The 443,782-nt window shown below is 36.9% G+C and overlaps 1 protein-coding gene across 1 annotated transcript; it reads right to left on the reverse strand.

The window, feature by feature from the left end:
* Positions 1–4,125: 4,125 nt before the first annotated feature.
* On the reverse strand, positions 4,126–425,753 carry VPS13B (vacuolar protein sorting 13 homolog B; the record flags this gene model as incomplete). The annotated part of the gene is made up of 61 exons (XM_079533473.1): positions 4,126–4,371; positions 10,059–10,308; positions 10,936–11,038; positions 13,481–13,657; positions 20,189–20,359; positions 21,273–21,449; positions 26,068–26,891; positions 28,114–28,232; positions 31,081–31,280; positions 31,881–32,008; positions 33,524–33,798; positions 34,851–34,997; positions 35,385–35,573; positions 36,305–36,506; positions 38,042–38,212; positions 38,721–38,896; positions 39,063–39,146; positions 39,289–39,552; positions 40,818–40,973; positions 50,046–50,207; positions 56,071–56,420; positions 58,215–58,396; positions 64,043–64,239; positions 81,173–81,357; positions 81,692–81,899; positions 84,491–84,690; positions 96,069–96,476; positions 108,025–108,162; positions 116,462–117,164; positions 138,660–138,803; positions 140,349–140,475; positions 149,086–149,289; positions 172,583–172,694; positions 177,077–177,485; positions 179,148–179,289; positions 180,929–181,043; positions 181,681–181,852; positions 191,405–191,611; positions 196,414–196,634; positions 204,034–204,268; positions 211,452–211,579; positions 221,078–221,225; positions 233,482–233,591; positions 285,615–285,788; positions 286,627–286,761; positions 337,325–337,509; positions 354,808–354,932; positions 356,323–356,517; positions 360,619–360,788; positions 361,445–361,636; positions 366,942–367,029; positions 368,113–368,250; positions 370,240–370,362; positions 370,697–370,792; positions 373,315–373,583; positions 385,433–385,607; positions 388,813–388,994; positions 389,968–390,135; positions 394,873–394,996; positions 418,094–418,237; positions 425,607–425,753. The coding sequence occupies 61 exons, from the start codon at positions 425,751–425,753 to the stop codon at positions 4,126–4,128; spliced, it is 12,096 nt and encodes a 4,031-aa protein (XP_079389599.1).
* Between the last annotated feature and the right edge of the window lie 18,029 nt (positions 425,754–443,782).

Below are 443,782 nucleotides of genomic sequence, written 5' to 3' on the forward strand. Positions count from 1 at the left end.
ATATGTAACTGCAGTTGGGAAATTAAGCTGCAAGTGTATTCACATGTATTTGATGTACAAGGGGCTGCAGTCCAAGACCTGATGCACTTATCTTCTGCTTTGTTACTGTCACAGGGAACGTGCTGTGTGCGTTGCCTGTAGCTGAGGTTGAAAGTATATATCTATGTATATATGTATGTATGTGTATATATGTATGTGTGTGTGTGTGGCTGAAGCTCTTGATTGCTGAATGTGGGTACTATGAAAGGAGTCGAAGCTGATCACGTGAAAGAAGGGAAGGCTTTGTATGAAGAAGCATGACAAATTAAGCCATCTGTGTTGTATTTGAAGGTCTTCAGTTCAAATCCTGTTTGGAGTAAGTCTTATTCTAAATGGATCATTAACTACTTAACTTAATAGGTAACTGTGAGCAGCATTTGGACTAATGAAAGCATGTAAATAATGTATTTGATCCAGAACACTTATATGGAGCAACATGGGATTTTCTTTAAACTTTCAGTACGTGCAGTGTTTCTTTTGACCAAAGAAAGAATTTGACATTAGTGGTGGAAGGGGAAACCATCTAGTAATCAAAATACGCCCGCTCCTATAAATGTAAACCGAAGTTTAACAATTGCAAATGATATCAATTTATCTTCCAAATGTACAGTATAAACATGGTATGCCATTATATACTGACTAACATTTTCTCAGCCGTAGTCTGCAGGTTTAAATAGCCAGGGGTCTTCAGTCATAATGACAGCTGCAGAGGCAAGGCAACTTGCTACTGCCAGGTGTGCGAGTGGAAAGAACCCAACTTCCCTCCCAGCCCTAGCCCATGCAGTCTTCCCAGTTGTCAGGAATGAATTTGCTTTGAAATTCTAAGTTGTTTATTCTAAACTGTTAACTGCCAGCTAGAATTGTGTGTTCATTCTGCTACTGGCATTGATTGATCCAAAGGAGAATTCTGTGACAGAAGAGCTTTTAGTCTGTACAGCAGAACTCCTCAGAGCTGTTCCTGTCTAAATGTGTTCAACAAGAAGGAAAGGTGAGCTCTGCTCTGTTTGCAGGAGTCATCAGTGTGTAAGTTAAGTGTGTGTTGCTTTCTTTATAATGCTATTATTATGTTTTCACAAAACATGCAAAATGAGTACTTCCTTTCAGCCTGCAATGCCAGCCAAGCTATTCCTTTCCTCTTGACTGGGACAGGAGGGCAAGGCTGGGGCTCGCTATTATGAGGTAGGCAGAAGGGCTAACCTGCGCTGCTATCAGCACCACGCCATCAGTTTTTCTTGTGGTTCTTCTCTAAAGTTAAGTTGCATCTTTCTTAACAAACAGTTGGGACCTAGTGTGATACAATGAAGGCCTGTGTGAGCAAGACCCTACTCAGCTGTCTGTGATGGTCTGGCACAGTTTTCACAGGAGATGTACAGCTTCTCTGCCCTAAGGCCACCTCCAACTGTCTGTAAAGGGTGGTTTTTTTCTTTTTTTTAATATATATTTTTAAGTGAAACAATATATAAAAAGGGATTGTTTGATCTAAACTACTTTGGGAAAGATCTTACCATCTATAAGTGACTATGCCTCTGAGTTTTTGGCTGGCTTGCTTTTTTCTTGAGTGTTTGAGGAATGATTGATTGTTCTGGAAGCAAACTAAAAAAGATAGATTTGAAGTTGTGAGCTCTCCAGGTCTAAAGAGCATTATGAAAGTAGGTATGCTTTAAGGGTACACATTGGAGTGCTTTAGCAGCTAAGTACAGGCAGCTGCTCTTTGGACAACTTTGTTTTCATAGTTCACACAGCTCATATGTAGGAGAGGCTGATTTATATGCCATCTCCGCACATGTTTCCATACATGTGGTCAGAAGGGGGAGAAGGAACCTGCCTAATGCAGTAAAGATGCTCACTTACTTCACTGAAGAAGAGCATAATTTAAGCAAGTGTTTATTCCAAGGCAGTATAATTCTGGAAAAAACACAAATAGAGCGTAAACAATGGCTGCAATCTACGAAGTTTTAGGAATTGAGCTGCTGCCATCCCTCATCCTTCACAGGTGTGGTTGTGTCCTCTCGGCTGGGTTCTGTGCCACATGTAAGATGAACAGATTGCTCTAATTCAAATGGGGACTGCAATGCTGTTTTGATTCAGCCAGTCACAAAACTGTAAAACATTTCAGCACATGTTTTGGCAAGGTAATGAGCAGCTCTTTACTTCCAAAGCATTGTCAGGATCTATTGTGTTTTTTGGTATATGACAAAGGCCAGTGACCAACAGGAATCTAATGGGGTCTACGTGAAGCTTGTGTTTCTTTATCATTATTGTTCTACACAGTGACTATTCTTTCACTTGTAACGGAATCGCCAAGTAACTCACAGAAACAACTATTATAGGAAGAGCTTTATTTATCTTTAAACAATCTCTATATTACAATTTATGCATCAATATGCAAAATTAGAAGTATTAAACTATCTCCACAAAATATTCAGGAATGAAGTGTGTGTATATACATTCATTTTTTAAATAATGATATTAAAGACAAAATTATTAAAGCACTGTATGAAATGTTGATAAGGAACGGGCTTATTTCACATTCAGAAAGGACAACTCAGGCTTCTGTCTTTCAGTACACGAGAGACACGGCTTTTAGAAATCACATTTAACAAGACCTCATGAGAAAAGCACTGCCAGTACTCCATTCGTAGGTACTGTGCATTTGGTCATATCCAGTATGCATAGAAAGTATTAAATAACAAACGTATCTATTTGCTCTAACTGTTGATCAGATTTTATTCCAGTTCTTGCCTCTAATTCTGGCCACGTTCAGGAATCCTGAGACAAAATGAATGTCTGTGAGTATGTAGAGAAGAGGAGAGAAGTCACAAGCACATTTGAAAGCCAAGATCTTTTTTTTTAAAAAATAAAGCTGCTCTAGACAGATTTGGTTTATAAAATAATTAACTGTGCCCAGAATGATTCCTTCTCTACTACAAACTGTAAAACTTCAGCACTTACTTAGAAAGCTCTTTTGTTTTCATGTGTTTAAAAGTGTACTGCAATGGCATCGTTAACTATTAATTACTGTAATTGGAACCTGTGGGTCCTTACTTTTGGACCAAAATGAAAAAATAATCTCATTTTCCTCAGTACAGATAATGTCTGAAAGGTTGTTATTTTTAAGTATCCCTATTTTTATCACTTCAAAGGTGATAAGCATAAAATAGGGGTTAAGTAAACCGGTACTATGTGTAGTGGTGTCAGATCAGCAGTAAGGAAGATCCACCAAGGCTGCATTTAGCACCTGCACGTCTATGTTAGGAGCTCATAGATTCTTAGCTGATTTCAAGGAGGCTAAGCTCTGGTTCATAAATTTTTGAACTGCGTGTTACTGGCTTCCAGCTAATGACCAGACAACGCACAGTGTCATATATACATTGAAAGTTCCGAAAATCTGATGGTGGATGAAATAAAGTTTCTGTATACAGACGGTTTTAAAAATAAATTCATGCTGTAGTTCATGTTTTGTTCTCCAAACCACACAAAGGCACTAGTTTACATTAAGGACTAATGTCCTGCAAAACTTCAGTCAAATAAAGGAAGCTATTCTAAGGTTAAAGTGGTGCTAAAACCCAGCTGTCACTAAGTAACTTAAAACAGCCACGCTGGGTTTTTCAGATTTAGTGGGGGAAAATGTTTTGCCTTAGGATGTGCGTGCTGGGGGCAGTGCATGTGTGGGGGGAAAGGCTCAGCCTTGAGCAAGTTTTTACAGCTGAGTTATAAACCTGGTTTACAACAGAAACTGGCAGACCCTAAAATATGATATAGTATGTATTGATACATATGTTTTGTGTGGCAAAAATGTCTCCATGCATGCAATTTTTCCTTAGTCCCCGATTTGTGGTTATTGAAAGAAAAAGGATTTTGATCGAACTATATAGTCGAGGGCTTTTCCCTTTCACTTTATTTATTTGCTAGAACACCTTCCTTCCAGCACCAGCATCTTGGCTACAGCGCAGGAATGCTGTCACGATTAGAAAAGCTTAACCTGGTTATTATCTCCTACTTCCTCAAAAATTATATGCATCTTTCCTTGACACATTACAGCATAGGAAGTGTTATGTCAAAATGGAAAGATATTACTAGTATTTATTAATAAAATCCTTTCCTCAAGGCTTTGTTTTTTACCATTATGAACTTGCTAATGAATACTTGGGCAAAATGGGGATCAACCACGTAGTTATATGTTTTGGTTACAGTTGGAAGGTGCTCGGCAGCCACGGCTTGCGGCGCTGGCACTGTGGCGGTGCCGGGGGTGAGGTGGTACGATGTCTTTGTGACGTACTCCACGAGGCGGTTGTACTGCTGTTCTGACAGTCTCTCTCTAACTCCGTCTGCCTGAAATAAGATAACATAAAGGCATTACTGAGTAATTGACAGTGACTGAACTTAGTCGTGAAGACAGTAACTTCCACATCATTTTCTCTAGTTAAAAATCTTTTTCCCTAGGGTCTCTCTTACAGTAGTTTCATGGATGTTTTAATCAGCAGATTCCTCCTGTCACTGGATGACTGGTGGCCTACTCTTTGCTATTCTGAGTAGTTCTGCCTGAGAAGCTCTAGCTCCACCATAGAAAAGTCTAAGCAGAATCTTTGGAGATTTTCAGGGATGGACCCAACACACCTAGCTCAAGAGAAGATCTTTACAATGGACCAGCTCTTTGCAGACAGGAAAAAATACCTGAAGCCCTATTAGAAAAACACCAGTAGCTCCCAGGAGTGTTTATCAGATAGATAGCAGTTCTGATTAGCAAAACTTTCACACTTTCTCACAAAGTACAATGTTTGAAAACCCACAGTCATTTCTGGGAAACTGAGTAAGTTTAAGTCTTTCACTCACTTGATTCAGAGTAAGAACTAGAAGCTGCCTCCCAGGTATGACCGGATACATCCACCAGCCTCTGGTAACCAAAGAAGCATCCACAGAATTACAGAATTTTTTGGAAAAGATTTTCACTAAAGGTGGTTTGGGCATGTTGTTTATGGAGAACTCCTCAAGCAAAGTGTCTTCTCCTAGGTGATCTGGAGAGACTACTCTGAAGAAATCCCTTTTTTTAGGCTGAAATATGTTGAGGTTCAAGGTTCTAGTACGAAGGTCACAATGATGCACCTCTAGCTAAAGCCAAGGCTGCCAACAGAAAGGTGGCATCTACCATGTGGTTTCAGTCAGATTAGGTATTAGATGAAAAGCCATGGGCAAATCTGGCCCTGGAAGAATCTGCTGTGTTCTTTTTTTTCTCTGAAGAGAAAGAAATTGAAGATGACTGTGACTAGACTGAGAAGGGAGAACATGCAAGCAGGCATCAACTAGCTGACTTAGTTGAAAAAAAAAAAAAAAAAAAGTATTTCAGAAATATTACCATGGATGCTACAGTGTTGTCATTATCAAAGTAATTCAGAATAGAACTTATTTCCAAAAAGTGAAAATAACAGAAAGGCAGACACTATCCTAGGGATAGGTTTTGATGCTTCCTTAATTACAGTTGGAGAACTGCTGACCATTTTCATTTCTACAGGGTTTAAAATGTCTTTCTTTGTTGGATTTCATGCTGAGGATTCAAAGACTACTGCCTTCAGCCTGTCTTTCAGGAAGTTTTACACATGCCTTGATGGTATTTTCAAGCAGTGCCATTGGATTCTGTTTAACAGCCAGGATCAATATCTTGTCACATCTTTGGACTGCAGGGCTCATTTAAAATAAACCATTGCTTACTTGAAAAAATAATTAATATGATTCATAGATAGTGACAGCTGTCACATTCAAATCAAAACAGTCCCTTGCCTTTTTTAAAAAACAAAAACAAAACTATGCCTTTGGAGAAGAATTTACTGCTCATCAAGCAGAAACGCTCCTGTTTTCAATCATCACCACAAAAATGCTGAAGGAAGCAGGCTCTCAAACAAACTCAGAAGCTCAAAGTTGGAGCCTGTGCATAGAAACAATGGAAATGAAGAAATGGGCAGAGGAAAGTGTGGTTTCCTCTACACTCTCCTTAAAGGGAGAGGGAAAAAAATTGTAAGGCGGACTGCTGCTGCAGCAGATAGATACATGGCAAACAATGGAGAATGTCTGAATGATGGCTTCAGTCTGTCGTTACAGAAAAAGCACCTCAGCAGTCCATCTGTTTTACCAGTTGAAAGGAGAGACATATGCTGAAGCAGCACCTATGCAAACTAGACTATAGTTCTGACTCCACATTGACCAAAACACAAAAGTTAACAAAGCAGGTGGAAATAGTGTTGGCATTCAACTCACCTAATTGGGTGAACCCATTATTCATAGGACCCTCAATGAATGTCAAAGGGTGCCATTTTTTCTGCATGAAGGGATTCAATTCTACACCTTTGCTCCATAGGCACTTCCAAGTCAGGCACCATTTTGTCAGACCACCCCTCTGCTGCCATACCACCAATATCTGCCCTGATGTCATGGCTGAATATAATAAAATAGGAGGCATTACTTTTGGAGCAAACCTCACAAAAGAAGCTAGATTTTCAATGAGATGTAAGGAAGAAATTCTTCGCAATGAGGGTGGTGAGGTGCTGGCACAGGCTGCCCAGAGAAGATGTGGATGCCTGTCCCTGGAGGTGTCCTAGGCTGGGTTGGACAGGGCCCTGGGCAGCCTGGTCTGATGAGATGTATTTCTGTGCCCATGGCTGGGAACTAGCTCCCTTCCAACCCAAACTGGTCTGTGATTCTTTGATTCATTCAGATCTAGGCCACATCCCACAGATATAGCATAATTATTCAGGAGGAAATATTAACTGTACTTGGCCAGAGTATCTGGGATCCTACCTGCTTCCAGATGATCTCATCTGTAACTGTCTGCTTGCCCAGCCAGTTACCATTTAGCTTATATTGTCAAGACAACAAGAAAAACTTGGAATTGCTGCTATTCAACTTTTTTTTTCTCCCCTAAATGGGATCCAGCACTGTCACTAAGTTCCTTAACCAACTGTTTTGAGAATCTGCAATGTTAATAACCAAACCATTGAACCAATCAAAACTTGAACAAGGGTTGCTTAGTGCACCTGCTAGATGAATCTTAAACACCACACGACCTTTAAGGTTAGATGGTCACATTTTCTGAGTTAAGAACTTTAATTTTTTTCCTAAAATTCCTCCAACTATGATTTATAAAGAATAATCCTACAGCAGTTCTAAATCTACAGTAGCTACAGCATATTTGTTGTAGTGGTCCAGATGTGTGTGTAAAAACTATGGTCTGCTTTGTGCACGCAGAGTGAGTAAAAAGGTCTGTTATTTTAGGGGTTTTTTTTTCTTCTCACAACTTCTTTAACAATCCATGGGGTGTTTTTCAGCTCCAAGTATGATACAGGTAGCATATGTGAAAACCCTGTTGCAGAACATCAGAAAGAAATCCTGGAATATCTGAAATTCCAGTGCCCTTCGATTTTTGCTGCCTGCAATGAACTGTATCAAGAGCAGTTGGAATTGGAGGCTCTTAGAGAGTTTGATGCCTGTCTGGAAGCACGCAGTGTCTCAATTACTTTGGAAGACAATGCAAGCACAATTAATGCTTCCCTTTCAATAACAATATTGTCAGTGCCAAAGTTTTCAAGATTCCATCCAGGTTATTCCTAGCCAGATGGATTAAGTTATATCTGTGGAGGCGAACAAGCCATCAGGCCCACCAACTGCTGAAAGAGGCAAAATATGCTCTATAACATCTCTGGTGATTACAGCTGTAGAATAACTCATGTTTTGTTTCCTAATAGTTCCAAGAAGCTGAGAAGAGGCAAAGGGAGAAACTGTTTTGGGCAGAGCTGAAACAAAACTTCTGGCAATTATTTTGGGTGGACAATAAGATACACACACAAACCATAATATTTTGGAAGACCTAACTGGGCATTTTTCAGCAAAAAATGTTGGTCTTCACCAAGTCGTCACGTAGAGAAGTGCCTGCACTTCAGCTGCAGCAAGACAGCCTACCACTAATAGCTGGGAGTCACGTCTATTCAGATGTCGCTCTGCAGCTATGAAGCTGCTTACCTGCAAGCTGTAGCTTGCATCTCCTAAGTTTGCTTTTCCTTATCATATTCACAGAGCCTTTTTACAAACTCTTGTTGAGCAGCTGAAGGGGAGGCCTTGGCTCCCATAAGCACCAGTGCTCTACAGAATTGACTCTGCTCCACTTCTGGGGCACACGCACTCTTCACTGCTTTTATCATGCCATACATTTTCACTGCCCTTCACTGCACTCTCAGTCTGTGTCAGCAGAAGACACTGCGTACACAGAGGCTGGGTTGCTCAAGGCTTACAGCTCCTGGCATTGCTATGCCACTGGAGTAGGAGGTCCCGTATTTTTACCCACTAAAAGAAAAGAAACATATCCAGCTAAAGAAAGAAACATGTACTTGGTCCAGTACCTCTCCAAGGCAGGTCACTTAATGGTGTGTAATAGCATGTGTACGTAGGAATGTTGGATTCTGTGCATGTCATGTAGAGCGGAGCATTTACATGAGCCTCTTGGCCTAGCAGTCCTACATAGTGCCAGCTGCAGCAGCTATGGGGACTAGAATTACTCCCAGTCCTTTGCCTTTCCTCCTCCTAGGCAGGCCATCACCATCTTGTAGCAACCTTTGGACAATCCCCCCAACAGAGCAGCAGCCTACTGCTCACCCCATGAATAACCAAATATAAAGACAAGAGCCGCCACGGCTACTACAACCCAATTAAAAAAATGCAGCCTGTTGCTAAAGTTAGGATTAGGTTAAATTGAGTGCATCAATAATCTGAGGGGGAACAAATCAACTTCCCTCCAGGACAGTAGTTCTGGACTGAGAAGGATGGTCTGGATTCAGTAGAATGGGTGCCTCCAGCAACCACACAGTGTTCAGGGACAGAAAAGTGGAGCTCTGGCCACTTGCATCAAATTTAAGTAATGCCTCAAGGAACACTGTGATGCAAAAGGGCAAGTTCAGTCAACAGCACTCTGTGAGACTGACATTACTGGAAAGACAATAAACATAAATAGAGAATTCAGCATTTCAAAAGCCTTTCATAAAAATTCCAAGTATTGTCATGACACAGATGAAGTCCTTGTTCTGCTGGAATCAATGGCAAAATTCTTTGGTGACCAGCAAAGTTTGGATTTTGCTGAGCACACTGAAGCCTCTCTTACTTTTGGCACACCTCATACTAACTGTTATTTTACGTATATTCTTTTTGCATTTTTGAAACAGAAATTCCTGGTATGGCAGTGTATTAACTACCTGACATACTTTTATAAAAAACAAGAATCAGGACATATATGTTTGCTTTTGAAATCATAGAATCATGTGATTCCACTTGAGAATTTAATACAATAAACATTGTTTCCCGAAAGTGTAAAAATATACCATTCTTCTACCATTAAAATATGATAATTCACCCAAAACCTCAGTATTCAAATGGCCTAGAGATCTTTCAATAGGAAGATGAAGAATTTATGCTCTTTCTGGCAAACACTTGGTGCCTCCAATCTCAGCAAGAGAACTGGTCTTTTTTAAAGATAGCATTCACAGAAGAAGGAATATCTAAAGAACTGAACACAGCTAGCAGCCAAGAAAAAGCACTTTCCTGAAAGTGGGAAGATAAGAAACACACTGAAAGGAGGATGCATCAAGCATTACTGAACTGTTAAAACAGAATTCACAGAATGACGAAAGGAGCTGTTCTCGCTGTGACTTTGTAGGCACAACTAACTGGCAAACAAGCACCTCACATACCTGCAGCTAGGCATGAGAACTTCTTCAGAAACCAGGTGATGCTTGCCAACAACCTATACTTCCTCTTATTTTTCCCTCAGAAAATCGCTGTCACAGATACTAAATCAGACAGAATAGCCAAGTCCATTTTATCCAAAGGGCAACAGTCAATGACGAGGTGTGTGAAAACAACGGGTGCCCTGGTTTGGCACTTAAACCTCTGGTCTCTCAACCCAAAGCTGAGTGTGCCTGCTGCCAAAAGCATCACCACCACTGTGACTTTATCTTTGACTGAAAACATCACTCAGCCTTTACCTCCAAATCGCACGGCACTCTCTGTTGTTTCAGCTGCACCTTCAGCAGGTCTTTTTGCTGATCGTCCTCCAGACAATCGATTTCGGTCACGGGGAAGGCCTGCTGCTGCGTGTCTTCGCTGATACTGACCACAAAGAGCACCTCGGAGGTGAGCAGCAAGCAGCCGTCATGCTGCTGGCCTGACCCACTCACAATCATGACATCTAAGGCCATATGGACCTCTGGTTTCCCTAGAGATTGCAGCATTTTCCTGCGTTATCAAAGAAAAAAAAAGAAGTAGTCAGTGTTAGGCACTGGACCCTCAAGGACTTCTTTTGATCACTAATGCTCTTAAGCCTGTAGCTATCATCTACAAATAGAAAATAAGCCACGGAATACGTTCCAAATCTCCATTACTGAACAATGTAAGACTCAAGATTTAGTGGATAAATGTGAAAATGTTATTTATCAAAACTCCCTAATCATTCAATACAAAGTTGGCCTAATAACCATGCTAGGTCAGCCTATTTCCCATCCTAATAGAAAAATTACCCTGAGAAGCGGCTTACAAATTCAGCACAGAAAATAAAGCTATCTTCACTAACAGCTGTTTCTAGAGATGTGCAGTATTTTTCTTGGGCTCAGCGCAATGATAAATAAGAGCTCACTGAATGCCATTAAATAAAGATCAGCTCTGCAGTTCCAAAGCTGGAAGCAGATCAGCAGCCCATCATTTGCAGATTGGGTTTCTATGCACTACCTTTGTGTTTAATGTTCCTAAACAAACTGCCATAACTCAGCCTTTCCTAGGGAAGCAGCCTGTTGACTTGACCACAGGCCAGAGCCTATTAATAAACAACGTGGATGTAAAAATGAGAAAGTGTCTAAATAATTTTACCAGACATATTTGACGTGGCTATTTGGAGCCTGCTCAACTTGTTGATCATTTGGATGAGAGCGCTGCTTGGGAAGCTGAGAAAGTCCAGCTCCATGCAAAATACCTGTGGTAAGAGAATTTAAGGTTTTTAGTAGTTGTTTGCTACAGAACAGTTACATGTTGTAGTGATATCATCTGTTAAAAGCAGTTCATAAAGCAGTGCAGATCCAAAGTGATGTCACATCTCTGGAAGATAATTCATTAAATACTACAATGCAAGAGTTGTGCACTTAACCCCAGTGATCTTGCATTAGCAAGATTCGAAGAAAAAACAAACCAAAACACCGCATGTTCTAAAAATTTGCCATACATTTGCAATTAAGAGAAACATAATGCTCCTGAGAGCCGTCATTCCAGAGAAGGATCGGACATACCTCTTATAGTTTATGTATAAAAAATAAAGACTGTTGTTAATTTTCTTCGTTAATATTAAAATACTTCCATGTACGTGCCACAATCGGTACGAATTTGAAGGAAAGCTTGCCTAGGTCCTGTATGTTCAGTCACTTAATCTTAGTCTGTTAAGCACAGATCCATATACATTTATGAAATCTCCCAGTGCATCTGGTTTATTGTGAATGCTTCTTAATCTCACACAGAATGGAGACTAGAAGAAGCAGTTTAAGAGGGTTCTACATAGGCTATTCAAAGCTGAAGATGATACAGTATGCATGCTTTCATAGGGCTTGTGGTCTTTTAAAAATGAGGTACAGTCACCAGAAAGAGAATTAGAGGGTTGCCAAACAATCACAAATTAACTAGTTCTAAAAATTTTAATAAGAAAGACAGGAAGTAGGCTAAGCAGTAAGCAGTAGTCATAAGTTTTAAAGCAAAGTTACTCTTTGAGTAAACAAAGTTGGTTTTTTTTGGGGGGCTAATTAAGCATTCTATTGAAGCAAAAAGCATTTTTTGCATAAGGGTGTCAATAACTTAGAGATTCCTTTTTACACAATGGATAATAATTTAAACAAAACATCAGCACTGAGAAAACCCTTTAATTTTTAACACACATGTTGATGGTAATACTTAAAAGCAGCATCCCAGTTGTAACACTTGGCTTACCGAGGTTCTCAGCATTATGTGAGTGAAAATGTTATTTACAGATGGAGAAAGAGAGAACATGTGTTTATTTCTGTGTGGTCCCCCACCCCTTGGTCCCCCCCAAGAGGCACGGTCCCACTTCCAATCCAGTTGTGGGTAAGAGTTACTTGAACTCTTGTGTTTTCCTCTCACGCACTGTCAGCTATTATTGATACAGTTTTGATGTTTTTTCCTGGCTAACTCCTTCTGTCACATGCTCATGGAAAACATGATGTGTTGTGTACCATATCTGCAATGAGAAGTGTCCTTCCACTGTTACAAGTTTCTTGATAAAGACTGCTCTGAATCTAGAAAGAATAATTCCACAGTCAACAAAAAGGACACAGTGTGAGATGACAACAGACACAAGTTTTGATTTTACTGATGTGGGCTTTACAGTTATTGGATGTGCATTTCAGGGCAATGGGTATTCTTAATACTCCTACAAGGCAGATAAAGTTAAGGCAATTATTTTAAAGAATTACAGTAATTAGATATTTAATTATTCCTTTCAATAGATTAACTCAAGGAATGAGTTCTAAATGTAATAGGAAGTGTGGAAACAATGTCCTGAACTTGAGCTCTAGGAGAATTACGTGCATTCTAAGTAACACATCACAAATAAAAATGTGGCTAGTGGCTAAAGGCTAAATCTTCAAGATTTATCCCATATAGTGAAGCAATATTAATGACACATTGTCCTTGTATCAACAGATCTCCCTGCCTTTCTTCCCCAATTGCCCCCCACAATCCACCTCTTTTTAAACATCCAGACCAGCAGCTTTCATTTCATGATACCGGAAGCAAAGAACTCAGTGCTTTTTGGTGTTTTCTTCTTTGACAGTTCTTGGTGGTCCAGAAACATCTACCATTCAATGTGAGAGCATTCAGCGTGACTGCTGCTAAGTCTTGCCTAACAGCCCACCTCTGGCAGTTAAGAGGTTACCCGCATGCCTAAAAACAGGGTTGTCTTCTCACAGTTCTCCAAAATAAAGGGGAAATTCTTCCAAGAACATAACTCTCTCTGTATAGAGATAACCCAACTCTTGCCTTGCTGTATCAAAGCAATCGCAAAATAAAGCTGTAATTGGACATAGTGTTGCTCGATTACATTTACGTAAATAACTCTTTTGTAAGCACATATGTTTCTGTAACTAATCCCAGTGTATTCCAACAATTACTTCATGCTTTCTGCATTCTGTGTTTCTGTGGCCTTACAAGACTGATCGGCAATACAAGAGAGAAGCACAACTTGATTTTTTAAGGAAATGAGTACAACTTTTGTAACTATACAGATGTGGCACTTCTAACTCCTTCTCTAAGCTTCCAAGCTGAGTAATTAGATGTAGCCAGTTGTATCTGAAGAGCATTTCAAAGATCTGTTCATGAAAATTGAAAGGGAGACGGTGGAAACAGAGAAACTCACCATATCCTGTTTGGGAGACAAGTTCAGCTGCACCTCCAATTGGCTTTGTAAAGACACCCATAATGCCTTTTCCCACACCAGAGATAACACCTTTGGCTTTATGCCCTGCTGATGCTTGGCTCTCAGACTCTCTCTGAAAATTCTGCATCGGCTGATCTACAATGCCAGCAATTGCACCTGAAAAAACAAGAGTCCCCAGAAGTTAGTGGAGATTAATATCCCAGAAGAAGCAATCGTGTCACTGCAACTGAACGCTGTTTGGATTTCAGATGGTACTCCACCCACCTTACACAGCTATTTAGCATGCAACCAATTAACTGAAAAATACTTCAGCTTCAGTTTAAGTTAAATATTCTCTTAATGTTTTGAGGTATTTTACTTTTTTAAACGTTCAGATCACTTAATGTGAAAATATATTTTCACCATCCCACTACTTTCTCTAAAGGCTTCCGCTGAGTTGGTACAATTTAGCTCATTTTGTGTAGCAATTCTGAAAATGCTGGGCTTGGAATAAAATCCACCCATTTTTTGAAGACTTTAGTTCTTATGGAAATGAGATTTTCACATAAGCCTGAGATAGACTTCATGAGAATAAAAACTGCCTGTATTCAATAGATCATTTTTATATCCTCTTCCACTGCCAGAAATGTTCATAAGCTAATGCAACTTGTGATATATTACTAAGATTAGCAGAATTAGACTTTGAGACTTTTTGTTACTTTTTTGTGAAAACGATCATATTTTACTTTAATGTGCATGGGTCAAACTTTTACAAGTGACACAGTGACCTTCCCAGCTTTTAGTATCAACAGAGAACTCCAACTTAAATCTTCCTAAATGTAAACAGGTATGCGAGGTGGTACATTTCTTTGATCTTTAGTTTACTTGAGCCACTTAACTACAGACATGTCTCTAGTTATTGTAATTTTGATAGATAAGCTATTTGGAAATCACTAAGAATACGATTGGACAAAGTGACACCAGTTGAATGATGGTTTGCCTGATCCAATGTTCTTTGCTCAGTGAAAAGCAAGTTTGTGGGCTCCTTGGGTAGCTCTTAGTATCAAACCAAATATCAAAGGACAGGACGGCATCTCACCTTGGGAACTGGGCATTACTACTGCGACAAAGCACCTCTGAAGATATTGCTTTGTATGTGGAAGCAAATGCAGACATGATTCCGCAGATTCTGACAAGCACAGCAGAGGTATTTGGCCCCATATGTTTACCAGCATGACACACACTAGTCAGCTAGCCGCTAACCAGTGTTCAGATGGTTTCAGTTACTGTTACTGGATAAACGAAGAAGTTGCTGACTTCGAACAACATGAACTAATATCTGTACACTGGTGTTCTGCCCAAATAAAGATGAGGAGGAGAAGCAGCACACATTTTCCCAGATCCCTGCCCCTGGAATACTATCCATCGGCAATTCATGCAACTTGCATCCCCCATAAAAGGCTCCCTTTCTTCTTAGAGATATCACTTCCAATTTCTGTATGTGCATCATTTGCTGATCAATGTATATTATTTCCCCAGAAAACACCGCTCTACTTTTAATACAATATTCTGTTATTATTGAGATCACTTGCCGAAGCTCAGTGTTCAGCTGATTTACTCTTCTTCATTTACAAAGGACATGAAAGCTCCTTAATTTTAAGTCATGGAAGTGATAACAATTTTCAATTCAATTCAGTTTCACTTACCAGCTGCTCCTGCTGTTTGCCTAAAATAATATCCAACACCGCACTGCACAATTGGGATTGTTTGTCCAGTCTTTTCTTTTGTGTAAGTGGGTTGCATTGGAAGAGATGAAACAATACTTGGTGTTCTGCTGAGTTGCAGTATTACATTACCCTGTGACCTCCTTCACCCCATCTATCGAGGTCACCCACAGCAACAGAACAGAAGTTATTGCCTTATTAAATGTAATCCACCTAAGTCCTAGCACTAGTAAATTATTTACTGCAATACACTTGAGCAATGTTATAAGGTAATAATAAATAAGAGCCTACTCCAAAGGACCTGTGGTATGCTCCAGGCACTTCTCAGCTGGAATTAGGCCCAGAGGACAAGGAAACAGAATGGAAACTGCTGTGACTGTGTTATATAAGATTATTTATACAGTACCCAAAATAATATACAGCTTAATTAGCCTGTTGTTTAGTACTTCCACACCTTCTGCTATTCAGCCATTTACATACATTCTGAGCTCATCTGTGGTGCCACTGCACTCAAACCCTTTTGCAAGCTGTGTCTTCCTACCTGCAAGAAGTACAGCCAACAGTATTCTCCTCCTTCTCTGCTTACCCTTCGTAGTCTCTTACCTCAAACCACAACACACTGACAACTCATTCATGTGCTGTGGTCACTTCCACAAATCACGTAACAAACTACAGCTGTGTTCCTTTAATATAAAGAGTGGCCAGTCCCACCATTTGTGTGTGGGGAGGTCAGGTCTGTGCAGCAACTTTCCTGCACACATCTTGTGTGAGAAAAGGAAAAAAAATATATAAATTGAAGGTTGAACAACCTCAAACCCCAACAGCAGTGAGACAGCAGTAACACACACATGAGGTTCAGTGCCTTTCCTTGCTCCAGAAATGGTGAAGCAGATGTCCTGTTGTATCCATGGGGCTTCTCCTTTTCTAATGTGAAGTCAGTGGAAGAAGCATCGTGCTGGCCAGAAATACATCAGACTCTCTCTCCCCATTTGCTGCTGTTGGGTGCGAGGGAGGCAGAGCATGAGGTAGATGCTATGGTTCCTCCTTTCCCAGTCTCACTCTCACAGTCTGAAGGCAGTTCTAATGTCCTCCTGTTGTCCCTGCCCTTTCTCTATAATGTTTCTCACTCATTCTTTCTTTTTTTCCAATTCTTATTTTTTATTTTTATTTTTATCTTTTATGAAACAGTTCCCCATTCTTCTTCCCTTCCTTACCCTAGGCATTCAATTTTATATGCATGTCCACATATGTACACACACATTATGCCTGTATAAAGAAAACCTCAATAAAATTAAACACCAAAGCAACAAAACAAAAACATATTCTTCCATTACTGGACCAAAGAAGTTCCAGCAGCACCGTAACATCTGCTAAGCATCAGCTGGGGTGCACTCTAGTTAATACATGTTGCTCAGTAAGCATAAAAGAGATACTTCGATAACTACAAAATTTCAGAGTATATCACTGCACTACTTCAAGACGAATTTGATTACTGACAGTAACTGGTTCCTGCCCAGATTGACAAACATTATTTGGTAAATGTAGCAAAAACATGGCTCACAGAATTCACAGAATTTAGCAAAGCTCAGTTTCCCTGCAACAAACTCAAACCAAGGAATAATTGGAAATATTCCCAGTCCCTCACCAGGAGAAACTGGCCGTGTCCTGCCACGAGGCTGGAAGCTACCAAAACTGAAAGTGTTTCTGCTCCTTTTCTTTTTGCTATTGTCCTTCTGGGTTCCGCAAGTCTGTTATACTGAAAATAACATCACATGGAAATACAGCTAAAATAAAGTGCACCTCACGTTGGCTCACGTTCATGTATATGTACAACTGGTGTGTGGAATAGCAAGACTTGCAGGGTTAGTGGCTCTCACAATTCAGTTTGTAGATAGGCAGATGTCAAGCAGCCTCGATTCGGTGATCGTGGCACTGTAAGAGCAACAACATCCCTTCATAACAGAAACCTGAATTTACTTCCCTAAAAAGTGAATAGCATTCAATAGCACTTTTGAAATTGTGAATAATGTTTTTCTTTTCTAATATTTATCACCTTTTCAGTTATTCAGAAATGACTGACTTTCTTATGGAGCTACTTCACCACATTACTTTCACTAGGACCAGTAGCTGAAAATAAGGCCCATCGTTTCAACATTCTCTTTTACACTTGGCTTATTATTTTAAGCTTGACCCTGTCAAGCAAAATACAAAAGATAATTCCTTGGTGGGGAGTGCCTGTCATCTAAACATTTTATGTACGATTTCACTGTATTTTTGTCTGATCGTATAGTAGGAAAAAACCCAACACGTGTCATGAGCTTTTGCTTCTTTTAATGTACGAATGTGACTAAAATGACCCAGCAGTCTCCCCCAAACTAGCGAAGAAGACAGCCAGCCAAAGATAACAATCAAATCAAACAACACCCTGACAGTGCTTGAGTCATTTAAAACGAGACAGGACAAAGCACTTAAGAATGTACCACTGGGAACAACTTGCACTGAGGAGGAGACAAGAGTACATAATTTTGGCCCCGATTCAGCAAAGCTCTTAAGCACATGCTTAAGAGCTTTGCAGAATTGGGGTCACCATGAGCCAGACTTTTGGAAAAATCAGAAAAGCAGCTCTTCGTTCTGTGTGGATACCACAATCTATCAGTGAGCCGAGTACTCTTACATGTCAGTGCCTAGGCATGAAATTTGCATTTGCAGTTCTTTAAGCTGCTCGCATGAGTCAGATGGTTTTTGCAAACGCAACAGCACTCTGACTGTCCTATAAATCTTTTTTACACTTCTCCATGTTACAATTATAACGTCATAGAAATTACAGTTCAGGGGGTCTTGCTCTCTGCATTCCTATACTGATCTGAACTCTTCGTGCTTGCAAAGGAATATAACAGAGCAGCTCCAATTTGTTTCCTTATGCCTGAAGAACCTGGTTGTCTTTTTGCAGTGAGCATTTTCATGTTTACTCGGAACACGGTGAAAGGAAGCAGCACAGCAGCAGCTCCCTTTGCCTACAACTGTTTTTGGAGGGAAGGCATAGCATTCATTAAACAAAACGATCAGAAACAGCTTTCTTTCTAATGCATTCGTAAAAACTGAAACGTAGGTCTAAGTATAACTGAGGTCTCAATGCCATTTAGAGGAGTGCTGCTGTGTACAGAGAGAATACAGTCTTGTAAAAATCAAGTTTAAATTACAAATTCCTTCAAATATTTCTGACTCCTCCCTCAGCAACAGGTCCCATAATTGCCATTCTGTAGTTATGCAGTAACCCTTGTTATTTTTTTGAATGCTTAGTTGCTTGCATTGCTAAAAGAAAACGTATTTAGCAGTGAGGACTTTCTAAATAGGAACAGTGGGAGTAGGAGCAGGGTCCTGGCTTAAAAAGGAGCTCTCTTAAAATGCTGACATGCAGTTCTAAGTTTCTAATAAGAAGTTTGATTTCTTAGGAAAATTAGGGACACTGGAATTGTAAATCTTGATTTCCTAAACTCGGATGTCCTCCTGCAAACAACCAAAGCCTTGTGCACAGGAGCGCGTTATACCAGAATAGCACATTTGTGAATGTGTTTTCACAGCTTCCCGGCTTTCCTGAACAGCAGAAACTTTTACATTAATATAGCCAAACTTATAGGTTGTGCTCTGCAGTTTGGGCTTACACTTTTAGCTCTGAAGAGCTCTGGTGTGTTGGCGAAGGGGACAGCCACCACATTATCTTCCTGCCTTATTAATTACTGAGCCACGATCACCAAACCATTTCACCAGCTCACATACACCAGGCTGTCATGGTGCTTCTAAAAGTATAATCTTTCATCCACCTTCTCAACCTGACTGCCCTCAGCCCAATAAAACAAGAAGGAAAAATAAAATCTCCTCTGAACTGCCTTTGATTTGCAACACCAGTAACAGCTTACTATTGGGGAAGTAGCCACTAATATACAAAATTTCTCCTTCATGCACAGTTCTCCCAGGACACTCGCTTTCCAGTTTACAGGCATTATCAAATGACAGTGCTTCACATCATCTAACCTTATTGCTTAAAATAATTTCCAGTAACTTAACCCAAACTTGTAACATTTTTACCACTTCCTCTTTGGGGCTTTCAGGGTTGCGGTTGCAAATTTAGAAGTTGTGTACACTACTGAAGATTAGGAAAGAGGACAAATCCCTTCAAGCTTCAGCTCTTCTAACCTTTTGCACTGGACTGCTTTTGGTCACTTTGATCTCTAAGGGATTCATACTCCTTAAGACGCACTGAGGAAGTCTGCCAAACAATACAACACTGCATTCCTCTGCTGTGTGACAAATAGAAGGAACATAGAAAATCCAGCCCCGTACTGCAAAACCCCTTTCAGAGGCTTTTCTAATACGGGTTAGTCTTCAAATTTTTAGGCACTATTTTGAAAAGGCTGGGGCAATCTTCACTTCTAATCAAACCACTCGGCTGCTTGATTAACACAGTTACACTGAATCGGGATGATCTGGGTCTCTCCGTAAAAGCAGAATTCCTCACCAAAGCTTACTTCACATCTGTGCTCAGTTCAAGTCGTTTTCAAACAAGTCTGAGAGAATTCCCGATATCTACAGTGCATCAAAAACAATCAGCTTCGGAAGGCATTCCTATAACTCACTGAAAAGTAAACACCAGCGTGATGACGTCTTTGTGCTGACTTAGTTACAAGTCACCCTGCCCAAGGCAGAATATTATTTTTTTCTGAGATTTACATCAGGTTCTGATGCAAATATTTCACAAAGAAAGCGAGTCCAAATTTGTTTGGTATCTGCAATTATTTTATCAGCAAAAATCACACACCGAAGTCACTAAACCTTGATAAAAACAAATGATATCTCATACACACGCAGTGTGACTATTTCACAGAAAAACAGCAGACGTTGCAATTATAACACACCCGTAGAAAAGGCTTATGAGCAAATCAGAAAACAGTATTATCACTCAACTTGATATTTAGTGGTACGTTACCTAGAAGGCTAATGCCTAAACGAGAGAGCCCTTGTCTCAGTCCTTCTCCCAGATTCTCTGGAAGCTGCCTTCTCCATTCTTCTTGTCTGTTGTAATGTTCCTCATCCAGCGACAGCCTATCCATATTCCGAGCAAGACTTGTTGCCAGATTGGTAATTGACGTCAGTGTACCTAAATACATGGAGATATACATTTGGGTCTGGATCAAAATGCTTTAATTTAAAACACGGAGTTGTTCACTGCCTCGCTGAAATACTGTGCTTACGAGCAGAACAGCAAAGTCAATTGAAAAGTTGCCCATGTGTAACATTCTTTACTATTTGTGAAGCATCACCACGCTGCTTCTACGGTCCACATCACGCCTTTTACATTAGCCTTCACCAGGTTTGCCCAGCCAGTGGGAAAAGCAACTCATCCGAACATCCCTCCCTAGGTCCCACACTTCTATAAGTCTAACCTAAATAGAGTGGGGGCGATGGGAAGGCAAACAAATATGTACAGAATGAGCCCGCAAGGACATCTCCTGAGCGAGCCTGACTCACCAGCAAGCAGCTGCAGCCATCTCTGCCGGCTGCCCAAAGCCACGCGATGGCACTGTTTAGACAGACTTTGCAAAACAAAAGCTGCTTGTGTTTTAAATCCAGCTCTGCCCTTCTGTCAAAACCCATCCGCATACTTACACAGTTATGACAACTGTATCTACTTTTTTTTTTCTTTCTTTCTTTTAAAGAAATAATAAATACGATGAGGCAACACAGTGTAGGATTTCTGATGGTTAGCAGAAGTGCAGAACACCTTCGATATTTCTGAAGTTATCACATGAAATACTGGCTGAGCCAAGCTGGGTTTCCCAGTGGGAGGTTTAAAATTCTGAAGTTTCTGAAACATTCTTACGCACCGTAGTTAAGCAGTGATCTGTTTAATACATAAGATGTTATATATGAGCTTTGCTACCCTCCCAGCATTTCGCTGCAGCCTAGCAAGCCAAATAAAGCTGCAAGCAATATTGTTTAAAATTTTAACACATTCTTTAACAGTGCATGACAACAAAGCAGCAGTAGGAGAGTCAGAGTAGAAGAATTACCTTTGGAAATGTGTTTTACAAATGATGTTGTTCCTCTGGAAACACCACTGACAAATGCTCCCGGGCCTCTGGTCAGCCCTTCGTATGGGAGCCTAAAGAAATCAGCTATGCCGTTCCCTATGCTTCTCACCAGACTAGCTGGGCTCCCAAGGATTTCCAGAGATCCAACAACCCAGCCTGTGTGGAGAAACAAGACAAATGTTATGCCTGCAGAAACTGCAGAAGCAGCAGTTGTGAAAAGGTTATTCCTTAATTCTCTTTTTCACACTAGAATTCATCGCATTATGAACTTCCTTTGAGCAAAACACGGGAAATAACTCATCCACTACGAATTCAAAAATGGCAATCTTTCATACTTCGTAAATCAAAGAAATCCTTTTGGCAAACTTGCAAATAGCTTTAGAATGACTTCCTTCCAGGAGCTTCCCGTATTTCTGCTAAAAGTGTGTTAGGGAGGTGGATGCTGGATTCTCACAGCTACAGAGGGACGGCACTGAAAGTTCAGATTGCTCGGTCAGTTCCATACGCTGTAAAGGCAGTGTCGTGATTTCACATCCTCATGTGATAGAATTGTGACAGCGAGTTTACACTGATTCAGTGTTCTGCATTACAGGAGTGTGGAGGTCAATTGCTTGATGGAGTGTTAGGAAAGGGGATGCAGATTTTTGACAAGTGCTTAAGAAGTTATTTTAAATCCACCCCAACTTTTCTAAGCTGATCAGTTTCTTTCAAAGCATCATGAAAGCCAGAGAAATGTCTTTTTCTCAGTACAGTTGTGTAAACAGCAATGACATCTACATGCTGATTAGGTTACTCATAGGGGAGTATTCCCTACGCATATCCCATGAGAGGTATCTGCGGATCTGGTTTCCTATATAAATGCAAGGTTGCCAGCAGCTTGCTGAATGGCCAAGCGTGCAGCAATCTGTGCGAGCCTTGCTGGAAAGCTGCTTGCAGGTCCTGTCTTTCTCAGGCTGGCTGGCAGCGAATTTATTAGGGAAATAGTGCTACAAAACTTTTTTTTTGGTGGTCCAGAGAGAGAGATTCAAAGACGGCAATAAACATGAAACGGGAACTGCCCGCTCTTTGAGCCTCAGCATCAAGAATTTCAAGCTAGCACTGTCAGAGCCACATGAGGCACGATGGGGACAGACGGCTGATGGACAGACAGAATCGCCTCCTGCTCTCCCGCCGAGGGCCCTTGATCTGCACTGCCCTCCTCATTCCCATCCCGTCACCGCACACTCCTGCTATCCAGATGCTTTCCTTGTTTGCTAGTAACCCCTCCCAGTCACTCCTGTGGAAGGCTGAATCATGAAACTCAACAGAAGAGAAAATGTTACTCATATGAAATGAATTAATCTCATACTATCATTCTAAGCTCCCGGAAAATCTATTATTCTTGTTGAATCTGTCCCACATTTCAGCCCTGGCAGGTTGAGAGCTCCAGTACAAGCAGCATAAAAAGTGGGAATCGCGTTGGACATAAGGGAGTGGGTGGGATGTGCTATGAAAACAAAAAACAAGAACTGCTGGCAGCCGGACGAGCGGAGTGGCCCCAAGCGCTCAGGCCCGCCGGCCCAGCAGCATCCCGTCCCACTGGCAGCCCACGCCGCTGGGGACTCAGAGGAAGCCAGCGCTGCAGGCCGGGCCTGCTACTCCCTCCGTGTCATATTTTTAACAAATTATGCTTGCCACTGTGTGAAGTGATGAAAAGCTGGAGGGGCGGGGAGGCATGTACGGATGGAAAAGATGCTCTTTCTGCTTTTTCTGATCAATAATGTTGCAATAATCCCTTACAGCCAGATGCATCTCATTATTTTTAAATGCTTTTGGCATTCCTGAAGCAGTTGCTTCATACTCCAAGGTGACACTGTTGCAGCTTGATCCCTCCGGCTGAGGCAGGCTTGACAGGACAGCAGCGCCTGACTGCTCACCTGTCACTCAAAGCAGTGATGGGATGGTGCGAAGTGATGGGAGGGAGCTGCAGGACACAGTGAGGTAATGCCTGCAACAGCTGAGCAGCACCCCCACGCCAGTTCCACACACCTGCTTGGCCAGCCAGAATTCCAGGAAAGCCATAATAAAACCAGGAATGAAACTGCTTGATTGCAAAGCTGAGGGGCTGCCTGGTGTTGTGGGGATGGGTTGTTATACCTGGTCCCAGCCTGCGGGCTGTCAGTTTCGGGAAGCAGCGAAAGCAGTGCCCCGGGAGAGCAGTGTAGTTTGCAGTGGCCCTCCTTGGTCAGCAGTGAGAGCAAAAGTCATGGCTATCCATTGTAAGCATGCACAACACAACCCAGGGAAGAGGAGTGGAGTAAGTTGGGAACAAAAAAATGATGAATTGGGACTAATTGCTCAATTCACAAGTTTTGTGTTGCTCTGCAAACATACAGCGTCATGTTAGGCTACCAATTCCCAAAGTATGCTTAGTAATTATATCCACTAATATGGAAGGATTATGACTGCATTAGGAAAAAGTCACTGCATTTCCTTTGTAGGCAATTATAGGGCTAGATGTGGTTGATAGCAGTAATATTTCAAACAGATTTTTAATAACTTTTAAATATAAGCTAACTTAATTAGAATAGATGGGAGATTTCCATTGCAAGTTGCACTAAATTAAGACAAGCAATGCTTGTCAGTGGGGCAGGTGGGTTGGAACTAGATGATCTTTGAGACCCCTTCCAACCTAAGCCATTCCATGATTCTATGATTCTAATCAGCATGTTTGAGTAGAGCTCTTCAGTCCCATTCGTTGCCTACCAGACCCCGAACCTGACTGCTCCTTTGTAGCACACGGTGCGGCCTGATACATTCCCATTAAGAGACTGTGGGGCCAATTGTGCCCCACAGTGGCAATGGTCTTGCACACACGTGGAGATAAAACAGGACTGTATCTCACAGGGAGTAGAGGCACACATCTTTGTGAGAATGCTGTTTGTGCAGATGCTACAACAATTTACACATGGGACAGTGGTAAGCAGAAGGGTGCCAAACATCCCCTCACCTTGCAGAAGATTAACATGGTTTAAATGTAGCAGAGCAAGCCCTCTTCCACAAGAATCCAATCCAAGACCTGTAATTCACCTGAGAGTGAGGAAAGGATTCAGTCTGCAGACTATATAGTGCTTTCTACTGGAATTTTTCTTTCTTTTTAATTTTGTTGACACAGTCAGCCTTATGACAAGCTTGACAAACCCTTTGCAATAAAGCAGTTGCTTTGTCTCATCGAGCAGACACTTACACACAAAAGCCACCATTCTAATCATGGTAACTCCTTTCAAAAGACACATTAGTTTTAATGCTGAGAGGGATTTAATTAATAACTAAATATAAGCTTACGTGCTTTCCTGAACAGGCGTTACCCTGAAGCAAGCCTTATTTCTTAGTATTTAAATCTCTTCGATTTCAGGCTGTCATGAGCCCAAAGCAAGGGGTGGCCTGTGCACTGCTGCACTCTGCAAGAATTGTGCAGAAGGAAACACCAAGACCAGGCTCAGGAATCTGTAACTAGCACATGTGCCTCACCTGGGATGTTGCAGATGAAAAGCCAGTATAACCCCAATTTCCTGCTGCAGTCTATCACCACTGGTAGCACCACTCCCATCCACTTGTGGGCAGACGTTCACACTGGGGACTACTACTGGCCACAGTTTCACTCCTAATTAGCAAGAAACTAGATCTCCCCTTTTGTACTATGGGATTTGACTGTAAAACAAATCCAAACAAGTAGCAAAAAGCAAAACCTGCAAATTTTGCAAGCAACTATGTATGGAAATTCTGAATCCACACATGATGTTATGGTGTGCAACTGTACAAGCAGTTGTCATAATCAGCTGTACAAATTGGGTACAAACAAAGTGAAATACCAGATCAGCAGCTCACTATTTCTGTTTATAGATGCTTGAAATGCATGCATACATTTCTGGTAACTGTGCACAGAGATCAGGTCACAGCTATTCCTGCAAGTACAGATGTATACATCAGATTTTCAGAAAATCAATATGCAGGGAAATAAACCCAGACTTTCAGTATGGAATATGTGACTTGTGTGCGATCATGGAGGTCATGAAGAGGTTCTTCATCTTTAAGGTACAAAATCTGCTGCACACCAGGAGAATTTACATACCAAATAACTTCATCATTTATAGATTTATATTTATAAACTAATATTTACAGGAAACAGAATGTACCTGCTAACCTCCCAGATTAATTGCTCACTATTGATCCTATCTGGGAAAAAGTTAGTAACAGCAAACTTCATAGTTCTTGGATCAAAGGACAGCAAACATCTGTGTGCCAGTTTAGCATGAAGGCTGTATGAAGAAAGACAGATTCCTAATCATAAACTGCAGCCAAAAGGAGTTTTAACAACAAAACAACATTCAGGGCTATAATTTACTCCTGAATGCAGAGCAACATGCTGAATAATTTGATTAAATGTAGTTTTGGGGAGTTTATGTGAGGAATGTGAGTCGATTCTGTCTAGCACTGTAACATAAAATGACAAAACCTAAGCCAGCTAGAATACATTTTTATGCTGTGTTCAGGGTTTAGTAAAGCCTTCAGGCGGCTGGCTAATGTTTAGCACAGCTTTACAAATCTTCACTGGTGTCTGCTCGGCCATTTTATTTCCCTTCTGTCACATGGTGGGATGTGAAATACGTCTCAAAATATTGTATCATTACCAAACAGTAATTGCATGGCTAACATTTAGATTACTCAGCCTGAGAGACAATTACAGAATCCTGGCACCTAATAAAAATATTACAGGTTATGAAAAAGTACTGACCTGCTCTGAAAAGTGCTCCAGCAGCATAATGCATGGCCAAGGCATGGACAAGCTGCCTGGCAGTGGTGAAGATGGGTCCTCGCTCAAACACGGAGAAGGAGAGAGGGGTGTGATCTGAAGCTATGTACAGTTTTAACGAAGCATGAATGCTGACAAGCAGATTAACAGGCTGTATTGTTAATTTTCTTAACTTCACTGGCTTGACTAAAGCTCTTGCATGCTCTCTCACTTGTTTGGGTAGTATCTGGGTAGTACCAGAAGTATTCACAGACTGCGAAGCGCCTCTGTTTTCTGGAAGGTATGTATCAAATAGAGTCTTAATGTAGTAAACAAAGGTGTCTTCCACATAGAGCCTAGCTGGTTTCAGTTCAAAGCTGAGGTCATTCACATGAAACATGAAATTCTCTTCTTCAGAAAAAGCAATGCAAAGCTTTATAAAGCAGTTTTCCTTATAGTTTTCCAAATCTTTGTTGGAAACACTGAGGTTGTTCGCTCTCGACCACTGCACGGTCTCATTTTTCTCTCCTTGGCACAGCAAGACTGCAAAATGGAAACTGGATTTGCTGTACAACTGATTGTCCACTTGCAAGTCCTCACAATACACTTGCAGACTATAAAATGGTGGGAGGCCTTCCCCGGTGTCCTGTTGGAACTCTTGCGACAGGGGCCTCAGGTAGCTGGTTGTTGGAGCCATGTGGAGGAAAACGTTGTCTGCTGTGAGCCGCAGGAGTTCAGATGACACTTTGTGATTTGTGATATCATCAAACACGGCAAGGCTTAGCTGACTGATAAACACTTTCAAGAACAGGCTCTGCTCTTGACTTCTGGATGTGAGAGAAAAAAAAGTTTGTTACTTTATACGTATATTGAGTTTAGCTAGCATCTTGCTTAAAAAAGCCATTAGGGGAGACCTGCACTTAATAACACGGGAAACTCCTCATGCAAGTCCTATTAATGGGATCTGACAGCCTTGATCACCACCATGGGTATCACCCGGATAGAAGGAGATAGAAAGATAGAAGCAGACCTTCTAAGAAGCAGAATATTACAGATCTACGCCACTTTTCTCTCTTTCTTACCAATCAACAGGATAGATTGGACAGGAATTCCCTATATACAGAGTACTGCCCTATCAAATTTTCAATATAGCCGCATATTAAAGTAGACAAATAAAATTTTCTAATAATTCAAGTACAGCCTCAGCTGTTTCAGGATTTTCTTGGAGCCACCACTGAAGGCTACTATTATGGATAATCCATTTCACATTATCAAAGCAGAATGCACTCCAACTAAACCACCACGACATTTTTATAGTGATGGCATTGAGGGCTTCCCCCCCCTCCAGTGTTAAGCGCTCTTTGCCAAGTTTAACTAGCAAGTGAACTATTATGTACTGCTGATGACCACTTTCTGAGGGATTAATACTTAATTATAGCTCAAATAAAAACAGTACAAGACATTCCACTCCAATTGTAGCAGCACTGCCGGAGGCCAGGCGTGGTGCATGTTAGAAATAGGTAGTGTTGTAATCACACTGAGCTGAGCACCAGGCTGTGGTCTGTTATGAAAGTGAGGGAAGCAATCTAAGAAAAAGCATTATAATCAGGAGCAGTTAATTATCGGGTGTAAAAGTATTTCTACAGCCCTTTCATATCAAGCTTCCCATCAGTTTAGCAGGAGCTCATATGATTAAGGATAACAGGATCTGGTTAAATGCATTTTAAATCTATGAACGCACTCAAAATTAATTATGATTGGAAATGCCTTTTTTTTTTTTTTTAATGAACAACTCAGGACTTCTTTTTGTATCAGACATGTAATGTTTACCCTAAAGCAACTTGCCTTTTGATGTTAGATTGTCTTTTTTTAACCGTGATATACAAAATATAACATGTGGTCTAAACATACGCCACGGAGAATGTAGCAATATTAAATAAAACAAACAGTAAAGCTGAAGTTCGTAAGTCAGTTAACACTTAGAAAGCTGACTGTCTTTCTTGGGGCTATCTGGCTATGCTTCTACTATCTTTTATTTGCTTTGTGTACCTGTTGAGGTTGATCTCGATGGGTCCTGCTCTTCCCTCTGGGGCCAATGTTATAATGATTGTTCCACACTGATGGACGATGTCCACATAAACATAGCCAAAACCAGTCAAGAACACAACCTAGTGGAAGGAGTTAAAACACAGACTGAATGCTACTAAAATTCCTGTTTTTAATCTGTCACAATGTCAATAAATCCTATTAATGAATTCTAATTGAGATCTTTTACTCAAGTCATAATACTGTTTAGGAAAAAAAAGAAACAGTTTTCAATAGTTCAGAAAATAACAGCTCTGAAACTGTAAGTATTTCGACTGTATAGCTAGACAAAATTTGCACATCATCCTTTCATTGAATACATTTAAATAAGAATATTCTTCTAGAGGAATAAGCAAGACATGCTGGCAGGGAGGAAGTTATATTAATAAAGAATAAACAGAAAATTTTAATTTGAGATTTTGGACCTATGATGAAGGCGTATTTATGAAGCTCCACAAAATCCCACCTTCTCCTCCAGAAAACAAACACTAAGTTAACATTATCTTGCAATGCCGTAGCTCAGAGCTGGTAATACAAGTAGATAACATGATGCAAAACACATGACAGCAATGTTTTAAGAAATAAAACTGAAAAAGTAATGTGGATTCGTGACAACTTGCTTAATAACTTGTTTTTAAGCCTGGTTTTGTGAGAACACCTTCACATGCAAAGTGCTGTCACCAAGAAATGGTAAAAGTCTACTGGAAAATGTGAAAGGTCTAAAAAGTCAGGAAAATGGGACCTTGACAGCAGGTTTGTGTCTTGCTTATGCATGTGCCAACTTTCATTCTGAAACTATTGTCCTTAGGAATGAATACTCTTTACAAGGGCAGATAACAGCAGGACAAAGGGAAATGGCTTTAAGTTGAAGGAAGGAAGATTTAGGTTGGATGTCAGGGGTAAGTTCTTTACAGAGAGAGTGATGAGGCTGCCCAGAGAGGCTGTGGATGCCCCGTCCCTGGAGGTGTTCAAGGCTGGGTTGGATGGGGCCCTGGGCAGCCTGGTCTAGTATTAAATCTGGAGGTTAGCAGCCCTGTCTGCGGCTGGAGGGTTGGAGCTTGATGATCCTTGAGGTCCCTTCCAACCCAAGGCATTCTATAATTCTATGATTCTATGATACATAGTCTAGTTTAAAAAAAAAAAAAAAAAAAAAAAAAAAAAAAAAAAAAAGACATTGTTTTTGGAGCCTAATTATGCAGTATTTACATGCAAATTTTGTATTTTTCCAAAATATAAGGAAGTCCTTTCAAGTCTGGAAAACTTGCAGCAGTCCTTGTTAACACAAGCTTGCTTCTGATTTCTTCTAGTCCTACAATCAACACAATTATTTACAAGAATGTAATGACAGGAGCTATCATTTAAAGGAAAGCAAACTAAGGGAACAGCACAAAGATGATGGGCTAATACAAGTGAAATAAGCAGCTGCTTGTCTTGAACAGTCTTTACTGTTGTTAACAAGTCAACAAAACAAAAAGCTCTCAGAAGTTCATTAGGATCAGCACTTAAACTGATTCTAGCTTTGTTATTTATTGTACAGATTATTAAGTTTCATTCATCAAATTACATCCGATTCTTCTGAGAATTACATATAAAATAATTTATTTTATATATATCAAGCTTAATCCTTTGCTTATCTGGAAGTTATTCTCCATCCTGCATTGGTGGAAAAAAGGACATTTACTGACTTACTAGTACAACCTTGCTATTCTATAAATCCTCATGGATCTTAAAGTCTGGCCATTTTAATTCTGATTTCAGATAATTCTGATAATGGATAGCAGAGATATTTACCTTAAGTTTTAGTAAATTAATTATTTTTTCTTCGTGAGGGGATCAAGATTAACAAGTATCTATCTGAGATAGAAAGAATACAAATTGCTTGAGATCCTCTAAAGTACCAGTTATTTCAGTCTTAACTAAGTTGTATGTGAAGTCAAATCTAAGGCTATTAGCAGATTCATTATTTATATATATTTACAGTTTCCTAAGGGAAAGACTGATTGAGAAATCCTGGGAGACTCCCTACACGTATACCCTAAAACTTCAATAACAGAAGGCTACAATTTTTATTTGGAGAGTTCTTCAAGTAGACAATGATCCCCAAATGTTGTCTTAGCATCTAATTCCTCCTAGGAGCCAGATACTTATAAAGAACCCTGGTCTGGCATAACATTAATGACTGAAATTTGAAACCTTGCATTGCTTGAGTGGCTTGCTGAATGAAACCGAACTACTTGCTATATAACATAACACTCAATAATCAAGAGCATTTTGCGATTGGTCCCCGGGGAAAACATCTGAAACTAGTATTTCTTTCAAAGAGCCAAGCAGTTTATGTTGATTCCATGTAAACTAATGACTTCAAAGATGGAAAAAATTCCCATCAAAAAGAATTACTTCAGTCAAGGAAGTTTTCATTTACCTCAAAACAGGAGAAAAATAACAGAAGGAAAGAATTTTTTTGGTTTTTGTTTTATAAAGACATGGTTAGCTTCTGTGAAGACACCAAGGGAGAACAACAGCGATGACTCCTACACGATGTAATGAAGTTACCAAATGGAAGAATTTTCCTGGATCTTCTGGGATTCTTTGCTTCCAGGGGCCAGAAATTTTCAGGACTTATTTTTCCAGAGAATGCTGTGGACTTGCCAGGTTGATCAAAAATAAGTGAAAAAGTTCAGCACTACCAAGTTGGAATTTTTGATCTAACTATTTTTAAAATCAGTCACTGCCAAGTACGTATCTGTATTCTAAAAATTCCACAGGAAGAGGCTTAGGAAGGAGAGGTCTCAAGAGTTTAAAAAAAAGAAAAAAAAAAGCAAACAACAAAGCCAATAAAGGATACACCAATTTTAGAGGAACACTGTACGATGTAGGTCAAAAAGACAGAGATTTATGCTGTTAATTAGGAAATACTTTGTAGTGATTTACTTGTGTTCCTTGATTGTTGATGTCCACAAAATCGCTCCATTCATTTACTAAATCATCAGATGACATCACTTTCAGAAGAATGCTGGGTAACAAATCTCTTGTTTTGCAGTCTGGGTAGCTGGAGACTTGATGGTAAAGTTCATGATGAATTGAACATTCAGCTGGAATCTTTCTACAGTAAACTTCAAACTTTGGTGTATCTGAAATATTTATATATAAAATATATAAGATTAGGGCTTTCTAAAATCCACATTAAATGAAAACAAACCTATATATACACAAACTAAGAAGTTTCTAAAATACTCTGCCTGAAATATTACTAAGAAATGAAAACATCACTTTCCTATTTGTTGGAGTTGTCTGTGTGTTTTTTTTTTTCTCTTTTCTTTCTCTTATTAAGATTTATATAAGTGGTTTTCCACTGATTGTTACATTCACATATTGTAGCTAGTGGGTTTTTTTTGTAGTTGCATTTGCCAATCTGAGGAAATTTAAGCGTTCCATGGGACTGAACTGATGTCAACAAAATTTCACTGTCTCCTAGCTTCCTACAACCAGTTCACTTCGGTAGCTGGAACCACAGAGGCCCAAAAGCCTGCAGCCTCATTACCTACTGGTTAATTTCATTAGCTTCCAGGTTTTAGTGTGCTCCAGAATCACTAGATTTGAGATTCACTTTCATGCAAGCATAAAGTTCTTGTTTTAACCAAAACACATACTGAATTCATCTTCGCACTGGAGATAAAGTGAAATCATTTATACTACAAAAGTACACTTTTTAATTTCTGCAAACAACATACCTTTGAAGTTTTCTTTTAGAAGCAATGAAATTGAGCACCTGTTGTGGATAATTATACGGGGACTTGGATCTTCTGTAAGTGTTAGGTATGTCACGCCAAGATGCTCTTGGTAAGTCAGTGTTATAGCTCTAAAACAGAAGAAAACACATTTTAATGTGTAAGTTTTGGATGAAACTTGTATGTGTCATTATCCTATACATACAACATACATTCAATACATTCATATACATATACAAATACATTCAAAACTACCATCTAGAATCTTCTCTATGATCAAGTTATGCCTCCACCAATACTTACATATATAGGCTATTACCTGTCTTCACAAAGCATTACACTGAAACAGAAGAGCACGTGGAAATACCATGAAACACAGCATCAGAGGAAAAAATCACCTCATGGAGACTACTTGTGAGTGAAACTGTACATGTGTGTTTGCAAGATGAGAGCCCTAACCAGCACATATTTATATAAAATTAAAAACATGAGATTGTAAGCCCAAATTTTTAACATAAATCTTAAAAATTTTCCAGAGGAATTTGCATGCATACTTCTCTGACACACATGAAAGATATTTTAAACAATTGCATAAATCTGTGACTGTTAGCTCCCCTGGAATGATCGACAGTGCTATTGGCCCTTCAAACGTTGATGTTATGGATCATCACTACATCAATTTTCAAAATGACAAATCAGTTACCTTGTTCTACTCATTAGCTACTTATACATAAAATGTCTTTAAGCAAATTCTTTTTTGCATGTGTCATTTCAACTATTTCTAAAAAAAACAACTTCACCTTGTAGAGATTTTCAAAATTCAAATACGCTCAAAATTTGCTCCAGATCCTCTATGGCTGTCTCAGAATTATAAGGAATTCTTTCTGTGTTCTTCACATTTTGGTGATTTTTTTTTTTAAGCTGAAGTCTGTGTGGGAACTTTAGTACTCATAATGATACCGAGTACTTTAGGCACAAGAAAGATCATACAGCTAATAATTTATACTGATACAATCTTCTCTTTCAGCAGATTATTTCTTGTTTATATCAGCAAGAGAATGAATAGATTTATATATCAGGACTGAGAATTAAATCTGGGCTTCTGACAAGCCATTGGACTTTTATTTTTAGTTAACTGGATGCATTTGTTTGGAAGCAGAATGCACATTCGAATATTTCAAGCTTTCAAAACTTGGAAGTATTTTCTTGCTTATAGTCTTAAAATAGTTTCTCACTTGTATCACTTATCCTGTTTTTCTCTTACTGAAATATATTTTTACCTCCCATACATTTTTGTATGGTATTACTTTACACTGTCCTTCAAAACTTGTCACAAAAAAATTAAAACAGACCGTAACCACAAATGAAAGCTTTTCATTCTCTTCTTGTGTATGCATGTATAAATAGAAGCCCATACCTTATAAAAATCGTACAACTTGTACAAGATCATAACATTAAACCATTTACAATAAAACCATCAAAACCATCAAAAGATAACAATTTTTAAATTAAAGTAAGGCTTCCCTTTACATATGGGGGGCATGTGTTACTCTGACTTCCGCATTAATCTCTTGCGATTTGTTACTAGCTGAGGCTTTATAGCAACAAGGAACATTCATCACTCATGACCGTTCAGCATTTAGTACCTGGTATAAAATCCGCTTTCCCTACTGGCCCCGATAGGCACTGCCACACTCTGTCTGGGAAACTCCTGTTTAATCACAGCTGGTAGGCTCCACAACTCAGAGCTGCCACCTGGACTGAAACTCAGCAGCACGCGCTTTTGAGTAGGAGGTGTCCCTGAAGTTACGGGGCCACTATCCGCCAGCAGGTCCCAGCATGGCACGGAAGTCAATGTTTCAGTGCTTTTCGTCCTGGCTGGCCCGACACTGAACACGGTGCTATCTGCTGAGTGAAACTCCTGGAGAGAAAACAGAGGGACAAGCTGGCTCATAAGAGGATTTTATTCATGCTGATGTTGCATAGCATGGTTTTAAGTAGCCACTGGGCCACAGCTAACAGTTATATTGAGTCTCATGCTTTCAGAGCTACTTGGCCAAATTCTGTCTTCGGTTATAAGCAGTTTAACTGAGCACAGTTATCTATAGTCCATTCTCAGCTGCACAAAAGAGCTCAGCCAAAAGCAACAGTTACATCGCTGTAAAACAAGTGTGAGAAGAAAATCCATTGATAGACTTAAAACTAGTGGTGTAGTCCAGCCTTAGCATTCTTCCAGTTCCCCTTAAATTACCCGTAAGACTGTCACCAAATGCACAATGCATAAACACAGACACTAATGTAAAGAAAAATAAGGCAGAAATAAAACAACACATAAATAGGGTACTTTAAAAATATGTTGATCTGCCAACTCCTTTCCTGTTTGACTCTGAGAATTCTTTCCATATATTCTGTTATGAATATAATCTTCAGTAAATTTATATAAATTGTTGACCGTGCATATGTTTTGGTTCCTGTGAGCTAGTTCTTAAATCTACTGAGCAATTATTAGAAAGCTGATATTCACAATTTGATGCAGTTTGCTGAAATACATAAACCTTGGGCACGTCCCTAGGTCTGCAGCCCCGTTGGAATCTTCCCAAAACTTTTCAGCCTGCCAGGCCAATGTACCTCTTTTGCATGCAAATTCAGTAAAAATTCATAGAGCAGTTTCAACAGCTACTACGGATTATGCTGCTTATTTCGCAGAAATGGCCATTAGTGTCTGAACAGATGGAGGACAGGCAGAACTAATTGTGTAATGTGCAAGAATCTCCTGCTTTGCACAAAGTTTGATCACAGTTAATTATTGCGGTTATATTTGCCCAGGATTCTCTATTTTAAACTGAAGTGATATACCATAATCTATAATTATTACATCTAATGACTTCCTTTCAAGTTATTCTGTACGCAGTTACGGCCATACAAACCTAAAGACGCCTGTAAAATAGGTGACAAACAAAAATGGCACTTTACCTCTTCTCCTGAGTACGGTTTGGACATACAAAGCTGTGGTCTGTAATAGATTTGATATGCTGTATCATTGATTACTGTTGTCTTATCTTCAATTTGTAGAATTTGTATACCTTGTCGAACCATAGAAGAAATGCAGAACTGGCACAACTGTAAAATAATGATGATGATGATGTTGATGAAGTCATAAATAAGAGCAGGAAACAATGAAATATAGTGTCTGAACTGCCATTTTCTTAACTATGGAAATCCTTTCTACATTCACGTACTTTGTAAATGGAGCCATATCACATGCTTCTAAGTTGCATGTTCAAACAAGAATGATAATTAATTATTTCCAGATAGTCTTGTATCACCTTGATGAGCTGGGCAGGTTATTTCTTACTAACGCTTTAAATTATACTTCTTACATTTTTTACATTCTCATTATGTTCTACATGTATTAACATAATTGGGGACAAGCTTAAGTGCTGCATACATTTGATGATTTTTTAAATTAAATGATAAAGCTATAAATCATTATAATTTTCTCCTAACCTTTTGATGACCTGGAAAAGCACCAAGTTTTATTTCAGCTTCAACAAAACCTTCTTCATCCAATGTTACCACTTCCCCATTCTCAGCATCCTTCCATTTTGGGGAGGTCATATCATGAACCAGTTTGATTGCCACTGATTTGTGCACGGTATTAGTGTTTGCCCAGTAGATTCCAACCTGGAAAGCTTCCTGTAAGTAAAAAAAGACCAGCTATCACTGGTTGGTAATTCCATGCATTTCTTCTACACTTAAACATTGTTTTCAGTATGCAGTTCACTGTCATTCCCTGCCTTTTTCCAATTCTTTCTAAGCAGCAGAAGGATAGATGAAACCACAATGTGGATATGAAACTGACCCACCCAGTGAAATTGAGACTGTAGGGTCCACTGAGATGTGTTAATCAGCAGACCTTTTGTTTCTTAACAGACATTCATGGGGAAAAAAAGAATGGCAAAATAAGCAGGAAGTATCAAATTGTCCTGCTGGAACTGACAAATTGATCTGCTGAATTATCTTAATTCTTTCAAAAATAAACAATATTAGGACTGTGGTAAAAAAGCAAATGCATGATGAAGCTAAGGTATATGAGAAGATCCATTAGATAAAGCCCTAAATTCAGGAAGGAAGATGTTCTGAAGAACTGTCCTCATTTGTCATTCACCCTGTCTTGTTACCAAACCTCTCCTGGTACTACATGAGCTATGAAACACCTCAGCCTAAACCACTCAACGATGAAAAAGCCCTTAGAGGCTGTCAGCTGTGCTACCGTGGTCAACACATCCCCTAAGAGATAAGCTAATAATGCAGGATGCAGTTAGACCTGCAGAGCAGTGCCCGAAGTCTTTACTTGAGCTTTGGAGTAATTTACTTGGGCTGCTACATGGAGAACTACTATGTCTTCTGACTCAAATGGCAGTTACCTCGAAGTTGGGGGGAATCATTACTTTCCCAGTAGGCACTTGAAGCACTATCTTCTCTCCTTCAAAGAGCCAGAGGTCCCACTTGGACTGATTGATAAGCAAAGCCCACGGCAGGAGTTCTATCAGCAGAGTTTTAACACATGGTTTCCACACTGACAGCTTTACCCGCATTGGACTGTCCCACTGGGAGAGCTGCTCATTGCTGTTTGGAAGCAAATAAACAAAATGATAAAGACAAAGGAACAAATAATGGCTTTAAGATATGCAATCATTTTCATTTCATTTTCAAGATCTTGCCTTTTTGAAATAAAGAAACAGTCTCCTCTTACCGAATCACTCTGGAACATACAGTTATGCTGTCAGAGTGAGCTCTTGTAGGCTATAAAGACATATTAGTAACAGCATAAGCTCAAACTAAATTTTGTCAATTAAATGAATGCCCTAGAATTGCTGTTATTTTCTATAGCTAAACCTGTGACTTCTGCTGACATAAAATCAAATTTATCTACTTATTTATTTTCCCTTCAACTCTTTTTTCTGCTGTTTCTGAGCTGAAACACAGATCCTGAATAAACAACCTCTATAGCTGCAGCAAAAAAAAAGTTGCATTCACCAAAAAAAAAAAAAAAAAAAAAAAAAAAAGTTTCATTTATTTAGTCCTTGAACGGATGCAGTCTTTTCAGTGTAATCAAGGGCAGCCCCCAGGCTAACTGAAAGTTCTTCCTGCCTGCAACCACTTCTGCAGCTTAAAAATAGGAATCTTGTAATTACTGAAAACATACTCAACATTGATCACATGCAGTCTTCTTGAAGTTGATTTCACAAGGCTGACTAAGCAAACAAGCACCATGCAAAGCTATTGATAACAAAGAAAATGTTATATGTAAATATATTTCTGGGGCTTTCTTTAGATTGGGGTGCTACAGAAGGCTGGAAGCACAAAACTTTTCAAAACTGATAAAATCTATAGTTAGTTCAGAAAATTCTGTTGCCTAAAAATGCATTCGGAATAATCTAATGAAGGATAAAGCACAGTAAGTTTGAACTTTTAAGAAACTTATGCAACAGAGTGAAAAAACAAAGTGTACAAGCTTTCAATAACTGCAGTATGCAGCTAGACCACATAATACACATCAAATTTTGATCACTGAGATTATTTTTAATTAATGAGGAATCCAGGACAAGCTATGATATTTTCACATGTTTTGACCTAACTCTGAAAGGACACAGGTTGATCTATTAATGTGAGTAGAAAGTTCTTTAAGGGTCTTGGTGATCCTTATTTTGATTAAGTAGTTGAGCTCTACAGAGTTTATGCTTGGTCAAGACTCAAAACACTTACTGAGTTCCACTGTTAGGTTTAGTTGTTTTAAATTTCATTAACAAAGTTTTATGGTAAAAACAGATGAAAAGAATAACCTATTTAGATAAAGATCAAAGATCTTCCAGCCTAGTATTCTGACTCTTGTACTGGTTAGTAACAGACGTATACAAAACCCTGAGAAGACAGCTGGCAGATACCAATGCACTGCTAGTACATTTTCCCAGCCTCCAACAATCTGTGAATAAGGGAGATATTTAGCAGTAAGTGATACCTTTGTATTTAATGATATGGATGGTAAAGTTTTAGTTAGCTTCCTAGACGCTTTATTTCCATTAACCATTTTATCTTGTAAAAGATCTCTTTATTTGAAAAGTCAATGCAATGACTATGAAGTACGTTTAGCAAAAAACTACCTGTCTGAATCCTTCTTGTTATATGGCCAAGCAGGCTGACGAGGATTAGCAGTGCCATAAAACTCGGACAGGATCTGGTTGACATTGCCACCTGGATGGGATTTAGTTGCTATCTGTTTAATAAGCGTACTTGAGATAGGGACTGCACACTCTGAAGGATCATCTTCCTCCCTGTCATTGAAAACAGATTTGGTCATTCACAGAACAAGATCAAGTATTAACAGCATTAACATTTTCTTTCATGAAGCTTTCCAAGTGGATTCTACAGGAGGAACACTCTCAAAGTAATTGTGGATGAATTAAGCAACAATGTCCAACAAGTTGCTGAGCATACGCAGATACGCATGAATTTGTTATTACAACTTTAATAACATTTCTGTCTGAGACCCCAGGAATTGAAGAGTATTCTCAACAAATAGTCCAAGAGAATTTAGGATTTTTTTATTTCCCCAAAACACAAAAATGTGGATAGTTTAAGCAAACAAATGCCAGCACATTCAGTACAGTGATATTAAATGTATTATTTCTTATTATATTACTCCAGGTCACACACACTTGTTCTCTTGTATCTCCTTTGAATACTCTGTACTCTTTAAAATACTGCACTAGAAGTTAAAGAGTAAATGGTTTCTTCTTTTCAATACAAATGAATCGTTTTCAAGGAAAGTGCATATTTTACCTGGCTTGAAATGTCAGGTGATGTGTAAGATCAGGTTCTATATTTTGCAGTGCTTTCTCCTGTCCTTTCCCTGGAACCACTTGTATTTCATTCAATCCTAGACTCCTTTTCTCTAAATGTATGATAATTGGGTCTGGAAGATGGCTCCTTACAATGAAAAGAGGGCTGAAAACAATCTACAAAAAGGAAAAAAGAAAAACCAACACTTTTATTCTTACCTTATTTCAGAATTACATCCGTTGAAACAAGCTATTAATAAGTCTTTCCAGTGGGTCATTCTGCCCTTAATTAATCATATGACGTATAAGTTGTCAACACTGAGATTAAAGAGGCATTACTTACTATTCGCTGCTGCACTTGAGAGCTGGGCTCTAAAGTCAGAATTGTGCACCACACATACGTAATCAAACTCTTTGAGGATGGTACCTGCATGCAGATATATCAGCAGTATTTCATTAAAATTATTCTAAGCTGATCATTGTGAACATTTCATCAAAAGTTAAGTTTAAAGTTCTCAGTTCTCACAGACGTTTTTAAAGTTTAATTAAGCATTTAATTCCAGACATACCTGAATGACGGTGCTGTGTTCTATATGTTTAGAACTCAGACATACATCCTGGGACCAGTCTTCATCTCCTGTGGCCTTCACACTGAGTTCAGTGAGCTCGTCATCTTCTAGGACATAGGAAGGCAGCTTCTGCTTGGCTGCAAGGCAGTTGATGTGCTCTTTAACAACCGCCTGTCCATCCTGACTAATGTAATGCTGAACCACCTTCAGTTCGATACTTTCTGAAAGGTAACTACAGACTGTCTGTCTTCCACAGATTAGGATCTAAAACACACAAAAATATTCAGCCCATATATAAACAATTGGAAATAAGAAAGGTCAAGATTGAATTACAGATGGAAAACGTGTACAAAAACAATCTCTATTTTAGCATTTTCATTCTGTTACATTTTCCCAAGCACTATTGAAGACAGTGAATGGTAAATGTTATTTTTATTGGCCAAATATATGTGCAATTTCATAGAAATCAGGCATTAAGAATCTCAACTCAGCAGTACTGACCGTGGCTGACATAATTCTGGCTTTGATTTTAAGGGCAGTGTGATGGTCTCTGAACTACATGCCTTCTAAATAGAACAGTGATATATATATATAGTTCAGACATAAGGTTTCCACTGACACAGGACAGTGGAACACGCAGAGATCCAGATCATTAATGGTTGCTGTCTCAAAGCTTATAATTGTTTCTGTCTATAACACATGAATTATGTGTATGTCCTGATCTAAATGTGTATGTTTGGTGGCCCTGCTAGGCAGGGGGGTCGGAACTACATGATCCTTGAGGTCCCTTCCAACCCGGGTGATTCTGTGATTCTGTAATTATTTCTCACAGAACATACACCTGTCTTTTTCTAAGCTGTACAAAGGAAAAGCAGTCCATGTGTACCTCTATTACAACCATCATTTGCTTTTCACTGACAAGGCCTTGCACCACAACTGCAAACAAGCAAACTCTCAGCACGGCTCTTGACTGATCAGCTGTATTTCTGTTGTGCAACATGAGGCATTCTGCCATATTCGTGTTGTGCCCATCCCACGCTCTCTCTCCTGTCTCAATGCAGACAGAACGACTGCAGCCCTATTACAAATCTCTATATAAAGATATGATGTGAAAAGTTACTGTGCAGCAACTCATCTTCAAATTTAATTCTTACTTCATTCTCTTTTAATAAAACGAAGGCCTGAATTACATTCTAGAATAAAAGAACAAGTTTCTTAACAAAGTGAATTACTTCAACTCAAGACCTTAACAAATCCAAGAAATTGTGGAAGTTACCAATGTCAGAATTTTCAAAAGGAAGTTTACTGAAACGTGAAATATGTGGTGCTAAGAGTTTTCATATGCCAACATCCATACGACAATGAGTTCTTACAGAAGAGTTGTAAAAATTCCTTAAGTGTACCCAGAATACTGTTATACTTGCTTTTTTGCAGGTCTCGTTAGGAAGGGAATAATAAGGTTTATTCATGAATAAACAATGGTTTAAGTTACTCAGATTATTTTTTTCCAAACAGGATCAAGTACTCACTTGTTTTTGTACTCCACTGAGCTGCTGAACCTTGATAATAAGTGAAGCCGTGCGGCCCTTGTACTGAATGGTACGGATAAAGGTCCCTGCATTGTCCACACTGAATGGCTCAGACCACCGCCAGTTTCCCCAGCCTTCAATACAGATGTGCAACAGCTGGAAAGAAAACAATTGCTACTTCAACACTAGCCAGCCTTGCAGTAAGATAGGAATTCCCATGACAGGGAAATATCCTTGTTTTTAAAACTCAGCCATACTAAGCACACCAGTTCACCGAATTGTTTGCACATTCTAGGACTTTAGATAGGAACAGAAGAATGGACAACACAGTAAGATGGTTCTGCATCATGTGTTTCTGTAAATTACCTGCTTTAACTCTGTGTTTGCGGATGGAAAAAGTCAAGCACACAACAGTTCAACATATATTCGGTAGACTACAGAGGATAAAACAGGAAATAAGAGATTTTCTTTACTGTATTTGAAATTATCCTAGAAATCCTATCTCCACATTAGCAGCAAGGCAATATGGAGCGCAGGTTCATTTTTTTTGGCCTTTTGGGCAAGAGAGAATATTTCAAGCACCGTTCACCTCAGTAGAAGAATACAAATCTTTTTGTATGTACACATGTAGAGCTCAGACCTACATATGTGTTAAACATATAAGAATGTAGCATATCACTGAGAGATGGGAAACATTTCATTTCTTATACAAATGTGGTGGCAAGTTCAAGCTTGACTGCATGAGAAGAAATTTTACTGCGTAATTATACTCCCTGTGTGATTTATTCCGGAAAAGGAGTGGCTTTTTTCCAGTTTAACTAAATCACTTCCAGAGCAATATAGTCTTTCATCATTTGAAGAGCCTTTCATCCACTTACCCACCATACGCACTTACCTCTATCCCATGGAGATTCTTTAAGCCAGAGTAGTGAAAATTGGTACTGTTCCATGTAGGTCAATGAAGTTACATAAATTTACGCCAGCTGAAGATCTGGCTATTTAGCTCTGCATAGATCTTTTGTGGCTGTGCAAACTTAAGAATGTGAGCTATATATAAGCGATCAAAGCAATAGGAATTCTGGGTAAAATTTAGTCTTTGCAGAGGGCCAGCATAGAGTCTAAGCATCACTTAAGTCCTTCGAAACGGTTACATAAAGGCCTTGTGGGAGTTCTTCCTTGAGGGTTGAATTTCAGACTGATTTTGGCCATCTGTCATTAATTAATTTAAGTAATTGGGAACAGGATCCGGCCCAGGTTTGATTATTTACACTAGCAAAAAATGAGACTTGTAAATATTATGTTCTCCCATGATTTGTTTCCAAAGACAGATAGCACTGTCCGTAGATCTGGCCAGTCGGACTTTGTAAATGTCTGGATGTTGTTCTTTTCATTGTTTTAAGAAACAACCACAGCAACAACTTTCAAAGATATTACAACTCAGTAGCCTGTTTGCAATTTGCGGTATCCCCTGCACAAGTTACATACAGAACAAAAACATCCATTCAGTGGGTGGCTTTTGAATTTGTTAGAGTGATGACTGTTGCATTTAGATTCAAATTAGCTTTATGCTGGAAGCACAAAAGCTTGTGTGTGCCAGTGTGTGCATGGGCACGTGCTTGGGTATGCTCCTGCGTGGGCACTTCCTTATATTCAAGAAGACCTTGAGGGAATTGTGCACTAGGACACTCCAAGTCGTAAACAAGCACATTGCTTTGATACTTAAGTATTAGTTACAGAAAAGGAAAAACAAAAACAAAGAAGTCCAACTGCAATGGCTGGAATCAGTTCAGTTTCTTACAGAGGCAGCTGGGAATAAATCTCATCACATCTGAACACTAAGAGAAACAAGGGAACTGTTTGCTTTGGAGAGACTGGTAGCGGGAAATGACAGCCAAGTAATGAGAAGAGGTACTAAGAAGGCACGCAAAATATAGCGTGCTCCAAAGATAGATGTCACACAAATGCCATAATTGATGCTTAGTAATTGCATGTAGCTCTAACATTAGGACGTCTCCCACCCTGCATAAACAGCTTTGCTCATGAGCTGAACGTTCCCAAGAAACACCCTGTCAGCTTTCACTGACTGCTCATTAGCTCACAGATGATGCCTTTACTCATTTTCTTCGTAGCACAACAATTAGAGTGCATTTAACGTCATGGTTCAAAAGGAAAAATAAAAAAGAGGTATTACTTTATGTTGAGAATTCCGTATTTTCTAAATATTGTGTACTAGTAAGTACTACACGCAACAGGGAACAACCTCCGTAAGCTATTTAATGACATAATAATATAAGAATTGCGTAAGTTTCCTATCGAGCAAAGAAACTGCATTCCAGGAAAACACAAAGGAGATCTTCTGGTGCGCCAGTTACTCAAATGAGAGATTTCTGGAAAGCACGGCTAGAAGTGATTAGCAAATGACACTAAGTGATAGAGAGATATATGGCAGGAAGCAAAAATCGAAGTAATTTTAGAAAATTAAGTAATCAAGTGCGAACATTATGTTAGCAGACGTCATATTAGATGGTATTAGATGGAGTTCTAATGTTATAAACCTGACCTAATATACAGATTGAAGGCAATTGCCATATAATCCCTTTCATTTATCAAGCTTTAAATGCTAAGTATTTCTTAGAAACTGTGCTTATAAAGAAGTTTAACAACTAAAACTAAGTATGGTATATACATTAGGAGAAAAGAGAACTCATTGCAAAAAGGTACAGAAAGTATTCAGCAAACTTCAACAACATTCTAATAAACATAATCCAGTGACAAACAGCAATCTGAAGTTTAGAGAGAATTTAAAGCAGACTATTGTTTTTACTCATTTCATTTGCACCCCCATTTGCTGTTGGGAAACATACCTGCAGAGCTTTTTGTTTTGACTAGACTTTGCTGTTTTGGAAGATTTCTTTTAAAATCTGAGCCATTATGGATCTCTGTCTTGAAAGGGAAAGAAATTGCCTTCAGGGTGGTAGACTAAGATGAAGCTGTTCCTACTGGAATGGTTTGAAAAGCTGCATTTTTTATCATAGTTCCTCAAAGAATGTTTCTATGTACCTCTCAAAATTTGCTTAGGTTTTCAGCTAGATGTGTGGGTGAAGGATACGATCTGAGTAAATAAAGCTAAGTGTCATATGACAGGGCATGGAGACTAAAATGGGGGTTAAAAATGAGACGAAGAATGAACCCTGTCCAGAAAAGGCAGCATTTTCCAGCTGTATAGGTAATCCAAATCTCAAAATGCCCTCAAAATGCTTAGGTACAAATTTATTTCTATTTTGCTTGTAATTTGGGTTCGCTTCAGTTAAATGCTATTTTCTTTCCAGGTGAAACTAGTAAATGACTTCTGGAGAGAGAAAAAGAGACATTGATGTAAATTCTGAGGGGCTTGAAGGAATCGGGTGAGGACCTGGTTAGTGGCATGGAAGCAAGCGGTCATTTTAAGAGAAGTGAGACAGTAAAATGGGATGACGCAGGAGCAAGGAGGAAAACGGAGACCTAGAAATGGGAGCTGAATGGTAAGATTTGAAGCTAAAGTGATTTTTAATTGAAAAACTAAGACTGAAGGATGACTGGCATTTTTTGCTTATTTTTAGGACACTCAACACAATGTGGCACTTGACAAGAATTAGCAATAGTACTAACAAATAATATTTGGGAAAACAGCAAATGCAATGTTCATTCTGCATATTGTCAACTGCAGCAGTCACTAAATTTCATTTTGGCTTGATTTTCTCATGGAACATGGAAGATCTGACCTTCTCTACACCACCAGGCCTTGAAAGACAAAAGGACAAAACAGGAGATGGAGGAAAGCAATTTCCATCACCCCTGTCCGGGCCAGCAGATACAAGGTCACACTCAGCAGATAAACTCTGACCCTCAGGGTTTCCCAAAGAGACTGTGAATCTCAGCAACCTGCAAAGAAGTTCTGAACCCCACAGAAACCAACTGGCTCTAACCACTATGGAATTGTCTTTTGGTTAAAGAACAGTAACCAAATTATGAGGATTCATGTGTCTCATGGACAACATTAATCTCTATCTGCCCCAGATATCATCTAGAAAGTAGGTTATACATAATATAGTCTAACCACTGATTTCGAATGCAAAATCCCAAAGGAAAGCGACAACACATTTTTCACTCCTGAAATAGTGTAAAATAACATAAAACTTCTTTCTTTCTTTTCTTTTTTTTTTTTTTTTTTTTTTTGCCTGATGTTGTTCTGCAAATAACCTGGGGAGGATTATGTTAAGTACAAAAGGTTGTGCACAGCATCTGTAACATCCCTAAACAATAAAACAGGAAAAAATCCTCATAATAACTGATGTGTAAGTCACAGCTTCTAAGCTGAACCCACAGAGTACTGTATATCATCTTACACTTTACAGGATATAGCCCAATACCTGGAAAAATGGTCACTTGGAAATAAATAACGATGAATTATTATCTTGCTGGAGATGCAACAAATGAAAATTTGGCTTCGTGTTTTTTTTTTTTTTTTTTTTCATAGGAGAAAGAGGAGGAGGTTTTTAAAGCTATTTCCCAATCTACAACTGCCTTTAAGACTGCTCAGAACATTCCAGCAGAAGTCATGCTTTGCAGGCCAGCTATTTAAAACAAGGGAAGAAACATTTTAAATGGATTTTAGTGTTCCAGTGAAGGCATTAGTGAAGTAACAATTCCTAATACCTTTTCAAGAGTTTCTAGGTGTACATTCAGAAATTGCAAAGCAAATTACAGAGATCTATTCTCCTAAATTCTACCTTAGCAGCAATTAAAGTGGCACAGATTTCTTCCAGGAATACTTACCGAAGCTTGATAAGAAATAAATGTATGTAGCTTATAATCAATAACGTGGTCACATTCTCACTGAAGCCACTGCTCACATTAAAATACGAAGTGACTTTTACCCGCAGCACCTGCTGCTTCAAATTAAGGACAGTGTAAAGGGAAAACAGGCTGTTGTTACAATGCTGCGAGTGAGAAAGTGAACAACAGAGCAAAATCAGCATTACAGAGATTTTTGCTGTTTATTTGCAAGCAAACAACCTCTGCAGAATACATTTGGGGACTCTCGTAAGAATGGTTGGTTTTTACATTTGCTGCGATCCCTGGTGGGACTCTGGGACTGCCTACTGTCTTGCAAGACAGAGTTCCTTAACCCTGAGTAAATTGCTAGGAAGATCTGATCTCTTCTAACTTCAGAGTTTCTCCCTATGTATCATGTGCTCCAGTTCTCCTAAAAAACACAGCTGTCTTGGAGACAAACATGACTTTTGACACAACTGGGGCCCATCCCACAAAGCAACTTGAAGATCAAGATAAGGAGCACAGACTGGATCCAATAATAACGGAGAGGCCAGCGGTGTCTGTGGAGCACAGGAGTGATGCAGTTTCTCTTCCTTTTTAATGATATCTCACAGACCTCTAACTTTCATTAAAATCTGCAACAGGAACTCACGAGGTCTGGCAACTTGTGCTGGAATTGCCTAAAGCTTCAAATATCATCAGTTTTGGACTTACCCCAGCTCTGAAAAGGACTATATACTGGGGGTGTCTTCTCCCCGAGGAGGGTCAAAAACTCATGAAATCTGAGGAAAACATAGGAGATGGAACAGAGCAAAAGAAAGAGCACAGGCCCTCAGACTTATTACTGAAATATTAGCCAAACTAGTGAGACTTGCAGGAATTGGAGTGAAAGTTAAAAGGGAAAGGTTAGGTTTGCTGAAATTCAGACAAACCGGGCTGGGAAAAACCAAATAAAAGAAGGAGCTTAAGCATAAGCCAGACAATTAGAGGGACAGCACCAATAACTGATCAAACAAAATCCTTGCTGTGCTATAATTGTTTTCTGAATGTCAGAAAATTGTAAATTATAGCCTACTGTAACTTCATTAATATTGATTTCAAATACAAGTGAAGCACTATAAAATTATCAGCTACTACAAAAATAATGTATTGCAGGTAACACATAATTATGTTAAATAATTCAAATGGGTAATTACTGCATCTCTCACTATGCTTAATTAGCAAAAGAAAAATTGAGAATTTTATTGATGTGAATGTAAAAGAAATACAATCCTTTTAAAACTATTTATTTTCATCTAACTAAACTGCCTTGCCATACTAAAAAAACATTTTGCAGAGGTTAAATAAAGTATTTCATGGCAACCGCTGCTTCTTAGTGCCTGTGTAACAAGAAACATGAGCCAGCCAAAGTTGTGCAAGTTGGTTTTCTTTCCCAGTAAGAGAATGTGGTATCTAAGACCTTGTCCTAACTCATTTTATCCCCAAGTGTAAGTCAAGTAAGTCAAGTATGAACTAATGCCTGGAGGGAAGTCCCTGACTCCAGAAGTATGGATTATTTCACATTTATCTTACAATCTGCTCTCAGAGTTCTTAAAATTCACTAACTTGGCAAGTTGGGAATTATCATGAGAAATGAAATAATTTCATAACTATGAAGTCATCTAGCATTCCACGAATATGACACTGGTAGGGTTTGTCCATGCTTGGGCATTATTCTGACCTTTGGGTAATAACACTGATAGATGGAAACAATTAGAAAAGTGCCACAGCATAATGGGTACAATCTGAAGTCTTAATTGAGGAGTTGTTTTCATTTCAAGGATTTGTATTAATCATTAAGAAATTTGCACATGACAACATTCATAATAGTCTTTAAACAAACCTATTTTGTATGACCTAAAATGATTGTGCTGTTTAGGCTGTTTAGATGAACTGCCCCTTGGAAGCATGCTATATTTACAGCAATTCAGATTTAACATTAACCAAATGAACAAAGCTTACAGATGGACGCCAAGATTCTCTAACCTTTGTAAAGAAAACTTGCTTCTATCTCACAGCGTGTGGAAAGCATATGCTTCCATATATTTTCAGTGGGATTACCTCAGTGCTATTTTTTAGTCTCTAAATTTCCCAGCAAGTGATGGCCGTTGAAAAACGTTAAAAGAGCAGTAATACTCTTGAAACTATTCCAAGGGCTGGGACAAGCGGGGCAGAGCCCCCCTACTGGAAGAGAGTGCTGGCCAGCAACGTGGTTAAGTCAGGAGTAGGCTGTTAGCCTCACCATCTCCTGGGACATGGGAATCCAACATGACACTCATGATTGTTTATCAGCCCAGTTCTTCAGTGAATCTGAATCTGATCAGAGCAAAAGGGAATGGGAAAGCCCTTTGGCATCACTGCGTTTCAAAAGGAAGAGTGAATATTTGAAAAATGAGTCTTAGGTTCTTACTGTCACTTTATCCATGTCCTAGTGTGCAACTTGGTTTTCTTCTAGACATTTTCACCTTTCATTTTGTTTAATATGAAACTTACATAGTAGTCGTGAAAAGTCGATGTTTCATACAGCTCAAGTCTGTGCCCCAAAGGATAAGCTGAACATCAGTGTCTTATTGGATGGCTAAAAAATATGCAGTGCTGTGGTCATTGGCAGCTGGGCTGCAAGTGACATGAAGCATTAATAGCATGCTACAGTTTTACTCTTCTATTTTTCACTTTCAGATAATTAACTTTTCCAGAATTCTCCAAGTTGCACTATTATAACAAACTACATCATTACTAGAATCCACTATCATCAGAAGCACACCACTAGCAGAATGAGAATGATGATCAAAATAAGATTCCCCCAGCCTGGACAATCTTAATCAGGAAACGGATAAGAAAAATTAAGTGGAAAGTCTTACTGAGTTCCGTTTTTATTTATAATTGCTTTAAGCATTTTCTTCTCTTTCCACGTGTTTATTAAAAGTTTAACTTTTTTTCTGCTACAAGAGCAATTGATGATTGGTTATAAAAAACAGGTCACATTTTGCTGGCTTTCTAAGACAGGCCCTGTTGTTCCTTCTCCTCTGCATGACTGGAAGCAGCCCTGTCAGTTGTAACCCAAATGCCAGTGAGTACTATCACTGAGTACTGGTAAAGGGGGATCCTGCCTCTCCCTCTGACCCATGCCATAGCACAGTCACCTATTTGGGTTGACAAGAAATGAACAAGCTCCAGTTTCCCTACAAATCTCTGAAGGCACACTGAATTAATAGGAAATCCCCTGTCAGTGGGGTTGAAATGGCCCATTATTAGCCTGCCTTCAATTCTATGTACGCCGTAAGTGTTAACTGCAACTGTTTACTCTGGCTGAGTTTCCTCTGCATGGATTACAGCATTCATGTAAAATTCAGTAGTTCTGCATATCCACTGACATATGAACGAAAACCACAGTAAGTTTGTCATCTCTGTTTCCCAATGAAACTTGAAACTCGTCGACAGTGGAAGTGGGCACAACTCCTGTTTAGAATTAACATCCAAACTGCACCTTCTTTTTGATGTGTTAGGGCTGCTACTTCCCTAGCTCTACTGGAGCTGGGAACCCAGAGCCACTACACTTCTCCTAGATTCTGTAGAAGGATCAGTAACTCTTCAGTGCAGCACTGCTGCTCAGCAGGAAGAAGAGGCACAGGTCTCTTGTGTGCCACTCAGCAGTACGTGGGTAAAGTAAAAAGAGAGAAGAAATGGTTTTGCTGCCCCATAAATATCTTCTTTCAGATTTAAATTCTTGCCCTAGCCTGAATAAAGAAGAAAGGTCCACTCTTCACCACCAATGAAGAAAACCAAGTCAGTTTCATCAAAATACTGATAATTTAAAATTATTTTGTTTCAGTTTCAGTGTTTATCCTAAAAAAACCACCAAAAAACAAAGCAGATACTGCTTTATTTAAACTATGTAAGTGGGACATTTCTGATGATTTCAAATCTTCTCTAATGCAAACACATGCTGAGCTGGGAGATCTGTCCAGTTTGACCCTGTTCTGCAAACAATTTCAGTGAACAGATGCTTCTGGTAAAAACAATTCATTAAAAAAATTCCCCAAATCTCTAATGTACATCACAGAAAACAGACACTGATCACTTTAGTTATAAAAACCTGGCAAGCAATCTTCTTTTGCTTTTTTTCAGAAGCTCCAGCTTCCACAAACTCTCAGTGCTGAGAAGGCTGTTGTGCACATGCAGACCCATCCCTGAGTAACTTCTAAATACTTCTGGATTTCCTCACTCTTTGTTTACCTTTTCCTTCTGATGCAGCCACAGTGTGTGGCTCCTGGAGGAACTGGAGCATTACGGATAGTTGAGACCATGCAGAAAACCAATGCCTAAAGCCAGCAGTCAGCTTTAGCTGCATTTGCAGGGCTGTTCGTGACATACCTGTGGGGACTTGTGAGAGCGCCAGCTGTACTGGTGACTGTGGAGACTAGCCAGCAAAATATTTTCATCGGTATCCACCTGGCCAAATCGCAGTGTCTCCTGTGTGTCATTACAGATCACAAAATGGCTGAAGACCAACTCCTCTGCCTCAGGGCATTGGTTCTGAAAGGAAAAGAATTTGAAAGCCAATAAGCATCAGATATATAGCAAGACATTTGGCAGCTGTCTGCCCAGTGGTGACTGCTACAACACAGAAATACTTCACGATCTCTCGCCATTAGCTTTGGTCTCACAGTACTCTACCCTCAGCTAATCCAGCGCTCGGTTTGACAAAATATACGAAAGAACACGTTTAGCTTCATTTGTCTGTAATGCAAACCTTTAACATTTAAAAGTAAAATTTCCAAACATGATCAAGATTTCTATGAAATTAATCTTGATGGGAAGTGGTGTGTCACAGAGGGCAGAGAGACACTAGAGGCTGATGTGGAGACTATAGATAGACTTTAAGAGGTTTCTCTATGTTTGGCAGTTCCTCTCTCAGGCCAGGAGCTGCACTGCCTCTGCCCCAGCTGCCTTCTTTCCTTGAGATGTTGCTGTGGGTCAGGAGAAGACTCTTCCTCCACAGATACTGCAATGCTTCGAAAAATAAACAGATAGCAGGATCTACGGGGAGAGTATTTTCACAGCTTCACAAAGTTAGTTTGAAGATACATTCATAGTCCAATGTATTTGATTGTCTAATGTGAAAAAGCAAAATGTATCCTAAGTTTTAAAAATATCTTAGGTTTTACAACAATCTTTCTCCTATCTACTGCATCCTTCCATCCCTCTCTTTCCACTTTTCATCTGGATACTCGTCAATCTGTTGAGACAATCCATGCGGTAGTCATAATGTGATCTCATTTGGAGATCATCTCTTGTGTACTTCTGACCTGGTCACTACTGTGCTGGCATCTTGCACTTACAAGCAACTATCTAACAACCTTAACAACTGCTGTAAGAAAGCAATTTTTGGACACTCTTCATGCAACCTAATGGATATAGCATAAATAATTAATCTTCTCGTGCTTTTCATTACCTCTCCTTGACCCATCTCTCCTTGCACACTTTTGACAATGCTTTATTATTGGTTGGTTACCTTCTTCCCACAATACAGCCCAGCTGCTCTCTTCTCATCCTTACTTCCTGTGACGTTTTCCCTAACTTACAGGATCTCTGTGGTCATTGAGAGCTGATTCTATTTCCCCACCTTGCTCTCTCAGCGGACCTTTTAAAAAGACGTAATGAAGCTAGCACCTCCTCTGTCTACGATCATGTGGGTCTCTGGTTCTTTGATAACAATGTGGCTGAAAGCCTGCAGAAATTCAGAGATCAAAATAGAAAGAGGAAAATATTTCCTGATAGATCCCCATGGATCCATAGTTATTCATGAAAAACAGTTTGATACGTTGCTCACAGCACACTGCTGGGTGATATACATTGAAGAGTTTTTCCAAAAAGTGAATGCGCAAAGTATGTTTTTACATACAATTTAACATCCTTGAATGCACATTCAGTGCTGTTACTAACGTCAGAAAAATCTAAGGTGTAGTGATTTCTTTTGTGACCAAATATCAAAACAGTCAGCTGTGAACATTTGTGCTGAAAAATATTCACTCTGGAGTATCTGAGCATTAGAGTATTTAGATTAAAGCTTTTCTCCTAACCTCGAGAATTCTGCATAAGATCAGCTATCTCCTGTGGAAAGAACAATTAGCAGAGCATATTCAAAATCCCACTTTTTCAAAGCAGTAAAACTCATTACAGAGCTTACGTCTGTATCATATGCAGTAGCAGACTGAAGTATGCTAAAGGCTGACATTTACAGTGCCACTTCAGAATGCACAGTTTATTTTGGCATTTTCTAGTTGTGGATCTATGTCTTTTTACTGTCAAGCTGCCATACCCACATACCCATAAGTCTACCACAAATATATTTTCCTGTTACAGCTTTGCAAAATGTTCTTTTAAAAAGGGAGGATTTACTATCCATAGGGCTCAGCATGTTGTTACAGTCAAACCTAGATGCAACCCTAGGGAATTTAAGAAAATTGCTTTACTCTAATAGATTTTTCTCATTGATTATGCACAGAAAAAAAATAAGATGACAAACTTTTCTTTTACCTGAATGTAACTGTGAAACCAAGTTAACACATACTGTAGGTTCTCGCAGTTTTTAAAGTGAAGAGGGAATATATAGTAAGCTTAATTTTCTGTCTTGAGCTTTTGGCACGCATAGAACTCCTCACTTGTACTGGGGGAATACGGTCACACCAGGGATTATTAGTAGATTTGTGTACTTTTTGGTGCTGATGAATGACTTCATCATTAGCCTTAAATGTGATACTTGTCACTAGAATCCATGGCTTTTAACAGCAACATGTCTCAGAATCAGTAACAGAGATATTTTAAGCTCCATTTTGTAACAGTCCCAGAGTTTTAAACAAGGAAACACCAAAGTTTGCAAAACAGGGAGTTGCTCTGTGGTGCAAGGCTTAAGAGGCAGCTGATGATGTTTCAAGTCTTGATGATAGACGGCTGACTAAAGGATTAGCAAGGAAACTTGGGGATCTCTTAGCTCAGTGCAACAGCAATGTGTTATGCAGGCTGGGCTCTAGGTAACTCTTGTTTTCCTTGCAGTAAGCAAGGGAGATTTTCCTCTGGCAAAGTACCACCCATGCTTTTCAGTCCCTGATGCATCTGTAATAGGAAACTGCATCCCAAAGTTGCTGCTGAAGTCTGGCTGTAGAAACTTCTAGGGTGGGCAGAAAAGAACAACAACAACAAAAAAAATCATAAGAAGAATGAAGGAATATTGACTGATAAAAGGGAATGTAAAGAAACCAGATGTAATAAAAATAAACAGAACGGAGTAATTTTTGTGGCAGTGATGATGAAGGGTGGAATGATGACTCCAGGAGCTGAAAACACCTAAGTCTGAATTAAGAAAAAAAAAAAGCCCTCCCTGAATTAAAACTGCAAATCAAAAGAATCAGCAGATCTACAGCTTGAATCAGATAGAGATTAGGGTCACTTCCTAGGGGATAATTTCCTGCCCCTCTTTAGATCATTTTTCAGCTGTTCTTTTCTCTCTGAGAGGCCTGGAAAGTGTCTCTCGTTTATTGGGCTTTCAAATATTTTGTGAATTCTACTTGGTGAGAGGAAAAACACCTCCCATAACACTAGTCACCAGGCTTTGCCTGTCTTGGGGCTTTCTGCTCACGTCTCAGCTCACAGCTATTTCAAAGCGTTTCTGTATCTGGAAACAAACCATAAAAGCGTAGGCCTCTTTATGTGCACGAAGTTATTTTCTCTGTGTGCTTCACAAGCTACCGAAGACTTGCACAAGCACACACGCTCTCTCTCTCCTGTACTTCCTACTGTTTTTTAAGGGACACAAGGCTTCCAGCAATTTCTTATTCCAAAGTTCCTCTGAGAGAAAAAAACATTTTTCTTCCTATTGTTTAAACTTCAGTGTAACATCATTCTCAGCTAGAACTGCACACTGAAGCTACGTGCAAGTTTTCTCTACCGGTTTCCTTTGCTCTTTGTGCTTGTGGTGGAAAGACAGGGAAACTCTTGTGATCACAGGTGTCATTTTGATGGATCCCGGCTCGTTAAGAAAACTTATGCAACTGCTAACAGAAAGGTTAAGGACCACGCAGATCTCAAGGAAAAGAAGTCCTAGTGGTTGAAAGCAGCAGGTTTAAAACAGGAGCTTTTACAACTTCGGAGGGGTTTAGGAAAACATTTACACTGGGAGACCACAAAGGAATAGTTTTTCTCAGGAATACTCGCTTGTGCCATACCTGGGGAGCTGTTTTCTCAGCTGACCCCGTGTCTCCAGATATCATGAAGCACTAATGCCATAAAATCATTTGTGAAGGCTTGAAGTCCCAAACAAGGGGAGTGAATAAAAACAAACAAACAAACCCCACATTGTATGTTGATAGAGACATGCATTTCACTTGGCTATTAAAACAATAAAACCAATCAAGAACAATCTTTAACTTCTCCACCCAATTACTTGATTGATACAACTGTTACATGGCTATTGCCTTCGGCATGCATTAGGTTGGTATGGCTCGTATTTAAACAGAGATTCAAGATTAGACAGTGAAATATGTCAAAAAGGGAAACGGTTTTTAAAAAGCGCTAATCCTCTCAGATTTTCAGCATGTGACTTAGAAGTATAAGTGAGTTTTATGTCTGGTGTTTTTTAGGCTTAATCTACTTTCAAAATATTCATTACTTAAAGGAAAATTAGTCCATATCTAGGAAACAAAGACATTGACAGAGGCTTCTGTTAATCTCGAACTCTTGACCTTAAGGTGCAGGGCCAAATTGTTTCATGCTTCATCTGCCTGTCCACTGAGTACAGCATCACTTGTTTCTGATATTAATCCAGTAAAAAATATGTGGAGAATTCAAATAACCCTTCCTGCTGATTAAATTCCTGTTTCTAGTTGGCAGCATTTGTATCGTATTTTGTGTGAACAGCAGACATGAAACTATGCTTATCGTTGCAAAATTCATTCCTTCCCTGCGCAGAGCTCCCCAATGCACCGACCTGGAGGCAGAGCCACATACAAAATGTCTTGGTAACAATTAATTTAATAGCCATTTTGAACCCACTTGTGTGTTAACTGCTCCCTAATTTCAAAGCGGTGCGAGTTTTTAATCTCAAATACTCAGGGCTTGATACCCACCACATCAGAACATGGTGGCAAGTACCCTTGACGTGAGAGGAAACGAGAAAATTACAGCAACAATTACAGAAGTATATCCTCCTGTGGCTCATGTTAACATTGCCAAATCCGTGTATAAATCAGTACCAACTATTCATAGAATGTACCTGTCAGCAATATACTATGCGACATATGGCTTTACTTAATCAAATATACAATGCCATTTTTTTCAACTCCGAATATTCCTTCAAGGCACAGAGTAGTCAGTCGCTCATTCACACTGTGATGTGGTTTAAAACATTTAAATATTTATGCGCCATATTTTATTTATATGTATAACTATGTCTGAGAGACCTTTTTTTCCCATCCAAAGAGGAAACTGACCTTTCTGAAGGCCATTTTGCAGTAGTTGCCACACATGTCTTAGATGAGGGACTGGTTCTAAGTCAGTTGTATTTTGGCTTTAAATAGCCTACCAAGGACCCTTTTCTACTTTCTATGTTTGTTTTTTATTAAAAGCATTGTTCAAAATATGACAAAAAGCAGAAATTGGAGCTACAAAGATTTTTGTTCACATTGATATTTGAGCCAGCTGTAAAGATTTAAATCACACTAGATCTTGTTTTATGAATGTCCTTTTGCAACAAGAAAACCATGGAATGCCCTTAAAAAAGAATTTTTTGATATAAAACAGATGTTTTATCCTTTTTTGGGGGCTTTGTTATTGTAGTGCCATGATAGGTAATTAATTCCCAGGCTCCACATAGGTCTTCAAGCAGGATGAAGAGAATGATTTGATTTCAAGGCTATAGTGGAATAAGGGAATTACAGGCCTTTGAGGGGTCACTGCAGAAGCAAGGTGCTTTATGCTGGGACTGGCTTCAGCCATTAATGCTGCTTGTGGAGAATGTAACGTGAAACTGGTGCTGAGCTTCAGTACGGATAGAAGGAGTAGCTGGAAACAATATTCTCTACCACTTAAAAGTGAGCTGTGCTTGCTTGCACCACTCACCTTTTCATACATTAACAGAATGTTACACATTTCAAGACCAAGATTCTGATTAGTTTGATGCAAATCCATGTAATTTCACCAAAACTCAAGCTGTTTGGGCTATGTTTAGCAATCAATGCCTACTAATTTTCACTGCTACCATGAAACACTTTGAGTATAAATTAAATATTTTATATCTTGGACTTCTTAATATGAATTCAGTTGGTATCCTCATTTGCAATTAAATTAATCACATTAGCTAATATATATCTATATATATTTTTGCGCTACTGGATTTGCGTACCTGCTGCCAAGCTTGAATTGCTGTATTTAGAGAATGAACTGCATACTGGCCAAAAAGGATCAAAATGGGGTCCACCATTATTGTGCAGTCCAACAGCCTTCCTCCTGCGCCACCAGAAATGGCAATCTGCCCCCAGAATTTGAAAGGCTTCACAACACTCTGCATAGTCACATTTCGGCACTCCAGAAGTTTACAGTCAGCTTGTGTGGAAAACTGGAGCTCCTGGAACACTGACTCATCACTCCACTGACGTAGATAAACATGGGGCTCATCAAAGGAAATTATCATGTATTCTAGCTCAGAAGGCATGTTCTTATCAGATAAAAATGGCTGAAGAAACTTTGGTGGTGCTGAAAGGCAAAAGAACAAACAAGACGTTAGTAGAACATCCCTACTGCCACATCATGTATGGTTTTGCAAATTACTTTTAATGGCATATAACGGTATACATGATGAAAACAAGAGTGCAGGCATTTCTGAAATCCGAAAAGAATCCTGTTCATACCATTTTTTAGACTTAAAATAGTGCTACAATTAATAGTTGCTGTGAAAAAAAGGAATTGTAAATTAAAATTGTCTCATGCTAGAGATCCACCAGCCAAACTCTTTTACCTGCAAATCACACAACCCATTGAATTGTCACCTGTTCGGAGCAAAGACAATATTAGCTATGGCAGATGCACATGAAGTTCCATACATAGCTCATTATAAACACAATAAAAATCAGCAATATAACATTTGTTGCACTGTGATTGTGCAGGCTAACAGGCTCCACAATGAAAAATGTCTTTGCAGCAACTATAGAGTAATTAAGAGCACAAACATACTGAGTTGCAGCATATTAACCCATAATACTAAAAGTTAAACAAAACAGCATCCTGAGACTGAAGTATGAGAAATATATCATTAAAAAGATTTCACTGTGTTCAGTGCAGTCTCAGTCTGGCGAATGACAGTGAAGTGCTGAGTGCTGTGGCAGCAGACACTGCAAAGCACGTACACTGCTTTGTAACATTAAGTATGCGAGTATTTCCATTGATGCTATTATTTATATTGCTAGAATAACTCATATGCTTAAAATTAGCATATGCTCAAATGCTCTACAGATTTGGAACCAAAACACTCATCACTTTCCAGGATCAAGCCCAATTATACTATAAAAGTGTAATGGATACAATAAGCGTTGTGCTCCCTTCGTGTATAACACAGCATAGCAGAGCCTCAAATCTCAAGGTCTTTAGGTGCTATAACAACAGCAACAGCAGCATCAGCATAAATTCAGTTGCTGCTGGGAAAAAAAAAAAAAAAGAAAAAGAAAAAGAAAAAGAAACAGCTGGGTTTGATTTTAATCCGTTTTTTTTGCTTTTTCCAGCATATGCAATTTTAAAGAACGGACATCTGGAAACAGAGTGCAATAGCAAGGAAGATTATGTACTGATAGAGGTAGCCGATAGACAAGTAATTACTTGCTAGATGCTGAGTGTCAGGCTCAGTATGATTTGATAATAGTAGTTTCAAAAAAACCAAAAATGATTCCTAAACAAAGCTGGTCCTGTCAAAAGTATCTAAGATATTTGCTCATCTTCCATGGAAAGCATTCCTGGCATTTGAAAATCGGACAATAATCTAAAGATCTCTTGGAATGTATTTGCCATTAACGCAATGACAGAGTGCACTGAACAAAAACAGATGTAGCTCCAAAAGTGATCATAATTGAAATAACAGTTAAATCTGCAGTTCTCAGAGCTCTTCCAAGGAATTCTTACTAAGGGGGTTGCAAAGTCTTCAGTTATTTTAATAGTACTGTTAATATACTGGAAAATTTAGAAGATCAAATTCATCCAGTAAGATGGCTCAAAAATGAAGTGGCACCTGCTGCTACTAATCAGACTAAGAAAACTGGACTGCTTCTACAGTTACCCATTCCTGAGGGAGGAAGGGGGCTGATCAGCCAGCCGCGCAGCTTATGAAATGTATTTGCTCAATGCACAGAACTGAAATCATGAGTTTTACCCTGAAGTCTGGTAGCTGTTGGTGATAATTTATTTCAAGAATGGGAAATGCAGACTACAGAAAGCAAAGTGATGCTTAACCACTGCATATGAACTATATGCTTTAATTATTCTGCATGAAGGAGTACATACCTGTGCCTAGTTGATCAAGATGATGGCAGAGGTGGACTTCCAAGAAAGAAAATTGGACCAACACACTAAGTGATGGCACAAACCACGGGGTAAAACAGGAGTCAACTCTGGTACAAGCTGCTAATGCTGTAGGAGTTACAAGCTGATCGCATGCACTTTGTGAGCCAGATTCACTTTCTGAGCTGTGGAAGGCAGATAACAAAGAGGTGGTTCAGCAGATGCAGGATTTTATCACTTTACAGTAGGACTTGAACATGTGCCATGCTGGTTTTCTGACATAGCCAATGTCATCATTCTGTTTCATAATTAACTGCTAATGTCAGTTTATGTATTTTTTTTCCCCAGCAGATTATGGTAGGCAAGACTGCAATCCAACAGTGCTTCTTGCATCACACAGTGAACTTCCAATTTACTGACTCAACATATGGCTCACTGAAATGAAGCATATTTACAGAAAATAAAAATGAAAGAAGTTTAACAAAGTATATAACCATTATTAGTGCTATGAAAATGATCTGAAAGTTAATCTGGCCAAGATAATGTTTTTTTACATTTGATTTTAAGGAAACCTACTCACAGCCACATAACTATCTTTATGCTTAAGCCCTGCCCCTGTAAACTTTTTTTCCATTCCCCTTCTCATTCTACAGTCATCATTTAAAAAGAATCTCTGACTGTTATACGTTCATCCCAGAGCCTTTTACTAACACCTATTACTACATATTTACTATACATTTAAATGCCATCTCACTGATTTTTTTTTCCTTGTAGTGCTCCTGACCCCATGAATATTTCCAAGCATTATCTTTCATCCCCTTGAGAGAAACTAAAACTACATTACAATTCTATAGGTTGCTAAGACACCACTGAAGTACAAATAAACTTTCTAATTTAAGCCAAATCCATCCTTAATGTTTCTCATTCTCATTCCCTATGCAGTTTAGCACTAGAGTTTTCATTTAAAAGCATAGACTTGATTTAAGACTTGAAAATAAAATAAACTGAACAAAGGATTAACTAAGGCCTGTTTATTATTTTTCTAGAAAATAATTAGCTCTTATAAAGCACCATGAATAGACGACCATTAACATTTTAAAGATATTTTAAATTCAGAGAGCTGTTTCCAAATCAACATGTTTTATGACTTTAGGACCAAATTCTTCATAATTCCTGTGTCTGCAACATTATACATAAATATGTAGGTACTCAAAATGCTCATCTGTAAATGGGTGGAAGCCCATGGGTACGTTTATCAGTACTTATTTTGTGTTACAATAATTAGCTTGGATGGTTTCTAATATCATAAACAAGATTAAATACAGCATTAGATTTGTGTACGTAACACATGAAACAGTAAACTCAAATAAAGATAAGCTAGTTATCAAAGCATCATGACAGGACATAAAGAATGGACAAAATCACAGTATGCTTCGCGTTAGAAGGGACATAAAAGACCACCTCGATCCAAATCTCCTGCCCAAAGCCCCATCCAGCCTGGTCTAAAGATGGGGCACCCACAGCTTCTCTGGTGTGGATGTACTATAGTAGGAGCACTAATACCGTAAAGGTAAATCTGCTTGTGCAATCAAAATTTGTGCTTCAAATGATATAACAACAAAGAAAATCACACATTCTCATGGCTGTCCTAGAGTTATCAAATGTCTGTCCAGTTATCTGGACAGTCCACCATTGCTCAGTTGGGGAACAAAGGAAATGTGTTGCATTTGACACAGCATAGTGTAGGAGGGGTGCAGCAAAAGTAGAGGAAATTCTAAATAAAACTGACCTGACTTTAATAACATCATTTTATTTTTATTATCTTTAAATATCACAATTTAAAAAATGGAAAATAGCTCTGTTTGAAGTCATTAGATTTTAAAAAGTATGATAATTTTACATCATGCAAAGCAGTTCAAAGTAACTATATGGCTACTGAGAACAATGACCTGCTATATTCCTGCTATTTTAAGAGTGGAATTTTAAAACCCAAACAGTCATTTGTGATGAAACCACAACATGGGAGAATATCCACTATGAAGAAGAAGAGGAGATTACACAAATGTATTAAACATTTTGTAGCGTAATCCATTTAAGCAGAGAATGATAAACTATTTTCAACCAAACTGGGAAGTGGCTTTAGTGTCTCATCAACCAAACAGAGCCCTAAATATAAGCCATGATGATTACAATTTGCTAGCTCTGCAAAATGGCAATACAATCTATAAAAACACTTTATTCCAGGATAATTTCCTTTTAATTCTCTATTTTAAGGATTTCCATGAATCATCATTTATGCCATAATCGATTCTTTCCATAGACACTATACTAAATCCCAAAGGGGATGGTAAATTATTTCACATACGTTTTCAAACGTATTCATTCACTGAATAAATGTTCATGAATGTATATTTAACTCCATTCATTGAACAGTGAGTGGTCTACCATATTCTTAAAAATAAACATACACATATGTATTATGTCCTTAGTCACATAGCCCCTTGATTTTTATACTTCTAATTACTTCCTGATCAATCTCAGAAAGAGCTTGCATACCACAGTGTTTGCATCATGACATTGTTGCACATTCCCATATTCATTGTGGTGGATATTTCTTAGCCTGTCAGCTACTACTCAACTTTTCGGTTGGATTCACATCTTCTCACAAACCTTGTTTTCCTGTCACATGAGCCACATAAATTTCATATTTTATGACTGATGTTAGGAATCAGTAATGAAGTACTTAAAACACAAGGATCTGCTCTCTAGTATTAATAATTAGAATATCATAAAGATTAGAACAAAAAAGCCCTGCAGAATTTGAGGGAAAAATATTGTCATTGTGCAGCAGCTGTGTGCATATGGCAGCTGTTAGAGTCTGACCCAAAATTGAGGCTCAAACTAAAAAAATAAACTTCAGTGACGACTAAGCATTTTTATACTTCACCATTAATAGCAATTAAATTTGCTAATCAGTCATACAGCTATAGCACGTAATTAACATCAAATCGTCATGAGTACACAGGCAAACCCAGATTCAACTTTTATATTCAACTTTGCTTCTTGCTCTCAATTGCAGACCTCTCTGCCCTGAAGTTTCCTGGTCTAACAATTGGCACTGGCCTTCGTGGCTGTTCTCACGAGTACGTAAGATCTCATGTTAAATAAACATGCTTGCTTTAGGAAGAAGCCTAACACCGGACATATACTGGGACACAGGGCAGTCTCTCTCAAAAAGAGAATGGTTTGGGATTTTTTTGTGAAATTGAATATAGGATAAATTTTAGGATTCTTGATAACAAGAAAACATTCATCCTAGAAGCAATATGCTCATATGATGAAGACAGAGTCGTAGCTTCAACAAAGTTACTGTCAACCTGATTTTTATCCTTCTAAGGGTCTAGAAAGACTGTCCTTCTTTGCAAGTCTGTGATATCTATCACCATCTCCTAAACCATATTTCTCTTTACTGGACTTGGTCCTTTGAGGCTTAACTCTTCCATAAATTTATTCATTTGTTTAGATGTAACTTCATGTATTTCAGTGGTTGTGAATTCATGTCAGTGATGTGAAACTGGCATTATTGGCTCTACCTCCAAGAAAAAGATAGTGTGCCTCTAACACCACAGGTCAAAGTTTCATCTCTGAGAAACAACTGCTCTTTTCCTCACCGATAAAGTTACTCTGAGAAGGCTCACACAGACTCATCAAGATTACTTCTTACACATCTGTCCATCCTTAAGGAAGCTTGCAGCGCAGCCTTGTTTGAAGTTCATATATTGAGAGATTGAATTTCTGTCCGAAGCTGCTGCTGAAGCTGTGAATACAACCTTTTCATTTCTCTGACTGAAATTGAAGGCTTGCTTCACGCTTCCCTCAGGTTCCTGGCTTCCTAAAGCAGTTCATCCTGATCCATACGAATCCTTAGATTCCTTGTCTACTATTAGCATATTTAGGTATTTATAATTATAATATGATTATAAATTCATCAGGCCACCAAAAATACCCAAGCTAGTGACTCTGCTGTCTCTGTACATGTGCCTAAGGAGCTGGTAGTTCAAGGCACCTTCCCACAAGTTCCCTCTCCTGTTTATTGATGCTCAAATGCTTCAGTGGTACGCTGCATGCTTTTTGCTGCCTTCTTTCTTTCCTGCTTTCCCTATTCAGTGAGCTTCAGTGTTTGCTTCAGTTTAAATCCTGTCAGATGTGGCTTCTGCTTTTGTTCTTTGTGTACACACAGAGCCTGGAGAACATAGAGCTTCTAGTGTCATTGCTGTGGACACAGAAATTGTCCTCCTGGGAGCCTTCTAGTACTTCAGGGTCATTCAGTATTTTTACCCCATTTTATCTCGAAACTCAAACAGCACTGAAGATATTCACTATCCTACAGTAGGCCTGCAGCCTCCCTGCTGAAAACTCCCTGCTGAGTTTAGCTCTTATGGGCAGGTGAATTCATATTGTGCTCTAAAATGTTTCTGATGTTAATTACAGTCCAAACTGCTGTTGTAATTAAAAAAAAAATAAAAAATTGTATTTCATTTGAACCCAAGAACCTTTCTTAATAATTACTACTCATTAGCTTATCAGAGCTCCTTGAATGGAACATCACATAGGTGATAGCATGACAAAACCTATCTGAGCAGAAAACAATAAGCGTGATTACAGTGCCAAATGCCTTGGTGAAAAAAATCTTCTAAATTTCACTACTTAATTTTCAGTTCCCACTGAGTTCAAATTTCTGCGGTGTTAAGCTGACCAGGAAGGCAATTCTGCCAAGGTCCCACATTCAGAGGAATTAACCTTGTCTAAAACACTTAACTTCTCAATGATGAAAATGCATTCTTTCACAATTAACATCAAGAAATCATTTCCAACCTGATACTATTAATGGAAACCAGATGTTTTATTTTCTTCATCGATTCTGTTAGCCGTACTTGTATTTCTTGATTTCTCTGCATTCTGTAGCTTTACATACAGGTATATGAACACAACACATTCGCTCAAGCACGTGTCCATACACAGACAACAGCAATTGGCAAATACAAATGATTCAGCAGGGTTTTCCACTCTAACTACCCACGTTAAGAAGGTCTTTGACAGCAATTCCACTGCCTTTTATGAAGGACCTTATACTCATTTCTTCTAAGTTTACTTATTCATCAAAATGGAATGAATGTAAACAGTGAATTTCTGTCACTGTATGTCTACAAAACCACCAGCTGTAAACATAATGAAATATTGATCCTCAAAGTTTTAGAACTCGGATTGAAATTTTTTTCTGTTGGCACAGCAAGCAAGCTGTGTAAATAAAAATGTGCTACTCTTGAAGTACCATAATTTTGTTTCAAAAATATATTTAATAGAAACGTGACTTGTCTCAGTCATTGGTTTGCACTGAGGACATTAACATTTACATACAGTGGTGTGCATAAGATTTCTTCCCACATACGGTGCGAAGAAGAATGATCACTACTGTGTTACACAGTGGACTGTGGCTCAGTCTCCTTCTGTTAATTACCCAATTTTACGAACCTGTGCAGCTAAGGGGTTTCAGGACACAGCCTGTTTTTTTTTTTTCCACTTTTCAGTAACAATGGCATTCAGAAAATTGTAGTACTTTCATACTGTTAATAAATCTAAGAGAGAGTTCTTTTAGCACATACTCCCCACGTTGTGTGAAGGCAAACTACGGTTTGAAACTCTGTTAAGACTCGCTCCTCTTACCATATATGAAAACAGTATCTTATTTCCTAAGCCTCTTTAAAAAGATCTCCTAAGAATGCAGCATTAGATTTCTGTTTTTCTTTCAAATTTGCCTCCTTTAAAATTACCTTTGGTCATCTGCCACGTTCTGATTGCTGTTCAGGACGATCCTCCAAAGATCGGAGGCTATGAGCTCCTTCTGATCGTTCACAAGGCTGATGTTGGGCAGCTGCAGTTCACAGACTTTGCTTTCCGATAGACTGAATTCCCGGAATGCAACAAATGATTTCTGAAGCTCATCCCAGTACTCCAAGCTGCAGGGAATCTGTGATAAAAAGGAGATGTGGTAATTACTTTATACTCCATCGCAAATATAATAATGGGAGTTACATTTCACACCACAAATGGAAAACTAACCAAAAAAAATAGGAATTCCACATGGGAAACCAGAATTGTAGCTGATACTCAGATTCTGTGCTGCATTGACTAAAAATGTTTTTCAAATTTCATTGCAGTAAAACAGGTCAATCTTTCTCTTACACAAATAGCTATTTGCTCCATACTATCCAATAAAACAAAGATAATGCAGTAAATCATTATTTGTATTAGGCAATCAAAAAATCAATCAGATATCACGACAGTGCACTACCCAAGCTCACTTTAATTATCATTAAAGATAACTTTTTGTTTTAATTACCTCTTTTGTTTTATTGCATTAAAAATATTAACTTGTTAATTACTCATTTAATCACTGACATATTAAAATGACTAACGAGGCAGAGGAAAAATAACGATGGGCAGCATGATGCCATGTGGAAGGTCAGCACATGAATATAAATCCTGTGACAAATCACAGTGTATTTGTAATCCCATTACCTTCTCTGTCATGGAATATGGAATTTAGCTGACTTTTGAAAAGTCAAGCCCAGCAAATACACAACAGATTTAATTTAATCACATTCCTTATTTTAAGTCTGTAAATAACCCAAACTTGATTACTCCTGGATGCTTCACTGAACAGGAGGGAATGTCACTAGAGACATTTCTAAGAATAACAAGACAAAAAGATAATAAAAACACAGATTTTAAAGGTGTCTTACACATTTTTTTTTCCTTCTTTTTGGTAATATAATGAAAATGAATGAGAACATGAGTTTAAAATAAGAGCAAACTCAGTACAACAGGAAGACTTTACAAGTAAGATACAAAAATCCACAGTTACAACTAAGAAATAAGGGTCAAGTTGTCTGAAAACAAATAGTAAAAAGAAAAGCATATGTATTCATATGTATATGCTCTAATGTTTTCTTTTAATATCTTTGTATGTGTTTATATAGATGCACAAAAATAACCTGGAAAACAGTAGGAATGCGTCAGAGATTTCAGTAAATCTAAACACAGCCACAAAATAAGCCTCCATGAGTATTTTCCTTGTTACTCAGTAAGGACTATAATGCATAAAGAGGTGACAGCAGGCTGATTAATTAATGGGAATGAAGGTTAAGGAGGAAAATTCAGGGAGCTCAGTGGTTCAAGCTGGAGAGGGCAAAGGAACATAAATAATCTCCTTCAAAGAGTCTTGCAAGAATTAACGTGTGGAACCACAAAGCTTGAAACATGGATTTTTACTGCATCTGTCAAGTCACAGCGATACCTGATGATGGAAAAAAGCAACCGCAGTCACTGGTGGTTTTTTCAGGTCAGGAAGAAAAAAAATAAATCTGGTAACTGCTTCAAAGCTCTGATGCCACTATGTAAATAGGGTACTGTAGCAATGTCCAATAGGAATGCTGACATGATTTCAAAGACCAGAGTCTGAGAAAAGGGGATCGATTATGCATATGACAGCAACATTTCCTTTATAAGCTGCACCTCCAGCTGAAAATCATGAATAGCAGGAAATAGTGTCAGTGGGAAATTATGAGGCAGCAGGACAATAAAGCAAATGCCACCCAGAGAAATATCAGGTGAGATATTTCCAAAAGAGTGGGACAAATGTCAGTATGACACCTGTGGGGTCTCATCTGGACTAGGGAATGCATTCCCAACTATTCATGTTAAAAGTGTTAATACTCACATTGGCACCTGTGCAGAATCAGCCATCAATTCAAATGGTGGAGTCACCATCCCCAGAGGTGTTCAAGAAATGTGTAGATGTGGCACTGAGGGGCATGTCTTAGTGGGCATAGGTTGATGGTTGGAATAGGTGATCTTAGTTGTTTTTTCCAACCTTAATGATTCTATGAAGGGAAATACCATTGCTCTCCAGACACTTCAGGAGCTAAACACTTCATAGAGGAACAAGTCTAGAGAAACTGGGGGTCAAAACAGTTGCCCTACCAATAAAGAATAAGACTAGGAATGGAGCAGAAGAGAAAAAAAAAGAGGTCTGAGGACAGCCTTTTTGTTCATCACAGCTGCTTTTAAAGACTTGATTTCCTAATAAGACAGAAGCAGTGACCAGCACTATCTGCACTGGGACAGGACTGAGCTTGATGATCCAGAAAACATCTTTATTGGTTCTATGCTGCCAACTCTACAATCATACTGTGCACAATAAGTGCTATCAAACGTTAAATTATTATGTTTGTAGCCATATTTCAAAGTTACGTTACATTTATTCTTCTTACTCTTAAATTCTCTGTAGAGTTTAATTGTTGTCTTAATTTAGCACATTTCAAAACTTCTGGGTGTTGAATGTTTTTTAGGCTTTAATGCCTGTGGACAAATGAAAAAACCTGCAACACCACAGTAATATTCCTATCCTTCAGTGAGGTCTTGGAATTGTATGATTATGAAAGGATCTGTATAATTTCTAACAAAAGGTTGGAGCCTTTGTAGCACAGTGCTTCGGAAAATACAACAAGCAGCAGTATTTATTTCTGTTTAGTTTTAAATGTCCATCTTTAAAATGACCTTGAGTGTTTCTAGGAGTCTGATTCAATGTATCTGAATACTTGGTTTGGCCTTGTGCTTTCTGTTGCCTATCAACACCTAAGCTGTCTTGTCAAGGCTATTAAGTAACACGTGCAACAAAAGTCTTGAAAAGCCATCCTATTATTTACAATATTTCTTTCTTTCAGATCACATCTCACAACAAAGTATTTCTTCCAACGTGCAAGGAAAATAATCTCTCTCTAATGACAACCTCAGAAAACTGGAACAGGATGGCAAGTAGTAGGCATTTTAAAAGAGGCTAAGCAAGGCGATAAATTCTGCTCCTGCTACGATTAATGAGCTGGAAGAAGTTGTTAAAAAGCACAATAAAGGAATTTCACAAGTTGCACTACAGTATGAAAAACTGTTAGTAGGGTGAGAGGAAAGTAAAATAGAGATTGAAAATAAAGGCAGAATGGAAGCTGGAAAAAAGCCCAACCAAACAGATTTCGTATATGATGTTTTAAAAAAAAAATGCTGTTACTCAGTAGGTGGTGGAAATAGAGAACCTTATCTTGAGGAAAAGATGGCAAAGTAAAATGATGAAAATAACTATTATGGCATAAAGAAGTAACAACTCATCTTCAGGCTCCAGTATAAGCTACCACAGTGCATTTGTTTTCAGGAACTTCATGGTAACTGCCTAAGTGAATTCTGAAGAATTTGGAATGGCACATTAATTACCATGGGACTCAGCTGTATGAGCAGCCAGATAGAACAATGTATCATCTACCAATTAAAGCAGGCTGGTAGGCATGCAGAAAAGATTATTCCTGTTTACTTTTGCTCAGGAAAATTTTCTTAACTGTTTCAACACGTCAAAAAAATCTAACAGACAAGATATAGTGCATTTCTAGATATCATCTATACAGTGGAAGTAAAAAGTCAAAGGACTCTTTAAGAGATTACCTATACAAAATATGGCTCATGCTTTGGTACTATCCAAACTGTAAGCTTTCTAGTTTTAAGCTTTCAAAAGACTTTGTTGACTTAAAATCTTTGATTCCTACATATCTAGCTTTATTTGTGCTAGGGGTTCGTTCCTAATGCCTGATCTGGATAAATTTAAGGAAAGATGGTAGCTCTGAGCAATCTTAGTTGCCAAAAATAATAGTTGTGAAAGCCTGGAAATGGGCTACAACTCCAAAACTGAGTCATAGGCAGTGGGAATAAATGAATTAGCTACAACAAAAAATTCCCATACGTAGAATTAAATACCGTACTTCTACCTTACAGTATTTGAATAAAACCCAAGCTATAATTTGGATAATTATTACCTCTCAGCAAATGAGACCACTTGTGCTACCTCTCCAAAATGAAACACTGAAGAAACACATCCAACAACAAAAACTCAGCAAAACAAGAAGCACTTCAAGAGACAGTACACCATAGCTTTTTGTATTCTTCCTTAGCTCTCAAAAAAATTTCATTACAATGGCTCCATTCACAGGTAAAATGCAAAAAGAGCAATTAGTGAACAGCATATATCACATACATGCGTATAGAACTATTTAACTCTGGTCTGGGGTTTAACCAGGAATCTTCAAGATGAGTTTTGAAAGAAAAGCAAATACTACTGCACACTCATTTAAAGGACTGACTGTAGCAGTGGAGGGTACAATATCAGTTAAATGCTTTTTTCAGTAGCATTAGTAACAGTGAACAGAAGCAGAAGTGAAAAGGTACATGAATCAGCCTCAACTCTATAGTTGAGAAAGAGATTTAAAACAAAACACTTAGAAAATTTGAAGGTTTCTCCCTTTTCTTGTTACCTGTGGGCTACAGACATGGGAGATTGTGGGACACTGTCTGGATTAAGAATGAAAATGGTTTATTAATAATTGTGATAGGAAGGAATGCAGCTGTGTTTGAATGACAGTTCCAGTTCTGTCCCCTGCAAGGACAGAACACAAAGAAACAGTTTTGCTGAAATAGTTGCCTTGGAGCAGAAATCTTTAGACTTAGTGTCATTTCCTATTCTCTGTGAATCTCTCATTTCAATTTATTTTAAGAAAAAGTCTTCATTCTTATTACGCCAGCACAAACATTACTAATATCACCACTGTGAACATGTATCAGTTCTCTACTTGATTTGAAGTTTCGATCACATACATTTTGCAAACAAACAAACAAACAAAAAAACAATAGAAAAAGTAACCCAACCCCAATTCCCCCCTCTGAAAAAGAAAATCAAAAAACAAGAAAACACCATAAAATCAAACAAGAAAAAGAAAAAGAAACTTGAAAACCCCTTTTAAAACCCACATCATTCAACTCATTTCCTGAATGCCTGTTAATCTATCAGCAAGACATTATTGATAACCAACATAAATATTCCCACTTATGCACTACAATGTGACAGACCATGTTTTTTTTATTTCATCATGCATTATATCACACATTATGTGTTCCAGAATAATTTAATTCCTATCTCAAAAGTGAAGGTTGGAAACTGCTGCAGAATCTGTTAACACCATGTTACTTATTAATCTTTTCATCCATGTGTTGTACACCCCATTGACCACATGGGTATTCTGTATCTCTACATAAAATTTTGTGCAAAAAGAAGATAGAATGGAAAAGAAAGGATTGTTGATCCATATGTGCTTTTAAAAGGCTTTTATGATGACAACACAATTCTAGACCTCCCTGTGACCTGATGTTATCCTTCCAGTTTTAGACTGTGCAGTTAATCTGGACTTTAAAAGCTTTGGGTGAACACTACTTTCTGCTGGATTATTTCTATAGCTGAACTCTGCAGCTGAGCAAAGGGCCACCACCACACTTGTATAAGCTTCCAGGTTACCATAAATGACCACATCTATTACTCACCTACATATTGCCCCGATACTGACAGATCTCAGAGACAAGCATCATTGCTGTTTAGGACAGAAGTAATTTAAATATCTAAATTGCTTAGCAAATCACATCTTTTTCACAAATTTTGTTTGTTTGTTTGTTTGTCTAGGAAAAACCTACAGCCTTCTGCATAGTTCTGTAAGGTTAATGAATTAAGAGGATATAAAAGTTTTCTTGTGTTATTACTTAAATACTAAACAATATCATTCTTTAAATCAGTATTAAAATACATCAGAAAAAACAAAATCAATATTAAATTTTTAAATATATACTTGCAGATCTCTAAAGAGAAAGATATCAGTGGCTCGATTACAAGAGAATTTGCTCAAGGCAATTTTTGGTGATGTGTCCTTTTTGGTTTTGTTTTGTTTTAGTTTTTGCTAGAAAATAAGAGATCTGCAGAATAAATGCTTATTTCTTGACTCTCAGTCCCTCAGATGGTGGGTGTTTCCTCTAGGAAATGAAGTTATTCTTGTTCCAGAAACAACTACTGTACAAGAAAACTGAAGACAGGAAGCATGTGTGTGTTTTATCTTCTCAGAGTAGGGCCACCTAAGTGAACAAGAGGCAGAATACAATACAAACTTGTACTTTGTGTCAGACGCCAACCCATGCTGAGATTATAACTTGAGCTTCCTGAGTAGGAATAAACTGATTGCGCTGTAAAAAAGCTATCCTGTTTTAAGGATATTTTCCTGTTCCAAGGCCAACTGCCCTAAAAACACAGTTCAGCCTTCAGGTGAACAGAAGCAGCAGCAGTAGAACATGAAAGGCTTTATCCAGAGTTTTACACAGGGAAAATTCTTGGCTATGACCACATAGAACTTAACTATTAAGTTTGATTTCAAATTATGAATTACATAAATACAGAAAAAAAAAAAAAAAAAAACACGTGCAGAAAAATATATAATGTATAAAACATGCTCAAAAGAGAAAATACTAAATAGAAAAAAGTAACAATATTTATTTCTACAATATTAAACATTAAATGTTATTCTGCACGATATTAAATAGAACAACAGCTCCTTAATATGCCCATTTGCACTACACACCCAATCCAATCTGGGCACCTTGCTCTGCTGTGGGATCCTTCAACATTCACAAGGCCCTTTATCTTCTCCTGCGACTGACTGAGAAATCACACTCCCAGTTGCAGAACACTTCTGTAGCCTTAGGGCTGTCACTGTTTCCTGTCAGTGTAGAAAATCTCTCCTGGCACAGCCAGAAACTACCACTTTTCCCTTCCCATGAAAACCCAAATTAAAAAAAATAATGTGGTTTACAGTGAGGTAACTGGTAGTACTACTAGTTTTGGTACTAGCAGTAAACACATTTTAACTACACAAAATATTTTCTGTCCCCCCCACCACAATCCCTTCCTTTTGGTTAGGATTTTCTATTACTTTAACATTGCTTTTTCCCTTTAAACACCCCTTATCTTTTGGGCTGCAACAGTTATTCCACCATGGAACAATCTCAATTTTCAGCAGTCAGTAATAATCAGATACCACAAATGACGACATTTAAAAACAAAACTAGCAATGTAACATTTCTTCACGGAGTTTGCTTTATTTCTTTTTGAGGTGTTGCAGCTTTAGGACTGATTTTGTTAAACTACACTCCATTTTAAATATTCGCTACAAAATGGAATATCTGCCCAATTTCATTTTTTTTTCCTGTGCATGTTGAGGCTTTGGCTGAATAATGAAAATAACCACTTATTTTGTTTACTGAGTAATGACGTACACCTCAGCTCTTTCAGCTTCATTTAACAAATTTATCGATGGCACTATTTAATTTTAACGTACTTATTTAATTTTGCTTACATTTATATTTGTACTGCAGCTTATGAAGTAAATTAAATACTGAACTAGAATAAAGAGATGTGAAAGCAAAGTCATGTCTTCCAAGAGAAATTGCTCTTTAGAAACACATAGCTGCCTTTTAGCTGACTTTGGAAAAAAAAAAGCTTCTATACATCTTCAACTAATAGAAGCTATAAAAAACCCTTTGTAATATTGGAACCAGTTGAGAAACCACAAGCATTCAAATGCAGGAAATCATGATTTTATAACATTTTAATGTGATCTACTCTTGGGAAACAAAGTTAACCAAGCCCTATTTCTGTACAGGAAATATTCCACTGTACAGTTGTAATACATTGTGGTGAGGGGTACAGCTGCAAATTTTTCACCTGTAATGCCCCACTGGTATTGTGGCTTACTGAATTGCATCAAGATTGCCTTCCTGTCCGGAAAGCCCTCTAAGTACAAACAAGACTCTAAGCCCAGGTTTTATTTTCCCTTGGTATCAGAATATGGTAATTTAAGAGCCCTGAGAAATGCTTTTTAACCTTTTAGAAGAAATATGTAGCATTCTTTTATTAGGAACTCTGTTCTTTGCCTTTTTAAAACAACATGTGACCAACTTATCTTATCAATTTATCAGGCTAGCAGGTTCAGAACGAATGCAGGTGTGTATAGTAATGTAATCTGTCACAGATACTGACTTTTTCATTACAGAAAAATTACTCTAAACACACTAACGGCTTTTGTTAAGAGAGTGGAGAGCAGTGCTACACTATAATTGAGAAGAGTTTCACAGGATTCTTTTAAACAAGAAAATGTACGTACTCTTATAAGTTTCAAACCCCTTTTTTTCTACTAGGTGTCATTTATCTCAACACTAAGTTCATACAAAGATCGCTCACTTTTCCAAAAGCAAAAGCAACAGCATTTCGCTTAATCTCCTGAGACCTTGGTTATTTTCTTAATTTATTGTTGCAAATATTGATAAATAAGTTTATATTGATAGGAGATCTTACATCAAAGACTTAGCTACTTCTTGCACTGTTTTTTATTCTCTTTCCCTGACATAAGAACAATCTTTCACATTTTATTTAAGGCTTTCATTTTCTGGGTTTCAATATTTGTTAACAATGTAAGCACTATACTGTTGAAACGCAGTCACTTCTGGGACTGAGGGTAGCAACCTATTAATACATGAAGCACTGTGTAATTTTAAGTAAATGGGATATTTTGACCACATATTCTCACCACAGTGAAGCCTGACTCCTACAAAAAGTGCCACAAAATCACCGTACAGCAGAAAGGACGTCGGTTTGCAAAATTTCATAAATCAGAGTTACAAACTCTGAAAAGTACAAAACACAATGAGAGTGTAAATCTGTCATTAGGATAATCTGATGGTTTCGTCAGTCTTCTGGCACCCAACAGAATTTTCACTAGCTCAATAACCCCAAAGGGTAAATTTCAGTGTGATGCACAAGCAAATTATGCACAACTTCCATTAACATTCCCAACAAGTTACGCTTAACTCCCTGCAGACTGCGCCGAAACCACAGTCCAAGCAATACAGTCCCATCTTGATGCAGCGAACACTAAGATCACACAGCAAAATAATTAAGATTATACACACAGAATACAGTAACAAAATAGTAAAGTCTGAGCTAATCCTACTCCCAGGCAAGGAAATTCACAAATAATGTTTAAAGCTGGAATTCCTAAAGAGAACAGGCTCTGTTTCAACATCTGCTTAAGACTCAATGTACAACACTGCAACTTCTTTAGCCCCTACTTCCTCCCTGGAAAGAAAATGAAGACAATGTATATCATTAATAGCCAGAGTCTTATTGTTCAAAAACATCCAAAAATGTGCAAAATTTTGCCAGTATCACAATACTTACACACAGATCGTCTGAAGGGCAATTGGTTCAGGCTAAAAGCCAGTCTTCAGCCCTCTTAAATAGAGCGGATGTTTACATAATGACCTGCATTCATTTTGGTACGCGTGTATGCGTATAAACATCGAGTTAAGTGATGGGAAAAGAATTTCCTACATTATAATGAAAGGCAAGTTCTACTTCATGGTCAGATATGCTCAATAATTCTACTGCATTATTTTGTTTGCTGCAATTCTTCACATAGTAGCGATATCAGAAAAACACTCTACGCTAATACAGTCATTTCAAATAATACCGAAATGCAGAATTAATGTGGAACGTTTTAAAAAGCAGAATCTCAGATGAAGTACTGCACTGACTTCCAAGCAGTTCCCAACAGTCAGACAAACTATTTCACCACTCATTTTAAGAGTTGATTGTTTAAAGATGATACAACTGCATGACAGTAGATACAAAAATTTGCAACCATGTACATCGATAAGCACGGCTGAACTTTACAACTTGCTTCTGCAGTAACAGTGCGAACTTCAGTCACTAACCTGTCACACACAAATTATCTGGATTTCCAAAATACACGCTGCTTTGGAAATGTAAGAAATGGATCAAAGATAAATAAAAGTTGTGGTTTTCCAAAAAGCTCCTTTCCCAGATACTCAAATGCCCAGCTGAATATTGTAGCCCCAACAGGGAATGTAATGCAAAAGGAAGCAGAGCCAGCCAAAAATGAGGTATTCTCTGTCAAAAGGGAAAATGAATGTCTTTGACGTTGATCATAATTCTTTTCCTGTTGACTGTCATGTCAAATCTTTCCTGGAATAATGACTTACAGTAGGTCTAATGTCAGTCATTCTTAAGCCCTTGCTTCCTTAAGCCACTGTTTAAACAACCACGAGGTGTTAGAAAATGACTGTTTATTGGCTGACAATGTTGAAAAAATCAGGCTCCAGACCATAGAGTTTGCAAATGTTTTACTTACATACCGTAAGTGTGTAATGAAGAGCAACAGGCAATTTTTTGAATCCTCACCATTCAAAGGTGGAAATATTTTATGTTCTCTTCACTATCCTAGCAAAAACTCCAAGTGAATTGTACCAGAGAGGGTTTATTTATCTGGTCCTCCTTTATTAAATTTCAGTTAAGCCCTCTCAACAATACTCACTTCCCTACTTTCCTCCTGTAGGCCATTAGATCCCATTAATGTAATCACCGTTTTACTAAATCAGGAGTAAATGCTCTGTTTATTAGGACATTATATAAAGAAGAAAGGCCAAATAAGGAACCTTTTTATCTGCTTTTATAAAGCTGACTATAGCACTGCATGCACTTGCATGCAACAGGAATCCTGGTAGGTACAAATATAAAAGCCTGACATGTTTATAGCTCGGTTGATATTTAGACTTCATGTGGAGAAAAGAACAAACACCATAGATTATCTTCCTTTTATCTTGTGAGCATTAACACCTTGTATCTTTCACTGGATAGCAATTCAGGAGAAAGAATTTTAAGTCAGTACTGGTGATGCAGCTTAAATAAATCAGAGAGCTCAGAATTCAGAATATTACACATGATGTGATCGCTTCCATGAGATGAATCTGTTCTTCTCCAGGTGGCCACTTGTGTAAATGCTATTGTCACAATACAGAGCTTTGTCTGAGCTATGGGACAGTGTCAGCAATGTCGTTTACTGGGAAGATAACTCTACTACAATGAAATGAAAAATACTGAACATCTCTGTAAAACTTCACTAGCTAGAAGAGTCCCCCAGCTGTAGAGGAAATAATTTGTGTGTCTTGTTCACCTGCATGCAAAGGAAAGCCAAATACTGCCTTGTTAGCAGACAAAGGCTGGATGTTGTGTTGAGGGACATGGTTTAGTGGGAGCTATTGGGAATAGGTGAACGGTTGGACTGGATGATCTTTTAGGTCTTTTCCAACCTTGGTGATTCTATGATTCTATGATTCTATGAAATTGCTTTCTTATCTTGGTGAACCCAACCAACTTCAATTTTTGCTCCCTCTCCTGTTAACGCAAACTTGTCAAGGTTGTTTCTGGTAGAGACAAATGATAGAAAAAAGTTGCTTAGTGGAAATCAGAGTAGATTATTATTATTAATGTATTGTACAGTAAGAACTCCTCTTCAGCTTTCTGAGTAAACGTAACCTACTTGAAGGCAAAGACAAAACTAAATCTGAGATTCTCAGTAGGTAGATTCTCTGTGGGTAGATACTGGAAGACTTTGGAAAACCAGAAGCACAGTGGAAGCATATAAGCCTCAAAGAACAAACATCCATCACCACTTTCTTTGAGCTTAAAGCCCTAACAGTAGCTAACTCCATATTCTATCTCTACAATTCAAAAATCACTACTGAAACACTAGCAGAATTTTGTCCCGGAACTCCCTCCTTCAAATTGTAAAAAAAAACCAACAAACCCAAAACACAAAGAAATGAAGAAGGTAACTTTCCTCAGCTGTTGCAACCTAGTGGATTCAAGGAACCGTACAGGTGTGGCTGCATTTAGCACTAAATCACATCCTGGAAATGCACATTAGAATTCCTTGGTATGATGAAGAACACAGTCCTCTTTCATTATGCTTTATGTTCTGGGACTGTGGTATTACCTTCATGATAGGTATAACCCTAAACTATCCTCTGGAACTAGAAATGTTCATTTCTTCTGCACTTCAAATTTATTTATAAAGAGTATTCTGCCTGGTAGCTATTACTGTGTCCAGTCTTCAGTGAAAAACATTTTATGGACTAGATGAGCAAGACTGAAAATAATCACCATCAGCAGATTCCAACTTTCAGTGCTACAGAAGAAAGTGACAGTGCAGATAAAAGAACTGCTGCCCTATAACAGTGAGCTGGTTGCCTTACAAATATAGTTTTGAATTAAAGTGAGAAACGAAAGTACACTGTAATTAAGCCTTCACATATGAATAACTTGCTGAGCCAGATGTATAAATATATGCATAATTCCAAAGAATTTTTTACTAGAGAAATTCTACACAGGTTAATATCCTAAGTGTATCTACACTTTTAAAGTGATTTATCTTCAATTGATTTATCTTGAATTGATTTATCTTCAATCATCAGACTTCTTCCAACCATCAATCTATTTGAAGGTTTTAAAAGTCTCTTCTGTTACAACTGAGAAAATCTCAGAGGTCATCCCTTTCGACATAGAATCATAGAATCATAGAATTGCTCAGATTGGAAAAGATCTTAAAGATCATCCAGTCCAACCAGGAACAATCTTCAATATTTTAAAGTACTGGTATTTCGACTTCTTCCTTTCACTGTGCTTATTACCTTGTGAATTCATCCTGTGAAATTTTTCCAAATTGGTCTTTGCTGCTGATCTGTGAATATGATTCCCACATCAACACTATTGTACCCCTTGCCCTTTCTGATTTGTGCAGTAAAGGATTACCCTGGCTCAAGTAACGTTAGATGGAGTCAGCATGAGGATTAACTTCACTCCTAACAAATTTGTGCTGTCCTAAGTGAAATTACCAGTGCAAAATGCTTTTTCTTCTCCATAGCTTTAAAAATATTCTTAGCAATGGTCAAGATCAAAATGGTATGCCTCTACCAATATCTAAGAGTCCTGATGCTTGACAGCCTTTTCTGTAGATCTCCATTACACAAATAGTACATTAGTGGTGGTTTAGAGATAGTATGTATCACATTAATTGCGTAAGACACAGCCTATTTGTTTTTTCTTCTTATGAGAACATTAAACTGCTTCTCTTTTGTATACTTCTTTGTCCCACATTGACCTTTACTTAGATGTTTAGCTATTTCTAGAGCTTTCTGAGCACAAATAAAAAAATTCTCAAATATTGGATAATGAGCAACTATCAGCAGAATTAAAACAGAAGCTGATGTAACAGTCAAGAGTTAATAGTTTTAATCAAAGAACTAGACAGACTAAAATAATAAATAATTTTTTTTCAGAGAGAAGGAATACTCTGCATCCATCTTTCACACCTCTTTCTTGATACAGAGCTCAATATTAACTTCTTTCAATTAGCTATACAAGCAACCAAACACTTATAAGCCCAGCAGTAAACTGAATTTTGCTTCACTTCATTGATTTACTTTCTTCTTTAGTAAGAAGTTAGAAATCAATGCGTTGTTTAATCTGACTCTCATTTACTACATAAGCATAGACTTGAGAAGTTATATCCAGAAAATACCTTGGCAAAGGGAGTAGGAAGAAATACAATAAGGATACCTCAAATCAAACTTCTGCTCCTGCAAAGACTCCTCTAAAAACAGCATGTGACATTTCTTCGTACTGATTTAGATACTTCTACCTTATTTATTTTTAATTACTACCCATTCAGTGATAGTTTTTGTCATAATGTTTTATAAGATACTAAACTGCAAAACTAGAATGGTTCTTGTATGTCTTCTCTGGTACAGACTATATCTTCAATCTGAAATCATCATAACTTAGTAATCACTTTATTTTGGTAGGATGCTTAAAGAGTTTCTTCTGTTTATTCTTTTGGAATTGCGTTGACCCACTCTACCAAAGAATAACCAAGTACAAGAGAAACTCCTGCTCTCCAGATATAAAATCATTAGAAGTGATGCCAGATAACGGTTGAACTATCTGAGAATTAGGCTAAAACCATTAAAAAAGGTTCAGCAGGGAAACTTAAAGGGCTTCATTAAATAGTAGCTATCTGAAAGAATGGTACATCACACAGAGCCAAAGAACATTTGTAGCACGTGAAAACAGGACAGTGAGGGATTAGTAATTAAATGGAAAGGGGTTGCAATGTCCGGTAAACAGGAAGAAGTTCAAATCCTCTCAATCTCAGAAAATAAATACAATCCTGATGCAGTTTCTTGCAAGTGCATCTGGGATTCCATCTCTCTGCCTTCACATGAAAAGATCAAACTATTTGAAATCTCTAAAGAGAATGCAACATGCTACTCTGTGGCAGAAACATACATTCTTTCTCTTCCTTCTACAAACAAAAGCAACAAAGTTGGGATTGTAAGCAATAATAGAAATTTGGTGAGTGAAACTGCTTACTCTTGCAACAACATGAGTAAAAGCATAAGAAAATAAGCTCACGGGGCAATCTAGAAGTTGCAGTAAGGTACAGTTTTATAGAAACAATATTGTTCGTTCCAACTCCTATAATCTGAAGCTTGTGGCTTATCCCTTTCTTCACAGCAGATGACATGCAGCTTCAATATTAAAAAAAAATAATTCTCTTTATGATGAAGTTTTTTAAGTTCCAAGAATTGAAAGAATAGTTATAGAGACAGAGAGACTTCTAAAATCTATTCATGACTTAAAAGCCTTGCCAAAAGAAGTACAGCAAAGACAGAAAGCTAGAGACAACATGCCTACAAAAATGCACCTTTGCCTGGATTTATGTGAAGCAAAGGATTTAGGGAGACTGGAAACACATCTGGTGACATTATGGGTCCTTGTAGCATTTGAACATAAACACAATCTTGGGGAAGTTTTTCAAATATATTTTTAATATACTTTGATATCATTATTGTTTTTAAATTTAGTTTCTTTATCAAAAAAGCTGAAGTATTTGGTTTGCAGATGTTCCACTACTGTTTCATGTCAAGAAGTATATGAAAGCATATATTTTTCCTGTTTATATTTTGTGAATTTTCCACACACAATAAATATGCTGTATATATAAAAAAATAAAGAGATATATTCATCCAGGGAAAAGAGAGCTGATGAAAAACCTCCTGATTCATTTAAATCATCACCATAAGTTTGAGATGTGTATTCAGTAGATGGAGTTTACTTAAGGAATTCGAAAATTGATTCTACTACTTATTTCCCCATCTATTCTTTTTTAATAAAAAGTGCATCCTGTACATGTTTTAAAAGGCCGTTTATTGACCTTGTGCAGAGCTGTTCTATGTGTGTTTGCCATTTCTGAAAATGTGATAAATCACCAAGCAACAGTTACTGCCATCATTAATAGCCCACCACCAAAATGTAGGCATTGCTACACTCCATCTATGCAGGAGCACTGTTTTTGAGTAGACGCGTTAGTCAAGATCACAGATGTGACACTGTGCTGTAACTTGGCTGATACCTTTAATCACTTTCCTTGTAATTGAAAACCCAAGGCGTTCAGACTCCATTATAATTAATTCATCATAAAATGGACAGATCTTAAGAATAGAGTCTGCCCAGTAAAAAGCACAATGGAGGGAAGCTATATAGGGATGCTTGACTAAAAACTTAAAACGATAGTGGTGGAAACAGTTCACTGTAGTTCATGTACAGGATTAAATGCAACGTTGAAAAATTATGTGAAGACCAGTAGAAGTTTACTCAATCCAAATTGGCAGCAGAGCACTGTGTGAGACAATTATAGAAGAAAGGACAGAAGACTGCAACTATGTTCTTTCCACTCAGCACAAAGAGGCTAAATGTGACTGCTACTCTTAAGTCTACTCATATGTACAGTGGAATCCCCATCGATGCCCATTTGAAGATCTGATACTTTCCTTGTACAGGGACATATTACAAATCACATACACTATGCTTATGATATCTGTAATCTATAACAGGAGCATAAACCAATTACACCAAAAACTTGGTGTGCTACACTGAAAATACCATCCTGAAATAAGGTAAATTGCTGGCTTTCGTAGCAATGTAATAGGGTCACCAAGAAAGCATACAATAACAATTTTGATCTTTGATTCAAACCTCATGCCAAGTAGAGCTGATCTTTACTTCCATTGAGTTTTAATTTCCATATAACTGAAAGGACATACGGCTGTCTAGAGGGCAAAGAAATTGGCAGGACACATACATGATCTCACTAGCACTGTGTGCACTGTAACAACATAATACCATTTATCCGAGGAAGATAATACTTCTTATCCATAACTCAAAGCATATTGGTGCATAATTCAATTTTAAATGCAATTTTGGAAGGCATAGCAACAATAAAATATAATTCAACATTTCTGAACAAATAGGAGGAATTGGGAGATACTGAATTTCCTCCACTCACAACACCATTCTGACCAACAAGCAGATTCAATTGAAAAAAATAAAAAAAAGATATCCAATTTGGAATACAAGACAATAGACAGTGTAATAACTATTTTGGAAAGCAAAAATTCTCAGAGCTAAGGATGAGGCCTATCTTTGAGTCACAGAATTGGCAGTTTGCAGTACTCATCTCTCCTTTGTAGGGTATTTCCATGATCTCACAAGTCAAATGGGTCTGCCCAATTCAACCCTCTCAAAGCAAAACATGAGTAATTAGATCCTTTCTCTGACTCTTGAGTATCTTCTTAGAAGAAGTACAGCCACCCACGATCAGAGAAAGAAGAGAATGGCAGTACTAGAGATCTTAGGTCAATGATTCCATGCATCTTGGCAATTTCAGACGAAGCCTGTCTTTGCATATGTTTCACTTTCAAATTAAACAAGGTCTTTAAATAAAGACTGACGGATGAAAGCATATGAAGCTAGAATAAAAACTTGGTATTCTTGGCAAAACAGACTGATAAAGCTTGATAGCTCATGAAAATGCAGATTAGTGGTTAAAATGTTTGCATGAGTAGTTTTAAAAGTAAAGATGTGCAAAAGCTGTAGAATTTACCTCCTATTGATTTTATAGAGCTCCTGACATTTGTTTTGTGCTCATTTTTAATAAACACAAGCTTGAAAACATTCACTTTACAGCAGTTATGTTTTCTGTTGTTAACAAAAGAAGAAAAGTTTCATTACCCACCTGAAGAACATCTCCAAGGTCAGCAGTGCTGATATCAGGGTCTTCGGTGGTATTAAAAGGAACAGGATTAATTCTTACGAGAGTGAGCACTCTGGGTTCTGGATATCTCCATAACATCATTCCTGGACTATCCTCAGTTTCGTTGTAAAACACAACTTCATAGGCACCAGGCAGTTTTTGTGCTTCTGTCAAATGAAATAAAGGTATAATCTGTCATATAATTTCTAAAAAAACCCATGTTCTTTTATGAGACCAAAGCAGTTAAAAATAAACTCCTCAGGATCAAAAGGAGAGAATATAAAAATGCAATTTCCCTGACTTTTAAAAGATTACAGCTTAAATGGAAAGGAATAAAAAAAAAACTGTTTGTGTTTTTTTTTTTTTTTTTTTTTATTCTAGCAGATGGCTTTTCAACTGCTTAAAAAAAATAATTCATTGTAAGAGGCAAGTTTTCTTTAATAGGATACTAGTATATTTATTATATAACTAAAAAATGGAGAGTAACAATATTCTTCTTACCTGCATCTTGTATATACTGGAACAGGCCTGTTCTCAGATCATCTGAGGAATGCTCTGTTTTTGAGGCCTGATTTCTTTCCATAGGGAAAGAAGAGCGATACCTCCGTTCGGACATGAATGCCTCTGCACTGCCAGTTTTAGTAAGGTATTCCCAAACAAGCTCCTGGAGAAGAACTAAACAGTTCAAATGCTCCTGACCCCAGAAAACCTTTACAGAAAAACAAAAAACAAAGACAAAAAAAAAACAAAACCAGAAAATGATTACCTACAGTTGTGTCTGAAGGAAAAAAGAAAAGAAAAAGAGAAAAGAACATTATATTGCTTTCAGCCTACTCTAGTCTTAATTGCTTGCACATATCCTAAATGTGAAAGCAAAGAAGAGGAACGACAAGAAACCTGTACAAAATCATTGTGGCTAATTTCTTCTTCTCATCATTCTGAAAGAAGTGTTAATTCTTGACGCTTACAACTGAGACAGTTGCTGGAGAGGAGCACAGAGCTGCCGAGCGATACGCAAACACACACAGCCGAGTGCAGTGCGTACTGCGAGGACTACTCACCACTCTTCCAATTTAAAATAGGACCAAAAAAAGTTAAAGATTCAGAGTTTAAATTGTTCAAAGAGCTGATTGGAACTCTGGAACACATTAGAAACTGAAGAAGCGACACAGCAAAAAGACCAGAAAGACACACCCGAGATCATCTCAAGCAAACACGGACTACATGCAGAATGCGAATGGGATGTGCTGCAAGTTCTGACAGCACGGCCTGAAGTTTAATAAAACCCACAGAAATTAAACAAAAAATACATCTATGCAAAGCCAAAATTCAAAATGCAGAAGATTCATATACTGTGCAGCAAAAGGCAAGCAGACATTCCTTTCCCAGCACTGAAAAGCAGTGTTGCTTTTCTTAAATCCACCTCCAGTCTGAAAGGATCACGCTATGTCCTTTAGTCCTTGTGCAGAAGCAGGCCCAGGAGAAACAGAGAAACAGGGGAGCAACTTTAAATGGAAATTAATCAAGAAATTTAGAACCAATGTGGGACCACCAGACAGCAACTTAGAAGTTCATAGTAAGGACGGGAGGAGAGCAAACAAGTCAAGTCTGCACATAAAGAGCAGTGCAAATTTTGTCAGTGGGAAACAGCCATTTTCAAATACAAAAAAAAAAAACAAAAAACAAAACGAGAAGACTCTTTAAGTGACTGCAATACAGCTGTCAAGAAGGGCGCTTTTTCTTCCTCTGTGTTGGTGTGTAAGCCCATGGAACAAACCAAGGCCACCTGCAAACAGCTGCAGCCAAGGGAGAGCTGAACAGGCAGAGCCCCACGGATATCCCTGAGCCCAGTGCACCTCTGCTGCAACGTCCAGAGCTGCTCCGAGCTCAGCTCCTCCACCTCAGAGGAGCTTCATCACCCCCTGGGGGAGCCCAGAGGCCTCAGGTCTCTGCAGATGGAGAAGAGAGGAATGTTTTTTCCCATTCAGATTTATTCATTTTACTTTTAAGGGAGCTGGAAATCCAGAGCAGGAAACTCCTAATACAGGAATAATAATACTGACTACTAATACCCCTGATTCACTACTAAGGCATCAAATTCACATCAGTTCTCTTTGCTCTGTTGTAATACAAATTAACAGGAGCAGAGTATATCTAGATCAGGTAAAATTCATTTGAAACAGAGCAGCTGATGCTTTTGTCAGCAATCTCCAATCTATTCTGCCACACTAAATATTTTTTTTTTCTAGAAAAGCTAATTACTACAGAACACAGTCAAATAATAAATGGCTTTTTCAGATTTATAGATATTTTTGAGGTGTTTGTAAAAAAAAAAACCAAAAATAATTTATAAAAACAAAACAAAAACCCACAAACACCATAACATCCTTCTAGTAATAACACACAGAGGTGGTCAGCCAACCTGTGAATAACAGATCAAAAAGAAGCAGAAAAACAAACTCACTTTATTCATTATACTATATATACTAAATTTGTATTATTCAATTATCCCTATTCATGGGCTGTGGTTTTACAAATTTCTGATGTTGATTCTGGGAAAAACTCTAATTATACAACTAAATGTCAAGATTTCCTTTTTGTGTTTTATATGCTTGATTTATACATCTATTTAAAAACATTTGGTGTGTATAGATACTACAATAAAAATAATTAAAACAAGACACGTCTTAAAGCCCACTTGTTTAAGTCCCACAGAATCTATGTTTCCTTTCAAGAACTCCCATGCTTCTTGGACTGGTTTCAAGTTATGGGCACTTCCAAAAAAGAGAGGACAGCACGGAAAACCGAGTCTTAATTACTACAAACAACGGTTTATAATTGCTCCCCTGAGAAATTTGTGTAAGTTTAAAAAGAAAGGATATGCATTTCACAAGATTACCCCGAGGCATTACAGACACATAGCTCACGGATGGACAAACACATACATCAGAACAGGGTCCTTAATATTAAGTGTTAGTAATCTGATCCAGTACTTTAGAGGAACACACACATACAGCTACAATGCATAGCTTAAGCAGTATTGAAAACAAAGAAAAAAAAGTGAAAAACAAAACATTATACACAATTTTTCAATCCTCAGTTTTACATGAAAGAAGACTTACTTTAAAGGGTAAAAATAAAAAAATCAAAAACTCAAACTAGCCAACCAGAAACCCCCAGCCAAACGAGCTCTTGTTATCTGCAAAGCTTTACGGGCTTCTGTGCAATTTATCTGTGAAATCTCTATAACTCAAAGCCAGTTAAAGTTTGATATCAGATCCATAAGCATCTCATACAGACCTGCAGCAGTCCTCCTCTCAAATCAATGTACATTTTTGGAATAGATTGCTCTGGGCCAGGATCACCGCTGTGCTTACACCACTTGGCTTCCACTGTAACTGAGCAGCAAAAAGGGCCGATCAAAGACCTGGTTCTTTCTTTGAGACTTGTTTTAAGCAGGAAATCTTTTATGTCCAGGACAAAACATGATCCATGGATTCCTGAAAAGAGAGACAGAGACTTTATCCTGCTGGTAGTCAGTCTCCCCAAATTTTTGTCATTGCTGTCTGGATTCGCTTTAAGTTGAGATTGTGAATGTGCACCAGTAAGAAGTTTCTCACATAAGCAGCCCCACAACATCCATGGAATTATTTGTGTGGACAACTGCTCTCTAGTCCAAGGAAGAGATTCACAGTTGGACAAGAGAACGTGAGACTTTTTTTTCAGCTTGCTCTTACAGCATTACTGCATATACTTTATGCACTGTTGCAGTTATGGAGCAGGTATGTTTTAAGCACATTCCTTACAAAGAACTATTTGCCAAAGCATTATGACTTTTTACATGTGTGAGTATTTTAAGGTTTATGAGAAGAGACATTTTTTTCATTAAACTGTGACATTTTTTCAAAAGAGTGTCCTAAGAACAAGAACAGCTGCTTCACTTGATTATATTTTAACCTGATAGGAAATACTTATTTTGAATGATTCTCTTTGCTTTAGTTCAGGTTACTTATAAAGTACTGCTTTGCTAGACTTCGGAGTGCTTAGCGGGAGAATAAAGGTAATGTTTGAATTCAAATAATTCAAAGCCATTACTGTAACTCAAAATATATAACATATGTTTACCTAAAAACAATCTAAACTTTTCACATTATAACCATCTGCAGTTCACAGAGCTTTATAAAACATAAAAAAGACAATGGCAGGTTAGATTTATGATAGACCTTATGTTCTCACATTAAAGAAAAAACATTTTCAGGAAAGAAACACCTAGAATTTTCACATCTCTTGTGAATTTAAATTACTGCAATCACAATTTAATAAAACAAACCACACTTACTATCTTTTTAATACTTAAATATATTTGCATGAGAAGTACTATAACTGAGGCTGGGTTAATTTTTTTGTTCTGGTGCTTATAGATGAATATTGAATATGGCCATACTTCATAATGCCTGTGGGTTACTTCTCTAAAGAAACTCAATACTTACTTACAGAAGATGAATGATTGAGAAACACCTGAAGTTTACACACAGTTTCATTTAATATTTTCATACCTTTGCTGGTAGAAAAGACCCCCAAAATAATTCAAAATGCTGTTTTGAATACATACAATAAAACTTCTCCAATGAACCTTTGAGAATCCAAAGGAAAATGTCTGCATCCTGGCAGATATGATTCCATAACACCAAGACATATTTCATACAATGGAAGGAAATATACTGTGTTTCTTTTTTTTCCTATTACTCCTGCATCCACTAAGAACGTGGTTCACATTCGCAATAGCTGCAATGGCACTGAATTGTACTTGAGCAGGAATCACAAATGAGAAAAATAAGTGTTGGGTTGTCTGAGGTTTAGTAAGACTGACACAGCCTTGATTGAACACTTGCCTCATGCCAATCTAAGAAGGCTGTTGTCATGAACTGTAAAGGGGTGACAGCCCTGGGTTCTTCAGGCAGGCTTCTGAGTGCCTGGGCCTGGTCTTATCTGTAACGAGCTTACATGTCAGAAACTGTTCTGAGGATATTTTTTTTTTTACATCAATCTCCAGTGATAATCAAGAACACAAACATCAGCACTCAGTGATGCCTCTCCTTTTGGTCTGAGTTTGGACTTTATTCTGCAAAACTGGTGAACATTATCAGCCTCACATACAGTCTTACGCCAATAAAAAGGCGTTTTTCTGAAAATGCTATGCTCAGACTGGTTATTTTTAGAGGCATTATAGTATTTGGAACTTTATTTTTTTATAAAGTCTACATGAAACTTTTGTTTTAAAGAGGAGAAATTCTAAGCAACTATTGCACAATTCTGCAATATATAGAAATGTTCTATAGTTTTACTGGAGCATATGCCAAGTTGCAGAAATAACAAAAGGGAAAAAAGGAATGCCAGAATACAAGTGGTTTTATTTATGTTTTCTTTCACTGGGATTACACTTGGAAGGATTATGTTTTGCAGTCTTCTGCAGTCATCTCCACGAAGTACAAAGAAAACACAATATCCAACAGCTTAACTACAAAACTGAGCATTCAGCACATAATCCTGCTATTTGAAAATCAGCAGCACATTTCTCAAACACCGTGTAAACAACTGAGAAATGAAGACACAATTAAGACGAAGTTAGTAAATTCTAAACTAATACACAATACAAACACCTCCACAGCCTGAGTTCTACAAATTTCAGGTAAAGCTCACAGACCCAGTGAGAGATTTCTCACTGGGACAAGACTGTTCTTCATAGCAGTACTACCTATTTGTACTTTGGAGAACAAAGTGAATCTTAGTATAAAATTTTCCGCGCTCTTAATGGAAAAAAAATTAAAATAGAATCATAGAATCACCAAGGTTGAAAAAGACCTCCAAGATCATCCAGGCCAACTGTCCAGCAACCACCAATATTTCCCCACTAAACTATGTCCCTTAGTACAACATCTAAATAGTTCTTGAGCACCTCCAGGGATGCTGACTCAAGCACCACCCTGGGCAGCCTGTTCCAGTGCTTGACCACTCTTTCAGAGAAGAACATTTATTTTCCTAATAAATAAAATAAATAAATGAGTGCAAAGAGCATTGAGATGAGTTTGCACAAACTGATGTGAATGCACAGCCCTTAAAAAGCAATAGGAAACAAAGAAATCTTTGGGTGTAGGGAAAGCTTCAATGGGGTACCACAAACCAGGACAGAAATCCAAGAAGGATGACATGAGAAAAGAAATAATCTCACATCCTAGGGGAAGGGGGTGAAGAAATATCAGTATGTGCTGGAAAGGAGCTTATTTTAGCATTGCTAAATGTCATCCTGAAATTCCAAGTATAGGCTCAGTGAGTGAAGTTGCTTTCCTAAGACTGAAAGGCATCTCAGAAAGGCAAAGATGCAAAATATTTCTCCTGCTTTTTCCCTCCAAAGCACTATTTGCAGTCAATCCTTCCATGTGTCTCTCACAAACTTCTATTGTAGAACTGTAACTTAAGTTTAAACAGATTAAATCAAAGTCTCCATCTGAAGTGAACTTGAGATGGCATCACACAGAAGTCATATATCTTCATAAACGATTGTTGTGATATGTAGAAGTTAACTTGTTCTGTTTGGATTATTGCTCATGAACACCAACATACTTTTCAGTACGTGCAATAATTTACTTCTAGAAACAAATGGTTTCATGACTCTTAATATACTCCTCCAAGAGACTAATAAATATGAAGCACTTGCTTTAGACACTGTTTAAAGAATGCTGCAAACCCTCCATTGTCAGACCCCACCCTGACCCACAGCAGCACCTCAAGATGCTGCCATTCTAACTGAGCAAATCACAGCATCTGTCAGGTTTCTTTCCGTCTCAGTACAGCTTTCCTTACAATGACATACACTCAAAAGGTATATCCAGATATTTTTACACAGCTGGGAATAACGTAGGAGGGTTTGAGAAACACCGGGGTTAGAAATCACCTTGCACAGAAGTTACACATAGAGGTCATCAGATGAGAATAATGAAGAAAATTTACTAAAAGACAACATTCGGTTTGCCATTATGACAGCCTTCTTTGTCAGTCAGTAAAGACTTAATTTATGCTAATATAAAGATGTTTCATAGAATTTGAGTGCTGCACATAAACACATTGGAGTTACCATCAGTAAGAGGCACCACGTTAAACTGCCCTCTGTGTAAATCTCTGCATGTGTGCACAGAAACCCAGAGCAGCCCGTTGAAAAGGATGCAGCGAACACACTGCTTACAGCAACAATCAGCGCTTAGGCAAAAAAGGTGTTTAGAATGAACTCTGTTATTTTTCCTGGTTCACAAAGACAAAGGCAGAGACGATGTTTAGATATTAACTACAGGCATTTTATTTTACATTTTGAATTGCTGATATTTGAATTGACTCCAAATAAAACAAGTAGAAATGCAGCAGGAATTTTTTTTCTTTTGTAATGCACCGCACTGCTCTTCCTTGGGTAGCTGTAAATCCTGTTTGGTTCTCTGCACTGCCATCTAATACAACACAGAGCATTATTTTAATTGGAAATTTCTACATGGGAAAAGAGTTTTAAGAAAACAGAACCACGCGTAATAAATAGAACAAATTGCACTGGGCTATGGACAAGGTATATTTTGAAAAGCCTTTTGGAAAACAGTCACAGCTTTGCTACAAATCCTATCTCTGGGAAAAAAATTGCTTTTCCCAGTTTGAGTCAGCTCAGGAGCAACAGTGTGACCCAGAGTCTGAACCTGTGGTGTGGGCTTAGACCAGGAGAGATGCATGTGTGCTGTGGGGTCAGCACCACCACAGCTCTCTGGTATACTCCATGGTTGGACAGCACAGACAGTATCTGGCTGCTGACGGGTAATGGGCAAGCAGCTCTCCCTTAGTACCTTCTACTTTAATGTCACACATTACAAGGGTAATGATCTGTGATATTTGCTTTGGAACATTCATTCTTCACATTTGCATTTAGTATTAATTTAACAATTGCTGCAGATACTAAGGCAGCTATGATTACATAAACGTATGTATATTAGGTATAATTATTCATGTGAATTATTTTCCTCTTTAGAAAACTTGAGATACCTCACCTATTGAAAGTAGTTATGCTACAGTTGCAATGCTTTGCTGATAGGTATCCTCTAAGAAGTGGCTTCTGACAGAAAATGGGGCTACAAAGCTATGAAAATAATTACAAGGGGAATACTGTCGTTTATTTAAGAAACAGCCAATTTAGTTAATCCTGGAAACAGTAGTAGCAAACAAACAGTGAGATGTAGTAAAGGACAATTTTCCAGGAGAGATTTAGTTAATAATCCACTGACCGCACTGGATTTCTCATTAGTGTCGAGCTGAATCTTATGATAGTTCATTCTCCCCATGAGAACAGTATTTACACATTACCAATTAACTATTCTTTAGTGAAAGAGAGTTGTTCAGCATTACATATGGACACATGTGGGCTCTGTAAAAACACGAGATGTGTAACACACGGTAAACAGAAAGTAATGATCTTAAACAGGCCAAACCCTTGAATTCGTCACTAATAAATGTCCCCCTGCATTCAGCAGTCCTGGCTGCTGGGAGCCTGTTTTCTTCAAATACTTCAAACACTAAAATCCAGGAACATTTATTATTTTAATCCATTACAGGCAGTGCTTGATTTAACTTTATTGGTTGTGGTGGTGGTGGTGGTTATAGTGGGGGTAAAGCTATGTTCTTTTACACATCATTTCAAAAGGGCTTAATTATATTTTATAGCTCAAGCCAGGAATCCTGCTTGTTTTGTGTCTAACAAGGTTCAAATGGAGTTCAGGTCAGTGATGAATCAGAAGAGAAGTCAAAGATGGTTATCTATCTGAAATGAGCTCATCTCCCTTAAAGAATAACTGGGCAGGTACATCATGTTCATTACACTACTGAATACTAAATAGCTGAAAAATCTCAATTCACTTGTTGATCTGGTAGTTTTGGATTATGTGATATGTCTGGTCAGAAAGGGTGTACTAATCTAAAGGGACTTTCAGTTTTGTTCCAGGCTGCTTTTGGTATACAATAATTTTAATATATGTGTAAACCGCTGTACTGTCCTACCCTATTTCAATTAAGTGGAGAAAAATGAAGAGTAGTGAACAACGAAAACAGTGCTCATTTCACCTTTGTCAAGCCAGCTTTCAGAACTGAGAGTTATATCAACACGAGTAATACTTAGTTCTTGTCTCATAAATATTTTATCTTTAGATATAATTAGTTTTTAGAAAAGTGACTAAACATTCTTGCTATTGCTTTACAGGTGGGCATAGAGAGGTTCTTCAATTAAAAATGTGCTAGCACAGCCATTAAAATAACTTCCCCAGTGTGTCAGATGAATGTGATCTTGCTGGACACTCCTTTCCTGTTGCATCGGTTTTCAAACACATCAGTGCCTTGATACGACTCCTAACAGCTGCAGGAATAACAGAGCTAGCAAGAGGCCAAGTGTGGAAATGCACGGCCACAATCACCTGGAGTTCCTATGGAATTGCTCCCTTTCTCTGGGTAAGAAGCTGGTGATCTCATTCCATTATAAATACTCTTGTCACAGAAAAAGAAGAAACGTGCTGCCAGCATGCCTGCAATTTGAACAACCTTGTGAACTGGCCCCTAAGACCAAACAGTAACAACTGATTGCTGCTTTCTGTACCGCACATTGCAAAATATCCTAAAAAAGTCCTCTGGGTTGAGCTGAAGTAATGGCACAAAGTATCAAAAGTAAAAATAAAAACCTTGGCATTCATGATCTATATTCTAATTCTTAGAGAATTCTGCAGAACCAAGTACTGTGAAAATAACATACAACTGCTATGTAAAGCACTGGGATCCACATAACAGAAGAAATCCTGGTCTTAAAAATATGCAAACACTTTCACAATGAAAGCAGAAGAGAATACAGAATCAATCATATATGTTCGGAACTGAATTTCAGTTGGAGTTTACCATTTGAAGATATTTCAACCGTAAATGCAGTTCCACAACAGCAGCGCTTCAGTCAACGACCTACAACTAATTTTCTTTTTTTTTTCCTTCTTCTTTTCCCCAAGTGAACATGCTGGTTCCTCAGTAGCAATTCTGAACCCTGTTACGAAGTACCAGTAGGGAATCTGACCAGGATTAATAGTGGTACTCAGTACTGGGATTAGGTGGTGTCTTGTTTCATGGATTTTAGGCCATCTGTTCTTCCCTCCTACATTATACTTCTGCAGAACTATAAACGCACCTCCACCTCAGGGACTATAGAAGGGAATTAGAATTCTTCTGCTTTTCATTATCACAAGATTCAGTAACTCATTTCATTGTCAAGATAATCCCCTTTTACTCTTTCTTTTGCGCTTGCAGGGTATGCCAAAATGACAAATAAAATCCCAGATGTTAGAGACCTGATGAGGTCTCCACCTTTTCTTGAGTGTTGGGTTTAAGCTACTTGGGACACGGTGTCAAATCGGACAGGATCCCGATGCCCACACCCAATATTCATTAAGGTTTGTTAGTGATTTGTATAGCTGTCTACAAGCTGCACTTCCACCTCAATCCTCAGTGGCCATTTAAATATTTAGTTTGTCCTCTGACTTTTACTGACAAAGAATTAATTTCCTATTGTTCAAGTGTTGGAAAGAGTTTATATTTCTTTCTAAAAGTAACAAAGGCCTTCTGGGTGTTGTAAATGGCTTGTTACTGCTGCATATTATTTTAGGTAGTCATATCTAATTTAATGTTTTATTTCCCCATGGGCTAACTTGCATATCTGCAGCATCCAAAGGCTATGACAACGCCTTAGCAGAGTTTTCTCAGGAGAGCCAGTTAACCCCAAAATGAAGTCTGGTCTTTGTTCTCCACCAATTAATAGCACCATTTATTTTTTAATATTTCAGAAAAATATCTTAAGTATGTAATTTCTTCTATGTTTAGTAAAATGTCCTTGTAATTATCATACGTACAACTAGCGTTTACTTTTTCCCCTTCTTAATATGCTAAAGTAAATATATCCGCATATGGGACAAAGGGCTGGGGAACTCTATGATCTTTGGGGCACTTACTGTACACAGCTCCCTAACTTCAGGCAGTGCACAGCAAGGCTTCCCTCTGTGTCCAGCCAGAGGATATTTAGACTCCTCTGATAGCTGCGGCTTTTTGCTGTCTGGGGAGAGCGCAGTTCTCCAGTTCTCTCATTTATCTGCTCTGCTGGCAAGTAGATAGTGCTAATTTCAACACCAAACGTAAATTAACAGGAAGTCATATGTGTAGAATCGCTTCGTTTCCTCGTATTTATTACTAGAAGTGATTTGGACTTAAAAAGCATGCAACTTTCTATAGTGAGCTACAGATCGCAAGCAATTGCAAAGCTGCAACCCTTGAGTGCTGCAGCCACTTCGCAGAAGATGTCACATACCTCAGAGGACAAAAATCACTGAACCAGGTCTAACAACAGTTTTCAAACTTCAGGTTTTCATCAGCAGTACAAACAAGTTGTCAAAAATGAACTAAATGTTTGTTACTTGCTTCTATGAAACGGGCACAAGTTTTAACTTGTAACTCTAAGCTACAAAACCTAAACTGACTACAATTAATTATGTTATTTAACACCAATATGACTTCAGCTCTTGCACTTGGTACTAGAAAAACTTATATCTTCAGGCTTTTCTAAAGTAAAATTAATAACATTTGGGGGTAAAGGAATTTTTTTTCCCCCAGTACACTGCATGACATTGTACAATAGTAATACTTTGCTAAAACCAAACTATTCAGGGTAAGTACAGAGGAGAGCTTAAGTGTTCTAGCAGAAATACTTACTGCATTGTTATAAGTAACTGCTGCACTGAAACATGAAATAGTCAAAAAAAATGAAGTCCCTTGAAACGCTAAAGGTTTGGGGTTGTAATAACACTGCAGCAGGATAAGTAGAACTGAAGGTGTTTCAATTTGATCCAACTGTAACGTGAGGGTTCAATAATTACATTTGTTAGAAGTGAAAGAAATAATTCAACTAATTAGCCACTGCTTTTCAGAAAGTACAACTTTTTAACATTCATTAAAAAAAAAAAAAAAAAGAATAATTAAAAGACAGAGGCTTTATCTTCTGTGAGTAAGCCATGAAAGTCTAGAGGGAAAACTGATAATTAAAAAAATCCCTATATAGCAGGCTTTTTTTTTTTAATTTCAGCTGAAGAATCAAAGCATTAAATGGGGTCACGCACTTTTGTTTTCCTCCTATAACGGAGGAGAAATGCCGACGATACAGTCATATGAGGTTGGTTTTTTTCCCCTAAATAATTCCTAGCAAATAGGATTCCTTACAAAACAACTTCATCTCCTGCACTAAAGCTCATCTGGAAAAGGGGTCGTTCACACTGTTTATAAAACTCCGCCACATAAAATGTGTAAAAAAACATATTTCACTAAAAATAGCTTGCGTAAGTAAGGGATTAGAGTAGTTTCTACTGCTGTAATTGTTCCTTTGTAGTTTTTTCCATGATGTTTTTGAACAGTGTTTTTAACTATGTTTATTAAAGTCAGCACATCAAAAAGGATCAAAGAGAAAGCTAGTGAGAACCAAAGAAACCCCAAGCGTATTGTGTTGTCTCACTGGGGAGTTATGCAGATTCAAGTAAACAAGTGCAAATTGTTGAGGTTTTAATGAAAATTTTCTACAATTATTGTATCTGAAGTCATTCTATATAATAACATCTGTACAGCAGATGGCCATACTGTACAAAAGGCAAGCAACGCTCCTTTTTCTTTCTCTGTTTTAACAGTACATCTGAGATGACTACTTTTGTCATTGCACTTAGTTTGGTTCAGCAAGTAATTCGTAAAACGCAGCTGCTGCAGATGGTCACAATAGTTATTTGACTGTAAAATCAAAGACACAGTGAAGTATTTGTGTATTAGTTTCGTTCTGTAAAAAAGTCTGACATGAAGCCCATTCAGCTCAAAAGGTGCATCTATAAAATGTTCTGCAAGAGGAAAAATAGTGAAGAACTGACATATTTAAATGCTCTTTGCTCCCAAGACACAGCTACCACATTTTTCTTTTTTTTCTAAATTGAGTTAACTTGCATAATTTTTTTGCAATAATAAAGCAAATCCAGTTAGTAACTGTGGCATTCTCTAAAGCTATTCAACACAAGATCATAACAATGCTTCCCCCACGGAGGATAATTAAATTCATTTCCTGAAATTACATTTTTCACTTCGGTTTCTATCTGAACTTTAGTTGCAAACTGTCAATTTTATACAAATATCCAAACAATTTATTATTAAAAGGTTTTGGATGGTTTTGATCAGCTTTGCCAAAGTGTATCTTTCGTACTACTTGTAACAGAACTATTTCTAGCACAGCCACACCTGTATGCAAAATGTCATGCACATTCATTTATCTTTTCATAAAGCAAAGGTATGTCAACTTTAGTTGCATAAAATGTTAAGAGTCTTTTAAGGTCCATTTACTGTCTAGTTATAGATGTTTTCTATATAGAAAACCTAGTTTCCATTTTCATTCATTCAGTATCAGTACTGCTGTATTCAAGACAGCATGTTACACTACAAACATGCTGAGGACTGTGACATGAAAGATGAAGATTTATTTACTCAGGCTATCAGCAAAACTGAGGCAGAGAGCTTCGCAGCAGAGTGTTTCTGAGGCCTCAACACACACGGCAAGGTAAGTCCTCTTCTGGGAGGATGAAGAATTCCAGGGTAAGCGACATACTCTGCTGAGTCTGCTGAATTGCTTTACACTGCAGTGACTGAACAGACTCGGCTTTGATATATTGAAGCTTGCTGTGGACACCATAATGTATGGGATGGATAATGTATAAATGAGGGGAAGTGATGGAAAGAAAGAGGATTATAATGCACAAAGAAAACGATAACTATTTAAAGGATATTAAAAAGACCCCTTATTCTGTTGCTGTGCTTTCTATGCCAGGATTGCGATATGATTGGAAAAGCGTGGGAATGCAGTCACTGCTCCTGCCTGCACTGCTGTTTATTTATGGATAAATCAGGAGTTTCAGGCTCCAGCACTTTCACAGGCTTTCAAGTCCTCTGAACCTTAAATTTTTCATTTTTAACTTTTAAAACAATAAAGAAGCACTGAAACTTGCTGGCCCTAGGAGAAATATTTCTGATGAAAAAGAAATAAATCACCACCTAGCTTGGCCTAGAACTCACTGCTCTCAGCTATGGACCGTTTTATCGCTTGAGCAGCTCTGCCAAATACCAACACCTGGCTCACCTCCAGATCATGCAAATGTACCATCTTGTTAATTATACTAAAAGACTAATAAAACAATTTATGCAGATATTCAAAATGTCTTCATTTTAAACGAGTATCTGGCATTCCCATTATTGGAACAATGAAAGCAGCCATTGGGACGGGCACCTTCATTTTCTCTGTGAGCCTCTCAGTTGTGCAGAGGAAACATGTAACAATATAAAACTTTATAAGCCTGGAACAGAATAATTGTAGGACCAAGTATTTACATAGTAGCATATGTCAGGACTCTGAACTATTGGGTCCTAACAAGAAAAAGTAGTTACTGAGTGAAAACTGTCAAAATGTTCTTTGAAGTGTGTGTTGCATTATTAGAATCCCAGAATCTTGCAACTGTTATTCCATCCAGAATCCTGTCAATAAATTAGTTATTACAATCAAGGGGGTACTGACTACAAAATTATGCACTCCTGGGTGCTACCTCACTGCAAGGAGAACTCTGGCAAACAGACCCTATTATGGGTTTGCTATTTTCTGCCATGGATTCACTAGGCTAGCTATAGGAGTTCCACTAACAAATGGGTACTGGACCATCACTCGAGCAAATCAGCAGCACTTCTAATTATCAGAAACTCTTACCTGCAGTTTTATGGCCACCTTTAATATTCAGGCTTCCACTGAGGTTTGACAAAGAAGCTAACAAACAAGGTTTACTTGGATGTGGGACGGTTTCCATAGAAATGACCATTTGGACGGTGTGAATGGAAATTTTCTGGAAGCACGAAAGAGCTTGCCACAGGTTTTCTTGTACTGAAACTTCCTGTGCAGCACTGGTGTTCACTGCAGGTAACAAACCCTTTGTACTGGAGTGTTTGGCTCCTGAAGCAACAGCCTCATCTGGATGAGTACCAGTTGATGGAGCAGTTTCCTTCCCAGTCTTGTTGTCACTTGTGGTCATAATTTTCTTCAAAAACTCTTTTAGTTGATCAAGTTTGACAAAACTCAGATTTGCTTTCAAAGGTTTGGATATATCCACATTGATGTCAGCTGTAGGACAGAATTGGGGATAGAAACATCAGAAATTACAATGCAATTATTCAAGCAGTGGAAAAAAGTAAGCATTTACTGGAGATATTCATAGAATCACAGAACTACTCAGGTTGGAAAAGACCTTAAAAATCATCGAGTCCAAACACGACCTAACCATACTAGCCTAACTAACAGCCATCCATTAAATCATGTCCCTGAGCACCACATCCACACGGTTTTTAAACACATCCAGGGATGGTGACTCAACCACCTCCCTGAGGAGCCCATTCCACTGCTTAACAACTCTTTCTGTAAAGAGGTGTTTCCTGATATCCAACCTAAACTTACCCTGGCACAACTTGAGGCCATTTCCGCTCGCCCTGTCACCTGTCACCAGTGAGAGATTATTCCTATTATGGTTCATTAAAGGAACTAAATCACTGATAAAACGTGAAGAGGCAATACTTTCATGAATAAATCTGAATTGAAGTATGAGCAGAAGGACTACAAGCAATCTTCACTATATACAGTTCTAAAGGAAGAATCATGTCTCAATCTAAATCTTACTTTCTTGTTTCTTTCCAGGGACCACCACAACTATCTGAAAGGCAAACACTTCATTTGAGTTTGTAGGAAGGTAAATATGTAGCCCTTTTGTGTCAAAACATAAATACACTCCACATTCTCTTGAGTTTTCCATACAGTAGAAACATTTGACTAAATTCCAAAAGCAACAGTGAACATTTTCAACGCATTTAAATGACTGAAAAACATGTATATTCTTTCCTACATGGCTTATAAGTGGTTTTCTTCAATGTATTTCTATGCTGAATTGAAAAATTAAGCCAAATATAAAACTGAGTTATTTTTGATTTGTTTTTCAGAGAAATTGAAATACATGATATTTCAAAAATATCATAAAGTCACAATTTTTCATCTCTTTAGTAAAGGATTTTGCTACCTCCCAGACTGCTATAATATGCACTGAAATTTTAGAAACCAATAACAACATGAACACCATTGATAACAGTTGTATTTCTCATAGTTGAGACGTTGCAGTTACCAAGATTATTTCACAGATGGAAAGCAGGATTTTACGAAGTTGAAATTTACTCTTGTGCTGCTGTCTGCCCCCTTATCAGTACATTATACTTTGTTACAGGAATCCAAGTTTTACTTAGTTTTTAAAATGTTTCATTTCAAATTAAACTTTCACTCGGTACTTTGGCAACCACCTGGTCAGTGGTAAAAGCATGCCTTCACCTTGCTGTTTCATTCCTGCCCCCCCCTTCCCTTCAAGAGCAAAAATGGATTAAAATTCTCTTCAGATGCCTAAGCTATATTAAATGTTCAGAGAAAACAGTGCTACTTAGTTCCAAGTTATACTATCAACACATAATGGAAACCCTGTTTTTTGAAGGTTTTACACAGATTAAGGAACATTTAACCCAAATTAGGACTTATATTAAAAGTTGTCCAGGATCACATTCTACTCTTAGTGCAGATGCAAACTGATAAACTTGATTCTCCCCCTCTAGTAAATCAGAAACTTGTAGCACAAGGGTAAAGTGTAGCAGGAGCAGAGATTTGGATCTGTTCTTAAGCTCACGCTCGTAACTAAGAGTCCTAGGCACATGGCAAAGCCACGCTCTGACTCCCCAGAATATCTGCATGTGCAGTTAGAGGATTTGGCATCCCAAGAGTTTGTGAATTTTAAACTGGCACTTTTTCTACAAAGATGTGATAAACTTGCCATGAAAGATTTGTTACATCTGAACGAAAGCACAAAAATAATCATCTTAGAAAAACATCAACAGTACTTCACAAACCAAAGCTAATTGGAATTTAGGATTAAAAATCTATTTTAATTGTTGCTCTCAATTTTAATCATTAGTTTTCTGAAAATGCATTCTTTTATGTCAAAATCTTCCACACTGAGCCAAAGCCCATAGTAAACACTAGCAAACACATGAGCCTAATAGAAGGGCAAGTATCAAAGCTAGGGAAACTGGACATTAGAAAAGGGAAAGATTTTTAGGCATCCAAAGCCATATGCAATTAACTTGGAAGATTTTTCATAATATTTATGTACCACTCTTTTTTAAAAATTAAAACCAAGGGAAGAGACGTTGTAACACTTGAAAATCCTTCTACCTTGGCACTAAAAATACCCTGCCTCTGCACAAAGCATTGGTCCTCTCTTCCCTTTAAATGGAGAAAGGAGTGGTATGAAAAAAAGCACAGACATGTGGCACATTATGCTGTTCACTTATCTATGACACTCAGGTGGAAAGGAGAACAGCATTTTTAAAAATGACCCAAGTTTGAAATCTGACTCACACCAGGATTTGGGGCCCTGAGTCTCTTCAAAAAAAGCCTCTTATGAACTTAATTTTCTTTGTTATATAAATAGTAGCAGGATACTGAAATAAAACAGAATTTTTGGCATTGCTACACAATTAAGTACATCAGATAGTACATAAAGGGAAAGCATCCTTCTGTCCTGGTGTGAGGGCTTTCACCCTGCACTTCTTGGCCAATGATATGTTTTAGTGCTAACGTTTTCCTATGGTAGTGGAACCTGAAAGACAAAAAAAAACCCCTAACTCTGAAAACTACTTAGACCTAAGCTGGGAGGACAGGTGTCAAACTAATGCTTGAGAATAAAATGACTGAAAAAGACTTGAGAATGCTTGAGAATAAAAAGACTGAAAAGAGGAGCTGAATTTGAGAGCTTCAGTTCCCTATGGGTTTTGTTAGGGCAGAGAAGCCGTGGGGCTGATGGAGATCTGTGCTGGGATGTACCTAGGTTTAATCAGAGCTGTTACTCATTTTTATAAACAAAGCACTCCTTCAAAAAAGCAGTAAAAAAATTGATACCAGAACACCAGAAATGCAAATGGCTTTCCTGCTTTCTGCTTGGAAACCACACATGTCACGCAGCAAAAATGCTGTCGTGACCGATAACTTGACAAGGGTTTGTATTAAGTTATTATTTTACAGTGAATCAGCCCCGACAGAAAGGGGTGGCAGCCAAGGAGCGTAACTGCAGAAAATGTAACTTTGGAACCTTCATTGCAAATATTTTAACTATCTCATAATGACATAGGTTATTTTTACAACTGGGGGAAGATTATGTAAGGAGATTCTTTGGCATTTTAAATAAAACATTAAAAAATAGAACTCCAATTGTGTAATCTACATGTTTTTAGTCTTTGTCCTGTTCTACAATTTATACTTAGTACTTTAAAAGAAACTTTAACATTCCCTCTAAGAAAAACATATCTAAGTGATGGACAGCAACAGTGAAAACTGGTGAAATATGAAGAGTTATTTATAGCAGTTGATGAAGATGGATGTTCAGCAGTTTCTCCAGCCATCCAAAATGGGCTAAAAAGAGATGTTACAATGCAAAAGGTCACCTTCCATGCAGCTGGAAAAAAAATCCCAGGGTGTAAAATGCAGCGATAAGAGTATTTTTAGATGATGTTAAACACCTTGGGAAGCACGCCGCACATTCCATACCAGTAGGAAAACATGGGTTCTCATAATTCAAACAACACTTTGAATTGCCCCAAAATTATATCAGCATCTGAACAGAGCATGAAGTAACTGAAAGCCTCCTTTAACTCCTCAGTTACATTGCTACAGTTCTCTGCCTACCAGTGACTATCTACTACAATTACAGACTGATGCTTCAGATTTAAGGCATAGTAGTAAGATGGCTGTCACCTATTTCCAGCAAATAAAGAATAAGAGAATTACTGGATTTGTAAAGATGTGGTGTTCAAGTGAGTTATTTCTGACTACATTTTAACAACGCTGAGCTACATGATATTAAAGCAAAGTATTTACTAGAGTGCAGCATTTGAGGGTACAATTTGAATTTTTCTTCCTCGCTTGCAATTTCTTCACTACATCTCTTTAGATTATTAAGTAAATCCATGTCTGTCAATTATTAGTTTCTAATTACCCTTCACAACTTTCTGAACAGCTACTAGGAAACAGAATGATGAAATAACTAGTGAGTTAAAAGGAGATTAGATAAATATAAATAAATTACACTTATTATATGCTCCCACCACACCAGGAGATGACTTAACAGCAAAAGGAAAAGAATCACATTGCAATAATGAAATCAGAGAGGGAATTGAGGTCCCAGAGGCGATTCTACGGAGTTTATGTTAATGTACACCTTGTGGGGGACCAAAAATCAACTGGAATAGTTTCCTGAAAACGGTTTCCAGCTATTTTCTCATTTAAAAAGTTCCAACTTCACTTGACCCATTAGTCATCATATTACTTACATTTATTATGTATTTTGAAATCTATTACAAAAAACCCAATGGATTCAATATGGCCAGTTTGAACAAAATCATAACATCTATAAAAGAAAACTTATAAGCAGTGCACAGAAATTCCTGTCTGAAACAATTTCTTTCTTTGTCATTTTATTACTTATAGCTTCAGATAAAAAAATATCTGGGTTATGAGTATTTTACCCTTGTTCTCTGTAACATTCAGATTTGTACTGTGAAGATAAAATTTTATTCTGTGAACTTGGGATAATGATATTACTCAAAAGGACTTTTTATTTGGTGAGCTAAAGATGAATAAGCAATACAAAAATAACAGAGCTCCCAGGTCAGTAACAGCTCTTATTGAACTCAGCAGGCTTATTCTAATATATACCACAACCTAATGTTTGCCAGGCTAATATTTCTATGACTAATAAACTACCATAGGATTCTCTTAGTCTGAAAAATCAGAAAGTAAACTTCATGAAAATTATTTATAAGTTCTATTTATAACAGTAGTATCTATTCACAGACTATGAGAGATGTTGAACTACAAGAAAAATAAGGCATTTCTCAGGAATTTGTGACTTCTTGTACACCACATTCTGCAATGGATCTTTCATTTCCCATAGCTAATATGCAAAGGACCAGATCTTTCCCTCTCTGGATGGACACATTTCTCTCTGTCTTTTAACCCACGAAGGCTGTAAAACACAAAAGAATATAAAACATAGAACAAACTATTTGCCCTAAACTCAGGACAATTGAATTCCTAGTTCTAAACAGGACAGGAGCAGACATCAGGCATGAAACATTTTACCATCCATAATATCCTTTTCTCTGGGAGCCACCAATCCTGATGTAAGAAGTCTAATAGAAGAAATCTGAGGAAGGTAAAGGTAGTCTTGAGTCCTGATTCTGATTTGGAGTCAGGGTGGCCCTTCAATAACAGGGAAATGGATGAATTGCAAGAATTAAATTTATTTAAAAGAAAAATGGAAAACGAGAGACTTGTAAAGAAAAGACTAGTTGTATTATTCTCAATTGTCCCTGGTTAGGCATCAAAAGAGAGACAAATTAAAAGAAATTGAAAAGCAAGAAGAATCCAAAAGAATTGTTTTTATCTTTTAATGCATTACTCCCAATTTGGATCAAGGAAAATGAAAAAAGAAACTTGAGACAAGGCTTCAGAGGCCATCTGCAGTCCATCTTGTGTTCTGCTTCTGTGAGGCAGATGCCAATTAGTCTGGAAGAATTGGTAGTCATTCCTCAGTACTCATATCTACCGTAGTTTTCATGCTGCAGCCCTGCAAAAGAAGCTCTCTAAGGCCAATACAGCAAACAGAAACCACCAGGGAGCTTAATAAACTCAATCCAAGTGTTTGCCTGTGGCAACAACTCTGGCTTCCATGAGGGCACCTCTGACATTATGCAAAGGTGACATTAACAGCTTTAACCATTGCCTGGGTTTGAGAACTCCGACAAGGCTCAGAATGCTATAATATTATTATTTTTAAAAACTGTCACAATTAAACCAAAATCAATTGTTGTAGGTCTTGAAGACCAAACACAACACTAACAAAGGGTGGAAACTTACTACTTTTTACAGGACATTGACTGAAATGAAGTGACCATGCAACAACAAAATACATCACAGAAGCATGTCAGGGGTTGTGTGGTGAGGCCAACACATACAGTGGGCACTACCATGAAAAGAAAACCCTAGCTAAGAGAAACATTAACTCTCTCAGCAGAGAGTCAGAGAAGCTGAAGCACAGAAAGAAGAAATACATTGTTCGAGGCCACAGACCACGTTTGTGAAAAATAACCCATAAATACTGAATATTATCTGATTTAGCTGCTGAACAATACATTTGTATTACAATCTATGTGAAAAACAGAAGGGCAAGTTTTAAAAGAGTGCCAGTATACTGTAAAAGCTACCAAGAAAATATTTTCAAACTTATCCATGTGGCTTTGGTGCGTAGTTTCCATTTCAGTACTTAGAAATTTAACAAACTAAACTTTATTGAAAATAAATGTTGCAGCCACTACTGTTAGAAGGTAATTTTACGCATTATTACACTGATATTACAGTCAATAGATGTGTTACAAACAAGGCAGATACCTACAGGCCGGTACACCTGTTTGGAATATTTCTGCTTGCCCCCTTAATCAAATAAATATCATTTCATGGCTACAGTGTCAGTGCTTTAAAAACTTGTTTGTAAAAGAGAAAAGGCAAAAAAAATCTACTAGAAAGTCAAAAGTTTTGCAAATGACCCAGAGTTAATTAGAAAAGTCTGCACCCTGGCCAGTTCCCCTTCTCATGTGTCAGCTCTCATTAAATCAAAAAATTCTCATTTCAAAGTTAACAAACACCATGGTTAACAAAACTGTTAAACTGGGATCAAGTGGGCACATTCCTAGGTTTATATATGATGTCATGCTAAGCAGCCCACAGCTGAACTTGCAAGCAGTATGAATGATTTTTCAATATATTAAGTATCTGATCTAATGCTAATTTTCTCTCTATAGGCTAACTGTGCTGGGAACAGGTGGCCCTGCTTTCAATTACGGAGGGCTAACATGCCAGTGTGAGGCCTGGATTAGTTCACCTTCTCACAGGGAATTTGCCTCGGTTGGGAATGGATTTATTATGGCTTCACACATGGAACGGGGCTCATGTCAGCTGAGGGTAGTGATACATCATATGATTCAAATTAACCTGCTGTGGACTGCTCCGCAGGGCTGATATTGTGTATTAAAATGACGACATTTTTAAAACAGCTTGAAAGAAACCAGGATTGCTGAAGTGCAATGGTTCCAATTTGTTCCAACTAATCTATCACCTGCTGCAGATACTGTTCTAGCGGGTTTCTAGTAGCTGCTATTTTCCAGGTTTCTCCAAACCACTGACCTTGCTAATGGATACAACTGTTGCCTTTGGAAGGCAGGGAAAAGCTGGAGAGAGTGGGACACGCAGTTTGTTTGGTGCTGTCACACCTAAGGCAAGGCCTGGTGCTCCCCACAGCACAGTGCTGGGAGACGGGCAGGGACAACCCCCACCCTGATCGTATTTTATCACTGAATAGGAAATTGCTTAATTTCACCAGACAGTTTGTTTTGTAGAAATGATTTCCAAAGGCAAAATATCAAGGATCTTTCTTATTTCATGTTTGCCTTAGCCTCATCCCAATAAAATACTGGGGGAAGAAGAGTCTGCCATAAAACTTGCATTTTGCATGTGTTTTAAGGCACTTTATATGAACCTGCACTTCACAATCTACTGAGATGCTTTCTATCCTTTACATGCAGGAAGAATACATCAGAAAGATGGCTTTTGCAGCTAAGAAAGCACAGTTCATTGAAAAAAAATCTACAGAAAGGATTAGCGGGTAAAGATAATAAATTTTAAAAAACTATTAAAACAAGATGGTTGTATGTGTTCCCCACCTAATGACTAATACCTAATGCTAAAGCAACAAATTGTTCATTTACATGTATTAGACAAGAATTAAATGTACAATCCAGTAACAGACTGAATATAAAAGAGAGAAGGTCATGTAAACTGATGTAGATGGAATTTTAAAAATTCTAAATAATTAGTTACTGTAGAAAGAGAAAGAATAGTCCTTTAATGCATCGTGGGGTTAGGGTTGAGGTCTGTTCCCACAGGTCTGATGATGAATGCTTATTTCTCCTAGGATCCTATTACCTTAGATCTGGAAGAAATATCATTTTTCTTTAGTTGCCAAAAATGTACAAAATAATCAACTCATGTGGCAAGAAGTGCATTAACGTATCCTGTTATTCTCATTTAATTAGTGGTTTCCAAGTTTAGCTACTTGTAGTTTTTTGATCTCCAACTTAATACAGGCTGACAACCTGGTTTCCTGTGTGGTGAAAGTATACAATTTTTCTGGGGAACACTATCTACTTATCTACTTCAGCTGACAAACTATTCACAAGAAGAACAATTTTTACCTAGGACAGCAAACACTGGGAACCAGTTGCATTTTTTTTTCTTTTTCTTTTAACTGCTTGTGTGCTAGGTTCTTGCCATCATTAAACACTGCCGTGTTTTGCTGCTCTATCTTCAAATACAACTTCAGCATGCCAACAAAGTACTTCTTAAGAAATATGGCACTGCAATTGAGCAGCGGAACTCCAAACACTTAAAAGCTATACCAAAAAGTGCCACATCTAGACTTCTGGCTGCATAGACACAGATTTCAAGAACACACTCAAAAGCATATCAGTGGTGCCTAACTGCTAGTCACTGCTAGCACATATTGCCTCCAGTGCATTTAAAAAATTTCCTTACTGGATTTATGAAATGCACATATGTAAACAAACACGAAAATAAACAATCTGTCCTTAAAATATAAACTCATTAGTACCACTATCTGACAAATGTTAAAAAAAAAAAAACAACAAACCAATTCCCCAAGCATTTTAAGCTTGAGAGTATTTGTGCACCTAAAAATTGGAGAAACAAGGAGGATAAAAGAAAATGAATCTGGCAGCAGTGACCAACATAAGCATACTTCAGTAGTGTATTAATTTAAACAATCTAGCTATTTGTGACATATAGGAGACATCATAACAGATCTGTTTTGCTGGGCTCCTGTCCTTAACAAACAACTACAGGCTTAGTTAGGACTTGGTGATGCAGACACCTTCTCCAGATTCATGCCTTTGCTTGGTAGGCCAAGCTTTCTCATCCTAGAAGAAGTTGTGGTTAGAGTATTTGTTCCCACACTAGAATTAGCAACTTGTCTTCCCTTAGTCTGCTGAGGAGCTGTCAAGCTTTCCCAACTACTTTTCACTTGCTACTCTGATGCAATCACATGAGGAAAGTGTCCTTCACTACTAATAATGGAACAGTTCTTGGTAAAGGTTACCTTATTTGAAGAGCTGTGGCAACAAGAAAGAAAAATCTGCAGATGAATGCAGAGCTGTTTTACTACATTACACGGATAAAACACTTTATTAAAATTCAGCATAATTGCTGTTGAGTCATGCTTAATGATAGTTCCAATTAGTAGGAAACAGATGATAAAAACAGTGTCTTTTGGCTAAGAAGAGATCCTGGATAAAAGCTCTGAGGTTTTATTTGCTTTGCAAGAATAAATAGTCTGGATTTTATGATGCATTAATTTACGCTTTTTTTTTTTTTTTCTTCTTTCACTTCCCTGCTTAGCCAAATACTATGGAAGGGAGAGATTTAACGCTGATTCAGGATCTGGCTGAATTATTGAGAATGGGGTATGAACTGAGACCACTCATGAATGCATAATTTGCAAGCTGGTACCAACTTCCTGACTTTCCAACTTAGCTGTCCTACTGACAGAAGTGTGGCAGGGAAAAAACTTCAGGTGTATAATAAATTAAATATAAACTTGAGCCAAGCAGCTAAAATGAGAACCTAAAGAAAAAGTGTAGTGGAAAGACAAGGGATCTGGGAATATAGGATATTTGCTGGAGATGAGGAGAAAGACGAGTAGTACACACACATAAAAAAAAAACAAAGGAATATCAAGGAGAATACAGGAAAACCCACCTGGCAACAGTGACCAAAAGATTGTAGTGTCAAGAGAGAATACATTTTCCTTTTGGCCTTCCAGTGGACCTCAGAAAATCTGATTTCCAACATTACTCTGATCTCAACAGAGTTCTATAAAGCTCCCTGACAGTAGGCATTTCTTCCCTTCTTATGCTGGTCATAAAACCTACTATTATTATCATTAGTCCCTTAGTTCATCCGGCAGAAAAACATTCAGCAGTCATGAAGGTTCAAAATCCTATTAATGAACCACAAAACGGATTCATGTATCAACCAGGTACTTTTAAAATGTAGTCTTAAAGGAATGCTTTAAAGACATTACAGAAAATGAGAGAAGTGGTAACGGTGAGGTTGTTCAAACTTTACTCTGTCATTGAGACTTCTACCTGTATGCATACAAAAAATAGATGTTCACATTACTTAACAACAGTATTCATAATCACCTGGTAAATGTGAATCATCTCTCACTCTCTGGTTGCTCACTTTGATATCGTGGGGTCTGATATGCAGAAATGATTACTATTCCACCCAAAGACAAAAGGAACTGTAGTGCCGAGACCTAAATTCCTGTATTTTTTAGGTACATTGGAAAGACAAAATTCTCCATGTTAAGTTGCTAACTTTAGTGTGCAATGAAAAAAGCTTGAATTTCACTGCACTTATGCAGTGTTCTGCAGAATTTCTTCTTCTGCATAATTTCACTGCACCTTCTGTAAAATGGTGAGGGCATATTGCTCCATCGCTCATAGGAGAGATGTGCAGCTAAATGAACGTTTCTGTAGCGCTCAGATCCTAAAGCAGTAAGCAATATAGAAGTAATCCTGATGCAGAGTTAAATTCAAATAGTGTAGATAATGTGGTAGACTGTATGAGCATAGTCTGAATGAATAGAAAAACCCCTTGCTTATAGGTTGTTCACTAAATTACTCATAAAAGCTCATTGTGAGGGTTGAGTAAACTGAGCAGAGTTGGAAAAAAAGTTACACGATTCAGTAAATAATAGTAAGTATGCAAAAAAGAGGTTAATTATGATTGTACAGGTAAATGTAAATATATTTTCTAACATTTAATATAACCTTAATTGTATTCTACGTAGTAATGTAGTTATAAATATAATTCACGGAGTAGATAGTGCATAAAATACTTGAACTTGCAGGAATTTGTAATTCCTCAGGAGCAAGACTACATGTTATGCTTTTTAAAGTAAATTCTATTAAACTGTAATACTACACCAATTATATTCTGTATTAAATAAACATAACATAATTTTTTTTTTTCAACTTTACAGTGTTAACATTGTAGATGATACGAATTTGTAATGCCAGATCTTAAAAATCTCCAGAAACAATTTAAAAGTCAGCTTTTATAAACACACTTCAATAAATTTTAGAAACTCAGCTTTTCTAGGGCTAGAAGCAGGTTGCTTTCAATTAATTGGAAATATGCCAAACTCGGGCTTCTAGAGGAGTAAAATTTCTGCAGTTACCTTGGAAAGAAAATAATCAGGCCTTAAATCTACAACTGGCTCAGGACTGACTATTCCTCAACTTTAGCTTCAGGGTGATTGCTGACAGAAAATTCCATATTCATCAACAAGAAATACAACATTTATCCAATCTAATCTGTATCTACATGTGCATATCTATGGGGATACATAAGGGATTATATTAGAAAATAAAGATTAAAGTGCAATGCTTACCTGGCCCATTAAGGAAGTCTTTAATTTGTACTGTGATAAGAGAAGGTGGAATACCACTTTTAGCATCAACCTCTCCTGCTACTGTCTGCAACCAGATCTTGCAATAATCCAGAGCTTCTGGTAGAGTCTTTCCAGGATCTACGGGTGATAATGATCACACTCATTAATGACACTCCAGGAATATGACACATAAGAAAATGCTACACACAACATCAAGTAAAACTAAAAAGTTTAAAGTATATATACGGTAGATAAAATACCTAATACTACAATACAAAGTATTTGTGCCTATAGATAGCTAGCACATGTATTTAACGTGTGCAAGAAAGCAAATTCAATATAACACAAAACATAGAAATTCTGAAAAAACAAAGAGTAAAAGATATCGCTCATCCCAAGACATCTTTTAAAAACACTCAGTTATAGTTTTTGTTAGCAGTAGTACTCGGAAGAGAATTGATAATCAAAAATCGCTATTTCTGGATTGTATTACAGTTATCTCAAAGAGAATACAGTAACAGAAAGATAAATTATAAAGGTCAAAACACCAGAAAGCTACTAGATGTCTAGGACAGAGCACAACAAAGCAGTTATACCATTCTCTTCCAAGATTCACTGACGCAGTAGGTCTAGCTTTTAAAATCAGCAGCTATTCCTGCATACCACCTTGAATGGAAGTCCTATGATCAGCTTATAATGTCACAAAAGTATATGAAAATTAATTCCCTCCCAGTACTATTCCTTCACTTTCTGCATATAACATATGGCAAAAACAGTGCTGTAGGTAGCCTTTTTCATCTTCAGCAATTTGTGACCTTTGTTCGTATAGTCTCGAATTCTGACACTACATGTTCTAAATACTCAATTACTCTTTAGTTTCAAGACTGCTACTTAAATTGTCAAATGTCTCTTCCACTCATAAAGATTTAAGAGGCATTGATGAAAATTCATCTCTCCGATTTTCAGACAATTAAAAACTGTTAGAATTGTTTTATTTAACTGAGTTTTACCAAATGCATTCCTTTTAAGAACAGTGTTTACATACCCACTACTAGAGTCACCATATGGTATGGTGGTATCACAGTCATATGTGGACTGGGTATATAAAGCCAGCTTTGGAATTTGTATTTCTTGACCTTATCATGTGATTTATATAAAACTTGGCACATATCAACCCTTATGTGATTTCAAAGAACCTACTGAAACCAATTGATCATGACTTTAGATCTATATGGAAAAGATCAAAAGTTAGCACATTCTTCTGTTTTTATTTGATCAATTTTCAGGCAATGACTTCACAGCAGTATTTGTACTGCATGGCATATACATTACAGCCTTTCCCTTCCCTCTATTCCCACTATACATTTATGAAGTCAGCTCTCAACAGTTATTTAAGAGCTGTCACTGCATACAACAGAATTGTATATTTTCCATGTGAATTTCTACATTTTTATGATTCTTAGTCCATTTCTTTAATTACACCAACTAAAATGGTAAGGCACACTATGTTTTCTATAGCAATTGCTTTAGGGAATATCTTTTTTCCTGTCTAGTGTTTGCCTAGAATACTGAAAATAGTAATAAAAGGAATCTTTACCACTGAAATACACTTTTAAAATATTTTTCCTGAGATATGTTGTAAAGCATTGCAAAAATTACACTGTGAAATGCCCATCAATCACTAAATCATTTTAATTGTTCCTTCAGAAATACCTGTATAAACCTTTAGGTATACTAATACAGGGGAAAATATTAAAATACACCATTTCTTTCTCTTATTTCTAGAGATATTGTGCCATACTTCCTACAGCAACCTGGATCAACCACTGACTTTTAAGAAATTCCAGCAAATTTAGTCAAACATTGCTTTTATTGAATACGCTTATAGGTATTCCTATTATCCTAAGGCATGTTATAGAATAGCTAATAATCATTTCACAGTTCTAGCTGTTTAAAGACGAAAATATTTCTAATGAAAAAAACTTACATAGCAGAAAATCCTTGCATGACATAATACATTAGATATACAAACACAACCCTCAGGGTGCTGGGAATTGCATCAAGTAAGCAGAGAATGAAAAATTAAAGGAGCCTTGGGACTCTCCAAAGATTACTTTCCTCTGTCATGTCCCAAGGAGTGCAGCACTATTACCTCTTCAGTACCTGGGGTACTGCAGGCCCGGGGCATACAAATAGTCAAAATAGACCCACAGAACTTACACAGCACAAAGACACCTCAACATGCAAAATTAGTCTAAGTTCAATTTTGCTTAGTTCAAGTGGAACCACCTTACGCTGACATTGAGATAATTATGGAAGCAGGGTAATTGAATGGTTGGACTAGGTGATCTTAGCAGTCTCTTCCAATCCTAATGATTCTACAGATCTATGGTTTGGCATCTGTGCCAAACTGATGATCCTGAGGGGCCAGTCAAAAAGCTGGTTTGAGTGTTTCCAAACACATGACATGGTTAATTTGGACCTTGGTCCAGACTTGACTACACGTCCAGATATATCAGAAATGAATTAATAAATAAGTTCTTATAGCATGAGAAGAAAGCTAAATTCCAGAGGTTTCAAAACCAACTATGTAAGCGCTTATCTCAAAAACATGAAGGAAGTTATGCATATGAGCTCTCCAATGTATCTGGGCAGGAAAATCCATTTATGCTGGAGGCCAAAAGAATAAAATACATATACATTGATAAAAAAAGATCTAAGAAAACAGCATATAATTTTTCACAGGATTAAGAATCAAGAAAAGAATAAAACAATATATATATATATATATATATATATATAAAATATATATATATTTATATATATATAATATAATATATATATTATATATATATTTATATATATATATATAAAAATATAAATAAATAAATTCCCATGCCACAGGTGAGAGGAATTGCCAGAAGGACAATAGAATGAAATAAAGGAGAAAATTAAGGCTAAAAAGTAAGGCATTCCTGTTCTGAGAGAAAAAGGACTCTTCTCCCTCAAGGAGAATGATGGAAATGTTGAAAATGTTTAAAAATACACTTGACAGAACACTATGAAATATACAATAGGGAACAATTATGCATCAGCAGGGAACTGGTCTGAATAATGTATTACAATAGGTCATTTCCATTTCCATTTTCTATGATTCTCCCAAAAATCAACACTTAAATTTGCAGTTATTTGTACGAACAAAATGCTGGAGAAAACCCAAGGGATGCATATATAAGCAGAAGGAGAGTCTAGAATTACTCCACAGCAAGCCAAGGGAGAGAAAAGAAAGGCTTGAAAAGTGAAGAGTGGTGAAGACGGCCAGAAATTCTATCCTCTAGGCAATGTGAAAAATATGTCTATAGCAGCAAAAGAAAAATGGTGAGACAACAATCACAGATTGACAACTAAGTCTGTAATTTAAAATCTCTAAGACCGAAAAGCTGTGAGGCCTTGAATATTTCCACATTTTTATCTGTTTTTTTTTTTTAAATTATTATTATTAGAAATAAAAAAATATCTCTGTTCATTTTTGAATCCACCAAATATTCCAAGCCACTTTTAGTCCTGTTAAGTTCCAGGTCTCACCTCTGAAATTAACAGTTTATGAAGTACCTGAACTTGCTTTGAATTTATAACTTTTGATACTTCCTCCTCATGTTAATAGCAGCCAACAAAACCCCAACTTCTGAAGAGATGGGAGATCAAGGAGGAAAGAAGGGAGACAGGAGAAATGTCAGATCTTGAAGATTTTCATGTTACAAAATGTGGTTCTTGGCAGCTAGGACATCATGGGGGCAAAGCCTGGAGCAGACCTTAACACTGGGCCTCAGGAATTCCCAGCAGGGGACTGGTCTACCGAGCCGTGTGCCGAATGGCTACTTGGCCCCTCCAGCTGGAACCTCACCCAGGCCAAAGGAGGTCTGCAATGGGTTTTTATTTCAATGGATGAATCATAGTTTGGTCTGTAGTCAATTTTGCAAGCCAGTATGATGCTGCAATCTCCTCTGTATTTCCAACTCCAGACTGGGATGCTTGGTCTTATTTTTAAAATGGTTTCCATTGGAATTTAGAAAACATAATGGGAAAACATTTCTGTTAGCACACTCACAAATGCTGTGTCAGGGAGTTAAAAAATCAGCATTTACAGTATTACAAGGAATGTACACTCCTAAGCCAGCTCATCTTTACTGCTAGGGCTGCACACCCGTACAGCCATGGATGCAGATGTACTGGTCACTAAATATACTCGGGGGGGAACAGGTGACATTCCAGCAGAACTCCCTCAGTGCTGGGCTAGGGAACAGTCTTATATCCTTGTCTCCTCGTAGGAAGCACAAGCTGACAGAGAGGTGGTGAATCAGACTTCCTGCCAGATCCAACCCGCACTTCTCTCCATTCTGCCTAAGCTTTCCATTAGATCAGAGGTTACATGTGGTCTTAGCTACTGCATCTGCTCTTCATGGACCCCCTGCCATCAAAGGCGTGGGTGCTAAAAAAAATAATAAAAAAAGAATATTTTTGGATGGCCTCACAATGGCTATTTCTTTGCAAATGCTTCACTGGAGGAAGTTGAAGAAATTCCATGCATAACACATCTATTTGGAAATTTCCCTCCTTTAAAATGAGTAAGAAGCACAATCTCCTCTTTGAAAATAAACAAACAAACAAATAGAAAAAAGATTTTTCAAGAATGCCCAGAGCACAATGCTCAGGAAATGAGGCAATTTTGTATCTGGATTACATTACCTGAAACAAAGCAAATAAAAGTTTAAGAAAATATTTGTAAAAGCAGCTTATGAGGTTACATTAAAAACAATTGCACCCATTTTTATTTAAGTAGAAATGGCCAACTCTCTGTAAGCAAAAACTAACAGTTAGCAGATGCCAGTTTTTAAACGTAGGATGAGCAATGAATAAAAAATGTTGTTTTATAGTATCTTTTAGGCTACTTCTATAGGATCTTAGAAGCCACCTCAGGGAACAACTGGTCATTTTAGTAACATTTATTAAGGGTTTAATATTTATCCCATTAGTTTACTTACTTTGATTTTTAGTTCCTATACCGGGCACTAAGCCGGTATATAATACTATATATACTATATAACTGCAATCAAGCTGTGCAAGTACAGAAATAATTTAAAACACAAATGAAGCAGCTTAGCACATCCATACTCAAATTGAACTAACATAATAACCTAATAAGTTTTCCCCTTCTACAAACTGCCTTGCAAGTGGACATGGTTTGAGGGAAATACTGAGGAAATTGAAAGCACAGCCACTAGTCTCTAGCTTCAAGGCAGGCAAACTCCCACAAATTCAGACACTGGCCTGCTGGAAATGTGTAACTGCTAATTGACACTCTAACAGTACTTAACTTTTAAATATTCTATTTTCTCCTGCTTTCTTAATACATTCTTATTTCTTCCATCTTTCAGGACACGCAAAAAAAAATCACCACAGCTAGCAAACAGAGGAGCCAAGCTCTTTGGACGCAGCTTGGTATTACAGCCACTGTGCAATATTCTCTCACACCTAACAGTGACAACAGTGTAAAAGTCCTCAAGTTCAAGCTTTATTAACTTGAATTCTTCCTAAAACATGAACAAAACCCTTATCCCAGGTAAAACTTATGTGGCCCTGTAACAGTATTAAAAACTTAATTTCTGCACATGTTCAAACTAGTAAATTATCGCAAAATTCATTTTGTCGTTAGCCCAGCATTAATTATTATTCACCACAGAATTCATGCTAGTGCAGTTTTACAGGATAATTTCCCTATTTTATTCAAAAAACTCATAAGATAGACTTTCATAAGAAACATATTCTCTGTTGACTTACAAGTGAACAGTGAATTTTTAAACATACTTTAATGTAAAGGATAAGAACCATAATAAGGTCTAAACTGTGATTAGCTTATCTTTAACCCAAAGTTACCTTCGGAGCCATCAAAAAGCAACACCTTCCCTATTTCACAACACTATCTTGTATGAGGATTGCTCTGAAAGTAATTTCTCCTATTTCGTTATTTGGCCCACGCTGTCAGAAGCGGATGTTGGTATGGCAGCAGAGGCTGAACTTCCTCAGTATTATGTTACGTGTTGTGCCGTGGCAGCAGAGGGGCAGCCTGACAAAATGGCGTTTGACGTGGACGTGTGTATCAGAGCAAAGGTGCATCACTGAATTCCTCCACGCAGAAGAATGGCACCCATTGACATTCGCTGATGAATGTCTATGGAGACCAACAATGAATCTGAGCTCAGGGAGGTGGTGGGTGGTGCACTTCAGCAGCAGTGACAGCGAGTCACCTCTCTATGTGCAGAGTTTTACGAGCGTGGCATGCAGCCTCTACACTGCTAGCAAAAATGCACAGCTGCTGGTGGTGACTATGTTGAAAAATCATGTTTTGTGGCTGAGAACTTGTTCTATCAAACAGTGTTATTATGCTCTTTGTATCTGTTGTAGTTCGAATAAAAATAAATATTTTCAGAGCAACCTACATATTTGTTTCTGCCATGCAAGATTTGAGAGGATTGTTTTAGAAATGTAGATTTTTTTCCTAAAAAGCCTGAGAAATTATAGCACAGTATTTCCTCAGACCTGAACCCAGTGCAGATGAACTAAAATATTCTTATGCAGCATATATGGTGTTTACATATGCAGATAATATGATTTGAAATGTCACAGTTTTTATTAGCATATTTTGGATATAATCTACATTGGTCTACTACTGTTCAACTATGTAAGTTAAACTGCATTAGTATAAGTAATGAGAAACCACCCCCACTGAATTTCCAATAAAACTTCATAACAAACAACATATATTATACTTAAACCCCAGAGTCATCTCAATTTATAAAATATACTTCATCACAATGATATATCTCTTTCAGATACAACAGTCAGCAAACAGTCACAACACCATGAAAAATTTGAGTGATTGATGAAATTGACTACAGCAACTTCGAAAATGCAGTAAAAGGCTCCTGATGTTGCATTGTATGCTATGTAATATATATGGTACATCAATGTACATACATACACACACACATATAAAGATATGTTGGCTAATGGCTAATTGCCATTTTCCCTCTAATATGAACGCTAGAAAGTAAAAATAGAAAATTCCAAAAATTCATGTTACAACAATGCAACGACAACATTAAATGCTGAATGATGCAACCACAAACACAGCAGGTCTTCCTAACCTGAGACAATAAAAATTTTATACTACCTGTTTAGTTGTGTTTAAGTGTGGATTAGTTTTATTCACTTATTAATGAATTTAGGATGGTGTTTTTAGGCACTGGAACTTTGGCATCCACCTTCTCAAACTCTTTTGAAAAAAACCATAATGCTTTGGCAGAAGCACAGGATTCTATCTGGCACACGAGTAAGATATTTATTACTGCCCACAAAAGCAGCAGGATGAGAACAGAACTTCTGTCTCCACATAATGCCTGACTCCCACCTCCACACAATTTTACCTTTGCCTGACAGACAAAAAGCTAAAGAAAAGAGTAAAAACCATGCAGGGCTAATTCTTGGCTGCCCAGGAAAACCTCTTCAGATCTAACTGGCAAGTTGTGTGCTCTCAAGCTGCCATCTTTACAACATGCTTCTGTCCTCTCTGACTCACTTTCAATTTCTAGGAAGGCATGATTTTAACTTGAGACCAGAGCCTATTTTTTTTTTTTAATATAAAAATGTTGCCCTACATACAAAGGTATTAAAAAAAACACACTGAAAGCTAATTGTAGGAGCAGAATAGACAGAACTTTGGCCATTTTATTTGTAATAAGCCATACTTCTCTGGCTGCCTTCTCAGATCAGGTCCCTGCATCCTCAAGAATAGTTTTTATTATTTATTTGCCAACAGTCTGCAAAGTAACCATACATCTCATTAAATTCTTATTCTCTGTTCCAGCAGTCAGGCAAATGAACTGCAATGATTTCATTTCTCTCTTCAGGAATACACACGAGAGTGAAAACGATTTTTATCAGGTACTTCTCTAATGCTTTTCTTTAAATGTTATCAGTATATTTATATGGGCAAATACTGCGATATTCAACCATAAGAAATGCTTTTCATGAAATCTCCTTGGTTTACAACTCTTCTGTCATTAGAATAAAACAAGGAGTTAGAGTAATGTGACAATCCCTATGACAATCCGGTGCTGAGAAAGTAATACTGAGGGGCAGGAAGAGCTGGTTGCTAAAAAGTCAGATCTTAATTAATTTCAAATGCTTCACACACTTAATGTGATTCAGCTACGCTACAGATTATACGCTGTACAATCCTTAAAACACAACTATGTACTGATTAATTTGTAAAGATGTCCTAGAAGTCTGTCAGTTGTTTTCCTTTGCGCCACTCCAGTAATGTGGAGTGCCACCTCTTTGACATTTATAGCCAGGAATGACTGTTCAATGACCTTACCTGTACACTTGTAGTCTGAAGCTACTCCCTTAAGCCCAGCATCAAACACCGACACTTCTATCTTCTGCTTTCGGTGGTGGCAGCTGAGGAGCACGGAGGGCTGTGATACAACCAGGTAAAGAAATGGCTGTAGCTCTATGTCACCCGTGCCCCTGCGACCAGGTTGCCGAACAATAGTTATACCAAGGGCTTGTCGAGCAGAGGACCTTGTGGAAGCATGCAGGGTTTCCAGTGACAAAAGACCTGTTTTTCTTCCAGAAGTCAGGGGAACATTGCTGTTCAAAAGGTCGTCTGCTGTGACGGATGAAATAGATGGCTGACTGGGCCTCTTTGCATCGTGGCTGCTACCTGAGCCTGCTTCTGGAAGGTTCAAGGAGCTTTTGCTTATTTTCTCACCATCTTTCTGATCTTGTGCCGATTTCGACTTAGGTAAAGCAGTGCATGAGTAAGTCATCAAGGAGATCCGACTTGCTGTAACAAAAATGTCAAAAGGGATGAAATTGAGGTTCTTCACAATGGACGACTGGCGGGAGGGCCGGGCAATGCGGTGCTGGCTGGTGCCACTATGCTGCTCAATCTGAACAATCCTGATCTTAACGCTGTCGCTGCCAATTCCACTGTCCTGTGCCCCACTGTACCGGGAAGAAGTCTCAACAGTTCCTCCATCTGATACATCCATTTTTTTTTGCTCTTCTTTGGAAACCTTCAAAAGAAAATATTGTATTAGCTGATGATATCGGTATCCCAGCTGTTTCCATTTCAGTGGCAGCAAACAATCACTATATAAACACGATGTCAAAAAAGAGAATTATAAAAAATATCTGCCAAGTTAACTTAAACACAGTAATCACTCAAGAAAACACAGCAGGTGTCTGTTCCAATGAGATGATGACTCTCAACGGATGAAGTGCCAAAACAATATGTGAAAGAAAAATAAAAGGAATAATGATTTCTAGGTTTAAACTTCATTCTTCAAAAAGTCATTTGTTATACTTGAAAGATTCTACAAGAAATTTATGGCTTAATCCATATCTCTGTAAAAGAATACATTGTAAATAAAAAGCTCCATCATAAGTATTTTCCAGTTTTGAGTACAAACATTTTTCTGTGATTGTAAGAAACAGAATGCAATATAAACCTAATACAAAATCACAGAATGACAAAACAGAAATTGTAAGATGAAAAGAGTAAATATTATGTTGTAGAAAGAATATTTTTCTTAGAGAAATGGAAATGGCAGCTGCCTTATATAAAATTTCAAAGTTGAAGTGTCTATAGACTGCCCCTGTGACAGTGTGATCCTTAGCTTAGCTGGGCCCACCCAGTGTACATTATCTCATCTGTGACATCCACAGGGTTTCAGATAAGAAATCATTGCATATCGACATACTTCAAAAAGAAAACATACATCACTGAAGAGACAGTAAAAAAAAAACCTGTTGTGGGAAATACAACAGTGAAACAAAACAAATCTGCAGGGGTTACTATCCAGGGACAGAGTAGTATAGCAAGAAAGAGAGACCCAAAACAGGGAGGTGCTTCAAGTTACAAATATTTCACTCCAAATTCTGCTACTGAAACAAACAGAAATCCTACAAGAACTTGAAGAGAAGGTAGGAAGTCTATACGCAAAACTATTTGGAAAAAAAAAGACTGCATAAATTCAATAATAATAATAACAACAATGATGTAAATCAACCCCTGTGATTCATTCGGAGTTTGCAGATGTGTATCACCCATCATAGCTTCCACAGCATAACCAGCACTTCCATCTGTGCTGCCCAGAAGAAACATTTCTGCTCCATATAGTACAAGTTAACATAAGAAATGCCCTAATCAATCAGATTCACAATTCATCCAAAGCAGTACAGTGTTTTTGACAGCAACAGGAGGATACAATACTGGGAGAGAATGTGGACCCTGGCACTTCCTGCAATTTGCTCCCCCTGTAGAAATAAGGTGGTTGGAGACATTAAAGAAAAGCCGCTTTTTTAAAAGGTTTCTTTATATTGTTCTTTCTGAAAGAAAGGGAAAAAAAACCCTCCCCCTTTTTCTTTAAAGGCATGACCATACTGGAGAAAAGTATTACAGAGGAAATCCTAAAACAGAACCCTTAACTAGCCGAGATTTTCTTTGAAAAGGTTTTTGCCAGCTCTGGTTACAATCTTTTCAGATGCACTCATGTACATATTTTTCAAATAACTAATAAACTTCCTTGCGGCTGATTTGTATGACAGACTCGTATCACTGACTTGTAAAAGTGATATCACTTTTAATGCAGCCTCTGTAAAAATATCTGGAGACCATTCTAACGAATTACTTGCATTATAAGCAAAGGAACCATGACTCCTCCTGATAAGCTAGCAAAGTTATACTATTTATGTCTCAGCCCCTCAGTCTGGTAAACTAAAAAGCGTTTTGCCCATATCCTGTACTGAGGGTACTTTCAAAACAACATAGATGGTTTCATTGCTCATGCATTCAGGGCCAGCAAAAGACAGAAGGGATGGAGCTATGGAACGATGTTGCTATGTCATTCCATGGAAAAACTGACCGAAAAGAAGTAGAAGGCATCTGCTGCTACGCCCAACAATTAATTGATGAACAGCCTTTAGTTCAAAATTATAAAAAATCTTCTTAGAGCACAGAGTTCTGAGGAGAATTGCGTCCTGTTTTCTGAATGCATTTTCTCACTTCTTTAGGTCAAATGTATTTGACTAAAAACCTAGTTCCTTTTTTCTGTGTTGTTTTATAAGTCAATATGTATTAAATACACTTTTCTGTGTGAAGCACCTCAAGGAAGGTAGAAAAGCAGCTCTGCCTCCATCCCCATTCAGATCTTAGCATCTCTGCTAAGACTACTGCAAGGGTGTTAATTGGTCCCAACTGCTGCGTTTCCTGCTATGTGGACACTCAACTGAAAGAATTACTGAGGCCCCTGAGTCAATTCATGCAGGTCACTGAACAGCAGTCAGAAGGCAACTTCTGCTCAGTATTAAGCGGCTTGAGACATGAACCACCGCCCAAAATGCAAAAAAGCATCACATACTACTGCAATTTTCCATGCCACCCAGTTCCACAATTAAACTTTGACTTATTTATTCTCTTACCATATGTATTACAAAGGTTGGAACAAGTGAGGAATGATTTGCAAGACAGCCTTTAATAACACTACTGTTTACACAATAAAGGTGCAGAAGTACCACTGGAACTTTTTGCATCTATTTCTGCTCAGTAAGCATCAAGTCCTCTTCCAAGTCGCACAGCTAACCCAAAAATATGCCTAGTAATGAACCTGGGCATCATTTAGCTATTCCTCTAATGGGATAGCACATGAGAGGCAAGGACCCTCAGGATAACTCCTTCGAAAAGATTTTTGCTTTACTGTAGAATAAATAGGCCAATACTTTAAAGATGTCACGAACAGCGATATCAGCTTGTTGCTAGCAAATGCAATGGTAACATTTATCATTGGGCTGTATTATATCAATTCTCTTACTCTTTACATAACCCATTTAAAATGAACAATAAAAGTTTTCTTTAATTAGCTACTGGTGTGCATTAACATGATTATGATTAAACCATAAAAACCAACTGTACATTACTCTGGTCCCCTATCCCATGTGTTTTAAATTATTTTAGTTGAAAATGTACTTTGAGTCCCTTTTAAAAGTTCGACCTTCTGCTTTCAGAGAATTAAATGCATATTACTGTAGTGGAGAAGATAATGTTTCAGACCTCCAGGCATATATTAAACACACTGGCAGCACATTAGACAAAATGCTTTACTTATTAGATACTTCCTATTCTAAACAGTGTCATCAAAGGCTAAAAACAAAATCCATATAAAAGCTGCACAATGCTTCCACACAGAACCTGTGCCAAAATCCCTGTACTTTCCAACTAATGAGGAAAGGATGTGTACTCTTAACATATGAATGTAAGATTTTCCAAGCATTCACTTTAGGAAACAGGACTATTGATTCCACATGGCTTATGTTAAATGAAACTGTATTGGTAAAATAACCTTTAAGATATTTGGCATGATAACTGTAATTAAACAATATTCAAAGGAGTAAAACAAAAGGGAATTTGGTTCCACAATGGCTAATTAAAATAAAATGAAAAAACACAGCATGTCATCTATCAAGATAAATTGTTATTGTTTAAGAACTATTTAAATACTGTTAAAATATACTTTTAGATAAAATCTGAAAGGACTGGAAAAATATTTGTGGCTTAAAAATGGATAGTTTGGCGAAGAAAAAAGTATAGGATGCTGAAATTTTATGCTGAGATAATAGCTTTAAAGCTTTGAGCATAACCAGATGGTACTTAAATCAGAGGAATTCTACAGTTTCACTGTCAGAATGAGTTGCAATATGGAAAGGTTTTCAATAGCTAGAAAAAACATGTCAAGATGATAGTTTACTTAGATCACTTCAGTGCATTTTCTCATCTTTTCACAGTTATATATCCTATCAATACTAGACACCATAGGAAAGGTGTTGAAAGCTACACGAGTAGCTAGGGAACAACGGCTAATTCTTCCTTTTCATGTGTTGAGATAGGTAACTTTTCTAGCTTAACCCCTTGAGTTCAATAGGGCATATGACATATATATCCATCTAGTGAAAGGGCATGGAAATAGCATGTCCTGCACACTGAGTACACACTAAGAAGTACATCATAAAATCCAAGTAAATAAATAGATTTGCTTTACAGAATTGGCAAGCACTCCCACCTGAAGCCAGTGCAACCGTAGCCAGGTAACTCATTTATTTTCTATTTCTGATAAAAGCTTTCAGATGGTAGAGTCTTATCTTCAAAGTTTTCACATCATAAAGAGACGCAATAAAACTATCAAGGTAAACACACAAATAGACTTTAGACTATTAACATGTTTTCCAAATCAGAGAATGGTGTTGTACAACTGACAACGGTTTTCATTACATCTTCACTTTCTTAGTCTCTCAAGAGTTTTCAACAATAATAAATGTAAACATGTGTGAAATTCCACTGTAAACCTTTCCATCAGTTTTATTTTCTTATACTGGCACTTTACAGACTAATTATCTAATTAATAGATCCACGGTAAGCAATATAATCTTTGGAAGTGCAACTGCTCAAGATCAAAAACATCTACATCTGCATAATTTTTCCAGCTTCTCAGATTAATTATGGTTATATAATGGCTCTATTGAAGTAAAATTTCCAGCCTCCAGCACAGCCATTCCTTAACTCTGATCAAAAACCTTCAGCCAATCATGAGATCATTCTTCACATTACATAAATTATGGAAAGAGTCACAAGTGTGAAACCACAGAATCAAAGTGCCAATCACATCTGGTACATCACTGTGACATGTGACCTAGTTCTATTTCTCTTCCTAAAGCAGTAGTATTTTCATGGAAATAAAAACTGCTTACCACAAAAAGTGAGCTACAAAAAAGGAATGTCTTTCATTTTCTTCCCCATGTTGTGCTTAAACTGGAATCAAGAAGAAAACAACATGTATTTTCTTTCTGGATTTATTCTAGATACTTGATCTATTTCATCAAAGATTCTCTAACTGTCTTTGATGCACCACTGTTTTCCAAAGATTTATTTTTGTAAAGCTGTTTACTACATTGTTCTACAAAACAGTTTTATTTTGATTTGTACATAAGTTATATAAATGACTAAAATTCTGGTAATCATTTTTTACACTGGCTCATTAATCTGACATGGAAGATATAATGAAACACACACATAAACATTTCATGGTACTAAATTACTTCTTCCGGTCTAATACAATTACCCTTAAGTTTTAAATTAAAACTTCAGTCCTGCAGCTTACTATAGACAACTTGTTGGCATTTGTACTGATGTAACAATGCAGAAAGAGTTCTATATCCAAAGCTTCCTACAAAAAGGGAACTATTAAATTAAGTAAAACCAAGGAATATCAGAAATTTCTGAAACAGTTTATTTCATATAAAAGTCAAATGTATTTTTCCACTAACAGATTTTCTTTTTAATCAGAATTTGCTGTAAAACAACATGATTGTTGTTTTGTGATTGTGGTGTATATAGTCTCACAGACCTCCAGAATTCAATTTGAGTTTTGACAGTACTGCAGGAATTATGTGAAAGATGGGATGGAGAGGAGCAGTACAAACTCAGCTTTTTTTCTGTAATGTTCTTCCACCTCCTCAAATCTGGGTTAAGAGGCCACATTCTATTAAACATTGATTCAAATATGCATAAATCAAAGCCATGCTAAATGTCCCAATTGCAACATGGTTATATGCAAATGCTAAATCCTAACTCCAGCAGAATTATTGTTTTTTAATCTTAATATAAGCAGTATTTTTGTTATGCTATACGACTAAAGGCCAGTAAGGCTCTACGTTCTTTTTTTTTAATTATTATTATTTTTAAGGATGTATTTACAAGTTGAAAGAAAAACAGGTTAAAATCTGGCAGAATTCTTTGTCCAACAGCAATTATAACAGCAGAATTTTTTTAAAAAACGTATTAGCTTTTTGCACTACTTTTTCAAATTTAATTTCAGATATTTTAAGTTTGCATCTTTTTTTTACATTAAAAAAAATCTGTATTAAAATAAATATATATTTTTACTTTAAACACGATGAGGATTTGTTCATTTTAGCACATTCTTTTTCAGGTTTGGGCCAAGAAACAATCTTTTCCCATGAGAGACTTACATGTATACTTCACTTGGACCTGCTGAAAGAATACTTCATCTTGATTTTGCATGATATTCTCTAGCATTTCAGCATTAAAATTTCAATATTAGGCTGCTGTTGTACTAGTCTCAGATCTAAATCCCATTTCCATGCAGAAAGAGTACTCAATCAAACTGTGATTTAGCATTGATCTGATCTTACAGAAAGAACTTTGTCTCACCAAGTTAACTGAACGTATCATGAGGCTGAGTTAACTCAAATACACTGATGTGCTGAAAAAAAAAAGCACAACAAAACAAGCAACAACAATCATGTAAATACTTGCAAGTTTAAATACTTAAGGCTGTAGTTTCACAACAGAAAGACTGCATTCAAACAGTAGAGGAAGACCAATGGTCATATTTCAGAGCCCAGTATGGCAACATAAATAGGTTGGCCATTGCATAGCCTGCAGTGGGATTACTTGAAGGGGTACTGCCACTGACCAGCCCTAGGAAATCACAGTGCTACTGGGTGGTACTTCCTCCTCTACTGGGATTAGGTGCAAAAAAATCTGGGTGCAACACACTCTGTTTTCTTGACCTGGTGATCAATTATAGATCAGAAACTCTCTTAAGTGATGAGGATTTTTAAAGTGAGAACTCAACAATTTTTAGATCAGTTAAGAATAATAAATATAAAATATCAGATGATTCAGTGTTATGACATACAGAAATGAGAAGTTTAACAAAGTTGTTAACTCCCATTGGAGTAAGTTGGAATATTCTGCCATTAACTAATATTTAATATTCTGTAAAATAACTGAAAAGGTGCAGAACCAGATGCCAAATACCATGGCAGTGATTCAAAGCCAGTTTCAGCAAAGCCTTGGAATGATAATTTAGACATTGTTTTCAAGGAAAGGATGAATGAATGTATGAACAACAAAATTAGTCATTATTGTAACACAGTAAATTGTTAGCTGACTATGAGAACGTAGAATCTACCTGCAGCCCCTTAATCAAACAAGTGTGGAGTGAAGTGAACCATGTACCAAATGAAATGCCCATTTTCCTTCAGATATATTAGAGCCTTGCATGTTTTCAGCATCTTAAAGACAATTAAAATAACTAAAACCACAACAGATAAGGAGATATTACACACAAACATTGCTCAAGTCAACAAACTTCCTTCTACACTATTTCCAGTAATGTCAGACTGAGTCAGACTACATGCCAGAAAAATCCACAGTGCAGCAATCTCCAGTGAGAAATATCCAACTGCTGGCACACAATTGCTCACTGAAATATATACTGGGATGTTGAGTGCCTAAGGTTTTAAAGCTTCCAGATGTCTGGAAAATTATCTTTTCTGCCTTAATTTTTTTTATTTTTTTTTTTTGAAGTTGTTACATTTCATGTGTATCAAGCCAGATACACTTCTACCTTGTTCAGTTTTTGACTAAATCATCTTTCAATTTCTGTAGAGCACCTTACAAAAAGACATAATGGGGAAATAAAGCACATGAAGTACCATAAGAACTAAAGACCTGTAAATTAAGAGTTTCAGAATACAGTTAGTTTGGTGTAGGCCATCACAAAATACTCACATTTCATCTACAGCAAAATAAGAGTTAAAGGAAAGTATAAAATTAATGAATGGAAAAAAAGAGCCAACAGCATATAAGCGACCAATGTTCTGCTTGAATTACTACACAAATACTAACAAATTTTAAATGCTTACAGAGATAATCTTTACCATGTACTTATATTGATATCATGTATACAAAATGCATATCACAAAAACGTACATCTTTTATTTAAAAAACAGATTTCAATATCATTTTACATAATGGAAAATTCTCTATCAGTCTGCAGCACAGGCTGCAACACTCCTGAAACGCTTGCAATTGAGTTCAGGTTCTGCTTGCTTAGAAATACATGAACACTGGCAATTCACCCAGACTAACCTCCTGACATTTATTAATCTGGTAGCTGGGCACAACTGATCTTTGGCATAAATAACACTTGCTAGGCTTCAAAGCAGACAAATCTGGACAAATACCCAGTGAAGCACCCAGCCTATTGAGAATGAACACCAAGGAGCTAATAAACACAGAAATCCCAGATGCTCATTATCTAATAAACACTTATCTGGAGAAAATGCCTTTTTGCCAGTTGGAATGAATTTTATGAAACAGCAGGAGATTTTAAAAAACATGTTGATTAGTTTGGTGTCCATCTCCTACTGAAAGACAATGATAGTTTCATGATAAATTATTTGTGATTCTGAATCTTTGTTACTTTCTCCTCTCTGCATTTTGGGAGCGTAGGAATCACCACAAATGACTGATCATTATCAACCTAATTTTGGAGTCCAGATTACACATCCCAGTAAGAAACCAAAGATGATGCAGGCAAGATTACAGATGAACTAGTCCAAACACACACACCTAATTACTCCTGAAGTTATAAGAAGAAAAGATTTCCTGACTTCCCAAAATACTACCTTAATTCACTGTTCTTCAGATGACCTGGATGAAATTTGTGGGCGGGATCCCTATTCAGTTAACAAATTTTACAACCAAAGAATCACCTATGTTGGCAAAGACATTCAACATCAACAAGCACAACCACCAACCTGACCTAACAAGTCTCATCACTAAACCAGGTTCCTCAGTACCATGTCCAAATGTCTCTTATATCTCCAGGGATGGTGCCACTCTTCCCTGGGCAACTTATTTCAAGGCTTGCTCACCCTCTCCATGAAGTAACTCCTCCTTACGTCCAATCTAACCTCCTCTGGAGCAACTTCAGACTGTTTCCTCAAGTCCTATCACTTGTCACTTGAGAAAAGAGACCAATACCCTCCTTGCTGCAATCTTCTTTCAGGTAATTGGAGAGAGTGATGAGGTCTCCCCTCAACTTTCTCTTCTCCAGATTAAACAATCCCAGTTCCTCCAGTCACTCCCTGAAAGTCTTGTTTTCTAATCCTTTCACCAGCTTTGTTATTCTTTGCACATGCTCAAGCAACTCTATGTCATTATAGCAAAGGGTCCAAAACTGAACACAGTGTTTGTGTTGTGGTATCGCCAGTGCTGAGAACAGAGGCACGGTCACTTCCCTAATCCTGCTGGCCACACTATGTCTGATAGTGGTCAGGATGCCATTTGCTTTCTTGGTCATCTGGACACACTGCTGGCACATGCTAAGCCAGCTGTCAGCCAGCACTCCTGGGCCCTTTTTGCTGCACAAGCTCAGTTTTATGCATTCTTGACTTTATCCGGCCTCCCAATAATATGAAATAGTTGCCAGTGTTCATTTCTGATAGTATTCTACCAAATCGCAAAGTATATTCCTATATTTTGATGGAGAGAGCTAAAATTAGTGGAAATGTTAGGAGTAGTCCAGACCGAAGCTTTCAGTCCTGATTCATGCAGTGAGTCACAGGTAGTTTGCGCAGAAGGTACAGAGCTAATGAAATAAGTTGGAAACACCTAGAAATACATACTGAGGAAAAAAATTCTAACATGAAATGATACTAAGCAAAAACACTGACTAGCATAGCAGAAACATCAGTCACATAGTACATACAAAAATCTAATAGCTCTAGAATCTTGTCTCTGTATAGGTACTGGTGGCCAGCTAACTACAGAAATTAGTTCAGGGTAATTTGAGATGGCTGGAAATCTGAGTTTGATTCAGTAGAAGTTATTAGCACGATGTGCATGACTCATATCAGCGTCTATCACAATCACAATCCATGATTTCACTGATACAGCAGCTGGTATCTCAATCAGAGTGAAGCTAGCTGTAAAAATGTACAAATGGAAATATCTGTAATATTGGAAATATGCTGCTTTTCAATTTTCTCTGTACTCACCAAAAACATTCTGCAGTGCATGTCAGTGAGACAACTGTAACTGTATAGATAATAGACTATCTAAATAAGAATACAAATAGGACTGGATTTTATCATATTAATCAAAGCCACAGGGCCTACAGCAGTCCTTTGTGGGCCTTGTAACTGGAGGCAGAAAGGGGAAAGCCTAGTCCCCGTACTGAAGGTTAATTGCTCTCAATCTTAAAAAGTAGTTTACTGCAATTTTACAATATTGGCTTTTCTGGTAGATGGCAGAATACATCAAACACACACAAATAGCTAAACTGTTAATTATACTTCTAGTCTGAACTACGTGTCTCTATCTGGGAAGGAACAATATTACATTCTCAGCCTTGTTCAACAAATACCTAGTACAACATTCAAATATTCAAGACTATTGGGAATTATTGCTGCTGAGATAAATGAAGTTTCCTGCAAGAGAGCATAGCACAAAAATAAATTGTTGGGCTTCAGATGAATTCAGAAACAGTAACAAAAAAAATCTTTGCTAGCATCAGAATTGCTCATTTTGCCAGAACTCCTTCTTTGAATCCTGTAAGACAGTTAATCAACACAACTGTCTTTTCCCACTGAGTTAAGTACGAAGGAAGAGGCAGCAGTACAAGCAAAAAATGTCATGAAAACTTTTTACCTCTTCTGCACCAAAGGAGTGCTATGACAGATTAAATTTAAAGTTACGAACTAAATGGATGCCTCATTGACTATGGAAACAATATGTGTGCGTATATCTGAAAAGAAAAAAATAAGATAGGTGATGGTAATTGATTAGGATGTGTAAAAATTGTGGGACCTGCAAATGGTATGGAATAACGGGTGAATATTGTCTTAGTTTCAGCTGGAATTGACTTATCTTCAGTGTCTGGTATAATGCTGTTTTGCTTCTAGGAGGAAAACAGTGCTGATAACATACCACTGTTTATAGTTGCTGCTAAGCAATGTTGTACAGAGCCAAGGCTGTTCTCAGTGAAGGCTGCAAGGAGCTGGGAGGGAACAGAATGAGGAGAGCTGACTTAAACTGGCCAAAGGAATATTCCGTGCCATATGAGATCAATTTTGGAGGGGATGGGAGTTCATGTCACTCGCTTCTGCTGCTCGTGGGCTAACTGGGCATGGGTTGGGGGACGGTGAGCAATTGCTTATGCATCACCTGTAATACATTCATATATATATACAGTCATAACTATTATACTTTTCCTTTTCTCTATCTTAGTAAATAGTTTTATCTCAACCCATGGGTTCTACTTTTTTTTTTTCCAATTCTCTCCTCCATCCCACTGGGAAGTGGCGAGTGAACAAATGAGTGTATGGTGCACAGCCACCTGCTGGGCTACACCACAAAACCTTTGTCAACCGACTTCATGGTGTTTTCTCTAAAGCTGGCACAGTAGATAAGCTACAATAAACAAATTTTCAGCTAGTTGGAATACATTTTAATTACGTAAAAAAGTAAAATTAATAAAGGTATGATTCCTGGGCTTATTCAAGAGATATGGAAGAGTAGCGCATCCCAGATCTCTTTTGTTCTAAGTGTCTCAGAAACAAAAGTTAACAATTAGGGTAAGGATCAAACTATATTCTTCCATTTAAACTACCTACTTTGAATACAGTCATCTTAAAATTTCCATAGTGTGACTGTAAATGCAATTTGGGCAGCATTGCAGGGGCACAAATGAAACTCTAGGGTAATTTCAAATATGTTGAAAAAAATCTGCTTAGATTTGAAGTATAAGCCTAAGTTATGCATGCTTGCACATTCCAGGCTAACATGCAACTCAAAACATTTGTTCATGAGACATTTTCAGATATTCACTGTGTACGTATGCATGTCCATATCCACAGGCATGCATACATTCTTCTGAGTCATCCTGATGTGCTTTGCAAAATGGACCCTTTCTCGTAAGCCTTACTCTTTAGGATGAGTTTACTTTAGTTCCTCACCTTTTTATTTATCTTTGCAGAAAAGAAGCATTGAAGAGTCTTAGTAACAAAGTAAATTTACGGCCACGTTCCCAGTACGTGAATTGCATCTAGGTTTCTACTGGAATAAAAGTGTCTGCTTATAGGAAGTATCAAAAAAGTACTGCATGGCCCTTCAAAAAGATCTTTTTGCTGTTTTTGGCAACAAAATCAAATGATGAGACAAAGCTTCCTATCAGTGGAAACAGGGTATGGTGATGACTCAAGATACTGGCAAGGATTTTATTTTGATAGTATCCTTGAACAAACCAAAGGCCACTTTATTTTCAGGAAAACATCCGACAAGTGGCTATGTGGGATTCCAAGTACTGGTAGTGCTACCAGGAAAATGATGCAAGTATTATTCAGCTATTCCAACTAAGGGTTTTTATTGGCACTCTCAGGAAGTTACATTTTTAGTGCTCCCTCTGACACTGTCAAGTTGCAAGTTTACTTTTAAAGCTTTATGAACAGAACAGCCCACTGACAAAAAAAAAGATCAGAAGATGACTACCTGCCATATATCTTTCAAAACATTTAGCCATTCCAAAATTTTAAATGCTGCACTAAAAGAAAGATGTCATAAACAAAACAACCATATATACAAATAATAATATATAATAAAATATAAATAAAATAAAAATAAAAAAATATACCATATATACAAAAAGTTTGTCTTCATCTGAACTCCTTACAAGTCATTCTACCAAAGAAGATAACTTTGTTCAACAGAAATTGTAAAGCAAGACTTAATGCAAAAACTTCCATTTGATTTTAACAAAGATGAGGAAATACTTTTTTAGTTTAAAACACTATAAAAATTCTTAGAGGAATACGACTAGCTAATCCTGCTCAGCGTAAAACTGTTGCAAATGGCACAAGGAGATTACTGCAGGTCAGACTCATGCAAATTCAATGAGAGGAACCTGTAAATATCACTTTATTCTAAAGAGTGAAATAATTTGGACCTGTTGAATATCTTTGCACCCACCACATCTTTTACAAACAGACAGCTATTCTCCTCCATGTTTAAAATCACTATTGGTAAAGAAGAAATTTTATTTATACAAGTATTTTTGTCACTCTTTAACTAATATGAAATTCTTTTGAACTCCTACTAGAACAGGTAAATAAGTTTTTGAAAAAAATACCCACATTTGTTTTTCCTGCCAAAATCTCTGGCATGAGTTACAAAATGTCACATTGTGTTAGGCAGTTTCTGATGTTGCAGCATTAACTGAGTATGAAAGCCGACTACCACTGGCCACAAAAACTGAAGAAGTAGGAAGGCAGCTATTAGCAGCACTATATTCTGAAAGATTATGCCTACTTGAAGACATTCATAATCATGATAAAATATTCCTTAAGGAACAGGACAGTGCTGAAGTGAAATTCTGGACTTACGAAAAACCACATGAGATTGAGCAGCATATTTTAACCCAAATTAACCAACCAGATCACAAGTGGATAAACAGCGTCTCCTGCCAACTACTGAACGATGGCTTTCCCTCGGTGGTAATACCTGGTTTGGTTTCTCTCCATCCATTTCCTGATTTTCACAAGCAAGAAAAATTACCATCAAGACTTCCAGTCTGCTTTCAAATTTGGCTGGGAACACAAAGTAGTATATACTATTTGGGAAGACTGGCATACAGAGGGATCATATTAGCTTTATTTACCTCTAAAAGCTTGTTAAAATGAATGAAAAAGACTGTTTCTCATGAAGGAAAGTCAGAGGAAAGTGAGGATTCTTCTTGCAAAGAAAACACAGTATTTCAGAAGTTAAGATTGCTCACTATCCACTGACAATGACTTCAGTTATGTTTCACTGGCTTCCACTGTCCTTTCTGTTCTTATTCCTCAGCTTTCTCTTTAAGAAATAAAACAACATTTCACTTGCAAATCGAGGGAATTAGATCATCCATGTGTTCATTAGCGTCAAGAATAAAGTCTTTCGCAGTAACAAGCAGGTGATGTTCTATATAGGGAAGAAACTGTAACCACTGGTGTCTCAAGGTAAAGTTGCCTCAGAATCAAACTCTAACATGTGCCAGCATTAGATGACTCGAAGGAGAAGATTAGTAAGGATCAAAGAATGCAAAGCCCTCAATCATTCTTCGTGTGACCTACCACTCAAACTTTCGTCTCCTCATCAGATGATTAAGCAAATCATCACCATGACACATTCAATATCCATAGTGTGAGAAACTCCAAGCACATGCTCTCTCACACTTCTGCGTATGATGGTTTTGAGCCTCTATGCTGTCCAGTCTTTTTAGAGATTCTGAAAATCACTTCCCTCAACCTATTACTTTTTTCAACTATATTCATGATTTAGGGAAAACTATCATAATTCTCATACAGTTTCTAGTTTTCCTTACTATTGTTACTATTTACAAAGTTAAACAATTAGAGATTTTTCTACATGTTCCGAGATTTAAGGAACCATTTGAATTTTAGACCTATTTTATATGAATATTTTTATAATCCCTGTAAGAAAGAACTTCTTTTGATTTCTATATTAAATGATCTGGAAATCCAAAGTTTTAAATCAACTTCACATACTGTTATTAGAAAACATCTTTATTTTAAAATATGATAACATTTAAGTTCCTGATAATGTAATAATATCCACAACTTACATTCAAAATATTTCCAGGCAGGGTATTTAATAAAGAGACTGGTCAAAATATTTCTCTCTTTTACTCTATCCCATTAAGGCTAGCGTCAGACAAAAGTAGTGTAATCCATATAGCAGACGAGGGTCTGGTTCACATAATCAAGTAACACAGACTAAGAAAATAAAAGGCACATGAAACCCAGTCAGCACAGGCCCTGGTTGAAAGTCTCTCCCCATCTTTCTTTCAAGCCCCCTCCACGCATCAAAAGGCTGCAGTGTGGTCACCCCACAGCCCTTTCTTCTTTGGGGTGAACAAGACCAGTTCTCCGAGCCTCTCTTCATAGGGGAGGTTCTCCAGCCCTCTGATCATCTTTGTGGCCATTTCTAGATCAACTCCAACAGCTCCACACCTTTCCCTTACAGGGGGTCCTAGGCCTGAATGCGATACTCCAGGTGGGGCCTCACGAAGGCATAGCAGAGGGGGACAATCACCTCCGTCACTCTGCTGTCTACCCCTCTTTTAATGCAGCCCAAGTACAGTTGGCTTTCCAGGCTGCACATGCATGCTGTCAGCACATACTCAACTTTTCATCCATCAGTATCCCCAAGTCTCTTAAGGGCTCCTCTCAGTCAGTTCACCACCCAGTCTGGCACTGGGGACTGTCTCAGCAAATCAGCAATATAGGAATATATGCTGCACTATCCCCCTTTCCCTGAAATGAAAATTTACAGCTTAAAAACTGAACCAAAATTGAGCAGATATGCAAGATCTGACAAAAAATGTGCACACTGTGAAAGATAATTTTATGAGAAGTTTTTTATGGACTAATATGTCAATATCTATTGTTTCTGGGATGTTCTTGTTAAACATTCACCAAGTTTGCTCTGCTTCTAGTTACTGCAACAATTTTCAAATGTATAATGAAAAAAGTCTATAACCCCTCAGGAAGCTACCTTCATACTACATTACCTTTTTTATGTGCAAACACACTTCTGAACATCAAGACATACCTAAATTTGTGTGACCCATACAATATACAGAAACTGAGACTGTTTTGGCTCTCTAACACTGATTACCTTAAACTTTAGGAATCAAAAGGGAAAAGATAAACAGATTCTTCAAAAGAAACTTGTAAATGAGGATGCCAACTTCTCAAAGTTTCAGCATACTAAAAATACTTCCAATTACACAAGCTTTCCATACGGATACTAACCAGCCGACATAACATCTGTGCAACATGTGCCTCTGCCACTTCACACTTTGGCTGTCTGACTTCTTAAGTAGTATTATCTGGAACTTGTTTTACCAGTTTTCTGATTTTTATTATTTTTAAACAAAATACAAATGGAAAACAAAGTGGCGTTTGTCTTCAATTAAAAAAAAGAGATTTTTTTAATGTGATTTGATTTTTTGTCTCGTTTTCCATAGTGGTAATAATTGATAAGCTCACGTGAAGTTTCATTTAATTGCTCTTTGCTCAAGAGAGCCTGCTCTCTTAAAGTATCATTGACAAAAAAGACTGCTATGAACTCCATTAGCTATCCCTCCTTCAAATTTTATGTGAGGTGCAATTGCAATGGCACTTTTGCATGTCTGCCAATGATCATGCTCTTTACCATACCGTGAAGCAACAACAGGCGATTGATGAGAGTACCATAAACTGAAATTATCTGCTAGAAGAGGACATATAAATGGCTGCGCTGGTCAAACCAAGGGACCTTTCAGACTCCTGTTCTCTGATAGCAGACATATGCATAGGAAAAAGAAGTGTAAGTAAAAAAGCATAGAGGAGTACTCTTCCAAACTTCCAGAGCCAGTATTTTGCAGCATATCGCAACTTATCAGAAATGTTTTCTTAATCTGTAATGACAGAGAATGACATGTCTTCTGCAGGTACTCCTGTATAGTCTCTAATATGATGAATCAGTAGAGATTGATTCAGCCGGCCTATAAAGAAATTGGCTGCTATATATTATAGCTGCCTGCCTTTCCCATCTTGGACATCTCAGTCAACAGCTAATTTGCTGCAGTTAGTGTGTTGCCTATCACTCGCTGAGATGTTTGGTAGTACTGTTTGGGTTCTGAGCAGATAAGCGCTGTACTTCCCCCAGCCTTTCCTATTACTGTGAGGATTACAGGTTAACATCCTGACTGCTACAAAATGTACAACCTTTATATTAGCTAGACTCCAAAAATTTGCATTGTAAAAGAACAAAAACCGAAAGTTGAAAAAACTTTTGCTTTTTTTCCCCCATATTAATATCATTTATTCAGGAAGCTGGTGGGTTGTCTTTGCAATTTATCCGAGTGTGGGCTAAGCCTTATGGAACATGTCACATCTGCTGGTGGAGTTCACTCAAAGTGATTGGCCAAATGCCAGGTCTAGAAGCAAAACATCATCTGGCAGTCTGATGAACGCTGCTGAGGCCTGTGCTTGGAAAGCCTAGACACAGCCCTCAGAAGTCAAATACCTAGAAGCAGATACTATAAAAGCAGAAAACATCAACAGGTCATGCCCTGAATTTCTGTAAGAAAACAAAGACCTTCTGACACCAGCTTTCCATTCTTTTTGCTCAACACTGCTCCCAGATGAATGACAATTTGTGTCCACTGGTATTGGCAATTAATGCAAATTAAGCTTGAAATATATATACCTGTTACAATTTAAAATTCCAGCCAGACATTTCAGTTCCAGATTACTCTGTGTGTGACCATTTCAACAGAAGGGTCTACCCTTCACCACCTAAACTTCAGGAGAAACTTTCTTTCTCTTTAAGTTGAACAGGAATACTTCACATTTGTGCAAGATCTGCTGTATTCTAATCACTAATAACAAATAAGTATGGTAACAGCAAGTAAGCTGAAGAATTCTGGAAGCTTTTTTCACTGTTCAGATGGCAGAAATAACAGAATGTCAGAGAGATCTTAGAGGGATCCAAAACAGCTTCTAGTTCTGCTGTGTGCAAATACTTCCATACTTGCAACAGTTGAACGTTGAATATTACATTCATCACTGCAATTAAAAATTCCTGAATGTGAAAATAATGACGGATGGAAAAGATGACATATATGGGTGTGATTGTTTCAAAAAATACATTATACTTGTTTTCATTACTGTGTTACTATATCAGCTACCTGTGTGACATTCAAATTATGTAGAATAGGTACGAACTTAAAGCCTACTGAAGCAAGCAAGCAGAACATAAACAAACAAGACTATATGACAAATAGGGATGGAGGGCTTAGGAGGAAATACACTGCCAGAAGACGAAGAGTGGGTGAAAACTTCAGATGACATCTTCTGCAAAAGGTTTCAGATCCTTAACTTCCATTTAATAACCAAGCATCTTGTACTCACTAGTGCAGCTGTTTTCTCACCTGAAGCCATAATCCTCATAAAAACATTGTGAAGACAAAGTAAGGATTTGAAAATATCTTTTAAGTTCTTCAGAGAAGATAGAAAATAACTGCATTTTCTGTATATAACTACATTAATCCTTACTTCTAAAGTAGATAGTAATTAAACAGGAACACTCTTTTGGTTGAGTTTAACCAAAAGTAATAATTGTGTAGAAATAATATTTTTCAACAAGTCTAGCCTTACTTTGAGGCTTACAGAGAAGTAATTCAGACAAAAAAAAAAAAAAAAAAAACTAACCCCAAAAAACTAAACTAAAAAAAAACAGATTAATGATCTCAATGACCATATTTACATTCAGGAGTAGAAGATATATTGGCTTGCAGTAAGATATGTTATCCATGCATGTTTATATTAAAAGGAGCAGACCACAAAAAGTGTTGTTTTGTATTTCATTTCTTTTTCAAAGAGGACTTTTTATATTTTGCACTTCTAAATGCTTGTATGACAAATAGATGCTCTCTTGCAAAAAACCTCTGGATATTCAGTGACGGACATCAGGAAATAGATTTGCCAGACTAAGCAACTCCTTGGGAACTCACCTGTTCTATCACTAATCAGCATTAAAATCAATAATCATTTATACTGAGAGAGTTCTAGAAGAATATTAAATTTCCAAGGCTATTTAAGAAACTTTTAGAGGAAGCTTTTTTCTTCAAGAAAATAGCCCTTTTATTAAAATTTCACCTATAATCTTAGGTGCATCACTGAAGAAATATAGTATACTAAATACGCTTCACTCCCATATTTCTTTTCCTAGCACTTCTGTTTCTGCTCTCCATGTGCAAGTATTATATCTTCTTCTTGTAAGATTTTGGCATATATTAATTCCAAAATAGTGAATAATTATGAAAAGGCAGCAACATTCTTTATCCCTCAAGTAATTCATCATACACCACATATGCGCCCATACTTTAAAACTGCCAAGCAGATCAAAGCAATATTCTTTGCAACAATAGACCATACTCTATGAAGAAGTCAGTATAATAGGTATATTGTACATCAAAGATGAATTTATAAGAGAGTGTAAAATTAGGGCTTACTGTAAGTGAAAACACCACAGTGCAGACCTGGCATGAAATTCTTCACAGAATATTAAAGCACTTAAAAGAAAGATTTACACATAAATCATCACTTCTTTATTATTTTTGTCTACACTATTCCTTACACCGTTGCTGTATAAACCACCAAATGCAGTCCATTTGGAAATCACACTTTTAAAGATTAAGCCCAGAGTTCCAATTTGATAACTAAATATATATATGTCACCAAAACAGAGCAACACGGTGCATAGTATTTTTGAGGCAAGAGACAATTACTTAATCCTTCTATTTACCAAGAACTTCAAGTTAAATCAAGTTTTGTAACTAAGATTAATGATGTTTATATTTGCTCAACAATCCTCAGGATTTGATCTAGTAATATATTTGGGAAAATATAAGGGTTTTCACAGCTTTAGTGCTGCTCCCCTCTCCCAAACACACACACAATTTTTTTTTCCCTATTTTTCTCCTTCAATACAGATGAGAAAATTTTTTCCAATGTTAATCAAAGCCAGTATGTATCCAGTGTATTTTCTCTTTATTCTCCCAACTTCCACAGTTAGCTACTTCAAATGTTTCCAGTTACCACTTTTATCTTCATTCTGGAAATCTATAAGATTTCACTGAAGTTTGCTAAACCTCCTAATTTACTTAAGTTCATAAATCACTAAGAATTTCAGTTAGTTCTGCTTAAATAGTGACTAAAATGCAAAAAGTCCAGTATCAATGTCAATCCATCAAAGCACAGCTAATGCCTCCAACAAAACTGTATCGATAAACCATTAATGAAATCATGTTTTTGGATTCTGAAATGAAATACTGAGAGGCGATGGTTAATACCTTTATTAAGCAAAATAGATATAGAGATTTGCCAGAGTGAGAGTTAATCACAGAAAAGTTACCCAAAGAGGTAATGCAACCTCTGACCTGGGAAATATAGAAAGAATTGCTGGAAGGTGCACTGGAAAGCCTGACTTTAGTAGTCTTGCTTCAAGCAAAAGAATGGTGTCCAGAGATGCCTTTCAACCTAAGCTATGTTTTGATTCTTGCAAAGAAATAATAAGCAGGTGTGAAGTATGAATAATTCTATGTGGGCTCCTTACTTGGTTCACTGAAATGAAAAGAACAACATACAGTGTATTATGTTTCACTCTGCTGACTAAAGGAACGATATGAAGATAATAAAATGGGGTGCTTTCAGATAGGCACATTTAATTGAAGGATGGTGAAGAGATGAGTAAACAAGCACAACGTTGGATTTAAAATTATCAGCGCAGTGAGTCAAGGTACAGTTTTAAACTTATTAATGAGAAAGCAAGCAGCACCTTAAAACAGAAATATTCTGTTACTCATTACAAGGACCTAAAAAATGCAAGGAAGATAATAATAAAGAACAAATAAATATCTTGGGATGTAGTCAACCAAAAGCTTACAGGAATAGCTTAGTAAACTGCTTATAAATTTATATGGTCCACATCAGTTGCGCAGCACTTCTGAACAGTGCCAACTCAAAATTAAAGTTCTTGGCACCTATACAAATGTAGGGTTAATCTGATTCTATCCATTCTGCTGACAATGGGAAAACATTGCTTCACAAATTATTAAAGATATTCCCATACATACTTATTTATAATGTTCATATCCAAAAGAGGCCCTGTGTCTGCAAAGTATCCAAGGAAGACAAAGACAGATTGCATTTCATTGCTATAACTTTCGTATTTCAACAACTGTGAAAAAAACAACCTTTATTTACTCCATGATTTGGAAGGGATAAAGGAGAAGGAGTATGATGTGATACATAGATTAGCAGGCTACAAACAACTTCTGGGATTTGACAGGATGAGGAGAGTGAAATATAAGCAGTTTGGCTCCTCTAAATTATTTCCCACTTCCATCCAGACATACAGTGATGCAGAATCTGTGTGGGCAGGAAAAAGGAAAAGTTTCTTCAGCTTCTCATTAGCTAGATTTTTGGAAAGGAAGAGTTGTGTCTTGCCTTACAAATTCAGAAGATGCTGAACACTACGAGATTCCAGGAAAAATAAATAAATAAAAAGGAAATATCAATTATTCTGAAGATAAAGTATCCCTCGTGTACCATTATCTCACTCACTGAATAAGTACAAGAAGATTCAGAGAATGACTGAATTCTATGAACTGGAGAGAAAAAATATTAATATAAGTAGTGGTTATGAGGCACAGGGAATATTTTATATTACGCTGGTTTTAATGAAGCATATAATTAGTATATACATATGTGAACACTTAGCTAATGAGAAAATGCCAAAGTTTCAGTAAAATGAAACATTGTCAAAAACTTGCTTTAAAATTTCTTCTTCTATCATTTACATGAGATAATCATTCTTGCACAAAAGCTGTTGCAAATTAACCTAATTTACTGAATGACATTCTTACTAGTGTAACACTCTATTGTTAGAACATTAGAATGCAATTTAAGACTGACTAAAAAAACCAGCAATAAAACATGTATTTCACTTACTTGCAAGATTTTTGTCGCTGGAGGTGATGTGAACATCTGCTGCAATATTGTAAAGAGAAATTACCTGCAACTAGGGAAAAACCTACCTCATTAATGGTACTGGAAGGTTCCAGTCCAATCATGTTGGCTTCCACCAGCTGCTGAAGAAGCTGTACTTGAGCCACATTGAGGAAGAAATCCAGATTTGTTGTCACATTGACCTCCAAAGAATGACCACAAACCAAAATTTCCTATGGAGGAATGAAGGGAAAATATTAGATAACAGCTACTGAGCAAATAATTTTCAGCTTCTGTGTAACTGTATTATGCTCCACTGCTGTAGTCTATGTTTCAGCACTGTATAAAGTATTGATGTTTAGTAGATTGTAGTATTTCAGCATTCTAAACAAGGATGTGGAATATTCTTTGCTTTGCTTTCCACAGCGTATGTAACTATTATATTTTGCAAGGAAAGCATCTCGTGTGAGGCCTTGTTTCCATTCATTGGTAATATCAAATAGTGGGCTATCACATTTTGGTTTTTATTTCTTTGGCAATGGATACATGTAGAAACATCTTACTTTTGATGGGACATAAACTCTACTTGTTTTACAATGAAATCATGTAAATCAGGAACTGGAACTCAGTGATAACCAACCTGGTTTCTCTGTGACTGTAAACCAGACAAACCTTGGCAAAGTTAGCTGTATGGTCTCTATTCTATTGATGTTATCTAGCACAAGAAAACCTATTTCCTATTGCTGGTAAGAAAGAGAAGAAAAACAGGATCAGTCCAGAAGCGTTGTTTCCCATACTTCCCATTACTTCCCATGAGAAGTAAGTGCACAGTGTTCAAGCTCTGAGTAATCTAAAATAGACCTCTCCATCAGAGAATGTCATCCAGTGAACAGATAATAAGACAAATTTAAGTAGCAAACACATTGAAATTCATGAATATTAGGATTAGTAAAGCTCAGAGATTTTTTCTTTATTTTTGTTTTATATTTTTCATCTGCATTTGTGACAACCCTTTACATAAAACATTAAGTTGCGAATTTTTTCTTTCCATATGCATTATCTGTTTTCCAACTGTACACATCTACTAGTGTTGTAATGCAAACTTAATACCCTTTATATTTCTGCACTAGGTCTGTCTATTCTTTCCAGGAGCTAGCTATCATGAGAAATATTCCTTATGAGCGGACAAAAACTTACTGGCACCTCCCTTACATAAAATGTTTTAGATTTTTGAGCTCTAAACTATACCAAAAAGAGAGCCAATACTTTATTTGTGCAACATGCTTCACAGACTACTTATGAACACGTTGACCCATAGACTGGTAAAAGTGATTGTTAAATCTGGAATAACTTGAAGTTCTCACACTAATGATTGGGGAGTAAATGATTTGTGGAAATCTGTGGGCTTGAAAGCCTGCTATAAAGAACACAGATCAAATTTTGTCTTACAGACAGTATATAGATTGTATTTTCAGGTTTTTTTATGAGAAGACTGCAAATACAATGTTTGATAATGCACCTCTTCTCAACACCTTTCCATCAAAAATCTTTTAAGGATACCCATTTTCTGTATTGCAAACAGGCTTATCTGGACAGGCTGTCTTTAATATCAAATTCCTTTCTCAAATTTTTTATCCAGCAGAGAAGAGACACCACAATTAACAATTATGACTTTTTTCCTTGCAGCTTGTGATGTCTGTATTTGAAAACTTACCACACCTAGACGATTAAAATAGCAAAACAGTAAAATTTTAAGATTCTCCAAATTTTATACTAACCTCTGGGTGTAAATTCTCTGGAGCATCAATTTTTGTAAAAATAATTGCAGGAGCAGCAGTTATTCGAACTGTAAAATCTGTTAAAATTGGAGTTAAAATGGCTCTCCTTTCCTGATGCCGTCTTATGCTAAAAAGAGGGGGGAAATAAGATAAGATTAAATCACGTTACGAATTTTGAGAGGCAAAAACTTCCTGTATTTATCTTTACATCCAGCACGTAGCACAAAACTGCTTCACCACTGGTCTGGTTTTTTTGATAGCTACCTCGGTGAGCATTAAATATCGTCATTATAAATCATCCGAAACACAAATCTGAATGCAGGCTTCCATTTCCTGAAAGAAGTATGTTTAAACACTAATACTCTTCAATCCATCTCCAGTTAGACAACTGACGCATTTGACACTGATTTTTCTATTGCTTACCTGAATTTAAAAAAATCATTTGAACAAAAACATAAGCTTTATTAGCAGCATTTTTCAAACATTCCTGTTTCATTTTATGAAAAAACATCCTCAATCATATTTGAATTCATAAATTCTTTAACCAAAAAACTAAGCCTAGAAGCACAAGCCCGTCATGTACAGACCACTAATAGCTTACGACAACACATGCCAAATGGCCAGAATCTTCTGGGTCAGGTCAAAATCTATTGCCATAATGTGCCAAGTGAGAGCCTCTGATCAAGAAAAAAAAAAAAAGATGTAATGAGATCAAGATGGTGCTCAGACCTTAAAAGAAGACACAGTTCAAACTGGCAGAATCCCTTCCATCAACATAGATTTTTAGTAATTCTTTCTAACTATCATAACTTATAGATAACTGCCAGATACCCCAAGGAGAACTCTAGAAATTATCAAGAAGCTACTGTTCAGTCTCAGCTATATGTTCTGGAAACGATTCTGTCGAAATGCATGCAATCTCAAATGCTGATTGTTTGTAAGCTTAGAGTTAAGCAAAAACAAAATAAAATAGCTATGACAGTGTGACTGAAAGTCAGGCTTAGATATATTTCCAGCAACATGACCATAGATGACAGTTTACTGCCTTTATTATTTTGATACTTCAAATTTCACTGACAGTTTACTTAAGTATCCTTATAAAATGCAGTAGGCTTTGAAATTTACTCAGGATAACAGTATATAGAAGTGAACTGGCAGATGCTACAGAGTGTGTAACAAACTTTTGCTTCAATGACTTTCCCCGCCTACTACTTACGGCAATATGCTTAGAAGTAACCTGATTGTAACTGGGAAAATTACCATCCACCAGTAAAATCTTTAATGTTTTGGGTCACCTGTTACTCTGCCAGTCTGCAGAGATAGTTTTTGAAGCCAAACTGGTCTTAATTAGATCCTCAAATTAGAAAGCAGACCAGTTGTTGGTTAGTAAACATCCTTAACTGAGAGACCGGTCTTAGATTTTGCCAGGTCAACAAATGCTTTTCTCCCTGCCATCACCTTCCTTCTAAATTTAAACCAGATGGCTTTCTTCCCAGTTCCTATTTCCCCTTCATAGAAAGATGAGAAAGAAATGCCTTTGTTTCTGAGAAAAATAAAAGAGCTAAGGAGTAGATCTATTCTATGAAAAACTTCCACGTGATGGCACAAAAAACTGCTACTACGTATGATTCATAAGTATGAAACACAGCTATAACAACATGCTATGTTTTAACGCCCAAAGCTACAACTGGCTCTTTCCAGTCATTGTTCAAATTACTTTTCAAGCTTACAGATACACCCATTTCTTAATTTTCAAACATTACCCGAGCAGTGCACTGCATCTTAAATAACTCTTTTGGTAATAGAGACTGACTGCTGATTTTTATATCATTATTTTAAATAACTCTTATGTGGTATTTCTGTCCTGCTCTACTCTTACTAGTTTCTACATTTCTAGATGGTGAATTTGAAGCTCAGGCAAGCATTAGCAAAATAATTGTAAGTACAAACAGAAGGCAAACTGAGCACACTAAATAACGAGGGGAAAGGATATGAGAAAGTGCACAAAAGGAACAAAGAAACAAATTCCACTTTGAATTATTAAGTCTTCCACACTGCACCTAAGTGCACCGTTAACTTAACACAGGTGTACGCCACATGAGCTTATGAAAAAACTTGATTGTGAAGAGTGTAATGATGGCTCTGTGTCTGCAGCACATTCATTCCGTGGTTCATTTGTGCATCTGTTATATATTTGTCTTGGAGAGGAGGGGGAAAAAAAAGGGAAAAGCTAGTACTTTTAGAGATGTTAAAGCAGTTGATCTTCTACACTTAGAAGTCCTGCACATTTCAAAGTCCATATGTTAACACAGAACAACAAGGCAGCAAAAAGATTTGGAGGTGCCTTATGTTTAGTTCTAAATTTAGGCTGTATCAGAATAATTACATGGACACTGAATACTGACCACAGGTCCACACCGTGAAAACACAGGACAAAAATGTCCTCCAAGGCTTACAGTTCAGATTGGGAAGGAAAAAGGAACAGCTAACAGCACTGTACATAAAAGTACCAGTACAGTGGCAAGCTAATCACTATTTTATGACTTTTTCTATTATACTGTAATACAGCTGGTTTACTTGTATTTTAAGCATGTGAAAGAAAACACTGCAGTACTTTTGTGAGTGTTTACAGGAAATTAAACCAGTAAGATAACCTAGGAATGAGCAAGGAAGCGCTCAAAAATTCAATGTGGTGGCCCTGGTAACTGGTGTGATGAGGTTTAATGAGCAGTGAGTGTAGATGAGTTAAAGCAAATGAAGGAAGATGTGAAAGGGGAAATTCGTAGACACAGAAATCTGGAAATATCTTGAAAGCAAAGATATATCTAATGATTAATATGACAGAAAACATTGTGAAGATGATAAAAAGAAATGTGAAGAACAGAATTTCATAATCAAAGCAAGAACATTAGACTACGTCAGATCCAGTCATCAGCATCTGATTACATCCACTCAGGAGCACTTCGAATTTATACAAGGAGGAAGGACTGCCAAAGAGATGACATGGCAATAATCAAAGAGGTACAATGGTGCCATGGAAATGCACAGTAAGTAATATAACTTGGTCTTTTCATGTGGAAAAGAAATAATCCTAACAAGCAGCAAACACAAGCCAGTAAGAAATAAACATGGCCTAGATATGAAACTTGGAAATGCATGCCTTATCCTTAAATATCTTTTATTTTTAATGATACTTCACTTAAACTAGAGTTTGAGTGCTTATATACTTAAAAAGCACATCACCTAGGAACTAACCAACAGAATCATTTAAGTTGGGAGGGCTCTCTAAAAGTCATCTAGTCCAACTCCCCTGCAATGAACAGAGACATCTACAACAGATACACAAATTATATCAAAGAGCTTTTTTATGCCAAGTAAGTTTACTGTCTACAGAAAGATGAATTCTCACACAGAATTCCATAACTTGAAAACCAAAATTAAAGTAGTAATGTGTAATATCCCACACAATCAGATAGCCTTCCTTAGCAGCATGAGGCATGCAAACTGAAAACGTCATAATTAGCATGCTAACTTAGGATTTTAGAAGAGTTTTCTCTTGTAGACTTCTATTACAGATGTATAAATCAGTTAATTCCTGATCCACAAATGCATTGAGATGTCTAACAACTAATGAAATCTCTGAAAATGAGCAGCATTCTGCCTCCAAACTCCATCTCACAATAGGTACAACAATTCACATCCTTACATCTCTGTGATGTGTTGCAAAGACTCATCACAAGGCAGAGAAGTAGCATTACAACACTTTGAGGAATACCCACTGACCAAAATTAGACAGTGCACAAACAAACATCCTCCAGCCATTCAGAATAACTATTGTTAAATAATTATATCTCAATAAAACTAATTTTCATCTCATTAAGTATGATGCGCAACATTTCTATGCTGTGGATTAATAAAGGAAATAATGTACTCTGTTACTGGCTTACACTTTGTACAGAACGAATACAAACATTACTTCAGATACAGTAAAAACAGCAACTGAGATACAAGCCTGAATGCAAACGTATTTTATTCCAAAAGAATTATTTTATTCACAGGGAAATATCCCTATTTCTCCACACATAGATCTACTGACGATCACTTTCTTGGTCTTCTTTATTAGAATTTGGAAAGCTGCACTTCAACTTTCCAAAAAAGCATGAAAATGAGAACTATTCAAGGAAAAATCTGCAGGAAACATTTTGAGGATCCTTGCAAAGCAAGAGTGGTATTTTGTTCAGTTTCATACAACAGATCATTGGCTTCCTGACATACTCAATGAGAGCTGCAGAGAGCTGTTCCAGATGGTCAAATGCCAAGGACAGAACTGTAATGCAGTATATTGCCACACTCAATTCATTACCACACAGAGAAGTAATGCTTTTAAGCTCAATTAATTCTTCTTTTTTTTTTTTCTAACAGAGTTTATTCAGGCTGCAGGAAGCAGAAGTTGCTGCTGGGAGCTGTGGAAGGATTGCACAGGGATGGGGGCGAGGCCTCAGGAGAGGATGTATTTCTTTATTTCCTTTAGGGCTGTTGTTTTTTCCATTGAGAGGAGGGAGAGGGAGGAGGAGATCTGCAAGCTGAAAAAGCAGTTTTCAATCAAGAAAACTTCTTTTGGTTAAGTATTCCCAGTTCCCCACATGCTGTTTGGTAAAGGGAATAAAAAACGTGGACAGGTTTCATTTGTACATAACCTTATTAGAACTGTCTGACTGTTTCTAGTGTTCTTTTTATATATTGCACCATTAGGGAGCTTTTTATAACATCTACAGTGAAGGATAAACATGTCATAATGGGAAGAGTTACGGTTGCTGATCCTTCATACTGCATGGTATTTGGACAGGTTTTTCTGAGCAAGGACACCCCCAACTCCTCTCCCCAGAGCTCCAGGTTCCCCCTTTACTTCTGCTGTGTCCTTCAGAGGCACCAGAGGCAGCACCTGAGCACTCCAGAATAGCTCTTCTTGAACATTACACTAATCTCCATGAAACATTTAACACCTCGTCTCAAAGCAACATTACTTTCTTTCCAAATTACATTGTATAAGTTAAAAATTAATCATCATAATAATTCAAAAGCATGAGATATTACTAGAAATGTTCAACTCCAGAAGAAGTGGTGGGAAAATCTGAAGGATTTACTTTCTGTGTAAACATTGCTAAAGCATTTAAATGATAAATTATGTCAAAACCTTTCAAATATTTGTTTGTATTATGCGCATACATTTTATATTTTGAATAATTCGGTCTTCTTTTAACTTTTTAAAAATAAGATCAGATTTCAACCCAGAAAACTGAATTACAAAATAATATAATTTAGTTTTTTATATATATTTATTTTTTTTAACAAATATACAGTGGTACCTCTAGAAATGGGAATGCAAATAAAAGGCTATTGCCTATACTGGAGCTTTCAGTGAAGTAATCAATTCTACGTCATGTGCTTGGATACAGATTGGATTCTATACTGCACCACATGTCATCTAAGCACTAACAAATTAGCTAAGTAAGAGAGAAACAGATCTCAAAAAATAATTTTAAACCCAGTTAAGCTAATGAATCATAATATTGGATCTAAATGATAAGTAAAAACAAGGAGTAGTACATTTAATGATATTATGAAACTAACACTAAAATAACTCAGTAAAAATCATTATGTTCCAGGTTAAACATGTTAATGAAAATAATTAAAAAAGAAAGCAGTACTGCAAGTAGGTCAAAGAATAAAACTCCCATAATAATTACAGTAAATCTTGAGATAAATGTCACCCTGAAAACACTAAGCACCATGTAAAACACCACGCAGCCACCCTCTTGGTTCATGCTGGAAACATCTCAAAGGATGGCAAAGTTCAATGTGGGTTCTTCCAGTTCTCAGCACAACATTTCCACAGATCATAAAATAGACCCAGATGCAGCAAAGCTGACTGCCAACTAAAAAGCAAAAATGTGAACATTCTGAAAAAGGACTGTAGTAAATGTGTAAAAAATTTAAGCTGAAAGGACAAGACAACACTCATACCAGCTTTTTCTTTAAATAAATTCAAGAATTAAAATACAGTACTGTATGCCAGAAAGAAAAAGCTAATGTATTTAATTACAACTGATTTACATTAAAAGAAGTAGAAAATTCATTTAAAAGCAATTTCAAAAACTTACTTACTTGTCAAATATATTGTAATAAAATTTTATTTAAGACGTCTGCTGAGAAAAAGAATATCCAAGCAGCTATACAAAAAAGGTGAACTTTGACTGTTTGTAACAGCTGCTTCCCATATTCTTATCTCTATAACTTTTTACCAGTCCTATTTCCTATCAAAATCCTATAACCATAAAGCTCAGACCAAAGACTTCTGGCAATGTGATTCCAGTCACCAATGGAAAGGGAAAGAACAGTCAGTACCAAGCTGGTTTACTAATGTTAGCTCAACTCAGATTGGACAGAAGACTCTGGAAATTAATGCCATCTTTTGAAAGTGCCAGTAGCCCTACTTTGTCTAGTGAGAAGGAAACTTGATGGGCAACTTGCCAAACATCTAGGGATCATGCATACATTTTGAAAAATTTAAATGCAAAGTTGTCTATGCAATTGTTTTAGTAATAAATATAGAAATAAATCATTGGATGTCAGGAAAGAACCAGGTGATCATATAAACGAAGAACCAATAATAGCACCGTGTTTAAATTGTTATCTGTATTCAGTCACTTCCTTGTGGTTTATACCATTGCTTTCGTTAGATTTACTTGTACTGCCCCTGTGTTTTAGTGATAAACTAGAATTTATTATTGGTCACATCCTCTTCCTGTGCATACTCCTCCAGAGGGGCCTTATGTACTCTTTCAGTCTTTCATCAAGTCATCACTTAGAAACCTTAGGCTGCATGCCATCCTCATGGAGCTTCTTCTGCTACAGCTTGCCTCACTTTCAGGAAAACCTCTCAGATTCCTGTCATCTCCCCTTTTCTTGAAAATTAAACCAGCAATAACTCAATTTTTTTCCTTCCTAATGATTCCCCCCACTTTTCTACATTACTTTCAGGAACATACCCCCTAATTCACTGTATCTTGGGAGCCACAAAGTTGTGCATACATTTCATAAAGAGTGGGTTGTTTTTCAGGACAAAGGACTTCCAAATCAAGGGAAAAAAAGTGTATGCCAACAGACTTCTTCTGGCAGAACTCAAAATGACCTCTGAAAACTTGCTTTTTGCTATCAAAGCTTATTCCTGTCTGTCTGAAAAGACAACTCTCTGACTGCTACATAACCCACAAAAATTCAGTTTTAAATACATATGAACTTATAGAGTATAAAAAGCATATTAAAGCTAGAATCAAAAATTCAGAAAAGTTAGAAAAAATAAACTACCCTTTAATAATTTCAAATTTAAAAACTTAAAATACCAAGTAGGCTTTATATTTTATATATTTTTATATATTCACCAGTACAGGCTGGGGGATGAGCTGCTGGAGAGGAGCTCTGCGGAGAGGGACCTGCGCGTCCTGGTGGACGACAGGTTGGCCATGAGCCAGCAGTGTGCCCTTGTGGCCAAGAGGGCCAATGGCATCCTGGGGTGCATTAAAAAGAGCGTGGCCAGCAGGTCGAGGGAGGTGATCCTCCCCCTCTACTCTGCCCTGGTGAGGCCTCATCTGGAGTACTGCGTCCAGTTCTGGGCTCCCCAGCACAAAAAAGACAGGGATCTCTTGGAAAGAGTCCAGCGGAGGGCCACAAAGATGGTGAAGGGCCTGGAGCATCTCTCCTATGAAGAAAGGCTGAGTGAACTGGGTCTGTTCAGCCTTGAGAAAAGAAGACTGAGTGGGGACCTGATCCAGGTCTATAAATATCTAAGGAGTGGGGGGCAGAATGGCGAGGCCGGACTCTTTTCAGTGGTGAGTGGAGACAGGACAAGGGGAAACGGCCGGAAACTGCAGCATAGGAAGTTCTGCACAAATTGTGCAAAAACTTCTTTACAGTGAGGTGACGGAGCACTGGAACAGGCTGCCCAGGGAGGTGGTGGAGTCTCCTTCTCTGGAGATGTTCAAGACCTGCCTGGATGCCGACTTGTGCGACCTGCTGTAGGGAACCTGCTTTGGCAGGGGGTTGGACTCGATGATCTCTGGAGGTCCCTTCCAACCCCTACAATTCTGTGATTCTGTGATTCTGTGATATTTCAGTCTTAGTTTAACTAGAGGGCAGCACTTCACTTGAGTATCACACAAAATACAACAAAGATTCACTTGAAGTATCTCCTTCTAAAAATTTGTCTGGTTTTAGTTACAGAAGTGCAAAAAAAAAAAAAAGCCAGTTCAGAACCAATAGGAAATGTTCTACTTCATCCTCCTCTAACTTAAAAATGTCTAAGCTGGTTTTACTCAAGTTTTGTAAAAATACAAACAAAAGAAGTTAAAAAACAAAAACAAAACCTCCTGTTGCTTGTAGACCAAGATGCTGAATGCCAAGTCTCAGCCCTGGAGTTATTTTTATGGACATGACAGTAAGCCACTAAGAAATGAGCTTATAATAGAAAAAAAAAAAAGACACAATAACTAGACAGCAATTACAGCATAACAATAATGGCAATATTCACTTTAAATGCATAATCCAAAACTCCATGCAAATGTGCTTGCAGAGCAAAAGACAATATAGAACTAGCTGATTCAGACTGTAAATGGTATCTGCAACGTTTGTGCTGTGTAACTGTAGTAGAGAGTGAGTTTCAAAAAAAAAAAGTTCTCACCTACTGGCCATGTTCCATTCAAGTGCTGGATTTTGAGAATTCCTTTCACTCTCTGGCAAAATCCCTCCTTTTCCATTTTCTTTCTCTGGTTTCAGCTGATTCCAGTGAGCAGTACCGATGTTTATAGACTGAAGGTCTATCTGATATTGTCTGTCTTCAACCTCGGATCCAGGGTCTCGAAGTATTCCAAGAGTCAGTGCCCTCCTGCAATGCCAACACAAAAAAGTGGCACTTCAGAACAAGCTGCAACATATAGAGCAGTGAGGTTTTAAGGTCAAAATTGGATTAAAAAATGTTATGAACAAATTTTGCTTCAAAAGAAAATTAAGACACAAAAATATGAAAAGTTAGGTGTCAGTTTTGGCACTTCCAGTTACATCTAAGCATTAGTTTAAGTCTTCGAAAGTATTCAGCTGCATTTACGCAATGGGTTTGAATGAGAGATATACAAATAAATACATTTCAAAGTTTAGCTAGCTCCACCAAAGTCAATATATGAGATCAATCCATTAACTTCAGTGGACTTTCAATCAGGTCCATACAAACAGCCTTATGGGAAAGCAGGTACTTCTACTGAATAGATAAAGGATGTCTTATTCAAGTCTTCAAAAAGAATAGCTGCATTAACAGTATAAAACAATTTTACTGAAAAAAAAGTTGTTCAAACTTATCTGAAAGAATAGAAATTAAAAACAACATTTCAAGACAATGGAAAATACCTTCTTAACATAGAATTTCAGCAAAGTGTTGTGTCACAAAAATTCTTCTCAGAAGGAAAAAAAAAAAGCATTTTTGAGTGAACTACATTACTTGTAGATTATGCAAAACTCTACTCCATTAGATTTAACAGAATATTTTTATTTCCAGCCGAGCTTGGGGAACAGTCACACCAGTTTTCAGCAGAACACTCAAGAAAGCTTTTGTTCTAACCAGTACTAGAAGAGAGATCTGGAATGGCCTACTATTTCAATTTGCCTTCTCCTAACACAAGTAAGCCTTCAGTAAATGATCATGCTTCTTCTTCATTGGCAACAAGAGAATTTTATCCACAATACTCACTTTATAATGTAATAAAAAAGCAAAACTGAACTTTTTTTTTTTTTTTTTTTTTTTAAAAAAAAAACAAGCTAGGACACAATGATACCTAATTATTTTTGTTTTGAATTCATGATCCAGTCACAGTGTAGTCTATTTTTAATGAGTTGAAGTTTCAGCTTTTAGCTTGCATATGCCATCCAATGTACTATTCCATTCTCAGTCATTGTCTTATATCAGAATTGTCATTTTGTAAATAAATGCTGTCTCCACAGAGAACTTAATAGTTTTGCTATTCATATAACCATTGAGATTAACAATCTAAAAATAAATAAGGATTAAAGCAGCACATCACAAACTGTGATGCATACACTGATGCAAGCTATAGGTATTAGTATGCAATCCAGAGATGTGTGATCAAATTCAAAATTAAGTCCCATTGCTGTCCAAACCCAAACACAGTTAAAACTGCTGATAGAATATGGTAGCAATTAAGATAATTTATTATTTAATATGGTGGATATTAGTAGAGGCATCCAAATTGCAGGAAAGCCAACAGTTCTGCCAAGTTGCTCTTTTCGAGGATGTGTGATCATACTGTTCTGTAGCCCTAATCCTGTCTAAAATGCTCAGCTGAAATACACTGAAAACATTTTATGTCAGTAGTGGCACTTCAAAATTAAATGTGTTTTCTCAAAACTTAGGAATGTGTTTGTCAGCTTTTCACACAGAGAGATCTAACCACAACAACAACTGCATATTTTATTATTCTTTCAAGGAATTATTCCATTAATTTGTATGTAGTTTTGTTTTGTAGATTATTGTATAGTACAGCATCTATTTACATGCTTTCTTAATGCAAATAAATATGGGAACATATGTTTTGTGAAACATTACTGAAAGTAAAGCACCAAATTGCATATTTTATTAAAAATGCATAAGTATACAAAATACAGAACATGATAATTTCATCTACATAATGAATCATTCTCTCCTGTACTTAACAGTAAAGAGTATTTTCCATTCACTCTTTTATGAGGAGTTTGAGAACTTGCATTAAGCCGCACAGAGAACTGCATTCCTTAGCCTTGTTCGGCACAACCATGACCTGGTGTACTGAATTCCTAGAATGAAATTTGGCTGCATGCATCAATTTGAAACTCCACATTGTGACAACAGCTTTCTTCCCCTCATAAATTACTTATTTAAATATAAAAAACAATGAAATCACTCTTTGGCAAACACACTTAGCTACAGCAAAATACATAGTGCTACCATTCAGATACAGGATACTGGTGCATTGCAAGGCTAGTATAAGGTATGTTTATTGGTTCTTTTCTTTTACTTCATCCAATTAGTGTTGTAAGATCTCAAGGACTGGATAACGCTGTCTGTAATGCTTTGGTATATCACAGCCTAACACCTTCATGCTCATATAAAAACTGCATTCTGCTCCTCTATTAACAATGTCTATATAATACAACCCTTTTCTTCTGCTCCTTTTGATGCACCTTTGAAATTTTCTACAGGTCACCCATTTAAAGATATACGTATGATACAAATATGTAATCAACAAGGAGTAGTTATCAATGCACTGACATTTTGATTAAACTCATTATTGGTCTCAGAAAGTACATGCTGCCAAATTCATACAAGATTCAAAATACTGCTTTTTTTTTCCCCCCCCAAATACACACAGAGACATCCACATGACCACACACTTGTGGCTTTCTTTACCAACTGTCTTTTTGAGTACACCCCCAGTTTAATTAAAGGTATTCCTTTTTAGAAGGATGAAAGTAAGTTAAAATAAAGCACAGTTGGCCTAATCACAGACACTATGAATGAGCTCTGCAGTCTTTCTCATTCTGTAGCTTTCAAAATCCCTACAGCAAATAAATCAGAGAAAAGAGTAAACAGATTAATGACTTCTCTTCCTCTAGAATAAAAGCAATATTACCAGCTGAAATGTGCTGGAGGAGTTATGATTTTAATTGCTTCTGTCTTCTGAATACAATCTTACTATCCCATCTAAACCTTTCAGCAGGTGGTATAGAGCACAACAGTTGATCAATAACAGTAAGATCATAAGCAAAGAAGAACATAAGCATGCAACAGGAAAAGAAAAGAAACGCTTTTCTTTTTAAATTGATTAAGGCTGGGTTTGGCTTTTTGCATGTTTATAAAAGAAACAGCCCATGTTGAACCAGTTACTACACACTGCTGAACAGGCAAAATTCTGGGACTCACTGTAAAAAAGTTAAATCTCTTCACTTATAACTCATCTGAGATCTACAGAATAAGTAAATAAGCCAGGAAAATGGCATTTAAAGTCTGAGTATTATGTCACAATTAAGAAATATTCACAGAGTTCACACATAACAGGAAATTTCTGTCAGCATTCAATAGATCTCTGTGTGCTTATTTCCCTTTCCAGGTGAAGAGATGACAAACAAATCTACACAACCAAATGAAAGGTTCTGCCCTGATGGTAAAATATGTTTCCTACTCTAATAGCAAAGGAAACAGACAGTAAGCTTGGATCAAAAAATATCTTCAACTTTACTGAGGCAAAACCAGTGGCATCTTGTCCTGTGCTATGGTGACTGAACTGGTGGTGTTGAAATCACTGACATTGTGCTCCTTAACTGCCTTTTTCTCATCCCATTCAATACAATTTCTTAACATATTCTCCCCAACAAGGCCACTGAACATGTAACAATAGGGGAAATGTGAAACAACTGTTTTTTAGGGAAGCAATGGGATGCTCCATTTAAAGTGAGATGCCATGGGGCATGATCTTAAGGGCAGAGAGAAATACATGAACCCAGGGCATCTCAACACCAGGCATTCAAAGTGCTGAGCTTTCATCAATAAAACCACTGACAGAAATCAGCTTTCTGATAAGCTGCAACATTTCTTTTATTTTTTTTTCCCCTTCACTCTAAGAGCAAGTAGATGACATTGCCACAAAGAATCTAAAGCTTGAGCTGCTGGGAGAAAAACTGAACTTCCCCCAGAATCACTGAACAGGTGCTACATAGGCCAATTCTTAAAACATGAATAAAATAAACTCTGAACCATGGCAGTTCATGATAGACATCTTGGATTTGTCTGAGTTTGGAGAAATTAAAAATGTGTTTGTGAGAATGAGAAGGAAAATAAAAAAAGAGCACAGAACAAGGCAGTTCGGAGGAGGAAGATGCTATCAGGGCACTAAAACTGAAGAAAAGCTGTAGCTAATAAAACTTTTTTTATTGCAAGAAAGAAAAAGAATGTATCCTCAGGCCAGAAAGGAAGGTCCTGGTAAATTTCTAAAATTTTGTACATAATTCTGCTGCAGAGCCTGACTTCCATATCTTTCATAAAAGTAACTTTGGCTTTGCTTTCCCACCCTGCCATCTGTCCCTACAGAGACTCATCTGTAGCTTAACACAATGTTTTATGATTTCTGGGATGATGGAAACAGTTTAATCTGGGTCAGCAGAACAGGCTCTCAAACACTCTTCTCACTGCCTCTGCTTTTTCCCCTCAGAACTATGCCACATGTGGCTGGCTAAGCTGCAGAAGAACTCCGTACACTTGCTGGCAGCATAACCTGGATTGGATGCCATCAATTTCTGTCTAGATAGTTATTCTATCAAGTGAATCTGTCTTATATATAATTCTCATCTCAGCAATACCATGATCAAATGCAAATATAAGCTCAGTACATTATAACTCCTGTTTCATGCCTTGCTGATTAGCAAGTGATGCTATCTTGTTCACTTTCATTTTAATATTACAGTCAACCTTCAAAAGCATCTGTTGCATAAGAATGAAACTTATGTTCTCCTTTATTAATTTCCCTTATTAGCTCATTAATATCATGCTCTATACAGACAGATGCACCAGCCTTCCCTACAGAATTCCCTACGTAGTGGGTGAATTCTGTAGGGAATTCTGTGGGTGTCCTCTAAGTCGAAGTGGTTAAAATATTTAGCTTCAGTTTTGGAGGACCCCTGTAAGTGAAAACATTAGTCCTAGTTCCATGAGCAAAGTAAAAATGACTGAACACTTCTAGACATCTATACAGTTGACAAATGCATCACATCATACTAAATTTAAGGAAGAAGCTGGAATTAATTGAATTTCAATGGAATACTTACTCTAATCACCAACAGCCATACTTAGAACTACAAAACATACATATGCTTACAACTTTCCTAACTAGACATAAATCACCTTAAGAAGTGGATTACTTGTGAAATAACCATGCTGAAAAAAAGAAGACAAGTAGTGACTGAAACATAAAGACAAACTTCTTGTGATTGTGCTAGGCAGTTTCAAACAATTGATACAGTTAAGCAATGGTCAAAGGAACAATTTGGATAATTATCCTGTCTTAATCCAATGCTGGTTAAATACCTGACTTGTGTCTCTTAGGCACTTCGGTTTCTTTTGCCTTTCTTTGTAACTACGGTTGAATATCTTTGCTAAGAGAGAAATGGTACAAGTGTTAAAATGCTGAAGATGTCTAGGTAACTTAGAAACAAGCGAAAACTGGAGAAACTATGGAACTGAGGGCTTTCAAATAAAAACAAATAAATAAATAAATAAACAAAGAAAGATTCTACTATGTATTTATATGTACACTAAGACATAATTCAAAACATGAATGTCAGAGTGCCTGGGGAAAAATCGAAAGACAACAGAATCTGCCTGTCTACAGACAGTCCAGACCCACAACTACCCAGAACAGACAGTCCAATAGAAGAGCACCAAGGTTCAGATGAGTGTCATTGTGCGACATTCTCCCTAGAGTCCCAAACATATATTGACATGTCAGATATATGTTTAGAAAATAATGTTTTGAAAACAAGCTTGATTTACAGCTTTTTCAAGATACCTGAGCTTCAAGACATTTGAACCACAATGCAGAATTCTCCTAATACATCAACTCCCTGAAGACAGTCACACTAAGGGAAGGTAGTCATGCTACAGCTGTTTCTTGTAAATACCTCCAAGCCAGGTATTAAACAGTCACATATGAAACAAACAGGATCGGCAGAAACACGAACTGCCCAGTTGTTTATCAATAACTCTGTCTTCCAAAGAATGTAACAACAGTAATAATAAACTATCTAATTTCGTTCAGAAATCTTATCAGAATATGCTATTTCCTTTTTACTAGAACTTTTCAGCACAGCTGTTTCTTGCCAAGCTGTAGCAGACACGTCTTCCCTTATAATTACTTTGTAAGCTGTTCAGGCTTTTTGTAAACACAACAATACAGACAAAATCCCAGTTCTTAATGAAATTGCTCAGAGTTGAAAACTGGAAAAATTTCAATTAATCACTTTTCTTTTGGCTATATACTTTGTGTCCTTAACTTGATCAGTTTCACTAGCTACTACTACTGAATTGCACAGATATTTATTTTCACCCTAAACCATTTTAAAGGACTGGTTTCCGTTGAGCTACAATAATATGGAAGAGAAAAGAGATTTTGCTTTGAACATACAGAAGAATAAATCTGGAAAAATGAATTTAATATTTTGCACAGGTGGCTGACATCCTGCCCCACAGCCCACCTCACCCCCTTCCCCCCCCCCCCCCCCCTCAAAAAAAAAAAAAAGAGGGAGGAAGCTGTGGGCCCATGAAAACCTAGTGAGGTTCAATAAGGCCAAGTGCAGGGTGCTGCACTTGGGTCGGAGCAATCCCAGGTATTTATACAAGCTGGGGGAAGATCTCCTTGAGAGCAGCCCTGTGAAGGGACTTGGGGAATCTGGTAGATGAGAAGCTGGACATGAGCAGGCAGTGTGTGCTTGCTGCCCAGAAGGCAAACTGTGTTATGAGCTGCACTAAAAGAGGGGTGGCCAGCAGGGAGAGGGAGGTGATTGTCCCCCTCTACTCGGCTCTTGTGAGGCCCCATCTGGAATACTGCATCCAAGTGTGGAGCCCCCAGTACAAAAAAGACAGGGAGCTGTTGGAGAGGGTCCAGAGGAGGGCCACTAAGATGATCAGAGGGCTGGAGCACCTCTCTGTGAGGAAAGGTTGAGGGAACTGGGATTGTTCAGCTTGTAGAAGAGAAGGCCCAATAGAGACCTCCTTGTGGCCTTCCAATACATGAAGAGAGCATATGAACAGGAGGGGGAATGGCTGTTCACAATGGTGGATAGTGATAGGATACTTTTTAACAAGATTTATATAACTACTTAAACATTTGTATTTTGAAATCCAGTGGGTACATATTCAGTGTTCAAAATAACAGCATTCCTCCACATCCACTAAGCACTGCGGTGGTTCCAGGTGAGTTCTACTCTAATCCTCCTTCCTAACCATTTAGGGAAGTCAAATTTTAGTGAAATGGAACACTACAAGGTTAGGATTGGTAGCGGCGTATTCATCATAAGAAGCCACAGAACATCTAAGAGGAATTACAGTAGATCACACATCAAACGCTTTGGCCTGGTGCCTCCTTCCTCTAGTCCTATAGGCAAGAAATGTTCTACATCTACAGCGAGGCGACCAGATACTTAAAAGTAGCCCCATGCACCAAGGGCTCTGATACTGTCATTTCCTGCAAATAAATCAAAGAACTTGCGCAGTGCAGTTCTTTTCTAGCACTGTATGTGGAACAGAATGATCCTGTGATAATAAGGTATAGAATGATAAAGTAATTTTAACCTGTCAAAAAAAGCATAAAACGAAACAAAGCTGAAATTTGCAGCTGTGCATTTAGATGCCATCTGGTTTAATGACTTTTGTAACTTTATTGTTTAAATTCCACAGCAAAAATAACAGCCTGAGCAAGCCTAAACTTTAAAAGATCAGTTTTTCATTTTTATACTGTTTAATGTTTAGACACTTTGAGGAATCTCATTATATTTTTTAAGCATTCACTCAAATTCAGGGAGCGTAGTATAAATATACAGTTGACAGACTGTATAAATGATAAGTATGCACAATTCCAAGGGAAGGTCTGCAGGATATTTTTGGATACCAAGTGTTTCTAGGAAAAACAAGTGGAAAAGAGTTTCTCTAAATAAGAGCCAGCAAGAACAGAGCTTGAAGAGTTTAACTGGGTGGAGTAGAAGTCTGAGTGGGGGTGGAGGGTTTAGCAAAAAGAAGTCAAAATACAACAGAACCCAAACACTTCTATGCTTTTTTGATTCATGGTAGACATAATTTTATCTCAAAACTTAAGGCTGTTTGGCTGTAAGAGCATCTTTAATTTTGAATTCTTAAATATTTCATGTGCGCTTGATTTACCACACAACTGAGTAAACAAGCTTGTGCTTTCACCATTGCTTTTATCCTGCACTGTACTGTGTTTTAGTTGGTTGTTTCACCTCGTTTAGTGATACAACAACTCATTATTTTCTGTTGGACTAGAAATTCACCTGGAAATACCAAGGTTGAGTTGCACTGAACACAGACTTCAATTTCTTTCTGCAATTTAAGTTATACAGGACTGGTACAAAGGTTAAATCTACAAGACATATCGACTATAGTTTGACAAACAGACTTGAGGTGGGATATTTTTGCATTGTTGTGTCGGTATATCAAAATCATACCTAAAATTTAGTCAATTGCTGTAAGAAATATTATAGAACATTAGGAACAAATAAATACTGATTTTCCTTTATATTAAACAGTACCTATTATGCATATTTTCAGCACATGTATATTATAATAGATGTTTGCAGCACATATAGTACAAGGGGAAACAACTCTAAATCATGAATGTTTAACTGTTTAGCTTTCCAAATCACGATTCGTGTTAACTTTGGCATAGATCAACCTTGCAAGATGCCACTTGTATTTCTTTTTCTTTCTGCAGAACAATTGCATTAATAATGCTGATTTTAAAAAAATATCGAATTTGAAAATGTAAGATATACCAATACTAGTGGCATACCAGTAATAGCTTAATGGGTTTTCAGCATAAAATTACTTAAACAAGATGATGTACTTGTCATTCTTCAAAAATTATCACCTTTCCTTCTATTTTCTTCTAGTCCCTGCAGTGCTTTTATTTCTTATTTCTAATATCATTGGGAAACTGTCTTGGTAGAAATTTATGAAACATATTACCTTTCACGTTCAAAACCACTATTTTGTCTTCCTTAAAACATCATTAAACTATTGTTAATAGCACTTTCAAATTCAGTGTGAACTCATGATATATTGAAGGGGAGTTTAATCCTAAAAATGCTTTCAGAGGGGAAGAAAAAGACAGACGATATACATTTTCTTCATTCATTATCAGGGATTCTTAGAGTGTAAAAGACAGCACTAATTCATAAACTACTTTTGGACAACAAAAATACCTCAGTAAATATTTAGGTTCAACCAGACGTTCTCCAGTTCATAGGTTATGAAGCTGTAGCTGGCTGTTATTAAAACTAGATGTTTACATGGTTCTGAACTGCTCTTTTCCATTCTGAAATGCAATAAATATATATTATGATCCTAGTATTTAGATTTATATGGATTTACTAACATTGTAAGTAAGATTTGAGCTGCCTCAGGTGTGTACCAAGACTAAGGCAGGATGGAAAATGACCCATTTAACCATGAACATAAAGGCAAGCTCAGAGCACTGACATGATCTTCTACAGAGTAATATGGGAAATTGAGAGATGTTGAGACAACTTTAGAGATGGAAGTAAAATAATCTACAAAGCAAAACAGGTAAGTTACTCATTGATAATCCAGTTGAAAAACTTAAAAATTTCCTACTGAAATCAGAATTAGCTTACTTGTGAAAATCACATTTGCTTGAACTCTGAATTTTTTTTACAGGAAAGGTTTGTTTGCTTGTTTATTTAAACAGCCATTTACTCTCTTCCTGCACATAATTTAGGCTGCAAATTGTCATGATATTGGTAAATATGTTAATGTCAATTCTCTTTGTGAACTCTGACAGTCCCTCATCAGACATGATGCATCTCTGTGTAAAAATTGCATCTACTGTATTGTTCTCATACAAGGAATTTGGTGTACTCTTAACTCTTCCCAGTCCTTTCTCTTCCTCAAGGATATTACACCTTAAATTTACACCCTGAATATTTCTACCCTTCTCCTTTGTCAATTACATTCACCTTATTCAGTTATGCCCTATGTAATGAATAAATCTTGAGTTCAGAGAAGTAAATGCAAATTCATATGTGCTTGTAAAATACTAAGGTTCTAGCACTCTCAGTTCCCTGAGAAAATTACAACTTGGAGTTCACATGCCTGTGGGCAGAAATTTTTACAACACAGTCAGAAGTTACAGGCAAGACCTTTACTTTAAAAGAACTAATTCTTTCAATTCCGCATGTAGCTCCTTCTAGGGCAAATTTACTATCAACCGATTGCTAATAAACACTTCCAGTTTGCTTAGTATAAATGGAAGCAGGATCATTATAATTCTTAAAGGAATTAAGAGTCTGAAAGGCAATTGTTTGAATGAGTGTTCCTTCTATCTTCTTTTCCTAAAATATTAGGACTTGAACAATCAAGACAGTGTTATCAAAACACAGGAAAAAACACAATCTACTAGATAAGTTTTCTCCATTCTTTGTTTAGAGAATTCTCCTTGAACATCAAGTAGAGTGCACTAGGACTCCCAACTTTTGTATAATAATATTGGGTATTTACAGGTTTCTTGTCAAATACTTGTACCTAGAAAACTAATTCCCAAACATTTAGCTTTGCTAAAGCATTGAAGTGGGTACTTTTCTGTTAGGAAACAATTTCTCCACCAGCATTTTCCAGTTTTTTTTCTGGTTTTGAGGGAGGGCTGAAACAGAGGAATGGTGTGCTCAACTACAGCGTATTTTGGTTTTGGAAATTATGATATACCTCTTGAAGGTTTTACACCAGTTCTTTCAGGAACTTAAGGTAAAACTTTTAGGTATGTAACTACTTGAATCACTCCTAAAAATCAAGCATATTCTCCTTGACTAACTTAATCAGTTTTCAAGAATTTTGACAAGGAGTATAAAATTCTATAAGGAGATCTAAGGAGGCTTTCTAAAAAAAAAATTAAAAAAAAAAAAAGCATAAATGATGGTGATTATGAGAACATTTGGTGTTTTACTTTCTGTCTGGAGCAAAAAAACCCAAAACATAATTAAAAGAAGTACAAATACCCAGGTTCACTACAGGGCCCATTTGGGAAACAGCAAATTATGTCATCTGTATTTAGTTTGAGTCTAGTTTAGTAAATACTTCTTAGTTGCCTTTTTTATAAGCTGCAATGCAAGAAAAATGCAAGATTTGTTAAAATTATTTTTAGAAAGCAACTTTTACAACTGTCTCAGTTGCATAATACAGTGGGCTTTTTTCTCTAATTATGCCAAGAAAACCATTACAAGCTGTCTGAAGAATAAAGTGTACAGAGAGATGTTTTGAACCAACACATAGCAAACAATTGTTTTCCTCTCAATTTCTGTTGAATATGTATATGCACATGCACATCCTGCCGTACACTGGGAAACAGAACTTTCAGATTTGCTTTGCAGCTAGACTGGCTAGTCTGCAAGTTTCTTCTTGTTCTTTGAAAAATGATATCACAAAGATCAAATAGTACTATTCAATAACCTTTGATTATCAGGAAGAGTTCAAATATGTTCTGCTCCAATTCTGCAAAGAAAGGATATATCTCTATACATTCCTATGCTCTATTAATACCACCTCTAAACTGGTTTGTATTTTATTGCTGGGGAATACAGACTAAATGAAGTACTTGTGATTTATGTAAATCACTGACATTGTACTCAACAGAGATGGCTAATACTATCTCTGTATTTTATTACTTGCACTTGTGTTAGCCATTAACATACCAGTGTTAGCCATTGCCTTCTCACAGGAAAAAAACAACCAACCACCAAAAGCATCAGAGGGCATGAAAAATGTTTTGAGAGGCTAAAGAATGTTACATTTATCTTTGTGTCCCACAGCTAATAAACCCCATAAGAATGCATGAACCAGTCCTTAATAAATAAATAAAAGCTTCTGACATGCAACAAAAGCCCTGTATCTTACCGTTTATTCTACTGTACTCTACTGTTATATCTTACTGTATTCTACTGCACCATAATCAGGCTTAATAGCAATAGAGGTAAAGTATTAGTACTGCATAGAATAAGCTTAAGCATCGGAAGAAACATTAAGCATGACTTTTGTCTACCCTTAACGCATATGAGCACTTAGCTCACTTGGGAAACCAGTAAGGGCTGGGAACTACGCTCACTTAAACAATACTGTTTGAGTTATTTAGGATAGCTGCAGTTAGAATTTAATTTTGCCATGAGAGTTTGGAATTGTATCCCTCCAAGTAACATGCTCAAAGTTCCTTCCTAAACTGAAGTAATATGTCATTAGTCTGTATATTTCTGATAATCCTTTTTGGAAAGTAATCCAAAACCTTACCAGGAAAACTTGAAAACGTTAAATAGAAATTACTTTGGCAAACTACTTTGAAAAAGAAAAAAATCTTCTATCCCAAAAGCAGTTCAAGAACTGTGGTATGAATTTGTCATAGATAAAACCCTGTGAGGGACATCAGAGAACCCACAAGTATCTATGGAATGAACCACAATCTGTATACAGAAGTTAACAAATGCCTCATTACAAATGGGATATGGTTTTTCCAGTACCAGAAGCACAGAACTTGCATTATATTTAACTTGAGATCCTGTTATAATTAAAAATACTACAAAGAATAAAAGTCTGCTTAATATATTACTGGAAAATACTTTTCAACAAACAAAACATTTGTTGAACCAAATGTGATGGAAGTTATATTTACTCACAGACAGTTGGGAAGAAAACTGCAATAGAAAAACAAAATTTTTAAAGCTTTCTGGATTTATTTTAGAATAAATTATTTACCACAGCCAAGTCCTTTCAATGTTAATTTTCACTGTAAAGAACAGAAAAGTGACCTAGAAATGGTCATTCAATACAGGATATATTTTTAAGAATCAGCAAAGGAAACCCAAGGAAGAAACTAAGGTGTTTGAGCAAAGTAAATGAACTTTACTGTATTTAAGTAAACTGAATACGAGGGCCACTCCGTCTCTTAAAATGACATTAATTTCCAGGGACGGAGTTATTATTTCTTCCTACACTAATAGAAAACCAGACACCTCCTTCTCTTCCTTCCCAGCATTTCGCAGTAACTGGCAAAATACTAAAGCTACTTGGTTAGAGAAAAAAATTAAAGGGAGGTAACTTGAAAGAGGGAAAGAAATGTGAAAACTGCAATAATGTTGCCTTCTAACATAAACCATACAGCCCAACTCACATAAATAACCCGTTTTCAGGTCTTTTTATTTTCTACTTTTACAGTTTATCTGCAAAAATTTTCATTGCGTTCAAGTTGCTGAGTATCTAAAATGTGAAAGGTACCCTGGGATTTTTAAATGATATTTAATGTCCCTTTTCTTTGCCTCTGTGCCTTTTTTGTTTACCTCTTAAAATTGTTACAGAATGTTTAATAATGCCAATGCTGAATCTGAGAATTTTATTAAAATTTCTAGTTCAGTGTCAGAATCTGTGCTCTGTTTCAAAAGGCACGGTGGTGGATTAAGCTGCTGCAAGTCCAGGCTGCTGCAATCCTACTCTTTTACCAGGGCTAATCCTTGCGCAACTGTGATAAATAGGTTCAGAGCAATGACCTGACAGGAAAAAAACTGCCCGATGCTCCAAAACATTCTGAGCTCCTTTAGCTATCCCAGTCAGCTCACTACACACAAGTATAACCAGCAGCATCATGGATCTGTAAAGAGGAACATATCTTATAAGAGGAGCTTGAGTTCAGGTCTGCAGCCTCGGTGGGCTTAAAACTCATTGTCCAGAGTCTATGGCTAAAGTAATGTTAAAAGTCAAAGCTGCTCTGCATCTCTAAAGGAACTCAGACAATATCCAGTCTCCCCAGGAAAGCCCAGGGCTGTGTTTTCATTCCTTTTGCAATTTCACTCGGCAAAGCCAGCCTGTGTGCTGCTCTGTTGGGAAGGTGAGATCTCACTAGTCAAAGAGCTATTCAAATATCAGCAGGCTTTTTCAAAGCATTTTCTTTCCACTGGGTTGAATCAAGAATTCATATGGGGGAAGAACTAAGAGTTTGAAAAATACTTTCAAATGGATGGAAAGGCCATTGGAGGGTGTTAAGAGAAGGAAATTATTATACAACCCAATCTCAACAAAGCAGGTGTCTTTCAGTGCATGTTAAGGAGAAACAGGCATGATACTTCCAAGGGGTTCATTAAAAATGTTTAAAAACATGAAAACGAAAAGAAATGTCTGGAAGAAAATAAGTGAGAGAAAAAGTTCTCAAAAAACAAAACAAAACAAAACAAAAAACTATCCATGACAATATTTATAACAGTCATTTAAAGATTATGAAGTATCAAGGTAAGCAGTTCAAATAAATGAGTAATTAGTTATGTGTAACAGTAACGGGGCATAATGATAAGTTTAAACAGATACAAATCAACTATAATTCAAACAACTGTTTGAATTTATTTTGATCGCTTTCACTATATTGGGCTTCATCGCAGCAGAATTTAAACTTTTGGAGCAGGAGATAGAAAAAACAACATTAAGCACACCTCAAACCTGTGCACACGAAGGAAATTATAATCTATCCACCACTTAATCACCCTAAATATATTACACATTTTTAAACTGAAGTTATATAAATTTCACGTGGCAACCTTCATATGTGCTGCACAGCAAACACTAAATTACTGTGTTAAAATAGTATTTGAGACAGCAAGAAACATCAGAACACAAAGGAAGCTTTTGCGTATCTTTAGTTTCAACTTTCCAGTAGTTACAATCACCCACAACTGAGACCCCTTGCTACAGAAGAAAGTGCTGTTCGCTGGCACAACAGAGAAAGCAATGTGCACCTGAAAGTCCTGCTGTACAGCTGCTATTTACTTCTGATCTTCAAATGTCAAGCAGTAGCAACGTTAGTAGTCACAGAAATCGAATAAACTCTACAAAAGTCACACAAAATGTGATGCTGAACACTTTGCAGACTCCTGTATTTTGAAGAGGTTCTTCTGGGCCTGCCTCCCTGGATGATCTGGTAATTTCACAACACAAACCCGCAGGTCAGTTTAAAGGCAGTCTGAAACAGTTGTTAGTGAGAACGAGCTGTACCTGAAGCAATCATAACCACATTGAAAATTCAAAAGCTTAACCAGAAAAACTAAATGCAATTGCCCTAAGCACTGAGATCTTCACTCTACTGCAACTTCTTCACCACAGTGAATAAACTAGTGTGAGGCAACCAGCCAAAACAAATCTGCATGGGCTATGAGGTTATTATCATCTTATGAAATGGTTGATGAGGCCACTGCACTGCCATGCGCTGCCACAATTAATGGATGCCTAAATGGCGTAGTAACAGCCATGCTCTCTTACAGCAATGATTCTATAAAATGTGCTTCAATTTGACTTCCATGAAGAACCACACAAAGAAATTTAAAATCACTGTAAGAATCAGAGGAAAAACTCCAGTGCCACTCAAGTGAAAGAGGAAATAGAAAGTGAGCATCTCCCTTCAACACATGGTAATTAATCTGATGAATTTTAAGAGAAAAATAAAGTTATTGGAATGATTTTCTGATTCTGAAATTTATTTTATTTTGACCATCACAGTATAAGGGAAAAAACGTATTTTAAAATATGTATGTTTTGCCAGATTAGGTATGTATTATTGCAGTTTCCAGTAAAACTCTGAACTGAGGAAATTTCAAGTAAAAATAAGATTGATAGTTCAAGCTGAACATTTTGAAATCTGAATTCCAAATATAAATTAAGCATTGAATAGCTCTCGGTATTAGATAATTAACAAGCTACATTTCTGAAATTAAATGGGCAGTTCCAGCTGTTATTTTACAATTAGTTTCCACTGAGGTTTTTAAATTAATAACTGCTGTAATAGCCTCAAACATGCCAATGTTAATTAGGAATGATGTTTCCATGTAATGCTATCCATATATGTGAATATTTTACTGGGGGAAAGGTCTAGGTAGAATTTTTTTCCCCCCTTCTACTAAAAATAGATGAAGAAAGAAATGTAAAGCAGGAAAAGACTTTACTCCCAAGCCCACTTCCACAAAAATGTTTGAGTTGTATATGGAGAATAAGGAACACGTTTCCAAGCTCCTTAACGCTAAAGAACCCTAAGGTTCAGCTACAATGGCAAAAGGCAACATTCAGAACCTGATATTTAAAGGGAACAATTTAATTTAAAAGCCAAGTCAATAATTAATCAAGCTAAGATTATTAAAAAGAGAGAAGTAAAAAAACAAAAACAAAACAAAACAAAAAAACCTACTACTGTGTATCCAAATTAAATGTAGAGACAAACCTCTTGAAAAAATAAACAAAACCAAAACATGAGTACTTTGTTGAATAAAAACATCCTGGTCTGAATTTCAAAGAATTAAAAAATAAATTACAGGCATAATTTTAGAACATTAACTGTTACAATATTTTTTTTGCCTTAATACAGGACGAGAAGAACTGAAAATGACACCACCATAACACTGTGTTAAAGTTGCTATGCAGTAAATGAAATACCTCTCTTTGAAACACTGAGAATCTTTTCCTGGAAGCTTTTAACATAACATTACCTCTGTAGTCTGAAGTATTTAGAAATAAAAGAAAAAGTGCAAAACAGAGTTCATGATGCTTTATAACTTCTACCTCTTGTAATCCCTTATGGTACACATGCAAATTTTAATAAGCTGCTCGCATTTCCAACAAAATATGTGTGTGCAGACATTATTCTTTTAACTGATTGTCTCTGTTGTCTTCATGCAAAGAAAAATAAAGAAACTCAAGCCAGTATTAGCTAATGCCCTGTTTGCCTACTGCATAAGCTTCAATGCTGTATTAACAAAATATAAAAGTACAACGGAAAATAAGTTTTGTTAGAGTCTTTATTAAATAATCAACTGTTAAAAGGTAATGATTCCTTTTAGGCACATATTCTCAGAACCACCTAGTTATCTGAATATGAAGTTTCTATGCAAAAATAGAAGATTTTTAAAAATTAAATTGGTTTGAAAAATAAAGCAAAGAATTAACCTTATTAGTCATACCACAGTTGTAGAAAATCCAAGCTTTTTAAAAATAATAATTTAAAGGTACAGTTTCACAAATATAAATATGGCTCGTGGTAATTTAATACTGAACAAAAAATGTTTCTGAAGAGAAGATGCTTATAGATGTGGGTGCTGCTGAAAACCTTTGAAAAACATTTGATTTTCCAAACCACATTTGAAAGAAAAAACAGATTTCCACACAGATTGCGGGCTATGTATGCATTTCTTGCATAATCTCCTTCCATCATTCTTTCTTTCCTCCCACTCCAGCACCATTAGCACAAACACTCAAAATTGTTTATTAGTCCTATTCTCACTGAAGGACTTTTGTTAACCAACTATGTGTATTACAACAATACTAGAGGTATGTTCTAGATACAGCTCTGTGAAATAAAGATAGATAGCAGATATAGGAGAAACAACTGCTACTTATTTGCAAACGTTTCAGACTTATAAAGCAGTGGAAGATGGTGAAGTACAAAAAATGAAAAACAGTAGATGAGATATATTTACAACAGAAAAATACTTCCACTAATTAAAAGTTTCAAGAAAACAATTCTAAGTAATTTACAGCTGTATTTTCAAGATTATACTCTTCACATGTAATTTTACGGGTGGTGGGGCACTAAAGAATTTCCATTTTCCACTCACAAATTGAAAACAGTCTAAGTACAGCATTATGCTTTGATCTATGAAAGATCTACACATGAAAATGACCATGGAACATTCAAACCTGGACTATTTAGCTTTGATGTACGACATGAATGAAATCCTTGGATCTCTAAAATGATGAATCTGGAGAGTGGACAACAATTAGATTCTTCATTGCTCAAGCTGAGTAACAGCTGTAATTCTGTCAATCTCCCAAACTTGATAGGTAATACTTATTCAGCAACTTATAAGTGAGACTTTCAACATGTTCAGTCTTATTATCTATACTCTGTTATCCATTTCTTTTTTTTTTTTCCTTAAAAACCTCAATTAATAGAACTTTATGTAATACGGAGTGAAATTTATTTCAATCATTTTGTCTATTATTATCTAATATTATCATATTCTCTAAAACTCTACTATTTATTATTTCATGTCAGTTTGCAAAAGCCAATCATTCAGGGGATGACTGTACTAACCTATACTGAGCAGATAATTTGCACAGCAATAGTTTCAAAAGAGGCTTTTATTCTGACACAGAATTAGATGTTACCACAATTTCAGCTCCAAACTCCCTCATTTTTAAGCAAACTATGGCTGTATTTCCTCTTCTTTTTAGTCAGAGTAACAAAATTACTGAGTCCTTCCTGTTAAGGAGTTTTTTTCATCCTTTCTCCTACTGTTTTATCAATGACGTGGATTTGGGACTTAAAGGTGTAATTTAGTGAGTTTGTGGATGACACTAACTTGGGAGGAGCTGATGGCTCCCTCCAGGGCAGAGAGGCGTTGCAGAGGGATCTTGAAAGATTAGAGGGCTGGCCAACCACGAATTGCATGCAATTTAAGAAGAGCAAGTTACTAATTCTGCACTTAGGATTGGACAACCTTGGATATATGTACAGACTGGGGGATGAGAGGCTGCGGGACAGGTTCTGCACCAGAGGGCGGCAGGCACAGAATGGGCTGCCCAGGGCAGTGGGCACGGCCCCAGTGCCGGAGTTCAGGGAGCGTTTGGGCAGATCTCAGATGCTGGGTTTTGATTTGGGGTGGTCCTGTGTGGAGCTGGGAGTTGGACTCAGTGGCCTCTGTGGGTCTCTTCCAACTCATGATATCCTGTAAGTCTATGACATTCCTATTTTTACTGTCCAATCCTGCTGCTATTATAGCAGGAAGTGTTATTCCCTGTTAAAAATCCCAACATGTGTGAATTTTTAAAATATTCAGTCCTGTTTATGTTATTTTTCCACTGATTACACTAAGCCCTGCTTCTATATACAGAAAAATACTGTTGTAAACTAAAAAGGTGACAAAAGACAGAATGTGAGATAATTGAGCAGAAAACTAGCTAAGATGACTACAGACACATTTGATTCGTTCCCCTTCTTTAAAGCATTATAATTTATTCACGCTGATAGTGCACATTAGTCACTTTTATTAAAGGAGAAAGAACTGAGGAAATGACAAAGGGAAAACACATGAAGACACACAAAGACGGAAATGTGGCTCCGTGGAGCTACCCCAGGAGATGCTGCTTTGTTTTCTGCAACCATCTCCACGCACAGAGAAGGGATCTTCTGACCTGAATTGCTTTGGATTCATCAAAAGCCTGTTATTTTCCTTTTTTTGGAGGGGGGGGAGGGGAGAGGACGGACAAGTGATTAGCAAACAGGTCTGCTAAGCATGTTATCTGGATAAAGGCTTGAGCTTTCCTTTCATTTTACTTCAGCAGACTCAGACACACAGCTCCTTTCATACCCTTCCTGCATAAATACGTAAGTACATGAGTTTTAAAAGAAATCCTTACAGCTACTAAGAAACTTTCTCTGTTCTATCAAATCTCTTAAAAACTGGCCATTTCCCCCAGTTCCAAATTTAACATGGTCAGGTCTGGCCAGCTGAAACTGGCAAAAAATATGTTTGCCTCCTTCACTGGCTCAGAAGGAATTCCATTTACTCTGACTTCTCCACGGTTCCAATTCTGCTCTCTCTTTGGCCAGGCTAGGCAACTGCCTCATCTGCATGCTCATCCAAAATCTCCTTTACTCTGCTCCGCCATCCCTGTCCCAAGACCTCCTGATTCTGCTCCAGAAAACTGGCAAACTCTTGACAAGAATATTCAATTCCAGTCGTGATTGTTGAAGACAAGCGCACCTTAGTTGGGGATTAAGAATCATAAATTCAGGATGAATCACTGAAAACCCACAAGCTTCCAGGATTTAGGAGGAAAAAAAAAAAAAAAGATGAAAAAGATCAGTACAGTGTAGCTGTTTTTCCTTTGTGAGTCCTCTATCTACTGTTACGGTACATGTATCTTTGTTTACTATGTCTATTAGCAGGTCTAAAAAATTAGATAATTTTCTGATAGTGGAAATAGTTATTTTAAAACTAATTTTTACAGAGTGAAAGAAATCTGAATTTACTATGTTAATAAATTTCTAACTTGCAATAATCACCTGAAAAAATATTTGTGCCCAAACTTACAGGACACGTGATTTTTCCAACATTCCATTTTCTATTTAGTTCCCTCTCCAAGTCAAGCAAGTGGGCTATTTTTTCTAAGACACAGATGGAGACATTCAGTTCACAAGACCTAGTTTCATTTAATATGACTGTATTAGATTTACCTTTCATGCACTGATACTCTGCTAACGCTGAATGAGTACTTTCAGTTTTTCATGTACGAATTTATGGGACAGCTTCAAAATATATTTGTAAGCTCTATCCAGTCTTTATCCATTAAGAAATTTCCTAGCCTTTCCTAAAAAAATAGTTCCTAAGTGAGACATAAAATTTCTTCTTTCTCATGAAACACTACTGAAGTGACATTAATTGCATGTGGTTGTAGTTCAGACCTAAACAGAAGACTGTCTAAACCAAAGGGACAATGCAAATTAAGTTTGTATCCCAACTCCAGAAACACTGTAAAGACAGTGGTTCAGAAAACAATTTATTTTCTTTTATTCTTTTATAAGCAGTAGTAGTAAATTAGAGGAGAAAAGAGGTTGGAAAAAGAGAGAAGATGACATGTTGGGCTTATTAGACTGCTGTAGCAGCTAATTCTTCAGTAATCATCAGGCTGCTGTAAGGGGTTTTTAAGAGCCTCTCAAAGCTGAGTACTACACCTCTGTTGATATTTACTATGAAATATTTCACTAAAATTTAGGAGTTACACATTGTTTCGGTTTCTTTCTTTAACTATGTGATTTTTAAGTATGTATTTATACAACAAGTTTCCAGTTACGCATTTCTGCTGTCCAGTATTATGTACTGTGAGCAGGTTGAAAACATAACATAGAAAATCTAGTATTTGGAGAACAGAATACTAACACAGGGCTCATGTGATAAAAATATCCCACTTTTTTTTTTCCCCCTCTCTTGGATATAGATTGTATGGCCTGCCCTAACAGTAGAAAAATCTTTGCATTACCTAGTTCTCCAAAGAAAAAATGTCAAAATGTTAAATGAACTCCACTCAACACCACCACTCAAGAAGCAGTGATTATCACAGAAGAAAATGAAAGGGCATCTTCAACAATGCTTCTGTAAATACCATGTGCTCTGGATCAAAGAATATGCAATTATAGAAACTTTTTTTCAACAATGAATTGGAATCTCATTATTTCATAATACAAAATATTCGCTGATATTGCTAAAAAGCCCTGAATCTCACTTAAATCAAAATATTAACCCTCTCCCCAAAACAAAAGACCACCCACTACCAACTTCAACACTGTCTCATAAAATCCTGCAAAGTAACTTGACACTCTTCACCAGTGTATACTAAAAACACCAAAGCTAGTATAATTGGATAATTAAAGGAACAAAGATAAGACTTAGTCATTTGACAGCTGCTCAGAACAGAGAAGAACACTCACTGAACAGCTACAGGAAATTTCTGAAACTGGTAGACATTTCTCAGAAAAAGACACAAGAAGCATGACAGGAGGTTGGTCATGAAGAAAACAGTAACCATTATATGAGAGATGTCTGTGGCCAAGTATTTCAGCTTTACCAATTCAGTTCTTTAGTTTCTGACTGCAACGCATTTGTAAAAGACTAAATATTGTAATTGTGTAAAACTATGAAAAGCAAATATACACTGCACAAATCTAATCCAGAACATTTATAGATATGTAAGACCCCAAGACCCAGAATGCAAAAGGGGAGCAGAACCTTTAAGCAGTTGTGAGATTTCTAGTTTGATAAGCACAGAATGTCAGCACTTCAGGTAAAGCCAGAGCAGCAAAGGTATCAGAGTCAAAAACATTAACTGACAGACAACTCCACTGATGCTGATGTAAATGGCATCCCTCCTGTAGCTTTCTCATTGACTAGTAATACCTACACAAAAGGATCAGTAGCTTCCCTAGATGACAGAAACTACTTTAGTATAGATGGAGCTCGCAGATTACACTTTATGACAAGAGATTTTGCTGGCAAATTTTCAGTTGTAATGAGAAGAGCGGAACCTACATTTAGCTTTGCAACTCTCATAGCAGAAATCAGATGTGAGTATATTTACAGAGGAGCAGGGCAAAAGCAAGGAGAGCCTGCACAAATGTTAGGAAGATCTGATATCTATGGGCATACTGATGGTTGGATTTGGGTCGGGCTTTACCACCCAGAACCCACTGTTGGTGCCATGCTCTAAGATTTTTTTCATGAAAATCATAGATATAAGGTTAATTAAAAAAAAAGAAAAAGTATGCTACTAAGCTACTATAAGTAAACATACAAGCAAATACAACATTTTAAACATTTCCAAATGGAAATATGAAGAAAATGACTACTTTACAACTTCTAAGGAATCTGAAAAGAAACTGGAAACACTTCACGGTCTCCTAAAAAATCCTGCTCTTGACAAAAGTAAAACTCGCTGTCATTTTCAAGGCAGTAAATGTTTTATTGCTGGGAAATAATTTTGATGTTTGTAATTTCCATTGAAGAGCACTATGAAGTAGTTAAAAATATTGCCACATCTGAAAAACAGACCAACGGGAAGTATAAGACACTTGTTCATCTGTATTTCTGTGACTTTTCTCACTTGGTATTATTTGCAACCATACTTTCATGTCTGGCAACAGTGCCAATTCTACTGAGGATCATATATTACTTTTATCATGTTGATTACATATGTTCACCAGTTTTGCTGCCTATATATGATTAGTGTGGTTTGCACATACTTAGTGACACAATCCAGAGCATGACATTTTCACAGAAAGTATGTTTACTGGGAAAGAGCTCCTTAGAAGTTTGCTTTCCTTTACAGCTTTGATCTACATGGCGTTAAGAATCTAACAGTTTGAATGTATGTTTACCGTTTATATTATTAAGATCTATCTCCTTCAAACTCTACAGCTACTGAGATTTTTGGTAGTCACAAAAAATCCTTTTCTCTTAGGTGAACTTGGTAGCTGATGAGAAGAAAGCCTCTGAAAATGTTCTCATCTGTGAGCATAAGCTTCGTAACGACTTGACATTTAAATTCTGTTATTCATCAGCACTTCACAGAAGAACTCGATTTGTCTAAATGGATTTGAAAGCCCACAAGTGAAGAAAATCAGAAAAACCTGGTTTTGAATATCAAAAGATTGTATGTGAAAAGTATTTTTACAAGCTGCACGTACCCTTTTTATTGATCAATTAACTTCTTTCAAAATGATTTTTTTTGAGACTATGAAAAACCAAACCCTTCCCCCAACACTTACTGATAAATGTCCTTTCTGAGCACAGCTCTACTGAGAGGGTTGTCAGCCTGGGGAGCCATAGACACAGACCCAATCTTGAGAACCAAAGTGTCTTCTTTAGTTGCTGGATTAGCTGTAGTAAGGAGAAGAGAAAATATGCGTTTGATTCAAAGTCAAGTGCACACAGCAAGGAAAAATTATTAAAAAACAAATATTAGAAAACACCTATACAGGAATGTATGCTAAAGATTCAGTTCTGCTTGAAAGTAATAACAAATGCAAAAAATAAATGAAAGACCAACAAAAAAAAAACCCAAGCAAATAAACAACTGAAAACAACCCCACCCCCAGAAAACACCCACCTGTAAAATCAATAGTGTTGATGTGATACATAAATGACAGAAGTACTGTCATTTAAACAAAATGTTATCACACTAAATCCTGGTCTGTGATTTTCTTTTTTCTCTAATGGCTTTATTTTTTGTTTCTTTTTTAATATATTTTTTCCAAAATATAATTGATCCCAGAGACTTCCATGTGATCTGTTTCTCTTTAGATATCATAGAATCATAGAATCACAAGGTTGGAAACGACCTATAAGATCATCCAGTCCAACCATCTCCTCATCACCACTGCTACCACAAGCACTAAACCATATCTCGTAGCTCCTCATCCAGACGCCTCTTGAACACTGCCAGGGATGATGACTCCACCACCTCCCTGTGCAGCCATTCCAGTGCCTGAGCACTCTTTGAGAGAAAAATTCTTCCTTATGTCTAATCAAAACCTCCTCTGATACAACTTGTGGCCATTTCCTCTGGTTCTGTTTGTTCCCTGGAAGAAGAGGCCAAACCCCTCCTCACCACAACCTCCCTTCAGGAAGCTGTACAGTGCAATGAGGTCTCCCCTGAGCCTCCTCTTCTGCAGGCTGAACAATCCCAGCTCCCTCAGCCGCCCCTCATAAGACTTGTGCTCCACACCCCTCTAATAATTACCTGCTGATTTAAAGTGCTTACCATGCACTTTAAATCATCCACCATTTTTTTAAATGGGCCTAGGTCCTTTACAGGTTAAAAAAAATCATCCTGCAGGATATTATAGTGTAACCATCCCAGTAGCATTTGGTATGAGTTGCAACACAGAAGCTCTGAAACAACAGAATCTGAAAAAGGCCACTAGATTTTAGAACAGAACAGTAAATTCCATGTCCATAACCAATCTACTTCAAGAAGAAAGGTCTCTGCATTCCACTTCTTCATATTCAAATTTCAGCTATGTGTACAAATTGATCACTGGTAATATTATATAGAAATTAAATTTTCAACTTAAATTTAATGAGTGGTGATCTAAGCCATTGAATCATAAAATCACCAAGCTTGGAAAAGACCTCTAAGATCATCCAGTCCAACCATCCACCTACCACCAATACAGCCCACTAAAACGTGTCCATCGGTACAATATCTACGTGTTTCATGAACACCTCTGGGGACTGTGACTCCACCACCTCCCTGGGAGTGCGTTGATTCCATATCTCCATTCATTAATTCATCTGTTCTCCCATTAGATTTTCAAAATATGGGAATGATGTACATTATTTCTGTACATATTTATGTATTTATTTATGTACGTATTTTCTTTTCTCCTTACTACAGCTAATAATCTCAGTCATTATGAATATTTAAAACTTTGAGGGGAAAAAAGCCCACACTGCTCAGTAGAAATACAATCTAGGAAAACCTTACAGAAAGTATGTCTGTTACAATCTCACTTGGTTTTACACACTCATCCCAGTCTTATGTTGGCTAAGCTAAAATATGTTCTTTTAACCCTCCACTGTAGGGCTTCTTTCAATACTTGAATAATTGTTTTGGATCTTCTCAGCATCTTCTCCACTTCTACCAATACTCATTTTTATTACAGAAAGCAAATTGGATATATTCCATCATCTGCCACATGCAGAAATACAACCATCTCCCTTATTTTGTTTCAGTAAGTTCACTGTGCCCCTTTAGCTGTTCAGCCACCACTTTTCAGGAGTTCCTGTCTTGAAGATGCAGTCTGCATAACCTTTTACATAAGTTACGTATTTGAAGATTTAGCATATTTTCTACAAGCGGTGCTGTAAGTTCAATTATCCAGATACATGGCCTATTGAGTCATTAGCATTATATCTCCAGGGAAATTCTTACAGCTATGACTTAATATTTACTTTCATATTAAATATATCTTTCACTTACTCATTCCAACTGATATTTTTATTAAGATCTTTAACTATTTTTAACGCATTTAATATTTCCACAGACATTGTATGGGGATATATAGAATACCATCAGACAATATTAAACTCCTTAGGAAAGTCTAAGCATATCAAACCTTTGTGAACACTTTACCGACTAGAATAGTAACCATCATAAAATGGAAATCAGATGTGTTTAACAAGACTAATTTTCCATAAAACTATATTTATTATCATGTAATAAATATAATCTAATTCTTTATTAACTGAACGTGTGATAGATTTTCCTTTATGTTCTCCAAGGAGAGCAATAAAACTACCTTATTTTTTATTTGGACATCACACATCTCATTTTAATAGGTAACCTTTGGCTGTCTAAAACCTGCTATGCCAATGCATGTTAAAAATTAACCTCTGAAGACCAAGATCCTTGTGCACAAGTTATTCAGTCTGACCAATTTGAAACTATTTAATAGTAAGCAAGGAGGATGTTACACACCACATGTTATGACAGACTTCAAAGCAGACGGTGATGCTCATGTGACAAGGATATATCACTTCTACAAATGCATGACATACGGTTATTTGGTATGCCATCTTTTCTTTATCACTATCAACAAATTTATCACGTCCTTTCTAGTGATTTCTGATATTTTACTCCTAGTACATGTTGGAAAAAAGTTCTTATTCTCCCTAAACCAGCCAGATGCAGGCTTTCCCTGCCTTTACTGCTTCTCATCAGTTTTTTGCAGTTTACTTTTTTTTTTATTTATAGCTGCTGCCATGCAGTATTTCTTATTTCTTATTGAAACACCACTTGCTGTATTAAATCAAGCTGATGGAAAGCAGCATTGCGTATTGCTGAGGACATACTGTTGCCCTCAAGTCTACCACAAAAAGAAGATAAGCTGGTGCTGCTGCAAAAAGCACGGATCTAAAGTGTTATAAAATTGCGTGGATGCAATCATGCATGTTTGTGTGTATACTGCTGAGGAAAAAAATAAACGTACAATTTTTATTATTTCGTAGTGTTTGGGGTCATTGTGCAAGGTGGGATTTGAACTACACAAATAAAGAAGTTTTCTATTCTCATACATAAATCACAACTATTTGTGTTTTTTTTTATTATTTTTTTTGAGGGGCAGGGCATAGTTTTCTTAACTATGGCTAACTAGGTATAAGGTATGAACAGCAGGGAAAGGGATTAAAAGACAAACTGAGGTCAGTGATTCCCTACTTATAAATCAGCAATCACACTTTGGATTGGGCAACTTTTCTTGGATTAAAAAACTCTCTTAATCAATAGATGATGAACGAGGTCTTACTGCAGCAGATATCCATGGTGCGTAACATAGTTAACCCTTATGTCTCGTTATGGTTCCTATAAACATACCCGTAGGATGTAGGTGATTTTTTTAGAATTTGTTTTTAAAATCTCTAGAAGAATTGTTGCTAATGGAAGTTTACATCCCTCTAGCTGCTACTAAGTGTACTTTTAGTCTCAGCAACTGTTTATTCATACACAAAGTCTGTAACAGTAACGCAAATATATTTTATGTATGACAGGTAAATACTTTTTTTGAAAGAATAAATGTATTATTCATGGATCAAAAGATTAACTCATCTTTTGTTTGATTAACAACTAATTAATGTTTAAAAGAACAGTTTACACTGTCCACAGTTTTGTAAATAACTGAAAGCTTCTTACATACAGGAATCTCAGAACCTTCAACTAAAACTTCCTAAGCAAATGATAAACTGCATCACCTGTTGGTCAAAATCATGGAAATTCATTTTGGAGAAAATTAATAAAATGAAATAGAATATCAAACCTGCTTCACTATTTAATGTTTTTCAAGGTGCCAGCTTACATGAGACTTAAGGTTTTCTGCTTGAAATCTACTGGAACAAGAGATCTATAGAAGACTGCACTTGCACCAGAATAATAAAAACTGACAAAAGAATCACGGCAGCAGAACTGCATTCTCTCTTTCTCTTTTCACAACTTACTTTTTTTTCTCCTTAATAATCACATTTGAAATTCAAATGATCAAACTACGTACTACTGGGAAAGCAAAGGTCACATAAATACATAAATGCTTTTCAGCAGCTCAGCACAAAGCTAGGATGAATGACTACTTTCCTACCTCTACCCCTTAAGATTCTAAAGACCCAAGAAAGCATGCTAAATGTCAACAAAGTAAGGTCAGCAAGGTAACTAAGGTAATGTTTTTCCCTACAAGACTGAGAACAAAACTACCTAACACAAAATACTGTACCTTCTGCATTATGATGATCTTCCTCATTTTTGGGAAAGAAGACTCTAATAACACCAGTGTTGATATAGATCAGAGGCAAGTTGCGCGAAGTTAGAGTATGAGTCCTCATAGGCTGGCCTGGTGATTTTCTTTTCTCCTTTTGACTCCTTGGCAGCCTGGCTTGAAAAATGCTTGCAATTGCATTAAGCAAATGAAAACAGAGGACCACATCAAAAGCCTGAGCAGACAGAAGGATCTCGTGAAGAAAGTGAGGAGAACCATCAGTGTGACCTTCAGATAGCTTATGGAATGTTCTTCGTTCATTTCTTGAGATCAGTTTGTGCCGCACATTTTTTGTGACAGCTTTTGTATAAGTTAGAGAAAGAAATCCATGTTGTTGGTGTGAGCCATCTAAAAGTTTTGCAGTGGCCTGTTTCAAAGGAAAAAAATAAAATAAAATTCCAACCAGCTGCAAAAACAAACACAACATCAATTAATTCTCTGTTAGCTACAATGTTGAAGGTTCCATATTTTCTACTTTCCACTCTCTCTGAATCCCAAAAGAAAGTTCTTTTCTAAACGGATATTTCATCCCACAGTATGTCCATAGTTCACAACACTGTCAGCTAAAAGTATAAGTAATTATATTTTTATTTCCTGACAATTTATGTTGTGTGCAATTCAAATCCAGTCAGGCAAAAAAGCCCACAGTCGTTAGTCATGACAGTCTAAATTTATCAACCATTTTCTAATAATTATTCAGAATTATATTTTCTTTTTTCCTCTCTCTTTTTTTTTTTCCCTCACTTTAAACATTTTAGAAGCAAATCTTACTTCCTTTCATCATCCTTTCTAGATATGCCAACACCATAGGTGCTAAGGCAACCTTCTGATGTTGACATAACTTCATCAACACAGAAGACATCCATAGTCAACTACTCTATAAATTCAGCTGGTTATTATTCAGCTTGTTATTATTTTTGAAAGTCTTTTGAATATCAATTATACATGTCTAGTGAGTGCAAAGTAAAATAACAATTAAAAATAAACTAGGAAAAGTATTACTTCAAGAACATAAAAAATACTTGATAGAACTCTGTGCAATTGTTCAAATCTCAGCCACAATCACATGAGCACAAATACAAGCAACTACACTTTGCAAGCAGTTGGTTTTATCAGCATCTTCATATTTGATTAAAAATAATTTAATGTAATTTAAGCCTCATTAATAGAACACCTCTTTTAAATAAATAGAATCCATAGCTTAAATGCTGAAAAACTGATTTTTTTGATTAAGTCCATTAGAACAAATTATTAAGTTAGACTTCTTATAAGATCTGAAACAAATAGACTAAGAAAATATTGCCAATCAGTATTCATGAAGAAAATAAATCAGACCACACAGAACTTCCACTAACATAAAAAAAAAAAAAATTCCCAGCAGTCACTTATCTGTCAACTTAAACGGGCCAATTCCAATACATACCAAAGTCTTTCAAGGATGAACCAACAAGAAAAATGGATTTTTAATATCTCACACTGACATATTTCATAACTGCCACAGTGTTTGAAATATTCAAAAGAAAAAATCAAAAGAAATTCAAATTTTTGAATATTCAAAAGAAAGTTGCAAATATGCAACTGTTAATGCTGCATTATCATAATTATATAAAGTAATTGTAAAAGGTTGCACAAAAGTATATAGCAGTAATACAAACTACTTAAAGACCAAAACATATATCAGAATTACATGACCAAAATGCAGTGTTCAGTACTGGTTGTTAAGTATGAACACACAGTACTGCATGTGCTTACTTTTAATATCAAGGAATCCCACTGACTTCAGTGGACTGCAGTTACACACTGCGTTGTGAACCATCAACCCTCATTTCCACATCTAGTGAAAACTGACTAATAATTATAACAAAATATGAAGGTTAAGAGGGAAATAATACAATTCATATAATCAGTACATTCAATAATTACAGTGAGTACAAAAACAATTTAGATTACACTGAGACTTCTATTTATCTTTAACCCAACTACCACTTATTAGTGGAAGTCCTGTAGAAAGAAAAAAAAAGATTCTTACAGAAGGAAAGAAGCCAGAGAAATTGCTGAAAGGGTCCTGCTTGCTGATGGGTCGAACCAACAAGGTACGTCTGTTCAGCTTGTCAGTACAGGAAAGGAATATACCTCCATATTGCCCCAGAGACCAGGAATCTTTCCCAAGGCTTAAGGAACGAGGCATGGAAGAGTGGAAGACAAAAATATATATATTTTTTAATTTGCTATAAGCAAAAAAAAGTTTATGTTATCCTTGCACAGTTGTATGTAACGGCAAGACAAAGTCTATTCCATACCTTTTCCTAAAATGCCCAAATTCAATTGGATGACAGAAAACTGATATGAAAAGAAACTTTGGAAAATGTTATGTGAAAAGACAAGATACTGCAGGATGCGAAGACACAGAAAATATAACAGAATCCTGCAAAAAAGAAAATGGACTGACCCATCCACATTCAATAGACAATCTTATTAGAATTGGTATAAGAATGATTACAAGAATCAAACTGTGTAAGAAAAACTCTATTCAAATACATTATAAATTCGCAGTATTGTTTAGAAAAAAATAATTATTAAGAATTAAAGTGTTGCTTTGTACAATAGTTCTTGTAATCACTCTTTTTGACACATAAAAGAATAAAGAAAACTATGTCGCTTCAGAAGAATTTTTCAGGTAAGCACCTTAGTTTACTAAAGAAATCTCACCAAAATCTTTTCTCTGCACTGTAGAAAGATCCCTTCAAAATCTGCTGATTGCCAGCCCTCCCCTGGCCTGGAAGACAGAACATTAACCTTATCTGTTCTCTGCTTTTGGCTTTAGTCCAAAGAAATTGAACGATGGGAAAGGGTATTCTGAAGAGATTATGAAATGTAACTGAACACAGTAACAACTTTTGTAAAGCAAAAAACAAAACAAAACGAAAAACAAACAAACAAAAAAACCCCAAACAAACAAACAAACAAAAAACCTTCAAGATAACTTTAATGAACAAGGACACCACTAAGCTGAAATGTTTTCCTAGGGAGCATTAGGCAATGAAGTATCCTCTCCCAAGGTTATCCACAGAGCATGTGCTTAATTTTTGTCTCTCATAGCATAATCAATTAAGTTTTAAAATGGCTAACAATAAAACAGCTAAAGAAAGATTACATTGGTATCTCTTAGGTTGCATGCTCATAGTCATATGCACTACAAGGTGGAATGTGTAGTGTCTCTGCCAAACTGCATTTGAATGCTCATTGAAAACACTTATATTGGTGCTGCAAAAAAGAAAACTTGCTGAGTGGCAAGACATTCAGAAGTTCTAGCTACCTAGCCTAGACGTACATTCATGACGTATTCGTTAACGCTGGTGACATACAGACAACCAGCTTAGTTGCCTGCACTATAGTGTTGCTGAACCACAAAGTAAGTAGCTTCATTTGTATAAAATGCTTTTTAATATCCAAAAATACAGCATCATAAAACACTCACCATTGGCAATTTGCTAAAACTAATGTGCCATCAACAGTATTTAAGGAATTCTGATTCAGAAGTTTAGTAAAATTAATATTTTTTGACATAAGAATCAACAGAGTAACAAATGTGTACACTAACACGTAATGATTTACACGTCTTTCTTTGGAACTGGCTGTAATTTTAAGAAAATGCATTTTAGATTTAAACATTTCACACAATCAAAATCAATCTCATTTAAAAGAAATTCAACAATAACCTTAAATTCAAGTTAACAATCAAGAGAAAAAAAACACAACTGCCTTCATCTTTCAGCCTGAATTCATAGTCATACAACTACTAGAAATTACCTGTTTTTGTAATGGTCAACATTGAAGCTCTCTATTTTACATTTGATTTTGGTATATACATCCTGCATATCCACCGATGCGCTGAGATCTTCTAACTCACTGACAACACAAACCTCTGCAATGGCCAAAGGAAATTAAAACCATCAATACTTAATAATTAATACCATCAATACAAGTTCATAAGCAAGGTATAAACGTGGAACACCGAAGTTTATATATAGGATAATGGTCTCTCTCCGCTCAGAGATTTGTCATAAAGAATGATTTCATTCACTGTCATGCTGAGAAGAATCAGAAAAAAATACTGCAATCAAAAACTTTCTTTTAAAAAATGTGTGGAGACTCATCTATAGAATTTTTTGTTAGGATTTCTGTAACTCCTGTAAAAAATACAAAGATATGTAACACTTGAGATTTCTTTCTCTCATGTAATTATTTTTTATCTAGTGTATATGTACATCTCTTTGAAAATTAACACAATCACTAGTCTTCTCAATATCAGTTTGAAAATATCCGTGCAAATCTACATGTCTATAGATGGACACACACAAAATATACCACTAAATAACATAAAAATGGAGTATAATTACTACTGAGACAATAAATGCAGACTTCTATAAAGTAAAATAACTGAATCATTACCAATTTAATACTGTCTAATATTACCAATAAATGTACTGAATATCTAATACCGTGTCGTGAAATACTGTACAAAATTTAAAATAATAAATAAGGGAAAAAATGTTGAATACCTGTGCCATTATTTCTAGGGTCAGGAGCAAACAATTTTACAGTAATTTTTGGCAACATCCACTGCATCCACAGGCTGACACGTCCACTTGAGACTCCAATGTTACTTGTTGTTTGTTCCAGTGTAATAGAGTCTGAGAAAGGAGAGTCATCACCACCCTGAAGAGAATCACCCTATAAAACAGAAGCAATGGCTGAGAAAAAAAAAGTATTTGCTTTTCATCACTGCCTACTTTTCTTCCATCAAAATTGATATAGACTTGACAAACCATATAAATGTACACATAAATACAAGCAGACTCACTGATTGCGTATTGAAATTAAGCCATTTTTGAATGTCGGGGGAATAAAAAACAGGAGGAGATAATGAATTTGGCCAAGATTATATGATAAAAATGTGACATTCCATGACTTTATTCCACTTGGTCTAGAAGAATTTCCTCATTAGATTACACTAGTTACATACCAGAAACACTAATGACAATTAAGGTTGATAGGAATATTCTGAAATGCAACAGGAAAAGGAGATAAGCAGGCTTGTGCACATCTGGAGGGCAAAAGATGAGGTTTTAGAGGTACCAAGAGGAGAATATCTCAGAATGGCACTTGTACACTACATATTATTTTTTTCACCCCTTCTTCTATACATTTTCTTGTAATTTCTTGGGAAAATGATCTTGCAAAACAATAGCCTTGTGTAAAAATTGGAAATGTTTTAATCACAACTTTTTAAATGTTTCTGTTGTTTAAAATTTTGATTGCCACTTGCAATATTCTTAAATAACAGATATCTTGACAAATGAGCTTGTAGAATCTTCTGAGCCACCAGTAATTTTTGCTCATTCCCTACAGTGCTAAAGGCTCAACAAACAAGAGCTTATATTTCCAGAAAAAGAGACATATGAAAGACATATGAGAAAAAGAGAGACATATGAAAGGTACACTGAAGAACTTGTTAGAAAGGCCTATCAGAGACCAGCACGTAACTTCTGATAATTCTTCATGGGACAATTGAAAAATTTACCAACAAGATGACTTCACCAGATCTTTCCTTTGACAGAAATTAATGCAATCAGAGAGAAAAAAAAAAAGATGCAAACATATAATTGCTCCTTAGTTCCTAGCATTTACTACTCTTCAGCTCAATGCAATGGGCGCATAGGTCACTAATGTCAACCAGAAACCACTAAAAATCCATCTGCGTCTGCTCTTCTAACCACACTAAGTGTTGCAAGTTTCCTTCATTATACAAACACAAACGGGCAAGAGAAAAGTATTGCCACCTTGATTCCTTGAGATCAAGTTCAAGTTGTTTCTAAGAACTACAGATCAATAAACACCCAAAATTTTAATGAAGGTTTTGAGGATTATGAATTACAATGAACTACATACTTGGGAATTTTGATCTTTAACTAATGAATAACTGTGATGATTTATGTAGAAGACATCCTGCAATCAAGGCCTACACAGAAGGCACTGCACAGTTTGACAGAATCAACTTTAACCTGACAGGCAAAAAAAAACACCAATAATGCGCTCACATCAGCACTTGAAAAAAAAAACCCAACATATTTTTAGTAGCAAAATCTAAAATCTGACATTACTCGACTCATCCTGCAGTCTAAGACTGTCAGTATGGTAATTCTGTTAGCAATCTATTTTGTGGATGTATAGAACTCATCCCAAACCAAACAGCTCATATGGGAGCTTTTATACTGATGGATCCCATTTCCAAACAACTCAGGCCTACAGTTTAACTACAAGATTTCTATAATGTATATGTGTTTTCTTATCAAAATATTAACCATAAGACAGGACAAAAGTTAGTTCAAAATCCTAAAAATCATACAATATCCATTATGACTTTGGGCTATTCGGCAGACATTAAACACCCAAAAGTTTCCACACCTTTGTAACAAAATCTTGAATAACATCCCTAAAAGATGATGATGAATCTGTTGTGGGAATTTCATTGTGCCTGGAATCTGCAGTACTTTGGAATAGGTGATCCTATAAACAGGGCAGCTGTGGAGGCAGCAGCCAGTCAAAGAAAAGTTGCCGAGATTCTCAGTTGGCTTTTACAGGGTGTCAAAGCAATGAAGCACAATCAGAGGTCATAGAATGGCCTGGGTTGAAAAGGACCACAATGATCATCTAGTTCCAACCCCCTGCTACATGCAGGGTTGCCAACCACCAGACCAGGCTGCCCAGAGCCACATCCAGCCTGGCCTTGAATGCCTCCAGGGATGGGGCATCCACAACCTCCTTGGGCAACCTGTTCCACTGTGTCACCACCCTCTGTGTGAAAAACTTCCTCCTAATATCTAATCTAAACCTCCCCTGTCTCAGTTTAAAACCATTTCACTTTGTCCTGTCACTCTCCACCCTCGTAAACAACCATTCCCCCTCCTGTTCATATGCTCCCTTCAAGTATTGGAAGGCCACAAGGAGGTCTCTGTTGAGCCTTCTCTTCTACCAGTTAAACAATTCCAGTTCCCTCAACCTTTCCTCACAGAGAGGTGCTCCAGCCCTCTGATCATCTTCATGGTCCTCCTCTGGACCCATTCCATGAGCTCCACGTCCTTCCTGTACTGGGGGCCCCAGGCCTGGACGCAGTACTGCAGATGGGGCCTCACAAAGGCCAAGTAGAAGGGGACAATCACCTCCCTCTCCCTGCTGGCCACCCCTTTTTTGATGCAGCTCAGAACACAGTTGGCCTTCCGGGCTGCAAGTGCACACTGCTGCCTCGTGTCCAGCTTTCGTCTACCAGGACCCCCAAGTCTTTCTCCATAGGGCTGCTCTCAAGGAGATCTTCCCCCAGCTTGTATAAATACCTGGGATTGCTCTGACCCAAGTGCAGCACCCTGCACTTGGCCTTATTGAACCTCACTACGTTTTCATGGGCCTGTTTCTCCAGCCTGTCCAGGTCCCTTGGGATGGCTTCCCTTCCTTCCCTTCCTTCCAACCGCTCAGCTTGGTGTCATCCGCAAACTTGCTCCGAGTGCATTCAATGCCATCATCTGTGTCATTGACGAAAGGTCAAGGAAGGCAAGGAACAATACTATTTAAACCTTATTTAATATCTTTGTTTTCAGTCAAGTCAAAGATCAAGCCAGTGTTGCTTTGCTATGGAGTGATTTGCTGGTCTCTGTTTTTTTCACTTTATAAATTCATTATGCATTTTCCTTTTTTTTTCCCTTTTTTTTTTTTTTAATTGAAGCACTTTTTACATTCTTTTTTGTATTGCTGGCACACTTAATTCGCCACATTGTAACTTAGCAACTGTGATGGAGGGAGTAGGAGAGAGAGCTTCCTCTTCTCCCTGTACACACATCCATTCTCTCACTGGACATGTTCCAAAAGGCTTGTTTTATGAAAATCAATTTAGCTCCCAAAATTTTGGCAGATCTGTACATTTCTGATAGTTAAAAAAGAAGAAAACAATAGTAAATTAAATTTAAAGTGGTGTGGTTAACAGCAAATACATACTGCTACCATGGAAAGTTTTACATTTTATAATTTTTTTCTTCTATTTGCACAATGTTATGTGCTCAGATGTTTCATGTATTTTGTTAACTTCTTTTTTTTTTCTCCACAAAGAGCTGTTTTTGTTTAGTGGTTTGATGATATAGATAACTGTTCTGTAGAAAACTGAAGCATTCATTTTCCCACACTTTCTTTAAGCTTATTTTTCACTAGATATTAATTGATGTACTACAGTTCATGAAGTATCAGCCAGCTGATAATTTTGGCACAATGTTACTTTTAACAGTATTTGTGGGATTCTTGAAGAACTGCATCTACATAGCATAAACCCAGACATGTATAAGAATCAAATTAACTCAGAAATGTTTAAAAGTAGCAAACACTGAGTTTTAGGGGACACGTTCCCTACTAACGTCCAAATCCATTACAACTGTGAAGTTTATTAAAAAAAAAGCAACAAAAACAAAGCTACAGGCCCATCATTGAAAACTGCTTCCTTCTTTTCTACATGCATAGTGATTTGGAACGTGCCCTATATCTGACATCCTATCAACAAAAAATGCAGAGGTGAGGAGAAGAGACCAAGGTATTTGCAGTTTCCATCAGTACTGCTGGAGCTGTGCTCATGCTGACATGAATCCAGTCATGTTTGCGCTTATGGCTGTCTGACTTGCAAATATTTCTGACATGAATTTCTGTAGCATGTGAGGTAGATGTATTAATAGTGATTCAAATGCTGCACACAGCTGTATAGATGTAGAACAAAATTTCCTCTACAGGCATGTATTTCTGGAACTGAACTTGAAAAAGTAAACCAGGTTTTCACGTTTAAGAGTAAAGTGGAGGCTGTTGTGGATGCCCTGTCCCTGCAGGTGTTAAAGGCCAGGCTGGGTGGGTCACTGGGCAGCCTGATCCAGCACTTGATGCAGCAGTTGGCAACCCTGCCTGTGACAGGGGGGTTGGAAACTAATGATCCTTGAGGTCCCTTCCAACCCAAGCCATTCTATGATTCTATAAAACACCAGCATGGAAAAAAATAAGCATCTTGATCTGCAAAGCAAGCACTGTCAGAAGTAAAATAACTGTGAACTTCTGGCCAGAATCAAAGCACCAGGGGACTGTTTTCACAGCACAGCAAGTGGGAGGTCTGACACCTGGACTTTCAGTTGTTCAGTTTTACAGCTTGTTTGACCACAGGGCCTGCAGGTCCCAAGCAGGGCCTCAATTCAATTGCACAGCTTTGTACCCCAATTCTGTACTTGGGTTACTGCATGCCCATCTGGCATTCCATGTCACTTGTGTGTTCTGTTGCTCGCACTAGCCAGCTTGATGACAGAGCTAAAACTGCATTAAGCTGAGGCCGGCAGAGATAACCTCTTCTGTTTGCAGCTGTGCCAGCTGAAGAGCTTATCGACAGACAGCCCCAGCTGCTCATCACCATGTCTCTGTCAAAGGTTACTGGCTCCTATCTCCTCCTTCAACAGTTCAATATCAATGTGTTATCCACATGTTTTTCTACCATTCAAACATACCAAGAGAGTTGAATTGGCCCATTCTCTCCGTCAGTAGCAAAAGCAATACAGATGACTTCTCTGGAGGCAGAAGCTGCTACATGGTTATCCCTTGAGAAGTGGAAAAAGGATTCATTTCTTCTTAAATTTATGTTAATGGTACTGCATCCAAAACCATTGGGCAAAATCACAGGGAAAAAGCGACGAGCTGCACTAACTTGTTTTTGGTTTTTATTTATTTAATAAGCTCAAATTCTTAGAATTCTTTTTTGCACTGAAAACTAAAACAGAATTGAAAAAACAGTGATCTTGTTTCTCATGCAGTTTCAATTTTCTTTTTGGATTTTCAGCACCCAGTGTGGTATTGTTAAATATGTTTATGCATTAATTTTCTGCTCTGTTTCCAGATCTACAGAAAAATCAAGCCAGAGTCAGAAACACTGAGTTATTTTCCCACAACTTCTCATGCCAAGTCCTAAAATACACAATTTAATTCTTTCGCCAATTGTTGCAAATTGACCAATATACCAAGTTTATTTTCTTAGCAGAATTTATCTTTGTTCATCAGGAAGAACCAAACATGTGAGGCCTTCATCCTTGGCCTGCCTAAAGCTCAGGGATGATCACAGTTTGGCCACACTACTGCTATGCCTTATCAAAATAACTTCTGCGTTCTTGCTCAATCACTGAGTTTCCCCAAGGACTAAACACTTCTACCACTGTTTGTACTTAAGTAAACAGTAACAAGTGGCCTGTTGTAGTCTGTACTACCTTTGCTCTTGCTGTTCCAAAGGAGGGATGGTAAAAATGATTAACTGTTTCCATCCCTCCAGTACTTAAGCCTCCATGATGCGTCTCTTCCTACCACCACCCAGAGTAAAATTCAGTGAGTTACGTAGCTTTATCCATGTAGGAGCATGGTATTCACTATCAACCTGTCAGCATGGAAAAAATTACACACAGCTTGAGATATAAATCATCCGCAGACCATATAAACAAATTACTTCTTTTGCTGTTTAATACAAATAGTAGTGAGAGTTAATTTTCTTCTTGTTCATCTATAGCAAATCTGTTGCATTTGAAAGAAATTTAAAAAAAAAAAGTGTTTCCCAAAGAACAAAGTAACATTAATCATAAAACCTCCAATGTTTTTAAAAAATAATACTTATCGTAGCAAAGTGTTTTTGTTAGTCAGATACCAAGGTTTCAAAATAAAAAAGTGTAGGAGTATAAAAACAAAGTACAAACTGATAAATAAAACATGAAAAAGATTTCCCCAACTCTTGGAGAATGTCCCTAAGTCAGACCTGTAAAATACATATTAATTATGCCATTTGCTTCATCGCTATTATATGACTATAAACTAACGTAGCTGCAAGCTGCAGCTTTGAGTGATGTACTCCATTTTTATATTTTTACATCCCTCCATTCTCTCTATGGAAAATACTTTTGTTACAGTAGTCTGAAAACAAGTTATAATTTACAAATACAGGGTTGTATCTATTAATTGAAACAACACAGACCTAACTTCCTTTCCACACTACTAATAAGTGCAAGCCAAAATAAAGTGCCTTCAAATTTCTAACAACCAAAATATGCCTCTATCAGTAAGCAATACTGGAATTTTAAAGAATACAAAGAGAACAGATCATATTTTCCGTACTGGTCTGCGTAGTACTTGAAGTACTGAAGAGGACTACGCACTCCCTATGATGCATGTGGCAGACTGTGCACATTTGAAAATAAATTCACGTATAGTCCATTCATATTATGACTGAGGCTTACAGCAAAACAAAGCATTCCAGAGCACAGCTGAAGACAGCAGAAGTGACCAGGCTGTCATCTTTTTATTCTACCCGCACTGAAGAAAGAACTCAAATTTCCTGATTACACTACATAAAAGAAAGTATGGTGATTATAAGTAAGCTTGCATAAGGAAACAAGGAAACTAAGTGACAAACAAACAAGCAAAAACAAGGGAAAACATTAGCTAAGCTTCACATACACATCTTTTTCACTTTTCAACAATCCTTATCTCAAGGAACCAAACACGAGCAATGGCACTAATTAAAATCTTAACGGTACTTTTGTACTAGGAAATATGTAATAGGTTCAGAAACAGCCATCAGCCACAGAAGAAAATGTATTGTAGAAATACTGCCAATGATTACGTTACCCATTATTTAATTTATATTGTCTAAAGGAGTGAGAACAGAACAGTGAGAAGACAGTGTGGTTCCTTTCATTACTTCTTGCCAGTTGCCCAAGTATGTTTCTCCTTCCTCTTTCTGGACTGCCTTCCTGCCCCAGCCACAGACAAAGCACCTTGGGCTGAGGGCTCTGAATGGAGAAGATGGACATGAGCTCTATTCCTATGTCAGTCTTTCAGCCATATGAACAGTGTGGATTCAAGCAAAGTTTTTCTCCTGTTTGTATCTTTTTTTCTGCCATGTGTTTTAATCAAGTTCCCATTCTAAGAAGATGGAGATCGTAATCACAGCTTCAGAGTAGAAAAGACTGAAAACAAATCTTAGTTTGTTAGCTAATTCACCAAACTTCATTCATATCAGGAGAAGATCTATTTAGCTAGAATATAATATTTGTTGAGAAAAGGAAGAAAATGAAATATGTGATAAACAATATTTTGCAAGTAGAAGAAAATGAATGCTGAACTAAAACTCATACTGTCAAAACAATCTTGGTAACATATGGGTTAAAACAATTACTGAATCAGTATCAACGAATGCTCTAAGTACAGCATGTACTCTAAATGCCTCTGTCTATATAGAGTCAAAACCAAATCGTTATTTATAAAGCTGGTGGTTTCTGATTTTAATGAGGAAGGAATTTTGGTGGGTAAAAAAAAATACTATCTTTGCAGCCATATTTTTTTCCTACTACTGCTGCTTACCTTCAATTTTTTTTTATCTGTGACAAGATTTTTCACTATAGAGATCATAGGAATACACCAAAACACAGGCAAGCCAAATAATTCAGAAATGAGTATTTTAGTGAAATGTCATTAGAACTGAAGCTCTAGCTTTAACACCTTTTAGTGAATTACTTGTATGTGTGTGCACATCATGCTTATGTTAAAGTAAGCACGAGAAATCACCATTTCATTCTCTCCAAAACCTGGAATTACTACAAGTCACTCACAGTGTTAAAGAAATCTTGGCCAAATGTTGTTGAACCATAATTGCAGAGAGCATTCAAATTGCCAGGCATCTGCCTGTGTCCTGGAACTACAAGGAATTCCCAAATCACTGTGTTTATTCCTAAGAACGAAACTAGTCTCAGAAATCTACCCGCCTTCAGAAGTTTCCCAGCAATTCAAGGTCAGGTTGGAGGGGCTCTGAGCAACCTGATCTAGCTGTAGGTGTTCCTGTTCACTGCAGGGAGTCAAACCAGATGACCTTTAGGGGTCGCTTCCAACTCAAACAATTCTGATTCTTAGAGCTTTATGTTAAGAATTAAGCATTGCATACATTTAATAAACTATTGACATATCTTCAACTCATCTTATGCATTTACAGGTCTATGCCAGAGCCATTTAAGACTGACAGAAGGCACTAAGAAAATCACATATATTTGGCCTGCTCACTTACACAGCCTCCTGGGACCGCCCATTCTAATGCATCATCTAGCTGATGAGCTCATGATAGTCATGGATTAAGTTTAACATTGTATTAGCCTTCTTCCTCCTTGTGTGAAAGAAGCACAACTCCTCATGACTCAAAATAACATTTTACAGTCTTAGGCACACACAGATTTAGATCAGGTACCAGTTTGCTCCAGGCAGTTACACAGTATTGCAAATTAAGGAAGCAGAAAGACATAAAAACGAACGGCCAATCTTTCTTATATTTGAAGCTGAATACCAGAATCCTCCTATAACAGAGTTCCAAACACACCCCTGAGACAAGGGACAGCTGGGACAAGGGAAACAGCAGAGCTCCAGAAGCAGCTCACATGTAGAAGATACCCAGCCTGGGTGGATCTGGTGTGAGTGGACTACTGGGTAACCAGCACTGCCAGCCCTGGGAATCTCCACATCCCCAGTGCCTCTCCTGGCTTGCCAACAACAGCTCTGCATCATCTCATGCTTTATCTCAACTGGCTTCAACACAACAGGCTGATTGTTACTGAGAATGAGACATGAGCAGTACACGTACCAAAGGTACTTCAAAAACACCAGTTACTGTTCTAAAAATTCTGGACTTCAAAAACATCCTATGCTTCTTGCCTGAAAACACAACCTGTAACTTTCTTCTAAGAGTTAATATTCCTTTTTTTCCAAGAGAAACAATTTAGACAAATAAAAAACATAGGTGTCTTAGTTTCAATTGGGATGGAATTGTTTTCTTCATAGTGGTATGATGATGTGTTTTGGTTGATAGCAATGTTGATAACATATCAATGTTTATAGTTGCTGCTAAGCAGTGTTGTACAGAGCCAAGGCCATTCTCAGTGAGTCGCCCAAAGAACTGGGAGGGAATGGAAAAAGGACAGGAGCTGTGTGGTGCTCAGTCACCTGCCAGGTTAAAATACAATAGGAGAAACACTGGAATCATTTTTCTTCCACCAAACTGAGTTCACAAAGTGATTAGGGTAAAGCTATTTTCCATAAGGACACCGCTGCTCTATCTTGATGCTTTCCACTTGTACCTACTTCACATTTTGTAAATCACTATTCATGTGATACATCTTTTTAAGAAAAGAAAGTTACCTCTGTAGTGGTGCCAATGTCAACTGATGGGCTGTATGTGCTGGTATCGGGTGGAACAGTACCAACACTGCTTTTAACTGGAGAGCTAGGAGGCGCAGGTCCTGTCATGGTTTCAGTGTAAACAGAAGACTGGTAGAGAATTCCTCTCCTCTGAATTTTATTCCAAACTTTGCTTGTGATCTCAGTGAGTTCATAAAGAAGCTGCACCTGTAAGAAAAAAATAAAGCAAGTTCATAAAGAAGCTGCACCTGAAAGAAAAAAAAATGAAGGAAGCATTTCTTAATGAGCTAAAGGAAAATGATCGAAATCAAAGCCCTCTAACTGAGACTTAAAATGTAGTGGAATTTAAATACTCAGAACTGCTCTAATAAGCATGTACATTACAAATAAAATAATTAGCAGCATTTACAATATAGTGATTTTGATTTAAAAAAAAAAAAAATCAGCTCTTTGTCTAATAATCCAGTCTGTAGTCCATAAAAACATAACCAATCTGGTCTTGTAAAACCTTTAGTAACAAATTTTAACAATTAAATATAAGCAATTTCTGGCATATTTCTTATGTGAAAAAAAATATTCATTTAACTGGTATTAAAATGATGGTCCCATGCATCACATGAAACTGTTCTTTGTTTTAGGAAGAACATCCGCTATTAAACTTAATAGTCTCTTGGCGTATGTCCTTCCAATATTCAGAAAACATACTGTTTAACTTGCATACTGTTTGACTCTGTTCTAAGATATTTGTACAAGTTTTTGTAAATAAGAATTAATCGTGGAATTTCTATGACAACATACTGCAATATACTGTACAAAACAAGCTCAGGGAAAACTGCAGACAACATACAAGCAGATCCACAGCTGGATACCATACTCAACTTGCCATTATAAAAAATGGAAATTGTCATATTTTTAAGAACTTTAAGCCTCAGGACACATCTACTCTATGAAGCTGGCTTCTTATGTGGGCAGAACAGATGCAGAAAAACACTGCTGTCAATCTATATTTGATATAAAACAGCACTTGATTTTGTGCGTGAGAGTGTGTGATGAAGTCTCAGAGAACATGCTACAGTCCTTTCCTAGGAGGTTAAGTGCTGGCATTTTATAAAATCCTTTTTAGTTCATCTTGGATTTTCTTTTGAAGTTTCAAGGCTTACACTGAGCAGGTCATATACTCCTTTGACAGAATTTTTTTTCCCTAAAGGAGATAAACTTCTCAGTACTTATTTTGGTCTTCACACACGGTGCAATCTACAGACAATGAAGCTGCTGTTTCACTTACAACAGAAACTTCATTTAGCTTTTCTTTAAAAGGTTTAATGTCTCTAATGTTCTGATATGGCAGTGGTAGCCATTAAATTATTAATTCAAATTTTCCAAGTTTTCTTGAGAGTCATTTGTGTACCTCAGACAGATCAACTAATAATGTCCATTTGATTGATTCAGTAATATAACATAAACTGGTGTTGACACTTCACTGGCAAAACAATCTCGAGAAAATTAATAGGATATAGACACAAATACAAATCATACATGTTTGCAGCCTCCTCTCCCTCACAATATTTATTGGTCAAGAGACCAAAGGATAATTTAAGCTGTGCTTCTCCAGTAGAAGCAGGGCTTTGAGAAATTTAATTATGCTACTGTTGCTAAAGTCCCAAAATAAAACAAAGAAAGAAATAATGCAACTTCTGTGTTTACATGCATGCTTGTTTACAGTCTGAAGAGGTTTGTCATCAGTTAATCCAACACTGAATAGTTTAGACCTTACTGGCATTGCAACAGCTACAATCATTAAGGCTAACAATTACTTAGGTTGTCAAAGAGATTTTTTTTTCTAATTTTTTAAGCCAGGATCCTTGCAGCCGTTCTAAAACAGCAGCTGTTTCAGACCCTGCCAGCAACCAATAAGCCTATTAATTAATATGAACCTAATGAACTTTATCACCTGAAATCAGATACAAAGTGACCAGTTCACAAAGCAGAAACGCATACTTTAACAAAAAGCGGTGACTTTGATAGAGATATGTTAAAAAGAAAGAACTACAAAAACACCTCACTTCAAAACCTCCTTAAAATTAAAAAAATATATGAAATTTTTATGTAAATAATATTAAAAATCTTCAGATAAAGAGCTGAAGCTGTGTCTTTGATTAATTTTAATACACTTAGTTTTATCCCAGTGGCTGTTACTCATTGAAATGTATTTCTGCTAATCTTGTTGGTTACATTTACTCAAGTGAATTTTGATGTTTTGAAAATCCATTCATCATTATATGAGATCTAATGTAAGTGTGAGGACTCTCTTCTTTAGAAGTATTTTGGAGCACAGCATTAAGTATATAAGTATGTTTAGAAATCCCTGTTCAGGAGAGGAAAAATTGTATGATAAAAATAGGAATAACTCTGTCAATATTTGTTAAGAAAAGTTTCCCTCTCTCACTGCTTCCAACCCCTTTGCAGCAAAACCACACATAACTCAATAAGACCCCACTGGCTACTTGGCAAAATCTGTGAAGTTCAGTATGCTACAGCATTTTATTCTTAAAACATGTTACTATAAAATTGAGAGCAGTACAGCAAAAGGCAACATCTTGACAATTTTGCACACTGAAAATATTGACTTTGCAGCAATGTGACCATCAGAACACGGTCTGCTCACATTAAATCATAGTAGTCGTACAGTAAAGTACTTCACCTTTGCTACTGCTTAACAAATTCACCAAGTATCACCTAATTTAAAGCTGTCGTTTGCAGAGAAAATACAGCTTGACATTCTAAAGAATCAAATTTCATAGTTACTCTAAGGTGAATTTATAAATATAAAACGCTGTTTATGTGAATGTATTTTACATTTTCTGTTCTTGTTTATCTGCTTAAAAAAGATTGACTTTCCTTCTCCTGTGCATAAGTAAAACAAGGATAGAAGGACTGCTCAAAGACCTTCACTAAACTCAATTTGCCCACACCTTTTTGGTCATTATAAAACTACAGTTAATGAATAACATTCTAGTGTACAAGAACATCGTTTAAGACAACAATATTTGGTCTATTTGGTCTGATACTCCTGTGTACAGCATTTTAACATGTCACTAAGTGACATGTAAATATCACAGTATATATCAGTATATAACAGTATATCAGTACATATAACAGTATATCAGTATATAAATCATAAATCTTATGATTTACATGAAACTTATAATTTATGTTCTTAGAGCAAATGTTTTCCTAGAGTTTACAATACAAATTATTTGATCACACTATAGAATACTTGAAAATGTGTTTTCCTTATTCTGTTTTCCTTCTAATGAGCGATTCAAATTCAGATAAGGCTTCAATTTAGAATGCCATTCAACTCATAAATTTAATACAAATAATGTAATCTGCATATTCACTACAAGTAAGAATTTTAGAGAATTAAAAGAAATCAGGGCTGATCAGACAATTTGCTGGAATTCCACTGAGAGCACACCAATCAAACGCAGAAAATCACTTTGCTTTATAAACATCTCAAAATATTTACAAATCTGTATAGTTGCAATATCCCAATGAAATCTGCATAGTTTGGATAGCATAGAATGAGACAGATTTTCACAGTATATAAAATTCCTGCATGTTAATTCATTAAACATTATGAAAATACCACAAAGTTACAAAGTAAAGCTTCAAGAAGTCTTGCAATATAAGAAGTATAATTGTCAGCAAAACCATAATTCTGTCCTTTATTTCCACATTTGTAACACAGTGACAACCTTTAATATGTGCAAACACACCTGTCAAACTGATTTACAAGCTTGAGTAGACCTTGTTTAGGCTGTTCAGTTTCAAAATTTAATTTGTCATGTCCAGCGAGCAATCTCACTCTATCCAACCCTTTTACTAGTGAATATGAACTCATCTATTAGAGAAGACAGTGGCATATAGCAAGTGAGTCAGAAGTAAGTTGGATGAAAGTCAGTGAATGCAGTAGGGGACCACACATTGAGGATAAAATTAATGTGTACTTTAAAACACTTGCTTCATTCATAGAACACAGAACGAAGAAAAGGAAAAATAGCATGTGACTGGGGAGCATATTGTAGTAAGTACACCCAAGAGACGACATTAAAAATACACCAGCGATCACACTTTCAGCACTCTCATACTTAGGCCATAGGCCCACAAATCTTTATAAACACGATGTTCTGTGTATCAGATAAAAATGATACTTTGTGTGCTTCTTCCTTCTTTCTATTAAATAAACTTACCATATTGCCCATGATGTCCTTTGAAAAATCTAACGGGTAACATTAAATCTAATGGGCAGACAGCATGTGAATGTGGAGCTCTCCTCAGACCTAAACATACTTGCCATTTCCATGAACAAGAGAATTATTTGCAACACCACTGTTGTTCAAACATTGCAACTGTCATAAAAGCATTATTCAATTTGCTGTAAAGAACACCCAAAATTTAGCATAATTTATTCTTCGATTACAGTAAACTTGATCCAACTCAGTAAAGTACAGGGTGCACTTTCTCAAAGTACAACAATCTCTTCTAATAAGCATATCAGGTCTAAACTTATTTTCGCACGTTCATATTTTTTCCATACCAAAGGAAAAAACTGCTTCCCTAAGAACATTTTATGTTCAAAGAAGTGCTCACTCCATGAGAATATGATGAAAAAAATTACATTAAACCATTTCAATATAAGAATCCACAGTGACAGCACAAAAGCACTGTAGCATTTAATGGTACATCTGCAATTCATTTAATTCCATCAGCCAAAAGATGCATTTATACTGTAGCTATTACATTTTGGGAAGAGCTTGAATTAAAACAAAACTTGAGAGAGCTTCAAAGCAAATCTTAATCTAAGCACCTTGATTTGATGGCCCAGTTTAAAAAAAAAAAAAAAAAAAAAAAAAGAGAGAGAGAATCTCTTCTTGAAAGCGCAGAAGAATTGTACTTAAATCAAGTTATTTTAAATTTCTCTTCATAAATCAATTAAATGTACCAACCTGGGGGTTTGAGCATTTTATTTCAAGGGACTCCAGGTCAACGTGAAGGCAGACGACAAATGAGTGCCTGGATTCTGGCCCCGAAGCAAGCAGTTTCTGTGATGTAACAGCTAAAGTAGAAGTACAGCCCATTGGTTCCACTAAATTAAGAGTCATCTGTTGTCCAAGAAGAGTATACATACTGAAATGATGCAGATTTATGGTCCATGGAAAAGCATCACCTAATGATGACAAAGAAGGGAAAACAGTTAAAATTGTCATCATAAATAACAGAAAACTTTTCTTAAAACTCGGTAAAGGCCTTATCGTTAACCTACTTAGAAGTCAGCAATTGCTGTCAAAGAACATCAAATTAGCCCTGAACCATCAAAAGCACAATTCAACCACTAATTCTATTCCACACCTTAAAGTCTAACAGGAGCTATATAACTGTTTGAAAATTAAATAGTGTGGGTTTTAACTGCAACCTGTGAACAAGTATGTTCAGCAGTCCTTAAAGAATGTACACTGTTTTATTTTTCCTTAAACTGAGGAGCTTTCTGAAACCACTCTTCACTTATTTCAGTATATGGGGAAGCAGAAGCAGTTCCTTACATTATTCTTCAGCTTATACATGCTTTTCTTCTGAAAATTCAGTTCGCATCTCAACAGAGAGGTGCCATAGGGTTGTGCTAATCAAAGAATATCCCAGTGCACAGCTCAGCACGAGACTTGGATCACATCTGTCCAGCACTGACTAGATTAACCCAGTATGGCTGGAAAACAAAGCAGCAACAGATTAACCTAGTTGTTATAATCACTGCTGCCTTCAGCTTTCAGTAATACCTTTGGGGTGACAATTTCTAATTTGCATTAGATGCAAAGGAAATCAGGAGGACAGTGTCTGCATAGGCTTTAGTAAAGTCTTTGATGCTGTATCTTCCACAGCATTTAGGGTTAGGTTAGGGGGTTGGACTCGATGATCTCTGGAGGTTCCTTCCAACCCCTACAATTCTGTGTGTGTGTGTGAGAGACTACCTAGGACACAAGGCAACAAAAGATGTGGTTAATTCTCATTTCACGTGAAACCACAGATACAGGCTTTTGCTATGTAGAAATACGAGCATAACAATTATTTTAGATTTTTTTCCCCTCTACATAAACTTTCCAGTCATCAGACTTTCTGCTGAGGAATTTGGGCTTTTTTGACCCCACTTGAATGAGAGTTGATACCCAGCTTGTGAACCTTCAATAGGAAGTCAGTTTTGAAAATCAGAACAAGAGATTGTATATAAATGCACATTTACACTGGTTGTCACAGAACAGTAAATAAATTGGAATATCTAAGCATCTCATCTGTGTATCTCATCCTAAGAAAACTGAAAACTTCAGTAGTTTATTTTGAAGCTATGACATACTGAAGAATTCAGCTTAGCCAAAGGAACTTGAAAACATTTTGGAAATGTTTCAGATTATAAATTTAAAAGTAGCTAGTAATCTGTATTTTTTCCAAATTCCGTCAGCCAAGAATTACAAAATATTAATTGTAATAGAAAAAAATTCAAATGCAAAGGCAACTCTAATGACATGTTTCTGACTATGACACATAACCTTTGTATTTCTTTGTGACCATTACAGTGGTCACATCACATTGGCTATATCTCATGGATTAAAAAGGATCTCCAAAGAGGGATGTTAACTATTTCACACAGTATACAGTGTCTACCTTAAAAGAAAAACACAAAGCAAATTTTATCAGATGTACATAAAACACATTATGATGAACAAACACTATAGCAAATACAACATATTTACACTTATAAAATCCCCCCTTATTTTCATCAATTATCTTTCTCAGTTCCATACGCAGTGTGACATTCTAGATAATAATACTAGAGCTGTTCCTCTGATAAAATACTTGTTTTGTGGTTCTACTTGAGTTTGTTTATCTGTTAAAAAGAAATGATAGTTACTTACATGGATTCATTTTGTAGGTTGCTTTTATGAACCTACTTTAGCAATTTAAAGTGTTAAACGTTAAGAGCAACACTGTTCAGAGGTTTTACTTCAAAGCTCATTTCTTAGTAGGAATGAAGAGCCAGTGCTGCACTTCATAGATGTTTTCTCTGCCTGTCCATGTAAACTCTTCCTTTCCATGTAAACTACTGTTTTGCCATCTAATTGCTGTGATTCATTTTGGCTGAAAAATTGTAGGTAAAACTTATATTACCTTCAGTGGAGCCAGAGCTCACCCAGTTAACAGTAAGAACATATACATGAAAGATTCCCAGCATAGTTCAAGGTTCTGGTTAGTTCCTCACCTACAGCTTGAATACATCCTTATTTTTAATTTCTCCAAAGACGACAACTGATTTGAAAAACTTGAAAATGTGTTCACTAACATACTTCAACTGTTTTGATAACATAAATTTATAAATGCTACTTTAAGACCCCTGTTCTACTAAGAGAACTACTTTTGCAATATATGTGAAATAAAGTTTTTGCTATGTGCAAGGATTTTCACTGGCAACTATTTAATGTACTTACCTAGCTAGGTGTAATGCTCATCATGTCCTTTGATATGCATGAGATACAATATTCATAAATGTATGTAGGTTACTCTGAAAGTAATGCCTCCTATTTATTTCTATGTAAACTAAAATAGATCCAAAGGGCATAATAACACTGTTTGATAGAAAAAAATCTCAGCTACAAAACACTGTGTTTCAACACATTCACCAGCATTAGCTGATAAGCTGATGGAGATGTTCTTCATTTTGTCATGTGACAGTTGTGCATGGCCATCCAGAACACAGCTTGTCTCTCACGTCACTATCCCCGCTGCCGAAATGCACCACCCACTGCCAACCTGTGCTCACATGCACTGTTTGGTAAACATTCCATAACATTCAGGAAGTGTCAATGAATGTCAGTGGGTGCAACTTTTTTCTGCATGGAGGAACTCAGCGGCACACCTTTGCTTCACATACGCCTTCATGTCAGGTACCATTTGGTCAGATTGCCCCTCTGTTGCCATCTGTCACACAGCAACAACACGTAACAGAATATTGGTGGGAAGGTTCAACTCTACTGCCATTCCACCAACATCTGCCTCTGACACCGTGGGCTGACATAACAAAGTAGGAGACATTACTTTCAGAGCAACCCTTGTACTCAACTACTAATGATTTTATTATATGTTTTCTCTCACTTTTATATGACACTTCTCTTTATTTTAAAAACCATATTGCAGAAGTGGCAATTGTACACAACACAATGTATATAATGTTGACAGCTGTACAAAAGATAAATTGCTTGTTTAAAGTTAGTAATGGTAGTAGAGAGACCACAAAAGTAAATATGTTCTGGGTCTATTCACATACTTGCTAAAGGTATCCTTTGGAATCTTTAGAAAGTATCTTCATTCCTCTGTCTCCAGCTCTCTTTCTTTATCCACAATGAAGTATTCACAGGGATTTCTAATACACTTACGTTTGCAAGCAACATGCAATGTTTGAATAAAAAAAGGATATAGCAATCATCACTTTTTAGTTTAGTATTGTATTTACTCTTCTTACTCCCGGCCATGCAATAAGAGAGCAGATTCATATGACTGCATATATTAGTTGCAAACAGTTGAAAGCACTGAGAGCTTTGACCAGGCTCAGATCTAACTTCAGCAGATGAGACTTAGTTCCACAGACTTCAAATGAAAGCACAAACACACACACTTCACCAGCTTAAGCCCAGCTATTTGAGATCTCACACATATGAAGACAGTATTAACAAGTTGTTTAAGTAGAGCTTCACTGCTATCCAGATACTGAAGAACACCACTAAAATGTGAAAGCTAATTTTAGAAAGTTATTACCCATAAGAGATAACTTGTTTGTTTGTTTAAGATGTTGACATTGAGTACAAACTGAAATAGCATTATTTGAATGTCAAAAAGTTTACTATTAAACACAGGCCAAATATCTTTGTTATATATTAATCTTATAATTTGTGGAAATTATTTTCCAGTTTTTACACTGAAGCACAGCATTATTTTAATCTACTGCAAGACAAGTTTTCTCAGAACAGCCAACATACTACTATTAACATTTACTTGCCTTTTTATTCATGTTGAAATCTTTATGCTTCTATTTCAGTGCGGTAGTTTATGACCAATATACATCATTAAAATTAATTCACACATTGCTATTAGAAGTTCTAATTTTCTACTATGCTAAAAGATGCCGACATTCCGAGCTTAAACATATGCTAAAAACATCTGTGAAGTTATATAATTTGTATTTCAGAAACAAAAGCCATCTCTCAGGGACTGCCCTCATATTTAAATATTTGAAATACAGGGATTTTAACAACCATCAGTATGCTGCTATCTATATGACATTGTTAATGCAACACCTAGCAATTGCAGGATCAATTTTCAGGTATGTTGAACATCTTTTTTCTATATTTTATTTTACTGTATCTTACCTAAATTCAACTTTTTTTTTTTTTTTTTTTTTTTTTTTAACAAAGACTGATTCAATAGATTCTACCAATCTGAATCTTGAAGGGAACATTTTACATGTGCCAGTTAAGGATTATAAAATAATAGGGTTTTTTTGTTTGTTTTTGTTTTAATGAAGCACCATCAAAAATGAAACAGGTTGAAAAAAACAACAAACACTAACTGGTTTAAAAATCGTGAGTAGAAGTCAGGAAAATATTCCAAATTAAAATAATTAAAATGAAAATTTCTACATGTAGGAAGACTTCATAGATGCAAAAAATGTACTCGTTATTACTCTGAAACTCGGTGCCACCAGCAAAACTAACTTATATTCCCTTCATGTATTCAATTTCTATCAGAACATTTTAAATATGATAGCAAAAAAATTCAGAAGACCACTTAGAGGCGACCTACAAAATACGTAGAACTGTAAGTAGATGAAGTTAGATGCACACCAACATCCACAGAATGTTACAGCCCACTTCAATCACTTTCCTAAACACCTCAGTCTTGCTCTTAAATCTAAGTTTCTAACTACTCGATTTCTCATTTCTAACTATCTTAATTTCTTCAGTGATACTACCTCATAGACAATAACTGGAACAAAAATTTTCTCATCACATTGACTTGAACTATAAAGGTAATACTTAATGTAAATTAAAATTCGTTGAACTTATTAAGTAACATTTATTCAACAAAAATGCCACAGAAAATCTCATTCTTTACATAGCTATATCCATTTCTAATCATATGCTACTTCATATGACTGAGCTAAGTTAGGTTTCCAAATCAAAGTACTGCTATAATGTTCATCTATTAAGTATCTTTACAAACTACAATTACTTAAAGACTGAAAACAAATGGAAAGACCTGATTGTGGAACTTTGGATAAGCTATTTTTACAATACGTTGACATCTTGAGGTCAGTAAGTCATTGTGAGTAGGCTGTCATATCCCCACGATAGCATGACTATGCTCCCTTTTCCTCTTTTAGTTTTTCATGTGAAAAGAAGAATGAATGAGTGAGCACACTGCTTCCTTACAATTAACAATGCATCCTTGCAAACAAGTCTTTCATATCTACTTTACAGAGGAATGATTCAAAAGTATCATTCAGGAAAAGCAAGGTTGAATAAATACCATTTCAGAGAAGTAGCGTTATTGCTAAAACATGTTACCACATCCCTTAAGTCCTGTTCAAAGACAGAATAGAAATTAAAGACTTTCCCAACGGAAGTCCATAAAGATTATTTTGCTCTGCATTGCAAGAAACAAAGAAAGTGGCTTATGAGATTTTTCAAATCTTTGCAACAGTCTCTTTAAGGGGGAGTTCTGGCACAGGAGAAGTCAACAGATCCATTAGAGAATCAAAAATATCAAGATTGTGAGAACTTCTGTTTGGCATTATTCCCAGAGCAAAAAGCCACACACAAATAAATTCCTTACCATAAGCTTTATCCCAACCAGGGAGATTCTTTTCTCTCACTAGGATCTTTCCCTTAAATCTGAGTTTGACAAAATTCAAGTGACTTCGTACTTTCATAAATGTTTTAAATTACATCATCAGCTTGAAACAAACAAAAGACTTTGGTTAAATTTATTTTTATCTTTTATCTGTCACTATTATCAGCAAATTAGATCATTTCTACTGAAAGTAAGTGATTAGGAAGAAAGACATATTACCCTTCTCTTTCTCTTTTTTTCCCCGCTAGCAGCATTTTGCACACCTCTGATATGAATTTTGGAATTACAAAAGCTGAAGTTTTGTTTCTGTTGCTGAGTTCAGATAAAACATAGGAGGGAGGAGAAAAGTCCAGTGTAAGTGGAAGAACAAAAGGAAGAGGAAAACACCTCTAAATCCAAACAAATTTCAGATGCAGAAGTGGAGTAAACCTTGCATACGCTTCTGACTCAATTTTTTACAGCATATCCTTTATAACAATTTCTGTTTCTGCAACATGCATGCACAAAACAGTAATTTTTACCAGAAAATGCTGTCACAAAAAACGTAACTGCTGCATCTCCCTCTCTTCATCTTTTAACAAATACACACGAGCAACTATTCTTTCAGAAAAATATATTACATAAATACAGTAATGAATTAACTGTGCAATGATACGTTCATGACTTTTTAAAACTTGGTTCTAAGGCTAGATATCATGGATGACATTAAAATATACCCAAATACCAAGACTCAAGACTGTCATGGATATTTGTTTTACCTATTTCCAATATACATTTTTTTATATGAATATAAGGAGAACAAGATTCAGATTAGTGTTCCTTCAGAATACTACTGCAAATCCATATGCTTTTACATCAGTCTAAGGACTCAATTTCTTATACAATCACACTAAACATAACCATCTTCTTGTCACTTCCTAAGTCCTTTAAAGCTCATCCCACATATTTCTCAATCAATTGCACAAAATTAGAAGTTGATTCAACCCTCACATAGCACACAATGCAAACCTCTATCAAATACTAATTTTCCAAAAAAGCATTATCAAACTTATTCTCATCTTCACACTATGCACAAGAGCAACCATCCATAAATATTCAAATAACCTTCTCAATTTTTTTCTTAACTCTCTACAAAAACTTTGCTACAGTGCATACAAACACAACTCACTACATGACAAGTTTATCACGATGACCAATAAAGTCTCACCAATCTGACAGACTACTTTAAGTATGAATTTCTTTTCTTGTCTCTGTTTGAATATTAGACTCATGACACTTTTTTTCCCCGCAATAAAAGTGGTAGGAGATATTTTTCCCAACCTTCCTCCATTCTGTCCTGGAATTCACAATGCACTGCTCCAACATGTGAAAAACCAAGTGCTTCTGACTATGCAATAACCTGAATGGCAAAACCAACGTAGGTAAAAATTGCTTTTCTAACATTTTTCTTGCTTCACCAAACACACAAAGCATATCACAGAACGACTGTTAACTCACCAATGAATTTCACTTTTTTTTTTTTTTTTAATCTTCATGAGGTGAAGACTGTCGTTAGTATTCCTACCCATCAATAATACATAACATACTGCTAAAAAACCACAATGTTACAAGTTTTGAAAATAAATGAAGATAAAATTAATAAGATGTTGTTTTTTTTTTTTAATTTATTGCATTACCTTCTTCAAGGATGGGTCTCAGCACAACAAATGGGATCTCCTGCAGTGGTTCCATATGCTTGTGGCCAGCACTCATAATCTTTATCTGGGGCAAGCAGACCACAAGTGTGCCAGGCATAGTGGCCTGCCCATGGTACCAGCTTCGGACGGTCCCAGGAATGTCACCTGATACAATGGTACTTGGAGAAGGCAGGCTGTCATTTGGAAGGAATACACAACACGACTGCACTTCAAGCTGAAAAAACAAAGTCAAGAAAGATTTCTCAGAAATAGATTATCATTCATTTTGGTACAAAATCTCAAGCTACTCATCTATCACAGATGATTTTAAATGCTCTTTATTCTAAGTAGAATTAAGAGGAAAGATGATACAAAAGGTTTAAAAATACTATGTACTTGTAATAATGTTAAAACTAACAATTACTCATTGGTTTATGGAACAAGTGGAAAGAAAAGAGTCAGCCTGGCCTGTAATTTCATCAAAAATGTGTTGCCATGCAAACTAAATCTACCTATCTTTCTTTTGACAGGAAGCATGACTGAACTAGAAAGTCCCGTTCTTCTGGCAGTACATCATCTTTTGTTAGCAAGAGTGGGTAATTCTGTTTCTAAATTGCAGTCAAGAATAAGGAGTAAGTACAAAAAGTTTATTTAGGCAAACTAGAAAATATATTAACGTTAGCATAAAACTAAGTTTAAAATAAATAGGTGTATAAAGAAAAAGACGAAGTTCAGCTTCTAAGTGCAATCAGAAGTGGCACACTTGATTTCATATGAACTTACTGTTCTTTATTTACAAACAATGCTGTTACTCTGAAAAATTTGTGACCATTCTGTTATCTCTTTTTGATTTTCCAGCAACTAAACGAGCACAAATGTAGAACTGAGCTCATCACGATTTGTTAATTCTGAGGAAGTATAAGCTGCAGAGTGTTACAGTCTTGGCTCATAGAAGCAGTATTCTGCACCTGGATATCAAATAGCCCTAACAGCCTGCACACTTGAATGCTTTGTTAAGCAAGCACAAACTATGATTCACTTCACTTCTTCACAATAGTTTGGAAAAGTGTAGCGTACAAAATATTGGATAGAAGATGTTATTTGTAATTGTGATAAAAGAACATTTGTTTGTGGTAAACTTATGTAACACCTCTCCAATTTGACATCATAGCTTAAAACTGATAACCAAGGTTTGTACGCCATACCACCTTTCCTTAAGGCTATTAATCCTTTGAGACTGCAATACTGATTTGCAATAGAACTGAAATTTTCAGCACCGTTAAGTACTTTGCCAGCCTTGTGAGAACACAGATATTCATCTTTATTTCAGCATATTTGTGCCCTTTTGCTTACACGAACTGACAAGAATTCATTGCAGAAAAATATAAGTAGAATTTTGCAAAAATAAATACATTGCTACATGAAGGCTGTGTTTGTTTCTCATTTTAGAACTGTTTGAGTTGTAAAATGAAGTTAATTACATCTTTGATAAGTAGTTTATTGATCCAAGGTTACAGAGCATACTTTATTTACACCGGATGAAAAGCAACAGTGTATTCTTACAGATGTAATAGATTTGGATTTTTTTTTTTAATGGTAAATTAGTCGTGTCAATTTGCAAGGATTTTTACAGTGACACATCAGATCACTTTCTGGTCTATTAGTAATTTGTTGCAGGTCAAACCATTGTGGGATAATGATAAATAGATGACTAAATAAGTTATGATCAGTATAATTTTTGTTTTATCAGTCCACTTACTGAGAAAACAGTTTATAATAGATCACCCATATATATATATATATATTTTTTTTCATGATGACCAACATCAAATGCTGCCTGCCTAAACAAACCACATGGTTAAATTAATTCAAAAATTCCATCAGCTTGGAGGGAAACAATACTTCATCACACTACTGGCAGCAGGATCTACAGGAGATGTTTTACAGAGTACTCTTGAGATCTCAGTACTCAGAGTTTTTACACTTATTTGCAGTTCGGTACAGCTTGGTTGACAAGTTCTTCAGACCATTTCTGTTTTATTGTACTTCACTACATCAAGAATACTGAAGTGAAATCACAATAGTTCCACCCCTTTCAGATGCTTGAGGAAAATTTGCATATACACAGATGGATATTTTGGTATTCATTTTCAGATGATTGCACGGGAGTTGTAAACCATACCAAAATTCATGGCCTATGATAGCATTAAGCGCCAATCTGTAATATTACAGATTTACTTACAGACACAGTTTGCATATTTATGCTTCATTTTATATGAATAAATGTAATTTGCAAAACATTACTGCAGCATTTCAGAAGCCAGCACAATGAATATACGACAAAATTCCACATTTTAGGGCAAGTCATGCAATTATTGTAACTATATAAGAAATTATCAACTTGAACGCTCAAGGGCCTATTCCGTGCAAATTTGAGCACTTGAATTGCACCTGCTGAACTTCTCAAAGGCAGGTTCTGCTTATACATCACTACCAACATCAGTGGTTTTTCTTTTTTGTCTGACAGAGTCTGGACACCCGATTAATAACAAGTTCCACTGTAGGAATGGAAGAGTGCACCTGAAAGGGTAGAATAAAACATCGGACAAAAAGAGAGAACGTGTGCTACAGCTTGCTTCACCAATCAGAAAGTGCTTTAAAATATACGTTGTTTAAATATCTTAAAAGTAAACGACATCAATAGCATATATTTAAGCTATCATATAAATCTTTTTACACTTTTTAAATAACTGTTAAACTGTGTGTCTAAAATTGTGAATTTAATGTAAAATGTGACTGATTTATGTAGCGGAATATAAATCTGCAACAGTAAATCTTGCATTAATGTAAGGATCTGACAATCCAAGGGAAAGAAAATGAAGTAATCTGCCAGTAAGAAGTCCTGAAGCTGGGGGTCAGATCCTGTTCATGGAAACCATCTGGTTGGGACCCTCCAAGCCACACCAAACACAAATGATCTTTTAAAAAAATATCCTATTCATTAATGCTTCGCAGCTGTGCTGAGTGTTACTTCATTTTTCCATGGCAACATCCTTTCTGTTTCAAGGATCTTATTTCAGTTTTGGTAGCAACGTGTTCTTTTGCCAATACTGAACACATTCATGTGTTAAAGAGAAGGAATTATTACAAATTCTTGAAACAGTATCACCCTCTATTTTCATTTCTATTATGTCAAGACCTACACACGCTAAGTAACGTACACTAATGATAAACCTATGAAGCAGGCAGTATTTTCTCTTCTACTTTCAAAATGTTAACCAAAGCATATTGCTCTAAGCTTTTACTAATACATAAACCTCAAAAAGCATAATGACTTAAAGATCTCGGTTATATAAAAAGGAAAGTATTTAGTTACTGGAATAAATTGACTATTTTAGTTCATATTTTAAAAGAAGAAAGCATTGCTCTATAGAGAGAACTATGAAATACATACCCTGCAAAAGAATTAGGCTTTCATAACTGTGAAGTAGATGGAAGAGAGCAACCCGAACAAGTGACAGTCCACAGTTATGCAAAAGCACAACAAAGAGGGAAAGCTTACGCAAGAGCCTCTGCAGCCTTTCACGATGGCAACACAATGAGATTAATTTCCCCAACCCATGTTTTATAGCCATTTAAACCAATTAGAGGTGTGGAAGATGACCTATTAGGTGACACTCATAAAGCTGTCTCCTCGAAAATGGCCCCTCTCCACACTAATCATCATCCATCATATTCTCTCGTCAGAAAGGCTGATGTCTTTTTCAGGGAGCTTCATAATTACTTCCAAAACTGTGAAGATCTACTGTTACAAATCTCAGGTAGGTGTTATGCTTAGCCCCCAACATACAAATTTGTCCAACCCAACTTGACCATTTGCAGCTGAATCAGATAGCACTGTCCACTAGAATTTAAAAAGGTCAGAATTTCATGTTTTCAAGTACAACAAAAAACAAAAGATGCAAAAGTAAAGTTGAGCACATAACTGCGAGAACTGAATGAGCAGGCTGCCTGTACACAGAAATGAATATAACAAGGATCTGCTACATTTTCTTAGACCTCTTGAAACACCGTCTTAGCACTATGAAGTATTCCTGCTTTTTCCCTAAGCAAGGTTCATTTAAATAAGCCTTTATTTAGTAATGAAGAATTTTATTTTTTTGACAGTTCTTTGTAAGTAACTATGTTAAGAAATCACCTCATCTCCTAACTGCTGAATATGAATAAAACTGGTCATAGCTGCCATTGTTATAAGTCACAAAGTCTCTACTGGACACAAGAATAAAAAGAATGCTGTTCAAAGAGCTCTACTAAATCTCATCCTTAGAGTTATTACAGTCAATGTTTCACTTTGACTGAAATTTGTATAAGTTATGTGCCTCAAAGAAAATATTATTTTCAATAATTTCAGGAAACAGACTTACTTTTTCAAACAATTTCAGGGATATTTAAAGGCATGTGGAATAGCTGGCTACGTTTTATATGCAATAATTACACTCTTAGCTGGCATTCATTACAAGATTAGTCATTAATTCATTTGCTTTTAATACAGATCCTTCATTTTTCTCACTGGAATCCAGTATTTGCGACCAATTAAAAATAATTGTGTTTATACGGCTTCACAATTCTAGCAACTATTAGTTTGAAGAACATGTGAAAAGTGAGTATTAATCTCCATCACGGTGTAACTGCCAAGAAGACTTCAAGGCTGCATATAAAATCCTACAACAACTAAATAATAAAAGCAACTTTCTACAGTAAAGTACGAAAGTCTTTTCACTCAAATACTAATAGCTTACCACAACTCCAATGCACAAAATCGTCATGCAATATTCTATCATTAGCAAGCCAGAGTTAGGGCTAAGCAAGTACCAGCTTTGGATCCAAAATAAACTTTCCAGTTATTACGGTTCCAAGCACTTTTACTTGCTCAAACTTCCACTAAAAGAATAATCCTTTGATGATTTTAAGTTATGAAGTTCTGCTTTATCTGATGACAACTGTAGACTTCGCTGTTCTACAAACATGTTAATAGAAGATCCAGGAACACGAAAATAGCTTCAGAAAAAGGTGCTCAAGTATTTAAACTAAAAAAAATATTACAGAAATTTGGCTTTTCCTATCCACAAAAAATCTAAACACGTATTTTATTAAAGGTATAAATGTATTATACTATACTTAAACTGAAAAACGGTCAACCCTGATCTTGTTATCCACACATCGCTTTTCACAGATTCAGCTTTCCCACTGTGGTTAATATTGAAAGAAAGAACTGTGCATATGTATTTATGTCTTGAAAAATATATCCAAAGAAAATGGCTAGACAGACTGCTAAGCACTAACAAGGACAGTAAGCACATGTACCAATCAATGGCATTTCACTAAGAAAGGCTACCACACATCTGTTTGGAAACATTCTTGGCGACTGCACAATGCCTTGGAGTTTGCAGCTACTTCTTGCAGTAACACACACTGTCCTCTGCCAAGAGACTGGCATCTGCTTTACCAAGTATGGCTGAAGCACTGGGATGAAACACATCAAAAGTGTGTAAACCGCTGTGTGATTTCACAGGAATTTCATCACTGATAAAAATTAAAAACATGGCTACATACACACAATGCTGAAAATTGAAAGCATCCAAATACCATATCAAAAAACCCACAGCAAAATAAAACTCACCTGTATAAGCTAAATAATAGAAGTATAGCACCTAAACTAAATAAATAATAAATAACAAATAATAAAAAATATACAAAATTAGTACCTAATAAGAAAAAAACAAAAAACAAAAGAAAAAAAATTATACCACCAGTAGCTCTAGATCACTCGTGTTATGTAATAGTAAAGATATATTTACAAATTACTCTTTGAGAAAACACACACCTAGCACTTTTCATCCACCAATTTTCATCCCCACAGAAAAACCTTAGTTTGAACACAAACTTATTTTTTCTTAGTAATACAAACTTATTAACTGTTGAGTAAGTGACCCATTCTTCAAACCAAATTCACTTTGTTAGTGGCTCATGCAACAAAGCTAGCAATGAAAAATATGAGCAGAAGAAACATACAATATCTTTGTCCTGATTCATCTTTTGCCGTTTCGAAAGGATTCAGTTCTTCACCATCATCCTAATTATTATTTTTATGACTTACACCATGGGTATGGTTTACATAATGAGTTTCGTTGTGTTAGGTATTACACAGACATTACAAAAACACTCTGTTTCCTTCAAACAACTTAGAAACGATCTCCCCCGACTCTTCTTATCTAGTCATTCTCATCTGCAGCACGATGACATTAAGAAAGAATGGAAAACAAACAAAATACTCATGAAACAATGATGAAATAGCTATCTGAAAGCAAAGTTAAGTTGTCTCCTTAAGTGTCTCCTCAGCTTTACTATGCAGTTAAGTCACAAATCTGATGGTTTTGCTCAGGATATATTAAATTTCCAATCTTTCATATATTTTGATCCTCAATTATCTTCGGCAAGTGAAAGCACCAAAAGAGAACATTCTGGGAGCAGAAGGCTGTATATAAATATTTTTCTTGGTAGGGAAGAGGGAAAAAAAGCATTCATTTCTGCCAATAAATTTTATTTTATTTTACTTTAATATGGAAATAGTTCTGCTACTACACATCGGTGTTCTAAAGGATGAAACATCATAGGTGGACCATAAAATACTAACTCTCATTGAACATACTGTTCAAAAGGCACTGTTCATAATAATTCTAAATTAGTGTAATTTCCAAGCACACACTTGACATATGATAGCACTTCTAAATCATCTAGCTTTAGATATGTAATCAAAACAATGGATTTCTAACATTGCCTTTTTTGTGCATAGCGTGCATATATTTGGATACATGAAATCCCTGCTTTTACTGATCTCAGATCACAATCTAAAACAGTGTAGGATTAAATATTTTAATCTGACTGATCATCTGATTGTTCTCTATAAAAAGGCACATGCGTAAGCATCCGACCCATCACAGCAGAACACTGTTTCGTATCACACAACTCAAAAATTATGCATCATACACTTTTTGTTCAATTATGTTTAGCAAGGTTGATATTCAGCAAATCTAACTATCGATAAAAAGGTAGCTAACTACTTTTATAATAGAGAAGCATGCCAAGCATTTTTCCCTTGATGTAACTCTTAAAACGATCTACCCCTTAAATGTAGAAAAGTATTTTGAAAACTAATAATTGAAAATGAAAGAATTCTTAGCTTAATTTACCAAAACTCTCTACTTAATTTTTCAGCCTCTAGGACTTTGAAACTACTGAAATAAAACAATAAAACCTTAGAGCTCCTTTAAACACCCTTCATAAAAAGCACTAGGATACATAAAAAATATCATAAAGTTTGGAAAGACATAGTTTTTCTCACTTCCTTTTCATCTTACCTGAAGTGTAAGGCGCTTAACTGCATTCCATACTATTCCAATAAATTCTTTCATTCTTTCTTCAGGACTTCTGCAGCCTTCAGATGAGTTCAGCATGGTTTTCACAGGAAGTGATAGAGGGCGAGATTCTAATGCAAACAACAAAATTCAGCTGTATCAATAACATATAACGTAACATAGGGGCAGCACGGAAAAAGATTACTTATTTTAAATTCTAGAAGAGACCTCATCTCACTACAAAACTCACTATCTCACCATCTCTGAGATAACAGTGCATAGCAGAAGTTTCTATTGCTTGAAGTTTCAAACTTGGCAGTACAACTGCATCAGTTAAGCCTGTTGAGAAATGCAATGTGTCAAAAGCACTTGGAGAAATTCTTAATTTCTTAACATAAATTGTTAAGTAAATATTATGAAGAAAGCATAACCTAAGCAAATTAAGTCAGTTTCCAAAGTGTGATAACCTATTTGGCGACGGAATAGCAGCAAATATATGTTTTCACATACATTGCTGCCAGGGCAATCTGGAAAAGGTTTTAGTTTTTCAAAGTTGTAAGAAATGAAGTCCATATTACATTACAGCCATTAAGTAGTTTTCTATTAAAATAAGTAAATAAATAAATAAATAAATATATCACTTAGCATAAACTGCAAGTATGCATTAAAAAAAACCTGAAAATGGAACAATTTTGTCAAATTTAAGAGGTACAGAAGTAACTGAAATATTTCAGGAAATATTTCAGCTAAATTCAATGATTTCTAGTAAAGCAGTAAGCTTCCTTAAATCTTTAGGCTTTCAGTAACATGAATATAAAAAGATTTTAGATAGTACTAGCACTAAACTGAATATAAGCAAAATAGCAATACAAAAAGGGAATGGATCAAGTAGTAATTTCAGAATCATTAAAAATGCATAAGGAGTACACAGTTCCTTCTGTGATCTCTTACAGGATATGTTCTCCTCCTTGTAAGTTTTGGGATATGCATCAAATTATTGCAAGCCTCCTCAATATTTCCAGCATTGGTGTACATCTTGTTGAGCTGACAAAACTGCAAAATTAAAATCTCCACAAGTATGACTATTTATGTTTCCAAATTATACAGACAGGAGCAATCTGCAGCACAACTACAGAAAAATTCTTAAAATGGAATTATGCTATCAGTGCAACTCAGGTGGGCAAAATTCTGTGCCCCTTTATATGTGTCACTGGTCTTCATTCAGTTTTGAACATGCAAGTAAACATCCAAAGAATTAAAAACGAAATAGCTGAAAGGTGAATTTCTGCTAACAGTGTGCAAAGTTTGTGCCACTTAAGGAATAATTTTGATATTTTTTTAATCAAGGCTAAAAATGATCAGAGTTGATTAATATTCTAGACACAATCCTTCAACAATTAACATTTGAATGATCTGAAAGGAAAGAGAAGCATGATATTAAACCAAGGAGGATTCAAACGATTCTAAGATGGTAAAAGAGGGAGAATCTGAGCCAGATCTTTCTGGCTGCAAAAATGGATCTGTTACAATTATAGACAGTTAAAACTGGATCATTAGAATGCAGAAAGCATGACATTTCAGGATTGTTTGCTGTCAGTTGTGCTGGAAAGACAAAAAGTATATTTTCCATATGGAAAAGCACCATGGAGTAACTATAATCTTTTCTTTTTTTGACTTTTACGCGATGTAGTGAGCATTCAATCCATACTACAAACATATCATGTTAAAATTAAGACATTTAGTGAGGAACAGGCACTGCCTTTTAAAATTCTTGGTATGGCAGAGCTGAATTCACAACACATTCTTTGTGTAGGCAGGCCCTATGCTGCACATAATACAAGGTAAGAATCAGGAACAGCTTGAGTAAGAAGAAAGATTAAAACAACAGAGTGGAACAGAGAACTCAATACAAGGGTGGGCAAAGGGGAGGACATTATGTAAAGTCACTCTGAGTCTTTGAAAATATCAGAGGGAGGAATTCCTCAGGTTAGGATGAGAAGACAAATACAATATAAAACTATTCCTCAGCACAGTCAGCAAGGAATATTAACACCTTATGCCACTTGACAAGCGCATTTCTCATGAATGGGATCTAAGACTAGGTTTTGCTCCAGTTTGTCATGTCTTCTTAACTGGGAAACACATCACTAAATCTCTCTCATTAAAGGGAACCAACCATCTAATGCCAGAAATCGATGCCTATGAACTAAAAATAAAATTAGATAGCTGAAACTTCACTTGTTTTTCTCTATGTATGCACAACTTAAGTCTGCAAAGCTGCTCTGTTTCTAATTCCAGGAGTACCTACGATAGACAACAGCTTCACTCTAATACCCCATACTCAACAAAAGATGGAAAAAAAGAAAGCCTCTGAAATGCAAACAACATAAAGTCCCATTCAATCAGAAATCCTGAAAAACAGGGAATTAATAAGAGGTGTCTGATAATAAGATATGCTTCAGGGTGGAAACAAACTAATTCAGAAATAACTGTTGTAACTTCTGAAAAAGTGAAGAAAGAAGTAATCTGTTCCCTTTTTTTGTTGTTTCCCTTTTTTCTTGTTGTCTTTTTTTTTTTTTTTTTAAACCCTGTACTGATAAGAGCAACAGCTCTGTCTAGAGGGATACTGAGGCTACTGAGGCAGAACAATGTCAGCCTTGCCTGATGGGAGATTATATCAGGAGATGACAGTTGCTAAGAGTCTGCAGTCTGGTATGGCTATTCAGTGTGTTTGGCTACTCCTCTATAGTAGATACTTAGACTGGATCAGCTCCATCTGTCTCAGTATGAAGGTTAATCTACTAAAATAATTATGCTACTCAGCTACTACTGAACTGAAAAATCCAGGAACATTTCCTGGCACAGTAATCAGTCCTGTGCTGAAGCCAGGAGCCAGTCAGCAATAGCTGGATAGAAAATAGGATTTGTCTGAAACATTTACAAAACTGTTGAGAAAGGAAAAAGGAGCGGGGGGTTGCCTTGGGTTGTACAAAGCTGAATTTTAAAGAAAACCAATGTATTGATTCCTACTTTGTTCTCAAGTCCCATAACACCTAAGTGCTGTTTTAGTACAAACATACACCGCATCTTTTTCAAAGCAGTCACTCAGGGGCTGCCACGCTCACCAAATTCAGAGGACACACCGTAATGTCTGTACTGAACAGACTTTGAAAAGGACTGATCAGCTTCAACCAGGATTGAGCTATCAAGAGCAATAATTTCCGCAACTCATTTCACCATTTATTGTTAGAGATGCAGTCTTTCAAAATTAATTGTGTCTTCTCTTTGTAGATGACACTATGCGAGACTTACAGGCATAAGTTCTAGATACAGATTGTGCTTGTTTTTTTATAAAGACATAGGTCTCTCCTTTTTTTTCTGGCTTACCAGGAACTGTTTGCTTTAGAAATCTGATCAACAAAACAGATGTTCTAAAAATAAAAATAACTTTGGGAAAATTAGTGCTATATTTAGTGACTTTAGAACTCAAAAGAGAAAATAAACTCTTTGAAGTGACATGATTTGGGGGCAAATGGACATTTCCTCTAATAAATAAAAGCAAAGACCACAGATCAGAGGTTTTCTACTACTGGGCTGAGGACCACCAGTCATCTGTACTCATCAGCGGCCTCATGCTTTTGGTTCTGCCTTCCTTACAACTGGTAATTGACCTCAAAGCAGGTAAATTACAATGCCAATATCTTATTCCTATTTTGTAGGTGGTGCAGTTCTATCATGTCTCGTTCTTCCGACACAAGACTCCTTTCTCCTGGCTCACTGTGTGCCCGGGTAGTTTATAAATATACAAGGGAGAGCAGCTCCTTTCTGGTTAGAAAAGGCCATCTTGCTGCAGGCCAACCCATACTGTCAGTGTTCTCCAAAAGCTTAGAAATGAAAGTCAAGGTTCATACACAGATACCCGTGCCACAGTCATCAGCAGGATAGTCTCTCCCCAGTGCATGACTCTACTCAAGATGTGCATCATATGACCTCAGCATGCTGGGCAAGCTTTCCTTCCCACCTCACATCATCTGTCTTATACTTCTCACACGCTAGAAATGAGCTAAGCTGAGAAAAACGCTACTGCAAGTTAACCATAGATACTAAGAGGCCATGGCAGCAGCAAAACACACGAACAGTAAATGAAGTTGAGGGAAAGCTCTTTCTGGAAAGATTTATCTAATAAAATTACAAATTGTCTCTGTAGTGTCAAAGTACTCATTGGGGTTTCTTAATAAATATATGTATTTTAATGCATTAGATACAGTTTTTTTTTATCAGAAATAGAAAAAAAAAGTGTTTGCTACTAATGCAAGCCATTAAGGAACTGATCAAGGAGTCTGAGGGATTAGAAATGAGATTGAAAAGCAGTGGAGGAGAAAATTCAAACTTCAAAGAACTCTGGAAAAAAAGATGAAAATCTAAATGGACTAGAGATTTTTATTATTTTTTTAATTTTTTGTTTCAGAAGATTAACTAGTTTCTTCATATGTTATAGAAAAAACACAGCACACCCACCACCTACCTAAAATTCCTTTTTTTTTTTCTTTTCTGTTAACCAGCAGTTTTCAGCTTCCATGTATAATACCAGCTAAAGCAAAAGTCACTAAAACTCTTATATAAAAGCCTGTTTGACTTTTGGTTGGCATTTCAGCTTTCTTCCTACGTTTATATATTTTTGTACTTGTAGAACAACATACATGCCTATATACAGAGATACATGAAAGTATTACAAATGAATCACGCTTTTATATATTATTATGCCAAAGGAACAAATTTTGTTCTCAGTACAATTCATTTCCATGCAGTAATTTTGCTCCGCAATTTAATACTAAGTGTTTATATATATATAAGTATGTATACATATACATAAAAGAAATTGCAGAAACAGAAGATTAACTTGCTGAGAATGTTTTCTTACTTTGTGCATTAATATTTCCTACAATCCAATTTAAAAATGAAGAGTTCATCTAAGTAGCATACTCATTAGGTGATAGAAGTGCGTACCAGTATTTTCTGAACTACCAGTACACATCAAAGTGTTTTACAAGAATTCACAACTTAATTTTTGTGGTGATGTGTCAAAAACATTAAAATATGGAATCTTTGGACTTCTTAGCAAATGTCTTTTTGTAGAGCAAATGTATGCCAGTAACTCAAATTGAATGTGATGTGGATGTGGTTATGCAAGCAAAAAAGCTTTCTGTGTGAAAGTGAGAGTAAGATACGGAATGGGTATGGTTAGCTTTTTCTCCCATCAAATCCAATTATTGCATGATTTTTAGGGAAAAAAATCTACTTACTACTGGGAAAATAAATAAAGAAGGACTAACACATTAATACAAATCAATAATAGTTTTTCACAGGCAATACTGACCTGCTATACTAGTCACAATTAAAACTTGCTGTATGTGATTTCAAAACTAAAGCCATGCCTGAATTTGTTTTAACATTGCTTTCAATTCCAAATAAATAAGAATGTCAGCCTTCAGGTTTGCAAGAACTTTCCTGGTAAACACAGGAAGAATTCTGCTTGCTTGTCTACCTTACCTTTTAAAAATACACTGACTGTTCCTTAGTTTTTTAAGTAATATAAAACAAAAAGCCACATCTTTTAATTTTTCCATACAGAAAACATATTTGATGTACTACATTGGATTTGTGTTCCTAATGTTCTTAAACTCCACACATGGAACTGAAAATATCATGCCATCACACAACTGAAGTAAAACATTTTACTACCTGAGAAAAACCATAATATTTCTTGGTATGGGTATATGATTGTCTTGCCATTTAGAAGTTACTCTAAGTTATCTGAGCCCAGAGACCTTCTATTTAAGCAATCTTTCCAAGAACTACAATCCAGTTATAAAAACATAACAGGTTTTGTACTTTCAGGCACCTGAGGTAGATGTGTGTCAGATTTAAATTCCTACATTTTACTTAGCCTACTTAGCATCTGTTTAATTTCATTCATCTTCCCAAATAAATCATCAGTAATACATTCCAAGGCAAGCATGAATAAACGATAATCATTCAGTTCATTGAGCAGAAATAGCAATGTACTAATTCAAATGCTTCATATAATCCATTGATTTTTCAGCAACTAGATTTCTCTGACATTTGCCAAAGTTTCTTTTGCATTCCAACTCAATTTAGCAGGAACCTCGTACAGCATTCTAGTTATAATACTTATACACTTATATATCACATCCATCTTGCAAAATGTCCCAAACAACCTACTTCAATTTGTGGCTGTGTGGCTCATGTTCGGGCAATATCCAGTGTGGGCATCAACGTGCCCCCAGCTGAGCAGCGTCCCACAGGCACTGCCACATCTACTCAGCAACCCGTATTACCTGCCTGCACAGGCACACTGCATACATACTATGAATTTAAACACACATATTAAACGTTGTGCCACTACCCACTCATTAAAGCTACACTACAAGTCTGGAAATCACTAAATCACTTTTCACTGAACTAACAGAGAACCCCTGAATTGCTGAAAATGGGAGAAGTGGTAGATGAAGAAAATCAGGCAAATCCTTTTTTCTTTTTTTTTTTTTTTCTTTTTTTTTTTTAATATTCTTTCTTTATTATCTTGCTTGTTTATGGCCACATCATACAAAATGTAAACCATGTATTCTGCTATCTTACTCTGTTTTTGAGGCCTCTGTGGTTAAGGAGATTTATAAATAACTTCCATTTGAGACTTAAGAACAGAAAACTTGGATTTTCACAGACATACCATATAAATAGAAGTTTTGCTCTTTTCCCATGCTTCACTTTTGGCAATGTCTCAGCAACCATTAGCTAATAAACTGAACTCAAGATCAATGTTTTAAATCATTTTACAGCTGTGATTACAAACTGCTTTCATTTAATACATAGGGTTGGTTTCTAAATATTCTCGAGGGAGTCACTGCTAAGATTATGCTAGACATGAAAAGCATAAATTCCAACTCATCACCTGAATAGCATGGTCTTAAGATACAACCTCTTTCAATCTCTGAAGACTACATACATGTGCTTGCATCCACGTTCTCAGGTTTCTGATTCCTTAAAGAATCTGTAGCTACAGCTTTGATTGTTAAGACATATGGGGCTTACAAGGATTGCTGTCCCTCTTACCTAAAAAGCTATTAAAGCATAGGTACCTGGACATGTAATCAGCGTGCTTTTTATGCTTCTTTGCAAAAAGACAAAGGAAACACAGACAGGAAGTAGGTGAAAATTAAAAGAAAGGAAATCAAGTTAAAAATAGAAGGGATCAGTAAAAGGGATCCATTAAAAAAAAAATCAGAACTCTATTTTCAGCTTAGTAAGTAATTCAATCACCATATTTCAGCACATCATGCATCTGTAAAGAAATGATCTACTGAAATTTCTCTCAGAAAGAGATCTCACCTTTTATACCTGTATTCATTCTACCTTTTCTAATTATTTACACTGAGAGCTTCATAACGAGAGAAACAATGCAATATGTGTGCTAGTTTTTACTGTCCCCCGAATCTTCCAGTCCAATTCCAACTGTGACAAAGAGACTGGAAAGCTTCTAACATCACCTGAAATGCCATGAGGGAATATGGAGAACAAGTCTGCATGGTGCTGCAGTACGATATGGCTCTTCTTCCTTTAACAAGGGGAAATTTGAATGTTCTTTTGAAGGGGACAGAGCATCCCTGTAAATTATTTCTTCACTAGACAATACTTTTGCTCTTTGGCATTCATTTTATTTTTGAACTCCCCTTTTTTGCAGGTAAATCTCAAAAACTTCAGGTGCTTTACACCTGGCATTTTATCTCCAGAGTGTAGCAAACAGATACACATTTGAAAACACTGGCTTGTCTTCAAACAAGCAACTATGTCATGCATGGCACGTTCTAAAAGCTAATAAAAGATAATGTCCACCTTATTTCCAACCGCACGCTATTTCCCGTTGTCCAAGAAATGAGAAAAAGTCAATACTCTTACCGGCTGATTCCTATGGAGGTAGTAGTAGAAAAAGTATGTAAAAAAACTCGAAGGAAAATATCTGGGTAACTTGATTTTATCAACTCTAGTTTTCCATAACCTCTTTTTATAAACTTCACTTTGTCAGTCCTACCTCTAATAGAGTCTTTGACACTTATTTAGATGAGTTAAAGAGCAAACTTCAATATAATAAATGAAAGCACCCTTATATGTTATTAGAATGCTTACGTAACTCCAAAACACATGCAAGTCCCTGCTTCTTCGAGTCAAAGAACAACTCTGGTAACTGAACTTTTCAAAGCTTTGCCACAATTAGGTTTTGTTCAGACAAAAAGGGATGCTGAATGCATCATTCTTTCAAACTACGTCAGACATTAAACAAAACAAGTCAGATTTCCTGATGAGTTTCCTTCGTGGGTTATGTACGTCACCGCAAATAAAGGTTTTACAAAGGACATTTTAAATCCCATTTCTTCATATCAAACCTAAAAATCCCATGAGTTTCTCTTGTGAGCTACAGCTTTGTACAACAGGAAATGTTTGGACACAACACAGATCACTTATGACATTGGTATAGCAGAACTATAGATGGTACAGATAGTAAAATAAAGAATATACTTAATATAGTTGTTCTGTTACAAACAAAAACAAAGGATATTCGTTAAAGAATGGTAAAATAAAAACACTGATGCTAAAAAATAAAAATACGTATAAATGAAATCAATTAAATTTCAAGAGTTTTCTATCATTCTACCAATAACATAGCAACTCTTGTAATATTCAGCAAACAGATTTTCTGGTTTTAGTACTTTTTAGTCTACCACTAATGGACAAGATCATAACCTCATTTTCAGCAGACAACATCTTGAAGTACTTCATGATTATCTGGGAATAAACATCAATGCAAAAGAAAAGAGAATTTGTTCATTATATTTCAGAAGGATTATCAAAAGTCTCAGCTGGATAGTCACTTTTGTTGGATGATGTCCTATTTTACAACTTGCAGACAGTACTGTATGATTAAATAGCTTACAAAATCCCAGAATGCCATATCATCTTGATTAGCAATAACAAAATGTAACTTTAGCACTCCCAATGTGCCAAGGAAAATTCCTGAATTGAATAATTTCTTGCACACTGGAAACAGAAGTGGCAACAAATATATTTTCTGTGGGACAGTATTTTTGAAAACTGTGAACTTTACTGTGTTTATGCACAAGTCTTAGTTCTGCTGAGATTTGCACACATGCCAGGTTGGAAACAATGCGAACAGTTTGACTGAAAATAAAGATTAATGTGAATGCATAAAGTCTGACAAAATTATGGACAGAAGTACTAAATATAAAGCCATATAGCTCTCTTCTATTGAAAGTTCACATCCTTTATCTTGTCTTAGTAAATAACAATTAGTATCATGACCCCAGACATGGTATCTAAAGTAAAAATGAGATATATATATTACGTGTGTATCACAAAATCCCATGTTTGACAATTTTTTATTAAGGAAGTGGTAATTTTCTGGGATAAAATTTCTTTAAATCTTAAAGTTGTTCCACAGTACTCCCACAGTTGATACTGCCGAATTGTGCACGCAATTTATTGAGTGAATCTTGAAGAGCTACTGGATAGTTTCAATCAAGATGTGATTGTACCTGTTATCGTTTTTGTTTTGACAGGACTGCTGGCATACTCAGAAGCTTGATTCGATTGCTGCCTTGCCAAAGGCGCGCTTCCAACTGATGCTTCATCCTCTTTTTTCCTAGTTACTGACACTCCAAGTGGAACAGCTCCTACAGACTGCTGGAAAAAAGAAATGCCTTGAGAACCACTCAAAACCAAAAACCATTAATCACAAATCATGACATTATCACGAGAAGCATGTCTTAAACGGTGTACTCTGATACTTATAGAAGACAACTTGAGATAATGATTGTAGAAAATATCCTATGAAAACAAATATTTAGTTTCACTGAACAGCTGAAACATTACATTCAGGCTTGCACTTGCAATTCGTTATTTTAGTGCTACTCTTCTGAAGACAAACAGAAAAGAATTTATTAACCTTAAAGACCATGTTGAAGGATTAAAGAAAAATCGTTATTTAGTAGAAACTGAATTCAGCCGGATATGAAAAGCCTTAAATTTTTGCAAATAAATTATTGGCCCTCATTAATTCACCTTCTAATGAAATGACACACAATTTAAAAGAAAAAGAAACATGTAGCCTGACTAATAATTTCCAATATTGAATTTTGTTTTGTTTCTTAAGTGAATCAATAACATTACAAACTGCTCAAAACACGAATCTGATGAACAAAATTGAAGGCACTCAAATCTAGGTTAAAAGATCACATTCTTTTTTAAAGATGAAAAGACAACAAAGTATCATAACCCATATTAAGTAAAACCAATACTTCTGAACTGGAGGTCCACGAATTAATACAACCTACTATGTATGCTGTCAATATTTTTCCTCATGAGATTTTTTTTTTTAAATTAATATGAACAAGAGAAGCAAAAATCAGTTAAAAACTGAATTTTCCAATTTGCACACAGTTGGCTGTTAGCATTTTGCTGCTAGGTAAATTGTAAGCACATCCAAGTTGAGAGTTGCAGTGTTTCTACTGTTCGTTTTGCAGAGTGTTATCATTTAAAGATGGCAAAAGTTTTTTTTCTAAAGATCAGACATTAGGATTACATGCATCTTAATCAATTTTTGTGTAATTTAATTTTGTTGGTATTGGAGTGAAAATGTAATCCATATAGCTGGGTAATGAGAAACCTCACACGTTGCATTAGGAATCTCTGTGGGAAACAAATTCGTGTGAGGCGGGCAATGTGCTTGTAAATTTTCTCCAATGGAAAACAGATCACTGAATCAAGCAGTGTGCAACACGTGCACACATACAAAACCCCAAAACAAACAGAAAAATCATTTAATTGAAGGAGAATGTCTTCCAAACGCCTTTACCAGTTTCCACTATAAAAGTAAATTAAAATAAGACAGACAATCAACTATTTAATCCTATTCCAGCAAAAACAATCAACTTACATATACATTGGTATGCAAAGTTAATAAGAAAATACTAATGCCAATGACAAACAGAACTCTCATCCCTCCTCCTCCCTCTGAATGTATCATCAGCTTTGTCACCAAAAGCACTAAAAAGCCATTCCAGAAGACAGTAACATAGCACTTTGGCTTTTGTTGTTGTTATGGCTAGAGGACACCAATGTGCTTTGAAAAGACGAGTTTTACACCACAGAAATACTTCCCACATGTCTGTGCATCTGTAGAGAGTGAAAGAGAGAGTCTCAAGTTTTATACACTTTGGTCAGACATATTACATCACTTATTTTCAAAATTCAGCACTTTATCTGATACAGTCTTGCAAATGGTAAAGCCACTTGCAGCTCAGCCAAGACAGTCACCACTGAGCCATGCTTTGCCATTTCTGGATGTAATATCTTAAGACTCCTGACTTGCCAAAGTGAAGCAAGAGCTCTGAAGAACAAATGCAGATAATAGAAGACAGTACAAAAGACAATAGGATGGAAAATGTTGTCTGAAGAAGCAGTATCTGTTTCTGAACAACTGAAGAAATGGATCACCAACACACAATAATAAGTTACACCACTAGTCATACAAGGAAAAACATCAAGGCTATCACAGCCAGGGAAAGCTGGAAAAAATTAAGACCTAATATTAAGTGTTTGAGTGCTGATCTGGACAATGAAACAGCTGTTTCATCTTTGCTCACTGAAATCAAGCCTGATGTTGCTGTTGATGATGCCCAGTACAATCTTGTCAGATTTTTGGCAGAAGATTTCTGGTTAAAAGAATGAAGAAGATGAAAGATCAGCACTGAACTAGATGGAAAAAGATCATCAAGATCTGGGTTTTTGCCACAGACTGATGAGGAAATTGTGGCTTGGGAAATAGCAGATGACAAGAGCACCACAGCTGTATGAGAAGACGAATCTAATGAGAAAGGAGACATTGCAGTCAAGTGTTTTCATAAGCATTTCGTCACAACAATCCAAAAAGCTGGCAATAAAGTAGCTTGAGTAAAGGTGCATCTACTTGGGATGTAAGCATTATGGTTATTAATTGGTAGTATATATAGAAGATAAAAAACACAATAAAGTTATGGAACTACAGAAATATTTATTTGAAGATGTTTTACACTGCGGAATACTGTAGATAGAGCACGACTCAAGATAATCAAAAAGATGCTTTCTACTTTTTACAAGAAAAAAAAAATATCAATTTCCACACGAGCTGCCAGCAAATGAATAACTATCAGCTCTATCAAGAATAACTAACTGATAACTTTTCCAATTTATATCCCCCAAAATACTAACTACCAAAATACCAAAATACTAACATTCCAAATTATGCAAGTTTAAACTTCTGTTTAAATAGAAATCTATTTTCATATATTATGTAAGATGATTGTTTGCACTTAAAAAGTAAATTCAATTTCATGACCTATACGGGCACTGATTTAGGGTTACTCTTTTAAACCATTTTGTTTTCAGATTTAAAATCAAAATCATATTCCACTATCAGTATGATTGTCTAAGTGATGGTTAAAAAAACTAAAGGAGGTTTTTTTTCCAAATTTAAAATTTATTAACACAAATAATCTAACAAATTACACACAATGTTATGTATGTATATTCAAAATAAATGCTATACACCCATACAAAAGGATCAGACACATTTTATATTTTACTCTATCAATGTGCAGTCAATATGGCTGTGCAATAGATAAAGATCTTCTAAAATTAGAGAAAGGCACAGAAAAGAGCACAAAAATAATGTGACAAAAATACCAAGGCCCAATCGCTTCCTGGTTTAGGTGGTGTTATGCCAAATAAAGATAAAATAGTCTGTAAAAAGGGCTATTGGAAATTTGCCCCAGGTAGAATTAGTATGTATATATATATATATTTACTTTGGCTTTTCTGTCATTAAATATTTTCTTTCTGAATTATAATTTCATGAATGTAAGGTTATGAAGAGCACAAAGGGTAGATCAGGGAACATGGCAGTGTTTTCTAAAGGAAACCCAGCAAACTGAGCATCCCTTTGAGTGATGTCCACATAGTCACATCCCTGGTAACAAATCACAGGCAAAAGAACATTCAAAGATAGGAGCTAAAACATCGTAAGAATGCCAAAAATGAAGCACGAGTCCATGAAATGTTGGGCTCAATTCAGAAGCCTTACCCCCAGACACAATTTGCCACCTGTGAAACCAAACCCAGCTATCACAGTAGGGGCTGCCGTGGCCACACAGAGTGATCTGGATAAGCGAAATTGCTTCCAAGCAGAAAATAAAATCAATGAAGTAATCTGTCTAAAGATGCCTTTTGCAATATTGCAAAACACTGCGTCTTAAAGAGCCAAACACCTCTGATAATGAATGACAATGAATGAATGCCACAATAGAAGGGTGAGTATCAGTGTCCAAACTTAACCAGGTTCTTTCCCTGCTGTGGCACAATTGGCTGAGACAGATTACACCTGAGGAGTTATTTGTTCTGTGTGTCTTCTGACCAAGTCATGATGATGGAACTATTTCTTAGGCAAGCATCCCAGAGAGACCTCTGGTGTGTCAACTGCACCTGTCAGCTTGGTGCGATCTACAAACCTGCTAAGGTACACTCAATCCCACTGTCTATATTACTGACAAAGATGTTGAAGAGCACTGGGTCCCAAGATGGACCCCTGGGGGACACTCCATATGACCAGCCTCCACCTGGACACAGAGCTGTTCACAACAACTCCTCTGGCTACAATCATCCAACCAATTCTTTATTCACTCAACAGTCCAGTCATCAAATCCATATCTCTCCAATTTAGAAATAATGATATGAGGCAAGACTGTGTCAAAAGCCCTTCTTTGGACCACTGATGCCATCATTCCATCATTGAATGCCAAGAGATTGAACAGGCATGATCTGCCCTTGGTGAGTCTACGCTGGCTTCACTGATAAAATGATTAATTTTAGTGAAGTGATTAACGAAAGAGGCTTTACAGCAGTGTGCATTTGAGAAAAACATGATTACATTTATATTTTCACTGCAATGAGTATCATATAACCGACACGAAAGTGTAATTAATGCTTTCTTTGCCAAGGAAAACAAACTAAATATTTATCAGCATAAAGCTAAGTTAGGGATTTAGAAGAGTGTAAATATATAATAGGAATGCCACTGTTTTACCAAAATAAAGAATGCCTAATTTAAAGAAAATATTCAAATAATAGTCAGAATTAAATATTGTGCCATTAGAAGGAAAGACTCAAAACACAGCTCTGTGTTGTTTTTGAATAGAAAGGCAATGAAAACACGCAGCAAGCAACATATGTACAAGTTACTCCATACAACTGCATCTTCACTGAAATCTGTAAAAATTAACCTTTCATAAATCATGAAGATCATATCTATTCAACAGCGCTTTCAAACTGAAGAAACATGAAGGTTTTAGCTAAACATATTATTGAGTAAGAACTGCTAAAAAGCAGTAAGCAAGCATGTGGTGCACATCCTACACAAACACATTTACTGCTGCTACACATAAGCTCAACTTTACCAAAACAATCTATGCAGACAAAAATATTATAAAAAAACCAACAAAACCAACCAATTTTGGCTGACACATACAAGAACATTTCGAAGAAAAATCACCTTCTGAAATTTCTGTGCCAATTTAAACCCTGTTTAAAACGTAGCATAGGTTCAGCAATCACCAAGCAGGGTATGGAAGACAGCTTTTGAATTTACTACTCCAGCTTCATGGATTATTACCAGTTACTGAAAAAAAAAATGGTGGTAACAAAAACATATTTCAGAAAAGACTAACAAATTCAGGGAACCAGAAATGTGATTATTTTTAACACTCAAATAATGTAAAATATGTGTTTTTTATACAGAACATATGGGTGAACTGCAGTGCAATCTGGAATATACTAATTTTCCTTTGAGCAGTCATGCAGACTGTATAAAAAGCAGAATAATTGCCTTTTTATCAGATTTCTTCTTAATGCATTACTTCTGACAATGTGGATCTTAAGAGCACATTACTGAGTGTATTTCCAAAGCCAGTGGCTTTTCTGGTTAAAGTTGATGTGAATCATGCAGTAAAAAGATCAGAGGCTTTGGCTTTTTTTTTTTTAAATTTACCAATGTGTCCTTACCAATGTGTCCAATATAATATTCTTTAGAAGTCCTGATATCTTTAAATCTTTCTAAGTCCTTCCATATCACACAAACTGTGAAGTACAATATAATACACCGGATTATCAGTATATTAAGTTTATAGATAAATAACTTTCTAAAGAACATTCTTTACTTGTTCTTCAGGTTTTGAACTTAAGGAGAGAGAAATCAAAAAGGCTAATTTTAAAATTTGTTACAATATTAATTACTAAAAATTTTAAAACTTTGGAAGTTGAGAATCAATTCATTAAGCATTAGAACAGTTGCATAATGGACTGCTATCATGACAGTAAGACAAATCCACTCTGAAAGTTGTGCTTAATGTGTTTTTTTTTGTTGTTTTTTTTTTTTTGCGTGTGTGTTTTTCTCTCAGGCCCTTCTAGCTAACAAGTCCAAAATTCAGAGTTCTGAAAATCAATTTTGAACAGTACTTTAGTGCAGTTTCAGTACTTTAATCTATGAACTTTATTTCTTGCTCTGCATCAAAATTCAAATTGTTACTTCAGTATTATGAGAAATACATCAAAATAATGTAACTAAATCAATTCCAATAGTTGCTGCCACTTTCATCTATATTGTGTCTCAGGCATCCCCATATCAGCCTGAAAAGTCTTCTGGGGTTGATGACCACACACTGTACAAACAGTATACTGCTCCAAACAGGAGAGGTAATCTATCAATAGTGTCTTTTTCTAGACAAAGCAGCAAGTAATGCTTGCTACATTGAGTATCTGAAAGACCATCAGCAGACGATGAGGTGAAAAGACTTCTCTTTACTTCATCCTGTCTCTGTTACCAATTTGTTCTTGTTTTTTTTTCCTCTGTCTCAAAATGATTTTCTTGTTTTTACATTAATCAATGTAAAACAGTTTTGAAAAATGCATATAAATATTATGCAATCTTACTAATATTAAATTCCTTTGCTGAATCAAGTTAAGAAGAGAAAAGGAGTAGGAAGCTGAAAGTCCTATAGTACGCTAAAATATTTTCTTGTCCATTAGAATATACATTGATACCATGTTAAAAAACCTATGAGCAAAAAAAGGCCGAACTATGGAAAGTATTCTTCAGCTCAGCCTTTACTAGCAAGAGCAACTTTCAGGAATCTCAGTTCCCAGGGAGAAACATTGGTGCAAGAAAGATGTACCATCCTTGGTGAAAGATGATCAAGTCACAGAATACTTAATCATATTGGACACATGCAAGTCCATGGGCCCTGATGGGATGCACCCAGGTGTACTGAGGAAGGTGGCAGAAGTCATTACAAGGCCATTCACAATATTTTTTGAACGATTATGGTGATTGGGAGAGCCACTCAAGGACTGGAAAAAAGCAAATGTCACTCATATATTCAAGAAGGGCATGAAGAAAGGACCAAGGGATCAACCAGGCCAGCCAGTCTCAACTTCATACCTTGGAAGGCGATGAACAGGTAATCCAGGCACTTGACAAGAAAGTAATGAGGAGTAGTCAGCGTTGATTCTCCAAAGGGAAATTATGTTTAACTAACTTGATAAGCTGCAATGAAATTACCAGACTGATGGACAAAGTGCGAGAAGTGAGTATTATCACTGTGGACAAAACTAAGGCTTTTGTCAACACTTCTCATCAGCTCCTCACAAAGAAGCTGATGAAGTATGGGCTGGATGAATAGACAGTGAGGCGGACTGAAAACTGAATGACCAGGACCAGAAATTGGTACGTGGTGGCACAAAATCTAGTTGGAGACCAGTAACTACTGACATAACCCCAAGGTCAATACTGGGTCCAATCCTATTCAATACCTTTGTTAATGTTTGGGATGATGGGTCAGAGTATAACCACAGCAAGCTTGGCAGGAGTGGATGATTCACCCAAGGGTCATACTGAGGTCCACAGAGGAACCTTGACAGGCTGGAGAAATGGGCTGACAGGAACCTCAGTAAGTTCAACAAGGAGAAGTGCAGAGTCCTGCACCTGGGGAGGAACAGCTACAGGCACCAGCCCATGCTGGGGACAGCCAGCTGGAAAGCAGATCTGAGGAAAAGGACTTGGGGTCCTGGTAGACACCAAGATTTGTATTAGTGAGATTATTTAGTGATAAATAATAGATAATAATAGATAATAAAGATAGTGATTATTGTGATCCTGCCACTAATAAGCCTAATGACATTGTTGGCTGCATTTGGCAAAGCATCATCAGCAGGTCAAGAGAGGAGATTTTTCCACTCCACTAAGCATTGGTGATGCTGCAGCTGGAGAACTGGCTCTAGTTCTGGGCTTCCCAGTACTAGAGAAATCTAGACACACCAGAGAGAGTCCAGAGGAGGGCAAGGTTCAAGGACGTGGAACATTACTCCTGTGAGGAGGGGCTGAGAGAGCTGGCAGTGCTCAGCTGGAAGACAAGGGGATTCAAGGGAAATCTTAACATTGCAGATAAGTATCTGAAGGGAGATTTGAAGAGAATGAAGCCAGGCTCTTTTCATTGGTTCCCAGCATCACAACTTGCAGTGGGCACAAAGTGGAACACAGGAGCTTTCCTTTGAATGTAAGGACGTACTTCCGCTTTTTTTTTTTTTTTTTTTTAATTGGAAGGGTGACGAAGAATTGGAATAGGCTCTGCATTACAACAGGATCTTTTTATCAAGCAAGATTTTGCACAGCTTCAAACAACTTGCACAACTTACTGTGTTAAGTTGTTAAGACTTCACAGACTTCACACATTGGAATTTGCCTCAAGTTCAGTTAAAGGAGATATTAATTCTATTCTTGATTAAAATAAACTTAAGAGGCATCGGCTTTGCTGTATCATCTTCTAAAGAAAACATGCTGCATGTTATACTAGGCAGTGTACAAATAGAGAGCTGAATTTATTTCCATAAACTGTTTAGGCAGATATTACATTACTGACTTACAGAAAAAAATACAAAAACCTAAGCTTGCGACAAATATTGAGCACATCAAAAGCAGGGAACAACTGTTTTGTGCTTGTTTTTTTTTTTTTTTAACATACAAACATTTCATTTCTTTCAAATTGAGTCTTAAAAGAAGCATTATTATTTGAGAATAAAAATCCAGTTATGCTCCTCTGCATCGCATTATGTTAACCATTTTCAATATTCTCAATAAGATGTGATAACGGACAAGTCTGTAATACAGAAGAGAAGAGACTTAGTTTACACAAGGCTTTAACTGCAGTAAAGAAACACATGGTATTGTTCTTATACTACTAGTCACCATGGGAGAAATTCAAAAGCGTTTCATTCAAGCTCTAAGAAAGAGTCTCACAGATTTTTACACTGCAATGTTCTCATTGTTTTTGTTCCTAAAGAGGGACAATGGAAAACTTATAGATGCATTCGAAATTCAGAATGAATATATAAAAATAAGTTACATTTACATCCTTTTACCCTAGAGCATTGACCATATAGTCACAACAGTAACCACACGGATTATTATTCAAATGCGTAACAGCAGCCACATTTTGGCATGCATAGTCACTTTATAACAAAAAGGTAATACACTACAGTGCAATTCATTGAAAGCATCTGGCTCCAAATATTCCATTGTATTTCAAAAAACATGCAGCAGCTTTAAAAAAGACTAGTTCTTTTCCAAATTTTCTTTTTACCAACTAAGTTTTAAATAAATATAATAACGATCTATGCAAATTGCACACCGTATGGAGAACTAATTTATGTAGAAGTGATGTACATTTGTCCTGGTTTCAGCGGTGACACAGCTGATTTTATTCACAGTGTCTGGTATGATGCCATGTTTCGATCTTAAGAGAAAAGCAATGTTGACAACGCACCAATGTTTCAGCTGTTGCTGACCAGTGCTGTACAGAGCCAAGGCTGTTTCCATTTCTCAGCTTTTTGTACTGTTCTGCCAGCAAGAGGGCTGGGAGGAGGGGCACAAGGAGCTGGTAGGAGACAGAACCAGAACAGCTGATCTAAACTGGCCAAAAGGATGTTCCATACCATATGCGATGTTAAGAAAAACCTATAAAACTGCAGGGAGTGGGGGCTGCTGCTGCTTGGGCATCAGTCAGTGGGACGTAAACAACTGCTTTGTGCAACACGTGTTTTAGTGTATGTATATATGTAATTATCCTTACTGTTATTTCTCTCTTCTTTTCGTTCTTACTAAATAGTTTTTATCTCAACCTACAAGTTCTTCCCCACCCCCTATCACATTGGAAGGCAGGGAACTGAGCAAAAGGCTGTGTGGTGTTCAGCTACTTACCAGGTTAAACCACACCATACATTAAATAAATTTCCAAATTCTAACTTCCTTATTTAAACACTAAATTCAGTTTTCTTGTGCTATATGATATGTATTGTTACTAAATAAAGAAAATAAAGAATACTGGAGGAAGAAAATAGAACATATCCTCTAACAAGACGAAAAGAATCAGAGAACTTTATTGCTGTCTTAAGCAATGACTTAAAAAGGTATTACTCGTAGCTTAAATATATTAAGAACATTTTCACTGATTACAGAATTACAGAAACACATCACTGTACAAATTAACTTCTCTTTTAGATAGCTTCTCTTCCCTTCTGGTGTTTACCCTTAGCCAGACTTTAAAGAATTTATTATTAATCACATTTTTTCAGACACCATCCAAGAGCACATGAGGATAGGTGACCTATTGTAATAGATATTACATAAACAAAACTAAAGAGTTCATTACCTATTTGTATAAAGTAGACTGGGTAAAGGAGGGAGACAAAGCATAAAGAAATAAATCCTATAGCTAATTGAACAATATAATGGTCACAGCTGTCACACTGGTTCTTCAATTACTAACTTCTAGGTAAGCAAGGTGCAAACAAGTAGCTTGAGTAAGAATCTGTCAACAAATAAAATAAAAATAAGAATAAATAAATAAAAATAAAAAATAAATAAAAAGGGGTAGTCCCCACTGGGCTGAGTTTGCCCCACACATCATTCTTCCATTGCTCTGTTGCAGTTGAATAAAAGCACAGTTAGGCCAATGACAATTACATTTCTTCGTGATTTTGTTACATTACTCTTCAAGAAAATATGGCAAGGCTTTATGGAAAAATCATAGAAAATTTTTGACCTCTGTAAAACGTATTTACTGTTATACTTCTACCCTAACCTATATCAGCCTAAATAAGTTATGTAAGTTCTGATATTTCTAACTTTTCATGTTTCCAGACAAAACTATATCAACAGTGTTAGGTTACCTGCAGTGAGTTTTTCGGTGTGATGCAAAGCAAACACACTGCCAAACTGCCATTATAAACATCATAAACACTTTAAAACTTTCAGTCATACAAGGAACCTCTAAAATGATCTTTCCTTTTGCAACTGTATAAGCTTAACTGTTGGAACAGAAGAAGAACTTCATTGATCGATAAGATTTTGACAATAATGCTTGAAAGTATCATGCCTTTCGTTAAATGTTCAAAAATTATGACGGCTACAGAGAGCATTTTTGTGATACAAATCAGATTACGGTAACGAAACCTGTTCCAAACTTTCCTTGTATTGATAATATACAAATACATGTAAAGATTCTTTTCAAATGAAATTTCTTCATGACTACCACAGACATCATCTTTTCTTATTTACATATGCAGTCTGTTCTTATATTAGTGTTGGAACTAGTATCACGCTGACAGTTCTAATCATTTGACAGAGAAAGGCAATTGAAAGAGAACACATCAATTAACAGCAGGTTCTATAAATTAATGCTAATGAAGGACTTTTATATGAACATTTGGAATGATAAGCTCAATTAAATTTTGAAAAGACTAATAACAGTAATGCAAAAATACATGAATGGTTTAAAAAGTGCAACAGAAGACATCTCCCTGCTCCAGTTATGATGCAAGAATGAAGAAAAACTCAACACAGTTAAAAACAGTGTGAAGTATTATAACAATGATAAAATAATAAGCAATTCACACACTGAGCATTTTCAGTTGCTGTTGGTGCTGAATGAATTTAAGGGATTCGAATATTTGACAATTACTACGTTAACAAGGTCACTAACATACAAGAAACAGAAATGTTTGCAGTCCATGTTAATCCTCCCACTTCAAATCTTTTTAACATGCTCAGTGTGTGTATATATGTATAAATACACACACACCACAAGATCAGTATGAAAGTTTCTTATATTGGTCACACAGTTGGCGACTTATAACCGAGACAGAACGCAGAACATTAAGCTACACAGTCCACTCAGTTGATCAACTATAAGCAATTCAACACTTACAGTACACTGTTAATCTCCCAAACAACAGAAAAGAGAAAAAAAAAAGCCAAAAACAAAAACATTCCATGCTCTTTCTGGACAAAAAGTCCATGGCTTGGAAGTTACAGCTGAGTTTATCTCAAAGAAAACGCTGTGCCCACAGCCTTACCTACCTGCATCTCCTCCAGGCATGTTGTATGCATATAAGTATCTAGACACTATTTACAGAATCTATTACAGCATTCACTTATATTAAGTTATGAACTGTATGGTTCATCTCCTACTAAACTGAGTTTTAATCAGAGAACTGATTTCTTAAAAATAATGTAACTATCTGATAACCCATTCTAAGTGACTAAAATGTGATTGATCCTAAAGAGAGACGTCAGAAAACATACCCTCTTTTAATTTAAAAATGTAAATAAAAACACTATGAAATGAAAACTTCCATATGCAAAATATGACATTTTAAATAAATCAAAATCAGACCAAAGCACTATGAGCAGCAAACTAAAACGACAAAAAAACGCATGGAACAAAAATGCCCTACTGGTATATATGCAACAGAAAGAACCTCCTCTCCTTATTCCTTCCCCTCCAAGAATACATACCTGTTGAATATGTCTACTAGCACGTTTCTGAGGCTGGTAGGTAAGCCAAGTATACAGCACTGGATCAACATTAATCGCTAATCCTTGTATGCTGGACAAAAGTACTGCACCTATATGCATAGAAAACAAAATAGTTACTGTCCATTTATATTCATTTTTCTTGCACACAGATCTTTGATGCAGATTTTCATTTGGATTGTATTTAAATATATTTTTCTTACAATTCTCATTAACAGTAATAATTACCAACTAAATTTCATTATCCTATTGAAAATTAAAAACTTGCCAGCACTGTCAGTCTTAGGACATACACACACACACACACACACACAAAAGAGACACAGAGAACTGCATTTTGATTTTCCTTGTTGCATCTTTTTGCCAAGAGAAATGGTTGCTTTCACAAAATTGAGCATGTAACTGAATACACACACCTTTCCTCAGATTCTAAGCCAACAACAACATTATACAAGTCAAACAAGTCAAATGATCTTTGACACAAAAGAACATACTGCAGGACTCCCTGCACCTCTAATAAAGAGAAGCCCGGTTTGGGCAGTGGATTCTTTTCCATTTCTTTTAACAAAGACAGCTTTCCACTCAAGACAAACATTTTCAATGTAGACGTGTTTCCAAGTACTCTTTAGCAAACTTTCTGAGTAAAATAAAAGGCAATTTTTTCAACTCCACTTGTGTTGCACTCTGTGCTTTTCTTAAATTTTATGATTTCTCTTATTTTGTTTAAATCACATTTTAGGAGTTGAAGGACTGCAAGACAAGGTTATTGTAACCTTACTTCCTAAGAGAAAATTCAAAGTTTTCATACATGTGAAGAAAAACCTATATGGGAAGCACAGACTCAAAACAGGAGAAAAGCTGTTCTCAGTATCTAGAAATTTTAGCATACTTCAAAACCAGGTACTCTAAAACCCAATGTATGAGTCATTATTTCTTTTCTACCTGCATTAAACATCTGACCATGAATTTGGTGAGGCTACTTTTTAAGTAGTACACATCAATTGTTAGTCATTGTAGTTTTTTACAGCATGGAGTTGCAAGATACAGAAGCAAATGGATTAACATAATATAAAGTTATTATATTGAAAAAGTAGTGCAAGCAGTAATAAGCAGCTGCCTTTTTGTGCAGATTTTTCAATTTTATAATGAATAAATCAAATAAAGAAGTAAATAACAAAATACATTCAAGAAAGAAATTCTGGTTACTGGGAGGTCCAATATAAAATTGTAGAGAATTACAGTAGTTTTGTAATTCAAAGAATCATGAGTTATTTCCTAAAGAAATACCTAGCAACATATCTGCTCTGTAGTATACAAATGCTGCAATCGGAATTTAATAATAAATTTAAATTAATTCAAAATCACAAAATTCAATATACTTCACCAAAAAAATAAGCAATCACATGCCTGAAAAGACATAAGACATAATACACAAAACTGTGAAAATAAAACTAAAGAAGTTCTACACTTATTATATATAACAATGTTAAAACCTGTTGAATTCCAAGTAGCAGAAATACCATCAGAACAGGGCTATGCAAGTAAAGGCTGATGAATACAATGGGAAAAAGGCAGTCAAGAAATACACAAAGATAAATCATCAGCTCAGCACAGGCTGGAGTTGGAACACACACTGTGAGGAACTCCTATACATAGACTTGTCTTTGTGATCTGATGGTTTTAAATGTCAGTAATAAACCTTAGAAATAAATCTGCAACTTAAGGCAAAGCCGATGTGGAGCATACAGTAAAAGGGTAATGTGCAAGTAAGTAAGAACAGCGGTGAGTGCGTCTTGCAGCAGGATCTGGAGGAAACTAACAAATGGAAGCAGAAGGTAACAGAAGATTGACAAAGTAGACACTACAATCGTTTGCTGCTATAATATATCTGGATGCCAAAAAGAGAATTCTGCATCTTTAAGAGACAATGCCCCTTGTCAGCAATACTTAATTGAAAGGTTTAATGCATAGGTGGTATGACAAGTGGGAGTCAGAGACCTCCCAAAGAGAGGGGAATAAAATCAGCCTACAGGCAAAAATCAACAAATATCTCACATTTACAACAGACCTTGAAAAGAAAAAAATTGTTACTGTAGCACATGCTGCTAGTTACGCCATTTAGTTTTGTGTTTACTGCAAAAAAATCAGCTAAAAGATGTTCAAAACAATTAAGCTGTGCTTTGAACTGAAACTACCTTTAAACTTCAATGAAATCACTGTCGCAACCCAATAAAACTTTAAAGTAAGGTAGAGCAGAGAGCAAAATAGTTTATTTTTCCAGTTGTCTCTTACATTGATAGCTTGTGTCTGAGCAGGAAAAAAAAAAAAACAAAACCAAAACAGTCTAACATACAAGTAGTCAGATAAGCAATTGCACTACCTGACTTTCAGTTGGAACGCCAGGTAATTTTGGCCTCCTACCCACTTCCATCACTTCGAATTATTGAAATTTACTGCTCTATTTGCAACTCAGCTGCTATATTCGCTGGGCAAACCTATTTTATTATCACTATGTAAAGCTGGTTTTTGTGTAACAGCTCTCCTCAAAATAACTAAATAATCAAAGAAAATACTCTCAGATGCATTGTTTGTCCTTTGCCATCCCAAAACACTTAAACTTGAGCACTCATGCTAAGAAATAAGAAGCACCTTGGCTTTCAAGACAGACCTCTGTGGGAGAGCCAAGCCATAAGCTGGCAGCAGGCCCCTTATGTGCTTAAGAAAAAAAATAAATTTGTTATTTCTCTCTGTCAAGATGCAACACTCGATTTTCCTGGATTTCATTAAGACTGCGGTGAACTTTCTTTTCTTCCCTCCCCCTTTTCTCTCTTAATTAAATTTACATTTCAGGATTACAAAAAAAGCAGACCTTAGATCCATACTGTACTGGGTTTCATTTTCAGATCCCAGCTCCTGCCCGCGTTTCTTACATCTGTCCAGAAAATGATTTAAAAATAAGATTGAACCCAACACCACGCAATCTTTGAAAGTTTGAGAACTTCCTCAAAGCTGTGGCATTACATGCAAAGTGCAGTTAGGCAAATAATTTCTTTCCTCCCCAGCGTTCGGCCGTCTCTGGAGGCACAAAGCAGGGAGCAGCAAGCCGGAGCAGGAGGTGGCTCAGTGCAGCTGCACTCTTGCCCTGCAGTCAGCCTTACTGATGAGCTTCCCTAAAGGACGACAGCTGTGGTGGGAGCACTCAGTCCCCTGAAGGCCTGGGGGCCAAGGAGGTTAATGCAGGGCCTGCTGCTGCCTGGCGGGCTCTGCCACCAGCTCTTCCTGCCTTACATCAAGGAAGAGAGGGGCAGTTGGTCGGGGTTCTAAGCTCTCTTCTTCACGAGGAGAAACTGAAGCATATAGGAAGTGGGATACAGAGTGTGGCACACTTCTTGTGAAGCATGTGGGGCAGAGGAGGACAGCTGGAGGATGTGGCTGTGTAGTCAAGGAGCAGAGCTGCTGGTGCTGAGGGGAGCTCAGCATCAATGGAAGAATGGAAAAGGGCTGTAAAGATCACAGAGCCAGAAGAGAAAAATGACTGCAGTGGGATGGTGCTTTGGGATTAAAAAGGAGGTGGCAACGCCTGGAGAAAATAGCTGCTTGTTTTGAGGTCTAGAACCTCAAGAAAGAGTAAACCTTGCATTACTGAGTCACTCCCACCATTCTGGTGAAAAAAAATTTACTAGGAATAGTAAAGGACCACCCTGGCAAAATTCTTTGTAAATTCCACTCTGTGTATGCAGTGTCCAAACACATCTATACACCATGCAGAGTAAAAACTTCCAGTAAAACATTTCAGGTATTCCCCTACAAAATGAACCTAAAATCTTAGCAGGAAACTAAAGTTTAAGTTAGTGCACAATTTATATTGGGGAGGGATCACAAATATGAACAAAGGGAATGATCTACAATAAAAACTAATTCTGACAAGTTTTGTTTATTTTTGGTAACTAAGTAACTGAAGAAAACATTACATCATCTTGCTATATAAGCTACACCATGAATTACTTTATCATTGAGCTCGTCACTCCTGTGTCTCAGGACATGTGAACGATAAGCAGATAGTGATACAGGTTAAATTAGCAGAATAACGTAATAAATAATCTCTTCTAGTTATGTATGTTTCAAATATAAGTGCTTTCAAGGGCATTTTCACTAAAGCATGCTGTAAAAATAGTTATGTATCACAAAGAAATGAAGATTTTTGATGGTTTTTGTTTGTTAATAAAACTATATAGGTAATTAGTTCTTTCTGCTAGTTGAAGCAGAACAGATGAACAGTAAATCACTAAATGTAGAAATATCTTTTTAATTTTAGCCTAGAAGTCAACTAAGGCAAAAAGAGCACACTTCACTACTATGCTCGCTGCCAGAACGGCTCACTTATCCACATTCCAAACAGGCTTTACCAATTAGCTATCCCATGGCACCACAGTCATTTTCAGTTACATGCCAAACTGAAGAATGAGAGCTGAAGAGGGAGTTAGAAATTGCAGTTACACAGCATAAAAAAGTAACTTGCAAACTCTGTCAGCTTCGTAGTATCTATGACCAACCAATGTAATCGTCTTGCAAAAGCTAATCTAATATTAGGTAAGAGATGGAGAAATGCATTTCATTTTGACTAGCTGACTCAGACAAAGAAAACATACATCAAACTTCATTATTTTGAAAAAATTTTTTACATCAGACTAGCTACAGAAATTTGACAAATTTTGTCTATCTGATAAGATACACACCCATGTGGGTCTGTGTTCAAGGCTGACTTGAGTGATTATATATTGCCTTTTATTAAAATGTAATCCAAATCTTATTTCAGAGAAAAAGATCTCCTAGTCAACTTTACTTTCACAGAGTTTCATGGTCACTAAATACTTAAAATAACCTGAGGATCATTTAATTTAGTTGCCTAGACCAATATTTGAATATTTCATTAAAAAAGCAGTATTAGTACTTTCCCATGAACAAAGCACTTTGTTCTGTAATGTCAGTTTCTTCACAGAACTGTTATACTCTGTTCAATCGTGCACGTACCACAATATATTAATACTACATATTTTTAAATATTAAATAATAGCTTTTTGATCTTGGGAAACATTTAATGAGATCATACTTCTACCACCACCTTGTAACTCTTCTACTATGGCTTATAGTTGAAAAGCTCTACGTGCTGAAAGAAGTCAGCATCATTACTTCTGCTTAAAAAACAGAGAAAGTAAAACATAGAGGTGAAGTTACTAAATTACACAGCAGAACAGCAGGACACTGGGATAGAATTCAGATGTTAAAGTTGTGTGCCACAGCTAAGTATTTACTGAAACTAGTAACAAAAATAGAAAAATAAATAAGATGGGGTTTCGACCTTGTTAAAAATAGGTCTAAATCACACTGGCCCAATTTCAGCTGACTGTTCTGATTAGACATTATAATACATAGACATTATATATATATATATATATATATATATATATATATATATATATACATACATTATAATTTAAAGAAATTAAGTATCCTATCTTTCTCAGAAAGCACCCAAATACCCACAAATTCTGAATTATGCAATTAAAACAGATGGAATTATAACCAAAACATAGTGTAATGAGGCAAAACAGAGAACTGCTCAATGCATGGGTATGGGTTAACATGAAGCTCTGTATGTCAAGCATCACTCTTCCGAAGAACAAGCAGCCACATTTCTGTAAATCAATCTGGAATGACACATACCAAGTCAAACTATGGAGAACCTCCCTTAGGTATTTCATACAATTTGTCCTTTGATGTTAAGAATAGAAATGAATCCATTTAGTATTTTGCCTTTCTTTTTTCAAAAAAATTACTACGATGTGCTGAGATGCAAGTTTTCACAAAAATGCTGTATGATGTGCATTTAGCGTGGTCGCTGTATGTTTTTGAAGAGCATCTTGAAAGGCTGCTTGTTTTCCAGAATTCACTGGAGCAAGACTTTAATTTCCTTCAGAGAATATGATCATGTGGGTTAAGGGATGCAGCTTAACAGGCAATAACGAGCCGGAAAAACGGGAAACGTGTAGGCAGCTATAGCATACGGAAACGTCAGCTTTATTTGAGTGATTACTGAATTGCCTCCATTCACTTAAAAATATATTGTGAGTGAGTGAATAAAATGGCAGCAACAGCATTAAAGCAATTCCTTTGTGCCATTCTTACAAAAAGGGGGAGAAATATGATGATCCTACTTATATTTCCTACAGATATAAGTGTTTAATCCAAGGCTTCTAACGTAATTATGCTACCTGTTACGGACAGGAGAAGAATTTCAATAGTTAAATAATTTCAGATTGGATAAATTATTTAAGAGAAGAGAAACAGTGATAAGAAAGCATTGTAATTTTCTCTCCAGAAGAAGGCAGAGTCCTGCAGGGATCTGCACGGCCCAAGACACTGCAGGAGACAAAGGTGGTGGAACAGATCTGAGTGACCCACAGCAATCAGCAGCAGGGCTCGCTGCAGAACCGATGAAGCCATCTGACCTGATTCTACACAGGTAAAATATTTTTCCTACTCATATCACTGTAATATAACTTTACATGTAAAGTGATGACTGAGCTGATTGTTCTGACACAGAAAACAAAATCTCTATTATTAAAATAGATCTAGAAAAGTGTTAGCTCAATGTGCAGCAGTAGGGAATGAACAGGCAATAAAACAGAATATCATCTATACCACTGTATAAATCCATTGTGTACACAGATATTAAAAACACTGCATGCAGCTCTGGCCAGTTGAAAGGTCACTAGGCCAGTTTTAAGCATTCAAACCTGGAAACTTCTGTTTCACAATACCATTCATTCAGTATTTACGCTCCCTAACTCACGCTATGCTCCATGCCAAAAGCATTATGCATCGTCCAAATCCCAGCGCCGAGAGCACAGAAATAAAAATGCATACACACATGTCTTGAACTTCACTTACTGGTTAAGTAATTTTCTTTTCTTCATTTTTAAATGATTGCCTATTTACTATAAAGCAAATGGGTTTTGAGCTACTCTAGGTCCAAGCCACCTGGATGTGGACCTCAGAGCCTTAGGCAAACTACAACTGCAAAAGCTCTTTTCCAAATGCAGTAATATTTACAGATTTTTATGATTGCATTGTTCTTGGAAAGTATGAATACAAATCTATAAGTAAAACCAGTAGCTACACTTCACATGGTGTCTGGATGTTATTTAATGAAGACACCGAAGCCTCCAAATATGTAGAAGCTGTTGCCTTAACAATCCCGCAGCAGTTACATTAAGGAAAAAAAAAGACAGAAAATACCCAGTCCAAATTCTATACAGAAACTGTTGCACAGTTCAAGCTCCAGCTGAAGGGACAAAGGGCCATAGGGAAAGCATATGGCAGTGGACAAAGACTTCTCGCAAGTGAGCAAGGAAAATAATATTTTGACAGAGTGACTGCTGAGTAAAATACTGGGAGCTGCCTACGCAAGAATTTCATCCAAAAAAATTCTATCTGCACGAGTGATCTCAACCCTTTTTGAGGAAATGATGGCTATCAAGTAAACTTCTTGGAATGGGAAGGCTCAAACAGGCAATTTCATTATATTATATTTTCTTCCTCATGGAATGACAGGACTGCAAGAACCGTGAGAACTGACTAGCTCTGCATCAGCCATTTAATGGACTGATACTGAAGATACAGAATCCTGACAGAAAAAGGACTCATCTTCAAGGTCTAAAAGGCATCCTGAATGCTCCAGGCGGAAGCTTGAACAACAACAAGTTGAGGACTGTAGCTGACTTGAATAAACAATCTCTTTTGTGATCCGTACTGCTGTTAACAAGGTTGTTCTCAACATACTTTCAACCTTGTTGATCTATTGTTGATGAGCTACTGCAAGGCTGATTGAACTATTTGAATCTAGAACTGTTTCCAAACCTGCAGAACACCAGTAAAGTGAGAGATACGTAAGGAGAACATCAGACAAGAAGTCCAAATTTAACTTCTTCTTTATGTCCTAACAAAGAGATCTACACAGTGTGATGGGACATTACTATTACATATACTGGGACATGGTTTAGTGATGGGACTCAGTTGGTCTCTGTGACCTTAAAGGTATTTTCCAACTGAAATGACATTGTGATTCTATGATATTCCAGTCCAAAAACTAAGCCAGGAAGATGAAGTTAGATATATCAATATTTAATTTCACTTAGAAAATTAGAAAACGGCCAAGGTTTGCTCCAAGACTCTGAGATCATGGGAAACAAAGACTGTTGCTGGAACAGTTGATTCCACATATGTCTCAGCAGGGTAGAGAGGACCACGTGTCAACATCTCTCTTAATGAAGACAGTATCAGTCACAAGCCAAACGTTATTTCTAAGCATTCTGTTAGCTCACTCAATAAGCTTTCTCAACTTTTCTATTACAAAAACTATCAAGACTAAAGCCCTTACTATCTGAAAATATATGTAAGCACACTGATAACAGGATTGCTTTCTCCCTTTCCTTATGACTGGATTGGAAGAGTGCTACCATACCATTCATTTCACAAAACTCTACAAGAAGATCAAGAACTACCAATATAGTTAAAATGAACAATGCTCATCATATTTCTAAATGATTTCAACACATTCTTTACTCCATTACTTCTCTACTATGGGTCTCAAAATGACACTAGCAAATATTCTGAAAACTGCTTGGAAGTTTCTTAAATACATTTCAGTTTCTGTATTTATGAACACCTCAGTATCATCTGCCAAAATGATCTTTTGCAATTTCTTGCAGCAGTACTCCTCTGTGAATTGCAACAGGATTCTTCCCTTATGGCAACAGGGCATCAAGGGAACTATTTCATTCCTTTTTCGGCAGTTGAACATTTGTAGCACTGTGACCATGGATACCAATTGGTCTTGCATTTGAAGTTGTAAAACTGAAATCTTTTTAGCAGTAGATGTTTCACGTACCTTTTCTTAAAAGTAATCTGAATCGTACAGCTGTGATTTCTTTTTCCTTTACAAATTACAGCTCCTCAGAAGCAATAGAAAATGCACAAAAGAGTTTGTACACTTGCTTAGGTGCTCAGTTGAATTAATAAACTCTAAAACTCCAAGCTTCATAAATAAGAAAATAAATTTACTAAGGCATATAATCTTTGCAGTAGAAATTGCATAGAAGTTTATGCTTTTCTATAAACGATGTGCAAGTAGAGAAAGAACAGAAAACTATAGATATACTTAACAGAAAATTCTACTTAATTCACATATTCTTTTATGTCACTCAAGATGCTTTCATGGTCTGCACCGATTCAAGATTGCAAGAAGTACTGTATAAATGTAGTGCCAAACAATGAGCCAGAATAAAAATAGCCACAGTGCATTACAGTATATCACAGTTGTGACACCACAAGGTAGGTAAAATGACATGAGTAGCTCCACCACAAAATTTTTTTTTTCTCTCTTCAACGTGGATTTGATACACAAAGAAATTAAAACATATGCTTTCTTTTTTTAAAAAAAAAACTTTGAAAAAAATTAATTTTTTAGTGTTTGCTTACTGAATAAGGAAAAAAATATCAGATTTTACACCTTCAGATACTACAAATATAAAATGGGCAGGTTTTCTAATGCGCAGACAATCCTGATCATTTTGGTAGCTGATGTTTGCTTAGGCAATAATTTCAAAAGGGGCTTGTATTTGTGAGTGCCAGTACATGCATGCTGTATTAAAAAAATCTTTTAATTGAATTTGTGGTCAGTTTGCTTACAAGAGGAACATTGCATTTTAGACGTAAACTTCATTTGAATTAATTTGATGTTATAATTAACTGCAAACTTCGAATGAAATTCCACAAGTCCACCAAAGATAATTGGATTTTGAGATTTTCATTATCATTCTGACAGATATTCATATGTAATATAGAACTAAAAAGCCTTTCTTAACTTATTATGAAATGTGCAAGTAAGATAGGAAGGAGAACCAAAAAACAAAGGTAGCAGTCCTCTAAATTCCACTTACACTGGTTGTACCAAGACACAAACAGGCATGGAATTCAAGTGAGATTTCAAATGCGGAAGCATCTCTGCTCACAGCCACAAGAGGTGAACCAGCTTCAGAAAGCTGAGAAGGTGCTGTAGTGTTAAGAGATTCCAGGAAGAAGAATGAAAATTATCCAGCATATATACAGCATATTTCTAACTGAAAAATGTCAGTACTGCATGAACAGAGGAAAAAAGTCCTGTTGCAGTACACTGTGAAATGGTCTAGGCATCTAATATTCTAATTTACACATCAGCACATCGAATGCACAGACTGTTATCTGGATTCCTTGTCTGCAGCTTTGTGTTTTACTGCCATTTCATCTGGGATGCTAGTAAACTCAGAGTCAATATCTGTCTTTGTATATTCTTTTTACAAATAAACATAAAACCTATAAACAAACAATTACTGCATTCGTCATGGACAGATTCAGTTGTATAAAGTTTCATCTTTACTGGTATGAGTCTCATCCCCTTCAGGAAGAGCTTCATATGTGCTAGTTACAAAGAATAATTGATCTGACCTGTTCACTAATTATTTGGTAGCTTTCTAAACCAGCACTTAAAATGCTAGAAATGAGCAGTAAACCAACTCTGCAGGCAATAGTGATGGTCTCTGTGTATCTTACAGTTTAGATGAAACAGTAAGCTTAGATAAGCAAGGGAAAGCCAATGACAACTCTTTTACTGAGGTGGAGCAATTAACAATTAAACTGCCTGAAAAAGATCCAAAACAAAGCACCAACTTAAAGAATACTGGGGGAGACTGCTGATCATGTTGCCTTCATTACTGATGGCAATTATGAATATTTAAAAATACTTGCTAAGTGGGATAATCTTTAAAAGTTCCCAGATAAATTTTAAAAAAATCTGGAATAATTGAAATAATTTTCATTAATGTTATCAATGTTATTCTGATCATCCAACAATGGACAGATAGTACAGCATTATATAATAAATAATAAAGTTCTATTAAGAAAAAAAAAAAAACAATAAAAGACAGACTTCAAAATATCTTTAAACATATGCAGATTGCAAAATTAATTTACTGTAAAACTTGTTTTTCTTACGCCTGAAATACAAAGCTGTAGGCTTCTAATGCTGTAGGCAGAAAATTGTTATCATTTTCAGGTCAGAAATGTGGAAGTTCATGTTTTTCAGTTAAGGTTAGCTGTTAAACTGAAGGGTTCATATGATTCAAACAAGCCAGACATGATGCATCCAAAAATCTGAAATACTCCAAACAGAAAATCCTTTTTCTTTTAGACAGATGCATGTGCCCTTGAATGGCATTGAGACTGATGATCACTGTCTCCTCACTCATAGTAATCCATCCAGGAGGACATCAGGGGCAACTTACAAAACTTCATAACTAATATAGTATAAAATAACAGTTCTAAGTTCCAGGAAATCTTCAGTATAACGCGAACTAAGCTTAATATATATTAAAGTGCAATTATAGTAGTATGTAATCACACACATTTTCGTACACGGGTTGTTGATCTTCTGGGGTTGGCTTTCTTTTTGGTTTGCTTTTTTAACTTTTTCCATTGCTGCTAAATACTTTTAAGGCAAGGTAAAAATGAACCAATTGCATCTACTTTGTTTATTAAATTCAAAATATTGCTTAGATCAGTCAGTATTCTAAATCACTTCCTAGCTAGAATGACAGGAGGAATTTTACTTTCATCTTTGAGCTTGAGAGACTGTTTCTTTTCATTAAAAATATCAACAATATAATCTAGAGAGCTATTATTTACACCGACAAAAGAGCACAAGAACTTCTCCAGTTCGGGGGACTGCAAAATCACAGGTAAGTTCAACTATTAAACTCCATCTCTGAACTCGTAACGCGGTAAGCTACATTTGGACCACATTGGGAGCGCTTAAATACACTGCACTGAAAAACTGATTTTTAAGTGAAACCAGCTTTCACGTTTTTACAGTGTCTTCTGAGACAAATGTTACAAATAAACAGAAACGTGTAACCTTTAGTATTATTTTGGCATTAAGCTGAACACTGCAGTCTTATGATTTTACAAACCTCATTAAGTTTTTTAGCAGAGAAGTGTTAAGTAAATTGTATAAAACATCTGCAAGAGCTCTATTAGAACACTGAGTTTATTTACAAAGCAAACATTCCTGCAGATGGCTAACAATATATCACAATGTCTGCAGAATACTAACTTTTCTGGGCAGATCTTTTGGGGATGTGCTCCACAAGAGCGCTATGTGTTCTTGCGTCATATTTTACAGATCAGCAAAAAACTGTACGTGCTACAAACCACTTGGATGAGGTTCGCTTGCACTGTTAGTGCTCACTTCAGACCGCTAAAATTACAGCAATGAAAAGAAAAGGAAACGCAATCACGTAAAATTACTATGAAAATCTGAGTGGAATGTAAGCACTAAAATGTCTAAAGGAATGTTTATTTCCAACCATCCTTTTGATACTCAACGGAATTTAAAGTTTTCTGCCTGACAACCCATGTTGTGGGTCCTACGATGTAACCATAGCACTGACTAAACAATTTGTTTGTTTTCTAATCCAGATACCTCTGAGCTGTATTTTATATGCTGGGACTGGAAAACTTCCAGTTTTGAAACCAAGAGGTGAACATAACAGTAAGGATGCTGTGTAATTTTTGTACCCATATGAGGAAAAAGCTGGAAGATTTTTCCTCATCTTCCTTTTCTTGATATTAAGGACAAGGATTCTGACTAGATGCTTCTTGCTCAGCTTGTTAACCTCATAGCCTTTATTATGGCTACAACACTGTGCATAGAAAACATATCTGGAATACAACGCAGATGTTTATGAAGCTGTTTTTAGCTTTATGTTTTACGATACTAAGGAGATATTTGGCTTATGTGTATGGTTTCTTTTTTTGTTTTTCTTTGATTGATTTGGTTTTTTATTGATAAGAACATTTAAAAGCTGCTTAAAAAGCGATGGCTGTAAGACACTTTCAAGCATACAGTTGTCATTCTAACAAAACTCCATCTAGGACCACAGACTGTCATTTTTAAGTTTCACTGAATCACAAATTTAAGATAAAACTGGTTCATATGTATTGTTAGCAAAAGCATTGTACAGGCTGTGCTTCAGGTTCCCTCTCCTTATCACATCATGAAATTATACATGGAATAAGTTTCATCTGCTCTGTTACTATACTTCTGTAGCTGATTCCTCCTTTTATGCAAATTTATTCCAAGTCCAAAGTGTATTAAAATCGTATATTTCCTGTTCAAATATTCATCGGTGTTCAGATATCACTGCACAAGAGTGACAAACTAGACGCTAAACAGCATTCAATTGAAAAATACGATACTTCATAATAGCTGTTTACTTAGCTGTTTTCAGTCCGAGGCAAAAGCAGATGAATAGTGAATGTGACGGCCTTGGAAATTAATTTCACATTCTTATTTTACAGATTCATGTAAAGAAAAGATTGTGTTCACTTTAAATCTAGATAATTTGTCAGAAAATAATTCACGAATTTGATAGTTAGGAGTATCTAAGTTGTTTTTGCACAGTAACTGATTTGAGTACCTCCTAATTTATGGAAAATAACTTCCCATCAAATCAAAGTGGTTGTGTCTGTGGTGTGCTTTGGTGAATGAAACAGTGCAGCTAACAAGAGCAGTCTGCTATTGCTACAGTCATATGAAAAGAACAGTATTTATTAGAATCTGCTGTAAATCCTTGCACCCTTATTATAAAGAAAAATTCTGACTTTTTTTTTTAATAAAAATAATAATGAACACAAAGCAAGAAACTCTCAGCAGACGACCTGACAGAACCCTAAATTTTCAATTATTTGCAAACTTCCCCAGCATAATTCTATGTTGAATTTTAATAAAGCCCCCAGCCGCTATGAAAAAGATGTTTCATATTTGTAATAATTTTAATAATGACTAGAAAAAATGCTATGATATCTGTACTCCAATCACAGTAGCACCGTAAAAATGAGGAGAAAGCATGAAAGAATATTTAAACATAAGTGAAACACAGTGGTGGCCAATACGATCAGCAAATGTATCCAACAACAAAAGACACTTCAAAAATATGAAGTAAACCTTACTTCAACTTTGACTTTGACACGCGTATTAGTTTTTATAGCATTTTCATACATTCAGGTCACATGCTTTTTAAATAAATCGCGATAATTCTACTATCAATAGCATGGTATCGCGATAAACATTACTTGTCTTAAAATACAGATTTTCTGCAAGACCATTACTAGCGAATAGTAATTGTGCTTAAAAACAAAGCGAGAAAAAAAAAGGGGATTCTTGGGCACGAAAAATGCACGTGTTTAACATCAAAGAACCTACTGCATACTTCTTCATTACACATGACTTTTTTCACTAAAGTGGAATAAAGCAAATTAATGAACAGATAATCTGTGGATATAAACTGAATTTTTGTGGTTGTGCTCATATCTTCTATTCACCAGCTGTAAGGTCAAGTGAAGTAGTTAAGGACATTGAAAATACATGAGGCTTTAAAAATCATAACTGATGCAAAACATTTGCATCAGTTGTAAAGGCAGTTGTGAAGTTGCACGAAGGCTTGTGAAGGGCTTGGAGAATATGCCCTATGAGGAGCAACTGAAGGAACTGGGGCTGTTCAGTCTGGGGAAAAGGAGGCTGAGGGGAGACTTTGTTGCTCCCTTCCAAAACCTGAAAGGTGCTTACAGAGAGAGCGGGGCTGGTCTCTTCTCACTGGTGACAGGTCGAGCGGAAATTGGCCTCAAGTTGTGACAGGGTAAGTTTCGGTTGGATACCAGGAAAAATTTCTGTACAGAAAGGGTTGTTAAGCACTGGAATAGGCTCCCCAGGGAGGTGGTTGAGCCACCATCCCTGGATGCATTTAAAAACTTTTTGGTGCTCAGGGACATGATTTAGTGGTGTGTTGTTACAGTTAGGGTAGTATGGTGAGGCTGTAGCTGGACTTGATGATCTTTAAGGTCTTTTCCAACCTGAGCAATTCTATGATTCTATGATTTTATAACAGATTTCGGACCATAGAGAGAATATTATGGGGGTAATCTAAGCAATATCTATAATTAAAATAAACCTTTCGCTAATTAAAAAAATTACAAATTCAGTCTTAAAAAAAGTAACTTATTCTAACTACAAGCTTCATGGTGCTCACTCTTGAGCATGGTGTAAGTCAAATAATAAGCTCAAATACAATATAAACCATTATTACATAAACGTTTATTTTCCTGCAACTACTGCCGTAATCAAAGGCAACCTATGGGTCTGAATATATTTTAAGTATTTCCTATTAGTACAAAATGTTTATAATTCTTCTTGAAGCTGAAGACTTAAGTAAACAGGCCTTCTGCAAAGAATTTTTCTCATTATTCTTTTTCTATGAAGTGATTGTAAACTGTACAATTGTACACAGGGAATGCAATTTTCACACTGTCCAATGGAAGCACTGGGTTGCATATCATTGCATATGCGCACAAGTGCATATCTGCATTTATTAAGAGGAAATTGTGGATCCTTAATGTCAGCCCATGAATCACACCGCAGATGCCTGATTTCATGAGTCAGGCTTTCACAGAAAGATGGAGTGTTTGAACAGGGGAAGAAATGCAACTCCTACCATCCTCTTTCCAGATCTCTTATTGGATCAAGAACAACAAAAAAAAATAAGCATTACCAGAGAATAAGTTCTGAAAAAAAATAGAACTACTTAGTCATTGACTATCCCAGTCATAGATTAAAAATATGGCTCCCTAAAAAGACCCAGCAGTGCCCTCTGGTGACCCAGGCCAAATTTAGAGGTTTTTATGGATGGAAAATGGATCGATACCCCTATGAAATATCCAGATCAAGAAGGATGCTGTTACCTTCACCAGGAAACATTCACCGCACATCTAATTTACATACATTCGTACAAGCCTGTGTCATTTCTACTACAAAATTTAATTGTCTGAAAAGAATCACACAATCACAGAATGGCCAGGGTTGGAAAGGACCTCAAGGATCATGAATTTCCAACCACCTGCCACATGCAGGACCACCAACCTCCACGTTTAATGCTAAACCAGGCTGCCCAGGGCCCCATCCAACCTGGCCTTGAACACCTCCAGGGACGGGGCATCCACAACCTCTCTGGGCAGCCTGTTCCAGTGCCTCACCACTCTCTAGGTAAAGAATTTCCCCCTGATGTCCGACCTAAATCTCCCCTTCCTCAACTTAAAACCAAAAGCAGTTTTAGAAGATGGAACAAGTAAAGATGCATTTGTTTTCTTATTTGCTTGGAGATTTTTGCTATTGTTTGTTTTTGAATGTAAGAGATTCTGTTCAGGAATTTTGCTTTGTAGTAAAGCTCTTATGAGAGTTTTATGTCTTATTCCTTCCCTCCTGCAAGAACATGGAAGGTTAATGAGATAAAAATCAAAGGAATGCAGCAAAACGGCATTATCTTTTGGTCCTTTGACATTTTGCTGGGAAAATCTTACTGGTCTCAATGAAAATCCAGAAATCAAAGTTAAGTCTATGACAAGATCTACCAGGCTGGATTCCCAAAAGAAAAGCGTGGAACAATTTAAATGATATAAGTAATCCAGGTTCTTAATACATAAACATCATTAGTCATGTTTTGTACCTTACTATCTTCAACTACAGTGACTTACATGTAGAGCTCTAATCTTCTATCTGTTCTGAGAATCATCAGACAGCTTCTTTCCATCTTTCATCTTCTTCTGTAATTATCACGTTCCATTGCCCTCAACATACCAAATATCTTTACTCTCATCCATCTCTTAAAATAAATATTATTTAGTTCTACAGTGTGACAAATAATATACTGCAATCTGATGTGAAATAGAATTTTGGTAACTAAAATTTTATGGCAATCATTACAAATTGGTCTCATAGAAAATCCGCAAGGCTTCTACTACACCTGTATTCTTTGTACTGGAAGTTAAAATAATCAAGAAGGTTGGTTTGCTGCCTTGCATAAAACTGAGATTGTAAGCTAAAACTGAAAACAATCTCTCAAATACATTCTTCACATAACAGGCTTAACTGAAACATAAACTAAAAGGAATACAAATTCAGAAATTAGAAAAGTCAGAATAGATATATTTTGTTTCCTTCTCCACCCCTAATATCTATAGTAATGGCATAAGAAGTTTCTATGTATTTTGAGGTCTCACTTGAGAGAGATTCGCTAGATCTGGTGCTGAAGAAGGATCAGTTAACTTGGAGCATGTGGATCTCAGTTTTTCCTCCTCAGGAGAAAGAGGCACTAGACAAGTGGTGCGTCACCCAACTCTTCACCAGCTGTTCTTTAACTCATCCTACATCAGCTCATTTTTCTCTGAAATTATTTTACTTCTATCTCCTGTGCAACTGGCTTTTGTGTCTGCCAAAGAAAATGGCACACAAGAGCAACAGATTCATTACCACTCAGCATTACTTTAGTTCTTAGTTGGCTAAGAGTTAGGTTTACAAATAAGCGCTCTTCTGGCAGAATTTATTTCCCAAAATACCATTACATTACCCCTTCCAAACCATACAGTATCTCAACTCTTAATAGCTAAGCAGGGAAATGAATAATACATTGCAGAGCTACTGCTCCACTTGCCATAGCTCAAAAACTTGCTCAAATCCTTTTGCTCATAGCAGCAAAAAAGCATACTTTATTAGACACACCATTTGCTGATCTGTGCCACTTAGCTGCACAAATTGCTTAGAAGGAAAACTGCAAAGCATTGCAACACAACAAACACTTCTGTGGTTAATAGATAATCATGAAAAGCTTCCCATCCCTAAAATAAGGGTACATTTGAATTTTTTTTTTTTTTTGTCTTTATGGGGTTCTTTTTGTTTTTAATTTCATTATGCATTTGAAAGCCTCAATCCTGAGATAAATCAGAAAAATATATATGAGATAGTAAAATGCTAACTTACAGGTATTTAGAAAGATTTACTGTAGATGCTGTAAATGTCACCGTGCCTTCCCCTACAGACAGTAAGCACTTTTGCCTATTTTCCAAAATAAATACACATTTTAGAGGCAAGATAATATGTTTTAATTGTAAGATGTATTTCATCAAACTTTACAGCAGATGAGCACAAAATAAAAGTTTTCAACAGAACTGGAGAATGAAAAATTTCCTCGGTATCACAGAGAAAAAAAAAAATGGTTGCATATAGGAAAAACAAACTGCTTGGTAGCATTGTAACAGTATTAAAATGTGGGGACACTGCCAGCAAAAAAAAAAAAGGTTTCTGAAACTTTTTCATCTTGCCCAACTTATTGACTGCATTTAATAGCTAAATATCATTGTCATTCTAGACAGAAAAAAAAAGTTGCAAAATGTAACAGCGTGTTTTAAACAAACTGGAGTTAAGCGAGCACATAGTGTAAGTATAACACTGACTTTGTACTTGTAAACATCCTTTCCACACAGAGCCCTTTGGGACGCTCAAAGAATTTACTGAATGAGCTACTTGGAATAAGTAAAGAACACTCAGCTTGGCCTGTAAGAACATTCAACTTGGCCTGTAACACTTTAACTGATTTTTAGAAAGTTTTAACTGCTCCCCTAGTTGCCAGGAAATGGCCATTTAAAAAATGCTGCTGTGGCAATAATAAATCTTTATTAATTCCTCATTTTTGGATTTTGCTCCATGAAGCCTGTTAAAAATAATCTTTCAATCCAACCAGCTCAGGACTTAAAATTAAGTACTATATAGCGCACCACACAAAGTACTGAAAAAATTGTTTGTTTCTTTTTGTTGTTGTTTATAAACTTCTTCACAGAAACCAGTTAACTCTGGCAGAAGGGTTAGCTGAAGCGACCACTGCTTATTCTCAATGAGAAGACGTGGCACTTCAGTCTCACTTTAAAGAAGTCTCCATTAATTCAGCTACATGCACCAGCTATAGGACTGTTCAAAAGACGTTAGAGACGACCTTTCAAGTTTTACTTAAAAACCTTGAATTATTTTTTTCCTTCCTTCTGACTGTACATATGCAACATTCATCTAGAAATAAAGTTTTTAGGTGACTGAATCTCTATTTGGTAGCCAGTTGCTTTTCAGAAAAACAACTGTTGGGCTACAGGTGCACTGGCAAATACTGCTGTATTACTAGCACTTTACTTTAAATGCACATTTCTTTTTCAGTTTTCTGTTAGAGAACATCGGCACCCACCTTACCATACATTTATTTTGATTACCAAGCAAATAAAAGCAAGCTGAAAGCTAAGAGCTCAGATTTGACAAAAAACTGATTTTTGTAATGACTGCGTACACAAAATGCCTTCCCTCCAGGCACGGTATGTCCTGAGTATATCCATATGGGGGCAGTAACGTTAAAGAAAATAATAGCCAACAGCCATCACCTTGATTAGTTCATAGACACTGTTATTATACTCCAGGTTCTCAATACAGTACTCAAAAGGAATTTAAAATACAGCAAAGCGGGAAGGCTACTGCTTGTCAGAACTCTGCTGAGAGTGCTACCACAGAATAAGCACTTGTCATCACTCAGAGCCCAGACCTACTTCTCAGTGTATTTAATTGTCCCGATGAAGAATTTGTTATTATTTTTGCATTGTACTTAATAAATCTACAGCAGTACCCACAATGCAGCCTCTGTCCTAACACAGGAAAGGCTGATGCAAAACAGCAGATGGGAAGGAACTGGTTTCTCCACAGTGCCCTCTGAAGTAACAAGGTGCTGAAACACAGTTGTTATGGACTGTCACCAGAGTAACACCTCCTCAATTAGAAGGATTTTATCTCAATTTACATGATTCTATCAGGTCTTCTGCTTTTTCTCCTCCATCCCTCCCTTCATGGAGTAGCTGGAATCCTGGTGGGACAGTCTCCACCTGGGCATTCAGAGCTGCTGTTTCTCCCTTCAGCTGAAGCTGCCCTGCACCAACAGACCTGTCAGACTCATTAAGGAATTTTTTTTTAAACCTTCATACTGCATCTCTCACACAAACTTTCTCAAATTAGCTGCAAAACCACCATCATATCCTCAGTTGCATCTCCATGGAAAAAAACACAGCTCTTCCACAACCTTCGCCCAGAAATAGATCAAGTCACCACGTGCCATTCAGTGACTTCCTGAACGGAGTGGTTACATACAGGGAAGCAGTCATTTCTTAGTAGGTGAAAGGCTGGAGGAACACAGCAACCAGTGCTACAATTTATCAGAAGAGGTAGACCAGGATTATGAGCTATGGAAGCATAAATGCTAGCAACATTCCACAGAAAATCCCCCAACAAAAATCAAAGCCAGAAAGTATGCAAAACAGCGATTGTTAACTGATCGCTTCACTAAAATTCACTACTGCATACTCCAAAACTTCCAAGTTTCCTAAAATGACAGTTTTTAATGGGTTTGTGGTGGTGGTTTTGTGTTTTTCTGTTGTTTTTTTTGTTTGTTTGTTTTTTGGTTTGTTTTTTTTTTTTTTTTGGGGGGGGGGGGAGGGGAAAAAGGGCTGGGGTCAGGGAGTGGCTGTGGGAAAACAGAACCCCTAACATGCAGTCTTCATAAAATTCAGCAGCTTGAAAACATACTAGTTTAATATAAATTGCAAACTACTGCAATGCAATAAGCAAATGAATTTAAAACATTTTTGTGCTACAGATTCAATTAAAACTACTTAATTTATGAAGGAAAACATCATTCTAGATAAAGCTGAAGTCCTGAGCACCATTGTAGTTGTGCTTCTTAGAGACGGAAATCATCTAACGAGGTAATCTAAATTGATAGTAAGATAAGCATGCTCTAAATACTGTCAGTTTAGGTGGTAAAAGATCTTGAGTCTGTTCAGTATGAAACACACGATTACACTTAAGAATTCAAATATCCAAAAACCTACATCAGTTAATGTGTAAAGGGAACTGCACTTGCAAGCAATTTTGAAAAACAGAGTTGGAAACCTCCTTCCCTCCACCTGCATATAAACATTTTGGAAAGAAAAAACAGGAACTGCCATTATCCCTTAACGAAGGGTTAGCCTGTTTCTCCCTCACTCTGTATTTCCCAGCTCAACTCTTCACCTCATGGTGTCCTTCAGCTCCTTCTGCTGCACATCGTGCTGGTATTCATAACATTCATAAACACCATGCAAGCGCTCATTCAATTATTCACAGGTTTTTCTTTCTTTATTCTCACAGAATTACAGAACCGAGGGAAACAGGAAAATAAGTGGAAATTAGACTACTTTGAACTGTGGAAAAAGTCAGACTTCTTGAACAATACTTTAAATAAAATCATAGTTACCTGTAAATACTTATTTCATCTCAGGACTCAAATCCCAAACACTTCTTAAGTGCCACTATGCTAGGAAATATGCAGATACATTCTACAAAGCAATATAGTAGTTGATACAAATCTGGAACAATTTCACAAAACCTTTTAATGTCAACAAGATGTGCTGAACTCCCAGACACTTTGAAAGAAAGAAAAAAAAACACAGCTACACAGGCTGAAGTTTAAGACTCGGATTTGAAAAATTCTAATAAAGTCTCCAAAATGCAATGAAGTGCCACAATTTATTTATCAAATGTAAGTCAGTCCCTATATAAAGTAAATTCGTGTTTGATGAGAATAGCTTGCATTTCTTTACTTTTATTTTTTGCTAATAAGTTATCAGAACAAGGAAAATGAATAGAGGAATTCCCAATTTCTTCACATACTGCACAAATAACTATGACAAGCAAATGTTATTCAAAGACTGTGATGTATAACAGTTATGGGAGCTAGAACAAATGAAAATGGATTATAGGATGGGAAAAGACTTTGAACACATTTTAAATTAATGGGAACCATCTAATCTTTTTGAAGATGCAACAGCCTGATGTCACTTCTGAAGTAACTCATGGATCTCAAAGCCTGACTTGTAATTTTCAAAGGAGCAGTGGTGAGCTCTGTTACTTCTGAGGCAAGCAGGGAATGCATTATGACTAAACTGCAACCTTACTTAGAAGAGAATGACAAGTTTGAAGTAGATATCCGGGGCAAGGGAAGGAAAGCCTTATTATCTGTGTCTGATCATTAGCTCACAAACAGACACTTTCCTATACAAAGGGCAGAAAAGGGTCAAAGCCACAGAGCATGTCTAGCGATTATGTTGATAGCTATCATGCCAGCCGACAGCTGGGGGAATTGTGGGGTGCATTACACATGAAGTTGACTTTATGGCTGCAAAGATATCAGCTTTCTTCGTAATTTGGAACTAACAGGGAGTTTCCTCTTAAGGCAGATGGATTTTCTCTGGCCATTTGAGAAGGATCTTGGTGGTTAATGCTAAGAACCTGTACAAAGAGAGAAAATGCTAACAACTGTCTTTATTGCACTTCTGACCAGAATACCCACAGAGATCTACACCAGGAGAGCTACTGTATCAGATAAAAGTCCTTCCCAAGACATTTGTTTGTCCTATTCAATCAGGATTTCCCAGATAAACACTTTGGATTTGGCACTAGCAGATTCTAACTTTGTGAAGGACGTGCTGAAAGACTGTAGATTGGAAAAGTAAACATGAAATATACCTGGTGCACAAGTTCATAGTGAATGAAAGAAATCTTGCTATATGTGAATCATGGTGCATTTACAGCATTCCTGCTAGAAACTCAGAAGGGCACTAACATGCTCACCTTCAGAGCTCTAAATCTCAAGACACGACAGTGTTCTCCCTGAGTAACATAAAAATCTGACAACAGGTTCCAGTTGAGTTCTATAAGTTTGTTATTAACCATTGATTTAAAAAATAATTATAATAATAATAATATTTTAGCACATGTGCTTTTTAAGTCTTTGACTCCAGTTCCCTTATCACAGGGATCCAAAAATACAGCATCCAGTTTTACCTACTGAGTTGAAAAGCTTTCTGCTACCTAAAAGCATATTCACAATTTAAAAATTGTTACATGCACTGCAGTAAATAAACAAATCCTGAAAACCAGCAGCTGAATAAGTCAGGCTTTTATAAAATCTACTGCCCAAATTGAATGGAATGTGGAGTGATTTTTTTTTTCCTCTGATCTTTGTCAGACATTCCCATTTATTTCAGAAGACATGAAGTGTTTTCCCTCTCTCAAAGTGATAGGATCAAAATATCAGGTATCCTTAATTTCAGTTCATTATCCAATGAGATCATATAAGCACTTAAGCCAACCTATGACTTTTCTGACACCAACAGTAGGACATAACCAACTTCCGTGCTCCTAACACAGCACCTGCAATATTTAAGGAGTAATTAATGCACCAGTCCTTACACCGGCAGCTAACAATTACAACAGCCCAACAACAAAACCATGGGTTTAGATACTAACCAACCTGCCTGTTCAGTTAGAATGAGATGTCCATTAAAGTTAGGGACAGAGACAAGAGTGAATGTGTAAACATACATGTATCTTTCTTTATACACACACGTGCATACACATAAGAGCACCCGGTAAAATGTTTTGTTTTCCCTAGTAAGTATTGCATTATTAGAAACCATTTCCTCATCATTCCCCTTTCTATCAATCTAGCATCCACCTGGTTTTTACTACACAGCTCAATAATTACATACATTAAAAAAAAAAAAAAAAGCCAGACATGAAAACACTTCTCTTGCATCAATCAATTACAAGTTCCGACTGTATTACCTTTGTCTGCAGTGCTGTGTCTTTAAAGGATGATGAAATGATGAAATCCATGATTCTTGCAACTTAGTTGTGTACTGTGTCAGTTATATATTTCAAGCTTGATTTTTTTCATTATTATTATTATTTTATTTTATTTTTTAATGTCAGGTCACATTTTTGCAATCAGAGTGGCTACCACTGTCTTAAGTCTCAAGCAGCTTAAAGACATTCTCCCATGCTCTTCAGGATACCATGTATGAACTAGAAGCTTTCCCCTTTTACAAAAGGGGAAATTTGGGGGGGGTCTTTAAACACTGTATATACGTGCATCTGCACTCTCCACATGCAAACACTTGATTCTTAGTGTCAGGGTTTCATTTCTTTAATTGCTCTTGGATTCAGTATTAAAAACCAAAGCTTTACCCATGTGCCTGGAATATACACTATGGTTACATGTACCAGGTTCATTAGTACTCAGCAGAAAACACAGATATCCAAAGGGAAGGCCAGAAGTTACACCAGTGCTTGAAAACACCTCAGAGGAAGCTCAAAAATATTCCTCCTCTTTGCTGACCTCCCCTCACTCCACAGAATCACAGAATCACCAACGTTGGAAAAGACTTCAAGATCACCCAGTCCAACCATCCACCCATCACCAACGGTTCTCACTAAAACATGTCCCTCAAAACAAAATCCTTGAACACCTCCAGGGTTGGTGACTCCACCGCCTCCCTGGGCAGCCCATTCCAGTGCCTGACCACTCTTTCAGAAAAGCAGTATTCCCTAACGCCCAGCCTGAATCTCCCCTGGTGCAGCTTGAAACCATTCCTTCTGGTCCTATCACCAGTTACACAAGAGAAGAGGCCGACCCCCAGCTCACTACAACCTCCTTCAGGTAGTTACAGAGCAATGAGGTCTCCCCTGAGCCTCTTGTGCTCCAGACTGAACAGCCCCAGCTCCTTCAGCTGCTCCTCACAAGCCCTGTGCTCCAGACCCCTCACCAGCTTTGTTGCCCTTCTCTGAACCTGCCCCAGGCCTCAATGTCTTTCTTGCAGTGAGGGGCCCAAAACTGGACACAGCACTCGAGGTGCGGCCTCACCAGAGCTGAGTACAGGGGGACAATCGCTTCCCTGTTCCTGCTGGCAACACCATTCCTGATGCAAGCCAAGATGCCATTGGCCCTCTTGGCCACCCAAGAGCAAGGCTGATAAGGTAACCTAAAATGCCTTTACTATCTTCTATGCTGAGAAGCTCACAGAAGTACAGTTTTCGAGGATGAATTTCAACATGGATGGGAAAGTGCAATGCACAAAGACATTGCAAGAAAAGTAAAGAAATGAGTGAAAACAAAAATACTTGAGATTCTGGCCAATTTTTACCACTTCAAAGTAAACTGACTTGTCATTTGAGCATCTCATCAGCAACCAACAAAACTCATTCACTTTCACCTTACGTATTTTCCAATTTTCCATACTACAAAAGAAATATTCACTGTTTGCAATCTCATAAAACATTTATTGACTGAAAGACACATATGAGTTTACAAATACATGCTAAATTAACAATAATTGAGATTTCTATCACAGTAAATTAACTTTCAGAACAATAAAATACAGCCAGGGGTCTATTCTACAAAATTATAGATGACAAGAGAGAAATCACTTAACAGAGTTTAGTCGTGCTTTCAACCAATACTATTATAGTTAAGAATCTGTCATCATTGCTACTTAAGATGAAGCACCGTGTGGGTTTATACTTAGCCATAAAATCAAAGCTATTTTCCCAGAAGTACGTTGTGTTCAGCGTCCCTGTTCTTTTCCAATAAAAACTGCGGTCAGCAGAAGTAGCCTATTGCAATCCTGCAGTCAGCTTTTGCATCTCTTCTTGTAATCAGGAAGATATAAACAATTGTGCTAGTACTGTTATTTCCTGGTATTGCAGGAACTTTAACTGTATACAGCAAGGCATGCTACTCAGTAGTACCGAGTAGCTTCACTACTGGATTCACAAGAAGATTTTTCAAAAATTTAAAATATTTCTCATTAGTACAGGAAAACTACTACAAAAGATCCTTCCTTGTTTTCAGACTACTCCCTTTTTCAAAGTGTCTCTCTCTTCTCCATTTGTGCTTAGGAATCTCTCCAGCAGAGTCCTTTAAGAGCACAAGCATTTTAAACAATTGCACAAATAAATACATTCAAAATTCCTAAGCAGACCTTTTAAGACAATAATGTTGAGTGTTCTGCTTGCAAGAGCACAACTGCTACCCATTTTTAGCCAGGTATGGAAAACGTCTCACTATCATGACAAAAGCACACTCATGTGACAGTAATTTAAAGCTCTGATCATCCTAATGCTATCACTACAGCTACTGGTTACACTTCTCAACACTGCAAAAGTCTATCACTTTCTCTTTGCAGACCTCACAAATAGAGGAAACCAAAAAATAGGCAGCAAAGGAAAAGAAAAATGGGCTAAAAAGGTGTTAACAGTGGAATCTGCTGTCACCAAAGAGTTGCTCTTCAGACAAATCTATAAATTAGCAGCATAATCCGATGAGACTATAGCGGCAGCTTCAATGTCCAAATGCCTGCTCTTTATCAGGCGAAGACAGATCTGGGTCTTTGACATTTTAATGAAGTAGAGTTATCACTAATTTAGGTTATCAAACGAATAAGCCAGAAAGAAGGAGCCAACCAACAGTGAGCCGATCTTTTGAGTATCAGTCACTTACTATTAAGAGATAAAGGCTTTATAGAATCCAACTATTTCTACTTGAATTATGATATTATGGTAGGAAAGTGCTCTTTATCTTAAGAGACATTTAGGCTCCTTCCAATAAATACAAGATAAAAAAGAACATACAAATTGTTCCATGGTATAATTGAAATTTCATCAAACCTGAAATATCTTAGAAGTGTCCCTGAGTTCTGAAAATGTAAAACAAAAAAATGTTATAGTTCAGTTTCCTAAATCCTTCCTTTTGCAGTGTGTGAAAAAAAAGTAAAGCAAAGAAACAAAATAAATTTTATGGGCTCTCAGCTTCCACAAAAAGGATAAAATGTAGTTAACCGAGCAATTTTAATTCACATTCTAAGATTAAGTGCTTATGGTAGAATTGTAACTTTGCTCCTATAATGTAATGTGATTAAGCATCAAACGATCTCCAGAAATTCATGCTCCTAAATAAAACTCTGGACCAGAAGTGTGTAAATAACTCAGTTTTTTAAACGTCAATCAGAAGAAAAAACATTCATCACAACCATTCTAACCTTCAAAGCCTAAGGAATCAAGTGATTGATTTCTAGTGCTTGCTTTTTGCATTTAAGAAGCAACACAACTTCAGAATTTCTGCAAGTTCCTTACTAGTTCCCAACTTCTTTTTTTAAGATTTCCTAATGCATTTATTTTCATTTTAAAAGGTATGCGATGCTCATGAGGTAAAAATATTGCAATCACTGAGCTGAGAGGAGCAGAAGGAGACACTTCAGTGGAGAGGTAGAAGAAAAGTACTGGAAATATACTTTTTATGAGGGTTTTTTTTGCATTACATGCAGACTAATCCGGCTTTTGTTGGGCTAGCTTTCCAACCCCCACTATCATTAGGAGACTTCCTATAGTCTCTTCTGGCCCCAAATCTTACTAAGTTCATAACCTTTTCAGCAAACAAATATAAGCTTTACTAGTATTGGCATAAAACAAGCCTGTTGAAAAGTTAAAAAGGATTAAAGAAATGCTCTTGGTATGAACAGCTGAAGAATCATCTTTAGTTTCTCAGGAAATAACTCATTTCTAAGCCTTCAGAGTACGTATGTAGGGACCCTCTGCTTATTCCCCAAATTTGCTAGTGCTCAGAAGAGTGATGAGCTGTGAGACTTCCAAAATCTCCTCAAGGTTTTGGTGTGGGCCAAATACATTCAGAGATGCCAATGGGGATTATGAATTTAAGAACCCTACATTTGCTGGATGGAGCAGAGGCATTAAGAATTATGAATACTTTTCTTTTTTTTTTCCAGTGCAACAGATGTACACAATGCTTTTTCACAAGTGATGCAATACTAGGGTATTCAGATCACCTATAAAATTCCATGTGTGGGAAAACTTTTCCATAAGTCATTGAAGATTTGCCAACAAAGTGTTTTTAATAGTTAATATCACACACTCTCAAGTGATTTAAATGTGGCTACTGATTGAGCATTTATCACTGACTTATGTTTTCAGGCTTCTACCTAACAATAAGCTCCAGCTCATAGTTTTAAACCAGATGACAAAAACACCAATCCTGAACAGTCTCTAAAAAGTCATATTAGCTGAAGCTTTATGTGTTTTACCAGAACAAAACAAAACTGCTTTCATGTTAGTGAAACGGGAGTAAAACTGTTCATTTGCATCTTATCCATGTGGGATCCTACATCCTAAGCTTCTGTCTTGAAATAAGTTTATAAACCAAAATAATGCTGATTTTTTTGTTTAAAAAAAAAAAAAACAAAAACATATTCAACTTTAGTTTTATGTTTTCTGATCATCCAAGCAACAGACATACCTTTCTAAAATAAATTTGAAACAGCCCCTCTAACATTTTCAGATGTAATCATAATTATTTGCTTCTCCTGAAGAGTCAAACATAATAACTGTATCAAAATCTGACAAAACACATTGTTTAAAATTTTCCTAATGCATTCTTAGTTGTCATTTAAGAGCAACTAGCTACCATTTTACTCTTCAAAGCACATTAAAAGCAAGTTATACAGGTAAGTTGTGCTTTGACAATAAAAAGCAGGAAGATCTTGCAAATTAAGACTCTCAAAAAAACTTGACCAGAAGTTAAAGAGTACAGTGTACCAAATTTCATAATCATGACATATGAGTGAATGCTTGATGAAAGATCCATTCCCAAGTTTAAATGTTGGAGAATTCATGCTTGTATTTGCAATTTATTTACAAACATCAGTAGTACACAAACAAAAAATCTGAAAATCTACAAAAAAAAAGAACACTATGATTTTTACCTTATGAGCCTGTACCTAATTGCACAGCACTTGGAGCTGCCATCACACACACATCGGACTTTCTGTGCCTATACTGCTCTGTTAGATTACCAAGTGCCATCAGAAATTCCTGTTTAGCTCTTCAGCTTCTTTTGGAAAAGGAAAAGCAAGACTAACCAAATTAGACTTAATGAGAACCTAGTCAGTACACTTTTTGTGCTCTAAGAATTAACACTGGATTAATTTTCCAAAGAATAACATGACCTTTAAAAGGGTTCCTCCAGCTGCTTCTCTCAAACCACTGCCATCACCTCATCTTTATCTGGCTTTCAGACAGCTTGCTCTCATCCAGATTCTGTGTTTTCATTCAATACCAACAAAGGCACTATCCAAAACAGACCCGTACAGCTGGGTGTCATCAGTGCTACGCGATACATGTTCCACTCTACAACATATGTAACAGTTTCTTAAAAAAGAAATACATAAGCTTGTATTTTAAGCCCAGCTTCTAAGTTTTTTGCTGTCAAATAGGAAAAAGAAAGGCAGTTTTTGAAGTAATCTGACAGAAACTAAGGCCAAGAAGGTTGAGACACTTCACTGCGTTTTACTGAGGACACACTTTAATGCCTACAAGACAGTCACCTATTACATGTCTTCCTTGTATTAAATGTCAAACACCATGTCCAAGAACATTCTTAGCATTAAGTTGCGCATTACTTTCATTGAGCTTTTTCATCATGTATTTTTTATTTCTAAAATTTAAGAGGAAGAGCAAAAAGTGCATAATTCCACGCTTTAATAGTTCTTAAAATAAGTTTCAGGAAAGAAGCAATGGCTCTACATTTATTAACTTACTAGACGCTCCATATTACAGAAATCTTATCATTACCATGCATAAAGTAAGAGATGGTAGTCAGCCCAGATCCACACATATTATCACTTACTTCCACTACAAAGGAGGCAATAGAACTTCTTTAAGGTAGTCCCAATTGAATTAGCCTCCAATCATACACACATATACTTCAACGTATTTTCAGAAAAAGCCCACAACTGATTTTAACATTTATAGCAATAGAGAACATACCAACTGCCCTCCATAAACTCTTACCATTACTATCACTAAAAATACTAACCTCTGAGTTTAAACAGTTATAGAATCACAACTCAATTTTCTTAGCTTCTGAAAAGCTTCAAAATTCTGCGTCCTTATCAAAGTTTTCAGATTATTAAGCTATCTCTTATCTATCTTAGCGTGCTATCTATCTTAATTGAGACAACTTAGAATTTAACACAAGCAATTTCCATGAACCCATTTACCATACAATCATAGCACCCTTAGAGTTGGAAGGGACCTCTGAAGGTGATCTAGTCTTACTCCTCTGCAATGAACAGGGACACCACAGCTAGATCAGGCTACCCAGCCTTGCCTAGAAAGTCTCCAGGGATGGGGCATCAACCACATCTTCAGGCAACCTGTTCCAGAGCCTCCATCCTCGCTATAAAATATTTTTTTCCTTTTATCTAACCTACATCTACCCTCTTTGAGCTTGAAGCCATTTCCCCTCCTTCTATCACCACAGACCCTGCTAAAGAGTCTGTCTCCTTCTTTCCTGTATCTCCCCTTTGGAGCTTGTCCAAGTCTGCTCCTTGCCTCCATTTGTTATCAGACAGCTAAGTTTATCTACTTTTTAATTATCTAATAGACAATATTCCAAAATTTTAGTCTATTACAGTCCCACTGTTCAATGCTATCTCTTTGTTTTTAAATCTGAATTACTAATTTTTCCAAAAATAAAATTTCTCTGTAGTGTTAGAACTTCTCATGGTATATAAGAAACCTTATTCTAATGCAACTGCTTGGCTGTGTTTCTGACAAACAAAATCACAATACTGACCCATTCTCACCATCTTGTATCAAATACTGCCACGAGAAGAGCACAAAGCTCTCCAAGCGAGCCACTGTTGCGCTGGAACAGCACTGAGCAGTGAGCAGATGAAGTCAGAGTCATTAAGGAGGGAATCTGACCAAAATCCTCCATCCCATAGTTACAGGTGTTTTTTTATCCTAAGATAGGATGCATCCCATCCTTACATTTCTTCTTCATGCCTAACTCAAGATCAGGTCATGCCAATTCACTGCTCACTTCCCTGGGAACCACAAAGGAAAGTATTGAATGTATTTCCCCACAAAAGCAGTTATGAAGTTCAGGGGTTTGAATTAGTTTAGCTGAATGTTCCCCAAAGTAGTAGGAAAAAGGTAAAGGTATGGTGTAAGCAACCTTCTACATCTTAATAGAAGAAGTCACTTTAACGCATAACTATGCATCTAAAAAAGAACATCACCTATAAGAACACGTTGAGATAGGAACAGTTTTAAGATCTGTGTTAAAATTAGGGGAGAAAGAATGACTCTCAACTACTCTTTTCAATAAGATCAAATAAGAAGAAACGTACGTATGTAGTTTCATTTTTAATTACTTTTTACATTTGAACCATCACTAAACTTCAAAGCCCATTTTCCAGCAAAGAGATCCAGCCATTAATTTGAAAAAAAAAATCCCACTGCTTTTATCTCTTAGCTACTGTCTGCAAGGATCTCCTGCAAAAGCCCCAAGTAAGGACTTCATGCATGCTCAAATCTTACATCCCATCCTGCATTCATTACTTCACCCCATTAACATTCCATGCAGAGAGCCCTTTGCTAGTTTTATGAGGCGAAACCACATAATGTCAGGTTAACAAAGCCCTATCGAGAAACTTCCCCTTAGTAAAACAGTTCGTCAGAAGTCTGTTTACATGGATTTGAAGTGAATTACTGGAATTATGCAACAGGAGGAAAATTATAAAGGTCGGTAATAAAATAAATACACAACATATCTTTATACCTACAAATAATGCTGACCAATTCCATCATTGACACTATCCATCATATCACTACTTATACAAGAAGTTAATATAATTAGTATAGCTCTACTATCTTACATCAAGAACTTTTTTGAGGGTTTTTTTTAACCTAAGTTTTTAGGTAAAAAGGAAAGGCTTAATGCCATTTAGGACATTTGAACTGGCCGTTTTGTGAACGTTTCTGAATTAAAATTATTTATTGCATTGGTAACTTCAAGGCATTTGATGATGCGGACAATTCAACCACACATTTTTATATTCCACATACAATAAAACGAACAAACACACAACAACAAAAAAGTCTGGCTGCGTGATGCTGGGCTGTGCCTCACAAGTCCTGAACGTTAAATTGATGAAGTAGTATTGTAAAAATTATGTATAATATTAATTCTAATTAAGTTAAACTAGTACTAATGTTCAGATCAAAATTAGTATATACACCTATACCCACAATATTCAGGCTTTTACACAGTTTCCCTTCACACCACCACCATCATCCGACCTGCTATGCTGGTATCATGTTGCTCCAGAAGCCCATCTGGTGCTTTTATGTCTTTTATGAAGTTCTCTCAACCCTTCCCTCTTACACTGAGAAGAAATTACTTGTATCCTTCAACAAGGAACATAGGAATGCTTGTAGACATTTCAGACTGAATAAAACTGACTGAATGTAACACCATGCAAATGAACTACACAACCACTTTCACTTCTCTAGAGATGACAAACTAATTAATTAGCCAGCGCATTATCCAGCATGCAAAATAAGAGAAAATATTAGATGCCACATTTCCTTTTCTTTTTAAAGGATTGCAAATAAAGTCAGAAAATGAGGTATTAAATAAAAGACGTAAGGGTAAAGAAAAAGCAATAGGATTTCATGATGTTTTACATAATATGCCATCGTTTATTTTTAAATATTTTCTCTAGCTAGCCTAAATAAAAGATTATAGAAATATAAGATTTAACCGGAACATGATGGAGAAATTCCAACCCCCCCAAAAAATACCTAAAGATATTTTAAGTTTTAAATTTATGTTACTTCCATATCACAATTGCTAGCAAAACACTGTAGGTGCCTTTCAAGGTATTAAATTGCATGTCTTACAGGCCATCTAACAAATTAAAAAAAGAACTAAATGGCAAAGCACTTCGGAATGACAGCTGCCAGAGGAAACACTTCAAGGCAATTTCCCAGCATTATCTATTTTTAATTATGGAAAATATTTTCATTCTTCATAGAATTTTGCAGTGACTTTCAATAATTTCCAAATAAAGAATTTTGTAACTTTTTTTGTTAACATTTTCAAAATACTTGTCAACTTTGGGGGCTCAGCAATTCTAGTGTTGAATTAGCTAGTTTCACATTGCACACTTCCTACAGCTAGAAGCACACTGAAGGCAGTTCAAGTAAGAATTATTTATGATAGCTTCCGATCTGATTTCTTACTGCAAATCCTAAAAGTGGCCTTGATCAAATATCTCCCATTCACACATGGCACTAGACAGACTCTGTAACACTTTAATATCTCTGCACAACAGCAGTTCATTGCTAATCTACTAATTTTACTTGTGACCTAAAAAAGAACCAACTATAAGGCTAAGGTCATAAGGAAATTGGGAGAACCACTTCCACAGGGACACCGCTAGCACAGTGGGAACTTACAGTAAGGATCGCCTCCAGTAGGCAGCCAACTACTTTCAGGAATCATTACAGAATATTTCCAAGATGTGTGATACAACTTGTTTGACCTCTGGTGAAAGGCCACCTCTTCAGGCGACTGCTTGTTGTTGGTCCCTTGGGTGGTCCGGGACCTGGGTGGTCCAGTGATCGTAGCTTGGACAGTTTTCACCATATTTAACTCTCTTACATGACAATTCATTTTTCTGGAGAAACAATTCAAAGACTAAAACAAGAAATAGTTTTTTCTTTAAATCTCACTTCCTGAACACTATTGAACCATATGAGAAAACTGTATCACAAAAACAAACAAAATCTATATTACGCTAAAAGGAGACGGAGGCAAAGACTCAAAACGATCGTGAACATATAAGGCATCTGCACAATAGTTTGACACCATTAATTGTGAGGGTACTATTAATATTCTCCTAGAAGATTTACCTGACAGATCTGTTTTGAGCATTACTAGTTTTTTATTAATGTGGGATGCAAGAAGGAAGAGTCCATCAGTTTGAGGGAGGTTTCTACTCCCATAGATGGCTGCAGTGCTTCTGGCACCTGTTTTCTGCCTTGATTTCCAGCAAATACCGTTAACACACAATCTGCTGTGGAGTTGTTTAAATGATGACGACACGGGGAACTGCTCCTTGTAAAACTGATTTTAAGGACGCGTTACTAACCAACAAAACAGTGTCAGAAACAAATTACTGACTAAGAAATGAAGAGTGATAACATTGTGTATGGATGGAGTTAATCGCACCACGGCCTTTCAGTACCTCTTGAGAAATATTATCCAATACCTGTCCAATGTTGCTGGGCCATATTGCAAATTCCAGTTTATCCTTTAAGTTTACATTCATACGGTGTTATAGTCGCTTGCTACGTCCTTGTTCATTAAATATACTGGGCATGAAAAACTAAAGATAATGAAATTGTCTTAGTTATATATATGCATAAAACTCTGCAGCACATAGCTGTTGCCATGCAGTGATGTAAAAGTTCATTTAATAGTCCAGGCAGATTAAAATGCAAAAAAAAATTCCAGTAAGATAAATTTTACAGACACTGGAAAACACTATATGATAATAGTAGAAGACAAAAAAAAAAAAAAAAAACAACCAAAAACAACAATAACAACAAAAACCACCCCACCAAAGAACAGATACTCAGAATAACAGATAAAGAATTCTGGTCAGATCAAATTGGAAAAAAAAAAAACAATTCTAAGACTTTGAAGAAAATAAAAAAAAAAAACAAAACCATTCCACATCTTACTAAAAACAGAACTGTTTACTGATTTTTCTAATCTACTTCTCCCTTACATTTCTTCTGTAAACAGATGATCATACGAACAAGAGATTCCTCTCTCAATGCAGAAAATTTATTATTAACTAAGGTCACAGCATTTGGAGAAAAAAAAGCTTATAACTCTCTCTCTCTCTTTATATATATATAAACATGTACTATCATTAGTAATGTTTAGTAATTAAATACATTTCTAATAGTCCTTAAAATATTTTAAATTAATCAACTTATTAAGTAAAATTAGGATTCAATAAACTTTTGAATTCTTCCCTAACAGCAATAATGCTGGTAAATGAAGAAGTTAACACACCAGCAGCCAGGCATGGCCAGCCAGCATTCCCCACTCTTTGGAGGTTCTTTTTCTTCCCTAGATCAGATATTCTTTGGCATATGGGGAGGGAAATAATCCTAGAAACAAGCCTGCATTTGCTTTGTTTAAATTCACATGACTAGGCAAAAACAACCTACATGCTGAAAAGCAAAGTAGCAGCAGACAGACAAAAATCCTTCTATGACTGAAGGACAAGCTCTAAATACCTCAGGTATGAGATCTTACTGTGGGAGAGAAGTAGTATATGAAACACCATGAAAAAATATCATCACGTATACCTATGCACTATGCAATAAACACTTTTAAATACTTGCACTCACAGGATTCTGCAATGTTATCAGTTTTCATATGGAAAGTGTGTGAGCAGCATATGTAAAACTGCTCAAATCACTTTGCTGTTAAGCAAACAAGCAAGTGCCTGGAGGGGTCAGAATAAAGTAACTGGTCTCATTATGATGAATAGCATTAACTTGTTCTGTCTTGCCAAGTCAGTAAGTGGTGTGAATTTAATGGCAATTAGCTGAGATCAAAGTTGAAATGTCATGAACAAAGTAGGTAAAACTGACCATATCAAAGAAGGAAAGCGTATCATGGGTGACTGAGAAAAAATTACTTAGATTTATTCAGAATGTTTTGAGTTGTTAATAGAAAAGGACAGATCCTTATACAATGTTTATTTTCAAAACAGTATTACTGATTAAGCAGATTTCTAGGAGACTGCTTTCACGGGTAAATTGACCAAAAAAACTGATATTGAAGTAAACTTTTCTGTAATAGCTTCCATTGTGGACACACGGTTCTGAATATTTTCCCAAGAAATTCAATTCTCAGTTAAAGTCATGTACTTTCCCTCCTACCTGGCAGACATGGGAATAGTAATTTAGCAGCCATTCAAAGCATCAGAAAAAGTCCACAGGCATCAGAAAACGGCAGAAGGGGAAAGAGTTCATGTGTAGACTTCAGGAATTGTAATAGGAAAAATATTCCTCTCACTAAATCTACATATCTTAATCAAGACTGACACAAAAATAACCCTATTAGTTTAAATTATATGAGATTAATCTGGGAAAATGAGCTTTGGATTTTTTGTTGTTTTATTGTTATTGTTGATGTTTCGGATTTGTTTAGTGCTTTAGAAGATCTCCTATTCCATATAATATTAACAGCAGTGAAATGCCTCTCTTAAAAAACCTACAGTATGCTCTGAATTTTTTTAGATATTCTCAACTACTATCAATATAAAATTCCATGCCTCATGCACTGATTTCCAAGTGAGAGTCTGAAAATAGTCTGTGATAATTTCTATTGCATTTTGCATGGATAGTAGTATACATTTTACTGACGAGCTGAAACACAGAGAAGTTAAATAATTAGACATGACCAGCAAGTGGATGGAAGAATAAAATAATTTTTTTGCTGTAATCCTTAGCTTAGACATTCAACGTAGGTAAAATAATAAACAGTGAAAACAAGTTGCAATCCTGTTTGAATTAAAACCATTAAACCTGGACACAAGAAATTGTCCAGTATAATAAATGGCAGTATATTTTTGACCTTAACCTGAAGGGTAAAGACCCAGAAGTTCTTAGGCAATTAGTCAGCAAGGTCAATGAGAGATTTGCTTGAGCAAGAACTACGTTTCTCAGATCAAAGATAACCAGCATTACACTCTGCCCTAACCAGTCCCAGATTCACACTTTCCCTTACTTATTTACATTGATCTTATGACTATTTTTATAGATCCATCAGAATAAATGTGTTTTTACTCTTTTACTAATATTTGTTTAATTAAGTTAATTAATTACAGCTTAACTGAAATATCGTACAGAAGACCTCACGCAGCTTTCAAAGTGTAGGCTGAATGCTAATCCCCCTTTTTTTCTCTTTTAACTAGCAGTAGGGATGAAGTCAATAAATTGTCAATAACATACTTGCTTTGATGGATCTTCAGTAATTTACTTTCATACCACTTCATAAATTTCTTAGGAAAACTTCTGGGATCACTGATACAGTACCTCTACCATGGGAAAATTTGGTTTAAATCTGCTCTGCTGCCAATAAACCAATAAGAGTAACTGGCTGATAATCCTCCCACACTACACTGTTTAGGTATATGCATTCAACCAGCGAAAGTTTAATTTGTTCCGCTAATGGCACAGAAAACTACTCAAACTTATTCACCATGTAAATTTGAACTTCAGTCTGCTATTTTTTGTTATTCCTTTGGCAGAAAATTCAAGCTATTGAATGCTTTGTAATTCAAACTATTTTATCTTCTCTTTGATCTAAAGCATAACAATAACACTGGACACTATCAGTAACTAAATATTAAACTGCACTTTGCAGAGGAAGCACATTAAAAAGCCTTCAAAAAATCTGAACATTATTTGTATTGGCACACTGACATGCAAGGCACTTTCTACTGTTCTAGTGTGTGTAACATTACTCCTGAAGTAATGCACTAACACTAGTGATGTCAGCTACCTTCAACATAATTTAAGCTCCAGTGCTTTCCTTTAGGGTTTCTAGTGGGATGACACGTCTTAATTAGGAATGGCCTATTTGGTTGAAAGAGAATTTAATTTATAACGACACACCAAAAATGTAATATAGAAGCCACAGGAACTCAAAACAGTGGCATAGAAGCTCCTTTTAAAAGCGCTGCAGGAGTTGTAGGTTCGTAATGGTTTGAGGACAGATGGAGTTGAGTAAAAACTCTTGAAATCTATGAAGAAAATATCATGTTATAAAGCATTTTAGTACTATCCCATCTCAGGAAGAAAAATTACTGGAGAACATTAAAAAAACCTCAATCAACTACTCTTCTAGATAGGACATTGCATTTAGGAAGGATTTTGTCTAAGCTTCCTTAAAGATGTCAATAACACTGCACAGTTACTGACAAACTAGCTAGAATTTCTAAACAAACAAAAAAACCTCCAAGTGTTCTGCTGGCATTCTTCCTGGGTATGAAGAAACAAGTGGAGACTTGCTAAAGGAACAGGGTTTTCCTCATTTTCCACCACCAATCCTCTGGGAAGCAAAAGTATCTAGAGTTAAAAAGATTTGTATGTTCTCTCCATGTGTAACACTGATACATTGATACGAACAGATCAAACAACATGCTGTGGATTAGAACAATTTTTTTAGAGCTTTCAAATCTCAGAAGATTTGTTTTCAGAACATCCTATTCAGATATAATGAGAATAGTTATCTTCTCACCTTACACTAATACACATACATAGACACACAGATACAGTAAAACATGAAAATATTTAGGCAAATTATGAGCTACTCTGTAATTTGGTAATCCTAGTTTTTTGAGCTCTCATTAAGAAATGAACTCTTGCCACTGTAAATTCTTCATTCTGTGTTTCATTTGAAGAACAGAATGGTAAAGTTGGAAGATTTTTCCACTCTTTTAGGAAAATATTCAAAAATTCTCAGGGAAAAAAAAAAAAAAAAAAGAACAGTAGTGAAAGCTGGATTAGATTCACATTTTTATTATTTAAACATAATATTTTATCTCGTTACACTAGTTTCCCTTCCTGCAGAATTTGAAGCAGGAAGGCTTCAGTGACGTAGGGAATCATGGCCCTGTGAGGTGTGAACCCCAGATGACTGCCCACAAAGATCAAGTTATGTTTGGCAGTCACGAGCCTGTAAGTTCTACATGCTGGGTGCCATACAGTAAGGCAGTGGCCACCCCTAGAAAGAGCTTTAAGGTAAGAGAACATAAGGAGAAATCTGTGTTAGACAGAAGTGGCAGAACTTAACTCATCCCATACCTGAATGCATGGTGGGAATGCAGAAGTTGCTCTATTTTCCCAAAGCCAGAACTTAAATGCTGCCGATTCCCATCCTTGACTTCAAGTGGTTCTCAGTATAACAGCATTCACTGGCAACTGTTTTGCTGTAGGACCTCACAGAAAATGATGGAAGAACATTTTGTTCCCTTAATATTACCTCATGCTATTTTTGTACTAATGTGCCTTAATTTGTAATTTCTCTGCTCTTAAAATGTTCTGGAGTCACTTGCTCAAGTCCACTCACACCTCAATTCACAGAAATCATGTCAGAGCAGCTGAGCTGCTGCAATTAGAGGAGAGGTGACCAACTGTTGCAGTTAAAAGCAGAGCCAAGCTGCAGGCAAGGCTATAAGACCCAGTAAATCCATTCTGCAAATACTCTCCCTCAGTGGGGAGGAGCAATACAAAATGTTTTACTATGCACAACAGCAACGCTGCCTTCCTCAAATACCTCCAGTACCTTTAACCTTCTAATTCTTGTGAAGATTTTAACCACCATATTTCTACCTTGCAGGTGGATTGTTCTTGCCTTGTGGTTTCTGCATTAACAGGAAGGCACAGTCTTCAAATCTGGGGCCTAATCTGCTGCCATCACATAACAAGCACCCATTCATTCCACCATGATTTTGACAGAGAATTTTCCAGAGAAAAAAATACAAGTTTTCTTGTTAGAGGCACCCTGTTCCAGGAAAAAAGACTGAAAAAAAGCCATAAAGATACACATACTGTTTGTAACAAAAATCATTTGACAATTTCTTGAATGGTCTTTAAGTAAGCGCTTCCACAATCTTACTGGCTGAGGTAAGTGGTCAGTATTATCTTAACGAGTATCCTGGGATAGATACAACATGGACATAACTGTCAGCCACACAAAGAAGGTTCACACTGGCCTTACAAGCACACAACAAGCAGAAGTGGGCATTCCTGCTCTCACTCCTCCCATGCCACAGCAGCTCCTACAATTCCTGCAGTGAAAGAAATTCCTGGTTGCTTCTGTTTTCTTGGGAAGTATGAGGATATTTGAGACACAACATCTGGCACTTCTGATCAAAAATCTCTCATTCAAGTGTAATGGGATGCATACTCTTTGGTACTGTGCAAGCATTTGAAGAAAAATTAAAGTTGAACAGTTAATTTCCTACACGTCTATTTTTTCAAAGGAAACATGGCATCAAGCTGTGAAGACAAGGAACCCGGCAATGGAAATTCAGTGTAGTCATCTGCAAAAGATTGCGCAAGCTGCGACATCACAACAGTGCAAGGAGACAGACTGACTTTTAATGCACATATTTTACCAGCTATTACATTCTGACTTCCTTAGTGAGCATGCAGGTAGCATTTTTTTGAAATTGCTACTGATACACTTGCTTTATTTTGATATTTTACAAACCTATCCCCCATCACAAGCATAACAGAAGCTAGAGCAAAGTCTTTACCAAGTACCATAACAGAACAAATAAGATTGTAACACTGAGCTGGAAAATTTTGTGCCTTAAGTATGCGCAAAAAGAAAAATACTCTGAATCCTAGCTCCTAAGCGTTCAAGCAGTTCAATAAAATGGAAAGACTTCAACTGAGAACGCAGTGAATAAAATACTGATTTTGACTAACAATTAAATATGGAATCTCCCTTCAGACTAAAAGCAGAGACTGCAGCTAGTAGCCGACGTCTCACTTCAACATTGTACAGCTGCTCCACAGCAAAGACTTCAGACATTTGAATGCACGCATGCATCTTATTTTCCCAGGATTTCAAAGTCCACATCCAGGCTGCTGCTCAGCCATTATAAATGAGTAATTCAAGTAGGGCATGACTGCTTCTTGTATTAACTTGATAAAGATGTTTCACTCAAAGTACCTCAACAGTTGTGTTAAGTCATCCCTTTCACAGGCTCATTCTGTGCTATGTTAAGAGTAAAAAAAAAAAAACAACACGGAACATAGTAATATTACGAAGATTACTGTGTTATTACCACACTTGTTCTCTAAACTCTGAAATACAAATATACCCAGTTTCCTGATTTTTAAATTAAATATTTAATCAAGTAATTGCACTCTGCACTGAAGTCTTATTTAATTTAAACATGCAATTACTTAAAAGACTGATACGCACATTTTCAACTACACAAATCTGTTTTTACTAAGTTCAGTTACAATGATGATCATTTCTCGTCTGACAAGTTTTCCAAAAGTTGGTTTCAAAACACGACTTTAATCCAATAGATTAATTTTAAGCTTATTTTTTATTAATGAGTCTATCATCAAATATATACTAAAACTACTTTGCTATAATTTTAATGACTGAACAGTGCTTGGGCTAAAATACATTTTGAATAATGACACATTAAACATCTTACATTTTCTTCTATGAATTTTTAGTTCACAACCTTGAGAGAAGGTTTGCTCAGTAGAGGATTTCCTTTCTTCTTAACACAAAGGGAACAAATTATAAAGCTCAAAATAAGAAGGAGAATTCATAGTCTCCTTTCATGAATTTATTCCCATTGAATGGACAACGGTGGCAGGCTGGCCCCTTGCAAGGGTTTGGAACTGGATGATCTTTAAAGGCCCTTACAATCCAAAACATCCTGTGATTCTATAATTAAATATCAAAAATACTGCATATATAATTATTGCAAATGCCAATGAGGACAAAAGGTCTAGTTTATTTAAAAGAATTATGGCTGAACAGAATTACTCTCTACGCCATGGGCAAACACAGAACAGAAAAATATCATCCAGAGGTGATCCAGAGGCAACACTTGCACTCCACTAATGCTAAGCCAGACACTTGAATGTTTCATCAGACCTCATATCTTCTCCATTCTTCCAGTGAAAGTGTTCTTATTTACTGAATCTTTATTATTTTCCCACTTTGAAAAACAAAAACCACCACCAAAAAAAAAAAACAACCCAGAACAAAAACTCTTCTATAAAAGCCAATTTTAGAGATTTACACTTTTCACTGTATTGAAGCTACATTTCTTTACCGTTTAAGAGCTTCATCTCCTCAAAAAGAAACAAACAATCATAGGTACTGGTGAGGCACCAGGAGATGGCAAGAGCCAGTCAGCCTCTGATGCATTCTCTGACGATTATTAACCTAACATGAACATTCAGGATTACTCCTTATTTTCATCTAGGGTTTGGAGTTATATCACTGGAACACTGTCACTTTTTCCCCTCCGGTGCAACAGTTTTCAGCGCTGACATTCAAAAAGCTGCAGCTCACACCGATCGGTGCCTTCCTGCCCACCCTCCCACATGCAGCAGGCTGCTATTCCAGCGCTCCTGGACATAAAGCAGCACAGTCCCAGCTACCTCTCCAGCTTGGCATCCGTCCCAGGCAAATGGCCCCAGAAGCTGTACAATGACAGATGATGTACAGAGGCTAAAAGTGGAAGAACTGACAGATGTAGGCAGACGCTTACAGCATTGACAAAGAGCTGACACATTTGTTCGGGACTTCCCGACCTTTCCATTCCCATTGATGGGGCACCCATTCCTCTGGCAATGCTTTGTGGTGCATAACCGTGCAATAATCTCATTCAGTTAAGATAGTGCAACCCCAAAATGATTTCCTATTCTGTTTGTAGATAGATAGAAGCAATTTTCTAAATCTCTAGGGGAAAAATCACCTTTTCTTTTTTGAGATCTGTCACGTATTGAAAATACATCAGCAATTAGGAAAACACTTAGGAAAAGCAGGCTTTGCATTAATTTGCTGTGCTGTAAGTGGAGCTCGATACCAACAATTAGTAGCGGAAGGGTGAATAGGAACACAGAACTCAGCAAATTACTTTTCTCCAGCAAATGTTTTTGCCATAACCAAACCAGCTGCAAGATTAGGGCAACACCTAGGATTTTCTCATTCAGACATGGTTGCAGGAAAACAAATTGTTCTCCTTTTCACGATGTCTTTTCCTCTGCTGAAAAATGTGAGTCGGACAATAACTAATTTAAACATTTGCCTTCTAATTGAATTATATATCCAAAATAATGCTAGATTTCTCAAAAGGATGTAGTACAAAAGGATTTAAAAAAAAAAAAAAAAAAAGTCAAGATAACCCAGAGGGAAATATTTTTTTTATTAGATGTACTTCTAAATTTAGTAGTTAGATAAACAGCATTTGTACTACAGTTAATGTACTTAGAAATCTGTTACATAGAGATCCGTAGTTAAATGCTCTCATTACCCAGACAGAGGGTAAATTGAGGTCTTAAACAGAGATGAAAAGTTGCACAATGTGCTATTTTCCCTTTACACCAATTTTAAGTATTTCTGTCACCTTAGACGGCAAGAACATACACATACCTCACACATATTAGTTTGATTTCAGTGCTTCCAGAGGTGATGGGAAAATGAAATCAGTTCACACAGCTCAAGTGATTAAATGGTATAAAGGTTAGAAGTAACTAAAGGCTTCTGCAGCATTCATTTCTATACGGTCTGCAGGTTTTTGATAAAAATAGATGGTGATTTTCAGAAGCCTCATTGCACTTGCGGGAAATTAAGCTTATTTAGCATTTCTGAAGTTGAATACCTTTAAGCTAATCTATTCAAAAATCAATTGCAGTTTGGTAAACTACAGGAAGATGTCTTAGTTGAGGGCTCATCACTGAGGTTACTCAGTTTAATTTAAAAACAATCAATTTTACGCTGGTTCAGCAGTTCCTAGGGATGCAAACTGCTTCTTTTTATGAGGGCTGGTCTGAAAGAAATGTCTCCTATTTTATTATGTCAGCTCATGACATCAGAGGTGAATGTTGGTGGTGTGACAGCAGAGCAAGAAACTTCCCACCAACATTCCTTCACATGTCATTGCTGTATGACAGATGGCAGCAGATGGGCAGGCTGACAAAATGGCATCTGATGTGGCAGAGTGTATGAAGGAAAGGAATCGAACAGAATTCCTCCATGTGGAAAAATGCACCCATTTACAACATCTATTGAGCATTTTTGGAGGCAAAACAGTGGATGTGAGCACAGTGAGGTGGTGGGTGGTGCATTTCAGCAGTAGTGATAGTGGTCACCTCCAGTGGTGCAGATTGTTATAAGTGCGACTACTCTGACTGCAAATGTCTGTTTGTAGCATCATGGAAACGAATTTTTGCAGGACAACAATGTGTGGAAGAAGAATACATGGCTGAATACTTCAGACTGTATCCCAAATCATGCAAGTGAGACTGCTAGTACATTTGTGTGTATTATAACTGGAATATCTGAATGTCTTGTGTGAGTGATCTGTAGCTTTGAGGTTTTTAGTTTTGTTTGTTTGCCTCATCTACTACAGAGTTGAAAAACGCTGGCAGAAAAAAAAATAATGGCCACACAGAAATCACAATCAGAGTTTAACGGTACCTAAAGAATCATCACAATTTCTGCAGTTTAAATAATGGGAATACTTAATGCTGTTTTTCATAAATGTGCTAAGTTTCTTTACAGTAATATGGTATTTAATGTACTGTTATTAAAATCTGAAAAACAGGAGTTGACCTGGTCAAAATGCATTTATACTTCATCTACTGCTTTTCAGTTATAACTCTTTAGCATTTCATTACAAAAAATTGCCATGTTACACGAACCATTTACATCACAAAAGTGGTAGTGAGAGCAATATAATTCAATTATAAAAGCTGGAAACGGTTTAAACACCGTTTGAAAGTAAACAGTTACAGTCCCTTATGCCCATATCTGGGAAACATCCAAATGGAAGTTAAAGATCCCATGGCATTTTTTCAGAATGAGTAGGAGCTATCCTGATATGTTGGCCAACATATATTTTCTCAATTAAAAACAGATTTCAGTGTCCAAAGCTATGTGTCAGCAATTGCTGAGAGCATATGCCTGTCACATTTCCAGAAATCTCTGCACCATCAGTAAGTGTCTGGTCGCCTTGCTGAATAATGCTTTTCCAGATGCCACAAGTAGAAAATGTGAATGTATTTTCATAAATACATGAAGCTCAGGAACATTATCCTTTATTGTTCTGAAAATAGAATTTATCATTTGAACCCCCATTCTTGAGTGTTTTTTTCCATAAATGAAGCATTAGATATGACTGTGGTGGTCTATGAAACACTTTGACACCCTATGTAAATAGATTATGTCAAGACTGTGAAAAGAAATCCTATGAAACACACATACATAGAAACAAATAAAGGCTGCAGGAATAGCCTTGCATCTGCCATTCCTAACTTTTAGAAATGTAATGATTTACAAGGTTAAAATGCTTAACACTCAGTTTTCGTCTTAGTTTCACAGTACTTTCTACATTACTTTCTGTTTAAAGAGTAGGTAGAAAGATTTCCCTTATGCACTTCAAGCGTGCAGACCTCACACTGCACTCACAGCTAAGGTGATCGAATCATCAGTTGCCAGTATTGAAGCATGAACTCCCATCCCAGGAGCTACAAGATGACCTATGTTATCTACAGGCAGAGACAAAACAAAAACTCAAGCAATGTATTCCTAAAGAAAAAGACGTAAGTATGGAAAAGAATCCCTTGCTCAACAGATTTCCTCACACAATGTCTCAAACTCCTGCTATTTGGAGTTGAGTACACACCTTCATTGTTCACATTTAATTTTTTTTAAATATTTTAATTTTTTGCCATATTGCAAAAATATTTGGCTTGTGCTATTAAGAAAATTGGACAAAAGCACATCTTTGGCTCAAGATTTTACTCTGTTGACTGTCAGCATAACAAAATAGCACACTTGAAGTCAGTCACTCATGCTTGGAAATAAAATAGACATTTTCAAGGAACCAAACTAGGCAGATTTGCTTCCTAGCAACAGACAGGACAGAGTGCAGTTTGTTGTTGTTGTTGTTGGATGTTTGTTTTTTAAAAAGGATCGTTTTTCCACTCTCATTTTGCAGACTTCTGAATCTTATTCACTCACAATTTCAGAATTCTAGTGTGTCTGTATTGCTGAGGGATTTATGGTAGACATAGAAAGAGAGATGAAAACAGCACTTAGATCATGAGGATTTGCAGAATTCCTTGAAGGAAAGGTAAACGAGCTGCTTTACTTCTGCAGTGAACAACTATCTTTCTATAACCAAAATTTACTACCAGTTGCAAAAAGCAATGCAACCCACTGGAAATGATGTTAATCTAGTTAATAAGGCATAGTACGTCCTGCCCTGATACTACCTACTCTCATGGACATGACATTTTTAACCGAAGCCAGAAGAGTGACAGACCGTGCTTCAGGACAAGTTTACTTCTCCCTTAGACATAGTAAGTAGTAAGTATTAGATTTTCATAAGACAGTAGTTACAGAGGGAATTTATGTCTAGAAAATATCTGATACTTAACCTTCACTGTAGCGCAAAACATACTGGGTTTCAAAGGAAAAGAATGAGGACAAAGCATAAACAAAGTGGCAAATGTATGAAAGCACATGAATTCTAAAAGATAATTTTACAGATGATAGGTTTTAACTCAAGTTTACATTTAACACTGCTATTGAATTGCTGTTCCCAACATGACCCTCCTATCCCGAACCACCATCTACTGCCCCCACTTGAACTTGTGACAAAATTAACGTTTGATCTGTAACAACTACGAGTTTCCATAGTAGAAACTTTAAGATCACAAGTAATTGTTGTCATGCCTTCAGCAGAGCAGGTTGTGAAAGGAGAAACTGATTCACATGGGAGAAACCAGTTTCTTTTTTCATGAATACCCATCACATTAAACAGAAAACTAACATGAACTACATCTTGGTTTGAGATGAGCATCTTCTTTAACCCCTCCTCTAAAAAAATTCTACTACCACCTTTAAATCGTATTGATCTCCAAAACAAAATCCATCCTTCCTAATTGAAAAGAACACAGAAAATCTTGCTCTTCATCAACAAAACATCGGACGTTTTGTTTTCTATGATCAGCTAATCTCAACATCTAGAGGGAGAAACTGCACTGCCACAAAATTTTTCTGCCCACAAGTTTTGCAACTCAGAAACATTCCAAATTTAGCCTCTCACTTCAGATAGTTGAACCACTATTCTTAATTCAATTTGGAAAACTCCATGACATTAACAACCAAGTTCTTCTCAAAATGTACACTTACCTAAATTTAAATTCACCTTATTCCAACACAAGTAGGACACAAATAGCGCTTTCAGTATCATAGACTATTAGCATTTTTCCAATGCAAAGTATGAGAGCAAGCCAGATTTTTCAAGTAATTAAGAGGATATAAACGTTGTTTGCTGCAAGAGCGCTGTTCTCGAAAGAGCAGAGTCCTGGCAACTATCATAATCCTTTTGAAATTGCTCATATTAAGATTAAAGATCACTTTGTTCCTCTATTCCCACAACTACTTGGTATGGTAAAAACATCAGTCCCCTAGTTTTATATGTAACATCTTTAACATTTGCTCTCCTTTCTGTGCATGTGATTAAATGTAACATTTTGAAATCCCAAAGTTCTGAGAAAAACATAAATCCTTGTCCACAGCTGCTGTTTGACTCTGGAAACACATGCATTTTCTTTTCAAGCATCTACCATCAAAAAATCCCAAAGGATTTGAACTGGAGAACACCTGCATCTCTTCATTTAGTTCCAATAACAGAGTCTAAACTTCAAAATTACAAAAATAGATGCTATGTTCAGCTGCAGTTACATTCTGCCCCTAATTCCCGTGAACAAAAATGCTAAGAGCATGAAATCATTCAGGCAAGCTCTGTCATCGAGAGGATAAGATTTTTTGCACCAGAAGCCCAGTGGGAACTTGATAGAAAACTGGCAACAATTACAGATAAAGTACATAGTGAAATCCTCAGGGAGAGAAAAGGAAATGTAACAAGATAGATGGGTATAATTTTTACACATTTATGCCCAAACCACAAATGTGAATTGTCTTTAATTACTGCAATATATTCAGCATTTCTACTCATTCATTGTGTCAAATTATTCCAAAATACTTCAAATTACTTTAGAAATTCTCTTTTACAAGTTTGCTTTATTTACAAGTTTGGGCATTCCTTTAAAGTAGAACTGAAAACTTTAAAATTCGAATAGCTCTAGCTTTAAAATCCAGACTTTGTGTTGTCCCCCATCTAAGCAGTCAAAATTAATACACAGAAAAATGCCACTATTAGTTTTGTTTTTAAGTCTGAGAAATGGGAAGTTGGGGAGCATTCATAGTACTTTATGCAGAAAAAGAAATGCATATAAAATCTGTTCCCTTCTTTCAGATACATTCAAACAGATCAGCAGGCTTTTGAGGGGAAATGCATATAATATTCCCAATACAACATTTACAACATTTTTTTTTAAATTTATGTTTGTATCTATGATATCTTTAAACATTTAATCGTATTTTCCCTTCATAAATCCATTTTTCCTTTGTTTAGAGGGGAGAGATCTTCTCTAAACTGAGAAAAATTTACAGTAGAGGAAAAAAATCCAAAAATGCTTGGAAACTTACTATATCACTTAAATGAGCAGTTATCAACTTCTCCAAGGTTCAGTATTTACTCTTCACTCTTTGTGCAGCTTTCACACAAACCACAGCAGATTCTTTAGACTCTTATTTTGATCAACAGGGTCTACCAATTTAGCATACGTGAGCATGACATTCATACAGGTATTTTTGTTCACTTGATAATTTCACTGCTGCGTTGCTGAGCATTTGAGTGGATCTCAAGGCATATTTGATTCTTTTAGTTTTAATTTTTATTTCCTCTCGATTTATACGTTATAGAATTCTCCATACACTGGCTATGCATGCACTCCCATTTATTCAATATGGCAAACCAAACAGAGCTTAATCAGCTCACCTCATCTATTCAACAGCTGCCCATAATTAAATACTAACACCCACATTCATTTTGAAATCTCCCTATTTCTCTCAAAAGCCAGGTGAAGCAAACACGGTCTGCTGCTTGCTCCGAGCGTTAATAAATCCAGGGTTAGTTCAGAGAAGCCATTAAGACGCCCCCCAGCCTCTCTCTCCTATATTGTATATGCTGCAGTTTAAATAAAGACAGTTGTAAAAATCAGGGGATGTACTGCCCTATGCACAGACATTCTTGAGGAATTTTTTATACAACTAAGGTACCCAAAATTAAAAGCACCAGCATGCAGATGTATAATTAAGGATTAAACAAAATCCCTAAATACTTCTAGCATTGTGCTAACGATACAAAACAATAAAACACCATTCCTAAATTATCAGCAGCACATGAACTTGTTACATGTGATTCTTACTTTGCTGCAGGTACTCCACACAGTGCACTTCAATGCTGCCCTTTTTGGAATAATGTTTCATAAAAATACTTTCTCTCTTTGCTGCTCAATGCAGCACATCACTGCTAGAAACAATCTTTTTCTCCTCCTCTCAGTAGCAAATAAGAAATAAAATACTTGTGCAAAATACTTTATCATTCCAATTGTAAATACACACTCAACCTTTGCAGGGCCACCTGCAGCTGAGCAACAAAAGGAAGCTGCACAGCAGCCTGGGTCACCATGGATCACAGGATTTCAGTGGCACAATGCAGCAGCTGACACAACAAGGGGAGAAAAGGGCTCCTACCTGTTCTCCAGCTGAACTCACCCGAATTATTCAAGAAATGCATGCCATTGGCACAAACTCCCCCCTGGCACTTCATACCCAAATAACTGCTCCCATTTTGGACCCAGTTGTTTTCCATTCGACCTCACAGATGCATAAAGAATTCATAAGCTACACCTCCTTCATGTTTATATAAGCAAAATTTAAAAGAGACCACTCAGCCATTGTATTGTATTCCAAGATTCTTCCACAAACTCTTTTAGGATGTGGTCCCATTGTTTGTTAGAGTACCAGAAACTCTCCTCCAGAGAAGCAATTTCTCTGGGTTTTAACCACAAAATCACTCCCACCAAACTGGAACTGCAGTTCCCCTTAACTCTTTCAGAAACTACATCTATGTCTCAACAGCATCAGCTACATGGCTATCTTTACAAGGCTTGCTCTAGTCTTATTTCTAGCCATCTGACAGTACAGCACAACACTAGATTTTTTTTCTCATCCCTCATGGACAGATTGATTCTTTCAACAAGCAAGTTGCGCTATTCCTTCTTCTTTCTTGCAGTATTAATTCCTATTGCAGACCATCACATCTAATATTATTAGGAGAAATGACTCCAATAGCACAACTTCAGTACTGCCAAATCATCTCTAGTAATAACGCTTTAAACAGCACTTTTATTCCCCCATGGCATAAGCGGAATTTGCTGTCAAATTATCCAGTAGAGCTTTAATTCCCAGAAGTGACTGCAACTGACAGCAAAAGCATTTTTATGCTTTCAAATCACTTCATGTAGTTTCCACATTCGTGGTGAAAAGGCTAATCGTATCTCCTGTATTACACTGCCTCACTTCCTTCAGCACGTATTTGAATGTGAAGGCTTTAATTCCCTCATCGTTTGGATAGAACCTGAGATAGCTTAAACGCTGCTCCCTCACTTCATGTACAAAACAAAACTAACAAAAGAAAATCCACACTCTCATTTGTAGTACACTACTCTGCATGCTTAAGGGGATCAAAGCTTCAACAAATCTGTCAGCTTTTCCCTCTGATTTCTGCCCTATCTGCTGCCCTACAGACAGACCTAGAGCTGTAGGACAGGGTGCACAGATCAGCAAACCATCACGGACCACATAAAATCAACACTGCTTTCCAGAGGAATGGGGCAGGTGGCCCAAGAAATTCCCAAGTCTGAACATTTTAAATGCATCTCCGTTCATCTACAAGACAGTTATCAAGGATACTTATCTGTTATGAATCAATTTTTTGCAATACTATTAATCAACCTCCAAGTCCCTGCATACCTCTGAACCACACTTCATTTGTTCATCTCTTAATTCTCTAAGGCATCATCTGTCACAAGCTACCAAATACAGATTGCTATCTACCTGGATTATCCATTTTACTTATGGAATAAACTATATGTGACTACTGTGACCAGTAACAACTACAATTACTCTGTAACATAGTTTTGGTTTTTGGCTTTTTCCTTTTTTTGTTGTTGTTTTTTTGTTTGTTTGTTTTGTTTTTAAATAATCTATGTATGCACAACTCCCTTAAGGGTTAAAGAATATTCTGGGACAAATCAGAAAGTTAACTTTCAAAAAAGGCAGAAAAAGCAACAATCAATAATAGTAATTAATATTGTTAGCATTATGAACATTTAAAGTCACTTAAGTGAGACAGCAGGTCCAACAGATTTATGCCACTTCTTTCTTTTAAAAAGGGATCTGAATCATGAACTGGTATGGGGCAATGTTTTAGTGGCAGAAACTTGAGTAAACTGTTATAAAAACAGCATCAAACATTTCAGTATGATACTCTCCAAGAAACGTACAAGTACCAATGCTGAGATAATAATCTAGAAACTGATGGAGCGGCTACTGCTTACAAATAATTTGCTTTGCACAAAAGAAAAAAAGATTTTGCTTATACACACATTTGCAAAGACAACAATAAATTTGCCGCTGCTTAACAGATCAATGATACCTAACAACCATTAAAAATTCACTTTTCATTAAAAATGAAAAATGGATAAAACACTTTCAAACACTTCCTGTATTTGACAGCACTGTGGCCATTTTTTTGCTTTCTTTAATCTACTTTTTTTTTTTTTTTTTTTCTCCATTTTATCTCCTTACAGCATTCTTTGAATGGAGCAACTGTTTAATGTCACTTGTAAAATGCAACAACAGCAAAACCTAAATATCTGTATTTCTCAAGCTGTATTCGTTTTAAATCAGATTCAGTGATGCTTAAAACAGGCCAATGTTATGTTTAAAGCCCAAAGAAATCGTATGAATGTTAGAGTATTAGTGTCCACAAAGTCAATATCTTTAAATTTACCTGAGCAAATCTCTGAAAAATATTAACTTGTTTCTCATTTAAATCGATCACATCAATTCAAGAAAGACAAATGTATACTCTTCAAGAAAGAAAAATGCATACTCGAAGACAAATGTACACTCACGCATCTTAAAAATAATCTTTTTAATTATTAAGAATTTAGAAAATGTATTAATTGAATTACAAACTATCCTGCAAATTTATGTGAACCGCTTCAAACATAATATGTCAACTTCTGCATGAGAAGCTCAAGTTATTAGAGGAAAGAAAGAACAGAAGTAACATTTTCAACAAGAACCCTAGCAAAAAATAAAAATGTTTACAAAATATGTTTTGTATAATTTATTTATACGGCAACCAAAGTCAATGAAGCATTGCTTCCTGAAGAGGACATATATCAAAATACTGCTTTGAGTTGTTGTGTGTCACAGTGAGCTGCAGCCATTACATGTGCAGCATGTGAAAAAGATACCTTGGCATTTGGCATATTTTATATCAAGCCCCTCTTTTGAAAATTACATTGGATAGGAAAATGTAACGCGATACCAGCTTAACAAGAGTTTTGCACTTACCAGAATTGTGGCAGTAGTCCATACACTGTGGAATTTGGATTGTAAAGGCTACCAAATCTGGAGCTAAGAGAGATTCTGGCTTTCTGCTCTCATTGAGCCATTTACTGCTGTGTAAGTCTCTGGTGTCAGAAGGCCCTTGAATTAAAGGAATCAGCTTCTCTTTTCCACCATCACCTAAGATAAAGATTAGACTTCTTAGATCTCCTATCGTAACAAGATCATTTTTCAACTTATAAACATTCACTAGTCCACCTATTAACACTGTAAGTACAGAATTAAAATAGGAAATAGAAAGAGCAAGTACTTATAAACTATTAAGCCACTTCCTTAATACCATCTTATAAATGTCTTGACCTCTAGGAAGATTTCAAATGAAGTAATTGAGTCTCTTTATAATTGTAATTTCCATCCTGAATTTATAAAATAACTTCTTAAAATATCACCCTGAACTCAATTTAGAGTTAAATACACTCAGTTTTAGTGTTCTTAACACTAGCTACCATGTAGCAATAAAAAGATGGTAGATAATCAGAATGTTACTGTAATCTCTTCAAAAAAAAAGCATGTTAAAAAAAATTTAAAATTATTTATCATCAAGTCCTCAAGTCCTTCTCAAGTGGGATGTGAAACACTTGCACCACTGATGGAAAATAAGACAGGAAAAAATAAACAGAATAAAATATAATACTACAAAAAGAGCAAAATGCAAATACGTTGTGTAATATTAAAATGTAGTTTATTCCAGTTTCCTTAGTGCTTTTAGCTTCATTTTTATCTCAGAAGACATAAACTAAATATTGTGTTCTTTTTCAGTGTCAAAATTGACTAAACTAGGGCCAGGTTGGATCATCCTGGCACACAATAACAACAAAACAAAAACAGAATACAAAAAAATCTTTTCTGATTCATAGGAACAATGAGTAAATTCTTGTTTCAGTAACTCTCCTTGTAAAAAGCAAGGCCAATTCTCCTACACAGGCAATAAAGTTTTACATGGTCCAGCTGCACATACCTGGGGCTTTGGCACAAATTTTTATTGATCCCACGGTCCCAGAGGCACATTTGACCAATGATGTGCTGCAGTACTTCAATTCAACATTCTGGATTGAGCCCTCAAGAGTTGGCAGGGGATTCTTAGATTTCACACCTAATAAAAGAAAACTGCAAATGTACTAGCCTGTTGAATTTAAATATTTTTATATTCCTTTACCAAGGCATTTAAACTTAATTATACTTTAATTATCTACCTTAGATGTTCTTATAGCATTTTTGTTGTGATTCACAGTTTTTAACGGGAAGTGGGAGCACATTCTGTAGACTTTGTAATACAGTTACACATAAATACAGGCAGAAATGAGAGAAAAATACACAAGGCCACTTAGATACTGCAATAATAAATATGTATATATACACACATACATACACTTTTGTTTTCAGTTTGTAAGTGCCACCCCAACTAATTTCTTTCACGTTGTTATTGTGACCTTTTCATTTCAGGATATTAAAATGACTCAGTGTTCTGAGCCCACGCTTAGGCAACAGCACTTGCCTCAGTAGCAATGTAAAGGCACTAAACCCATGTGGCTGAAGAGCACAGAGGGCCAGCTCACTTGCTTTTGTTCAATGGAACACAGAGTTCAAACCTTGCCTTAGGTCATGAGTAGAACCAAGTTCCGGTGGTCTTTTCTCAACCCTATTTGTGCACCCAGCAAAGCACGCAGTGCTCAGAACAACACGGGGCACTGGCACTCCTGAGCCACAGGCCTGAGCTCCACAGGCTGCACAGGGCAGAGCCAAGCAGCCCACAGAGCCTCACAGCATGGGCAGGGGCAGCCAGCCCTCCAGTGCTGTGCACAGCTACCTATTGGAGAACAAGCACATAAATTCAGTCACAAATGAGAAAGAAACCGTTTCAGCACCTGTAAGTAGCATGAAAGGAAAAACTAACAGAAGTTACCATTTTTAAAGTTTTTTCCCCCTTGACGCAACAGTGACTGAATTTGTCAGTAAGTTGGCAAGCACCTTCTTAATTATGCAAGCATTAGTATAATTATGGAACCATTTCCTTACATACGTAACATAGAATTTGTTCCAACATCTATAATTATGCAAGAAAAGTATTAGGGAATAGCAGATATAAAAAATGAAAAAGCATTTTGATTTGTGCTTCAAGATAGTTACACATATTAAATTAACTTAATATATTCTCCAAAGAATTAATTTTTTGCACGATCTCTCAATGAGTCTCTAAAGAGTGATTCCAACCTTTCCTAGTGAGGAAAAATGGCTTGAGGAAAAATGGTTATTTCTCTAATTGATAGGAAAGAGAAATTTCACAACCTGGTAACTGGGCTTAGTTCACCGTGCCTATTTCAGTTCCTAAGCATTAACAAGCATTTGGTAATCCACACAAAATCATTTGGTAAGCAGACTTCTTGCTCCGGAAAGATACTACAGTAGTTTTTGAATAAAAAGCACAGTAGGAAGAGAAGCAGCACAGAAAGGGATACATAGCATGAAGCAAACCAGGAAATGGGTTCTACATTCTACACATACTGTCTTATCATATTTTAACCTGCCTGCTGGGGTTAAGGCAAATCCAGCCTTCCCCTGAGTCGGGATTCAGGAAGGCCTCAGGCTCAGGGAATGCTCACTGCAACCTGTCTGCATGTCTGGCACTACAAGACCTCCTTGGCTTCCAGTCTATAGGATCAGCTACTGGTGTTAGCCTCACCCTCATACACAACCTTGCCTGGGGCGAGACTCTTAAAGCTGAAAATCCCCTTTCACCTACGGTTTTATATCAGAAACGATGCATAAATTTGCCAAAAGCAGATAGGGTTTCTCTAGGCATTTCCTTATCTTGGCTCTATGTCTTATACTTCTACACTTCTGCAAACACAGTCCACTGTGTTGCAAAAATCAAGGATTTGTTTTCTGGTTTTTTACCCCTTTTCCAAAACAGACGATAAAATAGTTAATAGCATCCAAAATTACACCTAAAGCATAACAATGTTGTTATATCCAACTCCCAGCAGCACTTTTATGGCTCAAAGCGTACAAGCTGTAATGCCTCATACATTTCTCTCGCTTCCCTATGGAAAATACAGTAAGTAATTCACTAAGTAATACTTAGAAAACTAAGTATTTTCCATCATTAAGTCCACTTCTTGACCTAGGTGTTGAGGCATTTCTGTTTTAGCATTACATCTGATAACACAGAAACAAGTTGCATGTGATTGCAACTATTTGTCTTTGCTCTCTCACCTGTTCCCTCACCAAACAACTTCTGGACTCACTGAATTTTAGCAAGATAAAGCAGAGTAAGCAGAGACACTTATCTTATGGGATCTTCATGAAAATCTGAGTATAGTTGCCCTGTAACTCAAACCATCAGCATATGCACAACAGTCAGCAAAGCACAGCTCAAAGCAGCCAGAGCATTTACATCCAACCAGTGGGTGAGGATCACAAGAAGGACATTAAGAAGCTGAATGACTTGGCCTTGAAGAAATACACAAACTCTCAATATGTACTCATAATTAATATTACATAATTAACAGCTGTATTCTAATGCATATGATGAAGAAGTTTGTTTTTGGAAGACCTATTAGTGGATGAATACTTCCACAGAGGATTATTTGAAAAGGACATCAAAAACTATTGGAAAAACGCAGTGCTGTCTTGCCTTTTGTGCATTCTTTTGACACGAAATGGCATTATCATTCTGCTCTCATTCTTAATACCTGATAACCACAGCACAATACACTGCAGTAATCAAAGAAAAGTTGAAACAAAAATCAATTTCACAGCTCTGGACTGAAGGATACTTGGAAAACCCACTTGCTGAACATTAAAACCCCGTGTAAAGCATACAGTAAGAGATATGGAACTTTGGATGGCTACCTAGAACTTTATCATAAAGACAAAAATCCACATGACCCTAAGGTGACACCCCTTGCCAAGTTTCAAGTTTCTTTTTCAAAATAGAGATAAATTAGTTATTTCAGTGAACCATTTATAATGAATAAGTTTAATATGAGAAACACCACACTTTTCTCCACCTCCAAATTTTTTGGAAGGGATGAACCATGCCTCACCCAACTCATCAAATTGGCAAACCATCCTCTAGAGAAGCAGCCCTGTTTACTATCTATGCCTCTGCCCATCTGTAGCTTTTAACTCTATATATTCAGTTCTTCCTGAATACCCTCCCATTTCTCTTCCATAACGACATCATTTTAAAATCAAGGTCTCTATGGTCATACACACAGCTAAAGTGTTCCTTAAATACCTATTTCAGAACATCTGTAAATTCTCTGGCAGCTCTGTCTTCTCAGACAATCATTTCAGCAGGAAGATGTTAACACTCATAGATAAGAAATGTTCCATGTATCCAACTACAGGCTCAAATTTGGTATGTGAATAAACATTAAAGAAGATTTTTTTTTCAGCAAAGACATGAAGCATGAACTCAAAATGGAACAAGGTGAACCAAATCTCCCATTGCAAGCAAGCAAGCAACACTTTCCAAATTTCAACTTCTGCAAAGTCACTGAAAATGAAGCATGAAAAAAGCTTGTATTTGAGGTTTAAAAATAACCACGCAAGTGGAATTTGTGCTGTACTTATTCTTCTGGAATCATACTTTAGAAAGTATCACCATTATTTACTTGACTTTTCTACTCTATGTAGCCAAAAAACAGAGAACAGGTTCTTTCTCAGTACAGCTCACATTTTCCTTAGCTCATTTATTTTCATCAGGATCATGATAAACAAAATGAAGACAGAAAGATCTGTGTACCTGTCTCTATCAAATACAATCTAACTTTGCTTCCAAAGAACATCTTCCCCACTGTAAAACTACTTGAAATAAAAATCATGTCTCCTTCCCAATATGTAATAATATTGACACCCGTGATCAAACCAGCTTTAGACAAATTTGAATATTAAACACAGAATATAACATACAAAAGATTCTCCCCTTGGAAAATTGTTTTTTTGGTAATAGATTTGTTCCTCACTTCCCCAAATCGACATGTGCTAAGTCAATGACGTTGTGTGCAAGTGGGAGTGAACAAAAGCACAGGTCACAGTTGCGACTCCTATATAGATCAGCCCAGGATTTATGTTGACAAATTTATCAATGCTGAGCAATAACTTAAGGCCCATTAGAAAGAGTTTACAAATTAGTGATTTTATCAGTGGCCTATATGTCTTAGAATCATAGAACTGTTAGAGTTGGAAGGGACCTTTAAAGGTCATGTAGTCCAACTCCCCTGCAATGAGCAGGAACACCTACAGCTAGATCAAGTTGCTCAGAGCCCTTCCTGCCAAACCTTAAATGTCTCCAGGGATGGGACATTGACCACCTCTCTGGACAACCTGTTCCAGAGCCTCATCACCCTTAGTGTATAAAATCCCTTCCTTACATCGAATTTAAATCTTCCCTCCTTTTGTTTGAAGCAATTTCCCCTTGTCCTATCACAGCAGACTCTGCTAAGAGTCTGCCCCTCCTTCTCTGAGAAGAGGCTATAAGTCCCCCTTCCTCTTTAAATACTGACAAGTCACTCTCAGGTCTCCCCGGAGCCTTCTCCAGGCTAAGCAGGCGCAGTTCTCTCAGCCTGTCCTTGTGGTAGAGGTGTTCCATCCCCCGGGTCATTTTTGTGGCCCTCCTCTGCATGCACTCCACATCTCTTCTGTACCGAGGACTCCACATCTGGACACAGTACTCCAGATGAGGTCTCACAGTGCAGAATAAAGGAGCAGGATCACCTCCCTGCCCCGTTGACCATAGTTCTTTTAATGTAGCCCAGGGTATTGTTGGCTTTGTGGGCTGCGAATTCTTTTACCAATCCATTTGTAATAAGAGGAATTTGCAATGATCAAAGGGAAACCAAGAGAAAAAATCTGAATTGATCAACAGAAAAGACAGGAAACCAGCAGAATAGGTGCATTATTGATTCTTATGACAAAAGTCTTTATGCCAACAAATTCTTAATATACAATAATTCCTTAGAAAGGCAGTAAAGGAGAGAACTAAAAAATATGAAATAGGAAATGAATAAGGCACAACTAAAACTTCTAGAAGCAGCTCCAAATGAATTCTCTCCTTATTTAAGTTATGACCTCAGAAGGAAAAAATTCAATATTTAAAGCATTAAGTATCAATAAACTATGGTTTGGCAATATGACACAGTTAAACAGCGTCACATACATGTCACAATGATTTCAAACTCAGCAAAAATAGAGCAATCTATGAATAAAAGCAAGAAATTATTAACTGAATTAAACTCAATTTTAGGCCTAGGGTCTTTCTGGAAACAAAAAAAAAATTCAATTGTTTTCACAGAATCACATACAGTTTTACATGACTATCACAAAAACGCTAGTAAATAACTAAAACATACAAGAAATCTCATTTCCTTAACAGAAGACATTCACTTGTCTTCAGTCTCTGCTTAAACCGTCCCCCTTTCTGAGGACTTCACAAATCTGCACTGATCTGAACTAGAAATTGCTTTCAGCATCAAATTCCTCAGAGAAGTCATCTCGGTTCTACCAGGAACTCAACAGGCGCCACAGAGATGAGCTCCAGTTGGTGTCAGTGCTGCTTGTCACGCTCAGGGTACTGTGGGACCATGGGCTTCCAGGGTCGTCAATGCAGCAAGACAGCAGCAGCACGGGATTTTAAACATTGTTTGTAACTGTGCTTCCTCACGCAGAATACCAGAAAACACTGAGTGTGGAGTTTCTTCCGTTGTTTTTGTTTTCAATTGCAAAAGCAGAGATTTTCTAAAATGCAGAAGTCACGTTATCAATACTTTCTCATTATCTTCTGCAGCATAACGATAATTTGTGATGAAGTTTCCCAAACGGCAATACTCACAATTCTATTTTTTTAATTTGTCACCATAATCTCCTCATTACGTTTTACAGCCCCAATGTAGACTCTCATAAAACTATTTTCTCTCTTCAAAACACAGCAATTAAAGCAGTTCATTCTAAGGAAGTGTCAATGTGCAGATCTATTTTGCACTGGTTCCACTTAACTTAGAATTATTAGTGCTATTATGATTCTGATTATCTTGATAATTTATATTCTTGTAATATTCACTACAACAGGTGTCAATTAGTTTTCAATATACATACCACTATTCTTAGAAATTTCTCTTTTCTCCACTCTCTCCTTAGATTTAACAGGACAACAACAAAAGGAGTTGATAGACTTGTCTCACTTCTTGTGTATGATGATCAGGACAGCTTTTCTACTGTGTGAACTGCTTGCCCCATAGTTCCACACCAGAAAAAGACAGAAACAGAGACCTTAGATATCTGCCAAGTATTTTCCTTACCAGATAACCTAGACACAGGCCCAAGCAAGCAAGAGACCACATTCTTAAGCAAAATATTCATCAAGAAAAAAGTCTACTGTTCTTTTCATATGAACATAAGCTGCACAGACCACATGCACGTGCACACAACATAAAAACCATCTACTCAGTGTTTTCACAAACAAGTTTCAGAGACACACCCACACTCACACAATGGTTCACAGCTTAGAGGCCAATATCAAAACCTGTGTAACTAACAATTTTCCTCAAGACATCTGTAAACTAATTAAGACTTCTCTATTTTCTAAACAGATTTATATATTTAATTAATAATGGAGATCACTAAATTTAAATATATACCATGGGAAGCAACTCTAAAACCCTGCTGTGAAAAAATGTATTTTGGGCAAATATCCCCTTAACCTTCTTATTCCTAACATTCAGACAATTCAGGCATTGACAATTATAAGCATATCTAATTGAAACTAAGATTTTAAATTCGGCAACACAACACTGGGCAGGACACAGGATTAATGTGGCTTTAGTAGCACTACTATTGTAAGAAGAGGTTCAAAAAGAAGAGGTTTTCCTTTCTGCAGGATTCAACAGCTGCACTTCAGATATCAACACATCATATGATACAAATAGTAGGAGCACAATTTAACCACATTAAAATAACATTTTTCTGCCAAGAAAACAGAAAAACTATTCTGAATCTGAATATCTAACCCTCAAAAAGCATGTTCTATTGACAGTCAAATTTACATAGAGTCAGTAAACAAATGCTGAAATCACGCACACAGTCACAACGGTTGGAAGGGACCTCAAGAGATCATCCAATCCAACCCTCTCCTAAGGCAGGTACTTTACAATAGGTTACACAGGTAGGCATCCAAATGCCTATATTTCCTTCAATATTTCCATAGAAGTAGAAGTAGACTCCAGAACCTCTCTAGGCAACTTGTTCCAATGACAAATGACACTGACTAAAATTCTGCCAGGATGCAATAAGAACTTGAGAAACTTTGATCACAAAGTACTTGAAGATCCCAAAGACAACAAAGGCAGTTTGATAGAGAACTCACAGATTCCATCCATGGTGACACATCCTTTGGTTGGAAGCATTCACCATCAATTGCTTCCATTTTGGTCGTATGTACCTTCTATTCCTTTCCAAGAGGATAGTTTTATTCTATCTTTGGTCAAGTCCAGCAGGTCATGCAAAACATCTACACGTTTGCACGAAATGCACTTTGTCATTAATACATGTTCATTTGATCATACAAAACCTGAACTGCATTTTCTATTCTAATTTTGCATTAAGATCAGATGAGTATGAATGCAGCACCAGTTCAAATGCCGTATCTTCAAATACACTGAGTCTAAGCTGTTGTTTATCTTTGGCACTGGAACAAAGCTTGCATTTTATTCCCTAATTACAACGGACCTTTTGACTAAAAAAATTACATCTATGGTTTTCAAGGACAACATTTAGAGTAAAGAACAGTGTCTTAGAAGAACCACGGATCATGTCAGGTCTCTGCAACTTTCATTTTAACTGTAGAGCTCATTTCTGTAACACACATCTTTAAATAAGCTATTTGGCAACTACAAAACTCATAAAGCCTGGTTTCTTGTAAGTTTGTACTTTCTTGTCTTCTACAAGCCTCATTCACCAGAGCAGGTCTGACCCTCCAAGTGCTACGTAACATACCTAGTACGCAGGAGACAAGAAATGCTAAATCCCACCCCAACCTACACATAGCTGTGAGATTACTACTAATCAAACATGACATCTGGTCACCCGCTCTTTGTCAGACAGAATATTTAACGTCTGAAATCTGCCCCAACCTCCATCTGAAATAATTGCATACTGCACAGAACAGTTATGAAGCAGCAGAAAGACAAAAAACATTTAGCATCCTGAGGATGAATACAGTAATTTTTCAAGAAAAGAAAGAACACAAGTTTCTAAAAATTCAAATGAACATAAGTATTTAGTGATGGTATCAAAAATTTTTTTATATCTGACATCTAACGTATAATCATTAACTGATTTCTTGGGTTGCTGGGGGTACAGGAAGAAATCAAAGGGATGTGTTTCAGTTAGACAAAAGTGGCTGAGGAGGAAAGCTGGCACTGACATGGTTAGAAGATGGGCAACATCTCCTGGGGACACTGACTGTAGAAAGAGTAGGAAAGGTCAGGAACAAAGTAATTCATACAGGATAAGAAAGTAGAAGAAGATGAAGAATACATGCAAAAATACTGAAATTGTTACTAACTACAGCAGCATCCCCATTCTTCTCAGACAGAGTGTGCTACTTTAAAGAACAAAAAGACTGCCCCTTTACACGTAGTTTTCCACTTTATTTAAAGTGGAGTTTTGTTCCTAAGTAGAACATCCCTCTTATTCAAGTGTCTGCATTTCGCTGCATTTCTTCATGATACCACTGCGGTCCTCCCAGCAATTTAAATACATATTATTTCTACAGGATAAAAACTCAAAAAGCACAATGTTCTACGTTTAGCAGAAGTGTTTATATTTTCTTTTAAATATTCTATACACTATTGAGGACTTAAAAAGAAACAGTACATTTAGTGTCTGGAATGGCAGTTTCTTACACTAGGAGGATATTAACCTTTAATCCTTGAAATCATTAAAGAAATGTTTGTAGAAATATTTTTAGCCTCTTTATCTGGTCAAAGTACTGGAAGTTAAGTCGTGTCTGTACAAACCAATCATTTCACCAGCAGTTTTATATTTCTTTAAAGCCTCATATAAAAAGCACCTGCTTAAAGTGAGTAATGGAGTTTTATATTCATTGCACTTAGGAACAGCGTATGTAACCTATTCCGTTTTCCTCCCTTGTGGAATATATTTCAGCTTATATTGCACAGCACATTACCGATGTGTATAAAGACTCTCTGATCAGCAATTTGGACTGCAGACAGCAACCTGCATGAGTACACTTTTTTCCCTTCCTTAAATACTGTATCCACTTGATTCAGCAACACAAATTAAAACCATCCTTTAAAGATGATCTCACCTTCACAGCAAATGCATGAAACACATGATGCTAACACTGTAACAACGTCAGGCTACAGTCTGTGGCATACACCCTGCACAGCCAACAATTGGCATTCTGTCAGTATTACAGAAAGAACTCCATGCATGAACTTCCCTGTCCAAAGAACAGAAAATCTCCACTAGTGTTCTTAATTTATGAGAAGTTAAAAATCTTGCTGCCTATTCAGCCATATACTTTGAAAAACCCAAACTCAAGGAAAGTCTGCAATAGGATATATTTTAAGGATGCAATTTAATCTTGGAGTTACCTCTTAGTCAACATAAAGCATTAAGAGACCATTTTCACAGTACAGAATATTCAAGCACATGCTGTGACATACTCTTTGTAGTTGATAAATTTAAGGAATTCTTCACTGCAACCTCAGCTAAGTTGCACCTGAAGAATTGCTCAGTACCTCCTTTTGATAAAAGTGCAAGCTTGCAATAGCCTACAAATGGTGTTCAATTATGAGAATAATACTAGACTCAAGAAGGTAATATAGGCATGACCACGAAATAAAAAGGAGACAGTTTTTTTGTTGTTTTTTTTTTTGTTTGTTTGTTTTTCCAATCAGCTTTTCTTTCATTTGAAAGACAACAGTGAACTCTGAGAGAATAATCTAAATAATTTATGTTTAAACACTCGGTGTAAGATTAACTGGAATCGTACAATTGTACTCCTGAATTTACTGTAGTTAAGTATTGCTGTGTTACATATAGAAAACACATTGATTTCAAGTCATTTCAAAGAGTGTGCTTAGGAGACCGATTTATTCTCTGTGCACAGAATCATATCTTCACAAAACCAGACGTTGGTTCAAAGCCGACAGTCACCCTTTGCATCTTTTGCCATCCACCTACCTCTATGGTGGTAAGTTTTAAACAACGTGGAAAATAAATTTGCCAGAACAACTTAAACCAAGCATAGAATTACCCGTCAATATTATGGCCCGTAAGTACTTACTCACTGATCTAAACAGGAAGAAGGACTATATTACATTAGGCTTGATTAGTACCTCATGGAACACTGCTGAAGAAGTTTTGGGGTCAAAGCAAGTTTACATAGCCCATGAGAAGTAGAAGGATTAGCTATTCTATATCCAAACATATGAAGAAGTAATATCTGTGATTTGGGACTCGCATGTTTTCTAACTTAGTGTAATTAAGTTAGCACTACAGTTAGCTTATTTGTAAGACATTTTAATTCTGAAATACTTACTAGAATAAAACTTGATACATCTACATTATATTATAATATCGAGGGAAAGAGAGGACATAAAATGAAATCCTGATAAATCTTCACAGTATCTTAGAATGAGATCCAAATCTAGTTTGAATTTTTTTTACACAAGCAAAAACAAACAACTGAAAAAGCAAGCAACTGAGAAGCTTATGATTTTATCTTTTTTACCACTGGAAAAAAAAGTCAGCTTTTTAAAACAGAGGAATGTTACTCCAAACTTGCTTCCCCCACTCCCTGCTCACCCCCCCTTTTATTTAAACATCACTGTTGCCAATTAGTTGTCTTTAACATAATTTCAAATACATACTGAATGTCTATATGGGTATTATGGCTTTACTTAGTTTACAAAGATGAGTGAGGCCTTTAAGAATGCCAGTTGCATGCTTTTCAACAGAAGGATGTAAACTTATTTAGCAATCTCTTTCTCTCTTTCATCTTATCTCTAGTTTCTGTGTAGATTTATAATGCTCATTGTTTCCAATTTTAACAAATCACCTAATGGCAGAAAGGAAAATATGTTAACCTTGGAATTATTTGCAGTTGTAGAAATCCCTTTTGTCTGGCTCATGCAAGGCCTGCAATCTGTTTTAAACACAGATTGTCTGTCTTTTGTCTGACAGCCACCAAGCTGCACAAATTACTTTCTGCCTGTTCACCTGTTTGCAGCTGTGTCTGTAAGCTAAGGATTCTGTAGTTTGACTTGAGCAACCACTGAGGATTGATGACATGTGCTGCTGATAAAGTGAGCAATTTGAAGAAATTACTGGCTAAACTTATTGAAAGACATCTGTGCATGAGCTGAGAACTAGAAGCCTTCAATTGTGTGTTTGCAACCTGCAGTGGCGGCAGTCTGTTTGAAGTGATATCCTACAAGAGAGCTGGCTCTGACACAAAATAACCACACCATCTTTGCAACATATTTCCTCACGACCAACAGGATTGTGTTCTTTTGGTCTTAAATATACTTCCTAACTAGAGGATATAACAACAATTAAGAGTTCCTACACTCATCTAGCAGAAGTGACTTCTTTTGAAGCCTGCTTTTCACTCAGGTTAGGCGCTCTGAATTATTTCTCAGCCCTCACTATGGTGTGGGTGAGTTCTCAGCAGTTACAATTTTGTGCTTATCTTTCCTTAGCCAACAAGACACACCCCTGCAATATTATGGGGTACATCTCAGCTCTTCCTATATCTCAACTAGCTGTAACACCTGAAACATCTGCTTCATATTAAGCAGTCCAGTCATTTTATTTCTGATCTTTGTTTGTCTGGATAACATTTGAACTTTGCGTATGTTTGCAGATATTAATTCTAAGCTCAGGGAGACAAAAAAAAAAAAACTTAGGGTGTGAGTGTGCATGTGCAAATGCATGAAGTTTTTGGTTTAAATATGTGATGCTTAGCCAATTCTGAGGTGTACATAGGAATTTCTTTTTGTGTAATTCTAAGTCCCTGGAGACACATTCTATAGTGATATGCTTCAACTTTGCTCCCTTTATATTTGCTCTTAAGCATTTAGCATAAATATGTTTCAAGTACATACTGTGGTAGAATGCGTCTAAGCAGAAAACTGCATCTACAAGTGTCTGAGGAGCCCAAAACTACAAATCCAAAAACAAACTAAAACAGTTCTAACAATCATGACGTATATATGTGCCACATTTGGTTTTGCAAGTGAAATTAGTTCTGCTGTTTGCATTTCCTAAGTATTTGAAGGAAAATACTACCTCAAAATTATACCTCACAAACAAAGTCAGCTAACAACAATAACAATTTTCAAAATCCTTGTTGTATTTGCTGAAAAACTGTCACTGTGTTATAAATTAAGCACATTTGAAAATAGGAAAGCAAAGCTTTCAAGTTAAGTAGCTATATAAATTGGGCTTTCACATTTCAGAACCCATAAACCAGATTCAATGCAGAGCTGAATTGACCTGAAAAAAAAAAAAAAAAAAGGATATATAGTATGGTGTATAGGCATACAATAAATCAAGTCCTGATTATGTGCAGTTAATAACTATACATCACTAAAAATAAAACCCTTAAGATACTCTAGTACAGCAGATATCTAAATAAATACAGTACATTTTTATCTTTAACCTCTATGCATATTGCAAGTTCAAGCATTTCTAGTGTCAGCTTTTATTTTAAAAGACCTAAGTCGTGAGAACATTCTTACGTACCACTTCATAACTCTGACACCAAGTATGTATAAAAAGATTAGCCTTTATTTGGTATAAAATCAGTTGGCAGTTTTACATCTGTGCAATGCAACATAAATACCCCAGCTGGCATCTCAAGCTCACACACATATGGACTTCAAAACAGAAACTTCCTTATTTGCAGCACTGCCAGAGTAATTTTGTATACTCTGCATACTACAGCTATTTGTCAGGCCTCTGCAGGTGTGCAGCGCACATAAACACACAGCTGTAGCCTAGCAAGCCAAGTGTTCCATCAAACACATAAAGGGAGACCTCAGCAGCTGGATTAGTCATCCCTGCAACAGGTCCAGGGAGAACAATATGGGTTAGTATTTTTGGAAAAGCATGGATGGTAAATTTATGATTATGCTGGCCTTACCAAATAACTGCTGGATTGTGTCATTTTTATGCAATGACTACTTATTAAAGTTTTTGTTAGAATGGCTGGAACAGACTGAATATTTTTTAGTTTTTAATATAAACAATAAGGTAGTTTATGTATAAAATAGTTTATTAAGTGCAAAATGTTAAAAGGTTTTCATGCTAGTGGTTGGTTCTGACAGATGTTACAATTATTTGCATTGGCTTTAACAGACAAATCACTGGAATCAATTATAGTTAGTATATCATAAAACTTCTTACTAGTTATATATTATCCTTTGTCACATTTACTATAACTACAGAGCATTTTTCTTTGTATTTCACTCTAATTGCTCAATTCACAGATGAAAATGTAAAAACACTCGATAAAAGTGCAGAACAGTTTTCTGTAATTAGCTTGCTTGTTTGTTTAAATCACAATTTAATGGAAACAAGAAAACCTGATTTTTTCTCAGAAATGTCTGGAAGACACCAGCATTCACACAATTTCATGGTGGTCATAGATGTTAAAAACATTTTAATGAACCAGAAAGAACAGTAAGCCTAATATGAAGCAACTTTTGTTTAAGAAACTTTTTGTATGTCAAAAGCAAGAATAAAATAAATGAAATTAAGACAATTAATCCATAGCAACTGCCCCTTCTCATTACAGTAACTGCAAGATTTCCAGAGGAAGAGCAGGAGGTCCCCAGAGGCCACTTTCCTAAACTTGACCTAATGACATTTCAAGACCATCCACCATCAATACGGCTGCTGTTGGCTCAGTAACGTACATAAGGGTGACAGTAATGCTGTGGTATCAAAATCTATTTGCTAGAATCACTGATGGGTAATGAAAATCATGGAGTGATTTCTTCATGGGGTAGAAAGGTAGCTGTTCTTTTAAGCTCAACAGGTTGCAATAAATGCTGAAAAGGTACCAGAGATGGAAAGAGATGAACAATACTCAGACATATTCAGGCTGAGAATTATTTAAACATACGCTAAAAATGAAAAGGCGCTTCAAAACAAAAATAATCGTTTAGAAAACAGGAAAAACAGCAACGACAAAGTTAATCATTCCTTTTATGCAAACATATCTATCCCTCAGAATCAAAACAGAAAAACGATTTCAGAGATACAACATGCCTCTTGAATCTACAGTCTATAACAAAAAAAACACAGAAATGACTAATTGCTCCTTTCTGATAAGCAGACGGTAGAATCCATATCATAGATAGAACAAGCAATGGAATAAAGTAGAATTGAGTGATGGCTCGACAGCAAAGTTACCAAGATTTAATGGCATATTATACTATTGATGAACCAGTCACAATTAAAAAAAAAAAAATGGCTTATCTTATTAAAATATGACAAATCCGTAGATTTTCTTCCTTTGGAAGAAAAACTAAAATGTGTTTCTTGAAAAAGCAAATTTAAATGATTATGAAATTATAGAGCAAAATAATAAGATATCTGTAAATTTAACCTATGCTTTTCCAAACAATAGCTCCCTTGGCAAAAATCTGAATTGTCTGCAAAACTTTAAAAAAGCATTTTAAAAGTTTAAGTGATAAAAGGTCATAAATGTTAATCAACACTTCACAATGGACCACAAAAATAGAAATCTGAGGGAGGAGACGGAATCAATGGGACTGCTTCATCCCCTGTGTATCCCACACAACAGATTATACAAATCTAACAGTCAGGAACTTTATTCTGCTACATTTCTTGCTTGATTTACTCCAGAGGGGAATGAAACACTCTTGGGCAGGATTGGATTAAGACACAGACGCTACAAACAAGCCGGCTAAGGTGAGCAAATAGCTGAATTTGAGTTTTCATATAAAAGAAAACAAATGTGTAGAATACTAGATATGGAAGAAGAAAAAAAAAAAAGAAAAAAACCCCCAAACCTGGTGCTGGCAGGTATTTCCTGTTTGAACTCAAGAAAAGCATCCAATTACATTGCATGAGCTTCTCTAGAGAAATCCGCAGTCTTAAAGGGACATTGATTCACTAGGTAAGATAGGATTCCAGCTTTGTAATAATGTTATTACACAAATTAATCACTGTGAAAATTCATAGAACAACTGCCATGTTCATATTGCATAAAGAAATCCTGTACACAAATAAAATTCTTAACCTTGATACCACAAGACAAAATTCTAGATTGAATGCATGTGCCAACGGTTGCCACGCTATGTACCAGACCTACTTTAGTCAAGTCACTCAAATTCAGACTTTCAAAAGTACAGTTTCCATATGCCCTGTCAACATGAAGTCTCAGTCACTCCTGGAAGTTCTGCACATTCTACTGAGAGCATTTTTATACAACAAATGCATAGCACTTAAGGGGAAGGGGTGTCCAAAAAAGACACAAAATACTAGGAAGGAAAGCCCTGAACAGTGCTGTAATAGTACAGCCCCCCCTCCCCCCAAAGGGAAAGTCCTAATGAAGAGACCAGAATATCAGCATGTATTTCCTGGAACTGTCTAAATACACAGCTTGGCTCATCCTTGTTGTAGGTGTAGATCTGAGTCTGGCCCAAGCTCTCTGAGACAACTCTTTGCAGTGTAATCACAATCTAGGTACATCATGACAACAGTTTCCCTTAGCCCCTTCCCATATCTTGTGGAACTGCATTCCAGCACAAACAAATCAAGATGACACAAGAATATCAATGAACAGGAGCAGTGCTAAATAGGATTATTTCATGTCCCCAAATTTTTTTAATTATTCATTAAGGCCTAATACCTTAGGCATTCCTGCAAAACGTAAAATCAGTATACCTTGATAACTTAGTGGAAAAAAAGAAATTATATCTATCTATATGTATATATCTTGCCTAATACAGGAACTGTAAGTTTTTTTGCTGAAAAAGGAAAACAGGTTAAGTTAAACCACTGAGACAAAATACTAAAGAGAACCCATACAAGATTACTGGAAGCGTGCAGTGGTTTTCTAAATTGATGCTGGAGTTTCAGCCAGCACCTTTACACTTCAAAACATACAACTGCTACTATATCCAACATTGTATAAGAAAAAAATAAACTGCCCCTGCAGTTGAGCTTGCTAACTGAAAAAGTGACAAAAGCAAGACAGGATATCTATCTATGCACTCCTACACAATACAAATGCAGAAATAGTAAGAATAAGATTTTGCAGTATACAGAGAAGGACAGGGAAGAAATGTCAAGTATTCTTTGATTATGGGCTTTGTTTTACTTAAATCTTAATCTGGTAAACATTACAATTAAACCCCAACATCATAAAATGCTTCAGAAATGCATACTGACAGCATCTCCACAGTATTTTTAAAAGCTGATAAAACCTAAATTGATAAAGAACTCCTTATATTGAAATCCACACTGTTACCAAAGCAGCTGAAGCAATACTATCAAACAGTAACCTATTCCAGATCCCCTTGGGCATCACATAGACCATGCTTACTTCTCTCCGTTCCTACCCCCACTTTTTTCCCCATTTTTCTTAAAATACAAGCTATTTTATAGGGTGATTGTAATATGATACTATGATCATTGCTGATTGCAGTTAGAAACAGACCCTTCTAATCCAGCTGCTCTCCACTTCAACAAATGCCATTTAAAAGCTACTTCATAAAAACATTATTGCTTCATACTTAAAAGACATTAAGTCAAGATTTTGGAAATTCCATTCACTTGATTATATCAGCAAGTGCACTATACATGAGATTTATCATTAAAGCAAAATCCATGAGAACTGTTTTCCAGACTTTAGTTAATGCTCTTATGACACATTTGGCCAATGAAAAAGGATGAAAAACAGTAGTGCTTTGAAGCAATAGCCAGTAAATGCCATTGTGGTTTACCAAGAGTGGGATGCACAACATATTAGACCACAGTTAATGAAATTAAACCATTTCTTATGTTTCTGAAATGTGTCCTGTATTACTTGCTTGGAAACTACACAACTGATTCATCTTTGTGATTCTACTTCTTTCTGTAGTAAATTGTATCTCTTACATCTACTGGTAATTAAATCAGTAAGCGACAACCACTGTTATGTATTTTATAATACTATTTAAGGCAAAATAACTCAATAAATAAATGCACGTTCTTTTTTTGTTTCCACATAAAAATGAAATTGTAAATTTACTCCCTTATTCAAAGATCTGGAGAAAAGATTACTGGGAGAAAAACAGAATAAAGCATATGCATACTACCTACTTGTGGAAGATGTGAACTGATAAGTAGTTTCCTTTCATAATATGCCCATGAAATGTGGATTTAATGTAATGCTTTCTTTACACTATATTACAGGGGGAAAAAAATCTTCTGGCAAATCTTCTAGTGATTTTAAAGCTTTACCTACTACCTTCATGCACAGTTTATCCAACAAAGCAATGAGGTGCATTATTTACCAAACTAAAATGCTGTTGTTCCTCTACTCTTCTTAAGCCTTGGAAAAGCAAACATAACTGATCTTCAAAATCTATTTATTTCTCTCCTATTTTTAATTATTTACTTATTAATTATAAAACTGGAGTTACAGCTCAGCTAAATCAAATCCTTAAAAAGAAGACTTCATGTCTCCTCACTTACATCAAAGAAGCTATGAAAACCTATTCTTACTTCAGAATTTAAAGCAGAAAGCTCAAAGGTTAAAATAAATTGCTTTCTGGCAGCCCAACCAGCTGCTGTCTCAGGCTAAGAACTCAATTCTCACAAGCCCTTCAAGCTTTCCAACTGAAGACCCTCGCACACTGTATTTGAACAAGTTAATTTGTAACTAGGCAATGTTAACTAATAAACTTTTCCAATTATCTCAATTAGTTAACAGTAAAACTGAGGGACAGTCAATAGTTCAGGTCATTTCTATGCAGTGTCACTGTAAGAAGTCACCAGGATTCCTCTCCAGGGATTATCAAGCCACAGTTTTACCAGAGTCAGCAGCAGCAAGAAGGTGACGGACCAGTCATGCAAGAGCATCAAACACATGCAAAGAGAGAGAAGGTAAACAGCAATGGTCCTTCTACTGCCTAAACCAGAAGAGATGACAGTTTATACTGGTTTTGCCAGCTACTTTCTAGTTTGCACCTTAAACACATCTTTCAAGTATTTGGACAGCAATTCGTAAGAACCAAAGCTCTTCTCCACTGATAAGGGGAATGAAGATATGGATCTTTCCAATTAAGAGAGCAAAATGCTTTCAAATGAATCATTTTTACAAGACAAACAAAAATGTAAAGGCAACAAAAATAATCAACAGTGGAGCTCTCAGTGCAACTTCCGCTATTGAGAATGTAATTCCTGCATGTATTAAAACCAAAGTCTTCCTTAAGAAAAATGAGGCAATTATTGTGCTTAACAGCAAACTGACCTTATTAGCAGAAGTGATGAATAATATGGTCTTTAACACAAGTTAGACTGCACACCAAAGTGGCAGAGAAGCTCAGATCACATCACCTCATTTCCATAATCACTTTCACATGTGTACAATGCATTAAACACAGTACCATCTCAAAAATGAAAAGCAGACATTCCTTTGGAAATTAATTCAATATTTATCGTGTCGCATTCAAAAAAAAGAGACCTTTTATACTGTAAAAAAATTAGAATACAATAAATAACTACAGTATGCTTATTATTTCATTTGCCTTATTTTTGTCACATATACACAAGCATATTGTACAGTTGTGGGAAGATGACACATGTCTAGAACACTATATTCTAAAGATGTAAGCAATAAGTCTTTCTCTGAAAATAGATACATAAACAGAACCTAAAAAAATCAATATGGAACCTTCTTTACCATGCATTTCCACATACTTCACATTAACTACTCCTGCTGACAGACTTTGATCTCAACAGTCTCCATTCACTTCTCACAAAGAAACATACACACATCATAGAACATCACTTCCTACCAGATTCTTTCCCCACAAGCAAAAATTCCGGCCTACATTTAATATATACATGCATCTTGAATGCGAATATGGTAGAATTGCAGAGGTTGCAGCTAAACTTCCACGTGAGAATGCTACTTAGGAATCATTGAACACTGCTTCTCTATACACTGATTTTTGAAGATAAGCAAATTCTTCACTAGCATCTGTACTTGGGTTACTCATATTCAAGCTAATTTTCGTGTTAAGCTCCACTCAGAGAACAGTATCTTATGGAACAAAACTGAAATCACTGCATCTGTACCAGTGGCACTGTCACTAGCAATTATTTCTACAAGCAAGCCTGTGATTCTCACCACAGCAAACTAAGCACAACTATTAGACCTTTCACTGTGAAGAATGATTACCTCTTGTGGATGAAGGGCATAAATTGTCAGAAGTCACTGAAGAATCAGTAACATGTTAGTAGAAAGTAACATTCTTCCTGAAAATCACTCGATGACGTATGCTACAGGAAGCTCTCATGACTTTTTATTGCACTACCAAAACAAATTCAGCAGCTTTGTGTATGTGAATGGATTAATTAATTTTGAGAGAAGTAGTCATAACCAAGCAAATGCATTAAAGAACAATAATATAACTTTCCAAATTACATCTGCACTTTGAAGAACTTGTATGTAACAGCAAAGTAAGCTTAATCCTTTAAGTTCGATTACAGGATATCATTAAAAAAAAAAAAAAAAATCAATATACTCCAACGCCAAGCTTCTTCATTTACACCTCAATACATTAGCTACTTCTTGAGGTGGTTACACAACATACTTACATGCAGCTCTCAAGTCTTCAGACAATACCATTAAATACAGGGGAAAAAAAACATTTCAATACATCAACCAGATCATCACTTAACTAATAATCGAGACATTTCAAATTAATTCATAGAGGAGATGGGAAACTAATATCCTTCTCATGGAGTATACAAAAGCAGTATTTTGAATAACTATAGGAAATAGCAGCTTATGTTTAAACTTATCAGCTTTAAATAGGCTTCATCTGATCATGAGAAACTATACAGATGTCTATACATCCACAGGCGAAAAGGTCTGTGTTATTATCTTGCCAACCCAAGGGATACAATTGCAACAGGAGACAATAAACCAAAGACAGATCATAAATGAACTAATTAATGAGAAAAATCAAGGAAAGAAAACAGAATCATAGAATCACCAATCTAGAAAAGACCAAGATCATCCAGTCCATCTGTCCACCTCTCACAAATATTTCCTCTCTAAACAGTGTCCCTTAGTACAACCTCTGAACATTTCTTGAATGCCTCCATGGACAGTGACTCAGCCATCTCCATGGGCAGTCTGTTCCAGTGCCAAGATGTTAATACAATTAAGAAAAAAAAAAGATTTTTAATGCTGGTGGTGGAGTTATAACAGACATACTGCTTAAATAACATGATTCAAACGCCTTTTCAAAAAGAAAGTAAGTTCATAGTAGTATGGATATATATGCAATTTGTAAAATAAAGAAACAAGTCAGGGATATCTTTCTTTTTAAAGCAAGAAATGCATTTTTTTCATTTCCTCTTCTAGTCGTCACTGTATGACAGGGCCAAAAGTTTTAATAGGACAGATGTTCTCATAAGAAGAACAAAGATAATCTTGTTGATTATCATATTTTATTTTTTCTTGAAGGCAGTTAAAAATGGAGGCTGCTGCCAGTTTTAGAATTATCCCAACAACTTTCTCACAGATAATTAATTCGATATATATAAAAAAGGAACACAAAAGCCCTCCAGTTCATTAAGCTGCTTTTCAAATGCATAAAAGCCTCTCAGTTCTCAGTTATGTTCCCCAAACGATTCTCAATCTGAAGTATCCTCAGTCTAAAGTATTTTGTTGCTATTAAACCAAGTAGTTTGAAGACAAAAAAAGTTATGACAAGTACGTTAGAAAAATGCCACCTACAGAAATGTCATTGGTGTTGCAGCTCTGATAACAGTATAAAGAAAAGCACACCTATACAAACACATGACATTAAAGGAAACTATAAAGTGGAGATTGAAAAAAAAGAAAAACACTTTTTTTCTTGGTTCTGCTGCACCCAAACATCACACCATAGTAGACCATTCAAATGCTAAAGCAATCTAAGGAAAGGTTAAACTTCCATAGGAAATGAAAGTCCCAAAGGAAATGAAAGTGGAAGTGAAACCAAGGGGAAAAGGTATTCGGCTCTACACCCGAAGAACTGCCTACAGCAGCATGCCACAGCCATCCCTGGGGACTGGCTGAGCTTCCCCGGGAGCAGCATTACCCGCAAAGTACTGGGTCATCAGTGGCACAGTTGGCTGATTAAGAGATGAGGTCACATATTTACTTATTTTAGCAAGAAACCACATAAAATACAGCCCGATATACAGAGAGTTTTTGTACAGATATCAAGCATTCCAGAACACTGAAATCATTTATTTAATTAGAAGGAAATAGCAAACTGGGAGACTTCAAGGAGATTGTATCTCACCTATTTACATAGAGGACAGAGCAAAACAAACAATCCTCTCTCCCTGTCCAGAAAAACAAATGGCAAACTGAATACATTCATATTTAATACAACAGTACCACATGTGGAAGATTTCTTTATAGAGAACTATCTACAGACCAGGTGTGGTTGCTTCTGAAAAAAAAAAAAAAAAAAAACATTTTAATACTAATGCTTAGAACAGTTCTGGATACAAGTAGTTTTCTTTGCACAGTATATATATAGCTCGAATGAAATTTGCTTCACAACTCTAACAACTGCAAGATCCCTCAACAAGTACAAACTTCATGTGTGCCTTCCTATAATAAAGAATTTCTATTCTCTTGGCTCCTACACATAATTTTTCAGGGCAGTATACGTACAAAAAGCCCATCACAGGAGACTAGCAAGCAGTGACAATACCTGAAAAGACCACCCAATAGCAGTGGTATATAAAGGAAACAAAAGCTTTGTTTTACAGAAAGTTGCCTTCCTTCTTGAGGGACTACACACCAACTACAGAAATATTCTCAATAAATCTTCCATGGAGGGACGTTACTACAAGAAATTTCAGCTGTTTTACTTCTCACAAGTAATGTACAAAGCATTTTTGCACCATGCTACAAATACCTTACAACACAGTAGAATGTAGAATTTAATCAATTCTGACACCCTTCAGACTGAGGTAGCAACAACTCCTACATTAGTGGAGAAGGTGCAGATAATCCTGTGCAATTTTCATTAATCCAGTGTAAGCAATCAGTATCCATGATTATTTTAAACACACAGATATAGACAGTTTTAACCTGAAAGATCATGCATCTTCCAGAAAGTGAGAGACAAAAGAAGCCAATGCATTAAAATAAGAGCCTGAGATTCCTCCTGCAGAGTGGTACCAAGCCCACCAGCTGAACTCACTGCTCACATATCTGCCTGATCACTAGGAGGTGCGGGAAAGCTGCTCTTAGGAGCAGAAGGTGGGACCACTCCTTCTCACAGCAGCATGATCCTAAATTGGCTGAAATGTGCAATGTGCGCTTGCAGCCCAGAAGGCCAACTGTGTTCTGGGTTGCATTAAAAAGACAATAGTGTTGCAAATGTGCTTCAGGAAAGGATCCCAGAGTGGAAGTGAAGAACCATGCGTGTGAACCTAATGAGGTTCAACACGGCGAAGTGCAAGGTTTTGCACTTGGGCCGGAGGAATCCCAGGCATCCACACAGACTGGAAGGAGCAGTCCTTGAGAGCAGCCCTGTGGAGAAGAACCCGGGGGTTTGGATAGATGAAAAACTTAACACGAGCCAGCAGTGTGCCCTTGCAGCCCGGAAGGCCAACGGTATCCTGGGCTCCATCAAAAGAGGGGTGGTCAGCAGGGACAGGGAGGTGATTGTCCCCTTCTACTCAGCCCTTGTGAGGCCCCATCTGGAGTGCTGTGTCCAGGTCTGGAGTCTCCAGTATGAGAAAGACAGGGAGATGTTGGAGCGGGTCCAAAGGAGGGCCACGAAGATGATCAGAGGGCTGAAGCACCTCTGCTATGAGGAAAGGTTGAGGGAACTGGAATTGTTTAACTGGTAGAAGAGAAGGCTCAATGGAGACCTCCTTGTGGCCTTCCAATACTTGAAGGGAGTGTATGAACAGGAGGGGGAATGGTTGTTTACAAGGGTGGAGAGTGACAGGACAAAGTGAAATGGTTTTAAACTGAGACAGGGGAGGCTTAGGTTAGATATTAGGAGGAAGTTTTTCAAACAGTGGGTGGTGACACACTGGAACAGGTTGCCCAAGGAGGTTGTGGATGCCCCATCCCTGGAGGCATTCAAGGCCAGGCTGTATGTGGCTCTGGGCAGCCTGGTCTGCTGGTTGGTGATCTGGCACATAGCAGGGGATTGAAACTGGATGATCTTTGTGGTCCTTTTCAACCCAGGCCATTCTATGATTCTGTGATTCTATGAAAATAAAAGGAAGCCACTTCACAAAAGGAAGACAATGCAACTGAGGTTTTAAAATTCTCTTGTCCATATGAATATGCTCACAATCAAAATCTGGCAGCAAAACTCTTTAATAGCATATGCTACAATAAACAGGTGCCAAAAATTTCAAGAAGTGTCATGGAGTTGACTAGATCAATCTGTGTCTGTGACAGGGGGGCAACAGGCCTCTGCCCTTCCCCCCCACACCAGTCCCACAAAATGGGAAGGAAGGGAGGAAAAGAACAGTGCCAACAATCTATGGAGGAAAACTTATTTTACTATGATACCGGAATACAAGATAACACAATATAATACAATTTAATTGAAGTTAAGATTAATAAATCAGACGAGATGAGAGAGTTCCCAGGACCGATTCAAACCTGAAAAGCTTGGAACGGCTAGGAAAGCACCTCCAGCACCCACTGCAAGGCAGCAAGAGAGCGCCCCCCCCACCCAGAAGAGCCAGATCCCATGACTTCTGTAATGTACAGGGATAGGTACCTGGAACTGGGGCATTAACACTTTAATGCCCAGTACACTACATGATGTTTTGATGTGGAATACTGAAACCCCCCAAAAAAACCCATGAAACCATGACATTACAGCCCTTATTCTACATCACTACATCATGCTTAATATAAATATACATATATATAAACAAAAAAATGATTAAAATGCATTACACATGGCTATATACATATACATGGAACTACTAACTGCACTCCCCCAGCATCAAGTTTCCTTGTGGTACACACTGAACATCCCCATTTTTCTGCATTACCCACCAAGTAGATCCTGGTCCCTGGGCAAAAACAGTACCATGGAGAGGTTTGCCCTTTCCAGAGACTGGAAGAAGCCAAACTGCCTTTCCCAACATGCTCTTTACATGTATAACAGAGACGTTATCTCCCTCTACGGTATGTAGGGAACTGGACTGGGTAGGACCATCACGATTGATAGATCCTCTGGTATTGACTAACCAGGTGGCTTCTGCCAAATACTTCTCCCAGTGCTTAAATGTTCCGCCATCCAGTGCTTTCAGCATAGTTTTTAACAACGCATTGTATTGTTCAATTTTACCAGAGGCTGGTGCATGATAGGGAATATGGTAAATCCACTCAGTGCCATGATCTTTGGCCCAAGTATTTACAAGAGAATTTTTGAAATGAGTCCCACATTTACCTGACTCAATTCTTTCTGGGGTGCCATGTCGCCACTTGTTTCTCAAGACCTAATATGGTGTTTCAGGCAGTAGCATGGGGTACTGCATATGTTCCAAGCCACCCAGTTGTTGCCACCACCATAGTAAGCACATAACGTTACCATTGCGAGATCGTGGCAAGGTGATATAATCAACCTGCCATGCCTCCCCATATTTATACTTCTGCCATCACTGTTAAAAAAAAATGCTTAAAAGAACTAGATTCAAATTTTGTGTTTATTCCTTGAACCCTTAAAGCCTTCCATTAGGAATACAGAGATAAGATTGAAACACTTGAAAAAAAATCTGGCTCAAATACACTCTAGTCATGGGACTGAGGGGAAACAAGCAGAACTTTGAATCCATTATTATTAAGATAATTACAGAGAAAGAACATGAAACATTTCTTTGTTTCTGTCTAATGCACTCAAGATCTCTCTTTGCAAAGATAAGCATTATTTGTTTTGAGCTACTTCCTACAGACCTCAAGCATCAGGGCCCATCATCGAGCTAGATGAGCAATCAATAGAGTAGCTATGAATGCCACCACCACATCAATTTCCTAATTTTAAGTGTTAAAACTCATGACAGATTTGCCACCATAGTAAATTTTTTTTTTTTTTTTTTTTTTTTGGTCTAAGCTACTATAAACATACTATTAAAGAACGCCCTGTTTTCAAGCATTTGAGCCTAACTATGGATCTGGAATCATGAAAATAAGCAAACAGACATGCAAAGGACTGACAGACTCAGGATTTACTCTTCCCCCCCTCAAATCCTTGCAAATAAATTCAGAAAAAATCACCAGTCTGTGCAAAAAAAAAGGCAGATATAGTTTGATACTGTTTTTTTCTATAAAATGAATAATGTGCACTTCTTCCAAAACTTCATGGCAGATTACTTACAGATCACATACGTTCAGATGCTTTGGATTCTTAATGGTAGCAACAAAGAAAAGAATGGGCTGTCAAACATTAAAGAAGAGAAGGATAAGATGGAAGTTTAAGACAACCTAAAACAAGTCCCTGCAGGCTGAGTAAAGGCAGAAGACAACAGCAAAGTTAAGGGAATTGCATATACACAAAGAAAAAAGAGAGCTAATATCATCAGTAACAGAGCCTTCTGTAAAATTATACAAACAATGTTTGAATATGCTCTTCATCTTCCCAGGACAAATCCGAAAATCTCAACCAGTGCTGGTAAAGTAAATCATTTCATTTATATATATAGCATGTGTGCAAGATAGGCAGCAAGAGATCACTTCTTCATATAACATGATGTCATGGTTCTATGTTTTTGTTTTTGTTTTTGTTTTGTTTTTTGTTTCTGGGTTTCAGTATTCCACATCAAAACATCATGTAGTATACGGGGCATTAAAGTATCACTGCCCCAATTCCAAGTACCTATCCCTGTATGTTACAGAAGTCACGGGATCTGGCCCTTCCGGTTGGGGGGGGCGCTCTCTTGCTGCCTGGCAGTGGGTGCTGGAGGGTGCTTTCCTAGCCATTCCAAGCCTTTTCAGGTTTGACTCGGTTCCGGGAACTCTCTCTCTCTCTCTCTCATCTTGCCTGATTCATTAGTCTCAATTTCAATTAAATTGTATATATTGTGCTATCTTGTATTCCAATATTATAGTAAAATAAGTTTTCCTCCATAGATTGGTGCCGCTGCTCTTTTCCTCCCTTCCTTCCTCCCCATTTTTGTGGGACTGGGGTGGGGGGGGAGGGCAGAGGCCTGTCGCCCCTGTCACGGACATAGATTGATCTGGTCAACTCCGTGACAGGTTTTTGGCGCCCAACGTGGGGCACGAGCTGCTTTTTAGCTGTTAGAACGGATCTTTTTTTCTCTCTGCTCTTAGAGAGCTTCGTTAGGGAGCATTATCAGTAGTTCAAGTTTCTGTGCTGGAAAACCTGACCTTGAAAGATTAGGCGTACTGCCAGTGTTCTGGGATATTTGTAAACTTTGAGCACTACTTAGTCTGGGTAGTGCCTTTTTTTTTTTTTTTTTTTTTCCCCGCTCTTGTTAGCTTCAATACATTAACCCCTTTTTAGCAGGCACGTCTGATGAACCCACTCGTTATCGTGGGGGCGCTGTGTAAAGGATTTAAAGCAATGGTGTTACTCACAACCTACTGGCCAATAATCCATCTTGCACTTACGTGTGTTGGAATTGCGTCCGTATATAGGTACATAATGGCACTGATGGAGACACCTATGTTTTACCTACTTGCAATGTGGTATGATTTGAATTTTGACATTTACATCCCGGAAGGAATGGTTAATTTCACAAACAACTATATCCCAGAAGGAATGGCTAATTTCACAAACAGCTACATCCCAAATGGAATAGCTAATTTTACAAACAACACAATGTTCAGACCAGTCTCCGGGTTTTCTTTTCGGTTTGTAAAACGTTTTTCGAATCTTGAATTAATACTCATGTTGTTGTTCGTGTCATCAATTCTCCTGAATGTATTCCTAAGCATTCGTAATAAGGAGTCTCCTCAAAAACTAGAGAATGATGACTGGCAGGGGATATGGAGAGGTTTAGGAAAGGTCTTAGAAGCATGGGGACCCGCAGTGTCATGGGATTTTACTCTTGAACACCTGTGGGATCCTGAGAAACTAAGCCAGTATTTGAGTCAGGGACTATGCGGCTTACATAAATCTAAGGAGGTACAACTTATTTGGGGTTTGGCTTGTGCTTACCGTGCCCTATATAATACCATTCTGGAGAGAGAGAGTTTCCGAGCTGAGGTTCAAGCCAAAGGGGAAAATCCCCAAGTCAAATCTAATCAATCACAGGAGACACCAGTAACAATACCGGTTGCTCCTGTGGAGGGCAAGAAATGGAAACGAGTGTCTTCGCGTCTTGAACGAAAAAGAGAAGAAGAGGAGGAGGAGGAGGAAGATCCAGGCGAGGGGCCCTCCTCAGAACCACCACCATCGCAAAAGGCAAAAGGGAAAACTAAGAGACATGCAGAAGAAAGTGATGAAGAGGAAGTCTCTATTACTACTCGCCGGCCTCTAAAGATGACTGAAATCCAAGGTTCAAGAAAGGAGTTTACACGGCGCCCGAATGAAACTCTTGTTTCCTGGCTGGTTCGTTGTTGGGACAGTGGGGCCCATAGCTTGTCTCTGGATGGTAATGAAGCTCGCCAACTAGGTGCCATTGCCAGAGATCCAGCTATTGACAGAGGAATTAGTCGATGTTCGGATGAGGCTGCCTCCCTCTGGGAACGAGTGTTAATAGCCGTGAAGGAAAAGTATCCCTTCAAAAATGGCTTGAAGATTGCGATGAAAAAGTGGGATACAGTGGAAAAGGGTATCCAGTATTTGAGGGAAATAGGCGTGGTGGAAATGTTGTATGACCCTAACTTTGTTCCTAACCACCCACAACAAAACCGCGACCCTGAAAAGGTGAGGACGACGCCTGAGATATGGCAGAAAATCGTGACAACAGCACCGGACAAATATGCCGCTACACTAACATCAGCATGTGACAGATACCAAGAACAACAGAGAACGCCCTTAGTTTATGAATTAATTGTTACGCTCCAAAACTACGAACAATTGCTGTCCCCAATTCATGCTGCTGTGGCTGCTATATCAAAAATGACGGAGCAAGTATCTCAACTGATTAACCGTGACAAACCTGTAGCAGTATCAGAAACGCTTGATGAAGATCAGGATAATCAAACGAGTCTAGCGAAGGATGTGAAGGAGGTGAAGGAGATGATGAAATTTATGCGAGCCCACCTAATCAAAGACGATGAACCTTCCTTCTCACGTGCACCATCAAAAATCTCGGCTGTTAGAGGCAAACGTTCTCCAGCTCAAGTAAGGGATAATACACCGCGAATTGTCTTATGGTATTACCTACGTGACCATGGAGAAGACATGAGGAAGTGGCACCGTGAACCTACTGCTGTACTGCGAGCACGGGTGAAAGAATTACAAGGCAGATCAACCACCAGTGCAGTTGCTCCAGTTACCACAGGTAATGAATAGGGGGGCCCTGCCCTCAGTCAGGGGGGGGAAAGGGATAATAGAGTATATTGGACTGTGTGGATTCGATGGCCTGGCACATCAGAACCACTGAAATATAAGGCCCTGGTGGACACTGGTGCACAGTGCACTCTGATGCCCTCGAGTCATGAAGGGACAGAATCAATCCATATTTCTGGAGTGACCGGGGGCTCTCAAGAATTGACTGTGTTGGAGGCTGAGATAAGCCTCACTGGTAAGGACTGGCAGAAACATCCTATTGTGACGGGCCCAGGGGCTCCATGTATACTAGGTATTGATTACCTCAGAAGGGGGCATTTCAAGGATCCTAAGGGGTATCGATGGGCCTTTGGAATAGCTGCTGTGGACACAGACAACATTAAGCAGCTGTCTGTTTTGCCTGGCCTGTCAGAAGATCCGTCTGTTGTGGGGCTGCTGCGAGTAAAAGAGCAACAGGTACCGATTGCCACAAAAACGGTGCACAGGCGGCAGTACCGCACCAACAGGGATTCCTTGCTCCCCATTCATAAGTTGATTCGTCAACTAGAGAGCCAGGGAGTGATCAGCAAAACTCACTCGCCTTTTAACAGCCCCATATGGCCAGTGCGTAAAGCCAGTGGAGAATGGAGGCTGACGGTGGACTACCGTGGCCTGAATGAAGTCACACCCCCACTGAGTGCTGCTGTGCCGGACATGTTAGAACTCCAGTATGAACTGGAGTCAAAAGCGGCCAAATGGTATGCCACCATTGACATTGCTAATGCCTTCTTTTCCATTCCTTTGGCCAAAGAATGTAAGCCACAGTTTGCTTTCACATGGAGGGGCATTCAGTATACCTGGAACCGTTTGCCCCAGGGGTGGAAACACAGCCCGACCATTTGCCATGGGTTGATCCAAACTGTATTGGAACAGGGCAGTGCTCCTGAGCACCTGCAGTACATTGATGATATCATTGTGTGGGGCGATACAGCAGAAGGAGTCTTCACGAAAGGAGAGCAAATAATCCAAATTCTTCTGAGTGCTGGTTTTGCTATTAAGCGAAGCAAAGTGAAAGGACCTGCCCAGGAGATTCAGTTCCTAGGTATAAAGTGGCAAGATGGTCGTCGTCACATCCCGACAGATGTGATCGACAAAATCACTGCTATGTCTCCACCCACTAGCAAAAGAGAGACACAATCTTTTCTGGGTGCAGTGGGCTTTTGGAGAATGCATGTTCCAAACTACAGCCTCATTGTAAGCCCCCTTTATTATGTGACACGAATGAGAAATGAGTTTACATGGGGCCCTGAGCAGCAGCAGGCTTTTGAACAGATTAAACAGGAGATAGCCCGTGCCGTGGCCCTAGGGCCAGTACGGACGGGACAGGGTATAAAGAACATCCTCTACACTGCTGCTGGAGAGAACGGTCCCACTTGGAGTTTGTGGCAAAGAGCCTCAGGAGAGACCCGAGGCCGACCCCTGGGATTCTGGAGTCGAGCCTACAGGGGGTCGGAAGAGGGCTACACTCCAACTGAGAAGGAGATCTTAGCCGCTTATGAGGGGGTTCGGGCTGCTTCTGAAGTAGTCGGTACTGAAACACAGCTCCTTCTGGCACCTCGACTGCCAGTGCTGAACTGGATGTTTAAAGGAAAAGTTCCCTCCACCCATCATGCTACTGATGCCACTTGGAGCAAGTGGATTGCACTGATTACACAACGAGCACGGATGGGGAACCTCAGCCGTCCAGGAATCCTAGAGGTCATCATGGACTGGCCTGAAAGTAAAAAGTTTGGAACACCACCAGGAGAAGAAATAGCTCGTGCTAAAGAGGCCCCACCATACAATGAACTACCAGAGAACGAAAAGAAATATGCCTTGTTCACAGATGGATCGTGTCGTATTGTGGGGAAGCATCGCAGGTGGAAATCTGCTGTGTGGAGCCCCACACGACAAGTTGCAGAGGCCACTGAAGGGAAAGGAGAATCAAGCCAATTTGCAGAGGTAAAGGCAGTCCAACTGGCCTTAGATGTCGCTGAACGGGAGAGGTGGCCAATGCTCTATCTCTACACTGACTCATGGATGGTAGCAAATGCCTTATGGGGGTGGTTACAGCAGTGGGAGCAAAATAACTGGCAAAGAAGGGGTAAACCTATTTGGGCTGCTGAACTGTGGAAAGACATTGCTGCCCGAACAAAGAATATGGTTGTGAAGGTGCGCCATGTAGATGCTCATGTGCCCAAGAGTCGGGCTACTGAAGAACAGCAAAATAACCATCAGGTAGACCAAGCTGCCAGAATTGAGGTGGCTCAAATAGACCTGGACTGGCAGAACAAGGGTGAATTATTTCTGGCTCGGTGGGCCCATGAGACCTCAGGTCATCAAGGGAGAGATGCAACATACAAATGGGCCAGAGACCGAGGGGTGGACTTAACTATGGATGCCATTGCACAGGTTATTCATAACTGTGAAACATGTGCCATCATCAAACAAGCCAAGAGGATGAAACCTCTCTGGGAGGAAGGGCGATGGCAAAAGTATAAATATGGGGAGGCATGGCAGGTTGATTATATCACCTTGCCACGATCTCGCAATGGTAAGCATTATGTGCTTACTATGGTGGAGGCAACCACTGGGTGGCTTGAAACATATGCAGTACCCCATGCTACCGCCCGAAACACCATACTGGGTCTCGAGAAACAAGTCCTGTGGCGACATGGCACCCCAGAAAGAATTGAGTCAGATAATGGGACTCATTTCAAAAATTCTCTTGTAAATACTTGGGCCAAAGATCATGGCATTGAGTGGATTTACCATATTCCCTATCATGCACCAGCCTCTGGTAAAATTGAACGATACAATGGATTGTTAAAAACGATGCTAAAAGCATTGGGTGGCGGAACATTTAAACACTGGGAGAAGCATTTAGCAGAAGCTACCTGGTTAGTCAATACCAGAGGATCTATCAATCGTGATGGTCCTAACCAATCCAGTTCCCTACATACCGTAGAGGGAGATAAAGTCCCTGTTGTACATGTAAAGAACATGTTAGGAAAGGCAGTTTGGGTTCTTCCAGCTTCTGGAAAGGGCAAACCTCTCCGTGGTACAGTTTTTGCCCAGGGACCAGGATCCACTTGGTGGGTGATGCAGAAGAATGGGGATGTTCAGTGTGTACCACAAGGAAACTTGATGCCAGGGGAGTGCAGTCAGTAATTCTATGTATATATATATATATATATAGCCATGTGTGAGTAATGCATTTTAATCATCTTTTGTTTGTTTGTATATATATGTGTATAAATTTCAAGCATGATGTAATGATGTAGAATAAGGGGTGGAATGTCATGGTTCTATGTTTTTGTTTTTGTTTTTGTTTTGTTTTTTGTTTCTGGGTTTCAGTATTCCACATCAAAACATCATGTAGTATACGGGGCATTAAAGTATCACTGCCCCAATTCCAAGTACCTATCCCTGTATGTTACAGAAGTCACGGGATCTGGCCCTTCCGGTTGGGGGGGGCGCTCTCTTGCTGCCTGGCAGTGGGTGCTGGAGGGTGCTTTCCTAGCCATTCCAAGCCTTTTCAGGTTTGACTCGGTTCCGGGAACTCTCTCTCTCTCTCTCTCTCATCTTGCCTGATTCATTAGTCTCAATTTCAATTAAATTGTATATATTGTGCTATCTTGTATTCCAATATTATAGTAAAATAAGTTTTCCTCCATAGATTGGTGCCGCTGCTCTTTTCCTCCCTTCCTTCCTCCCCATTTTTGTGGGACTGGGGTGGGGGGGGAGGGCAGAGGCCTGTCGCCCCTGTCACGGACATAGATTGATCTGGTCAACTCCGTGACACATGATCCTGCAGAACTATCTGCAGCATCGAGTAACTCAGCCCAGTCACCTGCCCCAGTGGTGAGTTACATGAGACAACAAGAAGTGCACTACTTAACTGCTGAAAATAACAACTTCCTGTGAAGAACCACTACAGTGCCCAAAGTTACTCCTAATTTTCTTAGAACTTTGTTAAGCTTTAGGAAGGAACAAAAATGCACATTAAGAAATGAGAGTTCTTTGTATAGAGTAATTTCAGTTTGCATTAAAGTGATTAGACAACAGATATTCATAAGAGTTCTTACTCAAAACACTGATTAAGAACTAGAATTTAAATGAAAATTCTACCTAAGCTAACATCCCACGTGGAGCCAATGCTGGGTCCTTAGGGAAAAGAACAACATGGGAAACCTGCATGACATTTCGGAGGCTACACTCCAAGCATCAAAAACAACTTCTGAACCAGAAAGGCTGTCTTTGCTTTAAAAGATCATCTCCTATTTTATATTCTCCATATTTATTTTTCAAAAAAAGAACTTGCAGCAACCACAGTATCACGTAACAGGCAATTTTACATTGTGACTGCTTGCCATGTGCAAATGTCTCCTTTGTGGAGTCCTTTGGAACCTGGTTATCTACTGAGTTGGTCTTCTAACACCTAACTCAAGAAATCACTGCTTCTTCCAGTATAAGTCAGAAAATTTCAGAAGCTTTTACATTTCTAAAGGTGGACTGACCCAAAAGTTAACATTCTTACTATTGGAAATGTGTCCTTTATTTTAAATATATCCATTTCTGTAGGTTTATTTGGAGGCTTTTGTCAAAGAAAAAGGAAAATAAGATGAATCATTCACTACCAAATTAATATTCCTTCAAAGTACATAGATTTGGAAGATTATTCCAATTCAAGGAAGAAAGAGATGCAATTTTTCCTGTCTCAATAAAAAGTCTCTTTCTTCAATTCCCATATGAGCTTCACACACATTTTCTTTGTCCTCCCTGGTAACCCATTTTCTTTTTAGGCTACAGAAACTGGACATTTACATCATCTTCAGCCTCATAAAGACAATATTTTAAATATATGTTTGTAAATTCATTTTTTTACTCACCATTGCATTATATCACGCACACACTCATCATTAGCACCTATTTATACAGCAACACATAGGAACTCCCTGCTGAGCTGTGGGTCTCTATGATCCCTGCACATTTTCAGCATCCATCCTTTTGAAGAGTGAGATACTCTTCATAAGCATTTGGCATAAATTTCTTCTTTAACTGTACTTAATCCCATATTTCATTTCAATGGACCTCAAAAACCATGTAAGTCAAATCATGCAGAGCAACTGCCTTATTACTATCATTTGACGTTCCTCCTAAATCATAAATTGTATATTTTGCAATGCATAATGGTGAGGGTGAGGGTCTTTTTTTTAAATGCTTCTGTACACATGAATATTTTATCTTTGAAAGACTGAAAGACTGAAATAACAAGATAGAAAAGTACATTTTATGCATTTTTAAATAAAATATCCATAATATTATACAAATGTCACTTAACTATACAAATGCATAGGGAACTCTGATTCAGGTAAATGACACATTAGCATGAACTATCATTAAAAGTGCTTAAGGAGTAAGAAATAAATTCTGTTTAATGAAAAAACATAGAAATGTTTCCATATGTTTTTATGAAGCATTCTTTACCCTTTAAATGAACACATTCAGATTTAGTCTCTGGCTTTGTTTCAGAGAAACCCCATCTGTACACTGCATCGCTTACAGGCACATCTCAGTCATGCTATAGCTATGTCACAGCTCATATATCAAATAAAAATCACATTCAAGGCCACACAACCTTATATACCCAAAGTCTTCCATTCTATTTAAAGTAATCCTAAGAGAGCTCTTATTGCACCTCACTGCTGACGTCACGTGACTTTTGTTGGGAAACAGAGTACTACAACTTAAATATCAAACAGTTCTTAACACAGATGAGAATGATCTAAAGGACAATTCTGTTGTACTTACGTACTCTGTAAAGTTTTTGTTGTTTTTTTTCTTTTTTTTCTTTTTTTTTTTTTAAAACAAAGAAACAGTCACAGAACTAAGTACAGTAGCACTGCACTTTATGTTGCAGAGTGAAAAGCTGGATAAAATACAGGCAACTCATAGTAGGTTTGAGGAATTCATCTGATAAATTTAGATTCCAAGGCCAACAAAGTTAACTGCACATCCTAAGGACAGGAAGTTAGAAAAATTATTTTATCTTTCTGAGAACAAACGGGTCAGTGACAGAAACTCAAGTTCAAACAGGACGACAAATATAACGGTATGAGTCAAAACGCTCCTATTACATGACAATTCACCAACACTTTAACTTTCATAATGAGGAAACAATATGAAGTCATATCAGAAATCTTTGAAAACATACAAATCCAAGCTATCTCCTTTCCAGAATACCTCGCGCACACCTTGAGAGAACACTACTGAGACAATGTTCTATTCTTTTCTTCCCCGATTATCAAGAAGTTTCCTCTGTTAATGAGACATTATTCAAAGCAAAATCTATGTTAATCAGCTAGATATAAACACCTAGCAATGAAAAATGGAAATCACCATTTTCAAAGGGAGGTTTATTATTACCAGTGTCTAAAATTAAAATCTGTTGCACTTTCAATACATACAGAGATGATTATTAGCTGTTTTTTGACAGTTTCCTAAAAACATAAAGAATGTTTTCAGTAGTATATGAAATAGAGTAAATACGAAGCAGAGTGTTTGTTGCTTTCTTTTCTTTTTTTAAATAACTTGAAATAGACAGCTTAAGAGAGTTTACCTGGACATAATTTAATAGTTTGTATTGAGAACAATTAGTAAAGAAGAAAGATGGTTCACCTTTTATAACATGTCACAGTCAACATGTTTTGTAAACTTCTCTTATGATTTGTTATTCCAGTCCCATACTCTTCTCATACAGATGAAACATCTCTTTTTTCAATTAACACTGAGGAATAATTGATGAATAAACTAGCTAGGATAATATGCAACAGAAGCCTCATAATAAGGAATAAATAAACATATTAAGATGCAAATTACATATAAAAACAGTAAAACAGCAAAATATGCAACTTCAGCTAGCACCAAAAGCTAGCAGGAGTCAACTGCATTAAACAGGCTCAGTCTGATCAAGAGAACACTTCAGAAATGAGCTAGCTCCAGTTAGAGATGTGGGTGAAATAGCATTTCAAACAAAATAATGCATGAAGTAACATGAAAACAAAAAGAGGGAAGCTCTGTGATCATTTAGCCCCAACTCATAAAATAAAGGCCATAGGATTACTCTTTTGTACTTAAACAGCAGCATGAGTTTATCAATCAATCAATCAATCAATAAAACCCTGCAGACTCGATAAATTGTTTCAGTCATTGACAACTGTAAACATAAGAAAGTGTTTTCTAACTGGAATTTGTTTTGGCTACTGGAACTTCTTACACCTTAATTTCCTAGACAAGAGAATTTCACTTCCAATACACAGTACAGTTGCCCTGAATACGAGTAGATTTGCCTCATAGAAAATATCCCTTCCTTTCTTTAAAATAATTCCTATTAAGAGTTCCATCTTTCACTCCAAATTCCACATCAGCCTTAAGATCAGTGGCTTTCAGAATGTCAAAATAATTACCTGAATTGCACTTGCATGTCAAGTTGTTTTTCAGGGTTTCTGGGGGCACCAGACAATGTACAGAGCTAACCTGACATGGGATAATTTGTCAGTGGAGACTTTTCTTAGCATCACATTTATTGGTTTGTAAGCTTAAAATAGTGAAAATAAAGACAAAAAAAGGCAAGGAATGGAAAGAACTCCTCACCTGAATGCAAGCATTTAGCCAAAAGGGGACATACATATTCAATGTTTTTAAAAGAAAAAATGAATCATAGCAGTTAAAAGGTATTTTCATTAAATAACACTTAAAATTCTCTATGAAAAGGAAAAAGTGCCCTGATGCTATGGCCAAGAAGCTTTTGAGGATTACTCAGTAAGCTCTGTCCAGAGCAGTCTTTAAGCATCCATAAGCTTAACATGGTTCTGAACTGTGATTTGCAATTGCGTTAAGAAGTCTTCTAATGAACTAGGGCAAAGAAAGCTCAGTACTGCTTCAGTGAAGTAGAATATGATTCTGAAGTGCAGAAGAAAACTGGAACAGGTTTTACAGAAACTGAGGGATGTATCTGTTTCATTTAGAGGAATTGCTGGAAAGACTGAGATTTACTACAATTAACAACATATTAATTAAAAAAGTTTCAAAGGAAGTACAACGCAAAATCAGAGCTTGTTAAAAAAAACACACGGTAGTTGAAGGCCGTACTATTCTCAATTTTTCTCACCATCCTTTTAGGCAGCAATTTTAAATCACACTACAGGAGAAAAAAGGAGATAAGCAAGCCTTAGAGAAGAGTTGCTTGAAGGATTACTTCCCAAAATTCAAAACGCTGGAAGAAAAAAATGCAAATCTGACCTTTTTTGATACAACATACCAAATCACATTGTGAAGTCATCTGACAGTATCGCTCTTTCATTATAGCTTCAAAGAGGACTTCATCTTGGGAAAACCAGTCACCAGACACCCCAAATTCATTTCTTAGCTCGTTATCTCCTACAGTAATCAAATTCAAGATTAATTGCTCTAAGAAGCATAGGAGTCTACCACAAATATAGTCCTGCTCACTGGTACAGAGAACATTCATGTATCAGAGCATCCCTTGTTTTTCCTTCTCTGTATTTTATGCTAAAAACCATAACATGGTCTCCTCTCATCACTGGGGTCCTTTCAAAACCCTGCCACCAAGTTTCTTTGTTATGCCTTTTTTTTTGTTTTGCCATTCTTTGTACAACTTTCAAACTGACTTCTGCAATATTTTTGTGCTGTCATAAAGCTAATATTCTCAAAAATTACATGCAGACTCAAGTTCCAAAGAGACAGCATTCAGGATGTTATATTAAAGCTTCAGGTCACACAGATCTTTAGGGCAGAAGCTCCTATAAACACTTTAAATGCCCAAAAACCAAACATATTATCAGCTCTTTACTAACATAATAAGAAATTCCCTTGAAAGTTTATATTCAAACTCAGACAAATCATATTCAAATTGAATTGGCAAAGGAATTGGAAGGGCATGAGAGAAGGAAAAAGTGAAAGCATCATTTCCTTTTCCAGCTATTTATTTTTCCTTCCTGTATTTAGGTAATATTTAGGAGTTTTGGAGTTTCTGAAATCCTTGTTGAAATTTAAAGACAAAATTTATGAATTACAAAAAAGTAGTTTTCCTAACACTGAATAAGGTAGAGGTACTACCTTGGTGATAAGCACAAATCTGCTGGCAAGCTGTGCTTCATTGATAACATATGGGATACAGCAACATATGAATGGATTGCAGCATGAAAGCAATCCCACTGGGAAAGTAGCCTGGACAAGAAGTACACATCAAAGTAAGTTTCACAAAAAAACTCTCTTGAAAGACAGAAGATCAAGTGCTTAGCACTTTGCTGATCACAGTCACCTAATCTAAGTCCCCCGAATGGAATACAAAGTTACCTGGTGAAACCAGGAGCGACGAGAGCTGTACCAAGAAGCAATCATGAGCTTTCAACAAAAGTGCAAATGCTGCCACATCAGTGCCTCAAAGGTTTATTTTAAAGCTTAGTCAATCTAAAAAGAGAAGACAAATGTCTGTAGATTCCTACTGTCTCTGAAGCGATCTGGGTTTGCTGATGCACACTCTGTATTTTTAGATGCAATTTCTTAAGACTATGTCTGGAATAGCACAGATCCCCCCTGCAAACTACACATTACGACAATTTCACAGTGTTTGTAAAGCTGTTGAATACATGTAAAAGCTTGGCTTCTTTAGAAGTTAAGTGGGACTAAACGAATTTTGAAAAAATATTGAGTACAATAGATACATAGCAGGTGTTTTACACTGTATGCCCTACAGTTCTAAACCTGCCAGTCAAATGCTTACTGCCAACAATGCACTAATTATAAGCGAAATACAATTGGACATAACTACTTCCAATAGCAAATACTCACTGTCAAGCCCTCCCCAAAAGTTCTGGGAAGCATGAAAGAGAGCAACTGGTCTAAGAAAAAAAAAAAATCTCTATTCCTGATTGTTTGATTTGTAACAAATCATAACAAAGAACTTATTTCCCTTTGTTATACTCAGGTTGGAGAAAAATGAGAAGATTTTGTTCTGTCCTGGCAAGCAGGACTGCTATTCGTCACCATTCAAGTGGACAAAAAAGGACTGAGAGCAAATCACAGTAGTAGGTTCATGTGATCTCCAAAGGTATCTGAGAAATATTTATTTTATTCCTAACTTCAGTCATCCTTTCAAAATCACTTTCCCAACAAGCAAAGAATATAATCAGGTTCTTTTAATTTAACTTCTCCTGTCATTGATGCCTGCTGCAGATGGATGGATGACCAGTGATTTTCTTACCAATAAGAAATCTAAGTATTTTTAAAAAGAGCGCAATCCTGTATAACAAAATTTATCTGAGATATGTTGATGCACGTAACCCACTCTGAAAGTAATTCTATAGAAACTACAGCAGAGAAAACAGTAACACTATTTGATTGAGCAAATTCTCAGCTTCAAAACACTAATTTTCAACACAGACACCACCATTAGCTATGTATTTTCACCAGCAATGAGCAAAAGACTACATGCTGTACTCATAACAATCTGCACCAGTGGAGGTGACCCACTGCCACCGTTGTCAATGCTGAAACGCACCACACTTTGCATAACTATATCCACCGTCTGGTCTCCATAAATATTCAGCAAGCATCAGTGAATGTCAATGGGTGTAATGCCTATGAGTTGTGCCAGGATAGGTTCAAGTTGGATATTAGGAAAAATTTCTTCTCAGAAAGAATGGTGAGGTATTGGAACAGGCTGCTCAGGAAGGCTGTGTAGTCATCATCCCTGGAGGTTTTCAAGAAAGGCGTAGATAGTGCACTAAGTGACACTGCCTGGAGCAGTCACAGGCTTGGGTTGATGGCTGGACTAGATGATCTGAGTAATCTTTCCAATCTTAATAATTCTATGACTTTTTCCCCCATATGGAGGAATTCAATTCCACTCCCTTTGCTTCATATATCCTTCTGTCAGATGCCATTTTGACAGACTACCCTCTTGCTGACATCTGTCACACAGCAACAGAATTGGAATATTTGTGGGAAGGTTCAACTTTTAACTGCCATACCACCACCATCCACCTCTCATGCCATGGGTCAACATAAAACACATAGAACAGGAGGCATTACTTTTGGAGTAGCCCTCATACATAAGGAGGGAATCAGAATTCATTATATTCTTTCTATAGACAAAATATCAGAGAATATAAATTCAGAAAGCTGAGTGATATGACAATCACCTTTATTTGGAGCACAATTTTTTGCCACAAACTGAAATCAAAAGACACCAGATAGCTTATGAGTAAAATCCACTGAGCTCAACCAAATTGGTTGAAACAGTACAAGGTATTTTTCAGGAAGCATTATCTTGAAGACGGATATGAAAAGTCCTCTGGAAGATGGATAGTACTGGAAACCTCAAGTATTCCTTGACTTCTCCTCCCACCCCCCAAAAAAAATCCTCAGCTCAGCAGAGAAGTCAAAGTTGCTCTAGTGTAAGAGCTGATGGTCATAACATCTGCTGTTTTTCAGAGTGGCCCTTCTAGTTGGACTCCTCTCACCACATACATTGCTACTGCTGGACAACTACCTTACTTTTGACTTGGGATAAGACTTCATCACCTTAAACTAGATGATCATTGAAGGATTCTTCCAACTGAACTATTCTAAGATTTATTTCTACATAAGCTATTTTCTGAGAGAAGAACTGGGAACAGAGGTGTGAAGAGTATAAGGTGCAGAAGAGGTGCAGAGGTATTAGTTTTATTTTTATTTTTAATATACCAAATATAGCCAATGAGGATTCTTAATTCCAGTTGTTCTATTGCTGCACATAGTTCTACACCATTTCTTCCCACCTTTCTACTTCTCAGACAGAACTGGAGGTTTTTAGAAGACCACTATTTGAAAACTGACTGTTATACAACATTGTCTTGAGGTTAATTAAAATATACTAACAATAAATTCAACTTTTCAGTCCAATTTGTATTGCTTTGAGATACATGACTATGCTTCTTAATTCAGTTCTTTCCCTCAGTAAATGGCAAATTAAATTTGCTACAAGAAATCAAGAAAGATCAAATGAACTGTAAACAAGTTTGCTGTTGTTAATCAGGAAAAGAGGCAACGCAAAAGAGAAAAGGAAGATGAGAACAAAAATGTCCCATTAAGAAGAAAAGGGTTGAATGGGATCAGACATAAAAGAAGGAAAAGATAAAGAATGAGGTGCAGCAACAAATTTGGGTGTAAAAGATAGGAGAAATGAGTATAAGGAGGTGTAATATCTGGACTTGTTTAATATGTTACTCTCAAACCAAATAAAAATTGCCAGAAGATGATGGTGAAAAAGTTAAAAAAGAAAGTGAAAAATAAAACACATTTGTTTGATCTTTATCGATACCAGCCTTATGATGTAATCTCAACAGGAAGAAACTAAGCTCAGGCTGGGGACCATGCTTATTTAGATGATCTCCAACTAAAACAAAGGTGTTTCTGGAAATAGCTCTGATTACTTTCTCTGAGTGAATGTCTGCCTTGGTTCCAAAGTATGCTTTGGAGGATGGTAAGAAGATGTAGGAGCTCTTACTTTGCATAAGTCAAAGCTCCAAAACCTCAGAAGCTGAAACTGTGGTCATACACAGAATTCTGACACTTTCTCAGAATCTGTGCTTTTAATTATCATATCACATTCAGTATGATATGCATCTTTATTCATGAGAAAAAAAGTACAACAGTAAAAAAAAAAAAAACAAGGAATGTTCTCCTGTGCTTCTGTAATACTTCAAAGTGGGATCAAAGTAGTTACATCTGCTGTGCCATATTTAATTTTGCTATAATTCTTCACTCAGATTTTCACATTACAAACTAAGAAGGTGCTTTCACTGTATGCTGTTCAATGGCACAGTAATAGAACATCCTCCTTTCTTTATTCCTCTCTAATTTCCCTCCAAATACAAATCAAAACTAATGTTTGATTAAATGTTCATCTTAAAATTCTTTTACTTGCAGTGGTTTCTTATGAACCTATGCTTCCCTAATTTTTTCTGCCTAATTTTATCTGTTTTTTTATGCTACCATGCATTTGCATTACTGGTAAACTACAGCGGGCTTTTTTTTTTTTTTTTGGGGGGGGGGGGGGGGGGGGTGTTTTGTTTGTTTGTTTGTTTTTGCGCAATAGAAATAGAATTTTTACTGAAAGGAATCACCCACCTTTGCAGACGTAACAGTATAACCTAAATAATTTACAGTCAAAGCACCGCTCTAATTGTAGATTGCTACCTTCCAGTAAAAATGTGTTTCTGTCCTCCATTAGAGAGCCAGAGAACATTCTAGTTTACATTGCTTGCAATCCTATTTCCTTTACTTGACAGTCCTTAAAAATGGCTTATCACATTATGGCAACATTTGCTGAAAATTCCTCTCAGAATAGGAACACTTCTAATAGCTAATAGACACTTCTAATAGCTCAGAAGAAAACTCCTGGGAACAGAAGACACTATTATAAATACCTGTGTTATTTAACTGCTTAATTTTCTTCAACATTAACTAATTACACATACCTTGCAATTGATTTTATTCTATAAGTATGAAGTAGACTAGACATGCAGAAACAAATAAATTCCTTATTGCAAGGGACACAATAACCACTTCATAGTCTGCAATTCAACTGTTTAACAATTCTCCTAAAAATAGCCTACTACAAAGAGTATCATCTTGAACATCTACACAACTAAAAAGCTAGGATTTGCTTCTTTAATCTCTAGGTTTAAAAACAATCACTAATCACACACGGCTTTTAAAAAAGCCTGATGTAATACAATACGTCATCTGAGGGTTCAGACCAACAACAAATACTGCAATATGTAATACTCTGGTATCTCATTATGGAGACAAGAGCACCACTTTCCTTGCCATCTTAGTTTGTCAGAAACTAAGAAGAGAAAAAAACTAAGAAAGAAAAAAAAAAAAAACACTCCCACAACGAGGTCACATAATATTGGAAATTATTTTCAATGTCAATTAACTAGAGCTCATTACACGAAAGTAATTCTACAGTACTCTTCTTTAGTTTCTTTAGTTCTGTACTTTCTGCTTTTTTTAATTTTTTTCCCCCTTTCACATTCTGTAGTAATTCAGTCCATTCAAAATCATCTTTGCTGACAGTTGGGTTTGTTCAGGTTTTTGGGCCTGTTTAGCTTGGAGAAGAGAAGGCTCCAGGGAGTCTTCACTGCAGCCTTCAAGAACTTGAAGGGAGCTTACAACCAGGAGGGGGACTGACTTTTTACATGGTCTAATAGTGATAGGACAAGGGGGAATGGCTTTTAACTGAGAGCGCGGTAATTCAGATCAAATGTCAGGAAGAGTTTTTACTCAGAGGGTGGTGAGGTAGTAGATGCCCCATCTCTGGAGGTGTCTAAGGGCGGGTTGACGAGGCCCTGGGCAGTGTAATCTGTGGAGTAGTAATCCTGGCCACTGGGAGAAGGAGGGGGTTGGAACTAGATAACTTTAAGTTCCCCTCCAAACTAAGACATTCTCTGACTGTATGATATTTCTTCCATCAACAAGGTCAAAACCCCAATCAGTCATTACTTCCTAAACTGCAAAATTTCTCTATGATAATAAAGAAGATTATTACAAGATGTTCAAACTTCTTTTAATGCTATGTAAGAATCAAAGTATTTTTTATTAAATGTAGTGCTTTAATGGTAAAAAAAAAAATCTGTTCTTATGCAAACAACTTTATAATGTCCCTTGTGACCTCAGTTTTTCTGATGTACATTTGTCTTTTTTTTTTCCCCAGGGGAAAAAAAATTTGCTTTTGTTTTTCAGAAAAGCAGTGCTCATTATAGCAGTCATATATGAGTCAGGTCAACCTCTTTTCAAAAGGTGGGCACCAAAAAATACTACTGCACCATTCTCCTTCATTCAGTAACAGTCACTGATGGCTTCCTAGCTGACCCTAAATTTGGCACCAGCTTCTTTGGTCTTCCTTTAAAAAAAGAATCCTTCCTCCTGTTAACTCTGAAACTTTGGCACACATTTGCTCTGTGCTCATCTCAGAAATTTTCCAGTTCCTATTATGCAGGAGATTCACAAACCATTACGCTTTTTTCATTCTTCTTCTAACAAGCTGTGTTGCAAGATCTTCCTCAGCATGTTAAATTGCTCTTATAAAAGAAACTACTTCACACTCCTTGTAGGGAGAGTTATTCACCTGACGTACACAGCAGCTAAAGCAAGGCAAAAAAGCAGCCTTACTTCCCTGCTGTCCAAACACACCTTTCTTAATAAAACATGAAATAACAAAGTTAACAGCTGAGCAAACAAAACAGGTGCTCTCCATTACAGCTTCAATTACTATTTGTGCAAATAAACTACAGACTCTAGTGGAAGGGCACTATTTATAGCTCTAGACTTAGGTGTCTTGTTTTTGGTAGCCCACCAACACACCAAGCAAGAATTTGCTGTTAATTCCAAAAAAACACAATGCTCTACTGCAATTCAGAAACATAATTCAACTTAGAAAGTTTATATATGTTTACATGCATATAGATTTCATGCATGTATTCCTTTCACAACTTAGTGATTTTTTTCCTCGACTGTGCTATTGACATTCTGCATATGTTCACTTTAACCGTAACAGACGTTTTAAAAGTCTCAAGTGATTTTTATTGTTAGATTCTTTAGCAAGACATTACAGATAAAAGTTAGGCACGAATGCCTTGATTACTCATATCAATATGCAATATCAAATCAGAACGCTGTGAATTTTTATCTTCATAGCAAAGAAGTGCACACAAATTATATAAGAAAAACACAAGAAGTAATTACAATTATACATTTTTGTGCTTGCTTCATATGTCAGTTCTCAGGCCACACAATCTTTATTTCAAGCAGATTTTTAATAAGAAGAATAAGAAGAATTAAGAATTCTTATTAAGAAGATACTAATGCTAAAGACCACTGATTACAAACTGAAGTGATGCCATGTCCCATCTACCCCATTTTCAGGTTAAGTCAGTTCAAGACTTAAGAATATTACTGAAAATGTCTACTGTAAAAGGAAAGAAGAGTGTGTACAATTGTACCACCGTTCTGTGTGTTAAAATAAAGAATTGTGCTTGGTTTGGTTATCGACACTGTATATATATCTGAATGCTAATATATCAGTGCTAATCTCCAGACTTTCATAGCAATATGTAAAATTGTATAATTGTATAAAAATATACATTTTATACACTTAGACAATTACATAAGTATTAACATACTGCAGGCATAAGACTACATGAAGGATAAGGACAGGCAAATACAGTCACCCATACAAGACAGCAAACAGTTTATACTGTGCAACTTTCATACACTTGTGTCCTGCCACATTCAAGCTATTACTTAAGAGAAGGCACTCTTTCATTTTAAACAGAAAGTTGAAGACATGCAGTTCACAAAATGAGTCCCCAAATGTGGAACAAACAAAGATTAAATGCCATTACGAGGAAGCAATTAGAGCTTAACAGCCTACATTAGGTTTTTATTCTAGGCTTTCGTTGGGTTTTGGGGTTTGGTGGTGAGGGAGAGGGGTAAGAGGAAAAATGCAGTTTTAAAATCAAGGGGTATTAGAAAAGCAAGTCACTTATTTGAGTCTTTTTCCTAAGTGGTTAAAAGAACTATGCAGCAGCTCCACAACCCCTTTTTATATGTACACCTGGGAAGAATACTGAATCCTGTTACTTTCCTCAGTGTTACCCTGATGTGGTTTAGACCAGATGTTTAAATGTTACAGTATGTACATTTTCTTCTCTTCTTCCAAGGCAAAAGCAAAATAAGAGGAATATTTGACTTCACTCCACAAGAGACCTATTTAATAGTTTGGCGGTTATGTAAGTAAAGGTAGCTTGGCTAAGTCAATGTTGACGACATACAGAACGACATGATCCTAATGAGTTGGAAAATATTGGCTCTCATGAGATTCAACCAGATGCTACTGCGCTGAGAAAGCTACTGTATTATTGAATTTCATTTTTATGAGGTAAAATTTATTATTCAACCATTAAGGTATCCCACATGAAATCTTGCATAAAATAGTTTTACAGTTACTTTCTGGAAAGTAGATTTTATTTTAACTTTAAGACATCATTTACATGAGGGATTCAAATGCCTATTTGATCACCTTCAATAGAGAAATGTAAGGTCTGCAAGCAATTTTCCCAAAAATACCAGATTAATAGAACCGAACTGTCAACAAAATAATGAACTACCTGAACAGGACAAGGAAAAAGTGGTAGCAAGTTCCAGTTTTCCAGAGTAAACTAAAGCCATGTGTGACTGTGTGTATGTTTTTTTGGCAGGCTGAAATGGTTAGAAACTGAGTGCTTCGGGTACACTAACTAACAAATGAGAAAATGCATGATGAAATTACTCCAAAGGATTAATTATGCTCAACTTCTAAAAGAGTGTGATAATATTTACCAAAGTTGTAGTATTTTGCATAATCATTCTTGAAAAATATAAAATAGTAAAAAAAACTTATTAGCATCATTAATAAATCCACTTGTAGAAAACACAGAAAGCACAATGTATTTTGTATTTGTGTTTCTTTTTACATGCAGAGTGGACAAAATGGAAAATAGGGATGTTTCTCAAGCATGAGCAAGTATAAGTAACGTACTATTTTAACTACCACATCAACATTCTATTGTGCTTATACAGGGAAAGAATTATAAAAATAGCTTGGGTAAACAAAATAAACTAATCCTCAATGAGTTATGTCCAAATTGAAGACAAAAAAATTCATTGCTTTCAAAATTCCACTAAATAGCTAGGGATATCCATACATTCCAAGTCAGTTGTAATGATAAATCTGCCTAATGCAGAATTATATTGTTTCAAGGTAGGTATGGCACAACGCTTATGCACAACACTTATGCACAGGGTAGCATTACAATAATTACTAACATAAAAAACACACACCTTTAAGTACTCGCATTAATTTATGCTCCACACATTCTGGCAGTCTACAGCCTGTGTCATTTTAGTGGTAGCTTTAAGATAACAAGCCGTATTAATGTAAGAAACCAAAATACACACATTTGCTTTTAAGACTTCAAAACTCATTTTTTCAGCCTCCTTTGTTTTTGACAAGTTAATCAAAAGAAACTGATGAACTCTAAATTCAAAAGTCTACCTGATGAAGGCATGATATCTAACAACCAACAACTCCAAAATACTTGAGGAAAGTGATTTTCTCCTGATTGATGAAAGTTTCTGGAAAACAGAGCAAACAATTTTATCTTATTATATTCCTTGAATCTACTTGCACGAAGAACTGCATACTGAAGTGTTTGAGAGTTTTTTCTGAATCACTACATGACCTTCATCCTAAGCTAGTTTGGAGGAAGTTGTGGAGCCAAAAAATATCACTGAAGTAACCACAGCACCAAACATCACATACCAGCTTTAACTTCTATCTTCTATGTTTCTGGGAATACACAGTGCAGACGTACCTTTTGAAGTTGCATCCAGAGTATCTTTCAGCAGTTATCCCAGCAGACAGATTCCCAGAGCATGCCTCCAAAGCATGCCTGAGACTCTCAGGAGCATGTCAAAAGGCCAACAGACACATGCTCTTCTTTGATATATTCGCCTCCTCCTGCAATTCATGCATCTATACTTGTCTACTAATTTTTGAACTCTTTGACTTTCACTGGCTTTCTACTTTAACTGTTCATTCAACACAAGTAGTAAACACAGATATAGGCAGTTGCAAAAAAAAAAAAAAAAGTAAAAAAATGGCAAGCATTTGAGATCTAGCTATGTGACAGAAACAAAGAAAATATAAAAGAAAAAAAGATTAAATCTCATATCTTCGAAACTGGTAGATCAGATTGGAAGGATAAAACACACCTTGTCTTGGAAGGCAAGTCTGCTCATAAGGATAAAAAAGCAAGGTGGTGTACTGCAAATCAAAGAGTAAAATCTGGTTGCCCAAATGATAAGGCAGGCTTGCTGGCAGTCTCCTGATCATTCAAAATAAGACAAGAAACTAAATATGTCCCTTCTTTCTCAGAGTAAAGTCATGTCTGGTTGCTTTTTATTTATTTTTAGCAGGCGAATAAGAACCTCAAGATAGACAAAGCTGTTTGCCCTACTACTTGTGACTGAAACTAACAAATTGCTTTTTGAAGTTGGAAAATGTAAAAGATAGAATATAATTTGGGCAACACTAATCATGAAACACAGATTATGATTCCCAAATAATCCACTGCCCAGCTACTCCTAGATCCACCACAGGGGCCATCAGTCCATTAAATGCCTATCTGCACAAGCCTAGAAGAGCCCATTGGTGCTGTCTACGAGTGTTCCAAGTGCCCATGATCTGTTCAGGTAGCCATACACACATGCAAGTGTACTCTATCACCTGGCATTATCAATAATAACTTGTATACATCATCTTTGAAACTGTCCATCAAACATTTGCATGCAGCTGTGAAATTCTGCCTTAGCCTCCTCTCCAGTGTGCTATCTAAACTTTGCTCCTTCAACCACTTTCAATGGAAACACATGTAAAGACCCAGTAGGTCTCAATAGCCCTCCAAACCTCTCCTTTTTTTTTTTTTTTTTATAGCCCCTCTAAAACAGGGAGCCACCAAACCAGGTGCTCACTGCAGGTTCAGCCTCACCACAAAAGGAAGTATCAGTAATCCTTGAGATGGATTTCTGATCACCAAAAATGAGGCAAAGCCTAAATCTTGCCTCTGAAAGGAAGACATAGAAAAATAAAAATCAGTCAGATATTTAACATCAATTTAAGACTACAATGCTGAGAAAAATAATAAATTACTATAAGGTTACAGATGTTAGGTATATAAAGATGAGGAGTAACTGTGATGAGTTAACTGGATACTACGGAAACACTGAGTACCTAGTCAAAGGCTTTAACTACAGTACAAATAGGAAAAAAGTTCAAAATTCACTCAACTGCAGTTTTGTGTTGGGGAAGCTAAGATGAATGTTAGTATATCAGTATCAGTGATTAATAGCTGTGCCTTTTTAAATATTTTTTTAAAATCCCAATAATATGTTCTTTCTTGCTATGCTACTTTCATAGTTATTAAAAAACTCAGCCAAAAAAAAAAATTCAAGTTCCCCACATAATTACAGACACCCACACATATACAGATGCTACCATTAAAGTATATGCAATCCACCTCTAAGTATAAGCACTATTTACAAAGCATGATCTTAATTTTTTTCCAAATGTATTCCAACATAATGTTGTAGACTTACAGAATGAAACAAGCTGAAGGTTACAGCAAATTGGCAGACAAATCATTTCACTGCTTTGAGTTCAAAACTCTTTTCATCTATTTAATGTGAATTAGAACTACAGGAACATATAATTTATTAGGACAAGCACTAAGCCACAATAAGAGAAGATCAAAACAAGTATAGCATGCTGTTCGTTCACTTTAAGTACTTAAAATTTGTGCTCCAGATTTCTAATAAATGAATTTGCAGAATAGGGTAGTTGTATTACAGTTCTCCAGACTGGAGGACAGAAACTATACTAAATGATAAAACAAGTTACTTCAAAAGTGCAAACCCTAAGGCCACCTAATTGATCATATGATGCATTTTCACATCCAGCTGGAGAGTAGATTTTAAACCTACTACCTTCAGAAGTAATGGTACTTGAAAGTAAAACCCCACAATCTCATCCTTTTGTGATTACACGTAAACAAGGAATGAAAAGAATCAATGAGACTTTTCAGAAAGTAGAAAAAAACTAAACATTTCTTAAAAGTCCTTATTCACAATTATTCCAAGAGTTGTACAAAAATGTGGGCAATGTCATATCAGTAATGACATCTAAATACAAGAGCCTTTCCCAGTTTTCAAAGATGAAACGTAATCTCTTTATTAGCACCCTCCTGGCTCCGTTTTTAAATCCTTTACTTCTAGTACCAGCAGATAATCTTGGATAAAGTCTTAAAAAACAGTATTTAAATTAATACACCAACATTAATGAAATAGTTTTGCACACAGGACAAGAGAAAGAAGGACAGGAAAAGTAAATCTTTTCTTTTCCTAACTTTAGCCATAACGAATAAATTCATTCAGGGAAACAAGCGAGAAGTATATGCCAATATTTAACACACTGAGAAAATACCAATACTACAGTGACCACAATTAGCAAAATACCAAATGCAGTCAATCTGAAGAAGCCCCAATTTATTTACGAGCTAGATAATGCAGACCTAGATTCATTAAAACTGTTACACGCAGACAATGAATGCAGGTGATAGTCTCGGCATTTTATCAGTAAGGACAATTTCTTCCTGAAATCCCTGGATATTTTCTAAAGGAATGATAGGTAGCAAATTTCATTATTTGCATCATCACCTCTGAGACTCATATGTCTTTAGCTGTTTCACAACAGAAACATTTATTTGTGGAACTAAATGAAAAACATATGCAGATCTTTAAAAAAAAAAAATCAACTTCTATTCACCACTGATTAATAAAGCCTTTAATAATCCAGTATTTTTTATTTTATCCAACAGCTTCACCTCAAAATGATCTTAAGTTACAACATTATACCATATAAGGTAGAAAGGGTGGATGTTTTAGATGAGGGAATTATGGAAAAATTATCGTATATGGGAAAATTAAATGTATCCAGAATTTGGTGCCAAGGAGTGAAGCTCAGAGGCTTAGCTTACATCCTGGATTCCAAGCATTAGCTATAAATACTCACATACACACAAAAAACATTCTGTATGTTAACTGCTTTATGTAAAAACCTGGATTTAAAGGATATAGTTGCATACACATTTGCTAACAGTTCTCCATACCACAATCAAGATATTAGTCTGACATACTTGACCAAAAGCATCACATATTTACCTGAAGACTGGAAAACTTCATTCAGTAAAGCTTCATTGATGGCCACAGAACTGACATTTCCAACAGGATGACACCAGCTCTGATAAATAGTTTGGAGGAGAAGGGTTTGAGCTCTAGTTGCTTGAATTGTCAAATTTGGAAGTTCAAATATGCATTCTGTTAGTGGGACATGAGCTCTCTTGGTCCTGTTTAAAATATTGAGAGAAAAAAAATCCTTAGTTTGATGCAGAAGAATAACAATTCAAAAGCTGAATTATAGAATAGCAGACTATGAGCAATTAAATCTATAGAGACAATAATGTGACTATTAAAATTCCATCTCGAAAGAGCTTATTCCACGTACACTGAAATTCACTCAATATAGGAGTTCCGTTAAATACTTTAACTTTACATCATCCTATAAAATGTGAGATAAAATAACTATTTTTATTTAATTAACTCTTTGTTTTAAAATACTGAAATAAAAGCACATCAGCAAAATAAAAGGTACTCAAAATCATGCAAATTACTAAAAATATCTGTTCAAAGCTTTATAGGAAATAAGTTTATTTCAAAGCTTACTGTGAATTAGTAAACAAAATATTTCTAGTGATACAAAAACCTATATAGACAATAATCAACCTATACAGACAAAAATTATACAATTAAGTACAAAACAAAAATCCACGTTTACCTCCATATTCCATAGTTAGCTGACATACTAGATTCACTAGAAGTTTCCATATAGGTTCTAATATTTTTCAATCCTTTTAAATTTATAACCTAGTAGGAAGCTTCAGGGCACTAGCAGAGCAGGTCAAGCTAAAGGACATTCTTTCTGGAAATAAATTCTTCTGTGACATCATAGCCCAGTACCAAAAGGAGGGCTCTTAATAACTACATAGAAGTAACTTACCTTTTCTTCCTCATACTTATATTATTACCCTTATTATTTATGCAATTATCCTACATTCGAAAACTACAAGGGTTCATAGAATCACAGAACGGCCAGGGTTGGAAGAGATCTCAAGATCATGCATTTCCAACCCCCGTCACTTGCAGGGCCGCCAACTTCCACGTTTAATACTAAACCAGGTTGCCCAGGGCCCCATCCAATCTGGCCTTGAACACCTCCAGGGATGGGGCATCCACAACCTCTCCAGGCAGCCTGTTCCAGCACATCACCAGTCATAGTAAAGAACTTCCCCCTGACATCCGACCTATATCCTCCCTCCTTCAACTTAAAACCATTCCCCCTTATCCTGCTGTTATCTACCCTTTCAAAGAATTGATTCCTCTCCTGTTTACAGGCTCCCTTTAGGTACTGAAAGGCTGCAATGAGGTCACCCTGCAGCTTGCTTTCTTCCAGGCTGAACAAACACAGCTCCCTCAGTCTGTCTTCATAGGGCAGACGCTCTAGTCCCCTGATCATCTTTGGACCCTCTCCAGCATCTCCCTGTCTTTCTCATACTGGAGACTCCAGACCTGGACACAGTACTTCAGATGAGGCCTCACAAGAGTGAGTAGAAGGGGACAATCACCTCCCTGTCCCTGCTGACCACCCCTCTTTTGATGGAGCCCAGGATAACATTGGCCTTCAAAGCTGCAAGGGCACACTGCTGGCTCATGTTAAGTTTTTCATCTATCCAAACCCCCAGGTTCTTCTCCACAGGGCTGCTCTCAAGGACTGCTCCTTCCAGTCTGTGTGGATGCCTGGGATTCCTCCGGCCCAAGTGCAAAACCTTGCACTTTGCTGTGTTGAACTTCACTAGGTTCACACACATGGTTCTTCACTTCCACTCTGGGATCCTTTCCTGAAGCACATTTACAACACTATTATCTTTGTTTGTAATAACCTCCTGCTCCAACACTGAGATCTACTCTTTCAATTTGAGCATTATTTTCTCTAGTGTCCCCAAAATATAATATACAACATACAGATGAGCTTATCTGTATTATAGGAGTCTCCTTTTAAATATTCTGGGTGTACTTTTTAGAGTTCTTCAAAGTATATTAGATATAACTTAAGGTACTGGAACATCTCATAAGAGAAAAGGCCAAGAGAGCTGGGCTAGCTCAGCATTGGAGAAGAGGGAGTTCAGGGAGACCTCATCAGTGTCCATAAACACCTGAAGGGAAATTCCAAGAGGGCATGTGAGGGTTCCTTCCAGTGGTGCCCAGTGCCAGGAAAAGGGGCAGTGGGCACCAACTGTACACAGGGGCTCCCTCTGAGCACCAGGCAGCACTGCTGTGCTGTGCTGGCACAGGTTGCCCAGAGGCTGTGGGGTCTCTTCCTTGGAGATGTTCAGAAGCCACCTGGCTGTGGGCCTGGGCCTCCTGCTCTGGGTGCCCCTGCTGGAGCAGGGGTGGGCCTGATGGCACAGAGGGCTCTGCCAGCCTCAGCCATCCTGGGGTTCTGTGTTTATCTCCACGATCAAGTAATTTAGACACTAAACATTGAAAGCAGGAAAAACATACCAGGAAAACAGTGATGACGCGATTGTGATCTGTTTGGTTTTGGTGTTTTTGTTCACATTAGTCTTAATAGTCCTTATGAACTCACTTTTACCATCTACTCTTTCAGCCCTTCAAGAAGTTCTCAATGCATCAAATGCATAATTACACATTTTAAGCCCGTGCTAATCAGACAGACGATGCAACCCACAGACATCAATGTAAAACACTTTAAGAACTCGGAAATGTGTAAAATTGGGGTGTTTTTTTGTTTGGTTGGGTTTTTTTGTTTTTTTTTTTTTGTTTTGTTTTGTTTTGTTTTTTTGTCAGATAAGACCCGCTTATAAGCAGATCAACCATAAGACCCAGAATTTGTCCAGGTCTCACACCTAACAAGATGGTTATTAATATCAGAATATATGGCGCTTTTTTTGCCTTTTTTTTTTTTCCTTCAATGGCAAAGTTTGGTAAAACTGTTTGAAATGAACTATCAGTCTTTGAAATTCAGAACTCCTGTATTTTGTATCTGCCTTTTAATTTGACAGCCATAAGGATTTTCCTAGAGAACCCAAGCAGATGACACACTGTCTGTGATTACTGCTCACAGTACATCAAAGGAGTACACAATATCCACAGCGCACTAGTTAGAAAACAAGAACTACTCAACAAGACTTAATAGGAGACAAAAGCTGAAAAGTCAAGTAAGTATGTAAAGATGCTGCCCAGTTTAAAAAATAATTTTAAAAAACCTAAAAAGAATCACTTTGATCCAGACAACTGAAGGAAACTTACAACATAACGTACTCTGAAACACTGAGACTGGCCTCCATGGAACACAACTGGCCAAAAAAAAAAAAAAAAAACACAACCACCACTCACTTCAGCTGCTCAGATAAATGCATAACCCCCAGTATAAATGCACTACAGCTTTTTAGTCGCTGAAAGAAAAACTCTGGGCACCATGAAGAACACAGACAAGTATTACTAAACTCATGGGCTTCAGAGAGCTATGACAATAGCAGCATACAATGCAACAGCGGAACAGATTTCACTTTAAAAGTCTGACTATTAATTTCATAGCTACTGTACTGAGCTATATGAAATATAGAAGTTTCACATAAAATATTCCCTAAGGATAACTACAGTGTAGGAAATTTCTTTTAAACAATATGCAAAATTCTAAGCTTTTTGTACTTTAACAATCCCAGAGGAATGAAGTGTACTGTTCCTTTTCAGATAACTTGGGAGAAATAGGAAGCTGAAGAAAATAAATCCTTTTTTATAGAAAAAAATAAAGGCCATAAAGGTGTGGGGAGGGGAAATGTATTGTACCATGTGTGCAGCAAATGTTACTTAAAGGAAATTTTAACTAGACCTGGCTAGTGATGAAAGTACATGTATAATTCAGGATTTATTATGATAGTTTTGAAACACAAATAATGCATTTAAAAGAACTTAACATACAAGTCTGCTACCAGACTGCACCTGTTAATACAGAAAATCCATCATTAATAAGGTACTGAACTAAATTTAACCATAGTTTATGACTCAAGAGATATATTCAAGCAATGAGTGAAAATACAACTATATTTTTTTTTTCTCCAGTAAACTAAACCAGCATTTCAATACTCTATCATTAAATTTGTATTAAGCAACTGAGCACAACTTCTTATCAAAACTCGTTGCCATATTAAAACAGTTATGACACATAGTTGGATTCTAAAGCCGCTACTTAAAGTGCAGGGCAAAATTGTAACAATAGAAATAACTATTTCTCAAATCTTTACACTCAAGAGTTAAGATGCAGTTCTGAACTTACGTCCATTTAACTGAACAGGTTAAAAAACTAGCAATTCTAACACTCTTCTCCAGGGGAAAATAAATCCTAATGTAACTAGCAGGATAGACTACTCATTAAAGCTAAACTTGGACAAATTCCAGAATAAATTTAAGGAAATATGAACAAGCAAGTCTTGCTATGTAGTGGCATGGAGTGAAAATGAATCTGTCCTAATTAAATGATTTTTAAATACACTTTGGTTGTACTCAGTTTGCTGACAAACTGTAATAAAGACTTGCTGAAATATCTGGATGAATCTGCCATACCATTAAAGAAAATAGTTTTCTTCACTGCTTTTGAACGAAACCATGAATTGGTCCTTATCTGCCATGCATAGACACCAATGTTACCAACGCATGTTAAGTTCAAAGGTCTGCTATGAAATATTTTCAGTTTGTAGACTTCAGGAACAGCAACTCATTCCTTTAAAATCAACACCTCCAAATGACTGAAAGAATATAGCGGTGAACAGCTGGCTCCAAAGGTTTATATAGAGTCCCCAATTGCAGAGCTGGAACCTGCAAAATGTTTCCAAAAATTTAATTTTTCTTATTACTCATATCCTGTACGGTAAAAAACTATTAGTTCATTTTTTCCAAAATAACAAAGCCAGTAACCTGCTACTAGGACCCAGCAACTGGGCCTCAAAAGAGCTTGAATGTAATTTAAGCACCTTAAGAATTTCAGTCAGCATTTGTACACCTTTTCTCCTAGGCAAACAGAAATTGGATGTTAGCTTTACATTCAACAGAAACAAAGTTTCACCTACAAACGTGTATTAAATCCATGTTTCTACCTATTCTGATCCTTCATATCAAGAAAATGACAATTTTGATCCTTTTACTTAACATCACTGAAGCAACTCCTATTGAAGAAAGCAAACACCACCAAAACTTTGAAGACAGCACTCAGGCAGAAGAAGAAAGGGAAAGGAATTTAACCACTACTGTTTTGAACTATTTATTTTTTAAATGCAAAACTACTATCACTGTTACAAAAAAAAAAAAAAAAAAAAGCACAAAAAACAGCAATATGATAAAACCACATACACTACCAATACTTTTAATCTTATATTAACCATATATAGTTAATTGTACAAGAGAACCACATCTTATCACCAAATAATTAAACCTACTTTTAAAGACAATTTCAAAAACATCTCCAGAATTCATTCCTTCTAAACTTCTCAGGCTCTACAGGCATCACTAAGGAAGTCAGACCTCTTAGGTCACCTCGTAAGCAGGTGAGACAGCTGCTGTTGCCTTTTGTATCTTATTTGTAGAAAGTACAGCTAGTAGTACAATTCATTACAAGGAAGAAAACAACTACATTGGAAATTTAACTTTTTTAAATGAATAAGCACATTTATGCAAACTTCAAATACAGCAGTGGAAGGGAACAATACACTTCAAAGCTGATTGTTGTCTATATTTTTTTGGGGGGGGGGGGAGGGGCGCTTAGCATCACTTTTGGAATTGAAATTGACAGTGATAAAAAAACTTTGCCAGTGTTAATTCATATATGAACTTCAGAAAGACAGATTTCCTTGAAACAATTATGAAAATAAAAAAAGCAGGCCAAGTGCAAACTTTTTATCTTAGAAAGTGATCAGAGAATTTGCATTCTCAGTTCTCATTACAGCAAGAATATGAACAGAACAATAAAATTCAGCCCTGTACAGCAGAGCAAAAACAAATAGACTATTACAAGAACAACAACAAAAAAAATGATTACTGATATCAAATAAATATATAAGAAGGAAGAAATCTTGCAAAAAAAAAAAAAAATCATTTTGAAGCAAAGAAGCCAGAATCTGGACATGCATATTAGGAACTCGAAACTTTGGTTATTTTTACTCCATTTTTACGTTTTTCTGTTACAGGTGGACATTGAAAGTGATAAGAATAATATTACTTGCTTGTGAAGCAATAAGGAGTTGAGTAGCAGTGACCTCACTGGGATGGTTATTTTGTGATCTGTGAGACACCAGGAGAAAACACTGAAGGCTGCAAGAAAGAACAAAGACCCCTAAAAAAAGCTAGGACAAGGTACTTTTAATTTAGCTAGGCTCAAATACAGCCACATTAAGCATCAGAAGAATACTCAAACCTACTGGATTAAACACTTAAGAGAGAAGGCAAGAAAGCAGTTTACCTCCACTACAAGTTCAGTCATTGGCTAACTACAGGCCTCAAAATGCACAAGATTTTATCTAACTTCATTGACACCACCAAGAAGGGGCTGGGTGTTCAGTCTTATCTATGGACTAAACATAAAGCTTCAACTTTGACAAAGAGCATTTTCTGAATTCCCTAGGATGTCTGAAGGAAAAACAGAACACAAGGGATAAGAAACTCTCCTCACAGAATGCGATCAAGGACTATTATGAAATTTTTTTTTTTTCATTTTATGTACCTATTCCTCCTTTACTTCTCCAAGAAGTCTGCCACTTTTCACTTGAATCAAGGAATCTTATAGTCATTTATGGAAATCAAAGGGATTTTAAAAAGAAGGAGAGGGGATGGAATGAATACGGCATGGTTTAGCTACATTATGTCTAAAGAGATCCAAATATGAAAAATTTGGTACTCATAACTGAGACTGAAAAACCCACATGGAAAAAAAAAACCCCAAAAAGAAGTAGAAAGAAAACCACTTCCTATATGGAACAAGTGGCTTTATGAAGGTGGTACAGAGCGGATTGTACTAGAAGCAGGGCACTCTTACATCAACTACTTGAGCTACACCTGGCCTCTTAGGAAAACTACTTGCCAGTAAAATATTGAAAATATGGATATGGAAATCTGCTAGAACTTAGAGATGCTTTAGCTGGAGATGCAAATAATCAAGACCACCAGATCCACCAAACGAAATCACATAACATTTAAAACTACTATCAATAAACCTCTGAGCAGCAAAGTTACCTAACTGCTAAGAGAAAGAACAAAGTGTTACTTTTTTTGCAGCTTCTTTAAAGCAAGCATCATTGCTTTAGATACTACAATGTAACCAAATCTCAGAACCCGCAGGGGTGGAACAGTTTTGGAAACTGCTTTCCCATAAAGTGGTGCACTGTCCAGACACACCACCTCTCCCCCTTCCTCTCCCCTCTTCCTCCCATTTCCCCCTCCACACGTTCCCAGAAACAGCAGCAACAGCCATTAAATCAATCCTCTAAATCTGCCACATAGAGCCATTTGGTTGTCATTAGCAGGTAAAACAGGGAGCCAGGAGGGCTCAGAAACACGTTGGGTGCTCAGTGAGGAAAGCTGCCACAACAGTCGCTTGCAGGACACGATGGCATAAACCAAGAGCTGGACACGAAAACTGCTGCCATATGACAAGGAGACATGCCTAAACTGCTGTTATCAGGAAAGCAAGAACCACAATGGGCAGCCCTGAGAACAGCAAAGACTTTCATCTTCCTTTCATGCTGCCACAAGTAAAAGCAGTTACTCTCAAAAAAAACCAACTGCTCCAATCTGAGGGAAATTCACTCAACCACTCACCTAATAGCATAGGCGCTTACAGGTATTTTTGTAGTACTGAATTACCAGGAGCACAAATAAGAAAATATATATATATATTTAATAGAGATTTCTATTCAAAATGATAATTTAAAACTGCATTCTTTTTTTTTTTTCCTGAAGTTACTGTCATGTTATCCTCCCTGTTTGCAGGGAAGCTGCAAGAGAAGGGAGCTCAAATACAAATCAGTTATCTCTAATAAATTAATTTCATAGTGTACAGGTATTTCATCTTAGTCCATTCCAGCCCGGTAACAATTTTCAAATTTCAACTCAAATCAGTACACAACTGTTGTCTTACTCTTTAGAAATTACAGTACATTTGAATATTACAGATATGTTATTTAATAGAAACAGTTCCAAATACTCCCCAGTTCACGGGTCCTATGTATGGTGAGGACCACCATATTTGCCAGAGCACAGCTATTCAGAGATGACCCTACCCCGCAGAATGAAAGCATCCAAAAAAAAATTTGAGTCCAAAGCTCCATTTTATGAGGAAGAAGAGTTGCTGCCCCATAAATTTGACTCCTCTCCAAAGCATGCAGATGTGAAGATGTCACAAAAATGCAGTCACAGAGAACAGAGGCTTTTTCTTTCCATCTGAATACATCTCCTTTGGTTAACCAGTCTTGTAAGCTAAGAACAGTGGCTTGTAAGAGATAACAGAAGGAGGAACATAAGGAGAAAGAAGGATTGAAAAGAAAATAGACTCCTTTTGCAGAGCCAGGAAGAGGAAAAACTTTGAGCAGGAGCAGATCTAAAGACTTCTCCGTCTCATGAAAAATTCTATGTAACTCAGCATTCTTGTAATCCTTTTATAAACACTAAGAGAAAATCCCAGAAGACCACAGAGTTATACGAGGAAAGACACAATGCCCATGGCATTCCCTCCCACATATCACACTACAAGAGTTTCAGTACTTCACTATTCCTGTAAAAATCTTTTTTCTTTATATCCAGTCTGAATCTGCCCTCGTTTAGTTTGAAACTGTTTCCCCTCATCCCATCACAACAGACTCTACTAAAGAGTCTGTCCCCTTTCTTCTTACAGCCCTCCTTTTAGATACTGTGAAAACCTGCTAGCAGGTCTCCCCAGGGCCTTCTCTTCTCAATGCAGTCCCAGCTGCCTCAACCTGTTCTTGCAGGGGAAGCCTGACTTCAGTTCTTCTTTAGTTCTTCCTTTTTTGCCCAAAATGCCCTCCAAAATTCTCAAAAAAAAAAAAGCCTCAAAAATCAGAAGCTCATGATGCCTGTAATATCAAAAGCTAATGAAAATCAGACAATGCGTACCAAACATACAGATCAAGCTGAGATACACACATTAGCATGTGTTCAACACAGTACCTGTTCCTCAGTATGTACAGGGAGATTACTCCAGCATACTTTCAAAGGTTTTACTGAACATGCACATAAATAAGCCTTATTGCTTTGACTGAAGATAAATACAGGTTGTTTGTTTTTTTTTTTTTTTTTAAATAATATTTTCGAGTCCACAGTTACTTGGTCACCACTTGTGATGGTTATCAAATTCATTCGAGCTTGTCACATTAACATGCTTACAAAAATAGGTGTATAAAGACTAGAGAGTTTCCGGTACTTCACTCCAGGTGGAAATGAAGGCTATCAATCTGAGGCCAGATCTACAGAGGCAAAGGATATGCTGTGGTATACAATTCCATACTATTTCAACAACATAATTCTGTAGGGAACTATAAGCCTTAATGCTTGTAAAGTCAACCTATTTTCTTGCAATTACAGAGTTGAACAGCTAAAGAATTTTACAACAATGCTTTTATTCCTATCAATTCCCATGACATTTTCATTTAAAAAGAAAGTTGTAAAGAAAGAAAATGGAAGGGAAAAGAGCAACTGTAACACTAAGGTGCGCTTCTTCCAAAACTGATATAATAGCCATGACAAAGCTGTGCTCTCTTAATTTCAGGATGCAAGTTTTGAGCAGGCTACATCTTTTACTAGACAAGTAAACAAGGCCAAGTGCAAGCGTCAGTAACAGACTGTGACTGTAAATACCAACTACACTTTCTCAAACAATGTTTAAGCAATGCTGAAGAGACCAAGCACGCCAAAAGCTCACTTGCAGGATGCTGGTTACTGGCATGTTTTATTTAGCAGTGTAGATGCAATCTCAGGTAACATTTCTCTTCAAGATTCAATGATAGAATTAAAGGACAACAAAAGCATAAGGCACCAATTGCAGGCGAAATTCTGGATAAAGAAAAAATAAACACCGTGTGAAGAATTGCCACCAGTGAATCTCCAGCGGCCAGAGTTTGCACAGGTAAAGACTCAAAGTAAGAATCATTAAATCCAAACCAGTTTTCTACAGTTGGTGGTAATACTAAGAGAAACAGAAAATGCATCTAGCAAAAAAGTTGCATGTCTTTGGGATTCCAATTTTCTTTAGTATTAATTCAAAATGACAGCACTTCAGCATTACAACAAAGTTTTACTTATCTCTTGCTAGTCTCAACTAAAGCAAGAAACAGCTTTGAACATGAAAATCCTACACATTTTAAATGATGTTCCATTTAATTGTCCTTAGCAAACGTCTGCAAATACTGATGGCAGCTCAAACCAGAATAATGTATTCACCATGTGCAACCACTTTCCCTGAGCAGATACTAGTTAATAGGTTTAATTTATTTTCACTGAAGAGCCTTGACGATTAATTAACCTAAGTAATTACACTAGAAACAGTACAGATGACCACCCCTTGCAGTCAACTTTGCTGGTTTTCCTCCTCATGGAGAATACTGAAAAATACAACTGCTTCCAATTTACATTGATTAAAAAGTGAACTTTTAACAGATTCGCTGAATGCTGCCTGCCACATCTGCTGAGAAGCAGTAACATTAGATCTGGATTTAATTAAAAAACCATACTAGAAGTTTCCAACTGAAGTTAATTTGTAATCACAGTAATCAAGCTACAAGTCATGTACACAGAACGCAAAACCCCTCATGGGCAGAAGGTCCTTCCTGGTAACTGACAACTTTTCCTTCCAGAAGACCACAGCTGAAAGAGCCACGAAACATTCTTGCTGAGCCTTGATATACATTAATATCAACACAAATTAAAAATATTTTGCAGAAGTTCCCTATGCACCTTCATTTTTATATGCAAGCATTGCCTACTTAATTTTTATTATAAAGATATGTTAAACTGTGCTTTCAGTTCATTCTCACCCTATAGTGGTGTTCACGATTTACTGTCATATACTGACATACCTGCTCCTCCAACAACGATGTACAGCCATAGTGAAAATCACAACCAAAGTAAAGTTTGATTTGGCATTTGGATTTGATGCATTTTCTAGGCAATGGTACAGAAGTAACAATACTGAAGTAACCCAGTATACTCCCTAGACTGATTGTTTACATCTGAGGCAATTATACCTCTTCAGGTACCGAGTCTGTTTTTGTCAGTTCCTGCACAGTCCATATCACTGACATATCTCAACAGTTCAAGCAGGTTTTCACACATGCTAACTCTAACTCCCATTACACTGATGTGGCTGAAACACTCTGCTGTCCCATACGCTGATGGCATCTGTTCAAGCATGCAATCTCAGATACGCTCTGTTTCGAAGAATACTCTGAATTTTCATCTGGCAGTTATATCCAATTACTGACATAACTAATAGTCACAAGTGAATGCTACAAAATGAGTTTCATGTGTTTTCAACCTGTTTCTGCTTCTGACTCAGGAACCAAGCGTACCCCTCAACTGCCCATGTGAAACACAATCCACATTCAACCAGAACTGACATTAGTTTTGATTTACTGTGACTAGTCAATAAACCAGGTTGCCAAATTCAAGACTCAAGTGTCAATTTATTGGAGAACTTCCTTGATTTATAATCTAACACCCACACTCTTTGGCTATGTCTGTGTTTCTTGCCAGAGTCCACTTGTCTCATACTAGCATACCATTGCACTTAACTGCATGACAGCTGCATTTCACAAGCTCACAAATCTACCACCATTTTTAGTTGTAAGCAGCACTACTTCACTGAACTACCCAACTATCCTGAAAATATGTTTGTTACAATGGTAACAGAGTTCACCTCGCTCCCCCATTACCTACTTTTAATCCCCCCTCTTCAGCACGCAGCATATCCTAAAATGTCCCACTGTTGTGACAGTAGCACCTTGCTAGTAAGGGACACAATTTCCTTGCTAACCAACAACCTCTAATTGTTAAAAAAAAACTGGATCCTCAAACACTGTATTGTGTGTGAATCAACATGAATTGGTCTTGTTCTGTGGTATCATCAAAAACACACAGTATTATCAAGATGACCCAGATGAGCGGGTACACATCAAAACTTCTGACTGGATAGGAGCATGAGTAAAATGACGAATTATGACAAAGTGTGGCATATCACTACATGATGTTGATTAAGCTAGGAATGTTTAACTTATAAGGGATGATAGAGGAAAACAGAACTAATGCTGCAAAAGTATACAAATATTTTTACACTGTTACTTTTACAATAACTAAGGTTTTAGAGAAATCTTAAAAGTAGTAGTGCAAGATCTTCAGAACCTTCACCTATTTTCTAATGTTAATTTTAAAGTTATAAATGTTAAAAAAAGTTATAAAGTTATAAAAGTTAAGATTTTCAGCCTGGAGAAGAGGAGGCCCAGGGGAGACCTCATTGCTCTCTATAACTTCCTGAAGGGAGGTTGTAGTGAGCTGGGGGTCGGCCTCTTCTCTCGTGTCATTAGTGATAGGACCAGAGGGAATGGCTTCAAGCTACGGCAGGGGAGATTCAGGCTGGACATTAGGAAGTATTACTTTTCAGAAAGGGTGGTCAGGCACTGGAATGGACTGCCCAGGGAGGTGGTGGAGTCACCGAGCCTGGGGGTGTTCAAGGAAAGGCTGGATGTTGTGTTGAGGGACATGGTTTAGTGGGAGCTATTGGGAATAGGTGAACGGTTGGACTGGATGATCTCTTAGGTCTTTTCCAACCTTGGTGATTCTATGATTCTATGATAAGATGTAATTATGTGTACAAATCCATCTGGCATCTACGTGGCCACAAAACAGAAACAAAAGCTAGAAAGTCAGGTAAGAAACCTGAATATGCCACAGGCTGCTGGCAATGCGTGCTTCTCAATATCATTGTATAATAGTTAGCCAAAAGGAGGTTGTGACCTAGCATGCCAATCTAATATACATGTAACAGATTGTAGAGACATAGTAAATATTTACCTTTACAGTTATTTCCCACTGTAACATGTCCTTTAATGCAATATCTAAACATTCCTTGAACACTTCCAGATAGAATGACTCCACCTTTCCAGACAGCCCATTCCAGCACCTGACCATTCTTTCAGAGAAGAAATTGTTCTTAATATCGAACCTGAATCTCTCCTGGTGCAACTTGAGACTGTTCCCTCTAGTCCTATCAACAGTTACACTGAAGAGGCCAACTCCCACCTCGCCACAACCTCTTTTCAGGCAATTGTAAAGATCAATGAGGTCCCCCCTCAGGCTTCTCTTCTCCAGACTAAACAATCCCACCTTGCTCAGCCACTCCTCATAGGACTTGCACTCCAGACCTCTCACTAGTTTTGTTGCCCTTCTGTGGGCATGTTCCAGGGCCTCAACATCTCTCTTTTAATGAGGGTCCCAAAACCAAACACAGTACTCAAGATGCAGCCTCACCAGTGCTGAGTACAGAGGGATGATTATTACTTCCTTGCTCCTGCTGGCAACACTATTTCTGATACAAAGCCAGGATACCATTGGCCTTCTTGGCCACCTGGACACACTGCTAGCTCATGTTTGACTCAGCATCAACCAACACCCCAGGTCCATTTCTTCCAAACAGTCTTTCAGCCACTTTGCCCCAAACCTGTAGCATTGCCTGGGGTTGTTGTGGCCAAAGTGCAGGACCCGGCAGTCAGTCCTGTTGAACTTCATCCCACTGGCCTCAGCCCAGCAACCCAGCCTGAGCAGATCTCCCTGTAGAATTTTCCTACCCCTAGGCAGAGTGACACTTTCTCCCAGCCCAGTGTCATCTGCAGGCTTACTGAGGGTGATATCGATGCCCTCATCCAGGTCATCAATAAGGATACTAAACCAGATAGGCCCCAATACAGACCACTGGGGAATACCACTATTTACCAGCTGGATTTAACTCCATTTACCACCACTTTCTGGGCCCAGCCATCCAGCCAGTTCTTTACCCAGCGAAGAGTGCACCAGTCTAAGCCACAGACAGCCAGCTTCTCCAGAAGAACACTGTGGGGGACAGTGTCAAAGCCTTTGCTGACACCTAGGTAGCCTATCATCCACCAGGTGGGTCACTCAGTCCAACCCGATTTTTGTGAATCCATGCTGGCTAGGCCTGATCCGCCTATTCTGTCATCCCAAGCATTCCATGTGATCTCATTCAGCATCATCTCAATGATTCCTTTCAGGATGTTCTGGTATCAAGAACATTCAATAACTGCTCTGTATTCTGTGATCATTAAAGCACAGACCACGAAATCCCAGACACTAATTTACACAGCAGTAACTCAACTTGCCCATGAATAGTTCATTCACACTCAAATTTAACATTACCAGACATCACACAAGTCCATAGTGTTCCCTGTAGACAGCAAGCCAGCAGCTATCGCTCTGGTCTCAAAATAAGAAGGAAGAAACTCACTATCAAATCTTGAAAATGAACTATTGCACTAATTAACTGAATAGAAAGGATGCAGAGATAGATAACAACATGCTCAATTATGTCCCTATTCCACTAGGTTTCAGAAAAATCAAAAGCTGTGATTCTGTCACAGGTGGAGAAAGCAAGCTTTCCCAAAAATTGACAATGGAAGACAACAGTCTAGAGTACTTGTCAAAGGAAGGGAGTAAAGGTAGGCAAGAAAAGAAAAAAAAAACAATAAAACAAACACACTAATTTCAGGCTCATAAAACATAGATGACAATTCCAGAATTCCAGATATTGGAAAAAATAAAGATAAGACTTAATCTACACTCTTTAACTCTTCAATATTCTGCACAAGTACAATGAAGTGATATTTTATAAATAATGGAAGGTTCTTAAAACAGAACTGCCTACCCTGAGTTATCTCATCTGTTACCACAGCAATTGTAGCCAAAAGAAAAAAAATATCTAACTCCTCTCAAGATTTCTGTTTGGCCATAAACATTCTTGTCATCCATTCTGGGCTTTAAACCTTATTCTGCTAATTCTCAGTTGTTTTTAGACATCCTCCTGAAAGCTTTGAAAGCTGCTTTACAGTCTGGCATGCAACACTACATAAAGGAGCTGTAAAATATTGACATTAACATAGTATTTTGCATCTTGTTATACTTGACAGAAATAAAATACCAGATGCTTTTATTTAAACAGAAACATAAGTATACAACAATTTAAAAGATGTCAAAGACTTAGTTAACTAGTAAGTTTAAATCAACTTCATTTACCAGAAGAATGTGTATTAACTGAAATTAAAGAAGACATCAATCTAGTAAGTAAAATGAAACAGCACTTTTGCTACCTTAATGCTAATTTAAAGGAATTTATTGGAAATTTTGTTAAAATATGCTAGTGATGTTTATCAGTTGAAGGTTTCAAAATAAATATTACAACAATATTTAATATATAGTATACTTTGAAATTATTATATTGAAACTAGAAAATAAAGCTATTCTACTGATTTATGTCAGAAATAAAGTTGAGATTTTCACTGCTAACTCAAAACATACTACCTGAGGGATTCCATAACAGTTCATAAAATGTCTTTGTTTTTAAAAGTATGGTCTGTGGTATATATTTTCTACCAAGAAATAGAAGAACACATGTAGCATCAGATGTATGTACTTTAAGAAACTCTGGAATGTGAAATCTAAAAATCCAAATAAAACAGGTGGCATAATTGGGGGGGCAGAGGGGGAGGGGAAAGGAAAATGAATTTAAGTTTAATGACATTACCAGGTTATCCTACCAGACTAATTCTCACTCACTGCATGACTTCAATGAAGCTCTCAGTCCTTGTGCTGATTTCGATTTAGTTCAAGTGCTATTTGATGTATTTCATCTGGAGTTTTATTCACTTCAAACTACACTTCATTTAACCTGGCTGCTGCTGTACTCATTTGTTTTTCTACTTTATTACCCGCAAATTGGTGTTGCTTAGTTTAAATAAATTGTTAGAATAAGTTACTGTTATATATTCTTTTTTTCATGCTGCTAATAAATAAATAACCTTTAGAAAGATATCATGTCCCACAAAATGAGAAAGTTACTATTAAAATTCTTTTAAAATACATCCCTTCTGGTCTCACAAAAATCTCAATAAAATTTGAGTTGCTATTTTTAAGGCAGCACCATTCCCCCCACCCTCAAAACTACTGCTTGTTTTTATTTTTCCATATTATTAGTCTACCAGTTATTAGTCTACCATACTCTATTTTCCAGCTGGGCACACATCATAATACAAGGGTGAGGGGGAGGCAGAGAAAGACAGACAAAGCACATGAAAGGGAATGTGATAACCAGCATGCAGCAGCACATGTGTGAGAGTGCAAGAAACCAACCACAAATGACCAAGAACAGCGACAGCAGGCAAATGCAAAAGAGCACAAATGCACTCATGAGAAAGCACTAAGATTCAAATACCACCAACTTGTAAGATTTTTCAACCATTTTTAAGCTCTAAAATAATCATGTTGCACAACTATCTGTGAGATCTTACAATATGCTAAATAAATCCAAATTTGCTTTTAAACAGTAATGTCTTTCCACCGTTACCTAAGTATCACAAACCATCTATTAAATATCAGGTCATGTAAGGAAAGGCTGTCAATTCTGCCAGAGTCCTAACATACTCTAATTAGTAAGTGCTGATTACTGGTTATCCTGGTAGGTTTTTTTAAGCAGCGTGTCACAACAAAACAGCAGTTCATCTGAAACACTTAGTATTGTTTTGGGCTACTGATGGAAAATACGAGAAAGTCAATTAAGCTGCTACCACCTGGTGGTGTTCAGATTATGCTAAAAATGTCTTTTATTTAAGATGGTACCACAGCTTGCAAGAGAAAACCTAAGTGTATTCTGTATGCAGAACTAAGAATTAATCCAGTACTCTATTTTTCCCCCCTTTCAAATAATCCAATAAACTTTCACAAACAAATCACAACAAATTAAATACAGAACATAATGTATGAAGTCTTGACACATTATCCTGTTTACCTGTTATTATATGCAGGATTTCTTAGAAGGATTTAGTCATTAAAAAAAGTATTAGAGGCTGTTATTAAGAAAACTTTGTCATAGCCAAAATGTATTCATTAAACTATTTTCAAGAAAACACATTTATTAAAAATTATATGTTGACATTTATGATCATAAGTTCATTTACTACAGAGCTTGCACAGCATCTTCTTTCACCCATCCAAACAAGGATCTGAAATTCCGATTAACAGCTACCCTTACAAAGAGACCTATTAACAGTAACAGCCTTCACAGCAGAATATGATAAGAGACAAAGAAACAAAGTCTTTACAGAACTATACATATATAGTTCTGTGTGTGTATATATATATATATATATATATATATATATATATATATATGAAGCTTGGCATTTTTAAACTGTTTATTATAAACATGAGTATGTTACTTAAATGCTCACCAATACTTGGGAAACTTGATCAGCTTGCCATAAAGAGCAGTACTGAAAGAGGGAATAACAGGAACAGGGAAGCTGTACAATCCTCTACTGTCCAAAGAAGTCAATGCTGCTTGAAAACCAAATACCTGAAAACAAATGCAGCTGGTCAAAGTGTATACCATTATGATTAGATCATTTTCAGATTACTTCCATGTACATAATACATTGTATATTTTATAATATAATTGCATTTTTTAAAAAAGATATTTTTACATATTTCCTTTTTGCCAAAGACCAAGAATTATTCAAAAACAGTTCAAATACATTATTCTGTATCTTTTAAATCTGCAAATTCCATGTTGTCTTCCATTCAAACAACATTTCTCCTTATTGTAACAGCATTAGCTAGAAAAGTGGTATTTAAGGAAATGAGATAATACACTTCCAAGTTTTTTTTCTTGATAAGACAACTTAGAAGTTTCATCTCCATTATTCTCAATGATTTTCCGCCATTCAGTGTGAAAAAGAGACAGTGTAACTCAAAATTAAACTCCACCTCTGGAAAAAGCTCATCAAACAGCTGCTAAAACTCTTGAACAAAAAAAGTCCTGCAACAAAAACCAAATAGGTGACTTGCATATTGCAGTCCCAATCACTTTACATATGACAGGAGTAAACACGTCAGTCAGAGAAATCTTGCCATGTAATTTGGGACAGTGTTTTTCGTGCAGGCAGTAAGAATTTCATTGCTTAAATTTTTATTTAAGATATCAGCACACAAGTGAATGGATAACTGAAAAATGTTAGCAATCAGTAGTAAATATTAACATTTTAGTAGCATTCAGGAGTCTTTCATACTGCCTGAGGGGAAAGCTCATCTGAAGAGGATGTGAGACTTATCTTAAAACTTGTTCTGATATTTCAGTTTTCAATTCTATTAAAATCTCAGCAGATGGCAACTGAATAATTTCACAGCTTTTTAGACTTCTCTCAGTCTAGCAATAACTTTTATAATGGATCTTTAACTGAGAACACTCAAACTGCTTTCCTCTTACAATGAAAACATCTGAAGTTGTATGGCAAGAGTCTTTGCATACCTCATTGTAAAGGTTTCACTGTAACAATACAATGAAAAAGCAACGTTTCTTCCTAATAACATCACACAAGTTGCTACATATAATTAATTGTAACTTACATATTTTGCAACTGTTATCTTTAAATTGGAGAAATGTTTCCTCCAATTATTTTAACTCAATACTGCCACAAGAACCTTGGAATTAGTTTGCAATATTACAATTCCAATGGAATTAGAAGCAATGTTGCTTCAGATGAAGTTCTGTGTTAGTGTTATAGAACATCTGGCTCCACTCAGAATTAGCGATCCCAAGTAATAATATTCTGCAAGATGCATTTACTTGGCACATCCTGAAAATGCTCTGCCTGGAAACTTAATGTTACCATTAAGGATTATCTACACTTGTTTTAACTTTTTCTCAGCATCCCACAATAAGAAACAGAGCTCCAGACTTCTTTTACCTTCAGATAGCAGTGTGAATAACAGTAATGAAGAAGGTTATCGGATGGCTGGCTGAGGGTGCTGACTGTATTTACCAGTTGCTCAGCATACATTGGTACAGAGTGTTCCAGGTTAATTTTATCCACCAGAATCCTGACAGAAGGTAAAGGCCGTAAGGGCTGGAAGCTTGTAGCACTCAGCAATCCACTGAAATTCTATAGAAGGCGAAAAAAACATGCAACTATTACACTTGAGTTGTATTTCTTGTACATTCTTAACATCACTTTCTCTCAAACTAGACACACACAAAAAAACAAATCCACATGTAATAAAATGTATTCCACAGCCTTATGATCAAAATAATACACATTCTTAAGTAACTTCAAAGTAACTTCTTCTGTGGTAGGAGTTCAGAATTCACATATAATGTTTTCATCCAGAATTCTACTGCATATGAGTACCCAGGTGTTGGGCAAGTAGGCAGCTGCAAAGGGGACCTCTGTGAGGACAGGCCAGTTCTAGCCAACACCGCAGCCCCATCACAGGGTGCAGCTGAATCCAACAGACAAACTGGTGATGCTTCTGTGGAAACGTACCTAAGAAAGGGCAAAAAGATCACACAAGCTGAGATGTAGGAGAAAATTAGTGAGAAACAACAGCATAAGCAGCAAGGTCAGCAAAGGAGAAGAGGGAGAAGGTGCTCAAGATGTCAGAATAGAAGTTCCCCTACAGTACTTGGAAGAGACATGTCAGAGAAGGTATCACCACTGCAGCCCACAGAGAAGCCAACATCAAAGCAAATTTTTCTTCAAGGAGTGCAGCCCGTGGATTGGGCTCACAATGGAGCAGGGCGAAAGTGTGAGAAAGCAGGAGCAGCAGAAACAAACTGCTACAAATGAAGCACAACCCCCTTTCATCAAGGAAGATATAAGAGGCAGATAAATCAAGAATGAAGCAGTCAAATTGAGGCTGGGAGAAAGGGGGAATGGGATCTGGTTTCTCACTATCCAGATCCATTTTAAATGGCAATAAACTGATTTTCCCTAAGTTGAGTCATATTGTCCTTGTAATGGCAATGGGTAAGCTACCTTCCCATCCTTATCTGTCCCTTCCTATAGAGGAGGAAGAGTAAGAGATCACTTGTGTGGGCAGCTTGCCAAGGCCAGCCCAACACAAGAATATACGAAGTCAAGATTTTACTCTATAAAATATTTACTTTTTAATCACTCCAAAGCACTATCATCACTATCATCACACTAAACTCATATTTATCTAACCCTTACACAATCATATATTACATATTTGCAATCATGCCAGATGTCTCAGCAAAAAAAGAAAATGCAATTCCCAAAAATAAGTGCTATTTCTTATATCCACCTATATTTTGTCATAGTATCGATTAAAAGAGAGAAATACATCTAGTACAAAACAGACATGGAAAGAACAGAATGAGTTCTCAAAGGGCTACCAAAGAAAAAAGGAGAGATAGAGCACATGAGCCCTCTTTTGGGAGAGACCATCATAAGTGGCATGTTCAGCCTGGAGAAAGACAAAGGGAGATCTTGCTACTACATACAGCTATCTGCTGGGAGGGGACAGAAGATGGAGACAGACTTTTGTCTGAGGTGTACCGTGAGAAGAGACGTAACAATGGACACAATGTGAAACAGTTAACTCCAAAGAGGTATGTGCAAAAGCTTTTTGGGCAATCTCCATCCCTGGAGTACACTTGACTGGAGAAACTCTGGAGCAACCTGCTTTAATTGGACTTGTTTTAAGCAATACATTAAACACAGAGTTGCTCTCCAGAGACCTCTAGCAATCCAAAGTACTCTATCAATTCAACAGTTTTTACTGAACTTGTATTAAAATAGGATATTAATTTTATATGTAATCAGTTTCAATCTAAAATTTGAAATTACTGCTATTTTAAGCACACTAGGCTTCACTCAGGAAATGAAATTTGAAATTTCCAAGTAAAAAGTAATCAAGAAGTTCACTTGAACTACACATACAATCTTAAATGTGTTGGAAATAAAGCACATTCCACAGGAAAACAAAGCACAAGTTAGTTTACCCATAATCAGCAGTATCTACTTACTTTACCAACATGATTTAAAACAATTGTACCTTCCATAATGTAACAGTGCTCAAATCATTCTCTGAAGAAAAAAGTAACAAACACTTCCAACAATATTCACCTTTTTCAAACATAAATACTTTATAAACACTCAAACACAAAACTGTATTCTGCAGCTGTTATCTCCATTTCAGACAACAAATTACAAGTTAAAACAAAGGTTGATAGAGAAACAACTCTGTTCTTGAATTGAACTTGAATATCAATTACTGAATGTTTAGCATAGCAAAACTCTTCACAAATAGAAGTCCAACTCCTGTTGCTGTAATTGGAACAAAAGATACTGAGAACTGCTGTAAAATACATCCCACTGGGAAAAGAAAAAAAAAAAAAAAAAAAAAAAAAAAAATCAACATTACCCTCAAGTACAAAGAATATGTAGTTAGGAGTCACTTGTGGAAAAAAGTCATTGGAAGTGTTTAGTATCAGACAAAAATTCCTAGAAATTGAACTCAATAAAGAATACAATTTCTTCTCTTGTAGTTATTTCTTATTCATAAAATACCTTCCCCATTTCTGCAGCAGGAGGTAAACATAACTAAATCTTCACTACAAAGCACTGCTTCGCTCCTATAATATGTTGTGCACAAGAGAAAAAAATCACAGAATCACCCGGGTTGGAAGGGACCTCAAGGATCATGTAGTTCCAACCCTTCTGCCTAGCAGGGCCACCAAACATACACATTTAGATCAGGTTGCCCAGGACCCCGTCCAACCTGGCCTTGAACACGTCCAAGGACGGGGCATCCACAACCTCCCTGGGCAGCCTGTTCCAGGGCCTAACCACTTTCCTTGTAAAGAACTTCCCCCTAACATCCAACCTAAATCTTCCCTCCTTCAACTTGGATCCACTTCCCCTAGTCCTGCTATTGTCAGCCCTTTTGAAGAGTTTACTCCCTTCCTGGGTGTAGGTTCCCTTCAGGTATTGATAGGCTGCAATGAGGTCGTCCCGCAGCCTTCTCTTCTCCAGGCTGAACAAGCCCAACTCCATCAGCCTGTCCTCATAGGGGAGGTGCTCCAGCCCCCTGATCATCTTAGTCGCCCTCCTCTGGACCCCTTCCAAAATCTCTATGTCAAAAAAAAAAAAAAAAAGTCCCATGGGAATAAAAATAGTATGGGATTTTTTTGTTGAAATTATTCTACATATTTCCAAAAGATAACAACAAATTCCAGCTGTTAGTTAACAGCATTTCTGGCTCTTTCTGAGCCAACTGCTTCACAAATATCTTAACTGTGCTTTTTTTGTGAGAATGTTTTCTTCTTGTTGTTGTTCTTAATACACTTATGTGATATAAAATAGTTCAGTTGGAAGGGACTTTCCAAGATCCAATTGTCTGTTTTAAAAGCACATTTCCATGTATTTGGTTCATTCTCAACATTTTCAAGTGCCACAGATCACTCTGATCAACGTTGCATGCAGATCAGTTCTCCTAAAATCTTGAACATTTAAGTAGAAGGAGGGATCATTAAGATTCAGAAGAAAAAAACTGATTCACCATTAAGTAATCAGATCAAACAGTATGATCTACAGCAGTTAAATGTCCAAGAACAGCCAAAGCCTTCCTGATATCAGAAATATCAGGAAAATAAACAGAAATTTAAAATAAACAGAGCTGCCTGCTAACATCTGTTAAGCCTCTACTGAATGTGTGTTCAAAGATTTGCAGTTTGTCTGAGTATGAGAAGACCTGCACAGCAAAATGGCAACAAGTTTGCTTTTGATCCAAAGGTTTCTCTAAAAAACATCAAGTCATAGCTATTTCTTTTCATGTGTGCTTAATGACTAACATGAATCCAAACCATTTTATGATTTAAAATCTTTTTCCTCCAAATGTTATTTTCATACCAGTACCTTCAGTTTTAACAAGTCTAGTTAGTTACTAGACATACTGCTGGCCTTAGTTATCTACAGGGAAAGTTCATGTGCACCAAACTCATTTGGAAATCAGTAATACATCTGGCACAAAGCATAACAGCCCAATGAGAAAATTCAGTTCCACCCCAGGGTAGGTATAGTTTCAATTTTGGTATTTCCCATGATGAGATGAAAAGCAGAGGTGTAACCAGGCCTGTATTAAGGCAATGTGTTCAACATGCTTCATGTATTTTAGCTTTAATCATTTCTAAGGAATAACATGCACTAATATGAAGAAGGTAAGCATTGGTGTGTACATACCTTCTCACCCATGATTACAGGCACCAAGTGGTCTAGTAAATTAAATTCTGCCACAGGGATTATAACTGTGCATTTCAGAATGGTGAATGTTGTAAGACGAGTAGGAATGTATTCCTCCAAAGATGCTACTTCTTCGGAGCTTGGCAGAGTTCTATTTCCATCTGCAAGATCTAAAATAAATCAAGTTTAAATAAATTTGACTAAAATATATAAAAGACTACAGTGGCTTTTTCAAAAACAGTTAGCAACTACCAAAACATAGAAAACAACTTTCTTTCTTCCTTCATATTTAATATACTTAACCTTCTCTTTTTTTGCAATTCACTGGTTCTAACTAAGGCTAAAAGCAACAGTAACTGGATTTCAAAATAGAAAATCCAAGCTTTAGACGGGAGAAATCTGTAAAGCTCTTTTAGTTTTATACAAGAAAGTCAACTTGTTTTACTACAACTTTTTTCCATTCATTTTTTGTCCAGTTTATCTATTACTTGAAACAAGTAATTGTCAACAGGCATTCTTCCCTAAGAATCCTAAGAGAACTTCAAGTTGCCAGTGAAATATGCCCTTTACTCAACAAGAAACTAGTGATTGAATCAAACGGTTTCAGACTGTCTGAAGGTCAAAATGCCTGGAATTATCTGAAGAGGTACAGCCAGCACTGATGGGGATACATCAATGTTTCATGTTTATTTAGAATTTTTCTTTGGAAATTTCTTTGGAATGGTAATATTCCCTGGCAGATTTTAACTATTTGGAATTTGCAACTTCAAAATCACTGAAGTTCTGGTTTAATTCTGTATATTTCATGTATGCAATAAGAGCAAACCTGGCTTAGTTCTGCTATATGGCTCATATTCATGTTCTAGAGCACAAACTATCATTTTCATTATCCGGTGCACTGCACTGCTATCCAGTCGAAGATTGAGTGGACCCACAATGAGGCTTTTTGTAGACATCTCCTGAACATTTCCAAACTCTTCATTCTTTACTGAAGAAGGGTCTTGCTGATTCCCAGAAACTACAAGAAATTTTACAAACAGCAACAAGTTACACCAAACAAATGGACATAAAAATGTTAATGTTGTCAGTTACTTTTGCTTCAAATCCAGCAATCAAAGATTTACACAAGGAATACAGTGCAAGTTGTACAATTCAATATACTACAAGAGTTTTAATGTATTTAAACAGAAATAGCTCTTGTTTAATGTTTCGTAAACAGGGCAAGATTCTGCCTCACCACCATGATCAGCCTAACCCATTCAGTGAGGGACTTTCTAATTATCTTTGTAACTCTCAAGTTTTTGATTCTCTAATAACAGCCAAATTTCTGCAGAACCTTAAACCAGGATTCTAAAGACAGCTTTGCTTTTCAGCACCTTCTAAATCAGATTGACAACTGAAGATAAGCCCTCATTTCCAATCAGTGATGAGGTAAAGCAGGGGCAGCAAGAAAACTTCTTTAATCACTGTGTCTCAAACAACTTTTCAGGACAAGCACAGGAATAAAAGGGTTGTTGAGTCTCTGTATCTAAAAGATCAACACACTTGTGTTCAGAATGTATTGTATTAGTTGAAGTATAACTATCATTTTCTCACAATGAGGTACAGGCATTCAGTGTATACCAGTCACCTACAAGCTATAAAACAATATGCCTACACTTCTCTAGATATACTTACAGAAAACTCTTCTGTTAAACAAATTTCAGACAGTTAAATATTCCTCTTACATATGGCTTATAAAAAAAAAAAACTTCACATCACTAACACTTAGTTCAGAAAATTCCACTTTTCCCCCTCAGTAACTTCCTATTTTGACAATGTCTTCATTATTTTAGTGCAAGCGCAAAACATCATATACCTCACAAACCATTGTGCAAATCAACAGCCTGACAAAATAACAATCATATCAAATGGATTCTCAGAGTATTTAACCTACAAATAAAGAAAAAATGTGATAAAATAGAAGATGACAGTTTAATTCATTCACTGAATCTGGATAGTGCTACTTTTGAGATAGCACAATACTTCATAACTTTATGGTCAGAACTGTGACAAATAGGAAATAAATAGGCAAGGAAGTCATTGCAGTTCGCTTCACCTTGGTGTTCACAGTTCCATGCACACACACCATTTGAAAGCTGTCCATTTGACATACTTTCCTTGTAGCCTTTCAATGAGGTCAAGCCAAAGAAACCAAAGGCTACGTACATAGTGCAACTACTTTTCCCATTATGCCTTTCATCATTAATATTTTTCAAATAATTTCCGAACTCTTAACTCTTTCTTCTCCAATCCAGATCTTGTACACCAACTCACTATGCAAGGCAGATCCCATCCCTACAGCTTTTCACCTATCCACCTGGATGCAAATAAAATTTCTCACACTAGTAGAGAACTATGACACAAAACCTGGAAAATCATTGTGTCACCAAATTCTAGTTATGCAAACTTCCTCAACAAGATAACCTGCCTCTACTAACATAAGGGGCAAGAGAAGAACAGCTGGTCAGACTGAGCAGCAGGAACTGCAGCTGCTGCAGACAACCAGCATACCATTTTGTCAAGAATGCACAGGACCTGTGCACTTCTACGCAGCCAAGGATTCAGAGTAGAACAGCAGGGCACAGTGCACACTACAACTTTAAGGGAAATCTCATTTTTTTTAAACAAAGGTTATCCGAGAGAAACTTAGTCTTCTGTCAGCTGTAGGAGACCAGTCTCAACTCTGTGCGAAGTGCACTCAGCAGAAGAGGAAGGGAGGTTGCTTCGAATGCTTTTTTTTTTCCCCTTGTGCTTAAATCATTCTCTACCAAAAGTGCACAGGCAAGAAAGGTTGCCTAGTAAACTGAGACTATGCCTAATATGCCACAGAGCTGGCCTAACAATCTGCACACATCCCCAGGCCTGACAACTGCAGGAATACTAGCTTTGTCCTAACAGCCTAATAGAAGTGGATAGTGAAAGCACCTAGTCCAGGAATGTCCAGCCCCTGGCCTGCAGGCTGCATGCTGCCCAGCCCAGCCTGCAGCCACCTCCTGCCCTGTGCCATCATGGTGGCAGCCCTGTCCCACTGAGCAGCCCAGCCTGAGGCACGCACCCACCACTCAGCAACAACCAAACATTGGTGTGCAATGGGCAGTCTGGACTGAGTCCAGGGCACAAGAACAGTGCAGTGCTGTGCTGACTCGAGTTACAGCAAAGAATTTTATGTATTTTAATGCAATGGTTAAATACAGTAATGTGAACAGCGAAATATATGCAGCCCTGCTTTCCATCCTGATTAAGGAATTTGAGGACAGGTTTCAAGATCACCAAAACATTATCCTTTATTTATTTGCAATTCTACTTTCAGTAGACATTAATAAATAACTTTCAAATTTTCAAATTGAATGTACAGAGTTGCAATCAAATATTCAACTCAAATAGCAATCTGATTGTGTATTTCTGCCAGACAAAGGACTTACCTTTGCAGAGAAAAATATCCCTTGCTTCACAACCACAACTTATTCCTGTCTTCATATAGCAAAATAACTTTTGTTACTTGCTCTCTGAACATTGATTGAGGCCAAACAGTGGACGTGAGCGCAGTGGGGCATTGGGTGGTGTTTCATGTTTCAGCAGTGGTGACAGTGGTCATCTCTGCTGGTGTAGATTTGTTTTTGGTTTGTTTGTTTGTTTTAAAAAGTGCAACATAAAGGTTCTCGCTCACTGCTGGTGAAAAGCTAATGGTGGTGACTACAGCGAAAAACAGCAGTGTTACTGCTTTTTGTTTCCACTGGAATAAATAGAAGGCATCATTTTTGGTGCAACATACATACATGTGGCCCAAGAAAACTCCTTTCCACTCAGTGCAGCCCAGGCAAGCCCCAAGGCTGGAGTTTGCATGACTTTGCCTCTGTATTTCTGATGGAGAATGTGAACAAAACGTTCCTACCATACAAAGACTATTCAAGATGGAAATACTACAGAATGCAAAATTCTAAATGGCAAACAAAACAAACCTTGAAACTAATACGTAAAACCTACTTAATAAACAATGGAAAGGACTTTTTTTTTGTAAAAAAAAAAAAAAGTCAACATGCAGTCTGCTGTCAGGGTATGCTTTATTTAACAAGCAACTAACATTTTTGTCAGCACTTCTGTGTTCAGTTCTGACAAACACTATAAGGAAGTGCAAAAAAACTTAATCTCACAAAAAATAACATGGCCAAAAGCCTCTAGAAGACTTAATAATGGCCTAATAATGGTCTGCTTTTTCACATGAAGAAAAACAAACTCACTTCAACATACTTCAGATTTAAAGATAGCTGAAGCGACAATATTTATACAAACCAGTTTGTGAAAAAATTAAGTGTAATTATGTATTTAATTTCTATAGAACTCAGTGCTTACAGGTTACTTTTTAAACTGTACAGATGCATAAAGGGAAACCAGGTTACTGACCACTGAGTATCCAGCCCTTCACAAAACCCTTGCCTAATTCTGCTTGACAAAAGCTTCACATCAGAGTGCAGCAAAGTAAACGTGTCATCAAAATAGATACACTTTATAAACAAAGCAACTTAAAAACTACACTCCATCAGATCTGTTAGTCATGCAATCATTGATCAATACAACATACCTCAAAATGTTTCAAGGAATTAACTGTGTTGCATTACAATGAAAAGCAAAAAACAAAACAGAAAAATAAAGAACAACTTCAAAACACTTCTGTGCATGACTCACTATCTTGTTTTTATTCAAAATACTGGAAGTGATTAATGCATTTCTGCAAGTGACAGACAAAACTCCTGAGGTTAATGTTATCCAGGAGGTACTCGTGGTTTAATCAGTAATCGTATGCTTCAGAAAAGGTTAAAGGGGCAAAGAAGGTGTCAAACCAAAATTGCCTCAATAGATAAAAATCTTACAATCACAGTAACTACCTCCTATAATTTAAACTCTGCTAGCTTTTTTTTTTTTTAAAGAGAAAGGTGGTGTGCACTGATTGTAATTAAAACATTGTTAGTGTCAAAACAAGGAATTAAAATATATAAAGATTAAATATCACATATTAAAAATGTAGCAAGATTTCAATAGTAATCAGAAAACTGAAATATTTATACATTGTTTTAAATATATTTCACCCTTATTTGTTCACGTTCTATTAACTATATGCATGTCTTTCAACATAGAAAATTACCTAGAAAACAACACAAAGTGTCATATCTACTTTTCAAAGAAATTAATGTATTTAAAAATATAAAGTTTTTCTAGAAGCAAGAATTTCAATAATGCATTTGAAATTAACTACTCTATTCTCTTATGTGTTAAGGTAGCTGAATTATAGGAGTAATGCTGAACTAAAAGCACACTGAAAGGCTCAATAGGAAGTTGTTACATTTTATGAGGTATCTTCCTTGTGAATGACACAGAAAATACAAGTTAAGATCCTGATAAAGCAAACTGAAAAAAAATAGAAGAGAAACTGAAGAGGGGAAAATAGCAGGACCTTAAGCTAAAAAAATATTTTTGAATGGAGCAATTTCTGAAAAGGGCTAGTCAACAATAGATACATTGCTGACAATAGTCACACTGCAATTAATTATAATAAATGTATAATAAGAATATTTAGAATGATTTTTTGATACACTAACTACCTTGTATAGGTGTGTTTTTTTTTTTACATTCAAAGTAGACATACTTGATTAAATCTATTCTGTCTGAGAATTAGAAGAGAATTTATGGGAATCTGAAAAACTACTTAGAATTAGCAAATACCTTAGCGTGCATGCTTTAGATTAGCATTTGCTTACAAAATCATTGAGATGTATACTTTTAAAGATTAATTCTCCCCACCCTCTTCTCTGCAACCATGAAAGTCACCTTCGCTTACACTGTCAGTTGAATTATTCTGAAGGTATACTTCTTTCAACCTTGTATTCTCTTCAAAGGAGAAAATGAGTCCTTATCTTCTGCATCAAGTAGACTGTCAACATAGTTCCAGGATATCTCAAAACATTTGCTTTCCAAAGTCAATAACAATAGTAATTTTGAAAAAGGATATCATACTTAATGAACCTTACTGCTGCTATAAGAAAATTATTTTCAGTCTAGCCACTGACTGAAAGTGGTATCATCTGAATAACTTATGCAGAAAAATAAGAAAGAAAACCAACAATCAACAACAGAACAAACAGCCAAACACATCAGTGCAGATGAAACCCCTTTAAGTACGAGCATGATTACCTAAGGTAAGTTAGAGGACAACTGGTCAAGGACCAATTTGGTCTGAAGTGTCTTTGTTTCAATTATTTAACATGGTAAACAAAGAAAAAAGGTACCTTTGCCACTGGTGCTTTCCATTGTGTACAAGTAATCCATGTAAAAAGCCCCAAACCTCTGCATTCCAGCTATCTCTGTGTAGGTCTCCTACCAACAAAGCAAAGCAAACAAAGAAAATGTTGTATAAGGAAATAATCTTGAGATTACCAACTGATAGGCCGGTATGAGAGAGATATATTCGTGTTTGGATTTGAGCATCAACACACTGAAAGGCTTATCAAAACAAAGGACAGAGGTTATCCCAAAGAATTCACCTTTCTGGTAGGTGATATAACTTCTGTTGAGGCCACACAAAGGCACATCCATAATTCCAGTGGACATACTGACCAATTCATCAATAGCTTCTAGTTAATTAGTACCTTTAATGGAGTAAATATTCTTCACTTGACCCCTTGCATCCAACAGATCTGCCTAATTAAAACATTCAAAACTAAAGCTAATTTATTTATATTATCTTTAAACAGTAATAGCTTAACAAGACTTTATGCCACCGAGTATTTTTTTTTTTATATATATATATATATACACACACACATATATATATAAAAACAAACAGGTCAAGGGAAGACTAAAACTTAAATCTATGAGAGGTGTTTGAATATGTATGTGATTTCACTAATTAATTTCACTTATTTTTAATGCAAGTCTTCATGTTAAACTTAATAAGTACTGGAGAATATAATAACAATAAAATAAAAAAAATTAATATATTCAAAATTGTAAGTGGCTTACCAGTACATTAACAACACAGGGCATCACACCTGGAAGTGACCATCTTGGTCACTGCATCCAGCCTTTAGTAGGTTGGGACAGTCAGATAATTTAGTTTTAATGTACAACAGACAAATAGTAACTGAAAATCTGTCTCTGCTAAGGTAGAATTAGCAAAACTTCCTCTAAGTAGAGGAATAGAGCACACACACAAAAGAATTAATATGTCCCCAGATCAGATTTCCAAGAGAGTCTGTTTGAAGACTGTGAACAAGCTATTGCTTCAGTGTAAAAAAGTATAAATCGGACTTTCCTTCTTTTATATGTCTAATTTCCCCTGCAGTTGCTCTGTAGCTAGCATTGTTCAAAATCTCTAACAGTACACAGATCTAAAAACAGCCATTCATTGGAAAGCATTAGAAAGTGGTTTTTTCATAAGACAAAAGTTAATTCTCTGACCTTATGATGAGCTGCATCCAATATAAATTCTGCACGAATACTATTATTTTCTGGACTTCTGTAATCAAACAGTGAATTAGTCAGATATGTCTTCCCTTTTGCACTCGTATTTTCTCCACAGCTAAAGAAGTAGGCCTCCTTGGTAAAGCAGTCAAGCATAACAGAGCAAGGGAAAAAAAAGAAAAATGGAGTTAATAGCAATTATGATTAACACACTAACACATGAACTTCAGTCACATACTTCATCATGAATGAAAACAAGACATCATTTTAAGTTTTTTTTTTTTTTTTTTGAAGTTCCTGTCCACTCCCTCACCTCATTTTCAAGTTAATAAAAACAGCTTAAGGTAATAAAGTACAACTAATAATGCAGAACACATACTAGTTTAAAGAGAAAATAACTTCTGACCATTGTTATTCTGAAATCTGTTCCATTGTCTTACCAATACACTATCTTGTCACTACCTACTCCACTTCCAACTTACCAGTATCTTTCAGATGCTTCATTTAACCTATCCAAAACCATTAGTTATCTCAGTGTATAACCTGCTTTAACATTCTTCTTCCTTCATGGTGTTATACATTCTTTCTTCGTATCTCAAATCCTCTTTCCTAAACATAAACTTTACTACCAAGAGTCATTCCTTCAAAAAGGCAACCTATGTGAGACTGATTTTTATCAGTTATCCATTCTTAACTACACGCATCAAAGCTAGAACCTGTATGAAAAGCAAGAAGTCCCAAGTGTAGCAGCACATAAAGAGAACAAGCAAAGCTGTGTCAACAACACTGCTCCCATAGTTTTTCTTAATTTAAATCTAGAGTGTAGCAGAAAACAGAAAAGGAGAAATGGCCAAAAGTCCTTTATCAACTAATCTTCAGGACAGTCATTCACTCACTCCATGCAATCCAAAATTCAAGTAATTAACTTTAAGCCAGATACTTCAGCTAGTGACTCAGTGGTTCAGCTATCCGGCAATACTAGCTCACACTCCCCCTGTTTAACCAATATGAGAGGATAACAGGAAAAGCAGATAAGGGAGTCAGCTCAAGGAGCCATCAGATTGAATGAAAGAATGGTGAGAGAAAGGATCCCTGGTGCTGACAACAAGGGGAGGGCATGGACAGTATGAGAGTGACTCCTGAAGAATACCACAAGCAAAGAGCTACCAGTTGGACTCGGTACCTCTGAATGCATCTTTCTGAGCACGATGACCCAAACACTGTGGGACAAGCTGTATTAAAAGGCTTTGATAAAGTCAATGTATTCTGCAGATCACTCAGTTTTTCCATAGTAGCACAGTCCACTAGCAGAAAATGGAGTTAATCTCCAGCAATTTTTTCCATCATGCAAAAATATGTTTCACTTCATACTTCAGTGCAGTCAGGAACTTTTGTTCATCTATATTGCACTTCTGCCATAATTATGTTTTTTTGCACATCAGAACAAGTCTCTTGACCAGAAAGCTGTTTTTGAAGCTCAACCAGGTTTAAGGCTCTTATCCTGTTAGAACAGCATTCCACAGAATCCTGCCCAAATATGCTCTTCTGAAGCCAAGGGATACCATTCTACTATTTAACTTGCTCTTCTCACAGTTTTAAACATCAGCCTCTTATTTCCTGCAGGCAAAGCTGCCATCCACTCTCAAATCCCCAACCAGTTCTTCCTCTCCAGCAGAGCATCTTACTCCATTTCACTTGACAACTAGAAAATGAGGCAATAGACTTCTTCACTATTTTTGTTATTATCTCTATTACTTAGTACACATAATTACACTGAACTTCTATTGAATTCTGTACTTTCAAAAAAAAAATTTAACTGTGTTACAATTTGCTATACAAGATCTAACTAAGCAAAAATACATCATGAGTGGGGGGGAAACAAAAGGGGGAAGTGGGATTCTCAAAAAAAAAAAAATCTTACGTTCTGCAACTTTTCACTCCTAGATTCTAGTCTTTTCAACTGAAAGGAAAACACATTGAGCTCTGTTCTGTTATTGACACATCCAAAAAACTTAAATGACAATTGATAACACCAGCTTTTCCAATTCTTGCAATCAAATATTTTAATAAAGCATACCAGCACTGCTTTGCTCAGTAAGTCAACTAATACTTCAGTATACTCACTTCATCACTCCTATTCACGTTCTCTTCGAAGTCTTTAATCCCCATAATTCCTTTAAGGCACATAGCTTGGCAGCCAACAAAACCTATTTGGCAATCAAAGAAAAGTTCACCTTTCATAAGGACCTAGTGAGGGAAAAAGTGTGATATTTTGAAGAATTGCCATCCATAACAAATAGAAAAAAACATAAATGGAAATGTCTGACTTTCATATCTTTAGTGCTCTAATGAATAGTTGAGTTAAACAAATATGATATTTATAATTTCTCTAAAATTCTAGTGTTACGGTGATCAGACGCCAGGTTAATCCCTTACTCTTTTATATGTAATTATTACACAAACAGCAGCAGAATATGAAAATGAGTCATCAAGTAATTTCAAAAAATGTTATGTCTCAAACTATAGACTACAGTAAATAGTACAGTACAGTAATGAATAAAAAAAATTATTGGAATATTACCTCAATTGTGGTTCCTTCTTGTTCCCAGCACAAAACTTCTTTGGATTTTACTTTCTGAGGGCTATAATAACTACTTTCAGCTTGCATTTCAGTGAGCTATGAAACAATAGGATAAACACCATATATATTCAATATTAGCATTAAACAGACAATGTCATTAATACACAGAACTGATGAAGATGAATTCAACTATAGATAATTTATTAACAAGCAGGAAACAGGTGCAGTTCAACAGCTGTGCCACATTATCCATATCAGAACTTCTCATACTCAACTTCTAGTTGAAGTACGCCATAACAAGAAGTTTTACATCCACTAGATAAGCAAATTACAACTTCTGTAAAGAGAAACTATGTGAAAGATGAAACAGATACGCTGCTAGATCACTGTGGTTTCAAATTAGTTTGTAAATTGCTGTAAAAATCCATAAGTATGAATTATTTATTCTTCCCACAAAAAAAAAAAATTAGACTGATATTAAGGAAACACTTTGAACTGCAATCATTTATTTTGCTGTTGGTTTTTTTTTTTAATGGCAATTCAGAAAAAACACACGTTCATATTTCTTGCATGATTTGATATAAACATTAAAAAAGCTAGTTCATATACACTCTGTTTAAAAAGCATATAATCTGGAGCTAAGACAAAAGAAGAAGAGATACAAAACATTCCAGAGCATTTTTGCACTTAAAGAAAATAAACAGTTTATGTTGAGCAGCTTAAATAGTTATAATTCTATTTTTTATATTAGAAATCCACAAGCTCTCGCTATAATCATCAGGACTGCATACACGGTTGCTATTTCAAAGTAAAATCTTGTAATCCAAATGTTCAAGAAAATTGGATTTTTTAAAGTCACTAATCACCCTTCAGCTGTGTGCAATTACTGTAGAGGAAAAGCAATTAATTGATTACAAGAATTCAGACATTACAAGAATCATTTTCACTGTTATTAGAAAACGCAACATTTAATTTGGCATGATTTTTAGCTAAAATGATATCAACTGCTCAGAATGCTAATGCAGAAACCTGACCTTATTTTTTAACCAAAATATGAACCACAAATTAATTCCATACATTCTTTGGATGTAAGCAGAACAATGAATTCTGTTTTCCTCCTAAATGTCACCATATTAGTCTTAGACTTCACATTTAAAATTTATAGTTTAAGACGTTATATTCTAAGTAGTTTTTATCACTTCTTACTGCAAAACGCACAAGCTTGCCAAAGAAACACTAGGAAAGCTAATGGTTGGCAACCCTGCACATAGAAGGGAATGGAAACTAGATGATCATTACGGTCCTTTTCAACCCAGGCCATTCTGATTCTATGAAGGCCTTATCCAGTGAATTCTGTTCAAGAAAAGTTATTACTATTTTAACAAGCTTTCCTCACATGAGGAAAGGGTGCACCAAATTAATAGTGTATGACAAAGCACAAAAGAAAGAACATGCTGAACCACAATAATGAGAACTCAAAGTTTTTTTTAGTGGTGTCCCAGAGATTTAATTAAAGGCAGAAGAAAAGTCTCCATAATTTATTTAGCTTTTTTTTTTTTTTTAAACGATGGCTGAAACAGATTCACAAAAGAACATGTTTGTTCATGCTTCGTGCCCTTAAATTTTGCAATCAAGTTTGACAGGAGACCAGAGATTCGAACATCCCCTACAAAATACCCGCAGCTCTCAAAATCATTTGTCTCATTCTCTCTGCCCACTACCGAGATGCTAAATGCTCTGCTACAGCACCAAACAAAAACAAGGAGCCACGCAACCACTGAAACCACTGTCTCTGACACAAATGGCAAGCCAAACAGGCAAAGGGAGGGGAAGGTGCTGTTGATACTGAGGGCATTAACATTAAACAAGTGTTACTGAAGTACTGCACTTCATCCAAACATCTCAAAAGTCATAGTAATGAACCTTAAATTCCTCTGCTGGTGGAAGCAGTATTTCCCATTCAGAAGAGTTCTGGTCTTCACTTAACACAATTAACTGTTAAACCAAGAGCCACTTGCTACTACACTTGTACATCTAGAACAGCTTGCATATACTTCAGCATGCTGATTTTGCCAAATCAGAACCTTAATTTTTTTTTTATTTCTATCAGTACATTTCAGCACCTTGTTCCAACTCTATTCCTTTCTGCAAATTCATGAAAGATCTATAGAGAAGCCCAAAAACTATTTAGATCATTTTTTTTATTCAAGGGGAAAAAAACCACTTTATCAATTTAAATTTGTATTTGCACACAAACTCCCCTAACGCTCATTCTCATGCTCTATCAAGATAGACCCCTTCCATAATAATACAAGCATTAGACGGGTAGAATACCACAATAAACTTTCACAGAAAGCCTTTTAAGATTTTCCCCACAAAGCATTCATCCGAGTGTATTAACAGGCTTCCTTTTCTTTTAGTGTTCGCACTTGAATTCTACTTCAAACAGCAAAACCACCTTTCACTGAAGTTAATGAAGTATTATGTGAAATTAACTTACAACACTCCCTTTTCTCCTGTTGTTATTCATCAATGTAATATCCCCAGTCTCAAATCAAACAGTAGATAAACAGTCACAAAAGCTTTATGCACCCTCAACAAACTCTTAAAATCCTCACCTTAAAAGTCACCGTTGCCTTTGAACAGTAAAATCCAATCGAAATAATAGGATCCTTGAGAGACTGAGATTTCTGCTGATGCAGTGTTGTTCCATCATCGATTCCACTAGATTCATTCTCCTCATCATCATAGCTCACAATGGCAGGAACAAAAGACCAGGCCCAAGAAACCCATCCTTGTTGCTGATCATCATCTTGATGCAGATAAGGATCTTGAGTAACATATTGTGCGGGATATTGCATTACTGAGCCTGCTTCATCTTCTGCACCTTTTAATACAAGAACTAAGTCAAATTTCAAATCACCCATGCTTAGTTGTTCATTTATTGTACTCAAAACTAGAGCATGCAAATTGTCTAGCACAAGACTCCCTATATTATTCAGAAATATTTTGTGTACAGTCATAGAATATATGCTTAGTAATTAAAAATTTCTACTTAAGCTTTCAAATACTTGTTTGTTTCAGAAAGATTTTCCTCTTCAAAATATTAAGGGTTTTTGCAAAAATTTTATTGTGATACATTTGCAACTACACCAGACATTGTCTTGAAAGAATGTGGTACTGAAGACTTCTTTTAATAGGCACCTTCTGAAGCTGCAAATTAAATCCTACTAAATACTGAAATATTATTAGCTTACAGCTTTCAATTTAAAAAATGAAAATTAAAAAATGAATTCATCTGCAAAAGCTATAGCAAGGAAGATGTAGACACACCGCAGCACCAAAAATAAAGGTTGAAAACATCTTTTGTTTCAAGTATTGTAAGATACAGGTTTTTCTAAATTTTGCAAAAAGCACACATCATCTGTAAACCAGTAAGCCAAACACAATTTTCTGTGGAAAAGAATAATATACAGAACAGAGGTATTTTTCCAAAGATTCCTGATCCAAATGTGCACTGCACAATTAACTTAGCCTGGCTAGCTTCATCATCATTCTTATGAGACTCTAGAATGGTATTAACTCTTTCACAGTTCCATACACTGTGCATGATGCAGTGTAGTTCCCCTAGGGAAAAAGATACTGAGCACTCTATCAAACAGACACAAGCATATTCAATTTCTATTTACTTGTTTTCAAACTCAGAGGACCCATTCTAATGGCTAATTCTAAGAATAATAGCTTCAGCACTGTTAGTCTTCACACTAGAATGAACAGGTGTCCGAATTACATAGACACTGACAGTACAGGAGAAAACAAAAAAACACGCATCAGAATCCTCTGTACATGCTTGAATACATCTCATAAGGGCAAAGCAAGCTTCCCTCCAACTCTCCTAAAAAAAAAAAAAAAAAGAACCAGTATCAAGCATGGCTGAAGTAGTTTAGCCTAGACTGTGTTTGGCAAGCACAAAACAAATGGTGGAATGCGTGCCAAAAGAGAAAAAGTCTGGAAGTTGAGTATGTGGTTATGTTGGTCCATGTAGTCCATATCAACTCCATGCAGTCCTGTTAAGCCATGACTTAAAGTTCCTCTTGCTGCAGTATGTGTATACACAAAAGACAGCAGTAAAAAATGCAAAATAAGAGTGTAATAGTTTTTATTAATATTTTAGAAGTCATTAAGACAGAATAGCAGATAAACTAAAATTATATCTATATACTGTAAGACAGAAGATGAAGATGCAGATACACCTGCTATCACAGCCTGCAACAACCTGTGAAAACAAATACGACCTACATTCCTTTGTAACACATGAAACATAAATATTAAGTCAGTCTTTAAATATAAAAGCTTTGTGATTCCAATTAACTATGCTAACTACTGATCAAGAGCAAATACATACGATTGTGAAATATGGTGATAAAAACTCTCAATGCACAGTTAAAGCTCTATAGTACTGTTTGTCTTATTAAAAAAAAAGGAAGTACAACAAAACTAAAATGCTGGGAAACTTTGTTCAAAAAGTTCCACTTTTCTAGAGCAGGCCTTGAACACATGAACTCTCATGCTACCTTATGTTGTGATGCTGCATTGTGTCTTGCCTTCAACTCAAAACACCCACTAGAAGGGCATCAAAGCAAAAAGAAAGTCACAAGGCATACTGAGAGGAAGAAGTAATACAATCAAATCAGAATGAAATAGTTAATAAAATGAAGAATAAAGGGAAAAATACAAAAGTCAAGGCTTGTAGCAGGGAGATGACAAAATGAGTACTATAATTAAATAATTTGAGTTCTCCTTTAGTTCCATCAGCTCCTCGTAGAATTTTTTTTTGTAACTACGTGAAGTACGTAAATCCCATGTAGATGTAGTTTAATCAAAATAAAATCCTATCTTTGCAGAATATATATTAATACTTAAAACTATTATACAGTATTAGCAAAGTAAAACATTTTACCACCCTTTTTGTAATGCTTCTCCAAGCCAGCTCTGCAATTTATAAGTGACCAAAGCATTCTTAATTTTTTCATTATGTACATGAGCCAAACATCTCAAGTATGCTCTGAATACGTGTAGTACTAAATAAAACATTCTGATTTTGGATGGGATAGAGTTCATCATGTGGTACTGTGTTCTGGATCTAGGATGAAAACTGTGTTGACAATATACCAATGTTTTAATTGTCACAGAGCACCACTTACACAGAGCCACAGCCATTTCAGCTTCCTGAGCTGACCTGCAAGGATCTGGGTGAGCATGAGGAATTAGAAGGGAACACAGCCAAACAGCTGACACCAAATTGACCAAAGGGATATCCTGTGCCAAATGATTTTGTGTAAAATCTACATTGAAGGAGGAGGAAGGAGTGGGAGACAGTAAGAGTGATGGCTTTTCTCTTCTCAAGAAGTACTCATATGCATGATGAGTCCTGCTTACCCAGAAGTGCCTTGAACATCTGCCTGCCAATGAGAAGTTGCAAATGAATTCCTTGTTCTGCTCTGCTTGCACCAGTGAGCTGTCTTCATCTCAACTCACAAGTTCTCACACTTTCACCCTTCCCGTTTCTCTCCCCATTTTCTTAAAGGTTACTCTTTAAGAAAGTCTCCCTTACATTACATAAGTCAAACTTCAGCATGGTAGTCTCTCTTCAACCTCTTTCCAGTATTTTACCCATTCTTCACGTGACCAAACTAATGACAGCAAACAGTATATCACAACCAGCAAGTTCATATATTCCTTAAAGCAAAACAAGGTAGAAGAACTTCTGATATTTATGCAAGACAAATTAAAAAAGGAAAACTTTCCCAAACTGTACCTAGCCTCAAATTCAAGAAATGACAAAAGCTTGTACAAAAGAATCATTTTTTTACTGCAGCATGAAATTTACTCTAACTTGCTCTAAGCAATTCATATTACATTCTTACTGATTCTCTAAACATCTAAAATGCATGTGAATTCTTAAGGAGAATTATCAGTTGTCCCCTTCCTATTTGCCAACAGTATCAGGTAACGTTAAGCTAGTGAGGATGTTGCAGGAAAACAGACTACCGATTAACTTAGACAAACCATCACAACAGGTTTCATACAAACCTGAGGACAGCTGTGATAGAGAACTTTTGCGGAAACTGTTGAAATTCTGCTACATCATCTTTAAATAATCATCACACACTAACACTGAAGCAACATTATTTGCCTTTGCCTTGCAAACAACCCAAAATGTTTTGTTGTTTTTAACAAAAGCATTAAAAAAAACCCAACATTTGTTAAAAACATTAAGAAATACAGCTATAAACTGTTTATCTCACTATTAAGAAATTTCTTTGTCTTAATGTATATGACAAGGGAATCAATACTCTTGCTATTATTCCGTTATCAAGAGAAGAATTGCAGGGACACCCCCACCGCAACAGCGCCAGAGTCATGGTGGAACACTTACTTCACCATTACTAGCTACCCGTTAGGTGAGATCACATTTGAACAATTCTGCTTCACAGTTTTATATAAATGGACTGTACTGCACGACTGCATCCGTTTCCATGTTCAAATCAAATTTAATCTTCAGAAATTCACTATCCTTTCTTTTAAAGGGTTAATATACTTATGATATCTCTGACTAAGTCTGGAACTGAGTAGGAAGTTAGTCTCTTCATATTCTTTTTCTGCCTTATTCTTTTTCTGTATTAGTTTTCAGTCAGGTAAGGTCCCTGATTCCACTCTTTCTGTGGCTACATAAATACAAGTGGTGGTACTAAAAGGAGAGGGAAGGTGTACATCACCATCCCTTCTGGCAACACTATAAATTTTCATCTGGTTGAATCAACCATGAAAATGCACAAATTAACTTAAGTAATTCAAGAACACAGCAGACGTTCCTTCTTGTATCATTAAATATTGTAGATATTAAAATTCTTTTCCTCACCCACATTCTACCTGCTATAAGCTAAAGAAGTCACTCCAAACTCACAGCTATGATGACAATATCATTAATTATGAACGCAGCACTTATGGAATTAATAACGTAAGAAGAAAAAAAGAAGCTTGCAGGAAATGGAGTTATCTGGCTAATAACAACCGAATCACACAATCACAGAATGGCCAGGGTTGGAAGGGACCTCAAGGATTATGAATCTCCAACCCCCTGCCACATGCAGGACCACCAACCTCCCCATTTAATACCAGACCAGGCTGCCCAGGGCCCCATCCAATCTGGTCTTGAACACCTCCAGGGACGGGGCATCCACAACCTCTCTGGGCAGCCTGTTCCAGCACCTCACCACTCCCACAGTAAAGAACTTCCCGTGACATCTAACCTAAATCTTCCCTCCCTCAACTTAAAACCATTTACCCTTGTCCTGCTGTCAACAGCTTCAGCGCTGACTTAGAGAATGCAACAACCTTTAAAAAACAATCCTGCTGTCCTTCCATCAGGAGCCATCATGAGGAATGTCAAATATAGTAACATACATGCTTTCAAGTAACAAACACTTTCCATGCAATTTTACTTTCTGTAAGTTGCTATACAAATAGGTATAGAAACAACTAATGCGGTCCCCAACATGTTCAACAGCTATTCAGTGGTTGTGCTGTCAAGCTGAACTTTTCACAAGATATGCATTGTACTATAGAAAGGCAGTAAAATGACTCCTACAAAATCCATTTGTAACACTTACTATGTTAATAGCTGAAAATGTTGACACTGAAATAGTTACACTTGACAGTACATATTAAAAAAAAAACCTGTCTCATGATCTACTACACATATATTACACTAACAAAGAAGTATGAACAAAAACTTGCATGTAACTGGAAGAGGTATTAACATCTGCAGAAATTAAAATCCTATGCACCAAATTCTAGTCTGAAAGCTATCCCACACCTCCTTTTAAAAGTAAACTGCACCTAATCCCAACATCTTCTATTTGAAAATCTAATACCAAAGCTATACCATGGATATAGTACTAAAACAGTCATTCAGTCAAGGCAGAGTACTTTTATACTTTAAAGAGATATCACTTACTTTGCATAAGACAACCGTCTGCAGAGCTTCAAGTAACCAGAAGTACTGGGTGAGAATGGCAGAACAGTAAAATAAAGGTTGTCTCTTATTCCTGCACCCAGAACAACATCTTTCCTAAACTCAAATCTCTGGCTTCTACTAGGCCAGAATATGCTTAGAGACTACCATAAATCAAGGGGGGGAAAAGGAAAACAACAACACCAGTTTCCTTTTACTGCTGAGATGCTGGGTTCACTGGACATGAACTGCTACTGCAATATATGAAAGCTTCAAGTTCAACTTTAGAGAACATACTTGTTCGAGGCATTCATCTCCATCTACCAGACAAACTTCCCAAGCTTCTATTCTCTGTCCAGCTGTCTTGTCTAACAGTAAATTGAAACAATTCTAGTGGAAAACTAATGGGCAAGAGAATGTGGCAGGGGGGAGAGAAACAATCAACTTCTACATGTAAGAAAATTTCAGTTAAAGAACGATGCTACAACAATTTTCAAGAGCTGAAACAATTATTATATAGAATAATTAGACTCGATCTCTGGAGAGAATAGTGGGAAAGAATAGTTTGACTCCATCTCTGGAGGTCCCATCCAACCTCTACGGTTCTGCGATTCTGTGAACTAACAGAATTAATTATTCCAGTATGCTCTGATTACTTGGGGTTAATGCACAAGACAATTTGGGGTTACTAATCAATTATTTAGAAATACCAATCATTTAAATGCTATCTCTATTCCAATAAAATAACAAGCAAGTGCATGAGTTAGTTAAGGATGAGCTACAAACAGGCAGTAGTTATATTAAAACACCAGAACCAGGGCAAGAGGTAAGAGATAGCTCTATTTTAATGACAAGGGAGAGCAAATAATTTGAAATATCACAGATGAAACAATACAGGAAAAAGGCAAGAGCCTCTGGGTTGAAGTACAAATTGCAGAACAATTAAGCTCAAAGTGTTACTACATAAGTGAAGATATCCACAGAAAGATGAAGATGCTCATTGTCTGACAACAGTAAACTATGAAAGAAACATTTTCATTTTATTCAGCAGAAGACATTTGATATTTAAGCTACTATGCAAAAAGCAAAAACAAAAGGTCAATGTGTGACTCATGCCAATACATCTCAGAAATTTAATTAGATTTGTGGGTCTGCAGTCAAAAAGGAGTATTAATGTTTTTCGAGACAAAAAGGACAAGACAACATAAATGATTTTTAAAATGCATTCACAGAAAACTAGTTCTCCACAGAAAAGGTTACCATTCTTAAAACAATAAAAAATATTTCAAATAAACAAAGTTGGTCTCCCTCATTTACACATTATAATTTTACATTATTTAATTTTCACTTCTCTTTGCTGATCATTTTAACTTCTGCTCACACAACTGGTGTTGCAAGAAATTCTGTGTCTAAACACATATTCCAAATTAACAAAATCTCTCCATCTCTATAAAGCAAACTTGATACTCATCTGTGAATATGGCATATGGCTTCACAGGAACCAGTTACAATATATCATTGCCTACAGTGCAGTTATTCATCATCACACTATCCGTTAAAACAGCTGCACAATGAAACGATCCCCCAAGCCCTATTCTATTGCACAGGTGTTCATGTTGCATGTTGAAATATGAATTTCAAGTACACCTAGTTTCCTTGATAGAATATGAAAGGGTATCAGCAAGGAAGACATCCCAATAATGGGACTAGGCTAGGCTGAAGGACCGAAAGGACTGTGGGGTTCCCTGCACAGAATGCTCACTCCATATACACATGAAAAGATGAAGAGCTGCAATAGCACAGCGCATCCCCACATCTTGCAAAGATCATGAACACTTCCATCTCTATAATACTCAAGAGAAGAATCACAAAAACAGCAGATAAGTCTATAACAAAAATAACAGGTAAGTCTAAGCACACACAATCTTTTATTCCAACTGGGGGCAATTTTCTCCTATTACTATTTGGTAATAACTATAGTATACTCAAAGTTCTCAATCAAGTATGGATAAATACATCTACTTCAGTACCACACATCCAAGGTGTTGGCTCTAGACAGCCTGAACTAGTGGCTGATGACCTTGCCCACTGCAGGGGGGTTGAAATTAGATCATCATTGTGGTCCTTCTCAACCCAGGCCATCCTGTGATTCTATGATTGTTCAGTTCTCCCATTTTTATCCTAGTACAGTACTGTAGGATCAACTCCCTCTCCAACAAATTATGCTCATCTAGACAAGCTAAATCACCCAAGATCCACTCACAGAGGGACCTCCAAACACTAGAGAAATGGGCTGACAGAAGCCTCACAAACTTCAGCGATGAGAAGTCCTACAGCTGTGGAAGAACAAACCCAAGCAACAGCACATGCTAAGGGCACCCAGCTGTGCAGAAAAGGACATAGTGGACATCAAGCTGAACATCAGCAGTGTGCCCTTGACATGAAGGCCAATGGTACCCTGGGTTGCATTAGGAGAAGTATTACCAGAAGGAAGGGGGAGGTGACCCTTCTGTTCTACTCAGCACTGGTGAAGCTGCACCTGAGCTACTGGACCCTGTTATGGGCCCTCCAGTACAAGAAAGATCTGGACTTACAGGAGAGAGTCCAACACAGGGCCACCAAGATGATAAAGGGCCTGGAACATCTCTCTAAGGAGAAGTTGGGAGAGCTGGAACTGCTCAAATTGGAGAAAAGAAGGCTCAGAGAGACGTAATCAATGTCCATAAATACTCAAAGGAAAGATATACATAGGACAGAGACAGGCTCTTTTCAGTGGTGCCAGGACAAGAGACAACGAGCACAAACTGGAGCATAAGAGGCTCCCTCTTGAATTCTGTGCTGTGTTGGTGCCAGAGCACTGGCACGGGTTGCTAAGAGGCGTCTTCTTGGAGATTTTCAGGAGCTTGGATGTGAACCCAGGCACACAGTTCTAGGTATTCCTGCTTGAGTAGTGGTTGGACCAGATGGCTCCAGAGGCCCTTGTCAACCACAGCTACTCTCCAACTTTATCATCCAACAAGAGCCACAGTTCTCTGCCTGAATTTTTTCTATTTTTCAAACCTCTAAGCTTCAAATTTTATTTAAAATATTACAGTATTTCAGCTTTAGATCAGCAACTTTAGCAACTCCACACAACTAAATTTCAGTTTTCCTCTGCACCCAGCATTCTTGTTTTTTTTCATACCACAATTGTTTTGATTTTTATTTACACTAGCCCTTCTCTTTCCCTTACAAACCAAAAGCCTATTTTCAAGCCCCAGTCCCTCATAACTATCATTGATATATATCACATTCAGATCCTTCTTCTGAATGGATCTGCAGTGAAATATATCAGTTTCCTCCTTTCACTACCAGTACAACAACATTCAAGACCACAAGGCAGACAATCCTCGCTCAAATCGTCAGAAGAAAATGTCCTGAGTTGGAACATGGTTCAATATGCATGCAGCATTAACTGAATTTATCTACAGTATTAAAGCAAGTTTCCACATGCATTTCTGACCTATTATTGTCAATGTGTTTCAAATGTTTTCAGCACAACAGAATTTGAGCAGATTTTCCTTAGAAACAGCAAAACACACATCCATAACATAGGCTACCCCTGCTGGCAAATTTCAAAGTCCTATTCTAATGTTTGAGTATACAAGAACACTTCAAACTAATTGCTGCTGGAACACTCTTAAAAATGCATCATTGATCAATTCAGTTGATGGCAGCATCAGAAGTTCTATTCAAAAAGTTTCAGTGACAAGTGGGCCAGATAAATTCTTTAAATTGAAACAGAATTATTTTCTGATCAATACTGGGTTAAGCTACTTAATGAATCTTCAAAAGCCTTTCAAAAACTTACAGAAATATAGCTTATAGGTTAGGTCTGGACATTATTAAACTGTAAAGAATTTAGGCATAATTCCTGTGGAATTAGTCTTGAATTTCATCGAGCAGTGCTCTTGGAAAAAAATGTGGTTAATACAGCTCAGAAGATAATACATGTCATTTATTGTCTTGATTACATATTTTTTTCTCCTGAAAATAGTAACGTATTCAAAGTTTCCTCAGAAAAGTTCAAATCTGTGGTTGGAAATTTGGACAAGAAATGAAAATTCTAAGAAAGTATTTCCTTCCCAATCAGAGATAGAACACAAAGTCAGGAAAAAAAAAAGGTACCTCACAAACAGATGGTATGAATAACCTGGTATTATCTATTTGGCACTCTTGCTCACCTGCACTAAATGAGAGGGGAAAAAAATCATTAGATATCTAAAAATTTTGCTTGTATGTGTACACACACTAGCATGTACATGTTTGTGCATGTATGCCTATGTAGGTATACTGAACATATACAGCAAACAAGCATAAATGGCATACAGGAAAACAGTTGGTAGTAGCTTCAGGGTATAGGCAGCAAAACAGTTTGCAGTGAAGACAGAATGGGATTTTTGAAATAGTTTCTTCAGTTCTGGCCTGGCTACTTACAACAATCACCACCTTTTTGTGTTCTGAAGTAGATAACCACATCAGAAATATATGATCACAATTAAACACAGTGACAGTGTTTCAGCATGGCACATTTGAACAAAGACTGCATAAGAAATTGCAGGTTTGCTCCTTGGTATTTTCTGCCATTGCAAACTTATTACAATTTCTTACCATTCTGACTGCAACTGTGAACATCAGTGCGAAACAGCATATTATTCCTTTTTAAAATGACTATTCCATGAAAAACTAAACACAAGTAAACACATTCACAGTTGTTCAAAAAATAAAGCCAAAGATCTACAGACAGCAATTGCAAGTTAACCTTCCTGAGGACATTCAATAGAAAAGATGACAAGAGACATTTTGACAAAGAGCTTACTCATATTTGTACCTAAGAATGTCAAGTTCCCATCCCAGATGCAGAAAAGATTATGTTTTCAGGCAGATGCCTTTTGAATTCATCTTAATCCTCCCCTAAGCTACATTTGTTTCACCATCCCCCTCATACCCTAAACAGAAAAAGAAATAAGGACAGCTCTCCATCTCCCTCCTATTCACAAGCATTCTCTTCCATACATACCTGTTCATTTTAGTCTCTTCATTACTAAGCTATCCTCTGTCTCCAGTAACTGGATCTTTTCATCTGAAACCTGCTGCCTACCAGTCCCTGCTGTCCTCATACTGATTCACAGGACTTCTCTGTAGTCTCTTCCCTATACTCAAATGGTCCTACTCACATCTGTAGCTCCAGAAATCCAGATACAAAGTTGTAGCAACTCTAAACATATTTTAAATAGCTACGGCATGAAAGGCCAGATTTTCTTGAACTTCAATAGGAATGAAGAAAAAAAATATCCAAAGTACAAAGAAAAAACTCTGTTGGAAAGCAAGAGCAATGCAACCCTAAAGTTGCAGAACTTTAGCCCTTCTCCTGCCAACATACAATTAAAACATTGGTTCTATATGAGGAGTTCTTACAGTTCGAGATTCTTTTAAAAACTACATGCTGTTTAAAGTTCCAGGAGAAAATTAAGTTAGTATTTTCAAAATATTAATAATTAAGTACTTCTAATCATATGATGTAACAAACTCCATATTTCTTGTATGGCAAATAGTTCATAGTACAGAAAACTATTTGATCTTTAAAGAAAATACAGGAGAACCATTTACAGACATTCTATTTATTTGCTCAGTTCCACACAGCAGCAGCCCGAGAGAGAACTATACATCTGGCATGAGAGCAACATGGTTATCCATGCCAACCAACATTAAAGGCTACTTTTCAGGAAAAAAAACACTGCTGTAGTCTTTCCAATAACGTATTATTTTTCTGAAGCCAGAGAAGGCAGTAATACAGAGGCAGCAATACAGGATTTAAAAAAAAAAAAAAAAAACACACATAAGCTTAAGTAAATTGAAATTACATATTTCTTAAAAAGAACAAAAAAAAATCAATATTTTATACCGACAGTCTTGAACTGCGGTAACACTATAAAAACAAGCATAGCTTAATATTGCTGCATTACTTTCACATACAACTTCAAAAATTTTCTAAACATAATCATGCAGTACTCTTGCATTTTACTTCCCCAGACAAATTCAACCTTGGATTGTTATGCTAAATGCCTCAAGACACTAAAGAGAAAGGCGAAGAAAATTCACCTTTCAGTGTTATAACTTTTAGAAGATTAATCTCATTAAGGGACCATGAAATACCATGAAGAGGAAATAAATTTTAAATGAAAATAAAAAGAGACTAGACAACATGGAAGAATTCTTAAACTACTGAAAACATATTGCAAAGTAATACCTTGCTGTTTAGATCAAGTTAACATATCTGTTCTCAGTAACAAGTTTCACAGAAACATGAAAAACAGCACTTTGAAACTGGCTGCAGCCCCACCTAAACTAAATAACAGATCAAACAACAAACAAACAAAATATAAGTTGCCTAAAAATAGGTATCTCACTGCACAAATACTGATAAATCAAATTACTTCACTGTGTCACAGCTCCTTAAGTGTCTTTATATAAGCTTAACCTCAGTTTTGCAAGGATCACCAGAACACTTTTCAGAACATAACATGAAAAAGATATTGATGCATTACACACACCTATAGCACAATGAACTGGCTGTATCAAATTACAGACTGCCAAAGCTCTTTGCTGTGGCTAGCCTTGGTCACTTATATTTGTAAAAAGCAAATAAATTAGTGCTTCAACACAAAAATTGCATTTACCTGTGACGTTCCCCAACATATCCTTTGTGTGGCAAATCAAATCTTCGCTTTCTCCGTCTTTGATGTTCCCTATTTCCCCATAATAAAGAGCAATCCCAAGTTGCATTATGCGTATAAACATAGGAAGCTGCTGATCGGAAATTGAAAGTTTCAAACTTTCAACAAATGTATGAATCTACATCAAAGAAAACAAAAGAAATCAAAATCAAAGTACTGTCCTCATTGAAGTCTTTTTAAACTATATGGTTCATACTAATTTTCAAAGTGCACTCTAATTTCTGAAAATAAAACCTGTAACAACACAAGGCAAAGGGCTGCAAACGATGACTGTCAGAAAGCTCTTTGGATTGCTACACAATAAATTTTTATGTTAAAAGTCAAATGCAAACTACTATGCTTGGTTGGTTTTTTTTTTTTTTTGTTTTAGTTTGGAGTTTTTGTTTTGCTTGTTGGGGATTTTTTGTTTGGTTGGGTTTGGGGGTGTTATGTTTGTTTCTACAACTATTGCTAAAGACATTTCCAAACCACGTAAGTAGTTTTGATTAAATACCTCTATGAAGATTTCATAAAAATCTCTGCATTCTAAAGAAAATCTAGATATAATGGTCTTTGCATTCAAGTTCTTTCACTTCGATCCTTTTCCTACTGTCAACACTATTTTGAGTGGACAGGTAATGACTGGGGAATGAGAGAAGGATTCATTCCAAGTGAAATGTGAAAAAACAGTTTGTCAGCATATTCCAGTTCAAAACATGTCATTAAGTAAACCACTCTAAAAGAAAGCCCTGAGAAAATTGCAGTTACTAAGGTGAAATGTTACCCTTCTTTCAGCAATATTTTAGTTATTATATTCAATATTTCAAAATAGTTTTGAGTGTTTTCTTGTTATAATGTAAAAACTTAGATTTGACCAGAAAGTTACCATGCATTAACATAGGAGCTCTATGAAACACAATTACAGAAATAAAGTTATTTTCTTTAACATTAAATATATTTTTTAGTTCCAGGTACAATTTACAATATTTTTTTTTTTTTTGCATGAAAATAACAGAAATGAAAAGTAGCTGCACATCATCACTATCTTAATGCATTTCTACTCATGAAACATGAAAAGTTACTTTATAAGCAGTACTGGATATCCACAGACAGGTAATATAATATAGTAATATCTGCATAAATATGTGCTAGTATACCAGTAAGGTAATGTGAATAAATCTACATTTAGTGCAATTATTACTCAGAGCTCTAGTTATACAGAATAAATGACAAGGTAGTATAACTCATTCTCTATAGACTTGCAAAATGATTTGAGGTATCAGACTTCTGCTGTTATTTAAAATTCTCTGAAAGAAGAGAGCATTCAAAATCCTAAAATACATTTTGGAAATCAGAAACTAACTCTTCAATACCAGTTTCAACATCAGTTGATCTAAAGCACATCTGTAATCTTTTTTGTAAGTGTAAGTGTACACAGCAAGTGTTCACAGTAAGTGTAAGGCAAACTGCTTTCAAAATTTGGAAGACAAGAGATTATTTTGTCAGAAGTCTTCTTAAAAGTTGCACCTAAGGCCTGTATCATAACGGAAGACAGGAACATTGAGTAGCACTGTAGATAAAAGACATAATTTCTATTAAACTACCATGTAACTGTTACATTCCTGTGTCTGTATGGTACTGCCTTCCCATCAGCTTGCTCTTACATTGCATCACCAGACAAAACCACTTACTGTTCAGTGAGTTCATTCATCTCACTAAAATTTATAAAACCAGAAGAAAAATGACTCCAGGACTCTCTTCCTTAGAGGAGTTTCAGCTTAAACTCAATAAGATTAATTCGGCCAAAACTTGGCAGCATTACGCAGATGGTAAAATCATTCTTGTCTCTACAGCAATAATAAAGGAGTTCATGCTATTAAGAACTTGCAAGCCTTGGAAACTTTCACTCAAGACTGAAAAACAGATACACTTTACTAAATAAACAACACAATAAAATTCATCACACAGATCTCCACAGATTGGGAGAAAAATAGAGGGTTACAGCAGCTTTTGTCTTCAGCTGGTAAAGAACATGAGCTGCTGATACTGCACTAAGCATCACCTGTCATGCTGTAGCACAGAAGCTACAGTAATATCATGTGCAATAGAGACTTCATAAGCTTGTAAGTGCCCTGGAATTAATCCCATTAACGAAGTAGATATTTACTGGTGCAGCTTCTTCTACTTAACTTTTGTAAGAAATACAGCTGTGTCCACTTAATAAAATATTTTAAAGGTAACGTTTTAAAATAAGTACATTCTGATGGACTGCAGTGCAGAACTTCCATGCATACAACAAATTATTAAGTTATCAAATATGAAATGTGTTTGGGTAAATAGATTTGCAGAGCTAATTAGAGCATAAAAAACACTGAAATACAATGAAATACTTAAGTCAAAAAATCATTACCCTTGGACCAATATTCTTCGGAACATATGTTATTAATTGACCTCAATATTGATCTCTCATCATAAAACTATACATCCAGATTTAATTGAGCATATTTGTGAATAAATTATATATATAATAATGTGTATAAATATGTTTATATATTTTATATTTAAATATTCAAGAAAATAGGAAGGACAACCAAGGAAAAAGGTAAAATAGAAAAAAAAGCTATGCACAACAAAACCAAAAATCAAAGTGCACAGACAAAAAGGCAGAAGATTTTAAAAAACTGAAATGTGCCTTTAAAAAGAGGCAGGAGCAATGCATGACCAAAGATAACCAAAAATGTATGGAAGAGTTTAATACAAACTCAATCTAATTGCTACCACTCCAGTGCACACTAGTATGTTTATTTTGTCTGACATCCAGTAAAAAAACTCGTATTTCGTAACAATCATCATTTTTATGACAACAATACCATTTTAAACCATGTAAGGATCTCATTCAGCATCAGACATTCATAAACTGCATTGCACTCTTGCCCGTTATGAATTGGGCTTGGCTTGCTGCTACTTTTCATGTGCCTCACTAAGTACTGTTAATTGTTACACATGAGAGCTGGGCCTAGATACCATTTTATTCTCATTATAGAAACCATAAAACACACTACTTCCCCCACTTCTTACCAAGAGATTTGCGCAGACATAATTTTTCCTTAAAATTATGATTACATTTTCTTTTTTAAAACCATTGGAAAAGTACAAAAGATTAAACAGCATCACTTACATACATGCTGTAAAATATTAATTGCATCATATCAGTAGAAGATAAATTCCCATCAGCAAAACAACAGCAGTGGTATTTCATCTTACTTTAAATTTCAAAGTATATTTTTCTAGATCCCAAAACTAACACAAAGACTCAGTAAAACAAAATATTTTTTGATACCTACTTTAATAATAGATGGCATTTTGGAGTTGAGGTTATCGTAAGTAAAATGCAGACGAGTCTTGAAGGAACATTTGTACAGCAGAGGTTCCTGATAAAATTCAATTTTACCACTAGCATTTCTCTTATCGAGACACACTGTGCAGTCAGAAAAATTGATCATCTTTCTCAGTACCAGATCAGTGGCTTTGAAAAGAAGTAGATATAAATGTTAAAAAAAATACACTGTGCAAGAAAAACAATCCAGGCATACATGATCTTATCAAAAGGGAACAATACAAGGTGGTTGCACCGTCATTATTTTAGATCAACAAAGCATTTGCTTATATGATTGAAGTGAATAAATAAACATGCACACAAGGATTGCTCTTCAGATGAATACTTAAGTAGATATAATTAATATGTGTCCTCACTTCCTAAAATTTTCAAATTGCCACCCATTCCCAGTATGTTTTACTTATTTCTATTCTCCCGGAAATAATCTTGTGTGCTTTCCCCTTAGGAAACTAATACTGGAATTGTCCACTGCACCAGGGATATTCTATGTGATCTTGAAATGCTCTGTGCCTGAATTCCACTTCTATCAAATGTCAGTAAGAACACTGAGAATTACAGAAGTACTGAGAATATCGGTAATTCAAAGATGAGACATTTGGACATTGACAACCAAGATAAAAAAAAACAAAATAAGTTAAAAATTCTCCTGAAAGCAAGAGGTATAACACTTTCCAATTAATATGCCAAACTCACTACAGTAAGGCAAGTTTTATATCTCTACTCAGCTTAGTTGCAGATATTAATAAGATCACAAACAATTGCAACAGAGCACCTTAACACATTACTGATCATTTACAGAAATAAAAACAGATTGCATAAGCACTCACCACCAGTGGCAAGTGCAAAATGAAATAAAATCACAGAAGGACAGCAAGTATGAGCAGAGAAAGTTTTAGAATCTGTTGTATAATCATTCAAGTTTGCCTTAACAATCATTAGAATTGACTCTGTAACATTAAGGATGAAATAAACTGATCACTACTGAAAGTAGGCAGAAAGTTATCTTATTTCTGACACAAAACACCATTTTAGTTAGACTAAGAATTACTGTTTGAATTTGAGTTCCATCTTTAATACACTAAGCCAGAAGATATCTACTCACCAGAGATGTCCATAAATGCTCGATCCCAAAACTCATCCACTGTATAGCATTCTGCAGAAGTGATATTGACTGAGAGAACAATGTCATCCTCCACATACTTCAAAATGAGATTGTTGATCACAATATTGACATTGTTTACAACACGCCTAATTAGACTCTGAACATAGCCTATAAAATAAGGAAGACACAATGCCAAATCCATCTGTAATTGAAATGATTATTTCCAAACTATATTTCTTTTTTAGCTCAGAACTAAAACATCAAATACCATCCTTTATACACCCAAAAATCAAAAGCCTTGAAGCTTTCTGTAAGGACAATCGGCTCAACTAAGTCAGACTTCTGGAAACACAGCTGTTAAGTTATGAAAGCAAAACTGTAAATACTAACAGCCAAATACAGTACAAGAGATTAGTTGCTTTTCCTGCCAGCAAGAACTAGGTTTCAAATTAAAGACAATGGAAGATTGAATTAAAGATAAAGACTGACAGTAATTTTTTTTTAATTGAAAATTATTTAGAAATAGGATTAAGAAGATGGCACTCCAGAAGTTGCTGGAGTTCTTGAAGTATGTATATATTCTAATTCCACTCTTAACTCGTTTTAAAAAGTTAACTATATTTTAATACGCCTAGCATTTTTTCATTCTAAAAGCTAATATATCCACATCATGCTCAATAAGACTCCCGTGAGATATAACAAAATCAATTTCTGTCAACAACTAAAGAGTAAGCATCTGCACTGAAACCTGCTGGCATGAAATCCATTTAGATTTTTGCAGATACAATGTGATTGGAAAAATAATCTGTACTGTGAGCTCCCAGTATGCATAAACACTCTAATTTCTTTACCATACTGGTAAAATATAATACTACACATATTTGTGTATTCTCTGTATAATGAATGTAACTATGGAGATAAATATCTTGTGTTGGAAAAATACCATGACTTAAAACTCTTATGTTTTAAAAGGTTATTACATTACCCACATACTTTACCCAAAAATATATTTAATACATAGTTAAAAAGCAATTGTACACTTACAAATCCACAGGTTTGAAGAACAGTTTTATGAAATATGCATTAAATAAAATTTATTTGACCAATTTTAATTCAAACAAATCTGAAATTTAACATCAAAACATAGCTTTATAAGTAGGAGCAGGCTAACGCTGCAACTTCTGCTCTACTTGTTCTAGCTACTCAGTTTCACATTCAAATACTGATATTCATCTTAGAGTATATTAAATACTTTACCACCGTGATTTTCTTCTACTCGAGACCTGCAAATTTACACACTTGACATCCAAACCTTTTCTTACCCAGAGTTCAAAGCCTCCAATCACCTCTTATTAAATGCAAGACATGCTTTCAGATGCCACCAGAGGCATATTGGGATTCTGACTGAGTTGTATGCGTGAAAAAGTATTTCACTGTTGAAATCTTAATTGTATGAAAAAGTATTGCCTTTCTTATCATAACTCACAGGGCCTTATTTTACGCTATTTTTGAGCGTATGTTATTCCAAGTATGGTCAACAGAACAAAAATAACATTTTAACTTCTGTCATCTTAGTAGATTATAACTGTATTAAAACAAACAAAAAAATTGCAAAACGTTTTAGTGCACTTTTCAAAGCAAAGGTCTACACACACAGGAAAAGCAGAAACACAGTAAAAGTCAAATCTCTGGCAGATGAAGTTACTTTTTTTAACTGTATTAAATTGAATTAAACTTTTTTGTGTAAACGTTTTCAGTGTAAAAAGTTACAGAATATACACAGAATAACTTCGTTTTTAAGAGTTTTCTCACTCACATCTTAAAAATGTAAAGTATAATTCCAGGTTGTATGAAATCAGAAGAGCAAGCGCATTATTTCAGCACTTAAAAATTAAAACCATGTCTCTTAAGTATGAACAAAATGCACAAGAGACCTACTTTCACCACTGGCATGGTGCGAACTGGCCTGCCTATTAATAGAAGCTGGCACAAACAATTCAGTTGTTTGTTTTGTTGTTGGTGGTTTTTTTTTTGTTTTTGTTTTTGTTTTTTTTTTTTTTAAGCACAGGGTAGAGATACAGACTTTATAATTAGAATCAAAACATGATAATCAGTAACCTAATGACTATTTTCAAGCAAGCTATTAATTTCATTAAAGAAACTGAAGCTGCCCTTACACAAACCCAAAAGCTTTCTTTTGCATTAATGCATTTGATTTTTAATATTTTTCTTCAAAGAATATTTCAACATCAATTCCATTTGCAATTTCCTGCTTCGAATGACAGAAACATCACAAATCCAGCAACACAACAGCAAAACCAACAAAGAGTGAGCTGTAAAGACGGTTTCCAACATTATTCAGAGCAAATTAAGTAGCAATAAGGACTAGTCTAAAAACAAAAACATGAGTTTTCATCTGCACATCTTCTAGCCCAAATGCATAAAAAGAGCAGAATTCTGTCTCCCAAATGAAACAGAGGTCAGGAATTTGAAGAAATACAAGAAGCTTTTATCAACCCTCACATTTGCAGATGTTTTTAACTGCTATTTCTGTAATTTTTAAGCATAACACTATGACCAACCTTGCCAGTAAAATTCAAGTATATATATAGTAAAATATGGAAATATATAATAAATATAATGAAATGGTGGAAAACACCAGAAAGTCTGTAGGGGTAAATCCTCTTCTGAGGCTCAACACAGAAAACCCACATATATACCTCTTCCAGAGTATCCAGAACTCTATAGACTGCATTATGCAACAAAACTTTGAATGTAGGTTCAGCTCCATGACTAAAGACTATCACAGCACTATATCTCAGAGTCAACAGAATTGACAGCATCAGACTGGTCGTACCTTCCCCACTTTTACCAGTGTTCTTTTGTTACCAAAGCAACATTTTAGGTGAGTTCTGCCAAACCCCATAGAAGGACACATGACTCTTTGTGATAACAGTAACAAGAAGTTACAACAGTAATCTATATCCATATCTTCAAAAGATGAAAGCAAATACAGTGCACATGACAACATCTTACTAAAATCCAAGATGTGCAAATTATAACTTTGCAAGGTTATATCCTATACCACGAAGAACAGAATCACCCCATAAGGAGGTATGTATCTCTAATCTAGGCCATATACTACAAAAGATTTCTGACTATTTAATGTGTTACGTATACATTCAGAGATAACAAAATAAACAACGGGAAAAGCACGACTGTATTTAGAGAAAACAGCTGCACAGAAAGTAACTTATAACCCATCCAATAAGGTAAGTTTTTCACTAATGCTCTCAGAATCATTAGGCTTTACTCTACACAGCTGATGGAGTGTGACAATGAAGAAGGTGACAGCACCCTACAGTTTCAAAGAAGCACAAAACATATCTACAGAAACTATCAAATAGTAATAAATGTCACAGGGTTCTGTAATCTGCTACAGTACTGCAATTAACTTGTATGGAATTTCCATGAACACATCTATTACTGAGAATCACAGCATATATCATATATATCTATAATAATATATATTATTATATAAAATAATAGTATATATTATTATATAAAATAATATAGATATATATATAATATATCTAAGATATATATATATCTTTATATATATATAAAGATATATAAAGAGAAAACATGCAAATCAGTTTTCAATGTTCATGTTGCATTTTGACATGTGAAAACATCTTTTGGAATGTTCAATTTGATCAGATGTCAATATTTCAATACACATGCCTCCAACATCTGTCTTTTTCTAGAGAACACACCTTCCTGGGAAATCCAGAGGTGAAACTTCTGGAAAACATCATGAAACAAATGCTAAAACTACCCTAGAAAGCAATACAATCCTCCAACTCTTTTCCAAGCCTTATACTCCTGCTGTTCCCAGATGAAACGAGCCTAACACCAACACGTTACCAGAGCCAAGGTGCTGTCCATGGTAGAAGGTGCCTCAAGTCCTGCAGTTCCCAGTCATTGGAACTTACTGGATTTGGAGCTGTGAGAGCCTTCAGGTCTGGTTCCAAAAGTGCCCATTCCAAGCTGATACTACTCACTACTACATGATATTCCACATGCTGAATAATATCCTCTTTCAATTCAAGTTAAGGCAAGTAAAAACTTAGACTTTCTGTTAAAATAGAGAAAAAAACTAACACAAAACTGTCACGCCTATAACCTACCTAAAATTATGTGCATGAGAAGGCAAACAAATTCATTCCAGTACTCTCAAGTTTCATATTTCTGTACAGAGCTATGCCTCATACATTAAATTGCTGATCAGATAACATAGTTCTTCATTTTTATATCATACAAATATTTCCAAGTTCAACTGAGATAAATATTATGTCAGGAAAAACAAGTTAACATCTCTACTAGCAGACAGAACTAAATAAGAAAAATCCGTCAGGACTACTACTCAAAGAGAAAACCCTATCTTCAAAACCATTTTAAGAATCTGAAAACTGAAGGTCTGAAAACATACAGAAAAGGAATTTAATGTGAACCACTGTGACACAACCAATTATTGAGCAATAGAAAACAGTGATCTGACACAGAAGAACTAGATCAATAAAGTGTAAAAATCTAATACACTACTGAAGGATTCTCAAACTAACTCACCTAGCTCTACAAACAGGTTATGTACAGTTAAGGATGCAACAAAATTTAAGGAAAAGAAATAAGGACTAACCAAGTCTTACTGCATGCAAGTTCTATTTTGTAATATCTTAGTATTCTGTTCACTGTTGCATGATTTGTAAATGGACAGAACTTTTTAAATGTAAAACTAGTTGACAGAGATATGAAAGTAACTTAGATATTCTGTTCACTAGAATAATATTCAGTGGTTTTCTATTATCACTCAAGTACAATCCAGCTTCTGACATTATGGTCTACCTGGAGGCAAATCAGGGTCAGGAGAAGCAGATTGCTGAACTCTTCGTGGTTTTACTGCTGATTTCATACTTTCCGTGGTACTGCGGTTTGTTGAACTTGAACCACAACTTTCATGGTCTTCCTGCTAGAGGAAAAGGATACAATTGAGTCAATCAAACAAATAAGGAAAATAAATGTGGGAAGAACAACTCAGTAAATATTTAGTGCTTCTGGCACTTCTTCCTTCAGTACAATCTTTTATTTCCATCTAACTACAGAAATGATTAGAGAGCTGGCTGAAAAACAAACATTACACAACTAATACTTGAATTACCTTAAAATTATACTGTCATTTAACTATTAACATAAAATGAAAGAAGTAGATCTTTCTATTGAAACCTTTCATTCAGACAAAATTAGCCTCCTCCAGGAAAAGAGTGAAATGCTCTCTGGATGCTACTAAGATCACAGATAGAGTTCAGGAAAGAAACCAATCAAGGAACAAATGTAAAGCTCTTCAGCATTAAGCTATAATATTCTTAAGTCCTCTGTTCACTAAAAAGCACACTGCTTAAGCTATGTTCATTTTTGTTTTGTAGAGGACAGGTGATGCATTTCCTCACATGCTACCTGGCATTTTTAATAATCACGAAGTAATACGAGCTTCATCTGAAGAAAAAAAAAAAAAAAAAAAAAGAGTTGACTGAACTTAGAGAAAACACAGAAAACAGAGCCATTCACACATGGGAATGGATAGAAATCATCCCTATAAGAGAAGGATGAGTACCATTACATAATCTGAAGTTTTACAGTGTCTAATACAGAATTAAAACAAGGTATACTTTTTGAAGAGAAGTTTTGTCACAGTCAGATCTTGGAAAACCTTGGTTTTTGTGATTTTCTCTTTTGTTTGTCTTAATTATCATTACTTGGCCACTTTAGCCTCTCACATTTTGATTCATGAAAAATAAAAGAGGTGCTTAGTCACACAGGAGTTTCCTATTCTGATCTATGGAAAAAAAAAAACAAATGAAATGTTTACTATCTACTATATCTAGAAGACGCCTCTTCACCAACATAAATATTTTATAACCAGAAAAGCTCACCCATTCTTCACATCTCCAGCTTACTGAGAAAAACTAAATTGGCTTTAACCTAGAATTTTTAAGTAACTTTAAACTCAAACCCTTTTTCTTGGAAACCCATTCACATGTAGCACGAAAATACTTTTTTGGATGAATCATCATGGTGCTACTTGCAAAAAAGCAACTTCCTTACCAAGCAGCCCAATTAGTACATTCCCTTCTTTTCTGTATCAAGTGTGGTTACATTCTATCCACGTACTGCAAGAAAGGTGTCCAGTGAACTATTTCCTAACTTCAAGCAAAATCTATGCAACACACTCAGCACGTATATTACTGGCACTTAAAGATGAAGATGGATTTAACCTTTTAGCACTTTCAGAGAGTCAGGAATACACAGGAATACACACCGGCATGCTGGCTGGGGGATGCCTTTATTTCTCTTTTTTAAAGAAATGGGGGAGAAGTCATGAGTTGCGTCAACGTTAAAAGAAAGTCTCAAATCCTAGCATATAACTAAATTCAATTCATTTTTCTCCCACATCTTGGACAACACCTTACACTGCCTTGTATTACACAATTACCAAAATGGTTAAGAGTTGTATAAAGAGTTTTGAGGTTGTGAACACAGCAACTTCAAATAAGCTACCGATACTTTATAAAACAAATGTTGCATTGTTTTAATTATCAATAGGTCACAGTGGCTGCAACCTGCAGAACTACATTTCTATTTAAATTCAAAACCTTTCTGTACCTGTGCATTTCTGCAGACAGTTAACTTTAAGAGCATACTATTAATTTCTCAAACATGTGGCTGTCTCATAAGCCCAGAAGTAAAACATGTTCATTAAAGAAGTGTGGAAAAAGTTCCAAGTGAACTGCCAAAACTAGCATAATTATGAAAATATTTAACACTGGAAACAACTGAAATCACATACCGTATATAGATTACAGTGATGTCATCATAAACACACTGCCAAAGTGTACTAAAACTACTGCACTCTAATAAATTAGCTCACACCAGATGACAAACATTTTAAAATAAAAATTATATAGGGGATGGGAAGGGAATTTTATTCTGTAAGTGCTAATAACTTGACTTATAGTACGATATTTGATAAAGTGTCCATCCATTTTAGCATTAACAAGAGCAATTCCAAATAGCAGTCACAAAACTACAGAAGAAAAAACACACGTTTTTGCATATCAGCTAAATCAGCTAAATTGCTGATTTTTAAGAAAGTAATCAATTTACTACAATTTATTTTCCTATTGCTTATACCATAAGCAAAGCTGAGAAAATCTGAAAAAAATCAACAGAAGCTTCTGTTTGTGTGTGGATGTTTCTGGACAAACGTACCTTGGTAACTTTTAACAAATCAGAATGAATGGAAGTTTGCAGAGTCAGAAGTTTCCCCTTTTGGAAAACACCTCAGACCAGGTACTTTGGCCAAGTGCTTTTATAGAGCATTATGGTTACATCTAAAACTATGCCAGTCACACATAACATGCCAATGACATCAAGGATAGGAAATTTACATGCAAGTTACTCTGACAATTCTCTACTGAATTATACTATACAAAGCAATTACCTCAAAGTTTAGAGTGAATTCAAATTGACAGCACCTGAAAACATACTAGATGAGGTTATGGTCTTTCCTAACAGACCGAAGTTACTATCTTCGTTCATCATTCTGTTTTCCATATTAAATTACTTTTTTTTTTTTTTTTTGTCTTTTAAAAAACATGCTCCCTCATTTTAAAATATTTAAAACTTAATGTATAAGACCTCCAAACTGTCTCATAAGCATAGGTTATGGGAAGAGTGCATGTTCCCTTGGGAATCACTTAGCTATTTATGCAAATACAGTCTCTCTCCTTTCACAAAAGGAAGTAAAAACAGGTAAAGAAAAGCTCTTTTTAAAAGTAAACAGGAACATGTGTAAAAGTAATTACCATTATGAATTAAAGTTTTTTAGAAAAATCTTAATCTTTTAAAAAAGTCAAATAAATTTTAAGTAAATACTACACACACTTGCAGAGTTTTCCTGTCAATGCTTCATCTTCCTCTACGAGAATCTCATTTTTTCTGATCCCTCATTATTTCTAAAGCAATAAGCTTCACCAGCCAATAACACATATGTGCTTCATAAAAATAGGAATATATCTTAAAGCACAGCATTCAAAAACTGCAGAGGAAGAACTCATTCCCTGCTAGTGGACCATCCTTACATGGCTGATATTGACTGGATAGGAAGGGATAAGTTGAGTGGAAAACACCTGGACAGGGCTCAAAGTGTTGCAGCCAGAGGCACAAAGCCCAACCAGTGGCAGCATGTTTCTGGTGTCCTCCAGTCACCAGTACTAATAGGCCCATGGTGCTTAACAACCCTACTGAAGACCTGGAACACAGGGTAGTTATCACGCAAGGCTATGGCTGGTAACAGGCCGGGGAGAGGAGCTGACGCACCGGTGAGCACAACTGCTACTGATGGAGATCTTGAGCACCTGAGGAAATGGGCTGAAGGAACCCCGTGATGTCAAACTCCGTAGCATCCCTGGGATGCAGCCACCTTATGCAACATTACAGCTAAGAGCCAAATGGCTACAGTGCAGCTTTGAAGAAAAAGATCCAAGGGTCCTAGTGGACAGCAGGCTGGATGTGAGACAGTAGCGTGCCTCTATCACAAAGGAGGGCAACTGTGTGTATTAACAAGGGTAAAAACCCAGCAAGGTGAGGGATGCAATTCTTCCTCTCTTCAGCCCTTGAGACCTCATGGGGAAAACTTCTGTCACATCAGGGGGGTCTGCGTACCACAAGAAGCCCAAAGAAGGACTACCAAAGTGGGAAGGGGACCTGAAGGATACAGGTTTTTCCTTGAGACCAACAGAGATAACAGGCAAGACAAATGAACCTGCTGGGAGGGTACAGAGAAGTTGGAGGCAGACTCTTAACAAATATGTAACTTCAGAGGAAAAGCAACAGACGAGCTGAAACACATAATTCCAAGCACTGGAAAAGACCACCCAGGGAAGCCATGGAATCTCTACCCTCAAAGGTTTTCAGCATCAGACTGATCAAGACTGGAGCAAATGAGCTTGCTTTGAGCATATGGTTGAGCTACAACATCTCCAAACTTCACCCCAAATTGCTCTACAGCTGGCTTATGTGAAATAAGGAAACAAGTAGCAATTCCCATCTTCTAAAACATTATCTTAAAAATATTTCATCAAAATGGAAGTACTGCCACGATCTTGCTTTCAAAAAGTTTCAATTGTTTCACTGCTTTAGAATTGTCAATAAACGTATGTATGCATATATATAAACTACTGAAACCACACTGCCATATAACCTTGCAGCTCTTCTGTTGGTTAGCACAGGTCAAGTATTATTTACAAATAAATCAGCAAATGTAATACAGCCTCAATGATTTTGTTGTAAAATTATCCTGCTAAAATATATCATTAAGAGTAATCCAGAAAGTACATAGTTAAGTAGATAAAGAGGAAACTTATTTAATGTTTGCTCTAATGAGTAGTAAACTAGGAATGTAACAACACTGAAACAAATCAGTGACGTAAGCATGACAACAGTAAACCTTTTGGAAGTTGGAGGTTAACAGTCTAACACACATTAACATCAATCTGTATTTGTTGATTATACGAAGGACAAGTATGCATACATTTTAAAACTATTAGGCTATAAATCAGCAAAAAAGAAGATTAAAATCAATCAGATAGGGATAGCATTTTGCAGAATGATTAAGGAGTCCGCTATTGTATACATAACAGAACATTTTATATACGTATTTGCTGTACATGTAAGTACCTTTCATTATCACAAACTGCAATTGCAAGTCTCTTCAAATAGGCAAATCACATACTGAAGAGGAAGCATTCAGATTAATCGCTGTTATCCTTTAAGGCAGACAAGATAGTGAAGGTCTGTATTTTTCTACTTTTCCCCTCCCTTCCCCCCCCCCCCCCCCCCACTTCCCCCAGTATCATTTCAAGTCTGTAGCCAGCTGATAAAGCACGCTGAAGAGAGAAAAAAATAGGCAAGACTAACCTGCTTAGGAATAATGGACAGAAACAATCAAGAACTGATTTAACAACATTTGTATTTGCTCTCCTTGATGCATCTGGTCTCAGCTAATATTAAATTCAGACAATAAGCAGTGCACTAGCAAGTGACCAACAAGGCACACTGTGTAGCCTGCACTAGGTCAGCAGGTCACACTAATCTCTGTCTGTTACTAGAATCTATGTTAAGTTATTCTCCATTAAAAAGGTACAACATGCTCTGAAATACAGGTATGAGTTAAACTATGTAAAAGCTAGAGATATGTTAACATGCTGCACTAGTAGACCCAGCTGAAAGCCAAGAAGCTTGTATTATGTCTGTTACACAGATACTGCAGAATCTGTCTATTGATTTCTGGGGAATAACATCTCCCTGTGATGTTGCTACTGTTTTGATTAGCTGATTATAAGACATATTAAAAGGAACATTCTTTGGTTTACAAGAAAGGGTGCTGTCAGCCTGAAAGACTGTGGTGATAAGGCCATATAGGCAAAGATAAATAAAACAGACTGTTCTCACTAAGTGCTCCTCAGCCTGTTCAAAAATACAACCCAGTATCTCAACACCCAAGACAGAAAAACTAATAAAATGACTTTGCAAGCCTTTTTGAGGGAAGCAAGTTGTACAAATATCTTCCTTCTGTTTATAGAAGAAAGTTATATTATAAGCTGTTAACGGATCATCTAGTAAAGTATTTATTTTGCTTTAAAAATATATTAGACCACCTACCATGATGTAAGTGCTTTTTAATAGAAACAAACACCTCAAAATGGCTATTCTGCCATTTCTCCTAGGATAGGCTTTTTAAAGATTTCACTCTTCCTCATATTACAGGAAGTTCGCCCAATGCTTTGGTTTGCAGAGTGGAGGTGAGAGACATCTTAATTCTGTAAGATTATTCTGCATTTAATACCTAAAACAGTGGAATCCTGATCCTTGACTATAAAGAAATTACAAAGAAGAAAACAAACAGTAGAAATATTACAGTAGTGGTAATTGGCAGCTACAGTCAGGATTTGGCAGTACTACAGTAGGATGTATGAAAAGAAAAAAAAGGCAGTTCTGAAGTTTTTGTAGGACAAAGCTCACAGTACACAGAGCTCTGTAACTCAATACTTCTGAAACCAGGATGACCTGACAAGAGAGAATAACCAGACAGGTGTTAGGTGAGCTCTTTCAGCAAAACCTATGGATGTGTAGCACGCTTGGTGTAGGTTGGATACAGGGTGAAGTCAGCCTTCTGCCCCACTTGTATTCTCCACACCTGGGACCAAGAAGAAAGATTGGCCACAATAGCTTACCCTGAAGGACCAGGAAGATAGACTGACAGGAAACATGCTCACAATTGCAAACTATTGCAGCTATTCGCATTACAGCACAGTTCCAACCACTGAGCTGCTCAGTACCTTAACAGACACATTTCCTCTTACAGTAGTGCATTTCTGTCCAAAAGTAACATTATTTAAGGCAGTTTACATTTTTTGTATGTTATTTTGGAAGCCTCTCTATCAAAGAATGGACAAACTCTTAGCCTTGCTACAAGTCCCTTAAAATACTAGTTAAGAATAGCTGAGCACTGTATTTCTATAGCAGTCATCAAATATGTTCTCCTGAATGCTGCAGGAAGAAAGGAAAACCAATGTGAGCATGGTTTGATCACATTGCTGATTTATTAAACAACATCTGGAAACCATGAGCAAGCTCTCAGCCCATTCAGCTTACTCTTCCTATTGTAATCTGTTCCACCTGCTGGAGGGCTAGCACCAGTCCCAAACCCTATTTAAACTGGCCCCAGACTCTCAGTCAAGATGTCACTTGCCTCGTGGAAGTCCATTAAGGGTGCTCATCTCCCCCCACTGCACTAGAAGATTGCAGTTCCAGCTCTGTTTCACACTTTCTTTAGTGGGAACTTTTCCCTAACATGCTTCCTATTTCAGATTATTAGATAGAAAGCCAGACCTCCTGTGCAAAAATTCCCCTCCACCAAAAGCACCTGCCAAGGATGTAGTAATTTTTATTACAACATAACCTTGCCACCCGCTTCCCTCAGAGGACAGAATAATACTGTCCAGACCAAGTTCTCTCAATTCCAAACAGTATTAAGCAGGATATCTAGGAGCAGGCCCTCAGCAATAACACAGCCAGGTGAGTATTCCCCAGTTCTCAAGCTTTTAACATCACGATAAACCTCTGCCACATGATAGAGGAAGGCACAAAGCTTTACCTGGAGAATCCATGAGAGCTCTTCTCATTGCTGAGAATCATTTGGGCAGCATTTGGCTTTCAATAGTTACTGGGGGTGGAAAGGACAGAACAGGGACACAGCCTCCCCAGCTGATGCTGACTTTAACAAATTCATGAATTATTATCCCTTAAATTCTACTTCCCCATCAAAAGTGTTTGAAATTAGTCAATAAGCTCAAAATTGGAAGAAGAATGAATGGCTAAAAACACAATCAAGAACTTCTAGTTTCCATCAGACACCAACCTTAAAACTAACACAGCTCAAGTACACCGACATCTTAGATTTCATCCTAGCAGTCCTTTCTTCCCAAGTTACTGCCTGAGATGGATCCGACCAAATTTGAGTTTGTGGCCATTCCCCACAGGACTTGGAATTTCTCCAGCTGGAAACGGCACTTCAGAGATGTGTCTGTCAGTGTAGAAGTAGGAATGAGGTAGGCACAAGTAGCAGTGAAATTTCTCAGCTATAGGCATAAAGTGAACTCCTTCACAGCTTTCACTGCTTTCTGCAAATTAACAAGTGTGGAGGATATCACTGAAGTAAGATCTCAGTGTACAATACAGTTTACAGAAATAAACTGGAACCCTTTAAATCAAAAGGGAAAGGACTCCTAATCATGGTAAGAATTAAAGACAATCTTCACAAAGAGAATACCAACGGATTTTTAGTGCTATGTTAGGATAAAATATCTTTAAAATTTCCTGATTTACCCCCACTATTTTCATACATTACTTTTTATGTATTCTATACACATAGGTATAATAACATCTAGTGCTACATAGCAGTATTAGTTATATATAGAAATGATGGTATAACTGCTTGAACAAAAAATCTGTAGGGTTAATGCAACTGCACAGTAAATTTCAGAGTTCTACATAACCTGGCAAAAATACTGTTTGTCCTAACTTTAGTAGTTCCTAAACTACTTTTCCAAGTAGTTTTCTAACCTTTCAGTTATTAGCATTCTAAACACAAAAGCCAAGTGGAAGGCTCCAGTTATCTTCTGTTACTTAGTTTTCTCAAAGCAAAATTTCCATTTTATTATTTTAATTCAAATATTTGCATTTAAACTACAAACTGACAGACAGCACTGTGAGATTTCTAACAATTCCATTTAAAATTTTAAATCACATTTTTTACTCTGCAATTTTAAGTTAACTTCACATACATCCATGGGAAAGAACAGATGTTCAGCAAGCGTGATTTTATCTGTTACACCTTACCTAAAAAGCATCAGTTAACAAAACTAATGGACTAAACTACAAAACTAAGTGAATTGCTGCACAATCTTCTTGGTTAATAAATGTAAAAGAGTACACATGGGTGCTACTTATTCAAAATGCACATTATGGAGTTCTTATAATCACTCATTTCTTTTGCAATTGTTAGTCTACAATGTGAGTACCATTTCAAGGAATTTACTGCTATTTATAACACTTCTTTTTAAATAAGAAAGCTTTTGAAATATTACCTTAAAACCTAAATAAACAGTAATTTATCTTCTAAAATAGTCAGCAATCTGTCACACAAAATCACCAGAATGCTATATGGCAAAAGAAGCACAGCTGTCAACCGTGCATTATAATTGTTGCAAAGTTTCACAAAAGACCTCTCTAATTATAACATCACAACACATAAATGTTTATCACAGTGGTTAGCTTGAAATACAATGTGTATTCATAGCTGAAATGAAAGAGGAATGTGAGTGTCAACAAGAAAAGAAGCTGAGTGCCCAAGGGAACAAAGATAAAAAGTAGCTGTGGCAGTGATATAGGACTTACTGTTAGTTGTTCAGCTGTGTATTCCAGACATAGGCAGAAGTGAGAGATTAAGAACTGGACAATAGGATGAAGGAAAAAAAGATTTAAAAGAAATAAAGAGATGTAGGGAAAATAAACATCCTCTAAAATGCCCAATTCACCAGATTTTGATGTATCAATTAAGAAATCTTAGAAATTTGACAGACAATTCACAGGTAATACAATAAAGCTGTCAATTTGTTCAGGTTTCTGTAACATTCATCATTTTGCATGGTATTTATTTGTAGGGACAGCAGATATTTTGAGGTTCTTCAGATGCTAATCTGAAACGCAGCACCCTCGATACCACTGTGCATTTGTTTCAATACAGCTGCATTCAAACCGATGGAAAAGCAGTCTCCTTGGTATGTTATGGTGGTTTTACAGAATCACCAAATCACAGGGGTTGGAAGGGACCTCCAGAAATCATCGAGTCCAACCCCCCTGCCAAAGCAGATTCCCTACACCAGGTCACACAGGTAGGCATCCAGGTGGGTCTTGAACATCTCCAGAGAAGGAGACTCCACCACCTCCCTGGGCAGCCTGTTCCAGTTACACTGACTGACAGCTAGACTCCACCACACTGCTCCCTCATTGCCCACACCCTTAAGGAATAGAGGGAGAAAATACAATAAAAATGGGATCAAGTGATGAGATAGGACAGGGAAATCACCCACCAACGACTGTGACAGCCAAAACCAACTACATGGATGACTAATACTGAGCTTATTGACTATTACTAGTAGAGCAGTGACAATTATAATCAAGCTACAAATAGCTCTCTGAACAGTAGATAAACTGGCACAAGAAAAAAAATCCCATAGTCAGCTCACAGCAATATTTCAACTACAACTTAGGAAGCCGAACTACACACAAAACAGTAAATAACAGCTCTAGTATTTCTAAATGGGAGAAAAGCAAAAAATTCTCCAGTCGGCACAACAGTAAATGCTAATTTTTGTCTCTAAAAGTGCATCCATTAATAGATTCTGATTTTGTATCATCAGCTTACATACATAGATATTACTAGGTGTAAATTAAACACTACAACATATTTAAAAAGTCACAGAAACAGGTTTCTCACTAATGTGCAGTTGTTTAGATGGCTACCTTTTAAGCTATCTACAGTGTACAAAAGCTAAGTGTTCAGATACATTCAGCTGTACTTGAGAGGACAGGACATAAGGACAGGACCATAAGACAATACAGTTAAAAGTCAACAATATTGAGTTCAACCATGGATAAGTAATAAAGGTATGCTTATTAACTCCATATACCCAGGAAAGTTGGACTTTTTTCCCCCCCTTGGGAGGAAAGAATTTAGGTTTTTAGCTAGAAAGTGCCTGAATTTCAGAATCACTTTGCCACAGTGCTTGCTACCTCGTTAAATCTTTACCTGGATTACTGTAGGTGTATTAGAAAATGCCACCGTGATTGTAAAAAAGAAGCTCATTTGGAGATATTCAGTAAAACATTTTATTAAATAAGAGTACAGTGAAACCAGCTGTAGCAAACCACACACTCCAGAGAATCATGAACCTACACACTACTCATATTTTGTGCCATTGCTAAGTTGGAAACTTTAAAGTAGCAAAATTAGCCGCTTTACAACCAAGCTATTAGTTCCTAATGAGCTCAATTAAAAAGCAGTACATATGGCAGCAACAAGACACACAGGGCACATGGAAATGGCACTACTGAAAAGCCAAAGCCAGACAGAACTGAACTTGGCCACTAAAATAAAGAACAACAATAAATATTCCTATAAATACATCAACAGCAAGAGGAAGGCTATGGAGAATCTCCATCCCTTGTTGTACACCACGGGCAACTTGGTGACCAAGGATCAGGATAAGGCTGAGGCGCTTAATGCCTTCTTTGCCTCAATCTTTAATATTAAGACTTGTTACTCCCTGGGAACACAGCCCCCTGAGCTGGTAGATAGGGATGGGGAACAGAACAGGCCCTGCATGATCCACAATGAGATGGTTTTGGACCTGCTTCAAAAGTTCACGGGGCCAGATGGATTGCACCCTCAAGTGCCGAGGGAGTTGGTGGATGTGGGTGCCAAGCCACTCTCCATCATTCTTCAGCAATCCTGACTAACTGGAGATGTCAAGGACTAGGGAAGTAATCCTGCCCCTGTACTCAGCATTGGTGAGGCTTCACCTCAAGTACTGTGTTCAGTTTTGGGCAATTCAGTACAGAAAAGACATGGAGGTGCTGGAGCAGGTCCAAAGAAGGGCAACAAGGCTTGTGAAGGGGCTGGAGAATAAGCCCTACAAGGGCTGAAGGAACTAGGGCTACTTAGTCTGGGGAAAAAGAAGCTGAGGGGAGACTTCATTGCTCTCTTTCTGAAAGGTGCTCATCTGAAATGTGCTTACAAGCAAGAGCAGGGCTGGTCTCTTCTTACTGGTGACAGGACGAGGGGAAATGGCCTCAAATTGCACTAGGGTAAGTCGAGGTTGGATATCAGGTAGCTCTTCTTTACAGGGTTGTTAAGCACTGGAATAGGCTCCCCAGGGAGGTGGCTGAGTCACCAACCCTGAAAGTATTTAAAAATCATTTGTATGCGGTGCTCAGGGACATGATTTAGCAGAGGGTTGTTAGAGTTAGGGTAGTATGGTCAGGTTGTGGTTGGACTTGGTATCTTCAAGGCCTTTTCCAACTTGAGCAATTCTATGATTCTATGATTCTACTTCAGTGATAGGACTCGACAGGTCAGGTTGGTGGTGGGACTTGATATTGTAAGTCTTTCCCAATCAATATGATTCTATGAATTATCAAGGAATGCTGACAACTGAGGAACCTGCTGAGCCACCTATAAGGTAAAGAATAGCGGTAGATGGTCTCATGTGCATGATGAGTACGTCAGACTTCTCCAACAGTAATTCTGGAAGTTTTCAAGCCTACAAAACACTTCAGTATGTCTTCACCTTTTGTCTATAATGGATTATTATTACGTGTAAGTATTTTGCACAGAACATGAAATACCAGCATCAGCAGACTATCAAACGTTACTTTAAGAGCTGGTATTCATCTTTGCTAAACAATTAAAGCACATAGGACTTGCAACAAGTCCATCATTGGTGATAACTGCTTAGAATCTCAGAATCACTAATTACAATCAAATCAGTTTAAAAGTGGATAAGTTTAATCATGGATAGAGACAAAATGTTAGCTTTAAATGAGCTGTGTTTTACCCTTAAGTAGAGTCAGAATCTTATAATTGCATCCCAAACTAAGAACTGAAAGGCCAACATCATTCATCTCTAGCCAGTTGCAGCAGGGTCAGAGGGAAGACTGTCAGTAAACAAGGGTGCATCGTCTGTTCCTTCCGCTCATACACAAACAAACTGATTTCAGGCAGGTTCCTGCAGTCCCATTATCTCGATACTTGCTTACAGTAGTAGACCACAACAAAAACAAGTGGAAAAAAAATTACTCAGTTGGAAGCACTGAAAAAGTTTACTTCAGACATATGAGATATTGCAATTTGGTATTTTCATTTCAAATGAAGTATTCAAACATTCTCAAAAGCAACACAACTTCTTCTATACAATTTTTTTTTTCCAGTTTTTTCTGTTTCCACAAACATACAAAAACAACCATCCACCTAAACTGACGTGCAGCCTGATGAGACACTGACTCTCCCTGTGTACAGTAAGTGAATGATTCTCTCCTCTTAAAGAACATCCTCATTGTGGCATTCCTGAAGTCCATCCACACACAACAGAAAAGTAGTTTAGGTATAGCTCAATACTGAATAGTTCCAAATTCCTGTCCTTTAACAGGCAGGGAAATACTGCTCTGCCTTCTTCCAAATTCAGTATCTTGTTTCATTTTGTTCAAAAGAAAATAAAAGAATTCTAACAATAACCAAACAGGAATTTCACAACAAAGTAAGGATTATTTTGCAGGAGTTACGTTTTCACCCAAAATGCCAGAAGGAAAATGCCTGAGCAGCTGTATATACTGTGGACTTCTTTTAAGTTAACATGGATTATACGTTCACTGACAGAAGGCAATCTCAACTTTTCCAACAGCTACATGCACAGTACACTTCTTCTGTTTAAGTACTTCTGTCCTCAATAAAGCAACCAGTATATGATAACAAACTACAGTTTTATAAGTCACATTTGTGAGTGGAATACTCTTAGATATGTAATAAAGGAAGAAAAGATAAGAGTACCTCAACCTTTAAACAGAAGCCCTAAGAAAGGAAACTTCACTACAGAAGACTTAACACTACCAAAAACTGGAGTACTCCAGATGAAAATAATTGTTGTATACACTTAAGAAGATAAAAAAAGATGTCTGTTGTTAACACCATGAAACCCAATTTCTTCCAACTTCTATATAGATAAAACCATAGTTCATTTTTGAACAAGTTAAGCAAAGTAAAACATCCTTAACAGAGCAGAAAATGAAGTTTTATTCACTGCACAAAATAAATCAACAAAACTATAATGTCTGTTGATGACAATGAAACCACCAGCATATGCACTTGGGACTCTGATCTATTCTGTCCACCAGATGCTCCCTTATGGAAGGCTGGTTAAAAGAATTATAGAGTTCATTGCGGCTTAAACAGATTTTTCTCATGCTGTTAAATATTTTTTTCTGAAGTTTTACTGCAAAAATCTTAATGTTCATTATGATTGTAAGCAAATATCAAGAATGAACAACCTATAGCCCACAGGCCGCATGCAGTGCAGCAGGACAATTCAGCTCACTTATTCCCCTTGGCCTCCTCTGCTATGAACCTCAGCTGCACACCAGATGACTGCAGTGGTGCAGGCAGCCTGCTCCCCAGGACCAATTTATGTCACAGGCTTGTAGCCTCTCTCCCATAGCATAATGAGCCCATATTTAAATGCATGCTGGGAAAAGCATCCTGAAGAGCTTCCAGGAAAGACGGCCACTTCCCACTGCCTGAACAATGCATTTATCCCACAACCCTGTCACCATCCACATCTGAGGAGCACATGGAAAAGAGGATAGCCAGAACAGGCTGAATGAACATTTGGGATCAGCAGCACACTCTCACCTACCGTTATTCTCAGGTCTCCACCAGACCCTGCTTGGGGAGAAACTCTGGGGCAGTAAGCTACACAGAAAGACAGAGGCTTCCAGAAAGCATCCGTCCTATAGTGCAATCCAGGTGACATTCACATGCATCAGGTGTCCCAGAGGTCATAAAATATGACACACTTCTGCCAGAAGGAATAATCTAAAAAAAAAAAAAAATAAGAAAAACAGAGCACCCCACCCATCCAAAGCACCTGAGAACTGCTGCTTTTCCCAGTACGCCATACGGCAGCACTGACTGCACTGCACTGATCATGAGACCGCTCTGCCCGCAGAACTGGGTAGAAAACTACAGAGCTTCTTTGAAAAAGTAATTCCTAATCACCCCCACAATTTTAAAATATCAACACTAACAAGCTTTGGGCCTAATGCTAAGTAATTACATATGACCACTACTGCAGCAGCTGTTAGCATATTTCAGGGAATCCTACACTAACCCAAAGCACTGAGTAACGCTGTCAGGCTAACAATAAGTAAATAAATAAATAACGCACACCAGGAGCCTGGCTATGTAACAAAACCAGAAACACAATAAATATTCAGCTTTAATTGAAAATATTTGGAAATGAAACAGCTCCAATCAATACATTTTTCCAAAAGAATGATTCACACATCTACAATAAAAAAGGCTAAAGCAATTTTATGTTATTCAACTTCCAATAAGAGGCAATGAATTAGCAAGTATACTAATGAAGGACAGCGAGTTCAAGTACTAGTGTGGCTCTTCAGACCTCTGCTTCTGGACAGATAGCCTGTTAGATATCAATCAGTCCCCAGCAGATCAGTGCCTGAGCAATGGAGCAATCAAGTATGTTCTGTGATCTCCTGGTGGAAAGTTTATTTGTTTAACAGATGCATTCAAATTAAGATGACTGTGACAAGTGGATATTGCTAGCTGTGCAATACAATCTCCTTGTGGTTCTGCAGAACATAGGAAGACCTACATTGGTTGTAGGGATTTGCGTATATAAGCAAAAGGGCACAACTAAACCACAACATTTCCGCGCTCTACTGGCAAAAAGGCAGTTTACTGGTCAAGTTCATCACTGACCACGAGTGCTCAAAATAAAACAATGTGCCATTTGTGCATCAAAACTATTTAGCAGGAACCATCGCCTAAGTGCAGGTATTCTAAAGTAAGTCACAAGCCATAAATGAATAAGGTGAACTTTTTCTGCTTAAGTTCAATGACTGTATTTAATAAATTATAATTGAGTCGCACCCTTCCTGAGAAAACACCACTCCTTCCAAAGGGAACAAGCTATAATTTCAGTGTACACTGTACTTCATAGAATTAAGAATATTTTTTGTCTTTCAGAATTTTAAGAAGCCTTCACCAAAGGTGGGTAACTTACAGGTTTTTTCCACTACAAAATCTGTAATCATGCCTCTTCTGAAATAGGCTTTGCTATAATGAGGAGCTAAAATACATTCCAACAAATTTAACTATGCTTTAATCTATCAACAAATGAGAAAAAACTACTTCCTCTCTAAGGAAATATTTTTTAAGCACATTACCTCACCTCATTCCCTGTTAAACCATACACCAATCCAAACTCTTCACCCAACTACATGAAACAAAGCTGGATTGTTGGATTCTAATTTTGATGGGGATAAATCTGGAAATACTGCAAAGTAAATCAACTGAAGTATTCCAGACCTATGGCAGGGAAGGTAGAATCAGAGTCCAACCCGGACTTCTGGGAATTACGCTAAACATGATACATAAATTCACCTTGCAACAAAGACACTGACTATTGGTATTGCATTTCCTTGCTGTTGTAGGTCATTGAAAAAAGCTAACTAAGATCAGTAAAGGCATGAGGATTATTCGTTCTACTTTGTATTCCTGTGTCTACATAGCAGAACATTTTTTCCTTTACAAACACATTAGTATTAACATTGCCTTAGTAAGCCTATTTTCTGGAATACAAATCAGTGAGGCTTTGGTATCAAAGTTTCAACTCTGCTATGTACTCATCCAATTGCAGAATTAACATAAATATTTAGAAAAACTTTCAGGAGCCAAGCTTATCAGATCAATATTCTGTTCTTTTTCTAACACTTGAAATATGAAAGTCTGCTCTGATGTATGATTCCACAGCAAGGGCACAACAGCAGTTACTGCTCATCTCTATTCTTGGGCAAATGTGGTCCACACCAACACCCAATAACTTACACTGTGACATCAATAATTACCAACTCTCCAAATTAACCACAGCAAAGAAGAAACCAGATAGCCTCTGCTACTCATAAATTGCCACGAAGACTAGACTTATCCTGCAACAACCTTGCTCTGAAAGCAGTTGGGAGTAAGTTTGAAAACTGAGCTAAGTATCAACGAATGCAACTTGGCCTTCAACTTGCAGTTCAGCTGCATCATTTGTGTACCAGCCAGCTTCCCTTCTCAGAGCTCTCAGGACAGGGCAGAACACAGACATGACAGGGAGGAATCGCACTGCCTGCTGGCTAATGTATGCCAACTGGAGCAGCTACCTGCCCGGGTCAATCCTACAGAGCAGTTTCCCAAATATATGATGATTTGAATTATCATCTTAACTTTCTCAGTATATAGCATCCCAACGCATAAAATTACAGGCATTTATATTCTGGTTCAAGTGTAGGCAATCAAAATAGTTATACGTTTCCAAAATCATTATTTATTAATGAAAAAATTTCCCTACCAATTTTGATGTAATATACTTGTACTTCCATGACAGGCAGCACTACAGGAACATTAATAAGCTCAGAAACCTGTTATTTGATTCCAAACAATCACTCAGAAGCAAATCTTAGGCTGCACAACTACTGATTTTCTTAAACTTACATAATATATACACATATATATTACACACACATGCACACTCATTCCCCTTTGTACTTATAATTCCTTGTCCCTAGGATATTCAACACGGATAATCTCACCTGAAATATACCAGCATATGCTAATCACTATTGTTAGTGAGAGGAATTTATAGATCCCATCTGTTGACAGTTTTTGTTTCCAATTTTAGAAACAGTTTCTAAATACTAAGACAGTAAATAAATTCTGTGAATTTATTTAAAGTAATTTTTCCTGAGCTCCCACTTGTTCTACCTCAATGCCATGATCCACAGACTTTGAAGTTCTAATAAGCAAGATACAATAATCACCCCTGCATCAGTTCTGATGCAAAGCCTACTACACCTTCCACTACCACACTAAGATTCTGGCTTGTTACACGCACTTCCTTCAATTCCCTAGCAGCACAGCTATTTCAAAGAAAACAACACTGGATGTTATCCTAGTTAGTACAGAATTATTATTTAAGTTTCAAAAAGTCACTTTCTAAATGATGCTATGTTGAGAGTTCAACCTGATACTGTAACTAAATACACAGCCTGGGTTCTGCAGTTTTCTAGTGATTATGGGACATAAAGATGGTCCATAGAACGATGCTAGAAAAAACCTGTTTTGGTTTGTTAGAAGGAAGGAAGGAAAAAAATACACTTTGACTACCAATCAGGTGGACACATGCCTTCCCACAAAACTGCCAGAAATGTTTGTTTGTTTGTTTTTCCACTGCTACCATTGCCTTATTAAAGTCTGGAATAATACAAATTTTCGACTTGGTAAAACAACTGTTTAACTCTGTACTACATGCTCTACTTTGTATTTCCTGTCCAATCTGTTCCTCCTACACACCAAGCAATAATGAAATACAAATTAGTCAGATGGGAGGCTGTCTGTAATATACATACACACATACACACAAATGCATGCATAAAAAAAACTCAGTCTCTGCACCAATGCAGTGCAACAGAGAAGCACGTCTGCTATTTCCTTACTTCTCAAGTAACATGGTTCCTCAGCCAAGGGAATCCAAAGCAACCAGGAAGGAAAGACAGAACTACAGATGAGAAAAGAAGCAACGTTGGCTACCTCTGAGACTGATACTACTCATCCCCTCCACATGAGCAATGTCATTCAACTGTCAACTAGTTAACTACTTCCCAGACAACATGGAAATAAGAATAAAAATGGGATATATATGGATGCTAGGAGTCAAAAAAAAAAAAAAAGTATGAAAAGCAGCACTAACATGGAACAGTATTGCAAAAGAGAACTTACATATGGAGATGAACACAGAAGCAAGGTTACACAAATAAAAGGGAAGAAAACAAATACAAAAGCCACTCAGCAAATAATGCCTCCAATTTTATTACATTGGCCCATGACATCAGAGCAGGCTGCTGGTGATATGCAGGCTTTTGTTAATCACTGGTGAAGATGCAGGGCTAATGGTAGTGACTATGCTGAAAAACAGTATTTTGTAGCTGAGAATTTGCACTATCAAATAGTGTCATTGTGCTCTTTGTACGTGTTACAGTTTCCATGGAAATAAAGGGCACTGCTTTTAGAGCAACCCACGTAACACTGTTATTAACAACGGCATTTGACATAGGCTTATAAATTTTCATGCGCACGACTAATGAGAGATGCAGGTATTTGACATCAAGTGGTTTTACCAGCTATTGCTGTATGCTATTTTATTTTACATAGAACATGACAAGCTACTGCCAAAGTCAGTCAAATGCTATGTCCAATTTTAGAGAATGTTATGGAAGCAAAAATAAAAGCTAGAAGTGAAGACAGAGAAATGGGGAAAATACAGTTTCTTGTGTCCTAACTGCAAACAACACAGTATCAAACATAAGCAGATTCCCACAATTGAGAAATGGTTAAATATTTCTGTCAAGACATATTCCCAATATGGCTTGCAGATTACAACTCTAAACAGACTCTTGATCCAATGGAAGTTTCACAAATTATCTTCTATTTTCATATTAGCTCATGTACAAAATTTCCTGACATTTCAACTGCCAGCAAATGAACTTATTTTCCATCAACAGTGATACTGAATACATATGAACACTACATGAATATACCTAATCATTCGCTGATCTAACTCAATTTTGATATTCTCAACTGCCAGTACACTGTTTTCTCAGTCAATCAACTCACTTTTGAAAATGGACCTCACAGTATCAATTAGCACAGAACTTCATACCTGTTATTAACCTTGAAATTACGATTCTGATAATACTACATGACAGTTTACTTCTTGTAGAGCAGCTCTCAAACTCCTCATCTTATACTTTGTATACAACATATAAAGTCACTATCAGACTCACTGATCCATGAAGGTTGTTTTTTTAGGAAATACTCCTTCTCCAAAAGAGTGGTGAAGCATTGGAGTAGGCTTCCCAGGAAGGTGGGAGTCACCATCCCTGCAGGTGTTAAATAGTAGATGTGGCACTCAGGGTATGGGTTATTGGGCATGGCAGCAATGGGTTGGCAGTTGGACTAGATAATCTTAGTGGTCTCTTCCAAACTTAAGGATCCTATGAAAAAGACATCACTATAAAAGTCCTAAATGAAAACACTTAAGAAATATAGACACTAGGCTTCTATAGTGCTAAAGTAGAAATCTGAACTACTAAAGATTGTGAGTTAGTCCTCCAATTTCAAGTTTTAACATACTTCTGCTGTCACTGAACACCATACACATAATACACTCAAGGCAGAAAAAATATACCATCCATACAGCCATATTTGATTGAGTTACTACAGATGAGATGAGAAAGGGAAAAAAAACACTAAGGTCCTCGAACTAGTTACACCACCTAGGCAAACATTATATAACTGTACCCTCATCATCAAATACAAGCCTTCTGTCTTCCCTTTCAAAGTCTTTCACAACCTTTTTGCACACCCTATCTACCATCTTATCATTTCCTAGTCAAGATTAATTTCTGCTTTCAGCACTCTTTGATGACAGTCTCTACTGATTATCAGATAAGTATATGTCTGCTATTCTGACAAGCATACTTATGAGCTGTTCTCCACTGTTTACAGACTTAAAATATTCCTTCAAAACCTTCTTTGTAATACCTCATAAAAGAAATAGTGGTTAGAAGTCTACATACTGATAAAAAAATAAAAGGTTTTCTTTTCTATAAAAATAAAAAGGTGCTCGTGTAACTGTTTGTATTTAAAAGACTTCCCTGATTGAGAAATTTGTTACAGAATCATAGAAGACCCTCAGTTGGAAGGCATCAGAAGTCTCACTGAATCCAACTCCTGATTCCACACTAGACCTTGTTATAGAGACAGTTTTCATTAAGTGCACTGGTTTCCCCCGATGCACTGTGTCCTGTGTCTTTAAGACAAGAACTCAAAACTGAAGTACTAATACAGACAATGCTTTTCTCCTTGAATCTCTCCACTTGCATCATTTCCAAGACTAAAAACCACAGAACTCAAGATTGAGCATCCAGAAGATTAGTCTTGTGGTTAGCTATGATGCCAGTAAGGTGAAGGATACAGATGCAGACTTGTCCTTCCCAATTAGCACAGAATTTAAAGCCTCCTGTTTGAGCAAAGAGATATTGTGACAGGAAAGGAGGAAGAGGAATGAGCAAATAACTTTAAACAGCTTTCAAATAAGAAAAAAAAAAAAAAAAAAGACTGGGTAGAAAAGAAAAGATGTTGTTAAGGTCCAACAGGACAAAAAAGGTGACCGAAGCCCTGGGACAGGAACCTGCCTCTGAACAAGGGGATTTCAAGTCCATGTAATGCTGGAAATTCAACTATCCCATGAAACTATACATAACATTCATGAAGAACAATACCAGAGTAATTTACCATAAGTAAACAAATAGAAGTCAGAAAGCAAGTTCAAAACCACACGTAAGTGCATAAGAACATATTTCCATCATACCTACCAGCATCTCATAGCTTTGATAACATAAGGGGTCATGCTTTAACCTCAGTGCTGCAGAAGTCTACATTCAAAAGCAATAAGACAAGCACAACTGCACTAAGGAGACATATAAAAATAAAATGCAAAATGCTGCACACCAAATTACCAAGGTAACAGCATTAACCTAATTTATAACCAAGACTACATACATAGCATGTTCTATACAACACCACCTTAATCACTGCAAAGTTCTGTTCCTGATGCACTGAAGTTTTATTTTCTTACAAAGGAGCCACACATATTCAACAATTCCACCAATTGTTGAAGTGGTAGTATTAGCTGCAAAGAAGGAAAGAGGAAAAGCAAGGAAAATAGAGGAAAATTACCATCATCAACGCTCAAACCTCCTAATGTGCTACCAAAACACCACTAATGGTTTGGTATTTGTGGTTTTTGTATATCACTGGGTGAACTCACCAGGTACACAGTATTTCTGCTTAGAATATTAGCATAAAACCAGAAATTGAACCATTACGGCCACTTCAAACTTTTCTCTCAATCAAGGAGACAATGCAATTAGTTGACAACAAAAAAAATAAACCAATGACACAGCAAAACTATAGCACAGGCATACAGAAGAGGTTTCTTTGTCCATAACAACCTGTAGGGTCCACTAGCAAATAATTTCAAGTGAAACTGTGTACTTCAACTCCCACCCATAGCCAAAATAAATGTGTTTTGAAGTAGACTCTTTCCAAGGAAGAGATACATCACTCAGTGAGGAGATCAGGGAATGAATTTTTTGTTCAGATGAAACCATATATATGCTCATTAAGGATTTTGTCTGAGGAAGGAGATGCAAGATTATGGTAGCAAATTTTTGAAAACTAAAAACTTTCTTGCTAATAATATAGTTCTTCATTTACAGAAAATCTGTGCAGAAGAGTTTTAGCTGGAGATAAATTCACCTGAAGATTATTTTACTACAATCTTCCACAAAGAAATTCTATTATTAGGTTTTTTTCCATTCACTAATTACTAACTTTTATGATAACAAGTCTTTGCCATCTGCACAGTCACACTAGAACACAAGAATTTGTTGAAATGTTTTAGAAAATATTTTTAATAGTAATTTAATAAAATCCAAACTGTCGACTTGTTATTAGTCAAAGATACTTCCTCTACAGCACAGATTCAAATTTTACTCTGAGTGTACATAGTACTGAATAATTTGTCCAAAGGTCAGCTGTAATTTTCAGAAATCCTTTATTGCTCCTGAATCTGAAACATCTGTAACAAATACTTGTTTTGAGAATGCTTTACATTCATGACATTTGACCTTTTGCTGTATGCACCACAAAACTTGAGTTTCAAATACCATGCAAGCAGGAAATCCGATCACTCCAGCAGTAGCCCCCTGCATGGTTGAATATCAAATATTAGTTCTGGGTTGCACAAAGTCATGGGGTACAAATCTTCTTCTGCAGCTTCAATAATTAGTTGTAATTCACTGCTTCTAAAACACATTTCTCAAAGAACATCTGGCCTCACAATCCTACTTCCAGATTGGAAAAGTACTTAGTATTTGGCTGTTGGTGTGTGCTCTTATGTGTGTATGTACATGCACACATGCAACATAGATTTAGTAGAACTACAGAATACAAGTACATACTTTCTGGGTGGCATATCTAGGACTAGACATTTCTGTTCCAGCAACAAAAGCCTTTTTAGCCCTGGAACTGTAGAAGAAATTTACAAGAAAAATCAAACATAATTGAAAACATACTCTGACATCATTGCTGGCTGATAACTAATTATTGGCATGAAATGTTAACAGCTCATCGAGCTTCCTACCAAACACCTGAGAGCTTTGCACAAATTGGAAGTTTCTTTTGCAGGATTCCTAATACCAACGGTGGACTGTATATTGAAATTAAAATGAAAAGAAGGATTAAAAAGAAAGACAGAGAGCTTTCCTGGAGCTAAAGTATAAAACTGCTTAAGAAGACAAGCTCAACATTAACAAGCCTGAGTACTGTTTATAGACAAAATCAGAAATATAACAACGTTGAGCCACTGCATATCTGACCTTCACCGTGCCTTATTCTTCAGACGGCTTTAAATAAAATGACCTATACAAGCTATCATTCTCACCAATCCCTCAATGCTAGGAAGACATCCATGGTATTTCTTACCTGAGCTCCATCCTTTAATTTCAAGATGCATTCCATTGTATTGATAGTGATGACAACTGGTTCTGATCCTAATTTCGTCCATGGCACATGAATCCGAAGCTCATGAATATGCCCACTTAAAAAAGTAAATGGTAGTTTCAGTTCCTAACAACAAAAGAAACAGTGATGAATTAACTGCTAAAATATATCAAAACAGAACACTTGTAACTTAATAAGGCTTTAGCACAGAAATAGATCAAAGGTTCTTCCCCCTCCCCAGATAATCAGTGTGCCACTGGGCTTAGCAACTAGCCCACTAATTGCTTGTACACGTACATTACAATTGCTCTGTTAGAAAGACCCATCGAGATTACCATGTCCTTGATAATAATAGGTTAAAAACCACCTCTCGCATGAAGGTACCAGAAAATCTCTTGCTATTACAGAGACAAATAAAAGTGAACAGGATGAAAGCAAATAATTAAATTGATCCATGACCTACAGTAGAACAGGAATTTGGAATTAAACATCAAAAAATGCAGAGCAAGGCAATTTCTTCCAAAATATTTTAGTACTTTGACTTCTAAGAGTTTGATACTCTTAAGATTGGCAACAAACAAAAACGAAATCCATACAAAAGCTATGAGGCCCTTGGAGTCTTAGTGAGAAATAATGAAGGTACTGGTTTTTTGGGAGTTTTTTTTGTTTGGGTTTTTTTTTTTTTGGCCGTCGTTAAGTGCATACTCACTGGGTCCTTTCATTTTTTATAAATACAATTTTTACTCTTATTTTTCCCTATTGCTAAAATAACAATAAAGATTAAGGAAATAAGCCAAACAGATCAGTAGAAGTCAAAACAGAAACAATCAAACCAAAAATCACTCCATAAAGCAAAGGAGTTACTCAGTACACTTCCTTTGGTTTACAAATGAGAATTTCTTCGTGTTATGAACAGTAAATCTGTTGAACACCACCAGGATGCAACACTTCTCATTTACCAAACTTGTACTAAGAATTTAAAACAAAAAAATGAGATTAAAATGGCACAGTTTCGTTTAAGAAAAAGAGGCCACCAAGCCAGACATTCTAAACTAGGAAATATAAGTAGTACAATTTCAACTGCTAATTTTATTAGGACTCTTGTGCTTGCATTTCATAACATCCTTGATAGTAACACAATGTTACTCTTTGGAACCCCCGAATAATGAGAGAAGCACTCATTAGAAAAGCAGTTATTTATTCTTTTTATTCACAGCATTCAAGGTGCTTCCCTCCCCACATTAAACTGCTCAGCAAATAAGCTACCACACTCTTCACTGGCAAAATCCAGATTCCTCCTCACCAAAACCTAACTTCGATTTTACACAGCCTTGAAAATTGGTGCTTAGCTCTACCAAGTCAGACTTCAACCCCTAAAAAAAGCCTGGTACTACCAGTCCATGCAGCAAGCACATCTCCGCAGGACAGCCCTAGTGAACTAAATATCCCATACAACTTGTTAACAGGCTGCACAAGGCGCAGAGGTTTAGATACACTTTGTATCTCATAGAATCACCAAGATTGGGAAAGACCCACAAGATCATCCAGTCCAACCATCCACCTATCACAATAGTTCTCACTAAACCATGTCCCTCAAAACAAGATTCAAACGTTCTTTGAACACCTCCAGGGTCGGTGACTCCACCACCTCCCTGGGCAGCCCATTCCAGTGCCTGACCACTCTTTCAGAAAAGCAGCGTTTCCTAACGCCCAGCCTGAATCTCCCCTGGTGCAGCTTGAAGCCATTCCCTCTGGTCCTATCACCAGTTACACAAGAGAAGAGGCCGACCCCCAGCTCACTACAACCTCCCTTCAGGTAGTTACAGAGCAATCAGGTCTCCCCTGAGCCTCCTGTGCTCCAGACTGAACAATCCCAGCTCTTTCAGCCGCTCCTCACAATCCCTGTGCTCCAGACCCCTCACCAGCTTTGTTGCCCTTCTCTGAACCTGCCCCAGGCCTCAATGTCTTTCTTGCAGTGAGGGGCCCAAAACTGGACATGGCACTTGAGGTGCGGCCTCATCAGAGCTGAGTACAGGGGGACAATCGCTTCCCTGTTCCTGCTGGCAACGCTGTTTTTGACACAAGGCAGGGTGCCATTGGCCTTCTTGGCCACCTGGGCACACTGTTGGCTCATATTCATCTCAGGTACATAGCAGAGGGCAGCACACAGGATACTTCCATGTACTTCAGATCCAAAATGCTGGAAAAAGTAGCCTCAGGGGCTCTCTGGGAAGCCTGAGCTTAACACTCACTAGGCAGAACAGCCACCTGCAGTTGGAGACTAGAAACCATATTTAAAATAACAAAATTGTTTAGTGCAAAATGAACAGAATTCGATAGTGCATTAGAATTTTCAGACAGCATCTGCAAACTATTTTAATGGTGAAGGGACTAACAAAGATGACTTTTGAGGGAACTGGAGCTGTTCTGCCTAGAGATGAGGAGAGACCTCATTACTCTGTACAATCTGAAAGGAGGGCAGCAGATTTTTTTCTGAGGTAAGAAGTGACAGGACATGAATAAATATTCTTAAGGTGCACTGGGACAGGTTTAGATTGGACATGAAACAGAAGCTCTTCACAGCCAGGATGGTCAAGCATTGAAAGCAGCTGCCCAGGGAGGCAGGCAGTGGAGTCCTCACCCCAGGAAGCATTTAAGAGATGTGTGGATGTGGGACTGAGGAATGTGGTGGAGAGATGGGACTCTGGAGGTCAAGTCATCAGACTTGGTCATCTTGAAGGTCTTTCCCAACCTAAATGATTCTACGAGCTAAGAGTAAATGAAATATAGTCACTGCTGACAATATCATCAGAGAAAACAAATACACCAAATTGTGACAATTTTTTTTTTTAAATGAACTACAGCATTCATTTTGTAAAAAAGTCTTTGTGTTCTGAAGTTAAAAAAAAAAAAATCCATCTCTCATATCAGAGACTCTTAGCTCCTTCCTCAGTCGTGCTCACTCAAAACCGCATCTAATTTCTAGCCTCCATTCCCAAAGATAGTCACAGACCTTCTCATAAAAACAGATTGAAATGTGTTGTTTTCACAAAGTGTTTTTCCTTCATCTCATTCACAAATACACTAAAAATTTTAGCTAAAAGCCTCTCTCAAAAAAATTCAGACTTAGGCAAACAACACCAAAATAAAAACATTTTAAACCAGATAGTTTCATTTAGTTACCAAAAAGCAAGTGCTAAACTATCCTGCCATAGGCATAACTGTACTGACAAAACAGTAAATCAAAAAGTATTTTATCCTTCAGCTTTTCAAAAGAAGTGATCAAAAAAACACGACCTAAAAAACACACAACTTAAGCTTTCACAAATCAACCAGCAAACTATTATTTACAATAACAAAAATGAATTATTTCCTAATGCTGTGCCTCTTTAGATCCTGACTTGCTTCCATATGTAAAAGCTGAGTTTTTACTTCAAACACCATTCTACAATAGATTTTTTTTTCAGCATTCACTGAGTAGAACGTTTTTTTTTTAATAGCTGTATGATAATGAAAAAAATGAGCAGAAGTAGTTCAAGAAAATGAACAGTAGTACCTCAAATTGAGGCAATGCAGACAAACATACGCTGACACAGAACTGCTACACATTTACAAAACATAGTTCCTTTGTTTTAAAGGAATTTTGATTCAAATAATGTCTGACATTATCCTAATTGCACAAGTTAAGTTTCCTTAGGGCGATGCAGAGAAACCTTTGTTACTTCAGTAGACACAAAACATATCTACCACATTTAGTAACTTGTTTATAATCCAGCATAACAAAGATCATTTTTATTTGTCCTCTACTGCGCAATGTTTTCCCTCTCATTAAGTATGACATGAAATTCCGAACACATTTTTGTACTTATGACAGATTAGACCTTACATTTTAGATTTTATGTTTGCATTATATGAATTCTTCAGAAGTTATCACAGGGCTGAAAACAAACTCACGGGGTTGACACATAAATAGCTGGCTAACACCACACAAGACCGTAGACGAGATGATCTTAATCTCCCTTGCCCTAAAATTGAAGTCTCTCCCAAACTTCAGGGTGATTGAGAAAAAGAAACTGTTCCTCAATGTCAGTATTGACTGAAACACCATTTCTTCACATTCAGTGCTGCATGTAACTCCCAAGTAACACAGCAGCAAAAAAACATAACAGATATTTTTATGCCCTCATTTCCTTAAATTAAGTACATTATTATTCCTTATATTTCTCTTCACAATTTCTGAATGCTCTATGATTAAAAGTTTCAGTTATCATAACATTATGAAGTTACCTGGATTTGCTAATGTGCATGCATTTAAATAAATACACTATTACTGCTACGTGATTTCCACTTTAGGTGTCAATGCATGTGCAGTCTTAAGAGAAGCTATGTTGTGCTGTTTTCCTTATTAATCTATTTTCACAAGAACAAAAGACAACATAATGAAGCAACACACTAGTTTCAGTAACTGTTAGTACTTTTCGGGTAGCCAAAGGTTTAAAGACACTACAGCCACAAACCAATTACATTCTTTAATAAACTTTTGAAACTACTTTTACCAAGGCACCACAATCAGCCAGCCAACTAAAATACATTTGAAGAACCTTTGCATCACTACAGAAGCATCAAACTACTAAAACGTGGGAATAAATCTGCCTTGACTGCAGTAATTTGTGCATGCATCAGTAAGACCTGCGCTATTCAAACTATAAGAGAGCGTGCATTCAGGAGTTAGCCTCCCTGCACCCTTCTCTTCATTTCTGTGGCTGCACTGCCCAGAAAACACAGAGTAAAGGAACATTACAGCAGAGAGCCTTTCAAACACTCCAGTGAAACTCCGTAATCTTCAGATCAATTGCCCTTTGTCTTCTAATCAAAGGTTGTTTCATTTTCTCCCTGAGTTTGTATTAAAAAAAGCTAACTTAGTAAGCCATGTTGTTATAGAAATATATACAAACTGTAAGAAGAGCTCACCCTGTATCTTATCTCTTTGGTACCACAGTGTCAACAGAAACATCATACACAAACTAGCTACCAAGCTCACAGCTAGCTCTGTTATACTGATACCACAGGCACTTAATATAAAAGTTGCCAGAAGTGCTGAAAAGGCTCTTCTCTGAAACAATAATTAAAGTTTAATTATAAATTACTTTCTGTCATCTTTGGGATGACAGACAACCTTTTGCACCCCGTTCTCATCTATTCTTTGGGATTCTGTTTGGTAGCCTGTAAGAGCACACAATATGACACTGCAACTCTAACATCAGCTGACACACAAGAAGCGAGGGAAGAAAGCAACACATTTATTCCCAAAATTGTTTGTAAGGTGCAAGTAGTCTAGCGCTTAAGATGCTAATCCTAAATCATTACCTAGAGTTTCACAGAAGCTGGAATACTCTAAAGATGTTCAAGGTTGCCAAATAAATTCACATACAATGGTAACTCCTAGAAACTTGAACTTTTTTTTAAAGGGAGTTTCCAGTCAGCTGTAAAAGTTATTATTCACGCATATACAAAAAGAGTTTTGTCAAGCAGGCACATAGCAGCATCTCTAAGGGGGAAGGGGAGAAAGATATCCTAAATACACTCTACGGAATCAGGCAAGCTCCAGAGATAAGAGCCAAACTAAGATCTCCATTCTTCACATAAACACATAGCCAAACAATGTTAAAGAAAAAAGACTAGTAAAGGCAAAAGTTGCTTCATATTTCTTTGCACAACAGCAAAGTCAGCAACAGACCACGTTTAGTATTTATGGATCCTGCTGATACACAGGCAGGCAAAGTTGAAGCCAGGGATCACCTACAAGCAAGTACCCGAAAGGAATTATAGAAGCAGTGGGGGCAAAACCCTAGTAGTGTCTGGTAATACATACAGTTTGATACTGTCCCAAGACACCATTTGTTATGAGGAACAAGCCTCCCTATAGCTCTTGGAGAAGGCTCTAAGGAGAGCCTCCTTACAGTCTTTCAGTATCCAAAGAGAGCTTACAAAGAGGACAGAGACCAACTTTTTACATAGTCTGAAAGCAAAAAGACAAAGGGGAACAGTTTTAAACTAAGAGGAGATTTAGATTAAATGTTAGGAAGAAATACTTGATTCAGAGGGTGGTGAAGTGTTTCCACAGGCTGCACAGAGAAGCTGTGGAGCCATGCACATGAGGCAAGGTTGGATGAGGCCCGCATATAACCTGATGGTGGGTGGCAGCCAAGCCCATAGCACAGAGACAGCCTTAAAATTCCTTCCAACCCAAATGACTCTGTGATTCTATAGCACTGAAGAGGAAGCTTTCACAACCAAGACTGGAGATTTCAAGACAAAGCAGACCTGGTATAATGCTGGCAGCAGTGCTCAGAGCAGGTGGCTGGACTGAGACCTCTAGAACTTCCTTTTGGTCAGCCTTTCTATGGTTCCACAATATTCACTCTAAAGAAAGCTTTGAATATTCATTCACGGGAGTAACACATCCTACCAAATGCAGTCCAGTATTCACATTACCTGTATTTGCAAGCTGTAGCAAAAAACTGAGTAAATAAGAGACAATAGAGGTACTGAATACTGGAAAGAAGATAAATCAGAATCTTTACAGAAAGACAGAAAATGACACAGGATCTCTCAGAAGACTTGATCCTATTCTGGAGGTGGATCTAAGATACCATATTTTCCATAAATACTTATTTCCTATTTCTACAGGTCCTCCCAATAAAGACCACACAATCTCCTGTCTACTCCAATATCTTAATCGGATAAAAATGACGAAAAATTTCCTTAATGTCCAGTTTAAGTATCTTTCAGCACAATTTCCTTTTCTCCCACAAAATTTGACCATAATTTTAATTAATTGAGGCAAAGGCTAAGACACAATCCTTGTCTTTTTCATTTCTCCTCCATAGGCCATATTATCTAAATCATCTTTTTTTCTTTGCTGCAATACTCTCAGCTCCTTCTTCAGCTGAACACAGGGCCCTAAGCCAGACTTACTACACCACATACAGCAGCTTTATCTGTCTGACACACTTAAAGCTGTCAACAAAGATAAGCATAGAAGGAAGCAGTTTCTCAGCAAAGACCTACCCTGCTCATATTAACTACAGGCTCCAAATCTATGGAGTCTCAAATCTAATCCACACAAACTAGCTGAATAAACCCATCCCTCAATTACTCTTTAGCTTAGACATAACTGAAGCCATAAAACAATACAGAGAACACAAATCCATACATAATTAGAAAAAGAGGTCCCACTTGGTGAAATTTCGAACTAGTTGCTATATGCAATTAGTAAGTATGACTGGAAAAGTATTATAGCTAAATGTAAAGCAGTAATCACTGAAAGAATAAAGGAACATACAAAAAGCCTCTCTCCACATTCTCTAACTTGTAGACTATTCAAATTATCATTAATCACTAAATAAATGGCACGTGTCAGAAGAAAAACAAGTAGTAAACAATTATCTACACAGACCCACATAAACTATTAGGTCAAAGACACAAAACATACCTGCTCAAGCACATCCAGCTTTAACTCAAGTTTACTGAGAACAACATCTCCTCCCCAGAGCGACAACTGCAGGTCTGAAGGCTTCAAGTTCTTGATGTAACGATTCACATAACTCATCAAAATGGGAGTTACGTAGGACTCCAGCATCCTGGGAGATTTCTAAATTGCCAGGCAAGGACTGGGAACAAACACAAGACAAGACGTTATTTACAAACTTGCCAGCACAATCACCAATAAAGCAGTAGTCCTGCTGTTAGGACATATGAACAAAAGATACTTGAAATTCTAAGCAGAGGTACGCTTTGAATCTAGCATATAGAGACGTGCATAAAGATGAAAAAGGCAGCAAGTCGAAGGTCCGGCTGCCTACATTCGTGAATCTGCAGTCTCCACACACAGCAGTAAGCGGTGTGTTCACTATTCAAAAGCAGAGGAGGTCAAGTTGCTCAACATACTTTCAAATAAGCATTAAAAGAGTAACTACAGCTCTATCTACACAACCCCGGCCGCTTTTCATTGATTCACATTCGTACTCAAATGCCACCTGAGAAAGCACCTCGCCGATCTCCCCCCGAACTCCCTCAGCTCCCAGCAAACTGCCCTTCTTCAGCGCCCAGCTACATTACCGCCGGGCATCGCTCAACCCGGCGCCTCCCCCCACCCCTTCCAGCACCCCCGCGCTCCCCTGAAGAGCTCCTCCTACTCAGCCCCTTACCGGCCCCTCCGAGCTCCGGGGAAGCTCCGTGCGCTCCCGGCCGGGACGCAGGATCCCGGCGCAGGCTGCCGCCCCCGCTCCTGCCCGCCGCACGGCCGCTTCCGGGTTCTCTGCTGCGTGTGTTCTCTTTAAGCACCCGGCTGGAACCGCGAGTCTTTTATAAGCGCGCCGGGGCTGCCGACCCCGCCGGAAGGATTTCGCGATGCACCAGAAAGACCGGAAGTTGGGCTTGAAGCCGGAGAAGCGCTCTGCCAGGAGAGGGGTAGCGGGCAGAATGCCGTGTGCATGCGCCTTGGCTGGGGGCGGAGCGGAGTAGGTGTGGCTGTTGAGGTGGTGGCCAATGGGCTGAGGGGGGGCTTTGGGAGGGAGCGGGGCTGTCTGACGGCGAAGCGCCCCCTGTAAGGAGCGGTAGGATTCCGTGCTGGAGGCTGCTTTGCTCAGGAGGGTGGGCCCTACCTAACGTGAATCCCTGCGATACGTTACTGTGTGACTGGGCGTCATCCTGCTCGAGCTCCGAGCTCTGATCGACATCGCGCTGCGCTGCGTTGCGTTGCTGTCGCATCTGGGGCACATCGCAGCAGTAGCGAGCGTGCTGCTGGTTTGGAGGCTGTCAGATAAAGACGTGCGTTTTCCGTTTTGCTTTTGAGTGTTATTCTGTCTCAGTTCCTCATTTCGGTTTTGAACGTGAGGAGAAATACACTCGGAAACATCGTTATTTTTTGCGTGCCCAGAGCCTTGCTCTGCATCAGAGCACCCTCTGACCGCCCCAAAAGTCTGACGGCTCTGCGGCCATTGCTGGGCCTGTGCCGAATTAATGTGGCCGTCAGGGGTGACCTGGAAAAGAGCAGGGGCCCATTTCCTCAGAGTGAAGCACAGCAGGTGAGCCCTGCAGGCGTTGCTTTGCTGTGTGGAAGGCAGTTTTCCTGTCGCAAACTGTTGAAGCAGTTAGGGCTGCATTCATGATGAAGGTCACCACATCCACCATTCGTAGCGGAGCATAGTGTTTGGTCATTCTTCAGCATGTGCGGCACGTTAACCTGCTGGAGGTGGCAGCAGGTAGGTAAGGGACAGAAAAATCACTAAATAAAGTGACCTTTCTTTAAGAATATGCTTCCAGCTTGCAATTTCTCTAGTGCTAAAGTTCTTGAACAGTTACTTTCCATAATGGCCATGCACTGCTGTCCCTGTGCTAGAGAGCTGTTGGGAGCGGTATGTTGAATTCCACTGATAAAACTTTTTGAGAGTCCGCGCTGTGAGCCAGCTCAGTAAAATAATCTGTGTTAACGGAAGCAGCCTTGTTTATAGCACAGCCTCCCTGTAGAATTGCATTGACAAACCAGAGGGATATGCCAACAGATAAGCATAATGTTGAAGCACACCCTAAGCATACATCAAAAGCCTCCATATTCAACAGAAAAACATTCTTCTGTTTCTTTGTCTGTTATGTGATTGCTTTCAAATGATGCATCCAATCTACACTGGAAAGTTTTCTGAAAGTTTGGGATGGAAGAACAATGCCCTATTTTGGTGAAAGTCAGTAAACTAGAAGAGTAGGGGAGACACACAACATTCCTGGCAGCTGCTTGGCAGACCTAGCAGCTCTGAAAAACTCTGTAATTTTCCTGGCAATTATTAGCATTTCATATAACTACCTCCATCTCAATTCCAGTTCAAGTCGGCTGATGCCCTGAATAATTCCTACAGAGGAGAAAAAAAATAAAAAAATTAAAAAAAAAATAAAAATAAAAAAAAAAAGGCACTGTGCAGGAATCAGTCTTTGACGCATAGGAAATGGTTGATAGGAAAGTACTTGAAGAGAGTTACATGAGGTTCCTGAAGTACAGAGGATGAGAGCTCAGCATACAGAGAAATACTCTGCAGGTAACAGGCAGAGGAACAGGGCCACTGCAGCAACAAAGGCATGTTTACTGGGAATGTCAGCATCGGGTTGCTGCCTGAGCTAGCACGATTTGTTCAGTATTTCAGCAATACAGTGAAACATATAGGACAGGTAGAACCAGAAAGTGCAGATCTAGTGATGCACACATCTCCATTCACGTAGTAGCTGATCTGAGTAATACTGAATCCATTAAAAGCTGGCAAAATTTTGTATATTTTAACTTGGGGAGAGAGAAATTGTGCACAGTACTGTGTAACTTTTGGCCAGAAATGTGAAGGTGACAGGACTTAAAGGTTATGTCCTCTGGAAATATATCTATCTGCATAGGGCTGCATGGATAAAAGAGTTTGTAGGTGGGTTTCTGGCTTCAGTGTTGGTGGTAGTATGTGTGATTTGCCACTGCCTGCAACAGATGCAAAATCAATGAAACACGAACTGGAAAGGAAAACAGAGTTCATAAAAAATCGGGAGAGACAAGAAAAGACAGAGTAAGTGGCTGTTCTGCTACCAGAGGCTGCAGTCAGGGGGAAAATCGAGGAAATTAGACATTTAATTAGATCTATACAAACATAACAAAAGCTGTGCAGCAAATTAATAGAATCATAGAGTGGCTTGGTTTAGAAGGGACCTCAAAGGCCATCTAGTTTCAACTCCCTGCCATGGGCAGGGTTATCAACGACAAAATCAGACACTAGAACAGGTTGCCCAGGGCCCCAATTATTTCACGTCTACCTCTTTTGTTCATAAACTTAAACTAACTTTTTCTTCTGAGCACTTTTTTGGAAAACCCCCTGCAATGACATTGAGTCTGACAGCTGTTATGCTTCTAATGTCAGATGTCGAGTCTCCTACCCCTTATATATCAGACAGCCTGGGGCAGTAGCATTAACAGAGGTTTTTGGATATAACTTGGCCCAGGCTGTCTGCAGGAATCTGAGGTTACAGACAAGGAGTGTTGGGATACAACCTATGGAGAGCTCTTTCATTTGGAAAAAATAAAAATCCCATCCTCTAAATTTCTTTACTGTGTCCCTTAACTGAATACTTTAACAGGATCGACTCAACTGGCAAACTGTTGTCCATATCTGTCTTATGGTCTGTATCTGATCCTCCTTATGGGAGGATCCTGCCCATCCTGCTCCAAAGCCTCCAAGTGCAGTGGCACAAATGCAAGCAGGTGGTCCCAGACACCATCGGTCTACCTGTTTAGGGGAGGATACTATTTTGTGACTATGTGGCCTAATGAGATGCTGCAAAGACAACAAGAGATTAATGGCATAAAATAGTTTGGTGACCCTAAATAAGCAATACTAAGATATTTTAAAAACACCTGTAAAAGAAATTTTTTTAAAGAATGACTTGGGCTTCTTCTACCTTCTTCTACAGATGCTAAAACTAAGACTAGTTAATTTGTAGTGTTTCATGGTGATTGCTTGTTTTGTTTTTATTGCAATACTAATAAAATTTGCCCTCTCTGTTTCACTGGAAATTTCCTGAACTCATGGCTGTATAGCCTAAAATTATGCATCTCCTAATATTTTTCAGTCTTTAAAATAACATTAACAAAAGCAAGCAAAATATATTAAACATGTTCCATTGTTAGAATTACACTGCTATTGTGATGTCATGTCTAATTATTGAATCATACACAGCCATCGAGAAGTAGGAAACAAAAGATCACCAAGCTGTTGTTACTCTGGGGTTGTTTTCAAATTCAACTCACTGCACACAGATCTGAAATTCAAAGGAAAAACAAAAAAAGTAAGCAATAAATTTATTAATAAATTCTCACACTTTCATCATGATACAAGTGTTGGTTAGGTATATTCCAGACTTAAAGGTGCAGACAGTTGTCTATCATAACCTTCATTTGTTTTTCTTTTCCCTAAATTTTGACTGAAAATCATACTGGAAAAGCTTTTGGATATAGTTTTGAGGTAGTAATTTTTTTAGAGTGTTTCTGAAAGTCAACTGAGTCAACTGAGTTGTAGCACCTTTAAAGTGGAAAATCAGAGTTCAAAAAGAAAATTCCTATTTTTAAAATAAAAACAGTATTTTTACCTATGATTATGAGCACAACTTCATTGAAGTGCTAAAGTCCAGACTAAGTAAAACTGGAAAGCATTAATTTAGTGAGCTAAATTCACAAGGCTCTGGAAACAAGCAGCCTTTGATGTACAATCCCAGCCCATTGCTGCCTCATCTGGCTTTTTAGGAAATCTCTTTTCCCAACACGTTCTGATTTCTGGTAGATTTATATTCCTTTAACAGATGGACGGAGCACTCAGCGTGCTGGGGAGTGAGACACATCCATGGAGGGTGCTGAGCTGTCTCAGGGTTTTTGCAAGCTTCCCTGCTGTTTCCCCATCAGTGTGTTAAAGAGGAAATCCCCCTTACAAATCCCCCTTCGGAAGGGCATGTGAGGGACCAAAATCACCTTAACCAGAGCCAAAAGCGCAGGTATGGGAAGGGGCTGGTCCAAACAGCTGGGGCCGTGCAGGTGTAAGGGTTAACTATGGTAATTGGTCCTATTAAAAGTAGACTACATGTGTAAGTTCTTTTACATACATTCAGATTACCTATGGAATTATTATCTCTCTGTATAGATGCTATATTTTTTCTCCAGGATACCTGTGGTACTGACCCTTTATTCACATACCAGAATGAATGAAAGACGTGATAGGAAACCTGAGCTGAAGAGAGCAGGAACATATGAGCAGTGCAGTTTTGGTCTCCTGGGAGTATAATTTCTGGGCACATTCTGAGACGTGTGTGTACATCCAGACCTGGAAAGTGAAAACCCCCAAGTCTTTTCAAAGGTTTTCCTGAACTGGTAACAACAGAGAACAGAAATTTCAGGAGTGAAATTTTAGGGTATGTAAAGCTATTTGACCTGTTCTGATATGCTTAAAGAGTTTACATATCCTTTGGGTATAAAGAGATATCTTTGACTTCTACACCTAATTATGTAAAATGTATTTGTAAAGAAACATGTAATTGATTACTGCCTCCAGGCACAAGGAGATTTATGCACTAAAAGTTTCACACAGGTTTTTGCTTGACTATTGCTGTACCATTCATGCAAAACGTATGTACCTGTAATGACAACTTCTAGTGTATGTTCTTCTAAAATAGCCCTGCTTTTCAAGGGTTAAATGGTTGCTGTTTTCTGATGTTAAAATCTTTACATTTACAAAATTACAGTAATTTAATTTTATATTGTATATTTACATTTATAAATAATTATAAATATAACATCTATAATAAATATACATAAATATATGATTTATACAATAAATATAATAGGTACAAATGTATTATAAATATATTTAAGCTAATATTTGTGAACAACACCCTGCTGCTATATTTTTTCTTTCAAAAATGTTATGTACTATAAAAAGATAAAATGTATATGACAGCTTCATTTTATGTCACCAGATAGTTCTTAAGAGGATGAAGATAGAAATGGCAGTGGTCGGGAACAGTTTTTTTGCTTGAATAGTGCTAGAATCTGGTTGCTTTCATTATTTCTTGGCAAAATGAGTTTCTCAGTGAAGCTGTGAATGTGTGCAGTGCTCTTTGTCCTGCAGCTGGAGCCAGGAGCATTTCTGCTGACATCTGCTCTGAAGTTCTTAATGTAAATGAAAGTGTACTTTGATTGGATTTGCATATTGTAGAGCTGATATTAATGGATATCAGACGTTGCACAGCTACAAGAACTGCAAAACCAAGAGAATGTGTCAGCTCCAAAAATCCACCCTTGGGATGTGATTGGCTGCCACAGCTCTGTGTGAATAAAATGTTTGTTATTTCAGCAGTGATCTCCTGGGTTTCCTGGACTTTGTTGGTAAGTATGGGTCCTAATACTGAAGTCTGACTACATAAATTGAAATCAGGCTATAAAAAAGCTCAAAAGACTAAAGAGAGAACACGGAAAGCATGTCATCAGAATATATGGAACTTTTATTTCAAGGAGGGTGTTTGTCGTTTCCAGAATATTTGGTAGTTTTTTAACTGCTTATGTGAGTTTATCCTATAACTTAAGGGTCTTTTTCTCTGCAAAAATTTACATAATCATAAAGTGAATTAGCTATTTTACATCTCTCCAAAAATCAATGGATATAAAAGAGCTGCAAGGATCCCACTTTCGATGGGACGACTCAGTACTCCCTCTACCCCTGAAAAGTATGATGTAGAGCCTGGGTAAAACAGCTGTTGTACACAGTAGGAGATTGATAGGAAGCGTATGACAGGCTGGAAGGATGGGCAATGGGTGACCAAACTCTAGAACTAGAAATGGAACTGCACTAATGCTTGAAGCAGGAAGGTTAATGATCTGAAGGAATTTTAAACTGAGGTGAAGATAGGACAGGTGAATGCAACAAAGATGTAGAGGAGACATGAAGAGGTGTCTTGGGAGTTACATACACCATCTGTTGATGATTTTGCAGTTCTGAAACACTTCTGTTTTCACAAGCAGTTTTGAGACACTGCTGATTTGTTATTGCTTTAAGCCAAGTGTTTCTCACTATCTGAGTGGCTATTATCAATTATTTGCTTCCCTGACTTATTTCTTTTTATTCGTGTCATTTTCCGTTCAATTTTTCTGTAATTAATTTGGTATGAAAAAGAAGCTGGAAAAAGTGGAAACCTTTCAATTCCATTTCAAGCTCACTGAGTAAGCAGCACTGCACATAGTGTGTTTTATTCCAAGGACATACTTTTGTTTAGTCTGTATGTTTGCTTAACCTGCTATCTAGCAACTGGTATTGACTTCCAGTGTGCCATATCCAACATGCATTAATGTGATACACAAGAAATTTGGAGTATGCTTTTCATATCATCCTGTCCCAATATATTGAACAGTTCTTTATGTACAAATAAACATGAATCATTAGTCCAAAGAATAATTATACCACACAATTGACACTTCTTTCAGTTTTGGTTCAAATCAATATTCTTGATGCAATTTTAATAACATGCTGTACACCCAGTATTTTCTTTATATCTATCTATCTATCTTTATCTATTTATCTTTAATCTAAAACCTCGAGGGATGGAAGGAAGGACGGAAGGACTAATCTCAGCCTTTTAATGGTGGCTAGAATCTGATATACTGTTTTATAGAGCATGCAAACCTTTATAATACAATTTAAGTGAGAGATGATCATAACGGTGTACGAGATACTGCAGAGGATCTTAGAAAATGTATTATCACTTTTTTCTATATCTTGCTCCCTAATGGAAACTCTTAAGACCTGTGTAAGAAAATATGACTAACTGTAGCATTTGTGACACAGGCTGCTGAAATAACAGTTGTTGACATCTGAAGACTGGATTTCTGATAGCACGTAAAAGCTTTATGTAGATCATGAGTAAGGACAAAAGTGTGTGAGTCTATGAGGTGGGAAGAGCTGACAGAATCATAGAATTGTAGGGGATAGAAATCATTTCCAGAGATCTTCTAGTCCAACCCTCTGCTACAGCAAGTTCCTGAGAATAGGATGCGCAGGAAAGTGCCCAGGCTTGTTTTGAAAATCTCCACAAAAGAAGACTCCACAACCTCTGTGTGCAGCACATTCTAGTGCTGTCACCCTCAAAGTAAAGTTCTTCCTCGTGTCCTTATGGAACTTTCCTATGTTCCAGTTTGTGCCCATGTTTGCCCAGATGTTCTCTGACCACATCTTACTTGACTAAGTCTTCTCCATACTCTCTCTCTTTTCATAATCTGCTTAGCTACTGCAACATCTTTCGCCGCAATTACAGGTCTACACCATTTTTCTTCTCTACTATCTAACAACTTCCTTCTTGTATCCAGCAAAGTTGTCTGAGTTATAAAATAAACAGAAAGGATTTTATTTTTTAGTGTTCTGCATTACTTTAAGAGATATTACCCTTTCCCTCCCTCTTTTACACTTTCAGTGGATCCCTACTCGCTTCTGCTCTCTCAGTGATGTAAATCACAATTCACTGGCTATTCTTCATGTATTTTCTGTTTTCTCCTAAGCAATCTTTCATGCCTGGAGACAGCATGTTTAAAATGCCTATGAAGGCCCTTGCTCTATTTTGTCATCTCCCTCTGTCACCAGGATGTCTACCAAAATGACAACAGCTAGGAGCAAGTGAACTGATACACTCCCTTTCTGGTGGATCACTGTCTAATGATTATGGCCTTGGGCTCTCCATCCATCAGTCATATTCCCACATTTTATCTTATTTTGGGATGTAATTAGCTGCAACATTTCTTCCTGTGGCAAAGCTGATTTAAAAAAAAAAAAAAAAAAAAAAAAAAACATGCCATTTGTTACACCTGAGAAAAACGTAAAGCCAGATGACACCTTCAGACTGTTTGTTTTTCAGGCAGGGACCATCTTTTTTGTTCTGGATTGGTGCAGCGTCTTGTGAAGTGTTACATCAATTCATGACTACCACTGCTGGCTGCTACTGCAAAGCAGATAGCAAAATCTTTTCAATTAGATTCAGTTTATTGGATTTGAATAATGCAAACTGGGTTTGCACTACTTGGACAACCTTTAAAACTATTGGAGTTAAAAGCAATGGGCACTGGCTCATAAAGAATTATGCAGTTTCTAAAGCTGTGTATGAATCTTTTCCAGCTCAGAAGCTTCCCAGCAGTAGCAAATGTGAACTGGCAGGAGAACCAAAGGCCTTCCTGTGTGGCAGTTCTCAGAATTTTATGCTATATTGAAGGGGATGGTGACTGCAGAGAGATGCAGCCAGGGAAAGGCAGTGTGTAAATACGAGTGGAAAAGTAGAGGAAGACAAGGCTGAGTAGAACAGGAGTTGAAACCAAAACATCCTACAAACTTCAAGGACTTGGGAGCACCTCCAGTCGTTCTGTCTTTGTCCAGATGCAACAAGAAGTAAAGCACTTCTTTCCAGACAGTGAGACAAAAAAAAAAAAAAAAAAAGAATGGACAGCAGATGTGTCTTTTTTCTCAGCTAAACAAACTTCTGATGGACTGTTTCACTCTGACTTTACAAAGAGAAAGGAACCAAACAGGATGCATTTAACTAGGTTGTAACAGACAGATTGACCCTGTCTGTCCTGCTCTCAGGGAATGTGCTCGCTTTGTGCTCCTTCATAGATGGTTAGCACTAAAACCACTGAAACATTGCCATCTCCAGCTGGGTGAGAAACCGGGGCCATATCACAGTAGTACTTTGCTTCTGAATCAGTGAATCAGTGCTCAATCCATTACAAGAAGACAAAAATACAGAATAAATATTTTTATTAGACCACATATCCTGGTCGTATTGTTTCAGCCTGTTTGGCTGTGCAGCCTGTGAGACAGTGCACCAGTTAATATTCTAAAGGCTCCTTTCAGAACCTGGAAAGTTAGAACATATATTATTTTAATGAAAGCATAGATTGTGGAGGCTACAACAAAATCCACAGGAAGATCCTAAATCCTCCAACACTTTGGATTTTTCAACAGCCTGGATTTGGATTGACCCTAATAATGTGTATACTTAGCGCTTAGAATCACATGTATAAGGTCCATAGAAAATACAATTTACCAGCTGTGCAAGTATTTTTCTAATGACTCAGACTCTCTGCTTTTTTGTTATTGCATAAAAATGTGATGCTTTAAAACTGAGCAGCATAAATTACATTGTTGCTTCTCTGCTGTAATATAAGGTAACCTTTTCCCTTGGCTGTACCTTTTTAAAGAGTGGTATGGATTGTTCCGTGTACCCACTGCACCTCCTGGAGTCTGCTTATTCCCTATCCCCAGGCAGAGCAGCATTTAAGCACTTCTGATACAATCTTCTTCCTAATAATGGAAGATATAAAGTCTTCCTGTTGACTATTTCTGCTGTGGGAGGACGGAGATACTCTGCATTTGGCCCTCTTGCTCTGGTTGAGGGAATTAAGTGCTTAATTGCTTGTGGCAACTTTGTGACTGTCACAAAACAGACTTTTTGCTGACTGATGCATATTTATGTAAGTAATAAGTAATTTATTTATGCCTCCTATGAGAGGAAACTTTGCAAAGCCCCCTATGTCTAAGGAAGTTTCTTCACAGGTAAGAATGCAAACGAATAAATACATTGCTTCTGAGCATGGAAGACAACAATTTTGTTTTCTGACCATTAAGAGCTTCGGGATCAGCATTATGATGTAGCAATTCTGGACAAAATGAAGTCAAAAGTATTGTGTTATGAAATCATCAAGCTTTCTTGTTTTATTATTGTTATTGCTATTGTTGTTGTTGTTTCACTTCTTTTTCCTTTTCTTTTTCTTTTATTTATTATTATTATTGTTTTTGTTGTTAAGATTTGACATAAAGATTGCACCATGCCATAAATCATTTAAAAAGCATGTGCAAAATATAGCAAATGTCTCAAATAGGAGAAAAGGAAAAGATGCCTTGGCGTGACATGTTCTTCCAAGGGACAAAGATGAGACAACAATACAATAAATCAAAACATGAATCTAGAAGCTGGGAGGCTTTGATTTCTGTGCAGGAGATACCTGACCCACGACGTACTTGAGTGTCCCATGGGATATGAAACGACGTCCTTTGCAGTGGGGCTTCCATGTGAGTGAATCAGTCTGCAAAAGGACAGTAGCATCTTGTTTTGTGCTCGCCTGGATTTATGACTGAAGTATCACCAGCAGGTTTGACCCATGGCTTAACAGGTATCCGGCGCATGCAACACAATCCAAAGTAAGTGCTAATGACTGCCAAGCTGATGCACTGTGCATTTCAAGAGGTGATTTGATGTAAATTTTGGCTGCAGTATGCCACACTGTGTTGTCACAGCCCAACAGGTCTTCCTGTGTCATTTACATTTTCCTCAATTTCAGCTGCCCATTGTGTACATCTGTCCATGTTTCACAATAGAAGAAGCCATCAAAATAACTTTAAAAAACTACAAAATAATTGCAATGATTTCAAATGAAACATAAAATAATGAATGTTGTTTCTTATATTAATGAAATAAATGTATGCTTTGTTTTTCAAGAAAGTATAACAATAAAGATTGGTAGCTGAAAAAGTAAGTGTATAAACATAATTATAAAACCAGGAACAAAGATCATTTATGTCTTCTGTTTGTTTGCCAGTGAAAGATTTTCCATTATTTCAGATAACTGTATTTGTAAAACGTTCTTTCCCTAGATATAACGGTGCAAAACGATTTACATTCATTTAATTGCTTGCACTTTTATCTAACTTAAGTACCATATACATGCTCGGAAATCTAGCTTTCAATAGCAACAAAGTATATACATAATTAGTAATGAGGCTTTCAATCATTCTCCCTCTCATGTTCCACTGTTTTCCCGTATTCCAGCACAGTTATGTGCCCTTTAAGCTATTTTTATCAAGTGTGACAACTTTGAACTTGTTCCAAGACCATATTGCCTTAGATGTGACCTTCTGGTGTGGAAGTTAAATGTTCTCTGAAAATCTTGCATATAACATGTACTTCTCTATATTTACTCTTAATGTAATATCTTCAAAGAATACCAAAAAGTCAGTGAAACATGAACTTTTTCTATAACAGCCTTGGAGCCCGATCCTTTATACATGACTTCAGTAGGATTTACACATGTGTAAGGGCTGTGGACCATGTGTGCAAATATGGACACATGTTGTATCATATTAAGGTTCAATAATAGGGCTGGCCAGGAAACAAGGATTCTGTTTCGTGAAAAATTCTGAGGTTTTGGCATTTGGTTTCGTTCTGATGAAGACTTTTCAGAATGTTTTGGAAACAAAACAATCCAAGAAACAGACACATCGACCACGGGACTGGGCAGTTACCTGTCATGGTGCAGTCCTTCAGGCATGGCTTCAGGCTTCACTGTGCCCTGGGCAAGGTGGGTTTCCTCACCCCACACAATTTGGTGTCCACAACCAAAAGAAGCGAACATCTTTCTTGTAACTGAAATTCCACTCTCATTTTGAAGTGGGCAGCCCCTGTCCAGGACTGAGCAAGAATCAGTGTTGTGCTGTGCTACAGCTCACAGAGCATCACTCAGCACTGGAGGGGCTGCGCTTTGTCATAAGGTGGGTGACAGCCACAACACTGTGCTCTGCTATGTGCCAGGGCACTATTCCCCAAGCTGCCACCAGCTGCTCACTGTGCTCTCATGCAGTAGTGTTTGGGGCAGTGATGTGGGGAAAAGGGCTGGGGGTGACAGCTTTGTTTCTCAGGTGTTTACAATGCGCTGCAGGAATTCCTGTCACTTGAGGTGTTTGTGAGCTGTATCTGCTAAATGTTTCTCCAAGATATGTGCCTCCAAAGTGCCAGCTTTTCTCCAGATTCACAAGAAAGGGAGCAGATCTTCTGTTTGGTCAATGGTGTCTGGTTAGAAAATAAATGAGTATGAACCCCATTGGCTCCACTTGTTTCCCTCTTAAAATGAAAGTTAACATTATTTGATTTATTCCTTCAGAACAGTGTTGATAAAAAAGATTTCCATAGATATGTGCATTTGAGAGAGAGAGACATTATCATGGCAATAGCAATATCAGTAAACTTTCAAATGTACCTTGATTAGTTTGTGCCTTGAAAATAACACCATAACAGATAATAATACTAGAGCAGTTCTTACAAAAACCGTACTTCCATTTGGATTATGTGTGTATACATACACACACATATATATATATATAAACTTTTTGACTTTCTGAGGTTAGGTATAAGCACTAGCCAACATTGTATGATGATTTAATTTAATTTAATACATGTTTTAATCTTTATTTAATGCAATAAAAATGCAAAAGGAATCTCTGCAACCTTGAGTGAAATTCTTGCAGACAAATGGAATATGGCTTTGCCTGTGGGCTGGAAAAGACTTGGAGATATTAGTGGATGCCTATTTTGTTCAGCTGTTTTACTGTCTGCAACCACTGAACTGTGATAATGATAGGAAACAGTTAAAACGAGTAAAGAAAACTTTCAAGAAGGGAAAATAGCAATTGACTGATACTGCTTATTTTAAATTTGAACAGCTAGAAAATTAATGAGCAGGAACAAAATCCAAATTTTCTGAGTTTATTTCCAAGACAATTGTCTAAATTTAGCCTCTGTGTTTGAAAAAGTCCACAGACTATATTTAAAATAAAGAATGTTTGCTTTCTTCATCATTTGTTGCTAGCATGACCCAAGACAAGTTTCTGGAACATTTTACCTAAGGGCCAGAGTAATAATTTCAGCCTGAATGTAAAATGCTATCCAGCAATCTGCCATGGATCTTGACATAGGAATTGGCCAAGTAGACTTTTTTTCTGTTCTTTTTTTATTAAAACAGTATTTCAAAGGGTAGCTTTCCAAAAAAAAAGGCACAGAATTGGATCCGTTCTGCTCAAAGATGAGATGATGGTAAGTTTTAACATTTATGTGGTAGCACCAAAGAGGCATGACCTAGTCAAGCAGAGGCAGCTTAGCAGATGATATGAAGTGTAAATGCTGAAGATCTGTTTCAGTGTGCCTGGTGACTGTTATAAGTAAAGATTATTCCCACTTTTTAGATGTGGAAGCAAATCAGGAAGACCATGACTAGATTTAGACCAGGACAGGGCTGGAATTCCAGAGCCAGCTGCTCTTGGGCTGGGCTATGAGGTGCAGACACTTCTGTGGCTGCTGTCACATCTGAGCTGAGCGGCCCTGACACTCAGGTCTCTGGAGGCAGTGGTTTTCTACTCTGTCTGCTCACATCTCAGATCCTCACAAAGCCAGGAGAGCAGCAGCTCTGGTTAATGCTGGCAATGGCCTTGTGAGGGTAACTGTCAATGCAGGGAGGAAAATGGTAACACGAATGCATATTCTTATCAGTAAAACAACAGAAATACCATTTTATCAGACAAAGCCATGAATGGGCTTCATGGACTGTAAAAGCTTTTGTCCAAAAGAGAGGGGTGTCAGCCTTTGCGTTCCGCTGACCCACTAAAGGTGGAACAAGTGACAGCAATATCAAAAATGCATACAATACAATAAATAGAATGTTTTAAGACACTTTCTTTTAGAAACCTGGAGGAACCGAACCTCTTTGGTGTTATAGTGTAGAGGCAAATGCCAGCCAGGAGAGGGAGCACATGTCAACTGGAAGGCTGCTCCCAGCGCTCCCTGCCCAACTCATGGTTTTGCTGCCAAATACTGCCATGCTGACAGGATAAATAGAGGGGATAAATCATGGCTTGTCTGCTGCCGAAGGCCAAAGTCGTTCAGAATCAGGTACGTACATACCCTACTGAGCTGCCCTAGGAAAAGCCACATTTAAGAGCAGCTGGATTTAGGACAGAAACATCATTCTTATGCTTTCCTGAGCAACTTGCTGGTCATAAGAGAATGGTAAGTAGGTAGATTTTGTTGTGTTATCCTACTTAGAGCTCTCAGGAATCACATATACATAGCATGAGTCATTCCTTTCTCCAAACAGGCCATAACCATCAATTGCTATTCTCAATTCTTTCTCGACATTCTTCTATTTTTCCACTCTCTTTCTGTCACCCACTTCAGGGACAAGTTTTGCTTTGCCTCGCTTCTCCCATTGCCCCTTCCTCCTGCTTTCCATCCACCCTCACCTCATTAAGCACCAGCATCTAATGATGATGGAGGCTGCAGAGGTCACCCCAAGCCCAGGTTGGTAACCTGGTGCCTTGGGCTGCTGCTGGCTCTATGGCAGCTCTGCTCCAAGTGGCAGAGGTGGCATTTCTACACCTCACAGAACTTTCTGCTTTCTTTTTCCACTGGACAACAGCCCCAGATAGTTATCTTGGCATTGAGACCATGCAACTATGACTGCAGAATGCCCTGGGGGGTTTCGTGTGTGTGATTGGGAAGCACTGATTCATCCAAGAGGGTCTTACCACTCTTGCTTCAGTTTAGAACTCATCTGTGTGTTTTTCCTTTCCTTCCTTTTTAGCCTTTTCACAATGTCCATAGTTAATTTATTTTCCTTTTATTCCCTCTCAGCTCCCTTTTTTTTATGCTCCTTCTCATTCCCCACCAGCCCACACTTTTTGCTTTTCTCTGTTACATTCTTAACCTTCACTCTATCATACAGTTCCTGCCCACCTTTCCCATTCTCTTTACTTCACTTTCCTTTTCTTTCTTTTTGCCTCCATCTGTTTTGCTCCTGATCCCATCTCCCATGTGGAAATGCTACTTTTTTGAAAGAGTGGTCAGGCACTGGAATGGGCTGCCCAGGGAGGTGGTGGAGTCACCAACCCTGGAGGTGTTCAAGGAATGTTTGGATTTTGTGTTGAGGCACATGGGACACGTGAGAACTGTTGGTGATAGGTGGGTGGTTGGACAGGATGATCTTGTGGGTCTTTTCCAACCTTGGTGTTTCTGTGATTCTGTGATTGTGTGATCTCACACCTCCATCCTATCAGATAATAACCCTGCTTACAAAACTCATGATACTTGGTACACACACCTTTCCCTGTTTGGAAGCAACAGGTTCTGATCAGAGTTGCAAGCATCTGTTTTAAAAGAATATTTGGAATTAAGCAAGGACTTCAGGAATATTAGTTTGACAGATTATTTTCTCATGAATATATAATATCCTTAATTCTCCTCAAATAGTCATTGCAATATGTTACAGTATATTTCACTCCTAACATCAATCTGTGTACGTATAAACAACAAAACCAAAATGACTAAAATTCAATTGTTAACGAGCTGGAGATATTTTGAGAAGATGCAGTTTGGAGTACACAAAATTCAGATGCATTTGCAGATCTCATTTTTGTTTGCAATTTTTCTGATCACATATGTCTGTCATATATCTGCACACACAACTAAGAAGCTAGGTATAATCTTTATTTCTTATTTTTAGAAACCTGTCTTGTAATGTGACTTTTGAAATATGATTTTTCACACCCAACCAAAATGAAAAAATAAAAGTTCTTTTCTTTGCTGAAACACTAAGATCAACGGAAGAGATGTAAGTTACAGTTTTATTTACATGCTGTAATGAGACAAGTGGTTGTTAGACTCAACAGAGCATAGAGTCACCAACATTGTTCTTCTCGATTTCTTTTTCTTTCTCAGCCATTGAGACCTTGATCTTTTTAAACCGTGCTGGGTCAATTTGCCTATGCAAGGAGCAGTTTGCTAGAGAAAACAAGAAGCAGTGGTGTCTGACAGCCTTCAGATGCACTTTGTACCTTGTTGTTTTAGTGTCAGCTATTGACAGATCTCACTGGGGAAATTTCTGGTCCTCTTGGCAGCAACAATTCAATCCTATATGGCACTTTTCACATCAGAGCATGTTACAGACAACATCATCCCTCCACTGCTTGCACAAGACAGCTGAGAGTAGGGATATCTGATAGGTCATTGGTAAAGGAAAGCAAAAGACAAAACCAAAATTACCTCTTTCAGTGATTCTTTTCTCAAAAACATGCCAAATGAAGAGCATTTCAAATCCCCCTGTAATTCACCAACCCTTGATCTGACTTTAGGTATAGTTGAAAAAAGATTGAAATGAGGGTGAATTCAATTACGTCATTTAGGATTGGTCCAGCCTTTTTTTTTTTTTTTTTCTCGTTTCTTTTTTTCTTTTCTCTTTTCTAAAGCACAAGTTTGGTCTCTGAGGAAACATACCCTCTTTACCACACAAGTGGTAAATAAAATCTACAAATAAATTCTACTATTTCCCCAAATGTATAGGATACAAAAAAATGTATTCATTAGTGTGAGATATAAAAATGTAGACTCACACTTCTGAAATCCCGGACTGTTCATTTCACACTTGTGCCAAAGGCAAACAAACATAATTCTAACTGGCAGCTGGACGACATTCCAGGCAGCCACCACATTAATCCACTCACCTCCACCAGGCTCCGCTTGCAACCTGCACAGCTTGCTGCCAGGAAGCCTGGCCATAAATTCGAAGTCTAAATACCAAACAAGGTAGAAAATGCCATGCAGTGCATTACTCTGAAGGACAAAATGGGCTCGCTCGGTAGGAATACCAAAGAAGGGGCTTTTCTACTGGCTTTTGGTGTTTCTATTATTGCACCTGTGGAAGTTGAGAGCTGCTTACATAAAGCATGGCTTGCCTTTGTGGTTGAAATCGTCATTTTTTTACTCAAAACTGGAGTCATTTTGTGAAATCTGCAGCTGCTTTGATAAAAGCTAGGAGTGGATGTTGATAGTTTGATAGCACCTGGTGTGATTACAGGGGATCTACCTGCAATGTCTGTGCATTTGGCTGCTCTGGAGTCCACTGTTGGGAATCTGATCACAGCTCTGTACCTTGATCACTGCAGTGCTGCTTATTTCTTCTCCAATAAAATGTGAACAGAAGGCAACTACCAAGTTATAACACCATCTACGTGTGTAGCTCATGATTATTTACTTGTATGTGTTCATACGCACACAGAATCGTTCCATTCTTCTGTCAGTCTTTAAGTTGTTTTTATTTAAAATTAAAGATGAAAAACAGGAATTAAAAAACAATGTTGTTCTTGGAGAAATCGTCATGCATTGCTCCTGCCTCACAGTGAGTGCTAAGGAAACATCTGCATCTCAGGAGAAGGAGAACTTCTCATCAAGTACACAACAGAGGCA

The sequence above is a fragment of the Tetrao urogallus genome (assembly GCF_951394365.1).
Source record: "Tetrao urogallus genome assembly, chromosome: 3".
Classification (NCBI taxonomy): Eukaryota; Metazoa; Chordata; class Aves; order Galliformes; family Phasianidae; genus Tetrao; species Tetrao urogallus.